Raw genomic sequence first — 576,716 nt, 5'->3', positions numbered from 1 at the left:
CCCTCCTGCCCTCCCCCCGCCCCCGTCTCTGCCTGTCCTCTGCCTACTTGTGATCTCGCGCTCTCTCTGTCAAATAAATAAATAAATAAATAAATAAAATATTTACCAAAAAGAAAGAAAGAAAGAACACAACCAGAGAGCTGCTGTTTTACAAGGCAGATGCGGGTATTATCTGGCAATGAGTACGTTATCCGGGATATCATGCCTTCACTTCCTTCTTTGTGTTTGGTTAGTGGATGGGTAAATAGCATTACAATGTCCCAAAGAATTGGGGAGCATTTGTAGTTTCTGACCTTCCTGCTCGGTCACAGGTCTCTATCCTTTCTGTCCTGCCTACATCAGCCTCTCCTTGACTCCTTGAAATGATCAGGCTGCTGACTTGGCTAAAACAAAACCTTGCAAGTGAATCACTGAAGTTTTGCTCATAGATATGCCCTTGCTCAGTTAACCATAGTTGGTGACATTATGTCTGAAAGGAAGGTGTGACTTCTACTTAAATAATCTTTAAAATCATCCTGTCCAAGGACACTTAGAATGTCCTAACAGTTAGTTTATGAAAGCAACGATATGGTCTTGAGAAATGCCTTCCCTCCCCCCTCATCAAGGACAGAGACACCTGTTGATTCCTACTGAATTTCTCTCTCTCTCTCTCTCTTTCTTTCTTTCTTTCTTTCTTTCCTTCCTTGGCAGACAGAGATCACAAGTAGGCAGAGAGGCAGGCAGAGAGAGAGGGGGAAGCAGGCTCCCCACCAAGCAGATAGCTTGATGTGGGGCTCGATCCAAGGACCCCGAGACCATGACCTGAGCCGAAGGCAGAGGCTTTAACCCACTGAACCAGCCAGGCGCCCCTGGCAGAGGGAGTGGGGGAGAGAGTCCTAAGCAGACCCCACACTAAGGGTGAAGCCCGATGTAGGGCTCCATCTCAGGACCCTGAGATCACAACCTGAGCTGAAACCAAGAGGCCATCGGTCAACCGATTGGGTCCCCCAGGAACTCCCCTACTGAATTTCTGATGACAGAGATAACAGCACTGATGTAGCTTCATGGCACCATAGTGTAGAGGGACAAAGCAGGCTTTGGTTGTCAGCTTGACCTAGATTCAAATCCCAGTTCTGCAAACTGCCAGCTGTGGAGTGTTGGGCAAATTAATTAACCTCTCTGAGCCTCAGCTTCCTTATCTGTTGCAGTAAAGAAAGACACTGATGAGATCACCTGTGGAGTGGACAGGTGAATAACCAAACCAGGTGGGACTCATAATATCATAACTATGAAATGGGACTAGAAAACTGCTTGTTTAGAGGCACCTGGCTGGCTCGGTTGGAAGAGCACGGAACTCTTGATCTCAGGATTGTGACTTTGAGCCCCGCCTTGGTGTAGAGATTACTTAAGTAAATAAATAAATAAACTTTAAAAAATGGCTTGTTTCTTCTAGGATATCCTGGAGTGAACTGGGTTTTCTAGGAAGGCAGGGCTTCCTTTCCAGCTCCTAGGAATCAGAATCTGACCCACCACGTTTAATGACAATGATGTGTTTCTTTTCTTTCAAAGATTTTATTTATTTGAGAGAGAGAGAGAGAGACACCAGGAGGGTCAGCATGAAGGGGAAGCTGGAGCAGAGAGGGATGGAGGGAGAGGGACAAACAGACTTCACGCTGAGCATGCAGCCCAAAGCAGGGCTCGATCCCAGGACCCTGATATCAGGACCTGAGCCCCTGAAATCAGGACCTGAGCCAAAATCAAGAGTCGGACGCTTAGCTGACCGAGACACACAGGTACCTCAACAATGATGGGTATCTAGAGACTTGTATCATTTTCAACTCAGTAAGCCAAGAATAATTTTCCCATGAGAGTAACTCTAAAGTTGGGGGCCTGATCCTCAGAGCCCAAATTCTATAACCGTTATAATATGATCCTTCCACTGAACCTTTAAACAATTTTTGTCTTTTGATTTTTATTATTGAAGTTTAATTGACATCATCCTTTGATTATTTTTCTTTCCTTTTTTAAAAATTAACATATAATGTATTATTAGCCCCAGGGGTACAGGTCTGTGAATCGGCAGGTTTACACGCTTTACAGCACTCACCATAGCACATACCCTCCCCAATGTCCATAACCCAACATCCTTGGATTTTTTAGGATTTTATTTTTTAACGAATCTCTACATCCAATGTGGAGCCCAAACTTACCACCCCAAGATCAAGTCACACCCTTCACCGCCTGAGCCCACCAGGCTCCCCTGGAACATTTGCTCTCTGCACCACCTCCGTTATTTTGCAAAATGCTCACACTTAAACAAGTAAGAAGAGCTATCGCAGTGACCGTCCTTCGTCATAGCCCTTTATCTCCGCTGACCTTTCCAGGAAAGCGATGAGCACAGTGAGGTGCTTTCAGCCTCTGCACTTAAAAGACCACTTGAGCTCAGTAGTTCCCGCACACTTGAAACTGCGCCGGCTCAGGATAGGGATTTCGATTTTTCTGCTGAACTGGCGCCACCCTGTGGCAATTTCATGAACAGAGTACAAGCCCTGGGACCGCCAGTTTTGAAATTAAGGGATTCTTTTTTTTTTTTTTTTTTTTAAGATTTTATTTATTTGACAGAGAATGAAGAGAGAGAGCACAGGAAAGGAGAGGGTCAGAGGGAGAAGCAGACTCCCCGCTGAGCAGAGATCCCAGTGGGGGACTCAATCCCGGGACTCCAGGATCAGGACCTGAGCTGAAGGCAGTCACCCAACCAACTGAGCCACCCAGGCGCCCCAAATTAAGGGCTTCTTGACTAATTTTTTAAAACTGGCTGGGGTCTTGCATTTCAATGTATGGGGCATAACATGAGGCCTTATTCATGTTTTTACACTAATTCAGATATCATCATTCAAATTCACATAAAATATAATTGCGCTGCCCTGGATTTCTTTAAATCTTCTAATTCCTGATTTTTGAGATTTTAAGAAGTCTGCATCTTAAGTTTCCAGGAAGCACCATGAAAAGGCAATCATATATCTCGTGTTATTTACTTCCAAAAGGAGCCCCACTCTGGGCAGGATTGCACCAGGCTGCCTGGAGGAAGCCACCTCTACCTCACATGTATAGGAGGTATCTATTCTTGTCCTTGGAAAGTCACCCCAACTCCTTCCATCTCTTGGGGTCTTCCTAAGCTGCTTCTGCAAGTCAGCAGTGGAAACCTCTATGGTCTACACATGGGGCCCCTGAGCAATCTCTCTTTTTTTAAAAGATTTTATTTATTATTAATTGGACAGACAGAGATCACAAGTAGGCAGAGAGAGAGAGAGAGAGAGAGAGAGGAGGAAGCAGGCTCCCTGCTGAGCAGAGAGACGGATGTGGGGCTCGATCCCAGGACCCTGAGATCATGACCTGAGCCAAAGGCAGAGGCTTTAACCCACTGAGCCACCCAAGTGCCCCAGCAATCTCTTTTCATCCTAACCTTCTCCCTTTCTAACTCAGGGTGGAGCTTTTCAAATTGGAGTCTGTAGGTATATTCCTGGGGAGGGGGGTCTATGAGCTCTACTAAAATCTTCAAATGTTGGGTTTTCATTTTAGGGTCATCCAGTTGACCATTCCAGAACCAAGGGCCACCTATGACTTTATTATTTTTTTTTTATTTGTTTATCGGACAGAGAGGGAGCACAGGAGGAGGGAGGGGGGAGGGACAGAAGAAGAGAGAGAAGCAGATTCCCTCCTGAGCAGGGATCCTGGCTCAACTCTGGGGACTGGGTCCCAGGAGTCTGGGATCATGACCTGTGCCAAAGGCAGACGCTTAATCGACTTGAGTCCCCTAGGGGCTCCTCACCTCACAATTTTACTTTATTTAAAAAAAATTTTTTTTAAAGATTTTATTTATTTATTTGACAGAGATCGCAAGTAGGCAGAGAGAGAGAGAGAGGAGGAGGAAGCAGGCTCCCCGCTGAGCACCTCACAATTTTAAAACCTGCTTTTCCATTCAGACTGAGGTCATGTTCACAGCAGATGAATCAGTATGCAGTATCATTGAAGGCAAACATCTCACCAGGATTCAAATAGAGAAAGATGGCAAGAAAAGTGCATGGTTCTAGGAAATGATGGATTTCGCAACTCTAATCTCCTTCCTATCCAATGTGCTAGCAGTAAAGTTCATAAAGAAATCTCGTTGAATGCTATGAAATATTTCTGTATCATATTTTTGTTTGTTTGGTTTGATTTTTGTTTTTAAGTAGGCTCTCGGCCCAATACAGGGCTAGACCTCAAAACCCTAAGATCAAAAGTTGCAGGATCTGCGGAGCAAGCCAGCCAGGCGCCCCTCTCTCTGTATTATATTTTGAGGGTACACGATTAAATGGATTGGCTCATTAAAATAATGACTAGGTGGTTAAAATGGAGTTTATTACTCAAAACCAGAAGAAAAATCAACAGTGATAATGTCAGTGATTCAAATAATGGTCCATTATCCAAACCAAAACTCAGGTTGAAAAGACATCTTCTCCCCATCAAACCCCACACGGGTGATTCACAGTGATTCAGTGCCAGTAAATCACCACCCATCACTTTGATTTAATGTTGCTCATTTAACGTTTATGACGTTTTGTTTGCAGTTTTTATTTTAGTTTAAGGCTGAGGCAGCATATGAGCATTTTAAATATGGAAATGTCAGTTTTGTTGAAAATGTCTTCATTTTCATCCCTGCCTTGGAAAGAGTCAATACAATTGAAGAGGGAAGACTCCCGCTCACCTCCAGCACAGACCCCAGTGCCAATATTTCTAAATATGTCCCTCCTCTTTCCAGTGGGAGAGGAAGAATGAATTCTTCCAGCCCTCCGGGCAAGGGAAACCAGTTTTTCAGCAGGGGATGACTGAGTGTCTAGTTTTATTGGCCCATCAGAGTCCACCAGGAAAGAAAAGAAAGTGGGGCTTCTGTGCGTAGGTATTAAGAGAGGAGGGCTGCAGGCAAGGGGCCATTCAGAGCACAGGGGATGTGCTGGAATTTCACCGCTTTGGAGGGAAAACTCGGGATACAGATGCCTCTGTCATCTGCCTGTGGGACAGAGTCGGGTTCTCACCAGGAACGGCCCAACAAGGGCAGTGCCTAGCAATGTCACAAGCTGGAGGTCCCTAACTTGGGATCGTGATCGGAGATGACCCCGTCATCCATCAGTCCCATCGGGAAAACAAGCCTGAAGAAGGGGCACTGCCCAGCCACCGGGGGAATATTGTGAGGATGGAGAAGGGTCAGAGGGGCGGGAGGAATCCAGACGCTGGCACCCACCGCTGTTGCCAAGACAGCACAGACAGGAGCACCGGGCAGCAGCAAAAAAATGTCCCTTCTCCCTTCCTCCCTGCCAGTCTTTCTTTCCACGGGTTGGATCTGTCAGAAAGTCAGCGGGCCCAGGATTCTGGAGTATGGTTTTCAGAGTCCCAGCCCCAGAGCAGGTAGATGGGGGTGGGGAGGGCTGAGACATAACGTGGCCAGGGGCCACCCAAACCACTTTTAAGGCCAGAGGGAGCTCATGTTCTGCATCTCATTGAAGACTCTTAGTTGCAAGACAAGGAAGCGGATTCTGGCCAACGGAAGCTGCAGAGAGATCTACCAAAGGCTACTGGGCATCTCACAGAACTGGCCAGAGAAACGAGATCAGAAGTTGGCCCAGAACCAGACCAGAAAGGACACTGCTGCCATAGTGTGGTAGAGTCTGTGATTTTCCAGGACGGATTCCTTCTCTCTTCTTACACCGTGACCTGCCCTGAATTTGGGCGAAATGACAGCATGCCAGTGTGTAGACTGCTTCAGATTCTCTCTTCCGCTCCCTCTGCCTCTCCCACCTGCTTGCATGTGACCTCTAAATAAATAAATACAGTATTTTTTTTTAAAAAGGAAGAAAGGGTCACCTGGGTGGCTCAGTGGGTTAAAGCCTCTGCCTTCGGCTCAGGTCATGATCCCAGGGTCCTGGGATCTAGCCCGGCATTGGGCTCTCTGCTCAGCAGGAAGCCTGTTTCCTCCTCTCTCTCTGTCTGCCTCTCTGCCTACTTGTGATCTCTGTCTGTCAAATAAATAAATAAAATTAAAAAAAAAAAAAAAAGGAAGAGAAAACTGAGACACACAAGGGAACAGGCCACATGACGGCAGAGGCAGAGATTGGAGCCGTGTGTCGATACCAGAGACTGGAAGAGAGGCGTGACGCGGATGCTTCCCCGGAGACTTCCGGGAGGGCACGGACCTGGGGACACCTTGATCTTGCCCTTGAGCCTCCAGAATTGTGAGAGAACGCTTCTCTGTCGTTTTCAGCCACCAGCGCGTGGCACTTTGTTACATCGGCCCTGGAAACTAACACAGAGCGCAGGCCCTCAAATATAAAGAGGAGGCCTGGGAGACCCCTCTCCTGCTTTCCCCATGCACGTTTCGGTCATATTCTGAAACCATCGTTCAAGGGGAGGGTCCTTGGATGTTCTTCCGTAGAGGCAGTTTGTATGGGAACATAAGGGAGCACAGCAGGGAACCCATCCCCTGGGCCCCCGGAGCTCCCTCGGGAGGAATTTGGTATTTTGCATCTCTGCCTTCTCTTGGATAGCATTCGATCCAAGAATAACTTTGCCTGGGTAGGGCTACTCAAGGTCCTTGGGTGGAAAACAGACGCCTCTTGAAGTCTGCACGTGAGAGTAAAAGGACTTTGTGGGGACAGAAATGTCCAGGGCAGGAGTTTATGTCTCACGAATCACACCCACATGTCCTTCTATCAAAGAATAGAATGCTCTACTAGATTCTCTCAAAGCCATTTTGGAACAATGTAGGGAATATAAGTACATTTCTTATGTGTCCTCTCAAAACTGGAGATTCAACAAGGCAAGAACATGAGGGAAGGGGAGGGGCCCCTTTAGCTAAAAGACTCCAGAGACACCAAGGGCTGTGTGTGGTCCTTGTTCGGATCTGATTCCTACAGATCAACTGTTAGGAGATTTTTTTAAAACATTTTATTTATGGGGCGCCTGGGTGGCTCAGTGGGTTAAAGCCTCTGCCTTCAGCTCAGGTCATGATCCCAGGGTCCTTGGATAGAGACCCACATCAGGCTCTCTGCTCAGCGGGGAGCCTGCTTCCTCCTCTCTCTCTGCCTGCCTCTCTGCCTACTTGTGATCTCTGTCTGTCAAATAAATAAATAAAATCTTAAAAGAAAAAAAAAACAAAAAAAAAACCCCAAAAACATTTTATTTATTTATGTACTTGAGAGAGAATGGGGGGAGGAGCGTGGGTGGGGGAAGGGAGCATCCCAGGCAGACTCTGTGAGAGATATTTTTGAGATAATCAGGGAAATTTGAAAATGAACTGGATATTAGAGGATCGAGTCATTGACAATTTTATCAGATGTGATATTGGCGTTATAAGAAAATAGCTGTTTTAGGGGCGCCTGGGTGGCTCAGTCAGTTAAGCGGCTGCCTTTGGCTTAGATCATGATCCCGGGGTCTTGGGATTGAACCCCTGCCTCAGGCTCCCTGCTTGGGGGAGAGCCTGCTTCTCCCTCTCCCTCTGCCTGCTGCTCCCCTACTTGTGCTCTCTTTCTATCTCTCTGTCAAACAAATAAATAAAATCTTTAAAAAACACAGCTGTTTTATTTATTTTAAAATTTTCTAAAAGATTTTATTTATTCACTTGAGAGAGAGAACACAGAGGGAAAGGGAGAAGCAGACTCTCTGCTGAGCCAGGAGCACCCCCAGAAAAATAAGTCTTTTAAAAGAGATACAAGGTGGGGTGCCTGAATGACTTCAGTTGGTTAAGCAACTGCCTATGGCTCAGGTCATGACCTGGTCTTGGGATGGAGTCCTGCATTGGGCTCCCTGCTCAGCAGGAAGTCTACTTCTCCCTCTAACCTCTCCCCCTCTCCCCACCACCTCAAATAAATAAATAAATAAATAAAATCTTTGAAAAAAGAAAAAGAGGTACAAAGTATGTAAAGACAAAAATGCATGCACGATAAAGGTTGACTCGAATTTTGACCATCAGATTTAGCTAAGAGGTGTGATTCCTAGCATTCCGTCATCTTGCCCTTCGTGTGATTCTATGTTGAAAACAAGCAAATAAATATTGCAATAAATGGAAGAAGTAATAAAGCTATCTGTAAAAATATTTAAAACCAGTGGAGAGACATTTGGCTAAACATTGTATATTAAGCACACATGTTTATATCTATTTCCACTTGAACCCCATCCAAAATGACAGTCAAGGACTAAAACAAGTGTTAGTCTACCAGAACAAGGCGGGAGCGGGGGGGTGGGGGGGTGGGGGGTGGAGTGCATCCCCTGCCGAGAAGTGTGCCGCAATCCCCCGGGGCAGAGGAGCGAAGGACCGCAGACTGGGTGCTTATGAACAGCGGACCTTTATTTCTTCCAGTGGAGGCTGGAAGGCGAAGGTCAGAGTTCCAGCATGGCTGGGCCAGGGCTTTCTTCTGCATCACAGTGTCCTCGTGGGAGGAAGGGGCGAGGGAGCTCTCCGGGGCCCCTCCTGCAACGGCACTCATCCCATCCATGAGGCCTCGCCTTCATGACCTCAATCACTGCCCCAAAGTCCCAGCTCCTAACACTGTCACCTTTGGGGCTCAGGATGTCAGCAATCAGACCACCGCAAGACGTCAACACATTTTTGGACCGTGGTCAAGTTCTGGCGGATCTTGCTTTATTGCGCTTACGCTTCACTGTACTTGGCAGACCCGCCTTTTTTTTTTTTAATTTTTTTTTACAGATTGAAGGTTTATGGCAACCCAGTGTCAAGCATCTATGGGCGCCGTTTTTCCAACAACATTGGCTCACTTTAGGTCTCTCTTGCATTTTGGTAATTCTTGCAGTATTTCAAGCTTTTTCATTATTATCGTTTTTTTGTTTTGTTTTGTTTTGGTTTTGGTTTGGGGGTTTGTTTGTGTTTTTTTTTTGGCAATTGTGATTAGTGATTATGCCTTGCTGAAAACTCAGATGGTGGTTAGCATCTTTTTAGCAATGGAGTCTTTTTAAAGCATGAATTTTTTTAGACATCGTGGAACTGCACACTTCATAGACTTCCGTATCCTGTAAACGTAACTTACATGCACTGGGAAACAAACATTTCACTTGGCTCGATTTATTGTGGGGCTCGCTTTATGGCAATGGCCTAGAACCAAATGTACAGTGTCTGACTCTGCCTGAGGACCTGGGGGAGCAGAGGAAGCTACATGCTGCGGGGGGGGGGGCAACTGAAAGCAAATCTTCACCCCGCATGGACCTTCCAAAAGGTATGAAAGGCAGTAGGGACAGAAGCATGCAAGGTTGGGACAGAGGACAGGAAACAGAGGGCACACCAGTGGAATGATGGCCCCCAGAGGTGTTATCCCTGCGCCTGTGAATGTTACCCGGGAAAGGATGTTTGCAGATGTGAGAAAGCCAAGGATCTTGTGGTGGGGAGACTATCCTGGCTTATGCAGGTGGGCCCCACATGCGGTGACAGGCCTTCTTATAAAAGGAAAGGGAGGGGGTTGGACACAGACATGGTGGAGGAGGCCACGTGAAGAGAGGGCCAGAGAGAGATTTGACAATGGTAGCCTTAAAGATTGGACAGATGTGACCACAAGCCAAGATGTAAGCCAAGGAGCCAAACAGTGGATTTTTTCCCAAGAGCCTGTTGACACTTTGATTTGGGACCTGTGTCTCCAGGTTTGCAGGAGAATGCATTTCTGTTGTTTTAAGTCCCCAGGTTTGTGGTAATTCACTATCGGGGCACAGGAAGCTACTCAGAGTTTGCCTGATAAAAGGAATAAGCCAGATGGAAGGAGAAAGAAGACACCTGGGGCCCCCATTCCACCCTCTGCAGCTCACCCGGGCTGGAGATGGGGTGTCATTCTGTGCGCGGGTTTAATCTGAGCCACAGATGCTCCTCACTCACCAGACACAGTGTGGAGTTGACTGAAAACCAGGAGTGACGAGGGTCTGCCTTCCAAACAGGGAGGCCCCGGGGCTCTGTTTCGCGCCTGGCTTCTGGAAAGTAAGTAGATAAAGGATTGTTCCCTGGAGGAACGGAACCGCCTGGGAGAGGAGACCCCCAGCTCCTGACATTTGGGGGTCCCCCAGCCAGAAAGCTGGCTGCCATCCCATCGCCAGCCCCAGCCCCAGCCACGAACACAGAACTTAGTCCGCTGTTTCATGCCCCGCTCTAAGATGAGAATTGACATCACACGCTTGAGAACCCACCACGCCAGTTTCTCAGACCCATTTGAAAAAGAAATCCGTCAACATGAAAGAGGGAAGAAAATAGAAAAAGGAAATTTGGGCACAGGGCTACCCATGGATGGGACATAAAGGTCATGAGACGCAGCCCCCTTTTGGGCTGCCATTCAGTGCGGGCTCGGAACGGCTGGTCCACTTGCCTCCCCCAAAGGATGGATCTTTTTGGAGGAAACGATAACTTGGTAAGGAAGACTAGAAAACTAAAAAACAAACTAAAAACCGAACAACAGCAACAACAAAACTGGAATAAATATCCCAAGAGCCGTAACAAATCCCGTCTCGTGCTCACCTCGTGCAAATGGGACTTGCTGGTTCATCTGGGTGTTGGCCACCAATCTGTCACAACCCTAAACCAGGGCAGAGCCTGGGGGAGAGAATCCCCAAGAAGACCCGGGCCAGTGCCGGAGGAAGACAGACTGCCCCTGGAGAAAGGACCAAGTGTCTAATTCAGCCGTTCTGAGGAATGTGCACATTTCTTGAGACTGTTTGTTTTAAATGTATTTTAAGTGTTCTCTCTGCCCGACATGGGGCTCGAACTCACAACTCCAACATCAAGAGTCAGTTGCTCTTCCGACTGAGCCAGCCCAGCACCCCAGACGTGCACGTTTCTTTACTTGTGCTGGTCTCAGTTAGACTCAAACGGCGACCAGTCACTTCGCGATGGAACTCGTCTTCTGAGTGTCCCAAGCTAGGCCCTCCTCCTGGAGTAAGCGGAGTCCCCTCCCGCTGGCTAGCAGTGGCCTGTCTGTTCCCTGCGGAGAAGCTGCCTCACTCTTGCTTTGCCTAATGCATTATAAATTACTAACTAAAAATAAATAAATAAATAAGTGAGTAGTTGTTTGCCTCTTGGAATTTATCTCTTAATATTTTTTTTAAGAGTCTGTCAACATTGCACCCATAGAAAGTATTCACTGAAGAAAAGCAGGAACTTTCTTTTCTTTTTTTTTTTTTTAAGGGATAAAATTGCCCATAATTCTGCCACCCCAAATTAACTCTGTTTTGTATTTGTATACCAGAAAACATCCTTCCATTAGGCGGAACCATAGGAAATTACTAAAATTCAACCAGTTTTGACCTATAGAAACAGCCATTGCGTGGGGTTCCATCCAACACGATTTTGTTTTAACGGCTACAGAGTAGATGACCCTTTGGGCATGGTGTCATCTCCTCAGCCTGCCGCGTGCTACTGGGCCCTGATGTAGTTTCTCCTTTTTCACAATGATAAAAAGGATTACAACGGAAAACTTAGCCCATTCCTTGTGGACATCCCTTCTTAGTTTCTTAGGAGACCTTTCTCGAAGCGGGATACATTAGATAAAAGGAATGCGCATGTTAAAAGCTTTTGTAGCATCTTGAAGGCGCAGCGTCTGAAAAGCCAGAAGCTGGTCGGTATAAGGGAAATCTCCCCACTCCCGAGGGGATGGGAGTGTCAGGGGCCCTGGGGATTACTGCTTCTGCTAAAAGACCACTCAAAAGGAGGGAGGCAAGATCAGAAGGGAATTGGAAACTGAGAAGCAGCTGGGCCTTTACTGCTTGGAGCAGAGAGAGTTTGCGGAAGCAATTAGGGCTGTACTCCAAAAAGGCCGAACATATGCTGGTTATAAAACCCGAGAGGGCCCGTGGCAGCCTGTAAAATGGACAGAGAAGAATCCCGTGTTTATTACTCTGATATGTGACTCAATTAAGTTAGGGACAAGGAATGTAACGGAGGATTTTTTTTTTTCTTTTAGCCTGGATCTCATAGAATAATTTTACTATTTAAAGGTAACATATAAAGTAGAAGTAACCAAAGTATTGGGCGTTTGGGTGGCTCCAAAGTGTCTGCCTTTGGCTCAGGTCCTTATCTTGGGAGCCTGGAATCAAGTCCTGCCTCGGGCTCCCTGCTGGGTGGGGAGTCTGCTTCTCCCTCTGCCTCACCCCACCCCTAGCCCCCCGGCACTCACCCCTGCTTCTCCCCTACCCCCCTCATTCTCTCTCTCTCTCAAAATAAAATAAATAAATCTTAGGGGCACTTGAGTGATTCAGTCAGTTGAGTGTCTGCCTTTGGCTCAGGTTATGATCTCAGGTTCCTGGGATCGAGTCCTACATCAGGCTCCTTGCTCGGCAAGGAGCCTACTTCTCCCTCTGCCTGCCACTCCCGTGGCTTGTGCTCTCTCTCTCTCTGACAAATAAATAAATAAAATCTTTATAGATATAAAAGATAAAAATAAATAAATCTTTAAAATATATATATATAAGCTTGTTTTCTGTGTCTGTAAAGGAAGGTGACAATGGCTGCGGCAGGCACCTGCTGGAATTCACAGCCTCGTGTCACCTCCTGCCCTGGAGTGCAGGCTGGGACTGGGAGCTCGTTTCTAACGACTAGAATACTACGGAAGAGATGGGGCACCCCTTTGGAGACAAGATCATAAAAAGACTGTGGCTTCTATCTCTGGGTCTTCTCTCACTCCCTTCTGGAAGGCTTGCTTCCTGTAGAAATCAGCCGCTGGGTCCTGAGCGGGCCCTTGGCGAGCTCCCCAGCCGGGGGGGCTGAGCTTGGAAGGTCTCCCAGGAGACGGCCACAGTCGTGGCCCACACCTCTGCTGCCGTGGGTGCCGGGGCCAGCACCTCCCGGACGCGTGAGCCACAGGAACTCGGAGACAACTGGGCTTAGGGCGTAACTTCTGGGCATATAGCTGCCTTCGGAGCAGGCGGGTTGCTGGCACTTTGCACGAATAATTCATTTGGTCTTCACCGCGACCCTGTGAGGCAGTGCCATTCTTACTCTCATTTTCATCTGAAGAAACGGAAGCCCCCTGCCCCCCACCACCAAGGGTTAAAAGCCACAGAGTTAGGAAATGGCAAAGCGGACGTGTGAATGGAGAGGCTCTGGCACTGGAGCCTTGCTCACGTGAATAAGGATTTCAGAAGAGCTGTTCGTATTTCACAGGATAGAATTGCATCATTTGTCCCTGCCTAAAATGAGCCGTTTGGCAAAGGCGACCGAAGCATCTTAAACGAATCAAAACTTACCGTCCCCCCCTTCCTGCATGTTCCAGCTATGGAACAGCTGGGTTTCCCCCGAAATTCCTGGTTCTGTAGAGCGGGTGAGGAATCTGGCTATAGATACAAAGGAGGAAGGGGACTGAGGAGCTGAATCGTGGCTCCCGGTGCGGTCCTTCCCCGGCTTTCACTGGGTTGTATCATCCTTATTCTTAATTCTCTTTGGAGGCAAGCAGCAGGCAGGGTGGGCTTCAGGCTCCACGGTCAGAAACTGGTTCCAGTCCTTATACTGATGTTCCACACCTGAGATGGTGCCAGCTGGGTTCAGAGCCAAGATGCTCGTGGACGAGTCCTGGCTCTGGAACCAGACAGATCTGGGCAGCTTTTAGCTGTGTGATTCTGGACAAACCACCTTACCTAGCCAAAGGTCTGTGTCCTCATTTGAAATTAGGGCTAGTAAAGTACCCATGAAGATTGTGGTCAGAATTCAATGAGGTAATGTAGGGGAAGCATTTAGCTCCATGCCTGGCACATAGGAAGAGTGTAACAAATGATAGCTTTCATTATGATTATGATTATGATTGTTTTTTATATTATGATTATAATTTTGATTATATTTGATTATTTTTGAGAGAGAGAGGGTCTGTGTGGGGAGGGGCAGAGAGAGAAGGAGAGAGAGAATCTCAAGCAGGCTCCACATCCAGCACGGAGCTGGACACATTTGATCCCACAACCATGAGATCATGACCTGAGCCAAAACCAAGAGTCGAATGCTTAACTGACTGGCCACCCAGGCACCATGATTATTATTATATATAAGGCACATCAGAAGGGCTCCTGGGTGGCTCAGTCAGTTAAGTGTCTGCCTTCAGCTCAGGTCATGATCTTGGGTCCTGTGATCGAGTCCCGAGTTGGGCTCCCTGCTCAGTAGGGAGCCTGCTTGTCCCTCTTTCTCTGCCCCTCCCCCCAACTCGTGCTCTCTCATTCTATCTCAAATAAATAAAATCTTTAATAAAAAAATAAGGCATATCAGAGCATTACTAATTAGTTACAAAATATTACCTTCCAAGTGTGAAATACCATGTAGGACTTACAAGTGATATAATATACCTTGATATCAAGGGGAACATAGACTCTAGCTGGGGAGCTAGAAAGACCACACATCATCAAAAGATATTCTGATAAAATTTGAGAACACAGGTTAAGTGACATATATTAAGGCATGTTAAGAATTTAAGTTAGTTTTTAAATTAAGGATATTCAAACACAGACAACTAGAAGACCTTTCGAGTCACAGTTTTAGAGCTAAAGAGGACCATAGATTTTGTAGGAAAGTAAACGGAAATCCAAGAGGAATATAATGCCTTTACTTGCAAATCATAGTGAAGCCAGAAGCAACCTTAGGTTTGGATTTAAGTTAGCTGTGTGTGTGTGTGTGTTTATTTTAAATGCATTTATTTATTTATTTGTGGGGGTGGGGAACATGAGTGGGGAGAGAGGTAGCGTGAGAGGGAGAGAGAGAAGCAGACTTTCTGGACATGGAAATGAATCCCAGGACCCTGAGATCACGACCTGAGCCAAAGTTAACCCACTTGAGTCACCCAGGCTCCCCTAGCTGTGTGGTTTTGAGCAAGTCACTCACTTCTGAGCCTTGCCTGCCTCATCTACCATTTCAGACCCAGCTTTCTGACTCTTAACCCATCTCTCAGGATGATGACTGAAAGCCTTACAACCCTATTCTACACTAAATTATTTGCACTGAATCCAGCTTATACCTAAGAAAATTAACATCTCTAAGAGCAGAGTTAGGCTTGCTTGTAGCAGAGGCAGGAGAGTGTAAGGAAACCCTCTGAAGCTAGAGTACTTTCGACCCACATGTCATTCTGCCTAAAAAAAGACGCTTTCAGAAGTTGAATTCTAAAGTCATCTGGTTTCCAATTTAATAAAATGTTCAGGCGGAAGTGAAATGGAATCATTAAGGATGTTTTCGGTTACATAGACACATTGGTCCATTTGCCTAGGCCAGACCTCTCAGGCTAATTAGAAGATTCTAGAAATGTCAAGGACTAGAGAGGAAGTCACTTCCCAGATGGGGTACTTAAATATTTTTCCACATAAACGCTTGAGAAATTCTCCAGTCTTGAGGGGGGCACGTGGGACCACTTATGTAAGAAATAATCCCTTTCTGTTTGGGCCTGTCCACTGATAGTCTGAGTGCTTACTGCCACCTGGTGGTGCTTAGATGAAGAAACATTTTTAGGAACTGGGAGCCTTCCAGTTAGTTATTCACTCCCTAATGACTTCTTTCACTGGATGGCATGCCAGGTCATTTGTATTTGCTTGTGCATGTATATATGTATATATGTAAGCATCTGTGTATGTATTTCAATTAACATTTTATTATTTATTTATTTATTTATTTACTTATTTATTTTTAAGTTTATTTATTTAAGTAATCTCTACACCCAACACGGGGCTCGAACTCACAAGCTAGAGATCAAGGGTCACATAGTCTTCCAACTGAGCCAGCCAGGTGCCCCTCGATGAACACTTTATCTTAGAATAGTATAGACTTGCCGAAAAGTTAGAAAGATAGTACAGAGTTCCCACTCTAGCAGTCATCTAGTTTCCCCTTATCATTGACATCTTACGTTACCACAGTACATTTGTTACCTTCAAGGAACCAACACTGCTATATTACTATTAACTAGAACTCCAGACTACTTTCGGATTTCACTTTTCCACTGAAGTCCATTATCTATTCCAGAAGCCCTCCCCCACTACCAATACTGTTTAGCTACCATGATTCCTTAGTCTCCTCTGGTCTGCCATAGTTTCTCGGTGTTTCCTTATTTTTCATGATCTTGACAGCTTTGAGGAGTGTTGGTCAGATATTTTGTAGAATGTCTTTCAATTTGCATTTATATGGTGTTTTTTTGTGTGTGGTTTTTTTTTTTTTTTAAAGATTTTATTTATTTATTTGAGAGAGACAGTGAGAGAGAGCATGAGCCAGGAGAAGGTCAGAGAGCGAAGCAGACTCCCCATGGAGCTGGGAGCCTGATGTGGGACTCGATCCCGGGACTCCAGGATCACGCCCTGAGCCGAAGGCAGTCGTCCAACCAACTGCGCCACCCAGGCGTCCCTGGTTTTTTTTTTAGATTGTTTATTTGACAGAGTGAGAGCACAAGCAGGGAGAGCAGAAGAGGGAGAGGCAGGCTTCTCGCTGAGTGCGGAACCTGACACAGGGTTCCATCCCAGAATCCTGAGATCATGACCGGAGCCGAAGGCATATGTTTAACTGACTAAGCCACGCAGGTGGCCCTACCTTGTGTTCCTCTCATTAGACCGGGCTATGCATTCTTTGATGTTAACCTTGATGTTAACTAGCCAAACTAGTACTTGCCAGGTTTCTCCACCGAAAAGTTACTTTTTCTCCCTTTCATTACTCCATTCCTAAATTCAGCCCACACTTCAGCAGGAGAAGGGAATAAGCTCTACCTCTTGAGGGGGAAGCATCCGCATAAATGATTTGAAATTCTTGCATAAGCAAAACCTGACTCCTCTCCCATATTTATTTATTCACTCATGTGTTTATATCAGCATGAACTCGTGGATATTTATTTTATATTTTGGGTTATAACCCAACGCTATGCTATTTGCTCTGTTCAAATTGCAGCTTTTACCAGTGGGAGCTCTTTCACGCTGGTTCCTGTTTTCCCTTTGACATTTCACCTCCTTTTGTTTTTTGAGCACTTCCTTTGTGTATTTTTCATTTAAAAAACACTTTTAGGGGCACCTTGATCCTGGGGTCGTGAGCTCAAGCCTCATGTTGGGCTTAGGGCTTACTTAAAAAGAAAAGAACACACTTGTAGGAAGCAAAAGAAAATGAAAATATCTTTACAATCCTATCATCCCGACATAACCAGTTAGCACTATCGTGTTTTGTTGTTCACGTTTTCGAAACGTGAGCTTTTTTTTTTTGATAATTTTTTAAATTTTTAAATAAACATATAATGCATTATTAGCCCCAGAAGTACAGGTCAGGTTTACACACTTCACAGCACTCAACATAGCACATAGCCTCCCCAATGTCCATAACCCAACCACCCTCTCCCTACCCTCCTTCCCCTGGCAACCCTCATTTGTTTTGTGAGATTAAGAGTCTCTTATGGTTTGTCTCCCTCCCGGAAACACGGGCTATTAAAGAACATACTACTGCACATGATTTCATAAACATAACTGCCATCTTGGACAGTTCTGTAGTATTGACCAGATGGTGTCAGAACACCTCAAGAAGAGCTCTCTGGAATCAGACTATGTGCCCTTGCCCCGGCACTGAATCTCTCTGAGCCTGAAGCTTCTCATCTGTAAAACAGGGAAATGATAGTATGTCTTACAGGTTTCTGTGAGAATTTAACCTGGCACCATAGACAAGGACTCTGGAAATACATGGCCTGAGTATAAATCCTGACCCTGCCACTTCTTAAGCTGGGAAAACCCGGGGAAGTTACCTTAGCTCTCAGTATCGTTTGGCTAAATGTGTTCAGCGGTGCCCACGGCAAGTGTTGGATGTCAGCTGTTATTTATGAACTCTGGAGAGACCTCCATGCAGGCATTTTAACCTGAATTTAACTGTACAGTCTACAGTTGTAAATTTGGTCCTTCGGGGTGTTTTTATCAAAGAGGAAGACTTTTTTCTGCTTTTCAGCAGTTTCCAAACTTTCTTCACACTGACTATTTTTTTAGGGACCAAGTCACTAACCCAGGCCCGCCCTCCTGGCTGCCCCTAGGTCTTACAGGTTCTCATACTCCCCACTTCCCATGTCTAGCTGGCAGTAATGATTCAGAACAACACACTCTACACTAATGCATATGAGACATATATGAAATGTGGTTAACACCTGCCATGTTTCCCTTGTAAGGCTGTTGGGTCCTCATACTCTTATGGCTGCTTCTTTTTCTTGGCGATGGAAAGCATATAGGCCTTGCAGGAGGGCAGAGGACAGAATTCTGGACCCGCCACTTACTAGTTGTTTTGCCTTGGGCAAGTATTTTCTTTTTAAGTTATTATTTATTTGTCAGAGAGAGAGTGCGTACAAAGGGGAGCTTTGGGCAGAGGGAGAAGCAGGCTCCCTGCAGAGCAAGGAGCCCAATGTGAGACTTGATCCCAGGGTGTTGGGAACATGATGTGAGCCACAGGCAGATGCTTAACTGACTGAGTCACCCAGGTACCCCCTTGAGCAAGTATGTTTAAACTTCTCTGTGCCCATTTCCACAGTGAGAAACTGGATTTTCCTATATTGGAGGATTTTTAAGAGAATTCAACAAGAAAGCACATGGGGAAACTTTAATTTAGTCCAGTCTCTCACGGAGAAGCATAGTACCTTTATTTCTTCCCTTTCACTCTCCAAGTTCGACACGCTGATCCATTTGGAATACTCTTTGCCCTAATTTGTGTTTGATCTTGTTTCCTTCCCTCGTACATCAGTCGAAGGTCCCTCTAGTAACCTCACTGAGAAAACTACTTCCCAGGGACACATGGATGGCTCAGTCAGTTGAGCATTTGACTCTTGGTTTTGGCTCAGGTCATGATCTCAGGGTTGTCAGACTGAGCCCCACATTGGGCTCTGTGCTCAGTGAGCTGACTGCTTGAGATTCTCTTCTCTCTCTCTCCTGCTCACTCTTGCTCTCTCTCAAAAATAAATAAATCAGGAAGGAAGGAAGGAAGGAGAAAAGAAATGAGAAAAAAGAAAAAGAAAAAAAACTACTCTCTACCCACTGGGCCCTAAGAGGAAAATAGCCAAGGGACTAAGATTGTGTAACCTCAGTGTTTTTCAGATTTATGCTTTTGGAACTCTTTGTTCAAATGAAATCTCTCTTGGAATCTTGGTATAAATAAAACATTTTAAAAAGGTCATTGTATCAGCATTCCTTTATTTTATAAGTTCACATACATCATTTTATAACACCTATTAAAATGACATTCAGAACCAGATGTTCTGATGACATGTATCAGAAATCCAGGGTTAGAGGTGACAGCTGCAAACTTATCAACCTCAGCATCTGATCCTGCCTGATTTGGACTGTACAGAATCAAGAGAATTGTGGTTCAGACGGAAAATAACTTAGTATCTTAGCCACTGCTCCTATCTTCATAATAAACATAGGGCAAAACACACCTAAAAACTACCTGATACATCATCACAAGCGACACGCTACCCCTGCACACTACATAAGCTAACGTCTCTCAGAGCACATGCATACATAGCGACGGACCCGCTGTACAATTTTGTATGATAAATTCACAGGAATAAATCTATATTCATAAATATTAGTGCAGAACTACATTCTTCCTAGTCTAGGACACCTTTGGGAGACACGAAACAGGCCCAGAAATGACAAAGGATTTAGACAGAGAACTGTACAGAATGAGCTCCTTGGCTGCACAAGGAAGGGACTGATCAACGTCTGTGAGTACACGCACTGTTCTACCTTCATGCTCTGCTTGCTGCCAGCTCTCCCTTCCCGGATGCCTAAGACTCAGGACAAATGCCCTTCTTGGAGAAGGGCCTCCTCCTCCTCAGCTGCCTCTTCTTCCTTTATCAGCTGCAGCAGCTGCAGTAAGCCAGGGGCTGGGCCTCCCTGCGGCAGGGCCAGCTTCCTGCGAAGGGTTCTGCACACGGCTCCAGCTAAGATTTGGTCTAGGCGGGCCTGATTCACAACATCCTTCTCAATCACTCCTCTCTCCACCAGCTTCTGTAATAAAGGCTCCAACCTTAGCACGTAAGCAGACAATTTCTCTTCATCCTTCTGGTAAGTGGTCAGATACTTGATCTGCAATTCCCTAGGATTATCAATCACCCCAAATACCTGCTCAAGAGCCTGCAGGCATTCAGCCACGGTAATGAAGGGATTGTCTGTCTTGAGGACACGAATAACATCAAATGCTGGGCCTCTAAGGCTCTCTAGCAATCGCCGCCTTTTCTCCAAATCCGACACCCGCCATGTCTTCATCATCTCAGTAGTATGAAACAGCCAGGATTCGAATTCTTCTTCTCCTGCCTCTGGAGGGTTACTGCCCGAGAACACGCTCAGCTTTTTGTATTTCAGGTACTGCAGAACAGGCTGAAGAGCCTCCTCTAAGGCCCGGGCCAACACAGGGGCCTGCACCTCTGGGATCATGTTCTGGCCTAGGTCAAAAGGGTCGTTTCCGTATCCACGAGCTCTGGTCAGCTCCCCCAGCCTTGTGCCCTCTCCCTCTAAGAATTCATTTAATCTGCCTAACAATTCATTATCCAGGCCTGGGGGCTTAAAGATCACTCTCCAGACACCCCCCTTTCCAGGTATCTCCGTAGGGACCACAGCACGAGTCGTCTCCTCAGTCAGTCCCACCAAGGCCACATTCCTGTTCTCATCCCGCCGGAACATTCTCCCGAGCAGTCTGCACTCGCCCAAGGGCGCCAAACCGGCCCGCAGGGCCTCCTCGATCTCCGCCACCGTGCAGGTCGGGGGGATGCCGGCAACCAACACCGCTCTCCGAGGGTCCACATCCATCCCCCGGCACCAGTCTTCCAAGAGCCTCAGCGTCATGGTGCCCCGAACAACGGACTGACGTTCGAATCCGGCCGGGGCACTGACGCCGCCGCGAGGCACGGCGTTTCCCCGCGGCACCCCCGCGGAGTGCCGGCAACGTCCCGACCCCGAGGCCTGCGAGCACAAAGCAGCTGCGTTAGCGGCAGAGGTCAGTGACGCCGGCCCCGCACCGGCGGACGACCTCCCGGCCCGCCCCACTGCGACAAGCCGCGTCTCACCCTCTCCGCGGCCTCGCGCGCCCCTCGCCGCTATCCAGTGTCCGCGGCCCGGACCGTCGCCGGCGCCGCGGGAGGCCGGCCTCTCCAGCACTCGGCGCCACCCGGGGATGGCGGCCCGCGCCGTCGCAGCCGCGCCACTGTCCGCCGCGAGGCACCGGTGGCCGGGCCGAGCGGCCCCGAAGATGCCCAGACCGCCGCCCACGTGAAGGGAAGCGCCGGGGCCCGCGCGGCCGCAGCCCCAGCTCCCGCCCCCGTCCCCGCCAGAGCGGAGCCCGGGCGCGCGCTGGGAGGCGGCCCGGCGTCGCGACGGGGGCGGAGGGCGCGCGCTTCCGGCCCAAGCCGGAAGTCCCGACTGTGGCTGCATCCGGGACGGCGGGCGGGCGGGCCAAACGGGACAGGAAGGTGAGATCCGGGAGCTGCCGGTCTCTGCAGGCTCGGCCGGTGGCCGCTGCCCCGCACTGGGCTCCCGGCGCCGCGAGGCGGAGAGGCCCGGGCCCGGCGCCGCCCGCGCAGCCCTGGTCGGGGTCGCCCGGCGCCGCAGCGCAGCGGGGGGCGGGGCCGGCTGCCGGGGAGGCCCGGGGTGGGGGTGCTGGGGAGCCTCCCGGCCCGGCCCGGGTGACACCGGCTGGGACTCCGGCCGCAGCGACAGGGGCCGGGCCGCCGCGTGACTGGCCGCAGTCACGCTGTGCTTAATCACAATTAGCTTGTGCTCCAGGCTGGCGGCGCTCCCATTTCTCCCAGCCGGTGACCCCGGGGATTTCTCTTATGGTGGCTTTCTCTGAAATGCCAAAACCACCCGAATATTCAGAACTGAGTGACTCTTTAACGCTTGCCGTGGGAACAGGAAGATTTTCGGGACCACTGTAAGTGTTTAAGAGTTACTGTCTTAACGTGGGGGCTCCGACATCGGTTTGACTTGTAGAATCGAGTGTTCACGTCCAAAACAGTACTGTGAAGGCAGAAACTATTTGGACCATAAAGGTGAAGTGTTCCTTAGGAAACCAGTTTAATTCCAGTTTCTCAAGGGAAGGTGTGCTGGACCTATTTAAGCCGGATACAGAGACTGATTTATTCTGTGGGGCTTACATAAAAAGCACTCTCAGTATATGCTGAAACTTTACTTTCTCTTAACTATTACATAAAGCAACAAGCTGTGCATTGTTTACATTTCTTAGGAAATGTGAATTTAATAATTTCAAACCTTAAATGCACTAATGGGGAGTCGTTGTGATGACAGCATTACTAGACCCTAACTTTTTTTTTTCTTTTTCTTTTCTTTCTTTCTTTCTTTCTTTTTTTTTTTAATTTGAAGGCACAGAGCATGGAGAATGATGAACTTCCGTCAGAGGATGGGATGGATTGGAGTGGGATTGTATTTGTTAGCAAGTGCAGGAGCGTTTTACTATGTTTTTGAAATCAATGAGACTTACAACAGGCTGGCCTTGGAACACATTCAGCAGCACCCAGAAGAGCCCCTTGAAGGAACCACATGGACACACTCCTTGAAAGCTCGGTTACTCTCCCTGCCTTTTTGGTTTTGGACAGTTATTTTTCTGATACCTTATTTACAGATGTTTTTGTTCCTTTATTCTTGTACAAGAGCTGACCCCAAAACGGTGGGCTACTGCATTATCCCCATATGCTTGGCAGTCATTTGCAATCGCCACCAGGCATTTGTCAAGGCTTCTAATCAGATCAGCAGACTACAACTGATTGATACGTAGAATCGGTCATCATTTTTTCCTTACAGTTACAAAACTGCCACTACCGTATGGAGCCTGGTCACAAGACTGCAGTTTCTTCACAGATCTCAGGAAGTTGTGGTGGGGCAGAGGCTTTCTAAAAAGTGTGACTAGGGGGCTATCTTTATCTGAATAATAATGAATTTTTAAGTTGAAGCCTGAGATACAGTACTACAAAATCATGTTGATGACTTCAGATTTTGGAAGTAAAATCGTGTCTGTTATTTGCATTCTTTAGAAACTTGAATAAGTACCTGAACTCCTATTTTTATTCTACTGTGCAACATAGTGATGATTCATAAATTTTTCCTTTGGGGAAAAAAATGAGTATGAACATTTCCATTGTGCTTAATGTAAAGAGGTCCAAACATGGTCATAAAGTTTAAATTTTATACAATTAACTTGGCTTGCTTTAGAATTCTTCAAACTAAAACACCAGTTCAGCGTGTTGTAACTAAGCCAGCTATTTCTGCTTGCTTGCTACCAGTTTGTGAGAAATTGGTATAAAATTACTGAGGTGATGGCTGTCTTGATAAGTAAAATTTGTGCTTCCTTTTGGTAATGCTGTCAGCATTATCAGTGTTATTAATGCTACTAGTTTTTAAAAGATTACTTGGGAAGAAACTAAATGTTTGAAAGTTGAGAAATCTTAACACAGACGATGGAAACAAGGTGTTCAGTGGAAATATTTAGTCTGGTCCCTGTCAGATGTGTGACACCCTTTTAAAATACTACTAGTTGTCATCCTTCTGATTTACTTTTCTGGCCTAAGGTCCAGTCTTCAGGTCTTCAGGCAACAGGTGATTTGCATGAAGATGTGATCTGTGTACTTCTTCCTTTGCATTTGTACTTACTACCTCATGTCTGGTACCAATACAAAGAACTAAAACATGGAAATATCAGATTTTAGGATTTTTTTTTTCTGGGCGGGATCAAAATGTATTTTTACATAGTTGTGTCATTAGTACCAAGGCAGTGTTTTACACTGATAGATTTAAATAATCATAATCTTTTTTGGTGCTTATTCTTTTGGGCTGTGTTCTAAGAGGTTGACAGAATTAACTCATTTAATCCTCTCAACAACCCTAAGAAAACAGTTATCCAGATTTTACAGATAAAGCCACTGAGGTCGCGAAGTCAAGTAACTTGCTTGTTCAGGTCCCACACCTGGGAAGCAGCAGAGCGAGAGGTATGAGGCCTTTATTCTAACCACCGGCCTGCAGTGCTTGTCACAAATGACATGGTTCACGGTGCTGTCTGCCCGGCCATGCCAAAGGATGGAAATGGCATTATTGAAAGTTTTTTCTCGTACGAGCTACTGAAAACCTAAAAGTGTTCTAACAACCTCAGCGTTCAAGTCTGACTTGACTAGAATGGAAGGCTGAACATTCCACAGCAAGCTTTACTTGAAAGAGCAGGTACCTTTGTAACTCAAAAGCAGCAGGTAATCTCCAGGTTACCTTCTCCAGGTAACCGATCTCACTTTCCCTTTATTTCTTCCAGAGGTCTGGTGACTGAAATGCTACAGTTTTTGATACAATGCACGGACTGTCCACAGTAGTTAGCAGCTTGAAATACCCGTTTCTGTGAGGGTCCGATAACCAAATCACTTGGCATCTTTTGAGTACTTAACTAGTAGTATGCATAGTGCCGTCATTGTTTTCTGAGTGATTTCCATCTTTCTTCACAACGGGCCTATGAGGCAGGTACGCGCTGGTACTAGTGCCATTTTGCAGAAGAGGAAGCACAGGAATTAATAACTTGCCAGTGGTCACACAGCAAGGACGTGGAAAAGTCAGGATTTGAACTCAGGATGTCTGGCTTCAGATCCCCCGGCCCTATCACCTCGTTATACTGCTTTGCAGAAGAAAGGATAATTTGAGGAAAATCACTGAGCAGTTTCTGATTTGATTTGATTAGTCATGAGGCAGTGGTAGTTTGAAAATGATTGATTTAAGAAAATTATTTTAATTTTTTAAATTTTACAAATGGTTGATATAATGCAAGGTTTGTGAGTCTATCACTTGTCTTATAAAGTAGTAACTTTTATTCATTAAAGTAGACTTTATCTTTTATTATTTATTTATTTAGTAAAGACTTTATTTATTTATTTGGCAGAGATCACAAGTAGGCAGAGGTAGGCTGGAGGGGTGGAGGGGAGGAAGCAGGCTCCCTGCTGAGCAGAGATCCTGATGCGGGCCTCGATCCCAGAACCCTGGGATCATGACCTGAGCCGAAGGCAGAGGCTTTTGATTCTTCTTTTTTTTTTTTAAGATTTTATTTATTTTATTTGACAGAGATTCTAAGTAGGCAGAGAGGCAGACAGAGAGAGAGAGAGGAGCAAGCAGGCTCCCTGCCGAGCAGAGAGTCCGATGCGGGGCTCGATCCCAGGACCCTGGGATCATGACCTGAGCTGAAGGCAGAGGCTTTAACCCACTGAGCCACACAGGCGCCCTGACTTTATCTTTTATATTTCAGATTTTAGTATTTGGGGATTTAGAAAGTGCTTGGTCCATCTCTATCTTTCAAGAGCAGATTGCCTTGGTAGTAGAAGTATTAAAATAGAGTGGGAGTAATTCAGTACTTCCAAATGTAATTACTAAGTTTCAGATTGTAGGATTAATGTTTTTGATTATTTAGGAATTAATTACCCAAGTTGTGAATTATTCCTGTTTTGTCTGTGGCTATTTGATAGTTCAAAGCAGGGCACCTGGGTGGCTCAGCCAGTTAAGCGCCTGCCTTCGGCTCAGGTCATGATCCCAGGGTACTGGGATTGAGTCACACATCAGGCTCCCCGTGGGGAGCCTGCTTCTCCCTCTCCCTCTGCCTGCCACTACCCCTGCTTGTGCTCACTCTCCCTCTGTGTCAAATAAATAAATAAAATCTTAAAAAAATTTCTAATAGTGGGACGCCTGGGTGGCTCAGTTGGTTAAGCAGCTGCCTTCGGCTCAGGTCATGATCCCAGCGTCCTGGGATCGAGTCCCACATCGGGCTCCTTGCTCAGCAGGGAGCCTGCTTCTCCCTCTGCCTCTGCCTGCCATTCTATCTGCCTGTGCTTGCTCTCTCTCCCTCTCTCTCTCTGATAAATAAATAAAATCTTAAAAAAAAATTTCTAATAGTTCCAAGCATTCTTTGTAGAGGGAAAGGTGAAATTAATCCAGTGATTAGGTTGAGGAGGAGGTTAAGCCGATGGAGAGAAAACCTGTGTATTCTATCAAGTTATTGATTTCATATTTACATCACAGTACAGTAAGCAGTGAGTACAGGATTAGATACATGGAAATATAGGAAGTACTTCAGGGGTTTTAGGGAAAGGACAAGCATCCCAGAATTCATAATTGAATATCTGCTTCCAGAAATAAAAACAGTTAATATCCCCTAGTTGCTTAATTCTTCCCCCTAGTTGCTTAATAAGTCACCTTATTTGCAACCACATCTGAAATGAAGTAAAACCTGTTGTGTGTTTTTCATGGAAATATGCCAGATATTTTATTGTTTTCGAATGTGCCAGGATAGAGAATAGATAATTAAATTGGAGAAGCATCTAATTCTTGGAGCTTTAGTCACTATGTTACTTTTCTAGTTTTAAAGATGCCACCAGTTTTTTAATTTTATTTTTTAAAAGTGGGGGGCAACGGAGAGGGAGAGAGAATCTCAAGCAGACTCCACACTGAGCCTGATGGGCCTGATCTCGCCTGAGATCATGACTTGAGCTGAAATCAAGAGTCAGACGCTTAACCAACTGAGCTGTTTCTATGGCAGCTTGGGATGATCTGTGCAGGCAGCACTGGGAGCCCCACGAGGGGCCTATCAGGCCCTCCACTCCAGGGGCGGTGTCAAGTGTGGACATGATCATACGGAGTAGACTGTAGGCGGCTGCCTGCCAGAGGCCAAGTTCGGGAACAAGGTGTATTTTCTGGCTCCAGTTCCTCCCTTCCAGATTATTCTGAACCAGATTCTTATATCAGGGTTCTGCCTCCCACTACCAAAACTTCCCTGTTGTCAAGAGGTCACTGGTCACTTACACATAACCCAATGGTCAAGACTCACCCCTTGTCCTTGAGATATTTTCTTCAGTTGATTTCTGGATCACTGCTGTCCAATAGAGCTTTAGTGATGATGGGAACTGTTTTATATCTGTACTGTCCAAATCAGTAGCTACTAGCTGCATGAAATGAGCCCTTGAGATGTGGCTAATGTGACTGAGGAACTGAATTTTAAATTTTAATTAGTACAAACAGCCACATGTGGCTAGCAGCTACCCGATTTTACTCCAGTTCTAGACTCCTCCCTGGTTTGCCTTCTTCCTCTTCAACTTTTCCTGTCTGCTTTGCTGGCTCCTCCCTGGGGCTCTGCCCAGTGTCTGAATGTTGACATCCTTCAGTTCTCATCTCTATACTTAATCCCCTTGGTCATCCTATCCTGGTTTATGGCTTCAAGTGCCCAAATTTATCTCACTACCTTGCATATCTCCTGAGCTCCACACTTGGATATCCAACTGCCTGTTTAGCATTTACTAAGATGTCTTACCAGGCGTCTGAGATTGAACCTGTCCAAAACCAAGCTCTTCATTTCTCTCTGCACCAAAATCTGCTCAAGTCCCCTCTAAGTCTATCAAATAAGTGGCAAGAGATTCTTTTAAAATGTTATTTCTCTCAAAACCCCTCCTATAGCTTCCCTACTGACAATAAAACTCAAAAGTTCTTAACATGGCTTGCAGTCCTAAATAAGTGGCTCTTGACCATTTTCTACTATTCTGTCCACCCCTCATCCCACTCTAGCCTCACAGATCTTCCTGCTGATTCTAGAATGTACCAGAAAAACCTGTTTCAGGGCTTATGCACTCAGTGTATGTTCTGGCTGGTTGCTCAGCCCTGGCCAAGGCTCTATCACTGTCTTCAACCCTTTGCTCAGTTGTCAGCCTTATGAGGCTGCCTCTGACCAGCCTATTTAAAATTAAGCATCCTCCTTCCCTGTTTTTCTCCACGCACTTAACATCACATGACACGTTACACATTTTGTCTAAACTCCATGAGGGCAGGGATTTTGTCTCTTCCTCTTGTATACCCTGTGCCTAGAACAGTGCCTGGCACACAGTAGGTGCTCATAATTCTTTATTACATGAGTAATAATTGATTTTTACTGCCATTGAATACCTCGTTCATTAGACTGCAGAGCAATCTGGTTTGCTCTCCAGAGAACATAAAGGTTAAAGTTAACATTTTCTAAGTGCAAAGTCCCATCTGTCACATGTTCAAGATAAGTTTAGTGGTTAACTTTCTCAGGTTTCAGCACGTAGTGATATAGTCTTTCTGAGGCCAAGATTTAAATGGAGTCCATTTATTTTTGCCAGCAGTTATGATGTTGGTTGTCTAGGGATGTTCCTTATTCATGCAGGAAAAAAAAAACAACAACCCAAAAACATAAACCACACTTACAAACAAGGTTTGAGGTGGTGAGATTAGAGCCTTGAGCAATTTTCAAGTTACAATCATGGAGATAACAGTTTTCTGAATCATCAAGTGTCATGCCGACCTCTTAGAGCTACAGCCCACCACTGGGGCACTCTGGAGTAAAGGCAATATCTTGGCCCCATAAATGGCTCACTTAAAATCATAATGTGTTTTGAGAAGTTAGTTCCATTTCCAGCAGAATTTTTGGCACTGGAGTAAATTTGTTTTTCTTTTTGCATTGGAGTTAATTTCTATTTAAAATTATACCCCAATGACCTTGTTGCTGCCCCAATGTGAGCTGCTACTTTTTAAATAGAAGCTTACATTCTACTATTCACTGTTCCCTGGGACATGTCTTTAAATAGAGCAATTCTGATCCCAAAGGTCACCTGAGAACTGAAGAGTTAGGGCAACACTATAAAATTCATTGTATACTTTGAGAATAATGCACTGGCAAGAGGGCATCTTTTTCAAGGTTAAAACTAGGCACATCGGTTTTAGAAAAACCTTTTTTTTAAAAAAGATTTTATTTATTTTATGTGACAGACAGAGATTACAAGTAGGCAGAGAGGCAGACAGAGAGAGAGAGAGAGAGGAGCAAGCAGGCTCCCTGCTGAGCAGAGAGCCCAATGTGGGGCTCTATCCAAGGACCCTGGGATCATGACCTGAGCTGAAGGCAGAGGCCTCAACCCACTGAGCCCCCCAGGCGCCCCACTTTTTTTTTTTTTAAACGGCGTCCTACCTCATATTAGCGCACTTTCCTTACCTCTATAGAAGTCATGTTCTGCTCCCTTTTCTGACAAAGTAGTAGACAGAGGGGAAATGTGGATTTTTATTTTATTTATTTAAAAGCTTTTATTTGACAGAGAGTGAGCATGTGCACAAGTGGGCACAGCAGCAGTCAGAGGGACAGGGAGAAGCAGGCTCCCCACTGAGCAGGGAGCCTGATGCAGGGCTGGATCTATCCTGGGATCACGACCTGAGCCAAAGACAGATGCTCAACCAATTGAGCCACCCAGATGTCCCTGGATTTTTTTTTTTTAATTTTCTTTAAGATTCTTAAAAGATTTTTTAAAAAAGAATTTTAAAGATTTTTAAAAGATTTATTTGAAAGAGAGTGTGTGCATGCACAGGTGGGGGGGTGCCGAGGGAGAGGGAGAATCTTAAGCAGACTCTGCACTGAGCGTGAAGCCCAACATGACCTTGAGTTCATGACCTGACCCGAAATCAAGAGTCAGCTGTTTGACTGAGCCACCCAGGTGCCCTGATTTTTTATTCTTTCCTTTTTTGAGAGGGACAGGAAGAGAGAGATTCTTTTTTTTTTTTTTTTTTTTTTTTTAAAGATTTTACTTATTTGACAGAGATCACAAGTAGGCAGAGAGGCAGGCAGGGGGAAAGCAGGCTCCCTGGTGAGCAGAGAGCCCCATGCGGGGCTCGATCCCAGGACCCTGGGATCACGACTCGAGCCAAAGGCAGACGCCTTAACCCACTGAGCCTCCCAGATGCCCCCGAGAGAGATTCTTAAGCAGGCTTCATGCCCAGCCCAGACCCGGACTTGGAACTCAATTTCATGACCCTGAGATCATGACCTGAGCCAGAATCAAGAGTCAGACACTTAACTGACTGAGCCTCCCAGGCATCCCTTTGTTTTGGTTTTTAAGTCTAGATTAGTTAATTTTTTTTTCATTTCTTTTTTTTTAAGATTTATTTATTTGACAGTCAGAGATCACAAGTAGGCAGAGAGGCAGGCAGAGAGAGAGGGGGAAGCAGGCTCCCTGCTGAGCAGAGAGCCCAATGTGGGGCTCGATCCCAGGACCCTTGGATCATGACTTGAGCTGAAGGCGGAGGCTTTAACCCACTGAGCCACCCAGGCACCCTAGATTAGTTAATTTTTGCCCTGAATTACTTACATGACAAATGTATTAAACTGTTAATATGGCTGGTCTACCCTTACTAAATTTAAAGTATAATTTTTTCAAATTAAAAATTGAGGTGTCTGGCTGGCTCAGTCAGTAGAACATGTGACGCTGGATCTTTGGGCATAGAGCTTACTTAAAAAAAAAATCGGGGTGCCTCGGTGGCTGGTGGGTTAAGCTCTGCCTTCAGCTCAGGTCATGCATGGTCTCAGGGTCTTGGGATCAAGCCCCGCATGGGGCTCTCTGCTCAGTGGGGAGCCTGCTTCTCCTCTCACTCTGCCTGCCTCTCTGCCTACTTGTGATCTCTCTGTCAAATAAACAAATAAAATCTTTTAAAAAATAAAAAATAAAATAAAAAAATAAAAAGATCATTTGACAGTTTCAATAACTTTTGAAGAACAGTAACTTTTTCTGTATTTGTGTAGAAAAATACAAAATGTTTCTTTAAAATGCAAAGAGAAGCTTTGCACAGTGGCAGTATCGTAGCCAATGAGGTTTATCCGAGGCGCGATTATTGCTAATTAAAATGCAAAGAGAACAAGAGTGTACAGTGAAAAGTCTCTCTGTTATTCCCAACCCAACCCCCTCTGCTCAGCAGATTTCTGGCTATCCTTTTTTTTTTTTTTAAAGATTTTATTTATTGGGGCGCCTGGGTGGCTCAGTGGGTTAAGCCGCTGCCTTCGGCTCAGGTCATGATCTCAGGGTCCTGAGATTGAGTCCCGCATGGGGCTCTCTGCTCAGCAGGGAGCCTGCTTCCCTCTCTCTCTCTCTGCCTGCTTCTCCATCTACTTGTGATTTCTCTCTGTCAAATAAATAAATAAAATCTTTAAAAAATTTAAAAAAAAAGATTTTATTTATTTATTTTACAGAGATCACAAGAAGTCAGAAAGGCAGACAGAGGTGAGGGGGAGGAAGGCTCGCTGCAGAGCAGAGAGCCTGATGCAGGGCTGAATCCCAGGACCCTGAGATCATGACCTGAGCCGAAGGCAGAGGCTTAAGCACTGAGCCACTCCTGCCCCTGGCTAACGTTTTAGATACCCAACGTCTATCTAGCCAATATCCTCCATGAGTAGCATTCTACACGCTGTTCTGTATCTTACTAGTTTTCATTTACCAGCACATCCTAGAGATTGCTCTTTAATACACAGAGCTACACTTTGGTCTTTTTAAATGGTCATGCAAAATTATTAATATTCTATTTTTATTTAATTGACTAGCGTCTTGAGAATGGACATTTAGGTTCTGTTTTTATTTAACCAGAGTCTGTAAATGGGCATTTAGGTTCTTTACAGTCTTATTACTAAGGATGATGCTTCAATGAATAGTGCTGTAAATAGATCTGTGCACCTGTGTGCTATTATCACTGGATACATTTCTGTAAATGAAATTGTTCAAAGAACAATACCTCTAACATTTTGACAGAAGTGCCCACTCGGCTTTCAAAGAGCTTGTATCAAATCACACTCTCACCATCAGTACTGTATACCCCTCACATCCTTTCCAGTTCAATATTGCACCAAAACTTTTGATCTTTTAGTCTGAAAAGTAAAAAATGGTATTACATTGTGTCTTTGATTTTATTTGAAGTAGCACCTTTTTCATTTAAAAGCCATGTGGATTTCTTTTCTTATGTTCTTGCCATTCCCTTCCTTTGCCCACTTCTGTGGTCTCTGGTTGATACATATGAGATCTATAAAAGGCAGTAATTCTTATTTGTGCTGAAAATACAAAATACCTTTTCCCTCTTTGCCCTTTAGCCTTGTTAATAAAATGTTCCAAATTTTTTGTTATGCTATAATTACTAATCTCTTCTATTATGGTTTCTGTATTTTAACAAATCTTGCTCAGGAAACCTTCCTCACTCTGAGACTATAAAAACTATTACTCCATTTTCTTTTCATAGTTTTGTGCTTTTGTTTTATCATTAAAAACCTTGATTCTAGGGGCCCCTGGGTAGCTCAGTCTGTTAAGCATCTGCCTTTGGCTCAGGTCATGATCCTAAGGTCCTGGGATGGACTCCAGCATTCTCCCTCTCCCACTCCCTCTGCTTGTATTCCCACTTTCATTGTCTGTCAAATAAATAAATCTTAAAAAAAAAAAAAAAAAGGCTCCATACACAGCATGGAGCCCAATGCCAGGCTTGAACACATGACCCTCAGATCAAGACCTGAGCTGAGCTGGAGTCAGACACTTAACCAACTGAGCCACCCAGGTGCCCTTTGATGAGGATTTTACATGAAATATCCAGGAAATAGGGGTACCTGGGTGGCTCAGTGGGTTAAGCCTCTACCTTCGGCTCAGGTCATGATCTCAGGGTCCTGGGATTGAGCCTCTCTGCACAGCAGGGAGCCTGCTTCCCCCTCTATCTCTGCCTGCCTCTCTGCCTACTTGTGATCTCTCCCTCTCTGTCGAATAAATAAAATTTTTTAAAAATCCAGGAAATAATTATCACAAAATGATTATAATCAATTTCCTCAAACATGTAAATTTTACTTGTAACTGTCACCTGCTACATTTATGGCAATAGTTTTAATTTTTAAAAATTTATTTATTTGACAGAGAGATAGATCACAAGTAGGCACAGCAGCAGGCAGAGAGAGAGGGGGAAGCAGGCTCCCCGCTGAGCAGAGACCCCCGATGCGGGGCTCAATCCCAGGACCCTGAGATCATGTATGGCAATTGTTTTGAATTCTGCAGTGCTCAACTACCCCACACTAAGTTCAAACAGGAATTTCTTATGAACATTTTATCATAACATAGTGATTGACAATTGAGTTAGAAAGTCTAGGTTTTCAGGATGTCTTATGCATGAATGCTATTTTATATACATAAGATATTCTATATTGGTTCAGATTGTACAATTCCACTGAGAAATAGACGTATCTTTAATAGGCTGAATAGGAACTAGTATTTTTTTTTAAAGATTTATTTATTTATTTGACAGATCACAAGTAGACAGAGAGGCAGGCAGAGAGAGAGACAGAGAGAGAGAGAGAAGCAGGCTCCCTGCTGAGCAGAGAGCCCGACACGGGACCCGATCCCAGGACCCCGAGATCATGACCCGAGCCGAAGGCAGCGACTCAACCCACTGAGCCACCCAGGCACCCCTGAATAGGAACTAGTATTAAAGTACTATGCACCTAACTGAGGGCCACATATGTCTCCAACTGATTTTCTCATTTGGAAACCTAAACTTTATTTCCTTTGAAAGTACAGTCTTCTAAAAAAAAAAAAAAATTTTTTTTTTTACTAGCAATTGGATTTTTTAGAAAAAATTTTAAAAATTCTGAGTAGCTAAAATAATTCTAATAATTACATATATTCACAAAGGATTATTTATAATATTCATAAAGGAATAATTCAAATATATTTCCTAATATGAAGGGGGGATGTATAGGGGGCTAGATGCCACAGAAACACCCAGCTGGTGGGCCTTACATTGTCTAGGAAGCCAGAAGTCTGGAGGAAATGTTTAAGTTGAAACCTAAGGGACGGGAAGAACTAGACAGGCAAATGAGGTCACTTGGCTGAGATATAAAAGGCAACTAGTTGCAGAAGCATAAATCCTCTTAGTATGAACACTATCTCTAAATGGGGTAAAACTGATTCCCTCCCACATTCTTTTCCCATTTATTTTTTTTTAAAGATTTTTATTTATTTGATAGAGAGAGACACAGCAAGAGAGGGAACACAAGCAGGGGGAGCGGGAGAGGGAGAAGCAGGCTTCCCACTGAGCAGGGAACCAGATGTGGGGCTCGATCCCAGGACCCTGGGTTCATGACGAAGGCAGATGCTTAATGACTGAGCCACCTAGGCGCCCCCATTTATTTTTTTCAAAGTAAATTTTCTTCCCAAGTGATTTTTAAAAATTTTTTATTTGGGGGTGGGAATGGGTGGGGAGACAAAGGAGGGACAGGGGAGGGGCAGAGGAAGAGGAAGAGAGAGAATCCTAAGCAGGCTCCAAGCCCAGTGCAGAGACCTATGTGGGACCTATCTCATAACCCTGAAAGCATGACCTGAGCTGAAATCAAGAGTTGGGAGGCTTAACCCACTGAGCCACCCAGGTACCCCTTCCCAAGATTCTTTTTTTTTTTTTTTTTTTTAAAGTAAGCTCTATGCCCAACACGGGGCTTGAACTCCTGACTCGAGATCAAGAGTTGCATGCTCTACCAACTAAGCCAGCCAAGTACTCTTTTTCCCAAGTGATTTTGTAAAAAAATCTTCAAACTTCCTAACTTACAAACAACAGCAACCCATTATAATAGGTTCCATGAAACTCTATTAAATAAGTATTTCTTGGGGCACCTGGTGACTCAGTCAGTTGAACATTTGCCTTCGGCTCAGGTTATGATCCCAGGGTCCTGGGATTGAGCCCCACGTCTGGCTCTCCGCTCAGTGGGGAGCCTGCTTCTTCCTCTCTCTCTGACTGCTGCTCCAACTGCTTGTGCTGTCAAATAAAAAATCTTAAAAAAAAAAAAAGTATTTCTTGGTACGCCTGGATGGCTCAGTTGGTTAAGTGACCAACTCTTGGTTTGGGCTCAGGTCCTGATCTCAGCGTGGTGGGACTGGGCCCCAGGTCGGGCTCCTGCTTGGCACAGAATCTGCTTCAGATTCTCTCTCCCACTCCCTTTGCCCCTCCCAGTCATGTGCTCTCTCTCTAGAATAAATGTATCTTTAAAAAAATACACATTATTTCTTAATATAAAACAAAAGCACTTATAGAAAAACAATTTGTTGCATATGTCCATATATTTCACATTTTACACTCCATGCCTCACAGTATTTATCTAAGTCTGGGGTCAAGCTTATTTTTAGCTAGTACCCTGAGGCTGACTTTCCTGTACAAAAGTAAATTCAAAAGAAATTCAGAGATTAACTATCTTGCTTGCCTATGGCTTATGTCTGTACCCTTAGAAGGCAGCAGATTAGAAAACCAGGCAAGCCATTTCTTCTATACTGGTCCTTCACACTGATATTTTTTGTCACACATGTACCTCATGTATCAAGAAGGCAGTATTAGAGTTAGAATTCAGTATTACAATTAAGGAACAGATCAATCAAACCTATAACCCAGACCTCAAAACACTGGACTGTAAGAGCAAATATCTTGAAATTTCTTCTTTATAAATATATTTACTAAACAAAAAAGGAAACAAAATATTCAGGAGCAAAGCACAGCTATTGCTTTAAAAATATGAACTATTTTAGGGCACCTGGATGACATAGATCATGTAACTATTGAGTTCAGGATCATGAGTTTGAGTCCCACGTTGTGTGTCGAGGTTACTAAAAAAAAACATAATACACTTTTTTTTTTAAAAAAGATTTTATTTGTTTATTTGACAGACAGAGATCACAAGTAGACAGAGAGGCAGGCAGAGAGAGAGAGAGAGAGAGAGGGAAGCAGGCTCCCTGCTGAGCAGAAAGCCCGATGCGGGACTCGATCCCAGGACCCTGAGATCATGACCTGAGTCGAAGGCAGCGGCTTAACCCACTGAGCCACCCAGGTGCCCTACACTTTTTTTTTTAAGATTTTATTTATTTGACAGACAGAGATCACAAGTAGGCAGAGAGGCAGGCGGGGGGGGGAGGGGAAGCAGGTACCCCACAGAGCAGGGAGCCCTACATGGGGCTCAATCCCAAGACCCTGGGATCATGACCTGAGCGGAAGGCAGCCACTAAACTGACTGAGCCACCCAGGTGCCCCAAAATAATAAACTTTAAAAAAGAAAGAAAATTTAAAAATATATCAACTATTTTAACTATGTTGGCAAGTTTTTTTTTTTAAAGGATTATACGTAGAAAAAGATTTTAAGTCAATATCTGAGTAGAAATGCCAACATTAGAGACATTATCACAAACTAAACAAGGAAATTTCTATTTAGAAAACATTTTCTAGGGGCGCCTGGGTGGTTCCGTCAATTAAGCATCTGCCTTCACCTCAGGTCATGATCCCGGAGTTCCAGGATCAAGCCCGGAATTGGGCTCTCTGCTCAGCAGGGAGTCTGCTTCTCCCTCTGCCCCTTATTCCCCTTGTGCTGTCCTTCCCCCTCTCTCAAATAAATAAATAAAATCTTTAAACAAACAAACAAAAAACAAGAAAAAAAAAACAAACGTTTTCTAGCTGCTTTTTTTTTTTTCTATTTGGTATTGCTTTGGTTACATAAATGGGCTTAAGGGGAAGGCTGATGTTCCAAGTGAAACAATACTTTAAAGATATGAAGGGGTACCTGGGTGGCTCAGCGGGTTAGAGCCTCTGCCTTCGGCTCAGGTCATGATCCCAGGGTCCTGGGATTGAGTCCTGAATTGGGCTTTCTGCTTAGTGGGGAGACTGCTTCCCCATGCCCCTGCCTGTCTCTCTGCCTACTCTGTCAAATAAATAAATAAAATCTTAAAAAAAAAAGATACTGAAATATTAAAAGGTATCTAAATTCAGTTTCCTTAATAGCATGTACCTTCTAAGCTGTAGACTTCAGTATGTGTAACTGGGAAAGTACTATGGTAATCTACGGTAATCTTTTTTTTTTTTTTGTAATTTTTTTAAAGTTTTTTTTTCTTTTTTTAGATTTTATTTATTTGACAGAGAGAGACACGGTGAGAGAGGGAACACAAGCATGGGGAGTGGGAGAGGGAGAAGCAGGCCTCCTGCAGAGCAGGGAGCCCGATGCAGGGCTTGCTCTCAGAACCCTGGGATCATGACCCAAGCCGAAGGCAGATGCTTAACGACTGAGCCACCCAGGCGCCCCAAGGTTTTTCATTTTAAATTTTATTTATTTGTTTGACAGAGAGAGACACAGTGAGAGAGGGAACACAAGCAGGGGAGTGAGAGAGGGAGAGGTAGGCTTCCCTCCGAGCAGGGAGCCCGATGCCAGGCTTGATTCCACGACTCTGGAATCATGACCTGAGCCGAAGACAGACGCTTAATGACTGAGCCACCCAGTCATTAGAATAGGTGACAAACACCTATTCTAAGATTCAATTCATTTCAGAAATAAATCATATAATCTGTAAGGTTACTTTTTTTTTTTTTAAAGATTTTATTTATTTATTTGCCAGAGATCACAAGCAGGCGGTGGGGGGGGGTGTTGCGGGGAGCAGGCTCCCTGCCAAGCAGAGAGCCAGATGTGGGCCTCCATCCCAAGACCCTGGGATCATGACCTGAGCTGAAGGCAGAGGGCTTAACCCACTGAGCCACCCAGGCGCCCCTGTAAGGTCACTTCTAAGATTCTGTAACTATTTGTATTTCCTTATATGCATGCTACTTGATTTCTTTGCATTTTAGCTACAAAAATGAATCAGGAAACATGCACAGTAAATAAAAAATGTCTTCGTCCCACCGACAAGCACGAAGGAACACACACACACACATTTTAGGAATATATATGCATTTTAAAGGATTCAATCGTACTTCAGTAAGCAAAATCAAAGCATGGATACAGGATGAGAAATACCTTAAGTTATAGTCAATACAGATTGTTTAAGTTAGTCAATACAGATTGTTTAAGTGAAAGACTTACATCTGTGTTTATGTACATAACATGTTACAGCATAAAATCACACCCAACTTTGCTCTCTTCAGGTACAAGTGAAATATATATTTGTTGAATGGTATCATCTCTGGAGGTCTGAATATTGGGGTGAGTGGGGATTCTAGGTTTCCTTGGGGCTCTCTCAAGAGCTCATCTCACTCCTTCAGTACTTCTCTTCCAATTTTCCTTCTTCTTACACAGAACTACCGTTCTTAAATTTAATATCCAATTTTCACCACTTGCTCGTATCACATGGTTCTTTCAAATGTTATTGTCCAAGAACTGACATGTATTTTTTATAACAAGCAGAAGCCAAAAGATGTAGACATCACACAATTTCATTCAATGGTTGTTGAAAAAGCAGAAAACAATAAAAATTCAGTTGCCAACTTAGAAGAGGATTTTATACATCATTAAGTGTTCTATTTTATTTCCACGGTCTGAAATTTACTTCTCATTCAAGAAAGCGATTCATTTCTAAACATTTATTGTATCTTTCTTTGCTGGAAACAGAAGAAACTTTTTTTCTTTGACAAAGTTGTCCTAGGGGAATAAAACAAATGCTTTTCCAAATTAGAGCTCAAGTCTTTCCTAACTGTCACTGAGTGGTAATTCAGATACAGTAGCAGCCTTTAAAATTTCATAAAAGCTACTGTTAAGATGGTGGTTTGGGCCGTTTTGCAGATGGTCCATCTGAGTTAGTTCTGTTATCAGTGTTATTTTCATCTTCTGCATCATCTTCATCATCACCTTTTAAAATAAATATATGTTGTATGACAATATGTTTGGTGGTTCAAAGAAAGAGACTGCTAAAATGGTTGATAATGATATTTCAACTTTAAGGGTTAATAAAATCATGCATATAACAGATTAAAGTATGTATGGTTAAAAAGATTTCAAGAATTTTGGTGTTTGAAATATTTCTTATCACTTTTTTTGGGAGATAAAATTCATAGACCATAAAATTCACTTTAAGGTATATGAATTGTATCTCCAAAAAAAGTGATGATAGATTTTAAATTTTAAGGTGTACAATTTATTGATTTGTTGTATATTCCCTAGGTTGAGCAACTGTCACCACTATTTAATTCTAGAACATTTTCATCATCCCAGAAAGAAATCTCACACCCATTAACAACCACTTTCCATTCCCGTTAGCCATTGGCCACCTCTAATCCACTTTCTACTTCCATAGATTTCTCTATTCTGGACATTTCATATAAATGGAATCATAAAATATGTGGCCTTTTTGTCTGCCTCTCTTCACTCAACATATTTTTAAAGTTCATTCACACTGTAGTGTTTATCGGTACTTCCTTTTTATTGTTGAACAGTACTCCACTGATGGATACACCACATTTTATTTATCCACATCAGGTGATGGACTTCTGTGCTGTTTCCAATTTTTAGTTATTATAAAACAGTGCTGCTATGAACATTCATGAATAAGCTCTCATGTGAATGTATGTTTCCAGTTCTCTTTGTGCAGAACTAGGAATGGAATGAGTGGAATTTCTGGGTCATATAACTTTACGTTTAACTATTTGAGGAACTGCCAAACTGTTTTCCAAAGAAGGTATAACATTTCATATTTCCACCAGCAATGTATAAGGCCTCCAATTTCTTCACATCCCAGCCAGCACTTGTTACTGTTCTTTCTGATTACAGTCATCCTAGTGAGCACGATGGGTTTTTTATTGTGGTCTTCGTTAGCATTTTTCTGATGGCCAGTGACGCTGAACATCTTTTCATGAGCTTACTGACCATTTGTATATTTCATCTGGAGAAATGTCTATTCAAATCCTTTGCATATTTGATAACTGGATTATTTGTAATCCAATTTCACTACTTAGTACTTTTTAGAGTTCTAACACTTTTCTTTAGTAATTGTTAATAATTTTTAAATTTTGGACATTTGTTGAGATAGAATTCCTATAACACAAAAATGCACCATTTCAATCTCTATTACTTTTAACAAAGGAAATCCAAACCTAAGCTTTATGGGGTCTGCATTTAATATACAAAAACATGTTCTCCAATACAAAGATACTACAGACCTGCCATTAATGGAATAGGTGGCCGCTATTTTTCCAGTATTTTAAGAAATGGTTCTAGCTATAATCCAATGACAACACTTTCAACAGATTAGAGAAGTACTTCTGGAGCCAAGAAACAGGACTTCACTTTCAAGGTAGGTGGCAACACCCAATTAACGTATTCATGGCACCAATCTATTGTCTGCACTCAGTATAATGGTCTGAGTTCACATTATCTGTAACTGTCAAGATGGAAAAAAAAAAAGTACAGTACAGTACAGTTGAAGCCCCTCTTTAGAGGCATTAAGTCCTGACTCAAGAATTTAATTCTTGGGTTCTTCAGCTCAGGGCAGAAAATGTGCCTTACCTTTTTTTGTATTCACCTGAATTTCACATTTCTCCTTTCAAACTGTGCCTTCTAAAATGGGATAGGGGAAAGGAGTTCCTGGGAGTTAGAGCTCCTTAAACTGACGTCTTCATAACCGATTCTGCGACAGATGGCAGTCTCCCTAACATGTTTGTAATTTCAACCCCGGGAGTGCTCATTTTCATCCTTCAACCCCCAACTCAAAAGTCATGCCCCTTTTCTGAAGCCTTCCTGGGTCCTCTGAGCGTGCAGTATTTACAGAGGGCCCCGGGGTCATACTTCTAGTCTGTAGTAAGTGTTTGCCTGTCTAACCCCACCAGCCTGAGAGTTCCACAAGGCCAGGAACTGAGCGGCATTCACCTCATTCTTTTTCAAGAGCACAGCCCAGCGCCTGGCAGAGTACTAGGCCCTCAGCATGGTTCCCCACCCCCCTCCCTCTGGCATAAATGGAAAGAGTCGCGAAAACGCTTAAGTAGAAACAGCCCAGATAACACGATAACAATTTTTAGTTGGATTCTTCTTCCCTCGAGGCTTTCTCCAAGTCCGCCACTCTCCCCGGGCTCCCCTGCCCCGCCCTCCTGTCGCTCCAGCACCTTCTCAGGGCTCACCGTCCATGGCCTCTTCTGGAGCCGCCGCCTCCTGGTCTTGCGCTGCCTGCTGTACCAGGGGGCCAAAGAGCTCGATCACCAGCTCTCTCATCTGGGCCACACCAGAGAGCAGGCCCTGGAAAGGGTCCGCGTCGTCCGGCGTCTCACAGGGCACCCGCAGCAGCTGCGGCTGCCCATCCAGCCCGACGTACTCGCCCGACAACTCCATGACGACCGCTGAGCTTCATCAGCTAGAGCCTCGAAGTACCATCCGGAAGCGGAAGTCAGCACGCGGCGGGCGCAGGAGGGCGCAGGCGGGGGGAGAGGCTTGACTTCCGTTTGTCGGGAGTCGCTCCTCCTCCTTCCTTCTCTTCCCTTCTTTGGGATTGGCTCTTAGCACTGGGCTCCGCCTCCTCCGGCCACGCCTCCCGCAGCTGCTTTTCCCGCCTCCGCCGGGCCGAGCGGCGGTCCCGCTGACAGTTGAGGATGGCCGGGGCGGAGGGGTCCGCTGGGCGGCAGTCGGAGCTGGAGCCCGTGGTATCGTTGGTCGACGTTCTAGAGGAGGACGAGGAGCTGGAGAACGAGGCGTGCGCCGTACTGGGCGGCAGCGACTCCGAGAAGTGCTCCTACTCGCAGGTGGGCGCGCGGCCCGGGCCTCGCCTCCCCCGGGCTCCCGCCGAACCTCCTGTTCCCGACCCGCCTTGCCCTATTCCCGCGGTTCGTCGTAGGCTTCCCCGTCCCAGGCCCAGCTGCCCTTAAACCTCAGCCTCCTGGGTCCTCCTTCTTAGCCTGCAGCCAGCAGGGCCCCCCTCCTCCCTGTCTTCCTTCGTCCGGTCCCTCTGGACTCTGCAGGCTCCGGCCGTGGGGCCCCTGCTCTTTCCTTCCACTCCCGTCTCTCCTCCGTGCCTCGGCTGCTTTTCAGAAACCGTCTCCGTGACCTCTCAGATCCCGACATCTTTGTCCTTACTTTTCGCGTCCTAAGAGTGTTTCTTAGGAAGCGAATGGGGAGAGTCAAAGCAGAGTTAAAGGAGAGAGCTCTGGATTTGAAAAAGCTCCCCCTGGGCTGGGATCCTTGACAGCTAATCCTCTACAATTTAGCTTGATAAGCGCTAGCTCGTAGTTTTTTTGGCCAGACGAAGCAAGTGCAGTGTCTATTTGCATCCCGTCCCCCGCCCCCCATGGAAGCCGACCGGAACCGCGACAGCAGGTGGCACTGGCGAAAGAGGGGAGGAAAGGAGAGGATTTGCTTGAAGGGTAAATTTGGCATTTGGAAGACGTTATGAATCAGGATTTGAGGGGGTGCGTTGTGACTCGTCTTGTATTTCTAGGTACAAAAATGGAGCAAGGTGGGTAGAAGGAATCTACTCGGGATGAGAATTGGTAGGAAGAAGGAGGTTACCCAAACTCTGGGGGATGCGTGGAAATTGGGGGAATGAGGCGAGAGACTTGGGGCCGTTATGTGGTGCGGACTGAGCTCATAATACCACTTGTCATCGTTGACCGGTTGAGTTTACCCTGCACAGTGGTTAGATTGTTGAATTAACCTGGTATCTACAGATAGTCCCAGATGTTGGCTGCTATTTTAAAACCTTTGGTTACCACTAAAACAACTTTTTCCTCTTTAAAAAAAATGCGTGCAAGCCTTTCTAGAAATGTAGTTAGCTTTATAAAACAGACTTCCTAAAAATTTTCTTTTTACTCTAGTAAAGTATGCGGAAAATCACACGAGTCGTGTCTGTGGGTTGGGGGAAAAGGTGAACATGTGTATGTACCTACTAACCCCCACCCCCAGATCAAGAAATCGAACATTAAGGGCATCCTAGAAGCTTCTGTCTCCCTCCTTTCTAGATGAGGGTAACCACTGTCAAGATTTCTACGAGTATTGCCTGTTTTTCCTCCCAGCTTTTAATTTTGAAAAAATTTAAGTCTATAGGTATGTTGAAAGAATAATATTATGAACTCCTGTGTATCTCTTACATGTATTCATTTTTTGTCACATATGTTTTGTCTCTCTTTTCTATATAATACACTTTTTCCCCCGAATCATTTGAAAATAAGTTGCGGACACAATGACACTCTACATATTTCCGCATGCACCTCCTAAAGTCAAAGAGTTCTTTTAATGCATTGATTTTCTCTTTGGCAGAGTCACAAGTGTATTCCAAAATTATAAGTGTGATACTGCTTACATAAACCTGTACATATTCTCCTATATTTTCATGTGTTAAAATGTTGTGCAGACAAGCTTTTTCTTATTTTCAGCTGGCTGGGAATTTAAATTTTAAGAAAAATTTGTATGAAAATGAGCACCAATATAGGACATATATAATGATTTGAAACATGCAACAGTGTTTTGGTACTTTCTTGTGTAATTATTATCTCTTTCCATTTTGGGGCTGTCTTTTAGGGCTCAGTAAAGAGACAAGCACTATATGCCTGTAGTACGTGCACCCCAGAGGGAGAAGAACCAGCAGGAATTTGCCTGGCTTGCAGTTACGAATGTCATGGAAGTCATAAACTATTTGAGCTATACACAAAAAGGTAAAGACAGTTAGACATTGGCGCTGAATGCTTTTTAAGTGTTTGAATTCTTTCCCACCTGTACTGTTTTTCTTGTTTTTCCACTTAAAGTAGTTGTACACTGGTCAAATTTAATGTAATTGTTTAATTGGAGAGAACAGTTTTTCCAGAGGGCCTTTTAAAGTATAATTACTGTATAAACTCAAACTGTCCTCCTTCTTCTGCCATTGTTTTACTTGTCTGTGTATGTGTGATATAAATATTTGTCTCTGTGCTTGTTTATTTTATTGTTATATGCTTGGAGAAATTTTAAATTGGATACATGAACAACCACCAAGATCACTTTTTGGGCTGTGGTATTAATTTAAAGAGTAACTCCTTAGATTTAAAAGAAAAATTAAAAGCGGTTTTTCCTCATTTTTTCCAGAAACTTTCGTTGTGATTGTGGGAACAGCAAGTTTAAAAATTTGGAATGCAAATTATTTCCTGTAAGTAAGCACTGTAACTAAAAATGCACTGAAAATAGCTGAGACTGATATTTGCGAAAGTGGATTAAAACTATGCATTTTCCAAAAAGGAAGTTCTTTTTTTTTTTTTTTAAGATTTTATTTATTTATTTGACAGATAGCGATCACAAGTAGGCAGAGAGGCAGGCAGAGAGAGAGAGAGAGGAGGAAGAAGGCTCCCTGCCAAGCAGAGAGCCTAATGCGGGACTCAGTGCCAGGACCCCGGGATCATGACCTGAGCTGAAGGCAGAGGTTTTAACCCACTGAGTCACGCAGGCACCCCCAAAAAGGAAGTTCTTATGCTTATTCTTTGCAAATAGGCAAATCAGTATTAGACTGTATTCCATTTTTTTTTTCCAATTTATTTATTTTCAGAAAAACAGTATTCATTATTTTTTCACCACACCCAGTGCTCCATGCAAGCTGTGCCCTCTATAATACCCACCACCTGGTACCCCAACCTCCCACCCCCCCGCCACTGCAAACCCCTCAGATTGTTTTTCAGAGTCCATAGTCTCTCATGGTTCATCTCCCCTTCCAATTTACCCAAAAGCACATACCCTCTCCAATGTCCATAACCCTACCCCCCTTCTCCCAACCCCCCTCCCCCCAGCAACCCACAGTTTGTTTCGTGAGATCAAGAGTCACTTATGGTTTGTCTCCCTCCCTATCCCATCTTGTTTCATGGATTCTTCTCCTACCCACTTAAGCCCCCATGTTGCATCACCACTCCCTCATATCAGGGAGCTCATATGATATTTGTCTTTCTCCGCTTGACTTATTTTGTATTCCATTTTTTATTGTGTTGGAAAACTAACCTGTTTAGAGCCTATATTACAGACTGTAATTAATATGAAATATTTTGGTGGGAATGTTCTTTAAAGTAACTCAGGTTTGATTATGTTGGTTGTGCTCATGGTTTAAGGCTTTTAAAACAAAGGGTATGACTTTAAAAACAAAAAACTTGCTCATAATGAATGTGAGCTAGATGCACACAGGAGTTTTTCACTGCTTTTTTGCTAATTATACAGTAATGTTTACTGAAGTAACAAAACCTAAGTAGAAAGTAAGGGATTTTACATTGTCCAGTCATAATTACTATTCCATTATAATTACTATTTCTCTCCTTTCAGTGTTATTTTTAGACAATTTCCTTGCCTGCTTTTTTACCTTCCAGTAACCTGGGAGCTTTGGCAATCACAGCTGGGCATTAAGGAATACTTCGAAATTCTAGGCCAGTGTTCATTTATATGGGTCGATCATTAATATTTATAATTAACTTTTACCAGCATTTTGTTATGGACATATTTGGTTTTCCCCAATTACTGCAAAGAGAGTATAAAAAATTAATTTTATTTATACTCTGTGTCTTGGAAAAAGTACCCTTTTAATAGGAGTGAATTCTTTTTCTTGGTACTTTGAATGTTAAAGACCAACTTTTGGGGAGGAAGTTATTTAATGTAGAAGTTTATTGAATGCATGGACTTCATGCAGTAGGAAATTTATGATATTTATGATATTATATTCATGTTATTTATCATGCCTTACTATATTACACGGATTATATATAATAAATATAATGTATTATATGTCGTATATATGATAATTTGTGTGGCATTTATGATAATTTATACTTTCATGATACCTGAAATTATAGACCATATTTTATATTGAAATTAATCTCTTTCAGGACAAAGCAAAGATAAATCCTGGCAACAAATACAATGACAACTTTTTTGGATTGTACTGCATTTGTAAGAGACCTTATCCTGATCCTGATGATGAGGTAAGAGAGTTAGAGGTTACTTGGAGGTTAATACCTCTAGCCTTCACTCCTCGGCCTGTTGTCCACTGTGGATCTCCGTAGCTGTTAAGAGGGGATTTGGGGATTATGAGAGGATTCTAGGTTTATCCTCTCCTAGGAGTCTGGGCTGGAGCTGTAACTGGTACCGATCAGATCTCGACTATTCTCACTCTACACCATGAGAGTGAAATATTGGACAGGACTTGCTCAAGGCCAGCACTTCCTTCCTTCCTCTCTCTCGTTGCTTGCCTGCTCTGCTCCCCCAAACATTGTCCAAAAAATGATCTTCAACTTCTTGCTTCCCTGAAAAAAGAGAAATGGGGTATCCATGGGGCGCCTGGGTGGCTCAGTGGGTTGAGCCGCTGCCTTTGGCTCAGGTCGTGATCTCAGGGTCCTGAGATCGAGCCCCGCATTGGGCTCTCTGCTCAGTGGGGAGCCTGCTTCCTCCCCTCTCTCTGCCTGCCTCTCTGCCTGCTTGTGATCTCTGTCTGTCACATAAATAAATAAAATCTTAAAAAAAAAAAAAAGAAATGGGGTATCCAGACTGAATCCTCTTAAAGATTTCAATATATACAAAATTTTAATATTTTTTTAATTAATTTTATTTTTAAAAGATTTTATTTATTTATTTGACAGAGAGATCACAAGTAGGCAGAGCAGCAGGCAGAGAGAGAGGGGGAAGCAGGCTCCCTGCTGAGCAGAGAGCCCGATGCGGGGCTTGATCCCAGGACCCTGAGATCACGACCTGAGCCAAAGGCAGAGGCTTAACCCATTGAGTCACCCAGGCGCCCAAAACATTTAAAATTTTTTTAAAAGTATACACAGAATTTAAAGAGTTTTTCTTCTTCCTCACTCCGTCTTCTTACTTCCTAGATATAAGCTTTTTGGGGGATATGTTTTTAGACCTCTTTCTCTGCCCATGTAAGTGGGTGTGTGTTTCAATGTGTAGTTTCCTTTTTTTTTTTTTAAGATTTTATTTTATTTATTTGAGAGAGAGAGACAGTGAGAGAGAGCATGAGCGAGGAGAAGGTCAGAGGGAGAAGCAGACTCCCCATGGAGCTGGGAGCCTGATGTGGGACTCGATCCCGGGACTCCAGGATCACGCCCTGAGCCGGAGGCAGTCGTTTAACCAACTGCGCCACCCAGGCGTCCCGGATGTGTAGTTTCCTTTTAACAAAAGTGAAAACTCAGTACATTCACTTGTGCAGCTTTTCTCACTTATCAGTATATCACAGACCTCTTTCCACATGACACCGCACAAATCCACCTTGCTCCCAGGTCACTTCATAACGTGACCTGCTGTAAGTTAGTGACCTGGGTGTCCTGTCGCAGACTGCTGCTGTCTGATTTCTCGGCATTGTAAAGAAAGCTGCGGTGAACATCCTTATACAGTAATATGACTGAGTGTATTCCTGCGAGCATTAATGGATACCTAGAGGGAGAACCAGTGAGAGATATAGGATACTTACATTTCCTGCAAAAGGAGTTCAGTCGCAAATAGTAGATGGTAGTGTGTTTTTCCCTGTACTCTTGTTAGGCCTACATATTCGCAGTCTTTTTACATTTTGCCATGTTGATAAGTGAAGAGCAGTATCTCTCTCTCTCTTTTTTTTTTTTTTTTTTTAAGATTTTATTTATTTATTTGACAGAGAGAGAGAGATCAGGCAGAGAGTAAGGAGGAAGCAGGCTCTCTGCTGAGCAGAAAGCCCGATGCGGGGCTCGATTCCAGGACGCTGAGACCATGATCTGAGCCGAAGGCAGAGGCTTAACCCACTGAGCCACCCAAGCGCCCCATTATCTTTTATTTATTTATTTATTTATTAAAGATTTTATGTATTTATTTGACAGAAATCACAAGTAGATGGAGAGGCAGGCAGAGAGAGAGAGGGAAGCAGTCTCCCTGCTGAGCAAGAGCCCGATGCAGGACTCGATCCCAGGACCCTGAGATCATGACCTGAGCAGAAGGCAGCGGCCTAACCCACTCAGCCACCCAGGCGCCCCGCGCCCCATTATCTTTTAAAGATTTCCTTTCCCTGATCATGAGTGAGCTTATGCATCCTACATGAGCTTATTAAATATTTGTAATAATCTCTCTGAATTGTCTGTTCATAGTCTTGGCCCATATTTTGACTGGCTTTTGTTTGTGTATTTACTGATTTGAAGAAGTGCTTTTATGTTTAGAGAAATTAGCCTTTTGCCCTCTTGCTTTCTAGTTGTCTTGGAACTGTAATTATTGAACCAAATTATGTAGAGGAACAAGTTGAAGATATCTTTGAGTTAACAAAGATAAAACCTTAAAACTGGGGCGCCTGGGTGCCTCAGTTGTTGGGTGGCTGCCTTCAGCTCAGGTCATGGTCCCAGGGTCCTGGGATCGATTCCCACATTGGGCTCCCCGCTCAGTGGGAAGCCTGCTTCTCCCTCTCCCACTCCTCCTGCTTGTTCCCACTCTTGCTGTGTCTCTCTCTGTCAAATAAATAAATCTTAAAAAAAAAAATCCTTAAAACTGGATATTTTAAGTTATGAGGTAAAGTGTTATGACACTGTTAAAAGACAGAAATAAGATGCTGAATAAATTGAACAAGGCAGAAAAAAGAATAAAAATATACATATATATATAGTGTGTGTATGTGTGTATAGGTCTATGTATGGGCATGTATAAAGGTACATACACTTTTTCCCCTTTAAGAAGTTATAGTAGGGAAAAGACAGAACAACATTGGGGTATTAATCAGTAGACAGGAAAGCCTAGGAATGAAAGGAAAACCACTCCAAAGAGAGTCTGTGCCCTTTGGTATATTGTTTTTCTAGGGCCAGAATTTAATTGCTTAATTATTTAACTAATTCAAGTTAGGGAAATTGTTGCTATCCATATTATCAAAAGTTTGTTTATGATATTTACTTTCCAGTTTAAGTAAAATGATGGGGTTGAAGAATGTGGGGTTGCCACATTCTGCATTGGTCAAGTCATCTTACCTCCCTGGGCATTGGTTTATGGATAAAATGAAAAGATGCCAAGTAACCAAAGTGAATTTTTTTTTAAAAGATTTTATTTATTTATTTGACAGACAGAGATCCTAAGTAGGCAGAGAGGCAGGCAGAGAGAGGAAGGAAAGCAGGCTCCCTGCCGAGCAGGCTCTATACTAGGACCCTGGGATCATGGCCTGAGCCGAAGGCAGAGGCTTAACCCACTGAGCCACCCAGGCGCCCCCCTCCCCCAGTGAATTTTTGATGGTTGCTTCCAAAGTGCTCACCTCAGTGTGCCCCTTCTGCAAACCAGTTCCTGGAGAGTGAGCTTCTCTGGCCCCGTGACCCGCTCCTTCTCCCTGTCCCCTTGACTGTTGGCGCATGGAGAGCAGTCTCACAGAATCGCCAGAGAATCATTTAGTATCTGCTTCTACTGTTTGCCAGATTGACTTCTGTGTCCCAGAATTCACTGTACTCATTAACATGCGAACTGCTTTCCACGTTAGATTCCGGATGAGATGATCCAGTGTGTGGTCTGCGAAGACTGGTTCCACGGGAGGGTAAGGAAAGCTTTGACCTTTTAAAGCCCTCGTCTTCACAAAAAGAGAAAAGAGCTTTTCTTTTTGCATGGCGTTATCTTTTACCTTATGATTACTCTTCTAAAAATAAACTATAAAGATAGGATCGGTGCTGTATTGTGGTATTTGTTTATTACATAACGAGGATTTGGGGCAGCTTGGAGACCACAAGCAAAATCCTCGGTTTCCTGTATTCACAGCATCTTGGTGCCGTTCCCCCCGAGAGCGGAGACTTCCAGGAGATGGTGTGCCAGGCTTGTATGAAGCGCTGCTCCTTCCTGTGGGCTTACGCTGTGCAGCTGGCGGGTACGTGTCTCTGTGGTATCAGGGTACCCCAAACCTGGCTTCGTGACATTTCTGTGTTCAGTCCAGAATTTTTAGCAACTGTTTTGTTTTTTTTTTTTTTCTAAATTTAAATTCAATTCATTAACTTACAGTGTATTATTAGTGTCAGAGGTAGAGGTCAGGGATTCATCAGCCTTATATAACACCCAGTGCTCATTCCATTCTGTGCCCTCTTTCATGCCCGTCACCCAGTTTCCCATCCCCCACCCTTTCCCCTCCAGCAACCCTCAGACTGTTTCCTATGGTCAAGGGTCTTTTAGCAACTGTTTTTAAGTTGGAGGAAACCAGAATCAGGGAAAATGGAAGAGGAAGTTTTTGAATGGGACTTTGAAAAATAAATAGAACCAAAATAAATTGTTCTTAAGTGGAAGACATGCTATTAGTTGGGAGGTGTGGGGTGTAATTTGCTACCCAGTGCTTATATTATATTATATTATATTATGTATGTACTATAGAAATTGGCCTGAAACAGCTAATCAACAATGAATGATCTTGAGGCATTAGGTATTTTATTTTACTGATAATGCAGATGTATTAATTAATTTATTTTTAGAGTGGCAGTTACTCATAGTGTTTGCTGCTCTGACCTCATAATGTCTTATCCTTCTCACCTTTAGGGAACATTTTACCATATGAACCACAAACAGCATAGCCATACCTAAAATCTAACTCTACTCTTTTGATTTGTCTCAAAGTTCGTTTTTTTTTTTTTAAGATTTTATTTATTCATTTATCAGAGAAAGAGAGAGAGAGAGTAAAAGCAGGGGGGGAGTGGCAGGCAGAGGGAGAAGCAGGCTCCCTGCTGAGCAAGGAGCCTAATGTAGGGCTCCATTCCAGGACCCTGGGATCACGACCTGAGCCGGAGGCAGAGGATTTAACCCACTTGAGCCATCCAGGCACTCCAGTGACTGACATTTTAATTTTTAATTTTTGTTTATTTTTAAAGGTTTATTTATTTATTTGCGAGAGCGAGACCAAGATCTCAGCAGACATAGCAAGAGAGCATGAGCAGGGAGGAGAGGGAGAAGCAGGCCCCCAGCCGAGCAGGGAGCCCAGTGCGGGGCTCAGTCCAGGACCTTCGGATCATGACCTGCCCCGAAGGCAGACACCTAACCAGTAAACCACCCAGGTGTCCCAAAGATGTATTTATTTAACTAATCTCTGCACTCAGTGTGGGGCTTGAACTCATGACCATAAGATCGATTGCATGTTCTTCCGGCTGAGCCAGTCAGGTGCCCTGTGATTGACTTTTTTTTTTAAAGATTTTATTTGTCAGAGAAAGAGAGAGAGCACAAGCAGGGAGAGTGGCAGGAAGAGGGAAAAGCAGGCTTCCCGCTGAGTAAGAAGCTCCCCGATGTGGGACTCAGTCCCAGGACCTTGGGATCATGACCTGAGCCAAAGTCAGACTGAGCCATCCAGCGTCCTGTGACTGACATTTTTAAATGAACTGTTCAATTACTTGAACTCTGGATTAGGTAGACATAATCTAAAAAAGAGTTGATGATTCCTTTCTCTTTATTCCAGAGAATAAGGTTGACTCTCTTTTTCCAGATATAATCAGACTAAGTGATTTCACTGTTTAATAATAATCTGGATATGTGTGTGTGTTTCTTTTCACTGAACCCGCAGTCACCAAAGTATCCACAGAGGATGACGGGTTGGTGCTGAATGTTGATGGAACAGGTGATCAGGAAGTCATCAAACCCGAAAATGGAGATCATCAAGATAGTAGCCTCAGAGAGGATGTTCCAGAACATGGAAAGGATGCGGTCCAGGAAGTCAAAGCAGAGCAGACTAATGAACCATGTGCCAGCTCTAGTTCTGAATCTGATCTTCAGGTAACATAGGAGGTCTGAGCCATAAAAGAAATAAAGCGGAAGCAAAATTAATTCTGGAAGCTCTGTAGGATTTCATGCCTAAAGAAATTCCTCTCTATAGCCTAAGCTCTGGAAACTGTGATAGTGTTAAAAACACATTTCAGAATTTCATTTCATTTCAGACAGGGTTTAAGAATCAGCATCTCAACTCAGAATCACAGTCTGGCTGCAGACTTCAAGAGCTTAATGCTAAGTGGTTTGTAAAGAAGGACACCGCCACCTATTGGCCGGTCAACTGGCGCAGCAAGTTATGTACCTGCAAAGACTGCATGGTGAGTTCGGGGTCAAGGTCACTGTTATGTTACCGGGTTTGTTATGGACCGATGCCACAAATAGGGCCATCTGGAAAATATATTTGTGAAACTGTTGCTAGGACTGTAGAGAACTCTGAAATATTTTATATTAAGCAAATTTATGTAATGCTACTTGTTGTCTGACTGCTTGTGGGAGAAATTAGGAATTATGTAGGACTTCATTTCAGTAGAAAATAGAAGTTCTTCTCTTTTTTATATCGTAGAATTTGGTTGGAAATAAAAATATCCATGGAAGTTACATTAAGTCCGTCGTTTTTAAATAAAGACCCTGTAACACCTACTGGGAAGTTGGGAGATTCCTGAGAGAGATTTGGGCAGGAAGAATAAATCACTCAAGCATTTCTGTACTAAAGGCTCAGGTTTTCTGGCAGTTAACCTGAAAACATTAAATACATTTGTAGTGATTCTCCTGAAGTTGACTTTCTGAGAATAACATACAGTTCTAATGGGAAACTGGTTTTATTTTTTGAAGAAAATGTATGGCGAGCTAGATGTCCTGTTCCTGACAGATGAATATGACACAGTTCTGGCTTATGAAAACAAGGGCAAGGTCGACCAGGCAGCTGACAGGAGAGACCCTTTAATGGACACCCTTAACAGCATGGACAGAGTCCAGCAAGTGGAACTCATTTGTGGTAAATGCTGTTTGAACAAAAATTCACAAAGCTCATTAAGTTTTCCTTAACTCTTAAAATATGTTTAGTGAGCACTTAATTTTCGTTTTCACTTAATACAAACAAGGTTTAAAATTGGAATTATAAAGTAGCCTTCAATTACACTTGCCTGATTGTAGTGTTGCTGGGTATACAGCGGTTGTTACCACTGTCAGAATTACGTGCTAGAAGCATTAGGTGCTTGAGAACCCTTAACGTGTGCTTTTTTGATTCATGGTAGATGTATGAGTAAGGAATAATAGAAAATCAGTATCTTTCTCCATCCACTGAAATGGTTTGCATTGAACATTACCCGTCCTCCAGGAAGCCACCAGAGGGGGAAATATCCCAGCCCTTGCTGGCAGACCTTTACAGATGGTCCCCCAGTGTGCCCAGCTGATCTTGGTCATTTCCATCCTGGTGTCTGCTCGGGTACCACCCCTTCAGAGGCAGTCATCATTTCTGTCTTTCGTTTTTAACTGTTTGATGAATTTCCTTTGCCTCTGGTAGACTAAAAGCTTTTCAAGGATGGAGGCTGCATCTGAAAGATTTCTGTGGCCCTCAGGGGGGCCTCATACATAACAGAAACTATTAAGTGAGTGAATAAGTCTTAAAACGTAGAGTTTGACAAGCCCAAGATTATTTCAACTACTAGGATTCCAGAGAGATAGGAAGCCATTTATTTATTTATTTATTTGTTTATATTTTTAAAAAGATTTTATTTATTTATTTGACAGACATTACAAGTAGACAGAGGGGCAGGCAGAGAGAGAGAAAGGGAAGCAGGCTCCCTGCTAGGCAGAGAGCCCAATATGGGGCTCGATCCCAGGATCCTGGGATCATGACCTGAGCCAAAGGCAGAGGCTTAACCCCCTGAGCCACCCAGGTGCCCCATAGGAAGCCCTTTAAAAAATTCTTAGCTGACAGGGTGTCTGGTGACTCAGTTGTTAAGTGTCTGCCTTTAGCTCAGGTCATGATCTCAGGGTCCTGGGATCAAGCCCCACATTGGGCTCCCTGTTTGGCGGAAAGCCTGCTTCTCCCTCTTCCACTCCTGCTGGTTGTGTCCTCTCTCTCTCTCTCTGTGTCTCTCTCTGTCAAGTAAATAAATAAAATCTTTAAAAAAAAAAAAAATCTTAGCTGGGGCCCCTGGGCGGCTCAGTGGGTTAAGAGTCTCCCCTTGGCTCAGGTCATGATCCTGGAGTTCCAGAATCGAACCCTGCATCCTGCTCCCTGCTCAGCGGGGGAGTCTGCTTCTCCCTCTGCCCCTCACCCTGCTTGTGTTCTCTTTCTCTCTCAAAATAAATAATCTTTTAAAAATTTAAAAAATAACTTAATCTTTTTGGGCATGAGTTTTTTGTTTTTGTTTTGTTGTTGTTGGTAGGTTTGTTTTTTAAAGAAGTAGGGTCCTTGATATCAAAATGAAAAAACTCAGGGACACCTGGGTGGCTCAGTTGGTTGAGCAGCTACCTTCCGCTCAGGTCATGATCCCAGCGTCCTGGGATCGAGTCCCACATCGGGCTCCTTACTCGGCAGGGAGCCTGCTTCTCCCTCTGTCTCTGCCTGCCATTCTGTCTGCCTGTGCTTGCTCTCGCTCCCTCTCTCTCTCTGACAAATATAAAAAAAAAAAAAAAGAAAAGAAAAAAACTCAGGAGAAATTGGGACAAGTTTCTTATTTATTTATTTATTTACTTATTTATTGAGAGAGAGAGCATGAGCAAGAGGGGCAGAGGGAGAGAGAATCTCAAGCGGACTCTGAGCTGAGCGCAGAGCCCGACTTGGGGCTCGATCCCATGACCCTGAGATCACGGCTTGAGCCGAAACCAAGAGTCAGAAGCTCAACCAACTGTGCACCCAGGCGGCCCATAGGAGCAAGTTTCAATGCACGTTTCACTTAGAGAAAAATTTAAACTATTAACATTCTCAAATTTTAGTGAGAAAGAAGTACTTTGTTTCTAAAAGCACATGATGTGTCTCATGTTTACTACCTCTTTTGTTGTTTTGATTTAGAATACAATGACTTGAAGACCGAACTTAAAGACTATCTCAAGAGATTTGCTGATGAAGGCACGGTATGTGAGTTAAAGAACTTTAATCATAGCCCTGTATGTTCTGAATAAACTGTTTATTTTCTTGGAGGAAGAAATGACCATGTATGTTAAACTGGAAACTTGGGAGGTGAATGTAGGCAGAGCTAAGGGAAGTCAGTGAGAGGTGGGGAAAGCAGGGCCTGGCCATGGTGGGAGACCTTCCCAGCCCTGGGCTGTTGGGAATTAGGAGCCGAGCGGCCATACAGGGTCTGGAAAGAGTTCGTGTAGCCAGAGAAGGCCAGGACATGAGCCATCCTGATTCTGCCCATCCTGACCTTTAAGCAGAGATCCTTGAAAGAGGAAGGAAAAATGACCAGGCAAGGAAAAATGAATGCCAGACCCCTCTTCTTGGATTTTTTGATTCTATAGTTTAGAATAAAAGACCTTCACAATTGGGGCTAAAACATTTTTCTTGCTCATGAGAGAGTCTGTACGCTTTTAAGGGTGACACTGATTCTAAAATGTGGGATCCTCAAAACAGTCTTGCAGGTGAATTTACAAGGACTTCATAGCTCTTTACTGTTCATACAGTAAACATTTGTGACAGAATGTTCTTCTGAAATACTTTTCTGGCCTCCACAGGCAGATAGAAACAAAATTTAACTTTTCTTTTGTCCTTTTGGACGGTTTGCTCTGCTGTGCGCAGACACAGAAATCAAGTCAGGTGTGTCTGGCGGCTGCCGGGGAAGTGTGCTTAGACTTGGTCCCTTGGAAGGAGTCTTTGCTGGCCTGCTTGAAGCCACTTTCTCGTCGCTCATAAATGTGGCAAGAGCTTGGAGCTGCCTGCAGATCTGGACAGGGTCCCAGCGCTGCCTTTCTGCATAACGAGTTGTAAAGTCAGAAATTAAGAGTTTTCTATTTAGTAGACATCTTATTTTTTAGAGAATTTTCCTCATTTTCAGCTTCCTGCTTCTCGGCAGTACTTGAACTGCAGCTATTCCTGTTCCTCTAGTTCTCTCGCTAGACCTAAGAATGTTCGCAGGACGCCTGGGTGCCTCGGTCAGTTAAGCATCTGACTCGATCTTGGTGCAGGTCTTAATGTCGGGGTCATGAGTTCAGCCCCCACTTTGGGCTCCATGTTGGGCTCCATGCTGGGCGAGGAGCCTGCTTAAAAAAATAAAAACAAAAACTAAGAATGTTCACAGGTGTAACTTTCAACCTTGACACTGTTTTTTTACTGAAGTGTAGTTAACAATTTTATATTGGTTTCAGGTGTCTTAACCTCTGCAGTATTCGTGGGCATTTGAGGTTTTTCGTATGTGTCAGAGCATATGTGTTTTTTTGTTTTTAAAGATTTATTTATTTATTTATTTGACAGAGATCACAAGTAGGCAGAGAGGCAGGCAGAGAGAGAGGAGGAAGCAGGCTCCCCACGGAGCAGAGAGCCCGATGTGGGCCTCGATCCCAGGACCCTGGGATCATGACCTGAGCCGCAGGCAGAGACTTTAACCTACTGAGCCACCCAGGGGCCCCAGCATGTGTGTTCTTGACTCTTATCTTGTACCTTCTGCTTTATGCAGTTTGTGGTCACAAGGCCCTTTATTGATTTTACTACACACGCTTGAAATCACATAAAAGAAAGGACAAGCAATTTTATTCAAGGTTTTCTCCTGTGTCTTCAGTATATGGATCTTTGTCATCACTAGAGCTGCTTTTTATGAGTCTAAGATAATTTTTTTTGTATCTGATGTGATGATTTAAGAGGACAATATATTTTTTAATTGTTTGTTCCATGACATGGGTAACTAGACCTTTACAAAAACAAATAAGAACCTTAAGCTGCAGTAAGTTTCCTCTGCTTTGGCTGTATTTGTCCTGATAAGTTGTAGATGTTCTCAGATGAGGGACTGCCTTTTATTTTATGTTTGTGTTTGACTATAAAAGAAAGAATCCTTAGAAACTACAAAATGTCTGAGACAAATCGGTGAAATGATTTATGATTGATTCCCAGTATTTATTCTTCAACATTTCTACTCTGCATGTTGGCTGTGACCATTTGAGGGTCTAGAAGCTTAAAATTGCGCACTCTAATTTTCATGCTTTTAAGTCACCTCTCCCAACCTTATTGAAGGAAAATTGCTTTTCTTTTATTGCCTTTCGGTATTTAGTGTTGGTGATCCGGTGTAGGGACAGTTCCTTCAAACTGGAATTTCCAAGTGTCCTGTATATTAGCATTTTATAATTGTGAAGTTCCAAGCCATTTAGCACATAGTGTAGAGCTTTGAGCTTCAGCATCTCAGGGGGGTCGGCCACCTGGAGCCTGCATCTGTTAGGGGCTCTGATTCTTTGCTGGGTGACCAGCTGTCTCAGCCTTGGTGCTTGTGAAGCTGGCATGTCAGTTACTGGTCTGTGTTGTTCTTCCACTTAGAGGATTAATAAATATCTTTTCTTACCCCAAGGAAGGCATCAAGTTGGCATGGCTGTCTGTGGATGTTTGCAGCACCTACCTTGGGGAGTAAGGGGGAGAGTTTCACTTTATATGCAAATATTTATCCATTTTCTTACCTTTCCCCCTCTCTCCCTCATGCTCACTTGCGGTCTCCCCCCCCCCAGCCCCTCCCACCCCGCTTGCTTTTTCTCTTTCCCTCCCTCTTCCTGCCCCACCTTCATTCTTTCATAATAGTAAGAATATGTTACCTTTGTAAGGAAAAACTAAATTCCTGGGGTGCCTGGGTGACTCAGTGGGTTAAGCCTCTGCTTTCCCTCAGGTCATGATCCCAGGATTCTGGGATTGAGTCCTGCATCAGACTCTGCTCAGCAGGGGGTCCACTCCCCCCCCCCCCCCCGCCTGTCACTCTGCCTACTTGTGATCTCTCTCTGTCAAGTAAATAAATAAAATCTTAAAAAAAAAAACAAAACCAACTAAACTAAATTCCCAAACCTATCTGTTTTGATGGACTTCGGGTGGCAGTTAGGTCAGAGCAGCTGGGGGTCAGAGCCGCTGGCTCGACGTTCTTGGGGTGAATAAGGGCTCCTTCAAGGTTGTGCCACTTTCCTTTTCATCCATATTGTTCCTGGGCCTTATTTTCTTATTTCTAATATTTTATTTTGCTAATGTCATAAACACCTTTGTATGATGCTCTAATAATCCTTTTTCCAGTGAAATGGAAGAGGAGTTTCTCATTGCATGAAATGGAGAGCCTGTTTCCTAAGATAGCGCTTCTTTATTTTTGGTCAATTACTCTTTTCATGTAGCAAACATTTCTGACTTTGGACTCATGGAGAGGGCAAAGTTTTTTCCAGTAAAGAAGAAAATACAAATCTCAAAGCAAAACAGACTTTGTTTTCTTTGGGTACTCACACGGAGCTCCAAGGACATTCCCAAGAAACTGGTGTGGTCATGAGAGAAGGCGGTGGTCTTGGGAGACCTCCGGGGTGCTCAGTTGTGTGCTGACTCTGCCAGTTTCTTTTCAACTAATGGGGTTTTTTAAAAGATTTTATTTATTAAAGAGAGAGGGAACATGAGCAGGGGGAGGGACAGAGGGAGAGGCCAAAGCAGGCTCCCCTCTGAGCAGGGAACCCAATGCGGGGGCTCGATCCCAGGACTCTGGGATCATGACCTGAGCCAAAGGCAGACGCTTAACAACTGAGCCACCCAGGCGCCGGCAGCTACAGTTTATTAAGAACTTGGGACACCTGGGTGGCTCAGTGGGTTAAAGCCTCTGCTTTCGGCTCAGGTCGTGATCTCAGGGTCTTGGGATTGAGCCCATGTTGGGCTCTCTGCTGAGCAGGGAGCCTGCTTCCCCCTCTTTCTCTGACTGCTTCTCTGCCTACTTGTGATCTCTCTGTCAAATAAATAAATAAAATCTTTAAAAAAAAAAAAAAAGAACTTACTCCCAGCCGGGCTGTGTTTCACAGGCCTTGAACCTGATCTGCTCCTCAAGTGGCGCTGGGAGACAGGTGCAGCTTTGCTCTCGTTCCGTGTGATGAACCCCGGGTAGGGACTTGTCCTGCTCTTCTTCTTAGCTGTGTGACCTTGACCAGGCCCATGCCTCTGAGATGGAGCCCGTGGAATCAATTCCACATTAAAAGCATTCTTAGCAGCAGGATCTTTCGCCTGTGAATATTGTGACTGGTTACTGCCCTTCCGGAATGCACAGCCCCTTCCTAAGCTGTGTTTTTCATCAACAGGTGGTCAAGAGGGAAGACATCCAGCAGTTCTTCGAAGAATTCCAGTCCAAGAAGAGGAGACGAGTGGACGGCATGCAGTATTACTGTAGCTAGAGCGGAGGCCACCGCAGAGGCCGCTTAACGGTGCCCGGAATAAAAGAGGCGTATCTCACACCTGGTCCTGTCCCGGCCTCGCGCTCTCTCCCCTCCCTAAGCACAGTAGCCACAGCGTGGGTGCCGATCGCCCGGCCGGCCCCCTCCGCCTCTGCCCAGCGCAGCTTGGCGCGCAAACCGCACGCCCGCCGCCCGACCACCGAGTAACCCCCAGGTTATTTGCTTCTGAGTTTTAAGGAGTTTGATTTGGTTTTGAGAAAGTAAACTGGTTTCTTTGCTAATGATATTTTCTTTAACTCCTGAACGTATCTCCCCTGCCGCAGAGCTGTTGTCTCCAGGGACCTGCTCTGCGGGGCACGGCAGGAGCCTTCTTCCTGTCTGCCAGAGCCTGGCGAGGTCCCTCACCCCTCTGATCGTGGTGCCTTGGGTCAGCGCTTCCTCAGGCCTGGTCTCCTTTCCCACATCCCTGCTTTCTCCGGTGTGCTCACCGCAAAGAGGCGTCTTGAAACTTGCTCATCCGGGCCCAACCTTCAGTGGGGCCGAGGGCCGATGGTTTTCTGGGCTGAATGTTGTCGCAGGCAGGGAGGTTGGCTGAGGTCAGGATCGAGGAAGCCAACCTTTGTTACGATTTTTACTAATAAATTTCAAGTGAAAATTTCGTTCACAGTTCTCTTGGCACTAGAATATTAGCATTTCCGTACTGTAGTGCTCACAGGGCTTCCTGGAGAAAACTCGCCAGTGTACTAGTCCCTTTTCTGCTGCCTAGAAAACAGACCGGGTACTACCCTGTGAAATCTTGGTGGTTTACAGAGTCCTCTGGATTTCTTTATATTATCAGGGATATTCATAAGCATATAGTAAAAAACGGACCTATTTTGATATTGTTCTGTTATGGAAATGTTCTTAGAACCCCAGTAAATTATTATTTTTCCCCTAAAATCTGTGTTGAAGAAAAAAGATACTGGTTTAGCTTCCTTGTAGCGAGCAGGGCAGTGAGTGTCCTGTTTTGGAAGAGGCAGACGGTGTGTGAGAGATTCCCAACTAGGCCCTAGGCTGCACGAATGATGAGCTTTATGTAAATAAAAGTTAACGTCCACAGCTGGTTCTCTAATGACCATGAGATCTTCTTTTGAAGAACCTTCTGGATGGTTGTATAAAACCCCATATTTGAGGGGAAGTCCTTTCGGTTGGTATGAAAGCGCTTTACGGCCCTGAGTCCATGTGGAAAACACCTTTGATAAACACAGAGCCTCGGTTGCTCTCCCTCCAGAGTGATGTGACAAGAGATGACACACTTTAAGGTATGTGACTTTAAGCCTCAGAGGCTTCGGGGCCACAAGGGAGCATTGATTTCCTTCTGTGTGTCCAGCCATGGCCAATACCAGTCCCTGGATGAGATGAACTCGGCCTAGAGAACATCGGGGCCTCAAAGCAACGGTCCAACCCCTGGTTTTCTGCACCAAGACTCCTAATTCCAGATCCCCATGAGGAGTGGTGTGTGGAGCTCGGGGAGCCTGTGGCCACAGGACATGCTTGTGTGCCCTGCGCTGGTCTTGTAGAGAGGCTAGGTTGCCAGGCTCGGGGCATCTGAGATGGCGGACAGCTGGGGACCCTCATCTGAGTCTGAGGACTTGCACCTGTTTTATGCAGGCTCGCGCCTGGACACTGCAGTGGCCTGCAGGGTCTCCGCCTCCCAGCGTCGGCTTGTTGGCCACGAGGTTCCTGGCCACCCGGGACCGCCACAGAGGCCACATGTTCCCAGCCGGCACAAAGTACACTCCTCCCGGGGCTGAAGGGCTCCTCCAGAAAGGTACTGACCCTTCTTTTACATTAACCAGAAAACCTCTTTTTTTAAACCTATGTTCACAACTAGTTTTCTTACTGACCGCACCGGACTGTCTCTTCTTGTGGAGACGGATTTTGGCCAACGTGTGGCAGCTGACATAAATGCATGTTTTATGCAAGACAAGAATATGGTATTAGTTGCTTTTAAGGAACTCTGGCATCGTATGTGCGTTTTTTGTAGAATTGTTACTGGACTTACAATGACACACTTCAATCAGGTTTCTGTAAAATTTAAATAAAACCGGTTCAACAAAATAATGGCATTATAGGTGGTTCTTAGTCCTATTTAAATGTGCACAGCGCTGCCCTCCCCTGCGGTTATAAGGGATATGAACGGAGTGTGAATCTAGCAGCCATTCCTGCCCTGGCTGGTGTCCTGCTCAAGCGGAGGGACGGGGAAATTTCTTTCCTGCTGTTCTAGGAGATGTGGCCTGAGCTGAGGTCTGCCAGCAGGGGCCCCCGCTGGCTTTAGAACCCCTCCTGTGAGGGGTGTCCCTGATTCCTGTTGGGGCCTCAATGAGGGAGGGGACGAAGGAAAGGGCTTGGGTTGTAACCGAAGGCAGTGTGTTCAGGGTCTGCTCCGTGTGGAAGGAGAGAGGGCAGAAGCCCATAGTCATATGTTGAGGTCTGCCCACGCTGTAGCTCTCATTTCAAAGGTAAACATGAAAACAAACCCAAAAGCCAATGCAGAGGCCCATCTTTGGGCCACCGTGGGAATTATCCAGACTTGTGGTCATCAGCCTGGTGAGCTGAGCTCAGGTGAATGAAATGCTGTCCATGGCCCCGAAGCTGCTCATGGGTCTGCAAACTCAGGGTTACATAATCCGCAGTGCCCAGAAAGCGGCAGCTCCCCCAGCTCCCAGATGAAAGGACCCTACTGGGGTGGGAGGAAATTGACAGCAATCCAAGGACTGAAGGACCTTGGCGGTGACCTATTTCTGCTCCCCAGTGAAGAAGAGTGTGGTCCTGGGAATGTGGGAAGTACGAGGAGCCAACCCAGTTCCGAGGGGCCAGTGAGGCCGTCTCCCAATCAGGTCGCCTTGAAGTGGCTGCAGGAGGCAAGGCTTGGCCTGAGGAGGCATGTAGCACTTGGCACTGGGTCAAAGCCAGATGTACCCTTCTTGCCCCCCTGAACCACTGGGCGTCAGATTGTGTGTGTCCCCTGCTTATAATCATAGGATCCTTCAGTCGGAAGGGACCTGAGAAATCACCCAGCCTCCCCTTCTGTCGGTACAGGAGCTCCTCCCCCACGGCTGGTTCTCACAGGCACCCCGTGCCGATCTTGACCACTGGGTTCCCCTGTCTCCGTGCTGCTGGGGGCAGTGCCCCAACTTTCAGTTCGCTCTCTGCCCTGCCCCTTCGCTGCCACGTGATTTGAGGGGCATTAACCCCACAGCTCCCAGCCGCTGGCCTTATCTTGTGAACACTGGAAGGGTCAGCCTTTGGAGGGGTCAACACCATGGAAGGCAAAGAGAAGAGAAAGATTCAGTGATCCAGACATGGAGCCACGGGATTAAGCCTTGCCCGAAGCTTGCGCAACTAATAGACTTTTCTGCAGCCGAGAACACTTAGGTGGTTCCCTTGGAGGGACAGAATGCTCCCTGCCCCACATGGCACTCAACCCCCTTCTCCCCGTCCTTGATGTATTTTCCCGAACAAAAAGGCTAGCTGTTGCTTCTCGACTTTTCCATTGGCCTCCCAGCCACATCTTCGGTCTTCTCCCAGGGATTCCTCCAGCTGGAATGAGAGAGATGTTCGTGGCGCTCTCGGGCACCTGGCCGAACGGCCCTGCCCTGATGCCCCCACCTGAAGACTCCTATCTGGGCTTCTCCTCAGCCATCTTTCCTCCTGTGTGGGGCTCGTGGCTCACGAGACTGTTTCCCCCACTCGCATCTCAGCCTCCTGGCTTCCCTCTCTCGCCTCTGCCTCAGGCCTGAAGGCTCCTCAATGCAGCTCACCTGCAGCCAGATTGAAAAGTTGTGTCCCTGTGTTAGGGTTCTCTGGAGAAACAGGACCAATGGCACATAGACACACATCCTGTATGGAGATACACACGTGCATACATATGACATCTGTTACCCCGTGTACCATAGGCATTGTCCCCCACAGGAACAGAGGCTGAGCAGTCCTGCGATCTGCTGTCGGCTGCAGCCCCGGGAAAGCTGATGGTGCAGTTCCAGTCCACACCCGAACACCCGAGAAGGAGGGGAGCCCGTGACGTAACCAGCCGCCGAGACCCGACGGACTCGCCCAGTTCAGCAGAAGATCCGTGTTCCAGCTGGGACGGCCGGGCGGAGAGTCCGTCTTCCCTTCCTCTGCCTTTTTGTTCTCTTCAGAAGCTCAGCAGGTGGGACGGTGCCTGGACACCCCCCCACCCCGTTTCTCCAGAGAACCCTAACACAGGGACACAACTTTTCAATCTGCGGAGGCCCACCCGCCAGACTGGTCCCTCCATTCTCGTGCTAACCGCCTCAGGAAGCGGCCTCACACCCGGAGAGCACGGAGGCCAGGCGCCTGGACGCCCCACGGCCAAGTTGACACACAATTAACCAAGCTACCAACCAACCCTCTAGCTGCTCTCACTCTACCCCACGCCCTTTTGTGGAGCAAGGGAGGCCTCTGGGGTCTGCAGGGTCCTGGGAGCTCGCACCCTGGGATGAGCAGTGGCCTGGGCTCTGCCTCCTGTCCCGTTCTCTCTGGCCCCAGGGCACAACACTTCCCACTGTGGGAGGCCCGCTGGGGGCCCCCGGTGGGGGTGGGCAAGTCATGTCCAGTGTGTGGGGAAGGGTTCTCTCGGCTCCCCCAGGAGAGCACCCCCCCCCCCCAGTCCACCATTTTGTCTCCAGCTCTGGGCCTGGAGCTATTAGTAAAATGGCAGCAACCGGGAAAATAGGGAGCTACTTTGGAATGACAGATGCGCCTTCTCCACAGGTTACTTACAAGTCACTCATTTCATCCTCTAGGTTGAGCGGGCCCCTTCCCTTGGCGACCTCTCAGTGGCAGAAAGGGAGACCCGAGATGCTATTCACAATTTCATGTTGTCCTGGCCTTAGCTTGGGACAGCAGTCATCTAGTTGGGAATTTATTTGTTTCGGATCTGCCTCCTCACGAAACCATAAATCCTGTGAGTCAGGAACTATCTTCCCAGCTCATTAATAAAATGCTGGAGCCTGACCCAACGCCTGGCCCGGGTCGGGAGCTCCATCGTGCCACAGGCAGAAGGGGTGTGCTCGCTAGTGTCCAGCAGCACTGAGCACGGCTGTGAGCTGGAAGCTTCTGTGAATGTGATCGTACTTCACTCTCATGGTGACCCTGAGAATATGAGTGTGTCCCCCCCCGTTCTGAGATGTAGGAACTGAGGCTCTGAGATGCAGATGGTCCACGGCTGGCCCAGGTGACTAGGGATCAAAGGCAGCCTCATGGTCCATGAGGAAACAAGGTAGAGGAGCAGAGAAAAGCCCAAGGTCACTCAGCAGGAGTGAGGCAGGACCCTGGGCCCCTTTCTATGGATTTGATTCAGTGAGTTTTTGTGGTTGTTTTTTTTTTTTTTTTAAAGATTCTATTTACTTATTTCAGAGAGAGAGCACAAGTAGGGGGAGAGGGAGAGGGACAAGCAGATTCTCTGCTGAGCAGGGAGCCCAATGTGGGGCTCAATCCCCGGCCCCTGGGATCATGACCTAAGCTGAAGGCAGACGCTTCACTGACTGAGCCACGCAGGTGCCCCTGGTGAGTTTTATTAATAGCGGAAGCTGAGTCCATGACATAATCAGGGTGAAAGCACTTTGAACATGAAAATGGGGCAGGCGCCTGGGTGGCCCAGTCAGTTGGATGTTCGACTCCTGATTTCAGCTCAGGTCATGATCTCGGGGTGGTGAGATCGAGCCCCACATTGGGCTCAGTGCAGAGTCTGCTTGAGATCCCCTCCCTCTGCCCCCCACCCCTCTTTCCTCACCCCTCTCCCCCAACCCCTGGTTCGTTCTCTCACTCTCTCTCTAAAAAAGGAAGGAAGGAAAGAAGGAAAGGTAAATGTCCCCACTCCCCGGCCCCCAAGTGCTTCACCACTTTGTCTCCAGCTCTGGACCCGGCATGCGGGGGGCCCAGTGAGTGTTTCTAAGTGAGCACCACACAGAGCAACGCGGCGCCTACCCGGTCCTCCCTTCTCCGTGGGCGGCAGTTTTTGTCACCTTGAGCCCTTGGAACTTTGTAGCCCACAGCCGCACAGAATCTAGGGGACCGTGTTTCCACAGCGGGGCTCTCTGCCCCCTGAGTGTGTCTGCACCGATGAGCGGTCCTGGGGCTCCTGGTGGGGGAGGGGAAGGGACCCCTGGGAGGCAGGGCGGAAGTGCGTGTCAACACCGCCAGCCTAGTCCTCGGGGGGGCCCGGGGGTGGCTGCCTGAGCTGGCTGGAGCTTGTGGGGTGTAGGGTTGGGGACACGGGATCAGTCTAAGCCCAGGGTGTCCGCCCTCAGAGACTCAGGAGTCCTGGTGGGAGATGTGGGCATCAGGCCTCCATGTCACCCTGTGGAGACATGGAGCGGGCCAGAGTGTGGGAGGGACCGAGAGTCCTGAGGGGGCACAGGGTAGGTTTGGGGGGAACAGGGAGGAGCTGCGTTGGGTGGGCGTCAGAGAGGAGGTGGGCCCGAGGTCCAGGGGTCAAGGTGGGGGCGGGGGTTCACCCTGGGAGTCATCAGCCTACTTAGCCACGGAAGCCATGGTCGTGAGTGAGCTCTTGCCCTGGAGGGATGTGAAGAGAGAGGAGACAGGATGCCAGGGAACACCAAGGTTGGAAGGAAGAGCCAAGAACCAGGAAGCCAAGAGGCCGCCAGGGCGGTGGGAGGGGGTCCTGGAGCCGTGGCACAGAAGCTAGGCGTGTCGTGGGGTCAATGTGGCCAAGCCACATAGGATGAAAAGTGTCTGTTGAGATCCGGACAAGCTCTAAGCCAACTGAGGAAGGAGACAAAGAGGTAAGTAGGGGGATTTGTGCCTCACCCTAACCCCCTCGTTCCTCATAAAGCTGACTTGGGTAACATGGCTTTTTCTGGGGGGTCATGGGCTCCTAACCCTGAACTCCAGGAGTGGCCAGACTTAGCTGCTGGCAGGGAGCCAGCTGCCGGACAAACAAGCGGGGCTCCTTCCTGCTGCTCGGCTTTCCTCACAGGTGGAGGATGTTCAAGAGTTTCTGCCCTCTTCGGGTAGCTGGTTCCTGAGAAAGAGGAAGGAGAGGAGAGGCAGGCCCGTAGGCAGAGTCCCGCCTGCCTGTTCCCTAACACCAACTCCCAACAGTGGAGAGTGCTCCCAAGTGTCCTCCACATGGGGGAAACGAGGTGGGCAGTGCCTGCCTGCCTTCATTACCATGAAGGTGGCTGGGGGCCAAGTGTGGTGGGCGGGGCCGGTGGCTGTGGCCCGGAAGGTGGGGAGCAGAAGCACAGGGCGGGGGCGGGCTGGAGCCGGAGGACACCGGCCTGGGAGACGGCGCCGAAAGGTCGGAGACACGAAGGCATTAAGAGCGGTGTGAGGAGGTGATGCCCAGAGAGGGTGAGGGGATCCTTGACCAAGTGAGCGCTGCTGGGAGACAGGATAGGGTAGACTCTGGAGCCAAGGGGGCGGGAGGGCCAGGTCACCTCCTGGCACCAGAGGGGTACAGGATGTGGGTGGGGTGTTGGTCCAAGACCAAAGCTGAGGGAGTGTCCATCTGAAGACATCTGGCCCACCAGGCCAAGGAGTCAGCAGGAAGCTGGAGGGTGGCCCATCAGGAAGGTGGGGGAAGGGAAGGTAGGGGGCTGGCCCTGGGGAGAGCAGGCCAGGGCTGACTCACAGGGCTGGGCAAGCCGAGGCTGAGCCTGGGGACCAAGGGTACTGTGGCTGTGTGATTGTCTTCAGTTGTCCCCCAAGGCCGTGTCCAGCCGCAGGACATGGACATACCCATTGCTTATGGCTTGAGCTGTCGAGGTGCGCCAGGGGAGGAGGTGGACGCCTGGGGGAGGTTGGGCTGTCCAGGAGTGGAGAGGAAGGAGGTCAGAGGCCGAAGTTCCAGAAGGTACCGGGGGGGCATCCAGGAGGACCTGGACAGGGGAGAGGGTGGCCTGAGAGCAGGAAGTGAGGAGGGGATTTCAAAGGGGAGCCCTTTTGGGGACAAGGGGAAGGAGTGCCGTGGTCCGGGTGGCTGAAATGGCAGAGCAGGCAGCTGGAGATGGCGACAACACGGATGCAGTGGACAGCAGCGAGGCTGAACCAAGGCCTCAGGGCCTGAGAGGAACGCCAGTGGTGATGGGTGTCAGGGTGGGAGTGGGACAGGCAGATGGTGGGAGGGGCTACTGGGGGAAGCCGCCACGCACCATGCGTCCTGACCCTCAGTCCATGGAAAGTGCTAGAAGGAGCCCATTCTTGGCAGCAGGCTGCAGGGCATCAGGAGAGCTGGGACCCTGCTGAGGTGTAAGAGGAGGAGGAAGATGCTGGGGGTGGGGGGAGGCCGTGGGACACCACAGGCAGGCTGCCCAGCGGCTGGGGTCAGGGATTCCATGGGACCCGAAGGGCTGGATGGCAGAAGGTCCTGAGGGCTGTGCAGGGTCTCAGCAGGGCAGGAACCCAGGTCTGGGCAGCCCCGGGGTGGTGGGAAATGGGGGCACTCTGGTGTCTCAGGGGTTTGGGTTCATCTGTTGGAATATGCAGAAATGGGAAGAACAACTACTTTTAGTTCAGACACAGAGGGTGGCTGAATCCAAGAGAAGATTCTGGATGCGGAGGATATTTGTGTAGCTGAATAGTTTAAGGGCGAGGGTTTCAGCGGGAGCTGCCCACGGCAGCCCTTGCTCTGAGAATGGGAACAAGAAGGCTTTGGCTCACAGTGCCTTCAGGATCCGAGGCAAAAAAACTGCTGTCACCCCCTTTAAGGATGAGGACCCCGAGGGTTAGTGCTTAGCCCCTGGTCCCCTGGTGACAGTCCTCACTAGGCAGGCCCTTCTCTGGAACACCAGCCCTTCCTCCCTCGGGTTTCCTGGCTTCGGCTTCCTCATTCCCTCTGAAGCCCAGCAGATTCCCCAGAGTTTAAAGACAAGTGATGCTCGGCCCCAGATCCCAGGCTCTCCCCCAGCCAGAGACCTCAGAGGAGGACATCTTCACCTCAGCGCGGATGCAAAGCTCCGGGCTGGCATCTGAGGAAATGCGCATGGCTACGCAGGTCGGCCAGCTCTGTGCTGAAGGAGGTCCAGGGCCCAGAAATACACAGATGGGGGAACATGGCAGGAGGTGACGAAGTGAAGCCCATGAAAAATCCCAATGTCATTATCATTCGGTTGTGTTTGGAGCAGGGACAGTGCAAGGTTAGCAGGGGACAGAGGGCAGAGCCAGGCACCTCACTTCCATCCTTTCCGTCAAAGGGAGCGCCCTTCAAACCCAGACTGAGCAAACGTGACAGGGAGGATCTGGGGACCCTGAGTTCACTTCTGCAGAAGCAGCACGCTACCGTCTTTCTGTACGGGATGACCATATCCTGGAAATGACCAAATGTCTCTGTTCACCCGTCCTGGTACTGTTAAGCGGGGGACGGTAGGTTCTGATAGCTGGGACGGGGCACCTGCACCGGTGTTCCCTCGAGGATTCTGGGATGAACGACTGAACGCTCGTAGCAAGCGGCTGGGTCGGGAAGGGGGTGTTTTAAGATCAAATTCTGCTGAGCTGGCTGCTTTTCCACATGGATGGGGTCAACAGTCCTGCGTGGCGGGGACGCCCCAGCCAGGCTGCACCCAGTGTCACAAGCGCAGATGAAGAGACAGGGCGGCTGGTAAAGAGGGCAGACCCCGCTTCAGTAGTGTCCCAGGCCCCCCACAGCTCACGGCCCCCCAGCCCCCTCCCCTGCACCGTCCCCCCAACGGAGCCACCCAGGCTTGTCTCCGTGCGTCTCTGAGCCTCACCTCTCATGTGTCCCAGCCTCTCTCCCGGGTCCCCCGCCAAGCCGCCCCGGCCAGCCTCATTGTCCTCCTCTGTGCCGCCAGCCCAAAGCATATTTTGGGCCCCATCTTCCCAAATCTCTGAGCAGCAGCCTCTGGCTTAACTTTTGAGGACGGGTGGAACAGATCCCTAATCTCTTACCTGTGATTAACTTGAAGAGGTAATACGTGCACGTGCCTTGAAAACACAGTTGGGACAAAACACGTACAGTTAAGCCCCTGCCTGATGACGGTGCCCCTCGAGGCCATTCTGGGAGCGTTTGCACTGGTCCTCGGGGACGCCTGCAGGTCAGCGAGAGTGTACTGCAGACCTCCCTTGTCTTCTCCACCAGTGGGAGCATCCGTACGCATTGTTTTGTATTTCACTTCTATATTCTGAAGATCGTATTCCCTGCTTTTAAAGGGGTGGCCTTCGAGGAGCCCCGCACTGCTGCTTTCCTTCTGCCTGGTTGGCTGCCTTGGCCAGAGGCTGCCTCTAGCTGAACTGTAAGGGTTGGAGTCCCTCCATATTGATTCCTAGGCCTTCATCTCAAACCTTCCCCCGAAGCCCCGCTATCTACGCCCAAGGCTTTCCACTCCAGCACCCTCAGCTTCGACACCCAAGCTCCTAGCTGGCGCCCGATGGCCAAGTGCACATGCCCACCGTTAAACTCCGGTCTTTCCGCAGACCTGACTTCTGCTTTCCCCACGCCCAGCAGGGGCTGGTGCCTGTAGCTGTCCCACCTTACTCAGAATCGTATTCGAAGGCCTCATCATCTGTTGGCGGTCGCGGCTCTTCTCGGGAAGGCTGCACCAGCCTCCTGCCTGGTATCCCGATCCACTGCAGCTCCCCCTCAGTCCGGGAGTGCAGAACACACATCTCTGATCATGTCCGGCCCTGCTTACAACTTGGGCAGCTTCCTATTGCTTTTAGGATCAAACCTTGCAGCCCACTCTATGGGGGCCCGACATGCCTCACTCCCAGGAACTTGTTTCCTCGGTGCCGGGCCCCTCCTGCTTCAGGCTCCACATCTTCCTGGAAGCCCTCCCCTGAAACCCCCTCCTCTCTGCCCTGTGGATCTCACTTTCCCTTCACCTGCGCTCTGCAGGTCCCTTCCACATTGTCTCCCGATCCCAGAACAGTCAGCTACTGCCTTACGTCTGGCATAACCCAGTGTCTTTTATTCTTCAACACCCTCAAACTGTTATGCGCAGGACTGTGTCTTGTCTAGTACGGTCACCCCAAGACTGAGCCGTCAGAAGTTCCTTCCTGCATGAAAACATGTTTGCGGAACAAACGAATGTCGTGCTTGTGCCCAGCTCCACCCCTGCAGATGGTGCTCCCCCTGCCTGGGCCACCAACCTTTCTGGGGTGCAGTACAACTGCCACGGTTGAGAACTCGGGCCCCGGAGCCACACTGCCTGGGTTTGAGCCTAGGCTCTACCAATGTATTGGGTGCGCGACCTTGGACACGTTACTTGATGTCTCTCTGTGCTTTGGTTTTCTCCCCTGTGATAAAACAGCACTAAGAATATAGTATGTGATTCACAGGATTAAAGGCAATACTATCTAATTCATTGATGAAAGAAAAAAAAGTGCGTGGCATTGAATCTGGCATGTATTTCTCCCCTTATTCATTCCTGAGCCATGTCAAGCCAGTCCTCCCCTTACCCGTGATAACCTCCTACTGCTCTGTACGGCTTTGTTTCTGGGACAAAAGTCATTTCTGGTGAGAGTCCAGAGTTTCTGAGAATCGGTATCCCGTTGGCTCTGTCCGCTGGGAAGGTTGGACCCGAGAAATAGTCCTCAGTGCACTGAAAAAGGTAAGGCCTGACATGGCTGAGGAGCTGGCCTGCACCCACTGTCCCAGGGGTCACCTGCCAGTACAGGAATGAACACTGACTTACTCAATTTTTGTTTTCAGGGTTTTAAGAAGCTCACATACAAAAAAACTGTTAGGGTGCTTGGGTGGCTCAGTTTGTTGGGCAACTGCCTTCGGCTCAGCTCATGACCCTGGAATCCTGGGATCGACGGGCTCCCTGCTCAGTGGAGGGTCTGTTTCTCCCTCTGACCTCTCCCCTCTCACGCTCTCTCTCTGAAATAAACAAAATCTTCAAAAAACAAATAAAAACCCTTAGATTTTTTAATCTTGAGAGTCCACAGTTAAACCCAAGATGGTTACAAAATATGGAGAATCACCTTAGTGAGACATGAGGGGGGAGAGGCTAGAATGGAACTAATTAGTGAAATGATTAAAATTTTAAAAATGGTAATGATTTTACAGCAATTGAAGTAAAGGAAATTAGAAAAGTTTCCACTTTGCATGTTTTTTCAGAAACCTAGACTAGGGAACCTGGGTGGCTCAGTGGGTTAAGCCGCTGCCTTCGGCTCAGGTCATGATCTCGGGGTCCTGGGATCGAGTCCCGCATTGGGCTCTCTGCTTAGCAGGGAGCCTGCTTCCCTCTCTTTCTCTCTCTGCCTGCCTCTCTGTCTACTTGTGATCTCTGTCAAATAAACAAATAAAATCTTAAAAAAAAAAAAAAAAAAAGAAACCTAGACTAGATCATGACTCCCTCACCCTTCCAAACTGAATGAACAAGACTGAGTGTGAAAGAGGAAAAGAGCTCAGACACATGGAGACCTGTGGATCTTGGGGCGCATCTGGGTTCCTCGCAGCCCAACCCCAGCGCCTGGCACCCTCCAGGGTGGGACCACGTGGGCGGGATGCCGAACTCTCTTTGGAGACCCCGGAAGTAACTCCCGGCTAAAATTTGTAAATCTCTCAGAAGTGTCTTAGTGAAATAATAGAACATAGTAGAAAAGAACGAACCTGATTTAGATGAAAATGTGGTATTTCCAAGAAAACCATAATAATTTTAAACAGTCCCTGGTTAACTTATATCCTGGAAACAGAGGGGAAGTTCACCTAGAATTCCTCCCTTACGGAATACAGTCGCCTCTATAATCGAGGACTGCATGCTCTAGGGCTGAAACAGACTATATCCAACTCAGCAGGTTCTATACAAGCCATTTATTGGAAATGCCAACTATATGTAGGATAAAGTCAGTGCTACATGCTTATCAGTTAACAGTAGAAAAATAGAACCAGTGGAAACCTTTGTACAACCGTAATGATACTCAAAAGAGAAATGTATCGTTTTACAATGCTTCACACAGACGAATTCAAGTTTGGAGGTACCTAAATAAAAATACTATATATTTCTTTAAAAAACACTATGTACAATTGAAGCGTAAACAAGTTTTACAAAGTACTGGTTATGCAGGTTGTAGAAAACACTTGCATAGGACATGAAATCAGTTTAAGAAAAATTTCTGAGCCTTTAGCATTGAAGGCACTTGACTTTATACCAGTAACAGCACAACCACAAGAAATGCAGTGTTGTACAAGATACCACCTCTCTGCGGACAGATGTGGTACATAAACAGCAAGTGGGGTTCAGGGAACGTTATCTTTCAGCCACCCCATCTAAGAGCAGGGGTTCCATACTACCTGCCCACGGAACCCAGATACACAGTCACGTGGAGGTACATCATGAAGCTTCCAGAGCTTATCGTGTCTCTTAGAACTCACGTAAACACACAAACACGAGAGGTTATTTTCAAGACACACTTGCAAGGAATCTTTCTATAGAAATAGCCACAGCATTATAATATTCAGAAGAATGTGGAAGATTGACACATGGTCTTGAGGGTTTTCTGAAGGAAAAAAAGAAATCCCAAGACTTGCCAATAAAACAATTACATAACAGCTATTGCAATCTATAGGACAAAAGGACAACTTAACATTTCATAAAACATTGTTCATACAACAGTGTTAATGGAAAATAGTAAAATACCTTTTAGTGTGTGACGTAACGCTTTTAGTCAGGTTATGTGTAATGAGGTTTGAAAGTAAACCACTTAGTAGACAAAGTAAACCATTGCAGAACCGGGAATAGCACCCATCACTGCTGCTTTAATAGTAACTTTCAACAGAAAGCTGAAAGTCAACCAAATAATAATTAAAAAAAAAAAAAAAAAGAAGTCAAATAAACATTTCCCTTTGAGTTCGTTCCTAAGGTAAAAACACAAATGCTTCAGAACTGCAAAACAAGTGCTTCATGAAACACGTTTCCCCCTGAAAGGCAGATTACACAAGAAAATCCCTATTTTGCTGTGTAGTAACTGAGAAGTGTCCCCTTCCTCTGCAGAGACCATCGCGTGTCGAGGTCAGCCGTGAGCCCCCGTAGCCCCCGCCGCCCCCCGGCACGCTCTGCAGCCTCACCCACGTTCACATGGGCAAGGGCTGCCCGCCGCCAGGATGTGAACAACCAGTCAAGAGAAAACCCAACACGAGGTGGCAATTATAGTAATAAGACTTGTTGAGGACGCAAAATCAAGAATTAGGTAAGGTTTCACAGAGAGCTCTACAAAAAGATTCAAATATAAAGAACTTGTTAAAAATCCTTAAAATCCAACTGGTTCTGGAAATGCCAGGAGAGCTTAGGTCTAGGGACGTGTGCCTAGGAGCTAATGAGGCACGGGAGGAAGGCCATGGTGCATGGAAAACGGAAAAAGCTGCTTTTCACCGATAGTTTTTGCCTTTCGTGCTATTTCTTTTCGAGTCACAGGTGACTCTGAACTTATCCATCAAAATCACAAAACTAAAACAAAAATATAAGAAGAGGACCACCAGCATCTTGAAGAAACATGGATCTTCTCTTCCTGCTCCAGAAGCGAAAGGTAATTCTCTAAACCGCGGCATGGCGGGCACCGAAGGTGGCGATTGTCTCACGGCCTGATTGTCTGTGGCCTTGAGAGGAGATCTGGTATTTGGAGATTTGGTTCTCATGAAATTTCTAAACCGAGTGAATTGCCAGGTCCTGGGGCCTAAATTTTATATTATACATACCCTTTTTCCCCTAAGACCAATCTTACTCAGACTTCACATTTATCCTAGCACAGCATTAACAGAATTTTAATGCCCAATAAGCACTTTAGAAGGTCAGAGAGGTGGGTTCCAAAGCCAGAGGCACACAGCTGTTCACTCTACCCTGGCCACCACACTGCACAAGATCAGCCGAAGGCCACTGACGCCTACCCTAGCACACACAAGCCACACCTGCTTACCCTCTGCAGGTCACACCAGGCCACCGCCCCACAGGTTAAAGCAAGTTCCTCTCTATAACACAATTTAGTCAGATCGGCTATTAAATTCTTAAAAGCACACTTCATCAATTAAAGTAGGAACAGTGGCCACTTATTTTTATGTCTGGGGGATATGAAAGAGTATTTAATAAGTTTTCAGGAAAATGACATCAAACAGCTCTTGTCTGACATTTTAAAAAATACAGGTCAGAGATGAGAAAGCTTTTTCCCACCCAAATCAGCTCTACTCACCCTTATTTCCAGTACCAGCACAGTACAGCCTGAATTCGGAATAGAAATTTAGAACTATATCAAAATAATTCATGTCGATACATGTATATAAATACACAGGGAGGAATATGATGGAATTAACAATTTTTGTTTCTGAAGAGAGTGACTGAAGTTGGCTTCAAAAGACACCATCATCTATTATAAAGAGTCAAACCTCCTAAAAATGAGCACAGAGTCCTTATGTTTTTCTATCTTTAAAAAAAGGAGCCTCAAAGGTGATGCCAGCCGACCTCCCAGGGGACGAGCATTCGCCCCGGGAGGCCTGGAGCTCAGCACGCAACACTACCAGCGCCGACGAACACGCGAGCAGCAGCTAACTAGGCAGGCAGAGCGCGGGGCAGCGTGGGCCGGTGTATGGAGACAGACTGACATGTTCCCCGTCTCTGAGACTACCTACTGTTAGGATTTTTTAAAATGTCCGATTATTCCTGAGTGTATATCCACAGGGTAAAGTAGGAAAGACTGTAAAGAGAAACTACAGCTACGGGAGAAATCAGAGTTGTTGGCGCCCAATAGAAACCTCTTTACTCAAAAGTGCATGTAATTCATTTATATGGTAGCTTGTGAAGGCTCCCGAGCCCTGCATAGTTTTCGAGTGAGTGTGAGTGAGTCATAGTTATATATATACAGACATAGAAAAGAGGCTCCCGGACATCCTTCACATGACGGAAGGCTCGGCAAGGCCCTTTTCTTCTAAGTGCTACGGCTGTGTGTGTATGTGTTTGTAAAAATACAAAGTGAATGTTCAAATAATGTTGAAGTGATTTAAAAACTCAAATACTAATATATTTACATTGGAGAGTAAGAAAAAAAACAGTCCTTAGCTCACACATTGCCCTTCCAAGGGAGAGGATCTTAAAAGATCCCATGTGCTCAGTGGTTCAGTAAAATCCCAAACCAGCGTCCCCAGTGGAGTTCAAGTAGGACATGTAGTGTTTCACTGGGAAAAAAAAAAAAAAAAGGTTTCTTTTTCTTTTTTGGTGACAAAGGATTATGTGTTCTACAACACTTTTAGGACACCAAAATTCAGACAAACTTGGAAAAACATTTAAAAGAAAACACAGGCTTACAAACACCAAATGACATCCGTTAAGACTGAAGCCCTTTTGTTTTTTTTCCCACAGAGAGCAAGACAGCTGAAGGCAGCAAGCAGTCCTTTCCCGTCTCAGCCGGAGAGTCGACGCTCAGAACCAGAAATCCCATCGGGCAATCTTTAGGTTACTTTGCTATTTCTGCTGCCTCAGGATTCCAAGAAATCCAATGTCTCGAGGACCTCATCTAGTTCTACGCTAACGCACGCTACCAGCATCGGCAGGATTCTGACGGTGCCCACACACCGAACAGAGCTACGGCTTCAGCCTGGGCACAAAAGGCTTTGCTCCTTTCAGTTCTTTACCGAACCAGAACATGTCAGGATCCTGACTGGACTCCCGCTGGAGGAATGAAGACCAGCTCCCAAGACTTGTTAAGGAAGAATGATATTAGACTTATGGAGATCGAGCAGGAAGATTTCTGAACTAAAACAATTACCGAAGAGAGAGGAGCATTTTGATGTGCTGTTCTTTGGAATTTCTATAATTAAAAAATAAGCACAGAACTATTTCATAAGAAAATACATCTTAGTGTGCAGTCCGATGCACGTGGAAACTGGAAGATGAAAGGTAAAATGCAAAAAAGTATGAAAATACGGTTCCTTTAAATGTGGCAATAAAGTTTGACATACTGATATAAAATCAATACCGATAAAAGAAATGTACAAGTGCAAAAAAATCCCATCATTTGTAAAGAGGAGAAAAAAAAGTGCCAGCTTGCTTGCTCTTAAAAATGCTTCCCCACACAACTGTTCAAACACAAAACAGACAGATGCAGCCTTCAAAAGAACCCTCGTAGCATGCCGCGTCTCATAAACATGTATATACAAAAACTAGAATAAAATAACGTGAAACTGAGTTAGCTGGCATCGAGAAACTGGTCTCTAAGTTGTCAGGTTACATCGTAAAAGGGGATGTTTCACATCTCAGGCACAGACGACTTGGAAGGTTGCTCTCAGAGGGCAGACTTCTTGTAGAGGAAGTCTGGCTTGCTGGGTGACCTCCTTCCCCTGCTTATCGAATCTTCCCGTTCTAAATCGGTATTTCGCTGAGCTCCGTGGCCCAGGGACTCGCTGTCCGCCAGTCTCCTACCGGATCTCTCTTCCGGAGCTTCAGAGCTGCATGCGGGATGTGAGGGTCGGTTGGGGGTCAGCCCGAAAGTCAAGTCAGTTTCTACTGCTGTTCGTCCCCTGACATGGGCTGGACCGTTGCCAACGTTTTCCGGGGCTGCCAACGGAAAGTCTGACCGCTGGGGCGGTTGCTCAACAACATCAAGGTGGATTGGTTCGTTCTTTTGTCTGTGAGGATGTCCGTCAGGGGAAAGTGGATATTCTCTCCTAGCTTCTTCCTGCTTTTTAGGAGAGGTCTGGCTGGGTAGGTAGGCTGACTTTAAGCCACTTGGTGATGCCTTACTGTGGCTATACAAATCGGGACCAAAGTATCCACCTTGTGAAGGGGAAGGGGTGCGTCTGCCAGGAGCAGGCGTCGAAGGTCTGCAAGCAGCATTTGAGAAGTCATAGAAATCCGGATATTCCTGCTGATTTTCTCGAGCATCGACTTTTTGCTCTAGTGTGTGTTTCTTTCGAGACGTGTGTGTATGCCTCTGTGGAACACATGACAGATGCTGGGGAGGCGCTGGTCCTACTTCCGAAACAGACTGGCTTAGTTCTGTGTCTACAGCCAGTTCTGGAAGCCTCCTGTCCTTGAGTGACAGTGTGGACACACCCATGGCGATGTCTGGCATTAGATCATTTAGCACAGGTTGTGAACACTGCAAAGAGAGATAAGAGAAGGGAGGTTAAAAGAAAAAGGCCCAGGACTCCCTCTTTGTACAAATGATGTTCACTGGTTTTGCTTCCTCATTATAAAAGTGATAAGGCTTATTTTTAAGAATAACATGATACAGGTACCTGCGTGTCTCAGTCAGTTAAGAGTCTGACTTTTGATTATAGTCAGGTCATAGCCTCAGGGTCATGGGATCAAGCCCCATGTCGGGCTCAGCGCAGAGCCTGCTTGTCTCTCTCCCTCTGCTTCTCCCCCCTCCCCTGCTTGCTTGCATGCTCTCTAAAATAAACCCATTTTTAAAATCTTAAAAAAAAAAAAAAAAAGAAGCCTGCTTGTCTCTCTCCCTCTGCTTCTCCCCCCTCCCCTGCTTGCTTGCATGCTCTCTAAAATAAACGCATTTTTAAAATCTTAAAAAAAAAAAAATAGTGGTTACAATGCATAAAATCATAAAGGCCAAAACCCCCAAAACCAAACAAAAAACCCACTAATCTTCCCTACTGAGATAATTACTGTTAACATTTTGAGGTATTTTTCTCATTTTTTTTCCCTCTGTTCATATATTAATTTTCATAGAATGTAGTACATATATAAGTCTGTCACTAAATTTTGAGATTGCTACTTAAATTACCGCATACTATTGCATTGTATTGCTGAATCATGGCTTATTTAGCCATTCTCTCACTGCTGACATTAAGGTTGTTTCCAATTTCTCATTATTATAATGAAGACTATAATGGGGTGCCTGGATGACTCAGTTGGTGGAATGTGTGACTCCTGATCTCGGGGGTCATGACTTGAAGCCCTGTGGTGGGTATAGAAATTACTTAAAAATAACATCTTAAAAAAAAAAAAAAAAGACTGCAATGAACATACAAATAAATTACCTTTAAAGGGAATTTTATTTAAAATAAAAAGTAGTAGAACTTTTAAAACTGTGGTACTGACAACAAAGCCAATAGGATGGAAATGTGGCCTATCAAACACTACCAATCTCTGTTGTTTTTTCTTTTTTAAGGGGCTGGGGGGGCAGCAGGGAGAGTGGGTGGAAGGGTCTAAGGTAAGGAAGGATCATAATTTGACCCCAGGGGTACACTAGTCCACAGTGTCCAAAAAGTCACATTTTAATAAAGATCCCCTGAACTAATCTATGTATCGTTTGCTTTTCTATTGAAGACAACTGACAATGTGTGAACGAGCAGGAAGGCTTAAAAATCACTACCGCTGGGTTGCCTGGGTAGCTCAGTGGGATAAAGCGTCTGCCTTCTGCTCGGGTCATGATCCCAGGGTCCTGGGATCGAGCCCCGCATCGGGCTTTCTGCTCAGCGGGGAGCCTGCCTCCTCCTCTCTCTCTTTCTCTGCCTGCCTCTCCACCTACTTGAGATCTGTCTGTCAAATAAATATATAAAAATCTTAAAAAAAAAAAAATCACTACTTTTTTCCCCCAAAGGTATTATATAAACAGAAATTCAATCTCTAATACAATGCAAACCCGACCCAGGAGTTCTTGCTTAGTTTACTAGCTACTGACGCCAGCTATGGCTCCTCCCAGTCAGACGGGTGCTCTGATGCAGCAGCTTGCCAGGCATCGGGCCTGATCATCTGTCCCTTTTCTGAATGGGGCGTCTTCCAGCACTGCTCCACCACTGTGTATACAGCTGTATACACAGCTGTAACTAACTTCCCCTTCCCGGCCCACCAAAGCATTTGGTAGAAGAGCAGATTCTACAGAAACGAGGGCAGATTCTAGACCTGTGCTTGAATGGAGCATCACCAAACTGCTAACATCCCCGGGCACTGCCCAGTGATGCCACCCTGAGTACCTGCAATGAACAGAAGACAAGGAAGGTAGCAACTCCCCCCGCCGCATACCCCGTGTCTTCCCAGCGCCCTCACTCTGCTCCATTTTCCTTCTCTCTCTTTCCCACAGCCCCGCAGTCTACGCTTCCAGCTTGTCGGTAACACTCCTGGGCACTGTGGAGTCCCCGCAGGGCTCTCGGGGTCAGGGAAATGGCTTCTAATATTCCAGGAACATTTTATTTTAGGTCAATTAGTGAAGTGCGAACTTACCACTTGTTTCTCACATGCTGCTGCTGCTGAAGGGGCGGCGGCGGCGGCCACGGCCACGGCCATGGTCTGTCTCCCCAGTCCTGTGGTGTTGGTGCAATCAGGTGCTGCTGCTTTAGCACCTGGCAAGTAGACTGGAGGGGGGCCGGCTTTAGGGGCCGTTCTGGAGTGAAACAGGGAATGATTACAGGGATAGGAGAACGAACGTGAAGGGTGCTGGCTGGGAGGTCTTTGTTTCCAGCCTGTTTTGAGCTGGTTATGGATTGGGGTGGCTGGGGGGTGGTATGGAGGCGGTGGGGGGGGCAAGGGCGGATGGAAGGCCACAAAGGAGTCCAGGTCTGTAAACATGGTTTCTGCCGTGGGGGTACTGTTAACGCGACATCTCCCAGACTGTCTCATTGTCAAGAGTGGACTTTCATCCCCGAAACGTTCATCCGGGAAGAACTTGTGAGGATTCTAAGGAAGATTTAAAACAAACAAACAAACAAACAAAAAGGACATTAGCAAATTTCCTAGATAGAAATTTAGAGGCTGAGAGCATTAAGTGAGATCCTAAGAAAACCACATTCAACAAGAGTAAAAGGCACAATATATTCCTCTAGGCCAGAAGCCCAAGAAAAAATTACTTTAATAAAAGCACAGAAGGATGTAGTGGGGGCCCTCCAGCCTCTCACAGGGCTATCAAGGAGAGCTGCGTAACTAAATATTCCAGCAAGCAGGCCGGTAATCTCTTGCAAGATTATGTGATAATACAAAAGCAGGAAATAAAACCTAATTCAAATGTGTCTTTGCGGAGAAAATAAAATTAAGTGCTAAAGGAAGAAATGGCATACAAGTGAGGATCCTCCTTGAATTTTCTGATGCAACATCTACTCTGTCTGAAATAAAAACTGTAAAATACTCAATCCTTTCCCGTTACATGTAACTCAGTATAATTAGTATTTTGATAAACATTATATAACAATATTTAACACTTTTATACATGTTAAAATATCAAACGAAGATACAATTTAGAATGGCAAAGGGGCAATAAATGAATAGAAAACAAGACTCTATTTCAGGGATGGAAACCACGGCAAAAAATGAAAATTAGAACCAGCCTGCCAACACCACACCGCTCTCCCCTTTGAAGACTCAGGCTAAACAAGCCTGGAGTCAGTGGCAAAAAAACTCAATCACTTGACCAGACAAAATTAAATTTTATTTTAAGCTCTGATTTCACGGCTGTGAACGGACTACTTTGCACGTTCTTCCTTCATTGCAAAACCGATGCTACAGCTCTGGTACTTGGTAAGAAATGAGTTTTTTCCCCTGCTCGTTAAAAAAAAAAGAAAAGCATCCATTCCCTGATTCTCATGCTTACAGGATTTGTAACATCATGCAAAAAATGTCTTCTCATCTGGAGGAGGGGAGAAGTAGAAGAAGGGCATCTGGCACATAGGTCAAGTCCGGTCGTACTCCACAACCTGAAATCTAGAGACCCAAAGAGGGACAGAGAGCAGTGGAGGGTCAGAATTTTCTACTTCCTCTTCCACCTTTGATAGGGATGCACACCATGAACTTTCAGTGGGCCTGTTAGGCATAAGAGACACAGCCGCTTCCACACGGAACCTCTTATCTTCACAACATCCACTCTACAGGTACGAAACGGATACTCGGAGTGGCTGGTCCAAGTTAACTAACTGATAAGCAGCAGAGCCAAGATGTAAATTCAACTCTCCCTCCAGAGTCTGTGCGCTACGTCTACGCCGCACACAGCCTCTCCTGGGGGCGGGGTGGGGGTGTGCGGGGATGGGGAGTGCTGCGGACTGCACTCCAGCTATCACAGACCCTCGACGCAGCAAAAGGGAATGCACTAAGAAACAGCCGCACGCCGTGAGGGCTCCTTGAGAGATTTGAAATTCTGTCTGCACGAGGATCAAGGTTCCTGTTTCACCTAGTCAAATCCCACCTGCAAGAGCTCGGCGGCAGCGTCCGCGAGACCAAACTCTCTTAAGACTCGAATTTGAATTTCGTAGCTGACCGTGGCGCCTTCCCCACAGTTGAGTGCGTAGGCTCTCTGCACCTGCTCGGTGTGCCGCAGCTCCTGCAGACGTCTGACCATGTCTTTCATAATGAGGAGACGAGGAACTGAAAGAAGAAAACGTTGGTTCGCAAAACACCCGAGCTGCACGCAAGACCAGCCCCGAGCACAAGGAAGCGCGCGTGTGGTCTGCACTAGAATCTACTTGTACATTTGTTGATAGCTTTTTAATTTCCTGGGAACAGTAATTTATTTGCTGCCTAGAGAAGGGGAACCCTGAGTGGAGTCTGGAAAAGGGAGAGAAAAGCAGGCAGGTAAAAAACAGAGAGTGAAAGCATGTGTCTCAAGCAGAAGGACCAGGCACATGTCAAACAGGCAGGGGACACACAGCACGGCACGAGCAGCCGGCCCCACTAGCAGCTGAGAGTTCAAAGGTACAAGCAGGAAGAGTATGAAGAGAGAAGGTGAGAAAGATGGTCAGAGCAGATCACGAATGACCCTGCGTGTCACGTAAGAATGACACTGTATCTTGGGAACAACAGGAGTTGCCTGTGCCGGGCAATGACGGGATGAGAGCAGAGCAGTGAGGTCGCCAGCATACTCCGAGAGCAGGGTGAAGCAGGGGTTGGCAAACTACAGCTGGGCGAGCGAATCTATCCTGCCTCCTGGTTTGTAAATAAAGTTTTACTGACACACGGCTACACCCACTGTTTGGGTAGCGTCTGTGGCTGCTTCTGATGGCACAGCTGAGTAGCTGCGATGGGCACTGCAGAGCCTCAAAGCCTAAAATATCTACGTAACGGCCCTCCAAGAAAAACGTGCGGAGCCCTGGGGTAAACGCCAGAATGGGAGTAAGGGTAGAGGCAGGAGCACAGTTAGGAACCTGAACTAAGGCTGTAGCGGCGGGGCTGGGAATAGGTGACACCATCTATATATAAATGTCTAAGAGACAAACTGCCCAGACTGGCCACCGGCTACGATTTCTGGGGAAAGCGGAGCTATCATTTACTGAGCGCTTAACTTTGTGCCTGGCAAACTCCTAAGCATCTTACTCATGGTACTTCCTCAAATCTTCCTAACAACCATAGAAAGGAGATACTATATCCCTTTTGTAGGCAAGGAAATTAATGCTCAGGGAAGCAGGTTATTTTGTCAAAAGTCACACCAATAAAGTGTCACAGCCAGGACATGAGCCTTACTGGCGTCTTCTCCAATAAGCTATACGGCTTCCTTCAGAGCGAGGTGAGCAAGGAAGAGGGAAGGATCAGAAAACACCAGAACAGGACGAGGCCTTGTTAAGCAAGACAACAAAGATGCCTTATTTTTCTGAACATACTTAATTGTGAACATCTCTGGGCTTTTTAGGTTTAGTCCTAAGATTAAATTATGCTGCTATTCAATTGTATTAACTCAAGCTGATAAAAACTGGGCCAATGACCCAAAGCTTCAATATTCTGCACCAATCAGCTCCAGTAATATTTCTCTTCCCACGGTTGTCCAGTGTATACTTTAAAGAAATGATGGGCAGTATTTTGTCCATAGTGGCCAGATCTGTTAAGGCCAACAGTCGATTAGACATTAGTCCCAGAATAAAATGTACGTGTTCAATTAAAAGTTCTGTTATTCTTTTATTTGTCCTTAATTGAAACAGACATTTATAAACAGCAGATGAATGGTGCCATTTCTAACAATGCCATAGTTCTCTGATGTTTTTAAATCTTGAAGTAGTAACTGGCTAGAGCTATAGAGCTATAAAATTTCTGACCTCCAGATCACTGTGGATTTTCTTACCTTAAAAACTGACACTTGAGTCCTTTGGATAAAATCAACATTAACGATGCTTAGAAAATTTTGGACATAACAGTTGTATCTCTAAGTATGGGCAATTTCCTCAATGTCACGACAGAAGCCTGTGCTACAACAGAATTCACAGAGCAGATTCTGGGAAGCTGGATGGATCTCTAGGAAACCAACAGCGATGATCACATTTGGGAGCACATGTCTCGACTCAAACATACAAGTTTATAACTCTCCTGAAAGAGTCTTATGTGGACAATGCTTTTACATGATGAAAAATCTGAATTCCGTTGAACTAGGGGTTCTCAACAGGAAGTGATTTTGCCCCCATAGAACACATTTAGCGAAGTCTAGAAACACAAAAACGATTCCAAAAGGTTGCCACAAGGAGCGTGTGTGTATGTGTGGGTGTGCGTGCTTGCGCGCACTACTGGCTACTAGGTCTAGGCCCAGGATGCTGTTGAACACCCATCAGTGCACAGGACAGCCCCCTCAACATAGAATTGTGTCAAGACGCCCAAAGTTGAGAAACCCTGGGCTAACTGGGAATCTGGACACACCGGTTACTGGAAAATAAAATACAAAACCAAAAAACCTAGCTTATTAAGTATTAATTCTTTAATGAGAACAATGCATAATGGATATTGGAAAGTGGAAAGAATTAGCACATATAAAAAGGCTACAAAAATGATTAGGGATGCCTGGGTGGCTCAGTCGTTGGGTATCTGCCTTTGGCTCAGGTCATGGTGTCAGGGTCCTAGGATCGAGCCCCACATCGGGCTCCCTGCTCAGCGGGGAGCCTGCTTCTCCCTCTCCCACTCCCCCTGCTTGTGTTCCCTCCCTCACTGTGTGTCTCTCTCTCAAATAAATAAATAAATAGATAAATCCTTAAAAAGAAAAAGGGATCAGATTATTCATTTAAATATAAATGTCTGACAGAAGGCTGCCGTCTCACCTGGAATTTCATTGGCTACGACTGAAGGAGGGCTTGACTGGTGACTGCTGATCTGCTGGTGGCTCATCATGTGACAGCACTGTGGCACTGCGGTGTTGACCATGTAAAGTGTGTCTGGCACGTTGGACATTCTAACCATTCGCAAACGCACAAGATCTGTTTGCTCCACCATCATCTCATCCAGCACTGACTGAAATAACAGTTCAGTATTAACTCATCTCTGTAAATCATGTTTGGGCCTTCATCATATAAAATGGGAATTAATTTATTGTTTTCAGTGCATGAAGCTTAAAATTAATAGTGAAAGGAGAAAGAACCCCTACCTCTTTAATTTTTAAAGAATCTTTCTGTATCATCTTTGGAAAGAAATAAACATCTTCCAATTGTTTGCTTTTAATTGAAGTATTCGAAATTTGAAGGAAGGTATAAAATTAGTCAGAAGGAAATCATACCTAAAGTTACTATAAAAACAATCTGTACATTGCTAAATATCAGATCCAGCAAGAAATGCTCAAAATACAAAATACTGTTGAATTTTAAATTCAACAGAGCTATATTAAACCCAATTGTTTAGTTAGTTTCAGATGAATCTCAACAAACCACAGGGTGGCCAAAATGATGTAATGTATAAATCTTTCCCACATTTCCTGGGGGCAATTTTCTACTTAAGTCTGGGTTCAGCTGTCAGGGAATAGGGAAGTCCCAGGAGGAGTATTTGATTAGCTCCCCGCTGCCCCATTCTGAGGGAGCAGAATACAGGGTCATTTATTACAGACCTTTTATCACCAGAAGCCTTTGGTAAAGGCCTCTCCTAAGCTCTGACAATCAAAATGAGAAAAAAATTAAGGTAACTTAATTCTATACCGAAACACAATGTTTTGCCGTTAATTTGTTTCACTAAACTTAATGGTGATTTCTGACTTTCAAAGAGTTAGTCAGTTCCTCAAAAGGCCATCCCAAAGTTCTAATGGCCAGATACAGCTAATAAACATCACAGATTCCATTTTCACATTACCATATTTTCTTGGAGTTCTTCGTATTATAATATACAATTTACTTAACAAGCCTGAAATTTTATCTTAGTTTTGTGCACTTATTCTAAAACTAAACATAACTTCCAACGATTAGCCATTACAGAAACACATTATAAGAAACCATGTCATTTCTCTCCTTTAAGAAAGACAAAATGTGTGCAATCTTCTTTCAGAACATTTTTCCCATCTTGAAGATCACAAAATACTATTATTTCAGTAAAATTTATTTTTTTCCCCAAATTAACAATTTGCAATGCAACTAAGAGGAGAAAAATGTAAAATGCAATTCAACATGACCTAAGTTCTAAGAACATGCTTGATAATTAAACATTTCAGACAACTACTCCCGTGAGTAGTTGAACTAGAGTTTACTTTCACTTTCCCTATTACTGGGTATTTAGGCAATTTCTAAATATGTTTACAATACCAAAATGAGTATCTTTGTGCTTACAGTTTGTAAAATGTACTCTAATATCTTAAAATGATTTTCGTTACCTTTGCTTCCTCCACATAGGGAGAGAACAGTCGAGGACGAACATATATTCCAGCATTTTTTTGCCGTAACCAGGCATTTGATTTTCCACCTTCTGTTGCAGGAAGCATATCCGATGGAGGAGTACTAATCAAGCCTCTTTTCATCTTGAAAAAAATTATTTTTTAGATGAACTAGCGATTTGTGTAGACCTAGGTTACTACTAAGATAAAAAAAAAACTATACCTATAAATCATGAAAATTTAGTATTTCAAAATACTCCAAATGTTTAAGAATATTTAAAGGATTCAGCAATAAAAAGGTACTATAATTCACCACTTTCCTCTATACAGAGGAATGATACTTTTAAAACAAGAGCTATAGTAATTAAAAATAGAATGAGTTGGACTAGTTTTCAGAACTTTTAATGAAAACCAATTTCTATTTTTTTCCCTTACTCATCTAGAAACGGATTCCATCTCCACCCCCCCACCCAAGACAAAACAAGAACATCTTCTTGGGCCTCTATCTATAGTACAAGGATGCAGGCGGTCTGCCTGGTGGTTAGGGACAAGGAGCTTTAGGGGAAGCAGATGGGACACAAATCCCTAATTCCCATTTAACAGCCATGTGACCATGGACATGTCCTTTTATCTGGACCTCACTTTAAGGGCTCCCAGATGGCCCTGGAGACGGGACACAGCATGACTAACTAAAAGTGGTGGCCCTGTTGTTTTCTTGTCTGTGCTAGGAGAAAATATAGCAAGCACCTATAGCTTGTTTAGGTGGTTCTAAGGATTAATGATGGTAATGCAGGTAATGCACTCAGCACGTACCACACACCAAGAGTGTTTTATGCTTAACAGCCATTATTAGCAAACTTTCACCGGGGACTTCTGGGTGAAGCATGGAATTAAGAACAGAAATATGTATTTTCTAAGTCTACTAAACCAAAGTTCTAAATTATTTTTCTAAACCAAATTTAGGGCCCAATTAAGTTTGTGTTCCAGGTCTTGTTTTTTAAAAGATTTTACTTATTTATTTGAGAGAGAGCATGAGAGAGAGAAATCTCATGTGTGCACAAACAAGCAGTAGGGAGGGGCAGGCTACCCGCTAAGCACGGAGCCTGATGTGGAGGGGCTCGATCCCAGAACTCTGGGACCATGACCTGAGCCAAAGGCAGATGCTTAACCGACTGAGCCACCTAGGCACCCAGTTAAAATTGTTTTTAACTAATAAAACACAGCATTAGATAGTATTTAGAAAACAGAGAAAAACTCCCAACTCTAATCTATTCCAACTGTAATAATGCTTATATATATTTCCTGCCAGTCTTTTTCAAATGGATTTTTACATAACTGAATTCTAGAACACATAAAAATGCATTATTTTGTATTCTTCTTTCTGAAATTATATTCTATCATTAGCATTTTTTGTGGTGCTATATTGCCTTTATAACCACTGTTCAGGGCAGCAAAATATTCTGTTGAGTAGTTGTACTATAGTTTAGTTTATTTTTTCTGTTGTTACACATTTAAGTGGTTTCCAAATATTTAAGGACTATGCTACTAATGTATCAGTTATAGTTCCCCTATGGGGTGGTAGTATTATTTCAAAAAATACTGACTTAATACGTGAAAAAAATAGTAACTTACAGCTTTGTTTTGCCTTCTTTGGTGTGTGTGATTACTAGTTAAACTGAACATTTTTTCTATCAGAAGTATAATAAATATTTAATTATTTTCTTCTACTTTTTCCATGTTTCAACTTAATATTTAATTCTGTAATCTAACAGGATTAATTTTGTGTGCAAGTGAAATGAAGGTTTAACTTTAAAGAAATTCCCTCAGCTCACCAGCTAGTCCAGCACCACAATGATTCACTGATTTCTGACAGATTATTATATGTTTAATTCTTATATAATTAATAAGGGTCTTTTTCTGGGCTATTTTGTCTTGCCTGTTTTGCTAGCATTACAAGTTAGAGTGGTGGCTTTTTTTTTTTTTTTTTTTTTTAAAGCAAGCTCTAGGCCCAACATGGGGGTCTGAACTCAGGACCCTGAGATCAATTGTGTACTTAACCAACTGAGCCAGACAGGCTCAGACACCCCTAGAGTTTTAAAATACATTTTAAAGATTTTATTTATTTGAGAGATTGAGCAAGAGAGCACAAGCAGGGAGAGAGGCAGAGGGAGAGGGAAAAGCAGGCTCTCTCCTGAGCAGGGAGCCCAATGTGGGGCTCGATCCCAGGACCCCAGGATCATGACCTGAGCAGAAGGCAGACACTTAACCGACTGTGCCACTCAGACGCCCCTTAAAATATATTTTAAATTCTGGAAGAGTTATCCCTCCTTCATTATGTTCTCTTTAGAGAACTTAAAAAAGATTCTTATCAAACAAACAGATGAACACTGGCGGTGGGGGGGCGGTGGGGAAGAAAACCAAGAAACAGACTCTTAACTACAGAGAACAAACTAATGGTTACCAGCAGGGAGGTAAGGGGGGGATGGGTGAAGTAGGTGCTGGGGATTAAGGAATGCACTTGCCATGAGCACTGGGTGTTGTATTTAAGTGATGAATCATGAAATTCCCCACCTGAAATGAATATTACACTGTACTTTAACCAAGTGGAATTTCAACAAAAACTTGGAGAGAAAATAAACAAATACATAAATAAAGCACTTGTACACAATGAAAAAATTCTTATCCAGTTTTTTCCAGATGACTTATGTTTTTGAGCAGCTAAAAAAACTATGATGATGTCTATAAGCATTGCTTTAAAGTTATAAACCAATACGTGTAGAAATAATACTTATAATATTTATTTTTTGCATCCATTAATTGAAGAATTCTATTAGCTTAAAAAATTCACTTGACAAAACTATGAACGTAATATAATCAGCTCCATTAATTTTTAACTGAAATACGATCATAAGATTCAGTCACCCTTTTCACATTGAACCAATCTCCTTTTTTGCTTATTTATTGCTGTGTTCGAAAAGTCTCCAGAGGTAATCTCCACCCTTTCCTTTTTGAATAGTATCTACTTGATCTCACTGAAAAGTGGCTGAAGTGACTCCCCCTAGATGATCTTCTTGGAAAAGTTAAGACGCTATACCCACTGAACTCTCACACCGGACCTTTACTTGGGCCAGTGATCAGCACAGCATGGCCCAGAACACAGATCTGTCTCTGTCCTCATGGACTTCACATTTTACAGTACTCTATTAGTAGAAATTATGTACAATGATTAAAAAAAAAAAGATAAACCTGTACATTTTGGTGCATTATCTTTTAGTGAGAGATAAATGAAGAAAGGCACTTACTGCATCACTTAGGACTTCACTGTTAATAGGTAAGATGTGTTCAATTCGCACAAATGGTAAGAGAGAAGAAAGGATCTCTCTAAGCTCTTCGATGTCTAGGTCTCGTCTTTTTACGCCTCTTCTGTTCACACTATGGGCAGTGCCACTCAGTAAGTTTGGCTCTATGAGACAGAAAACAAAAGTCTTCAACCAAATCCAAATTTTCAAACTTTTTTCCCTAGTACATTTTTGGTAACAAGCTATATACTTAAGTACATCTGCTTTAAAAAGGATTATAAATAATTTTTGTGTCTTAAGTTTACTTACTAAAGCTCTTCTTTGACAAAGACAAAGCATGATATCAACAGTAGGATAACTTTTTTTGATTGTTTTGCATTAAAAAATAAAGAATTCTTTTCCACATACTAACTCAAAGGAGAAAAGATGACAACATACTAAAATCTAGTTTGACTAAAGGCTTCTTAAGCTTTCTAACTGCTGTGACCAGTTTTTAGTACAATTAAGGCATTACAGAGCAAGTGGCATTAGTTAACTGTGTGTTATCAGTATACTCATTAGGCTACCATGTTTACCAGCAATTTAGTAAGATATTAATTACCTGGTATCTCAAGCAGCAAAACTTAATGTGTACTGTATTTAACTTTTTGTGATAGTCTCCTAAATTTCTATAATATGGATTGTTGCTGCATAAAACTGAACACTTAGATCTCTGACATGCAATATATTCCCACTGTCTAGGGCAGAGAGTAAAGGTTTTCTTCATTACACATCAGTGAAAAAAAGATCTGAAGTACATATAAGCTTAAAAACATTGAGTGGAAAAGAGAAATTACTAAAATTTTGGGAACCTTTAATCATATCTATAATCTAGGGGCTATATATATATATTTTTTTCGCTATATTTTTTTCTTAAAAAAAATCTTTAAATTCCTAAATATAAGTGCTTTATTTTTTGCAAGCACTCTATAGGCAAACAGGCATTTCCTTTAAATCATGTGATAGACACATGGAGAGAGAGAGAAGAAATAATTGTTTTTTTGAGAAGCTAAGCTTTTTCTGGCATCATTCAAGACAAAATTATTGCAAGCATGTGGAAAAGGATAATTTTCTCTTGCCTTGCTATGATTTGGCTTCATACTTATACAAAGCACTGCTTTTCAAAAAAATTTTCCCCTTAAAATAGTGGCATCCTGTTTTCAAATGAAATCTTATATAAAACTTCCAAATATGTAACAGGTTAGGGCAGAACCTTTTTATGAAGGTGACAAAAAAGCGTAGCCTGAGGTGCTTCGGTTCCTCCTCAACTCTGGGGAAGAGCCTTCTGTTCTAATCCCATCAGGAAACTATATATTTTAAGGGAAATCTTATCAAGGATGCTCATTATTTGTCCCAAATAAACATGACATTTCCTCATTACCAACCTTACATCAGTGAACAAGCCTATGGCCTATAAGGATTATGTAGCATTATATACAATTAATTCTTGTTGGAGTAGTCCTATTCCATAAGGTCAGTATAAACAATTAGCAAATACTGAACCACTGCTCCTATGAGAAACACAGGGTTAGGCTCCTGTGGGCTTCTGGTCACAACAGTTTTATCAGCCTATCAACACATAACCTTGTTTTATGTGGTTCTGTTTAAAGACACCTTATTACTATATATTGTTGATTCGCGAACACTGCACTCAGAGCCAACAGCACGGTCACTCTTTTTTTTTTTTAAAGATTTTATTTATTTATTTGACAGAGAGATGACAAGCAGGCAGAGAGGCAGGTAGAGAGAGAGGGGGAAGCAGGCTCCCCGTCGAGCAGAGAGCCTGATGCGGGGCTCGATCCCAGGACCCTGAGATCATGACCTGAGCCGAAGGCAGCGGCTTAACCCACTGAGCCACCCAGGCGCCCAGCACTGTCACTCTTTTCTGAATAAACTTACTTAACTCCTAATTTCTGTGTAAGGGACATCACAACCTTCCCGTGCTTGGAAATACCATACAGCACTAAAAGTTATAATGGGAGGCCAGTCTGATCAGTAAGATCACCAAAAAAAAAACCAAAACAAAAAAACCCAAAAGCAAAAAACCAAACAAAAAACACAAACCCATAAAATATGAAAAACATGACACTATTTTGAATGGACTGAAAAGGACACTTGTTTGCAGTATGAGAACTGATATAAGAAGGTAGACTGTCACCCTGTTCCACCTGAAGTTGAGAACACGTGCATCAGGGGACTCAAATATATTTTTTGTCATTCTGAACATGTCTGCAATGGACCATGAAAGTAACGTGGGTACTGATTTGGGGGGAGCGTGGAAGTAAATTTTAGCAGGTAGGTGAATTTGCAAATACAGAATCTGCAAATATGGATAGATGGTACACTGGCATTTCAAAAAGTCCCAAATTAACATCAGTGGCTTTAATATTAAAAACAATTCACATCTGAGAACTGCTAAAAGCTTTTTTTGTAGGCCATGGAGAAGTAAATTAGCAGGAGAAATTAGATGTTTTGAAAGGCAGGTTTAGCTTGAAATTTTTATTATCTTGAAATGTGACAGAACTTAATAAATGCACTAAAAATTTATCATTGACTTCAACCCTTTAAATAGGTGAGCTTCATGATATGTAAAACAGATCTAAAAAGCAATCAAAGAATGACAGAAAAGGAAAACCTGTATTTAATTTTTCTGATTAAAATGTTTTGAAAAGAAATGTTTTGATTTGGGCTTGCTGTATGGAGGAACACAACATTCTATGAGGGAAGGAGCATTATAAGATCAGTCTCTACCTCTTCTGCAATATCCCCAGTTGGAAGTCATTCAAAAGCATTATTTTTCCTTTACCTTTCACAAAATTTAAAAATAAACAAATGTGCTTTTTTGGGGGGTTACTAGTCATATATTTTTTAATTGAGGTAAAGTTGACATAACATAAGCCTCATCATTTTAACCATTTTAAAATGTACAATTTAGTCAGTGGCTTCTAGTATATTTAAAATGTTATATGTACATCACCACTGTCTAATTCCTAAGCATTTCCATCAAAAATACTTTAAAGTATTAGGGGCGCCTGGGTGGCTCAGTGGGTTAAGCCGCTGCCTTCGGCTCAGGTCATGATCTCAGGATCCTAGGATTAAGTCCCACATCAGGCTCTCTGCTCAGCAGGGAGCCTGCTTCCTCCTCTCTCTCTCTGCCTGCTTCTCTGCCTACTTGTGATCTCTCTCTGTCAAATAAATAAATAAAATCTTTTAAAAAAATACTTTCAAGTATTAAAGCAAAAATGCTTTAAATGAAAATCATTGAATGAAAAATTTCATTCTAATACTTCTATAAATCAGTAAACATTATTAAGCACATAGATATCATGAAAAGTACCCTTTTAAAGTTGTAAAATAGAATTTTCTGGTATACTTATTTCTAACAAAGTATACCTTCTCCACTAAAGGATGTTATGGACTGTGAAAATTTCTGTTCTCACCAGGCCATACTGGTTATTGTTGAGATGGACGCACAGCATGTCTCCGGACAAAAAACGTACAGTACAAGCTAACTTTGGGAGCTTACCTCTGTCAGCTATTCTTTTCATCAACTGATGCTCACCCCATTTAATCAGATACTTAAGGATATCTTGTTCACTTGCCTAGGATAAGAAACAGCTTAATTTTAGTGAAATTAGACAAGTGGCAAATTTCATTACTCACTTTTCCTAGGTCATAATGTACATGCAGTGTGCAAGCCAACACCTTTTCCTCTCCACTGGCTGGCTGAGATGTTCCACAAAAGCTGCAGCCCGCCAGCAGCGAACACACGACCGCTTCATATGTCCAGTAACCCATCTCTCAGCACCAACTAAATTTTTTATTCTTGTTTTCACCTTTATTTTTTCTTTTTCCTATTCTCTTTACCTATTTTAAACTTATTTTATTCTACTATATGGTCTCTATACAGGTGCCTTAAATTCTTCCTGGGACAAGGTACAGATAAATCGATGTAAATAAAAGTATATAGATACCTAGCGATTACGATCTCCTGCAGGAACAGAAAACACAGGTATAGCAACTTGTTTTGGCAGAGACACTACACTCTGCACAATGTATGCTACTGACTGGTGAAGGGCCCTTCCAGCAGTCTGTGAAATGGCAAGGTGCCCTTCATTTCTTTGTACTTTACTGAAAATCTCAGTGCAAATCTAGGCTGCTCTCCAAGGCTTTTACTTTCTAAATAGAAATGCAAAGCTTTCTAAAGACAATAATCCGAGAGAACTGACAAATCCTAACCCCCATAATGCACTCCGTCTGGATCAGGACAATGAAACGAGGTTAATGAACAGAGATCCTAAATAAATCAAATCCAATTACAACAACATTTGTACTGCAATCAAAGCACAGATGCTAAGTGGATTATTTAACTCTTCACTGAATTTCTCACTGGGATGGAAACATTTTATTATTTTCCTAGTACAAACAGAAATAGGTAATGACTCAAAGGGTTTATGTTTTTATAACATTAAAACTGTTGTATAGTTTTTGCCATAAAATTCATACAACCAATGGCAAACTAATTAAACTTGAGCATATGTTACTTGAAAGTATTTTTTGTAATATTTTAAATTTATTGTTAGTTTAAATTACCAAATTAGATTGACATATAAGTCAATAACAGAAGAATTTGCTAAAAACTACGGATTAAACATTAGTTTAAAATAGTATTATATTCTGATAAGACAAACATACTGAGTTTTTATAAGCACCTGAGTAGATTAGAAATTGAATACTATTCTTACTTTGTGCTGCTTAAGCTACTGTCTATAGTCTAAGTATCTGACAATCCACGCAAAACAAGAAATTGTTATAGTCAATTAATGGAAGCCAAGACAATCTCTGTTGGGATATGCTTCTGACCTTGCCTACTGGTATATTTATTTACTGCCCCAACCCCTTTGGTGTAGCTGGCTGGGACCTGGGCTTGTTCACAATGTTGAGTCATAGCAGCAGGTGCATGAAGGGCCAGAGGGCCAGAAAGCTTTTCCTGTACAAATCTGAAGAGGGCATCCCTGGGTGGGCTGATCTCCCAAATGGGAGAATAAAAGAGTGTAGGTGGGTTTCCCGGTGCACACATGGATGGCAATGAATCTGACAGGTGTAGAAATGATTACCTGTAGGTAGTCAGACTGGATAGCAGTGAGCAGATGGTCTTTGCTGAGTTCATAAAAAACATCCGAAGTCATGACCTGGGAAAATTCCTCACAGAGGAAATGTAAAGCTTGTCGATGCACCCATTTAGAGCCATACGGATGAGAGCTCCACTTGAGGATGGCAATTAAGGTATCTAGTGAGATGTTCTCAGCAATGATATCCTCACAGCCTAAAAGAGAAGGTAAATACTTCTTAAGATTAGTCATAAATAATACTTATGGAACATCAGTACGTTAGACACTGTGCTTAATAGTAGCAGTAATAAACAAGAACAAGGAGATAAATAAATTTCTGGAAATCACCAAGACCTGGAGAGATGGGGTAACAGCAGGTAACAACAGACTATGACATCTACAGGAAATCTGCTGTTCAGTAGAGACATTAGAAAGGGGCATAGAAAGGGGCAGAGAATCCTCACAACTGTTTAAGAAAACAAGTATCTGTGCAAATCCAACAATTTAAGTAAGACATGATAGTGGAGAGCAGTGGACCACAAGGCAAAGAAGAGAAGGTAGAAATGACACAGTTGTAGGAACTGGCCAGTCAGAGAAAGGCTAAAGCTGGAAAACAGTTCATGACACACTGGATGACATGATCAGGACCAGCTCAATGGATGGGTGGAAAACGAAGGTGAAACAGAACCAGGAAAATCAGAAAGTTCTGTATCTCAGTGAAAGAAAATCAACTGTACAGAAGAAGATGCGAGAGCCAACTTAACCACAGGCTGTGTAACAATGATACCCGGGCGCTTGAGCTGGACGGATGCAAACTGTGACATGGCTGCTGTAGGGCTGAAGCAAGCTCAAGCTTTTCAGATTCAAGCCCAGAGTCCTGACCAATGGAACAATGTGGCACTGATGTCCCGTGGGATGCTGTGTTCTGTCGGGGCCCCATGTTTTAGATGGGGCATTGACAAAGCGCCAGGATTCTCAGAGGAGGGCAAAAGAACAGTAGGGAGTCTGAGACCTGTCACAGAGGAGAAAAGCTCTGAGCAACCAAGATTACTTGGCTTATGTAAGAGAAACCTGAGGGGAGACATAGGTGCTATCTTTAAATGTCTGACAGACCTTCATGAGGCAGAGGAGAAAGGACAGACTTCCCTGTTGTTCCAAGGGCAGGTCCTGGATGTTAAATGGATATTGAAAGAAGAGGGATTTTGTCTCAATATTAAGACATTTCTAACAATTAGATTTGTTCTCCTCTTGTCCCTCAAAAAAAAAAAAAAAAAAAAAAAAGGATCCTTCTAGAAAAATACAGGCACAAAGGCTGGCTCATCACCTAAGGGATAGAGTACCAAGAACCCCTACGCTGGATATGGAGCTGACGTCAGATATTGTTCAAGCTGCTTCCATCACAAAGATAAACTCTTCCCTTTAAAAAAGATTTTATTTATCTATTTGACAGAGAGAGAGAGAGAGAGAGAGAGATCACAAGTAGGCAGAGAGGCAGGCAGAGGGAAAGGGGGAAGTAGGCTCCCTGCCAAGCGGAGTGTCCAACATGGGACTTGATTCCAAGATCCTGAGATCATGACCTGAGCCGAAGGCAGAGGCTTAACCCACTGAGCCACCCAGGTGCCCCACAAAGATAAAATCATTTTTTAGAAAAGTGGTAACAGAGTATCAATGTGAGAGTAATTTAATCTAAACATTAAAGATTAATTTCCTTAATCTCAACATTCACCTGAGATCCCGATAAGGAACACTGAGATCACCACAATGGACTCCGCGTGTAAACAACACTCAAAGAAGTGATATGTGCTGACGAGGAGGGAGAGAAATGGAAAAACTGTAAACCGCTCTCACGATATTATGGTGAGCCTTGCATGCCAGCGGCCAGAGGAAGACCTGTGTCATTCTGCTGCCTGAAAGCAGGCCCTGGACTAGAGGTGAGGAGAATGAGTCAATCCGTCAGGAGAGGCAATCTGATAGATGAGTTTGGGCATGAAGAAAGGGAAGTTAGAGAAAAGGTGGTTACTGAAAAGGATGTATCACAATCCTACGAAACCAGGATATTGGCAGAGGGAAAGAAGGAGAATTAATAACATCATATATTTAAATTCCTGAAAAGTTTTCAAAGAAGTGAGAAGTGATAGGAAAAAGTAGGCTTTGCAATCAAGATAGATCGGACTCAAAATCCCACCTTGGCCACTTAGAAGCAAAGTCATTTTGGACAAATCCTTTGCCTCTTTGAGCCTGAAATGTTCTCATTTGTAAAACTGGGTTTATACTCCTAACTCTGGGTTGTTACAAGATTTAAATGATTAACATAAGATTAAATGAGTACCCTTGACACTCTTCATTTGTTCAAACATTGTGCAGTATCTACTTGCCAAGAGCTGTGAATACAATGCTCTTTTTACCACACACTTTCCTGGGTGATATCATCTGCCCCTCCCCAAGGCTTTAACTCCCAAACCATCCTCATGACTTTCAAATCTATATACAGTTCCAGAGTGCCTGGCTGGCTCAGTCAGAAAAGCATGTGACTCTTAATCTTGGGTTGTGAATTTGAGGCTCACCTGGGGTATAGAAGATTACTTAAATCAACTTAACAATAAACACGTCTATGCACAGTTCTAACCCAGAGCTCTCTCCTGACTCCCAGACTCATTCCCTCAACTTCCCACTGGAGAGTTCCACGGGGATATTCTGCAGACCTCTTAAAGGCAAGTCAATTCGTTTCCTCTGGGAAATCTAGTACACTCCCCCATGCCCCCCCCACCTTTTAAATCCCCGATTTAGAGAAAAATCCTCTTCCTCCCAAAGCCAGAAATCTTAGTACTAACAGTGATTCTTTCTCCTCAAGATTTTCTCTCCAATCACCATCAAATGCTGTTCATTCTATTCTTGTTTTAAATAAATCCCCTCCACTGAATCTCTACCACCTCCCCATTTCAGAATCTGATACTTTCTAAACCCCGCATCACTGAAATAGCCTCAAAAAGTTCCCATCTTTCTCCCTTCCAATCTGTTCTCCATACTGTTGCCAGATGATCTTTTAAAATGTAAATTAGATTATATATGTAACAAATTATTCAATAGCTTGCAAATAACTTCAACATAAAATCCAAACTACATATTCTTGATGGTCTGGCCATTGCCAACTTCTCTAGCCCCATTCCTGTTCATATTCTACACTGCATTCATTACTTAGCATTTCCTAGAGTTCCACCAAACTCTCACCTCCAGGCCTTTGCATAAGTTGTTCCATTTTTCTGAAATGCTCTTAATTCTCCTTCTTAACTCATCCACATTTTTTAGACTTGCTTAGACACAGGTTCTTTCAAAACTCTACCTTCATCTTATTCCCCAAAGCCTAGGTCAGGTGTGTTCCTCTTAAAAAGGCTGCCCTATTTCTGCCTTAATAGAAGATAAATTAAAAATAAAAAAAAAATATAATAATAATAAATAACAGCAATAAACTCTCATACTATTTTATATTTCTTCAATATCTGTCTGAATCCTCTACCAGACTGAGAGCTCCTTTGGGGTAGAGGCCCCACCTTCTGTCATTCTACAATGCCTGACATCTAGTAGTCTAATCAATTGAAAAAAAAAATAGCTAACAGTTTTAAAACTTATTATGTGCCAAGTTTGTACTTGACTTAGAATATTTAATTTCAGCACTCCTATTCCAAGAAGGTGGTATTACCATTCCCATTTTTAAAAAAAAAAAATTATTTTTTAAGATTTTTATTTATTTATTTGACAGACAGTGATCACAAGCAGGCAGAGAGGCAGGCAGAGAGGGAGGGGGAAGTAGGCAGGCTCCCCGCTGAGCAGAGAGCCGACGTGGGGCTCGATCCCAGGACCCTGGGATCATGACCTGAGCTGAAGGCTGAGGCTTAACCCACTGAGCCACCCAGGCGCCCCACTATTCCCATTTGACAGATGAGAAAAATAAGATTCACAAAGATTAATGAGCTTGCTCAATTCACACAGCTAGGAAGAAGACAAGTTGTATATAGCTAAACATAGCCTTCCGCTTCTGCTGAAAAATCTCCCCCTTTTTTATTCCTCTAAACTTAGGTCTCCTATGAATCAATGTTCATCAGAACTTCTTCACTTATAGCCACTCCTCTTATGAACAGAAAAGCACCTTATAAATATACCAAGCACACTAACTCACAAATGTGAAAGGAAAATAATTAGGCAAAAAATTGGAATGCTGAAAGGTATATTTTATGAAGATATTTATCTAATATTGTCAAATATAGCATTTTCATATTACAGTAGGGATTTCAATTAGTAGTAATTTGCCTTTTGTCAAGGTTATTGATAAGGGAATGAAAATGTACACAGAGCAACAAGGCCAAAGGGGTGCTGGCAGGGAAAGGCCAGCAAGCAAGATGCAGAAAGACTTCATACAATGCCATTTCTTTGGTAAATTTTGGACCAGTCTTGTTGGCCCAAAAATGTTACCAGCACATTTTCGAAGACGGTTGGATTCCTATTGACAAAGGGATACTAAGCCAAACACCACAAGGAAAGGGTCCACTTAAGTGCAGTGCAGGTGTTTACTTCTGTCAAATAAATAAGTAAAAATCTTTATTAAAAAATAAATTTCTAACCTGTCATGTACAAATACTTCAGTAGAAACCAATAAAAACACTTCTTGAACATTGTGATGATGTCAAAGTGCCAAGAAGTTTCTAAACGCTTACTTTCAGTAACTGTGCTTACCTCATTACAGACACACTCTCAGGAGCACTGCTGTCTAGAATCCCATTCCTTCCCCTGTGCCAGTTTCAGGGTACAGGACAGTCAAATTTGTTTCCTCCCATTTGGTACTAATTAACTCTCAGAGGGAGTTGTTTTTTCCTCTTCTATTTCCTTAGAGTTTACTGAATTTGCTTTCTAACTAGACATAAAATAGTATCCTCTTCTTTAAAGACAATTAAATACATAACCAGAATGACTACCTTTTTAACTTTTATTTATTTTTTTAAGTAGGCTCCATGCCCAGGGTGCAGCCCAACACGGGGCCCGAACTCACAACCCTGAGATAGAGACCTGAGCTGAGACTATGGTGTTCAGCACCTGACTGGGTCACCCAGGAGCCCCTACTTTATCTTCTTGAAGTTAGAAATACAGAGTGTAAGAGTATTATCCAAATATGGCAGATACTGTACATATTCACCAACACCAGCTCTCTGATCCCACCACACCCATGGGCACAGTATACATCCGCTCCCTAAGGCTTTGGAACTGGCCATAAGATCTGCTTTGACCAACGAAATGTTGTGACAAAAAGCGTCAAAAGTACTTTTTTGGGAATAGGCTTGACCTCTTGCCTTCTGCCACTGCCCTGGGAAAGAACATGCTGTGGCTAGGTTGTTGATCCTAGGAAGAGAACCAGCAGCAGCAGAAACAGGGTCACCCAGCCCTGGTAAACCACAGTGGCAATCAGAATGACCCCAGCTGCTGCAAACTTAAATTTGTAATTCTACCTGACCTGGAAGTTTGTGAGAAATACATGTTCGCGTCATATGCCACTCAGATTCCCCAGCTGGCTGTTACGCAGCAATGGCTGACTAGTACACCGTGTACCTTTACTGGAGGAATTCAAAAGCCTTTATCAATTTCCTTGTAACAGAAAAACTCATCTGTAGCCAAGACCTTGAAGGGCTCATAGGTGCCATGCATTCTGCTCAGGTAGCAGACTTTCAGTGATATAATTGTGAGGTTGGCAGATATGAAGTCAACTTCTTAGGACTTTTTTCCCCCTGGAAAACTGCATCTTACAGATCCCTTGCTTACTTGATTAATCCTTTGTTCTATTCTCTTTTACCAGAATATTTTCTTTCCAATATGTAGTATCGGCAAAAATGCCTCTTTTTAAAAATTTGAGCTACATACCACAAATGATCAAGACAGAGGGATAAAGAAGCACAATAAATTGACATTTACTAATACACACGATTGTTCCTGCTGCGTGTTGAACAGGAACACTTTCTGTTTTTATTATTAACATTTCCCCCTCTTCATGCTCCTCTGATAACTATAAAATACGCTTTGAAGCGCAGATTTTCTGGCAACACGGTCAGGATCTATCTTTATTGCCACTCTCTTACCTGCACCACTGGCAGCAGTGGGAAACCTTTTCACTGGTTCATGTCCATCACAAGCAACTTCTAGATTCAAAGTTTCATATTGGGCCTGTGGTGGGAGAAGGAAGAACACAGGCAAGGGGAAAGAAGCGAGGGGGACAGTGGAGGGCGACCACAGCTTGCTACGTAGCATAGATGGTATAGTCAGTTTAGAGGAAGGCTGGCCCTCGAGGAGGCACATGGCTCTTCAGTGGCATCAGTTAGAAACAGAAGTAAGACTTCAAGTTCTAATAGGCTTCAGAAAAAAGTTGCTTCAACTCTTTCCAACTAACCTGGATGAAACTGATTCTAGTTCCCAAGGAAAGGAATCATGAAATGAGAGGGAGGTGAGGGCAGTCAAAAGTGCATTTGGCTTTGAATTCGGGTAGTTACATCATCACCTCTTGACTCTCCCCCATAGAGCTTTGTGCCAGATCAAAGCACACCCGTAATTCTCATTTCCTCATACACAGGATGAAATAATCCCATCAGAGTTCTGAGGATTATGTTAAATAACATCAGGGAGCCAGTGTCCATCAACACTTACTCTTTCTCTAGGCTAGAAATCTTTTAAATCAGCTGTGCTGACTCCTTTGACATTTATCTAGAACTAGTTGGTACATCCTACTGATTCTTCCTTCAAGACGCTCTTTGATTAGCCTGTTTTCCATTCCCAGGAATGTGATCTCTGTCCAAATCCTTCGTGCCTCACACATCAAATACGGAAGAGCTTCTTGCCAACTCCTGTCCTCCTTCTTCTAATCCATACTGAGCACACTGCCGAAAGGTTTTCCACCATCATCTCTGCATCTTCTCTGTTTTAAACACGCAACTGGAATTCCAAAGCCAAGGCAGAAAAGGAGAGTCCGACACGTAAGGATCAGAAGACAAGTCAACCTGTGCCGCAGTGTTTTTAACTGCCAGTCCATGGACTCTGCAACTCGTGAGAGCTGGTGGCATCAACACTCTTCCCTCCGCCTCCGAAGATTCTACAGAGCATCTCAGAGGGTCCCGGCAGGGCTGGAACCCTGGCGTCTCCAGCAGCGACCAGCCCAAGGCCATTCTTCTGATTTTTCTCTTCCCCTTTCTCACGCTCCCCAGGACTGCACTCCTGTTCAGGGGATTACTTACCAAATAAGCCACCTGCAAGCAAGCTCTAGTTTTAGGCTGCCTCAGCACAGGGAGGGGGGAATGGCAAGAGACACCATACAATGAGAGGAAGAGAAGTGGCCCTAGGAAACAAGATTCTCCAGTGAGATTCTGGAACTAGCTCACTCACTGAAGAAATGGCAAAAAGGACCCCGGTTCCTAATGATAAGCGGGTGGTGGTGAGCCCTGCACGCAGCGGCAGTTTGACAAAACTGTGGTTTTGCTCTAAGGAAAATGCTAGTTTAGTGGGAGAGGTGGCCTTTGGATAGAATGAGCCCCTGAAATTGGCTGGCTTTAGCTGACTGCTTTCAAAGTCAGGGGAAAAAAGTGAAACAACCATTCAGGGCAGCCACCCCTCAATCTAGGCATTCTGTCGCAGTCGGAAGACTTTTAGGTGGTCTTTAAAAACATCCTTATTTCCCACAGCTGCAGAACAGGGTGCCAAAACTCAGGATCCAGATTTAATTTGAAAGATATCAGACCTCAAAGACTTGAATGCAAAGCCTCAACAAATCTTCGATGATGCAATCTGGGTCTGAACAGAAATAGGTGGGGACAGAAATCTGGAATGGGGATATCTGGGTGGATGAGCTAGGAATGTCAATCCCTAAGATTGTCTAAACTTTCTGGGTTGGTGGAGACACAGCTCTAACTGCTGGCAGAGGACAGCAGCCACCTGCAAAAACAGCGCTTGTCCTCTTCAAGATCTGCCTCTGCCTCTGCTCACTAGTTCCAAACCAATAATCAGGAGCTAATCACTCATAAGCACAGTCTGAACAAGGGAATACGATTTCTGTTCTTAGGGGAAAGAATGAACACACCCAAGAACCGCAAGACCTGGAGATACGTTCTGGCAGGGTCTAGAAGACTGTTTGTGGGAACGTATCTTGAGTGTGCTGGATCGGGACGCTAGGTCTGCGGTGATATAATACAAGAGGAGCAGGAAGGTGTTTGTATGGATTTCAAGGTATTCACCAGGGCATCTTTTGTTGCTTCTCTGTCCAGTGACAACAAAGACTGGGCAACTGTAGGAACCATCGATAGAGCGATTAAGAGCTCAGACACCTCTGGGATGAAGGTCTGGGTTCCTTCAACCTGGCAGGCCACCCCAACCTGCTGAAATATGGGCAAAAAATGACAATTCAGGTTAGGGGACAGAAGAGGGAGACTGTGCTAATTTGTATGGTTCCAGCTTGCTTTAGCTTAGAACTGTCTCCCACAATCTCCATTCCTATATGGTTCTAAGCAAAGTTGGTCAAAGTTGTGCGAGAACAGGAGGCAGAAGCAGCAGCATCACTCTCTGAGTCACCATAACTAGATATGGGGACAAACAGACACAGAGGCTAGCTGATCCTTCATCTCCCCTGCTTCGAGTTCAGTTCTCCTTCCCAACTAGCCCCAGGTCACCACCAGATGCTTGGCTGAGGAGCCACAGGCCAGAGCGCCCATCTCCACATGCCCCCGTACCCTGTGCAGCGCCCTGTGAGTGGCTCAGTGTGTCTGGCCTCTCAGGCTGACCGTTCCTCTGAGTTCTATTTCTCTTCCAGCCACACCTTTCCCCGAAGTGGTGTGAGGCTCAATCCCTAGAAGAATTCCCTTATCCCCTAAGTCAAAGGTGCTCTGCTGCCCAAACTGAACTCTGAGGGACAGTTTCGATGAGAGTATCAATTACAGCTTCCAGCCTGTCGCAACCGCAGGACTGCGGCTATCTGTACCATCCCTCCCGGACTGGGACTTTTGTAGAGGTGTGGCTGGTTATCACCTTGAAGGCTCTGTGATGAATTGGATCTAAATTATTGTTTTCTCCTCATTAAATTAAATCACATCAAATTGTTGATATTAAACCACTTTGACCTATGAAAATAACCTCAGAAGATTATACAACGTATTAGTTTTCTACTGCTACGTAACAAATTACTACAACAAATCATCTCCTATTTTCTGTGGACCAGGACACTGGGCACAGGTGATGTGCGCCCTCTGTCTGGGTTTCCTAAGGCTGCAATCAGGTGTCAGCTGGGCTTGCCTTCTCACCTGAAGAGCTGGGAAGTTCTGGGGAAGAATTTGCTTCCAAGCTCATTCAGGTTGTTGGCAGAAATCCTTTCCTTGTGGCCATGTAAGGACCCAGCTTCCTGTGGCTATTGGTGGGGGGTTCCCACAAAGCTCCTAGAGGCTGCCTGAGGTTCCTGCCGTGGTCTGCTCAACAGGCCTTTTCACAACAGAACGGCTACTTCATCAATGCTGGTGAGGGAAGACGTCTCTCGTTCAAGTCTACTATCAAGATGGAGTCTTCTCTAATGTAATGTAATCACAGGAACGACAGCCCACCTCTGCCATACTGTACTGGTTAGAGACAAGACATAGGCTGTGCTCAATGCTTAAGCAGGTGTAAGTATCATAAGATGGGGATCATTGGGGGTCACCTTAGGGTCTCCTCATCACAGTAAGTTTATGACCATTCTAGTAATGCGCTTTTGACACACCACACAATCCAGATCATTTTAGTCTGTCCTGAGTGCTCCTTTCTTTGATCTACTTTAGCTGTCTTTTCTCAGAACACGTCTAATTTTACAACTTCTCTGAAGAGAGGTAAGAAAAACTGCAATCAATATTTTAGGTAAAGGTGCATTATAATTTGGCCAAAAAAGGAAAAAAAAAAAAGGCTATTGACAAGGGAGCCAAGAATACTCAATGGGAAAAAGACTGTTTCTTCAATGAATGGCACTGGGAAAACTGGATATCCACATGCAAAGGAATAAAACTGAATCCCTATCTTATACCACTCACTAAAACTAACTCAAGATGGATGAAGGACTTAAATGTAAGACCTGAAACCATGACCTCCTAGAGGAAAGCATAGGAGTAAAACTCTTTTTGACATGGGTCTTGGTAATGATTTTTTGTATTTGACACGTAAAGCACAAGCAACGAAAATAAGTAAGTGGGACTATATCAAACTAAAAAGCTTCTGCACAGTAAAAGAAACAATCAACAAAATTAAAAGACAACTTACAGAATGAGAGAAAAATATTTGCAAACCATGTATCTGATAGGGGGTTAATATCCAAAATATATAAGAAACTCCTATAGCTCAAGAGTAAATAATTGATTAAAAAGCAGGCCCCTGGGTGGCTCAGTTGGTTAAGCGTCTGCTTTTGATTCAGGTCATGATCCCAGGGTCCTGGGGCCAAGCCCTGCATTGGGCTCCTTGCTCAGTGGGAAGCCTGCTTCTTCCTCTGCCTGCTACTCCCCCTGCTTGTGCATCCTCTCTCTGTGTCAAATAAATAAATAAAATCTTAAAAACAAAAACGGGCAGAAGACTTGAATAGACACTTCCCCAAAGAAGACATACAAATGGCCAGAAGTACATGGAAAGGTACCCAACATCACTCATCATCAGAGAAAGGCAAATCAAAACCACAGTATACTACCTCACACTTGTCAGAATGGCTGTTACCAAAAAGACAAGAATTAAATAACAGCAAGGATGTGAGGACCCTTGTGCCCTGTTGGTGGGAATGTAAGCTGCTACAGCCACTACAGAGAACAGCATGAAGGTTCCTCAAAAAATTAAAAACAGAACTACCATAGATTCAGCAATCCTACTTCTAGGAATGTGTCTGCGGCTGATGAAAGCACTGCCTGGAAGAGATGTCTGCCCTCCCATGTTCACTGCACCATCACTTACAACAGCCAAGATGTGGAAACAAACAAATAAAGAGAATGTGGCATATATATAATAGAGAGTTATTCAGGTATAAAAAAGAAGGAAATGTTGCCACATGGATGAATCCTGAGGGCATCATGCTAAGTGAAATAAGTCGGAGAAAGACAAATACTGTATGACCTCACGTACATGTGGACGCTAAAAATGTCAAACTCACAGAAAGAGAGAACAGAATGGTGGTTTCTAGGGGCTGAGGGGTGGAGAAATAGGGAGCGGTTGGTCAAAGGGTACAAACTTTCAGTTATACGGTGTCTAAGGTTCAGAGTCCTAATGTGCAACACGGTGACACGTTAATATTGGGCTGTATACTCGAAAACTGCTTTGATAGTACAGTGAAGTGTTCTGACCACCACCACGGCCACAAAATGTTAACTATGTGAGGTAAAGGGATGCACAAATCAACCTTACTGTGGTAAACATCTCAGGGTATACACATGTATCAAATCATTACATGGTGTACCTTAAACTGAACACAATGCTATATGTCAATTATGTCTCAGTAGCACTGGGTGGGGAAGATAGAGAAAGCTAGATTTTAATCTATTTTCACTGCAAAAAAAAGAGGAAAAGTAAGGTGAGTTTTTCTGGGTTCTATTTCTCATATCTTTTTGGCTAATGTTCAGAATTTGGTTATTTCTACTGGGTAGATATTAAAACTATAATACAGAGTCTTAAAGTGCAACATGTTTATCCACACGGAAGGATCTTTCCAGTTTCTGTCCCTTTTAATAGGGGGACCCTTACAAGTTCCTCGCAATAACTAAATGCCAGAGGGCATTAATAATATCATAGATCTATTCCAAATATATTTTTAGGTTTCCTTTCATATATTTTAAAAGTTACATACTTAGACTATCTCTGGATTGTCTATCTGGATGGATTTACAAGAAGCTGGTAACACTGGATGCATCTGTGAAGGGGAACTGACTGGTGGGGGTCAAAAAGTTGGGAGAGCAGGAGACTCTTCGCTGAGTACTCTTTGTACCTTTTGAATTCTGTTCCTTCTGAATATATTAGCTATTCCAAAAAAAAAAAAAATCAAATAAAAAACAAACAAAAACCATCACGCTATGGAAGTTGCCAGCAGTTCCTTCCCTCAGTGCCAATATAAAATCAATCACTGACCACAGAATCCAAGCAAATATTAGAAAGGAAATGAGAAGGTTCTCTGCTTTCAGAACATTACTCCTCTCTGATGGGAAAGAGGCAATCACTGAGATTCATGCTGCTTGTGTGTGAAAATGTACCCTGCCTGCTTGTATCCTTTATTCTAATAACTTATGCCAAGCTATGTGAAAAGAAAGGACAGAGAAGAAGATAGGAAAGAAGTTACTGTAGTAACCTGGTACTAAAGGAGGTGGCTAAAGCACATAATTATTATAAGAGATTAAAGACTTCTCTATGACATTAAAGGAAAAAGACAAGACTAAGCACTCTGAAGATACTTATTTGAATATATTTATATTGCTTTACTGTTTACTTCATAAATTAATGTTTGATACAGCATTTTTAATATTTAGGCTTTAGTAGTTTTTGGTGTAAGTGAAAACAGCATGATGAAAGGGAAAAGCATTCACACGGATGTCAGTATCTAAACACAGACACCCTATATAAGCCTCTGCTATACTAGCAGGCAGGGTATCAAATTCTGGAGAACTTGAAATTGAACACGTATTCTCATGTGTGGGCATCTGACTAGAAGAAAGATGCAAGATATACTATTAGAGTCAGACTGACCAGAGACCCAACCCCAATTCCCTTTAATTGTGTGATGTGTGAAATTTTGTCCATTTCCTCATCTGAAAATGTTCCCTAATCTTCAAAATCTACCTCTTACTATAATTAAATTTCTTCATACACCATTATACTGGTGTATTCTAATTCAGAAGCAAGCACACAGTCTGTGGGGAGTGGAAGAGGGTAGCAGGAAAGCAGAGGCTCAAGGGAGCAGAGCAAGTCAAAGGTTATAAAGAGAACAGAAATGCTGACAACCCAAACGTACTGTGTACTTTCCACTCACATGTCACTTATTAAAATGTTAAATAAAAAAAATTCTAGGGGTGCCTGGGTGGCTCAGTTGGTTAAGCATCCGACTCTTGATTTTGACCCAGGTCATGCTCCCAGGGTCCTGAGATCAAGCCCCATGTCTGGCTCTGCCTGAGCGCAGAGTCTACTTGTCCCTCTCCCCTCCACTGCTTGCACATTCTCTTTCTCTAAAATAAATAAAATCTGAAACAAAATAAAACCACAATTCTAGTAGTCTCAGTATGTGAAAAACTCAGAGGTTCACATACCTTTAATAAAAAACAAAAAATACCCATTTACATCGATACTTTGTTTACTATCCTTAAGCCTTTTTCCCACTGTGACACATCAGTAAGTTAGTATCCTTAATTCTATTATAAGAAAAACCCCAAGGTTTGGGGGTAGAGCCATGTTATGATTTTCAGAACTTTTGATATTTACTGGTTATCTCTTAAATATGATCATGTCTCCCTTCAAAACAATGTACCTCAGAGATAATTTTTTCCCATCCCTTTTCCCCTGTAATAGGAAAGCATAGCCTTCCAGTTAGAAAGACCAGGATTCAAATACCGGCCATACCACCCCAGGTAACAGTATTTTCAAGTGTCAGTTTACCCATGAAATGGAGAGAATACTTACCATAGATGATGTGAGTTAAGAGCTTAGCAATAGTGCCTGGCAAAAAGCAGGTGCTCAAAAATTCGACTAAATAAATGAATAAATATAAGAAACTTCAAAAAAGAATTAGCAGTTTTTGATGAGTAACTTATAGATTGTATTTGCTTAAAGGATGTATGTATTAAAAAAAAAAAGCCCCACTATCTCTGGAACATTTCTCATGGTATCTACAGGCCGTGCTCAGGATAAAGCCTAATGTCTCCACACATAAAAAGGACATAAAGTTGTGTACTGCACAGCCCTGCTGGTCCCTGGAGCCTCACTTCTCACCATACCCCTCTTATCTCTCTGCAACCTCTACCCTAATCCCAAGTACCTGTTTCTTATTTATCTCTGGGTTCGTCTACCTGTGTTCCTTCTGCCTAAGCTGTATTTCCAATCTCCAGGTCTCGGCTTCTCTGGGAAGCTCCTGATACTGTCTCCCTTCCCTAATTCCCTATATTGAGGTCTGGGGCTCCTCCTCTCCCTGTCTGCTCCCTGTCCTTTGCTCTACTAGGACACTTACACCATAACTGCCTATTGGTACTTAGAACTAGATGCTTTCACTTATTACTTCAATCTCAGGGTCTGGCATATAGTAGGTGCTAAATGAATACAGTACAGGAGTCCTAGTGCTAATTCTATACCAAGGGCTATCTGAATTGACGGGTTATCTTCTTCCTTCCCCTCCATAATGTCCCATCTTCACCTTTATTTGCAGAGAACTCAGGCAGCTGCCATTCTCTCAGGTTTATAGAGCTATGATGATGATAAGATTTACAACACTGTATCCATCCACTTCTATTTAACTTAGTATTAATATCTACAAATTTGACATCAATATGTAGTTTAGAAGTGGGGCTCATACCAATGAAGACTTTATATACTTAATATTTTTACTGCTTACACTTATGGACAAAAAAAAATCAATCTGAAAGTTAAGATGATGTATTAGAATAACAAAGAGACTATTTAGTCACAGTTTAGCTTAGAAACTTTTCTGAACCTCTTATAATTACATACGAGCTGAGAGAGCAATAGGTTTAGAGAACCAATGTGATGCCTATGTATCTTCTAAAAGTATTTTGGTGAATCAGTCTCAAAATTCAGCACTGCTCTTTTTTTTTTTTTTTAAGATTTTATTTATTTATTTGACAGATAGAGATCACAAGTAGGCAGAGAAGCAGGCAGAGAGAGAGAGAAAGAGAGAGGAGGAAGCAGGCTCCCTGCTGAGCAGAAAGCCCAATGAAGGACCCTGGGATCATGACCTAAGCCGAATGCAGAGGCTTTAACCCACTGAGCCATCTAGGCACCCCTGTAATTCAGTTTTAAAAACATCTGTTAAGGCCCTCCCAAATGCAAGCCGGGCATATTGCTTGGTGCCCACACTTCTATGAAGGGAAAGGAACAAGTTCATTTGAAGAACCCAGGAAGAATTTATATGGTGAGTATGAGGCAGAGACAGGACTGGAGCACAGATCTGACCCCAGACTTTGTATTTATTTATAAAATACCATTAAATTTGGGTACCATTATTTATCTATGAACCTAAGCAAATCTCCAAGCTCTACAGGGCTGTTGTGAAGATGTAATGAGAAGACCTACGTGGTGTGCCCATCATGAAGGTAGGTACATAGTGACATTCAAACATGGTTCCTTCTTATTCTCTTCTCCCTGGTATTGCATCTTGCATTGCAATGGTGTTCAAAAAATGCTAACTGGAAATCAAGTCTCTCTCTACTTCAGACCTTGCTTTTGGCAACATCTCTGCAGATGCTTTTGCTATCCTTATGGTGGTTAGAGTTCAGTATGCTCTTTAAATAATAAAAGCTCAGCTCTTTCTTGTCCCTGTTGCTCACAGTTTTTTTTTTTTTTTTAAATCTTTTATTTATTTATTTGATGGACAGATATCACAAGTAGGCAGAGAGGCAGGCGGAGGCGGGGAGCAGCCTCCCCACTAAGCAGAAAGCCTCATGTGGGGGCTCCATCCCAGGACCCTGAGATTATGACCTGAGCCAAAGGCAGAGGCTTAACCCACTGAGCCACCCAGGCGCCCCAAAGTTCTGTGTTCATATCCATAATGACCTGACCATAGTATTTCACCTTTTGTCTGATTATATTAATGTCTGCAAAGTTCTAATTAAATCTCTCAGATCATGACAATAATAAACACATAATTTGTGTTGGGAAGAAAAACAAAACAAACCAAAACAAGCAAGTCTTCCTGTTTTCTTCACTTTTCTCAACTGTAGCATTCTTGGGATTTTAGTATGACAGAGAAAAGATTTTGCTTATTGTTGAGAAAGGCTTCTAATTGTCCTCAGATTAAACTTTATGGCTTCAAAAGATTAACAACTTGACTGGCTTCCAAGAATATGTTAAATTCAACTGATATCCTATTACATATCAATGGGCAACAAAAGAAAGAGTTGAAGAGACTTTACTTGAAATTTAACACTGAGTTTAATGGTATGGAATTATACACCATTTAGACCATCTCTAAACTTATTTTTAAAAATAATGCTTCACATTTATCTCCTAGATTGAGATTAAGCATCTTTTTATTTTATTTTATTATTTTATTTTTTTAAAAGATTTTTATTTATTTGACAGACAGAGATCACAAGTAGGCAGAGAGGCAGGCAGAGAGAGAGAGAGGAGGAAGCAGGCTCCCCACAGAGCAGAGAGCCCGACGACGACGTGGGGCTCAATCCCAGGACCCTGGGATCATGACCCGAGCTGAATTTAAATAAAAAATTTAAAAAATGTAACTGGGAGTCTACTAAGAGCAAAGTACTGGGTTCTTTGGGTGATTAAGATGATGAAGATCTGACCTTGTCTTTAGGGAGTATATCATACACTAAATGATAGAGGAAATGAGAGAGTTACATAGGTAATTCCAGAATAAACTGGATGTAAGAACCTAAAAGAAAAGTAAAAGTGTTATAGAAATTTGCAGGAAGTAGAGAATACTTTTAATTTAGAATACCTAAGACAAAACAAAGGAAAAGTAGCATGTGAATCTGGTCTTAGAGAGTATGATAGAACTTGGGACACTGAGTGGTCAGAGGCAAAGATCTTCTAAGACCACAGAAAAATGTGAGCAGAGGCTCAGAGGTGGAGGGTTCGTAGCGTATATGAAAAACGGTTTAAGTTCTAAAATAAAAATGCAATAAAATGTTACAACTTAGAGCTCTACTCATAAATTTTGAGTAAAGAATTTTTTTTAAGATTTTATTTATTTATTTGACAGAGATTACAAGTAAGCAGAGAGAGGGTAGGGGGAAGCAGGCTCCCGGCTGAGCTGAGAGCCCGATGCGGGACTCGATCCCAGGACCCTGAGATCATGACCTGAGCTGAAGGCAGAGGCTTTAACTCACTGAGCCACCCAGGCGCCCTTGAGTAAAGAATTTCTTAAAAGCTAAGTGTCATTATGATTAGAGATGTATAATTTGAGAGTTGTCTGAACCTCCATTCCTGAACTAACTCTTCATCTATGTTGTATAGTTAACTGAAATCTACATTTTCTACTCTGGTCTGTGGATAATGGTCTTTAACTTAGCTCTATTATTCTCTAGGAAGTATATTCAGACTAAATTGCTAAGAGGAAACAATTACAGACAGAAGCATAATAAACTGCCAGTTCAACTGAACCAAGACAGAAGAAGAATGTCAACACAGAGACAATGGGGAGGATGGGAAGAGGGAGGAAGGGCTTAGTGAGTCGGGACAGTTAGTCTCTACTACTTTGTATTTGTTTCAAGTCACACACTCTAGAAATCTGACCAAGTTGCAAAGGAAAAAATTAGGTCATTGCTTTCAGTTGTTTCTCTGTTAGATTTTTAATTCAATAAAATATAATCACATGCATTATGAATAAAAATACAGGTAATGCATTACAGAGTCCAGTTTGGAACTAACGTTTTAATTTTCATATTCCATAGAGTAAAAAAATACATTTTTAATCAAGATGAAAAAATAAAATCTATGGTTTAAAGTGTTCTACTGTAAAATGCCCTGAACTGGAATATACACATAGATATCGGTGCTAATTCTGAGCTATTTCATTCTGAGGTCAACAGTATTTATAACAAGGAAATGTAAATTCTTTATGGTAGGCCCACAGTTGTTAAAATTCATGAGAAAACCTACAGTTCTCCTAAAGAGTAGGTTTTTACTGAAAAATTAGAACTCGGGGCGCCTGGGTGGCTCAGTGCGTTGGAGCCTCTGCCTTCGGCTCAGGTCATGGTCCCAGGGTCCTGGGATCAAGCCCCACGTCAGGCTCTCTGCTCAGTGGGGAGCCTGCTTCCCTGCCTCTCTGCCTGCTTGTGATCTGCTTCCCTTCCTCTCTGCCTGCTTGTGATCTGTTGAATAAATAAATAAAATCTTTAAAAAAAAATTAGAACTCAATATATATTCTCACCATGGTACTCACATTTTCAGAGGTGTTTACACAGTGTAGTATATGCTAAAATCATCATGAAAGTCAATGACCAAACACCTGATCCTTCTTTTTTTTTTTTTTTAAAGATTTTATTTATTCATCTGACAGAGAGAAATCACAAGCAGATGGAGAGGCAGGCAGAGAGAGAGAGAGGGAGGCAGGCTCCCCGCCGAGCAGAGAGCCCGACGCGGGACTCGATCCCAGGACCCTGAGATCACGACCCGAGCCGAAGGCAGCGGCCCAACCCACTGAGCCACCTTCTTTTGAGGTTCTTCTAATCTAGTCATCTACTTTAGAATTTTACACACTGGTCTTTTTACTATAGATACTGTTACCACCCAGGTTTCCAAGATGTAAGCACAGAAAACAACTCTAGCTGGCTTAACAGAAAAGGGATTTATGTGAAAGGATATATTGTTAGCCCACAGTGGCTCAGAAAGTTGAAGACCAGATTCAGAAAACAAACGAGAGCAGAGGAAGGCTGTAGAGTGAGGACTATATTAAGGAAAGAGCCTAGTGGGTACCACAGGCTGCTCTGGGCCCCTGGCCACCACACCTCCTGCTGTGTACAGATGGTGGATGCCATCAGTGGCAGTGGACATCAGTGGCATCCCTGCCACTGACTTCTCTCTCCTTTTCCATGAGACGTTGCTGCTCCCACCCTGCTTATACAAAGAATTCTCTAAAGTCCTTGCTTTTCTGTGCTATCAGCTTCCAATAGAAAGAGCCCAGGCCATGTGTTTAAACATTAACCACTGAACTGAGAAGGCTGAGAAAACAAGTATTTGACCTTTTAGGTTTTTACACTGGGGTGGGGGGGGGTAGTTCTGCCCTCCATCGAGACCTAAGAGGAATTTCTAAACTAGGAAGAAGGTCATAATGCTAGCAGCCAAAAAGTCAAAAAACTGATACAGGAACACTCACAGATTCAGGAAAGAATGGCCTACTCAGAACAAAGCCCTCTATCCTCTGGCTAAGGGCTTTGAAGCAAAGTGTGTTGTCACCTACCCAGGTCTCCGCCCCTAAAGCTTTTAAATGTCTTTGCTGGGCCCACATTTCCCTGACTTACTCCTGCCCAAGTGGTTGAGCACATATCAGGCTCATTGCTGAGACTCCTGGCCGTTGATGCTTTGATAACTAGTCTGCTATTCTGTTTTTACAACTAGGCCACAGTGGCTTCCCACCTTCATCCCTCAATAGTGGTTCTCATACTGCTCCCCTCTCTTACCATGCACACACTTCAGGGCTTGGGATCAGAAGAGCTGGTATGAGTCACAACCTTATCATTCACAATCTCAAGAGAAGGCTTGTTATTCATCTCTGAGCCCCACCATACTCACAGGTTGTCAGGGAGACCAAATGAGAGAAAGTAAAAGCCCTTTTTTTTTTTTTTTAGTAAAAGCCCTTTGTAACCTAAAATGATAAGCATGATTTTACTAGTTAACATTTTTTTTTGTTTTTAAGATTTATTTGACAGAGAATGAGAGAGCACAAGCAAGGGGAGCAGTAGACAGAGGGAGAGGGAGAAGCAGACTCCCTGCAAAGCAGCGAACCGGATGTGGGGCTCAGTCCCAGGACCCTGGGATCATGATCTAAGCCAAAGGCAGCCACTTAACCGACTGAGCCACCCAGGTGCCCCACTAGTTAACATTATTGATAGATATGAAAAATCCCCAGTTCTTTAGGATTAAGGCCCATCCTAAGTCTCTCTGGTTCTTCTGAGCACTGGTATCATATCTTTATTGTACTAAAAATCTAATTTTGTAATCAAAGCAGCATATGCTGATGATCTAAAAAGTCTTGTGGCTTTTAGTAATAAAAAGCTCATTCTAGGAAGGAAAAAAATGAAACAAGATGGGATCAGGAAGGAGACAAACCATAAAAGACACCGAATGTCACAAAACAAACTGAGGGTTGCTGGGGGGAGGGGGGTTATGGAGAGTGTAGTTGGGTTATGGACATTGGGGAGGGTATGTGCTATGGTGAGTATTATGAAATGTGTAAGCGTGACCACTCACAGACCTGTACCCCTGGGGCAAATAATACATTATTATATGTTAATAAAAGTAATTAATTTAAAAAAACTTTATTCTAAAGACAAAACCCCCACCCTATGTCTTTCCTCTTCCCAGTCCTGCTCCCCAAGGCAATTCCTCTCAATTCTTTAGTTGTTTCTTCTGGTATTTACATGTCTGTATTATAATTTTTATTAAATCAATATTCAGTATTCATATTTAAATTCTGCTTACTGTGAGCCAAGCGGCATATATGTTCTTCCATAAGTAATTTAAAATTCTTCTTGGAGCTATTTTTTTCTTCTTTTTTCAATCCCTTCATTTTCTATAAATCTACTGTTAATTTTTCATAAAAGCACCAAAAGACCCATGAAATCTCTTTCAACATCCCTTGTCATTTAATGTTCCTGGAGCCTTTCGCCTCCTGGTCCAGTCTAGATGTGAAGCCTGCTAGACCTACTACATGGGCGGGACTTAGGATTTCCCTTTTTTATTTCCTGTGTTTGACGCCGTTTCCCGGATCCCACACTTCTTCATTCTTGGTTCACTTCATTTAGTGGAACACATCCTTAGTAACTTCCTCAGTAAGGGTGCAGGAGAGATCAGTTCTTTGAGGCAAGACTGAAAAATAGTGGCTTTATCTAGCTTTACACTTGATTGACAGCTTGGCTAAATATAGAATTTTGTGTTGAAAATAATTTTCACCAGCTTTTTCAAAGGCACTGTGCCACTGTATTACAGCATTCGGCTGCTGCTACTGAAAAGCTCAATACAATTCAGAGTCCTGTTTCTTTGTATGGAACCGAATTTTTTCCTCTCTGCAACATTTTAGAATCTTTTCTTCTCCCCTAGAGTTCCCTACAGAAACAGATGAGACTTTTTTTTTTTTTTTTTTTTTTAAAGTATGTTCCATGCCCAAGGCTGGAACTCCCAACCCCAAATCAAGACCCAAGCTGAGATCAAGAGTCGGATGCTTGGGACGCCTGGGTGGCTCAGTTGGTTAGGCCACTGCCTTCAGCTCAGGTCATGATCCCAGCATCCTGGGATCGAGTCCCACATCGGGCTCCTTGCTCAGCAGGAGCCTGCTTCTCCATTCTGCCTCTGCCTGCCACTCTGTCTGCCTGTGCTCACTCTGACAAATAAATGAATAAAAAAAAAAAAGAGTCGGACGCTTAACCAACCAAGCCACCTAGGCACCCCAGGATAAGACTTTTGAATACAGAAATTCCTTTAGCAGTATTTCTTATATTACTCCTCAGATATTGGCTTCTCTTCCATTTTCTCTGGCATGTTTCTAAAACCACCACTTGTTAAACTGTTATACCTTCTAGACCAATACTATAAGTTTTCTTATTTGTCTCCACTGTTGCCCATCTCTCAGTTATTCGTTTTTAAAGGTTTCTTCAATTTCACCTTCCAATCCTTCTATTAAATTATTTTTCATTTCTGCTACCTTATTTCCAAGAGTTCCTGTCTGTACTCTTATAGTATCCTATTTATGTCTCATTGATTCAACAGAGCACTCTCCTACATAAGCGCATTTTGCTTCTTTTTTTTTTTTTTAAGATTTTATTCACTTGACAGAGAGAGAGAGAGAGAGAGCACAAGTAGGCAGAGAGGCAGGCAGAGAGAGAGAGCTGGGGAAAGCAGGCTCCCTGCTGAGCAGAGAGCTGGATGCAGGGTTCAATCCCAGAATCCTGAGATCATGACCTGAGTCAAAGGCAGAGGCTTAACCCACTGAGCCGCCCAGGCATTTTGCTTCTGTTGAAGTTTTCTTCTGGTTTCTTCTAATACTTTGTTCTTTTTGTTCTGTCCTCTGTCTCAATTTGGAAGCTTTCTTCAAATGTCCAGTGAGCCTCAGACAGGTTTTCGTATTTATGAATGCCACACTGAACTGCCATGTGGAAGCTCTGCTGCAAAAGCAGGACTGCTGACCATAGTCTTCTAGAAAAACTGGGAGACAAACTGGTTTTTTCACCATGTTAACTCCTGAGCATAACTTCACCATGGAACTCCACGACATCAGTCTCCATCAATCTATATGCTCTTGGGCTCTTCACCATTTCTAGATTTTTCATCTTGTATCTGCCTGGCATGGACTAGAACAGGGGAATGGGAGTGATTTTTGTCATTTACTTTGTAGGCTTTGACATAAATTCAGATTTCAACCTCGGTGCTTTACCCCACACCTCCACCCACTCTTTTCGCAGCTATTTCCAGATGTGAAATCTTTCTAGTTTGATTTCTTTAGAAAATAAAGCTCAAGGTTCCTTGTGTTTGGTTGGGTGCGGGGGAGGGTAAAGATGGGAGCTGAAGGGGCAGGTTAGGATTTGCCAAGTGGCACAAGCGATACTGATGCAAGACCCCTGAAACAAACGGAGAAAGTACTGACCCCAATATACTCGAGAACTTAAAAAAAGGTAGAAAATATCAAAAGAGAATATGGATGTTTAATAGATGGTACTCAGAAAACCAGCTCATTATATGGAGTAAAACAAAACCCCATTCCTTTCTGATACCATCTATAAAGGTGAATTCCACGGTGGGGGGTTGGGGAGGTTGATTCATTCAGTTTTCAGACTTAAAATCAAATCTCTGTTTCCAGTGGCCGCACTTATCCCTTCTTCCCAGAGTACCAAGTACCCCTTGCGAACTGCCTCTGAGTCGCCCCCTTTACAGGCTCTATTACAGACCTCTCCTCCGTTAAGTCAGTGATCAGTCCTTATCTGCTTTCTAGCTTCCAAAAATTTCAGTATCCTTTCCCCACTGTTGTTTTCTTCTCGAGTATCTTTGTCCTTGAGGGCTTATATTTGTTTCATTCCTTCATTATGCCATTAGGGCTTTGGAGGAGCCAGAAGCAAACTTATGTTTAATCTGTTATACAGGAAATCAAGTGAAATTAAAGCTTATCCTAAAATGCCAGGCCAGTAAGTTGAGGCCCCATTACCTATTAACTGACCTCCCTAATAGTGACTGCCTACTTGTCTGAATAAAATGCATTCTCAGTGTAGGCCAGGAATGTGCACTTTTATCCAGACCATTCTGGCTGTCTGCCTATACCGCCTCTTTTTATGATGCTCTTGAAACTGTTAAATCACCTCTCCATCTTGAAGGACACATTTAGTCTCAAGGTCCCAGCCTCCCTTGACAGATTTTGTTTCTTTTTAAAACTGGCTTTAATTTTTGAAGTTAAATCTAATTAGGAATAAAAAGTAACAGTCATTAATTCTAAGAATCAGGTCCTACCGTCAAGCTGCCCAACAGGCTAGTCTCACAATGTTCCTTAAAGTTAAGCCCTCATCTGAATCATAGAACACAGATGATTTTGGTGACTATTTTCTTAATTCTCTCCAAAATGGCACATACTATTACCATGCTGGATGTAACAAAGAGCTGCTAATTCATTACACACAATAGATGCCTCAGAGTATTACAGGCTTAATCTGCTTGTAGAACCCCAGCTGAGAAAAACCAATTGTATTATGACAAATAACCAGATATTTACGGACAGTCTGACAAGATGTACCATCTTACGAGTGATAAAATTATAAGAAAATTTGAAATTCAGTAATAACCAAGTAAAAATCTGTAAAATATGCTTAGTATTAGGTTTAATCAATAGTTATAAAATTATTTTTTGAACATAAAAGTTTTATATTTTTAAATATTTTATTTTATTTTTTAAAAGATTTTATTTATTTGACAGAGAGAGAGAGAGAGAGAGAGCGAGCGCACACCAGCAGGGGGAGCAGCAGAGGGAGAGGGAGAAGCAGGTTCCCTGCTGGGCAAGGAGCCTAATGCAGGACTTGATCCCAGGACTCTGGGATCATGACCTGAGCTGAAAGCAGAGGCTTAACCATCTGAGCCACCCGGGTGCCCCTAAAGATTTTATTTACTTGTCAGAGAGAGAGAGAGAGAGAGAGAGAGAGAGCACACAAGCAGAGCGGCGGGCAGAGGGAGAAGCAGGCTCCTTTTTGAGCAAGGGACTCAATCCCCGGACCCTGGGATTATGACCTGGGTCGAAGGCAGACAATTAACCAACTGAGCCACCCAGTTGTTCCACCCCTCCTTTTTAAAAAAATTTTTTTTATTTATTAAAAGTTAGTTTTAGAAAACAATGTGGTAGTGAATGAAATACGTTCTGATGATTATCATTTAACGGCTAATATTTATGGAATGCTAATTATGTATCAGGTGCCAGTCAGAGCACCCAACATATATTATTTCCTTTAACCCTCATAATCCTGCTTTACAGGGTTACTATTCTTATTTTATAAATGAGAAAATAGAAGCTTAGAAAGGTGACTTGCTCTGAGGTCAAACACATTAAAACATGGTCGTGAAGGATTCAAATCCAGTCTGTCCGGTTCCAGAGCTTGAGCTCTTAAACTTCATGGTATACAATTCTTCTCTAAGTGACCAAATATTCTCCTTCCCACAAAAATGGGGTAAAAATTATGCTGAAGGCATGGTCTGTTATAAACACTAATATGAACAGTATCATAGGCATAGGGGAAAAATAAGGCCTACATGGAGTGCAAAAATCAAAACACCAAATAAGCTAAACTCTGTATTCTGAAGACTGAAAGGGAAGAGAGCCATGTACACCCAGGTTTAAGGGAATATATATAGCCATATATTACAGTAACCAAGACTAAGGCAATACAAGGAGTATAATTTTATATCTTTAAATACATTAAAAAACAATTTCTAGCTAAAAGATAAAAAAATATTTAAACTCACTTAACATAAAAAGAACTCTAGACTAAGTATTACCTAAGAGCCAAGAGAGCTGCCTCACAATTTTACTTTTCTTTTTCTTCTCTTTTTTTTTTTAGATTTTATTTATTTATTTGGAAGATAGAGATCAGAAGTAGGCAGAGAGGCAGGCAGAGAGAGAGTGGGGAAGCAGGCTCCCTGCTGAGCAGAGAGCCCAATGTGGGGCTCGATCCCAGGATCCTGGGATCGTGACCTGAGCTGAAGGCAGAGGCTTTAGCCCACTGAGCCACCCAGGCGCCCCACAATTTTACTTTTCACTCAAAACTTAAAACAACAAATCTCCAAAGAACTGTATTAGGGGATGTTTTCCCATATTTTAAAAACAGCAAAGTGGGGCAGCTGGGTGGCTCAGTTGGTTAAGGGTCTTCAGCCGGAGTCACGATCCTAGCGTCCCAGGACTGAGCCCCACATTGAGCTCCCTCATCAGTGGGGAGTCTGCTCCTTCCTCTGCCACTTGTGCTCTCTCTCACTCTCAAGTAAATAAATAAAATCTTTAAAAAAAATCCCAAAACGCAGCAGGGTATATATAATACACTTTGGTTTCTTACTATTTAAACATGTCAAAAAACAAAACCAATTTGAAAAACAGAGGTTGTTACACCTTTTGAGCAATGTCACAACCTTCAAATTTTTCTGTAGAGGCATTTTCTAACAAATTTGGTTTTATAGAATAGTGGTAGGTCAAGCTCTAGGTTATTATTATTATTATTTTTTAGGATTTTATTTATTTATTTGACAGAGAGAGAGAGATCACAAGTAGGCAGAGAGGCAGGCAGTGGGGGTGGGGAGCAGGCTCCCCACCAAGCAGAGAGCCCAATTCATGGCTTGATCCCAGGACCCTGAGATCATGACCTGAGCCGAAGGCAGAGGCTCAACCCACTGAGCCACCCAGGAGCCCCAAAGCTGCTAGATTATTTTTGATAATGTTATTTTCCTACAATCTGACATCAAAATAGCCTATTATTATTTTTATTTTTTTAAAAGATTTTATTTATTCATTTGACAGACAGAAATCACAAGCAGGGAGAGAGGCAGGCAGAGAGAGAGGAAGAAGCAGGCTCCCTGCTAAAGAGAGCCCGAGGTGGGGCTCAATCCCAGGACCCTGAGATCATGACCTGAGCTGAAGGTAGAGGCTTAACCCATTGAGCCACTCAGGCGCCCACCTATTATTATTAATGTAATGATTCTTGTTTTAAACAGGTAAAAACATTTTAACAACATTTTAGTTGTGGTAACAAAACTAAATTAGTATTATCACTAAAAAGATAATGGTAAAATACGATTTTTAAAAGAAACTTTATGTAACAGAAATCTCAACTTTTTTTCACTCAGGTTTATCAGTGCCTTCTTCTGTATAATTTCTCTCATGTAATTCATTTCTTACTGTTATTTAGCTGAAGCTTTTATTTCTCAAAGTCCTATTAATTTGTTGACTAAGCCATACAACACACATTTTTATTTTCAAATTAGAAAAATGTGTGTAGTTTTCATTATTTCTTAGTTCATTAAATTCCTGTCTTTTGCCCCAGCCATTAACATTGTCTTCTGACTGGCAACTTCTTCTTCTTTTTTTTTTTCTTTAAAGATTTTATTTATTTATTTGACAGAGATCACAAGTAGGCAGAGAGGCAGGCAGAAAGAGAGAGAGAGAGGAGGAAGCAGGCTCCCTGCTGAGCAGAGAGCCTGATGCAGGACTCGATCCTAGGATCCTGAGATCATGACCTGAGCCGAAGGCAACGGCTTAACCCACTGAGCCACACAGGCGCCCTGAGTGGCAACTTCTAGTGTTCTTTTAGCAAATACTCATTAGCTAAATTTCTCAAGTAATTTCATGTCATATAGCTTGTTTTTTTTTTTTTTTTTTAACATATGGCTACCAAAAGCAAAGAATGCATTCTTCAAGACCACAGATTCCCTTTGTTCCGTGTGGAAGGTCTCTTTCCACCTCTGAAATGTTAAGATTCTAATGTTTACCAATAGATATATAATTCTTTTAATGTTACCTTCACGTATACATTTGCCTATAACCCCAAAAATGTGCTTTCCCTACCTAAAAGTTTTAGTTTAGATTAAATGAAGAAGGCTCACGAGTCTAGCGCTGACTGTGCCTTACACACTGTAGGCTGTTGCTGGATGTAGGAGTTGAGTTTGAGAAGAAGATACAGAATATTTAAAAATTTAAATCAGAAACTCTAATTCTTTGATTCAAATAAACTTGTATCTAAATGTGACTATTTTCATTTTTGGAATGAATTTTCATTCTTTTTCTAAACATTCAAACATCAATAAGTTACGGAGTATAAAAATGTGACTCTTAAGTTATCCCAGGAGTCCTAGATCAAGACTAACCATGAAATCTGGGAAACGAGGCTAGTTCAAAGCTTGGGCACAGACAGGGTGCAGGTGGTAGCTGTATATTCCTACACCTATCATCTTACATTAGGGAATTAAGAGCCTCACATCTCATCTATTGCTCTTAGTCACCAGTTTTGAATGCTTGGTTTTAGTACTAAATGAATACCCACATTAATACTGACCCTCAATTCTTTCTCAGATTCCTTAACTATAGAAAATAACCGACCCACGCACATCCCAAACAGTGAAATCATGGAACATATTGGCTGTGTTTTCACAGGAAGACAAATATGTAATTCTAGAAATCAAAATTAAAAACCAGAATTTCATACCTTGTGCAAGCATGTTAAATTCCAAGAACAGTGCTATGTGATAAAGTTCCATGGCTTCTTCTGCCCTGGTCATGTTTGGCTTTCCTGCGACGAGAGCCTGAACCTCACTGAGACTCCCCACCGAGGGGCTACAGTGCAAAACGGAGAGGTCCACCACATCAGTATACATACAGTGTAATATCACTTTCGCATATTTTTTTGGTATAATGGACTCATCTAATATAATTCTTGTGGGAGTCCGTAAAGTTCGGTCTGTGATTTCTTCACCAGTCCGTATCCTTCTTTGTAATAAATTCCGAAAAAACGGGGACCGTGCTGAAATAATAGCCTTGTGAGCTTTGAGCTCTTCATCTAAACAGTTCTGATTTCCACCAAAAGCTTCAACCAGTTCAGAGTCTGAAGAAAAACTAAGGACGACATCATAATAACACATGTAATCAAAAAGTCCACGCATATCTACATCAAGGGAATTCGGTGTTCCAAATTCTTCACTAAGCTGAACGAGGATATCAACATTTTGAAATCTTGAGTCCTCCATTCCAAACTCTCCTGTATAAAGGTAGTGTAGCAAAGCAGAAAACATGGGCATGTCTATACCAGCTGTATTGATGTCCATAATGATCTCTGCCCCATACTCCGGTGAGGAAGAAAGCAGTGTTTTAAAAAACGGACACCTTGCTGCCAAAATGGCACGATGAACAGGAAAACAAGTTTCTTGAAATATTAAGTCTACGTCGGTACAATACTTGTACTCATAAAGATCGGCCATATCTTTCTGCAATGTCCGAGCTTCTGGTCTAGCCAAACTGGCTTGTAGAGAAAGCTCCTTTAAGGCTGAAGTTCCCTCATATTCCTCCACTAAAGCATTAACATCTCTAACATCCCACCCAGAGAGGAGTTCTCGCATCTGCTTGGCGTGATCGGCAGACCTATTAGATTTTCGACGCTTAATAAACTTCTTTTTGAGGGTGGCAAGGCCAGAGGTTCTCTTTTTTTTGTCTTGTGGTTTCTCATGGCCATGGTCAAGGCTATATAATTTTGATTCACAACCATAGCCTTGCTGAGAATAGGATGATGTCCCTAAGAAGGAAATCAAACAAATGAAAATTTGTTTCTTTGTTCCTAACATTCATTTTCAATGTTCACTTTAACACATACTTCATGCTATAAATTTTTACCAACAGACATTCCTGAACCATTCAAATAAAACTAACTTCTGTTTCTATAAATAAAGTTATTAAAAAGTTCAAATAATTTACTTCTATATTAAATAAGGAATAGAGACTAACAGCAGATTATTTTTTACTTGACAAAATGCTTTTGGTTCTCTGGCTTTCAAAAGCCAGATATCACAGATTTTAATTAAGGATTTTTAGGAAATGAGAGTAAAGCAGATTTGTAAATTAAGAATACTACTTGTATATAATTGTGATTTTTTTCTTCTTCCTAATTACACCAAGGCTGCTTTGCACTGGGGAAAGTAAATGGGCCAGGATGCAAGAAGCTTGTATTTCACAATTTTTACACCAATGGAGATTGCCAGATTTTTGAGGGCAACTGGCAATTATAGCTAAGACAACAAAGAAAAGATCAGTGGTGCTACAGGACCTTGATCAGGATAAAAATCATACAAGACCGATTTACATTTGTCAGGGAAAAAGCTGGATGTTGCAGAATTATTATCTATAACTTTTTCACCGTTAAATTCTCCTTTCATCCAGAAAGACCACTGAAAATACAATTCTATTTATATTAACAAAAAAAGAAATTAGAAAAACTGAAACAGTTACCTATAAAAGTCTGTTGGGCTTGAGAATTTCCCCCTACCCTCGGGGAACATGAATGAGGATAGTTAGATGCATTAGCACCCATTTTCTTCAGTCACTCAGGCATTCCACCTGCTGGTTCTTCAGAGTGTAATCCCAGAGGCCTTTACGAACTTTCAACCCTGGATCCAGCAGCCTCTTTTCATCCATTTCTTGATATGAAACAAAAATAATTTTATTCATTTTTTCAAATGTATCTCAAATTGCACAATCAAAAAAAAGCAAGCTAGTGAAAACTGCTTTTATTTGCAAATGATGTGCTGTCAAATTCACATGTAAAATTTTCAGAAAATGTAAACAAATAGTTAAACTTGAATTATGAATCAGTGGTAGCTGCAATTTTAAGCCATAAAATGTACCAATTATATACTTTCTAAGGCAGTGAAAAGTAACAAATCAGACTAATTTAAATATATAATTATGGAAAGAGTATTTCAAATCACAGGGTAAAGTATATAGAGACTAAAAAATTTTTCAATTTTTTTTCTTACTCTTTAGAAGCAACCATTAGTCATTATAATCCAACATTCTAAGCAATTTATAAACATTAAAGAGGTTGGTATTAGAGGCAGACCTCCCCATGAAGCCCTGAAATAAAAATACTGCTTTCTAGTACCTGATATTATGACTTAACATGGACAGGGCAATACCCATAAGAGGTAATGCTAACAATTACAGAAAAAATTCCACACCATGGAACCCTAACTCTCACAGCTGCCAGCAGAAGATATACACACAAAGAGAAGACACTCTAAGATCAGACAACAGGGTTAATAGGAATACTGTATCTGTATAGCATCTGGATATATAAAATTTATCCAAGAGGGATAATTGTTTAAGAGAGAACACAATTTACAATCTATTATTGGAATGGTTACAAAACCAACCAGGAGGTAATTTAGCCTTGTAAAGAAGAATGAAGCATTTTAACAAATAATAAATACACACACGCAAAATCACAAAAAATCTGCTAGAAAACAGAACTGTATCAAGAGTCTCGGAATTTATTTTCATCTCTGTTACTGTCAGAATAACCCTAGGAATTCAACTTTAAGAAAATCACTGTTAGCATCTTTGCTTCCCTCAATCTTTTCCGCCATATTTATGAGAATTTAAGCATAGAATGATCTATCTATAGTGTTCAAGACTTGGAAACCTTCTATAAACTGGATATTATGCCAAATCATTCATTCACACAAGCAAATTTCTTAGTTGAAATTCACCTACCTACCAAGGAAAACACAGCATGTTATTAGACTTTTTCTCTGGGTGCCTGCTACTGAAGTCAGAAAGGCTATGGGTAGACAGGAATTTGACAGTGCATTCTGTAAGAACTACCTAGCAAGAAAGCCAAAGAGTTTAATAACTATTTTGTAAACATTAAATGGTCAAGAAAATTACTTCTTCCAGCAAAGTCAGTTTTTTTGAAGTTTGATGCTTAATGTGAGTAAATTCAGTTTTCTATTCCTCAATATTAGATATGTAGAAAAGGCTGCATTTTTGGGTAATTTTGAACATGGTCAATTTACAAAAAACCTTTTTCATTGAAGTATAGTTAACATTAAATGTTGTCAATTCTTATAAAATGGAAAATTAAATCTGCCTGTGTTAATTTCAGTTCAAACTTAAAAAACAGATGGTCTGGGGCACCTGGGTGGCTCAGTTGGTTGAGCGGCTGCCTTCAGCTCATGTCATGATCTTAGGGTCCTGGGATTGAGCCCCACATTAGGCTCCCTGCTCAGTGCGAAGTCTGCTTCTCCCTCTCCCACTCCCCTTGTTCATATGCTCTCTTTCACTCACTCTCTCTCTCTAATAGATTAATAAAATCTTAAAAAGAAAAAAAGAAAAACCAGTGGGTCTAATAAATCCTAGTTTTCAACTAGGATTTGAAATAACTTTTCAAAGATTTTTAATAGCTCCTTAAAAGCATTTAAGGTTCCAGCAGGTACTTCTAGTGTTTCTTTAGAAAAAAAAACTAGAGTCAGGGCGCCTGGGTGACTCCGTTAAGCATCTGCCTTTGGCTTAGGTCATGATTCCAGGGTGCTGAGATCAAGTCCCACACTGGGCTCCCTGCTCAGTGGAAAGCCTGCTTCTCTCTCTTCTGCTGCTGCTCTCCCTGTCTCTGTGTGTGCGCGCTCTCTCTCTCTCTCTCTCAATGTGTCAAATACATAAATAAAATCTTAAAAAGAAAAGAAAAGAAAAAACCGGAGTCCTGGAAGCCAAGTTTGTGACCTCATTCATAGGTCAAATCCTTTTCTCACTGAAGATTTGTAGTTAAAACATAAAAACAGCACAGAGAATTCTTTTTCAAATTTGAAATATGTTCAGAATGCAGAATAAAAGCATTACGCAAAATAAAAGCCTTTACCAAAATGAGAGAAAAAAGATTAAAAAGATGAGCTTTGAATCTGGAAGTAATGGATGGTAAAAAGTGCTGGTAAAATGTCCCTCTTATGGTACGTCTCTTCTCACTTCCTTCTTTACTCATTCTTGAAGTTACATATTGCTTCATTTTTGTTTGCTATTTATTTTGAGAGACAGAGAAAGAGAGAGAGAGAGTGTGTGTGTATATGTGTGTGCACAAGCAGAGGGAAGGAGAGAGAGAATTTCTAAGACTCCCCACTGAGCGTGGAGCCTGACTGGGGCTTAAGCTCATGACCCTGAGACCATGACCTGAGCCGAAATCAAGAACAGAACACTTTACCAACTGAGCAAACCAGGTGCCCCTGTTTGCTTTTTAATTTTTAAAGACCGCAGAGCAAACTCACTAACATGGCTGAGTATATTGCTGAAATAAGAATGGTGCCATGTTTTGAGATGAAGAAAAATCAGTGTCCAAAGTAAAGTGGACAGAGTTCCTACTCTAACTCTGTCACACTGTAATGAAGTATGCACATACACATGGAAGAATTTTTTTTTCTTTTTCTAAGATTTTATTTATTTATTTGACAGACAGAGATCACAAGTAGGCAGAGAGGCAGGCGGAGGGAGAGGGAGAAGCAGGCTCCCTGCTGAGCAGAGAGCCCGATGTGGGGCTTGATCCCAGGTCCCTGAGACCATGACCTGAGCCACCCAGGTGCCCCAAGAATTATTTTCATCTGAGATCTGCAAGATTTATAGGGACACAAAACACTGTTACCCAGGTCTGTCTGAAATTTAAACCATGTCAAAAATGACTTTTTTTCTTTTTCCTTTCTCCTTTTTTTAAAAAGCTCAATTTTATGGTGAGTGTAATTAGATATTCTAAAGCAAACATTTAAAGGTTACAAAACATCATCAGTCCCACTGGAGAACAAGACCACCTAGCAAGCACTAGGGAAGTCACAGGCTGATATAAAGATGCTTGGGCAAGTACCACTGTAATTAGCACCATAGGGACAGCTGGGGTCTCACCCTGGAGAGGTGACTTGAAATAAAATGTCTTTGGGACTTAGGGATAGAGTCTCTTCCTGGTTGCTGCTAGTCAACGGGAATCCTCCTCAAGATGAACTGATCTGGGCAACATTCGTATTTCCTACTGGAGCTCCAATACTAAAATAAACATAGGTCTTGGAAAGACTTAGTGGGAGAGATTTTTCAGGATAGGATATAACCTTAAGTCCACCTTATGTCCCCAGTTTCAAATCCTGGGGGTAATCCTGACTGTGCAGTTATAGTACTAAAACCCTATTTCTCAAAATTCTCAAGGAATAATTTTATTTATTAAGTAACCAAAACCCTATGCTATATGGAACACAGTATTATATTATTTAGTTCTTAATCCAACCCACTGCCTTTAGATGCTGGAAATGAGAATAAGTCAGAGTTAAAACTCTCAGGAATGTTTTCATTCTAGGCAAGTTTTGTCTGTCTCCTACATAAAACAGGATGAAATCCAATTTTTGGATAACATGACAGGAAAGGAAAGGAAAGGAAAAGAGAGGGCCCAGAGGATGCAAATGGCCCTAGAAAACTGATAAATCTTTTTTCTAGAATCATCATTCTGGAAGAGCGCTCTCTGTTAACAGTCAATATGACCTATCTCAATCAAATGATCTAACTGGCTTTAAACAAGCTTCAGTGATTGCAGCAGACCCAACTGAAGGGGAAAAATGATACTGAAGGTAACAGAATTAACAATCCCACGAGATTATTTTTAGAAAAAAAATCAACCTCTCTGCCTTCCAAAAAACCCTGACCAGCATTTCCAAAGTGTTTTCCCAAAGTTTGGAAAATGCAGGATTAAACAAAAACCGACAGGTCTCTTTACTTCAGAATGTTTTAGCATCTTTAAAGTGCTAAGGTGCATTGCGAACCTCCAAGAGGAAGTATTCAGCAATGATCTAAGGGAGCGCCTTTGTCCCACAGAGCATTAAAGGAATGTGCTTGTATGACACACTTCGGAAAATCTTGACCTTTGCCATACACTTTTTACTGCTTTACACAGTAGAGAGAACAATGGGCATCAAGTGACCTGGGACAGAGTACTCCTATCACTAGTGTACCACTTATACAGGATAAGTCACATTTAACTTCTATGAATCTCTGAAACTGAGATGTGTGGGTTTCGGCATCTATAAAATAAAAAAGCTGATACAGGGTACCTGTATCATTTATTTAATGTCTCACTGAATGCTGTACGAATTCACTGAAGTTGTAGGACTTATTGGTTTGGAATGTGGATGGAGAAGGGGGTTATTTCTATATTAAATGTTAGTGTATAGAGGGGAAAAAAGGCAATTAGATTTTGGGTTTTAAACATGTTTTCTCCTTAGTCTGATTATTAGCTATGATTATAGAAGGATAGGAGGATAGGAAGGTGTGGCACATGTGAATATGAAAAAAAATTTATAAGGGAAGAGAAATGCAAAACTATGGTAATCCTTCACTTTTGTCAAATCTAAGGTGACCATATAATGTACGATCACACCAGAATGCTTGAGTGAAAAGGGGTACAAACTAGATGAGATGCCACAACATATATAGCCCGGGTCTAGTGGGGCCAAGTGGAATGAATGGCCACCCCATACCCAAATCTCACACTTCCAGAGCTAGAAATAAGACAAAGCTTAAAAAAGGAAAGGAAAAAAAAAAAAAAGCCTCTGAAAACTCAAGTTAGAATAGTTTAAGACTTATGTCCACGTCATTCCCCAAGCACGTTTTACCCAACATAACAAGCCACATTTACTGAAGTTTTACTATGTTCTAGACTCTGTTCTTACAACGTCACATGTATTAACCCATATAATTCTTTCAGTAACTTTTTTACTAATGAGTCTTAAAGGTTAATACCTTGTCCAAGGTCTCAGAGATATTAAGTGAAAGAGCAGGATTACTTTGTAAATCTTCCAATTCTATCCTTGGATAGAAAAAAAAGAAAAAAAACAAATCCAAAAAGCAACTGTGAACAGTTAAGTCAGAAGCAGAATCAGCAGTGACCCTTACTATCTGAAGATCTCTTCAAAAAGGTGAGACCAGACTGGGAGTTCAGAAAGCCACCAACCAGCTTTATTATATGTATCCTCAGGGACCATCTATTACAGAGGCAGATGACCTCCACCTGGAACCACAAACCCCACTCGTTCCAATGGCAAAGAACAACAGTGTTTATAGCAGCAGCTTAAGGCAAAACTATGTTCCAGTAAACATATTTATTAAGGCAGAGAAGCCAGAGTGATGGGAGCTAGAAAGGGCCTTTGACTTTCCTTTGGTCGACCTTGTTTTTGAAAATAAATTATAACCTCATGGAAGGAATGGGAGAAAATATTTACATATTATACACTGATAGAAGATTATTATCCAGAAGACGTAGAGAATTCCTACAACTCAACAACCCAAAAAACCAAACAGATTAAAAGATGGGAAAAGGTCTTACATAGACATTTCTCCAAAGAAGATACATGGATCGCCAAATAAGCACATGAAAAAACATTGTCAGGGAAATGCAAATCAGAACCACAATGAGGTACCACCTCACTCCTATTAGGATGGCAATGATCAATAGAACAGAAAAGTATTGGCAAGGATGGAGAAACTGGAACTTCTGTGTACTCTCATAAAGTGGTATGTTATGAAAATGCTACTGTGGAAAACAGTATGGAGGTTCCTCAAAAATTAAAATCAGATTTACTGTATGTTCCAGCAGTTTCACTTCTGGCTATATACCTAAAAGAACTGAAAGCAGGGTTTCAAGACATGTACTCTGATGTTCACAGTAGCATTATTCCCAGCAGCTAAAAATGTGGAAGCAACCCAAAAGTTCATCAACAAATGGATGAATAAGCAAAATGTGGTATATATAGATCATGGAATATTATTTGGCAGATAAATAAGCAAAGTGTGGTATGTACATACAATGGAATACTATTCAACCTTAAATTTAAAAAGAAGGAAATTCTGATATACGCTTCAACACAGAAGAACCTTGAAGACATTATGCTAAGTGAAATAAGTCAGCTATAGAAAGACAGATATTGTATGATGGATGCCCTTTACATGAGGCACTCAGAGTAGTCAAAATTACAGAGAATAAGTAGAATGATACTTGTCGGGGCTGGGAGGAGGGAGCGTATGGGCAGTCAGTGTTTAATGGGTAGAGAGATTCAGGTGGGGAAGAGGAAAGAATTCCAGAGACCGATGGTGGTGATGGTTATACCATATGAATATATGTGATACCACTGAACACAGTTAAAAAATGGTCAGGATGGGCGCCTGGGTGGCTCAGTGGGTTAAGCCGCTGCCTTCAGCTCAGGTCATGATCTCAGGGTCCTGGGATCGAGTCCCGCATCAGACTCTCTGCTCAGCAGGGAGCCTGCTTTCTCCTCTCTCTCTCTCTCTGCCTGCCTCTCTGCCTACTTGTGATCTCTCTCTGTCAAATAAATAAATAAATAAATCTTTAAAAAAAAAAAAAAAGAAGATTTAAAAAAATAGTCAGGATGGTAAATTTTATACATATATGCATTACACATTATATGTATTCTATTACAATAAAAAAACTTATAAACATTGCCATCAAAAAATTATTGTCATAAGAAACATATACTTTTGAAGCTTTATAGCTAAGGTTCAAAACTGACTTACCTAAGGAAATTTCTTTTCCAGGTAAAGTAAAATAGATTAGTTATTATTGTATTTCTCTTCAAGCATCAGAGAACTCATTTGAAAAAAAATTTAGACTGGCAAAATCTTTCCATTTCAGGAATGTCTCATTGTATCAGTCACTAATAAAATATATACAAATATTTCAATGTCAAATGAAATAAACAGTATTTCATAAAAGCATAATATTTGCCAGAAATAATTTAGTACACTTAATTAATTTTTATATTTAGAAAAAATATTATTTGCACTTAACTTACACATTTCTGATTTTAAAATTGTATAATGAAAAATTTCAAAAATATACAAACCAACCCCTCAAGCCTGTATCACTCAGATCCCAGAATTATCAAAATTGTTTTGGCTTATATTTAAATGCTTAAATTTGATGCGTAAGGGTTATGGCTAGAATTTAAATCTCTGAATTTATCTCTGAAGAGATAAATGTACAATATGATTATAGAATATAAATGTACAAAGAATGTACAAAAGAATATAAAATATTCTATGTACAATACTGTACCATAGAATATAAATGTACAATATGATTATAGGATTTATCTCTGAAGAGATAAATGTACAATATGATTATAATTATCCTAACTACTGACCACTATCAGCCAGCCAGTCTTAAGCAGTGTACGTGAATTGATGCTTTAAATTTCTCAACCATGTGAGGTACAGGTCTATTATTATTCCCATTTTGCACAAGAAAAGACTGGGACGTTAGGAAAATGAGGCATGGAAGGCTTAGTCAGCTACTCAATGTCACAGAGCTGGTTTAAGTTGCAGAACCAGGCTTGGCATTCAGGCTCTTGTATCTATGAATGATGTTTTCTTTGCAATTTTTTTTTCCCCTAAATGTTTGAAGGAAAAATTTCCAGAGCAGACAAATATAGTTCCATTCCAGAACTGGGAAGTGAGTACACACCTGACTGTTACTTTTGGCGCTGAAAAGGCTCTCTCTCATAAGGCAAAAAATGACTTAACTGAAAGGGTAGCTTATGAAATCAGAGCAAAAGTGCCTTTCTAAATATTTATAGCTAGACCACTAGCTATAAATTGATGGCAGGACAACACTTGTTTACGCCTGATCAACCATCCATCCACCCATCCAATCCTGAGCACCTGCTATGTGAAGGCACTCTGATAGGTCCTGGGAATACAGCAGTGATTACACACTGAATAGGAGGACTTCTCATGAAATTAAAAGAAAGGCTACTGTTTTGGCTTCCTAGTTTACAGCCAGACCTTCAAGAATTAATGGGAGTGCATCAAGCAAAAAAGGAAAGGTCGTTCTAAGAAGGAAAAAAAAGGGATAAATAAATGGGAGCAACTCCAGTCCCAGTCAGCGTCCCATTCACAGTTCTCACAGCCCCGCACCTCTACGATCTGCTACTACTGCAGCATACAATGACATCTCCACCGAACTGTGTCCTTCCCAAGGGTATGCACTCGGCTGCCTTACCTTTCTTACCATCCACCACAGCACCACAGAACACAAAGCAGACACGACAGTCGAGTGAATAAATGTTAACTATTATCATGACCATTGATCAATAATGTGTCTAAGGCCCAAGAAGTACATATGTTTAAGTGTCTGGGTAGGAGTTCGACCAAAATGCCTCAAATTCCACACTGAAGTGTTGAGCCTTTATTCAGAACACAATGGGGGAACTACTGGAACAAAGCATAGAAGAGGAGGAGGGAAGCACATTGACATTTGTTTTAAAAGATTACTACATGGTCTGAAGGCAGAAGACACTCCATGCAGTTAGACTTCTTAGAGCATTCTTGCTATAGTCCTGAAGTGTTAACAAGGATCTGACTTTCCTAATCCCTAAAATGAGGACACTAGCACCGACTTCACATTAAGAACTGAAGAAGATAACATGGACTGACAGTGGACAGCAGAAGCAGCCCGTCACAAGGGTTTTCATGAGGGGCCTCTTCTTGCACCAGGTCTGACCTGGCCTGAATGAGACACGCCTTAGAGATGCTGAGGTGTTCTGAAATACTCAGTCTCTAGACATTTAAAGCTGAGGTCAATTCCTGGAAAGAGGCGGGTAAAGGACGCACGTGGCTGTCGTGTAGACGTGAATAAGCATCTTACTCTGCATCCTTCACCTCATAACTCCCATTCAAAATGTTCCATCCAGACCTAAAAACCTCAGAGTAAGAGCCTCCTGAATGGAAAAATGGGAATACAGGACTGAAAACGTTTGGAAGCCTGACTCTCAGCTCTGGGCTTTTGCTTCTCCCCTTGTCTGGACCTCTGGTAGTACTAACTGAGACATCGTTGTGGGGCAGCCTGGGCCAGAACAGTGACATCCACAGCAACCACAGTGGGAGCTGCACGGCACCAGCCATCCCTTACAACCAATGCCTTGCTGCCTTCTCCTAGCAGCTATATCCCCCAAACTGAGTTAGCTCTTAAAGGAGTGAGAAGAATTTCCTCCAACGGCTAGGGAAAAGGGCTTCTAAGCCAAGGGTGGAAGTGATTATGAGGCCCTCCACAACAGATCATAGAAGTGCCCAATCAACAGTCTTATAAGATAATGGTGCCATTAGAACTTCTGAGTTCCTGACAGGAAGACCAGTTTTGAGCCAAGCACACAATATTTGAGTGAATGAGTAAAATCTCTGTTCTAATCAGGGACAGCTTTACTGTTAGCTTAGTGGTGTATTAAAAAGTAGTTCTGAATGATTCAGAGAAGGCAAGGAAAATCTGAATCTAGATTTGAGTTTATAAAAGATTTGCTGAGAGAAATAGAGCTGAAACCAACAATATATTTGAAACAACTGAATGTAAATTGAAAAAACATGGAATTTCTCATAATCTCCATTCAAAGCCCAAAACTCACATTTTCTAAAAACCAACTTAGGAAAATGTTATACAAAAAAAATAAAAAATAAAAAACACAAGGATGTATTTCTTGTTCATGAGTTTCTGTGGGCTCCAGTGGTAGAATTGGAGATACAAAAACATGCTGAGTGAGCCTGACAGTAAGCCTGCAAATGGGAGCAGAATACAAACCAAACGAGAAACGTGAGGCAGTCTTCTTAAGGACATCAAATTCCAAACTACTGGATCATCAAGGGAATAGTCATGTGAATGGTCCCACGAATTATTCAAGTTGTTATAATGGGAAGATACTAACAGTTTAGAAGTTATCGATAATTATGTACTAAACCTTTATTTTTCCTCACATGGCTCAGACTAAGAGAGGCCAAATAAATATGGAAGAAAACCATATTACTTTAAATTTTCGGTGAAAAGGGATAGGAAACTATCTATAATGGGGCATTAGCCCTAATAAGGGCCACTCCATTCTGAAACTTTCAGAATCTCTGTTTGCATGACAAATCGAGTATTCCTCCTAAATTTCTTCTGAAGTCTACAGTTAGAAAGAATCTCATATACAGAGGTGCTAGTAAAAGACGTAGGTTTGATGATGAACAGGTTTTGAGAAATGTCAGCTAGGAAGGACTCTAGGGAGAGACACCAACAAGGCCTCTTAGGTAAAACAAGAAGTAGAAAATTAGACAAAACTCTTAGCCTTATAACAATGAGTAGCGGCCTTTCTTAGAACTATGGTAAACATTTTTCCTATCTCCTTCCTCAACCCCACCGCTCATCCTGTGCTACTCACTTGCTGTAATAGAAACACAGGAAGAGGATACTGCAGTTCAGATACATAAGACTGAAACAGATACTCTAGGTCCTGTTTATGCAATGTAAGCATGCATGCTACAACATTATTTTGCATTTGTTTAGGGTATCTATAATAAAAAAGTAATAAAACCACTATGAAATCCTTATCATAAAACATACCACAAAATTGGTGAGGGGCTGCTAGAAAGGAAGAAAGGAATGATGATGATGTGTCTATCTGGCATGACTGGGTGGTTAGCAATGCTTTGAACTGAGAAGAAACACAAGACATCCAATTTGTGTGTTAACTGGGAATAAAAACGATAATGGGTTTGAGGTTCCAGAGAGACATACCAAAAGAGAAGTAATACATACAGAGCATATGTAAAGGAAGAAGTCTAAAAACAAGAGTTTCCTAATACTAATATTTCAGCTCTTGAGGTAACACTCCAATATGTATTAAAATATAGCATTCTCTTGATATAATTCATTTACTTCTTTTTTCTAAAAATTTATTTCAGAAAGAGACTGTGGGGGAGAGGGGAACAGGGAGAGAGAGAGAATCTTAAGGCAGACTCCCCGCTGATCACAGAGCACAACGTGGGACTCGAATCTCACAACCCTGAGATCATGACCTGAGCCGAAATCAAGAGTCAGCTGCTTACCTGACTGAGCCACCCAGCTGCCCCGTAATTCATTCACTTCTGACTTAGGATATGATTTATCAATGTCATCCACGTTTGCAAAGATAGTCTAAGAAGTGACAGTTCTTTTTGTTTCATTTTGTTTTGTTCAAAGTAAGCTCTATACCCAACATGGGGCTTCAAATCATAACCCCAGGAGCAAGAACTACACGCTCTACCAACTGAGTCAGCCAGGTGCCCTGTTCATTTTTTGAGGCCTAAAGCCATTTCTGGCTTAACTGCATTACTGCATAGTGCCTGGTGAAACAAGGGTGATATTGAAGCTCTCCTCAATCCTTAACATGTCTGAGGTCATGTGTTCACCTAACGGTATCTGAGTTACTCTCATACATGTTATCAGTAAGATACACTGGATATTAAAGCACTTTATTAACTATGATTTTCAGACATCACTTCTTGAAACAGATTCTCTTTATTAGTTGTTTCATTTCTGCCTTCTCTGAACAAAGACAATACCCTTTGGGTTCACCATGCCAAGAAAATTGTACCTTAGAGGAAGAGGATAGGTCTGTCATGTGGTAATCATTTTTGGAATGAATGTCTTCTCAGCAGTAATATTTTGCCAGCATCTTTCACCCCACAATATAAAAAATAATATGGAAACAATATGGAAAAAATAAAATATGATATTTTCTAGAATCATTAACAGAATATACAAATAAATTTCCCTAACATTTTTTCCATCTTAAGTTTTCCCTTTTCTTTCTAATGAGATTATCTTAAACCAATCCATTTCTTTATATGGGTACTAGGTACTGGTTGAGATATACAAGTCTTCATCTGACTCCTGGGTCACTTCCTTAACAAGCATTTCCCACCCCTACCTCGGGGCCTGCTACTTTCTGTGCCTGGAACACCTTTCCCACAAAGTCCTCACATGGCTAACTCTCTTATTTTATTCAGATCTTTGCTCAAGTGCCATGTCCTCAAAGAGGCTTTCCCTAATCACCCTCTAAAAAATAACATGCCATCTTATCCCATCATTCTCTATCCCTTCTTCAGTTTATTTTTCTCTACAGCACTTTCTAGAATTTGAAATTATATACCTGTTTCTTATTAATAGTCACACACTACACTGTAAGCTCCAGGAGAGCCAGAAATTCACGTATTCAACATTAAATCTTCAGCACATAGAACAGCGCCTGACAAATATGAGGCATTGAGTGAAAATGTCCTGGATGAAATTAGTTTTTTAAAAATTAACATGTATTGGGGCGCCTGGGTGGCTCAGTGGGTTAAGCCGCTGCCTTCGGCTCGGGTCATGATCTCGGGGTCCTGGGATCGAGTCCCGCATCGGGCTCTCTGCTCAGCAGGGAGCCTGCTTCCTCCTCTCTCTCTCTCTGCCTGCCTCTCTGCCTACTTGTGATCTCTGTCAAAAAAAAAAAAAAAAAATTAACATGTATTATTTGCTTCAGGGGTACAGGTCTGTGAATCATCAGTCTTACACAATTCACAGAACTCACCATAGCACATACCCTCCCCAATGCCCATAACCCAGCCATCCTGTGAAATCAGTTTTTTAAAAATAAACATTACAGGGCGCCTGGGTGGCTGAGTTGGTTAAGCATCTGCCTTCCACTCAGGTCATGATCCCAGTCTTAGGATCGATGGAGCCCTGCAGTCTTCTGGCTCCCTGCTCAGTGGGGAGTCTGCTTCTCCCTCTGCCCCGCACCCTGCTTTCATGCTCTCTCTCTTGCTCTCTCCCCACCAAAAATAAAATCTTTAAAAAATAAATAAATAAAAATAAATGTTACACAAGGAAAGACTTGTTTTTATTTTATTTTATTTTTTTTAAAGATTTTTATTTTATTTATTTGACAGAGCGAGATCACAAGCAGGCAGAGAGGCAGGCAGAGAGAGAGGAGGAAGCAGGCTCCCTGCTGAGCAGAGAGCCCGATGTGGGCCTCAATCCCAGGACCCTGAGATCATGACCTGAGCAGAAGGCAGTGGCTTAACCCACTGAGCCACCCCGGCGCCCCACCAGGTGCCCCTTTTAATCACAATTTTAAAAAGGTAAGTGAGGAAAATCTCCATTAAAACAGACAGGAAAACAATGTCTTTCTTTCCTTTACATTCTTTTAATGACTATAGTGGGAGTATCTTACAAGAGGACCATACAGTTTACAAAGTGTTTTTCACACAGTAATTCATTTTATTCTCACATCAAGTCTTCAATGTTGAAGGACAGGCTTCATTCTCTGATCCCTGATTGAGGCAAGGAAGGCAGAAAGGTGAAGCGACTTATCCAAAGTAAAACATATTGTAAAATGGCAAAGCCAAACAAAACTAGATCCTAGGCATTCCCATCTTTAATCTACTGTTCTGTCTCAATAAGAAAGCATCTCAAGTCTTCAGTCCTATACTAACCTTTCCTAAGAGAACAATCATGTCTTCTTTAAACTTCCCTATGTCTACAGGACACTATTCTTGTTACTCAAATTTGAAACTGAAGTTTCTACTTCATCACTCAATTGAGATTAAAGAACAGATCTTAAACTAATCTCCAGTGTTCTGCACTGTTGGTGAACAATAAAAAGTTTCTGCATTGTGGATTATACTCTATAAATATCAACCACCTCTACTGAATATCCTCCTGTTTTCACTCCTTGCTATTAGCTTGTTTTTTCCTTCTTTGCAGAAGATACTTCTACAATTACAAAAATAGAAGAGAATAGCAAAACAATCTCTGTCCATCACTAAGTTTCAATAATCTGTGGCAGTCCTGTATCATTATATCCCAATTCATTCTCTACCCAATCGCTCTAAATTATTTGAAGCAAATGTCAGATAGCATATGTTATTTCACCTGTAAATATTTCTTTATACAACTCTAAGAGAAAAGGACAACTATATTACCTTCATTACATCTGAAGTAATGAACAGTAATTCCTTAACACCAACTTCCCACATAGTGTTCACATTCCCTCAACTGTTTACTTTTTTTTGGTTTGTTTGACTCAGGATCCAAATAAGGGCTATACACTGTGACTGCACAACCATGTCTCTTAAAGAGGTTCCTTCCCGACCCATTCTTTTTTTCCTCTTGCAATTGTCTTTGTTGTTGTTGAAAAAGTCAGATTATCTGGTAGTTTCCCACAATGTGGATTTTGCCAAGCGCATCACCATGATGTAGTTTAATACGCTCCTCTGGCCCCTGTATTTACTGTATTCATAGAATTAGCGACTTGATGAGATTTTGGATCATTTTCATACTTTTAAAAGTTTATTTTGCCAATACTGCTTCACAGATGGTAATTCCAACAATAGGTACAAAATGTCTACTTCTAAGTTTGCGATATTAACAATTATCAATGACCACCAACTAAGGTCATTAATTAGGAGTTGCAACATGGTGATATTGTATCTTCCCTTCTTTATTCACTAGCTGGAAATTTTCTGAATGAGTAACTCATCAACTATTCACTTTTCTGTTATGTAATTTGTGTAGAAAAGGCAGAATAAATGAATGATTCTTTACTTTTATTTCGTTTTCAAAACAATGAACTTTGCAGCATTTTCTAATAATGACCAGCAAGTTTAAAAGAATGTTACGGATTTATGGTTTCAAATGTGTTTAATGGATTTCAATCCTTCGCAGTTATCCTTACCGGGGCTCAAACTGTCATGTATTTAGACAGTGGAAACTTACTCAAATTGGCTCCTGAGACCTTATGACACAATCTTACTGTCTCTGATAGCTTCTTTGCTTTCTGGGGTTACATCTTGTATTTTTCTTGCCTTAGACATGGAATCACCACCTCTTTATTTATTTATTTTTTAAAAATCTTTTTTTTTTAAAGATTTTATTTATTTGCAAGAGAGAGAGAGAGAGGGGAGGGAGCGAGCATAGGGAGGCCGAGTGGCCTGTAGAGGCAGAGGGAGAAGCAGGCTCGCTGCCAAGCAAGGAGCCCAATGTGGGACTCAATCCCAGGATGCTGGGATCATGACCTGAGCCCAAGGCAGCTGCTAACCAACTGAGCCACCCAGGCGTCCCACATTTATTTATTTATTTTTTAGATTTTATTTAATTATTTGAGATAGCGAAAGGACAGAGCAGGGGGGAGGGGCAGCAGAGGGAGAAGCAATCTCCCTGCTGACAGGGAGCCCAACGTGGGGCTGGATCCCAGGACCCTGGAATCATGATCCTAGCAGAAGACAGATGCTTAACCAACTGAGCCACCCAGGTGACCCTCATCCATCTCTTTAAAGAAGCTCTAATTTCTTTCAGTGGGAAATGGTATTTAGAAACCACAATCTGGGTGCTATGAGAATTAAGTGCCTTTTTAGTACACAGAGAGATAATTTTATATACATACATCTACACAAGCATGTACATATATACAAACAAATACATGACTTTATGCTGATGCTTCCAATGCATTTCAAATTCCTACGGTTTTTACTTAATCTCATTGATCCTTCATGTTTCTCCTTTCTTACATGCCAAAACTCTATTCTCAATGTTGCCTACATTACAGTTCATTTACTTTATCTCACATTATACATGCAACAGCTGAGAATGAAAATGTCAGTACTATCTACCATCAACAATATGATAAAGAAAATAATTTTATGCTTATTTTTTTGCAACTCTTTCTATCCTTAGGATATTACCCAACTCAAAATATCCTACAAATTATCATGTATGTCAGTCACGTGGAGTAGTTTATTCTGTGTATCACTAGCTGGAAAAACACTTGGTAAGTTTTGTTACCTTTGATTTTCAGGCATTACATTTTTAACTGTTACATAATTCTGTAAAATACTTAGATAGATTTAAAGTCAAAACCACAGAATGACGTATATTCAAGGAAGACCAGATGCTCTCCCTATCTAAGTTCACCCCTCCTTGCCCCTTAGTTAACTTTATTAATACTTCTTTCCCCTCCCTAAATGTAAGAGTTCTTGGTCAGACTTGAAAACAGGTCCTTGGCAACCTTCAAATTATGCTCGATGACCGATATCCTTTTCACCATAATCCTGGGACCAGATGGGCATATATAAAAAGTCACCTTTACAATACTTCTATATAATACCCCAAATTCCTTCTTTTTTGGCTATGATCCGAATGGCTCCCTAACAGAAGCAATAATGAAATTAGCTAGTAACTTCCTTCTCCTATCTCTCTACTCCAGCATCTAATTTTAAGTAATATATGCTTAATTATAGTTAAACCTATGAGACAATCACGGAGTTTTTTCTACTTTTTATATATTCTTCCCATATTTTTGATAATTAAACTTTATCCACAGAATTAAACTATTGAGTGTTACACACTATCCTGTCTTTCAATCTTAGTTTCATCATTAAAAAATCGGGGCGCCTGGGTGGCTCAGTGGGTTAAAGCCTCTGCCTTCGGCTCAGGTCATGATCCCAGCATCCTGGGATCAAGCCCCGCATCGGGCTCTCTGCTCCGGGGGGAGCCTGCTTCCTCCTCTCTCTCTCTCTGACTGACTCTCTGCCTATTTGTGATTTCTCTCTCTCTGTCAAATAAATAAACTCTTAAAAAAAATTTAAAAAAATATATTTAATGTCCATTACCAGTTTAAAAGTGTTATTCAGAATACAGGTCCACAATCCCTTATCAGGTAGAAACCTCCGGAGTTAGATAGGTTCTAAAATTCAGACTTTTTCCCTCCTCTTTCTTTTCTAAGATAGTAATACGGTATGTGGATTATTTACTGTAATTATGTAAATCCCCAGTTAGGTTTAGCATAGCACCCCATAATCTAACAAATTGACATTTTGCAGTAAAGTGTATTAAATATTTAAACTAAGCTATGTTCGTTTACATGAGGTTTTGTTGCCAAATGAATCCAGGTCATTTCAGTGTTTGCCATCAAATGAGTCTCCCTAAAAAATGGTTTTCAGAACTTTTGGAAATTCATATTATAAATAAGAGTGTGGATCTGTAGCTACTAGTTCAAGATCATGTACTAAAAATAGTATTTCCCCTACCCAATCACCACCAAAAAAGTCAAGCCAGAGAACATTTTTATATATGTTAAATGAAGATATCTTTTTTTTTGTATGGCTAACACATATGCTATATTAAATTTCAGATATACAACATACTGAGTTGATAATTCTGTACATTACCCAATCTGTGATAAGTGTAGTTACCATGAAGATATCTTTTTAAATGGCATTTTTTTAAAAAATATTTTTTATTTATTATTTGACAGAGATCATAAGTAGGCACAGCAGCAGGCAGAGACAGAGAAAGAGGGAAGCAGACTCCCTCCTGAGCAAAGAGCCTGATGGGGCACTAGATCCCAGGACCCTGGGATCATGACCTGAGCCAAAAGCAGAGGCTTAACCCACTGAGCCACCCAGGGGCTCCTAAAATGGCATTTTTCTATAAAAGTCCATGGCATTACTGCAAATGGTGATTACTTGTTAGAATTTTGCTTAGGAGACTCTTATTAAGTCCATGTGGGCTTTTGCTAATATAACCTATTGTAATTCAAAACAGCTGTCAGTCCCCTGCTGATACTTTTATTTCCTATTAAAAATGCATTCTTAAAAGAATATAAAAGTACATCACATTCCACTAATCTATGCAACATTCTTTTAAGTGTAACCATTAGAATTTTTAAACCAGAAGTTGAGGGAAAGAACGCAAAGAAACGAGGAGATGAGCCTGGTTCTTAGAACTTTGGCTCTACTACAGTCATAGCTTAACTTTGGCATGGGAGGTATTTGTGTTTTTGATAATAAAATGAAACTATATATTCTTAGTGTTCCCTTAATATTTCTAGTTATGAAATACTTCTGAAATAAAATGCCTACTTTACAAATGTATATCACGCATGGTCTGAAATTTGTTATCTCTTAGCTGCTGAAATGATTTAAAAAGATAATCTCTAAGGAATCATGAACAACCTAGGAATAGTCACAATTGAAATCTCATAGATCGTAGGTTAAGAAAATCTAAACCAGTAAAATAATCATTAAGAGATATTCAATTATTAAAAATAATTTTTAAGTGTAGCTACGGTAGTCTCCCCTTATCCATGAGTTCACCTTCCATAGTGTGTACTGTCAGAAGGTAAACAGTAGCTTAATGCTGTGTCACAATGCCTATGGTCACTCACCCCACTTCATCTCATCAAATGGGCATTTATTTTATCATCTCACATCATCACAAAAAGAACTGTCAGTACAGTACAGTAAGGTATTTTGAGAGGGGCGCCTGGATGGCTCAGTTGGTTAGGCGTCTGCCTTTGCCTCAGGTCATGATCCCAGGGTCCCGGGGTGGAGTTCTATATCAGGCTCCCTGTATCACTGGGGAGCCTGTTTCTTCTTCTCACAGTGACCTCTGTTCTCACTCACTCTGCACAAGCACACTCTCTCAAATGAATACATAAATAAATAAATCTTTTAAAAAAAGCTATTTTGAGAGGGAGGGACCACATTCACATAAATGTTATTGCATTATACTGTGACAATTGTTGTTGTTAATTGTTGTTGATCATGCCCTGCCCTTTTGGCTAATCAAGTGTATTATTGTTGTTCATCTCTTAGTGTGCCTAATTTGTAAATTAAACTTCATTCCAGGTATGTATATATAGGAAAAAACTTAGTATATATAGTGTCCAGTACTATCTGCACTTTCAGGCATCCACCTAGGGTCTGGGAACATATCCCCTGTGGACAAGGTGTGGTGGGGGGAGGCTACTGTAACTACAAATTACTATGGTGAAGGTGAAGTTGATTTATTTGACTCAAGCCAACAAATGGTGAAGTATACTGAGACAGGAATTATAACTCTCCTTTCCCATCCTTCCCCTTCTGTCAGACTTTATCGTTGAAGCATGTGACAGGAACTATGACTTTGTAATTGAGGTTATAATGAGAATTTTCTGTCACAAGCTATTACTAACATTTGCTACAATTCATCTAGTTCTGCCACAAAGCTTTTTTTTTGCTTACCAGAAAATTCTCATGTATAGTCTCAAACAAGCAAGAAATATTTTGGGAAAGTCTGAAGACAAGAATAATTAGGTCTTATGAGGCACATTATGGAATTTTTCCCTAAGAACAATTCACAAATAAACCCCAGATAAAACAGACCTGAATATACTTTCATAACATAGGGGGAAAAATACACATATTATACTTCAAGTTAGTTCTGGCACTCAAGTCTCCTAAATGAAGGAAGGAAGGAAGGAAGAAGGAAACTGCACAATAACAACACAATTCATTATTGCTCCTTCCAGGACTCCAACATTAGTCTTTTCATAAAATTTTAGGCATTGTGGCCAGAGAAGACTGTCAAACTCTTTATCCAATAATTAAGGACAAGTAACACTTTGTGTATCTAGTCCAACTGATTTATCCATTTCCCTTTAGTTTAAAGACAGTAACATACCTCATATTTAGTTAAAGATTGTTTATAAAACCCCTTTTCATGTTATTTCATCCTAACAACTCATTGCTGAGTTATGAATGGAGCAGAGACTGTGCTTCATCCTGTAGCCTTTGGCTCAAAGTGCACGGAGTTATGTGGAGGAGTCAGGCGTACAAGCAAGTGATTACAGTGGAGTGCAACAGGGCTGGACGAGTAAGCCAGAATACTAAGCCAGTGAGGGTATGACTATTGGTAAAGGTCATAATTGAACTGGGTCTTGAAGAATAAACATGACTGCATCAATAAGGAGATTTTTGATGGCAAATAACTCCAAAGAAATGGCTTCAACATTTACCTGTCAGGTGACGAAATCCATGGAAGAGAAAGCCACAGGCCCCAGTATGGTATGTCTAAAATGATGTTATCATGGACCTACGTTCATTCTCTCTGATCTACCATCTTCCAGGCATGCTTCGTCATCCCTTGTGGTCACAAGACAGTTGCCAGTGGCAACTGGGGTCATCTATTTTCTTGCTCACATAAAATAAGGGAAAAAGTCCTCTCCCCCAGAAATAGAATGTCTCATTCCCTTCAATCTGACTGGGACAAATAACAGTTTACAGGGAAATGCCTTGAGCTGACTGGCTTGGAGTAATCAAAATCTACCCCTGAAGTGGGCGATGAATCATCTTCTCAGAGTCTCCTGGATAACAGAGAGAAAGAACTCCAAGCACTGGGATAAACAAATGAAGAACAGAAGCATAGGAAACAAGAAACAGCTTGGTATGGCTGGAGTCATGGGAAATCTAAGGTTGGAGATAGCCTACAAACTCTCCTCAGTGTGGACTTCATCCCATAAGCGATGGGAAATTAATACAGGTTTTTAAAGTAGGGAGATGACATGCCCAAATTGCTTTTTTTTCTTTTTTTTAAGAAACATAAATGTGGTAGCAATATAGAGAATAGAGAAGGAAAGGGACAGTGGAAGAACAAACGGCAGCGACACGACTGGTAGGGAGTTCAATAATCAGTTCACACTGGGAACAGAGTGGTAACAGGAAGGGAAAGAATTGAAGCGCAAACACAAGATGGCAAAGCTGCTTTGTAAAACACCGCATATATACAGGTAACACACACACACACGAACACGCACAGAGGAGGAAAATTAAGCCCCAGACAGATTAAGTGGCTTGCTTAAAATCACAAACCCATAAACACTAGTCAGAATCTCAATGGAGGTTTGATTCCCTGTCCAATGTTCTATCTAAAAAGCCCAACAACACGCAAAAGCCTTTTTGAATCCTGTGATGTAACGGATGCTCTGTGTATTGGATTAAAGTGATTCCTATTTATTCCAACCTTAAAATAATTCAGTATCAATTTATATAACAGTATATTATACATTTTGAAGTTTCTATGTTATTTGAGATAGAATGTTGTGAAAACTCTATTTGGAATGTCAAATTTACAGCCTGTCAAAATTTAAATTAAAAAAAAAAAGATTCTAAAAACCACTGAAGTTTGCATTAAAAGAATTTTTAACTTGTTTTGCAAATAAATTAGGTACTGAATATTTGAAATGCATTATAAATCTAGAGTCAACAGGTACCTGAAAAGTTTCTTCTAAGTTAAGCCTCCCTTTGAAATTTTGGATTCTGATAACCAACTTCCACTATCATCAACTTGAAAGATGTTGCCTCACTTTTAAAGACACTTGTTTTAGAGGATCTAAACTGGGTGGCTCAATCGTTAAGCATCTGCCTTCGGCTCAGGTCATGATCCTAGGGTCTTGGGATCAAGCCCTGCACTGGGCTCCCAGCTCATCAGGGAGTCTGCTTCTCTCTCTCCCTTTGCTCCTCTCCCCTGCTTGCACACACCTTCTCTCTCTCTGGCAAAGAAATAAAAGCTTAAAAAAAAAAAAAAAAAAAAAGAAAGAAAGAAAAAGAAAAAGTCACTTGTCTGTTTGTTTTTACAGCAGTAAAGTCTGATTTTGTTTTGTTACCATTGTACCAAGACTGGGTTAACAGCAAAGATGGTTTAAAATAAAATAAAAACAGGGAGCCTGGGTGGCTCAGTCAGCTGAGCGTCTGCCTTTTTGGCTCGGGTTGTGATCCCAGGGTCCTGGGTCTGGGTCTCCGCTTGGTGGAGAGCCTGCTTCTCCCTCTCCTTTTGCCTGCTGCTCCCCCTGCTTGTTGTCTCTCTCTCTCTCTCTGTCAAATAAATAAATAAAATCTTAAAAAAAACAAAACAAAAAAATGCTTTTCCATTAAAAAATTATAAGCAATATAGTTTTTAGCTTATTGGCTTAAATCCTAAGTCTTCTGCTTCTGAATTAATGAATAACTGTAGGGAGCACCTGTGTGCCTGGCACTATGCTAGATGTTGGGAATACAGCTGCGAACAAAATTATACTACAGTTATTCAGGCATGTATTTGTATAATTATTTTATTAATGTCAGTCTTCTCTACTGAATTAACCACAGTACTATTTTGCTTCAGGCAAAACATGACTGCAAATGTACACAGATGATGCCTAAAACATCAACTGGGCATTAACATGTTACTTTGCCAATGACATCAGAATTTTCCCTGTCCCTAGGCTACACTCTCAGCACCCATAACTGAGTTGTTTTTTTTTTTTTTCTTTCATTGAAACATACCTGCTAAAACACTAAGCAAACCAGGAATATAAGGTAACATTTCAATATAATAAAGGAAAATCCACAGCGATCATCATACTGAGCAGTCAGAGTATTTCCTCTAAGATCAGGATAAGACAAGGGTGTATAGTTTCACCATTTGTATTCAATATAGTACTGGAAGTCCTAGGCAGAACAATTAGGCAAGAAAAATATCTGAATGCCTTTGAAAGCCTCAAATTGGAAGGAAGAAGTGAATTTTGTATGTATGATTACACACACACTCACACACATCAGAATAAATGCTTTCAGTAAAGCTGCAAGATAAAAAGTTAACACACAAAAATGAGCTGTGTACATTAACAATGAACAATCCAAAAAGGAAATTAAGAGATCAATCCTATTTGTGATAGTATTAAAAAAATAAAAGGAGGTGAAAGATTTTTACACTGAAAACCACAAAAGGTTGTGGGAAGACATTAAAGATATAAAAATACAAATAAATTATAAGATATCTGGTGTTTATGAACTGTAAGACCTAATATGTCAAAACTGCTTCAGTCTACAGATTCAATGAAATCCCTATTAAAAAAATCCTAATGTCATTTTTTTTTTCAAAAATTGAAAAAATCCACCCTGGAATTCATTTGGAATCTCAAAGGACCACAGACAGCCCAAACAGTCTTGAATTAGAACAACGCTGGAGGTCTCACACTTCCAGATTTCAAAAATTACTATAAAGCTACAGTAATCAAAACAATGTGATACTGGCATAAAGACAGACTCAGAGACCAATAGAATGGAGAGTTCAGAAATAAACCCTTGCATGGTATAATCAAGTCATTTTCAGTAAGGATGCCAAAGCCATTCAATGGAAAAACACAGTCTTTTCAACAAATGGTGCTGGGGAAATACTGGATATTTGCATGCAAAGACTTAAACATGAGAGTTTTTTTTGGGGGGGAAGCTTCCTACCTTTGGAATTGGCAATGTTTTCTTGGATTTAACACCAAAACATAAGTAACAATAATCAAAAAACTATATAAATTGGACTCGATTAAAATTAAAAACTTATGTGCATTGAAGGCCACTCAATAGAGTGAAAAGGTAATAGAATGGCAGATAATATTTGCAAATCCTACATCTGATAAGGGATTGATATCCAGAATATATAAGGAATTCTACAACTCAACAACAAAAAAGCAAACAACTATAATAAAAAATGGTAAAAGAGCTTTTTTTTGGGTAAAAGATCTTAACAGTGGGGGGTACCTGGGTGACTTAGTTAAGCATCTGACTCCAGGTCAGTTCATGAACCCAGGGTCCTGGGATTGAGCCCTGCATTGCCCCACACTGGGCTCCCTGCTTGGTGGGGAGATTACTTCTCCCTCTCCCTCGCTGTTCCCCCTGCTGTGCTCTCTTGCTCTCCCTGTCAAATAAATAAATAAATAAAATCTTAAAAAAAATTAATAGATATATCTTTTTTAAAAGTAGAAAAGTTAAAAAGACTACTACAATATGGCATGAGACATTAAGTAATTAATGGTTAAGGAATATTTGAAGAATCTGGAAAATATGCTGCCCTCAGTCACCAATAATCAGATCCTTGAAGTATTTTTTCAATCATTTCATGTGTTTGTGCAAGTCCTGGGCACAATGAGCTGAGCAAGACACACAACAGTCCAAACACTTCACTAATCTGCATGTCTTCCTTGCACAGGAGCCAACTCTGTATCACTTCAATTTCAATATATGTGCTGCTGAAACAAGCACAACAGATATCTATCTAAAGAATATATACAAAAGGCTGATAGGTACAGTAAGAGATCATTAAACATTAGGGAAATACAAATCAAAACTACAGTGGGGGCACCTGGCTGGCTCAGTCTGTGGAACATGTGACTTGTCATGAGTTGTGAATCTGAGCCCCATGCTGGGTGTAGCAATCACTTAAAAAAATTAAGTTAAAAAAAAAAAAACTACAATGATAAACTACTTCACATCCATGTGGATGGCTATTATCAAAAAAACAGAAAACAACAAGTGTTGGTGAGAATGTGGAAAAATTGGAGCCCTTGTGCATTGCTGGTGGGAATGTAAAATTTGCGGGGTATATACCCCAAAGAAATGAAAGCGCAGGCTCAAACAAACATTTGTAAACTCATAATCATAGGAACATTATTCATAACAGCCAAAAGGTGGAAGAAAACCAAGTATCCACTGACAGATAAATGAACAAAAATGGATGTACATACATACATACAATGAAATAGTATTCAGTGTTAAGAATGAAGGAAATTCTGACAAATGCTACAATATGAACAAACCTTGAAAACATCATGCCAGTCACAAAAGGATAAATATTGTATGATTCCACTTACATGAAGTACCTAGAGTAGTCAAATTCATACAGACAAAAAGCAGATTATGGTTGCCAGGGGGTTCGGGGTAATGGAAATGGGGGGTTAGCATTTAACAGGTGTAGAGTTTCGGTGGGGGGAAATGAAGATGGTGATGGCTGCACAGCAATGTGGATGTATGTACTTAAGGCCACAGAACTGTACACTTAAAACCGGTTAAAATGTCAAATTTTATGTTTATGTATATTTTACCACTATAAAAACAACAACACCTGCCATGCATCCTTCCCAGCGACTCTATCACTAACCTACGTTCTCATCTCTTCATATTTGGATAACTGCAACAGCCACGTCATCGCTGGTTTGTTCCATTCTTTGCTCATTCAAACTCAACCTGTAGATCACGGACAGGTTCATCCTGCTGCTTTATCATACTAATACCTGGCTTCCAACATTAAAAAGGCTCCCCATATCTTGCCCAAGGAGATGAAAATCCCAATCTCCTCAATCTAGTACTCAAACCCTTCTCGACCGGTATCCTTCCAACTGTGTGATTTGTTTTCATTTTAGTCTCCCAAATCCAGTTGCCAGCTCATCCTAGTTTCCCTCCTTTCCCCTCCCCCAAAGCCAATCTCCACATCATATTCTCGCTTTTCCCTCACACAGTACCTGCTCCAGTATCTGTAAATCTAAACCTTCATAGGCTAGCTCAAGTCCCAAGTGTTCCAGGAAGTTCTTTAGACTCCTAAGGCTTCACTCATCTCCCTCTAACCAGAACACCTATAGCATTCTTTGTATTCACAGAATGTACTAGATTGTCTCCTAGACTCCTAAGGGTACATCGTATCTTTCCTGAGGGCAAGGTCTACATATTACACTTCTTTGTTTTCTTCTCTCAAAACTAATACAATGCAAAACGCAAACCAGATTTTCCATAATCACCAGGGTAACTGAACACAAGGTACAACTTTGATATGTGAGGTTTCACTGACTAGAACATGATCAGAATCATTTGACATTATTGCATTTCTGAAGGTTAATCTGTGACACACAACAAAGAAAACTGCTGTAATTCAACAAGAAAATACATGGAAACTAGGAGGTATAACCTAGCAAACCCAGGTGTTTTAAATCTTGGAAATCTGAGTCTGATACAAACTTGTTTAAATGCTGGTATTGGGACACAGAACAGTAGAATAGTTAGGCTTTGTGGGACAGAATATTGACTTATGTATGGGTTTTACCGAATGCATGTAAGAATGCACCCAATATAACTGGGTGCAAATACAGCTACAGGCCCATGAAAACTCTAAATGAAATGTCAGTTTTATTAAGTTCAGGGTAGAAAAAAAAAATCTCATCAGTTACTTGTAACTGAGGGTCACTGTCAGAATCAGCGTGAGGTGCTTTCTCATTTCTGCTTTCAACTTTACCTCACAAAGACCCAGGGATGGGCACCTGCACTGATGACGAATTCAATCAATGAAGAGAAAGAGGCTCAGAAGAGTAGTGAAAAGGGCTCTAAATGGGGGCGGAGGGAGGCCCCGATCCTAGTTTTGGCCCAATCCCCAGCCAGTTGTAGGACCCACAGCAAGTCACTCATCTCCCTGGGCCTACTTTCTCAGCTCTAAAACAAATTATACCAGATCTCTATAGGCTTTCCTGACTCCAAAATTCCAGGACAGGCTTAATCACAGCTTCTATTAACATGTATAATTCTTGCTATTTCAAATCTTTCTTCCACATTTCCGGAAGAAAGTAATGTATTTCAACAATCTAAAAGAAATGGATGCTATTCAGAGACAAAAGATTCTGGTAGTTGAAAATAAAAATAATTAATTCTGTAAAAATGCCTATTTCCTCATGACAGTAAGATGTTTTGGCAGAAGGAACAGTTCTCTGGTAAAGATAACCAAGACTGCTTTTGTAAATTAGGCCTAATCCAGAGTATTATCTGTGCTGGTATGCGAAGGGGTGCTATTGTAGTTCAAAGCGGAAACAACACTCCCCAGAGCTTCTCCCAAAAGGCGGTGAGAAAGTTCTCATCCTCGGGGTAAGGCTAGTAAACAGCTGTGCAAACGAGAAGGCACCGAAAATGCACGCTTTTAGCCATTCAAGTACTCCAAGCACTGACTCTTTTATCAAACACCCCAGGTATTGTCTTCCTCGCAACCTGTCAAAACGCAATCCCAGTTCGATCCCGGAACCGTAACTTACCAGGACGATCTAACTTCTCTCCCCACCGCGAGCAGCCGTCCGCAGGCCTGTTCCCTCCCCTATTCCTGCCGGCCGCTCTCACGCCCACCCCGGGGCGGTCGCAGCCCCGCAGCCGGGTAAACACGCGCCCGAGTCTCGGGAGCGGTTTCCCGGCGTCCTGGGAGCGGCGGGTTCCGCCCCTTGGAGCCCGGAGCCGGCCGGGCTGCTGTCGCCGCCACCTCGGGCCGCTCTCTCCGCCCCGAGCGCCACACCTCGCGCCTCTGCCCCCGGGACAACGGCGCACAGCCTAGTCTGCCCCTGGGAGCGCACGGGCACCGGGCGGTCAGCCGCCGCCTCAGCCCCAGACGGACGACTGCTCTCTCCCCGCCGGCGGCCCGGCGCCCCCCGCGGCGTCCCAGCCCCAACCCGGTGCCCCCACCTCCCAGGCACAGCCCCTTCCTTGCCGGGACGCCTAGCGCCGCGCCGGGCACAGCCTCGGCTCTCAGCCTCCGAGACACCGAGGGACACTCACCTCGGAGGCTCCTCCCGCCGCTGCTGCTGCCGCCGCTGGGACCGCGGCCGTCGCCCCCGCCGCCGCCACCAGCACCGCCGTCCGCACCGGCGCCAGCACCCCCGGCCATCCTCTTCCTGCCGCCGCCGCCGCCCTCTCCGCTCCTGTCAGTGGCTCAGGCTCCCGGGCTGCTCCAGCTTCCCCTCGCCGCCATTTTGACTCCTAGAGGGAGCAGGAGGGGCTCGGCTCGGCGCGGCCCTGGGGCGCCTGCGCGGCGCTGCGGAGCCGGCCCGAGCCCCCGCCCGCCCCCGCCGTCGCCGCGCCTACGGTCACGTGGGCTCGCGGCGAGCGCGCGCGCGCGCGCCGGGCCGGGCCAGAGAGACGAGCTCGCAGGGCCCGGGAGCGGTCGAAGCCGAGTGCGCGCGCATTATTTCTTTTCCACGCTGGGGAGCGCTTCGCGGCACGCTCGGAGTTTGAAACTCGTTGCAGCATTCTACTTCCTTCGGGGAGCTGTGGCAAATCATTAAATGTATGACAGCGGAATTATAATAACGTTCGTGTACGATCAGTTCTACTAATTCTTCCTGCCGTTTGGCGGCCGGCATCCTGATCGATCGCACGTATCTTGCGTTCTTGTCAAACACAGGACAGCGCTTCCGCGGAAAACTCCTGACAGTCTTGGCGTTTCGGCGGCTTCTAGGCGGTTTATCTTCACCTCTGCCTGGTGCTTTTACAGACAGCACCTTGCTGCTTGCTATAGCAGGTTTAAAACAAAAATCTCAAAGAAACGGAAAAGTTTTCCTCAACAAAATGTCTCCGTAAATGACGAGAATTGTTGAAACCGCACGATCTCTGCTTGGAGGAGTCAAATCGCCCTTCCCTGGCTGCTCCTTGTCTGGGAGTTTGCAATAATTCCAGCGATGCCACGACAAAAACACCTTATATTTATGAAGCACCTTATAGTACTTAAAACACCGTTAAACATATGGCTTCGTTTGAACACAAGCCACCCTTTGAAGTCGTCGAGACAGGTATAATGGTTACAGCTAAGAAAAAGGCTTGGAAATACTCAGTCGTTTGCCCCGGGGCACACACGCAGCATTAATAAGTAGGCGCGAGCAAGCCCAGACTAGAATTCCAGACATTGTGACCCTGGTCTTCAGGCATATCTCCACTCAGCTCTCAGATAGGATTTAGAAATACCTGATGTATTTGTCCTCTGGGAATTCACTTCAAATGCTCTTGAAATTATTTGCATTTTCAGTCTCTACCCACCCTTTGAGAAACAAGTTTTCCAAGTCACATCGGGTCTTCCTGTAGTTCTCTAAACGACCTCTAAGCTTATAAGAATAAGAGCAATCTTTAATTATTTGATCTTTTTAATCACCTGTTGGTCCTTTATTATTTTATCCAAGCATTTCATATGTGGTTGGAGAATTGAAGGTTTTTTTCACATCCTTCTGAACCAAGAATGTAAAAAGTGTTAAAAATGTGTGATCTGAGCTTCTGATACTGATTCCAACCTTATAGCAAATGGGGAAAGAGGGTCAGAATAGAAATTCAGACTTCCTCCCACTCCTGGAGAAAAGTGAAACCCCAGGATGTTATAGGATTAGAAGAACACTAAAGTCCTATGGAGAATGGGACCCCCTTTGCTCCCAAGGGGACCCCCCCACCTCCAGCCCTCCTCTTCAATGGAGAAGAGCCATTTAAAATTATTGAAACTTGCACAGGAATCTGGTCTATAGCTTATGTGGCAGGCAGCTAGGAGGCCAAAGAAGAATTAGGGCCTGTCCCCCTGTTTCTTAGCAGGCAAAATGGGGCACAAGTCAGCTTCCATCTCTTCACTTCCCTCTTCTTTTGCTCTCTTCTCAGAAACATCATTGCTCAGAGCAATAATTTGGTGCTGATGGGTGATCTGTACAGGACCGGAATTAGACTTCAAGAAGAAGGATACAGGTGGTTGGAGCTGAAAGTCAACCAAATTGAACTTGAGTTGCCAGGACATCTCGAGGTGGGTCCCAGGGACAGCAGTCTCCTGGTGGTCATGGTTCCAGGCCACAAGTCCTACCACATCACCCTTACCTTTAGGCCCCTCCGTGAGGCAAAGCAAGACCAAAGCCAGCACATGCCCCACATTATTTCTTCTTCAATCTTAAAGGTGAAAGAGCAGGTATGGCTAGAGAGCTCATCACCAAAGAAAAAATGGAGCAGGAACCTGCAGAACCCTGACGTGCCTTGCCTGACTCTGGAACGATAAGGCCAGGGCTGTGTTGCAAGGTATTTTCCATTAGTTTATCTTTGTCTTAATCAACTAAGTATTGCATTAACTGAAAGAGTTGTTACTTGAAAACTGAGAAATTCCATGGTCCATACCCCTTCTTGATAATTCATTTAAAAAGATAATTTAAAAAGATCAGTCCCCATCATTACACTTTCTCACTTATTCCTGACCCTCCTTACTTGACTTTGGTTCTGCTTCCTAGACACAATTCAAAAAACAAAATTAAACCCAACAACAATAGAAATCTAAAATTCTATTGAAGACTTTTTGTTTTTGTTCTTAAGGGGGGTGGACAGAGGGAGAGGGAAAGAGAGAATCTCAAGCAAGCTCCACAGCCAGCACAGAGCAGAGGCAGGGCTTGATCTCAGCACCCTGAGATCACAATCTGAGCCAAAACCAAGAGTCAGGCAGTTAACCAACTGAGCCACCCAGGCGCCCCTATCAAAGACTTTTTGAAACACCAAGTTCTGCTGGTTCTACCCTGTCCTTTTGTCCATCTGCACATTCAGAGAACTCTAGTAGACTAGTTGGGTATGATTCGCCTTCACAAAACCCAAGCCCAAGTGTTCCATGATTTTTTTCCTCCCTTGAATTCATCTAGCTTGTGGTTTCTTATTATACCACTTAGCTACACTTTCAAGATTCTAAAGTAACTCAGTTTACACATCCATCAGAGTTTAGATGTGTCTAGTTTTAGTCCAACACATTTTTTTTAAAGCTTCCAATAACCATGTGCCAAGCACAGTGCCCATGCTCAGGCTAAAAATATTAAATGATTCTTTGCCCTTGAGAAGCTTAGAGTCTAAATAGAAAGACAGATGGGGGGAAAATGGCTAGCGCTAAGATAACACTCTGTAGTGGTGAACAGAATGGGTCCTAGAGTTATACGGATCTGGGTGGCCATCTGACACAAACCAGGCCAATCAAAGTCATTTCTGGAAATTTCTGCCAGGCTATCCTAGGATTTGTTTCCTCTTAATCTATTTCTCTGGGTTTATGACTTTAGGGGACAATGTAGATTTTCTTCTTCAGCTCTGAGAAGAAAGCCAAGAGCAGTAGGACTGAAGACTGCAAGCAGAAACAGAGAGCTTGTAGAAGGGGAAGCCATGGCATCATTTGAACTTTCGGGCATGGCTGTGCCCTAAACCAATCCATGCCGGTTTTCTTGTGTTTGTGAGCATTAAGTTGCCCTTACCCGCCACCCCCCCACGCCCTTTTAAAATCTTAAACTGGTTGGGAGTGCATAAAAACAATTGGATTCTGTCCCTTGGAATCAAGAATCCTGAATTTATGTTCTGTTCCTTCTTCTGCTCCCTCCATTAGCAAATGGGACCCCATCCACCAGATCCACCTGGACACCGATGCTGTAGACTTGAGTCATTCCTTGCATTAACTGTGTATTCTGTTTTCTGCTACTCTATTCTGTTCCTTCCTTTTTCTACCATACATAATCATCCACCAAAGCCTCTCCCTAGGCTCCTTTCTGGAATACAGTATGGAAGCTGGGTTTTTGTTTGTTTTTTGAGAGAGTGAGAAAGAGGGAACAAGTGAGGGGAGGGTCAAAGAGATAGGAAGAGAGAGAATCCTTACCAGGCTTCACGTTCAGTGGAGAACCCGACTCGGGGCTCAATCTCGTGACCCTGAGATCGTGAGCTGAGCTGAAATTAAAAGTTGGACACTTAACTGACTGAGCCACCCAGGTGCTCCAGGTACCTGGGTTTTCTATTTGCCTTATGCTTTGCTTATAATGATTCTGTTTCCAACTGTTTTTCTGAATCTCCTGAAGTCTAAAATATTAAGTGAAATGAAAACACACATGTCAAAGTACCCAGACGAGGGACTAGTACCTTGAAAGATGTGAAAAATGTCTTCCCTATCTCTGGAAGAAAGAAAACATTTTTATCACCAGAGACAGAGAGTTCCGAGAGACAAAGATTAGGGGAAATGTATACAAACATATCGTGTTCAACTAAGCCTTATCTTCCTAGTCACTTTATAATTAACGGCTCTGACTCAGGATCCTTTGTTTTGTCCTATTTTCTCTATTTATTACTCTTTGTCCAGCTTCGTGTGTAGGTGTTTTGCTTCAACTGTATCTTTGGGTCTTTACTTTCCTAGGGCAGCTCCCATGTACATGCAAAAATCTGTATGCCTTTCTCTTGTTAATCTGTTTATGTTGATTTAAATCTTAGTCCCAGCCAAAAAGGAAGTAGAGGTGAATTTTTGCCTCCCCTGCACATGAATGCAACTACATTTAAAATGTGAACTTTGGTTCATTAAGTACACAATCAGGACAGTGAAAAGACAAGCCATCCGATGGGAAAAGATATTTACAATACATAAAAACAGAAGGCTTATATCCAAAATATGTAAAGAATTCCTACATTCAATAAGAAGGAGGCATCTCAATTAAAAAAATGGACCAAAGATTTGAACACACGAGGAATCCAAATGAGATAAACAAGAAGGTGCTCTTCATGTTAGTGAAAGGAAATACAATTTAGAGCTGTAATAAGATAAAATTACTGACTCATCAGATTGGTAAAAATGAAAAAAACAATTTCAAATGCTAATGAGGATGTAGATTAATAGGAACTCTGTACACTGCTGGTGAGACTGAGAATAGGAAGAACCATTTTTTTTTTTTTAAGATTTATCTATTTAGGGGTACCTGGGTGGCTCAGTGGGTTAGGCCTCTGCCTTCGGCTCAGGTCATGATCTCAGGGTCCTGGGATTGAGCCCCGCATTGGGCTCTCTGCTCAGCAGGGAGCCTGCTTCCTCCCTGCCTCTCTGCCTACTTGTGATCTCTCTCTGTCAAATAAACAAAATATTTTTTAAAAAGATCTATTTATTTGAGAGAAAGAATTGGGGGGTAGGGGCTGAAGGTGAGGGGGAGAGAAACCCAAGCAGGCTCTGGGCTGAGTGTAGAGCCTGGTGTGGGGCCTAATCTCACACCCCTGAGATACAGCCTGAGTCAAAACCAAGAGTCAGATGCTTAACTGACTGCTCCACCCCTAGGAAGAGTAGTTTGACGTTATGTAGGAAAGATGAAAATTGCCTTGTTCTATGGCTCAGCAATTATAACATTTGGTATTTAGAGAAACTTATCCCCATGTACACAAGAGATATGAACAAGAAGGTTCATAGCAGCATTGTTCATATGAGTCAAAACTGATAACAATGTAAATATCCATAAATAAGAGCAGAGATAAAAATGTGGTATGTTAATGTATTACATGAAATTAACCTATAAAAAACATGGATGAATCTTACAAACATGATGTTAAGCCAAAGAAGCAAAACACAGAAGTGATTATGCAAGATAATACCATCTATTGTATTATTGTAGTCCATCCTTTCTAAGATATATATATTTTTTAACACTTTTTAACAATGCTGAAATTTATTGACCAAATTTCAGTTGATGGACTCTTAGCCCTGGGTCCTGATTTGGTTAAGGTATTTGTTTTCAGTGAGATGTTAAATAGTGGTATCTTAAATTCTATAAAATTAAAAAATAGGGAAAGCTTGGGGTACCTAGCTGGCTCAGGTAGAAGAGTGAGTGACTTTTAATCTTGGGGTCATGAGTTCAAGCCCCATGTTGGGTGTAGAGATTATTTAAATAAATTAATAAACCTTTAAAAATTAAAAAATAGAACAACAATGTGTTTATAAAAGAACAGGCAAACCTAAACCATTTATTTATAGATACAAAAACCCTAAACTATATGGAAAATCAAGGATGAGTAATGGTGATACAATTTCAGGTATTGAAGATGCTATGGAATTTTCTGAAGGTCTAATTGGCAAGGGTTAAGCCAATCCTTAATCCTTTGAAAGGATATGTTTCCCTCATGAAACCCAGGGATGGAATTCACCCCCGTTTACTCAGCATCCTACTTCAAAGTACATTCTCACACATTGTCATGTGTGACAATTTCCCACCTTTCTTTTTCTTCATAACCCCCTCATTTTTCCCCATCAAGTGTTCTGAGTGGAATCAATCCCATGTTTTTTTATACCTGGTTGCCTGGTTCAAAATTTTCAACAAAAGCTATTCCCCTCACTTTAAAGATTAGTTCAAGGAAGGTATGTAACCTCATCAGGAACCAGGATGTGGTAAAATGTTTGCTAGGACTCCTGGAAGAGAAAATCTCTCCTTCCACAGAATATGCTAGAGGAGTCTTCCCCTCTTCCATTGAACATGACTGAAAAAGGGTATAGCCCCAGGAGCTCTTTGCAACCATCTTGCTGCCAGAGGGAAGCCTGTCTTAAGGTAATATTAACTTGTACCTTAAAAAAAAAAAAAAAATTAACTTGTACCTTAAGAAAAACTGACACCCTTGTGACATCATTAGAGATACTTAATCAGGCTTTACCTGAAACAGTTCTCCTTCTGGCCTTGGAAATTATGTGAGCCAATCAATTTCATTATTATATTTTTTTGCAACATTCATTCAAAGTCATCTCAACTGATACGTATACTATTTCATTTAATCTCTATGTCAGCATTCGAAGAGAACTATTATTATACCAACTTTGTCTGAGACTTTGCAGCTAGTAAACGATAGCGCTGAGGTCTGACCTTTGATCTTTGGGTGCTTCGACTGCCAATGTCTTTCCACTCTAGCATAATAGAAATCCACTGAAGAATTTCTCCATGTGGTTCAGGAGAGGAAGAGAAATGTCAAATTTAAAAACGAAAAGGTGGCAGAAGAAAACGAAAAAAGTGTTCATCCCTTGTAATTTTTTTTGAAAAAAGAATAGAGCAGTTCTTTCTCAGGGTTCTTTGTAATAATGGATGGAGGCTTTTGTTGGCTCTCTCATCAGCATTGTGCTGGCAATTCAAAAGTTTGTCACTGATGTTACTAATTGCATAACGCTGAATGCCCCCCCCCTTTTGCAACTCTTTTGCTTTTGCTCCTTGCTTATTTGAGTTTCTTTGTCTTTGAGGTCATGCAGTTAGAAAGACAGACACAAATAGACCCAGAGAGACACACCACATCCTGCAAAGACCTTTGGTCCTTGAATAGCAAAGACCCTCTGTCCTTGAATAGCAATTAAAAGTGTTTTTCTAGAAAGTAGAGAAGTTAAGATGTTTGGACCTGAGGTAGTACAGTCTTAATTCATTATATAATTTTCTAGAACCCTAACACCAGTTTGTTTAGAACATGAACATTTATAAAAATCACATTAAAAAGGAGTCAGTGGGCAAGTGTGCCTTTCTCATTCATTGTATACATAGAGCTCCAAAATCAAAAAGCCTGATCTCGAGGCTATAGCTCTAATTAGGCCCTTTTATATAACCGCAGTAGGAAGGCCCCGTATTGTAGGTCACTGAGAATATATTGAATCCAGGGCCCACTAAGCCCTTTATTGAAAATCATAGAGGTTTAACGGTGTTAGTCTTTTGTCACTTGAAGAAATTAAACAGAGGAAGATTGTTTGTACCTGCAATTTGAGAAGCTAAAAGTGTCACCTCCTAGGGTAGGGGTAGGTGGCAGGGAGCTTAATCATGTGGCTGAATTTGGAGTTAGATTTACTGACACTGTCAAAAGTAATTTAAAGTTTTTGTCAGAGAGGAAGACCTAAAATACTTGATTCTCACATCAACAGCATTCCAGTCTAAACTTTTTTTTTTTTTAAGAGATTTTATTTATTTGTTTGATAGAAAGAGACACAGCAAGAGAGGGAACACAAGCAGGGGGAGTGGGAAAGGGAGAAGCACGCTTCCTGCTGAGCAGGGAGCCCGATGCGGGGCTCGATTCCAGAACCCTGGGATCATGACCTAAGCTGAAGGCAGACACTTAACGACTGAACCACCCAGGCGCCCCTCCAGTCTAAACTTCTAAGATTGGGAATGGTTCTTCCAGAGTTGGCTCTTATCCAGCTTATTCTTAGCTTACTTCAGCATCGCTTATTACCTCTTTTTAATTGAGAAAAGAAGGGAAAACCTGAAGAAAAAAAAGACGTGACTAATACAGCCTTCATTAAGACCCTTTTTGTTGCAAGTGCTAGAAATCCAGCTCCCACTAATTTAAGCCCAAAGCAAGGATTCATCATAAAGAAAATAGAGTGGCCCAAAATTCAAGGTCAAGACACTCTTAGCTTTAGAAACAGTCAGAACCAGGGATTTGAATACGGCTGAGCTTTCCTTCTGTCCTTGATCTCTGCTTCTTTCAGTGGCCTGGCTTCATTATTAACTCTCGATGGAAGGGCTTTCTCCACAGCTAGAAAACGAACAAACAAAAAACCCCCAAAACCAAAACATGGCTCTTAAGTTGGACCTTCCATTGCCTAACGCAGTCCTGCGTTCCAGCCTTCTGGTCCCAAGCATAACATCCCTGGAAAAGGGCTCCTCTCCCTGGTATTTGTCAGGAACCTATCTTAAAACTGATCAACTGAGGCCAGGAAATGGGATAACACAGCACTGAATCAGATCTTATGGGATTCATTATGTAACCGAGTGTTCAAACTATGGGGATTTAGGAGTCCCTGAGACCCTTGGGGTCTTGCAATGTAAAAATTACTTTCATGAAAAACAAACAAAAATTACTTTTATAATAATATTAAGATACTTGACTTTTTCACTCATTCTCTGAAGAGGGTACAGGGGAATTTTCCAGAGGCTGCATGACAAGGGATATCAGAACAGGTTGAATGCAAAAACAGATGGGAGAATTCAGGGGCCTAATCTTCTATTAAGTCAGACATTAAAGAGATTTTGCTTATTTTTTTTTAAGATTTTATTTATTTATTTATTTGATAGCGAGAAAGAGAGATCACAAGTAGTCAGAGGCAGGTGGTGGGGATTAGGTGGAGCAGGCTCCTCGCTGAGCAGAGAGCCCGATGCGGGCCTCCATCCCAGGACCCTGAGATCCTGACCTGGGCCGAATAACCACCCAGGCGCCCCTAAAGAGATTTTTAAAAAGTAAAAGAATGCCACTCTTTTCACTATTGTCGACACAAAATGAACAAACATTTTATAATTTCTAAAAATATATATATAAAAGGCAGAGAGTTTTATTTGAGCCTAAGTGAGGATAGCTTCCTAGGATACATAATCTTTACAAGTAAGAGAGTGTTCCACAGAAGAGATGTTTAATACAGGATTTTATATGTTTTTTTGTTACATCAAGAGTTATAAGTCATCAGGATGAAGGACATTCCAGAAAATTATAAACTTTATCTTTGCTTTTAGTTTGTATAAGGTTATAGGCTTTGGAGGGATGGGAAAGGAACAGGGAGATTTTTACTCTTATCTTTACCTTGAATTGTTTCTTTTAGGTTATTTGCTAATGAAGCAGATGTACAATGTATGCTTGGAGCAGAAATGGAGCTCATGTTTTGAAGTCATACCTTGGTAAAAATTAAAGTATAGCTTTCCCGGATTCCCAGAAGCAGTGCCCACAAAACATGAAAAGTCAAAAATTCCCCTAAACACTGTTTTTTAAAAAAGATTTTATTTATTTATTTGAGAGAGAGAGCATGAATGAGAGAGCAGAAGCACGGGGAGCAGCAGAGGAAGAAGGAGGAGCAATTTCCCCGCTGAGCAGGGAGCCTGATGCAGGACTTGATCCCAGGACCTCGCTGATCATGATCTGAGTTGAAGGCAGATGCTTAACCTGAGCCGCCTAGGCACCCTAGAATCCTCAGTAATTTTTTAAAAATTTTATTTATTTATTTGACAGAGATCACAAATAGGCAGAGACAGGCAGAGGGCAGGGGAAGCAGGCTCCCTGCTGAGCAGAGAGCCCAATGCGGTGCTCAGTCCTAGGAGCCTGATATCATGTCCTGAGCCAAAGACAGAGGCTTTAACCCACTGAGCCACCCAGGTGCCCCAGAATTCTCAGTAATTTTTAAGGAGATCCCAAGATTAGGAAGTTTGTGAACCATGAGTGTATCCATGGAAACTTCCTTGATTTTTCTAAGCCTCAGTTTCTTCATCTGAAAATGGGGTTAATAACAATGCCTACCTCACAGAGTTATTGGTGGATGAAGACAGTTAATACTGTGCTTAGAGCAATGCTGTAGAATGGTTAAATCATAATAATAATAGCTGCCACCATCATGTGGCTGGGGAAGGGGCAGTTCTTAGTAAAGAGAGTCTCACAGACTATGTGAGATGTCAACAACACTGGAACCAAAAGATAACCATTTAGAGAAAACCATACGAAAAGTATCAAGGATTCTGTGTTAAGACAGATACTTCACAAAAAGAAGTGCAAGGGTAGAAATTATCTCATTACTTGGGGTCTATGTCTTGATTCAGTAATCTGAGTTTCTCCAATGATGTGATAGCTGAGCCTAAGTGTCACAGTTCCAACTTTCCCCATGCAGCTTCTCTTTAAGCCTCCTTTGAGTATTTGCTGTCTCCTAACCTACAACTGGCCCTTCCCTGTTAGTGAAGAGTATGAATGTCCACTGCATGACACTTCAGGTGCCAAAGGCACAGTTAGTCCTTTTGGCAGTCCTGAATGGCAGGCATTATTAACTCAGTTTCGCAAGGGAGGAATCTGAGGCTGAGAGAGAATGTGAGTGGCCCAATGTGACACAGTTTAAAAAGAACAGAGCCAGGAATGAAACCTGAATTTGTCGGACCATGGAGTCCAACACCTTTCCAGGATTCTGTCTCATCTGCTGTCTACAAGAGAGGGAAAGAAAGTCCCTAATGAGGAAAATCTCTTCTATTTCACAGTTAGAGATGAAAGGTTTAATCACACTTTTCCTCTTTTCTTTTTTTAAAATTAAATTTTAATTTACATCATTGTATAAGATTAAGGTGTACAATATGTTGATTTGATGCATTTATACACTGCAGTATGATCACTACCGTAGCTTTAGCTAATACCTCTATCATATTGCATAATGATTGTTTCTTTTTTATGGTGAGACCATTTAGTCTTTTAGCAATTTTGAAGTACGGAATACAGTATTGTTGACTGTAATCTCTGTGCAATGCATTAGATCTCCAGAACTTAATTATCTTTTAGTTTTGAGCTTATCCCCTTTATCAACATCTCCCCATTTTCCCTACCCAGCCCTGGTAACCCTCATTCTACCCTCTGTTTTCATGAGTTCAGCTTTTTTAGATTCCAGGCATAAGTGATATCATACAGTATCTGTCTTTCTCTGTCTGGCTTATCTCACTGAGCATAACATTCTCCAGCTCTATCCATGTTGCAGCAAATGGCAGGATTTTCTGCTTCCTCATGGCTAAATAATATTCCATTGTGTACACACAGGCGTGCATGTGTGTATGTATGTACATGTGTGTATCACAACTTTATCCATTCATTCTTTGACAGACAATTAGGTTAGGTTGTTTACATTTTTTAGTGAATAATCCTAGGCAATTTTAAAAAATTTATTTATTTATTTGTGAGAAGGAGTGAGAGAGCACACATGAGAAAGGGGGATGGGCAGAGGAAGAACCAGATTCCCTGCTGAACAGGGAGCCTGGGATCATGACCTGAGCCAAAGGCAGATGCCTAATTGACTGAGCCACCCAGGCACCCTCTTTCCCCATATTTTGCCTATTGTAAACAATGCTTCAACAAATAGGAGTTCAGATACCTCTTCAAATTCCTGTTTTCATTTCCCTTGGGTAAATACCCAGAAGTAACATTGTTGGATCATGTGGTAGTTGTACTTTTAGTTTTTCAGGAACCTCCATACTGTTTTCCATGATGTTGAACCATGTGCACAAGAGTTCCCTTTCTCCATATCCTCACCAACACTTTCTTTTGTCTTGCTGATAGCTATTTTAACAGGTATGAGGACATAGCTCATTGTGGTTTTTTTTAAGATTTAATTTTTAAGTATATTCAAGTGGGTCTCCAACTTATGACCCCCAGATAAAGAGTCACATGCTAGGGGGGCCTGGGTGGCACAGTTGTTAAGCAGCTGCCTTCAGCTCTGGTCATGATCCCTGGGTCTTGGGATGGAGCCCCCCATTGAGCAGCCTGACCAGCCGGAAGCCTGCTTCTCCCTCTCGCACTCCCCCCTGCTTGTGTACCCTCTCTCACTGTGTGTCTCTCTCTCAAATAAATAAATAAAATCTTAAAAAAAAAAAAGAGTCACATGCTCTACCAACTGAGTCAGCCAGATGCCTTTCATTGTGCATTTCCCAATAATTAGTGATGTTCAGCATCTTTTCATGTATCTTCTTCTTTTCTAATATATGCATTTAATGCAAAAAAATTTCCCCCTGAGTATTGCTTTAGGTGCATTCCACAAAGTTTGATGTGTTTTAATTTTCCCGCTCCCTCTGCCTGTTGCTCCCCCTCCTGTGTTCTCTGTGTCAAATAAATAAAATCTTAAAAAAATTCAAAAAAGGAACTAAAAAGAAATGGATATAATTAATATTTACAATGTATTTTTAAACCAAATATATCTAAAATTGTGTCATATCAAATATGTAAACAATATAAAAATTGTATTAATGAGGTATTTTGCATTCTTTTTTCTTACTAAATGCAGTGGACTGAAGGCTTGTATTCCCCTTCTACAAATTCATATGTTGAAATCCTGACTCTTAATCAGATGGTATTTGGAGGTGGGGCCTCTGGGAGGTGATTAGCTTATGAGGGTGGAGCCCTCATGAATGGGGATTCATGCCCTTATAGAAGAGATCCCGGAGAGCTCAGCTCCCACAGCCCTTCTGCCCTGTGTGGACACAGTCTATCAGCTCTCCATGAACAAGGAAGTGAGCTTTCACCAGACACCAAATCTGCCTATGCATTGATATTGCACTTCCCAGCCTCTATGACTGTGAGGAAGAAATGGTGGTTACTTAAGCCCCGCCACGTCTGCGGTGTCTGGGGTACTTTGTTATAGCAGCCTGAACAGACTAAGGTACTAAATTTTGTTCTTGGTAGTTACAGTTTCAATTCAGTTTGGATGCTAGTTTTCATCCAAAATACTTCATCTTTATTTAGATTTCATAAAACATTTAGCTGAAAAAGTAGATTGAAATACCCAAGTTGTTCCCAAGATCGAAATTCTCTAATAATTGAATCAAGTATCAAGTTTTCAAATTCAAATTAAATAATACCCCAAATTGTGTTCTTCAGTGGTATTTGCCACTTTCCAAGGGCTCAGAAGACACAGAAGTCTAGTATATATTGTACTGGATAGCTCATGTTGTTAGTAGGTGTCAATTACTGCAATGACCTCTAACTCCATATTTCTCCATAGCGCTTCCAGGGTGATCTTTGAAAAATGGAAATTGGTTCACATTGCTCCTGTTTAGAGCCTCCAGTGGCTTTCCATGACATTTAGTAAATCCCAATGACTCAAGTGAGGCATTCATTTTGAGGCAGATAAAGAGCTCCCATGTTTACCAATCCTTCTTCCTGAAATCCCATTACAATGATAGTAAAGAAGTACAAGAGGAAATCAATCCATGAGTGAAATGAGAGGTGGAGGAGCAGGGCTATATTAGCGAGTCAAGTTTTGGTGCATTTCTCTAAGAAGGAAGATAAATGTGATTTTATTGATTAGTAAAGCAGAGAAGAAGGATTTGCAGCTCTGGGCACACAAGAAGCTTCAGGGGACAAGAGATGCCTTCCATTTAAATGATCCTAGCAACTTAAATGATTGGCTACCAGGACCTGGAGTAGGAAGAAAGGCACAAGTTCAAGGTAACTGATGGAACACAGTGAGTGGAAAGGATGTATGGGTCAGCTACTCCTCCTCTCTCCACTTTGTGCACATTTTGGAAGTGTTTGTCCTAGGTGGTGGCTAGCAAAGTCTTCTAAGGAAACCAAGTCTTGCCCTGGGATGGCAATAGTTGGGAATCCCAGAGTAGAACCTTACTCACTTTGGCCTGGTTGTAAGAGTGGAAGTCTTCCTGCTTGTCAGTTGACATAGTCAGCCTGCCTGTACAGATCATGTAATCAGAATTTGCATTCTGGAAAGAGACTGGTGACAGAAAAGAACCCAAGTAATTAATCTGGTATTCTCATATTCAAAAGCACAAAAGACAACCAAGGGCCATAAGATAGTTGCACAAACCAGCAGGGCTAAAGTGAGTAAGAAGTCACCCTAGGAGAAACAGAAATTGTTCAGGGAACTGCAGTGAAATTTTTAAAAAGTTCAAATTAATATTCTCAGATAAATTTGAGGAGACAGTGCCTCTATAAAATATAAATAGATGACTCTTTAAAAAAAAAAGAATCCATGGCTGGCTCAGGCAGAACAGCATTACTCTTGATCTCAGGGCAATGAGTTTGAACCCCATACTAGGTATAGAGTTTACTTGAAAATAAAATCTTAAAAAAAAAAAAAAAACCGAAAAACTAGTAAGTGTTAGAAATAAAATTTTAAAATGGAAAAGTCAACAGAAAGGCTAGAGGAAAAAGTCAAAGGACTCTTTCAGAATGTAGAACAAGAGGACAAAAAGAGAAAAGTTGAAAGACCAAGATGACCCACAAAGAAGAGCCAACATACATCTAACAGGAGTTTCAGATTGAGAGTAGAGGAAAGTCGTTCTCTCAGAGCTAAAGAAAGATTCATGTCTTCAAATAGAAAGGTCTCATCCAGTGCTAATCCGTATGAATGATAGTCATATCTTGGAGAAACTTCACAAATCCGAAGACAAAAAACTCCTAAAAAGATTCCAAAAAGAAAAAAAAAATCAGAGGTTGAGAATTATATCAGCAACACACTTATCAGTTACACAATATACTAGAACACAAGGGAACGTGGCCTTTAACATTTCTGAGGGGCCATGATTTTGAGTCTAGAATTTTATAGCTGGCCAAATTAGCATTTAAGTGGGAGAGAAAAATAAAGATTTTTTTTTTTTTACTTCCACTACTTAGTTTGCTCTTTTTACTTACTACTTTTTTTTTTCCCACAGTCCTTTCAAGGGCTGAGTTAATTTATCACTTACAGACCACTCCTAAAAGAGCTCCTTAAGGATGTACTACAGGAAAACGAAGTAGGAATCTAAGAAAGAGGAAGATAATCAGGTTCCAGGAGAGGGACAATCAAAGGAAATCCTAGAATGCAATAGGCTTAAAAAGGAAATAGTGTAAAGAAACCAGATCATCTTAGGGTAGATCAAGGTTTATTGCAATATTACACCTAAGAAATCACGATATATTCCTTTCTTCCTTCAGGAGCTACAAGTGTAGCTGCATCATCTTCTCCACTGGGTCCACACTCTATTGGCTCCTGCCATGAATATTTTTTATATTATCAGCACACTAAAGATAATTCTTTGGGTATGAATGTTGGGAATTAATTTATAGACAATGTATGGAAAACTTGATTAACATTAGAGAACAGAATATAAATTTATAAACTCTTGCCAGTGATAAGTAATGTCTGTTGAGAGGTATAAATGGCGAGACAGACAAAGGGAAGTAAGTGAAGAGTGTCGAGTCTTTCCCATTACCCAACAGAAAGTTAAGAGATAGTATGTGGGGTTGGGGTGCTGGGCAGGGTAAGTAGGAGAAAGGGCAGTTGGGGAAGGTTAAGGCTATGAGCCAGGAGCACAGGAATGAGGAGTAACGGGTGGGATGTGCACGGAAGTGGGGGAGAGATTTGAAGGAAAGTGTGCGAAGCTGGGGTTGAGCAAAAAGGGCTGAGCGGAAGGACGAGAGGTATGGGTGCAGCCTAGCAGGCTATTGAGCGGAAGGGGCGGGGAGGGGGCGGAGATAAGGAGGGGGAGGGGAGGTGACGCCTTCTGTATCCAGGGCGTCTGCGCAAACCAGAAGTCTGGAAGCTCGCGCCATCGTGCTTTACCTCGTGCGTGCTCTCCTGTCTGCCTCGCCTCGTTTCGCCTCAGCGGAAGCCATGCCTCGCCTGCTTGTTTTTTGTCTGCTTCCCCGCCGTCGCGTGACCCCGCTGGGCCTGCAAATCGGCCGCCGCCTGACCCGCTTGGAGCCCCGCCGCCGGCAGCGCCCCAAGTCGTCCGCGGTGAGTGGAGGCCCACGCCGCAGGATGGGGAGGAGCGGGGTGGAGGGGTGGGCGAGGAGCGCCGGGCTGAGGCGGGAGCGCCTCGACGGGCGGGGAGAGGGTGGGGACCAGGGCCTCGGGAGGCAGTGTCGGTGCCCGGCGGCCTTTGGGGGTCCGGGCAGGTTGCCTCTGGGGCCGAAGGGCGAGGGTAGAGCCGTCGCCAACCCGTCACGGTGCCTGTGGCCCTCGAACGCCCTCTTCGGGGCCGATGCCTGTTGCCTGCTCTCCCACGGGGGGAATCCCGGGCCGCATCTGGGTTCCAGGGTTCAGAGGTCGGAACTGGGGGACCGTTAGAAGGAAGAGACGTTGTCTTCCAAAATCGAGGTTGGGTCATCTGGGAAAGGACATCCTGCTTCTCAGGCTCCGTCAGGCCGCGTTGCGAGGACCACGGGCGAACTTCCTCGGAAGGTGGACGCGGAGCGGTCTAGGCAGCAAGTAGCCGGTCCAGGGAGCCGCACCGACTGACCTCGGCCCCCCTCCCCCCCCGTCCTCTCTCCCAGGACACCGTCGTCGGGCTCGTGGTGCTGTTTGCGACCTTCTTAGTGCCGTGTGGTTACGTGCTGAGCAACCTGCGCGAGTTCAGAAGAGAGTAGATGCGAGAAGATGGGGAGCGGTTGTTCACGTCCGACGAGCTTGCAATGAGTTACAGGGCTTATTGGGGGTGATGACGCAACCGTGTGGGTCTTCAGTTTCGGAACCGTTTGTGTATGCTACCTGTTTTGCACTTTTCTAGCCCTGTGCGATACATGGAGTTTGTGTAGTCATGTTGAAATGTTTAAATAAAGTTGAAACATTCATGCAGGCTCTGTGATCACAGATTATTTTTTCAACGTCGTGAAAGCGGGTGAGAATTTCATGATGAAAAATAGAATAATGAGGTATGTATACCTGGGTGGCTCAGTGGTTTGTCTGCCTGCGGATCAGGTCATGATCTCAGGGTCCTGGGTTGGAGTCTTGCATTGGGCCCCTTGCTCAGCAGGGAGCCTGGATCTCCCTCTGTCTGCCTTTCTCTGTCTTTCTCTCTGACAAATAAATAAAATCTTAAATAAAAATAGACTAGGGGCACCTGGGTGGCTTAGTGGGTTAAGCCTCTGCCTTGGGCTCAGGTCATGATCTCGGGGTCCTGGGATCGAGCCTGACATCATCCGGCTCTCTGCTCAGCAGGGAGCCTGCTTCCCCACCCTCTCTCTCTGCCTGCCTCTCTGCCTACTTGTGATCTCTGTCAAATAAAAATCTTAAAAAATAAAAATAAAATAAATAAAAATAGAATAATAAGAACAGCAGTGAGGTCAGACTTGATGATGGAAATCATGCCATCAAGTGTATTTTATGGAGGTGAATATGTGTTTTAGTAACATCAACATTAAAAGATTAGATATGAAGCAGTAATGTAATGTGAGTTTAATTAAGTGATTTTTTTTCCTTTTTTATGTTCCATTGGTACTTCCCCTTACAGTACTGAGGTTCAGACTTTTCACTGTGGAAATACAGCTTTTTATTAATTTGTCTTAAATTAGCCCCTATATTTTGGTATTTAGTAAGTATCTTTTTACTTTATTTGTACCTCTTCTTATTTATTGATTTTTATTATTCTCTATAAGTTGCCTTTCAAGTTTTAAATATCACATATATCTTTGCTTGAATTTTATTTTATTTATTTTTAAAGTGGGCTCCATGCCCAGTGTGGAGTCCAGTGCAGGGCTTGAATTCATGACTCTGAGATCAAGACCTGAGATGATATCAAGAGTTAGGATGCTTAACTGACTGAGCCATGCAGGGGCCTTGTACATTTGTTTGAATTTAGGTCACTTTGCCAATTATGGTGACTGTGAGCAGCAGAACTAAACTCTGAGCCTGTTTACTTATCTCTATAATGAGAACTTAAAATTGCTCTTTTGAAGAGATGTTGTGGAGGAATAAAACACTGAACAAAGGTAAAACACTTTGCAGCATAGTGCCTGAAACAGAGTAATCAGTAGATAGAAGTTATTATTAAGAGAATATGTGTTTACTAATATTTGCAAGTGTCATAATTGTGTGATGTGCCAGGTATTGTCTAAATAGATCCCTGCCTTTGTAGGGCATGGAGGACTTGCATTTTAATTATTTCAATATTGTATTTTCACTTTGAAATTTATATTGATGTGTTAGGTTTCTCCAGAGAAACTGAGCCAATTATGTTTATAGAGAGAGGGAGAGATTGATGGATGGATTTTAAGGAATTGGCTCACAATCGTGGATGCTGGCAAGTTCAAAATCTGCAAGGTAGAATCTCTGGCACGTTGGAGACTCAGGAAAGTTTCACTTTGAGTCTGAAGTCCCATCGGCTGGTGGAATTAAACTCTTAGGAGAAGTCAGTATTTTTCTTAAGGTCTTCAGTTGCTTGGATGTGGCCTAATCACATAAGGGCAATCGGCTTTAGTCTGAGTCCACTGATGTAAATGTTAATCCTTTCCAAAAATTACCTTCACAGAAACATCAAGAATAGCATTTGACCAAATATCTGGGTACTGCAGCCTACCTAAATTGACAGAAAATTAAACATTCACAATAGGGTAAAATCATTTTTCAGAGGGAAAACAAGAGGGTTTGCCACTTCAAAAGTTTAAAGGTGTGAGTACAGTTGCTGATTGAAATCTTATGCATTTAAGATTCACCTTCTCAGGGCACCTGGGTGGCTGGGTTGGACTCCTAACTCTTGATTTCGGCTCTAGTCATGATATCAGGGTTGAGAGATCGGGCCCTGCTTTGGGCTCTGCACTCGGCAGGGTGTTTACTTTGGATTCTCTCTCTCCCTCCCTCTCTGCTGCCTCTCCCTCAAGCACGCACGCATGCCCTCTCTCAAACAGGTTAAAAAAAAATCTTAAGAGCTTTACCTTCTCTATTCACTGGTGGCAAATCCACTCTTAGACCTTTTAAAAAACTCTGGCCCATCAGGGCACGGATTCAGTATTTTGGTTTCATACATTCACCAAGACCATGTTCCTGCTGCCCATTTTGAATCTTTTTCTTCTCTGACTCTGTTGACTTTAGGCTTCAGCTTCTGATGCCTTCCTCCTTGTGTTCCAGCTAATGACAGAAGACTGGTTTACCTTTGTCCTGGCTAGGGAAGACTATTGAACTATAGGAGTCTTTTATATAGAACTTAAGCACCTAGTTTGTGAATTTGACACTTTACTTGACATTTGTCATTTGACATTTGATAAATTTGACATTTATCATTCCCATGGAATAATGCTGTGTTGGGAAGTGGTAGCTCATTTTGATGAGTGAACTCTATTGCCCTGTCACGTTACTTAACTTTGAGTGCATAAATGTGTCACATTAAAAGTACAATTGATTCTTGTTACTTGAGGTAGTTGTGTTCTATAAAGTCACTGTGAACACTGAATTAGTGAATACTGAACCGTGTTCCTAGGGGAAATACCAGGTTATGTTCCTGTGAGCCTCAGGTCACAGCATTTTTGTAAGTCTATCAATATATAACCCTGTTTTATGTTTGTTTCTGTTAACAGATACCTTATTTAGTATGTATTACTGTTCCGTGATACCTTATTTAGTATGTATTACTGTTCCGTGATTCATAAGCATTGTACTCATAGATGTAGCACTATAACTCGTGTCTGAATGAAGCTTATCTAATAAACGTATCTTTCTGTAAGACCCATTACAATCTTTTTGTAATTAGGAACTTTAGATAGCACTTAGACGCTATGTATGGGGCCCCTTTTAAATAGTGAAGTCACCAACAAAAAATACAAAAATGTAAAAAAGTGATACCAAATAAACCACGGAAAAGACATTTGTTTATAGTATTACAGAATGAGAGCTGGAACAAGAAGGCAGAGCTTTGTAGTTGTTTGGCCTCTGAATTGCATGACTCTAATTTTTTGCCACTCTACATGTCTGTGAGATTTGAAAGTGTGACATTGATTTTGGATTTGAAAATAATTTTGGTGAGGGGGCGCCTGGGTTGTTGAGCGTCAGTTGTTAAATGTCTGCCTTTGGCTCAGATCATGATCCCAGGGTCCTGGGATTGAGCCCTGCATCAGCTCCCTTCTTGGCAGGAAGCCTGCTTCTCCCTCTCCCATTCTCCCTCCTTGTGTTCCCTCTCTTGCTGTGTCTCTCTCAGTCAAATAAATAAAAATCTTTAAAATAAAAATTAACAAAAGAAAATAATTTTAGTGAGTAGGAGAATTTGCAGACATGGAATATACAGATAATGAGGAGTAAGTTTTACTCTTAGAGGAGATCTTGTTCTCATTTATGAAACTTTTCGGGAATTCTTACTTTGAAATTTTAAGAACTTGCAGGATGTTCTTTTGAGAAGTAAGTCTGGAGAAACCTCATCACTTAAGGTTGAATTTTTGAGGAATGACTTAAAAAATGTGTGTTTGGGGGAGCCTGAGTGGCTCAGTGGGTTAAAGCCTCTCCCTTCGGCTCAGGTCATGATCCCAGGGTCCTGGGATCGAGCCCCACATCACGCTCTCTGCTCAGTGGGGAGCCTGCTTCTTCCTCTCTCTCTGCCTGCCTCTCTGCCTACTTGTGATCTCTGAGTGTCAAATAAATAAAATCTTTAAAAAAAAAAAGTGAGTTTGGCTTTGGAGAATAAATGAAGTAGTGCAATTCTTGTCTTAAAATGAGATTTGATAATAAAGTAATGATCTAGAGAAATTGCCAGAGGGAAACTACAAAACAATTATAAAATATTTAGATCATGATGTTATTGGTGGGTTAAAACTCTCACTATCCGTTTCCCAGATGAGTACTTTATTGGCCAACATTCAGTTGCCTTCTGATAAACAGATAACTCTTTAGTGGGTTTATATACTGCCTATCTGTCTCAGAGCCACAGCCAGATTTAAAATTCCTTGAGGAAGGGTGAAGTATGATGTTTTTAATCCTTAGCACTGTGCATAAATAAAAATATTTGCTTTAATCAGGAGACTGAAATTGCTTTTTCCTACAAACAGGTATTTAGTGAGCCTTTAAAATGTATTCTGTACATAGGAATATGGATAGTTCCTATCCTGTTGTTTTTCCAGCACATAGCTCAATGCTTAGCACATATTCTGAGCTTTGTTTTGTTTGTTTTTGTTTTTAATATACTGATGGTTAAGGTGCTGCTAAGATAAATAGAATTCACCTCACTTGCCAAATTCATCTTTTCTAGTAATGGCTGTCTATAGTGCTGTGTTGAGGAAGGTCATAAAAGAAATGGAATAACTTCAATCAGAAGTATAAATAAAATGGACCATCTATATGGGCTCAGCATATCAATTTTTCTTTGATGACTTTTGGCAAAGAAATTTATAGAAATTGTGAATTGAAGTCTTCAGGTAAGGACTTATAAATTGTATATTTATAAGCATGATGAACATTTTAATTTTTAAGCATGATAAACAATATTTGTGGCAAATATTCTTAGATTCTTGAAAGGTTGATAGTAATGAAATCTTTCTCTTTAGAAGAATAATGAGTGAGTTATTTTTCAATACAGGAAAACCATTTTTTGTAGGAAGTTCCATTTATTTTTAAAGTTCTGTTGCTAGGCAAGTTGCTGAATTTGGGTAAATCACTCAACTCCTGGAATTCTGTTTCCTTTTCCGTAAAATAAGCAGGTTGATCTAGACCAATGATTTTTAACTTTTTGCTTTATTCAAATCAATATATCATTATTGAAATATTTTACAATTTACCATGTGAACAGGGCATTTTGATTTTTTAAAAATAGTAACCTGAGTTAGTAAGAATTAAACTTCATAAGTCAAGTATTATTATATTTAAAAATACTTAAGATTTTATAAGTATATAAATTGATCCTATTTATAATTTATGTTTATAATTGATAATTTATGAATAAACATATACAGTATGTTGTATATGTACAATATGATACTTGGGTAGGTCCTTCAATGGAGAAAATCACTTCTCTAATGTCATCTACATTTTGTCAGTCCTCACTCTTCGCAGCTTTATCACTACATTGTTCCCACCGCACCTTTACTTGGCATCAGTTAGATTTCTCAATTCTCCTCCATCAGAAACTTGCTATTTGTTATTATTTTTTTTTACTTATCCAACCTTTCCACCTTGCCTGCTTTCATTTACGTGTTCTATTGCCAATACATTTAACTTACTGCCCTTTAATTTTTCGGTCTGTGTGCCCTCCAAAATACAAACCATGGGTAAATCTCAGTCCCTCTATTTTGGCTTGGGCAAGGGCTAACAGATTGTTAGTGCTATTAGAAATCCACTGTCTCCAAACTCATAATCTTGTAATGTTTCTTAAATTTTTTTCCTCTTTTCCTTTCCTTTACTTAAATCTTGTGTATCTTGGCTTTTTATTCTTTTAGCTCTCTACTCAATCTTAGCTCGTTTCTTTTCCTTTTCTCTCCTTTCTTTTTTCTTCTTTCTTCTTTCTTTCTTTCTTTCTTTCTCTCTCTCTCTCTCTCTCTCTTCTTCTCTTTTCTTTTCTTTCCTTTTTAATTTAGGGCACCTGGGTGGCTCAGCTGGTTAAGGGACTGCCTTTGGCTCAGTCCTGGGAGTCCTGGGATCGAGTCCTCATTGGGCTCCCTGCTCAGCAGGGAGTCTGCTTCTCCTCTGACCCTCCCCGTCCCCACACTCCTCTCTCATTCTTTCTCTCTCAAATGCATAAATAAAATCTTTAAAAAGTAAGGATTTTATTTGTCAAAGAGAGCACAAGGAGGGGGAACAGTAGGCAGGAGGAGAAGCAGGCTCCCGGCTGAGCAGGGAGCCCAATGCGGGACTTGATCCTAGGACCCTGGGATCATGACCTGAATGAACCAAAGGCAGATGCCACCCAGATGTCCCTACTACTTAATTTTCTAATGAAAGTTATAGCTATTCCTTAGTTATTGCCCCACATTTACAAATATAACTGAATTCTACCCATCTTTCCTCTACTTGTAGTAGAAAGAAAATTACCATTCTAAGGGGGATCACTTTGCCTGTGTTTTCGGTCCTATGTCTTTACCCTATAGGATACAAATCTCTAGAAATGTCAAAATTTGATTTCTTACCATTGATTCCATCTCAGATAATTTAAATGTGCTCAGCTTCCAGTCTTTAAAAAAGAAGAAGAAGCACTAAGATTCCCTCTTAACTTAAGGATCCAAGCTTTTTGGTAGCTTTATCACAATATTTGCTATATTGTGGTGGTCTGGAACTGAAGCCAGAATATCCTGATGTTAGTCTGTAACTGAAAATTTATTTCTTCTCCCCTCATTCCATTGATACTGCTATACAAAGTCATCAATGATTTTGTCAGTAAATCTAGTTTTTAATTCTTACCTTTTTGCAAAACTTGATTATTTACTCTGTTTTTGAAATATAGGTATACGTCAGAATACTAAGCGTTTGGTCCCAGACCAACGCAAGAAAGTCAAATGAATTTTCTGATTTCCCAGCTCATGTGAAAATTATGTTTACATGTCACTGTAGTTTATTAAATGTTCAATAGTATTACATCTTAAAAAACAATGTTATATACTTTAATGTAAAAAATATTGCAAAAATGTGGTAACTATCATCTCAGCTTTCAGCAAGTCAAAATCTTTTTGTTGATGAGGAGGGTCTTGCCTCAGTGTTGATGGCTGGTGACCAGGGTGCTGGTTACTAAAGTTTGGAGTGGCTGTGGAAAGTTCTAAAGTAAGAACTTTACTTTAGAGTAAAGTAACAATGAGGTTTGCCCCACTGAGTGGTTCTTCCTTTCATGATTTCTCTGTAGTGTGATGCTTTTTGATAGCATTAAACTCACAATAGCACTTGTTTCAGAATTGGAGTCATGCTTTTCTAACACTGTTGCTGGTTTATCAACTAAGTTTATGTAATATTCTAAAACTTTTTTTTGGTCTTTTCAACAATCTTCACAGCTTCTTCAGGAGTAGATTCCATCTCAAGAAGCCACTTTCTTCCTATCCATAAGAAGCAACTCCTCATCTGTTAAAGTTTTAATCATGAGATGGCAGCAATTCAGTCACATCTTCAGGCTCCAGTTTTAATTCTAGTTCTCTTGCTGTTGCTACCATATCTTCAGTTTCTCCCTTCACTGAAGTCTTGAACTCCTCAACAGTCATCCGTAAGGGTTGGAATCAACTTCTTCCAAACTCCTGTGAGTGTTGATATTTTGGCCTCTTCCAGTGAATCATGAATGTTCTTAATGGCATCTAGAATAGTAAATCCTTTCCAGGTTTTCAATCTACTTTGCCCAGTTTTGTCAGAGGAATCACTATGACAGCTGCAGCCTGTCGTGTGTTTCTTAAATAATAAGACTTGAAAGTCAAAATTATTCCTTGATCCATGAACTGCAGAACGGGTGTTATGTTAGCAGGTATGAAAACAGCATCCATGTCCTTGTACACCTCCGCCAGAGCTATGGGTGATCAGGTGCATTATCAATGAGCAATAATATTTTGAAAGGAATTTTTTTTTTCCTGAGCAGTAGTTATTATTATTTTTTTTCTGAGCAGTAGTTCTTAACAGTGGGCTTAAAATAGTAAACCATGTTGTAAACAGATGCACTTTCATTCAGGCTTTGTTTATAAAGCACAGGCAGAGTAGGCCTGGGACAGAAAGCCAAGATGTGGTTAACCCTCTATTAATTATGCAGTAAGAGGGAATCAGAAGAATATGGTATGGTCTGAAGGTGAGCTTAGCTCCAAGGGACCGGTAATTCTCAACCTATTCACTGCTCACTGGTTTCCCTTAATGGTTTCCCAGATATGGTGCCAAATTTTGATTCATGCACACAGTGTGTTTTGATTATAGCTAAGTGTTCAAGCATACCTTGGAGATATTGTGGGTTTGTTTCCAGACCACTGCAATAAAACAAGTCAAATAAATTTTTTGGTTTCCCAGTGCATGTAAAATTTATGTTTACATTACACTGTAGTTTCTTAAGTGTGCCATAGCATTATGTCTATAAATACAATGTAAGTACCTTAATTAAAAATAGGCTATTGCTAAAAAATGCTAACCATTGTTGCCTTTGGGTGGTGCAGTTGGTTAAGCATCTGTCTCTTGGTTTTGGCTCAGGTCATGATCTCAGGGTTGGTATACTGAACCCTGCTTCAGGCTTTGCTCTCAGCACAGAGTCTGCTTAAGACTCTCTTCACTACTTCCTGTCCCTAGCCCCTGCATGCTTGCACACACGCTCTCACTTACTCGCTCTCTCTCAAATAGATAAATAAATCTTTAAGAAAAATGTTAACCATCATTTGAGCTTACAGTGAGTCCTAATCTTTCTGTAGGTGGAGGGTCTTGTTTCACTGTCATTGTCTCCTGTAGTGGTTGCTGAAGGTGGATATGGCTGTGGCAATTTCTTAAAATAAAACAACAGTAAAGTTTGCCTCATTTATGAACTATTTCTTCCATAAATGAGTTCTCTGTAGCATGCAATGAGTAATAATAATATTTTGAGATATTTCCAAGCAGTAGACCTCAACAATGGGCTTAAAATAATCAGTAAACCATCTTGTAAACAAATGTGCTATTATCCAGACTTTGTTGATCCATTTATAGAATAGAGCACAGGCAGAGTAGATTGAGCATAATTCTGAGTGCCCTGGGATTTTGAGAATGGTAAATGAGTAAATGAGCAGTGGCTTCAACTTAAAGTTACCAGATCCATTAGGCCCTAACAAGAGAAGAGTCAGCCTGTTGTTTGAAGCCTCTTTTTTTTTTTTTAAGTTTAAATTCAAGTTAGATAACTTACAGTGTAGTATTTGTTTTAGGAGTAGAATTTAGTGATTCATCGCTTATATATAACACCCAGTGCTCATCCCAGTAAGTGTCCTTCTTAATGCCCATCTCACATTTAGCCCATCCCCCAGCCTCCTCCCCTCCTGCAACCCTCAGTTTGTTCTCTATAGTTAGAGTCTCTTGTGATTTGCTTCCCTCTTTGTTTTTTTGTTTTTAATTTATTTATCTGGTAGAAATCACAAGTAGGCAGAGAGGCAGGCAAAGACAGAGAGAGGGGAAAACAGTCCCGCCACTGAGCAGAGAGCCCAATGTGGGGCTCGATCCCAGGACCCTGGGACCATGACTTGAGCCAAAGGCAGAGGCTTTAACCCACTGAGCCACCCAGACACACCCACCTCTTTGTTTTTATGTTATTTTTCCTTTCCTTCCCATATGTTCATCTGTTTGTATCTTAAATTCCACATATGAATGTAATAATATGATATTTTGTCCTTCTCTGACTGACTGATTTTTCTTAGCATAATAACCTCTAATTCCATCCACATTTTTTTTTAATTTTTATTTTTTTCCAATTTATTTATTTTCAGAAAAACATTATTCATTATTTTTTCACCACACTCAGTGCTCCATGCAAGCTGTGCCCTCTATAATACCCACCACCTGGTACCCCAACCTCCCACCCCCCCACCACTTCAAACCCCTCAGACTGTTTTTCAGAGTCCATAGTCTCTCATGGTTCACCTCCCCTTCCAATTTACCCAAATTCCCTACTCCTCTCTAACGCCCCTTGTCCTCCACATTTTGCAAATGGCAAGGTTTCATTCCTTTTGATGGCATAGTAGCGCATTGTGTGTATATATATATATATATATATATATATATATATATATATATATATATACCACATCTTCTTTATCCATTCATCTGTTGATGGACTTTTGGGCTCTTTCCATAAACTGGCTATTGTTGATAGTGCTGCTATAAACATCAGAGTGCATGTACCGCTTTGAATCTGTGATTTGTATCCTTTGGTTAAATATCTAGTAGTGTAATTGCTGAGTCATAGGGTAGTATTATTTTTAACTTTTTGAGGAACCTCAATACAATCTCCCAGAGTGGCTACACCATTTTGCATTCCCATCAACAGTGTAAGAGGGTTCCCCTTTCTTCGCATCCTTGTTAACATCTGTTGTTTTTTATGTTGGTAATTTTAACCATTCCAAACAGTGTAAAGTGGTTTTGATTTGTATTTCCCTGATGATCAGTGATGTTGACCATCTTTTCATGCCTGTTAGCCATCTGGATGTCCTGTTTGGAAAAATGTCTATTCATGTCTTCTGTCCATTTCTTAACTGGATTATTTGTTTTTTGGGTGTTCAGTTTGATAAATTCTTTATAGATTATGGACACTAACCCTTTATCAGTTATGTCATTTGCAAATATCTTCTCCTTTTTCATCAGTTGCCTTTTAGTTTTGTTGATTGCTTCCTCCCCTGTGCAGAAGTTTTTTATCTTGATGAAGTCCTGATAGTTCATTTTTGCTTTTGTTTCCCTTTCCTCTGGAGATGTGTCTAGCAAGAATTTGTTAGGGCCGAGGTCAAAGAGGTTGCTGCTTGTGTTCTTCTCTATGATTTTGATGGTTTCCTGCCTTACATTTAGGTCTTTTATCCATTTTGAATTTATTTTTGTGTGTTGTATAAGAAAGTGGTCCCTTTTTTTAAAAAAAAAGATTTTATTTTTTTTGAGAGAGAGAATTATTGAGGGGAGGGGCTAAGGGAAAGGGAGAAGCAGACTCCCCACTGAGTAGAGAGCCCCAGTGTGGGGCTTGATCCCAGGACCCTGACATCATGACCTGAGCTGAAATCAAGAGTTGGATGCTCAACCAACTGAGCCACCCAGGTGGCATAAATATTTACATTTATGTAAATGTAGGCATAAATATTTACAATTGTTAGACTTTCTTGTTGATAGTCTGTTATTATGTTATAGTGCCCTTCATTTCTTATTACAGTCTTTGGTTTAATATCTGGTTTATCTGATAGAAGTATGGCCACTCAAGCTTTTTGATGTCCATTAACATGACAGATGGTTCTCCATCCCCTCACTTTAAATCTGGAGGTGTCTTTGGGTCTAAAATGAATCCCCCTGTAAGCAGCATATTGATGGGTCTTGTTTTTTTTTTTTAAATCTGTTCTGATACCTCTGTGTCTTTTGATTGGAGCATTTAGTCTATTTCTATTGAGAGCAATTATGGATAAATATGAATTTAGTGAATATGAATTTTAAATATGAATTGTATTACCTATAAAATCACTGTTCCTGTAGATCATCTCTGTTCCTTTCTGGTGTTTATTGCTTTTGGTCTCTCTTTACCACTCAAAGAGTCCTCTTTAATATTTATTGCAGGGCTGGTTTAGTGTTTATGAACTCCTTTAGTTTTTGCTTGTTTTGGAAACTCTTTATTTCTCCTTCTATTCTAAATGAGATATACTATTCTTGGCTGCATAGTTTTCCTGTTCTGTGTGTTGAATATATTACGCCACTTTCTTCTGGCCTGCCAAGTTTCTGTGGGCTGGTCTTCTGCTAACCTTATGTGTCTACCCTTATAGGTTAAGGACCTTTTGTTCCTCTCTGCGTTCAGGATTCTCTCTTTATCTTTGTATTTTGCCAAGTTTTACTCTGATATGTCTTGGTGTTTACCTGTTTTTATTGATTTTGAGGGATGTTCTCTGTGCCTCTTGGATTTGAATGCCTTTTTCCTTCTCCAGATTAGGGAAGTTCTCAATTAAAATTTCTTCAAATAAACCTTTTGCTCCTTTTCCCTGCTCTTCCTCTGGGACTGCTGTTATATGGGTATTATGGTGTTTTGTGGAATCACTGAGTTCCCTAAGTCTATATTTGTGATCTAATAGTCTTTTCCTCTTCTTTTCAGCATCATTATTTTCCGTAATTTTGTCTTCTACATCACCTATTAGATCCTCTGCTTCTTCCATCCTTGTGATTACATCCAGTTGGTTTTGCATCTTTTTTTTTTTAAGATTTTTTTTTTAAAGATTTTATTTATTTATTTGTCAGAGACAGAGGGAGAGAGAGCGAGTGAGCACAGGCAGACAGAGAGGCAGGCAGAGGCAGAGGGAGAAGCAGGCTCCCTGCCGAGCAAGGAGCCCAATGTGGGACTCGATCCCAGAACACTGGGATCATGACCTGAGCCGAAGGCAGCGGCTTAACCCACTGAGCCACCCAGGCGTCCCTTTAAGATTTTTTTTTTTAATGTATTTATTTGACAGAGAGAAATCACAAGTAGATGGAGAGGTAGGCAGAGAGAGAGAGGGAAGCAGGCTCCCCGCTGAGCAGAGAGCCCGACACGGGACTTGATCCCAGGACCCCGAGATCATGACCCGAGCCGAAGGCAGCACCCTCTGAGCCACCCAGGCGCCCCTTGCATCTTTATTATACCATTTTTTATTTTGGTCTGACTAGTTTTTTTTTTTTTTAAGATTTTATTTATTTATTTGACAGAGATCACAAGCAGGCAGAGAGGCAGACAGAGAGAGAGGAAGGGAAGCAGGCTCCCCGCTGAGCAGAGAGCCCGATGTGGGGCTTGATCCCAGGACCCTGGGATCATGACCCAAGCCGAAGGCAGAGGCTTTAACCCACTGAACCACCCAGGCACCCCTGGCCTGACTAGTTTTTAGGTCTTTTAATCTTTGCAGCTGGGTTTCTTTGGAGTCCTCTATGCGTCTTTCAAGCACAGCTAGTATTCGCATGATTGTTGCTCTAAATTCTTGTTCAGATACGTTACTTATATCTGTTTTGTGCAAACCCCAGGCTGTGATTTCTTCTTGATCTTATCTTTGGGGAGATTTCCTCTGTTTTATCATTGTGTCTAGGTTTCTGTCTTTTGCACGTTTCAAAAGCTTGCTATGTTTCCTGCTCCTGAGAGTAATACTATATTAAGAAGGGGTCATATACTGTCCAGGGCCTGGCACTTTAGGAGGTGTTTCTGGTAGGTGCTGTGTTCACTCTGTTACTGTGTTTTGGCTATTCTTTCCCACAGGCCAGTCCTCTGCAGAGTTCCTCCTTGCTTGCAGTGGGGAGTGTTTGGACCTTTCCCTGCGCTTCTATTTGTTTCTTAAGATAAGTCTGATTTTAAAAAATGACCAATCCAAGAGAAAAGGAAAAGAGACAAAAAACAAAACAAAACAAAAAGGGGCACCTGGGTGGCTCAGTGGGTTAGAGCCTCTGCCTCCAGCTCAGGTCATGATCCCAGGGTCCTGGGATTGAGCCCCAAATTGGGGCTCTCTCCTCATCGGGGAGCCTGCTTCCTCCTCTTTCTCTCTCTTCGCCTGACTTTCTGCCTACTTGTGATCTCTGTCTGTCAAATAAATAAATAATAAAAAAGAAACAAACAAAAAACCACTGTAAGCCTGATTCCAAAGAAAAAGAAAGGAAAAAAAAAAAGCCTGATTTGAAAAACGATAAAAGAAAGCAAACCAAGCAACAAACAAAAAATTATAAGCCTGATTCCAAAGAAAAAAGAGAAAAATAATTAAAATTAATAAAATGAAAAAAAAAAAAAAGAGAAAGCCTGGTCCTAGTCCCACCAGAACTGAAGCTGACACTTTGGAGCACTCTATGATCAGTAGACTTGGTACATGCTGGGGCCTGTGTTGGTCTTCTGGCTCACAGTCAGACCTACCCTTGTAAAGATCTGCTTACGGGGTGTAGGGGAGTGGGGTTTGGTGTAAGTGACGCCAGCCTCTCCTGGAGGTTTTGTTTCTCTCTAAAGTCCAACTGTGCTTGTGGGTAATGGGGTAGAGAATGCCATTACCTTGTCCCCAGGGAGGGAAACTTGCCACCACCACTGTTCAGGAGGCCCTCAAGGAAAGGGAACAGTCTCCCCTACGTGTCCCAGGCTTTTATCAAATCCCCACACTCAACCTGTCTGTGCCTGGGCCATTGGCATGCCCAGTGCCACAGGTCTGTGTTTTATCTCTGGCCAGTGGCTAGGATTCAAAACCCCAAATCTTAGAGGACCCATCAATAGTGGACCTACTCCACAACCTCGGACAAAAGTCTTGCAGTGCTGTGCCCAGCATCCTTCTGTCCCAGAAAAGCAGTCACATGCCTGCACAGGTGCCAGGAGTCTGTAGTGAAGGACAGCAAAAAGCTGTGACCAGGTTATCTTCCCTCTGCACATGCTTCTGTTCCCTGCTGTCAAATGGATACTCAGTGGAGACCAACGTGACTTTTGTCCTTGGAGAGGTAATATACCCTCTTCCAAATGTCCTCCAGGAAGGGTAACATTCTCTACAGGATGACCCAAGGATCCCCCTACCATGGCATCTTGCACAAACCCTACACACTGCTCGCTCTCCCACTTTCTCCCTGACTTCTCTCTGTGAAAAGGGCTCTGCGGCAGTGCAGTTTTTCTCTCCCCTAATTCATGTCTCCAGCTTCACACCTGCTATGTTTGCTCCCTCCAATTGTACAGATTGTTTTCTTAATCCTCAGATTGATTTCCTAGTTGTTCAAAATAATTTGATGTTGATCTAGTGTGTTTGAGGGACAGGCAAGCACAGGTCTCTCTACTACTCTGCCATCTTAACTCCTCCCCTGTCCTTTGAAGCTTTAGAAGCTATGAAAGTTCTAGATGGTATCTTCTCCAGTAGAAGGCTGTTTAGTTTACCTTGAAAATCTTGTTTAGAGGAACCACCTTCATAAATTATCTTAGCTAGATCTTTGGTCTAACTTGCTGCAACTTCTATATTGGCAGTTGTTACTTCACCTTGCACTTTCATGTTATGAAGACAGTTTCTTTTCTTAAACTTCATGAACCAACCACTGCTAGTTTCAAACTTTTCTCCTGCAGCTTCCTCACCTCCTCTCAACCTTTATAGAATTGAAGAGGGTGAGGACCTAGCTTTGTATTATAATGGCTTTGACTTTCAGGAATGTTGTGGCTGGTTTGATGTTCTATCGTACCAGGAAAACTTTCTCCATATCAGCAATAAGGCTGTTTTGCTTTCTCATCATTCATGTATTTGTTGAAGTAGCACTTTAGATTTTCTTCAAAAACTTTTCCTTTGCATTTGTAACTTTGCTGACTGGTGCAAGAGGACTAGTTCTGGTCTATTTCAGCTTTCAACATGCCTTCTACACTAAGCTTAATCATTTCTAGCTTTTTTTTTTTTTTAAAGTGAGAGATGTGTGACTCTTCCTTTTACTTGAACACTTATAGCCCATTGCAGGGTTATTAACTGGCCCAATTTAAATATTGTTGTGTGTGAGAAAATAGGCCCAAGGGGAGGAAGAGAGATGAGGGGAACCGCCCATCAGCAGAGCAGTCATATATGCACATTTATCGATTAAATTTGCCATCTTGTATGGGTATGGCTCATGGTTCCCCCAAACAATTATAATAGTAACATCAAAGATCACTGATTACAGATGATCAAAACAAATGCAGTAATAATGAAAAAGTTTGAAATATTGTGAGAATTACCAAAATGTGACATAAATACCTGAAGTGAGTCAAGTCTTTTGGAAAAATGATGCTGATAGACTTGCTTAATTCAGGGTTGCTTCAAATCTCCAATTTGTAAACAAACACAATATCTGTGAAGACATAATAAAGTGGGGTATGGCTGTAATATCTTCAATGGTATCATGTACTTATATATCACACACATAACTTACCTCCTATTAATTTGATTGTTCTTTCTTTTTTTAAATTGAAACATAATTGACATATAGCTTTATATTAGTTTTAGGCGTACAATATAATTTGATATTTGAAACATTACCTCATCACTACAGTAAATCTTGTTACCCTTGCATCACCATGTAGAGTCATAGCATTTTTTTTTCTTATGATGAGAACTTTGAAGATCTACTTTCTTAGCAACTTTCAAAAATGCAACAATACAATAATATTGACTATGATCGCCTTGTTATACATTATATCCTGGAATTTGGTACCTCTTCTTTTTTTTTTTTTAAGATTTTATTTATTTGAGAGAGAGCACAAGTGGAAGTGAGGAGGGGCAGAGGGAAAGGAAGAAGCAGACTCCCTGCTGAGCAGGAAGTCTGGTGCTGGGCTTGATCCCAGGACCCCAGGATCATGACCTGAGCCAAAGGCAGACATTTAACTGACTGAGCCACCCAGGTGCACCTGTAATTTTGTACCTTTTGATCCCCTTCACACATCCCTACAACCAATCTGTTTTCTGTATCTGTAAGTCTTGTTTTGTTTCATTTGTTTTTATAATCCACATGTAAGTGAAATCAAAACAGTATTTGGTTTTGCCTGACTTATTTCACTTATCATAATACCTTCGAACCCTCAAAATCTATTCATGTTGTCACACACAAAAGGCAGTTTCATTGTTTTTTAATGGCTGAGTAGTATGTCATTATATATATATATATTATATTTGTACATATATTACATCTCATATGTATATATACTACATCTTCTTTATCCATCCATCAGCACTTAGGTTGTTTCCCTATCTATTCAGCTATTGTAAATAATTCTGTAATAAACATAGGGATGCAAATTTACTACTGCATGTCTTGAAGTAGTGCTTTCGTTTTCCTCAGATAAGTGCCCAGAAGTGGAATTGCTGGATCATATGGTAGTTCTATTTTTATTTAAAAAAATTTTTAAAAAAGATTTATTTATTTATTTAGAGAGAGAGTACATACATGAGCAGGGGGAGGGGCAGAGGGAGAGGGATAGAGAATCCCAAACAGACTTCCCAGTGAGCATGGAGCCCCATGTGGGTCTCAATCTCACAACCCTGAGATAATGACCCAAGCCGAAATCAAAAGTTGGTTCCTTAACTGACTGAGCCACCCAGGTGCCCTGATAGTTCTATTTTTAACTTTTTAAAAAATATTTATTTATGACAGAGAGATATAGTGAGACAGGGAACACAAGCATGGGGAGCTGGAGAGGGAGAAGCAGGCTCCCTGCTGAATAGAAAGCTCAATATGGGGCTCAGTCCCAGGACTCTGGGATCATGACCTGAGCCAAAGGCAGATGCTTAATAATTGAGCCACCCAGGCATATCTATTTTTAACTTTTTGAGGAGCCTCCATGCTGTTTTCCATAATGGCTACATCAATTTATATACCACCAATAGTGCATGAAGGTTCTCTTTGCTCCACATCCTCACCAACACTTTTTACTTCTTGTCTTTTTGATAACAGCCATTCTGACAGGTATGAGGTGATTTCTCATTGTGGCTTTGATTTGCTTATCCCTGGTGATAGTGATATTTGGAATCCTTTCATGTAACTTTGGCCATCTGTATGTCTTCTTTGGAAAGTGTTCATTCAGGTTCTCCACCCATATTTTTAAATTAGATTTTTTTGGTTTTTGTTATTATTGTTATTGAGTTAAATGAGTTCTTTTTAGAAATTATTTTATTATTTTCTTATTTTTTTAAGAGAGAGAGAACAAACAAGCAAGGAATAGGGTCAGAGACAGATGGAGAAGCAGACCCCCTGCTGAGCAAGGAACCCAACACAGGGCTCAATCCCAGGACTCTGAGATTGACAAGAAGGAGACACAACTGACTGAGCCACCCAGGTGCCCTGAGTTATATGAGTTCTTTATATATTTTGGATATTAACCTTTTATTGGATACATTGTTTGCAATTATCTTCTCCCATTTCGTAGGTAGGCTTTTCATTTTTTTGATGGTTTGCTTTGTGCAGAAGCTTTTTAATTTGATGTAGTCCCACTTGTTTGTTTTTGCTTCTGTTGACCTTGTCTTTGGAGTCATGTCCAAAAAGTCATATCAAGACAAATGTTAAGGAGTTTAATGCCTATATTTTCTTTGCGAGTTTAGGAGTTTTATGGTTTCAGTTCCTACATTAAAGTCTAATCGAATTTCAATTAATTTTTGTGCATGCTGTAAGGTAATGGTCTAATTTCATTCTGTTGTGTGTGACAGTCCTGTTTTCCCAATACCATTTATTGAAGAAGTTCCTTTCTCCATTGTATATTCTTGCTTCCTTTGTCTTTAGTTAATTGGTCATATGCAAGGATTTATTTCTAGGATCACTATTCTGTTTCATTGATTCATGTATTTGTTCTTATGCCAATAACACAGTGTTTTAATTACCACAGCTTTGTAATAATTTTGAAATCAGAGAGCATGATGCCTATAAATTTGTTATTCTTTCTCAAGATTGCTTTGACTATTTGAGATCTCTTGTGGCTCCATCCAAATTTTAGGATTGTTGCATTTCTGTGGAATGTGCCATTGGAATTTTGATAGAGACTGCATTGAAACTATGGATTGCTTTGGGTAGTATGGGCATTTTGATAATATTAATTCTTCCAATCTGTGGGAAAGGAGTCTCTTTACATTTATTTATATCTTCAGTTTCTTTCATCAATGTCTTACAGTTTTCAGTGGACAGGTCTTTTGACTCCTTTGTTAAATTTATTCCTAGGTACTTTATTCTTTTTGATGCAGTTATAAATGGGATTATTCTTAATTTCTCTTTCTTTTTTATTTTTTAAAAGATTTTATTTATTTATATGACAGGCAGAGATCAAATTTATTTATTTGATAAGCAGAGAGGCAGGCAGGTGGGGTGGGGGGGTGGAGCAGGCTTCCGCTGAGCGGAGAGCCCGATCCTGGGCTCGATGCCAGGACCCTGGGATCATGACCTGAGCCTAAGGCAGAGTCTTTAACCCACTGAGCCAGCAAGGCACCCCTTAATTTCTCTTTCTGATAGATCATTGTTAGTATATACAAATAAAACAGATTTTGTGTGTTGATTCTGTACCCTGTAACTTCACTGAATACGTTTATTCTAATATTTTTTTGTGTATGGAATCTTAAGGGTTTTCTATATAAAAAATCATGTGTCTGCAAATAGTAAGAGTTTTACTTTTTCTTTTCAATTTTGAATGCCTCTTTTTTTTTTCCTTGCCTACTCGGTCTGATTAAGACTTCCAATATTATGTCAAATAAAATTTTGATTGTTCTGTTATTCTTAGCCTCCCTTTCCCTCTGTTTAAAATTTCTTCTGTGTATATATTCTCAACCCTTCGGTGACTTAGTTACTATCAACTTGTTGATTATTCCCAAATCAATCTTTCTATCCTATGTCTTTCTCCTGAAATCCAGAGTTATATTTTTTAGCTTAGCATTTCCTCTTGGATATTGCATAGATATTTCACATTAAAAATATCCAAACTGAAATTTTTCTCCCTTCACATCTGCTTTTCCTATATGCTTTCATTCACTCATTTATTGAGTATTTGAACACCTCCTGTATACCACTGTACACTGTAGTAGGTACTAGATATATACTAGGAATGAAATAGATAACATCATTGCCCTAACATAGTTTAGAGGGGGAGACAGACAAACATGTAAACTTAAATATATAGTCACAGATAAGGCATGAAGAATAACCAGGGACCTAAAAGAAGTTGGGGAAGGGAGAGTCATTGAAGATATGTGTGCTAGGATGATATATAATTTCAGACCTAAAAGATAAAAAGGCAGAAAGTGCGGAAGGAAATTGTAATTATATACAGAAGGAAAATCATACAGGAGACCCTGTGTGGCCAAGATCTTGACATTTTATAGAGCTAAAGAAAGCTATATAAACTTAAGTGTTGTAGGTAAGAGGCAAAGTGTGAGAAGATGATTTGGGATAGGAGGGAGCCAAATCATAGATGGCCTTATAGATCATGTTCTAGATTTTAACATTTTGATTATATGTACAAGAGAGCTATTTAACGACTTTGAACATGAAAGTAATAGAATCTGGTTTTAGGAATATAGAACAAGTAATTTAAGCTTATTAAAGTAAATGTAATGAGAAGTGAATCATGTTTGCCTTGAATCTCAAAAGTAAGATGCCATGGTTTCTATTTTAAGCTGCCTATACCAGAAATAAACATAGGAACTTGCCTTGATATACTTTATCTCTACTATAGCCCTAATCTCATAATGTATTACTGATTTTACGTTTTTAACTTATCTTACATTGACCACATCTTTTTACCCAGCTTCAGCTTCCCCCTTAACATCTCTTAACTGTCCTAACTGTACTCTAATTATATTCAAATTCTTATGTTTTCATGCCCCTATCTTACCAATATGTGAGTTTTCAGATTGTCTCTAGCCTTGATATAGATAACTACTATCTCTAGAATGCTTTCTTCCTTCTTCTACTCTTTACCTCTCCAGTTTACACTTTGGCCTGGAAAATTACTCACTTCTATTTCTCTCACAAGTCTCAGATTTAATATGCCCCTTGGGAAACTTGTCCAGCCTCTGTGTTCCTATGACATTTTCAGCTTACTCTTAAAATAGGGGTATTCTGTTCGAGAACTTACCTACTTCTGGTCCACTATTTCTTATAGGTTGCAGTTCTTTGAGGTCCCAAGCCAAATCAAGGGAGGTTCACAATTCATTTGCTTGATTCTCTCTTTTCCTTTGTGCTTTCCCTGCGCCCTCCTTCCTCTTCTGCTCTACCTTGGTTGATTCTGGATTCTAGTTTCTATCTCCCTCCTCCTGTGAAGCTGTCAAAAGCACTTCTTCTTAAATTGGCAAATGCAGGGCCTACCTCTCTTAACCTCTGTATTTCTCAATTTTTGGCCTGGTAAGTCTTAAGAGTCTTCAATATCTTCATTTTTTGGTTCCATTTGTCTACTTGCTCAGCAGAAATATTGTTCTGACATAACCTATGCTGTCAATTCCAGAAGTAGAGGCCCTCGCATGTATTTTGCAGTATATAACTATGTGATCTAATTTTCCAGATTTTGACACATTTATTAATTTGTTTTTAAAACTATGGTTAACGTAAGTGAAAAGTTCTCTGTATAAAGAGAATAGGGAGTTCAAAATTATCTAAATTCAGTTTTTAAAAAAAGTTTGAGGTATAACACAAAAAATGTGCAAGTTGTGAATACAAGCCTCAATGATTTTACAAAGTTAATATAGCTGTGTAACCAGTACTTAGGTAGAGAAACAGATTACCACATTCCAAGAAGCCCTTTATCCCCTCTTCCAATCTTTAGACTCTTAAAGATAACTCCTATCCCAATATCTAACAACATAGATTAGTTTTGTCTGTCTGAACTTTATATAAATGGAATAATACAGAACACACTAATACAGAATAATACAGAACACATCATTAACTCAATGTTATGTATGTGAAATGTATCCATGTTGTCATTTAGGTTTTATCTTAATAGATTTATAGTAGATGGAAGAAGATTAGATAAAGAAGGTAGACTAGGTACATATGTTCCAAATGCAAATAAATCTGTGGAAAAACACAGTAATGTGTAATGCCTCAGTAATTACAATAGATGGATGTTTTGGTAGTAAGGAATTCCAGGCTCACTTTCAACATATACAAGGAGTGACGGGGGGAAGCGTAGAAATTTTCAAGTAGAAGTGATTAGGCCACCAAGTTTCACCAAATACTTGAGAAAAATCAATACCATGAAAAAGAATTACCAACTTTAAGGAAATAGAAAAACTAATACTGAAAAACTCAGTTAATACAGCAAACAGAGAAATATTTTAGTACATCTATATTCTCATAGATTTGAGAATGTTGCATTCTTTACTCTGAAACAGATCTTGGATGTTAAACCTGTGATTGTTAAAATGAAGAACAAAATCTGGGCTAAATAACAGAGTGACACAAAGTACAAAATAGCTGTAAGAGCAAGCTGTGAAATTCTTTGAGAACATAGAGGAAAGGTCAAGGGATTAGAAATAGTGAGGAAATAAAAGCACATGGAATATAGATTCAGGAATTCGGTATCTGTCTGATAGGAATTCCTGATAGAACAGAGAAAATGGAAGAGAGGAAATAAAGGAACCAAAGAAGAAAATTTTCCCAGAGCTTGAAAGGATGAAATCTTCACATTACAACAATGCACCAAGTGCAAGTAGAATAAATTATGGAAGGCCTACACCTAAATACATTATGGTGAAACTTGAGAAGACAAAGAAAGGATAAAGAGAGTTTTCTATAAAGCTTTCAAACAGGAAAAAAAAAGCATCTACAAAATCAGATGTCTTATTGTAACAATCTCTGAAGGCAATGAAACAACACTTTTAAAGATAGGGAAAATAAATTTTTAACTGATTAGAGTACTGTACCTAACCCCCAAAGCATTTAAGTGGGAGGGAAAAAAGATAATTTTTAGATGTACAAGGCCTCAAATTTTGTCACTTGGGTTATTTCAGTTGGGTTGTGGGTTATACAAAATTATCCTTTCCTTTCTTGCTCATGTAAAGATCTTTTTTAAGTTTCTGATTTAATTAATTAAGGATACACATGATGTTATGAATGAGGTTGCACAGAGCAGATCAGATGGAATATATCCTAGTGCATCATTTCATGGCCCTTGTGTTCTTAATGGGATGTGCAGCTGTTGGAGATGGTAGCCAGGCAGAGAAGGGTTCTGTTGGATCTGGGAAAACTCAAACCTTCCTATGTTTTCGACCATTTATTCTTGAGGTTGAGGTCACCAGTCAGAAATAATGTATGTGCTTCTATTAGTGGGAAGAAATACTTGGCTCTCTTAATTTTTAACCAAAAGACAGTATTATCTATACACATCCTCTTCTGGGAAGAGGAAGCAGTGGTGTCCGATGTTCCTGAGCCTTTTATTTCAATAGAAATTTTCTTATTTCACAGCCTTGTCCTCTTGAGTCTTACTTGGTGGTTTTCATACTTATTTTGATTTGAAGCCTATCATAAATCCATTTCTCTACTTTTCTCCTGCAAATGAATCCAAGGAAGAAGAGATGGGTAGATGAAATAGTGTTGAAAAAGACCAAACAAAATACTAAAGTCTAAGTAATATTTGTAGAGGAAAAATAATTTGGTAATCTGGAACTGGGACTCTCAGATTTTCCTCTCAGATAGTAGGGTATGTATTGGAGTAATGCTGGATGGTGACCAGTGGAGAAACCTATAGATACTGATGGAGATATCTTGGCCATGGGGCTGATAGTTCAATGAAAATGTATTTCTTCAAAATTGCAGGGTAGTTATAAGAAGAATAGAAATAGTATATTTTTCAAAATTCTGGAGGAAAAAATAGGAAAGAAAATCTGAATAAAGGCAAGAAAGCAAAAACATTAAAAAATAAAGAACTGTAAATTAGAAAAATGACATAAGAGGGCAGGAATAAATGTATTAGTAGTTTCAAGTGTGTTGAGTCCCCGGGTTAGCTCCTGGGCAGTGTGGTAAGGGCAGGCAGGCCAATCTAAGCAACAGGCTACACAACTTTTCCTGGTCGACTCTTGCTCAGGGCAGCAGGAGAGTGACCATTTGTCTTTCTTTAGTTCATGATTTCTCCTAGGGATGGGAATAATAAAAATAGAGAGATCAATATGAACATAATAGCTACAATGTCCTGATCAGAGTCAATGTGAGAAACAGTAAGGACACAGCATTCCTGTGAAACAGGCTTGGATTTACATATTTATGCAAAATCCCAAACTCCTTCCTTCCTTTCTTCCTGTCTAATACTTTCTCAGAGTGATTCTACTGTACCACATGCTCTGGAACCACTTTAGGCCCATTTTTCAGTTTTGTTCATTTTGTAGCCATAAATGAGTTAGATATTGCTTTTTTACTATATCTGCATTTTTCTTTATTATTTTTTATTTGTATTTGGGTTTGGCTGAAGGGTAAGTATTTCTGATACACTGAGACTCTTTTTTTTTTTTTTTTTTTTAAAAAAAGATTTTATCTATTTATTTGACAGAGAGATCACAAGTAGGCAGAGAGGCAGGCAGAGAGAGAGAGAGGAGGAAGCAGGCTCCCTGCCCAGCAGAGAGCCCGATGCGGGACTCGATCCCAGGACCCTGAGATCATGACCCGAGCCGAAGGCAGCAGCCTAACCCACTGAGCCACCCAGGCGTCCCTACACTGAGACTCTTTTGTTTAATCTTACTAGCAATCAAAATTTTAATGAATTAATTTTTTCTGTTATAATTTTATATTATTATTTTTAAATCCACCTATATTACTAGAGACACAACCCCCCAAAAATTGAAAGTAAAGGGATTGTTCTTATGTGAAAGATAAGAATGCCTACTCTGCTTTCCTTCAGCATTGTGCTGGAAATGCTAGTCAGCGCAAGAATGTAAGAAAAGGAATACATATTGAAATGAGGAAATAAACTTCAACTATTTGCAGATAGTTCTGTACAGGAATATCCAAAAGCATGTACAAGTAAGTTATTAGCATTAATAAATAAGATCAGCAAGATATGAGATAGAAGATCATGAGGAAAAAATCAATTGTAATTCTGTATTATCAGCAGAAAAGTTGTAAAATGAAATAAATAAGCAACCGTTTACAGTAGCATAAAAAATGAATACATTGGGGGGCACCTGGGTGGCTCAGTGGGTTAAGCCGCTGCCTTCGGCTCAGGTCATGATCTCAGGGTTCTGGGATCGAGCCCCGCGTCGGGCTCTCTGCTCAGCAGGGGGCCTGCTTCCCTTCCTCTCTCTCTGCCTGCCTCTCTGTCTATTGTGATCTCTCTCTCTGTCAAATAAATAAATAAATAAAAATCTTAAAAAAAAATGAATACATTGGGAACAGATCAATGAAAAGATGTATAATATATTTACACAGAAAAATATACATTCTTTAAAGAAGTTAAGACCTAAATAGAGAGAGAAATATACCTTGTTCATAGATTGGAAGACACAATATCCTAAGGATGTCAGATTATCTTCAAATTATCTTCAAAAGTGTGTGTGTAGAGATTATGCTGAGTGAAATAAGTCAAGCAGAGAGAGTCAATTATCATATGGTTTCACTTTTTTGTGGAGCATAACAAATAGCATGGAGGACAAGGGGCGTTAGAGAGGAGTAGGGAATTTGGGTAAATTGGAAGGGGAGGTGAACCACGAGAGACTATGGACTCTGAAAAACAGTCTGAGGGGTTTGAAGTGGCGGGGGGTGGTGGGAGGTTGGGGTACCAGGTGGTGGGTATTATAGAGGGCACGGCTTGCATGGAGCACTGGGTGTGGTGAAAAAATAATGAATACTGTTTTTCTGAAAATAAGTAAATTGGAAAAAAAAAGTGTGTGTGTATGTGTATGTGTACTTGACCAGCTGATTCCAAAGTGTATATGGAAGTGCATATAAGATGAAGAACAGCTGAAACACTCTTGAAAAAAAGCAGCAAGATGGGATGAGAAGACCTTTTTTTGTAAAGCCACGGTAATTGTGACTGTGTTACTTGCAGAAGACAGTGTTATTTGCACAAGTGGAGTTCAGAAATAGAGCCCTTGATACATAGAACCTTGATTAGACAAAGATGCTACTATCTAGCTATGCAGAGCAGTGGATTAAGGATAGTCTCTTTAATAATTTTCTGTGAACAAGTGGACACCCATATATATATATGTATGCATATACATATATATAAGCTTCTACTTCATACCGTAGCCAAAAATCAATTCCATGTGGATCATAGATATGAATATGCATAGCAAAACAACAACGCTTATAAAATGAAATAGAAGAATATTATAATGAGTTTGAGGTAGGGAACAATTTTTTAGAATATTTATTTATTTATTTTAGAGAAAGAGAGGTCGTACCTGAGGGAACTCACAAGCGGGAGGAGGAGCTGAGGGAAAGAATATCTAAGCTGACTCCCACTGAGCATGGAGCCCAACCAGGGCTTGATCTCATGACCCTGAGATCATGACCTGAGGTGAGACTGAGATTAGGACACTTCACCAACTGAGTCAAAAATCTTTGTTGTTTTTTTTTTTTATGATTTTATTTATTTGATAGAGACACAGTGAGAGAGGGAGAAGCAGCTTCCTGCTGAGCAGGGAGCCAGATGGGCTCGGTCCTAGGTCACTGGGATCATGATCCACACTGAAGGCAGATGCTTAACCACTGAGCCATCCAGGCACCCCCTTGAATGGCTTAAATTAAAAAAAAAAAACCACAAAAAACTTCTCTATCCAAAAAGAGCAAGGACGTGGAACCACACGAATAGGTAGAAGTGTAAATTGGTACAACCATTTGGAAAACAGTTCAGTGGGTAGTACAGATGAAGCTGAGGGAATCCTGTGACCAGCAATTTCACATCTAGGTATGTACAACTGAAATATATCTACATATGTACTGGGAGACCTGGGTCTTAACGTACTTAGTATCATTATTTGTAGTAGTTCTAAATTTAAATAATGTAAATATCTATCACCAAGAATTGAGAAATGAGATCTTGGTTTATTTGCACAATGGAATACTATACAGTAATGAAAATTAACAAAAGACAGTTACGTTCAACAACATAGAAGCATTTCAGAAGCAATGTTGAGGTGTAGAAGCACGACCAAAAGAATACATGATTTACTCATTCATATAAGGTTAAAAATCAAGAAAAATGAAAATATTGTGTTTACGGATATGTACTTAATGGGAGAGGTACAGGGTAGATTAAAAAAGAATTGAAAATTTTCAAAACTTATTACACAGTAAATATGTTATGTATTGGGTATGCAGTATACACCAACCTGTAGGTTTTTTTCCTCCTGTGTCTAAATGTACACATAATGAGTCTTGAATCCATTCTTTTTTCAGAGAACATAGTGACAAGAATCCCATGTTCAAACAAAGTAATTATTTTTTTCTCCCATAGGCACAAGAAGTTGCTAGAAACCTAATTTTTCACCTCATTTCCATCACATGGTCTAGTGGTTCCTTAATAATTATCTTCTGTGAGAAAACTAATAAATAAAAAAATAATAATCATCTTCCATAGATCAGGATTAGGTGTTCTATTTGAAACATTGAATGTGGATGGGTGGCCACCCAAATTTTGGGGATACACTGAGAACTTTGTGTTTGTGTCACCTAATACTGACATCCTTGAAGAAAGGAGCAGTGCATCATGGCCACCATTTCATCATTGGTGATAGGCTACAAAGAATTTGGGCTAAATTAGACCTCAGAATTGTTATGTATCAGGGATAATTTTGAAGATTAGTAAAATTATAAGTATATTGTGATAATTCTTTAGTTTTGACTTTATGTTCAGATATTTTTATTTAGTGACTAAATAAATTTTCGATAAACTTCTGTTATTTTAAAATCATCCCTATGTCTCCTTACAAGGATAAACATGAAGGTAATTACTCCAAAATTTAAGTAATTGTTACTTTTGAGGTTGAGGGAGGGTTCTAATTGTGAAGGGCCTGTTAGAGGCTTTTGTAATGTTGGCAATATCCTGTTTCCTTTTTTTTTTTTTTTTTTAAGATTTTATTTATTTATTTGACAGAGACAGAGAGATCACAGGTAAGCAGCGAGGAAGGCAGGGTGGTGGTGGTGGTGGGGGGAAACAGGCTCCCTGCTGAGCAGAAAGCCGGACACCGAGCTTGATCTCCTGACCCTGGGACCATGACCTGAGCTGAAGGCAGAGGCTTAACCCCCTGAGCCACCCAGGTGCCCCTATATCCTGTTTCTTGACCTGGTTGGTGATTACATGGGTGCTTGCTTATGTAACAATTCATTAAAGTGCACTTTATGTTTTACATGCTTTGCTGTATGTGCATTAAATAAATAAATAAATAAATAAATAATTTTTTTTAACAGAGACAGTACAAGCAGTGGGAGTGGCAGAGGGAGAGGGAGAAGCAGACTCCCCCCCTAACCAGGGAGCCTGATGCGGGGCTCAATCCCAGAACCCTGGCTCATGACCTGAGTTGAAGGCAGACGTTTAACTGACTAAGCCACCCAGGTCCCCCTGTATGTGTTTTTCCATGATAAAAATGACATTAGAGAACTTGGGAGGAAATAATTATAGTTTATGTGTTTTATAAGTATCTTCTTAAAGATCACAATGTTAAAATGGCCCTCTAGACCTTTAGTGAATTTGATTTATTAGAATTCATTTCATCAAAGATAAAGAGAAAGTATAGTTGGTATTCTTGAAATATGAGCATTCTTTGAAGAAAGATACATAATAAGTAGCATACCAGTTTGTGGATACCTAGATATCCAGTAACAGAGAGAGAATTTGATATTCTAGAGAAAGAGTAGCAGAATCTATTTCACATAGTAGGAGTCAGTAAATGTTTCTCAGAGTACCCCAGGACTCATATAGGGCTCTTTTCAGGAACTGGTCCTTATATTTGATTACTTCAGCTAATATTTTGAGAATAAAGGTTATAGTTCTGCGTAATTAACATAGGAAATAAGATTTCCTTCTTTATCAAAGTAAGTCAAATGACATAAGCTTATTTCCAGAATTCTTACCCATCAAGAATAATTTTCTGATAAAGACATTAAAGCATTACTTATGTATGCTTCCCATTTTTCTAGATTAAACTACATTTCAGGAGAATAGCCATGTGAAGTGTGCATGTATGAACTCTTCTGGTAGCTGCATCTGGCTGGCTCAGTTGGTAGACCATGTGATTCTTGATCTTGAGGTTGTAAGTTCAGGCCCCACATTGGCTGTAGAGATCACTTAAAAACAAAATCTTTTTAAAAAAGATTTTATTTATTTATTTGACAGAGAGAGAAACAGCGAGAGAGGGAACACAAGCAGGAGGAGTGGAAGAGAGAGAAGCAGGCTTCCCACAGAGCAGGGAGCCTGATGCAGGGCTCCATCCCAGGATCCTGAGATCATGACCTAAGCCGAAGGCAGAGGCTTTAACCCACTGAGCCACCCAGGTGCCCCAAATTGAACCAATTTTTAAAAGCCACATTATTATTAGAAATTCAAGAATTCTTTTTCTTTTGGTTGTGTGATCGGCTAATTTCTCCCTAGAAAATATTTATACTTTGCCTGGGTTTCCCCCCATTCTTCAGTTTTCTTTAAGGTTTCAATTCTTTGTCCTCTGCTATTCTCGACGTATGCTATTTCACCTAGGGAACTACTATTATTCTTTTATTTCAACCATCACTTTTATGATGATAATTTTTAGGCTTTATCTCCCATTCAAATTCCAGTCCAATTTTTTTTTTTTTTTAGATTTCTTTGGGATGTGTGAATGTTCTATTCCATCATTACTTCAAGCGAAATGTCTTCTAAACAGAATTCTTAGAACCCATGACTAACTTCTTTCAAACCTCCAGTTTCCACCAATAGTTCTACTATGCTAAAGAGAGAAACGTAGGCTATTTGGCTGTGAAATCTATTATCTCATTGGTCATCAGGTTTGCTTAACTTTCACTAGCTAGGTGGTTATTTCCACTGCAGTTTCACATACACTGGAATAATAAGGAATAATAATGATACTTAATAGGTGTGTTACTTGTATTAACTCATTTTATCTTCATATCAACATAGATTGATGATTATTGGTTTACTCAACTGCGTTTTAAATTATATAAGATAAAAAAGAGTTACAAACAAAAAAATGCAGTTTTGCTAAACTTGTATTTATCTGGGTAATTACCTTGACAGTACTGTATTTCTTCTTGTGGATTTGAGTACCTTCATTTCCTTTTCAAGGACTCACTTTAAAATTTCTTTTTGGGATCTGCTAGTGATGAATTCTCATTTCACCTTCATTAAAAAAAAAAAGATTTTATTTATTTGGGGCTCCTGGGTGGCTCAGTCAGTTAAGCATCTATCTGCCATTAGCTCAGGTCATGATCTCAGGGTCCTGGAATTTAGCTCAACAGGGATCCTGCTTCTCCCTCTCCCTCTGTTTCTCCCCCTGCTTGTGCACTATCTCCTTCTCTGAAATAAATAAGATCTTAAAAAATATTATATTTATTTATTTGAGAGAGAGTGAGCATGAGCCAGGGGAGGGGCATAGGTAGAGGAAGAAGGATAAGGAGACTCCCTGCCCCGGGGCTCTGCCCCAGGACCTTGAGATCATGACCTGAGCCAGAGTCAGAAGCCTAACTGACTGAGCCACTGAAGTACCTCTTGCCTTCAATTTTGAACATAGCTTTTCTGGATATAGATTTTTGGTTCACAGGGTTTGCTTTGTTTTGTTTTGTTTTGTTTCTTTCAGTACTTTGGAAATATCATCCCACAGTTTCTGGTATACATGGTTTATGATGAGAAATCAGCTGTAAATGTTATTGAGGCTTACATATAAGTGATGAGTTGCTTTTCTCTTGCTGCTTTCAAGATTCTATTGGGGAGCCTGGGTGGCTTAGTCAGTTAAGTGGCTGTCTTTGGCTCAGGCCATGATCTTGGGGTCCTGAGATTGAGCCCCATGTCAGGCTTTCTGCTAAGCAAGGAGCCTGCTTCTTTCTCTCCCTCTGCCTGCTGCTTCCCCTGCTTGTGATCTCTCTTCTGTCAAATAAATAAGTAAAAAAAAAAAAAAATCTAAAAAAAAAATTCTGTTTATCTTTTACTTTTGATAGTTTGACTGTGATGTATATGTCTAGGTGTGGATCTTTCTGAATTTATCCCACTAGGCATCTGTTGAATTTCTTGGATGTGTAGATTAATATTTTATATCTGATTTTTAAAGTTTTTAACCATTATTTCTTCAAATACTTCTGTATCTTTCTCTCTTCTCCTTTGAGACTTCCACTGTGCATACGTTGGTATGTTCAGTGATGTCCCAGATGTCTCTGAGGCAGTGTTCAGGTTTTAAGATTCCTTTTTGTTGTTGTTCCCCATAATGGACACTTCCAATTGAGCTGTCTTCAGGCTACCTGATGTTTTTCTTCTGTCTGTCTAAATCTTTCCTTGAGACTGTCTAGTGAATTTTTCATTTGTTACTGTCATTAAAAAAAAAAAAGATTTTATTTATTTACTTATTTAGAGCACATGAGCAAGGGGAGGGGCAGCAGGAGAGGGAGGGGGAAAAAGTCTCAGCTCCCTGTTGAGTGCAGAGCCTGATGGGGCATGGGATGGTGTGGGGTGGGGTGGGTAGGATGTTAGATCTCATAATTCTGAGATCACGACCTGAGCTGAAATCAAGAGTCAGACACTCAACCAGCTGAACCACCCAGGTGCCCTTGTTAAACTGTCATTTTCAACTCCAAAATTTCTCTTTGGGTCTTTAAAAGTTTTCATTTTTATTTTTATTTTCTGATTAGTGAGACATTGTTCTCATATTTTCCTTTAGTCCTGTAGATGTGGTTTCCTTAGTTCTTTGAACATATTTAAAATAGTTGATTTAAGTCTTCGTCCAGACATTGGGCTTTCTCAGGGCCAGTTTTTTGTTTTTTCAATTTATTTATTTTCAGAAAAACATTATTCATTATTTTTTCACCACACCCAGTGCTCCATGCCAGCCATGCCCTCTATAATACCCACCATCTGGTACCCCATCCTCCCACCCCCCTGCCACTTCAACCCCCTCAGATTGTTTTTCAGAGTCCATAGTCTCTCATGGTTCACCTCCCCTTCCCTACCTAAATTCCCTACTCCTCTCTAAGGCCCCTTGTCCTCCATGCTATTTGTTATGCTCCACAAATAAGTGAAACCATATGATAATTGACTCTCTCTGCTTGACTTATTTCACTCAGCATAATCTCTTCCAGTCCCGTCCATGTTGCTACAAAAGTTGGGTATTCATCAGGGCCAGTTTTTATTGGTTGCTTTTATTTTTTCTTGTGTATGGGTCATACATTCTTGTTTCTTGGACTGTGTCATAGTTTTTTTTTATTGTTGAAAACTGGACATTTAAAATAACCTAATATAGTAACTCTGGAAATCAGATTTTTCTTCTTTTCCAGGGTTTGTTTTTGTTATTGTTTATTATAACTATTTACTTAATGAGTTTTCTTAATTAATTATGTAAAAATAAAGTCTGTATTCTTTGTTGTGTGTGGCCACTGAAGTCTCTGGTTAGCTTAGTGATCAGCTTATTATTGGATGGAGATTTAACTGTTTGGAACCAATAAGCCTCCAGTCTTTGCTGAGATGTGTGTGTGTGTGTCTGTGTATGTATGGGGGTGTACCTTGAACTCTCAGTCTGGCAGTTGAAAACTATCTTAGCCTTCACTTCCCATATAATGTCTTACGGTCAGCCAAAGATTAGAGATTAGGGCCTTCTTAGATATTTCCCAAGCATGTGCACACCTGTGCGTATATGCACAGCCCTTTATGTGTGAATGGCCTTATAGATTCTTTTTTTTTCTTTAAACATTTTATTTATTTATTTGACAGATAGAGATCACAGGTAGGCAGAGGCAGGCAGAGAGAGAGAGAGGAAGAGGAAGCAGGCTCCCTGCTGAGCAGAGAGCTGGATGTAGGGATCCATCCCAGGACCCTGGGATCATGACTGGAGCTGAAGGCAGAGACTTCAACCCACTGAGCCACCCAGGTGCCCCAATGCCTTATAGATTCTTATGAAGAGTTTGGAGCTTTTCAAAGCCCCTACAACACTTCATTCTCTATCTTTTCATTTAAACTTTTTAGGTAGTCTTTTTTTTTTTTTTTAAGATTTTATTTATTTAATTGACAGAGGGAGACAGCTAGAGAGGGAACACAAGCAGGGAGACTGGGAGAGGGAGAAGCAGGCCTCCCTTCGAACAGGGAGCCTGATGTGGGGCTCAAACCCAGGACCCTGGGATCACGACCCGAGCCAAAGACAATGATAAAGCCACCCAGACGCCCCTAGGTCAGCTTATCAGACCCCTAGGTAGTCTATTGTTGGCCCCAAATGTTATATACCCCCTCAGGCAGCTGTGAAGTTAAACAATTTCCAAAGATTGTCTTTTTACAAATGATTCAGGAAAAGTCTTTCTGAACTTGTACTTGGGTAAGTTCCAAGTCATGTCAAATACAGACAACCTTGTAAGTGTGATCTTTCAGGAAACCATTAGGCTTATAAAATAATGAAAATTCTCTTTGAATTGGGCTTTGAAGAAACCCCAAGCTGATTCAGCCCCATCTAGTAGCTGCCAGCTGCTAGTTTTCACTTGCGGTCTGTTAGTTTTCAACACAAGTGGAGGATATGGCTAGGGGAAGTTAAAATGCCACAAAGCTTTGTTCTTACTGAGACTCAGTGTTTGTTTGTTTGTTTGTTTTTGTTTTTGTTTTTAAATGCTGCCTAGATTTAGTTAATTTCCAGAGTTTAGAAAATGATCCCAACAATTTTTGCTTAGTTTTCTTCTTGTTTTTATAAAGAATTTTCAGAAGTTCTTACTCCCTCTTTTCACTGACATCTCCTCTGTAACTACGATGATCTTAGCTGCTCTGTTTTACATGATGTGAGTACATAGAAACATAAGATACATATTTTTGTGTGCCATGGGAATCTTGTGATTTGGTCCTATCTACCAGATTGGGACAAATGGGTTAGGTGGGTTGTTGCCCCAGACACAAGATTGAGTGTAAGTAGAGGGCTTTAGTAAGCCAAGGTAATCCAGGATAGTGAAGCAGCAACATTATGGGGAAGAGCCAAAGCTGGGGACTAGAGTATATTATTGCACATAGATTTGGAAGGACACATAAGTTTTACACATAAACTTGGAAATGTGGTCAGAAGTAGAAGAACATCTCACATAACTGGTAGCACCTAATCACATAAGTAGGCCCAGTGGTTAGTTTAAGTCTGAGATGTTGAGTAGCAGACTGGGTTAGAGAGCTCTGTGTACCTGATGTCCATTGCCTGTTCCTGGGGCAGTGTGGAATAGGTATTGTGGCTTATAGGAGTTGCACCAGGTCAATCAGTTGTAGTTCAGACTTCAAGATAAAACCATAACAAAGCGTTGAATAATGTCAATATAGCTTAAGATTTCCTGAAATTTTTAGTATATAAATGTTGAAAGGTTTTAGAGGAGAGGGAAATCAGTAATAGCTGCAGTAGTCAGGAGGGTCTTCATGTAGGAGTGAAAACTGCTCTTTGAATAATGGGGTTTGGAAAAGCAAGAAGTTAAGGAATTACTTCATGTGCCCACAGACATAAAGGTAGAAATGAATATGAAATGGAAGGTACATATTGAGGTAAACATGGGAACTTATTTTGGGTTACATCATATTTCTTGGTGAAATAGTATTGGAGAATAAGATCACTTTAAAGTAGGCAATTACCTAGAACAGAATAAAGCAAGGCTATTAGGGAATCAAAAAGAAATCTGTGAAATGATTGCTAGGCCCTATTTAAATTAGACAACATGAATTAATGGTAGGTCTATTCTGTATAGTAATTTTTTTTCTATTTTTTTTTCTATTCACCTCTTACAATTCTTGTAAAAATTGAAATTGAAATTCTCTTGAAAAAGAGAGGCCTAATTTTATTAGATACTTAATATATGCCAAACATGGTGCTAAGCACTTTACATGCGTATTTTGTATTTAATCCTCACATCTGACCTTTTGAAGTAGTAATCATTACCCGTTTTATAGATACAAGGAATTTGGTGTGTTAGTGTGGCCCACTTGCTTCCATGGAACCAAGATTTATAACAAGTAGTGTAAGTTTTACTGTGGGGGCAATCCAGATGTTAGCTGGGGTCTTTCTTTCTTTCTTTGCCATAGAGATCTGGTTAAATTGGCCAAATTAGCATTTCTTTGGTACTTACTTGTTCTTCTTTCAGCCTCTACTGGTACATCTCTGACATTATGTTAGTGTTACTTCATATTATCCTGACCACAAAGCCCAGACTCTTCTTTCCACAAAATATCTGCTTACATCAAGACTTTTACTTTTTGGCTAACTTTATTGAAGATGCAGAGAAGAACAGAAAAGAATCAGATCAAGCACTAGACTGAGTTTATTTTTTGGACAAACTTCTATCATTTTTCTGTCTCCACATTTTTCTTCTCTTTTCCCTCTCTTTATCATGAATAACAGGAAAATTCCTTTTATCCATGACAGAATAGTTCTCTCCACACTAAAATCTGTAAGACTTTGTTTTACCAAGCACTTGTCAGAATATTTAGACTAGTATAATATAATTGACCTCTTAAGGGGAATTGTAGCTCCACTTTTCAATATGAAATATAATAATATATTATGTCATAATATGTTAATAGTTTAATATAATATAATATTTACACACCTATAAGAAGAGATGTAAATATTATTATATTAAATAAAGGAAATGTGTGTGTGTGTTTGTGTGTGTGTGTGTGTGTCTATGTGTAGGAAAAAGGAATCTTAGTTAGTGATTGTCTGGGAAAAAGCTAAATTACTTGGCCTTAGGAAGAATGGGAACCATGACAAGCTGAGATAGAGCCTGAAATGAGATGATCATTTATAATTCTTGGGAGTTTTAGGGTCCTTAGAAGCAGAGTGCATGGGTCTTTGTGTGGTGGTCTATCATTGACCTATTTCAGGGATCCCTACTTGCCTATGTTTGTATCATGCTCTTTACTTTCCATGACTAACTTGTTGGTCTTTTAAACTTTTTGTTTACCTTTCTGTGAGGGGGAATATTTTTGGAAGGAATGTCTTAAACTCTTTCAGCAGAGGCTCTTTTGGGCCAATATACCTAAGAAGCTTCTGATGTATCAGGCATGGTATTTGATAGATTAAGTACTTAGAGAAATTTAATATGCCCAAGGTCAAGCACTGGCAGAACCAGCATTTGAGTGATAATTTATCTCAAAGGTTATATATATTTTTTACTGTTCTTTTGGGTAAGACTTTTTTTTTAGGTTTGACTTGGGTATGTATATGACACCTTCCCTGGAACTAACAGTAATTAGGTGGTATAAGTATATAGAATAAGTTACCAGATAAGTGCCATATGAATAGCACAGGCAAAGCATTCTGGGAGTTCAGATGAAGGAGAATTTTTTTCTTAGTGAATGTGGAGGATTTATGGCTAAAATAAGCAATTGAACAGGAGAGTTAGGCTTTTAATATGTAGGAATGTACAGAAAAGAATTCCAGGAAAAGGGAATGACATGAATAAAGGCTTAATGATGAGGAGTCACAAGGATCAATTTGACTGTAGGTTAGGGTACTGGAATCTATGGCACATTCTTCTTTAGGATGATTAGTCTGGGAGCAGGATGAAGAATGAATTAGAGTGGAGTGAGATTAACATTAGGGGAACTACTAAGAAAGAAGTTTCAATGATTCAGATGTGAGATCAAGAAGAAATAGATCAGTGTTAAGGCAAAAAAAATGGCAAGAAAGAATTGAACTCAAGGATGAATCTGAAAGAGAAAAGATGTGACTTAAAGCCGTATTAGTCTGCTAATAATATAGAATACCATAGACTAGATGGCTTAAATAACAGGAATTTATTTCTCACAGTTCTGGAGGCTGGGAAGTCCAAGATCAAGGTGCTGGGCAATTTAGTTCCGTGATGAGAGTGGCTGGAGATGACCACTTTCTCACTGTGTCCTCACTTGAGAGAGAGAAAGAGTGAAAGAGATCAAGCTCTGGTTTCTTCTTGTTCTTATAAGAACACTAATATTATCATGAAAGTCCCATCCACATGGCTTCATCTAGTCTTAATTACCTCCCAGAGGCTCCACTTCCCAGTACCATCACCTTGGGGGGTTAGTGCTTTAACGTATGAATTTTGGTGGGGACAGCATTCAGTCTATAGCAAAGCCTGATTAGAGTATATGGGTGAGGTATAAAGGAGAATAAGAAACATTAAGATTTCAAGTCTAGACAACAGTGGGAATAATGGCCCCATTATGATAAATAAATCAGAAGAGGTATTGATAGGGTAGAAAAATAATGTGTGTTTTATGTATTTTGAATTTATGGTACTTATGGAACATCCAGAAATAAATATCCATCAAATAGTTAAAAATATGAGCTTGAATCTTGGCAGATTGGCTGGAGAAAAAGAAAGAGAGATTTGAGAATATTCAACTATTTGTAGTTGAAGCATGAGAGCAGATGATAGAGCTGAAGGAAAGAGAGATTTAGAAGAAAGATAAGAATTCCAAAGCTGATGCTTCGAGAAATAACTCCCATTTTGGGGAGAAGGGGCAGGATGCAGAAGATGACAGAGTCAATGGAGTAGTCAGATTCTACTTGGCCAACATGGTAGTATATTTATGAATTGGATCTAAACTTAAAGTAATGATAGATAAAGCATGGCTGAGCTCAAAACAAGATGAATAACAATTTGTATTGGAAACAACTGAAATACAAATTTGTGAATAGGGTTCTAGGCTGAAAGTAGACAATGGTACTTTGCCTGTTCTTGCAGGGTAATGGGGGTTAAAGTGTTTCATGTAAGACAGCTGTACTTACTACTTGAAGTCTCCTGCTTTTCCCAGCTCTACTCCACCTCAAGAAAAGAGTTTGGGAAACTGTTGGCTCCTGCTTGAAATACATACAGCTCAGAGCACACTGTAAGCATAGAGATTCAGGAAGATAGTGAAATAGCCTTGAGACTTGGACAGAATCAAAACTGCCTAATCACTTGTTGCTGGATTTGTGATATTTCTATTTAATAATCTTATCTGCTGGTATAAGAGCTGGTTCATGACTGGCTGTCCAGGGAGTTAGGTAGAAACAAAGTACCTATTGCTAGATAGGAAGGGTTTAACACAGAGGAAAAGAGAAAGAAGAATAAAAATAAGAACAAAAACCTCATACACAAGATACACTGAAACAAAGATTCTACAAAGAAATCTAATGGCAGGAAACATGGCCAAGAAAAAAATTATAAGATGAATAAAATATAAATAAAATTATTTTTTATAGAACAAGCTGTCAAAAACTTTAAAACAAGAGTGTGTAGGATTAGATGAAGGACTAAAATTCACAGAGAGGAAAAATTATGAACAAAAATCAAACATACATGAAATGAGAACAGGTGGATATGAATAATACAATTAAATGAATGAAAATGAAAAATTTACATCATTGAATTTAAAATCTCAATAGTTGGGACATACACCAGATTGGACACAAATGGAAAGAGTGAATTAAAAGATAATTCTGAGGAATTAACTCAGACTGTAACATGAGAGGTAAAAAGGAATATGAACCTGTAATGAAGACATATGAATAGAATAGGAGGTTATAATACATCAAATAGAAGTTCCATAACAAGGAGGTGCCAGGGTGGCTCAGTTGGTTCGGTGTCTAGCTCTTGGTTTCAGCTCAGGTCATGATCTTGGGGTTCTGGGATTGAGCCCCGTGTTGGGCTCCATACTCAGTAGGGATTCTGTTTGAGGATTCTGTCCCTCTCCCTCTGCCTATCCCCTGCTCATTCTCTCTCTCTCTCTCTCAAATGGGCATTTATTTATTTATTGTAAATAAATATTAAAAGAAAAAAGTTTCACAATGAGAAAAGGGAAGAGACAGTAGAGAAGAAATATTTAAGAGAAAATAGCAGACAGTTTTCCAGAATTAAAAAATGTCATGACTTGTCAGGTAGAAAGTGTACTCTTGATACCAAACAGGATAAAATAAATTTACAGGTAGACACATCATAGTGGATCTGCAGAACACTGATGATCAAAATAATGTCTTGTTACCAAGAGGGAAAAATGGATTATTTAATAAAGGGCAATGAGAGTGACAGCAAACTTCTCATCAGTAGAGGGTCCCAGAAAGCAGTGAAATATTATCTTCAAAATATTGAGAGAATAATTAATCTTTTTTTAAAAATTAACATATAATGTATTATTTGCTTCAGGGGTACAGGTCTGTAATTCTTCAGTCCTGCACAATTCACAGCATTCACCATAGCAGATACCCTCCCCAATGTCCATCACCCCGCCGCCCCATCCCTCCCACCCTCCTTCCCACCAGCAACCCTCAGTTTGTTTCTTGAGATTAAGAGTCTTTTATGGTTTGTCTTCAAGAGAAAAATTAATCTTATACCCAGCTAAATACACATGAGAGTGTGGGTCAAAAGAGAAACACTTCAGTCTATGGAAATTCTCTAGCTACATACTTTAAAAAAAAAAAAGAGTGTACTTCTGTGGGATGCCTGGGTGGCTCAGACTGTTAAGAATATGATTCTTGATTCTGGTTCAGGTCATGATCTCAGGGTCATGAGACTGAAGTCCCTGTTGGGCTCCATGCTCAGTCCAGAGTCTTCTTGTCCCTCCCCCCAAGCCCTCTCCCTGCTCTCTCTTTTGTGCTCTCTCTCTCTCTCTCTCAAATAAATAAATAAATCTTAAAAAAAAAAGAAGAATGTTCTTCAGTAAGAAAGAAAAGAGAACTCAGAATTAAGGTATGGCATACAAGAAATAATTGTGAGCACAGCAATTGATAAAATATGTTGATGAAATGAATAAGTTTTATTTTAAAAGGCAAACTGAAGCTCTAAACAACAATAACAAAATGGGGATCATGTTCAATTGCAAAGATGATAGAAATACTGATAGTTGGAGTTTGTTAGAAAAATTCATAGTTCTACATTTTATTTTAAAATCTGTAAAAGTAAAAGACTAAAAGCACTATGAGCAGAGAGATAAATAAATTTATTTTTATTTATTTATTTTAAAAAGATTTTATTTTTTTATTTATTTGACAGAGAAAGAGAGATCACAAGTAGCAGAGAGGCAGGCGGGGGGGGGGGAAGCAGGTTCCCCGCTGAGCAGAGAGCCTGATGCGGGGCTCGATCCCAGGACCCTGAGATCATAACCTGAGCTGAAGGCAGAGGCTTAACCCACTGAGCCACCCCAGTGCTCCATTTTTATTTATTTTTAAGGTTTTATTTATTTGAGAGAGAGAGAGAGAGAGAGAGCACAAGCAGAGGGATCAGCAAAGGGCGAGGAAGAAGCAGACTCCCTGCTGAGCAGGGAGCCCAATGTGGGGCTCCATCCCAGGACCCTGGGACCAGGACCCGAGCTGAAGACTTAACTGCCTGAGCTACCCAGGCACCCCAGAAATTTTTAAATTAAAATAAGGTGGGAGAAAAGAGAAAATTTTTGACAGTTTTGTGCATATATAAAAAGTTGACTTACGACAAAGTTGGCATGGGATTAGAAATTGTTAGGGAAGAATTTAACAAATTTTATTAAGCATGATACTTATCCATATGGAAAAAATAGACCCTAGCTCACAGTATACAAAAAATAAATTTAATTTATAATAAACACTTAAATGTAAAAGTATAACTTTAGAACTTTTAGAATGAAATATAGGAGTATCTTTCAACCTTGGGGAATAGGAAAGAATTTCTTGAAATACAAAAAGCACACATTATGAAGAAAAACATTGATAAATTTGGCTACATTTACATTTTTAAAAAAATATTTTATTAATTTATTTGAGAAATAGAGAGATGGAAAGAGAAAGCATAAGGGTTGGGGGAGGGCAAAGAAGGCTCCCTGCTTAGTCTCCATGCAGGGCTCAATCCCAGGACTCTCGGATCATGACCTAAGCCAAAGGCAGATGCTTAACCAACTGAGCCACCCAGGATCCCCTGCATTTTAAAATTTGTGTTAAATAGACTATAAATAAATAATCAAACAAAAAACAAGCTGCAGCCTGGGAGAAGATCTGAGTTTTCATCTTGTATCATTTTTCATGAGTCTGAAGAATTTCTTTCAGCGTTTCTTAGAGTGCAGATCTGTTGACAAATTTGTTTAGTTTTCTTTCATCCGAAATGTTTCTCCTTTGTGTTCATCTTTGAAGGGTATTTCTGGATATAGAATACTGCACTGACAGTTTACTTTTTCCTTTCATTACTTTAAAGATGTGATTCATTATTTTCTGACCTCCATAATTTCTGATTAGAAACCAGTGGCTGATAGAATTGATATTTTCCCGTAAGCAGTTGTCATTTTTCTCTGGTTGCTTCCAAGATTTCCTTTTTCTTTTGGTTTTTGTCAGTTGGAATCTGATGTGCCTGGATGTGATTTTCTTTGTGTTTCTCCTGTTTAGATGTTTGAAAGGCTTTTTTAAATCTGTAAATTTCATTTCACCAAATTGGTGTGGGTTTTTTTTCAGCCTTTCTTTTTTCAAAAAATATTTTATTTATTTATTTGAGAGAGAGAGAGAGAGAATGAGCAAGCAGGTGGGAGGGGCAGAGGGAGAAGCAGACTCCCTTATGAGCAGGGAGCCCATCATGGGGCTCAATTCCAGGGCCTTGAGATCATGCCCTGAGCTGAAGGCAGACACTTAACACACTGAGCCACACAGCTGCCCCACCCTACAGCCATCATTTCTTTCTTTCTTTTTTTTTTCTTTCTTGTTCTTTATCCTTTCCTTCTATGACTAATATAACATATATGTCAGACAGTTTGCCACTAACCCAAAGGTTTCAAGGTTCTGTTTGTTTTGTTCCATCTTTCTCCTCTCTCTGTTCTTCGTATTGGATAATTTCCAGAGATTCATATTCAAGTTTACTGACTTTAATCTGTTTTCTTCCATTAAGCCCACCCAGTGAAATTTTGATTTGAAAACCATATTTTTATGTTCCAAATTTCCAGCTGGCTCTTAAAAAACAAAACAACAAAACTTTCTGTTTCTCTGCTAGTATTCTTACCTTTTCACTCATTTTGAGCATATTTTCTTTTACCTCACTGAGCAAAATTAGGCTTTCAAATCTTTGCTAATTCCAACTCTGGATTTTGTTTTTTCTGTGTTTTTTTTTTTTCTTAAGAAAAGATCCTATTTCTGTGTCAAGTAAGTTTGAATTTTGTTCTGGGTGCTGTGAATGTTATGCTGTGAAGACTCTGTGTTTCGTTATTTTCCTCTAAATGCTGTTGGTTTTTTGTTTTAGTAGGTAATTTAAACAGACTTATACTACAAACTGACTCTTGGATGGTTGATTATATCTGAGTGTAGTTCGTTTATCCCTAGCTGCACTGTTGTTGTGTGGACATAGCCCTGCAACGGTATGGTTTGGGGATAAGCTAGAGCAACATAATTTACATTTCCTCCTCTCTGGCTCTCTCTTTCTAATGGTTCCCCTTTTCATTTCCAATAGATATGGTTGTTTTAAACTATGTGCTTTGGTAATTCAGACAAAAAATTCTGTGAGCAAGCTATTGGAATTTTAACCACACTGTGTTGCACAAACCAAAGCCATCATCTCTCAGGCTAAAAGCCATAAAGTATGGAAACCCATATTCTTGTGCCATTCACTTCCTCTAAGGGTTAACACCTCTCCAGAATCTATCTGCTCTTGGCTAGTCCCCAACTGTTCCAGGTAGGTTATGTTTTATTTTGTTTGTTTTTATATTTTATTTAGTTTGTAGCTTATCTTTGAGAGGACTCCAGGAGTCCTTTATTGATGGCTATACTGGAAGTTCAACCTGGAGGGAGTATAGGTTGACACAGTGATTTTAGTAAGCAATTGGCAATATCTACTGAAAGTTGAAGTTGAGACTATCCTAGAGCAATTTTGCGCATGCACAGATGTGTAAGACTGAACACTGCAGTCTTTTTGGTAATAGGAAAAAATTGCAAATAACCAACCTGCTCATCAATAAGACAGGAGGTAAATAAATTGTGGGATACTTATAAAATGAAATGCTATACAGTAGTAAAGACAAATAAATTAATGTTGTATATGCCAAAGTGATTAAGTCAAAATGTGATGTTGAGTAAAAAGTGCAAGTATCAGGGGCACCTGGGGGGCTCAGTGGGATCTCTGCCTTCGGCTCAAGTCATGATCCCAGGGTCCTGGGATACAGCCCTGCATCGGGCTCTCTGCTCAGCTGGGAGCCTCCTTCTTCCTCTCTCTCTGCCTGCCTCTCTGCCTACTTCTGATCTCTTGTCTGCCAAATAAATAAATAAAATCTTAAAAAAAAGTGTAAGTATCAGAAAGATACATATGATATATAAAGTTAAAAAATATGTGAAATAATACATATTGTTTGAGATATATTTATACTGTGTCTTTAGTTACCCTATGCAAAATTTTGTCCTGTCTAAAATTCCAATCTCTTTCCATATTTTGAATCTCTTTCCCCTGGTTTGGTACTCTTTTCTATTATGTAATTATCAGTGTATAATGTACTACATGTTTTATTCATTTAATTTTTTTTTTGGTCTTCTCCACCAGACTATTAGGTCCATAAAGGCAGAGATGGGTGATTCTTTGTTTACTGTAGTATCCCCAGGGATATATATAATAGGTATTCAGTAAGTATTTGCTGAATGAATAAATGAATAGAATAAATATATGATTATTAATTAATTAATTAATTAGCTTGATTAACCACAGATTTAGATAAGTTTTATGGGGGCTTCTCTTGAAGCTAAAATGTTTTATTTCTTAAAAATAAATTATCTGGGGTGCCTGGGTGGCTCAGTGGGTTAAAGCCTCTGCCTTTGGCTCAGGTCATGATCTTAGGTCCTGGGATCGAGCCCCCTCATGAGGCTCTCTGCCTGCTTCCCCACTCCCTCTGCCTGCCTCTCTGCCTGCTTGTGATCTCTCTCTCTCTGTCAAACAAATAAATAAAATCTTTAAAAAAATAATAAAGTATCTAATGAAACTATGATAAAATATTAAGATCTGGTTATGATACTTTAAAAAATATTTTTATGGGGGAAATACGTTATTAAGCAAAAGAACATTAAAAGGTTTGGGGAAGATTTCTTCAGAACATTGTAGCATAGAACTTAAAGGATGAAGGAATTTCAAAAATGAATAGGGAAATATTTGAAATGCTAGAATTAGTTACCAGGAGATAAGGTAATTGTAGTAGACTATTAGGAAATTATTAGTGACTATTGAGAGGAACTGTTTCAGCAAGGACTTGCTAATAGGTGGGATGCTGAAGACATAAAAGTAGTAGGTGGAGAAATGGAGATCATTTATTTAGTATTAAGACAAGTACAGCTTTCCCAGGATTTATGTTTGTGAGCAGAATGGAAGAATCCATTGAAAAGATAGAAATTTAAAAAGCTGGAAAGAAAGGACAATTCACGGGAGCACTTTTAATTATAGGTATAGTGTTGGAAGAAAAGGGCATTTCACCTCGCAGTGACTCCTTTTGTAATCGAATAAAAGAAAGAAAGGTTGACACAGGTAGGTGGAGACAAAAAGGAGAGGTTCATTTTTGTTTCTTTGAAGTAGTAATTTAGGTCATCTGTTGGAGTGGAGAAACTGGGTAATGGATAAGATCCAGGTTAGTGAATTAGCTCAATGGACATGTTAGAAGGTTGAGGTTGTAAGAACCTAGGTTGTTAATTAGGGTATCAGGTATATGGGTGATTTCAGACTTTGAAGGGTTTGAAACAGTCAGAACTAACCTCAACAGAATGGGTGCATTTGAATGGCTTGAACTGTAATGCTAAAAAAAAGCAAACACTCCTATGTACCAGGGATTATTCTAGATTCTTATGTCATTTAAAATGTGTTAGGGGGCGCCTGGGTGGCTCAGTGGGTTAAGCCGCTGCCTTCGGCTCAGGTCATGATCTCGGGGTCCTGGGATCGAGTCCCGCATCGGGCTCTCTGCTCAGCAGGGAGCCTGCTTCCTCCTCCTTCTCTCTCTGCCTGCCTTTCTGCCTACTTGTAATCTCTCTCTGTCAAATAAATAAATAAAATCTTTAAAAAAAAATGTGTTAGGGATTTTTCTAGTTCTTTATACAAACTCATTTAATCCTGACAACAGCCTTAGAGGTAGCATATTATTATGAGCATTGTGCAGGTGAGGAAATTGAGACATATAGAAGTAATTTACTCCAGGTCACATCTAGGCAGAACTGGAATTCAAACGAAGGCTACCTAACTCCTGAATCCATATCCCTTAACAATGGTATACTCTTTCACTGGGGTAGTAGGAGGTTTAATTGACGACAAATAGCAATTTTGGTAAGCAGGCCATGAGAGAGTAGTTTCCAACGAACAGCTGAAATAGCTCAGTTGGGAGAGCGTTAGACTGGAGAGAGTAGTTTCCAACCCATGCTTTGTTGCTTGTTTCTGGGTTATCCAAGACACCATTAATGTTTTTTCCCCCCAATTACTGTTTTCTTTATCAAAGTCTCAAGCCTCCAGGATATTTCTGAATAAATTATTGAATTTTCTTTCTTTTTTTTTTTTAAGATTTATTTATTTGAGAGAGAGAGGAGAGTGGGGTTGGGGGGCAGAGAGAGAGAGAGAGAATACCAAGCAGACGCCCCCCCCCAACCCCATGAGCAAGGAGCCCATGTGGGGCTTGATCTCGGGACCAGAGCCAAAATCAAGAGTCAGATGCTCAACTGACTGAGCTACCCAGGTGCCCCTGAGCTTTCTTTTAATTACACAGAATGTTTGACATTTTCAGAGATTTATATTATATTCATATTTTCTTTTAGAATGATTCCAAGTTTTTACCCAAAATTAACTCTTCACCATCATTCTTTACATCATCACTTATCTTTGACTGAAGAATGAATTCTCTTTGAGATGTATTTTTGGGAATGAACAATGGTATAAGATGATCAGCCTGGTTAGCCAGACCAACCTGTCAATCAGTGAGTGAGGTGACATAGTCTAGTTGTGTATACACCCCAAACAGCTAAGTCACTAACATTTTATGAACATTTTGGCCAATATTAAGAAGCTTGGCCACTTTGTATGTTATAATGGGCAGTTTCCTTGCTGTCTAAAGACTTTTTTAGTTTACTCAGAAACATATTTTCTTGCTATGTGGTCACAGGTTATTTTTTCATTGTCAAAGATTTCTTTCGAATGTGTTGTACATATCATGTACAGTTTAACATCTTTTCCCTAAAACAAGGATTGTTTTTTCTTTATTTTATTTTTTAAAAAATTTTATTTATTTAAGTCATCTCTACACCCAGTATGGGGCTTGAACTCAGGACTTCCAGATCAAGAGTCACATGCTCTTCCTGACTGAGCCTGCCAGGCGCCCCAAGGATTATTATTTTTCGGTAAGATGGAAAAACATTGATTTAGTCAGCGCGGTTATTTGTATTAAAAATAATTGGTCAACTCTTACAGTGTTATTTCCATAGCTTTTGCAAAATCAACTTGCTTTGATCACTGTTACCTTTCACAAACTATTTAGGTTATTTGAATTGAGTATCATAATGGTTGGTAAACGTACAGTACTTTAATTTTAAAAGGACTTTTGCATCCACGATGCCATTTGATCTGTCCAATAATTCTTTAAGTGACAAAGCAGGTTTTATTCTCATTTTACAGATGAAGAGCCCGAGGCTCGGGGAGATTAAAAGATTGGTCTTAAAATGAGTAAGTACTGGAACTGGGTCTTGAATCTGGTTCTTCTTGCTTCCCAAGTCCAGGCTCAGAACATCCGTTCACTCTGTTGTTGATTCTCTTAAGCATTTTCCTATTAATATGCATGATGCCCCTTTCCGTTGGTTGGCTTCGTTTTGGGTTTTCCAGCAGAGGGGCTTCCTAACGTTTCTGTTTCCATCCTGGGTGGTTGCAAGGGAGCACACCTGGCTTCCTTCTGTCTCGTCTTTCATTTTTCTTTTCTGTGGCCCTTCCAGCTTCACCCTCCGTGGAAATCTCCTCCTTCCCTAGCTCCAACTTCCAAAGTCTTCTCCCAGCCCCCAGGCAGTGGGACCTCCCATCCTAATCATCAGCAGGAGAGCCCATCAGAGAGGGGAGGCAGAGGGCACGGACTACAACTCGCCGGGAAGCCATGCTGAGGGTTACTTCTGCATTTCCTTCCTCGCGATCCTCAGGAGCGTCCTCGCCGCCCTCCGGCCCCGGCTGTCTCCAGCCCGCCCCGGATCCGCCTCCCCCGCCTTCCTCCGGGAGGTTGAAACCAAGCGTGGGACGCACCTGTGTCCCTCTCCGGTCGCCCCGTTGAGGCACCGGGGGCTGCTCCGGGAGCAGGATTTACAGGCCCGGAGAACGCCAATGGGAGATCCAAATGGTCGGGGACTCCGGCACTTTAAGAGGCTTTTCTCTGGGAAACACCCGTCCCCTCCGAGCGCCTTATGAATGGAAATACTCCTCCCCCGGTCGAGCCCATTTTCCCATTTCACCAGGAGCCGCTGCTTGCTCTCTCCTTTCGGTCTCCCCGCCCACATCAACGCGGGCAGCTCCAGGAGGGGACGGACAGGAAGCCTTTGGCCGCCTATTAAATCCCACCCATTTCTCCGGGGGCGATTTCCTAACCTTCCGGGACCGAATTCTGCAATTTGATGTGCGTTTTGTCCGAATGGTAGCGACACGGGCCTAAGGGAGGGGGAAAGCGAGGGGGTGGGGGGTGGGGGGTATGCGCTCTTTTCCTCGCAACATCGCTGGCGGAGCGAGGGAGCTCACACGACACAGATTTTGGGGCAAAGCCTTTCCATCTGGACAGCACCATGTCCACCAAAGCGGAGCAGTGTAAGTAGCAGCCGGCCCGGCGTTCCGGCCCGGCCTCCGGCTGGGAGCTATTGCAGTTGCGGCGTTTGCGGCTGCCGGGAGACCTTGGCATCGTGCTGGTGCGGGGGTGGGGGCTGAGGTTGGGGCGGGTGGGGGGGGGGGGGCGGAAGAGAAGGTGGGGGAGGGTGGACGTTAATGTCAACGCGGCGCTGTCCCTGGTGCTGAAAAATAATGCGGTCTTCCTCGGGTTCGTGGTGGGGTTTCGCAAGACTGAAAGACCCTGGGAAATGAAATTAAAATGGGGTCATTCTCGGGAAAAAGAGGCCTCATATCTTTCAGATAAACATTTCAGTATCTCTTGTTGGAGTGGGGGAAGGGGGGCAGCGGCAAATCAGGGGCGGGGAACTGTCAGTGCAACCAAAGCCTGCCTGGCCTTCTGAGCATGCCCAGTTCTAGGTGCTGGAACCATAGGGGAGTTTGAGTCCGCAGTTTCCACTTCGGGTTGGAGAGGCGAGAAAGGAGAGAAGGGGGAGGGAGCCGGGAGTCAGGCAGAATTCTGGACCAGTGCGAGGAAAATCAACTCCCGAATACCCACACTAATGCAAAACTAAACACAACCGTAGGTTAAAGCAAGAGTTGGTGCTTTGCATGAAGGTGAAAGGGGCTCAGGGAAAATGATCTAATTATTCTTCCAAAGAGGTTTCCTTTGTAGGGCAGCTGACACAAACTATAACAAATAACAGGAGGGTTTTAGTTGTCTTAGTAATGATTGACTGTGTGTTTGGTTGGAAACAACCTGCAAACTCCTTGTAGACAGAGGAAGTTTCTAATATGCTTCCTATAGCCTCTCTTATTGTAGTGCGCATTTGTAGGCCATTGGTATGTACTTGGTAGTTTGATTAATGTGAAACATTTTCCTGAGTGCTCTTGAGGGATCCAGGAAATTAAACTTATGTTTGTAAATAAAAGATGTTTTTATTAAGCAATAAGTTTGAATTTTTAACAAATATGCCAGAACTTATTCATCTAATTGACTCTTGTTTCTTGCAAAGAAGTACACAGTTGTGTTGATAATGCCGTCCTGTCACTACTTAAAAGTATTTGTAATTCTTCTTTGGAATGGCTATTAAAGCCATTTTGTGAGACACCCAGAAGAGTAGTCTCATTATTTTGGGGCAGTATGTTTTATAGAATATGTATAAAGAGTGTGTCACTTATTCATCAGATAGATGAAATGAACTGAAGGCTCATAGAATTCCCAGATTGATGGTTCATTAGAGATTGTGCCCACCTACCATCCAGTGCTTGTACCTCTTTATAGTGTTATTTTTGGAATCTGGAACACCTGAGTTTGAATCCTAGTTCTGCCATTTACTGTTTGACCTTGAGCAAGATAACTGACTTCTTGAAACTTTATTTCCTCATCTGTAAACCTGGGTTAATTGTGCTGATGGGATTGTTGTGATTATAAATGAAGGGATACACATAAAAGAATGAGTAGTGAGCCTAGCCCATTGCAAGTATTCAATAAATGATAGTTATTTCCCTCCTAATAGTCTGTCTCTTCTAAATAGTTAGGTCTTTTGTGATTTTTGGGGACCTTTTTCAAAAGTTAAATCTAAACCTCAAAGATAAATTTTGCTTCTACAGAGGCTTTCAAAAAATCGAATGCATTATATTCTGAGAAATGGTAACATAGTTGGAATCATTGTGAACTTCCCACTTGAGAATATCACACCCTTGAATGTTTTATTATAGTGTGTTGTTAAAAAACCACCACCTGTCATTTGATTTTATAGTTATATATTACATAACTTCAGGTTAAAACCAGTGAGTGTTACTGTCTTCATTCTGTGTTTTCTCTTCCTTGTTATATTTTGAGATTCACTGGATGCTTTGTCTTGTCTCTTTCTTGGGCAGTTATTGCCAGGGTGAATAAAATCTACAAGTGGATTTGGTTGTGTAGTGCAGGTATTATGTAGTGAAGAAACTATTTTAGAATTGTTTGTAAAACTGATTTTTTTTTCCTCTGTAGGTGATGGGAAAGATACCACATTTGAAGCTAAAACATGTGGATTTGTGTTTTGTATGCCCTTCTGATTAATTGTGTGACATTGGACAATTAACTTAATACTTTTGTGCCTCAGAGTTTCCATCTATGAAGTAAGGAATAATAGTGTTAGTTGTTTTTGCTTAATCCTGTGTTGTGGAGGGCAAAGGAGGTAAATGGGAGTAGACTGTGAAAAGGATAGGGATGCTTTGAGTGTTTTTAGGTGTCTTTTGTCAAATTTAGAGTGAAGTTAAGAATTTCTTTTTTTCTCTCTCTTACATGCACTAACATGAATGGATTGTCACTCTAGTACATTATATACCTGAAAACAGAGCAAAAACATGAAAAGCTGCATGGTTGATGTTCATGAAGGTTGAATCTTTTTAATAAAGGGAAGTTGCAGATCTGTGATATTTTATCTTTGGACTTGGTAGGAATATGGTTAGGAGGAAGGAGAAAGAGAAGGGAAGGCCACGAGATTTTTCTCCCACTGGATGTGGAGATCACCAGAACGGGAGAGAACAGAGTTCGTTTATCCTCTGCATTCAGGAGTATGCACAATACCACTTCCCTAAGGACCAAGCAGGGAGAATGAGGTTTAATTTAATGTCAAAGTATTATTTCTATTATACTTCTTCCTGAGGACTCTTGATGTAGGTAAAGATTTCACTGGTGCAGGAAGTGGACATAGTTTGGTTGAACCAGCAGGAGGAAGCACTTGCATTTCAACCCAAACAGATTACGTGATTTACCTTTGAAATCTAAAGTGTCACAGATAGGTGAAAAATGATTTTATTATTATGTAGTGGTATTTTCTTGTATGAAATAAGTAGCAATAATGAAAGAGAGGTTAGTTTTAGCTAAGATATAGTTTGGAGCTGTTTTTATACATTCAGTCTGCTTCCTGTGTTATGTGCAGAACATCATAACAGAAGGTGAAAGCTTCCTAGCAATTTCTTAGGCGATTGCACAGAGCTAAAACTTTTTTCCTCCAAATGCTTCTTTTTCTTACAAAGTTCACTGTAGTGAGAATGTTTTTGTAGTTGATATAGAATCTGAAATGAAAAGAATAAGGATTTGTCATTCTTTTATTTGGAGTTATGAGAAGTCTACCTCCTTTCCCTTCCTCTGTCTTCTGAGAGTTAAAATTAAATAATCCAGAGTAATTTCTATGTGCTCCTTCAAAAAAAGCTTATTTTTAATAACAGCAGAAGTTAAGACTGGGGATTCTAGAATCAGACTGTTGCCTAGATATGAATCCTGGCTTTGCTTCTTGCAATTTCCGTGACCTTGGACAAGTTAACTGAACCTCCATAAGCCTTGACTGCATTATCTATAAAATGGGGATAGTCCTAATGGTGAAGATTAAATGAGATGATCCATGAAAAGTGCATAGCACAGAATTCTGGCACACAATGGGGAGTTAATAGCTATTATTATCATCATTATCAAGTATAAAATCTTGTGCTTGCTGCTAAAATGAGGATAATTATAAACTTGGATCTAGCCCCCCAGAGTGTAGCAGAAAAAAAATTACCATAATATTACTTAAATGGGATATGGGCTATTGGATTATATTTTATTCTCCTTTCCTTGTCTCTGAGTCCTTTCCAGCAATCAGCCTAACCCATTTTAGGTGGGAAGGAATCTGCATGGCAATTCCTTGGCTTTGTGTATCTAGCAAGGCACTGGCTAATCACCCAAACAGAATATTTCTAAAGCATTATGTGTCTATCCATCACCTTTTGTAGTTTGACAACAGTGTAGCAGTTGATAAACACAAATCACTTATATATATATTCATCAAAATGATTGTCAAATTTAGAAAATCTTGAGGTTTGAGTATAAGCTCAAAATGCCTAATTATAGAAATGTGAATATATACTATTTTTAATGCATTTATCCTACTCAATATTTTATCTCAGTAACTAAAAATCCTTTTGATTATATGAAGAACAAACACTTTTAAGAGTAGAAATAATTAGCACTATGATTTAAAGTTGAACTTGGTTCTTTCTCATGCATCTTTAAGGGCCATGTTTAGAGAAATAATTTTAAAAATGTTTATGCACATTGTATTATTATATATAGAATACCACTATATTACTAATATTATAATAGAAAAGCACTTTGAGTAGCACTGCAACCTGCAGTCATTTAGAAATCTTGGCACAAAGACATTGCTAACTTCTTATATAGGAAAACTAGTTTTATTTATATATGCCAAAATTAGAGTAGGTTATTAATCGTATTTGTGGTAGCAAAAAGAGCACATGGCTTTAGCTCTTGTCTTATGTGATTTCTCTGCATCATTTGACAGTAGTTGCCACATTTTTTATTTAAGCTTTCCTTTTCTTCTCTCTTTTGTGGCTGTTCCTACTCAGATTTTTTCCCTTAGGGCTACTTCTTCTCTTCACCCTTAATGAACAGGATTCTATCATTAGTTGCCCTCTCCCTTTTTTAAATCGTGAAGATTCCTGATTTACTTTACTTTCATGGTATCAGTTATCACCTCTCTGTAGATGGCACCCAAATAAAATTTTCTAGTCTAAACATGTCTCTTGAACTAAAGCCTCTATCTCTATCCTGGCATCCCGGAGGCATTTCAAACCCAAACTCACTGTCTGCCGCCTCAAGCTTGTACTCCTTTATGTATGACTCATTTTAATGAATAGCACCACCATCTACCCATTCACCCAAGTAAAAAAATTGGGAGTCTTCTTAAACTTCTCCTACTGTTACTACTATGCAACAAACTCACTAACCTTTGGTGATTCTAGTCCATGCAACTAAATTGTTGCCCAACTCTTCGATCTAGTTACATTGGATTTTTTTTAGTTCCTCCGATGTACCATGTTCCTTTTTTTTTTTTAATTAACATATAATGTATCATTTGTTTCGGGGATACAGGTTTCTTTTCCATGTCCTCTTCTTTGCCTTTCTTTTGTTCAGTATTTAACTTGGAAGCCCCTCCTGACTGCCAGTCTTCTCTTGTAGGCTCCACTCATGTGCTCACACTGTATTGAATAGTTTGTTTTCTTGTCCGATGTCCTCATTTACTTTGTGTTGTAGACTGTATTATGTTCATTTCTGTGTCTCCAGTGTGCAAACACCATTGTCTAGTGCACAGTGTATATGCAAAAAACCTGTTTCTTGAAAGTAAAAATGATTGAGGGTGAATTAATGTCTTTTATGAAAAAGGATTACATATCCAATTTTTGGATATCATTAATTTGAAGATTTCACATTTATGTTAGTGGGAGGTTCTGCATTAATACAATATGAACATAAACTGTATAGAATGCATGCTTTTCAAATGGATTTATAAGTAAATAAAAATACACTTTAAAAGTATGTAAAACATTTATTAAATCAAATTTTATAGTATTTATATAACAAGTTGCCCTTTTTCTGAACATTAATTGTGTTTTGTTTCTCAGCTAAAATTTTCTGTTATTATATTCAGCATAATAATTATGATTCTTAATTTGTAGACAATCTTAGCACAGAGCCAACTGTTTTTCTTATGAAATAGAATATGAATATATTTGAAGTCAGGGACTTTTTATGCTGTAATTTGATGTGGATCCTTTGAAATACATTTGTTCAAGTTTTATGTATTGATAACTCAACCAGTAAGTAGGCTTTAAGTTGGGATTTTCATTTTGTAGTATTGTGTTGCAAACCCATATGCATTTATTGCTTATATTCTGAAAATATATGGATAGCTATGTGTAATGGTCATATATATTGGCTTAGAAATGAGATGTTTATTGCACGAGGAAGTACATTAAACAAAATGTATCCTTAACAATAAGCTTGCTTTTTGTAGTCTAAAAAACTCAACCATTTTATTTAGAATTTTTAGCTTTTTTCAATTCATATGTTATATTTCTGTCTGTTTTTTTTTCTTCTTTTGCAGTACCAAGCAATCTGTATTTCATCAACTTGCCCATTCTTTTATTCAGCAAATACTTATTGGGAGTTTATAATGTGTCAGGCTCTGTAGTAGGCTCTAGAGGAGCTAACATTTAAGTACCCAGGGGGATCACATTTGCTGAGATGTAGATATTCGCTTATTAGCTCTCCTTTGATATGCTGTTTAGGTCTCTAAAAACAATAGGAAATTGAAATGAATTTGTTATGACTTATTCACAGAAAGCCAGTACTTGCTCCTTGTGATTGTTGGTTATTATTTTTTTTCCTTATTGAAGGCTTAAATTTTTATAGAAAATCTTGTTAGAATCCCCCTCCCCAACTCAGCTTTGTTCTTATTTTTCAGGTTTTTTTGGTTATTCTTTTTCATTTTTCCAAATTAATTTTATGTTCAAGTTATATATCTCAATGAAAAACCTGATGGCATTTTTTATGAGTACCACATTAAAATTAGAAAATAACTTATTTAGGGAGAGCTAAAATCTTTAGGATATTGAATTTTACTGGTTAAGAACATGGTTTGTCTCCTTTGTTCAAGTTTTTTCATGCCTTTGTTCAGGGAGTACTTTTTAGAATTTTTTGTTAAGCTTATGTTTAGTATTTTATCTTTTTTTTCTGTCACAATTGGAGTCTATCATCCATCTTTTTTATATTTTTACATGAAGGCTACTGACTTTTGTATGCCAATTTTGTAACCTTACTTTATTAAATTGCTTTCTTTCTGTAGTGGTTTACCATTTATTTTGGGGGGTTTCAAGATATATAATCTGCAAATAGGAAATTTTATCCTTTCTTTTGTATCCAGTTCTGTCTCAAATTGCTTTCTCTTTCCCAATTGCATTGGTGAATATCTCCAGTACCATGTTAAATATGGCATAGTGAGTATTCTTGCCTTGTTTTTAATTTCAGTAAGAGAACCTGTAGTACTTCTCTATTAAATAAGGTATTATTTGGGCCTGAGGTAATATATTAAGGAAGTATCCATCAATTTCTATGTTATTGAATCTTTAAAAAAATCTGACTGGTGCTGAATTTTCTGTATCTATGGAAACTATATGACTTCTTTTAAATTTTTAATATGCTGAATTGGATCTTGTCATATATGATTAATAAATTTTGCATTGATATTCATGAGTTAGATTGGTCCACAATTAAAAAAAAATTATCTGTCTGTCTGCCTATCTATTTATCTATCTATGTAGGGGGCAGGAGTTGGGTGTAGTTCTTGTCAGGACCCAAGAACAATGTTATATTCACTATGGAAAATGAGTTTGGAAGTTTTCCTTCTTTTTTAAGCTCTGGAGTAATTAAAGTTAAGTTTAAGTTTGCCTGTGAAACTGTCTAGCATGGTTCTCTTTTGTAGTGGAACTCTTTTAACTTCTTTCTGTATTCCTTCTATGACCCTTGTTCTGTTTAGAATTTCTCTTTCTACTGGGGTCAATTTTGGTAAGTTACAATTCTCTAAAACATTATTCATTTCATTTAAATTTTCAAATTTGTACAGAATTATGCAAGAGTCTTTCAGAACTTTAAACATTTTCTCTATTTTGACTTCCTTGTCATTGCTAATATTGTGCCTAAATTTTAATGCTGTATATTATGTTTTCTCACCCCCCCACCCAACCCCACCTTCTTTTTTCTTGATTGAGTGAGTTAGCATTTTGCCCATTGTTGATTTCTTTTCTAAGGAAATAGTTTTGGATTTATGTATTCTACTTTATTTTTGGTTTCTGAATTAATTTCTGCCACTTATGATTAATTCTCCTTTTTCTTGATTTCTCTATTTTATTTTGGTGTTCTCTAGAAAGCTTTTTGAGTTGGGTGTTTATTTATTTTAATATTTTTGATATAGACATTTTATGCAATCTGTTTTTTTTTTTTTACTCTTTCTGTAGCTATAGCCTATGGATTCTGGTAACATCAGGCGTTTATTATTATTGTCAAGGAATTCTGCAGTTTAATTTTGTATTTTGCTTTTGATCCAAGAGTTGTTTCAAGTGGAAGGAAATTTTTGTTTTTTCTTTTTAATTTTGTTACTAACTTTGTTTTTATTACTTTATAATCTGAGGATGGCATTTGCATTATTTCTGTTCTTTGGAACTTACTAAGGTTTTCTCTGTGGCCTGAGATTTAGTCAGTTTTTGTGAGTGTTCTTTGTGTATTTGAAAAGAAATTGTAATCTCTATTTCTGGGATTCAGATATTGATATAGATCTATAAGATCTACTTTGTTTATGTTGTTTAGATCTTCTGTGCCTTTATTAATTGTTAGTCTGCCTGATCTTGGATTGGGAGAGGTATGTTAAAGTCTATTATTAATGTGTTTTTGTCTGTTTCTCCTTGCATCTCCTGTAGGTTGCTGTTTAATAATGGCTATTGCTGTGTTGTTGGGTACATAAATATTAATAACTATAATATCTTCATTGTGAATTATAGGCTTAAGCATTATAAAGAGTCCTTCTTTATATATTTTAATGCTTTGGGGTCTCAATTCCACTCTGTCAGGTATCAAGATTATGAAGCTTGTTTCCTTTTTATTTGTGTTTGCCTGATATATCTTTCTCCATCCTTTTATTTTTAACTCTTTTGAATCTCTTTGTTTTAGGTGTGTCTCTTGTATTCTGCATAGTGTTGGATTTTGCTTTATTAGCCAATCTGAAAATCCTTTTCTTTCAATAGGTGAGTTAAGCCCATTTACATCTATTGTTATTATTAATATATTTGCCCTCAGTTCTATCATATTGTTTTATTTTTATGTCTTTGTATCTACACTTTTTCATCATGCAGTGGGTTTTATCTGCTTGTTTGTTTCATTGGTAAACTTTTTATTAATTCCTTTATATACCATTAATCCATTTTTTGGGGGTACTAATTGGGTACCTACATTAAACAATACTGAAATTATCTGATAACCTCTTCTTCCTTACTCCTACTCCACAATCTAATCTAAAGTAATATCCTTTTATTTCCAATTAATGTCTATTAGACAATCATATCCATTTGCACTCTTTATTTCCCCACCCCAACTGTTGATAATTATCCTACATCTACCATATTCTCTCCTTTATAACCACAGTTTAGTTTTGTTCTACAGGTATATTTATATCTGATGACCACCACTCAATTATATGTTACTGTCTCTCAGTTTTTTTAATTGTCTGAATGTCCTTTTCTAATAGATTCTTTCGGAAAGGCTCACAGGATCAATGTACCCCCAAAGTTTGGCAAGTTTATAGTAGTTTGTTTATAGCTTTGTACTTGGAGATCAGTTTGGTTAGATACAAAATCCTTGACTCATATTTCCTCTCCTTCAATATTTTAAATTGGTTACACTGTTTTGTTTTTTTTTTTACCGGGGGAGGTAGGCATTAAGAATTGTTGAAAAGTCTGGTGACAGTCTTGATTTCTTTTCCTTATGAGTCCCTTAGCCTTTTTGCCTGGTTGCCTAAGGTTTTTTTTTTTTTTTTTAAATTTTCCTTTAAAGTAGGTTTAACTTTAATATGGTTTAGTTTAGCCATGCTGAAATGATTGTGGTGTATCTTTTCAATATGTAATTTCAAGATTTTTTTTTTAATTTTAGGAAAGTGTTCTGGAATTACAGTTTTAGTATTTATTTTGTTCTATTGTTTGTAATCTGAGGATGACATTCTTTGTGGTCCCTCTCACTTTTTTTTTTTTTTTTTGCTTATCTTCTATATGGATAACTTTCTGTTGAATATTTTAAAGTCTCTTTCTTCATTTCTAATGAGTTTTTTAAGAATCACCCATACAATATGCTTTTATTATTCTATATGTGAACCAGCCTCATGGTGATTCCTCATGTGTATAGAAATACATTTATTTAACCCTTAATTTGAAATGTCAAGTATAAATAAGAAATTGAAACTATTCAGTTGAATATTATCTTATTTCTCATAAATTCATACTTATACATTATAAGTAAGTACGGGCACCTGACTATGTCATGATAGCCTTCTAGTGTAAACATGCCAAAGTACCTATGTATTAGAATACATGTTATTTTCTACTTTTTGTTTTTCATGGAAATAATTATATATAAAAATATTCACCCATTTTCAAGGCATAGTTTAATGAATTTTGCTAAGTGTGTACAATAGTATAACCACCAGCCTAACCAGAATAAAGAACAGTCCCCTTCTCTTAAAAAGGTTCCTTGTGTGCCTTTGCTCTTTTTTTTTTAAATTAAATTTTATTTGACACACCACATTACATTAGTTTCAGGTGTACAACATAGTGATTTGACAAGTTTATATGTTATTTTGTGCTTACCACCAGTGTCACTACCGTCTGTCACTGTATAATGCTATTACAGCACCACTGACTATATTCCCATGCTGTCCCTTTTATTCTTCTGACTTATTCATACCATAAATGAAAGACTTTATCTCCTACTTCCCTTCTCTCATTTTGCCCATCTCCCCTATTCCCCTTCCTTCAGGCAACCATCAACTTGTTCTCTGTATCTGTAGGCCTATTTGTGCTTTTGTTTGTTTGTTTTGATTTAAAAATTCCATGTATTAGTGAAATCATATGGTATTTTTCTTTCTCAGTCTGACGCAATTTATTTAGCACAATACCCTTTAGGTCCATTAATGTTGTCACAAATGGCAAGAGCTCATCCTTTTATATCACTGAGAAATATTCCAGTGTGTGTGTGTGTGTGTGTGTGTGTGGCATCTTCTTTTTTAAAATTAAATTAAAATTTTTTATTGACATATAATGTATTATTTGTTTCAAGGATACAGGTCTGTGATTTATCAGTCTTACACAATTCACAGTGCTCACCATAGCACATACCCTCCCCATGTCTGTCACCCAGCCACCCCAACCCTCCCATCCCCCTCCACTCTAGCAACCCTCCCTTTTTTTCCGAGATTAAGAGACTCTTATGGTTTGTCTCCCTCTCTGGTTTCATCTTGTTTCATTTTTTCCTCTCTTCCCCTATGATCCTCTGCCTTGTTTCTTAAATTCCACATGTCAGTGAGATCATATGATAATTGTGTTTTATGACTGACTTATTTTGATTAGCATAATACCCTCTAATTCCAACCATGTCATTGCAAATGGCAAGATTTCATTTTTTGATGGCTGCATAATATTCCGTATTGTGTGTGCACGTGTGTGTATCTATATTCACATCTTCTTTAATCCATTCTTCTATTGATGGACACTTGAACTGCTTCCATATCTTGGCTATTGTAAATAGTGCTGCAAAAATATGGAGTGAATATATCTTTTTGAATTAGTGTTTTTATTTCCTTTGGGTAAATAACTCGTAGTGGAATTACTGGACCATATGGTATTTCTATTTTTTATTTTTTTTGAGGAATTTCCTGTACTGTTTTCCATAGTGGCTGCACCAGTTTATCTGCACCTTTGCTTTCGACCCCCTTCTTCTATGCCTGGTCCCAGGCAGACACTCGTCTGCTTTCTGTTGCTGTAGCATTGGGTCTTCTAGAATGTATATAAATGGAATAATTCAGAACATAGTCTTCTGCTTGACTTCTTTTATTCAACATAATGTTTTTGAGGTTAATTCATGTTGTATATATTAATATTTTGCTCCTTTTTATTGCTCTGTAGTATTCCATGATATGCATATAGTATTTGGTTGTTTTCAGGTTTTGGCCATTACAAATAATGTTGCTAATAGTACTTGCATACTTATTTTCATGTGGGCATTTTAAAAAAATTTCTCTAGAGTGAATATGTAGGAGTAGAAATGCTTGACAGTATGGTAAATGAATATTTAATGTGTAAGATATTGCCATATTGTTTTTCAAAGTGGCTGTAATATTTTGCATTCCCACCAGTAATGTAGGAAGGAGTTCCTTTTGTCCTACATCCCCATCAACATTTGGTATTGCTTTGGTATTAACTTGAGTTTTTTCAGTGGGTGTTTGTAGTGTAGTGGTACCTCACTGGGGTCTCCATTAGCATTTATCTGAGGACTAGTGATGTTGAACAGCTCTTATGGGGCTTTTGACCATTTGTATATCTTCTTATGGGACATGTCTCTTTCAATCTTTTGTCACTTTTTATTAGATTTTTGGTCTTTTTATTGAGTTATAGGAGTTGTTTATATATTCTTTGTACAAGCTCTTTGTCTTGAAATATTTTGCTTCCAGTTTGTGGCTTACCTTTGTGTGTTCTTAATTGTGACTTTTGAGAAGTAAAACTTTCAAATCATGAAGAGCATTTAATCAGTTTCTTTCTTTTATCATTTTTGCTTTTGGTATCCTGTTTAAGAAATGTTGGCCTCCCTGAATGACCCAAAGGGTTTCTCCTAGAAATATAATAGTTTAATTTCCAGCATTTAGGTCTGTGAACATTTTGAGTCAATCCTTGGCAAGAGGTAAGATATGAGGTTCATTATTTCCATATACAATATCCAATTCTTCTAGCACCATTTGTTGTAAAAATCATCTTGTTTCCATTGAATTATGTTGGTACTTTTGTTGAAAATCAACCGGTCCTATGTGATTGGGTCTGTTCTAGAGTTTATTCTGCTTATTCACTTATATGTCTATCCTTATGCCGGTGACATACTCTGTTTCTGTAAATTTATAGCAAGGCTTGAAGTCAAGTAGTATAAGTCTTCCAACTTTATTCATATTCTTACAAAGTATTTTAGTTATTTTAGGCCTTTTTCTTTCTATGTAAATTTAAAAACCAACATGTCATTTTTTTCAAAAGAAACTTATTTGAATTTTAGCTCAGTTTGAGGGGGATTACTATTCTTGGAACACTGGATTTTCTGATCATATGTATGGAATCATGTATGTGCACTTATTTAGGCCTTGTTTAATTTCCCTTTGTAATGTTTTGGTGATAGTCACATTCATTAAATTTATTCCTCAGTATTTTTGTGGAGTTGTTTTATTTTCTAATTATCTTGTGGTTAGTGTAGAGAAACACAGTTACTTTTTCTATGTTGATCTTATATTCTACACTGCTGCAATGCTCATTAGTTATTAGTCTGGTAACTTTTTTGAGAGGGTTACTTAAGGTTTTCAACACACACCATTATGCTTTTTATTTCTTATTGTCTTATTGCACTGGCTAGGACATCCAGAACAATGTAAATGAAAACTATGTGAGTAGACATCTTTGCTTTGTTATTGGTCTTAGGTAGAAAACTTTTGAGCCTTTCACTACACACACACACACACACACACACGTATTTTTTTAGATTTTATTTATTTATTTGACAGAGAGATAGCACAAATAGGCAGAGTGGCAGACAGAGGGAGGGGGAAAAGCAGACTCTCTGCTGAGAAGGGAGCCCATCATGGGTTTCAATCCCATGACCTTGGGATTGTAACCTGAGCTGAAGGCAGCTGCTTAACTGACAGAGCCACCCAGTTGCCCCTAGCCTTTTACAACATTAAACCAACCTTGCATTCCTGAAATAAACCAATTCTGGTCATTATGCATATCTTTAAAAAATGTTATATTCCATTTGCTAATATTTTGTTAAGGGTTTTTCTCTCTATGTTCATGATGGATGTTGGTCTATAGTTTTTTAGTAATATTTGTTTGGTTTTGGAATCCGTAAAATTGTCCTCATAAAATGAACTGGAAAGTGTTCTCCTTTTCCATATTTTTTGGAAAGAGTTTGTATAGAATTGATACTCTTTTTTCCTTAAATTTTTGATAAAATCCACAACTGAAGCCACTGGGCCTGAAAGACGTTTTTCTTTTCTCTTTTTGTGGGTAAGTTTCAAATTTTAAATGCACTTTAATTGATTTGGGATTTGATTTAAGTTTTTTATAATTGTTGTTCTTTTTTACAGTTTTGTTCTTTGTGTCTTTCAAGGAATCTGTCTGTTTTGTCCATTTGTCAAATTTGTTAGTATCCATTTATTGGCATAAAGTTATTTTAACAGTCCCTTTTATCCCTTTATCCTTTTTTTATATCTGTCTTACATTTCTGATATTGGCAATTTATATCTCTGTTGTTTTTCTTGACTTGTGTGTTTAGAGGTTTATCAATTTTATTGATCTTTTCAAAGAACTGACATTTGGCTTTATTCTCTCTAATGTTTTTCTATTTTCTATTTTATTGATTTCTTCACTTAATCTATATGGTTTCCTTCCTTTTATTTGCTTTGGATTTAATTGCTCTTCTTTTTCTAGTTTCTTAGCGTGAGAGCTTGTATTTATTGATTTGAGACCTTTCTGCTGTTCTAACATAGGCACGTAAAGCCACAGATTTCCTTGTATACTTTGCTTCAGCTGCACTCCACAAATTATGATAGGTTATATTTTCATAATTGTTCAATTCAAAATATTCTCTAACTTATATTGTAATTTTTCTTTGAACCCAAGTTTCTTTAGTATTGTGTTAATTTCCAAATATTTGGGATTATTGCTGGTTTTCTTATTTATTGTTTTTGAGTCCTAACTTAATTCTATTTTTGTCAAAGAACGTAATCTGTATAATTTCAATCTTTTGACACTAATTGAGACTTGTTTTATGGTCCAAAATGTGGTCCATACTGTAAATATTCCATGTGTACTTGAGAAGAATGAATATTCTGCAAGTTGAGTGATGTGTTCAAATCTATGCCCTCGATGTTTGTCTGTTTTGTATCAGTTGCTGATAAAAGCTATATTGCAGTTTTTAATTATGATTATGAAATTGTCTATTTTTCCCTTTAAATCAGTCAGTTTTTGCTTCATGTATTTTGAAGCTCTATTATTGGGTTCATACTTATTTATGATTATGTTTTCTTGTTGAATGTATTTTATCATTACAAAGTATCTTCTTTATTTTTATTAATATATTTTGTTTTGAAATCTATTTATTTGATATTAATAATGCTACTCCAGCCTACTTCTATTTACTGTTTGTGTGGCATATATATCCCATTCCTTTCCTTACAGTCTTTTAAAATTTCCCTTTAGCTTCTTAAGTATTGTCTTTCACATTTTTAAGTAAAGTTTGCCCTAGTGATTAGAATGTACAGGGTCCCTGGACAGCTCAGTGGGTGGACTCTTGATCTCCAGGTTTTAAGTTTAAGTCTCATGATGGGTGTAAAGATGACTTAAAAATAAAATATTAAAAAAAAGTTTAGAATGTACATCCTTAATTTTTCACAGTTAACATATAGTTATGTACAACATTACTTAATATATAGAAATCTTGCAACCTTAGAAGCTTATATCATTCTTATTTTATGGTTATTATAGGTAATACATCTACATTTGTTATATACCCCATAAGGCAATGTTACGATTTTACTTTTAAAGTTCTTTGGTTAATAAAGAAATTAGAAAGAAAAAGAGAATGCACTCTTTTGCATTTACCAAGAGTTTTGCTATGTCCAGTGCTTTTTACTATTTTCTGAAGAGTCAGGTTTCTATTTGGTATCATTTCTCTTCAGTCCCAAAGCTTCCTTTAGCTCTTTTTGTACTGCAAGTTTGCTTGTGACAAAATTTCTTAGATTTCTTTTGTCTGAAAATGCCTTTTTTTTGTCTTCATTCTTGAATAATATTTTTATTGAATATAAACTTCTGATCTGACAGGTTTGTTTTTTTCCTTTCAGTACTTTAAGGATAATATTTCATCTGGCCTTCATGTTTCAGAGGGGGATTTAGCCATCAATCCCAGCAGGTCTATATTATTATGTACGTAATATATTGTTTTTCTCTTCCTGCTTTCAAGATACATTGTTTATCTTTGGCTTTCAACAGTTTGAATATCATACAGGTTCCTACTGCTGTAGGAAATCTTTGGCTGTTATTTCTTCATATATTTTTATGCCCCATTCTTTCTGTCCTCTCCTTCCACTTACACATTCATAATTATACGGTGTAATATTATCTAATAGGTCTCTGAGGCTCTGTTCATTTTCTTCCCCCAGTCTTTTATTTTTATTTTCTCCGTTCTTCAAACTTGCCCTGTCTGTTGATCTATTTCCAAGTTCACATACTCCCCTTTTTCATGTCCATTTGGCTGTGAAGTCTACGCAGTGAATTGTTTTATTTCAGAAATTCTATTGTTCAGTTCTAGGATTTCCATCTTGGTTTTTTTTTTTAATTGTTTTTATTTTCCTGCTGGGACTTCTTATTTCTCTGATGAGAGTTTCACGCATTGAAAGCATGTTTTGTTTTACTTCATCGAGGATAGTGATAAAACAGTCGCATATACCTTGCCTGTTAGTTCCAACATCTGTTTCATTTCATGATAGAATTAGGCTGATTTTTTTTCTTCTCAGAACGTGTTTCATTTTCTTGGTTCTTTGTACATAGGATTATTTTGGATTGTATCCTGGACATTATAAATGTTCAGTTGTGGGTACTTTGGATTTTGTCATTTCCCACTGATGAATAGTGTTTTTTTTTTTGTTGTTGTTTGTTTGTTTTAATTTTAGTGGGTCCTTTTCTTGGCTGGACTTGGACTGCAGACTGTGTCGCTTATGCAGTAACTTCTTATTCTGTTCAGGTCTTTTGCCTCTGAGTACGCTGCTTTGAGTCTGCTTTGTATCTGTGGTTCAGGTGTTAATCAGGGAGGTGAATATTTGGAGTTTGCAGGTACCCTGTCCAGCTCTTTCTCTGGTGGAGCTCTCCTTCTTGCTTCCCCACAACTCATGGTTTGCCAGTATTTCTTTTCTTCTCTGGTTCCCCAGGCAAGAAAGATTGTGGGTTTTCTGTGTCTCCCTTCACCACTGTGCAAGCTACATGGACTACATTGAGCCCCAGGCTAAAGCCAAGACGATGGGAACTTACTGGTTTAGCTGCCTGTCTTCTCTTCTTGGCAACTGGTAATATCTAGCAGACTGTGTCCAAGTCTGTCCCTTCTCCTGTACCTTCAGGCAAGTTTTTTTCCCCCATTATGTCTAAGCTTTGTAGCTGTTTTCTGTGAGAGGAAGAGGAATTGCTGGAGAGGTTTATTTGATCACAACCTAAAGCCACTTCTTTTTAATTTTTAAGAATCTCTCTTTCCATGTTTTATTTTTTATGCATTATCTACTGTGTGTGTTTATTTCTGTGTTTCTACTGGTTTAGTCTTCATTTTTAAAATGTCTTTTCTTTTGGGTGCCTGAGTGGCTCAGTAGGTTAAGCATCTCCAACTCTTGATTTCGGCTCAGGTCATGATCTCAGGGTCTTGAGACTGAGCCCATTGTGGGGCTCTGCGCTCAGTGGGGAGTCTGCTTCTCTCTCTCTCTTTCTTCTGCCCCTAACCCAGATTGTGCACACATGCTATCTCTCTAAAATAAATAATCGAATCTTAAAAAAATACAGGTACAAAAATATTTTATTTCTAATTCTCTCCAGAGTTCTTTCACCATTTTCAAAATCTCTCTTTTTTTCTGATCACCTAATTTCATTGTGTTCAATAACACAGCTCAATTTCCTTTAGCTTATTTTGAAATATTGGGTTACAGTTTTCATCTCTTTAGTGCATATGTTTCTGCTCCTTCTTCCCTTTTCCTATGGTAAATTCATATGGAATTTTCTGTTGTTCATTTTTTAAGCAGATTATTCATATAATTTCAGGAGGGAGAGGAGGGGTCAGGATAACTTTAGGGGTCTTGTTTTTGTTTTGTGTTGTTTTGCTTTTACAAAGTGATACAAAATATCCCCATGTACTTTCTGAGAACTTCTTTGCTTGATTCCCATCCCCACTTTTATTTGGACTTTCTTTCTCTTTTGTTTTGCATCTCTGCATCCCACAGCTTTGCATTGTTCAGTTGGAATTCTATTCCCAGCAGTTTCTCCTGAGCACAGAGCTTTATCTTGAAGGTAGTCTTGGTTTGTTAGTGTTTAGAACTGCAGCTCTGTCCAGTCATCACTGTCAGATCTTATCACCCGAAGACCAAACACCCTTCTTGCTTTGACTTCAGTTTTCAGATTGGGCCATCACATTTTCTAGTGAGTATCTGTGGACAGTTTGGGAGTTCTCTTGTCCAGAGGACTTTCAGACGTTTCTTTCGGGTCCTCCAGTATGGATGCCAATACCATATGGGCATGTAGCTGTCCGACTTGCTTCATGGGGCCACTTTGCCACCCAGTTTTGTTGTAGATATTGTCAGCCAGTCTGTGGGTTTGTCATCCTCATTGATCTGCCTGTTTTTAGTGGAGAGACTTGGGTTGATTCAACAACTTGTGTTGTTATTGCATTATTCCCAGAATCTTCCTCTTTTGACATACTTAACCTGATTTTTAAAAAAGATTTTATTTATTTATTTTGAGAGAGTGCATGCACCCAGGTAGGGGGAGGGGCAGAGGCAGCGGGAGAGAATCTCAAGCAGGCAACACACTCAGCACAGAGTCTGATGTGGGGCTTTATCCCACAACTGTGAGACATGAAATCTGTGAAGCTGATGAGCTTCAGTGAAAACTGTGAGCTGAAATCAAGAATTGGACGCTTAATTGACTCAGCCACCCAGGCGCCCCCCTGACTTTTTTTTTTTAAACCCTGTTTTCTGGTATTAAAATCCATTCCTTGAAAAAAAATGACTGTTACTTTTAGAACCAGGCTGTGACTTTTCATCCACTTTCTATGCCTGTGTCAAAACGAAGTTTCAAGAACCTGTTTACTGTTGCCATTAAGAGAGGACCAAAACCTGTGAATATGGGAATGTCCACATCAATGGCAGTATTGTGCTTTCCTTTTACCAGTGGGTTTGTGTTTGCTCTTCAATTTTTTGAAATTAAATAATACAGTGTTTATATACACTATATACATATTCAGGGGATGAAATTATAACCAAAGCCAAGAGACTATCTAACAGAAGTGTTGGAAAAGTATTGACCTCTGTGATGAGTGAGGGGGATGAAATTAGAGCTGGATACAGGAAAGTACAAGGAATATACTGCCTTTTAATCTGGGTGGTTGGTACATGAGTATATATTATTCATTTGAAATCGTATGCAGAATTCTGCGCCGTCTCTCCTATCACGAAGATAAACCAAACAGAGTGTCTGGAACACAGTGTGATTTCGGTATCCTTGAGAGGCCCTCCTGGGGACATCACTGAGCAAGGTCAGGAGACATCTGTCCAAGGAAAGCAGGGCTTACCATTGTTGGAAATTTGGGTGGATATGGCAGTGTGTGCCAACTACTGGACTTTTGGCAAAAATGTGATGAGGGAGTGGGTTACTCTGTATTTTTTACTTAAGATCAATATGTCTCTCGCTAGTTCTCAGGAGTAGGTCGAGGAAGAACACTTCTTTGGGAATAAAATGAGTGTCCTTAGCTGTTTCAGGAGACTGTGGAAGAGTATAGGAACTTCACTGACTCAAGAACAAAGAGAATCTGGGCTATAGTCCCTCAGGCATTCTGCTTTGGGTCAAAAATCCAGTATATGGGCTGTGGGGCTCTTGGTGATGACATCTTTGAACAGTCTGTCTCTTGAACAACATATAGTGCTTTCATACTGACTGATGGCCCTTTGTGCTCATGCACAACCAGGTCTTTCCCAGGAGAAAAGATGTATGGGAAATACATTTTTGAAACCACGAATGTCTAAACATGCTTAATTGTTCAATTATAGTTTGCTCTACTTTGCAAGTATTTTTTTTTTCAGAGTTTTAAAGGCTTTGCTTCATTATTTGTCTTGCTTCCAGTATTGATTTTGAGAAATCCAAAGCTCTTCTGATTTGATATGAATTTAAAAAAAATCTTTAAAAGTCTGTAGAATATTTCCCCTGTCATCAGTTTCTGACATTTCACTATGATATGCCTTGTAATGTGCCTATTTTTATTTATTGTCATGGGTCTTTTTAATCTGTCATTTTCTAAAATTTTCTTAACCAGTATTGTTAATGATTATAAACCCATTCGATTTTGCTATTGCCTTTTCCTGGATTTCCTTTATTCTGATGTTGGACCTCCTGGATTAATCATTTTTCTCTTATTTTGTCTCTTTCTGCTATACTTTGAAAAATTTTCTCAACTCTATCTTCTAGCCCTTCTGTTAATAATTATTTATTTCCTAGATTGTGTTTTTTAATTTATAAGAACTCTGTTTTGTTCTGTTCTGTGTATTTTTTTTTATAGCACCTCAGCATTCATTCATGGGTAGAGCCTCTCATCTTTCTGATAATAATAAGTTTTTTGTTTTTTTTTCCCCACAGTTTTTCTTCTTTGGGCCATTTGGTGGCTCAGTGGGGTAAGTGTCTGCTTTTGGCTCAGGTCATGAATTCAGGGTCGTGGGATCGAGCCCTGCATCCACCTCCACACTCAGCAAGGAGTCTGCTTCCCACTCTCCCTCTGTTCCCCCCAACCCTTGCTCATGCTCTCTCTCTCAAATAAATAAATAATAAATAATTCTTTTAAAATAAAAAGTCTTAAAGCTTTTCTTCTTCTACATAGTTTCTCTTTCTCCATGTTGGTTTTTTATTCTTTCTGGTATGTCTTCCATGTTAGATGGTTGGCCATTCTTTGCTATCTACTCATGGTTAAGAGCTGGGACTACAAAGCTAACCTGTGCATGTTGGTGAGCTATTTATTGGGGGAGCCCCTCATATCACAGTCTATCTTCAGGTCTTTCCTCTTTGATTGGTCAGATTCACAGAAGGAAGGAGGAAAAAGAAGAGGTTTTCCATTCCTCAAGCCTGAAAAGTAAGGGTCTGACTGCTAGGTGTTGGGGAGTAGGGGTTGGTTTGGTTTTGTGTTCTGTATTCACACTTCATATAGCCACCACATTTCCTAGGGATAGGTCTGTTGCTCTGGTCTTCAACTGGGTTTGGTTTCTTCCATTCCAGAGACCCTCTGGTGTATATTCTTTTTGGATAATATACTTCAGATCTACTGAGTTAGGGAGAGGTACTCTCTCGGGGATGAAGTAGGGGAGAAAATGTAAGGAGCCAGGTGCTTCTTAAATAGCCGTCAGCCACTCCCTCTTGTTTTAGCTCCCATTCCTGCCCCACGCCTCCAGGGCCTGAGCCGCCTGGTACTGCCAATTCCAGCCTTTTGAGAATTCTGAGATGCACATCACTGGACCTCAGCTTCCCTTGCTGCTGGCCTGGAATTCTGCCAAGTCAATTGTTACCTGTCTACTGGCTTTCAAGCTTCCAGAATTATGTTGTTGAGTGTCTTGTTGTGTATTGTCCCTTTCTTCTTGTCTTTAAAAAATCCTTTTAGGGGCACTTGAGTGGTACAGTTGGCTAAGTGTCTGACTGTTGGTTTCAGCTGAGGTCATGGATGATCTCAGGGTGGTAGATTGAGCCCCGTGTCAGGCTCTGTGTCCAGTGCTGAGTTTGCCTCAGGATTCTCTCTCTCTCCTCCTCTGCCTCTCCCCACTGCTTGCTCTCTTTATGTCTCTTTCATAAATAAATAAATCTTTAAAAAATCCTTTTACTGTAGTTTGGTGCATTCCAGGTATTATGATTTGGATGGTTGCGTTCACTTTGTGGTCTTAACCCAGAAACTTCCTCCCATTTTTTCACGTCCAGCATCTTGTCATTCTTATATCTTAATTTACATATAATCTTTTCTGAGGGGACTCCCAAACCACCCTACGTAAGGAAAGCATTCATGTCCCTTCTTTGTTCTCTGTTGTAGCTCCTTGTATGTTTTTTTTTCCTTGTGTGTTTCTTTTGTGTGTGTGTGTGTGTGTTTCTTTATAGATGTTTGGAACAATTTTTTGCCCTCCTGATTTATCTTTCACACTTTACATCATGAGATCAGAGTAGCTGTTTCATGTACTATTAGATCCCCAGGATTTGGCACATCATTGACCCCCCCAAGGAATATTTGCTGAATGAGTAAAGGAACAAATAATGTGTAGACGGCATGATTTAAAAGAATTGATGATAAATTCTTTTTTTTTTCATACATAGAAAAAAGAAGGGCAGGGTGAATAAAATAGCACATATCTTATCGGCTTGTTGTGAGGTTTACAAAAGTTAAAAGGCTAAGATGCTTAGAATGGTGCCTGTCATGTTGTGAAAGAGTCTCTAAAGAGTTACGATTTTATATTTAATTGTTCAGTTTTGGTCAAGTTAGAGCAAATGTTGCATGGTGGACTGAATTATTCTTGAGTATTATATCGTATATTCTGAGTCATAGCATGTCTGAACTTGAACTCCTGATCGGTCATGAATCTCAGCTTGGACTTAGAACTGTCACAGAAGACAATGTACTTTAACAGGAAAGCAGGATCCCAGGTATTTCCAAGTTTGTCCCACATAACCAGATATTTGCATTTTAAGACAATGCTGCCTATAATTCATCATCTTCTTTAGGCAATTCTGAGATATCTGTATCTTCTCAGGCAGTATCATTTATTTTTGGTGCAATCATTTTGCTTTGAAATGGAGCCACATTGATTGGATAGTAGATGGTTGACAATTCAGATGTGTCTTAGTATTGCACTTAGATGTAGAAACTTAAAGTATGATTCATAGTCATCAGCCTCTGTTTATATCTCTGAAATTATTTAATTTCTACTGAATAGCTCCTCAGTTCCTGAAAAATCTATGATTATAGAGAGCTCAGTGCAGTTTAGCAGTGAGAGATTAAAACATTCTCTAGTTTTCATCTGCTAAATCTGTGTTTGGGTTTATACTTCCTTGAACAAATCAGTAATACTCCTGTTTCTCCCCACCCCCAACCTTGCAGTTTCAAGTACAGTCTTTGGATGTCTTGTCACACTAGAAGGAAGGTGTAAGTTTGTGAGTCACTCTTTGGATCGGGTAGGAAGTCCTTAAAATTTGGCCTCTTTGGTTCTTCAGTTTTGAATTCTTGATCTGAGGAGGTTACCCTAGAAACTTTAAAGAACAAACTTCTGTAACCTAACTTGATTGCATTAAAATAAAATAGAGCTCCATATTCCATGTCAAACCATTGCTAATACCACGAAACACTCAGTGTGAAGCACTGTCTTTATCATTTTCCCCAGCACATCATGAAATTTTTGTTGATAAAAGATGACTGCTTTGTATTTGTCTTTCATGGTTCCTAGAACAAGCTCTCCTGACCAGTAGTGCAATAGAAACTAGAACAGTAGTGTTCCCTTTCGACTCAAATAAATTGTTTTTCCCTTTTTCTTCACTCTAATTGTCCCATTTCTGGAAAATGAAGTATTTCCATGTTAGACTTTATCCAGGTGGAAAAAAAAAAGACTTTCCAGTTGGCAAGTGGATAGGTCTCACTAACTTGTGCATAAAAGCATGATTTTATGTATTTATGTGTTGTTTTTTTTTAAATGTGCTAAAAGATATATGGTGGGCCACAACTAGTTCAGTTGTTTCTCTTTATAGGTGACATGTCAGAAAGTGGTTTTGTCATTTATCTCCTATGTGATCTTAGGCAAGTTACTTAACCTCTCCAAAGCTTTGCTTTTCTCATCAGTAATAGGGGGATAATAATAATTAAATAATAACATAACTATTATTTTTGTGTTTATGTCACAGAGTAAATGCTTAGGATTTGGAATTATTATTGGGATTATTGTGACCAGTGGAATGAAGATTATGACTTTTTTGTTGATTTATCCTGCCTGGCACATAGTGAGTGTTCAGTCAGTATCTGATAAACAAACAAGTGATAGTACTGATAACCTTTTCCTTCCCCTTTGCTGCTTGACTTTTACTTGATGTCTAAAATTCTCTACAGCACCTGATATATTGTTTCTCACAAGTTAGTTGCTCAAAAATGTAACTGAATAATGCCTATGGAAATGCTTTGAAAATGTAAATGGCTATGCTAAAGGTAATTGATTATGATAATGTGATGGTCTACAATGTAATGATGTTGATGGTGTTGGCATCACTTGCCAAAGAAAGTGTTCATCACTGATTTCCCCTGTCTGCTGAAAGGTCCAGGAACCAAAACTGGTCACCTGGAACCAAAACTAACTGAAGTCCATATATGTAAGTATATGAATACTTGGACAAATTGACAATGAAATTTGTGACATCTGACATCTTTTTGCTTTTGAGGGGAGATTTGGCTCTTTTAGCTCTCTAAATAGGTATATCCTTTTCCCCACCCTTCATTTGTATCTTTTATGACATTTTGCTTTCAGTTGAAGAGGATGACCTTCCTTTCCTCAAAGAAGAAGGATCATTCTTTGAACAAGGATTTGTGAAGAACCCTGATTTCTCGCTAGACCTCCCAAACAATTGTTCTCCCCACATCTCCATTTTGGAATGTCTTTATTATTAGCTAGATTTTTTTTTTATCTTTTAAAAAAGATAAGTCTCTGAATATAAAACTGGATTTTAGTGCCAAATGCAGTAATAGGTTTTGTGTGTGTGTGTGTGTGTGTGTGTGTGTGTAGGAGGTTATATTTGATTTTTGTTGATAAAAGATGACTGCTTTGTATTTGTCTTCCTTATTCCACAGGTTTTTCTATTTTTAAAGTTCAGGGTATTGGTTGGACTGGGAAAGGGAAAGGAGAAGGATCACACATGTAACTGCTAATACAGTAGCGATTTATTGTCTGCTATGTGCCAGTCATTGTGTTGAATAGTTTATTTATGTAATATTTAAAGATCCTTTAGCAATCCTGAGTGATAGATATCATTATCCCCATTTTATAGGTTAGGAAATTGAGGTTCAGAGAAGTTCATTACTTTACCCGAGTTTTTCATAGCTAGAAGTAGAAGAGCCCAAATTAAAATGATGGCTGGATTTTAGTTTTATTTTTTTTTTATTTTTTATTTTTTTGGGTTTTAGTTTTAGTTGGCCCTAATTTTCTATATGTTTTAAACTCTTGTTTCCTCCATCTTTCTGTCTGTGAAATAGAACTTTTTTTTTTCTGTGCAAAAAACTCTAGTTGTTGGGAGTGAGGTGAGGAAGAGGGTTGAGTTGACTCTTGTAGTAGCTGCAGAAAATTATGTATGTATAGTGAAATAATGAGAGACTTGGAGGAGCTGGGATGTGGGGCAGAAATGGAATAAAGAGACCACACACCCATACTCTCTCTGTTCTCAAGCCTTCCTTAGGAGCTGGTGAGTGCACTTTGCAGTTGTGATACCAGAAGGGAATAAGGAAGGGGTGCAGATGCAATTTGTGAAATGTCCTTTGTAAATCTTGTTTGGCTTCTGATATTAAGGTATTTATTAATTTTATTAGATGTGATAGTAGTATTGTGATTGTAAGCCTCTTTTTAGTTGGGGATTATACTTAGGTGTTTTTTTTAAAATTTCTTAAAGATTTTATTTATTTATTTGATAGACAGAGATCACAAGCAGACAGAGGCAGCAGAGAGAGAGAGAGGGGAGCAGGCTCCCTGCTGAGCAGAGAGCCCGATGTGGGGCTCGATCCCAAGACCCGGGGATCATGACCTGAGCTGAATGCAGAGGCTTTAACCCACTGAGCCACCCAGGCGCCCCTACTTATGTGTTTATAAGTGAAATGATCTGATGAAAAACCAAATGCGATAGTGAGGTTTAGTGATACATGGCTTCATTTTATTTTTCTCTCTACTTCTGTGTGTTCTAAAATTTTGCTAGTAAAAAGTAAACAAATAAAAAGGCCAAAACCAAGCCATACCCTCCAACAGCTCCATGTAAAAATAAAGGATAGACAGAAGTTAGATACTATTGAGGACTTTTAAATGTGACTGGGCTAAATTTATGCTCAATGGACAGTAGACAAGACTCCAAATTCTGATATGTTGACATAACCTTATCTTCCAACCAAAGTTCTGTCAGATTGAATTCTTTACCAGTATCAGAGGTTCAAATTGTGTCTTCACATGGGGTAGCCTGGGTACCTCTGCCCTCGGGAGTTCTCTGTGGTCCTTATGCAGCAGAGAAAGGGAGTCTAACTCATCTGAATAGAATGGGTCCAATTTTAGCTGTGCCAGGCCCTGTATATTTTCCACTTCTCCTCCTAAAGTTATTTTCCCCAATTATTTTTCGTAAGGGTATGCTTGTGTGAAGGGTGTTTTACTTTCCTGCACCCAGAGGTGCATAGTTCTAATCTTCAGTTGAAACTGACTCAGAGGATGAGGACCATTTATATTCCTCAGCCCCGAGTCTGTGTCCTGAGCTGGTCAGGTGGGAGTAGGGCACACATTGTTCTATGACTGTAAGGTCATACCCGGTTTCTCATGCAGTTAATTCTTTAGAGTGGGGCTTTCTGTCTGCCCTTCTCACTCTTTTACCCTCTCTCCATCTTTATAGACACAAGCCCATCCTCAGTCCTTCAGTCAGCTTTCAACCAGACCCCTAAATGGCTAGTGGTGAAATTGGGGACTTTGGGAGAAAGTGATATCGTAGGTCTTGTGATACAAATTGTCCTTCTTACAAGAAATTGGAAGGAAAGGGGGAGGGAATTAGTGTCATAGCCAAGATCCAAAACCAATGAAAGGAATATAAATTCTAAACAGCTTTGCTGGACCAAGAATCCTGTGATATGTGAATTCATTCATTCATTCTCTTTCATCAGACACTCATTTAGAACCAGACACTTAACTAATTCTGGGTATGCAAAACCAAGAGTTGGTTTCTGATCTCCAGGACCCGACAGCCTAGTGGAAGAGACACTGTGATAATGACTATAGTGTATAGTGGTGAGTGCTATGATAGAGGGAAGCCCTGTGTGTTAGGAAAGCACCAAGGAGATGCATCTTGTGGTAGGGTAAGTTACTTATCTACAGTGGAAATGGTTACAGTTAAACTTTGAAGAATTATAAAGAGTTGGCCAAGCAGTTAAGTATGGATTGCATTCCTGTAGAGAGAATAATGGGCAAAAACCATGGAAAGGTAAGAGCATTATGAATTGGGGTTTTTGCAAGTCGTTTATGGATGATCCGTGATACATATGGAAAAGACAGATGAAGCTTGACAGATGAGCAGGGATTTGTTCATGTTAGGCTCTTCTAGCTAATTGTTTGGATTTCAACCAGCAGGAAATGGGGAAGATTTGCATTTTAGAAAGATGACTCTGGAAGATCATGTGAAAAGGGACCATAAGGGTTTCAGTCTGGATGTCAGAGCAATAATCTAGGAAAGAGATTTTGCAGGCTTAAATTAAGGTGATGTCAGTGTGGTTGGAGAAGAGAGTAGATTTTATTTAGAGATGACTTACAGATAGAACCATATGCACCAACAAGTAGAATCTTCTGGACCTGGAAGACACAAAAATGGTGCATTAAGATATGCAAGATGATTAAGAAGGATGTCTGATTCCTTTCTGATTCTCTAATCAAGAGAAGACATGAAAAAGGCACATGCATAATTTTTTATTTTAACCATCATGGTAAATATTTACAGTATTCCAAATTCGTGAAGTATGTACAGACCTCTTTATTTATGTCTGTCGTTTCTCAGTGAAAGCTTAGCCGAAAAGAAGATGAATCATTTAAAAGGGAGCAATGACAGCAAATCCATAAAGTCTTTCACTTTATGTAGTGGAAGAAGAAACCAATAAAAAATAAGATGGAAGTAGGGGTATGCTTTCAAATCTAGAATATTAATCACTAGCTTTTGTAAAGAATGTAGGGGAAGTATTGTTTTAATTTCTCATTTGGTGAAACCAGAGGAGAACAAATCAAAGCAAACAAATAAGAACCCCTGAGGCTCAGAGATATTAAATGGTTTGCCTGAGGTCACACATAGCTGCAGATGGGGACTGACACTGCATTCCAGATCTCTCTGCAGGACCCCGTGATGGCTGCATGACAGGTACCCTCAATGTTTAGGTTCCAAGTCATGAAAAGGAAAAATTTTTGAAGAAAAAAAATGAGTAAGTTCTGCAAATGATAATGAAGAACGTTTAAAAAGTTTTGGAATAGATCAAGGGAAATGATTATTTGGAGTTGTACTGAATGAGAGATGGGAGAAAAAAATCATGAAAAAATTTCTGCATTATTTTACACAAACACATTTTACCTAGCAATTACTTATTTGTATACATGACATTAAAATTTTAATGAATTTAGAGAGCATTAATAGGGTATAACAGAGTTGACATTAAAGCTTTTAATCCACTTTAACCACTGCACTGTTAAGGTTGACCGTCTGCAGCGCACCTAGCATTGTGACAAATTCTGAGGGAATTCGAAATGATGTTTAACACAATTGTATCCTCAAAGCTTTGTTTTTGTTTTTTGCTTTTTGGTTTTTGTTTTTGGCATCCTCAAAGTTCTTAAGGTGTTGTTAGAATTACTAAGTTTGCAAACATGAAACTAATTTAGAACCATCTGGAACAGTTTATCATTAGTGACACATTTATATAATGAAGTGACAAAAATTTGGAGGCAGATAAGCTCAGTGCTCTGAGCAGTCAGAAAAGGGAGTGGTGATCATGGCTATAGTCAAGAAGAAGAAGAAGAAGAAGCCTTCTTATTCTTGAAGAAGGCTTCATGGATGGTGTGACTCTGAAGGATTAAAGGGATTTGATTTTTCAAGGAGAAAACTGTGGGACCAATGAAGTAAACAAGTTCTGTGTGTGTGTGTGTGTGTGTGTGTTAAAGATTTTATTTATTTTTTTGACAGACAGAGATCACAAGCAGGCAGAAAGGCAGGCAGAGAGAGAGGAGGAAGCAGGCCTCCTGCTGAGCAGAGAGCCCGATGTGGGGCTTGATCCCAGGGTCCTGGGATCATGACTGGAGCTGAAGGCAGAAGCTTTAACCCACTGAGCCACCCAGGTGCCCCTGTGTGTGTTTTTTAAAAAACACATTTAGGTTAATATTTCATCTGTTCACTGCAGTATTCCTTACAGAACTAGTAGTCATCAAATAACCAGTCATCAAAAAGTGAAAAAAAAAAGTGAAATAGGGACAGGATTAATATTTCATGCTATATCATACAATTAAATATTATTAAGCTAGTAAAAGTAATTAAAGAGCAGCAGGGCCTGGTGGAAATACCTGGCTTATAGCCAGGGAAACTATCTGGTCTACTACTTACTAGCTTTGTGCCTTTGGTTAAGTCAATTACTCTTGAGTTTGGTTTATTCAACTGTAAATGGCAATGATAAAACCTACTCCAAAGGTTATTGTGAAGATTAAAAATAATGTGTATGGAACATCTGATGAATAGCAGATATTCAGTAAACACTGTTCATTATTATTCATATGTATGTGACTGGTATATAAAGAGAAAGAGTCTTTCTTTTTTTTTTTTTTTTTTTAAAGATTTTATTTTATTTATTTGAGAGAGAGAGACAGTGAGAGAGAGAATGAGCGAGGAGAAGGTCAGAGAGCGAAGCAGACTCCCCATGGAGCCGGGAGCCTGATGTGGGACTCGATCCCGGGACTCCAGGATCACGCCCTGAGCCGGAGGCAGTCGCCCAACCAACTGCGCCACCCAGGCATCCCCAGAAAGAGTCTTTCTGAAGGAAAGTATCTCTGTTCCTATCAACAGCTTTTTAAATTATTTATTTATTTTAAAAAAGATTTTATTTACTTTTTTGAGAGAGAGTGAAAGTAAGAGAAATCACAGAGGGAGAGGGAAAAGCAGACTCACCTCTGAGGGGAGAACCTGATGTGGGGTTTAATCCCAGGACCTCGGGATCATGACCTGAGCCAAAGGCAGACACTCTGAACCAACTGAGCCACCCACTTAAGCTCCCCTTAACAGCCTTTTTTTTTTTTTTTTTTTTAATTTATTTGAGAGAGAGAGAGCGTGAGCAGGAGGGACAGAGGGAGAGAGAATCTCAAGCAGACTGTGCCGCTGACCATGAAGACTGACACAGGGCTCCATCTTACCACCCTGAGATCAGGAGTTGAAACCTGAGTTGAAACCAAAAGTTGGGTGCTTAACTGACTGTGCCACCCAGGCAGCCCCTATCAAATGCTTAGAACTGAGTATTTCTTGTTTGACTCAGCAACTCTGTGTCTGAAAATGTATTCTGAGGAAATAGCTAAAGATGTGTGCACATGTTTGAAAGGATATTCTGTGCAACATTGACTAGAAGATTGAAAAATAACCCCAAATCTCAGATGATTGGTGAAAAAATTTACAATTTACTTACATAGATAAAATGTATATCCATTAAAATGAAGATGCAGAAATGTATTCTGATATGGAAAGCAAGGAAAGCAGATTCTAGAACTATATGCAGTCTAATCCCAATTTTGTAAATGTATATTTTTGCAGAGAAAATTTTGTAGAAGGATAAAACACAAAAATGTAGCTATAGTTCTCTCTGAGTAGTGGGTCTTTAGATAATTTTTATTTTTTTTCCATTGGACTTACCTAAAGTTTTTGCCTTTATATGATAATAAGCAAAGACTGATAGAAATTTAAAAATAGGAATGGATTGTTATTTAAAAATAGTGACATAGGAAAATGCTTGAGATTTAAAGAAAAAATGATTTAAAACTAATATATGATCCCAGTTTTGTTAAGTAAAACATTATCCAAATGGCTATTAAAAATTGTGCTAACTACTGTGGAAGAGAAAAGAATAGGGTGTTATGATAAAGCAAAATGAATGTGGAGGAAAGAGAATCCGTTTAGACAGGGAAGGCAGCAAAGACGTCCATAAGGAAGTGATATTTTAAGTCAGCCTTGGAGTAACAGTAGGAGTTAGCCTGTTAAACGTGGAAGGAAAAACATTCTAGGAAGAGTGATAAGCATTTTAGAGGTTTTTAGGCCAAAAAGTGGCTTTTACCAGTTCAGAAAACTGAAGCAAGAACCAACGTATCTGGCTCTAAAAGTATGACATGAAGTTGGAAAGTAGGCAGGGACCCTTGTATAATATTTTGGATTTTGGATTTTGTTCTGATGGTTATGGGCAGCCACTGAAGGATTTGCATGAAATAGTTTATATTTTGAAAAGATCTCTTGGACTGCTCTGAGGAGGAAGAACTGGAAAGAGGCAAGAGAGAACCAGGGAGATGAGTAAGGAGACTTTCACAATTGATTGGGAGATGATGGTGCCCAGTTACGATAGTGAAGATAAAGAACAGAAGAGCGATTGGAGGTATATTCTGGTGATGGCATTGACAGGACTTAGTGACAGGTTGGATTGAGGGTGTGAGGGAGAGGGAACAGGAGCTGTTAGGGATGATTTTTAGAATACCTTGTTGGGGTGACTTGGTGTATTGCATAGGTGGTAGAGTAGGTTTTTTTGAGGGGTAAGGGATGAGAAAAATGTTCAGCATGGAGCACGTTTACCTTGCAATATCTGTAAGACTGCTAAGGAGAGATGTTGAATAGATGAGGTCTGTTACCCAGAAGAGCTACAGGTCTGGGACAGAGATACGCATTTAAAAGTTGTTGGCACAGATCATGCTGTAGGCACTATGGATGGATGGGATTGGCTGTGGAGAGAATCTGGAGTGAGTGGAACAAAGAGTCTAGGGCTGAGCCCTGAGGAAATCTGATATGAAACATCAAGCAATGGGGAAAGTGGCAGAGCTCCCTCAGAGGATGTAATGGAGCAGTGAGGGGGAAGGCTAGGAGAATGTGGGGTCGCTGCAAAGCCAGTGGGAGTGAGTGTCAAGGAGGAAGGGATTGGCTGTATGGAATGTGCTGAAAGGTCTGCTAAAATGATGACTAGAAAGTGTCCATTGGATCTGGCAACGTGGAGGCTCTGTATGATGATGGGAGAAGGGGACACAGTGCAGTGGTGCAGGTGCATGACTGACTGGAGTGAATAGAAGAATTGGAAGTGATGGAGAGATGAGAGATTGTACACAACTTATAATCTTGGCTCTCAAGAGAGAGGCCAGTGCTGGATGGGAATGTCAAGTCAGGGAGAGGTTTTTGTTTCCTTTTAACAAGGGACATTCTAGAGTTTATTTGAATGCTAATGGAAATGACTTAGTAGGAGGGGAACACTAGTGGTCCTATTGATGATGTTTGATTGGAAGAGGAAAGAAGGAGATGTGGGTAGGCTTTGCTGTCTGCTCTGTGTTGAGTAGGTACTAGGTACTATGCTAAGTGGTTGGCACAGGGACTTAAAATTCACAGTAGCTCCGTGAGGTTGGTATGATTATCCCTATTTTACAGATGAGGAAATGGGGGGTGAATAGAGGTAGAGCCAAAGTCTTGATCCAGAACTGTTTGATTTCAGAGCTTGGACTCTTAGCTCTGACTTACACTCTTGGAGGATTTCCTCTGTGGTGGTGTATTAGTTTGCTAGGCTGCCATCACAAACTAGGTGGCATAAACAACAGGAATTAATTTTCTCGCTGTCCTGGATGCCAGAAGTCCAAGATCAAGGTGTCAGCAGCTTTAGTTTCTCCTGAGGCCTGTCTCCTTGGGCTGCAGATGGCCGCCTTCCTCCTGTCCTCACATGGCCTTTTCTCTGTGCACATGTATCCCTGGTGTCTGTCTTATATCCTAATGTCCTCTTCTTAGAAGGGCACCAGGCAGACTGGATTAGAGCCTACTCTAAGGGTCTTAATTTTGACTTAATCACCACTTTAAGGCCTTATCTCCAAATACAGTTACATTTTGATATTAAGCCTTCAATATATGATTTTGGGGGTGGAGGGTACCATGCAGTCCGTAACAGATGGCGTCTGCTTTCTCAAAAGTATAAGGAAAAGAGTGGGTGTGGGGGAGTTTTGGAAAACACGGAGAGAGATGAAACAGTGATTGAAGAAGGTAGTAGAAGGCGCTTATTGGAGAAATGTAGTCTGAGGGTCAGTCGAGTTTGGAGGTCGTTTCTGTATATCTCAACTCTCTGAGTTTCTGCAGCAATATTCATGCAGCAATACATGGTTGAGTAAAGAGTAAGACCTCTGTGCTGCAGTGAGGCTGCTGGTGGCTCATGTGGGCTTAGCAACCAGCCAAACCACCTTTTTTTTTGGTGCACAAAGTTGAAAGGTTGATGTGTTCTAGTCACCTCCCCAGCACAATTACAAATCACTGTATGTCAGGGGCCTTCCTGGGTGTTCTCCAATAGTTGAAAACATGAAAGTTAAATAAGTCTAACACCACTAAGATTTTGTTGCACTCGCCAATGTAAAAATTAACGTGACCATTTTTCCAACCAGTTCTAGAAGTTGTCCTTCATGATTACTCACCACTATCTTTGTTCTTCTTTCTCTCCCCTTCATTCTTTCTGCCCCGTTTCCATCTTCACTCATCGGTTATTTTTTTGGCCACCTCCTAGATGCCTGGCATTAGGAATAAAAAGAGGCAGCAATCTAGTGTGGGGGACAGACATGTATATATTACAGAACCAACACCCCCAAATGATAGGGGATATTATCAAAGTGATAATTCATTTGTTCATTTATCCTGCAAATGTATCAACTGCTTACCAAGTGGCAGGCAATGTGTTAGGTTTGGGATAGAGACAGGAGTCAGACACAGTTTCTACCTTCAAGAAACTTACAACCTGGCATAGAAAACAAACAGGTAAGTAAATAAAGACAATGCAATGTGACATTTGTAAAATATTAAGAGGTCTCCAAGTAGGAAGGATTCTTTTCTTTGTTCTCCCTTGCATGTTTGGATACCTGTTGAAAGGAGCCAAGGCTGCATTTTAACAAAAGGAACTTTAAAAAGAATATTCATTCATTCCACACACAGTTTTGAATGCTTGTCTTTGTTGTGTAGTGCCAGTTTTGTAGCTCTTAAATTATGAGCAAGCGCTGAGTTTGGGATCTTTGTCTTTTCTCTTCACATGAGTTTATTGTCCACAGCCTGCCCCATCAACACCTTTTTTTAGGTGGTAGAATGATTAATGGTATTCCTGAAATACTTGACCGAAACCTGCTGATTATTAAAACTGGGAGAAGTCATAGTAACAAAGCTTTACTGTGATGGTGGGTGAGCAGAAGGCACATGCTGCTGAGTATTGATCTCAGAAACTATGTATTAATGTGTGTGGGGGGTCCCTGTCACAGGATTTTAAAAAGGTGGTGAACACACTGAGATCAAAAACACCGAGAACGAAATGGGTTTTTGTAAATTGTGTAGGAGCTTCAAGTATCGCTTCTTTTTACCTTTTCTCAGGAAAAAAGTTATTTACAACCAAATACTTTTGGGGTTCCTTGAGACAATGGATATAAACTTGTTGCTTTCTTCAGAGGTGATGTCTATACAAAGTCAAGGTATTATTATCTGCCATGCAGACTTATTTTTGTGGGAAATGCTAACCATATTATGGAAATAGTACAGGTAGTAGGAGGGAGAAAAGGCAGATTTGATCAATGGTATATGTGGGATTTAGAATCAACGATTAACCTAAAAACAGCTGGGAATTGCTTTGATATCATGCAGCGAACACCCACTATCTGCATATTGACTTCCTCGCAGAGTTGTGTTCTAGAGTATGTCACAGCGGAAAGAGCACAGGATGGGGGCCAGGGGTATAAGATCTGATCTAGCTCTGCCATTGACAACTTAATTGCCTCATTTTCCCCATCTTTAAAATGACATGGTTTTGGGAAAAGGTCCCTAAGGTCCCTCCAGTTGTGATATGTCATCATTCTGTGATTCTACGTCCCACGCCTGTCAAAAGCATTTTGACTTTTCTTAAGTTGCTTACACCAGCATTTCAGTTAGAATGCGTCCAGGAGCTTGTATCCGTGGGCTGTTGGGAACAGCAAGATCTTGCTTCTCCAGGACTTGATATGTCTTCTGTTAACTGCTGACAGTGAGCCATACCACCTAAAAGGCTCCCTTGGTAGCCGTAAAGATTGAAAGGACAAATGGACAGTGTTGAGAGCTCTGTGGAAGAGGAGACGTGAGAGACGGTGATCATCATGGCCCCTTGGGATTTGCAAAGAGGAATGACTAGAACTGGGCCATTCACTGCAGCCAGGTCAAAGGTCAGGTCAGGAATGTGGACAATGCTGGTGACTCCAGGTAGGTGTAGGAGGGTAAACAAGCCCATTTAGTCCCTCCTGAATCTTGAAGATGTGAGCAGCCGTGCTCAGAAAAGCTATTAGGAAGTCTCCTAATTTATGAAAGTCCTTGGAAGAAAAATGTGACATTCATTTTTTATATTTTTATTACCACCCAATTATTATATTCTTACTTAATACTCACCAAGTTACTCTCCTCATAACATATTCTTGCTGTTCAGACATTCACTAAATACGTTACATGTCTTAATGATCATGGATTGAATTAAAAATCTGGTTTTGACTGATGCCATTGTGCAAGAGACTCCCTATATTTTAGGATTTTTGAAGTGTTGTTGAAAGACCTTTGAGTTTTCTCCTTTAGTTTTAGTTCAGCAATCTTAAATATAATTCTCTAGTAGTAGAGATTATATCTATTATTATTTTGCTAATAATAAGCTAACTCGGGGGTGGTTATAAAATGATTTGGAATACTGCTTTTCTTAGTGATAAAAAAATAACAGATAATTTATGAATAGGATATTAAGCAGATAAGTAAAAAAAAATTTGTGTGCTGAATATAATGATAAAAAATTAAAGGTCTTTTAAATGGTTTCTAACATGGAATTCCAGTAAAAATTTAACATATTTTCCTTAAAATATTTATTAAATTCTGTACCTAATCATTAAAAAAAAAAAACCCAAAAACTATGTACCTAATACATATTACAAGATGATTTTTCTTTCTTTCTTTTTTTTTTTTTTGTTGTTTTTTGTTTTTTTGTTTTTTTTTTTTTTTCTTTTGTTTTGCTTTTATCTAGTTGCTTCCAAGATTCGGTACTTACAAGAATATCATAACCGGGTTCTTCACAACATTTATCCTGTACCTTCAGGGACAGATATTGCAAACACCCTGAAATACTTTTCTCAGACCTTGTTAAGGTAAGCTTTAAAATATCCTCTACTTTGAAAGAATTATTAGGTAGTACTGCTGAATTGATTGGGACCTAAGCTTTTATTGAACTGAAAGTTTTGAAGGGCCTTCTGTTTTCTTGTGCCCTGCCAGAAGAGTCTGGACTCAGGTTCTCTGGGGGTATGTAGCAGATCAGATCACAGACCTAAGTGGAAAAAACCAAATGGGTTGCATGGCTACAGCCTGCTTTCCCTCATTTTACATCTTCTCAAGAGATTTATATAGTGGTAAAATGTTCTATGTCTGGCACTAATGTAGAGTGGGGTGGAAAGGAGAATTTATGTTGCTAAAATTAAGAATAGGAGATGGTCTTCAATAAAAGCAGAATTAAGTAGCATTTTAGGTTATCTATAGTATATCTTATTACTTGAAGTACGATCTGGGAATAACCATCTGCATTCAGTATGTTTGACAATTGATGTGGACACTCTGAGGGGGACAAGGAGCAGGAAGCATTGGCCGCTTTGACTGTGACACAGAGACAGAAGGTACTTACCTCCTTTACAGTTCTCATTAGGAATAGGTAAAATAGGCAGATGGAGGGGAACCACTCAGGTGTTTGGGAAATCACAGCCACGAAGGGAGGGGAGCCCTTTCCTTTCCATTAAATTCTAAGGCTCAGTCTCTCCCTTACTGACCATGATCTTTGTGCTACAGATCTGATTTTTGGAAACATGCAAAATGACTTGCTACTGTTTCTTTTAGCAACATTTTTGTGAGATGGGAATTAGGAACAGAACACCAGTGGGGACTGAGGGGCGTGACCCTGGTGTTGGAGGTCCCAGCAGTCAGGGCTCAGCCATGGGCCAACCGAACGCTTTGCAGAAGAGGCTTAATGTGATCAAGTCAGCTACAGGTCTTCTCAGCCCTGCTGGGAAGGGCTTGTTCTTGTTCTTTGGAATACCTTGTCTTCTTTAGAACACTTAGTGCCCCTGTTCTCTTTTAAAGGGATTCTGTGTATCAAATTCATGGATTTTAGACTTGCCCAGGTATTTCATACTTGCCGAGTCGAGGACCTTAGGGGCAATTTCCCTTCTTTTCACATTGTGGGGGAAGCATTTTTCAATTTTCATAGTGATAAGCAGTTCAAGTTTATACACCAAGCATCTGAGTCTGCTCTTTTGAATTCTCCTTTTTGTCATTGAGGTCAGAGTTCTCAATGGCGAGTCCTTTCCTTTATCACAAATTCTGGGAGTTCGCAAAGTGAGAGCCATTTTTCAGTAGGAAGGAAAATCTGAATTCACTTTGCCAAGGAACTGATGTTCCCATTGGCACTTTAAAGCCTACTGCTTAAATCTTTGTCATTGTATCAGGAATTTTGGAAATTTGAGATACTGAAGCCATGTTCGCAAGACATGAAATTTCCATTTTCTTGAGTGATGGATCGTTAGGATATGGCCATGGGTGATAACATTGAAATGGTAAAACTGGGATGGAGGTAATTTGTTCAATTTGTTCAATTGAGCGGAGTCCCTTTTCAGCGGGAGACAGTATCAGCAATGACTCCTACTGGCAAGAGTAACAAAATGGCTGCCATTATCATAGCCATTGTGTGTGATAATACCAGTAATTATAGGTGTCGAGTGCTTTACATGTCATCTCATGTAATCCCTTTTAATAATTCTATGAAATGAGTGTAGTCTTATACCCATTTTACAAACAATGAAACTAAAGCATAGAGTGGTTTCATAAACTGCTCACAGTGACACATCTAGTAAGTGTTGGAACCAGCATTGGACCCTGGTGGTCCTCATCCACAGCACACACACTCAATAATTACATGACACTGCTTCTCCCAAGTACTGCTGGTTAGCATGGTATGGAGATGCTTCTCTTCGTAAAAACTTGGGTTTAGCCTTTGGGAATACCAGCCTCCCTTCTGAGACCAAGGCCTAGTTTCAGCTGTCCCTGAGATTAAGGGAGGAAGGGAAGTGCTTCATGCAAAGCCTTGCCAACTTTTTGGAAGTTAAATTTAGCTTTTCTTGAAGTGTCACATAGACAGCGTTTCAATTCCCAGATGTTTTAGCTCTTTCTCTCACTTAGCAATTTGTTGTGGATAGCAGCAGGTCAGAGTGGAGTTGACAGCCTATAGCCCATATTTACATGTAGTAAGAGGAAGAGTGAAAACCCAAGCAGGGTAACATGTCATGGGTTGGACTTTAGTACTTACAGGTTCAACTCTTGGGCTGAACCCAATGCAGTTTCATTCTTCTCTTTGCCTATCTCAGCATTAAAAACAACAACGACAACAATAAAAGAACAATTCAAAACTCTTTCATTTCTTTTGCTTACTAGAAATATAGAACTTAAACTATTGTCCTGTATATTGGTCCAAGTTATGACAGACCACTTTCACTGGTGGTTTATGTATCTATACCAATCATATCTACATTTCTTTATTTTACTTACACTGTTAGTTCAAGACTAATGAGATGACCTGGGTATTTGGTATAGTAAGATCTTCTACTTACTAACAAGATGGTTCCCTTTGCATTTTCATTGATTTTTACATTCAGAAACACTTCTTGCTTTCAGAATCCAGATTCTTGGGATGAAACATGAAGAAAGAATTAGAGATGAATTCTCACAGAGTAATCCTCCAACTTCCTGTTTGGATATTCTCAAGGAAGTCAGAATTATTATTATTTCTTTTCTTTTTTTTTTTTAAGATTTATTTATTTGACAGACAGAGATCACAAGTAGGCAGAGGGTCAGGCAGAGAGAGAGGGGGAAGCAGGCTCCCCACTGAGCAGAGAGCCTGATGTGGGCTCGATTCTAGGACCCTGAAATCATGAACTGAGCTGAAGGCAGCAGCTTAATCCACTGAACCACTCAGGTGCCCCAGAATTATTATTATTTCTATTAAAATCTGCAAAATTAAGTACTGGCTGCTTCATTTGAGTCAGGATTGCATTTTTAGAGGAATAGTCCTGTGGTTTTCATGAATGGCACATAACCCTTACTGATTTCAGTAGAGTTTTGTACATTTTCCCAAAGGCAGAGATTAGCCTAGCTGTTTAACTTCAGTTAATCTAAGGAGTGGAGAGGACAGGAGAAGAGAGATCGTGTTACCATTATTGACTGTATCAGCATTGAGTAGTCCACATATGTCCACTTAGCTCTTAATTAGATTCACAATAAAGTTCATGGGGTTCAGTTAGTAGAAGGTTAGTCCTGTGTATTTTTCATCTTACTAGCCCTTGAGCATAGAGCAGAGTTTGGTTCTCAGAAGAGGATCAGCACATGTTTGTTGAACTGTGTTGACTTTGTCCAAGTTTTGTCCATTGCAGCAATCTTTCTAGAGCATTTACTTCATCTAAAGGTGACCTGGGGTACCAGGTAAAATTCTGTCTGAGTGTCGAGTTGTACTCCTTTTTATTTAGCAGGGACCTAAGTATGAGAACAGATACGCACTTTACATGGAACTTCAGAGTTTAGTTTTTTGTTTGCGTTTAGCATTAGAAGGACCTATGAAGATCGTCTACTTTAATCCCCCTTCACTACAGGGGAGTCTGTCCATTGTACACTGGAAGCATTCTGGGGCCATATTTAAAATCTAAGGTCTTCTTTAAGAATCTTTTCCCCTAGCTGGCAGAATATTTAAAGGTTTGTAGTCTTCCTAGGTCATACAGTCTTTTGAATTCCTTCCCCCAGATCTTCTGCTGGTGCCATTCAAGGTGCTAGCACATGAAGTCTTTTTAAAAATCATTAAGTTTGAGGAAAGCTACTTGTCGCTAACTCTTTAGAAAATGTTTGATACATTTTGAAAAGGGATTCTAGTCTCAGTTCAAAAATCTTAATTGAATTGTAATTTTTAATTGCTTAGGAAGAAAACACAGACCTTCCAATTATTGATTTGAGGTCTACAGAGTAGTTTTAGAGCATAGCTTGGTCAAATAAATTTTGTTTAGTGTAGAGAGATTCAATCCAAATGTCAAAATTCATAATCTTATAGAAAGTTTATTTTATGTATTAATTTTCTGTGCTATAATACCTCAGGACAACTTCTCATCTTTCTCTGTACCCACAGGGGTCTTCTTCTCTTGGTTCCTCTTGATGTTGGAAGTAAATATTTGATAAAGAGGATCTCAGGAGGGAAAAGGAAAGGTGAAAAGTTGGTTGCTGGGTCAAACTCTTCTGAGCAGGGCATTCTTCATATTCTTTTTGGTTGGGTGTACAGACCTCTGGGGAATACTTTTAGATGGGGTAGATGATTTTATCATTCCCAAGTTAGACAGTTTGGTTGGGGAAATAAGTTTTTTTTTCTGAATAAACTTCACAAAACATCATAAAATCACAATGCATTGTACATTGACTCATGAGCCCTTCTTTAGTTTTTCCACAAATGAAAACATTTCCTTACATTGAAACATGAATGGTGATTTAAAACTGGTTTCATGGATAACTCATCTTCAGCCATTTTTTTCTCAACTTCACCTACTTATTAAATCTAGAGGCAGTGAGAGAGAAGTTTTACTGTTTCAATGCTGACATTCTCCCTCCCTGCATGTATTAACTTGTTGCTGCTATCATTTGGGAACCCTATGTATACAGGAAGGGAAAAATACCAAAACAGTCTCCAAAGTCGATTTGACTAGTGTCTGTTAAATTATATCAAACTTTGGAACAATACTAAAATATACTTGAAAAAAAAAATAATGTACTATATTTCCCCCACCAAGGAAAAGTCTGATGACAGAACTGTGCTTAATTTAAAGGACAGCATTCATATATGATATATAGCTGATTTTATTCTTTAAGGCAAAATGTTGTTTTTCTATATCACTTCTATAAGATCCGCATCTTGTAATTTTGAAATGATGCTGGTAGTAGGCTAACTTAGGGCTAAAATTTGGGAAATAATATTTCTGACTTAACATCTGTTGTGATTCTAAAGGAATTTTAGTGGGACAGAATTCTATTAAAACAGATTTTTGGTGATTGGGCTTAGCAAGAATATAACATTTAAAGGTGGTACTTTTAAGAGTAATCAAGTTATATGAGGAAAGTATAAAGTTTGACGGAAAATCTGGTGGTACTGGAATGTTGATATTATCCCATTGTAAAGTATAAGCTTACTTTAAGTTAAATACATCACACACCAAAAAAGGTAAATTTAATCCCTTTAAAAGTAAAAAAAAAAAAAATTACACTAAATCTTAAGGTATTTCTTGCTAAGAAGTATTCCATAACTATTCTGAAATTATCTTTATTATTATTAATTGTTTTTCCCTGGACATTGGGTAACAGAAGACAAAGGAAATCGAGGTAAATTAGGCACATGGAAAATAAAAAGCATGTAGTCATTTTTCTTACATTGTAACATATTTTGCACTAAGAGTAAATAGAAATAAATGTAAACTTGAAATAGCAAGCATGCCTGACACTAACCAATTCTTGACACCACTGTAAAAATGGTAAATGTAGTACCATTAACTAAGAACTTAGTAATGTTTGATGCATATAGAGTTAAGTGTAAAACAATGTTATTTTTATGTAGTGAAACATAAATTGTTATCCACTTTGAATAGCATATAAGTGTACTATATAAAAACATTTTTTAAGTTCAGCAGATACTATCACTATAAGGTATAGCGATTGTCTTTAATGATAAATAGTATAACCTAACTTAAAAACACTAAACATCTGGCCAAAGCAGTTATGTCTTCTATTTTTAAATTTACAACTCTTCTGCTTTATCGCTTTGACTAAAACATTTTCATTTTAAAAGGAAGGCTAAAAGAAAGCCAGTTTATTTCCAGAGTTTATTTTTATTCCCATTAAACTTTTTTTTAACTCTCTAAATTATCTTTCCTTTAGTGTTTAGTGAGTTTTGTTGAATAATAACGTAAGTAGCAGCAGTAACACATGAGATCTTATTGTATGATGTGCAGCTTTATGACAGATACTGCTTGCCTATTCTTTAGAATTTTGAAGGTAACTGTTTAATAAGCCACTCTTTGTATTCGTAGAATAAAATGTTTCCTCCCCAACATGCAAAATAAAAAAACACACACACACACATAAATAACCATTATCATTAGTTCACAAACATATGCTGCAGACCATCTACTATATATTATTTTATAGCTTTTCCAATGTAGTTTAGCTAACATTTTAGAAATATGTATTATTTCTAAATTCATATGCCTGTTTAAACTTCATTATCTCAAATGATACTGACAGAATGTCATGAAACAGTATCATAATATACATATAGACATTATTTTGATGCAATAAACATGTGATTTTTAAGACCTTCTTAATAAACACACATGTTTATTCTTTGCTAAAACATGTTTCTGCAAGTGCCATACCTATATTTTGCAGGTTTTTACTTACATGATTAAGACAGTCTTGCTGAAAACTTCCTTTGCTTTGAAAGCTTGTTTCCATTAGTAATAGAAGCCCTGACTCATTCGGCGAAGCCATTGGTTTTCCTTCGAGGAAACCTCTCCTTCACCAGCTTGACAAACTGTAAAACATGGGTTTGGCACTGAAACATGCATTTTTATATTTTTGCTCCTTACTAACCAGATAACACATGAGATGCAATGCAACTTCCACAAACGAACCCTCGAGCTATTGGTTACCTCTCTGAGCACGAAGCTGTGCGACCCGGACTCGATTTGCACACACGGCTGGTGGAGCCATTGCATCTTATGTGGGATGTATCTGGAGTTTTATTATTTGTTTTAGAGTGTCATTTCAATGTAATGTGCTGTTCTTTGTGTCTTTGTTGTCTCTTTTTTTTCCTTGTCCCCCCAACAGCATTTTGTCCCGCACAGGGAAGAAGGAAAACCAAGATGCCTCCAATTTGACAGTGCCCATGACCATGTGTCTTTTTCCTGTGCCATTCCCACTCACCCCATCTCTAAGACCGCAGGTCAGTTCCATCAACCCTACTGTTACTCGCTCCCTCCTTTACAGCGTCCTGCGAGAGGCCCCCTCTGAACGCGGCCTGCAGAGTCGTGATGCTCACTTGTCAGACTACCCTTCTTTGGACTATCAAGGCCTCTACGTGACTTTGGTGACTCTCCTGGATCTAGTTCCTTTACTACAGCATGGCCAACACGGTGAGCATTTAATCAGAACCTTTGAGAATGTCCATGTATGTTTATGGGTGCTGGAGACTTGTTATTGGAATAAATTGCTTGAAAGGTCTTTGTGTGGCTAAAGCCTTTCTTACACAGATACTTAATTATGGTGTTTCCCATCCTGCTTTTTTTTTTTTTTTTCCTCTTTTATGGCCAGAGGGATGTTACCCAGGTGGGCCTACATTTAGGGGAAATAGGCTGGAAAGAGGAGTCAGGCTCTGATGGAAATTTACCTCTTTTGATCTGCTTGTCATGGAGATTCTTGTTGAAATTATGGCTAAGATTTAGAAATTTGACCCCCCCCCCCGCAATAAAATGTAAGGAGAGCAGTTCAAATCCACTGACTAATTCTGTGATTTTTGGGGGGCAAATCACAGAATCTCCCTGGGACTTATTTTTCCTGTTGGTTTTTGTTTTTTATTTAAACCTGGGAGTTTCAATAAGGAGAAATCTCTAAGAACACTTCTAAATTTTGTTAGCCATCAATACTTACAAAATGTTGGCCCTTCGTAGAGTGTATAGTGATGCTCTAAGCTCTATATGGTACCTACTTTACAGTATGAGTGGTGCTCCCATGAAGAGCATGCTTCTTTTCTTAATGCTTTCCCTTTCTACAGTGTGTTTTAGCCAATGTCATTATGTTGCTTGCTTACCAGATTCTTCTAACCTATAAAAAGGAGTACAATAATATCATAATGTTTCTGGCTTAACTATTCAGTATTATATTTTTGAGAATCACATGGAAAACCCATGCAATAAGAGAAGGGATTTTTGCAGAGAATGAACGTTTAAAACATCACTTGTTCTAACTTTAAAGCACTGATAATTGTGTCTCTGGAAATATGATAACCAAAGATTCACTGCATAGAAAAATTGGAATTTGGGAAGTGGGTGGATTGTGGTGGTGATTTTACCTTTGAATTGTGGCTAACTCTCCTAAGAGAATGCTTAATGGTTTATTTAGTAAGATGTGTTCCTCATGAAAAAATTTTAAAAATATATACTTTTATAAAAATGATGACATAATGCTACTCAATTTGTTTCTTCTTATATTTACAGTTCTATCTTATAGTGAATATTTAAAAATGTACAAATTTGTAAATTTGCTTGTTGTATCATTTTGTAGCTGTTTAAGCCTCGTCACTTTCACTGGGATCCCATCCCCTCTCAGAACTTAAAGGAGACGACTCTTTGAACATAAGACTGGCAGAGCCTACCATGGTGGTTGTGGGCCTGTCAGTACCTTACCTTTGGGACAACCAGTCCTGAGGTCACTCTAGACCTGCTTGGTCCTGAGGTGGGCCACTGTGTGAGAGCCCCTGGATTAAGATAAAAGCATTCAGTTTGGTAACTCACACAACCCATTTAACTGCAATTAATATGTTAAGTTATGACAATTTCAGGAGGCATGATTTATATATTTGCTTTTATATACACAACTGTGTTGTGACTTTACCTTTCACTATAATCTATATACCATGTTCTTGTTCTGCATAACAGAGCTTAAAGGAGAGGAAAAAACTCACTAGACTATCCTTAGAGGTTAAAAAGCAGTACGGCAGGGTTTCTCCACCATGTCAGAATCCCCGAGAGAGCTTGAACATAGAATTAATTCTGGGTCCCAAACCATGATTCAGGACTGAGAATCGCTGAGGGGTGTGTCCTGAGAATGGAGATTTTTGATGAGCTCTCTGGGTGATTCTTTCGTATCCTGAGTTTGAGAACCACTGCTCCAGGGATGGAGGCTGTGTCCTCATCACAGACACTGTCGAGGGCTGCATTCTTGTCGTAGTTTGGGTACCACCTGTTAGGTGATCTTGGGCAATCACGTTCTTTCTTGGGGCCTTGGTTTCCTCGTTTGAAAAATATTCTAGCTCCCAGGCCCCTTTCCACACCAGTGTTCTGTAACGAGACTATAGTGCAGTTGGGTGTCTTTGATGCATAGCCTCAGTTAGTTCTTAGTAAAACACCTGTGAATTTTACGTCTCATCAACTTGAGCCCAAGCTTGAGTGACCCTTGCTCACCAGGGTGCCCTGTGGCCTCGTCCTCTGTGTTGTCAGTCGATGTGACTGTTGAGATGGCATATTAATTCTAATCAGAAATAACATCAGACATTAGAATTGCATGAAGAAGGTAAAGGAGCTGCAAAACCAACAAATCTAATAGTTTTCTTTTAGAATGGATAGCAAGATGATCAAAGTCTTCATTGTCAAGTGTTGATTGGTAACCCATCTATTGGGAGGTCCAGAACTATCAAAAGATATATTTAGTATAATAAGATTTGATATAGATGCATTTTAAAGCTAACTAGATATGGGGTTTTTTCCTTCTTTCTTTTTTTCTTTCTTTCTTTTTTTTTTTTGGTGAATGTCCTCTATTTTTACTCCTTGTGCAGGTAATAATAGTAACATTACTCGTATTACTAAAAACGACTAATATTTGTGGAGCACACATTATGTGCTGTGTTAAGCATATGTTAATCTCATTTAAGCCTTGTTAACAGTCCTTCTAGAAGAGAGGTAGGTACTCTTCCTATTCCCATTTAAGTGTTGGTGGAAAGATTATCATTAGGTGGCACGTCCTTCCCTGATAATTCATAATGAGATGCACAGGGGAACGGAGAGTCATTTACAGCTTCCTTTAGGCTGCTGTGCTGGAAGGCACATGTTCCCTCATTGCCCAAGACTCCGGATGTAGGAAGAGTGTGCTTTGGTTGATGGAGAAGAGATAGCCTTGTTTTGTTTCCAGTCCTTCCCTCGACTTCTCTAAAGCTTCCAGTGAGAAAATAATTTAATGGCCTTGTGCCATAGTTATCATGTATAAAATGTAATGGAGATAAGAATGCTAGAGGATATTTCAGGGTTCATGATCACATGGAAAGCACTTTTAGTTTCCGAAACCCAGGAATAATATGGGAATACCAAATATTACTGAAGACTGATAAAGGGTTGAGGAGAAGCTCATGATCTAGGTATTTATCTTTCTTAATGCAGTCATACATCGAGCTAATCCTGTGTATGCACATCACTGGGCATCATGTCTCAGAGCTCTTAATAGGAAGGGAAAGATAGTTGGTTATAATTTAAGCCAATTCACAAGAATTTAAAATGTAGAATTAGCATATTTTGTTAAATAGCGAAATATTCTGTGACTGATTACTCACTTTTGTTTTGTAGATCTTGGACAGTCGATATTTTATACAACTACATGTTTGCTACCCTTTCTCAATGATGATATTCTGAGTACTTTGCCCTACACGATGATATCAACGTTAGCTACCTTTCCTCCATTTCTGCACAAGGATATTATTGAATATCTTAGCACATCTTTTCTACCAATGGCTATATGTAAGTTCCATCTTACCTAATACTAGATTCTTTTAGTGTATTGTATGAACAGAAATTGCTTTTGCTGTTTTAGGCTGTAGATTTTCAAGATTATAATGGAATCACTTGCTGTATACAGGTGCTGTGATTTAAATTGTCATTTCAGCATGATTATTATGGTGAGAATCAAAGAAATGAATGATGATGATACCTTGAAATTGTTTTATTTGCATAATTTGGTCTTATGGAATAGGAAGAACACATATCAAGGTGAAGTCTATATTACCTACATAGAAATTATGGCATTTTTGTCACTTAAGGACAAAAGGTGGAGGGAGTGTTGTCTCAGGTATAGAAATTCTTATCTTTTGCATCTGAAGGCAGAAGGGTATGATGGGAAGAGGAACAGACAGAGTCAGGATATACAGATCCTAGTTTCAGCTCCGTTGGTAAATGTACTGTGTGGTGTCAGGCAGCTCACGTGGCTGACGCCTCATCGGGGGGGGATGATGTCAGCAGGAACTTCCCCTCGCAGGGATGTTGTGATGATGAAGTGAGTCCAAACTTATGAAAACACTTTGAAAGAAGCTAAGGTTTGCGACCCATTCTGTTTATAAATGTGGAGCTGACTTGAACTCTATTTCACTTTTATAGATTTAATTCTGTAGTCTTTCTGGACATGAGCAAAGAGAAAAAACAGATTGGGTTGTGGTCTTTATGATCAGCATCCTTTTAAAGTATTTTTTTAAAAGAAATTGGTTATGAATCCAGAGGTTACTTCAGGGGGTAACCTGAAAAGATGGTGGATTTTTGAGTCAAACACATCTAGATTTGCATCAACAGCTGTGCTACCAAACTAGCTGTGTGGTCCTAGGCAAGTTACCTAACCTTTCTGTTTCTTCCCTGTAAACTGAGCATAATAATTCTAGTTGCCTGGGTTGTTGGGATACCTGGTTCAGGTTTCTGATTCACCTGGGACACAGTGCTAAGTGCTAAGTGTTACTTTATGTCTCTCCTTCCCTCAACTCTTGTTCCATTTCAACACTTTTATTAATCATATTCCATTCCCAGTGATCATTTTTCACCATTTTAATTTTAGGTCCCTTTGATCTTATTTAACTTGCTGCTTGTTGCTATGGAATAATAATTGGTAAACATAGGTACCTTTAAGCTCCATTGCTTGGTTTACAGTTAAGCTTAATTTTAGCTCTGGAGTTGTAATTTTCATGTCTTTTCAGCAAAGAGTCTGATGGCTATCTAAATTATATAGCTATTCAAAAAAATAAGCAGACTGATTATATGGTTCAAGTAATAGAATATTTGATCATTCTCTCCCTCTCTTTTTGTTTTTGTTCTGTGTGACCTGACAAGGACTTCGCTTATGGTTACGGATCTCAGAATTGTTTAGTTGTGTTCACTGCTAAATTTAGGCATAGGAATCCTTGTTTTGTTATTATTTATTTTTTTAAAAGAATTACAGTTGAGGTGTACCTTTGTTATCATTAATCTAATTCCCTGTACCCTCCTTCTTAGGAATAAGTTAATAGTTTAGGGAAAGTCATTGACTCTATCAGGTCCCTGAAGTTATGCTTCACACAGATCAAACATTGTGACAACTGGCTAGTTATTTCTTTATTCTAAATCCTCACTAATTTCTACTTAATTAAAGCACAGACCCCAAAACATGCCTTATACTCCCATTAGAATCCTTATTTATTTAAATATGTGAGCCTTGGTACCAGAGGGGAATAAAATAGTAAGTTGAGTTTACAACATTTACGTGAATTTTAATACTTAATTAGTAGAGCGACTTGGTGCTCATTTAAATTATGAACAAGCTGTTTATGTCTCTGGGACTCCATTGTTTTGCCAGCTGTAAAGGAGGGGTTTGGAAAACATGTTCCATCTCTAAGGTTATTTCTGGCTTACTAATTCTAGGTTAAATAACATCAATCTTATTTTATGTAAGAGGCACATATATTCCTCTAACCCAGTTGTTGATCTAGTTCATTTACCTTGTCGCTTGGGTTTTGGTTTCTTACTCCTGATTTCTGCTTCTCATCACCAGGCCAGTGGGCTGAGGAATAGCCAGTTTTTGACACCTTTAAATCTTTGAAAGTAAATAGTAGTAATATTAAAGGCACATTCTATTATACGATTCAGGTATTTCTTTTGTATTTGTTTTTTTGTAAAGACACAGATTCAAAGAGAAAGAGGAGTGGGTTCCTGATTAATTACGTGAAAATGAACAGACGTTGAGAATTTGTGTCTGTTGCTGGCATCCACGTTGTTTCTGTCTTTGGAAGTTGTTTCAGTGTCTAGAAATCCCGACCAAAACAAGACAGAGAGAGGGGCATTTAACTTCTTCCAGAATGTTTTTATTTCAGGACTGAGAGGTTAGGATGAAGGAAGTTGCATTTTCTGAGTACTGAGTCTCTGAATACAGAGACTTTTCTCTGCTCGGTGTGGTGTTTGCCAGGTCAAATGTCAATGTGGACAGTTTTTCAGGTGTTAAATGTTTGAATCATTAAGAACCTAGAATATGAAGCTCTGAGCTGGGTCTAACGGAGCATTAAGCTCTGTCATTGTAAGGGCGATGCACGTTTCTCACTTAGGCCCTTCCCGTCATTTTTGTCAATAAACCAAGTACCATGCCTTTGTTTTAAATAACTCTTTTTGAGGTGCTGCAGAGGAAACTGCAATTTATTATAAAAATTTCCTTTGACATAACCTTTGCTTTTTAACTCCTTCCATAAACAGATATTCTTCTCTGTATTCCAAGTATGTGCAAAAGACTTTATTTAAAATACATATATATGTATATATATATATATATGGATTACTAAGAATTGAAAAAGTCATTAGCATTTCACCATGGAAACCTCTCTTTTTCCAATAAGAAATTTGTAATTTGTGGACCAAATTGAAATATGGATGTTGGCCACATAAATCTAAGGTCCTTCCAATCTATGTATATCATGGCATTATTTCACAGTCCAAAGACTACAATTAGCCCCCAGCCCCAAAGCCAAAATAAAGAAGGTTTTTGTTGATGGTGATGAAAAAAAAAAAAAAAGAAATATGGATGTTGGGCAGATGATATGGATGTTGGCAGAGAAGAGAAAAGCTGATCCCAAATGGACAGTAACTGATGTAGGCTATGTTATTTCAAAGATGGTAATAAGCCTGAGCAATGATATCAGTAAAAGACCATTCTAGTGTATCTTGGTAGCCTAGACTGTGCAGTGTCATGCAACTCAAATTTCCTCAAAGTCACCTGCCCTTAGGAAAAACAGAGGTTCATTCAGATCTTTGCATTGACTTAAAAGCAATCATGTGGTTGAATTGAATATCTGGTTCTAGGATCATTTTTGTTCTACAGTTACTACTCCTACAGAGGATGTGTGTGATATTCCTGTGATCCTGCAAAAACTAATAAATATATAGGAAAAAGATATAGAACCCAACACAATATATTGATGACATTTTAATAGCCTTCTATATATAAAACCTGCTTTATTAGCTAATGATCATTTTTATAAAGTAGGCCTTACTGTACTGTAAGAGCTTTATTATTCAATCGGTAGAAATGTTTTGGAATAGAAACAGAAAAGCTAAATTGTTTAGTCCTTCAATTCCTGGTAGATCTCTTAACCTCATCAAACTTTAGTTTCCGTAGCTATAGAATTGTGAGTAATCATGATCTCCCCTGCCTACACCCTGTGTTTGTTGTGAAGACCATGAGATAACATACAGGAATGGCCTTTGGCTATTGTATCACATTGGACAAATGTCGAACAGACCAAACCCATAGACATATGACAGATGGGTCAAATACCATTGCAACTAATGCCAATATCCTGCTCATATTCACATGTCCTGAAGTTTTATTGTCCTAAATATTGCTTGAGAAAAGGGGCCAGCCTCTGGGGCTTGGGATTTTTTCCCCCTAGAATTTGTTGTATAATAAACAATAATGGCTATAATAGGCTTTGGTCTCATAGGATCTGACAGAGCATTTCTGCAATTTTTTTTTTCAAACTAATCTTTATACCCATCATGGGTCTCGAACTTACAACCCTGAGATCAAGAGTTGCGTGCTCTGCTGTCTGAGCCAGCCAAGTTCCTCCGCCTAGGAGTTGTTGATGGCCAATCTTATCTCTGTGATTTTCATTTATCTAGCAGTCTGCACATCTTTTAATGCTGTGCTGACTTTGGGTCATGATGTCTCAGTCTTCCTCTTATGTTGAATTGATATGCCCTCTGAAGGCATAGGTATCTTGTGCTCAAACCCTAACTCATGGAACACAAATCCCTCTGCTTACAGAAACAAGACACTTGCTAATGTGAGCAGTGCAATCTGGCAAAGCACAGGAAGTGGTTCTACTATATGGCACCAGACTGTGTTTCTTCTTCCCAGATGGTTCTCTTACCTCTATCCCTTACAAAAGTATAAGGTTAATGGGGTTTATTTAAGTATATTCCAATTCAGACTACTTACTACCATCTCTCACCCAGACCCATCCAGTAGTTTCTGAACTGATCTCCCTGCTTCTATTCTTAGCCCCCCTACCTACAATTGTTCTCCACCCAACAGCCAGAGCTATGCTCCAAACACGTAAACCAGACTATGTCACTTCCTTCGTCACATTCCATCACTCTGACCAATCACATTAAATGTCCTTCCCTGGCCCACAAGGCCCTCTGTGCTCTGGCCACTGCTGCCACCTTACTACGTCATTACTGCCTCTTGTGTGTTCCCCCTGTGCTGTCCTCATTAGCCATTCTGCAGTTCCATAAAGACACGAGGCTTTTTCTCTGTCTCAGTAGTCCTTCTCCCAAATGGTCATATGATTCCTCCTCACTCTCCTTAGGTCTCAGCTCAAATGTCACACCTTTCGAGATGCCTTTCCTTACCGTCAAGCTAACGCAAGACCTTCCATCACTTTCTACCTATTCCTGTGCCCTGATTTATTTCTTCATGGGTATTTGTTTGCTTGTTCCTCTTAGAACAGCATTGTCCATGGAACTTTCTGCAATGATGGAAATGTTTTATAAAATTCCGTGGGAATACACTAGCCACATGCGACAACTGATCACTTGAAATGAATCTAATGAGACTGACTTTCATTGACGTTTAATTCATTTAAATTTAAATAGCCACATGTGGCCGATGGATGGTACTGCTTGAGCATCTAAGCTCCATAAGGACAAAGGCTTGCCTGTCTTGTTTATGGCTATGTCTCTAGGGTTAGAAAAATGCCTGGTATTTAGGGGTATGAAAAAAAATACTTTTTGAATTTTTAAATGAATTTTGAATGAATAAATCACTAGAGTGTTGCCTGTGAAGTCAAGTGACCTGGGCTAATAATTAAGTTGGGGCTCTCATGCAAGTAATCTGATTCTCTTTATAAAATGATTTCCCCAATTTATTTATTTATTTATTTAAGTCTTATTTATTTATTTATTTATTAGGGAGGGAGAGAGTACAAGCGGTGGTGGGGAGGGGGAAGGGAGACGGAGAGAGAGAAAATCTTCAGCAGCTCCACACCCAGCACAGAGCCGGACATGGTCTGGATCTCACAACTCTGAGATCATGACCTGAGTGAAATCAAGAGTTGTACATGTCATCGACTGAGTCACCCAGGCGTCCATACTTTTTATTTCTTTTTGGTGAGAATCATATAAGAGCTATACATGATAGTACATTAGGAGCTATAAAATGCAGGAACAGATTAAGGAATTGTTATTGCTCATAGAGGAAAGGAATGTTGATAACCGTTATTCTGGTGGTGCCGGGAGCATCAGGAAATAGGCCTTAGAACTTGTAATTGTATTTCCTGAGCACAATATTAGATGTAAAATTTTCTTACTTTGATTAATTTTCTTCTTCCTTCCGCTGTATGGAGCTTTGGCTTTATATACCCTCATGGGGACAAGCTGTATGAGCCGTACATCTATTTACATCATGCATGCCTTTTTACCAAGATTCAATAAATGATGTGTGCCTGTGCACATTTATTAATTAGAATTGCAGTGATTTTATCCCGCCTATTATAAGGCTAAGAACTGCAAAGCGGTGTCTGTTTGTTGAGGTGATGGAGCCAGTTTCCTAGGGTTTGAGCCAGGGGAATGCTTTTGGCTTTGTGGCTGACCACGCTTGAGGGAGACCATGGATTTGTAGGGGTAGAAGGGACAGCCAAAGGTCGTCCAGCCATTTGGGCTCTACTCCAAATAGACCTCACCTAAATCATCGAGACATTTTGGGCATCTTTCCCATTTTTAAAGGCCTCCAGGCACAGGGATTCACAAGCTCCCTTTGTACTAGTCTTTATTTATTTATTTTTTTTTAAGAAATGTTTATTATTAAAAAGTTTCACATGAATTTCAACAGTGGTGAAAGCCCTTATCCCAAAAGGACCAAATATATATGTATATATGTAATTATTTAAATATTTGTAATTATTTTTCCATGAGTATGTCAGAGACAAGAATTACCTTCCCCACCCTCTACTCCCCCTTAAACGAAGGGCCCAGGGCCACCCAGTTCTCCCTCGCACACCTGCACACCTTTCTTATTTCCCCTCTAGTAATGCTCCTGCCACCAGGCTCAGGGCCTGCCTGCGTCACAACCACTTGATGTGGGGTACCTGGGTGGCTCAGTCAGTTAAGCGGCTGACTTTGGCTCAGGTCATGATCCCAGGGTCCTGGGATCGAGCCCCACATGGGGCCCCTGGCTCAGCAGGGAGCCTGCTTCTGCCTCTGTCCCTCCCCCCTGCTTCTGCTCTCTTTCTCTGTCAAATACATTAAGCAACAACAACAACAACAACAAACTACTTGATGTGCTTATTAAAGCTTTTCTGCTTCCAAGCTGATGGAGTCAGATTCTAGATGTGGGCCCCAAAGCTGAATTTGAACAAGCTCCCTGGCTGAAGTCTGAGAGCGGCTGCATCTTGCTCTTTAGGATTTGGCTCAAAGTTCTTTCCTTGATTAATCACACTTGATTGACCAGCTTTACCCTCCAAGAGCGTTGACCTGATCTGCATATCTTTGTATAATTATTAATATTCATTTATATCGCACAGCCAAACTAGTTTATCTCCCAGACTCTGGCCTGCTTGGTGACGTAGCAGGAGCCCAGCTGCAAGTGATTAATAAAAGCAAATTCAGGTAAATGAAACCTGAATGAAACTAAGGATACATCTGTTTTATTTGCTTGCTTATTTCTGTAAAGCTGTTGTAAAGGTTGCCATCCAGTGTTGTGGTCAAAGTCTTCCATCCAATGAAAAGAATAGAATCATGTTAAATTTTCTCTATGTTCTCCATTCCATGACAGATCTTATATTTGTGTTTTAATGGCTGTTTCATACATGTTTTTTTTTAATAAGTTGCCTTATTCTTTATGGATGGAGGTGAGATTTCCACGTATTGCACTTTTTTTTTTTAAAGATTTTATTTATTATTTATTTGACAGACAGAAATCACAAGTAGGCAGAAAGGCAGGCAGAGAGAGAGAGGAGGAAGTAGGCTCCCTGCTGAGCAGAGAGCCCGATGCGGGACTCGATCCCAGGACCCTGAGATCATGACCTGAGCCGAAGGCAGTGGCTCAACCCACTGAGCCACCCAGGTGCCCTCACGTATTGCACTTTAATGTAAAATAGAATAAAGCAGATTTGTGGGTCATCTGCTTTTTCGTTGTTACCCACATTAGTGCTTTTCTCTGTTGTGTGTAGGAAATTGAGAGCTGGCTGATGGAGGTTGTCATACTCACTGGAAGCCGTTCTGTTCATGCTTTCTTGACAATTGGTCATTCAAGCCTAACTATAAGGAAAGTTTCCCCTGCTTCTGCAATTGTCTCTGAGAAAAGGAATTCCTTTTATATTTGAGTCCCTTTTTTTTTTTTTAAAGATTTTGTTTACTTATTTGACAGAGAAAGAGAGAGAGATGCGAGAGAGGGAACACAAGCAGGGGAGTGGGAGACGGAGGAGCAGACTTCCTACTGAGCAGGGACCCTGATGTGGGGCTTGATCCCAGGACCCTAGGACCATGACCTGAGCAGAAGTCAGACCCTCAACTGACTGAGCCACCCAGGCGCCCCTATTTGAGTCCTTTCGAAGATTCTCCTATGGGAGCCCTCTCTCAATTACTGGTTAGAATAATAGAGTACTCTTTGAAGAAAACAACTCTTTGGAGTATTATCTTGAATGACCCCCCTTGGTGCTAGTTTTGAATGCTACTTGGAGTTACCTGTTATGCCACTAGAAAAGAGAGAGAAAGAAATATAATATAGTGTTGGATGTCATTGTAAACAAGCCACTTAAAGATGTCTTAAAAGCAGGATGTAAGTGGTTATCATGTGGAGACCACGGATATACAGCTGTGAGATGAGTTTTGAAGAAACCAGCTTGCTTTGTGACTGAATACTTGTGGCACAGGATAAAATGTTCAGTGACAGTGGTCCTCACAGATTCAAAAAGTGCTTTCTTCCAAACAGCTTGGTTGGATATGGAGATGGTAAGCTCTGGAAAGCTAAAAAAGTTATTCTCATGGTGATGGAGATACTCCTGTTGACTTACATGTGAAGATTTGAATAGAACTGTTTCATGATCTGTGAGAGTTGAAAATAATTTTTAAGTTAATATGTAATTTTTCTGAAAGAAAAATCAAGATGTTAAAAAAGTTAATATGTAATTTTTCTGAAAGAAAAATCAAGATGTTAAAAAAGTTAATATGTAATTTTTTATAATATGCTATTTGAAATTGGTGTGTATGACTGAATTAATAAGGTCCCCATTAAAAGCTGACTGTTATTTCACCTGCATCTCCAAAAGTTAACCCATTCAAGTTGTTTCAAAATAAATAAACCTTTTATTTTTACTTTTATTGGGATAACCTTTGACATGCCTTTATATTTGGGCACATGGAAGGTTTTGTTTTTTCTTTCTCTCCCACCTAGATATAAACATCCTGGGAGCAGAGGTCACATCTAAGTGCATCTCCGATAAAGCCATTGCATCACACTGTGGCACTGTTTCTGCTCCTTGTAGATTCTCACGAAATGTTTGCCATTGATGATGACAATCATGGCATTTGTGTGCTAGGACAGATGTTTTGTGGTTTTATTTGTGCAAAGCATCCATTGAATGGGTTGAGACTTTTTTTTTTTTTTAAAAAAAGTGTCTTCTCAGCTCTCACACTAAATGTAAAATAAGAAGTATACATAGAGATTACTTGTACCTAATGAAATAATGTTTTGTTTCAGTGGGTTCCTCAAGGAGAGAAGGCGTTCCTGCCCACGTTAATCTGTCTGCATCATCCATGCTTATGATTGCAATGCAATACACATCCAACCCAGGTCAGTGGAAATTCGAGTGGCTTGACTGAATTAAAAAACAATTTTTTTTTAAAGATTTTATTTATTTATTTGACAGAGAGAGAGATCACAAGTAGGCAGAGAGGCAGGCAGAGAGAGAGAAGAGGAAGCAGGCTCCCTGCTGAGCAGAGAGCCCGATGTGGGACTTGATTCCAGGACCCTGAGATCATGACCTGAGCCGAAGGCAGCGGCTTAACCCACTGAGCCACCCAGGCACCCAAAAAACAATTGTTAAACAAGATATGAAATGAGTAGGCTAGAAAGTCTCAGGTGAGATCACCTCTGGGTGGATGGAAAACTGGAGATGTGTTACAAGACAGACTTCTGAGTTGAAATAACTTCCCCTTGTCTTTGTTATTAGCAGTAATCTTGCTGACGATTGATTATTTTTAGAGTGTTTTGGGACACAATTTTAGGACATTGACTGGAAATTGAATATAGTTGTATAGGAATAAATTAAGTTAGGACTATAAAAATCATTGCGCTTTAAGTGACTAGAGATAACTACTATTAATATTTTGTGAATTTGCTACTCTAATGCCACACAGGTATCCTTGAACATAATTTTTTTTACTATGTTTCTGATTATTTCCTTAGAATAAATTCATAAAAGGGGGATTAGTGAATTAAGGGACTCGAAAAAAATTTAGTAGTGTCACTAACTATGTGTGAGAGTACATTGTAACCTGTCATTGAATAATGTACAATTTGTATTCTGTTAGACAAAAAATAATATCTTGTTGTTTTGACTTGTATTTTCTTCAATATGTAGTAATGTTGGATAGGTTTTATTTCTGTCCATTGGTGTAACTGCATATGAAATTGGGGAAGCTGACCTAAAAAGGGGTTGACTATTGGCATCACATACTAAGATGTGAACTCAGTTTTAATTTTCATTTATTGTTGATTTGGAAAGTGAACCAATTTGGTGGCACTGTTTTCAACCTTCTACTTAATTTCATTGTAAATAATAAGTTTTTGATGCAGGATGAGGAAAAAAATGTTTTATTTTTAAAAAGAAGACTATTTTTTTTTAAATTTTTCCAATTTATTTATTTTCAGAAAAACAGTATTCATTATTTTTTCACCACACCCAGTGCTCCATGCAATGAAAAGAAGACTATTTGACAGAGAGCGAGAGTAAGGGGGTAGGAGGGACAGAGGGAGAGGGAGAGAGAATCTCAAGCAGACTCTGTGCTGAGCGCAGAGCTCCTGGCAGGGGTTGATCCCATAATCCCGAGATCATGACTGGAGCCGAAATCAAGAGTCTGAGCCTCTCAGGTGCTCAGAAAAAGATGTTTCATGTTTAAATCTTAATGCTTTTTCATTTGGAGTGTTACCCTTTAAATATGAAACACCTTGAGTAATTGAGTCATTGTATGAGCAATTCAAATATATAATTTTTTGGAAGTTCTATCTCCTATCTCACTTTTGCTTAGAGGACCCTCAAAATGTCATTTATACTTATTATATATTATATTCTGAAAACACCCTTCATTTGGAGTCTTGTACATTGAAGTCTCCTCCTGAGGCTTTGATCCTAGTTTCTCAGTTGGGAAGCAGTAAAGCAGGGGGCCTAAAATCGTGTGCTTTGAGGTTAGAGGTCTGTGGGTTCATCTCTGAGCTCCCCAGTAAATTGCCAGTTAGTGTTAACATTGCACAAGTTTTTTTTTAACTTCCCTAAGGTCGAGTTTCCTCATTTCTTAAGTGCCTTAAAATATCATAAGCCTTTGTATGTGAAGTGCTTGCCTAACACAGGGACGGGCACATTGTAAATGCTCAGTCAAGGGCAGAGTGCAAACCACGACAATCTGCCATTTTCTTCTTGGAGTTGGATGTTCCGCTGGGAAACCACTATGATCTGATTGCATTACTTCTGTTATTTCTGAATCTGCTCATGGGGAATGTCTGCGCCTGCTATTCCATGCTAAAAATGACAGTCAGGACCTATAGCGGGTTTTATGTTGTGGGGAAAGGGTTAAGACTGAGGTGATACCCACCAGAGGGCTCACAGAGACCCAGAGGTAGGGATTCATTTTGTTTAATTTTTCTGGGGGAAGTAGCAAGTGACAGCTAGGTCCTTGTAGCCTATGGCGTATCAAAGGTAGAGCATAGACCTCGTTCAACTAACTGCGTAAGTTCTTTGTTCATGGTTCTGAGCTAGACATTGTGAAAACCACCCAGAAGTATAAGATATGGGGCTTGCTATGCTATGGAACATATGACTCATTGGAAATATTAGGCATTTCACAGAAATCATTAATTTATAATATAAGGTATATTTGAAAATTACAAAATAAATACTGTGGGTAGTATTAATTCATCAGAAGGAGAGAACTCTATGGATTGAAATGATCAGGGAAATCTTTGTGCCACTTGAGCAAAGTATGGGTCTTAAAATTTGGATAAAGTTTTGATTGAAGAAATTTACACAAAGGGACTTTCTAGGTCTGTTCATGAGGCAGTCGGGACGGCTCTGAACTGGGTTCATGGGACAGACATATAAAGAAAGGAACATCTGTACTTGAGAACGCACTGATGGCTGCAGAACAAAATTCCAAATCTAGAGGACTATTTATATATTCAATAAATAGTCACTGAATAGCTAGTCTGTGCCAGACACTGGAGACATCATGGTTAGCAAAACAGAACTGACCTCTCCCTGCCTCATGAAACTTACATAGTAGTGGTGGGAGAAGACATGAATTCAGTAATTACAAAAGCAAATGTGAAGGAGTGCCTGGAGGGCTCAGACCGTAGTTAAGTGATTGGCTCTTGATTTCAGCTCAGGTCACGATCTCAGTGATCTCGTGAGATCTCGTGAGATCAAGCCCTGCATACAGCTCCTCGCTGGGCATGGTGCGTGTATAAGATTCTCTCTTTCCCTCTGCCCCTTCCCCTCATGTCTTTCTCCCTTTCTGAAAAAAAAAAAAGAGAGAGAGAGAGAGAACGAGAAAACCAAATGTAAAGTTTCAGCTGTGACAAAGTTCTTGGAAAGATGTACTTAGCTCAATGAGGCCCTAAAAAAGGAGATATCCTTTTATGGAAGAAGTCAGAGAGGTCTTCTCTGGGGAAGTAGCGTTTTCTCTGAGGACTGTAGGGTGAGTACCATTACAAGGCCTACAGGGGGTGCGGGATTCAGGTAGAAGAGTTTCGTGTCAGCAGGAAGCCTGGCAAGCAGGTGGGACTGAGAGATTGGCATCGCTGGAACTCAGAGTGAGGGCTGTCTTATGGGAGGTGAGACTGGGGGCGTCTGTGGGCCAGAACATGCGGGGTGTGGGCTCTGTTTGGGAGTCCTGTGTTTATCCATGTCCAATGGGAAAGCACTGGAGGACTTAGGGTGGTTGTGTGTGTATGAACCTGACTGTAGTTGAGAACGGATTACGAAGAGTAGATATAGATTGATCCAGAAGGAGCCATGCCATTTATCTGGGCATGTAAAGAAGGCAGGGGCAATTGAGACTGAAAAAGTATCTAGAAAGTAAAATTGATGGGATTTGGTGACATATCAGAAGTTTTGGCTTGCAAAACTAAATACATGGTGGTTCTATTCATTGAGAAAGGAGACACTGGACCAAGAAAACCAGGCTTCTGAGGGATCCTTTCGAATCTGTTTTGGACATCATGTTAGGTATCTCTGAGCTGTTTAAGAGGAGATGGCATACCTTAGACTAATACAGTGTTCTATGTCAATTTTATCTCAAACTGGGAAAAAAATCTCACACATCATCTCAATTTTATATGTCCGAAACACAAAAATGCAAATAAATCAGCTTCCTTAAAAAAAAAAAAAAAAAAAGAGGCAAAGATAATTAGGAAGTTGTATTATGAGCCCAGAACTCTGTATAGAGCTCTGGGCTTACGGTAATGAACTTTGAACCTACATATAAGTGTCCAGTGGCCTTTATTAAATTGCATATAGATGGTACCTGAAGTTGTATATGAATGTGGGATTGCTTAGGAGAGAGCACAGAATGAAAAGTGGAGTGGGCTTATGATCAGGCTTTCAGAAACTGCAATGGATAATGGTCCAGTGGGAGATGATGAGCTTGTTAAGCAGGCAGAGAGATTGTATCTGTTAGGATGTGTTTGGGAGACTAACAGAAGTTTTGACTACAAGAACGTTTGTTGTTTATTTTATTTACTTAGTAGGAAGTCTTATAGACAGTGCCACAGTATCAGGGCCCTGAGATGGTGCCATTGGGCTTTTCTTGGACTTTCCCGCAGGTATGCAAGATGGCTGCCCCAGTGAGGGTTATTTTATTCTCACACAATCACATCCACAAACAGGTAGCAGGATTAATTAGGGTAATTAGAGAAAGGCCTCCTGTTGTGCCTCTTTTTTCACAGAGAAAAATATTTCAGAAGCTCCCCTTCCCAGTAGATTCTGTCTTAGGTCTTACCGTCAGAACTGAGTCACATGGCCGTCCCTAGCTCTAAGAGGCTCTGGGGAAGCATCTTGCTATGTAGTCTGTGCATTGGGGGATGGACAAGGAAGAAGGGTTGTTGATAGTCGTTGAATAGCAACAACAGTGTCTGCCACAGGTAATAGGAGAGGACTAGTCGTGAAGTCGAGGGAAGAGACTGTTTTGAAAAGAAGACAAGGGTCAGCAGCACTGAATGCTGCTGAAGGTCAAGTAACAGGCAGACTAAAGTACGTCCATTGAATTGAATGACATAGAGGTCGTCAGTGACCAAGGTGAAACCAACTTTGGGCTATGACAGGGTTAGATGACAGATTCGGGAGGATATGAAATCGGTCTCTGACTAGGTGGAGGTATTTTTCTTTTCCCAAGTAAACATGGGCAAACCAAAGAAGCTTGCTGTTTCATAGCTCCTAAGAATTCCTCAACGAGGTGGACTTTGGTGCCTGAGGATGAAAGACTCTCTTGCTAATCCATCAGTTTGTCATTTGCTATCTATCTCCAAACTTGGGCAACATAAGAATCTAAGCTAAGTAAATTTCCTCACTGCAACATGGTGGTTATGAGATAATATGTATAAGGCTCTTAGCACAGTACCTGACACATAATGAACACCCAGTAAGTGTTCCTCTAAGGCAATTTTTGTTCTTGTGTAGTTCTTGAGTACATTGATGTAAATTTGTATTATATAATTACTATTACTAGGACTTGTCCTTAACATTTCTTTTGTTAATCAGATTAAGGATCTTAGTAAAAAGCTTGATAAAGTCAAGGGCTCACATGATTTTTGAAATGTATGAATACTTAAAGGAAGTGAGTAATTTTTTATTTTATTAAAATTTTTTGTTATTTAAAAAATTTTATTGTTGAAGTATAGCTGATGTACAGTTATATTAGTTTCAGGTATATGACATAGTGATTTGACAATTCTGTATATTACTCAGTACTCACCGTGATAAGTGTGGTCACCATACAATATTATTACCATATTATTGACTATATTCCCTATCTTGTACTTTTCATCTTCATGACTTATTTATTTTATAACTGGAAGTTTCTGCCTCTTAATCTACTTCACCTGTTTTGCCCATCCTTCACCCTCCTCCCCTCTGGCACCCACCAGTTTGTCCTCTGTATTTATGAGTCTGTTTCTGTTTGTTGGCTTTGATTTTTTAGATTCCACATATAAGTGAAATCATATGGCATTTGTCTTTCCTGTCTGATGTATTTCACTTAGTGTAATAGCCTCTGGGTCTATCCATGTTGTCATAAATGGCAAGACTGCATTCTTTTTTATGACTAATGTTCCACTATATATGTTATATACCACATTTTCTTTATTCATTCAGCTATTGATGGACACTTAGATTGCTTCCGTACTTTGGCTGTTGTAAATACCATTGCAATAGACACAGGGCTGCACATGTCTTTTTGAATTAGTGTTTTTGTTTTCTTTGGGTAAATATCCAATAATGGAATTTCTAGATTATATAGTATTTTTCTATTTTTAATTTTTGGAGGAAACTCCATATTGTTTTCTATAGGGATGGTATCAATTTACCAACAGTACAGAAGTATTCCTTTTTCTCTACATTCTTTTTTTTTAAGATTTTATTTATTCATTTGTTAGAGAGACAGAGAGAGAGAGAGGGAGAGAGTGAGCATAAGCAGGGGGAGCAGCAGGCAGAGGGAGAAGCAGGCTCCCTGCTAAGCAAGGAGTCTGATGTGGGACTTGATCCCAGAATCCTGGGATCAAGACCTGAGCCAAAGGCAGACACCTAACTGACTGAGCCACCCAGATGCCTCTTACTCTACATTCTTAACAACACTTGCCATTTCCTGCCTTTTTGACATTAGCCATTCTGACAGGTGTGAGGTTATGTCTCATTGCGGTTTCGATTTGCATTTCCCCGGTGATGAGTGAAGTTAAGCATCTTTTCCTGTGTCTGTTGGCCATTTGGATGTCTGTTCAGTCCTCTACCCATATTTTAATCAGATTGTTTGTATTTTTTGGCATTGAATTGTGTAAATTCTTTATATGTTCTGAATATTAGCTCCTTATCAGAGATATTACTTGCAAATATCTTCTCCTATTTGGTAGGTTGCCTTTTTGTTCTATTGATGGTTTCCTTTGTTGTGCAAAAGCTTTTTATTTTGGTGTGGCCCCAATAGTTTTTTATTTTTTGCTTTTGTTTTCTCCCCCTAAGGAGACCTTTCTATAAATATGTGGCACAGGCCCATGTCCAAGATAATACTACTTATGTTTTCTTTTAGAAGTTTTATGGTTTTAGGTCTCACATGTAGGTATTTAAAGCATTTGAGTTTAGTCTTATGTATGGGTAAGATAGCAGTCCAGTTTCATTCTTTTGGAAGTAAATAACTTCTAACTTAATGATTAGATGAAAAGTCATACTAATATATTTTATTATATCTAAAAGGATATTTTATCTGATGTTTACAATTTGTGTTCAAATTATATTTTCTTCCTTACAGTGTATCATTGTCAATTATTGGAATGCCTCATGAAATATAAGCAAGAAGTCTGGAAAGTAAGTTTTGGGCCAAATTTAACTCATAGCCACAAACTCAATTTGTATAATGGAGTACAAATATTTTGCCTATTAAAATAGGCAATTAGAGAGACAGAGATTAGAGAGACAATTAGAGAGACAATTAGAGAGACAAATCTAGAGGTCAGATTTATTGGTGTCTTATTATTTCGGTGTGGCAGAACCTGGAATTCTTTCCTTCCTGGTTAGTTTATTATTTAAGGCAGAAATGATACTTGAAGAACACAGTGGCCTGACAGAAAAAGTAATTGGTTAGCTCTTATTATCAGAATTCAGCAAATGTTATATTATTTGGCAATTTTATTTCATTTGACATGTTGCTAAAAAACCTGTATTCTTTCAAATAGGAAATGTGGATTGTTAAGAAATGGATTTTAGGAAAATATTTGAAAAACACAGAGTTTGACAAACTGGTTCATGCTATTCTAAGGTCTTCCTTTAACATTATCCTGAGTAGAGAAGAATTTATTAAAAGACAGTGTAGTTTTGATCTTTAGCTAGAGGGGAGGGGAGGTGATTATTTACAGGACCCATAAATAAATAATAAAAAATAATGTTTTAATATGATCTCATCTGAGAAGCATACTTCGATGATGAGATCATAGTGGAGGAGGTAGGGGGAGGAAGGAGGGAGGGAGTGGAGGGAGAGGGTGAGGGGGTGGGGGAGGAACCACCAACTCTTCTATTGGATTTTGCACTGCTTTGGTAATATTGACTGAGCTAGTCTCATCTTTATTTGATGATGCTAAGTCAAAGTATGCTTCCTGTTTCCTTTAGGATCTTTTGTATGTGATCGCCTATGGGCCTTCACAGGTGAAACCTCCTGCTGTGCAAATGCTGTTCCATTACTGGCCCAATTTAAAGCCTCCTGGGGCAATAAGTGAATACAGGGGCTTGCAGTATACAGGTAAGGAGGCAAGAACCCTGTCATGCCCCATTTTTATATTTTATTTCTCTTATGCCACATTTGCCTCACTGACTTATTATTATTTTTTAAAAATATGGCTGGATTATATTTATGTGCCTTTAGATATTGTCACTAACCCTTTCTGAAACTGAGTGGTATAAAATACATGAAAGAAAATTGATTCCAAGAGCCTTTATGACACCCGGGCAAACTGGTCAAGTCTCGGTCTCACTTGCCGTACACTTGGCCTGGGGTCCTCACTATTGCTAACTGTTATCAGAGGTGTGAGTGATGACGGTTGCTGCAGATGTGCCCACCACTGGGCAAAACCCCAACTGGCTAATTCTGCTCAGACAAGAACACTTGCGTTTTCAACATTACCAGTTCATATGCTAAATAAAAACTAAGTGACCCTGCAAGTCACGTTGGACAGGAAGAGTCAACAATCAGTGAATATTTGTATAACTAATAACCAAGAAATAGACACTGAATTTGAATGGAAAGGCTTATACTTACCAAAAAACAAACAAGCATCAGGTCCTATGTGTTGTTTATGTTGACATGTCGTAAAATCAAAGAAGGAACCTGTGGCCAATGAAACTCCCCCTGCCTAACCTCCTCCCAACCTAGCTGTCTACATATTTTTATGAAAATAAGCGAGGGGGTGTTTTGCAAAGTTAGCTTTTATTTGAGTTATTGTGAGATTGTATACTGATGCTCTGAGACTTTCTTTCTTTCTTGGTATGTCTTTCTAAAGGTGATTTGAGGTGGTTCAAAGGGGATTTAATTTAATTCGGGTGTCTGATTTAAGTTCTTAATTAAAACCAAATGTTAGAGATATTAACACCTGCTTTTTGAGCTTTAATGATCTTTGGTGGACTTATTCTAAATTCAGAACAAATAATACTGGCTTTAGTGGTAGCAATAATATTAATTAAAACAATGAAGGTAAATAGTAAGTACCTTTTAAAAACATGGAGATTGGTATCATTGGCATTTGAAATCAAGGATAGTAGAGAATGTTTAGGTGTTGCTAAGTGGATAATTTGTAAAAACAGGAAAAAAGCTGGAAGCATTAATAAAATAGATGAAATGATTGAAATATTCAGCTTCTTCTTGGTAGATACCTGAAGTAAGCCTTTACATGATGTATGAATGGGGAACTGGTATCACATGAAATTTATTTACTTGATAAATATTTGAAGAATTACTATTATGTGCCAGGCACTATTTCCTGATGATGTAAGAACCGATTCAGAACCAGACCCCGTGGAACTTAATGTAGTTTGGAGATGGAAATTCAACAAATATTTGTAGGGTGTCTACTATTAGCCATGTGTTGTTCTAAACACTGAGTAGTCAAGGAATGAGAAAAGCAGACTAAAATCACTAATGTCTTGGCACATACATTCCAGCTTCTGAAAAGAGCAGGAAACCACTTTACAGTGTAGTAAGTATTAAGGTAGTGCAAATACAGAGAGCTGTGGAACTATGCAGCAGGGGCCTCTGAAACTCACCCTGATGGTGTGGGCAGGTTTGGGGAGGGTTAAGTTGTCAAGGAAGATTCTCGAGTGAGTGACAGGTAAGCCAATACCTGAAAGATAATGCACGCCCTGGATGTCAAAGGGAGAGTGAATCATGAGTGGATAAAATGTAGATTTAAGGCAGAAGGAATAGCATGGGTTCAGACTTGGAGGTATGATATATCATGATCGTATTTAGGAACTGGAAAAGGTTATGTGTATCAGACAATGGAGTGACAGGAGGAGAGCAGCTAGAGATAAGTAGAAAGCCTGGCAGGGCCTGCGAAGGGATTAGGATTTTATCCTAACAGCAAAGGGAAACCACGGACAGGTTTTACAGGGAGAAGCCAACATGATGAGATTTCTCTGTTTGAATATCCCAGAAACCTTGCAAACTGATAGTGGCTTCCATTTCCTTCTGTGATTTCATCCCCCGGGAAGAGCCAGCTGAACCTGTCTCCCCAGAATAGTTCAGTCTGCGCCTACTAAGAACAGAGCGATTCTTTCATCTTCTCTTGGCCTACCTGGACAAGATATCTGTGACTCCTGGCATCCATCCTTCTGTCCATTCCTGTGATCATACGTCTACCCACTTCCCCTTCTAGTCTTTCAACTGTGTGGCATTATGTGCCTGCTACCTGCCAGGCACTGTGCAAGGTCCTGGGGAAGCAACTCCCTTGGAACCCCTATTCCGGTGGACCATAGCATTCTATACAGGAAACAAAAGAGATCCTGGGGGAAAAAAATCAATCGTACTGGTCCATATATTACTATTTATCTAGCACTGGCTGTTTGTCAGACATTGTTCTAGTTGCTTCCATCTCTCCTAATATTTTAGCCTTCTCCCAACTGAACGCAATTATGGACAAGCATCCTATTGGGTTTTGTAGACATTTTCTCAATCCTTAAAAAACCCTGAGAGGTAGGTTTTGTTATTTCAGTGTTACAGGTGATGATTGGGACACAGAGTCTGGCGACATTCACACAGATAATAAAGGAGCACAGCTTGAGTTTGAACTTAGAGTATCTTCACTGAAAACCCACATTTTTTTATTCTGACAGTATGACATCACTTCTCTCAATTCAGTTCTTCAGTTAAACTTTAGCTGGAGCATTAGAAATTATCTACAATGTCTGCCACGATGAAACATGCACTGAAGGGTATCATCAGTATTTAGATGGCACTCCAACTCTAAATATTCATTATTCTTAATAATAAAAATTATAGGGATACAGAATTTTATGAGCTTGGAAACTCAAAGATAAAATACTATCTTAGGGACCAATAACTTTTGTATGCTTTCTGAGTGATTTATTTCTTTTTTAAAAAGTGAAATTAATTTTTCAAAAAGACTTTGCTTTTATAAAAATTATAGAAATATTTAAGAAGGAAAAAAATGCTACTACCTAGAAATGACCAGTGTTAACATTTTGGTATATTTCTGTCTAGTTTTTTTTGGGGGGGGTGCATATTTTAAAGCAAATTGAGTTCCTATTATATATAATTATACAAGGTTTCCCTCCCAAGCTTTTATTGGGACACTTTGAAAACACAGAAATTTTAAAGAATAATACTCTGAACCCACTTATAGCCATGTAGATTTAGTAATTATTAGGAAATAACCACTAGTTTAACTGTACATGTATGTGTACATAAATTATCTATTGCTTTTTAAGCATAGTAACATAGGAATAATTATAGCTCATATGAAGAATATCAAACAGTGAAGATTTGGTAATCTACAGTGTTTGCCCCTTTTGGGCTTATTGCTATTTGTCAAGAACAAAAACTGCTTCAGTTGTTTTGGTCATTAATTACAAGTCTTAAAGATGCAAAAATTACAGGGAAGTTTCTTGGCAGTGGAAATAGCCATTCTGTCATTTTATGAAGCTGTTTCTGTTGGGAAGAAAGAAATTATTTAGCCTTTTTTTGGTGACTGTGTCTCAGCTTGTAAATAATCTAGATCAGCACCAGTTGTGTCATTTCTATCTGAACTAGGAAACAAAAGATGTGGCACAAGATGGGCGTTTCCAAGACAGAGTTCATTGCAAACATGGCAAAGAATAACTAAAGATAAGCACTACAAGGGTAGACTTTGGTCTAGGCTACCAGATATCTAACTATATTAGTGCCATTGGATTCTTGAGTTGGATACAAGTACAGGAAAGTCAACCTTTTATGTTGTAACTTCTCTATTATTGAGTTCTTGTTTATCTTGTTATTTTATCTCCACAAGCTTTAAGAAATGTTTTAAACCCTTTATATTTGTTACATTATACACAAGTGGAAAAACATACAAATTGCAAGTGTACGGGGAACATCCCCCACCATGTTTGCCACCATGATTACCCACTCTTTCTATCCCAAAGATAGCCACTAAATTGACTTCCAGCATCAAAGATTAGTGTTGCCTATTGTGAGTTGTATATAAATGGAATCATACATTATTTATTTGTGTGTATATGTGCGTGTGTGTGTGTGTGTGTGTGCTTGGGTGTGATTTGTCTGTGGGTTGAGCATAATTGTGTTTCATTTATTTTTATTGCTGTATGTATATTCTACAAAATGAATGTACGGCAGTGTATGTATTGGTTTGCTACTAATGGATATTTGGGCTGTTCCTGCTTTTTGACTATTAAAAGTAGCTGCTATGAATGTCCTTCTATATATCTTTTGGTGCATGCATACACACATTTCTGTTAGATATACACCTGGGGTAGGATTGCTGGATCAGAGGGTATGCATATATCTAATTTTTTTCATCTTCCCCTCCCCTGCATATATATAATTTTATTTGCAAACAGTTTTCCAAAAAGGGTTGTACTAATTTATACTCCCATTACCAGTATGTGAGAGTTCGTTTTGTCTATATTCCACATTTAGGGAAATACTTTATTTTGTTTTCAAAATTTTCGCCACTTTCAAGGGCCATAGAAGTATCTTATTGTGGTTATAATTTGCATTTCCCTGATTAATAATGAGGTTGGACAATTTTTCATAAATTTATTGGCTATTTGGGTATCCTCTTTATATAATCAGTAAAGTATGTTGCAAAGTATCTTATCTTTTTTTACTCTGTAAATAATGACTTTTGATTAGCTGAAGTTCTTATTTTAATATAATCAGATTAGCAGTCTTTTTCCTTATATCCTAAGAAAATCTTTCCCCATACTAGTTATGATGTTATTCATTGTTATCTTCTAGAATATTCGTTTTTTTACCTTGTACATTTAGATGTATCTGAAATTAATTTTTCTACCTGTTGTGAGGTAAGAGTCAATTTTTTTTCTCTATGGATAAGCAATAGACAACATCATTTATTGAAAAGATTGCCCTTTTCTTACTGCTCTGTAGTACCATTTTTGTTATAAATCAAATGTCTATTTAAGGATGGTTCTCTTTCTGGAGAGAGAGACTAATGGTTCTGGAGAACCATTTAGTTTAATTGACATATTTTTCCTTTTCCCAAAACCACACTGTCTAAATTAATGTAGTTTAATAATAAAACTTTTATATCCTTCAGTACAAGTCTTTCTACCTTGTAGTTGCTGTTCTCTTCAATGTCTCCCCCTACTTTCTCTTCTTTCTAGTCTTTCTCCTTCTCCTCCTTATTTTCTTCCTTTTCCAAGATTATTCCTAGCTATATGCTAAGTTAAAGAGTCTGTTAAGTTAAACACACACACAAACACACCCCTAAACTATTAAGATTTTGGCTGAGATTGCCTTGAATCTATAGATCAGTTTGGGGAACTGACATCATTATAATTTTGTGTCTTCCAATCCATGTTCTAGAAGTATATCTCGTGTTTTAGGCTTTTTTTAGTTTCCTTCTGTGCTGCATCATAGTTTTCTGTGTAGGTGGTTTGCTTATATCTCATGTAGTGTGTTCCTAGGTATTCATTTTTTGATGTTATTGTGAAAGATATATCTTAAAAGAATTGCATTTTCTAACTCTTCATTGCTTGTATGTAGATATGCAATTAATTCTTGTGTATTTATCTTATATCCAGCAACCTTGCTAAATCACTTTTTAATTCAATAGTTTATTTAAAGTTTTTAAAAAATTTCATGTGTGCAATTATATTATTGCTGAATAATAGCAGTTCGATGTCTTCTCTGCAGTCCTGTAGTCTTTTATGTCTGTCAACTTACTGCAGTGGTTACAACTTGTTCTATGCTGAGTTTTAAGTTCCTTCATGGTTTCTTCTTTGACCCATTTAGAAGGGTAATGATTGACTTCTAAACATAGGTGGATTTTCCTCGTGAAGTTTTGTATTGATTAGCTTGATGCCTCTGTGGCCAAACAGCATACTTTGAATTATTTCATCCCTTTTATGGTTTTTACACTTCTTTAGGGTTGAGGCTATGGTCTTATAATGTTCTGTGTGCTTAAAAAAAACCCCTGTATTTGGCAGTTGTTGGATACTGTGTTCTCGATATGTCAAATAAAATTTCCTAATCATGTAGTTTAGATCTTCTATATCTTTACTGTATTTTTGTCTTTTTCTTCTATTGGTTACCGAGAATAGAATTTAAAAATCTTCTGCTGTGATTGTGAATTTGTGTATTTCTCCTTGTAGTTCTGTGTTTTTGCTGTATGAATTTGAAGGCTGCATAAAAAATTTAGAATGCAACATCTTTCTGGTGAATTGAAACTTTTACCATTATGAAATGCTTGATTTTATCTCTAGTAATGTTTATTTGTGTTAAACTCTACTTTGTCTTAGACTAATATAGCTATACCAGCTTTCACGAGAGTTTGCATAGAGTAACTTTCCATCCTTTTATTTTCACCTATTTTATTTTCTTATATTTCATGTGTGTTTTGTAAGCAGCATGCAGTTCTATATTTTAATGTAACTTTTCATAATTTTTGCCTTTTATTTAGAGCACTTAGTTCACATCTACCTATTTACCAAATTATTGGCATATTTGATTTCAAATCCCCCATTTTTCTATTTGCTTTTTATTTCTCCTGCCTCTTTTGTGTTCCCTATTATCTCTCCTTTTTGCCTCTCTTGCACTGATTGGGCATATTTAGTATTCTGTCTTTTTTTAAAAATTTTATTTATTTATTTGACAGAGAGATCACAAGTAGGCAGAGAGAGAGGAGGAAGCAGGCTTCCCGCTGAGCAGAGAGCCCGATGCGGGGCTCGATCCCAGGACCCTGGGATCCTGACCGGAGCCGAAGGCAGAGGCTTAACCCACTGAGCCACCCAGGCGCCCCAGTATTCTGTCTTAATTGAGTTACTCAGTCTTCTGTGTTCTTTTAATCATTATCCTAGAGATTATACTATGTGTTCTTGACTTATCAGTGTCTAATATAAACTAGTACTATTACCCTTTCCTGTAAAATAACAGGAGATATAACTTCTTTTTTTTGCCCCCTCCAAACTTCCATGTTATGCTTTGTGCTCTATTTTTTATAATTTAAAACATGTAATTATTATTCTTTGAAGTCATTATTCACTCAATTTTCTTTTTTCTGGCTTTTTTTTCTTTTTATATTTCTAAATTTATTTTATTTTATTTATTTATTTTTTCCTTAATAATAACCTTTCTATATTTCCTTTAGTGCCCTTCTACTGGGGATAAATTTTCTCAATGATAGTTTGAAAATACCTTTTATTTTGACTTTATTTTTAATTTAATTTAATTTTTTTATTGTGTTATATTAGTCACCATATTTGACTTGATTTTTTAAAGCTTTTTTCTCAGTATATAGAATTCTATGGCAGTGATTTTCTTTTCACACTTTGAAGGTATTTCATGATCTTTTCATTTTCATTGTTTCTGTTGAGAAGTTAGCTGTCATTGTTGCTCTTTTGAAGGTAAAGTATCTTTTTCCAGTTTTATTGAGAAATAATTGACATCTATCACTGTTTAAGCCATATGGTTTTGATTCTGTTTCATTGCTCTATTTTTCTGTTTCTATGCAGTACCATACTATTTTGTTTACTATAGTTTTTTTTTTTAATCATACAGCTTCCAATTTATTTATTTTCAGAAAAACAGTATTCATTATTTTTTCACCACCCCCAGTGCTCCATGCAAGCTGTGCCCTCTATAATACCCACCACCTGGTACCCCAACCTCCCACCCCCCCGCCACTTCAAACCCCTCAGACTGTTTTTCAGAGTCCATAGTCTCTCATGGTTCATCTCCCCTTCCAATTTACCCAAAAGCACATACCCTCCCCAATGTCCATAACCTTCCCCCCTTCTCCCAACCCCCCTTCCCCCAGCAACCCACAGTTTGTTTCGTGAGATTAAGAGTCACTTATGGTTTGTCTCCCTCCCTATCCCATCTTGTTTCATGGATTCTTCTCCTACCCACTTAAGCCCCCATGTTGTATCACCGCTTCCTCATATCAGGGAGATCATATGATAGTTGTCTTTCTCTGCTTGACTTATTTCGCTAAGCATGATACGCTCTAGTTCCATCCATGTTGTCACAAATGGCAAGATTTCGTTTCTTTTGATGGCTGCATAGTATTCCATTGTGTATATATACCACATCTTCTTGATCCATTCATCTGTTGATGGACATCTAGGTTCTTTCCATAGTTTGGTTATTGTGGACATTGCTGCTATAAACATTCGGGTGCACGTGCCCCTTTGGAGCACTACGTTTGTATCTTTAGGGTAAATTCCCAGTAGTGCAATTGCTGGGTCATAGGGCAGTTCTATTTTCAACATTTTGAGGAATCTCCATGCTGTTTTCCAGAGTGGTTGCACCAGCTTGCATTCCCACCAACAGTGTAGGAGGGTTCCCCTTTCTCCGCATCCTCGCCAGCATCTGTCATTTCCTGACTTGTTGATTTTAGCCATTCTGACTGGTGTGAGGTGATATCTCATTGTGGTTTTGATTTGTATTTCCCTGATGCCGAGTGATATGGAGCACTTTTTCATGTGTCTGTTGGCCATCTGGATGTCTTCTTTGCAGAAACGTCTGTTCATGTCCTCTGCCCATTTCTTGATTGGATTATTTGTTCTTTGGGTGTTGAGTTTGTTAAGTTCTTTGCACCCCAAACCATAAGATACCTAGGAATAAACCTAACCAAAGAGGCTAAGAATCTATACTCAGAAAACTATAAAGTACTCATGAAAGAAATTGAGGAAGACACAAAGAAATGGAAAAATGTTCCATGCTCCTGGATTGGAAGAATAAATATTGTGAAAATGTCTATGCTACCTAAAGCAATCTACACATTTAATGCAATTCCTATCAAAGTACCATCCATCTTTTTCAAAGAAATGGAACAAATAATTTTAAAATTTATATGGAACCAGAAAAGACCTCGAATAGCCAAAGGGATATTGAAAAACAAAGCCAAAGTTGGTGGCATCACAATTCCGGACTTCAAGCTTTATTACAAAGCTGTCATCATCAAGACAGCATGGTACTGGCACAAAAACAGACACATAGACCAATGGAACAGAATAGAGAGCCCAGAAATAGACCCTCAACTCTATGGTCAACTAATCTTCGACAAAGCAGGAAAGAATGTGCAATGGAAAAAAGACAGCCTCTTCAATAAATGGTGTTGGGAAAATTGGACAGCCACGTGCAGAAAAATGAAATTGGACCATTTCCTTACACCACACACAAAAATAGATTCAAAATGGATTAAGGACCTCAATGTGAGAAAGGAATCCATCAAAATCCTTGAGGAGAACACAGGCAGGAACCTCTTCGACCTCAGCCGCAGCAACATCTTCCTAGGAACATCGCCAAAGGCAAGGGAAGCAAGGGCAAAAATGAACTTTTGGGATTTCATCAAAATCAAAAGCTTTTGCACAGCAAAGGAAACAGTTAACAAAACCAAAAGACAACTGACAGAATGGGAGAAGATATTTGCAAACGACATATCAGATAAAGGACTAGTGTTTACTATAGCTTTATAGTATAGTTTGAAGTCAGGGAGTGTGATGCCTTCTGTTTTGTTCTCCCATCCTAGGATTTCTTTGGATATCTGGGGTTTTTTATGGCTCCATATACATTTTAGGTGTGTTTTTTTTTCTATTTCTGTAGAAAATGCCATTGGAATCTTGATAGATTGCATTGAATCTATAGGTGGTTTTTGGTAGTATTGACATTTTAATAATATTAATTCTTCTGCTCTATGGACATGCAATACCTTTCTATTTATTTGTGTCTTTGATTTCTTTCAGTAATGTCCTACAGTTTTCAGAATAGAGATTTTTCACTCTCTGGTTAAATTTATTTCTAAGTATTTTATTGTGGGTTTTTTTTTTTAGATTATTTATTTATTTATTTGACAGATAGATCACAAGTAGGCAGAGAGGCAGGCAGAGAGAGGAAGGGAAGCAGGCTCCCTGTTGAGCAGAGAGCCCGACGCGGGGCTCGATCCCAGGACCCTGGGACCATGACCTGAGCCGAAAGCAGAGGCTTTAACCCACTGAGCCACCCAGGTGCCCCAGTATTTTATTGTTTTGATGTTATTGTAGATGGGATCAATTTTTAAATTTCTTTTTCAGAAAATTCATTGTTAATTTATAGAAATGCTACTGATTTTCATGTTAATTTTGTGTCTAGCAACTTTATTGAATTCATGATAAGACCTAAAAGATTTTTGGTTACATCTTTAGGATTTTCTATCTAAAATCATGTTATATGCAAATAGAGATAATTTTACTTCTTCTTTTCCAATTCTGATACCTTTTATTTCTTTTTCTTACCTGACTGCTCTAGCTAGAACTTCCAGTACTGTGTTGAATAGGAGTGCTGAGAATGGGCACTCCTCTCTTGTTCCTGAACTCAATGGAAAGGTTTTCAACTCTTGAATGTTGAGTATGTTGTTAACTGTAGGCTTGTCATATATGACCTTTAGTATGTTGAGATATGTTCCTTGTGTGCCTAGTTTGAGTTTTTTTCATGAATAGATGTTGAATTTTGTCAAGAACTTTTTCTGTGCCTATCAAAATGATCATACGATTCTTTTATTTCATTCTATTAATGTGATATATTACATTAAACGATTTGCATATGTTGAGTGATCCTTGTATCCCAGGGACAAATCTAATTTGATCATGGTGAATAATACTTCTGTATGCTGCTGAATTTGGTTTGTTAGTATTTTACTGAGAGTTTTTACATCTATATTAATTAGGGATATTGGTCTATCGTTTTCTTTTCTAATAGTGTATTTTTTTGGTTTTGGTATTACGATAATGATGGCCTAATAAAATGAGTTTGGGTGTGTTCCAACCTCTTTGGTTTTTTGGAAGTGTTTGAGAAGGATTGGTGTTCTCTTCTGTAAATGTTTGGTTAAAGTCATCAGTGAAGTTATTTGGTTCTGCACTTTTGCTGCTTGGGAGGTTTTTGATTACTGTTCAATCTCCTTACTAGTAATCAGTCTATACAGATTTTCTATTTCTTTCTGATTCAATCTTGGTAAGTTGTATGTTTCTAAAAATTATTCCATTTTTTCTATGTTGTCCAGTTAGTTGGCATATGGTTGTTCACAGTAGCCTCTTAGGATCTTTTGTATTTCTGTGCTATTAGTTGTAATGTCTCCTTTTTCACTTATACTTTTGTTGATTTGGGTCTTCTCTTTTTCTTTGGCTAGTCTAGCTAAGGATTTGCCAATTTTTTCTTTTCAAAGAACCAATTCTTAGTTTGGGTAATCTTTTTTTTTTTCGTTTTTCTGTTCTTTATTTCACCTATTCTGCTCTAATCTTAATTATTTTCTTTCTTCTGCAGACTTTGGACTCAGTTTGTTCTTTTTAGTTCCTTATGGTGTGGAGTTAGGTTGTTTATTTGGGATTTTCCTTGCATCTTAATGTGTTCATTTATTGGTATGAACTTCCCTCTCGGGACTACTTTTACCACATCCCACAGGTATGTTTCCATTTTTGTTTGTCTCAGGAAACTTTTTTATTTCCTCTTCAATTTCTTCTGTAATCCATTGGTTGTTCAAGAGAGTGTTGTTTAATTTCTATGTGTTCATGAATTTTCCATTATTCTTCCTTTTATTGATGTTTATTCTTTTTATTCTAGTTTCATGCCATTGTGGTTAGAGGAGATGTGTGGTATGATTTCAGTTTCCTTGAATTTGCTAAGACTTGTTTTGTGGCCTATATATATGTGTGCCCTACATATATGGTCTGTTTCAGAAAATATTCCATGTGTGCTTGAGAAGAACGTATATTATACTGTTCTTGGATAGAATGTTCCGTATATGTTTGGCATATTCATTTGGTCTGTAGTTTTCAAATCTATTTCTTTATTGATTCTATCTGGGTGATGTACCCATTGTGGAGAGTAGGTTTTCTTTATTTTTTGATTTTTTAGCAGTTCTACAATGGTATATCTGGTTGTGATATTATTTATGTTTGTCTTTTCCTGGTGCAGGGGGCGTTCATAGGACTTCATGGTTTGATGTCTCTTGTCAGTTTTGGGATATTGTCAGGCATTATCTCTATTTTATTAGTGATAATAGTACTTTATTAAGGCATATTTTATGTATATCAAGATACACCAGGATCAAGATATGGCTGGATCATTTTTGACAAACATATAATGTTCATTTAATCATTACCCAGATAAAGATAGTAGCATGTTTCCATCACCCCCAGAAAGTAATGGCATGACTCTTTCCCATCCAAGTATTAACCAGGCCTGACCCTGCTTAGCTTCCGAGATCAGATGGGCATGACTCTTTCCAATCAGTGCCCCCTTTTCTACCCTGATGTAGTCACTAATCCTGTTTATATATATTTCCTATATTTGTATAATTCAGATATTGATATAAGTAGAGATCAAAGTATGTTTGTGTCTGATCAAAGGTTTTGTGTTTGACTTCTTCACTCACATAATGTTACTCAGATTAATCTAAGTTGAAGATATTAGTAGTTCTTCTAATTGCTAAGTAAGTATTCTACTCCATGAATATACTGTACTTTTTTTTCAACTCTGATATTGATGTACACCTGGGTTTGTTTCCAGTTTATGGCCAATTTACATGAAACTGCCAAGAACATTTTATACAAACCTTGTGTGGGCATATGCATTCATTTCCTTTGGGTATATAACTAGAAGTGTAATTGCTGGGTCACAGAGTTTGTAAGAAAATTCTAAATAGTTCTGTAAAGTGTTTATGCCATTTAACATTTCATCCAATAATGTATGAGAGTTTCAGTTGCTATACAACGTTGCTAACACTTGCAACTGTCAGTGTTTTGAATTTTAGCTATTCTGGTGGGTGTTTATCTCATTGTGGTTTTAATCTGCATTTCCTGGATGACTGATGTTGAGTATTTTTTCAAATACTTGTTGGTCATTCAAATATTTTATGAAGTACTTGATAGATCTTTCTTATAGGCATTAATTGGATTATTTGCTTTTTTAAAATTTAAATTCAGTTAGCCACATATGTACATCATTAGATTTTGCTGTAGTATTCAGTGATTCATTAATTGCATATAACACCCAGTTCTCATCAGATCATAGCCCGCTTCATTCCTATTATCCAATCACCTTATCTCCCCTCCTTCATCCCTTCTGTAGCCCTTCTGCAGTTTACCTCTCAGAGTAAGAGTCTCTCATGGTTTGTCTCCCTCTCTGATTTCTTCCCATTCAGTTTTCCCTCCCTTCCCCTCTGTGCTATTTCTTATTTTCCACATGTGAGTGAAACCAGATGACAGTTGTCTTTTTCTGATTGACTTATTTCACTTAGCATAATGCCCTCCAGTTCCATCCATGTTGATACAAATTGTAGTATTCATTCTTTCTGACAGCTGAGTAATATTCCATTGCATATATGAACAACATCTTCTTTATCCTTTTAGCTATTGAAGGATATCTCAGCTCCTTTCACATGTTGGATATTGTGGACATTGCTGCTATGAAATTGGGGGTGCATGTGGCCCTTCTTTTCACTACATCTGTATCTTTGGGGTAAATACCCAGTAATGCAATTGCAGGGTCATAGGGTAGCTCAATTTTAAACTTCTTGATTGTTGTTTTACAGTTGCTTTTTATGTAGTCTGGTAGGAGTCATTTGTTAGATTTATATATTACAAATATTTTCTTTCAATATAGGATTGTTATTTTACTTTCCTAACAGTCTTTTGATGAGCATGAGTTTTTAATTTTAATAAACTAAAATTTATTATTCTTTCATTTATGGTTAGCGCCTTTTATGTCCTAAGAAATTTTTGCCTTCTCTAAGATCATGAAGATAGTCTTCCTTGTTTTCTTTTAGAAGCTTTATAGTTTAGCTCACACATTAAAGTGTTTAGTTAAATTTTTGTATGTGATAGGTATGGCTCATTTATTTGTTTGTTCCAGCACCCTTTGTTGAAAAGTTTATCCTCTGACTTGTATTGACCTCTTGGTCATACATATGTGAGCGTATTTGTGGACTGTATTTTGTTTCATTGATCTGAATACCAGTATACAAACTGTCTTAAATAATTTGGCTTTATAGTCTTAAAATCAGATAGTGCAAGTTCTGACCGTTTTTCTTTCCCTATTTTAGGTTTAATGCATTTCTATATAAACTTTAGTATCAGGCTTTATTTCTACAAAAATAATTCTGCTGGGATTTGATCTGGATCATGTAAAATCTATAATTCTATTTGGAAATGACTAACATCATCAAAATATTGTTTTCTAATCCATGAACATGATATATCTCTTCATTATATAGGTCTTTTAAAATTTCTCTCAACAGTGCTCTGTCATTTTGGGTATAGAATTTTTGTATTTCTTTTGCTAAATTAGTTCCTAGATATTCGATTATTTTGATGTTGTTGTAAATGGCATTATCTAAAAATTCAATTTCCAATTGTTTATTGAGCGTATGCAGATATTTAGTTGGCTTTTGCATATTTATTTTTTTTTCAATTTATTTATTTTCAGAAAAACATTCATTATTTTTTCACCACACCCAGTGCTCCATGCAAGCTGTGCCCTCTATAGTACCCACCACCTGGTACCCCAACCTCCCACCCCCCCACCACTTCAAACCTCTCAGATTGTTTTTCAGAGTCCATAGTCTCTCATGGTTCACCTCCCCTTCCAATTTACCCCAATTCCCTACTCCTCTCTAACGCCCCTTGTCCTCCATGCTATTTGTTATGCTCCACAAATAAGTGAAACCATATGATAATTGACTCTCTCTGCTTGACTTATTTCACTCAGCATAATCTCTTCCAGTCCCGTCCATGTTGCTACAAAAGTGGGGTATTCATCCTTTCTGATGGAGGCATAATACTCCATAGTGTATATGGACCACATCTTCCTTATCCATTCATCCGTTGAAAGGCATCTTGGTTCTTTCCATAGTTTGGCGACTGTGGCCATTGCTGCTATAAACATTGGGGTACAGATGGCCCTTCTTTTCACGACATCTGTGTCTTGGGGTAAATACCCAGGAGTGCAATTGCAGGGTCATAGGGAAGCTCTATTTTTAATTTCTTGAGGAATCTCCACACTGTTCTCCAAAGAGGCTGCACCAACTTGCATTCCCACCAACAGTGTAAGAGGGTTCCCCTTTCTCCACATCCTCTCCAACACATGTTGTTTCCTGTTTTGTTAATTTTGGCCATTCTAACTGGTGTAAGGTGATATCTCAATGTGGTTTTAATTTGAATCTCCCTGAGGGCTAATGATGATGAACATTTTTTCATGTGTCTGATAGCCATTTGTATGTCTTGATTGGAGAAGTGTCTGTTCATATCTTCTGCCCATTTTTTGATGTGTTTGTCTGTTTCGTGTGTGTTGAGTTTGAGGAGTTCATTATAGATCCTGGATATCAACCTTTTGTCTGTACTGTCATTTGCAAATATCTTCTCCCATTCCGTAGGTTGCCTCTTTGTTTTTTTGACTGTTTCCTTTGCTGTGCAGAAGCTTTTGATTTTGATGAAGTCCCAAAAGTTTATTTTCGCTTTTGTTTCCTTTGCCTTTGCATATTTATTTTTATTCCATGATTTTGCTAAATTCAGTTAGTTTTAATAGTTGATTGGTTCCTTGGATTTTCTATATGAACAATGGTGTCATCTGTAGATAAAGACAAATTTGCTACTTTCTTTCCAATTTTTATACCACTTATTGTTTGTTTACTTTTTTGTCTCATTGCCTAGTACTTTCAGAATAATGCTGAATAGAAGTGGTGTAAGATAGCTACCATTGTTTTGTTCCTAACTTGAGAGAATATTCACCTTTAAGTGGTTTTTAGCTTTAGGGTTTTGAAGCTATCCTTTACTGTCAGTTTGAGGAAGTTTTGGTTTCATTTCCAATTGACTAAAGGCTTTATCGCAAATAGATGTTAAACTTTTTCAAATACTTGGATCAACTAAATCAACAACAGATAAGAAAACGATTTATGTATTTCATTGTTTTCTGCCCGTATCTTTACTATTTTCTTCCTTTTCTTTTCTTGAGTTTAATTTTCACTCATTTTCCCCCTATGTTCTTGAATTGAAGGCTTAGATTGTTGACTTTCAACACTAAAACTTTTTCTAATTACCCATTTTTTTCCTTCAGATTTTTATTTAAATTCTAGTTAGTTAGCATATAGTGCAATATTGGTTTCAGGAGTAGAATTTAGTGATACATCACTTACATATAACACCCAGGGCTCATCATAAAAAGTGCCCTCCTTAATCCCCATTATCCATTTAGCCCATCCCCCACCCATTTCCCTCTATCAACCCTCAGTTTGTTCTCTATCATTAAGAGTCTCATGGTTTGTTTCCCTCTCTCTTTTTTTCCTTCCCATATGTTTATCTGTTTTGTTTCTTAAATTCCATATATGAGTAAAATCATATGGTATTTGTTTTTCTCTTTGACTTATGGCACTTACCATAATATACTCTAGCTCCATCCATGTCATTGCAAGTGGCAAGATTTCATTCCTTTTGATGGCTGAGTAATATTCCTGATTGGTGTTGGTGTTGGTGAAAGAAAGTGGTACAGTTTCATTCTTCTTCATGTTGCTGTCCAGTTTTCCCAACACCGTTTGTTGAAGAGACTGTCTTTTTTCCATTTGATATTCTTTCCTGCTTTGTCAAAGATTAGTTGACCATATAGCTGTGGGTCCATTTTTGAGTTTTCTATTCTGTTCCATTGATCTATGTTTCTGTTTTTGTGCCAGTACTATACTGTCTTGATGACTACAACTTTGTAATATAGCTTGAAGTCTGGACTCATGATACCTCCAACTTTGCTTTTCTTTTTCAGAATTGCTTGGCTCTTTGGGGTCTTTTCTGGCTCCATACAAATCTTAGGATTGTTTGTTCTAGTTCTGTGAAAATCGCTGGTGGTAATTATCCGTTTAAGGTTACCAGTTCCCTTCTAAGCTCTACATTAGCTGTATCACACAAATTTTGATTTGTTGTGTTTTCATTCTCATTCATTTAAAAGTATTAAAACAATTTTTAGTGCTAGATAATCTTTTACCTGTGTTATTTTTGAGAATGTTGTTTAATTTCCAAATATTTGGATTCCCGTAATTTTTTGTTTTGATTTCTACTGTAATTCATTGTGAATCAGTGAATTTTTTAATACTTCAAGGATATCATGCCATTGTTTCTGATAATGAAACAAATTATAAGACAGAAATTTTACATCATTCTTATGATTTTATTCCTAAATGTAACAGGATGTTTTTTCTTTGACTCTTTTAAAGATTTTCTCCTTATTTTTGGTATTTAGTAGTCGTAGTTTAGTTTCATTATGATCTGCTTATGTGTAGTGATGTTTATATTCATTCTGCTTGAGGTTTGTCAAGCTTCTTGAACTTTTGGTTTCATGTTCGTCATCAGTGTTGGAACAATGTTGGGTGTTATTTTTTCTAGGTATTTACTCTTCCCCTTTCTTTTTCTCCTCTTCTCTTGAGATTTAAAAAAAAATATTTGTTATTGTTTCAGAGGTCTCAGGTACTCCCCATGTTAAAAAAAAAAGAAGTTTATCTGTGTTTTAGTTGGGTTTATATTAACCTATCTTCATGTTTATGAATTCTCTGTTCTGCTGTTTGTGCCAATATATTTAAAAAAGTTTAATTATATATATGTATATGGTGTTTGTTTGGTTTTGTTTTCCTTATCCCTCTTTCTGAAATTCCAATGACACATATGGTAGACCTTTCTTCCATGTCTCCTATGAATAATTTTTGTATTCTCTTCCCTAATTTCATCTTTCTGTGCTTCATGCTGAACCTTTTTTTCCAACTTATCTTCCTGTTCACTAGTTCTTTAGCTTCCCAGTTGTATTCTTAGTTTTGTTAATTATATTTTTATGTTCTAGAATTTCCATTTGGTGATTTAAAGGAGAAATACCAGTTCCTTGATGATTATTTTCTAACTTGTCTTTTACTTTATAGAACATATTAAGCATAGTTATTTTAAAGTTTGTTTCTGATAATTCAATATTATGAATCTCTGGAAATTCTGATTTTATTATCACTTCTTTTGTTTACTTGTCTTACATTTTTATGTATTTTTAAATTTTGTTAAAGACAATAGATAGAAAAACTATAGAGCTCATCTGAGGTTTAGAATGTTATATTTCACCAGATAGGGTTTGCTTTTGCCTCTGGAAATTTTGAGGCTATGGACATTGACAATCCAGGTCACCTTAATGCAGCTCAAAAAAAAGACGTATCATACATTCTTGAGATGATTTGAAGCTGGTCTTCAGTCCCTTTGAGGGTTGGTCTAACTCTGTTTCCCTTTATAGTATGGCATTTTGGGATGTCTGCCTATAATATCTAGGGATATTTTTAGGTCTCCCATTCCTTGATTGTCCCCAAATTTCAATTTTTGTTCCCCTACTTCAAAGAGTTTGTTGAAATCTGCTCATCATGTGGAATTGGCAGATAAAGAAATAGGCAAAGGAGGAAACATGGCCTTAAATGCCATTTTCACCTTTTGATGATGCTTTCTTTTCTTTTGAAGCATGGCCCAATAGTTCTCCCATAATGTTCTCTGGTGTTTTGTGTTGTTTTGTTTTTGGTTGGTTTGTTTTGCTTTTAATCTTGTCCAGTTTTCTAATTGTTCTCAATAGGACAATCAGCTTATATTAATTTGTCATTTGTGAGGAAATGGAACCTAAACTCTTTTTCTGTAATATTGTCAAGAGTGGAATGTAAGTTATATTTATATATTTAGTTCAGCATATATAAGAATATCTATTTCTTCACACATGGAGGGAAACTGCTTCACTGTGAAAAAATGTGTAAATATTGTTTCATTGTTTTCTGGCATTTAGAATTATAGAAGACAGATCTTAAACCAGTGTGATTTGTCTGTTATAGAAATCATTTTGGTTGCTCTTAGTTCTTAGGGATTTACTTATTAAAAAAACTTTTCTTAAATATATACATTTTAAAGGATTTATTTCTTTATTTGAGCGAAAGAGAGCGAGAGAGAGAATGAGTGGAATGGGTAGAGGGAGTGGGAGAGAGAATCAAGAAGACTCCATATTGAGGAAGGAGCCCAACTCGGCCTGATCTCATGACACTGAGATTACAACTTGAGCTGAAGCCAGGCATTGGAGGCTCAACCTGACTATGCCACCCAGGTGTCCCTTTCTTAAATATTTTTTATATGAGCATCTTTTTATTGACTTTTGCCTATAACGTTAAGAGTGCTTTCAATCTGGAAATTCAGCCCCTTTTTCAATCTTTTAAAGGAAACTTCCCATTAATGAAATTTTAAATTATTGCTTTCTTCAATTCTTTCTTGTTTTGGTATCTTTCTCAGGAATACCCATAATTTATAGGTCAGATTTTCATTTTCTATGTTGTGAATCTATTCTAACCACTATTTTCTGTATTTTTATCTTCTTTATTTTTGGCTTCTCAGTTTGGTTTACTGTATAACTTACATGAATTTTCCCCCAAATCAGCTGTATTTATTGCTTTGAATCTGGGTTTCTAATTTTGCTCTTTTATTTTTAGTTTAATTATACTTATCATATCTCTTGTCCAAATTCATTTTTATCTCATTCTGTTAGCTTCCCATCTCACCATGAATTTCTTTGACTTTCTACTCCTGTTTTTATAGAGGCCATGTGTTCTCACATCAAGTTGCAGATGCTATAATACCTTCCTAAAACCTTTTGATTCATAGACTGGATAGTTTTTCTCGGGTGTCAGCTTGATAGTCTTTCCTTTGAAGTATCTATTTGGCTACTCCTTCATTTTTTTCTTTTAAAATCAATTTTTCTGGTCCCATTAGTGGCCAAGTGGTCTGGACTATGCCCCATGGTGGCACTGTCCTAGCTGGACCACTGGCCACCCCTGCAGTATTAACTAGATTGTTGTGTGGCCTGATTGCTATTTTCATTCCACATGTGTGCAAAGACTTGAGCGAGGCTGCATGGATTCCATCCTGAATCCAGCATGACCTCATCAAGTTACTTAAGCTCTCTGTGCTGGATCTGTGACCTTTCAGGATATAGCCATGGACTTTTAACTCTGGAAGAGTAGCAGCAGCTTGATTCTGCTTAGAGAACTATCTTCAGGGATATGATGCTAGAAAAAAGTAGGAACTTCACCTCAGTAGGATGCCCTGTTTTCATATCAGATATGATCTTCAAATTGGAGCCAGGAGAATAGCTATGGAGGGTGGCAGAAGGAACACCTCCTCCAGGTTGTCTAGGAGATGACTGGGGAACTGGTAATCAAATAGAAATACACCAAGAATATAAAGAGGGACTTTTGAATCAAATAAATTGCATCTATGATAAAATACCTACATATAGCAGAAAGGCTATATGGATATGAAGATTTTGCAAACATATTTCATTTTATCTCATTTGTAAACATCATTTGTCCCATCAAGACAAAAACTCCGTGAACATGTCTTAGGTGGAAGAAGTTTAAAAGATAACTTAGATTTACTTAATTTAGAAGAAAGAGCCTTTATGAACATGATGGAGATGAAAAATCATTCAGTTATAATTAATTTCAAATGAAGCATGACAAAATTCATACAGGTAGGAAAACCTATGAATGTGGGAACATGTTTAGTTAGAAGTCATATTTGATTGACACTAGGACATTCATCGTTGATCCTGGAGAGAAACCCTTGGATGTAATGAGTGTGGGAAAGTCTTTACTGATCAATCATCCTTTACTAGAAAAGTGAGATCTCATACAGGTGAAAGATACATGAACGCCAATTCCACCAGTAGTAGAATTACACCATTTAGTAGAAAAATGTATCTCATTAAACACCAGAGAATTCAAATTAGAGAGAAACTATGAAGGTGGAAATGCCTTCAGTAGTAGTTTTTATCTTAATCAGTGTATACCGGTAATAAACCCTATAAATGTAATAAATGTGGGAAGCTATACAGTCTGTGGTAGGTTGTTATAGCAGCCCTGAGAGACTAAAACATCATTATTGCATATAAACTTCAAATCATCAAAATTACTTTGGCAAGAAGAATTCTGAATTTTTTTTCTCTTCTGAACGTGTGCCAGTTAGGATTCCTTTGTGTTGAAAATGACAATACATTTATTTTTTTTAAAGGGTTGTATCATTTATTTATTTATTTGTTTATTTTTTTAAAGGTTTTATTTATTTATTTGACAGAGAGAGAGAGAGAGAGAGAGATCACAAGTAGACAGAGAGGCAGGCAGGAGGAGAAGGAGAAGCAGGCTCCCTGCTGAACAGGGGGACCTGAGACCATGACCTGAGCCGAAGGCAAAGGCTTAACCCACTGAGCCACCCAGGTGCCCCCAAAATGACAAAACATTTAAAATTTAGTTAACAAAAGGAAGTTTATCAGTACATATCATGGGAAAGTCCAGTATAGCTACTTCAAAGGAGAAATAGAGATAATTTGACATCTTGCGAAAAGACTCAATATTGAGTCTTCTGATTCATGAACATGGCATATCTAACCATTTATTTAGGCCTTTTTAAATTTTTCTCAGCAGTGTTTTCTAGTTTTCAGTGTATAGGTCTTATTCCTGAATACCTTATGGATTTGGATGCTATTGTAAATAGTATTTAAATATTCTACTTGTTTATTGCATAATAAATAATTACATAAAAATGTAATTGATTTTTGTATTTTTCTTTATATCCAGTGACCTTGCTAAACTCTCTTGGTTTTTTAGCTTATTTGTAAGTTTCTTAAGATTTTCTGGGTACATGATTATCCTCTCTTGCAGATAAATATAATCAAAATTTTTTCTTCTTCCTTCCTAATTTGTCTTTCTGATTTGCCTGCTTGCTTCCTTTCACCCCTCCCTCCCTCTCTCCCTTCTTTACTTCTTTCCCAGCTATCCTCCTTCCTTTCTCTCTTTCTTTTTCTCTTTGTTCTGTCTCATATTTCCAGTTCAGTATTGAATAAAAGTGCTGCAAGTGAATAGCTTTGCTTTCTCCCCCAGTTCCTAGGAGGCTTGTATTCAGACTTTTGGCATTAAATCTGATGTTTGTTGTAGGCTTTCCACAGATGCTTTGTATCAAAGTGAGGAAGTTCTTCTTTATTCTTAGTTTACTGAGAGTTTTTATCATCAGTGAATGTCAATTTTAGTTAAATACATTTTCTTCTAGTGAGATGATCACATGACTTCTTTATTCTGTTTATACGGTAAATTACATTGATAGCTTTGTGTTGTGACTCCAACCTTATATTAATTGGGGTAAGGTCCATATTGTCAGCTATATTATGTTGCCACACTCAATTTGCCAGTTTTTTAAGTTTTCTTGCCCCTACATTTATGAGAGGCATTGATCTAGTTTTCTTTTATTATAATTGTCATCTGTTTTGTTTACAGAGTAATGCTGACCTCATAAAATGGGTTGGGAAGAGTTTCCTCCTGTTCTATTTTCTTAAAGCATTTTGGTAGGATTTGTATTATTTATTCCTTAAACAGTTAATAGAATTCACTGGTGATACCATCTGGACTTGAGGTTTTCTCTGTAGGAAGGTTTCACATTAGCGATTCAATTTAATGTTATGGGGCATTTAAGTTTTCTACTTTTTATTCAATCATGTTTGTAATTTTGTTATCTGTTTTTTGAGGAATAAACAATTTATATGTTTTGTCCAACTGACCAAATTTATCGACATATCTGTAGGATCTGTGGTGCTGACCAAGCTTTCACTCATGATACTGATAATTTGGTTTTTTCCTCTATTTTTTTTTTCATCAGGCTAGCTAGGTGGCTTATAAATTTTATTGAACTTTCCAAAGAATCAATGCCTGGTTTTATGATTTTCTCTATTTGTTTCTTATTCCCAATTTCATTGATTTTGCCTCTATCTTTATTATTCCTTCTGTTAACATTGAGTTTAACTTGTTCTTTTTCTTAATAAGATAGAGCATAAATTTTTTATTTTAGACATCTTATATGATCTAATCCAAGACTTTAAAGCCATAAATTTATCTTTAAGCATTGTTTTAGTTTCATTCAACAAATTTGATATGCTGTGATTTCATTGAATTTCAATGCAGTGTATTTTCTAATATTTCTTTCGATTTTTCTTTTGATTTATAGGTTGTTTAGAAGTGTGTTTTTTTAAGTGCACAAATATTTTGTGATTCTTCAGATATCTTTTTGTCCATTTTTAGTTTAATTTCATTGTGGTCAGGAAATTTACTTTATGATTTCATTCCATCTAAATTTTTCAGCCTTATTTTATGGACCAGAATATTGTCTCAAGATTGAGAGAGGATTGTTGATATTTACAGCATTAATTACAGACTTATTTCTCTTTCAGTTCTGTCAGTTTGTTTCATTTAATTTGGAACTCTATCATTAGATGCACACATATTTATGATTATTATGTCATTTTGATGAATTGACTCATCATGAAATATTCTTCTTTATTACTAGTAATATTATTTGTTCTAGAGTCTACTTCTTTCATATTTATATAGACACTCCTGCTTTCTTGTAAGTAGCATTATATAAGTGTGGTGTATTTTTTTCCCCTGTTTACTCTTTTAAAAATATTTATTTATTTGAGTAATCTCTACACTCAATGTAGAGCTCAAGTTCCCAATCCTGAGATCAGGAGTTGCATGCCCTTCTGACTGAGTCAGCCAGTTCCACCTCTGTTCACTTTTAACTTATCTATCTTTATATTTCCAAGTGTGTTTCTCACAGGCAGAATATAATTGGGTAATGTTTTTTTTTGAAAAAAATTAAATCCTTTTTGACAATCTCTACCTTTTATCATTTACATGCCATGTAATTATTGTTTAAGTCATTTACATTTAATGTAATTACATATGGTTGGGCTGAAGTCTGTCATCTTACACTTGTTTTCTATTTGTCCCATCTATTCTTTGCTCCCTTTTTAAAAAAAATATTGTCTTCTTTTTGGTTCTTTTTGGTTAATTGTTTTTAGTATTTCATTTTATCTCTGCATTGAATTATCAGCTATACCATTTTTAAGAAGAATTGCTCTAGGGTTTACAGTATGTATTTTTAACTTCACAGTCTACCTTCAAATAATATTATACTAGTTTATATGTAATATAAGAAGCCTGGGCACTTTCATTTCCTCCCTCCCATCATTTTTGTTCTTGTTATCAAATATTTACTTCCATATATATTTTTAGTTTCACAATACATGGCTGTTATTGTTTTAAAGAGTAAATCATTTTTTAACATTACACAAATATGGGTAGAAAGTCCTTTGTTCACCATATTTGCCATGTGCAGAACACTATGACTAGTGTAGGTCCTAGCTTCCATCTGGTATCACTTTCCTTCAGGCTTTCTTTAACGTTTCTTGTTGTGGAGCTCAGCTGGCAATGAATTCTCTTATCTTGTGTTTGTCTTCAATTAGTCTTTATTTTATATTCAGTTTTGAAGGATATTTTCACTGGCTATAGAATTCTAGGTTGACAGTTTTTTTCTTTCAGCCTAATAAAGATGTCGTTCCATTGTCTTCTGGGTTGCATTGTTTCTGACGAGAAATCAGCGATCATTCTTATCTTTGTTCCCCTGTAAGTAATGTGTCTGTTTTTTGTTTTTTTCCTGGTTGCTATTAAGATTTTCTCATTATCATGGTTTTTCATGAGTTTGATTATAATGAGTTTTGGTATGATTTTCTTTGCTTTTATTTTGCCCAAGATTCATTGAGCTTCTTGGATCTGTGGGCTTATAATTTTTATCAAATTTAAAAGATTTTTCATTGCTTTTTCAAATATCTCCCTCCTCCCCCCTTTTACTCCTTTGGACTTTTAGCCAGATGTGCTTTATGCTGCCTAATATTTTCCCACAGCTCACTGAAGCTCTGTTTATTTTTCTTCCAGTTCTTCAGTTTCAGTAGTTTCTGCTGCTATGTCTTCTAATTCACTGATCTTTCCCTGTGCATTGCCTAATCTACCATTAAGCCCATTCAGTGGATTTTCCATGTTCTATATTACATTTTTAATTTTAGAAAATCTATTTGGTTCTTTTATGTATTTTTCATCTCTATTCTCATTGTGTTCATATTTTCCTTTGACTGTGTTTATAATAGCTGTTTTTATGTTCTTGTTTGCTAACTACCTCATCTTCTATAATTTCTGGGTCTATTGATCAGTTTTTTCCCCCCTGATTATGGGTAACATTTTCTTTCTTTTTCAAATATTGAATAATTTTTATTGGATGTTGGACTTTATGAGTATTATGTTGTTTAGTATCTGGATTTTGTTTTCTTCCATTATAGTGTTTTGAGGTTTGCTTTGGCTCTCAAGTTACTGGTGGATCAGCTTGACCTTTTTAGGGCTTGTCCTTATGCTTTGTTAGGGGGAGACTGGAACAACTTTTTCCCTAATGTTAGTTTAACCATACTGCTAAGGTATAACCTCCTAGAGTCTCTATTGAATGTTCCAGGTTTTCACTCAGTTCCCTTCACTCTGGTTGGCTGGAACTTGAATATCTCTCGGATGAAATGTAGGAATTATTCTGCTTACAGATTCTGCATAGTTGTCCTCTAAGTAGTCTTACACATGTTCTGCTTATTATAAAGCTGAAGACCTAAAAAGATTCTTATTCAGATTTCTGGAGCTCTTTCTTAGCATAACTCCCTCTTCTTTGCTGTACTATGTAGCAAATATAAGTCACCTTGCTTCTTTATATTCCAGGTTTTGTCCCCTCAATTCAATGAAACCACCCAACTGTGCTTATCTTTCTCCTTCCATACCCAAGGTCCAGAAATTGCTTCTAGGAAGAAAACGGGAGTGATTGTAGGACTGACTTTATTGTTTCTCTTCCCTCAAGGATCATTGTTCTGCACTACCTATTGTCCAATTTCTGAAAACAGTTGTTTTGTATATATTTTTGCATTTTATAATTGTTTATGATGGGAGGGCCAGACTAATACCAGTTACTCTGTTGTAGTTAGAAGCAGATTTCTTATCTGCCATGTTTTTAGATTATATATTTTTTATTTTTATTTTCAAAGGAAGGGAGATCTATCATGACTGAATTTATCATACAGTAAGATATGTAGATTGATCCTATATCAGAATCAATTGTAGTGGTTTTACCAATTAAAAAAATACCTGTCCTCTACCTTTAAGGCTCTTGATTCAGCAGATTTAACATGAGTTTCAGGCATCATATATTTGAAATCTTGACAAGTGATTTTTGATGCCCAAGAAAAACTAATAATCCCTATTCTGGTAAGTTTAAAGCTTAGTGTGGCTTTGGTAAACTAAGTGAGGTATCCTACAATCTATTCTTAACTCAGTGACACTCTGTAAAAATGAAATAAAATATTAGAGGAGTAGGACCTCCTGGATATCCCCACCATCTACTTGTAAAGCATTAATTTCTGGCAAGGCAGGAGTCTTTAGAGCCCTGATCAAGTGCTGTGGCTGTTATACATTCTTATTTCCTTGTGCCTTTGCCATAGCAGTTGTTACATATCTTGACTATTACTTCTATCTATAAGTGTCAAGGCTTCTTAATATTTTTTTTCTAGCTTTTTTTTTTAAAAAAAAAGATTTTATTTATTTGACAGAGACCACAAGTAGGCAGAGAGGCAGGCAGAGAGAGAGAAGAGGGAAGCAGGCTCGATGCGGGGCTCGAACCCAGGACCCTGGGATCATGACCTGAGCTGAAAGCAGAGGCTTTAATCCACTGAGCCACCCAGGTGCCCCAAGGCTTCTTAATATATATAAAGTGATCTGCAAATATTCTCATAATATAAGGATTCAGTAATGGCTAGCAGATTTTATCTTGTGTGCCAACTCTGTTTTACTAGCGGTAACTCTGTGGACCTCTGTGTTGAGAAGGATTTTAAGGCCACTTCTGGACTCAGCAGGAAGGGATGCTCTTACAGATTAGTGACATCTGTCATGAGTGTGGGACTGGAGGAAGAGACACATGTCCTATGTATTTGCAACTCATATACTGGTTAAAAGCAGTCTTTTTTGCAAGGTTTCTCTAATTGCAGAAGAAAACTTGTTGCTGCTATCTATATTCATCTTGACTTTTCCACATGTAGGAAACATTTTATAGTTACAGAATGTTTGTATTCAGATTATTTCTTCATTTATCCATTCTTTCCTGATTTATTTATTCTTTTGTTCTCCCTAAAATTATAATCAATATGATACTGTGCTTTTTAGAGTAGTGGTTTTCGTTCTGTATTTCTTGTATTATTTTAAATAAATTGACCCATTGTGTATTTTTTCAAGTCAATGGCTCTGTTGACCTTATTTTCCTAAATTTCAAATCAGACACATATCTTGTCTAACCATAGGCTAGAAGATTTGAAGTCGGAACACCCCTGGACAGAAAACTTTGTATGGTCTGGAATAATAATACATAGTTTTGAATTATAATTGGACATATAACTAAGTAAAAATATCCTCTCATCTGCCAATTCTAGTATATTAAGCCAATCATACTCCTATAAGATTAGAATTTGACAATTTAGAAAAATATCCTACTTTCAAACATGTAATTTTATCGCATTTTTATTTTTATTGATTTTTAAAAAAAAGATTTATTTATTTATTTATTTGACAGAGAGATAGAGAGCATAAGTAGGCAGAGTGGCTGGCAGAGGGAGAAGGAGAAGCAAGCTCACCATTGAGCAGGGAGCCCAATGTGGGGCTTTATCCCAGGACCCTGGGATCATGACCTGAGCCAAAGGCAGCCACTTAACTGACTGAGGCACCCAGGCACCCCTTTATTGCATTTTTAAATGATGGAGTATTGTTAGCTAAGTGCTTTGAACTACAAATAATCTAGATGAAGATAATTACTTGTTGTGACTTTCATTCTGAACTATCCCAGATCACTTGGTCTTATCTTCATTCTGTGTGATACTGTGTTAAGGAGTGGGTATTAGCAAATTAGCAGAGGTTAGTCTGTGGGTCATAGTCTGTGATATGAAAGAGAGAGAGAGATTTCATTTGGGCAAGAAATTCATTTTCCATTCTCTACGTTTGGTGAGAATGGGGTAGAACATGGGATAGTGGAGGTTGCCTTACCATTCATTTCAGTTATTATGAGTTTGAAATACTTCCTGGTGCCAGAAATCTAGGATGCTCAGCTTAATATGTACTACAATAGAAAGATCAGTGTTAAAAACCAAGAGATAGAGGTTTAGTCTCAAGTTGTCATTTATTAACTCTGTGACCCCAGTGGGCTACTTAAGCTTTGTAACTTCTACTTACTAATATAGGAAATGAGATTTATAATCTGCTATACCTATTCCACAGGGCTGCTGGCAGAATGAAGTGAAACCATAGATATGTGTAAACCTTGGAGAACTTACTGATAGTAGTATATCATTGGGAAGTAATATAATGGCACTTATACTACCTTATACCTTATACTAGCTTGTCTCTTCTATGGAAAAATAAATGGAGTTATGATATCTTTGTTCAATTTTTAAATTTGCCTTAGATTTAAAATGATTATCTTAGGAAGCCTTCTGACGATGGTTCTGCTTAGGAAGAAGAAACCTAGTGTAATATCTGCTATGCTTTTACTAGGGCTCTAAAACTTCAATGAGGAGTGTTCATCAGCTATGCTTTGCTTTACAGCTTGGAATCCCATCCACTGCCAGCACATTGAATGCCACAACGCAATTAACAAGCCAGCTGTGAAGGTACTGTTTTATCAGATAAATATGGTGCCATATTGTATTGTCAGTGGTCAGATTATCAGGAGCTGAATGAAATGGAGTAGACTGCATCCTTCTCCATAAAGCAGAGAGGCCTGCGCTCTGTGGTAAACTCAAGCACTTCTGTGTTCAATCTGACCGTGCTTTGGTGGATTGGTTGAAGACAGAGCAATGAATAGTGGTGACTGAAGGGTTTGGCTATGAGTTCTTGGTCAAGTGGTGTGTAGCAATGAGTAATTATTAGAATAATCCTGGTGGAACTCTTACATAGTCCTACTTGGCTTCTCTCTTTTTTAATAAACTCAAGGAAATATACTTTGCCCCTGTTTCACTCATTTCAGATTATGAGAGCTTGGTATATAACTGCAAATTCAAGAGTCATATGACCAAAATGAATAAAATTGTTAAATTTTGGCTCAGATCATAGATATGACTTAGAGGTAGTTGGGGAGCAAACACATGGAAAAAGTATGTTAGAGGTAAGGGAACAGGGGTTTATTTTTTTATTTTTTATTTTTTAATTTTTATTTTTTAGATTTTTAAATTTTTATTTATTTGGCAGAGAGAGATCACAAGTAGGCAGAGAGGCAGGCAGAGAGCCCGATGCGGGGCTTGATCTCAGAACCCTGGGATCATGACCTGAGCCAAAGACGGAAGATTTAACTCACTGAGCCACCCAGGTGTCCCAAGGGAACGGGAATTTAGAGAGGCAAGACTCTTTCCTAAGCCAGCACCAGGTACCTTGACTCTAAACCTTATTCTTGTTCTACCACCACAAATTTCCCTGTCTTGTTATAACCCTGAATCCTTGAAGTCGAATGTTAAGAAAAACAATCACACCTTTTAATAAAATTACTTATGGTATATATGTTGGTTTCAGTACTTGGCTGGAGAGACCTGTGTCTGGATTTGCAAGGATTAATTTTTTATAATAAGAAGAGTAGGAGTAACATCAAGTCATTAGAGTTCACAGATACCTATTAGAACCTAGTGTCCTGAGAGTTTGCCTCCCTTCTTCTAGAAACAGGAAGATTGTGAAGATTACCAAATAATAGAAACATGATAGTATCATTTTATAGAAACAGAGTGGAAGAGGTAACATGAGATATAAGAAATATAAATATAAATGGAACCAAAAAGAAGTACAAATGGACCAAAATGTGTTTCATATATCAGAAAAGTCAGAGGAGTGCCAATAATAACATAGTCATCCAGATGTATTTTACTAGCAGAGGACCTTCTTGTATTATTATGTTTCATCTCTGCTTTTGATAAAGTCAAGTTGAATGAACTTAGGTTGAGAAAGAGCAGACGAGGGAAATCCAGCAGTGGAGGCTCAGTCTCTCCCATTCTGCTGTGAGCACACCTCCTCTGAACTTCCACAGACGTTTGGGACTCCAAGGTACTTTTCTTCTGTGCAAGGACATTCTGAGACAAGCACGTGTTGCCCTCATATGTTATCCCTGGGTTTTAGCTTAATTCTTCCAGTGGTGAGAATCATGCAGCTCTCTTGCTTTAGTTTCTTTACCTGTCCTTTCCTCTTCCGGCTTATGTTACAATGCCCTCTTTTGGTTCACTCAGACACCAACAGAAAGGAGGTGCTTGTCTGGTCTTTCCACTTATTTTTTTCTCTGATCTTATGTCAGACTACATTCTCCGGAGTCCTTTAACTTCATAATTACTAATGATTTTTGGTTTCCCACTCCCCAAAGACATCACAAATTAGATTTTTTCCCATTCTTCTCGGCAAACACCTTAGTCCACCCCTCTGGCTGGCCTTTGCTTTGCTTACTGGCTATTCCTTGTAGCCAGTCCTGCAGGACATGCCAAACCATCCTACTTTCTCTTCCATTTTTAGGTGAGGTGAAATTCACATCAATTTAACCTTTTTAAAGTGAACGACTCAATGACATTTAGCACATTCATAGTGCTGTGCCACCACCACCTCTATCTAGTTCTTAAATATTTTTATCAGCGCCCCCTCCAAATTTTATTTTCTGAACTCCAGCATTCCTAAAGAGTTTTCTTTTGTATTTTGACTCTGCTTCCCTGTAAAGGTAATATTAGTGCTTCCTGTGCTGGGGCTGTTTTTGCAGGACAACAGATCTGGCTCAGTATTGTTTTTTCATTGCAATACGAGCGTTCCCCAAACCCAGGTGGGTATGACCATGTGACATACAGGCCAAGGGTACACAACATCCAGATACTTACAGAATAATGTTCAATGAAAAGGAAGTCATCCTTTATAGTATGATGCCAATTTAATTTAATATCACATATATGTATATTTATACTCATATTCCTGCTCATCAGAATGTTATTACTGGTTGCATTGAGAAGGCGGGTTAATGAGTTATTTAAATTTTTTTCTTTTCTCCATTTTCTTAAGCCTCTACATTGGGCATAATTGTGTTTATAAATGGGAAATAACTATTTTTTAATGTAGTGGTCAGCTATGAACATATTAATATAGATGTAAACTGACATGTTTAGAGTAAATGGAATTGACCCTACTGTCCGCAAATGTGATGGGTCATGTGACCTAATTCATTTACCATATTCGAAGTCACCTAGCTAATCTGTAATGATTATAGCTCCAACCTCGTAGGAGTTTATCTCTTTGAGTCGAATGAAAAAATATCTTTACCTGACAGGAGTATCAATAACTCATTAGAAATGAAAGTGAAGTAACTAATGGAAGAACAGGTCTACATCGGGCACTTGGGAAAAATTCAGGGAAAGTGGATTTATCCTCACAAAAAGTCTACCATCACCATATTTATGAACTTTACCACTAGGCAGTGATGATTTGCCAAATAGAAAAGTATTATCTATTTTTGTTGCAGTACATTACAAAAATGTACTTTTTAAGGCAAGAGCCAAGAGCTGCAACAGAATTCAAAATGAAAAGATGCTGGAACTTAGAGTTCATTATATAACACTCTGCTTTCGGTTTTACTTGGTTCTGTTTGCAGATCAGTTTAGGAAATACATTAGAGCCCAGATAATTCTCTAACACAGGAGTCAGCTAACTATGGCCCCCAGCCAAATCTGGTCTGCTGACTGTTTTGTCAGTAAAGTTTTATTGGAACACAGCTATGCTCATTTGCTTCTGTATCTATGTCTGCTTTCATTCTACAACAGCAGAGTTGAGTAGTTGTGTCAGAGAGTGTATATCCACAAAGCCTGAACTATTGACTCTGGTCATTTACAGAAAGTTTGCTAGTCCCTCATTTAACACACCAAAAAGTAGTTGTTCATCACATCAAAGGAAGCATGAAATTTATCTAAGGAAAATTTTCATACTAGGCCTTTAGCATGAGAGAGTATATAGTTTACAGGTTTTGTTGGTATAGCAATTGAAATTTAGGAATTCCTGCTCTTGTTTCCCCCATGGTTGAAACTCTTCAGTATTGTGCTCACTTCAGCAGCACATATACTAAAATTGGAATGATCTAGAAAAGATCCACAGGGCTCTGTGGAAGGATGACACGTGAAACTTTTCAGGGTTTTAACTTTAAATGATAGGCTGGTTGAGTTATAAGTTGGTTTGTTTTCCCTCCCTAATCAGTAAAAACAACTAAAGAAAAGGAAGGGTGGAGTTCCAGAAAAATCTGTGTCCTAGGCATATTAAATGCTCAATCAGCTATAGCAGTAGATTGATTATTTCTTGCTGGACAGGAACAGAAAACAGAATGACTTTGGTAATGTATAGAAATTTAACCTGATGCAACATACAAGATTCAGCTAGTCATGTTTCCTTGATTTTAAACATCCAGATATTTGAAATATCCCAATGACCAACAGCAAAGTGAACACTTTTCATCTCTGTGCTTCAGCTCATGAAAACTCAGCCATAAATAATTCAGAAGTGAACAGGGCACATAGTGTTAAATGAACCACAGGCCATGTATGGAAGGAAAAAATACCTGAAAATGTGACATTGGATGATTGATTTAGAATTTAGATTCCAGAATAAGAAAAGTGAGTTCCTCAGTGTTAGATTTCACATGACATTTTTTGAATTGAGGTTTTTTTTTTTTTTTTTTTTTTTTTAAGAAGCAAAATTTTCTACTGCCAGAATTTTGGTTACAGTTATGATTTTTAAAATTTTAAGATATTTTCCTCTTCCTAAAGAGATATTGCTGTGTTTACTACCACTTTCAAGCAGGAATGAATGTACGAGGTATATAGGGGCAATTCGAGCGACCATTGAACAGGATTTTTTCTCTTTGTGGAATGAGGGTAGATTTTTTGACACTATCTGTTACTCAATTGCAGATAACAGGAGAAATGAAAAACCAGAGTAGGCACATTTAAATGTCCAGTGTGGACTCATCAGCCAGGGCAGGAAAAGCAGCTGTGCTATAGGTTAAGTGGGTTTTACTAAAACTATTTATTCCACTTTGCTTTTGAAAATCTGTCACAATCAAAACCTTTGTGCTCATGATATGGGGGATGTGATAAACAGGATAAGAGAGTTCATTCTGCTTTTTCATGTGTTTCAGATGTGTATAGACCCTTCCCTGTCTGTAGCTCTGGGGGATAAACCACCTCCATTGTATCTCTGTGAAGAATGCAGCCAGAGGATTGCAGGGTAGGTATATGGGTCCTCCAAGAAGAGGAAATAGGGCAACAAAAGAAGATAAGAGCAATCAGTTGTACTTAAATTGGTCACATCACTCGCATTTCCCACTAGCCTTTTTGTTTTTGAAAGGTTGCTTTGCCAGATATCTGACAAATAGCAAACTTTAATTAGAAAGATTTCAGCTTTGAAAAGTTGCAATATTTCTCTCCATGGGATAAGAAAAAGCAATTCCATGGAATAAAACAGCTCCAAATTTTGAGCGACCCTGTTAAAAAAGGCCACAGAGAAAAATAAAAGAAAACCATGGCTTTCAAATATGAGGTGTAATTCAAACGGATTCTCTCTGCTTGTTAGTTTCACAGAACCACACTGAGCATTGTACAAATCATGCTGTACTTTGGTTCGCTTAATTAGCATCTGGAAAGTATCATTTAAAGATAACTGAATATGATGAAATGCCTATAATTTATAATTTAGCTAAAATGCATTAGACATTCAAAAAGTTTATTATGATAGTGTTCTTAATTACATTTCCTTTCTATTGAAAACCTTCTAGCAATAGTGTACAGCTTATAAACGTTCACGTGGAAGGGTAACATTGCAAAGCAGCTCAAAAATGAATTTTGTTTTTCTTTATAGGGACCACAGTGAATGGTTGATTGATGTTCTTCTGCCACAAGGTATGGTTTACTTCAGAAAGGATGAATAATAAGTAATCATGACTAATGGCATGGTTGGTTTCTCTCCTTTTGTACTGTATTATTTTATAAAGACAGTAACCAGGGTATTATATACTATGAAAAGTCATTGCAGTGAAGCATTGTATCCGTGTCTTGCTCATACCCACACATTTGGAAAGAAGAGGTATCATCTCAACCAAAATTAAGAGGATTCCGTATGACAGAAGCCTTGCTGAACTATGTCTTGGGAGATTTTCTGTGTATATAACAGGCATTGCTAATGGTGTTTGCTGTGCCAGGTCGGAAAGAGAATAGGGAACATAAGTGGGAAGAACACTGAATAAGTCTTTCTCCTACCACTATTAATAGTTCTGCGTTTTTAGGGAAAATCATTTAATTGTTCAGAGACTCCGTCTCCCCAGTAAAGTGGGGATAAAGTATATGTGACTCACCTCAATGAAAGATGGGATGGGGTAGTCCTCATAGTTTGTTGAAGTTCTGAAGGCTATTTCTGATAAGTCGGCAGGTCCCAGACAGAGCATTCCTTTACACATCTGGAAGTAGGTATTCCAGCTGCTTAATTGGGGGCTGAAGTGACCAGGGGAAGTATTAATGACAGCAGAGGAAATATGGAAGGTGAGAGAAGCTTGGGACATACTGAGCACACATCAGGCACACAGGAGGACTTCAGAGGTAGATAATAAAAGATTTTCTATGAAACGCCATATTTAAAAAGAAATGTAAAAATCTCATGTTAACTAAATTCTGTGAACATTTAAAAAAAAGTAAAGTGATTTTCTTGATGATAATTACACTATTTCTTTGTAGTCCTCATTTTTTAAAAAAAGATTTCATTTATTTATTTATTTGAGAGAGAGAGAGAGAAAGAGAGAGAGAGCACATGAGCAGGGAAGAGGGGCAGAGGGAGAAGGAGAAACAGACTCCCCACAGAGCAGGGAGCCTGATGCGGGGCTGGATCCCAGGACCCTGAGATCATGACCTAAGCTGAAGGCAGATGCTTAACCAGCTGAGCTACCCAGGTGCCCCCTATGGTCTAACTTTTAATAGTAGGTCATGTCACCCTTAAGAAATAAATTACCTTAGTGAGTGCTTTACATCTATAAAATGAATCAGTAATGTCACCTCTAGATCCTTCAAAGACACATTCTGAAAAATTTCATAAGAATATCTGTAAAAACATCTGGGCTTTTATGGGTAAAGGTAAATTTTCCCCCCTTAAATTAGACTACCCTGTTAATGAACTTACAGTGTTCTGAAGTGAAGCCCATAGTTAGGTTCTAAACTACATTTTTAAATATCAGAAATGTTGGTGAATTCTGGTCACCTTTTCCAGATGATATTCATCTCTGGAAGCAAACTTATAATAACTTAAAATTATTTACCTAGAGATGTGACACTCAGGTTAAGATAAATTCAAAGATATCAAACTATTAAATGAACATTAATTATACAAAACCAATTTTAAAAACTGAGTTGTAAGTTTCTATGATTTGGCACCCACCGATTCATAATTTCCAGACAGTTTGGGGGACATTTACCTTTGATCTTTTTAATAAATTATAACATAGACTATACTATAAGTAATGCGTTAGTTCATTTTTTGAACACTTACTATTTCAGGGGAATGTTAACATATATTTGGAAAAATTATTTTCAAGTATTCTCAACCATTAATTTTCATGGAAATACTTGGTATACCCACTACAAAGAGTTTGTATCCATTTGTTAAGGTCGGTCCCGGAGTAGACCGTGTTTTGACAGCCTAATTCCAACTGGCAAGTTGGGTTTGAAAATTGCTTGCTCTGAAATGACATGTAGCTGGTTTTACACTAGTTAAGGACTGATATAAATCAATAGTTCAAGTCTGAGTAATCCAAGTTAGTAAGTTCTTTCTACAGTTTTGAAATAGCAAATCATCTCCATGGTGAAGCTCTAAATATACCACATCCAGTCAGTGTCATGGTAGAACGGAAGAGCAATAAACAGGGAATCCAGAGGCGTTGTCTCGAAATCTCCCTTTATCATTGATAGCCTCTGTGGTCCTGAAGAAGCCATGCCAAGGGGTGCCTTGGAGGCTCAGTTGGTTAAGCATCTGCCTTCGGCTCAGGTCATGATCCCAGGGTGCTGGGATCGAGTCCCTCATCAGGCTCCTCGCTCAGCGGGAAGCCTGCTTCTCCTTCCACCTGCAGCTTTCCTTCTTCCTCTCTCTGGCAAATAAATAAAACCAATAAAATCTTAAAAAAAAAGGAAGTCATGCAATTCTCAGTTTTGTTCTGTCTAACAAGGAGATGAGATGAATGTTACTTTGCTTTGGTTTTGACATGATCTGAATTCTGAGTCATGTCCAAGGAGGTTGAAGTACCCGTAAGAATAGGTGAAGTATTTGAGCACACAGGTGTTCCTGACCTCATCAAACACGGGTAGATGACCATTAATAAGACAGGAGAGAAGCTATTTGGGCCAAGTCTAGAGGTTATGTCACTAAGTTTGTTTTTACTCCCCTGTGTGGCTGCCCTTATTTAAAATGGGCTGTCTTTCTTTGTTGATATGTTGTGTACCTTCCCCTTACAGCTGAAATATCTGCTATATGTCAGAAGAAGGTAAGAGCAAACCATCTATGTGGTGGGGCATGATTTGCTGTGTGTATGTAAATTCATTCATTGACATCTGCCTCATTTCTGCCCCCTGGTTTCCCAGTACGTACATGTCACTGTATTCGTGAAGGGGGAAAAGAAATGATTTAGCATGCAAGATTGCTATGTCTGAATGCTCTCTGTTTTCATTTCTGCTTTTGCTCACCCATCTTCTGCACAGTGTTTTTGATGAGTAATCTGAAACAAAAGCATATGTGTAACTCTAATCACAAAAACCTCTGAATGACCATGTAGAACATGCAGCATAACTTTGGTAAAGGATGTATCTTGTATGCTCAAAATCTTTCTTGTTTTGGAGTGGAGTGCCGATAGTCCGACACATGTGTGTCAAACATACCCAGACTGACAATAGATAGGAAATATTTATTTATATGTAAGCTGAATGGTATCTCTAGTTAAAGATTCCACTTTCAAAATTTCTTTAACCACTTTTTATGAAAGTTTTCCCAAGCCCTTTCCATCCTCTTTCTTTTTCTAGTTGAACGTATAAGGCAAGGTAGTGTGGTGTCGTAGAGAGGACTTTGGATTAGTTGGTTGAAACACTTGGTTTCTGGCCGACTCTGTCCCTACCTACCTATGAGACTATATACAAGTCATTTAAACATTTTAGGACTTGGTCATGAGTGGGGACTTTAGAGGGCTATTTCAGGGCTGTTGCACATACTAATCCTAAAATGCTGTGGCTTACTAACAACAGATATTTGTTGCTAATTCTGTGAATTGACAATTTGGCCTGTGCTCAGCTAGGCAGTGCTTATGATAAACTCCTCCAGGGTCACAGTGAGCCTGCAGTCAGCTGCTTGGAAGTCTAGGGATTGACTGGTCCCCGATGACTTCATTCCCATATCTGGGGCCCCAGCTGGGGCAGCTGGAATGGCTGGGATGACAGGGGTGTCTGGCTCCCCCTCTTGCCATTATGTGTCTCATCCTCCAGGGAACGAGGCTGGATTTGTTCACTAGGCAGCAGTGTTTGAAGTGAATGAGATTTACTGAATTGCAAGGCCTTTTGAGACAAATTTCTGAGTCACATAGCATTCATTCTGCTGCCTTCCACTGGCCAAAGAAAGTCCCCAGGCCAGCCTAGATTCCAGGAGAGGAAAATAGACTTCTCCCCTTTATAGAAGGAGTGACGAGAATTCTGTGATCATATTTATGGTACCACAATCTACCCTCTGGACATAATTACTGGCATTGCTTCCACATGTAAAATTCTTGCACCACCTCAGACCTCCTAAAGTCTTAAATCCATTTATGGCTTCAGTCCATCATCTTGTGATCTGCATATGGTCTGGCCCCTGATGAAACTCCTTGGGTGAAAATTCTCTTGCTCCAGAGATGTGTGAACTAAAAAGGCAAGTTATCCACCCCCCAACAACCCCCGTCCCCCACCCTACACACAGTGGTGAGATAGGGAGAGGATAATAGCTGTGGGCCTCCGTTCTGAGGAAGAAGGGGAAGCACATCGCTATCTGCGGTGGATAGCTCTTCCAGCCACGAATATGTCCATGGTTCTTCCATTGGTTCTCCAAGGCTGGAGAATGTACCTTGACGAGGATCTGGTTCTACTTCCTGGGAGTAGTTTCCTCATTGTTGTTCTCCTGAATTTTTTGCTCTATTCTCTGAGACATCTTTCTTTTCCAAGAAGAATGGTGCATGTTACAGCTGTGGGACTCTCTTAGCTTGTCCCCTGCATGTATCCCACAGACTTGCTTTCATGTTGAATGATGTCTGTCCCCTTTAGTCTAAGTTGGTGACCCTTTTGCTAGAAAGACTTACTGTAAAACTCTGGGTTTTCAATAAATCTTGTTGGAGTTCAGTGCCCCCAAACTACATCTGTAATTCTTTTGGGGACAGTCCTTTCTATACTTTGGGCATTTTGGTCTGCCCTTAAAATTATTAGAAGCCCTGTTCTATCTGAAAGGCTCAACTAGGCATCGCCTTATATCCTTCTGAAGTTTTAACAAAGGATCGTGCAGCCAGTCAGCGTGCTTTTGATTTGATTTTTATCCTGAGGCTATTTCCTACTTTGAGAATCTTTTTATAAGCCAGAGAGACAAGGATGAGAAACAGTTTTATATTCCAAATGAGCAGGTCTGCTGTTATACCTAACATATTTGACACCAGAGTGGATCCTTTTTTTTTTTTTCTTAACCCTGCCCTCCTTTTTACAGCAAAATTATTTTTAGTAATAAGCTTCAAATTAGCACATTTTTATTATCCTTTAATACATGTTGTATTTTATATTTGGAGAACATTCATTAAATTCATAAACGGTTCAGAATTGTTTGAGCTTGCTTTGGGTACAGTTTGTGTTAGCCTCTTTTGAAGGACATAGTCCTGCATTTGCACAGGGGGTTTGAAATAAGCAGCAAGATTGTAAAGGTAAAGAGACAGACTTTGATTTATTTCAATCCTGTCGTTCTATGAGCCAGGTTGGAAGGTTTTTTGTTTTTGTTTAAAATTCAAAGTAGTGAAACAGAGTGCCTGGGGAAAACCATGCTCAGCGGAATCTGAATCTAAGGGAAGTCTCTCTAGTTGGCTTTTGAAAGGAATGCATATAGTGGAGTCCACATGGGTTGAAGACTGACTGTGGCTTGGAAATCCATTACTAAAACTTAGTGGGAACCACGACAATTGTTTGGAACTGGCACCAACCAAATGCTATTTTGGGGTAAAGTATTTTATTGCTGGTATTACTTAGAATTGAGGGCACATGGTGATAAAGCAGGTCGACTCTTGCTTGATGTTCCAGATGTTAATATATGCAACATATCCAGATAACTGTGTAAGAAATCACTCAAAAGATGGCAGTATTAAACAACCACCATTTAACGATGCTCATAGATTCTGTTGGCCGGGGATTTGGACAGGGCACAGTCCATAGCCTGTCTCTAGTTGATGATGTTTGAGGCCTCATCTGGGAAGACTTGAATAATTGGGGGCTGGAATTATCTAGAAGCTTCCAGATCATGTGTCTGGGCTCTGGGATGGGATGACTTGAAGGCTGGGCGTAGCCAGCACTGTTGACAAGAGACTTAGTTAGGTACACATTGCCTCTCTACATGGCTTGGCCATGGTAGAGTTCTGAGTATCCCAGTGAGGAACCGTCTGAGAAGAGAACATTTCAAGATGACCAGTGAAAGCTGCATGTCTTTTGGAAATCTGACCTCAGAAGTCATATAGGCATCACTTCTGCCATACTTTATTGTTAAAGCAGCCCATTTCGATTCAAGGCAAATGGGCACATACCCAAGGAAGCCAACCAAAAGAGCCTCATCCACAGCTGGACTTGATTTAGATGACAAGACCTTGAACCTCCAGCCAAGAATTTGCATGTGGGAAGAATGTAAATAATTTGCAACCAGAAAATATGAGGGTGAACTGCAGGCCTTAAACTTCAGGACTTTATTATAGTGAATAACTTCCCACTAAACCCATATCCTCATCCTATTGTTTATAGAATAGTGGGAATCCTAGAGGAATAAGGACGAAGTATAACCTAGAGGAAGAAATTAAACACTAAGAATATACTCTGCTGTATACCACACGGCTAGTATGCTCATAGTATGCTATATACTATGCTAGTATGCTCATATGCTATATACCACACAGCTGGGTGTGGTATTGGATTGGTGGGGAGCAGAAGCCCCAAACCAATAAGGATTCATGTGCTTCCAGAATAAAAGTTAGTGTATGAAAAAGAAAGAAAGGACACAGCAGGGAAAATACACCACATGGTGAAGTCAGGACTGACCTGGATGCTCACAAGACTTGGGCCTCAGTTGCAGAAGAAACATACTGTACTTTAACAAATTATTTTTAAAGACCTTATTAATAAGGAAAAAAAAAGATTACAGAAATTTTAAACTTGCTTTTATGATTCATTGGCCTGTGTCCTATTCAGAAGGTGCAATTTCTCAGCACTAGGACCCAGGGTCTCGTGCTAAAATCGAAGTGGAAGAAACCTTCCTTTGAAACGGTCATTCCGATAGCCAGTTCAATAGGTTGTCAGTGGTTGATGTAGGTTTTGTGCCTCCTTCCTTCTTCTGTCTCCTCAAAAGATCTGTCATGGGAAGGGGAGGCTCTCAAATCTTCACCAAGCTCTGTGTTCATAATGGCCTAGGGTATGACATCTCATAGAGCTTTATAAGCTCTTTATAAGCTCCACTGAAAGACTGAAAAGCTCTCGGGATACAAGACATTGCAGTCAAATGCTCTACCCCTGAGCTATAGCCCCTCTCGGGATACAAGACATTGAGTATGTGGTGTGGCATCCCTGACAAGCTCAGGACACACATTTCTGTGGAGGTCAGGAATTTTCCCTGACAGCTCCTCAGATGGCTTCATGATGGTGCCTCTCTGCTCTGCCTTTTGTCAGGGCGGCTCTGAGTAGCCCTTCTGAACTCCAGATTCTCTCTGCACCCCTACTTTTCTCATTGGCATCCTTTCCTTTGCGGATTCCTTGCCTGTAGCTGATGTCAGCTGCTGATTCTGTGAATGGTTCTCGCTGTTTTGCTATGTTCCCGTGGTGTCAGTCGAGGTGTTTGTCATATTCTTTAGGTCTTGAGGGAAAGCTCGCTGGTGGGAGTGGGCGGCCTGCTTGGGGCCATCAGCTCATGCGACCCAGGCTCCCTACCTGTCACACAGCAAGGACCAAGGAACTGTGGTGGGAATCTGCTCCGCCAGGGGTGGATAAAATAATGTTGAAGGTTTAATCTGGGGGTTAAAACTATTCATTTCCTGTTCTGATGTGCTATGATGCACTCTCTCTGGGTCACAGTTTCAGGGGCTTTTCCTCCCTCTTTCTGCTGAAAACTCTTGAAACACTAACTTGAAATAATCCAGAAAGAACCCCACCCCCACCCCATGACTGAGGTAACTTTACAGAGGGCTTCCCAACACAGTTCCACTCACATTTAGGATGTTCCTGCCACTCAGCTAGTGGAACCCACTTCTTACCTTTATTTTTTAACTCTGCCTGGGATCTAACTTGGTTAAAGACAACCTGTCTTGTAGAAAGTTTAGAAATGTGCGGCCACTTCCGGTGGCCCCTTAGCTTTCCATTTGCCACCTTTACCTCATTGATCAGCGTTGGCTTATTTATTTATTTATTTGCCTCTAGAACTGCAGTTCTCACGTAAGAAGAGCAGTGGTCACCTGCTTTTCAGCGGGGTGCTGTGGCCGTCACGGAAACCGGCCTGTTCGGTACTGCAAAAGATGCCACTCGAATCATCACAGCAATGAAGTGGGGGCTGCCTCGGAGACGCACCTGTATCAGACCTCGCCTCCGCCCATCAACACTCGGGAATGCGGCGCCGAGGAGCTGGTCTGCGCCGTGGAGGCGGTGATCAGGTAACGGGCAGCGGGTTTCGGGGCCCGCCCCGAACACCACCTTGGCTTTGAGCCACCCTGCGCGGCCCGAGATGTGTAAAGTTAATTCAACTTCAGGGGCCCCCAGCCCAGCCTCTCACCTGCCATCAAGCAGTGACGATGTTTTCATTCATTCATCCCGTATTTATTTTTTCGATTGTACCAGGCAGGTGTTAGGCGCTTGAAAGACAGGAGAGAATACGATGGTGTCTGCGCCTTCAGGTTACTCTCGGAGGGACTATAACAACCGATGCACGCGGTTGCCAACCACCGTGGGAAGTCCTGGGGGAGCACAGAGCTGAGGGTCTCGGGGGAAATGAAGAGCAGGCACCCATCAGAGCGAGGGGTGGGAAGAGGGGTACCCCCCACCGACAGCGCACAGTGAAGTGCGGGAGAACTCGAGGTAATTTGGTACTGGGGTAAACAAGCAGGCTCTGCGGTGAGTGCAGGGTCCGGTTCTGCAGGCTGCGGGCTTTCCGTTCTATCACGTGACAGTAAAAGGAGCTTTGGAAATGATAATTTCCAGACTCGTTCTCTTTCTGTATAACATTCATCGAGGCAAGATTTTTAAAAATTAAAGAAATGGGGCGCCTGGGTTCCTCAGTGGGTTAAAGCCACTGCCTTCGGCTCGGGTCATGATCCCATGGTCCTGGGATCCAGTTCCCCATCGAGTTCTCTGCTCAGCAGGGAGCCTGCTTCCCGCCCCCGCCCCCCTGCTGCTCTGCCTGCTTGTGATCTGTCAAATAAATAAATGAAATCTTTAAAAAAAAATTAAAGAAATAATATTAGAATATCAGTTGTAGGAGTAGGGACTCTTTTCTGTGTCTCTTACTCCAGTGGCTGACAGGTGTAGAAATGTAATAAATGTTTGTCACATGGAACATTATGGAAAGTTTAGAAAGTGAAAAAAAAATTCCTCACCCATACTGCTATCATCATGGTCAGTTTTGCACATGTTCTTCTGGTTGTATTCAAATACACTTCTTATTTATGTGACCGTAATCACAGTGTAATTCTTTTTGGTATAACATAATACCATGAGCTCTTTTGCATGTCATTATACAGTTTCCATGTTTACCGTTTTTAATGGAAACATAATTTTCATCTAGATTATTTCCCCCCACCTTTAGATTTCTAGCTTGCTTCCATTCTTTATTATTATAAATTGCTCTTGATAAATATTTTTGTGAACAGTGCTGTTTCTGTATTTTTAATTTTCTTAGGGTAGATGACAGATAGGGTTGGCTGGGTCAAAGGGTATGAATAATTTCATGGCTATTGATACATTACCAAACTGATTTTCAGAGTGTGTATATGAATTTATAACGCCAACAACAGTGTATGAAATGGCTAGTTTTTGCTACATCCTTGCCAACACTGGGTTTTTAAAATTTTTCTTTTTTAAAAAAGGTTTTATTTATTTATTTGGGAGCATGTATACAAGCAGGGGAGGGGCAGAGGGACAAGCAGACTCCTTGTTGAGTGGGGAACCTAATACAGAGCTCTATTCCAGGACCCCTGAGATCACCACCTGAGTGGAAGTCAGATGCTTCACCTGCTGAGCCACCCAGGTGTCCCCACTGGGTTTTATTTTTTAAAGATTTTATTTATTTATTTGACAGAGAGACAGATTACAAGTAGGCAGAGAGAGAGGGGGAAACAGGCTCCCCGCTGAGCAGAGAGCCCGGTTCGGGACTCCATCCCAGGACCCTGGGATCATGACCTGAGCTGAAGGCAGAGGCTTTAACCCACTGAGCCACCCAGGCGACCCTGGGTTTCATTTTTTAAAATTATGACTTGTTTAGCAGATTAAAAATCATTTTCAAATCTTTGGATATTAGATATTGAATATTTTTCGATTTGGGTATAGATTCCTCAGTCCCTCCTTGTACCATGCTTCTATGTCCACCCAACTTCAGATTAGACAGAGGGGGAGTACTGATGTCTAGTGGGGCGGGCGGTGCACTGGAAGCCAGAGCGCATCGGTCCTGCTTGATTCTAACTGACAGGAGGAAGCACCCTCTTTGAGCCTCAGTCTGTTCATTTTTGAAATGGGAGTGGGGTACAGGGAAGGAAAGGAAGTTAGGCCTGTTGGAGTAACTCCTGCCAGTTGAAAGGAGAGCGATGAGGAATGCTGGAGTGAGTACTCATGAAGCCGTAACTCAGAATGTGTCATCGCCTAGAATGTGTGCTCGGTGGCCTGACCTGCCATTGCTCATCTTTGGCAGCTTGCTGAAAGAAGCCGAGTTTCATGCAGAGCAGCGGGAATATGAACTGAACCGCCGGCGGCAGCTGGGCCTTTCCTCTTCCCATCATTCCCTGGATAACACTGACTTTGACAACAAGGACGATGATAAACACGACCAGCGGCTACTCAGTCAATTTGGAATATGGTTTTTAGTAAGAAAATAACTCCCCGCTTTCTTATTTCTCACGACAGCATTGCACCGATGAGGAATATTTCCTTCTTTTTAAAGAAGCAAATAGTAAATAGTGAAAAATTAATCGTAGCAGTGGTACTCTGTATTCCAGGATAGTGACTCTCAACCCTAGGTTGCGTAGTAGATTTCCCTAGGAAGGCTTTTAAAGAATACCCAGATCCCACCCCAGAATCTTGGGGACTTTTTAACAAGCTCCCCAGTTGATTCTAATGAACAGCCAGTATCAAGCCTATTGGCCAGACCCTGGACTGTTTGAAATGCACCTTTAACGGATAACGAATGGGGAAATTGCTAGGGTATGTTGTGAAACCTTGGAGTCAGTATAATTTACAGATCATTCACATCCCACTTATATACATGACATTTTTCCTGAAAGTTCAGTCTCTGTGGTACTTTTTGTATAATTATGGCAAGTCTGCATATAGCCAGAAAAATTAGAGCCATATTAACACAAGGAAGTTGACTGTGTTTAACTGATTTCACTGGCAACATTCATTCAGTAAAGATCAAACATTCTGTTTCCAAATTCTGCACAAGCTGAACTTGCCAGTTATGTAGAGAAGCAGGCTTTTGTTTTTGCCCATTGGAGACCGATTAAGTCTCCATAGGAATACATCTCTTTTATGCTTTCACATGGTTATCTGAAAAAGTCATGTTTTGTTTTGTCTTACCAAATTGGTATTTAATTGTTAATTTCATGTTTTGCTTCTAGAACTTATTATCTAATGATACAATGATTGCTATTGTGAACTCTTGGAAGGCAAGGGTAGCATTTTCTTTATTCTGTACATTCCTGACCCCCTTCTAGAGTGCTTAATAAAAGATTATTACAGAATGAATAATGAATAAATGATGAGCTGTTTTTAAAAGCCTATTTATAATGTGGTGAATGAGGGGGCTCTAAGCTTTCAGAATTATTACAGATAGAAAGTCTTTAGCGGAATATGATACTTTTAGAATGGAAATGTAGGTAGATTATTTTTTCACTGAAGGTATTTATGAAATTTCACTTTGCAGACTTAACTTTTTAAAAAGCATTTATCTAGTGTAGATTACAAAATAGATTTCTTATAGGGAAAAAGGCTTATCGAAAGGTGCAGTCTCCGGGGGAAATCACTGTTGCAATCCATCTTTTCGGCAAGGAACACAGTTTCTAGGTTGACCGATTCTCCATCATTTATAAAACTGCTTATTTCGAATGGATTACTGGAATTTTTTTTTTTTTGGGCTTTTAAACGATTGTGTAATAATTATGTAGAGATGGATAGAGACTGAAACAGAGTCTAATCTGCCCATTTGCAGGTGAGCCTCTGTACACCCAGTGAGAACACACCTACGGAAAGCTTGGCCAGGCTGGTGGCCATGGTGTTTCAGTGGTTTCACTCCACAGCCTATATGATGGATGATGAAGTTGGGAGTTTGGTGGAAAAACTGAAGCCTCAGTTTGTCACCAAGTGGTTGAAGACAGTTTGTGATGTTCGCTTTGATGTCATGGTCATGTGCCTTCTTCCCAAACCAATGGAATTCGCCAGGGTAAGTGGAGGCCCACAACTCAGACCTTGTTGGAGAGGCATTGGGAGAAGCTCTGCCCTTAGTCATTAGCGTGTTATCAGTGTCTGTAGAAGAGGGAGCGTCTCTTCTTATTTTAGTTAATACAGCTGAACGAGGTTGGTTGAGCGACTACATTTTAGGCGATGGGCTGCTCTGGTGTTGGTTTGGGATGGGGAAGAATGGCAAGATGAATGTGTGAAGTATCTTTAAGAATTTAAGGGAGGATTCTTTCTGACATTGCTGAACATGTTTTTTAATTAAGTAATGGGGGGAAAAAAAGTTTCTCCCAGAGATTGCTAGAGCTCGGTCCTTTTCTGGTCTACTGTCTGTGGAAAGGCTAACATTTGGCTAGGAGCAATTTCTGTGGTTTCACATATATTTCTAGAGATGAATGGTAGAAATCCCCGCCCTCCCATTTGGAATGCCAAAAAAGGCTTACTACGAAGTGCCAAAATGTTCCTTTTCCTCTGACTTTGAGGACGAGTTTCTCTGAGCTCATCCCTTTGCTTCTGCCTCCATGGATTATAGGCTCCAGATTTTTGGCTAGTAAGACCCCATATTTTTTGAAACCAATATAATTTGTGTCCAACCTAGCAAGGTGGATGTCCACAACCAGTTTTCGGCAGGTATATATGAAATTTTTTTCAAGGTATTTTCTGAATTTTATTTGTGATTTTTTTGGGTTGCTTTCAGTGAGATATTGAAGAATTTTTCAGTCTGAATAAGACATTTCAGGATAAAATAGAACACAGACCCTCTAAAGGAGTGGCTTTTATTAGATTTCTGGGACACGGAGCAGTTCTGTTTATCAAGATACGCTTCTTTTTTCTTTGCTGCCACCTACTGACTCACATATAAAATTGAATTTTTGCATACTGGAAATTCCCCGTTTCATGGCATTCTTCAACTGCGTTGATATGTTTTCTGTTGTTTCTTTTGGAATAGTAAAGGATTGGTCTGCTCTGAACTTGAAAGATAAGAAGAATTGGGAGGAAAATTTTTCCCCTTCCAACGTGGGTCCAGTGGCTGAGGGCGTATTAATCAGCAACAGACCAAGTCAGGAGAGAAAAGACAAAGTTTATTTACACTTAGGCTCAGTACTCAGTTCATCACTGAATACTCGGTGATGGGTAGTCCCTCAGTAGCCAGAGATAAAAGGTGTGTGTGTTGGATGGGGTGGTGTAAGGGCTGGAATGAGAAGATACAAAAGGTTCTCTTGGGCTTTTTGATGTGAGCGGCACTGGGCAGTCTGTCTCCACAGGAGTGGAATTCACAGGCAACTCCCTTTAACGGAAGTAATATTTTCTAGAAGCTCTGCTTCAGTCAGACAAGGGAAGTGGGGGTAAGGTTTCTCTCTGCATCTTCTTTCGCTCCAGTGTTCTCATTAAAATAATCTTTATACCAAATCTGGGGGTCTGAGTGTTCCCACCATTTCTCCCATCTGAAACTTCTCCTGAAATTTCAAAAAAGAAGCACGGTTGATTGTTGTGGATTCGGGTTAGGAACTTGGAAGGGAGAGATCTGTAAAGGAAGCGAGGGCGTAGATTAGGACAAGGAACAAACGGTCAAACAAAACTGAGGTTAATGGTGAGAGTAGACTATAAACATAGTTTCTGAGGCCACAGGGCAGCTAGTCAAGATCTGTAGATGTTGGGCTCAACACACCTTTAGATGATGGAGGACATCAGTGCCCCTGGAGCAGAGCACAGCTGATGCGGGTGTTCGGTGAGCTTCCTGACTGGCCGAGGCTGTTGCCCCAGTAAGCCCTTTGAAGTTCTTAGCAAGTCATCTTGCTCTAGCTGGTGGGGGTTTGGAACAAGAGAGCCTAAATCTCAGTAAGGATTTGTGGGGTCAGGTTTTAGTTTTCAGTGATACGAAGTCAGCAGGGTGGGAGAAAAATTGGAAACATTAGTTACTAAAAGAATGTGCAAGACAAATACCATATGATTTCACTCATATGTGGAATTTAAAAAACAAAACATGAACATAGGGAAAAGGAAGGAAAAATAAAATAAGATGCCATATGAAACTCTTAATCATAGGAAACAAACTGAGGGTTGCTGGAGGGGAAGGGGCATGGGAGATGGGGTACCTCGGTGACAGGCATTCAGGAGGGCACGCGATGGAATGAGCACAAGGTGCTCTGTGCAACTGACGAATCACTAAATTCTACCTCTGAAACTAATAATACAGTATATGTTAATTAAATTGAATTTAAATAAAAATTTAAAAAGTGTGCAAGATAGCAGGATTCAGTTTATGAAGAGGTGAAAAATAGCTCAAAGACAATGAACAGGACTAGAATCTGATAACTCACAAGGGTAGGTTATAGTTTTCCAATGAAACACAAAATTTCTCTTTTCAATCACCCTCATTTTGATCAAAGATAACCAAAGTAAGATTACTTTTTCACAGAGTAAGTCTAGTCTTATTAAATTTGGCCTAATTTTTTCTGTAAATGCAGCGAGAATGGTAATTGACCAAATAGAACTTTTCGATGTTCACTTTGCTGGAGTTTTTATGGAGAATCTCAGTTGGGGCTTTTATGAACCTCTAGAGGCCAGGATGCCAAGTCAGTAACTTGTTGTCATACTTCATTTGTAGTGCCTATAGATTTGAGTAAATTTCTCTCTTTTTGAGGTCACCAAAATATTCTAAGCTTCCTGGGCTGGCCAGGAAGTGACATGTCTTATTTGGTTAAAGGCTGGGATTCCCATAAGCCAGGTACCAGGCTGGTTCTTCCAAGAGGGCTTTGTAAGCATTTGCTCCTTCCTTAAAACGGCCTAGCCATATCTGATTCTATGCACATACTTGTAAAATATGACACCCTAGTCAAAGTCTTGGTGATATAACTAGCTTTTCCAATTATGCTCTAATACAAGGAGAACAGATTCTTCTTAAACTTCTGCATGAAAATAAGAATACTCACCAAGAGTTTCTGAACCTTGGAGGGATCAGATGGGGGGACAAAAAAAGACAAATGTTTCATTGTTGTTTACAAAGATGTAATCTACTAGGTTGTTATAAATTATAGATAACTTAAGAAAAACCTTCTCGCCAGAAAATAGTAAAGAGACCAGTGCTCCAAACGAAATAAATAAATAAATAAATAAAATAAAAATGATCATCATTCTTCATAGGTTCATTCAGTCCCATGTAGTTAATTTTTGTTTGGCTTGATCTTGGGTTAGCAGTTGTATGAACCCATGAGCTTCTCTACCAGAATTCTGGAATCCTGGCTCAGGCCAGTGGCTTGCAAAGCCATCATATTGCCTCTTATCGTCCTTTACACGGGTTTCAGAGACAGTCCTTTTTACTGAAGTTAAAGCATTCTGTCTAGTGGCTGATTGCAAGAGCTTTCAGGAAAGCATCAATATAAAATAGTAACAATCTGTAAATGATAAAATACTTAAAATGGCTGTAATCAAAGATCTGATGAGAGTAACTGGAATTACGATCTCATTCTGCTGTCGTTTTCAGCTATTGGGCAAAGCAGCACGAGGATATGTCATGAGCAGTAAGGGCACTGACAAATTTCTAGAAGTTTCACAGAGCTCCTGAAGTGTTTGTATTAAAAACATTTACCTATACAAATATAAGCTAGGGAAGGTTAAACATCTCTTTGTATTTGAAGATGCTTTTTGTGCAATTCAACATATCAAGTAAACCTGGTTAGTTTAATGTTTTTTGATTTTTGGGTTTTTTTACTAGAAAAGTGAAAGCCCTTTGAGATTTTTCTAGGGGCCCTGTCAGAAATTTGAAAGTCAGTTTGAGATCAGGACTTAATTTAGGATTTGATTTTGGGAAGGTAAAATACAAAAGTTGTGAAAAATGTTAAATGGTTTAAACACTTGCTTGACCAGGATTATGGGGTCACTGTAAAATAATATTTAGTTATCCGTGTAACCAAAATGACAAAATTTCCAAAGTAAATATAGTTTGTAACATGATTATAAAAAAAGTCACCTTTTTTTTTCCCCAAAGATTTTATTTATTTATTTATTTCATAGCCGGAGATCACAAGTAGGCAGAGAGGCAGGCAGAGAGAGGAAGAAGCAGGCTCTCCGCTGAGCACAGAGCCCTACGCGGGGCTTGATCCCAGAACCCTGGGATCATGACCTGAGCTGAAGGCAGAGGCTTTAACCCACTGAGCCACCCAGGTGCCCCAGCTTTTTTTTTTTTTAATTGTTCTCTTAAGTAATTGAGGACATTATAAAGACAACATAAGTCACAGGGAATTCTGGTAAGACGGAGTCTTTGTTTCCTAGACACATTACTGAAAAGGTAAAGAAAAACCTTTTGCAATTTCTTATTAAGACCAGACCAATAATCTAAGAAACTTTGTTCTTTTTAGAGAAAGAAAGCCAAAATCAAGTTGTATACTGTTACACTATTAAAATTAAAGCCCATTTAAAAAACCTTATAATTAATCCATTCCATTGTGGCCAGTTTGACCACACAAGCTGCTAAGATTCTCTCTTCTCTGTCCCTGCTCTCCACACCATCCCTTACAACTTTTTATTTCCATTCAGGATTTTGTCCTTCACTTTCCTCTTTTTTATTATGTTTTTTAAAGGTTTTATTTATTTATTTGACAGACAGAGAGAGATCACAAGTAGGCAGAGAGGCAGGCAGAGAGAGAGGGGGAAGCAAGCTCCCTGCTGAGTAGAGAGCCCGAGGTGGGACTCTGCTGAAGGCAGAGGCTCAACCCACGGAGCCACCCAGGCGCCCACTTTCTTCTTTTTTAACCTGGAGATCCTCACACAGCCTCTAAACAATGACATTAGGACAGAATGTAATTTGTACATTCCTTGAATATTTTGCAAACAGAGTGTTTTCCTTCACCCATTATTTCAAATGGTTTTGCTTACATATATTGATTATGCTTTTCAACACTTACTAACCTCTATTTTTCAGAGAAAACCGGGAGGTAGACAGTTTGTGAATTGCCTGTCACCAGCATTTTGTAGCATATTGGCAAATTTTATGAATATACTGCCTTATAACTTCTGAGCTTTATGCTTCATAGTATAATTTCTCAGTATGGCAAAAAGAGCATTTATTAACAGATCAAAGTATCTTTAGTCTCTCTGTCAAAATAAGGATCCCAAGGTAGATGAACTTATATTCAATAATTAATGCGTCAGTGTTTTGTCTTATTTAGAAATGATCTAGATATTCAACTAAATATCTAAATATCTAAATGAATATCTAAATCATTTCACACAATTTAGTTTAACTCTAATTTCAAGCTGCCAAAAAGATTTTGGATGCTTCTTCTTCTTCTTCTTCTTTTTTTTTTTTTTTTGAAGATTTGTTTATTCATTTAATTTTATTTTTTATTTTTTTAAAATTCATTTTAAAGTGAGACAGAGAGCATGAGTGGGGGGAGGGACAGACGGAGAGGGAGAGAATCCCCAGGCAGAACACCATTTCCCCCACCAGCTGAGTGTGGAGCCCGACACAGGGCTGGATTCCAGGACCCTGAGATCATGACCTGAGCCAAAACCAATAGTTGACCACTTAACCAAGTGAAATTACTTGGTTTGCCCCTGGAAATTACTTCTAAGCAGACATATTATAAAACACAACTATTGTTGAAATGAAGCTTGTCAGAATAATAATTTAACTTGGGGCACCTGGGTGGTTCAGTTGGTTAAGCAACTGCCTTTGGCTCAGGTCACCATGTCAGGCTTTTTATTCAGCAGGGAGCCTGCTTCCCCCTCTCCCTTTGCCTGCTACTCTAACTGCTTGTGCTGTCTCTCTCTGTGTCAAATAAATAAATAAAATTTAAGAAAAAGAATAATCATTTAACTTAATTAAAATGAAATCTATTAGTTTTATAATCTTAAACATCTAGTAAATATAGTATTAGCTTATTTGACTAGTAACCCCGTGTAGAATAAAATTGATAATCATACCATATTCAGTGCTGATAACTCAGAAGACACAACTGTTTTTACTAGACCAACAATGTGAACTTAGTTTTATTTATCAAAGATTGACCCAAATTGCATGAACTTGATAAACATTTGGGTTACTTTCTATATTTCTGAGAGTTTGGGGAATATTTAACTTACATAAGCCCCCCCTTTTTTTAAAAGATCTTATTTATTTAGCAGAGAGAGACATAGCGAGAGAGGGAATATAAGCAGGGGGAGTGGGAGATGGAGAAGCAGGCTCCCCCTGAGCAGGGTGCCCAAAGTAGAGCTTGATCCCAGGATCCCAAGGCAGATGCTCAACCAACTGAGCCACCCAGGCACCCCAACTCTTATGTTTTTAAAGCTCATTTGGAATAAAGATCTTTTAATGGATTTTATAGACTGATTTGTCAGTGCTATTCAGAGGTAAGAAAATATCACATATATACATAATATACCTATACAAACATACAGGCAGACATGAATACAAGTGGTCCCCAACTCATGATTTTTTTGACTTCATGATGGTACGAAAACAATACACATTCAATAGAAACCTTACTTCAGAATTTGAATTTTGATCTTTTCCTGGGCTAGGGATATGTAGTACTATCCTCTCTCTTTTGATGCTGGGTAAGGACCGTGAGCCTGGCCTCCCAGCCAACCACGTGATCATGGGGTAAACCACCACTACACTGACAGCCGTTCCGCACCCAGGCAACCATTCTGTTTTCCACTTGCGGTCCCCACGGTTCAGTACATGACATGAGATATTTAGCACTTCATTAAAAAATAGACACTGTGTTAGATGATTTTTCCCAACTGTAGGCCCATGTGAGTGTCCTGAGCACATGTAAGGTGTGCTAGGCTAAACTGTGCTATTTGGTGGGTTAGGTGTATTAAGTGTGTTTTCAGCTTACATGATTTTTCAACTTACAGTGGGCTTATTGGGCCGTAGTGCAATTATGAGTTGAGGGAGATCTGTTGACCTGAATAGGAAACAGTCGTAGAAATACAAAACTCGCTAGTTTATATAAAAGTTGGTGCTTATATGCACTTTTCATCCTCACTGTTATTCAAATTGTGTCTCTGACAGATGGAACAAGTGGCTGACCTGTTCAGTATAAAGGCTAAAGATTTTTATCAGTATGTGTGGAGGAGACCTTCACAATCTTTTTATTGGCCCTGATACGGAATCTCATGAAGACTGGGGTTCAACCTCAGGCAGTTACTTATTTCAGTCGGCTAAGAAGTTAACTTTTTTTTTTTTTTTTTTTTTTTACGATTTTATTTATTTATTTGAGAGAGAGAGAAGGAGAGAGAGCACAGACGGAGGAGAAACAGATTTCTCACTGAGCAGGGAGCCTGCTATGGGGCTCAATCCCAGGACCCTGAAATCATGACCCGAGCCAAAGGCAGATGCTTAACCAACTGAGCCACCCAGGCGCCCCAAGAAGTTAACTTCGTGAAGGCTGGGTTATGCTAAGGACAACAACAATGGAGGTTTGCTAAGGGGGTTGTTAATTGGAGCTTTTTGGGTGGAGGAGTAAATGTCTCCTGTTTTAGGACAGTAAGAAATAGTACAAGTGAAAGCCAGGCACCTGTGGGGCTGAGAGCCAGAGTTATTTTCTTAGATGTTTGCATCTCAGAGAGATAGTTCTGGGTGGTAGGAGATTTACATCTCAAAGGGGAGGGAAAAGGTGCAAGCTTTTAGTCACTGGTCGGAGAGGGCTCAGGGATCTATTTGTCTATTAGGTTTTGATTGGAGCAAATAATACATTCTCCTGTGGCATGGAGCTTTTATGAGCAGGCAGTTCAAGGCAGGAGAGGCGTGGGAGGTGGACAACATTATTTGTGCTGAGCCTGAAGTCTTGAGCATGTCCGGGTGGAGGTGTGAGTGGAGAGGAGGGCTCCAAGGAGTGGGCTTGAGGAGGCAAAGGCCTGAGACGGTCACTCCTGGAGTGTTTCTTCAGTGCAGGGACCCTCTTTTCCAATGTCCTGACTGTTTATAGTATCTACAGGAATCTTGAGCTGAAGAGGCGAGGCTTTGAGATTGATAATAAGCATGGATGGGCTTTGGGATACTTCTGGATCCACGATAATTCTACAGAGAGCCAATTAGTAAGGCGAGGACAGTTATTTTTAATTCTTCAAAGAATGAGATAGCAGTCTTGCTAATAACGTTAGTGAAGGAGCTGGCCTGCCGGATCAACTGTGTTCATTTGAATTCTTTGTAACAATGCGAGAAGATCCCAGCTAACGGGGAAAAACAGAAGATTCCTATATTCTAAGACATGTAGATTTGAAGCTGTGTGCTTTGCAATATTTTAATAAATTGTTTGGCAAAGGCTTTAGGATGTTCCTCTTCCTTCTGAGTACACTTTAGCCCAATAAAATTTTGGAATTCAGAGCTATCAAGCTCCGAATATGGGCCTCCAACTGGGTCATTCGCAAGAGGAGGAGGCGGAGGGGAGTTCATGGTGGGGGCAAATTTTAATTTTTGTTCTGAATCTGATTTCTGTTCTAGAATTTTGCTAAGGAAGTCTTTTAGGGCTGGCTATAATCTTTTGTGTGTCTCTTATCAATTTGATCCTCCTGTATTGGTAATAGGACATTTGTTTAGGGTGAGAACGTTCTGGAAATCTTTTTAAATATACCAGCTTTGCCAAGTCAAAGGATCCATTGTCTGGCTGTTGACAGCTTAGGAACACCACGGAGATACTTGTTCCAAATGTGACTCAAAACCAATAGGGCTGCGTGGCTGGCCCGTACATTACACGGCCAAAGGAGTCTCAGCAAGGATACACCCCACGCTGCCAGCGTTGTCATCATCAGCTCTTCTGAGTCTCTGTAATTAACAACAACAGTGACAACCCCAGAAATGTAGTCGCTTCCTGAAAATACCCAGTCAGTCATCTGGGATTTTGGACAATATGATACGAAGTATATATCTGAGCCTCTATTACTTTGATACATTTAATAAGAATATAAGATCTTCACCTAAAATTGGAATTACAAACAGAACCCAGATTTGTGACTTGAGTTTTTTCTGCACTGAAAAATTAATATGCTACCTTACTTAGTAAAAAAGTATATCTTTTTTGTTCATGAATTCAACCTGCCTTAGAGCATTTTTAGGAAAAAAATTGTGGCATGATACGCAGCAGAGGCAAAAAGAGTGCTCTTTGCTACTTTGTTTTCCATAATGGAAACTATTCAATGCAAAGTGTCCAGCAGTAGAAGTCTATATTCTTCTGAAGCACAGGTGTGACTACACATGTTTGTAATGGGTTTGTCCAACTTTAGAAATAATAATGCTCCAATAGTATAGTATTGTATAGTATGCTCACCCTGTTATGAATAAATCTTGGGAATTTTAATTCATGTGTGATCTGGAAAGACTGCAGTAGAACAGTTCAAATTCAGTCTGGAATTGATATTTGGACCTATTTATAACAATGGTTTCTTTTTTTGTAACTAATGGATCCTAGTGATTTACTGATTCTTACAGATCTCACACTGAAATACTTGGCCCAGGATTCAGATGTGATGGATTCTGGTCTTTCTCCATGCCCGTTTCCTTTAGGAAGCCCTTAGAGTATAATCCTAACAGGTGTGTTTTGCTCTTTTCCCCTGTGGCTGTGGAAATGCCATCAGGTTGGTGGATACTGGGATAAATCCTGCAGCACAGTGACTCAGTTGAAGGAAGGGCTCAACCGAATCCTCTGCCTGATCCCCTACAATGTGATCAGTCAGTCTGTGTGGGAGTGTATTATGCCGGAGTGGCTGGAAGCCATCAGAACAGAAGTCCCAGATAACCAGTTAAAAGAATTCAGGGAAGTATTAAGGTGGGTAAGTAGTTTAATGAAGTCACCATAATTATAATGATGTCTAACATTTATTGAGCATGTAATGTGTGCCAGGCATGGTGTTAAGCATCTCATGTAATCTTTTTTATTTTTTAATAGACTTTTAGAGAAATTTGAAGATGCAAAACAAAGCAGTTGCTATCAGTTGGGCTGAGATTACTTGGAATTGTTCAGAAAAGATTTTGTTCTGTGGAATAATAGATACACCATATTGTTTGTTTATTTTTAAATAGAGTTATGATTTGGATAAAGTGGGGAAAATGCAAAGGGAAAATGTTCTTAGATGCTGGGGAGCAACTCTAATTCCTTAGAAATGCAGTTCCTTCTGTTGAGCCTAGGATGAGTACAAACACTAATGTTAACAACCACATGAATTCTTCATACCTGTTCTAATGACATAAACTATTATAGTAAAATGAAACATGATATTACCAATCAGAACACAGACCAATCAGAAGTGTTTGGGTCCCCCAGGTAAGGTATAGTTAAAAATGCAACGGGAGACCCTCATCCATGCCCATTGGTCATTTACTTCTGTTGGCTCTGCTTTCCAGCAAAATGTTTGACATTGAGCTCTGTCCTCTACCTTTTTCATTGGAAGAAATGTTTGGCTTTATTAGTTGCCGGTTCACAGGATACCCTTCCTCTGTTCAGGAACAAGCTTTACTGTGGCTTCATGTAAGTAGATGATACTTTTCATCATTTGGGGCAATAGTTCTTAGCCTGGAAATTTGAGATCCCTGGGTAGAGGAGCGGGAAATTATTGCAAAGAGTCCATAAATTCACATGTTTGCTGAGGACTGTCTATAGACTAATAACTCACAGCACAGATGAATACCTAGATTTCAAATATATGTGGCCATAGTTATGGTTAACAAAATACTGATTTATGCAATACCATTACTGAATTCATAATAGCTTTGGTCCTTATGTGTTTTTCCATCAATAGATTTAAAGTTACCATAGCTGTCTTGTGGGCGTCCTAATAAATTGTTTCATATTAAATATGTCCTTTACTTGGAAAGGTTGACAGCTACTGACTTAGGGAGGCATTCCTGCTGCTCCCCCAAGCTTGGAATACTTTTCTGTCTGGTCTGCATTTGTAATCCAGCTTATCCTTAAAGCCCAACTCAAAAATGATCTCATCTATGAAGTCTGCTGCTGTTTCACACCCCCATTTTCCCTTCAGAATTCATTATTCCTTCCCCCCCAGTATTCACATAGGCTCTTTGTGCAAATGTTATTCTGCTTAATGTTCAGTTCGTTTTTGTCTCTTCCCCTGGTTGCAGATGCCTGGAGGATAGGAACCAGGCAGGCCTTTTCATGTTTGAATTCATGCCTCCCTTCACCCTCTCCTCTCAGCATCTGGCACATGCCTCGTATTTATTTAGTGCATGTTCCTAAACATTTATTAAATAGAGTCGAGTGCACAACAAGAAGTGGGGGCAGTTTCCAAACAGGAGGTCAGAGTCAGTATTTAGATTAGCCATGGGTGCTGTTACATTGCTGAATACAGACGGGTGTGATACCAAGAGCTTTTCAGGTCATGTGGATACCTTTCTGGGTTCTACATCGAGGAATGACATCTTTCATAACTGATAAAGAGCAAAGGGACCCCCCCCCCTTTTATTTAAGTCACCTTGTGGACACTTTTCATGCCCTGGTAGATCTCAATAAGATAATTTCTCATTTTAGGAAAGCCAGTCCTTCCACAGATGGCTGGGTGTTGTCACTCAGTCATTCGCACTTTAGGCTGAGTTTTGTAGGGGTGAGTGCACAGGGCCGTCACCCTCTAGCCTCACCATGATGAGAGCAATCACAGCTGTGTTTTAAAGGGCTTTCCCAGAGTGCTGGTTTGAAGACAGGGTGCTGCGGCTGAAGGTTTTAAACCACTGGTCTAACCTTTTGGGGAATAGTGTGAACAGAATAGTGATTGGCGTTGGCTCATTTGTTAATTAACTGTGGAAACATTTATAGACTTCCTCTGTGCCAGGCACTGTAATTGGCACTGCGATGAAAATGGGATAAGAAATGGTCCTTTCTTTATACTTCCTTTCTTCAGGGAGCTCACACTGGGAGAGATGGTATCAAACAATCAAATATGATGAAAAATGACAATTGCTCTAATAAATGTGTATACAGAGTTCTATCCAAGGAAGCAGAGAAGAGGGGTGGATTAGTTCTGCCTGAAGGAAGGAGGCATCGACTTCCAAAAACTCATTACAGAAAGAGACTTGCTAGATTTTGGCAAGATACATGAGCTGATGAGATGGGGCAGTCAGGTCCAAGGGGGATATGGACTGGAGGAGGACTGCATGCAAGTTCCACTACTCCAGAAGGAAGATGGTGAACTAAGTCACTATTCTATGGGAAGAAGGAGACGGTGTCAAGAGATACTTTGAAGTTTTAATAGAAATAACACGGCGATTATGGGATGTGGAGAGTGGGGAAGTTGGCAGGTTCAATAATAACTTTGATTTTTTAGTATGAAAAATTGAGGGTTGCTGTGCTGGTGAAATGTGCATAAGGCTGAATATCCTCATGTTTAATCGTTCGCTTTGGGAAAAAATGGTAAATGCAGTTTTACTTTGAGTTTTAAAGTTTATATTTTTTTGGGGGGGATATATGCCTTTTTTCCCCAGGTCTTATCAGAGTTAGACATCATGGTTCCACTTCAACTATTGATAAGTATGTTTTCTGATGGAGTTAATTCTGTTAAAGAACTGGCAAATCAAAGAAAATCAAGAGTCAGTGAACTGGCAGGGAACCTTGCAGCTCGAAGGGTAATTATTGCCACAACTGTTCTTGTCTTATTTGTTAAGATTTTGTCAATTCTACTGGCTCCAAAAGTAGCATCATAATAAACTTCTCTGAAAATGCTCTTTCATCCCATCTCTCTGTTAATCTTTTAAATACATTAAATCATAGAAATCATTAAGATATGTTTCATATAATCATGGTCAATAAATTATTGAGTTTTTCTCCTGCCTATACTTGTTAGCTATCACTTATCCTTGATAAAAGCAAAAAGAGTTAGCTTGGAGGTATTATTCCTTTTTTTTTTTTTTTTTTCTTTTGGTCTCCTGGTGAACAAGAATTCTTTACCAGCTGTTTGGCAGATGAGTGCTTCACTTTGGGGATGAGAAGTTGGGATGTTTTGTTCTATCATGTTTGGAGAAGATATGATTGTCTGATGGGGACTGTGAGTGATGCTGTCACTGTGGACCCATTGAGCCCATTTTTTTTTTGGACCCTTTAGTACCTTTGTGAATGAGAAAAGTCAACGTAGTCTGGGCTAAAGTGTAGGAGAACTATTGGGACTGTTTGTTATGTTGTCGCAGCACCTCAGAAAGCTTCTGTTGATGTGTTGATATTCCCAAATAAGCATCAGTTCTGACCAGGTTCACTGTCATGGGATGATAAGCAGGGACTATGCTCAACTTGCCCTTATCAGCCTCCCCATACCATTTTCCCTCTATCATTCCTACCTGATATTTAGGGATTAGGAAATAAGTCAAAGTCATGGGATCATAGTTTGCATCCAGTGCTTTCTTTTTATTTTAATCATTACTTTTTTTCCTCATCTGCCTCATAGGAACCAGCTGGCAAACATTTATATTTTGTTTCTTTTTTCCGTAATCTTTAGTTGACTAGTTGGTGCCTTCTACTGGGCAATGTGTTCACAAGAACGGTGTAAGGCATTTGGAGAAGATCTCATTATCCTCATTTTATCAATACTTAACCTGAGGTTGAGTGGGCTGATGTGATTTGCCCTAGATAACACTGTCAATATCCAGGTATTCTGGTTCTTGATGGGGTACTCTTTATTTATTTATTTATTTTTTTTACTCAAATATGGTACTCAGGGAACTTGCTAGTTGTTAAAGAGATTTTTTTTTTAAAGATTTTATTTATTTACTTGAGAGAGAGAGAGCACATGAGAGGGGAGAAGGTCAGAGGGAGAAGCAGACTCCCCACTGAGCAGGGAGCCTGATGCGGAACTCGATCCCGGGACTCCAGGATTATGACCTGAGCTGAGGGCAGTCGCCCAACCAACTGGGCCAACCAGGCTCCCCTAAAGAGATTTTTAAGAGGGAAAATTTCAGAGGGATATATAGTACAGATATGTCAGTAATTATCCTGCTACAGAACTTATCCCAGATGGTTCAAATGAAAGACTTTCATGTAGATTCTGCCTATAGAGTTATGGGGAAGGTTAAGGGAGCAGAAAGGGTTGGTGAGGCACCTAGATGCCAGTAACAGCTCAGTGGGAAGCCATTATAGCCCCAGGATGGAAGGGACAGGGAAAAGAGTTCCTAGAGCCCATTAAGAGCTGAAATGTTAAGGAAAGACAGGCTGGAAGAATGATGGAGAGACTGCCAAGGCTGTAGCATCAAAGTAGGAAGGGGGTGGACATATACTTCCACCCCTCTCCCCTTCAGCTGCAGGGCTTCTACTGGTGCCCCCATTGATTGAACCTAACTAGAAACCAGCTAGCAAGAAAGCCAGGAGATACTCTGACCTTGGTATCCTTGGGCATAGAGCAGGGCAGAGGAAGGCAGTGAGGGGCTTGAATTAGGCAAATGGACAATAACCAGTACAACAGGTTTGACATCTACTGTTTACCCATGGTAGTTTAGTAATTCTAATATCCAGATGCCACCCTTCTGACCAATCACATTAAACAGATTTTGTGCTTATGATTCTAAAACTGATCTTGTAATATTTTTGTAAGGTCTCGTTTTTCAGGTTATGGTTTTAGGTAGTTTAATTTAGTTTGATTGGAAATATGGATGGGATGAACAATATAATGGTAAAGACAGCTACCTTTATTCTTCAAGGTGCTGATATTTCATTCACCTGACCATTAGTCACAAAGTTTGGATGATTTTGTTTCCTTTTTTTTTTTTTTTAATAGTCATGAGCCCACCTGTCAGTGATTTTATTTCTTATTTTTATATTTTGAGAAGATCTATACTATTTGGAAGTACTAATGTTATTGACTAAGGAAGGAAATCAGTGTGACAGCTGAAAATACCTTCCACAAGACCCCAGATATTTTATGTAGCCCTTTTGGCTTCTGTGAGTTCCTTTACATGTGTTGATGTTCTTTCTTTTAGGTGAGTGTTGCCTCTGATCCGGGCCGGCGAGTTCAGCACAATATGCTGAGTCCATTTCATAGCCCTTTCCAGAGTCCATTTCGGAGTCCTATGCGTAGTCCATTTCGTAGCCCTTTCAAGAATTTTGGACACCCAGGAGGAAGGACTATTGACTTTGATTGTGAAGATGATGAAATGAATCTAAATTGTTTCATCCTCATGTTTGATCTTCTCCTGAAGCAGGTAGCTGAAGCATGAGCTTCCTTTAGTTCTGCGGTGAAGAATAAGGGAACGCTTTGTACAGTGATTCTTGCTATGTATTGGACTCTTACTTATGAAATGATGCAATATCACTCAAGACATTCTGAAAACTCCTTTCGGGATTCCCAAGGGAGTCTGAAAAACACTGTATGAATATCTGCAATGATGTTGACATATGAGAATGGATGTGAATTTTAGAAACACTCTAGTATCATTAGAATTGATTCTATTGAACAAATTTGGTGAACCGAGTGATGCTATTGTTGGGAAGGGCAAGGTGCAGCTCTGTAGTGATGGGCTGATTTAAATATATTGCATAAATTGATTTTTGAAGGTAATTTCATAAGAGACATATAAAAGTCTTTGATCAAGAGAACATTTCTTCTTAATTTTTTGTTCTGAAATAATTTCAGACTGATGGAAGTATTGTTAGAAACGTACAGGGAATTCCCAAATACGCCTCCCCCAGATTGTCCAGATATTAACATTTATTATATTTCTTTCTCTCTCTCTATCTGTATATGTATGTATGAGTTGTAGAAATTTTAAAATAAACACTTGAAGGTAAGTTGCAGATGTGATGCCCCCTTGTCCTCAAACACTCCAGTATGTATTTCCTGAAGAATAAGGACATTTTCATATATAACCAAGTACAAAATCAGGAAATCAAAGTCTAGAAATTAATATTGTTATAATACTATTATCTGTTATCTGACCCACAGAAATTAATAATTTTTTTAAATTGACATAATAATTAAATCTTTATAATAAAAGAAAAAGATGTTTTTGATCTAGGAAACAATCCAGCATCATCATTGCAAGTCTTTGTCCTGTCTCCTTAGTCTTTTTTCATCCAGACAGTTCTTAAGTCTTTGTTCATCCTTCATGTTCTTGACATTTTTGAAGACTGCAGTCCAGTTATTTTTTAGAATGTCCCTCAATTTGAGTTTGTCTGATGTCACGAATCTATTTGGGTTAAACCTTTTTTGGCAGTAACGCCATGGGTGTGATGTTATATCCTTTCCAGTGCATCATATCCGGAGGCACATGGCATGATAATGTTGCCTTACTAGTGGTGATAACTTGGTTAAGGTGATTTCTCTACTCCAAAATCACTACTTCTCCCTTTGTAATTAGTAAGTAACTGGCAGGCTGAGATTTCTTGTTCTCATCAGACTTTTACCTACTAGTTTTAGCACCCAGGGATGATTCATGCCTGGATCAATTATAGTGATCCTGGTTAACAAAATGATAATTTTAAAATTTTATTATCTTTTAATTTATTAGCTGGCATTCTACTGAAGAGATAGTTTCCCTTCTCTCCCATTTCTGTATTTATTTGTTCATCTTCTTATACCTGCATGTACTCATGAATTCTTATTTTATTCAATGAGTTAAAATCTACTATTATGATTACTTGTATTTTGATGCTCATATTGTCCCATATTTGACTAGTGGGAGTTCCTTCCTCTTTTCTTTTGACAAATTCCTCATCATTCTTTGAACACTTCCTTAATTTCTAGCATGATAAGATGTTCCAGGCTCATTTTATATTTTCCTAGCCCCAACCTTGAAATCAGCCATTTCTCCAAGGAGCCCTGGTTCCTCTTAGTGGATAATGGATAATGGTATTTAGAAACCAAGATCTGGACACTAGGTGAGGAGCAGCATTTTTTAAATGTGTAAAATCTCACAAAATGATAAGTTTAAAAAAAAATATCTCTTTTAAATGTCCTATATGATTTTAAAAATAATTCCCACTGTTTGTCTTATGTTTATATTCTTTTTAAAAAAAATCTGTGGAAAATAATATATACTCATGGTTTAAAATCCTTATTACCCTTAAATAACTTAATATAATTGTCAGATAGTAAAAATTATCCCCAGTTAATATACTAATGGAATACTGGACAAAGAACCAAATTCCTTCTTTTCTCTTTTCTCTTTCCTTTCCCTTTCTTTCTTTCTTTTTTTTTTTTTTTTTTTGCCTTCATTTTGATGTTTTTCAGATGGAGTTACAAGATGATGGGATCACAATGGGTTTAGAGCACAGCTTATCAAAGGACATCATTTCCATTATAAACAATGTCTTCCAAGCCCCCTGGGGGGGCTCCCACACCTGCCAGAAAGATGAAAAAGCAATTGAGTGTAACTTATGCCAGTCTAGTATTCTCTGCTATCAGCTTGCTTGTGAACTCCTGGAGAGACTAGCTCCTAAAGAAGAAAGCCGGCTTGTGGTAAGAAGTCAGAGAAATGAAAGGACTCATATCTGACAGTGGTAATGACGGTAGTAGCTGGTATAATGGGGTCTTCCTCCAGTATCATTGTATGCTCCATGCTGGGCTATATGTGAGACTGTTAAAAAGAAAGCTTTCCTGTTCCTCTACCAACTAATTCTCCCGGGAAGGGATATGAGCTGGAGCTACATTATCCAGAATTCTTGAGTCTTGAGTTACGGTTGTTGTGCATCCATTCATATAATTTTTGTAAATAGGAAGCATTACTGGTATTCTTAAAATAACTTTTATTACAAAGTTCAGATAGCAGTAAATACTACAAAATATCAAATATCAAGTAAGTAGATTGGAAACAGATCACGAATTCCTGGGTAACCCCAGTTTATAAAACCCATTGACTTCATCAGCTACCAGTAAAGGCTTCATTTTATTTTCTGTTTTTCAAGAAAATGGTTTCAGTAGAGAACAACTAATATATACCACACATTAGCTACTCCATATGTTCATTATTTCCTGCTTAGCCAGTTTTCATTTAAGGCACATACACATATCACCAGAATACTCTCATGCCATCAAAAGGAGGTGAATCTGAATTATTTGGGCCAGCGTTTGTTATCTTCTCTATTTCTTCCTTTCCCCTAATTTTTATCTAAGTAGAAAGTGACTTCTTTTTTTCTTCAAGATTTTATTTATTAGAGAGAGAGAGAGAGAGAGAGAGCGAGCATGACCAGGGGCAGAGGCAGAGGGAGACGCAGACGCCTGCTGAGGGCAGAGCTCGATGCGGGGCTCGATCCCAGGACTTGGAGATCATGACCTGAGCCAAAGTTAGCTGCTTAACTGACTGAACCACCCTTTTCTACCCCTAAGTAGAAAGTGACTTCTTAAAAAAGTTTTTTGAGGTATAACATACATACAGTAGAGTGTTTCTTCATTTTTAAATACCTTTCTGCCTACTAAACTTGTTCGTCCTCTATGTTGCAAAATAACCTCCCTGGACTATGGTCTTTCAGCGTTGTCATCAGGTAACCTCAGTACAAAACAGTCCTGGTCCTAGCGACCTAAAATAAAATCAAGACGCTTACGCATCTAATCAGGGAGATGTTTAAATAAATGAAAAACCATTAGCGTGATAAGGGTGACGGGAGAGGTCTGAACGAGGGAGCTACCGGGGCAGAGGAAGGAGAGCAGATCCAGCTTGGAGGTGTGATGGGGAGGAAAGAGAGCTCCTGGGCTCATATTTGCAGGAGTGGAGTTAATGAAATGAAGGCAGTGGGGTAGAAGGACTTTTGAGACCCAGAAAACTCTTTGTGTAAGTGATCCAGAGGAAAGCAGGGAATGAGACACTCAGGAAACCTCAAGCCGTTGAGTGTTGTCGCGCAGTGAGTGAGTGAGAGGGAGTGACAGTCGGGTCCAGTAAGACGGACGTGGTCTTATTTCCTCTTCATTAAGGGCTCTGTCTGCCAGACTCAGAAGTTTGGGTTTTGTCTTGGTGAATGGGGGAATCCGGAAGGATTTAATCAGGGTGTGGATACAATGTGATGAATTAGAGAAAAGAGAGTTTGGGGACACCCGGGGGGAGTCCCGGTGGGGACAGGTGTCTAGTCAAGGAGCCTAGTGTGGTCACTCAGGATAGAGATGCGAAGTCTGAATGAAAGCAGTGGCGGTGGTGATCAGAGCAGAGGCGGGCCTGGCGGGTTTTTAGGCAAGAGGGTCAGCAGCGTCTGGTATTTAGCTGGTGTTGAGGTATGGGAAAGTGGAGGGCAAACCCCTGTTTTCTGGCGTGGGAGCTGATAACATTGTTATTTATAGAAGAGTATTAGAGTAGCGGAGGTGGGTCTGATGCAGGCACAGTCAGACATAGCAGGTTGAGATGCCTTTTAGATATCCAGGTGGGGGTTGTCCTGCCCTGTCAGGTATGTGGATCTGGTTTTTTGGAGGAAGGTCAGGAGTAGGTAAACGTTTGGAGTCGCCCACATATTGTGCTGGGATGTGTGGAATGAGAAGAGAAATGCTAGCTAGCCATGGCTAGCGTTCTGGGAAGGACCAGCTCTTAAGAGGGAAAACAGGGGAACTGAAGACTTAGAAATAAATTGAGATGAGGCCAGAGACACAGGGGAAACAATGAGAAAGAGCAAGGACTCCAAAACTAAGGAAGAAGGCAGTTTAGAAAAGGAAGGAATAGCCGATCGCGTCAGGAGGAGAGAGGAAAGATACAGGACTGAAATGTGCCCAGGGAATCCCAAGAGGGAGGGTCGCCTGTGCCCTTGGGGATGGCAGTAACCATGGGCTCCCATAGCCTGTGGTTTAAGAACAGGATCAGCTGAGGATGCGGCTGTGTCAGGTACAGACTCTGGTTCAGGGAGAGCATGAGAGGGTAAAGAGATGGAGGCAGAGGCCCTGACCCCGTCCTATCCCTGGAGGGCTTTCTGTTTTGTGTCTGTCTTCCCAGCTCCATCCTGGGAAACAGGGAGGAGTAAGCATAAGTATAGAGAAACCGAGCCATGAAACCATTCTCCCGTGCACATGATGCTTTGTCATGCACTTGTCACGGGCCGAGAATAACACATTTGGAAGCTGAAGGATTCCGTTTTCCTCTCCCGAGTGTTTATGGGAGAGATGCTCATCAGTAAAAGAGGGCTATTTCGTAGAACTTTCCAAACTTCTGGGTGCCCACCGTGCGGGTCAGCCTTCTTTGCTCTTCAGTCCTCTTCCTGGGACAAGTGGGCGACAATGGGGCGGAGGGGCTAGCAGGAGGCTTGAGCTCAAGATGGGCGACACCAGTCCCTGCCATTAGAGAGGATGATTCCAGACCTGCGGGTTATCAGCAGGGAACACTTTGCCGTAGCAAACTGCGTGAAGCTCGCTTTACAATGTGATTTTGTGCCTTGCTCATGGGTGACCTAGGGAAAGGGTCAGGCTGAGCAAAACTGGGAAGTTGGCGGAGATATTCTCCAGGGCCCTCGCAGCCCCCGTGTCCCTTGGGTGCTCCATCAGTCTTGAGCTGGCTGTCAAATAATTCTTGAAAAAAACATGTACTAGTTAAATTGTTAGCTAATAGAGTATGATTTTAGAGGAGAATATTTGAAGTGGGACTTGAAGGAAAGAAAAAGGCTGGAATTGGAGCTTAACTGGAGATGGATATTTTAAGCGGCAGCTGTAACTAGTGCTCTCTCTCTCTTTTAATCTTCCCAATTTTACCTATTTCTGCAGCTGGTTTTATACATATGTATTGTATCTGACATGTATTGTCTGTAAATACATCGTGCATACTATAGTCACGTGGTGCAATCCATCTCCAGAACTTTGTCATCTTGCAAAACTGAAATTCTGTACTCACTAAACAAGAACCTCCTGTTTCCCTCCTCCCCCACTCAAGCCCAAGGACACCTCCATTCTACTTTCTGCATCTTTGAATTTGACTACTGTAGACCCGTCATTTATCTGGAATCATGCAATAATTGTCCTTTTTAGGGCAGGCTTGTTTTACTTAGCACTGTGTCCCAAAGGGTCCCTCACATAGCAGGTGTCAGACTTCCTTTCTTTGTAAGGCTGACTTACGTTTCACTGCGTGTATGTAACACGGTTTGTCTCTCTGTTCCTGTGTCAACAGACACCTGGCTTGCCATACCTAACTCACTTTAAAGCATACATTACAGCGATTTCTGGCTCCTAAAAATTTAACGTATTCGGACAACCAGTGTGTCTATCTTTTTTTTTTTTTTAAAGATTTTATTTATTTATTTATTTGACAGAGTTCATAAGTAGGCAGAGAGGCAGGCAGAGAGAGGGGGAAAAGCAGGCTTCCTGTTGAGCAGAGAGCCTGATGTGGGGCTCTATCCCAGGACCCTGACATCATGACCTGAGCCAAAGGCAGAGGCAACCCACTTAGCCACCCAGGTGCCCCATCAGTGTGTGTATCCTAATATATTACTGTGAACCCCGTATTTACTCCCTGCTAGTTAAGTACTGGTACTGAACAAAATGTGCATGGATTAGAATCACTTGGTACATGGGACATGATCATAGGGAAGGCAGGCCTAGGGCGATGTAATGTTTTTGAGGTTTTTCCATATCTCTTTCAAGGGAATGAAAATGTTTTAGTGACAGCTGATCCAAAGTCCCTGTAATTATTATGGAAGTGAGCTCACATTTCTTCTGAGGCAGGTGCCTTTGTCCTTCAGGGCTCAGCACAGGGCTGGGACACAGCAGGCACTCAGCGGATCTTTGTGGAGCTGAGCAGAACCCTTGACATCCCCAGCAGGCTGCTCACCTGTCTGCTTGTCCTGTTTGTTCCAGGAGCCCACAGACAGCCTTGAGGATAGCCTCCTTTCTTCCAGACCAGAGTTTATTATAGGCCCTGAAGGTGAGGAGGAGGAGAATCCAGCAACCAGGCATGGGGAGAACCCAGGCGATTGCACCGAGCCCACGGAACATGCTGGTAGGTGAACTCTGGCCTATGCCAGTTAGCATGATATTGATGTTCAGAACCCTGGTGTTTTTTAGATTACTGTCGACTTGGGCAAGTTCAAATTTGGCTTCTCAAGTGGAGACTGGTGCAAATGACCCATTTCCCAGGATGTTACTTCTAGCAGAGCAGAGGTCACTGAGCTGCTTTCTGGCAGCACGTGCTTCTTATCAACAGAACCCACCATGTGAGCAGCACCTTCTGCTTAAGGTGTAGCAGGTTCTCGTGGAGAAGTTGCCATGAACCAGGCTGGACGACTGAGCGGAGGGTGCTGCACTCTTCATGGCCACTTAGGCCGTTTGGCCAAGGCAGAGTGTTTTGGGATAGAGCTGAAGGAGCTTGACCTCATGCAGCTTCTGTCCCTAGGGGCTCTACCTGGTCTCCGGACAGGCTCACACTGTCTAGCGGAATGCTTTGTGCTCTGAGGCTGGTTGGCTTTGCGCAGAGCTAGAGGAAGGATGACCTCTTTCTGGTTTGCTTGCAGGCTATGTGTGGCCTAATTAGGGGCTGCAGAATGGCAGGCAGGCTGGGAATCCTACTGTAGCTTTTCATAGTCTGAAGGAGTTTGGGGAATTTCATATGTGAGCCCATGTGCCTTTGGGGAAGCTTGATTTCTAGATCTGCACTATAGCAATTTGGGAATTTGTATAGGACCTGGCGTAAACATGACTCATTTTTTATCTTCCTGCTTCCATTATCTTGAACCAGGTAGCTCACCCCCAGAACCAAAGTTTGGGAATTCTGGGCTTTCCGTCATTCCTTCAGCGAGCATCCAACAGTGACTCTGGGCTGCATTACAGCCCTGGGTCTGAGTAAGACATTAGTCTCATTACTTTGAAATGCTTGGTCAGAACTAACTGCTTCTGTGTTAGTTGTGCACGTGACCAGCTGAGTGTGAATATCTTGGATCACTCTGTTTAGAACCACGGAAAACTAAAAATGGAAAGTACCTCTGAGATGACCTACTTCATTGGTTCTCAGCATGTCCTTGGAGTTGTGCAACCTCCGTGTTGTTTCCTTTGGACCTTCCTTATTTGGGGTGGTGAAGGGTGGGAAGACAGGGGCAAGTCCTGACCAACAGCCCCGGCTGCCCGCCCTCTTCACCCCGAGTGTGCTCACCTGCTCTATTTCATACGTTGGAGTTCTAAGTGAGGTTTTTTTTTTTAACCCAAATCACCCATAGAATAAAGCTTGGAAACCTGTTGATCTAATTCAGCCGTCTCACTTTGCACATGAGGAAAAGACATCCTAGGTGGGTTAAACGTGCCCTGGTGGTGCAGCTTGTAGCCCTCCTTCCTGGTTTACGCTTTAGGCTTATATGTGGCTCCAGGCTGTAATGGAACATTGGGACCGTCTGAGGAGTTGAAACAGAATGAATGAGCTCCACCACCCACCCCCAATTCTGTGTGTAGCTGGGGCAGAGATCTGGGAACTGGAACTCCAAATACTGAACAACTAGTTGGTGGCAGGATTGAGACTTGAAACCGGGTGTCCTGGATAACTTGGAATTAATGCCTTTCTGAGACCCGGGCCTAGGGCTTGTTTCTGTCAGGCATTAACGCCTAAAGGAAGCAAGGATGTCACTTAGGATCCAATAACCTGTACTCTTTGTATATAAATATATTTTTTAAACCCACGATGGCACACAAATCACTTAACCGCTCCTTTTACTTATTCAGAGCGTTTTATATGAACAGTGGTTAAAATAAAGCAGTTTTTTGTATGAATGACTCTTCTCCTTGCTTAAACATCTGCTCTGTTCATCTCCCTCAAACACGACTTCAGCCTGTGGTCTATTTTCCTGCCTTTTTTCCCTGCTGTGTTGCAGGTCACAGTTATAAATTGTCTCTGCCTTAATCTTCCTCCAAGACCAGCCTTCCCTGCTGCTCTGAGCCCAGTCCTGCTTCTGCTCTGTGGGCCTCCAGGCCGTGGTCTTGAGCTCCTCTGTCAGAGCAAACGTGTTCGATCAACATGTGTTCTGTGATTCCTCCTTCCTTTCAGACTGTTTCCTGTTTCTGCTTTTGTGGCCTGGTTTCCATTTCTTATAGCTTTTAGATATATCCTCCACTAAAAATACTTTTAAAACTCTCACACTTTCTAGAAAAAATAGACTCAAGGGTCGGTAACAAGTATTTAAAATACATGAAAGCAGAACTTTTAGTATATACTCCAAGAGAACTGATTAGTATATATTCCAAGAGAGTTCGACTCCCATTGTCTCTGGTTCCAGGGATTGCCAAAACTTAGAACGGTGATTTGAAAATGTTTTACACTAGTGTCTGCATCTGGTTAACTTGTGAATTCTTTTCTCCAGCACGTCTCAGGTACCATATATTGCCATCCCACCTGCAGGGGCAAAGGTATTAGAGAGACTCACAAGAAGATTAAAACCATGAGTAGTTGTTCTGATTTGAATATGCCTAGCTTCTTTCAGACAGTCCCTTTGACATGATTCCATGGGATAAATTCTTCCTTAGGTGCTAACACAAAGTGAACATCTCCTTAAGACATTCTTATCTCCCTTTCAATAAGAAAGGTGTACCTAGCCAAAGGCCAGGCCCCTTCAGTGGCAACAGAACTCCCTGCCCACAGGAGCACAGGACCAGGCTGGGGTTGCTTTAGGGAGCCAAGGACATCTGAATATATATGGTGGGCTACATGGAAGCTGAGAGCCCTGAATCTAGAAGGTTTCCTGCACTGGCATCACAGAAGGGGTATATGCCACCTTGGAGAAGCAAATAAAAATATTCCACAAAATGCCTTTTAACATATCGTGTCTTTATTTTCAGTCCTTTTGGTTTTATGGTCTTGATCAGGTCATGAGTGGTGGGGTAAAGGAGAAACTAGGCTAACCCTCATGTAATTATTTCTTTCCAGCAATAAAGAATGACACTGAGAGAAAGTTTTGCTACCAACAGCTTCCTGTAACTTTGAGGCTAATATACACTATTTTCCAGGTATTTTTTTTGACGTATTTTTGACATATTTTGATGCTCTTTTAGATAACTCAGTAGTAACCATGTGTTTCTTTGTGTAGGAAATGGCAAAGTTTGAAGAGCCAGACATCCTTTTTAATATGCTCAATTGCCTGAAGATTCTCTGTCTACATGGAGAGTGTTTATACATTGCTAGAAAAGACCATCCTCAATTTTTAGCCTACATTCAGGATCATATGTTGATTGCAAGGTGTGTCATCCTAGCAGGTTTTTGTTGTTGTTGTTTATATTTTAGGCTTTAGTTGTGAAAATCAATGTCAGGACAAGACTTACCAACTCATTTGGGCCACTCCTATTAGCCAGGACAAGCTGCCTATAGGAATAACTTTCATTTCTTTTGCCAAGTCTAACATTTAAGTGTGTCAACATGAAGAATAGTAATTTGTTTTGCTAGACACTATGGAAATAGAGACGGCAAAATAAAGATTATTTGTTTTATCAGTTGTTGGACATCTTAATGGTATAGTGTCCCTTAGAAAAATGTCAACATTACTAAATCACTATTTATGTTGTATCATGTAGTATAATATTAATACCAAAGACTTACTTGATTTCTTACTTGAAGTAGAACTTCCAATAGACACCAAAAACCTCTCCACATATTGTCTGATATAGTATTTTTAGAGACTGCAGAAGCATTTTGAGAAAAATAATAAAATATTGTCCTGGATTTAGATAATGTTTTCCTGCTTAGGAAGAAAATAACTCAAAGTAACTATTAGAGTCTTCCTGAAGGTAAGTCAGAAAAATAGTATCCTCATTTAAATGTAAGAGAATGAGGTGGTAAGAAGAAAGAAGAGGTTGGCTTGGTTAACTTGGTGACAAAACTGACTTGAGACTGTCTTTTCACACATTTTTTTCCCTTTGTTTATTCATTCATTCAACAGATATCACTGGGGGCTTGATATATATAGATTATCATCCTAAGTACTTTGGGAATTTGTAGTCTAGTTTGGAAGGGGGTGAATGTTATTTATTTTTTTTTAAGATTTTATTCATTCATTTGACAGACAGAAATCACAAGTAGGCAGAGAGGCAGGCAGAGAGAGAGAGAGAAGCAGGCTCTGCACTGAGCAGAGAGCCCGATGCGGGGCTCGATCCCAGGACCCTGGGCAGAGGCTTTAAACTGCTGAGCCACCCAGGTGCCCCGGGGTGAATGTTATTTATACAGAAGGTGACCACATAATTTATTCTTCACATTATTTACTTTTGAGAGTGAAGAAGGGGTGCTCTTCATAATAGCCTCAAACAACTAGTATAATGTAGACCAAGATCTTGGATAAACCAAGATACTTGGTTTCAATGTCCATTTGGATGGGCATTGAGAGGATGTCAAGGATTTTTAGGATAAAGATCTGAAAATATTTATGGTCAGTGAAAGGGATCAGAGGAAAGGGAGTAGCTGGTAGAGTGAGGTCCTGGAAGACAAGAGTATATGATCAAGAATGAAGGGTGGGCGGAAGAGAGGAGGGAGGCTCTTTTCTTTGAAAGGAGATATATATATATACATATATATTTATTTGACAGAGAAAGATCACAAGTAGGCAGAGAGAGAGAGAGGGAAGCAGGCTCCCCGCTGAGCAGAGAGCCCGATGTGGGACTTGATCCCAGAACCCTGAGATCATGACCTGAGCCGAAGGCAGCAGCTTAACCCACTGAGCCACCCAGGTGCCCCTGAAAGGAGATATATTTTAAGGAAAAGAGAAATGAAGTGTCAAGAGAAGCTCATTACTGAACCTTAAGAGTAGTGTGTCCTGATGTCTTTTCTTGAGAGGGAAGAGAATAGAGATTATGTCGGGAGCTCAAGGAACATGGAAAAATGTATGGAATCGCTCATGGAGGAACTCAGTAAGGTGTCAACAAGAAATAATCTAAGATTGGCCTGCTGTTGTGTCAAGCTGAGTTTAGCTAGCACCAGCTTGTGGTAGAAGTTAGTAGGAATTAGTAGGACCAAGTTAGTGCTGGAGCCTGGGAGTGGATGAGAAAAGGGGGGCAATGTGGGTTTATTCAGGAGTAGGAATTTGTGATTTGATTATGGTGGAAGTGGGAACGAGGAATTTTGCAGGAGGAAACGGTTGCCTCTGAGATCCAATCTAAGATGGGAGGCAAATGAAATCAGAAGAGGATTGATGTTTGGAAGAAGAATATGAAAAAGAAGGAAAGGAAGTCTTAGTCAGGATTAGGAGTATCTTGGGTGGGGACACTGTTCAACCCAGTACAGAACATAGAATGGAAAAAGTGGAGAGTCTGCAAAAGTTTCCTCATGATAAAATGGGAGTTCTACAGGTGGAATGGGAGGAGCCGGTAGAAGGGTAGGCCCGGCTGACTTGGATGTGGGGAAGAGTAGGACTGATCTGAACAGATAGATGAACAAGTCCAGGCAAAAGCCATGAAGGAGTAGGATTGCGAGTTAGGCAGAAGCTCTCTTCATTCTCTGGAGTGGGACTACTAAGTAGGCCAACTTTTGTTGTTAAAACAACCTCTATAGGGGGCGTCAGGGTGGCTCAGTTCATTAAGTGTCTGACCCTTTTTTTTTTTTAATTTTTAAAAATTTAAAAAAAATTGTTTTTTTTTCAGTGTTCCAAAATTCATTTTTTATGCACCATACCCAGTGCTTCATGCAATACGTGCCCTCCATGATACCCACCACCAGGCTCATCCAACCCCCCCACTCCCTCCTCTCCAAAACCCTCAGTTTGTTTCTCAGAGTCCACAGTCTCTCATGGTTTGTCTCTCCCTCCGATTTCCCCCAACTCCCTTCTCCTCTCCATCTCCTAATGTCCTCTGTGTTATTCCTTATGCTCCACAAGTAAGTGAAACCATATGATAATTGACTCTCTCTGCTTGACTTATTTCCCTCAGCATAATCTATTCCAGTCCTGTCCATGTTGATACAAAAGTTGGGTATTCATCCTTCCTGATGGAGGCATAATATTCCATTGTGTATATGGACCATATCTTCTTTATCCATCCATCTGTTGAAGGGCATCTTGGTTCTTTCTACAGTTTGGCAACTGTGGCTGTTGCTGCTATGAACATTGGGGTACAGATGGCCTTTTTCACTACATCTGTATCTTTGGGTTAAATAGCCAGTAGTGCAATTGCCAGGCCATAAGGTAGCTCTATTTTTAATTTCTTAAGGAATCCCCACACTGTTTCCCAAAGTGGCTGCACCAACTTACATTCCCCCAACAGTGTACGAGGATTCCCCTTTCTCCATATCTTCTCCAAGAGTTGTTGCTTACTGTCTTGTTAATTTTGGGCATTCTAACTGGTGTAAGGTGATATCTCAATGTGGTTTTGATTTGAATCTCCCTGATGGCTAATGATGATGAACATTTTTTCATGTGTCTGTTAGCCATCTGTATGTCTTCTTTGAAGAGGTGTCTGTTCATGCCTTCTGCCCATTTTTTGACATGATTATCTGTTTTGGTGTGTTGAGTTTGAGGAGTTCTTTATGATCTTGGATATCAGCCCTTTGTCTGTAGTGTCATTTGTGAATATCTTTTCCCATTCCGTGGGTTGCCTCCTTGTTTTGTTGACTGTTTCCTTTGCTGTGCAGAAGCTTCTGATCTTGATGAAGTCCCAAAAGTTCATTCTTACTTTTGTTTCCTTCTCCTTCACCATACATAAATGAAATGGATAAAAGACTTCAACGTGAGGCAGGAATCTATCAAAATCCTAGAGGAGAACGTAAGCAGTAACCTCTTCAACATCAGCCACAGGAACTTCTTTCAAGTGTCTGAGTCTTGATTTCAGCTAAGGTCATGATCTTATCAGGTCATGATCTTATCATGATCTTATCAAGCCCTGTATTGGGCAGCTCATTGAGCATGGAGCCTACTTGAGATTCTCTCTTTCTGTCCCTCTGCCCTGCCCCAAACAAACAAACAAACAAACAGGTAAATAAAGGCAGCCTCTACAGGACATTTCCCCAGGCCCCATTGATTGCTGGTGCTGTGGGATTTCTGGCTCAGCCTTTGAGCTACATAACCCAGTTTTTTCCTCAAAGTACTACCCTGACACAAAAGCCATGATGAAAAATCAAGGGATCTGGGGAAGGACACTATCTTCCTGATTTCAAAGAAGGCTGCCCTAGAGAATTGGGAAAGCCCTAGAGAACTGGTGAAATCCAGGCTTTTTTGTCACTGGGATGGTTTTCTAGCAGTGCTACATATAGTTTGTTTCCTTCAACTACCTTGATCAACCCAGTTTTGTGTTCTCTCTTATGATAAAGAAGGGAAGGACGTTGACTGACAGCCCTGCCAGTTGGTGGAGAGGTTGTTCTTAATAGAAATAGAGTTGTTCTTTGCTAGAATAAAGAGGAAAGGCTGCTGGGCAGGCAAACTCAATAAATCTCTCCAGATATTCACTATAAGAAAAATTTTTAAAAGATCACTTTTAGGGGCACCCGTGTGGCTCAGTTGGTTGAGCAACTGCCTTCGGCTCAGGTCATGATCCCGGACTTCCAGGATCGAGTCCCACATCGGGCTCCCAGCTCCTTGGGGAGTCTTCTTCTCCCTCTGACCTTCTCCTTTATCATGCTTTCTCTCACTCATTCTCCCTCAAGTAAATAAATAAAATCTTTTAAAAAAATCACTTTAACAGAATTAGTTCTTAACAGAACTAATATAAATTTTGTATATTTTTAAGTCATTGCTCATTTATATACTTGAATTTCTAATATATAATTTTTATTTTTTATATTAAAATATAGTATTAAGTAGTGTTTTTCTGTGTTGTTACATAGAAGCAATTTCTTTAAGAAAATGAACAGAACAGATTTAGGAAAGGTTTATCAGAGGTTTATAGTCTTGTGGATGAGTATCAGAAAGCATCCCTACCAGCTGCCTGTTAACGACAGATTCCATAAACTGAGATAATTGTGTTTGCTTTCTAGAAAGGTTATCATAACAGTAACCACTTTGCTTCTTGCTTCCTCAGCCTGTGGAGAGTTGTCAAATCTGAGTTCTCCCAACTATCTTCATTGGCAGTTCCTCTGCTTCTCCATGCTTTGTCACTTCCTCATGGTGCTGACATCTTCTGGACAATCATAAATGGCAATTTCAACAGCAAAGACTGGAAGATGAGGTTTGAAGCAGGTACCTCTGTATTAGCTTAAAAATTCTCTGGGGGTCACAAGGTAAACCAGATGTCCAGTCACGATGTCCCTTGTTGACCCTCCTTTCTATATTTCTTTTAAAAATGTTATTATTTACTTATTTATTTATTTAGAGGGAGAGAGGGAGAGCATGCACACAAGTGGGGAGGCACGGGGAGGGAGAGAGAATCTCAAGCAGACTCTGCACTGATTGCAGAGCCTGATGCAGGGCTTGAGATCATGACCTGAGCCAAAATTAAGAGTTGGATGCTCAACTGACTTAGCCACCCAGGTTTCCCTCCTCCTTTCTTTTTAAAGAGTACTGCCTTCCTTTCTAGTGTTCTTTGGTGATTCTGCTTAACTGAGCTTGCTTTCTAATAGTATTTTGCTTTATAATAGTATTTTGCAGAGTGGTCCTTAGGTAGGATGGCCCTGTTCCGGTCTGCCTAGGATAGTCCTAGTTTATGCCTGTTGTCTAGGTATAGTTATTAATTGTATGCTTGTTTACTCTCAAATGGATCCTGGCTTGAATGATAAATTATACAGTTAACATGATACCTGATATTATGTAGTCAATATAATATATAATATGACATAATGCAATAAGTTACTTGTATCAAAGTAACTGGGAGTGTTCCTTAAACACACAGGTGGTTGGGCCCCACTCCTAGACCTACTGAATTAGAATTTTATGGGGTAAGGCCAGGAATGTACATTTTTAACAAGGTTCCCAGGTAATTCAGTGATGTTTGAGAATCTCTGCTGTTAGACCCTTTCCGCTGAAGCATCAGGGATCAAGTCTGGGGCAGTGATGGGTATGATTTCCTGGTGCTGAGAATGGCAAGTTCTCAAAGGAATATGGTAAGGAAGGAACCTGGGCATGTTCTCTTAGCCTCGCATTGGCTGCCTTCACTGTCACCCCAGTCTGCTAGGACTCCCATCCTTGGGAGCAGCAAGGAGGGCCCACAATGCCATGGTGTTCAGAATGGTTCTCTGTGTTTCAGTGTCTCCAAAATGTGACCAAGAAATGGAAGTTCCATTAGGTGGGTTAACTGTTACACATTTGCTAATACCACTGTCTGGGGGCACTTAAACAGCAGACATTTATTTTCTCACAGTTCTGGTTGCTGAGAAGTCCAAGATCAAGGTGCCAGGAGCATATGGTTCTTCAGGGTATTAGGGGGTCCAGAATCTAAAGCAAAGTCTGGCACCTCCTGTCTCCCTGTATGGTCTGCAGAAGGGCCTGGAATGGACAAAGAAATGAGCGTGGAGGCATTTTGAGTATTTTGAGGTATAGTTTGAGTTAAACAATGAGGAATACCATAAAAAAAAATAATAAAAAGACAACCCACAGTTAAATCAAGTCTGCCCAGCAGAAAAGTACTGTACTAGGTAGAAATGGTCTCTGTCACACAGATAAAATGGGACATTCAAGAAGGCAGCATCAGAATTTCCTTTTGGGAGCACCTGGGTGGCTCAGTGGGTAAAGTTTCTGCCTTTGGTTCAGGTCATGATCTCAGGGTCCTGGGATTGAGTCCCTCATCGAGCTCTCTGCTCAGTGGGGAGCCCACTTCCCCCTCTCTCTCTGCCTGCCTCTCTAATTACTTGAGATCTCTCTCTGTCAAATGAACAAATAAAAAAAAAATCTTAAAAAAAAAAAGAATTTCCTTTTGGTTTCTCAAAGCAGGGTGTGGGGGACCCAGAGTTGTCTTTTTCTTTGTGGGTTCCATTCTTGTCTAAGTAAATGTCCGTTTTTTTTTTTTTTTCCTCTCCTTTTACACTGCAGTGGAAAAAGTGGCTGTAATTTGTAGATTTTTGGATATTCACTCAGTGACCAAAAACCACCTGCTGAAGTACTCCCTGGCACATGCCTTCTGCTGCTTTCTCACGGCTGTGGAGGATGTCAACCCAGCGGTGGCTACCAGGGCCGGTCTCCTGCTTGACACCATAAAGAGGCCAGCATTGCAGGTGACGTCCCTTGGATGTGTGTTGTGTGCTCTGTGGACGGTGCTCTACTGAGCACATACAGGACTGATGATGAGGACGGCAAGAGTGGGGGAGTTTCTAATGGGGAAAAAATCCCAGAAACACACCTTACTAAAGACCCTTTGTTCTTACTTCTTACTACTTTCTTTTCAGTCTTTGTCCGTACGGTGAAAACACTTTTGACAGAGATAGGAATTATATAATGTTATTTTTTGTGGCAGATTTATGGACTCGACTGGTCCATCTTGTACTATGTAGCTGGTCCCTGGGCTGGGAGCTCTTGTCATTAGAGGCTAGACACTAAGAGAAATCATCTCTGTGACGAATTATAATATAAATCAAAGCAAGATCTGAGAAGGCAAATACGCCAACTAAAATGAAAGTCAAAACAACATGAAATACAAGACCTGGAGAGAGCTCCTTATTTATTTTATTTGTCACCTTAATTTTATAATTGAAGAAACCAGGTCTCAGAGAGGTAACATGACTCGTCAAAGGACACAGAGCGAGTTAGTGGAAGAACCGAGACTAGAACCTCCGAAGTCCTGATCTCCTGATTTCCCACATTGGCTCCCGGCTTATTACAGTGTCGTTATAATGAAAACTAATAATAATGGCAAAAGCTAAAATTTGTCAAACAGATACTGTCTTTCCAGGACAGTGGGTTAAGTGTTTCATCTCCATTGTCTCATTTAATCCCCACGATAACCTTGTGGGTTCCCATTTTATAGATAGAGAAGCCGAGGGTTGGAAGGGGTAGAGTAGGTTGCTTTTTCAGCGTCATGTGGTTAGTATGTGGCAGAACAGACTCAGGTTGTGAGTCATAATAAAGTCCACATTCTTGACTGTAACTGTGTCTATACCCTGCTTCCCCTAAAAGAGACCAAGAAGAAAGTGCAGGATCTGGGCAATTCGGTGGTTCAGCTGACTGTGGACCCACAGCCTCCCTTATAAAAATTCCCAGTTGTCTTCTGGATACTCCGTTGGTCTTAAAGACTAGGTAGTCTTCCAGCCCAGCGCCTGGAACATAGGAGGCACTCAGGAGTTGAGAGTTGAATGAATTAATAGAATGCTTGGATGAATTACGGTTTTTAGGTTTCATTCAGTTAGGAAAGGCGGAATGGTAAGCAGAGTCATACATTGGAGAAATGGATGGTCAGTTTAGTTCTACTTGATTTTTTAAGATTCTGTGTGCCACTCACGTTCCAAGAAGACAAAATGAGTTTACTTTCTTTTAGAACCATGGCATTTAGCATTGAAAGGAAATTAGAAACTTGTATTGTGTATTCTCAAATGTAGCTTTGGAAGTATGCTTCTTTTAATAGAAACTACAGACATTGAAAAAAGAAACATTGGTTTGAGAGCATTTGGATTAAATGGTTATTAATGAATGCATCTGAAAACCAATAACCTACATTTAGTGTAGATTTCTGAACTAGAATTCAAGAGGTATTCTACAATTGGGAGAAATTCCTCTTCTGCATTTTATTTCTACCAAACTTGCAATCAAAGAACATTTCAATCAGATCATTCCACATTATACATATGGAGCGAGGAGGTTTTGTCTTGTTTCACTGACTTTGCTTAATGTATTTGCTTTGAAGGAACTTAGATGTTTATGTCTGACTTAAACTTTCTTCCCCCTCTCTGCCCCAGGGTCTGTGTCTCTGTCTTGATTTCCAGTTTGATACTGTGGTTAAAGACAGACCCACAATACTGAGCAAACTTTTACTCCTGCATTTTCTTAAGCAAGATATTCCTGCCTTGAGCTGGGAGTTCTTTGTCAACAGATTTGAGACCCTTTCTTTGGAAGCTCAGCTACATTTGGATTGTAACAAAGAATTTCCTTTTCCTACAAGTAAGCAGAACAAAGAACTTGCTTTAAACAGCCATAGTTCCTATTCTTACATCTGCTAGATAAGCAGACCATACTCTGCATGTAGCCTAATTTCCCATTATGGAGGACGCTCTTACTTCATGAACTCAGTTTATTAAATATTTATTGAGTAACGCTGTAGTAATCTGTAGATCAACTGGTTTCTGGCATTCCAAAAGCAAAACCCTTTGCATTTCCTTGAGGACCTATGGTGACCCTTTATGACTGTGTGTTCCTTAAATATGATTCAGTAGTCACGTTTACAGTGTTTGTGAGCAATTTTTGAGATACATTTGCATCTCACAAATTCACCCTTGCATGCTTGTTAGTTACCTACAGCTCTAAATAGATGGGAAAAGTGGGTCAGTCAACTGTGTATCCAGTGATGATAAAAACTTTAGACAATGTAATCTTATGGTCTGAGTAAGAAGACTCACAGGCAATAGTCCTGATAGACAGTAGTGATGATTTTTTTCTATGACTCACCACGAATGATTCATGTGTCCACGAAAGACGTACTTTAATCCTGAAAATATACACAGCTGGGTTATTTCAAGCTCGTTGTGTCCGTTAAAGAAAATAACGTCTGATTATTTTTGCAAAGCTATCACGGCTGTAAGGACCAATGTCGCTAACCTCAGTGACGCAGCATTGTGGAAGATCAAGAGGGCTCGTTTTGCGAGGAACCGCCAGAAGAGTGTGCGTTCTCTGAGAGACAGCGTGAAGGGGCCTGTGGAATCCAAGAGGGCACTCTCCCTCCCCGAGACCTTAACCTCCAAAATTCGTTGAGTATCTTCTTCCCTCCTTCCTTTAAATCTGTTTAATGTCTTTCTGAGGCTGACTTGTCCTGTTGAATGTTCATAGAGTAACTTATTTAGTCAACGGAGCTCCTTCACTAGGTTAGGGCTTCAGATTCCCTAGAGGGTCGCCCCAAGAATGTCAGTGCCCTGGTGGGGGTCTTTGTCCAGTGTGTGGGTGAAGCAAAGCCCTGGTCCAGCAGTAGAAGGCAGCAAATCCACTCATGCCTGGCCAGAAACGTAGATGCAGCCTCTCTGCTCCTGAGTCCTAGGATAGGAAGGGGGATACCACCAGTCCTGGAACCTGAGAGCTTCCTGGAAAAGATCAGGACAGGCCAGACCCCATGGCAGCTGAGGTGACAGGGTGGAAGTGTGGAATGCATTTGCTTTTCACGTAGGATGGAGAAGCCGAACAAGCTCCCAGAAGAACCAAAAATAATGGTTGCTTTTGAAAAGAAAACACCAGGCTGAGGAGAAGTTGAATTTCTGTGCAGCTTCACCAGATTATTTATAAATAAAAATAAGCTTCATTGCCAATTAAAAAAAAAAAGACCCTGTATGCTTGTTTTGTAAAGGTCTTTCTTTATATGGCACTTTGAAAGAGAGCACAATTTTCCCTTAATTACCAAATGACTAAATGAACCCTAATGATCAGCAAAGGCTCATGAATAGCAAATAATTAAAATTTCATAACTAAATCACCATGTTAGTGAATGAGTATATTTAAATATGGTACTTAACTTGTGAAATTTGTCAAGTGATTTAATTTTTAAATAACTGCTGTGAAATTCATCACATAACACTCTAAAACATACCTCTTGTCCTGTTGGAAGTGGAAAGGTTTGCTTTTTCCATTGGCATTTATTGGAAGACAGCCTTGTATAACATAATCATTTTTAATCACAAATATGATTTGATTTTTTTTATTGCATTTTTTCTCTATTTTAGACAAGCTATGAAAATGTGGTATTGTGAACTTTGGGAGAAGTCAATGAAAGCCCTTTAAGTGATCAGTAACTCAGTTTTTCAGGGAACCAAAATTCTAGCAAGTGGTCATTTAAGAATAACCCGTAGGAGTTCTAGGCCCCAGAGGAGACCGAATCAGATCCTAGAAACCAACACCTAGATGAAATAAATTACAGTTTCTATGAATTTCCCAGTTCTTTTTTAACTTAACCAGCCACTTTGGGATATCAGGGTTACTTATTGTCCTTTCTTGCTACTTGATTCACATGACAATTTTGAAGATTAAGAATGGAAATAACACGAAAGAATGTTCTGGAAAGTCACATAAAACCACAAAGCTTTTGTGACGCAAACATCTTTTCTGCGATGTTAATGACAAGTAGGAAAACAAAACTTAAACCTGCCCCTCCTATCCAGTGAGTTAGCACTGAGTGTGTTTTCTAGGCTCAAGTTGTTTTTAATGCTTATTTCAATAGAGTTGTTGTTGATTTTTAAGCCATGAGGTTGACCAGGCATGAGCAGTCTGCTCCGGCTCTCGGTGGGACACGCGAACACACACCAGGTGGGTACTTCTGACGTGCAAGGGCCGTGTGCAAGTGTCTATCCCAGGTGGTCAAGGTGAAGGATGCAGTGTCTCTAACTGGGCCAGAGTGCTAGATTTAGGACTTGCAAACTTGAAGGGTCCTACCCCAGATGCTCAGGCATTTGAGCCCCTGACCTAGCAATTCTTTCTATCTTACTAGGGGCAGATGACCTTGGATCCCACTAACTTGTGGTCCAGTAAGAGCTATCATGTTACCCGAATATGCACTTTTCCCCAGAGAGCCAATACGACCAGACCTATACATAGTACTTCTATTTGTATGTGTCTTTACACATAGAAATATTATGTTCATATATATCCGCTCTAGGAAAAACATAACATTTCATTGACATTTTCAGAGGTTATACATTTGAGCCACCATCATTCACTCATCCCCGTAGCCATTCTTGATTCTTTGCAACTCTACCTGCATTTCTGTGTCTCAGAGAAAGGAGGATTTCGATTGTTTGGAGACCAAAGGATCATACTCGACTCGGTACAGTGTAACTACCGTTCGGTGTCCCATGAGAGATTGTAGTTTATCATGAAGGATCCTAAGGGTTGAAGGGCCTCAGCCAAGGCTGTCACAGACCGAATGTTAGCTACACAAATGGTGACGCGGTGTATTGGGAAGATTGCGTAGGGTTCTGAATAGGGGCTTGTTGTTCCAATTTTAGTATATGTGCTGCCGAAGCGAGCACCTGAATAGGTGGTTATTTGTCGACAACAAACTCGGTAACTACCACCTGTGTATCATGCTATAGAACATTTGGTTTTTCATCTAAGAATAGTTTTAAGAGTGGCCTCAGAAGGAGAATTTCAAGTAAGGAGGTTTTCAAATCACGTACACTGAGTGTTACTAACACGACGCCAGAAAGAGCAGTAGCTGGGGGTGGGGGTGGGGGGAAGAGAAGGCCCCAAAGATTATGGATGCCAACAGCAGGTGTTGGCCAGAGTGGGTTTTCTCTTCTAAAACTGTTGAGACAGGAGGATTAGCAAACCTTTGGCCAAGTCCCTCTGCCTTGTTTTCTGCGTCACTCAGGCCTCAGCCGTACTGGGATTAAAAGGAGAGTAAAAGTGAGAACTTCTGATCCTGAGCTCCGTTACAATGTGAAGTCCATCTAGGTCCCCTTCAGTGAGGTCTTTTTGAGATGACCTTAAGCAATTTCATAAATTATCTTTATTTTACCCCATCTTTTCTTTTTGTCCTAAGGCTTATTTGAATTAATTATTCAATTAAAGTCTTTACTTATTCTCATTTACCATTTTCACAATCTAAAAGTCTTCTCACATCTCTTTGGGAAAATGGATACATGTGTTTCCTGAAGTTTAAAAAAAAAAAAAAAAGGCTTTAGGCTTCTACTTGTCTTACCAAAAGGGACCAGATGGAAATGGGGCTGACTGTGGGCATTATGTATATTAAATATAATGTTAAAGCTTCTGGAAAGATAATTTACACAACACAGCATAATAAAAACTTGCGTAGACTTGGAAGTAGCTGGCTTACCTTATAAGGTCCTTTCAGACTAGTTTCTCATTTTTGCATTATTATTTACTAGACAGTAAATTTTTTAACTTGGGAACTAAGACATGCCAGGATAATCCTAAAATTATACAGGATGGTTTAAGATAGTAATTACATGGAAGCTGAAGGACTTGCTACTTACTGAACATCCTTTCGTTTGGTACGAGTCTTGAGCTTCTCTGTGCAAGACCTCTTATTGATCAGGCCTGAAACAAAGCCTCTGTCCTATAATTATGCAGCAAGAGTTCACTTTAATTGCTGTTTAGGCTGAGTTTTCTTGGCATGGGATTCAGAAGGCCGGCTTTCTGATCTTAGCTTTTACATATTACCTACAGCAAATGTTGCACCAGAAATACCCTTGTGGAGAAGGTATATTCCACAAGGCTATGGGAGAGCTGCATTTCTTTATGACTTTCGTGAGTCAGATCAAAGACCTTAGCTCATGTGAATGAAATTCATAGGAAATTACAACTGGAATATTAGAGATATGTTAACGTTCTCATTTTATAGAAGAGGAAACTGATGTTTCCAGAAAGGAGCCTCTTTCACAAGCTTGTTGGTGACAGATTTGGGCCTCAAGCCCAGGCTTTTTGATCTCTCATACAAGGCATTTGTGGTGAATGCCAATAAGTGCTCAGAACCTTTATTCAATCCTAATTGATGAAGTACACAATTTCAACAGCTAATCTGAAGTTGGTAAAATCATAATTATTTATAAGGCAACTTTTCACTGATTCTGTGAAAACTAGGAATTATATTTGGTGATTCAGAATACCTGTTGAATATTAATTGAGTATAATATAGTAGTTTTGATAGGTTTTCATAGCACAACATTGAAAAACTGGTATTACCCTATATGGTCATGGGGAACTTAATTATATCATGTTCCTCATGCCCTGGAATGAATAATTAAACAATGGTAGGTATATAATAATAAGAATAACACTTCATATATGTATAGTACCTCTCTATCTATTAAAGTGTTTTTAATACAAATAATCTAATTTTGATTTCACAATAACTCTGGATATATGTGAAGTATTAGTGTGATTTTTTTTTTTTTTTGCTTTACATATGGACAGGAAAACCAAGGTCCTCAGGGATTAATTAATTTTGCTTAGATAATTTGCTCAAGATCACTTATAACTAACTAGTTGGGGACTAATGCTTGGGTGCAGGAGACTTGATTTGCTTTCTTTCCAGTCTAACTACCTATTGATGCATTGGTCTTAGGGGGTTCCTGCCCCGTGGCACATAAAAACACCAGTGTGGTTATAAAGCTAACCTGGGCATTCATGTCTGCTACAGTGTGCCTTAAGGTAATGAACATCCACACCAAGAGACCTTCCTATTTAAGACGCACAGATGGATCTAGAAATGTCCTAATCCCTAAAGCAACATGGATACCCTCTAATTCTACTCCAGCTTGCAGAGAAATCTCGAGATCTCTTGGTCTGAATTTGTATCAAGAGAAGGTGTCCAGTGCTAGGGAGCACTGGTAAAACTTTCTTGTATGGCCCTCTCCTCCATCTCATCCCCCCCCATTAGTGTCCCAGCCTAAAACCCCGAATTATTTCTCTTTGGGCTTTCTCTTTCTTTCTAGAGATGGTTAACAACTCACATCCTTCACTAACTTGCAAAATGCCTGTTGATCATTAAGGCCCCATAACTCAAAGAGAACAGTTATTTTAACAGGAATGCCCTTGTTGGAAAGAATAGTTGTGGAAGTAGCAGTTTCTGTTGAACATTTACTGGGCACCTTCAATACTAGGACATACAAAAAGTGCATCAGAAATTTTTATACTCTCCATCAGCTTATATATAGCCAAGGAAGGGAGATATAGTGTGAACACAGGCAAACTCTCCTCTCGAGTGAGTGTGCCAGTGCCATGGAATGGTTCCTATCAGGTGCATCAGGAGGAGAGTTGGGGGCAGGAAGGATGGTCTGGTGGAGAGGATGTAAAGGCCCGGATGTGAGATAGGAAGAGCCAAAGGCAGGGATGGGGAGCATAGGACAGTGTGGAGTTAGTCACTGGCCCCAACTTTACAGCCCTTCTGCTGTGGGCACACACAACACACCTACTACTGTGATGTTGGGTTAATGGGCTAGGAGATCAGTGAGGTGGTATAATTAGAATTAGCAACATACTGGATATTTATGCCAAAGATACAGATGTAGTGAAAAGAAGAGGCATGTGCACCCCAGTGTTCATTGTGGCAATGTCCACAATAGCCAAACTGTGGTAGAAGCTGAGATGCCCTTCAACAGACAAATGGATAAAGATGTAGTCCGTAGTGGAGAATTACTCAGCCATTAGAAAGGATGAATACCTACCATTTGCATCGGCATGGATGGGACTGGAGGAGATTATGCTGGGTGAAATCAGTCAAACAGAGAAAGACAATTATCATATGGTTTCAGTTATTTGTGGAACATAAGGATTAGCATGGAGGACATTAAGGACCTGGAAGGGGAAAATGGTGGGGGGGAGTCGGAGGTGGAGATGAACCATGAGAGACTATGGACTCTGGGAACCAGACTGAGGGTTTCAGAGAAGAGGGGTGGGAGGATGAGTGAGCCCGGCGGTGGGTATTAAGGAGGGCATGCTTTGTGTGAGCACTGGGTGTTATATGCAAACAATGAATCATGGAACACTACGTCAAAAACTAATGATGTACTGTATGGTGACTAACATAACATAATTTTAAAATTATTAAAAAAAAAGAACTAGCAACATAAAGCAAACTCATTTATAGTGCTTGATCATTGGGTTCTCTGGAATAAATGCAGAGGAAGCTCATGGAAGCGGGGCTTCCTTCCTGTACCTGATTGTCTCTTGGTTAGACAGAGGTCAGCTTACACAGAGGAATATTCCCTATTTTCTTGCTCTTTGGGGGCCTTACCAGTTTTTCCTCCTGTGTAGAAGAAATATTTACCTGAGATATTTATTTGAATTCAGTGTATTTAGACACTTCTGAAGAATAAGGGTCTAGTCTATGTCAGACACTGCCTCATATTCTGTGAGGGGTATAAAAATGGGTTAAGACATAGCACTCACCTTCAAGGAGCTTTTTTTTCCTCCTAGGGGAAATTGACAAAAGAGTAAATAAATTCTGCCTTGCAATTTGCCCCATTTTAGGAAATGGTAAAGGAAATTTTCCTCCATTCCTCCCTCCCATACTCCCTCTCTTGTCCTTGGGGATTTGCAGAAGGTAGAGATCACATCCAGTTGCTGAGAGATGAGGGTGGGCATAGGTGGGAAGAATGGGTCCTGGGGACTGGGATTTACGGGAGGAGATTGGCTGGGGGTCAGGGTGCTGAGAGGTGTGTTACCCCGAGCAAGACACAAAGGTGGGCAAGTGTTGGCTACGTTCTGAGACCTAGGAGTAGCTCAGCTGGTAAGAATGTTGAGCATCGGGGGTGAATAAGAAGACATAAGTCTGGAAAAGCAGATCCTGATCCTGCCTGGTTTCCAATCATCAAATAAATAAAATTGTATGACCCTTTAGAGTTTCAGTCAGTTGTTACCACTCTCTGGATAGACTGTGATGGACTCAGCCCATGATAAGGTTAGGGGAGGAATCACTCTGCCTCATGATTCTGAAGTTGCTTACAGTTTTCATTAGCGAAATGATAAAATAAAAAATTTAACAAGTTAAATCTCTATGGTTAAAACGTAGAGGAATTTCATAGACTAGCATTCAAAACTAGAATTCAAAAGTGTTTTAATTGTCACATCTTAGAGGAAATATCAAAGGTATTCAGTTTTAAAAAGGAAATCTCATGCCCTTTGTAGATAACTTAAAACAGTAATATTGTCTTTATTAATAAAATTCTAGCTTTTCTAAGCGAATTTTTCTTAGGGATTTGATGAAGGAAATTTCCTTTATGAAGAGTATACCGGTGAAAAGCATATGCTGTTTTAAAGAAAGACAATAGACAAGGCATAGACTTGCAAAGCCCGCAACTAGAGAAGTAAGTTTTTGGGACAAAGATTTTTTTCACTTTATACAGAAAGTTTCATCAACTAGTTCTTTTTTTTTTTTTTTCTTCTTCAGTACATTTAATGGTTTGTTAAGGCTCACTCATTATTCCCCATTCAGGGAAAACAGAGGAAGGAGCAGCAAACTGAAAGCTAAAACACTGGAGATCAGTGAAAGTGTATTTCAAATGAAAATAGGGCATTTGTGAAATGGTACTTACTCATTAGGAAACTAAGATTTGATGGGAAAAGTTAGGTTAATGCTTTATCTTATTATTATTATTATTATTATTTTGAGGTGGGGGAGGCAGGCAAAAGAAGAGAGAGAGAGAGAATCTCAAGTAGGCTTCACATGCAGTGCAGAGCCTGATGCGGGAGTCAGTCTCGGGACACTGAGGTTATGACCTGAGCCGAAATCAAGAGGCAGATGCTTAACCAACTGAGCCATTCAGACGCCCCAGGTTATATACTTTTTAAACAAACATCTACTTGCAATGGGAAGAAGAATTTTGAAGTATTTAAAGATGAAGCCTGATCATTTATTTTCTAGACCTGAGCTAGGATAGAATTAAATGAGGAGCCAGTGACTTAGCTGGGCTTTTTTTGGAGCTCCCTTCTTCTGTATTGAGGCCCCTGGATTCTTGGGCTATAAAATAAAGGGGCAGCTCCTTCCCAAATGCTCCCTAGTTCCATTTTTCACGTGGGGACTTTGGAAACTAGCCAGTCTGAACTTGGCCGTGGCTGAGCAGGACAGGGCTGCCAGGTCTGTTAAACCTTGCCACCCCGAGCAGAGACACATTGAGGAATGAAGCTACATTGTAACAGCCATCCCTTGCTGCTGCAGTAACATTGAACCCTGCAGGGAGCCTGCATTCTCACACTTGTCACATTCTTGGCCCAGGCTTGCCCAAAGCAATAACTCCTTGTAGCTGTAAAGTAATACTCTGGAGAAGAAAGAAATCAAGACTGAATATATCTCAATGCTGGGAAAATAGTCCTCTAAACTTTTTAAAATTTTATGTTATGAGGATTTACGTAGGTATTGCTGTTGGCCTGATCTTCTATCCCAAACATACAGCAATGCTTCACATTTCTGGCCTCTTGGCGAAACAGGGTGTTCCACATAAATTGCTTCTTCTCTTGGTGGCTGATACATGCCTCATAAGTAACGGTATTTTCAATTTGTTGATCGCTCTCATCCATGCATGTAGAACACTGTAATAAACAAGTCCTTAGGCTTTATATGAATGATTTGGGGGTGAAAGCTACCCTAGAGTACGTTGCCCACATTTACTTTTCATACAGAGACTAGGAGATAGAAAATGTGAATGTTCTAGGGTAGTATTGAAGTTCATCAGACACTTTTCCCCTAAATGAGAGGCCCTGAGACTTATTGACTCTGTTGCTCTAGAGATGGATAATGATCCTTCCTCCGTCTATCACATTTGCACAGTCGGACATTAATTAGAGCATCTGGGGAGAATTACACAACCAAGCCTGTTACCTCACATACCGTTCGAAACTAGTAAGTTCTGAATTTGGCATTACCTTTGTGCCACTGCTCCAGAGAAAATTGTTTGGCCTTGAGATGGTTAATTTCCACAGTCCCCAGAAGCATTTCTTCTACCCCGCTTCTCTTGGCTGTGTCCTAGAAGACTGGGGTTTTGCCAAATTGGCTGAGGTAATGGATATAAATTACTACCTATCTCCTTCTCGTATCTTTCATGCCATAATTACATGATATTATATGATGCATGATATGATATGGTCCCGGTTTGGTTTATAACCAAATATATAACCGGTTTACCAACCCGGTTTGGTTGGTAAGCAGAGCCGGTCATCGTTTAGCAGAAATTTTCCTTGCAGGGTGAGCAATGAGAACCCTGGGTGCGTCATCTAAGCCACCAAGCAAAAATCTTGTTTTCCATTTAGAAAGTGTGAGGTCGCCTGTCAAAGAAGGGACTAGGATGTGAAGGGTATTTGGAATAAGTCCCCAAACATAAACAGAGAAGAGTAGATCTCCCCTTTCCTTCAGCAAGAGTCCTACACTAAACCAGATCAGAAGAAGCAGAAAAACAAACAGAGACCGGGTATAATTTTCTGACTTTGACAAATAACAGAGAGAAAGCTGAAGTCAGGGAGCTGCTGTGATACAATTATTTGTTAGGTTATGAATAAATCAGGGGCTAAGGTATTCTTTTCTGTCCATGTAAACTTTCAGCTCACCTTCATGTGGTATTTTTCTGTTTTTAAGAGCTCATGCTTCTTTCTTTCTGTCTGTCCCCTCCCTTATATGTTTCTCATTACATACAGCAGGACTTATGATTTGCTATTTGTAATTTTGACTATATCTTTCATAGAGTACTCATTGCTAATATCTCAGGATTTGGAAAAGAAAACTTTACGTTATTTTCCGCCAGCTGATTTATGAACATAACTGAACTGAGATAATATATATATTTTAAGGATTTTATTTACTTATTTGACACAGAGAGAAAACGTGTGAGCATGTTGCAGGGGGAGCAACAGGCAGTGGGAGAGGGAGAAGCAGACTCCCTGCTGAGCAGGGATCCTGATGCGGGGCTTGATCCTAGAACCCTGGGATCATGACCTGAGCCAAAGGCAGATGCTTAACTGACTAAGCCACCTAGACACCCCTAAATTGAGAGAGAAATTTTAGCGCAAGAACTCAGTGGATGCTTTTGTGCTCAGTGCATGTTAGATATTATTTTTGTGGTTGTTTTTATGTGCTTATTGGACAAAGCTGGAAGGGAAACTTCTCTTTATCATTGAGGATAAAACTGTGCCAAGATATTTTAAAAATCGCTAAGTACAAATTTATTTAGGTATTTTTCTTGCCTTCCAAAGAGAACCTTGCTGTGTAGTGCCTTTTAAAATTTCTATTCCCTTATTACTCCCAAATTAATTGGTTGTTGATGAAATAATAACGTTCACCCCTGAACTAATGCTTTGCTGAGTAGATATTTTTCCTTCACGTTGGTCCAGAACAGACTCTCTAAGTATTTAGTGGAAGCCGAAGGGATGGTGTTTTATCAATAAGTGAGATTTCCTTGTGAGCGTCTTTGGGAGGGAGCCACCCACTGATGACCTTTCTTGTACTGACAGGACAACAGTCTCCTGAGAATGACAACACCATCAAGGACCTGCTCCCAGAAGACGCCGGGATTGACCACCAGACCGTCCACCAGCTGATTACAGTGCTCATGAAGTTTATGGCCAAGGATGAAAGCAGCGCTGAGTCAGACATCAGCAGTGCGAAGGCCTTCAACACGGTCAAGCGGCACCTGTACGTCTTGCTCGGCTATGACCAACAGGAAGGTTGCTTCATGATTGCACCTCAAAAAATGCGCCTGTCAACTTGCTTTAATGCATTTATTGCAGGAATTGCCCAAGTAAGTGTAAGCTTCCAGGAGTCAGATCGTTAAGGTTTTGGTAGAAGTAAGTCATTAAATTCCATTTAGCCAACCTAGGTTCTGTGTAAAGGTTTGTGCCAGTGACTTTATTAGGAAGGCTCATGTGGAAGGGAGTATAACATGAGGAAGACCAATAGGGAGTATAGGGCTTTGGGGGTGGGAGGGGGTGAGTAGAATATACCTAACATGAAGTTTACCATTTTAACCATTTTTAAGTATGTAATTCAGTGGCTTGTAGGTATATCTGCATTATTATGTAACCGGAATCATTATCCATCTCTAGGATTTTTCATTATCCTAAACTGAAACTCTGCCTATTAAACAATAACAGAGTGTAGAACTTTTGTTTATTTTATTTATTTATTTTTTTTAATCTTCTCTCCTTTTTGGCTTCAAGTGGAGAACTAAGCTGATCATACAACTTTCTTCATGTCATGTTATCGTCATTGGCTTTGTACGTGTTTGCTTCTCCCATCCGCTGTCATTGACAGCGTGGTGTGCACTTACCATGCTTTAATTCTTAATTGCCCCCATGGTGGACACGCATGTTGCTTGGTCCCAGCTTCTTACCACTCCAGACAGCTCAGCAACGAAGGTCCTGCCCGTCCCCAGCACTGTGAGAATTCATTTGAGATATGAATGCAAGAGCAGAAGTGATGAGTTATTAGGTTTCTGTATGGCTAACTGGACCAGCGCTACGCCAGTCTGCAAAGGGTGTAGAACTTGAGGCTAGAGAGAAATCGATACGTATTTCAACTCTGCCACTGTTATCATCTGTTGAGGCCTTAAGTATTCTCTGCTTCTTTGCTTTTTGGTAAAGACTTTTGTTTTGAAAGATTAGGGATGACACATTGCCAAACATTTAATCAGTGCCTGTCTCATGGGAGGAGCTCAGTGAGGGTCTTTGTTACCAACTTGCTCAAATAGACTATAACATAATGAATACAGTAAGCCAAGTAGGAGCAATCCGTACAGCGCAGTCTTTGCTGGTGCTGGTGCTGGTGCTGGAGGGTTTACCACCAACACTCAGCTGCTTGCGATGACGAGACGATGTGCCATCTCAGATACCAAACTTCCCTCCCTTCCTCCTTTTTCTCCTCACCTCTCTCTCTCTGTATTTACGTTATGCATATTTATTTAATAAAGCAAAAAATTAAATTCAAATCTCCACGAAGCCCACAAAATGAGTGACTAACATATTGGTGTCAGTATGTTATTGCTGGCTCCCAAATTGATTACATTCATTTGCACATATATACAGGTGTACGTGTGTGCACACATTTTCTGTAGTAATGGGATCGTATTACACATATTGATAAATACAGGTAACCTTTTTTAAGCCTAAAATTGATGATGAAGTCAATCATGTTAATAAATTTGTATCATATGCCATTTAATGGCTACATAGTATCCTATTATCATACAAATAATCTTTCATTTAACTTATATTGTTGAACATGGAGGTTATTTTCAATTTAGGGTGACTATAAGGCTGGATATCTTTATGTATACATCTTGGAACAGTTGTCTGATTTTTTTCCTTAGGGTACATTTAGTTGCTATACTGTAGGCTATGTACTTTTCCTCACTTCTGAATAGATATTGGTGAATTGCCCTCCTGAAGGGGTGTGTTGAGTAATACTCTTGCCAGTGGCATTGGAGAATGCCCATTTCCCCCAGTGATGACCAATGGTAGGTGTTTTCATTGATACTAGTTTAATTCTAGTTACTAGTTCAATAGAACATTTTAGTAAAATATTGTTCCCCATGGATAATTTAGTAGATACATCAAATAATTAGATAATTAAGTGGATAAAATGATTTTAATTGGCAAGGTTCTTTTATTTCTTGTAAAGTTTAACTTTTCTCCCTTTAGGGTCACTGGCCATTATTGTTCACATTTTGTGAGATGCCTTTTCCAGCTTTTGCCTGTTGTTTGGATGGGTCATATTTTCCTTTAGGCTTATGGGTGTTCTCTGTAGTTTTCCTTCAGTTATTAATATTTTTCCTATTTCAGGTAATGGACTATAACATTAACCTGGGAAAACACCTTCTCCCCTTGGTGGTTCAGGTGCTCAAATACTGCTCTTGTCCTCAACTACGGCATTATTTCCAACAGCCACCGCGTTGTTCCCTCTGGTCCCTAAAACCTCACATCCGGCAGATGTGGTTAAAGGCCTTGCTTGTCATCCTTTACAAGGTGAGTTCCAACGGTCACTCCTTTTTGGGCTAGAATCATTCTCTTAGAGAGGAGAACACTTAAGGGATCTAAACTGAGAATTTTGTAGGAGAGTAATCTGACCTTCACGGGACAAATCAGGATACATAAAATTAGCATTGAGGAGTAAAGGGACATTGGAAAATCACAGCAACAGAGACCACTCCAGCATATGTTATGAGCTGTAGGAGATAGAGATCAACAATCTGTGTTTATGCTCAGCATCTCATACTTTATCTGTGTATGAATTATAATTATAATGTCAGAAAGCAAAGAAGATATTTAAAATTATATTCCTATGCCAGATGTTTATACCAGGTAATTTTCTTAAAAGGAATTGTAACTGCAAACTGGGCACTCCTTGCTGTCCGTGGTTTGGTGCAAGAGGAAGGAACCACAGTCCCTTGTCCCAATAAGGCCATGATAAAAATTTCTGGTTTTGCTTCTCGGTATATTCTCTTCATCCCCAAGAAATACCAAGGGAAGTATCTAGCAAGATCACGTGGAAAAACTTACCCTTCAAAATAACCGTTTGTATTTTTCTCCCTCCATTTTCTTGAGCAGTATCCGTACCGAGACTGTGATATCAGCAAGGTCCTGCTGCATCTGATTCACATAACCGTCAATACACTCAACGCTCAGTATCACAGCTGCAAGCCGCACGCCGCGGCGGGGCCTCTGTACAGTGACAACAGTAACGTAAGCAGATACAGCGAGAAAGAAAAAGGTACTTTACATGCCTCAATTCCATCCCGAACTTAGCTTGAATACGTGATACAATTCTGTACGATGTTTTTCTTAGGAGATAACAGAGTGCCCCCAGATATCATTCTGGAATCCAAAAAATCACCTCTGGCTTCATTAATGTTCCAACTTTCCCATGAGTGCCACTGCCTTAATTTTTTAAATGAGCATTCAAAAGAAATAGTTGATATGCTTCTGAACCCCATTTCATAAGAAATGTTTTGTTAAAAAAAAATGTGTGCTGTTTGGTTAAGGAGCCTTTGTAAGCCTTTCCCTGTGTGTTGGAAGCATCTTGCTTTGGGCGATGAAGTAAATAAAGTCTCTGCTGGCACTTGGTGGAGCCATGATTTTGTCGTCTCTAGTTTGCTCCTGAACTTGGTGCAGAGTCCAAATTTCCTGAATTGCTTCTTTTTAACTTCCTCGGTCAATAAGAAAATGATTTAAGGCAACTGAGAGGACATTTTTTTTCTGCATAGGTTTAAATTATTTCCAGTATCAACACTTTTTATATCGATAGCTTTTCTGCAAAGGAGGCAGGTGAATAAAACGTTAGATAGAGTAAAATCCCAGCCTGGATGTTTTCGGGTGAGAGCTGAAAACCAAGGTGTGTATCTTTAGTGTAAGTCACAAGTCTAGACTTGTAAAAGGTGACATCATCTAGTCCAATCCTGGGAGAAAGCCAAACACCCCCACGACCCTTTGTGGAGTTCTGACTTGGTAGGACTGCTCTGGAAATATCTCACCAGGGATAGATTAGAGCTAGTGTTCATGTAGTTCTAAAAGGTCCAAGAAACTGGCCATAGATGGAACTCTAAGTTCTGGTACCATTCAGATCCTCTCTGAAGAGTATCTTGTCTCCCAGCTTAGGTCCCAGTTTTTGGAAAATAGGATAGATTCCGTTAAACTCTAGATATCCTCAGTCCGGGCTCAGTGTCTGGGCGAGTCTCAGATGAGCCTTTCTGAAGGGGAGGAGCCATCCTGAAGTCCTTCTAGCTCTCCTTCAGGACATTTTGAGAACTATTTCAAAATCATGTCTTGAAAGTCACATAACTCTTTTCTTGAAAAACTATTTTTCAAAAGGGACTATTTCCTTTTCTTTAAGGACATAAAGAAAGAAAACATTACTGTGTTGTATCTCCCTAGAAACATGGGAACTTAATAGGTTTTGTCATCATTGCAGAAGTTTCAGCAGGGATTTTGTATCATTTTGATCATTAACACTCATTTTTTTTTAATTTGACTAAGACAAGACTAGTAGGATCACTTTATCTATCGTCTGCTGCTTCAGATTTCACTTAGTTTAGAGTCTTGTGTTTAGGACAGGATCAGTCCTTGAAATCTGGCTCTCCCCTTGTACTCCCTGAGTACTCAAGAAATCTGACCTAGCTGTCATCACGCCTGAGTGTCATTTTGTCATACAGGTAGACATCAAATAGGCCACATGATTTCAGTGATAGTCACCTTGAATAATAAGTTAATTCCATTTACTGTGGTATGAAGTGCATTTCTGTAGCCTTTTATTTATTGATTTATTTTTTAATTGCTGCCTTGTACAGGGTTTTGGTCTTTCCAAAGGATGAGAGGAAAACATTTATTAAGTGACCTCTGTGGGTTGCCACATAGCAACCCCTTCCTCACGAATGTGTTTTTGGGTTTATCTTTGGTTTAAAAGTGGCCCAAATCGGGATAAAAGAGCACACAGCAGGAATCTCGCTAGGCACTCTACGTGATGGGCTTGTGTACGGAGCTTCGGGACCCTCAGAGTCAGAGAATCTTTCTGGGGTGCGTGATAGTTGCACACGGCAAACACCACAGAGGAGGGTCTTAACTCTAATAGGGGAGAATGTTATTTTCTGTTTTCTTTTTCCTTCGTTTACTCTTTCAGTCCATAATCATTTGTGGAGCTTTTGAAACGACCGGTGGCTTTTCTAAGCTTTTTCTGTGTGTTGTGTGTTTCATTGCCAAATGTAGAGTACAGTATTTTGCATTCACAAAGTATAAGGTGCATGTACTGTTAGGCTGTGTCTATGCCAGTTCTCACGTCCCAGGAAGGTATAAATCTATTTTTAGAAAGGGCGAGAATGACTCATTTTGTTTAATTTTCCCTTGCCAAATTAGCCTGAAAATTCACCCAAAGCGGGCATGTTCAAGGAGCGTGCAGCAGATCCCCGAAATGTGTGTGTTACCCGATTTTAAGAGCACTGGAAAAATTCCCCCAACCCCCCAGAGGCCCTCTTGGAATATCGAGATGCCTCTCTTGAAAATGCTGCCAGTGGTCACATGGAAAACGAGAGGCAGCCTCGTAACAGGTTGCTCTGTCAACATTCGGATAATTGGACAAGCGGATGAAATACCAAAGCCATGGCCAGAACTTGAGCTGGTGTAGAAACCAGCCCAGACTGTGTTCCCTCACGCTTTCACTGAAATGCTTGTGTAGACACAGCCTAAGAGAGAGTAACCTCCCAAGTGTAATTTTGACTTTCTCTCCCCAATTAGAAGAAGATAGTGTATTTGATGAATCTGATATTCATGATACACCTACTGGACCCTGCAATAAAGAGTCTCAAACTTTTTTTGCAAGATTGAAAAGGATAGGCGGCAGCAAAACCGTGAAATATCAGCCGGTTGAGATGAATGTGCAGAGAAGTATGAATTTTTTCCTCTTAGTAATTTTATGCAGAAATGTTGTACTCTACCGTTTGTTTGGGGTGAAATCTTGATTTTATTATGTTACTACACATTTTAATACCGTTGATTTTATATATATGTATGCACAAACAGTATATATATATCCACACTTATATATATACGTGACTTGACAGATACATCATTAATGTCATGATTGTCTGAGAGGGCCATTGCTTGATTTGATTTGTTGCAAAATGTTTGCTTCTCTTCCACATGATTTGAATACCGTTTCCCAGATCTGCCTCAGCCCAAAGCGGTCCCCCTCTCCCGTGCACACGTGAATAGAGCTGGGAAATGATCCCGAAGCCTGATTTTGGAAATAAGATCTTAAATTGCCATTTCGGGTTCTCTCATTCCAGAGTTTTCTGGGTTTTTGAAATGAGAAGGAACTTTCCAAAATGCTTGGCCAGAGAGTCACTCTTCCCTCCTGTTGGAGCTGGGATTGTAATCATGATTTATGCCAGTCGTGTGTCCAAGTAGGAGGGGGGAAAACGTGGTGGCATCTCCAAGTAAAATAGTACTAGCTCTTTCTGTTTCAATCAGGTGAGATAGAGCCGGCTGATTATAGAGAGACGGGTGCATTACAAGACAGCATTCTACACTGTGTGAGAGAAGAAAGCGTTCAGAAAAAAAAGCTGCGGTCTTTAAAACAAAAATCTCTTGATATAGGGAATGCAGACTCCCTCTTGTTTACATTAGACGAGCACCGAAGGAAGTCCTGCATAGACCGGTGTGACCTAGATAAGCCTCCCGCCCATGCTGCTTATGTCATGCAGAGACATGACCATGGACGTCCCAGACAGAACTCTGCTGCGAGGCCTGACGACCCTGAAGGCCCCGAGAACCCAGCGGCGGAAAGTTTCCAAGAAACCCGCAGGCCTGTGATCCCCGAAGTCAGGTTAAACTGCATGGAGACGTTTGAGGTCAAAGTGGATTCTCCACTCAAGCCTGCTCCCAAGGAGGATTTAGACCTGATAGATTTGTCCTCCGACTCCACCTCTGGGCCTGAAAAGCACTCGGTGCTCTCCACGTCTGACAGCGACTCTCTTGTGTTCGAGTCTCTTCCCCCGCTCCGCATAGTGGAGAGTGACGAGGAAGAGGAGACCGGGGAGCCGGCAAGTGCTGGGGCCTCTGGGAAAAATGCTCCCTCCTCTCCCTCCCTCTGCAGCCCCCCCTCCGTCCTCAGCCTCAGCACAACGCCCCTTGTGCAAGTAAGTGTGGAGGATTGTTCCAAAGACTTCTCTTCCAAGGACTCAGGAAATAACCAGTCAGCAGGTGCCACGGGCTCCGCCTGTGTTGTTCTGGAGGACCCCGCAGACTCCGAAGAACGTTCGAGGCCAGAGGAGTCCCAGGACTTCTCCTGCGGCAGCCCTCTCACGCTTAAACAAAAGAGAGACCTCCTCCAGAAGTCCTGTGCCCTCCCGGAGGGGTCACTGGACGACAACCCCGAGCCCAGCGTCGAGGAGGAGAAGCCCGGCGGGCCGGTGCCAAGTTCAGGGGCAAAAACTGTCCTCCTCAAAGTCCCAGAGGATGCCGAGAACCCAGCGGAAAGTGAGAAGCCTGACACCAGCGCCGAGTCGGACACAGAACAGAATCCCGAGAGGAAGGCGGAAGAGGAGGGAGCTGAGGAATCCGAATTCAAGATCCAGATTGTCCCCAGGCAGAGGAAACAGCGCAAGATCGCTGTCAGTGCCATCCAGAGAGAGTATCTGGACATCTCCTTCAACATTCTGGACAAGCTGGGAGAACAGAAAGACCCAGGTAAGCTCATCCCCCTTATTCCTCCCAGCCTCACGCGCAGGTTTGTGCATCTTTCTCATGCAGGTCTCCGGCACTGAGTATGCGTCGCGCTCTCTATCTTATAATGTCAGAGAGTGACATTATAATTGCCTCAGAGTCACTCCGAACCCACCCGCTTACTGCAGCGTGCTGGATTCAGATGTGGTTCTACGGGTTCCATACATGTTTCCGTGTTTGTTGCTTTGCAACCTTTAACGGTCCATTCTTGACCATCCTCGGCACTACGAGGCGGTGGTTAATTCTTATCAAGCTAGCCCAGATACCATCTCAGCCCTCCTCAAACAGCAAAGTCATTAATTTGAACTCTTTCTGCCTTCTTTGTTTTTCCACACTTTAGCCAACTTTGATACATTGTCCAAAGAAGGCAACAAACATGAAGGGCTAAAATAAAGCAAAAATTGCTTGGAATGGTTAAGAATCGACTATAATCCTGAGGGGTTCATAGCAGATGACAGAATCTAACCAAATGTCAGCAGTCTGGTGGATATTGTGTGTCCAAAAAACCCTAGTTCCTACCTAGAACCTTATCCATGGGCACCGCCTGATGGCGAAGTTGTCACAGCTCATGGATTTCCTGCCTCAGCTCTCATTTCTCACCTTTCCTTGGAGGCACGGTTTTTAAAAAAGATAATTTGAAAAAGCAGCAAGCCGATAGCCCACCTCATCCTGAAACGGTCTTTTGCAGTATTCCCATGACGCTGATCTCAACATTTTGTGTCTCAGCTCAGATCTAAAGAAAAAGAAGACTGTGATTCTTTAGAAAAAAATGACATTGTCTTGAAATGATCAGTGTAGTAGATGCATAGCCTGTGGGCTGCTGAGGACTGGCAAAGATCTTGGAGACTTGGAGACCTGTAGTGGAAAACCCGTCCTTTTCTGTGAGAAGAGGCAGACGCTCTAAGGAAGTGATGTGCCCGGTCCCATGACTAGACAGTCACAGGGCCAGGACGATTGTCCTGATTCTAGTCCTTCCTCTCCCACTGCTCCGCACAAAAGCAACTCCCAAGACAAGGGATTCAGCTCTTTTACTTGCCCCAGGCATTCCCTGAGAGTTTCAGCAGCTCTCTCCCTCCTAGCATTGAGCGGTGTACCTTGCAGGTGTTCTGGAAAAATCTGTTGAATGGATGTTAGTATATTTGGAAAGGGTCGTGCTCCAGCCAGGCAGGTGGGAGAAGAAGAACCTGGTGATAACAAAGTTTAAGACGGTTTCTAGGGAAACCGGAATACCTTTTTAGAGCCAGGAAAATGTGTACGTATAGATGGAAAAGAGCACTGACCTTGAGACTGTAGAGGTCTGGAGGGTGGATACTTAAGAAACCATCCAAGGTCTATAGAGTGGGTGTGCACGGGATATAGGTCGTTGTGTGTGTGTGTGTGTGTGTGTGCGCGCGCGCACGCACGCACACACACGTCTGTTGCTTCCTTTATCCATCCTATGTCAGATTGTTCCCCAGGCTACCAGGGAAGAGATTGGTTTCCTATTAATACACTTGCTATCAGAACAAGAATAAAACATCTGATAATTATGATGTCTTTAAAATGTTTATAATGTATGTGATTCTGTCAGAATAGTTTTGTATCTGCATCGTGTCCCGGCTCTCACAGACACACTGACTTACCGTCCCTCCCTCTCTGGTGCTGGAAGAAGGCCTGGGCTCAGAGGAAGACACAGGCCTCTCTAGACCCTCTTGCCTCTATCGCTAGAGTAAAGGGAGGCCCAGACAGCTACGACTTCAGGTCCTTCTGAACTCAGAGCCTTGCTGCTGCTGATTGCCTTGAGCCATGAGGTCCAGTTACACTGCACTTCCTTCTGTTCATGTCAGTCCTGAAGGAAGGCCCAGGTCATTCTTCTAACTTCCATAAGGCTGTGCACATCTTCTGTTCTGAACTTTCGTCTTACCTTACGCTAACTACTGAACTCTTCCTTTGTCCTTCATGAGCAAAATCCCATAAATGCTCTCATCTGATGACTCCCTTCACGCCCTAGTCTAGCGGAAACTTGGCTCTCCCCCAGGGACCCTGCTTTCCTCACTGCCTTGTGCCCTTGGGCTTGGGTGAGGGGTAGACCCCTTCCTTGCTCACCACTGCCCCTTTCAGACCATTCCCACCTTGTCTCTAAAAACATCCAGGTCTGGGCACCTGAGTGGCTCAGTGGGTTAAGCCACTGCTTTCGGCTCAGGTCATGATCTCAGGGTTCTGGGATCGAGCCCCGCATTGGGCTCTCTGCTCAGCAGGGAACCTGCTTCCCTCTCTCTCTTTCTGCCTGCCTCTATGTCTACTTGTGATCTCTCTCTCTCTCTCTCTGTCAAAAAAATAAATAAAATCTTAAAAAAAAATCCAGTTCTGAACCTCATACTACTGACCCCTGAGGACAATTATCTGGTGACAGTTTGACTCCTGGCTCTTTTTTCATTCTTGTCTAAACTGTTTCTGCCTGAATTCTTACTGATTCTAGTATTAGAGTAGACGACCCTTCTGGAGCTCCAGCTTCTCAGTTCCTTGAACTCCTCTTCTTTGGTGACTTTGTTTTTATCCTTCACCCTCTGTGATTCATTCCCATGGTCATAACGCAGACCTTGTCTTTAGCAACAAGGGCAGCCTTTCCACAATGTCGTTCTCATGCCTCCCATCCTCTGATTTCCATTTCCTCTCTCTCGGGACAGCTCTGTATTGCCCTTTCATGTGCTTCCCCTACTTTGCGTTTTCTCTCCTCTTCCTTACTCATCAATGAGTGTAGCCCTCCCTGCACCCTCTTGGCCTTTGCCCTTTCAGACCTGCTTGGCCAAACACACGCCTTGTCAGATCCACCTTTCCGTCTACCTGCATCTGTGCTTGTCCGGTGATTGTGAGTGGAGAGAGTCACATAACAGTATTGACTGGTCTCATTTTAAATTCATGACCATAAATCTCAGCTGGCCTTAAACTTAAATCTTAAACTACCTGGCCACAATACTATATTTCCCTGGTGCATTCCCATTTCCATTCTCCTGAGTGACTATTTCATGGCTACTTGTCTTTCCAAACTTCTGATAACTCTTCCTGTTTGACATAATCAGCAGAAATTTCCATAGCCTCCTATTACCTCATCTGCTTGCCTTCCAGTATCTGCACTTGTACACCTGGCTGGGGCTACAGGCGAACTGTCTAGTTTTGCTGTTTACAGCCAGCTTTTCCACACGTTGACAAGATTCCATTTCTTTTACCTACTCAGGGATATAGGCCCTGAAATTCTCCCTTCTTTCTCTCCCAACCCCTGTTATCCCCCCCCCAACAAGGTATTCTTGACTTGAGCATATGAACATGATTTTATTTCTCTCTTTAAAAAAGTTCTAGGGCACCTGGGTGGCTCAGTGGGTTAAAGCCTCTGCCTTCGGCTCAGGTCATGATCTTAGGGTCCTGGGATCGAGCCCCACATCGGGCTCTCTGCTCAGCGGGGAGCCTGCTTCCCTTCCTCTCTCTGCCTGCCTCTCTGCCTACTTGTGATCTCTGTCTGTCAAATAAATAAATAAAATCTTAAAAAAAAAAGTTCTAGATCCTGATTCTTCCAATTATCTCATTTTTCTCCTTCCCTCTTGGCAAAACGTATTAAACAGTTGCCTATACAATCATTATCTCCAATTTTCTCCCATTCTATTCTTTCTAAAAAGAATTCATCATTCCTAAAAGTTTTCATCTCCAGTGGTTTGCCCAAACATCACTTGTCAAGGTGCCCAGTGATTTCCAGCAGTGAGTTCTTAGCTCTTATCTCCCCACTTTGCTTGGCTTCCTGGATACCTTACTCTCTTGGTTTTCTGCTTACTCAGTAGTCACTCTTTCTAAAAAATCTCTTGTTTGTTCCTCCTTATCTCCCTAAGGAGGGAGTGTCCTAGGGTCTCATTCCTCTGTCTATACTAACTGGGATGATCTCACTCACTGTGTGATCTCATCTGGTTTTATGATTTTACATATTGTCTGTATGCTGAGACAACTCACTCAGTTGCCTACTGCTGGAATAATGCTGTGTAACAAATAAGCACAACATCTCAACAACATGTAACGGTAAGTCCATTTGGTCACTGGATTGGCTAATCTAGGCTGAGCTGGGGTGGGTGGCCAACCTCCCTGGAACCCCTGAAGCCTGAGAATATATTCTCATGGTGATGGCAAAGGCACAAGAGAGCAAGTCTAATTGTACAGGCACCTTTCAAGCCTTTGGTCGTGGTATGCCTGTAAACATTTCCTTAGCCAAAACAAATCACCTGGCCAAACCCAAAGTCAAGAGGGAAATACACCCTGCCTCTTATGAGAGGGGAACTTCTAGGTCATGTGGCAAAGGGCATGGATTCAGGGAGGGGTGAAGAATTGGAGCTGTGTCTATCAAGTATTACATGGGATGTACTCATTATAAAAAGTTATCTGCTGTTTATCTGAAATCAAGTTTTAACTGGGCATCCTCCATTTTGTCTGGTCACCTTAATCTACCTTCAAAATATATCCAGAATTTGGTTTCCTCCTACTTTATCTCTTGCTTCCACTCTGCTCTGAGCCCCCACAGCTCTCACCGGGTCAGTGATTGTAGCTTCCTAACTGGTCCCCTGCCTTCGTCCTATCTTCCCAACACAGCAGCTAGAGTGACCCTTTAAGACATGAGACGATAGCATTCCTCTGATTAAAACTCCCAGTTGGTTCCCCATTTCTTTCATAGTAAAAACTCAGGTCCTTGATATTTCTGGAGTGCTCTGTGGTCTTGATTCTCATTAGCTCTCGGACTTCATTGTGTGCGGCTCTTGCTGCATTGCTTCTACACAGCCGTGGCGGCCTCTGCCATTTCTTGAACACTCCCCGCATGGTTCCACCTGAGAGCCTTTGCGCTGGCTGCTTCCTCAGCCAGAAACTGTTTTCCCCACAAGTCTGCCTATTCCCTCTCTCCCTTCTATTGATCCTTTGATCAGACACCAGATTCCCAATGAGACCTGGACCACACCCCAGCTTTTCACCCCTGTCTGGCATCTTGGAATCCCTTCTTGTCTCTGTTCTACAGAGAATTACTCTTTTAACATACAACTTTACTTTTATGCATGTTATTTTCTGTCTCTCCGCACTAAAATGAAAGGATTCTTGCCTAGTTTGTTCACTGATTATATCCCAAGTGCCTAGAAGAGTTTTGGCAAATATCTGATGAGTGAATGAATGAATGAATGAATGGTTGTAGCATTTTCTGCATATCACTATAAAAACTTAATAAAAGTATTTTAAGCTAAGGTATAGGTTTATTCCAATTTTTGTTGTCTTAAACTGTTTACAAATGGAAGGTTTCATAGAATGATTTAAGACTGAGCAAAAATTGCCTGGCATATGGAATCTTTGTACACTAATGATTATTACCAAGTACCTTATAGTAATGGCATTTCTTTAAAATTAAAGATATAGCAAAGATTTTAGTTAGCCTAGCAAAACTCTAAAAATCTCAATGAGCTTTCAAAGAATTCTAGAAAATGAGCTTCAAGCTTTCTCATTCTACATTATTGGTGAGAATATTATGCCCTAGGAGTGACATACATGAAACAGAGGCAGGTGAGTGTGAAGAGAGGTGATTTATGCATGTTTTTATTTAATCCTAATTTTTTTTTCAACTGTGTATGTTTTGAACTAGTGGTTTGGGGAGAATACCTAAGAGAAAAGTAATAGCCTAACATTTGATATCTTAGTGACGGAGGTAATTTAAAACAGGTTGCTATTTTGTGCTTACTCAAGAGGGTTCAGGAAACAGTTATACTTTTTTTTTTCCATCAAAAAATGGTTATTCTGGCAACCATATCCATTCAGAAAGACCTCTGAGAATCAAAACAGGATGTTCCAGCATCAGTGCTTGGAAGCTTTCCTCCCAGCCTCTCATTTAAGGTTGACTTTACTTTTATTTCTGACAAGTATAGTGATCATCCAAAGGACAGAATAACATCTTCATACTTCAGTTTGTATGTATGCATGAATGTATGGTGACTTGCACTGTGACAGGGAAATAATTGACAATAGGAAAAGAATGAGATAGAATCATGAAGCTTGAGAACTTGAAGCCCTTTAGGGAGGTGTCCCCAGATAACATGGGACATTCATGGACACCTATAGGGTAACTCCAGGCACTTCAATCTGTTCAGTGTATAGTATTGCTTAAGATGGCCAGGAGATCTGTCAAGAATTTGGGGGCAGGGGAATGCTATGATAAACCATTAAAATTTGTAAAAGTTTTTTTTTTCAATTTAATTTAATTTAGTTTTTTTTCAGTGTTCCAAAATTCATTGTTTATGCACCACACCCAGTGCTCCAGGCAATACGTGCCCTCCTTAATACCCACCACCAGGCTCCCCCAACTTCCACCCTCCTCCTCCCCTCCAAAACGCTCAGTTTGTTTCTCAGAGTTTTAAAGGACAATCTTTACCTAGAATAGTGTGGGACAGCTTGTTTCCCATTGTTGATGAATTCATAAGACAATAGTGTATGCAGAAAATATTTCTTCTTAGATACATTTGCCAAATAGAAGGAGCAAATGATACAGTCTATTTCTTGCTCACCTAATATAATAAAAATCTGCATTCATTGTATTTATTCCAAGTTAGAAAGAGCCCCTGCTCCTAAATTACTTATGGCTTAGCACAGGTTCTAGACAAGTCAATAGATAATGACATTAGAGTGTGTCAAGTTTGGGAAAGGTTAAGGACAGTGTGTCCTGGGATTACATAAGAGGATCACATGACCCATTTTTTCGTTTGTATTTTTTGGGGGGAAGTGGGGGTTCCTTGAACCTTCTGGAGGAGGAACTGTCTGTATAATTGAGATGTAATTAATGAGTAACAAGTTGCCAGGAAGAGGTGGAGTGGTGGAATGATGTAGGTGGAATGAACTGTAAGCATCTTTAGGTAACAGATGAAAAGAAATTCAGTTCTGGAAAGATGAAGCGCCTGGCTCCAGGCTTTAGCTCTATAACTGTGCTTTTGTTAATCTCCGAGAGGCATAGCCCTAGATACAGAATGTAATGGGGAAACACCTTTAATGGAATTTGGAAACCAGCATGTATATAATTCCATTAAAGTAACTGGTAGGGCCAGAACATACAGAATGATTTGAATGGGTGTAGTAGTCAGGAAGCAAAAGATATGGAGAAGGTTCTTGAACTTGTTTTTCATCAATGTTTTGAACTTTAAATAATATTTCTGTTTGTAGATCCCTCTACTAAAGGACTTTCAACTTTGGAAATGCCACGGGAATCCTCGTCTGCCCCTACGTTAGAAGCTGGTGTGCCAGAAACAAGCATCCACTCCTCAATATCAAGTAAGAATTCCCTCAGTGATCTTTTCACCTTTACAATGATTTTGGAACAATATGTGCCACGTTGTTTTCAATGTTCGCACTCCTGGGGTCAGGGTTTTTTCTTTATATACGTCATGCTACCTTCCTGGGGGACACTTGGCAGTAAGATCTCAGGGATCCTGAAGCATAGGCTCAGTTCTGTCAACATCTCAAGTGTTTGATACATCAGTAACATTACTGATTGGCCAAGAATCCCAATCTGTGAAGGAATAGTCACTGAATTTCATAATTCCAAAAACCTAAGTGTTGTCGATGAGTAGCTTAAACATAAGGCTTGGAACTAGTTCTGGGACAAGTGAAAAGCATTGTTCACGACAGAATTTTACATTGAACCCCTTTGTTTTATTTGAATCACTTCCATCAGTGAAAAAACATTATTTAGGTTATCACAAAATAAATATAACAGATAGATCATGATCCCAGAGTCATGATGGAATCCAGTCCTTCTGGATCTGAAAATAAAAATGGCGTGAAATTTTACAGGATCTGTAGGGGGCAACTATTTTGAAACTGCCTTCTGTGGTTGGGTCCTAGATTTTGTCCTTGAGGAGCGTGAGTTCTGTTGAGGTGAAGGTAAGGGTGTCCACCTGCCCCGGTGGACCCTTTGAGAGACCTTAGCTTGGGAGTTCTCAGCAGGAGTCAGCGATTCGGAGGCGCAGCTCCTGCAAGCCCTCGCGCCACCTGCTGGTCACTTTTGTGCTCCCTATAGACGCCGCATGAGGAGCTAGTTAATTTTCATTTGACCATCTTTTCAAATGAGTGTGATTCCAAAGACCAGATAAAGATGTTAGCTCAAATGCTGGACTGATAGTATGGAACAACATCGTCATCTTCATGAGTCATTCATTCATGCATTCATTCATTCAGCAACTATTTATTAAGTGTCTGCTGGGTGCCGGGCACTGTGCTTGCCACTGGGGATCCGAGGTGAAAAAATAAGAGATACCCCTTGTTCAAGGAGTTCATAGTCATAATAGTTAATAATAGTTCCCACTTATTTGACACTCATCATGTGCTGGGCACTGTGCCAAATGGTTACACACATGTTCTTTTACTCAGTCCTGACATCAGCCCTGCATAGCAAATATTAGTGACCCCATTGTATAGACTAGGAAACAGAGGTTGGAGAGGCTAAATGACTTGCCTAGGGTTGGGTAGCTACTAAGTGACAGAGACAGGGATTGATACTAGGTCTGTTTGATTGGCAAATCTGTTCTCTTTTTTTGGTGTCACACACTGCCTTAGAATAACTCAAATTCACTTATAATAGAGATTATAGAAATTCTAAGAAAGTGTTTTCAAGTGAGAGTTACTTGCCCTTTTGGTAGCAAAGAAGAACAGCTAGTTTTGGATTTTATTGTTCTCATATCATAAAAATCTGTTTAATAACATGATAGAACGCCCATTGGTAAGCCCCCATACTAGAATCATGAAAGTATATTTTCTCCTCCTCATTTATATGAATCATCCCCCCAAATAGGAAGATAGTGAATTCTAATCAGAATTCCAAGTTGGATGTAATTTGAGATAGGGTGACTAAGTCAGCCGGTCTTCAGTGCTAGTTACATGTGTCATGAAATAAGTGTATCCAATGTCTCATGATCCTAGAGTCATGACTGACTCTTGCTTTTCTGGAGTCAGCAGAGTACATCATTAGATTTCCACCTTCCTCCTCCTCTCCACTAAAAGCATGCATCCAATGGTTGTTGGTGGTGTGTTCTTGGAGACATCATGCCGGGCACCTCACACGCTGAGCTGAAGGTTAAGGGTTTTTACTCTCAGGGAACTGTGCTGTCTTCACACACAACTGAGAATCGGAGAAATTATGAAATCACTAGAGGCTTTAAATCCTCCTTTGAGCATACACATTTTTAAATTGGTTGAGTCTCATACAAGATTTCTGCTTTTGCATTTGACCTAAAGTTGCCCTGTTTCAAGTGAGTCGTAACACTGTAAATTTCACCCGTCAACAAGAATCAGAGATCTTCTGTGTTGGTTGGCATAGCCATTATTGTGAATTTAGTCATGGACTCCAAGACACAAGAATTCCCGTCAACATTCCCCTCCTTGGATCAGTTTGCTGGCTGATCATTTTGTAGCTAACCATGCCGTGACTACCATGAATCAAACAGCATGCTAATTACATTAAAAATGTTATAATTGATTTCACATCTCACCGAGTTACAGTCTTGGTACAGTGATTGTGAAAACTATATATAACATTTAAGACTTTCCAGGGGCCATACAATCATCCGGTTTCTACCATCCCCTCATAGAGCATGTCCTTAAAGAACTTCAGTTTCTGAAATTGTCCTCCTGAGAGAGTGAATAACCACACGCTCTCCAGTGTCCAGGAGTTTGGGATCATGCAAGAAAGTCACGTTAGTGATTCTCTGCTTTTCTCACTGGGCTGGGGTCAGGGACTGATGGGACTCTTCTGCAGAGGAATAGGAGGGTAGGAGACAGGTTGCTTTTTTACCCAATGGCCAACTGGTAGAAGGCTGTTTTTTTTTTTTTTTAAACTATTTTTCTGGTTTGGAAATGCTCATAACTTGACATTTCACTGGTGGGGTATTTGTCAATGCTTAATTGCAGGATAAAATGTTACTACTGCTCTCTAAAACAAAGATTTGTACTAGAACACACTTGTGGAAGGTGATTCAATTCGCATTTCCTAAACCGTAGGCAGAGGCTCATATAGAGATTAAAAAATAATATTGACTTTGGAGTCTTCAGCATGTTTTGGTTTCTGTGACCACCTCATTTGCTCATTGGCTCCCAAGTAATACCACATCACCTACTTTAATTTCTCTCAAGAAAAATTGGGGTTGATATGTGTCATTTTACTCCAAAATACACACACACACACACACAGAGGGACCTCATGGGGATATAATGAAGCCTGAAACTATGTATGCACAAGCTCCATTAAAAAAAGTTAAGCTAGTATTATATGCCTTGAGTCCTTTTTGGAATGAGATAAAGTATATAAATAAAAAAAAGTAAATGAAAGTAATCATATTGTTGTAACTGGAGTAAATATTTACAGGGTACAGAGAAGTGCTCATAGGCACTCTTCCATTCTTCACTGAGGGAAGAAAGGCACCTGGAAGAGCAGTGTGCCTTAGTATTCCCCTTGGACGGGAGCATACAATTTACCGAGCAATTGCAAATAGCCAATGAAGGTTCATCTAAGATTCTTTATGGATTTGTAGAGCCTTTGTGTGCAGTGGAAATTTATTCCCCCTAGTAATCATGTCCTAATTTCCTCCATATAGCTCAGTATAGGCAGATGAAAAGGGGATCCCTGGGAGCTCTGACAATGAGCCAGTTAATGAAGCGACAGCTGGAACATCAGTCTAGCGCCCCCCATAACATCAGCAACTGGGACACTGGTGGGTCAAGCTTTTTCTTCTTGTTTTACCTCTCAGATTAGCTAAATGCCACTTTCTTTGTGTCCCCTCTGCTCTCGTGTGAAGGATTAGATGTTCTCTTGTGTTCTGTGGTTCAAGTAATTAAAAAAACAAAACCGGAAGGTGATGAATAAGTCTCTTTAAACTTTCCAAGTGTTCCAGAGTCACCTCTTTGTCCGTTGGGGCTGGTCCAAGTCTTTGTCGCCTAAGACCTAGATTCCAGAGGCTAGGTTATCTCTCTGGGGTTAAGCGATATCAATGCATAAGGAGGGAATGGATCTGTGATCTCATGATGCAAATTAAAAACCAGAAACAAAATGAAAAACACCAGATTATCAATAGTCTCTGTTTTGTGAAGCATCCCCCCAAGTGAGGGCATATTAATAGTAATACTAACTATGGCCGCTTAGTGATGTCGTGGTCCGCCGGTAGGTTTGGGAATATGAGCTCTGTGTTTTAGTTAGCGGGGTGACCAGCTTGCAGCTGCACACCCGCATGCTCGTACAGTGGGACTGCATCTTACCTCAGTTTTAAAGTAAGACTTTATCACCACGACGTGTCTATTTTAAACACGATCACTCCGCATTTTCTGAACCTTGTTCCTGCATTCTGCACACATACTCCTTTCCAAGCCGGTAGTCCTGCCACAATGCTGTTCTCTGGAATGACTGCCTTTCGTGTTTGGTTTTTCTTTTTTCTTTTTCTTTTGTAATTAAATGGGTCATTTGACTTGCAAGATTACACATACGGAAGCCCTTTGCAACACACGTGCGCTACGAAAATGTCACGGTTTGTTACTGTGATAGGCTCTAGCGGCCAACACTTGGGTCAGACTACTTCGGTATCTTGGTTAGTACTTTCTGGCCATAGCTCTGTGAGCTTGTCACTGTAATATCTCTCCTTATGACCAGGAATTGTGACTTCCACAAAACCAAACTATCGACAGACTTATTTTTTTCAAAACCATAATATTGACATACATTTTATCTTATCTCCCCCATCCATTGTTTTTTTCAAAAAAGGAGAGCTAGATAATTAAATCCCACACAAAAATACCCAATCCTATGTTTGACAGATAGTTTCAACTCTCCAGCCTTTATAAGGGTTCTTAACGTTTAAAGGTTTCATGTTGTGTCTTCCTTTAGGTGATAAGTCGTAGTGAATAATGGAATGTCCGAAAGCCAACAGGCAAGGGTCAAGGAGAAAGACAGGGTAACCAACCTCAACAGCTGAGGGGTCTGGGTGGAGTCATTCCATCCCCACCAAAGAGGGCTGACTCTGTTTCTCTATTTAGTGATGAAGCTATGTGAGGAACGGAGGGCGAGAGCCTTTGTTTGGTTAGTTCTCTGATAATTAAATACCCACCTTTTGTTGGGTTGACCCGGGGCTCCAAAGATTGTTTTACTATGCTTCTATTTTCTATAGTAAGTAGCTCAGCCTAAGCTAACCATTTCAGATTTGGATTATGATTGCCAACTAGTTTGATTGACTCAGTAGAGTTACAAAAAGACAAATAGATCTCAGTTTCCAAACCAAATTTTAATCTAAAAACAGAGTCTACATGATGCCAAATAGCCCATTTAACTGATTTTTTTCACATTCAACCAAAACTCACTCATGTCGCTCTGGTTTCTCAGTTAATACTTGACATTTACATACTGTGCAATTATCTTTCACCTGTTTTCCTGGGCTTGTTTTCCATGCTCTGAGTTGGTTCTCTAGTCACCAAGTCCTACTAGAGCTTCATCTCAATACTCTTGGTTTGATTAGTGCCACGAAAAGTTCTCCCCAAATCTAAGACCACAGGAAAGTCTATGAATGCGTAAGTCAGTGTTAGGTGGCATGACGCATTATAGCACATATGTCGATTCGGTGACTCATGGTCTGCAAAGGGACAAATCTAATTGTGTTGACACTGCGAGAGGCAGTCTAAAACACGGGTTATGATCGATTCACCTCAGCATGCACCTGCTTGCTCGCCGAATACCTACCTCTTCTCCATCCGTGCTCATCTGATGGCTGCTTCTCTGTCTCATCTTTCATAGGAAGCAGATGTTCCAGAAGCCCCACTCCTCCATGTCTTCCCCTGTCCCTCACCCCTGTCCTTCAGCTCTCAGTAGCTGACCTCACCCCTGTCCCTCAGCCCTCAGCGAGACACCTGCCATTTCCTTGCTACCTGTTCACCTGTTTTCTGTATGACCTCTCTGGCTATTGCCCCAAGTGATTGCTTAAGTATTTACTGATGTGCATAAAACATTTATTTCATGGCTGTGACATTAGCCTTTCAGTTTTTTCATTTCATATCAAGAGGTAATGGTATTTGAGCTTTCTCGGTGGGGAGATAGAGAATCCACACTTTTTTTTTTTTTTTGACAGTTTTAGATGCTCTCATGCTCTCCTGCTTTTAATTACATTGCATATACCTGACTGGCAGGTTTGTAGTGAAACCCCAGACAACCCTACCTGAAAATCTAGGATGTTTCCTATATATATTAATAATCAACAATAACAGTGACCCCCAAAAATGGCCCCACGAGGTTATTGGTTAAATTCTTTGTATTGTGACTTGTGCTAAATTGACCGCATTGAAGACTGAAATGCTCTCTTTATCCACAGAACAGATACAGCCCGGGAGACGGCAGTGCAACGTGCCCATGTGCCTAAACCCTGACTTGGAGGGGCAGCCGTTGAGAATGAGAGGTGAGTTGAGTCGTGGAATCTCAGACTGCGCAAGCTGAGAGACACTGTATATGTCACTCATCCGGTCTCCCAGCAGCTGCCGAAATCTCTTCTTAAGCAGCTCCGTGAAGTGGATCCAACCTCTGCTCAAACACCTCCAGGGGCTGGGAATGCATGACATCTCCTCTTTGTACATTATCAACAGAAAGTTCTTCCTTATTGTGACTTTCTGTTTGGGACCACCTCAAACGAGTCTGGCCTCTCACCTAATTTTTTAGATGTTTGAAAATAGCCACATTTTGCTTATTTCCTCAAGACCATATGTCCCTGGGTCCTTTGATATACCTCTTGATGCATATCAGCCATCCATATCATTGTGTATCTTTTCTGAACATGGTCCAGTTTATCTGGGTTCATTCTAGAATGTTGGTATCATAGATGAATAGCTTCTCTGAAATCTAAATTCTGAAACTGCACAAAATATACTCATGGATTATGCTGCCCATTAGAGTAAGCTGATTTATAAATCTGCGCCAAGATCATCAGAATGTGTATTTTCCCAAATTCATCTCATGGCTAATCATTACTTTTGTTCTTTTTTAATTCAGAAAGGAGCTCCAGCGATCCTTTGTAAAAAAACAAAAACACAAAAAACAAAAAACAAAAAATGAATTATGACCGCTTCTCTTAGCTACTTCCCTCAGTCAAACAGACTTATTATTTAGGACCTTACCGCTCTTCTGATTTTCCTCAGAAATGAGGAGATATTTATCTTCAGCTTTTGCTGACATTTACTGGGCAACAAGTAGCAGTTTTAACCCCTGTCGATGATGAGACTCTTCTCATTTATGGGCCGAGGAAAAGCTTTTATGAGCAGAAGTCAGTGGTCAAACAACCCTGGTGCTTGCTTCTCCACGAGCCAGTGACTAAGTTAGCAGCCACAGAAATGGAATCAGGCAAAGGGAACAAAAGCAGAAAGACAAAGTCTCTTTCACAGTAAACTGGGGAAGTCCACTGAGGCAGCTAAGGACGGATGGGCGCTCGCATCCTTTGAACAAACGAAAACATTTACAATGCCTCCTATCTCTAAGATTCCCAAAGGAGCTTTGGTCAAAATCTCTGCCTTTGGAGCTGGATTTTGGAGGAGATCCCCTCTTTATCCAAGCTTCTAAGAACCTTCTATTTCTGTTCCTGGTTCCATACAGAGTACACTTGGGGTAGTGGTGCCGTCACACAACTGGGGGATAATGGGACTGCTTTTAATGTTGCAGGTTTCATTGTAACTCAGCGAGAACAAGAGGTAGCTGAAGTATATAGATTCCTTTTGCATTTCCCACCCTCTTCATCTACCTTGCTCTTCTCCCAAATGATTCTCCATATTCAGAAATCTAGCAATTTCACTAATGTTGCCATGGGAAGCCAGCGCCCCCCCCAGCTTTTATAGAGGATTGCCTTAAATACTGCATGACATGTTTTGTGTTGTCATGTGAATAAACAACTCCACAGTACGATTATTGTCAAAAACACCTGTTTCTTGGCATTTGTATTGGGTAATTACTGGCTTGAAACCACCCAAATGACTTTGATTCCTTCCTTTTTCTTGACTTGAATTGTGAATTCTGTTTAATAGTAATTGGTGATAATCTTCTGAAAGACTTAACTCAAGAATATATATATTTTTTCCTTTCAGTGCCTTGTTTCCAGTAAGACTGTATATATATCATCATCTTTTGGGCTGACTTTTTCTACTTTCAGTATAGACATTTTGACATCTGGTAGACATGGTCTGTCAATGTTCAAGAAATGTGGAATATTAGATTTAAACTTCCTGTGTTTTGGTTGCTTGAAGCAACTTCATGCTGTTTACCTTAGTGTTTAATAATTAAATATGTCTCCTTTGATCTTGGCCCAGTTCTTGCCTTTTCTATTATTAATCAAAGTATAGTTACACTTGTAATAAATGCTGTTGCTTCCACTTAAAGCATCATCTTGATGAAACAGTTGGAGATCCAACTGTTAGTGATAAACTGGGGTACAGGTAGGAACGAGTGTTAGTCAGAGATAGCTGGTAAATCTTGTAGTAGAATATAGATACCCATTGGGGATCTTAGGAAGTGACATAAAGATATTTTTAGATACTTTCCTTGCTGTTTGAGTCTGCAGATCTCCTGCTTCTCATAAACACACTTTGGAGCCTTTGATCTGTCAAGGGAATATACAATCTGGCAGTATCTTGATTCTTGAAAGTCTTCAGTACAATTTTTTTCTCCGTCAGAGTGAAACACATTGCCCACTTCGCTAGGTTTCTAAATTTTGATGTTACTTCCTTTAAAAGCCGGTTTTCTGGATCTGAATCTAATCTTTCTCTTATTTAAGGAAAGATCATATAATTTTATTTTGTTTTTTAACACTAAATTTCCAGTTCCTTGATGAGAAACAGACTCTTCAATGACCACTGAGTTTTTCTGCCTTCTTTCCTGCCTCCGTCTGGCACTGGTGGTTTTCTTGGTAGAGAACAATCCCCTGGCTTTCTAGGTTTACTCATTGCCAGAACATGTCGCCAAGATTCCTGCCTTAGGTTTCTCTGAAGCCATCAAAACCCAAAGTTTTAAACTCTCTGATGTTGACTGGCTGAAGTCGCTGGATGATTCCTTCAAAGCACTTGATCTTTCATTCATAAGTATTTCAGTTTGAAAAACAAAGTCTTTTTCTTTGGGCTTATGATATTAATTTCCAAGGTATAAAGCTGTCGTGATATTTCTTAGCTCAAACCCCTCCCCTTGCTTAAGTGTGTAGAGTTTGGGCTCTTATTCCCACCTCAATTTAGCAGCATTTTAGGGTCGGTAAGCATTTGTGATTTTAGAAATGTGAGACCGTAAGGGCAGCTCCCATGTATGCCTAGCAAACAAGGATTGTAAGCTCACCTGAGGATGCTCTTGGATACGTTTCCCCCTTTTTCTATTGTCTTCATCCCCTGTTGGCACAATGAACTCTTTCTGATTTTTTTTTTTTTTGAAGTCAAGAAGCAAAGGGAGTCCAACTCTTAAAAATCACACAAACAGAAACAAATCACAGTCCTTCTTGAATTCATTTTTATCCTTGAAACTAATAAGTCTTTCTTGAATTCCTTTGACCCTTGAGGGTTTTTCACAAAGCTGTGGGGCTGATCCCATCACATCCCATGAGTGTGATCTTGGGAGGGTTTATGAGAGGAGGACGGGGCTTTTCCTGGCCCCCAGAAATAGACCTTTCTTCACCGGGTGTCTCCCTGCGTTTACACAGGTGCCACGAAATCCAGCCTGCTGTCCGCACCCAGCATCGTCAGCATGTTTGTGCCGGCCCCGGAAGAATTCACAGACGAGCAGCCGACGGTGATGACGGACAAGTAAGCTCATGTGGTTCTTTTCCTCACCAGAGTTACAGAATTTGAACATTTGCTCAGCACATTTTATACTTTAAGTCATAACTTGTTCGTCAAGGGGCCATGGCCCTAAGTGTGGGTAGACATTTGTTTTTTTTAGAAATGTTGTATCAGGGGAGCCTGGGTGGCTCAGTGGGTTAAGTCTCTGCCTTTGGCTCAGGTCATGATTTCAGTATCCTGGGACTGAGCCCCGCATTGGGCTCTTTGCTCAGCAGGGAGCCTGCTTCCCCTCTCTCTCGGCCTGCTGCTCTGCCTACTTGTGATCTCTCTTTCTCTCTTTATTTATCAAATAGATAAATAAAATCTTAAAAAAAATAAATGGAAAAGAAACATCATATCCTTGTATGGCCAGCTTCTATTTATGCCAAGGCACATTCCTTTCTCAGTTTGGACCAATGCACATCATAGCCACTTACTGATTATTAGAAGCTTCAAATTGTGAGGATGGAATTAAGTATGGAGACTTGATTCTCATTCCCATCCTGCCAGCAGAACCGTTTCTCTGAGTCTCAAACTGGTTACGTCACTTCGAGGTTTGTCAGCCTTCGGTATCCCCAGATTTCTTAAAGGATAAAGTCCAAATGCCTTTGCTTATGATAAAAGGCCCTTTAGCTTGTGAAGGTATGGCCTTACCTCTCCTCACCAGGAGCTCTGGCCCCAGCGCCTGCACCTTCTCCAGAACATGCCTGTGTTCTCTCTGCTGTGATTTTATAGGTGCCCTTCTCTCTTCACTTTCTCTGTTTGGCGAACTCCTAGTCATGCTTCAGGACCCAGCTGAAGGCAAAGTTTCCCTGAGTACACAAGGCAGAATTAGTCATACCATACTCCAAGTTTCCGTAGTATTTACTATGTCTTTGTGTTCTACCACCTACACATTGTATTTTAATTGTGTCATTGTTTACACATACAGGTTGTGAGTTCCTTAGGGACTGGGACCTTTTCTCCTGTCTTTTAAACTCTGAGTTCCCTGTACATTTCCTGGCACACAAATGCTTGGGTACTGAGTATAATAACGAATAAGATTTGTGGGATTTCCAGTTGGGAGAGATCTCTCTGGGCCAGGGAGACTTCCTGGGGATGCGGTGGGTAGGCTCGTGATACAGGTGCGAGGGGCTGGTGGGAGGATCTATGCAGCGGCCCCCAGCATCAGCCGTTCCTGAAGAAGCGAAGGAGCCTGCCTTGAAGACATTCCCTACCGTGGAAATTCCACGTGGGGAGCACTGAGCTGTGTGGGGAGGCCTCTTCTTGGCTTCTGCTTCTGTACAATGTCCCCATTTTGTGTCCTCCTTTAAGTCCCAATCTTTGTGTACGCTCCATTTCTCTTCTTTTTTATTTACAGATGTGAATCCTATTTTTTTTAAAGGTGAATTTGTCAGGGACATTTGTATTTGGGAAGTTTCCAGACAGGAAGTTCTCAATAGTGATCTTAGCTCTAGTTCCCTTTCTATTCCTGGTAGACTTCCCCTTCACTTTATTTATGTTTTAAAGAAGATTTTATTTATTCATTTGACAGAGAGAGACACAGTGAGAGAGGGCACATAAGCAGGAGGAGTGGAGAGAGAGAGAAACAGACTTCCCACCAGGCAGGGAGCCCTATGCAGGGCTCGATCCCAGGACTCTGGGATCATGACCCTAGCCAAAGGCAGATGCTTTAATGACTGAGCCACCCAGGCGCCCTGCCCCTTCACTTTATAAAGCTGTCCGGCTGTGGCTGAGTAGAAGGGCAGTGGCTTCAGTTGAGATGAATGAAGTTGAACTTATAGTAGATACTACCAAGAGCAGTAAGTTGGAAGTGGCATAATTAGAACAGGTGCCACTATGTCTTTTCCTATTACACTCAGTAGGTGTGGTGAGTTCCTAATTCTGATCTGAGTGAGTGGGAGGGAAGAGACTGGAATCCAGACTCCCCAGGCTTTCTAGAGTGTTCTCCTGGCTGAAGTACCCCGTGTCTCACCCACAAATAGGATACTTTTCAATTTGAGAGCGTAGGAAAGCTTCCATTTGAGTCTAGGCATTTTTCATGTTTAATTTCAACAAATGAAAAAAAAAATCTAGTTACTGACTATCCCTAGCAATAATTTTACATGCCTAAAATCCCTTAACCAGAAGTTTCAAACTGTGAGTCCGACTGGCAGTCCCTATAGAAGGGACCAATGATTCATGTCCATAGAGGCCAGACAGTTGTGAGTTGGACGTTTTCAGTGACTTAAAGAACCTTCCTGATCTCTGTCCTCTGTGCTGTTTCTGTGTCTAGGGGGAGGGTGGCATTGGAGTCCCCTATGTTCTCTGAGAGTGGGGCCACGGACCTCCTTCAGGGGACTTTTCCAAGACTCCTGAGAATTGGCTTTATATACTTTGTTGTATCTTGAAACCATTTGTGGCTTTTGTGGACAGCATTCCTCTGTTTTCTTTGCAGATGCCATGACTGTGGGGCCATTCTTGAGGAATATGATGAGGAAACCCTGGGGCTGGCCATCGTGGTCCTCTCCACGTTCATTCACTTAAGCCCGGACCTGGCAGCCCCACTGCTGCTGGATATTATGCAGTCCGTGGGAAGGTAAGTAGTGCTTTGGTTCTGTTTGGAAGGAAGGAGGAGCCTTATGCATTCTATACCTTGACATAAAAGCTATCAGTTCAAAAGTAAAACATTCTGTAACCTTATAGATGTTTGATATTTGTGGGGTCAACTCAGACTCATTTTAAAAATGGAATGAACCAAACTTCGGGTTGAATTCCCCAGCTGTGTCGGGTCACGGGTCACAAGGTCACAGTGTCAGAATGAAGCTAGAGGAAACCGCACTACGAAAACGATTCTTGGTTCCTCTCAGTTGTCACTTGGGCTAATGTGTGGGGCAGTACTCAGAACGGTACACCTTCCATAGTTCAATGGTTTACAAATTTTAGATGTTATTTTTAGATACTACTATTTATAAGATTTAGATATTATTATCTCTCTTTACCGGTTTTAAGATAGATTCTCTAAGCATCTTGCAGTCTTGAGGCTTTGTCCTGGGAGGGGAAGATGGAGTATAGTTTCATACTTCTGACTCAGAAAAGGAAAGGGCAGACCTATTTTGGGAACAGGGCTTTTAGCCAGACTGAGGGGAGATTAAACTTGACTACTTCACATTAAGAAAATTCCATTTAGTGGATAGGACATGAGAAAGAAAGGGATGTATTTCGTGGGTATATGTAAAGTTCAAATTCAGGATCAAACTGTAGTCCTGGTGTGCATAATTGATAGGAGAGGACTGGACGAAATTCTGCATGAATGGGCTTCGTTCCATCTGTCCCAGCACAGAGCTAGGGTATAACTCTACCACCTTGAATACCTAGAAATAGCCAGTGTGCAGGGATGAACAGTGGGTGATGGAGAGAGAAGAAAAGATGAAATATTTTATTTCAGTCCTAGATTTTAACCTAATCATAGCAATCATGGAGTACACAGACCAGCTTGTGAAACTGAGAGTTTTTATTAATGCAAGGCTACAATTCTTACCATCAATACTTTTCAGATTTAGGACAGATAGAATTATTGTTCTGATCTGTTACCATCTCCTTGAAAGAGCTGATCTAAGTTGTAGTCGATATAGAGGGGGTTTTATTTTGTTTTTGTTTAACATAAGCAAGAAGAAACTGTGTTCAGGCACTTTTAGCTGTTAGGATGAAAAGGTGTGAGTTTTGAAGATAAGTAAAAGGCAAAACAGTGGCAGATGTATTTTTGCCTGCTTATATATACATATATTTAGATCTCTACCTCCTTTGGCTAGACTGGCAAGAGATGGGGAGGCGGGAGGGGTGGGGGGGGGCGGGGTTTTAAAGTAGCTGCCACAGCCCTTAGTAACCCAAGCCAGATTACCAAACCTACCAGGAAACAGGTTCAGCAGTCACCTGATTCAGGGCTCTCTTGCTCTGAATCAGTTCCAGATGAGGTAATGTGGATTTACAAAGACTGAGTTTATTTATGTTAGTCCCACAGGAACCATTTCCAGGGTGTTCCAAGCGTATGTAAGCTCAGCATTTATCACCCAAGCTTTTCTGTGATTTTGTACTTTGCTCTCTAATTAGATCCCTCTTAAAATTTATCCAGCCTGTTATGTAGATTGCATTGGCTCCTCCTTTAATGACGGTTTATTTCACTTGCCAGTCAGTGCTTATTGATTCATTGTAGTGTCATTAACCAAAGCAACTGGGAATGGTGTCTTGTGTTAGCGGTTGCTGGACCCTCCATTCCTCTCCAGATGCGTTCTTGGCTGGGTGCACGCTTGTGGTCTTAGGTCAATGAACTTGAGCATTTCCCTTATTTGTTTCTTCAATATCTTATTGATTGAGACATGTTTTTCTAAACCCACCCGTTTAGCGGGTTTAGACATTCTCTTTCTTGCTATACATTTAGAATATTTTCATGTGTATGAACCATATAATTGTTAAAAATTACATTATATAATGATTCCTTAATACATTTCTCTTCCCAATATGTCATCTCAGTTTGTTGACAGTTTAGTTGACAAACACCCTTCTTACCTATTTTACTGTCTTACAGAGACTTTTGCAGTTTATGGTTACATTTCAGAGGTGGAGTACAAAGAAATGAATTTTGAGTTGAGCTCATATGTAAAGACACGGACTGGGTCAAACACTGCTCTGTTCTCTGTCTAACCTCTGCAGTGGCCAGTCCGTGGCTTGGCCGGGTGATACGTTAAACCACCTTAACTGTGTGTGTCTCTGTGGAAGCATCTGGTTTGATGCAGAAAGCAGATCTCAGGACCTGGGCTAAGTTGAACCCTGGAGACTGATCACCAAGTGGGCCCTCTGTCCCTAATCAGTAGAATTGTCAGTGGTTTTCCTTCTCCCCATCTGAGCCAGGGCCACAGGGGCTTCCCAGTGCAGTACTCATGCATTTCTTTGTGAAAACTTAAGATACTCATGTAACTCTGTTTACTTTTCCTAGATTGGCATCCAGCACCACTTTCTCTAATCAAGCAGAAAGGTAAGGTCCTAAAGTGGGTCCAAACCCACTTTCTTTTTGTCCCCTGAGCGTGTTCATCCTGTTTCTAAATCATCAGAGTGTGGACCATGGAAGGAATGTTCTTAAGTTCAGTTGCAGTTCCAGAGAACGTTCCATCATTTTCTGTTCATTCATTCATTCGTGCCTGCTGTCACTCATTAACTTTTAAATCTTTATTTTTTCATACATTCACGTGTTTTAGTCATCAAGTACTTATTTTAGGCCCACTCTGTAGCAGGTACTGTACTAGGTGCTTAGGTTTCAATTGGTGGCAAAAGGGACATGATTCCTACCCTCATGGGGCCTACAGTCTATCTGGGATGCCAACAGGATGAAAATATTTGCACAAACTTATCATTGTAAACAGTGCTTCAGGCTCTGGACACAATGTGCTGGGAGACCATAACATTCATTTATTCAACAATTATTGATGGAGTGACCACTAGACTGAGGATACTAATTAACAAAGGAGCCAGTCCGGACTCTCCTGGATCTTAAATTCCAGTTGCAGAGGCAGACAATAAGCACGTTAACAAACGAGAGAACCGGTAATGCCATTTAGTATCATTCAGTGCTAAATGCTACGCAAAATAATCAGGGACGTCCAACAGATACGGAACAGCTTGGGGGGGGGTGTTATTTTGGATGTAGTAATGGTCAAGGACAGCCTCTCTAAGGAGGTGGTATTTGAACAAAACCTGAAAAGGGGGGAGAGTGATCCATGTGGCAGTTTATAGAAAGAAGTTTCCAGCCAGAGGGAACAGCAAATGGAAAGGCATAAGTCAGGAGGGTGTCCAGGATATTTGGGGAGTAAGACTAAGGCAGGCTGGGCAGAAGGAATGGGGAAAAGGGTAGGAGAGGAGTGGACAAGGTGAGCGTGAGGCAGGCTAGGTAGGTCCCGGGAAATCATTATACAGAGCTGGGCTTTTACTGAGGGAGGCAGGGAGTGAGGAGTGACATGACTTCCTTTGTGTTTTGAAAAGATCCCTTGGCTTCTGTGTTGGAAATAGGTCATGCAAGAAAGCAGGTCAGGGCGGAAACGGAAGCCAGCATGGAGACCAGTTCAGGGGCAGATGCAAATTAATAAAGACTTGGTTTAACGGAGTGAGAAGTGGTCCCATTAAGGATCTATTCAGAAAGTATTGTTAAAACTGAGCCAACAGAATTTGCAGATGGATCGGATGTTGGGTGTGGGAGAAGGACATAAGGCAAGCACGATGCCCAGGTTTTGGCCTGAACAGCTGGGTGGGTGGCTGTGCCATTACTGAGATGGGGAGACCCACATGAGAGCTGGCAGATCTGGTGTCGTCTGGGTAGTGGGAACAAGGGGGAACGACAGAAAGGCTTCCCCTAAGAAGCGATATTGACACTAAGATCTGAAAGATATGACTTGAACTTAAGGGTGCAAATAGCTCTGGAAAAACATCTACCCAGGTTTCAAGGGGGGAAAGAACAGATTGTGTAGGAGGAACAACCAAAAGACCAGTGTTTCTAGAGCACAGAGATGCAAAGCTGGCTTGCTAGGTGATACAGGGCCTATAAGCCATATTAAATCTGTGAGGCTTTCTAGCAGCCATGGGAAGCTGTTGCAGGATTTTTAAGTCTCAAGAGGTATGTGTGTAGCATCTAGAAAGGTGACTCTGGCTGCAGTGGGGAGAAGAAACCAGAGGAGAGTAGGGCGCTGGCTGGGACATTGAGCACATTTATCTCTCTGCTTTAGTTTTCTCATTTATAAAAGTGGGAAACCGTGTATAGCCTTCTTGTGCCGCAAGGGCACTTGCTGGGAGGTCCAAGGGGTGGGGCATCTGTGGCAGTGGAGCTGTAGCAGCGACTACAAACTTAAGGTGGCACTGTTGTCACTGCACTGCCGTAACTTTTGTTTTTAGGAATATTTACTCCTTTTTAAATGCCCATTTATAGAAAAATTTTTAGACTTCTTCCCTTAACATTTTATTATAAAATATTAAATATACTGTGAAGTTGGAAGGACTTTATAGCGAACATTTAGATTCCTATCACGTAGATCCTACAGTGAACATTTTACTTGCTTTATCACCCATCCAACCCTCTCTCCATCCTTCTGCCACCCCGTCATTCCTGTTTAGTTTTGGATGCATTTCAAAGGAAATTTCAGATATTAGCATACTTCCTGTATTCTTCGGCAAAGTTATTCCCTAAAGTTTGATTTTGTTTAAGCCTTTTTTTCCTTTGAGGCACAGTTTCCATACTAGAAAATACACATACCTTATGTGTATTATGTTTACTGATTTCTGACAACTGTGTACCCCTGCATGACCAAAACCCCTGTCAAGATATAGAAGATTACTATCACCCCCAGAAGATTTCCTCGTGCATCTTCCCAAGCTCCACCCACATAGGCAAATACTAGCCTGATTTTCTCTTTCTACCATAGCGCTTCATATAAATGGAATGGTACTGGATGTGCTCCTGGGTGTCTGACGTCTTGTACTCAGCATAATGTTTTTGAAATTTGTTCATGTCATTGCATGTTATCAATAGTTTATTTCCTTTTTAGAGCTGGGTACTATCCCATAGTTTATTTATTTATTCTCGTGTTGATGGACATTTGCATTGTTTCCAGTTTGGGGCTATTATAGATAAAACTGTTAGGGCCATTTTTCTACAAGCCTATTTGTAAACCAGTGTTTTTATTTGTCTTAGATAAATAGCGATGGATGGAACTGTGGCATTACATAACTGTGTTTGATTTTGTAAGACACTAACAGTGTCTTACAAAAAGTGGTTGTGCCATGTGGCATCCCCACCATTAATGCATGAGACTTCGGTGTTCCACATCCTTGCCAAAATTTGATGGTGTTGATCTCTTTAATTTTAGCCGTCCTGGTGGGTATCTCATGAGAGTTTAAATTTGCATTGCCCTGGTGACTAATGCTGTGAAGTATTTTTTCATGTGCTCTTTAAGACCCTCTCTAAATCTTCTTTTGTGAAGTGTCTGTTCAAATCTTTTGCACATTTTTAACTGGGTTGAGTTGCAGGACTCCTTTATGTTGCCTGAATACCAGTCCTTTATTAAATATATCTTGAGAATATTTTCACCTAGTCTGGGGCTTACCTGTTCCTCTTATTAATATATATTTTGATGAGATGTTTTTAATTTAGATGATACCCAATGTATAAAAAATTTTTTAAAAAGATTTTATTTATTTGAGAGAAGGAGTGAAAGAGACAGAGAAAGAGCCACACATGCAGGGGAGTAGGACAAGGAAGGGCAGAGGGAGAGGGAGAAGCAGACTCCCTGCTAAGCAGGCAGCCTGATGTGCAGCTTGATCCTGGGATCATGACCTGAACCGAAGGCATTTGTTTAACCAACTGAGCCATTGAGGTACCCCATAGTGTTTTAAAAATTTTTAAAAATTTATGATTGTTTCTTCCCATTGTCGTCAATCATCCTCAAATCAAGAAAATATTCTCCAGTTTTTTCCTCTACAAGTTTATTTATATTTAGCATTTATGTGATCCTTCTCAAATTAATTTTTATGTATGGTGTGAGGATAGGGGTTGAAGTTCCTTTTTACCCATGTGGAAACCTAGTTATTTCAGCACCGTTAAGAAAAAAATGACTTTCCCTTTCCCCACTGGATCACTTTGTTATATGTTAAAATCAAATAGTGGTATTTGGGTTGATCTATTTCGAGGCTCTCTATCCTGTTCCATCTATTGATATGTTAATCCATAAGTTGGCACCACACTGTCTTGATTACTGTAGCTATTTAATAAATCTTGAGGTCCAAGATTATGAATCTTCCAAATTTGCTCATTTTTTCTAAGAAGATGGATTTAGATATTCTAGATTTACCAAATTTCCATATACATTTTTGAATAAGCTTCTCAGTTTGGGCAGGGAGCCTTTTGGGATTGTACTGAGACAATATTGGGGATGGTCAACAGCATTAAAATACTGAATTTTTCAATTCATGAATATGGTAATATATTCTCATTTCATTCCATTTTTGTTGTTGTTGTTGTTCTCAGCAGTATTCTTTGGTTTTTAGTGTAGAGGTCTTGTACATTTTTTGTTAAGTTTAGTCCCAAGAATTTGGGGTGTTTTAATGCCAATGTAAGTGGAATTTTTAAAAATTTCATTTTCTAACTTCCTGCTGCTGGAATATGAATATGCAATTGAATTTCTATATTAATATTATAGTAAGCTGGGTTCACTTACTAGTTGTTGTAGTTGCTTTTAAAGATTTCTTGGAATCTAAAAGCATTTGTATGTAAAAAAAATCATTTCTATAAATAGCGAGTTTTCCTTCTCTCCAATTTTTATGTTTTTTATTGTCATATTGCAATGGCTAGGACCTCCAGTACAATAATAAAAATGCTACAGAAAAGTCTTTAATATTTCACCATTAATTTTGTTTGCTGTAGGTGTTCATAGATTCTCTACTGGACTAAGGATATTTTCTTCTGTTTCTAGTTTGCTGAGAGTAATTTTACCATGAATGGATGTAAAATTTATCAGATGCATTTTCTGTATTTATTGAAATAACTATCTGGCTTTTCCCTTTATTATTTAATATATTGAATTCCATTCATGGGATTTTGAATATTACGTCTTTCTTATGTTCCTGGGATAAACTCTATTTGGTCATGGACCATCATCCTTTTTACCTATAGTTGGATTCAGTGTCCATGAGGACTGCTGGTTTGTCTTGTTTTTGTTTTCATTTCTTTTTTTGTTCCCTCTTGCTTTGGTTTTCTTGTGACTTTGTTTTTTGTTTTGACTTTATCTGATGTTAGTTTTAGGGCTATGCTAGCATCATAAAATAAGGTGGGAAGAGTTCCCTCCTTCCCTAATTGTTGAAAGACTTTGTGTGAGTTTGGTGTCAAAGTTGCATGAAGAAATGTTTTTGACCTACAGTTTTGAATCAGCATTTCAGGGTAGACATAACATAGTCAGATGGTCTAGGTAAGAGGACTTCTTGCCATTCACCTATTTGGACTCTTTGATTTCTGCTTTCTTCTTGTTAATTCACTCCCTGATCACCTCTGGAACATCCTTCCTGATACTTTGGTCTCAGGGAGGCATAATCATTTCTTGGCTCCCGCTTTTGACCAGCAGAGATGGTGCAGAACTGCATAGATGAAAGCCTTCTCCTTTCCACAAGTACTAGCTCAAGGTGCTCCAAGAAGAGTTCTCCTATCTCCCAATAGCTATGAACATCTCCCTCCCTGCATTTCCCCCCAGATCAACTCTCTCTTAGCTAATGACACTTTCTGGGAGGGTCTTGCTGATAATCTCATCCTGGGTTTTGTCCTGACTCTACCGTGTTCTGGACTTGGAGCCCTCACAGGTCACCTTTTCTGTCTGGGCGTCAGAAGGCTCATCTGTACTTGGGCGGCTGGAATTCATTAGTTGGGGGCCACTCTGACATGTCCTGGTTCTCTCTTTCTAGAAACTTATTGTTAACAGGGACTCCGTGTAACTACAATATTTCATCTCACTGATGAAAATGACAGGGAGATCTTCCCTAAGAGGATCGATGTGTCAGTGCCTGACCTCTAAAAAAAGGAGGTTCAGAAAAACCTAAACTCATGCTGGGTGCTCCATGAGTCCCTGTCTTTTCTCTCCCTGTGCAACCCCAGCATGATGGTTCCTGGCAACGCCGCGGGGGTGGCCAAGCAGTTCCTGCGCTGCATCTTCCATCAGCTGGCCCCCAACGGCATCTTCCCACAGCTGTTCCAGAGCACTATCAAAGGTAATTCCTCCATGGGGAATCCAGCCAGCACAAACGTGCCCGCTTGCTGAAGCCCAAACACCACTAAATCTGACTGTTGACTTTCCAGATGGGACTTTTTTACGGACCTTAGCCACGTCTCTGATGGACTTCAATGAACTGAGCTCTATTGCTGCTCTCAGTCAGCTCCTGGAGGTAGGTTTGCTTTGAGGACACCTCTAAGCTTGCCCCTCCCAAAGTCATGGCTGAGGAATTAATTCAGTCATTTAATTTAAAAACTAAATTTATGTTACATACAAAGATGTCAAATTCATCTCAAATAATTTAAATGCTTAAAATTAATTTGAAATAAAAATTGCCAATGCACAGAAGTGTGTCCACTGGATATGGCTGTTTTGTGTGGATTTACTATTTATTTAAAGCTTCGGGACACCCTCAGCTCAGGCGTGGATAGGCAATTGCTAAGCACACTCACTTCCATTGAACATTCAGGCTCTCAGAAGTTGCTGTGGGTAGAGCGGCGCACACTGTATCACGAGACTTGAAATGAAGTCTCAGCTTCCTGCTTATTTCTTGTATTGTGAGGATTGGATTTGAGTTCTGCATTTTTGCTCCATCACGAAACTTGAATTCAATTCTCAGGTCCATTGCTTATTCGTTGTGTCACAACGCTTGGGTTCATGTGTTTGGTCCCATGCTTATTATCTCTGTCACTTAGCTTGGAGGGTTGACAGGTGGCCCTAGAGACTTTCCTGCTTCTGTAGTCATTATGCTCAGGCTTTAGCCTGCAGAGTTTCCAGCAAGCATCATTCATTGTGTGTTCTTAGCCACTAACCACGCTAACTGCAAATCCTTAAAAGATGTTCCTTATTTCTTGCTCGCATTTCTCCTTCTCTCATGGAATTAAAGGTCACAGTTTTTCCCAAGTGTGGCTGAATTTGTTGATTCTTCTCTGTACTCTTCCTGCCAATTACAATGAATAGCCTGTGTAGACACACGACACACATTTAAACCGTGAATATGTGATTTTTAAGACTGATCTTCGACAAATAGCTATCTGAATCCCCACGTTGTTTCAGCAGTTGATTGCCTATGCTTTTGTGTTTTTAGGGTCTAAATAACAAAAAGAATTTACCAGCAGGGGGTGCTATGATACGCTGTTTGGAAAACATTGCTACCTTCATGGAAGCTTTGCCCATGGATTCGCCTAGCAGCCTCTGGACCACCATCAGCAACCAGTTTCAGACATTTTTTGCCAAGTTGCCTTGTGTCTTGCCCTTGAAGGTAAGCTGAGTCTGGGATTTCAATTTCGATTAGGATCTTAGGTTTTGCCAACCATCTGCTCAGAAAGATTCAGTGTTTGATAAAGGGCTTAGAGAATCTCTGTTAGGCACCAACGACAGAGTACTATGTAGGTTGTGCTCTCGAAATGGTACAAACCTACAGTTGTATGCAGTAGGCATTTTGACATAGTGATTTCATGTTTTTCAGTTGATTTAAAAAAATTAGATATAGTAGATTATGGAAATATTTCTCAATAAATGTCTAAGTAAATAAAAGCATAGTTTTGTCTAAAAGGAGGCTAGACATACAATGTAAAGCTAAGTTTCAGAGAACTATCTAAAGGGAGGTGACTGTTTATGTGTTTGTGAATAGAGTACTTGAAAGACCAAGTTGATACTGTATTTCTGTGTGGCTGCTTTACCATCACCAGCCCCCCACCCAGAAGCCACCCTACCATCCTGCAAGAATACACACGAATTACCTAGCTGTGAATCTGGTAACCTAAGGAACATTTTCAACACGAGCCCATTGAATGCAGAAGCAGAACTCTATACTATAAAAGCTGGAAGAGACCTATAAAAACCATCCCATTCCAATGCCCCCATTTTCCAGATTGGGGGGGGCTGCAAATTCAGAGAGGTGATGGCGGTGTGAGGATTAAAACTCAAGTCTCTTGACTCCTGGTTCAGTATCTGTTCCACTGACAGACTCCTACCATCCTTCTACGGTAGGGGTAAATTGAAGGCATTCAGTCCGTGGGAGGGAGAAAGGAGGTGACTGGTAGTGGCCATTTCTATGTCTCTGAGCCTCATTTGCTCCACAAGCTTTTTGTGCTTTATGCAGATTGCAGAAATAATCAACTCACAATAAAATCAATCACTTGTTGATCTGACGAGTGAAGTTACATGTTGGCAGCACTATTTCTGAAATGAGTATTGCGTGTATGAAAAATGTTTTATAAAGACGAACCACCCTTGATAATGCCCTTTTTCAAATTAGCAGATTTGGAATATATGACCCCAAAATAAGGTCTGTAAGGGTACTTCAGGGACCCTTAGCTTGATGTGTGCTGTTTTCTTGGAGTTTAAAGTTCCCACGAAAAGTGGATATACTGAGATCTTTACCGTCTCTCACATCCTGTGGTCGTGTCTGCTTGCCAAGCTTGAGTCGATGAATAAATCCAAAGAAGGAGGTTTACTACTGTACTTAGAAACCGTGTATGTATATAGATACCATACATATACCTGCAGGAAATCAAGTGATGCATTTTTAACATGGCCCCATAGAACCTCCCTCCAACCAAGAGCCACTCAGGGCTACTCACTGCTTAACGCCACATACTTGGAGAGAAGGTAGGTCAGGCATGACAATTTCAAATGCCTATAGGTGGATGCTAGAACCAAAATATTTAACTTTTATATTAAGTTAAATATTTAACTTGATCACTGACCGGTTGGAACCCTTGTCGCCACCAAACAACTGGTAAGCCTCATTTGTGACTATCAGTCCTGCCCATAGGGACCTTGACTGCGAGGTTAATGAGTGGAGTGATTTAAGATAATACAGAGAACCAAGACCCTTGAGAAATGGGAAGCACCAGTCCCTTCTAACGAGACTGCTTCTAACGAGTCCCTTCTAACATGAGCTACAACACGCCGCCCAGTTGTCGTGTGGGAACGCAGGCCTACAATCGCTGCTCTTCCCATGGTTTTGAAGATGATATTTCCTGATTTTTAAAATACCGTGGGGACCCTACAGCCAGCCAGTCTTCAGCCCCTGCTTTAAAGCAATGTAAATGTCACATGAACTCTGGTGGGTATTGGACAGATTAAATAGACCAATAGTACACTTACAAGCTACCTGTAAAAAGCTTTCAGAATTCATGTAAAAACTGGCCCTGCTAGATCCAATCTGGGCACTGCCTCTGATCGTCTTCTGCTTTGTTTTTACTCTCTGGGGAAAGCAGGGAGCTGTTGAAAAGCCTTCTGTGCTTTGTTCTCATCAGTTCAGAGAACTGGCTCTCAGAGTCCAGTGTGGGTCAGTGTTCCGGCAGGACTTGCTGAAAGCAGGATTCCTGGGCCTGATACTGAGAGTTTCTGATGCACTGGGAGTTGAGCCTGAGGATCTGCGTTCTCACAAATTTCTAAGTAATTCAAGCTGTGAGATCACCAGTTATACTTGGAGAACCACTGGCTTAATTTGCTATCTTCAAAAGTTAGTATGATGCACAGCTGCAGAGAATCAACTATACCTGCTATTGTGATATGTTTACCATGTTAAATAATATTGCTTATTTTTGTTGTAACATTCCCCCTGCCCCACCACCACCACCTCAATTTAAAAAGTACATTTGATGTAGAACGTTGCCCACATACAACTCTAACAGATTTGAGAGGCATAATTTTTTTCTTGTAGAAGTTTTACTGCTTTTTTTTTTTTTTTTTTTTTGCAGGTTTTTGTCAGTCTTTCAGTAGCAAAGGAAGGGCAGATGAGACTGGTTTTTATTTGGACTAATAAGCCTGATGGTTTTAAATAGATCTGAGTAGTTTTTTTTCCCCTGGAACATGGCCTTTGATAAATTAGTGTATCTCTTTAGAGTTGGACATAGTTGATATCCACTTACCCATTTATCTGTCAGTCTGTCCATCCATTCATCCATCCATCCATCATCCATGCATCCATCCGTTCAATTCTTTATCCATCTCTCTGTCTGATTTAATTTTAAGAATATATCTGAAAAACAATTTAGGTGCTATGCTTAATTATTTAGTTATTTAATATTATTTAATTAAAAGTTTAATTAAGTTTTTTAAACCTGAGAATGATTTTTTTCAACATCAATATATGACATAGAAAACTAAGGAGGCAGCTATATTTGAGATTTTTTCCCCCTAAAATAAACACTTATAAAAAATACATGAAGCAAAAGATATATTAAGAAGGGTACTGACTTTTACTCTCTTCATATTTGTTCGCAGTGTTCTTTAGATTCCAGCTTGAGAATTATGATTTGCCTCTTGAAGATACCCTCTACCAATGCCACAAGGGTATGTATTGTATGTTCCAGAAAAACAACCCATTGCTTATTTGGTTATTTTTTAACCTAAAAACACAGACATGTAGTAATACTGAAGAAATAGTTATAGTGTACTGAATGTTTCACTTTCGAACGTGGTGAAAGTGTCTAGTATGAAGAGTTCTAATACATCACAATCTCATTTTTACAATCGGCCCTCTTTGTCCTGGGCCATGGTCACCAGCCTGTCCTCTATAATCTAGGTGATCCTTCCAAACACAGACTTTCCTGCCCTGGTTCCTTGCTTAAACATCTTTGATCGCCTCTCATTTCTTTTGGGAGAGTGTCCAAATTCCTTAATGTGGCATACGAGAAGGTACTTCATTAATTTGCCGGCCTACCTTTCTAATGTCGGCTTTGGCTACTTGTCCCATCCCCCTGCCTCCTGCCTTCTTCCGGAATCATTCTCATTATCATCAAAACAACAACCACTGTTTGTTGAGCACTTACCATATGGCAGGCATTATGCTAACTGCTTTATGTTTATAATCTTATTTAATTTCATATTTCCTTGCCTTGGCTTCGGCCATTTCCTCTGCCTGAAATGCTTTATGCTCTTGTTGCTGAGGTGAACTCTTTCTCATTCTTCCAGATGAGAATCTGAATCCCATTTAAATTAAAAAAGTGAATTGGAATGCTCTGAAGCAACTTTCTCCTATATCAGACCCCACAATACTTGATAGAGCTTTCTATACTAACACTTACGTTGTATGAAAGTCTCCCCAGTGACACTGTGAGCTTCATGAAGGCCAGCTCTGCATTTCATTCACCTCATTCTTGGGCTGTGTTATATACAGTGTTTCTGGGCTGTGTTATATACAACGATGTAATAGTCTGTATAGCAGTAGCTTATAACTGCTAGTTCAATACCAAGAAGCCACATCCCCAATAACTTTATACCTTGACGGTGCTTTCATAAATGAATAGTTTATGCAGGAAAGTTGCAAAGAGATCATTTGGTTTAATTTGATCATTTAAAGCTAAGGACACAGGCTCAGAGAGATGAATTGTCTTGGCCAAGATTACACAGCTCGTTAGTGGAAGGTTTAACACTTGAACATAGATCCTTTGACTCCAAGTTCCCTGATTTTTCTGTTGTACCATACTGCCCCATCACTATGTTGCTTTGCTGGATAGAAGAACAAATTTCTATATGGGTGTGAATCCAGGTTCCTTTTTTAGATGAATAAAGATACATTATATAACCAACTGGAGATACAGTCCTGTCACCATTCATCCATCATCAATATTTCAAGGCAACAGTGTTTATATAAAACAAAGAATACTGAATCAGCAGTACTTTTTCAAAGGGTTCCTTTAAGAGTTTTTATATAGAAAGTGCTACACAGGTTTCTGTTGGGAATAGAAACAACAACAAAAAAGAATTCTTATTCTCAGGCACGACTAACATGTAACAAGTTCATTTTTGGATCAGTAAGGAAAAAGCACCCCCCCCCAACTTTCATATCCTTTGATTTAATCATTCTTTTTCTGGGATATCTTCTAAGGAAGAAAATGAAAATACAAATTTCAGACAAAATATATTTATTGGGATGTTATTTATAATGAAATGTGACATTTGTGGGTATTAAAATGGATGATTATGAAGAACTAAATCATTTTGGAGATTTCTTATGTTAACAAAATGAAATTGACAAAATGTAGGATTGCATATGTACACAATTTCAACGAGGTAAACTGGAGTGCAGCAGGAAGGGAGATATGTAAAGTGCTATCACGAGGTGGTGGGGTGACAGACTTTTACTTCCTTATCTGTACTTTCCTGTAGATCCAACCTTTGCACGCTGAGCATGTTTACTTTTATAATCCAGACCATCAGGACTGCGGAGGTTGAGAAGTAGTGGAAATCATGGCATGGAAGTCTTTTGGAGCCCAATTAAAACTCTGTCTTCCTTAAAGAGCAGTTCTGCCTTTGGAAAATTGCCCTGGAATTTGGATTTGAATTCTATTCAAGAGCAGTATGGCCTTAGGCGAGCTCCAGAGTTTTGATGCAGGTCAGAGGGAGCACTCACTGCCTCCAAGTGCTTTACCTACATTACCTCCCCGATTGCCCACAGCAACACTAATGAGGTGGAGGTCCTGCTTAGCCTTGTTTCTACAGAGGAGAGAACTAAGTATGGAGAGACTGAATCACTTATTCCAGGTCACTGAGAGCTAGAGTTTGAAAATAATTGTGTGGAATCATGAGCTTGTGTCATTAACTGTTATAACAAACTGTCTCTCCAGGATTGTCATAAGAGATTTGAACAAGATAAACTATATAAAAGCACCCAGCTCTGCCTGACACTTAGTAGGTGCTCAATAAATGTTTCTAAATGACTTTAGAGAGCAGATGGATCTAAAACTGATCCTTTATGGGTGGGATTCAGATGGAGAAACCAAAGCTGGACCTTCGTGATAAACACTGGCAGGAAGCTGGGTTGGGATAAGTTTTATCTAAGCTAATTGTGCTTCGGACTTACATGCAGGATGGTTTGTGCTGTTGAACTGAGATGACAGGTTTTGGAGGAGCTGGATGGAGGAGCCCATTGATACCTACAGATTCTGAGAAATAGAATGGAAAGTCCTCATACAAATCTCACAGCGTCTTGATTGCTCGGGGTGGACATGAGGATAGGATTGACGGTGATAAGGTTTATAAAGGATGCCACCTGGGAAAATGGATTTCTTTTTGGAGCAATAAAATGATTAAATCTTGCTTTTTAAGGCATTGAAGGTCCGGTTCTGTTCTTGTTAGACCAACAGAGTTGCTCCATAACTACCAGGAAGCAGATTTTAAATGAAAGAATGATACCATTAGTTAAAGTACCAGAAGATTTTAAGACTTTTTTTTTTTAATGAAAGAATCAACAATTGATTTTATTTGGCCCCAATCTCATTGCAGAGTCTGTTGGAGCCATTTTCAAAACTGCTCAGCTTTGTGATTCAGAACTCTGTCTTCACTCTGGCCTACCTGGTGGAGGTGTGTGGTCTCTGTTACCGAGCTTTCACAAAGGTAAGCTTGCCTGCATGTTTGTTCCCGGGAAACTGGAAACTGTCAGGAACATTGTTTCTAAACAGTGTCAATGCTTATTAGGTTAATCCCATCAGTATAGTTAAACCTGAGCAGTTTACTGAGGTCTAATAAGTATCATATATATTGGAATATATATATATTTGCATAGAGCATTTCCATATATATATATGGAAATATATATATATATAGTACCTCACATATGCACATTTGGAGAAATGAGGGTCATATGGTTTAGAAGAGAAGAGATATTGTAAATGAAATGAGCAGGTGGTCTAAATGACCTCTGAAGGTCCTTTTCAAGTTCACCATCTCGTGATTAGTGGGCAAGTCATCACGGCATGTCATTTTCATACCCAAAGTAGAAAAATATCAGCCTGTCATTTGTAAAATCCCTTAGAGTGCTCCTTAATTCTCATCACTTGTCTGTCTCCCCAGTTCTGTGTTTTTGGCCTCTGAGATTGTAATCTCATCTTTTGTCATCTTGCCTTCATAATGGTTTCTCTATTGCATTATCTTTCGTCTCCCCTGGCCCACTACCGAGGAAGTGGAAAAGTACTGCTTGCCCCGTGCACATAGCGGTCTTGTTGGAGCTGGGAGACGCTATCCTTATGGAAAGGCAGGGCCAACTGGGAGCGTCTCTGTTCTTAAGAACAGTATGCGATGTTCCTCTTCCAATTTCCAGATGTTCCAACTTTATTTTCGGTGGGGTCTGCTCCTGTTGTTCCTCCTTGAACATTCAGAATATTCCTTTACTCATGTTGTCCACTTGTATAAGCCTTTTATTTTCCCCCATTAAAAAAAAATCTAATTTTATATTAAGGCTTTCATTCTATTTAAAACACTCTTGTCTTTTTTCTTATGATCTTTTGTCCATTCTACCATGTTAAGTGTTCCGTGATAATCCTCTCTTTAGTCTTTCTGATTAGAAATTATTACTTTGCCCGGAACAATATGTTTCTAAGTATCCAAAAAATAAGCATTTTTTCTTCTTTCAAATCTTTCCTGAAAAGAACTTAGTCCTTTTTGTTGTTGTTGTTGTTCATTTACAACAATAGATCAGTACACAGTAGATCAAGGCACAGTACCAGAAACAATGAAGACATACACGAATTCAATGAAAAGAAGTCATTTTATTTCTTAATTTTCTTTATGCTTGATGTATTTAAATTATACATTTTTTAGAGGAAAACCCATAATAAGTGTGTGCTTCCCATGCTGTGCTCTATAAAGATTGATTACAGAGGACCTTCCATTATTTTGAAGTCAAGATATTCCTAGTTTAGAACACTCATTATACATTAAGTGCCTTCCTAACCAATCATCATGGTAGTGGCCTCCTGACTTGCTCTTGTCATCTACCCATTCCCAGTTGTCCAACTCAAATGACTATTTTTTGTAGGAAGCTTAAGTCTTGGAGGGGTTCCATCTTCTTCATGGGCAATGGGAAGCTATTGGAAATAGTTTAAGAAAGAACACTGTCTAATTGAGCCTTCTCCATTATTTAATCAAGAGAAAAGGAATGGAAAAGTAAGGGCTTTGGAGAATTTTCTTCCTGGCAATCTGGCCATCTAGATAGTTGAAAGTTGTCTCACTTAAAAGGATAGAAATGCTGGACAAAATGTAATGAACATGATTGTAAAAGTGAAAGGTACAAAATTGGAGAAGAAATTGAGAACCAGAGTGGTAAGCATATAAACTGATACCGTAGCAGTCTTGAGGTGGGGGAGTTACTTGTCTTAGGAGCTTAGTGGCTCAAGTTTTATTGCTTAGATTTGCATATATCTAATTTTATTTATTTATTTTTAGTTGAGTTATACATTTTTAGTTTATTTATTTTAGTTTATTTACATTTATTTTAATCAACATACAATGTTATGTTAATTTCAGGTATACACCATATTGATTGAACAATTCTATACATTACTTAATGCTCACCATGATAAATATATCTGTCATCATACAACATCATTACAATAACATCATTACAATTACAACAACAATATTATTGACTCTATTCTCCATGCTGCACTTTTCATCTTATTACTTATTTATATAACTGGAAATTTATATCTTTTAATCTCCTTTATCTGTTTCATGCATCCTTCATCCTTCTCCACTCTCCACTTTTAATCTCCTTTATCTGTTTCATGCACCCCTCACCCTTCTCCACTCTGGCAACCAGCAGTTTGTTCTCTGTATTTTAGAGTCTGTTTTTTGATTGTTTTGTTTTTCATATTCCACATATAAGGGAAATTATGTGGCACTTTGTATTTCTGCCTGACATGTTTCACTTAGCCTAAAACCCTTTAGTTCTATCTGTGTTGTCTCAAATGGCAAGATTCCATTTTTTTCATGGCTGAGTAATATTCCAATGTGTATGTGTGCATCTTGTTTATTCAGTCATTTATCAGTGGACACTTGTGTTGCTCCATATTTTGCCTAGTGTGAATAATACTGCACTAAATATAAGGGTACATATATCTTTTTGAATTAGTGTTTTTGTTTTCTTTGGGTAAATACCCAGTAGTGGAATTACTGGATTTTATGGTATTTCTATTTTTAATTTTTTGAGAAAACACCATACTCTGTTCCACAGTGTCTGCACCAATTATCCTTAGTGGCTTGTGATTTGAAGCCCACACAGAGAAGGTCTTGGGACTGTTTCAGGCTTGGAGTTGGCTCTCAGTCATCCCCAGTAGAAAGTCAGAACCCTTGAAAGGGTATACATTTAGTAAAAGGGTGATTTGGAAAGAATATATTCCTATATAGAGGTGTCAAAGAATGGAATCTAAGCCTAGGAACCTAGAAAGATTTATAGTTTCCTTTGAGAATTAGTAACATGAACCTATCTTTGAACATATTTAGAGTGTGAATTTAAGATACCTACGTACTCTGTGAGCCCCCAGAATGAAAAGTCAAATAACATTGGTACAGAGCAGGTAATAGCATTGGAATGTTTGGTAGAAGTAAGCTCAAAACCTATCCTCAAACCACTCTGGATGGGTATGACTTCAGTCTAGACCTAACACAATTTCCAGAATTACAGTCCTGATGAACACGAATTTACAAACTAAAATTATAAAACACATAAAGAAATAATCCACCATGAGCTAGAGTAGAAATGAATCCAATAATCTAATAATCACAATGAATATAAGGAATTTTTTGATTTTTAAAAAAGATTTATTTATTTTAGAGAGAGTGAGAGAGAGGCAGGGGGAGAGGAGCAGAGGGAAAAAAAGAGATTCTGAAGCAGATTCCATGCTGAGCACAGAGCCCATCTGAGGGCTCAGTCTCAAGACACTGAGATCATGACCTGAGCTGAAACCAAGAGTCAGAGGCTTAGCCAACTGAGTCACCCAGATGTCTCAGGAATTTTTGGATTTGATTTTTAAAATCCAGCTATGTGTTACTTATAAGAGATACCTCTAAAACACATCTAAAGACACTGTTGAAAGTGTGAAAGAAAAATAGTTTAAAAATATACCAGGCAAATACTAATTAAAATAAAGCTGAAACCAGTAAACAGAATCCAAGTTAAAAAGTATTTTTATAAAAAAGGTTGCCCTGTATTGATAAAGGAACAATTCTTTAGAAAAATGTGACTGTTCTAAAACTTGTACTGTTAATAATACAGGCTTAATATATATAAACAAAAAATGAATAGAAGTACAAAGAGAAGTTGTCAAATTCATACTCATACTGGGAGATTTTGACACATCTCGTTCAGTAATTAATAGATCAAGCGGAAAAAAATGAATAGATTTGAACAATGTAAGGAGCAAATTGAATCCAATAGACATATAAAGAATCTTGAATTCTCCAGTTTGAGAATGTATTTTAGAAAGAGCATAGACAAAGTAGCTGTACCAGTTTGCATTCCCACCAACAGTGTAAGAGGGTTCCCCTTTCTCCACATTCTTTCCAGCATTTGTTGTTTTTGCCTTGTCAATTTTTGCCATTGTAACTGGTGTAAGGTGGTATCTCAATGTGGTTTTGATTTGAATCTCCCTGATGGCTAATGATGTTAAATATTTTTTCATGTGTCTTTTAGCCATTAATATGTCTTCTTTTGAGAAGTGTCTGTTCATGTCTTCTGTCCATTTTTTGACTTGCTTTTGGGGTTTGAGTTTGAGAAGTTCTTTATAGATCTTGGATACTAGCCCTTTATCTGTTGTGTCATTTGCAAATATCTTTTCCCATCCCGTGGGTTGCCTCTTTGTCTTGTTGACTGTTTCCTTTGCTGTGCAGAAGCTTTTTATCTTGATGAAGTCCCAAAAGTTCATTTTGCTTTTGTTTCCCTTGCCTTTGGAGACATGTCTTGAAAGAAGTTACTGTGGCCCATGTCAAAGAGGTTACCACCTATGTTTCCCTCTAGGATTTTGATGGATTCCTGTCTCACATCAAGGTCTTTCATCCATTTAGAGTTTATCTTTGTGTATGGTGTAAGAGAATGGTTGAGTTTCACTCTTCTGTATAGAGCTTTGGAAAACAGTGTAGAGGTTCCGCAAAAAGTTAAAAAAAAAAAGTTAAAAATAGAGCTACCCGGAGACTCAGCAATTGCACTACTGGTTATTTACCCCAAAGATACAGATGTAGTGAAAAGAAGGGCCACATGCACCCCAATGTTCATAGCAGCAGTGTCCACGATAGCCAAACTGTGGAAAGAGCTGAGATACCCTTCAATAGATGAATGGATAAAGAAGATATGGCCATATAAACAATGGAATATTATGCAGCCATCAGAAAGGATGAATACCCAACTTTTACATCAACATGGATGGGACTGGAGGAGATTATACTGAGTAAAATAAGCCAAGCAGAGAAAGTCGATTGTCATACGGTTTCACTTATTTGTGGAACAGAAGGAATAACATGGAGGACATTAGAAGAAGGAAGGGAAAAAGGAAGTGGGGGAAATGGAGAGGGAGTAGAATTATGAGTGACTATGGACTCTGGGAAATAGACTGAGGGTTTCAGAGGGGAAGGGGGTGGGGGGTGGGTGAGCCCAGTGATGGGTATTAAGGAGGGCATGTTTTGCATGGAGCACTGGATGTTACACACAAACAATGGATCATAGAACTCTACATCAATAACTAATGGGGTACTGTATGGTGACTAACATAACGTAATAAAAAAAGGAAAAGAAAAAGCATATACATAACATTTATAAACATAGGACAGGTAATAGACCACAAATAAAGTATTTCATTTCATTTCATTTCATTTGGCTCTACACCGAGTGTGGAGCCCAGTGCAGGACTTAAACTCATGAGATCAAGACCCGAGCTGAAATGAAGAGTCAGACACTCAACCGACTGAGCCATCCAGGAGCCCCAGGCCACAAATAAAGTCTTAACACACACTGGGGTATCTGTTTCAGAGACCAAGTTCTTTAATCACAATGCAGTTGAATTATAGATCAATAACAAAGTCATAACTGCACTGCCTCGAGCAGCTGGGATAGGCACCCCCTGCATAAAGCTTCATCATCTCAGAGGGTGGAGAACAGCACACGCGCACACATTCCTGGCACACACACGTGTAGGTCGCCAGGCCCTGTCCCAGCTACCACCCAGGGGCCTTTGAGATCTTCTCTTGACTGTCCCTCTTGTCAGATGTCTAAATCCCGGCCCCCCTGCCAGATTCGGACCCTAACCAGGTCCCTTTGCAGGGGTGGGGTGTGTGTAGAATATGTACATGTGTGGTGCCTAGGGCTTATGTGAGTGAGTGACCGGGCACGGCATGCGTGCAGCCAGGCCTACCGAGAGCGTGGCTCTGGAAGTGCACAGCGTTTTTCGGGTTTGCAGGATGTGTTCATATATATATGTGTTTGTTCTGTGTGTGCGTGTGCCCTCTTTCGAATTCATACAAAGGTACTGGATTAATGGTGTCTAGGACTTGCTATATTTGGAAATTTGAAATACACTTTTAAATGATTCATACATCAAAGGAGATAAGAGAATTTAGAAAAATATTTAGAACCACACAAATATGAAAATACTACATTCTAAATGTTGGGATCTATAGCTATAGAGATATTTAGAAGAAAAGGTGTAGTCTTAAATACTTCTGTTGGAAAAAAAGAGAAATGAAATGAGCTAACAATTCAAGTTAAAATAAACATAACAGAGTACCGTAAGATAATTTAAAGGAAGGAAATAATAGAGAGAAGAGCAGGAATTAATGAAATGGAAAACATGACTTCAGTGGAGGATCTGTACAACCAGAAGGGGGCTTCCGAATTAGACCAATAACACTGGCAGAACTTTGGCCAGACTGATTAAGGGAAACAGAGAAAAGGCATGGATAAAGCATATCAGCAATGCGAGAGGGACTATAACTCTAGATGTATTAGAGACTTTGAAACAAACAGCTCTGTGCTCATAAATTTGGAATCTTGGACTGTAGGGACAATTTTTTAAAAAAATGTGACATATGACAACTAAAAAGAAATGGCTGGCCCTCAATGATTAAGGAAATGGAATCACTAATGAGAAACTGTCCCAGTTTTAAAGACAACTTTACTATTAAACACCAAAGGAACAGAGTGAGCTCTACTTTGTGCAAACTAATATAATCGAAAGAAAGGAATGCTTCCAACATCTTTTATGAAGCCAGTAGAATTGTGATACCAAACAGACAAGGGCAGTGGGAGAAAGGAAAATTACAGGCCAATTTTACTTTAAAGGTATAAAAATTCTGGATGAATAATAGCAAATTAGTATGTTAAAAATAAAGCCTCCTGGCCTAGTGAGGATTTGCTTGGAATATAAGAATGGTTTAAATGTTAGAATATTGATTTATGTCACCAAGTTACCAGGTTAAAAGTGAAAAAAGTGTATCATTATCTCAGCAGATTCAAAAGAAACATTCTATATAACTCAATATCCACTCATAACAACACTTGTCAAACTAGAAATAGAAAGGAACTTACTTAGCTTGTTACAGGGTTATATCCAGAAACCTCTAGGAAACGTTATACTTCCTGGTGAAATGTCAACGTAGTCCTTTCAAAATACTAAGTAAGACGAGAACGTCCACCATCACTTCTCCTGATCATTACGGTCCAGGAGATCCCACTCAATTCAGTAAGATAGGAGGAAGAAATCAAATGTATAAGGACTGGAAAGGAAAAATAAAACTCTCACTTTCCACAGATGATGTAATTATAAACAAACTGAAGAAAATATACTTGTAGACACCATTTTATAACTTTTGTGAGAGAGTTTAGCAAGGATGCTGCTTACAAATGATTACCCAGGAATCACCCACCTTTAATATTCAGTTACAAATGATTACAAAATGTACTTTTAAAATGTCATTTATTGTGTCAACAGAGAATAAATCTAACAAAAATGTGCAAGAACTTTATGGAGATAACCAGAAAGTTTTACTCAACGATGTTAAATAAATGGAGATAGACCTCGTGTTCATGGTGGAGGACCCAGCATAATAAAGACAGTTAATTCTCACAAAATAACCTATAGATTTAGTGTAATTTCAATAAAAAGTTAAGACTTCTCTCCAGATAATAATGGGCTAGATCATTTGAACTTATCTTCCCACTTAAAAAGTTAAAAAAGAAGCGAACAGAATATTTTTTGAAAACTTCAGTGCATCAGAATGCTAACCAGATATTAGATGAATCACCAGGTGAGCATAGAAGTGCAGAAATGTGACTAAGAGGCTGAGTTGCAATTCCAGAAGATCCAGGAGGGAAACAAGAGTCAGAATCTAGGACCTTTAAAGAACGGGGACTTGGTCTGATTCTGCACCACCACCCCCAACCCCAGTTTGGTCAGGACAACAAAGTAAAGATAACCCAGAGGTAAAATCACCCTCACAGCCATCGAGCTCAGTGTCACACCCTCTGGTGGCCCAAGATAAGATATTAGAGGGCTTGTGTGTTAAGGTAACCTGGACCAGGCTAGTGCCTCCAGGGACTGGCAAAAAGGAAACAGAGAGCTCTTTGGATGAAGAGAATATTTCAGGCCTCAAATGATTTCTAGAAATAACTTTTTAAATATGCCATTCTGTATGCAGAGCTCATCGGACATACAAGGAAGTAGTACACCATGAATAAAAATGAGGGGAAAGAAAAGAAAGTGGATGCAGACCCATTAGGTCTCTGGTTACTTTGTTATGATCAGGAAGGGACACACAACAGACTTCTGAGGTGCTGGCCCTTTGACCTTGGCATTCAGTCTATACAAATCCATTTCATCTGCAGCTTTATGTCCTATGTACTTTTCTGCATGTGTGTTGTCATTGGCAATTTTAAAAAAATGTACAAAATTGAAAATGATCTTGTGTTCTATTAACAGGAGAACAGATCAATGAATTTTGGTATGTTCATATAATAAAATATAATTAAGCTATTTATTTGAAAGAACTAGAGCTACATGTAACAGTACGAACTAATTTCAAAAATATAATGTAGCAACAAATTGTAAGTTGCAGAAAGAGATGCGCAGTATGACACTGTCATAGAAAGTTACAAAGACATGAAAAATAGTATTACATCTTGTAATGAAGGCATGCATAGGTAGTAAAAACATATGTGAAATCATGCACCAGGTTCAAAATAGTGGCTACTTCAAGGAAGGGAGAAAGAAAAGAGAACACCATATAGGTCGTTTCAACAGTTTCTGTGATTTTTTTTTTTTTTTTAAGGAGTGTGTGCAGGAGTTGTTGGGGGAGGAGCAGAGAAAGAGGGAGAGAGAATCTTAAGTAGGCTCCGTGCCCAGCACAGAGCCTGATGTGGGGCTTGATCTCACAACCCTGAGATCATGGTCTGAGTAGAAACCAAGAGTCAGACACTTAACCAATTGAGCCACCTGGGTGCCCCTCTGGGATGTCTTATTTATCCTGAAAAATGTTAAATAGAGCAAAATGTCACGATGTGGCCAAGAAGAGTGGTAGTACATGGTACATTCCATCTGTTTTTCTGCATGCTTAAGCAGCGCATTTGAAAAGTAAGTTCTTTAGAGAGGCCACAAGACCCTGAAAATCACTGTATAAGTTCCTCTCTAAATAAATCATTTCCTTTGGGGAATAATGCGTTTTGATTTAATTTCTACATTTCTTGGAACTTATCATTTCCTGTGAGCAAGAACCTAATCCAGTGGGTTCAGTGTTTAAGAGATATCCTATCTTTTTCTTATCCATTGAATTATGTGTTCTCGGTGCTTCTGTAAACTTGTTACACACACAAAAATGCCCTTTAAATTTTTTCTTTTTCATTTGAATTTTATTTCTTAAGGACAGTTCATTATGCATTTTCAAATAGTGGTTTTCATTTCCAACCTGTGAATTTCCTGGAAGCTCTTTTGACAGAGTTCTGTTCTAACTGAGTTTTTACACTAGCTTACCTTCTTCTCTTTTGTTCTGTTTAGGAGCGGGATAAATTCTACTTGTCTCGTAGTGTTGTTCTGGAACTCCTGCAGGCCCTGAAGCTCAAATCCCCTTTACCAGATACAAACCTCCTCCTGCTTGTCCAGGTGGGTTTCTGTGTTTTTTGTAATACTTTCCATGAGATGCACCATGTTTGGAAAAATTAAGGAATGTGTGGGGCATATGCACAGATAGAATAACTCCTCCCAGAAATGAGAACTAATCTATCTTATATGAGCCATGACCTAAGTAATATTATGCACTTGGCACTCCCGCTGGGTAAAAAAGACAAAAAGGGCACATTTATTTTGTTCCTATGGTGGAACTAGTACTGTGAGGGACCAAAGAAGATGGGAACACTAATTTCCACCCTCAAGAAATTAACAGCTGGGTAGGTTGCAGGGCAGCTTGTGAACAGCTACCGCACCTGGCAGGGGACTAATGAAGCCACAAGCGAGGGACCAGGCTGAGATCTGGTTGCAGAGTCACGTGCATATGGGTGGGTCGCCACATCTCTGTGAAGCAGAATTGAAGGAGGGGGTGGGTCTGACCACACAGTCAAGTGACAGGACATATAGAATCCAGCTGGGGTGGCAGGTGGAGGTAAAAAGCACCAGCACCCTGGGAGCCCTGAGGCAGAAGGGCTTGAATGCGTACAAGAAAGATTCTGGAGAACTTACTGAGTTGAGGCTCTTGGCTGTAGGGTTGCTAATGAGGGACTGAGGCCCTCCATCCCTGGCATCCTTAGCTCAGCATCTTAGACAAGTATGGGTTTTTTTTTTTAACACATAAGAGGCTCTCACCAGTACTGTGGGAGGAGTTATATATAAACAAAGTCCTGGGGGGTGTTAAGAGCAGGAGGCAACCCATGTCCTATGATGTGAAATCAGGGAAGACTTCATGAAAGAGGTGGCATGTGACGTAGGCCACAAAGGACTTGGTGGGTCCAGCCAAAAGTCTTTCCATGAGGTTGGGGTTCAGCACCAGGGGCTGACTGGCTTCAAGCAATGGGGGGAGGCATTAGTAGGAAGGTGAACTAAATTTAGGGATAATGGCTTGAGGATGAGGTTGAGAAAAGCAGGCTGGCTACATTAGAGAAGTTGGCAGGGGATCAGGTAGACTGGGACCCCACCTCACACACCTAGGCTAGACTTAAAGACGTGGACTTCTGCTACACCTGGGACCGGGTATCATTCAGGCTGCCTTTGTGCAAAGTGCTCAAGAAACGAGTCACAGCTGTTTTATTTCTTCCCAATGAGCATGAAGAGCAGTGTCAGAGTCTGGAACTACAAGGTTGAGGTTAAATGACTAGGGGACAATGGGGTCTTGATATCAAAGACCTAGACAAGTGTCCCTGAATCTTAGGTACCTGGGTGCCAGTGGGAGAGATGAGGGAGAAGGAAATACCATAAGCACCTGTCGTGTGCCCGGCAGGGTGCTGGGTGCTTTAATGCTTCCCTCACTTAATCCTTACAACAGTGGGAGATATTAGTTCTGCGTCACAGCTGAGAGACTGGGCTCAGTGGGGTTCAGCTGGCACACACAGACCACAAGACCACACAGCTGGCATCAGTGGTGACCACAAGAGCCAGGGTCTACTCAGTGTGGAACACAGCCCCGTCAGGCTCCTGGCCTCACTTGCCCCTCTCACCTTAACAGCTCCTAGCCATTTGCACTGCCTTTCCCTCTCTCTGGCCTCAGGCTGACTAAAGGAGTTTTTCTCAAACTCTGCTTCTTATCAGATCACTCCCTGCACCGAAAACCTGCACTGACTTGAGCCATGAGGTCTTCCTTCATCTGGCCCCATTGACCATTGACGAATAGCCACATTGACTGTTCAGTGGTATCTTCCATTACAAGTATTTACCAACCACCTGTCTCAGGCTAGGTTCTGGAGATATGGCAGTGTGATAGACATAAACCCTAGGCTAACCGCTCTACTGGAAATGTGCGCAATATGTAAAGTACTAAAGAGGAGGGAGTGGCTGGCTCGGGCTGGGAGACAGAGAAAGGCTCAGTAAAGCCAATCGGAGCCCTGACTTGGCCCAGGCACTGGGGAAATGAATAAGCCATGACCCCTTCCTCCTGGGAGTTTACTATCTAGTGGGTGAAGCTGACATGTAGGCAGACATTTCCAACACAGGGTGACAGGTATGGTAGCAGAGGTGCGCACTGAATGAGAAGCGGTGTGGAAGAGGGACCGCGTGGGCCTTGAGGTATGTGCAGAAGCTCAGGAGTTTCCCTGGGAGATGAGGAGGAACAACAGCTCTCACTTAGCAATTTAATATCCACCACTGGTTTCCCTCCTCCCCTACCATAGACTCTTAATCCTTAGAACCAGAATGGAATGTTTCTCAAAGGCATGAGATTTAGTGAGAAGTTGGTGTGCTCTCAGTAAGCCATGGTCTGGTTTTCTGGGGTGCCTTGAAGCCCTCTGAGAGCAGTGATCACTGGCCAATGCCACCAATGAATGTCGGGCACACTGTAGTCAAAAGAAAATAGCTCACATTGTACCAGGACGCTAGACAACCCAAGAGGAAGACAGAAGACAAGTCACAGCCAGGAAGTACCCAAATTCCTAAGGAGGGGATGACTTGGACTCTCTTCTGGTGGATTGCCAGCCCCATTGGCCAGCCCCTCCTATTTCTGCTGAAGCAGCTTCACTGCTTTTGAGTAAAAGCAACTTGGACACAAACCGACCATAAGGAATGAATGGGATCCATGCTAGCTTGCAGAAGAGGGCAGGTGTACTGGGCTTAGGGGAAAGGCCCATGAGGATTTAAGCTATCAAGTTGACAGTAAATGAGAGTCACTGGCTTCTGATGGTGTTCTGGATGGGGACCTGCCACCTCCAAACAGCCTAGGTCTCCAGGCCCAAAAGGTGCTTTCCTGCTTCGGTCAGAGAACATTCCCTTCGTTGCCCTCAGTCTTGAGCAGAGATGATTCGTGTGACTGATCTTCTTGGGGTCTAGCACCCCATGCCATGACTGCTGCTGGGGGCTGGTTTTCTGTGAAGTATGTTAGTCAACCATAATAAGCACTTGTCACAAGACAGCAAAAGAACACTGACAGTTTAAATTGCCCGGTGCTTAAGGAAACCATGAAAACAGTGATTATTGCATCACCACTAGGTGAATAAATAACAAAAACAAATTAGCTTTAGGAATAAAGAAGCCCCAAAGAGTAAGTCATTCCGAACGTGTTTTTGGATTTTCATATACTGTTTCAAATAAATAGCATCTTCATCTTTTTAGAACAAGGGTGTATTTGTCATGGAATCATTAAATGTTAAGAATCAAGTTGTAAAATTATGTTGGAGAAGGTACTTCAGAGACACTTTGGGGTCATGTCCATGAAAAATGACTTAGAATAATATTTCAATCTTCCTGATGAAAAAATTTTAAACAGTATACTATTTTGAAGTAATATATCTTTGTTCTGTGTACTCTTAGAATAAGCCATTTTTATTACTGAGAGGAAAAAAAAGTTAAGCATGCTTAAAAAAAACAGAGATAGTTTCCTTATCTGCCCAGTGGTTCCTCCTAAACCATGGAGGGAGGGCCTCCATGGGGCTCCTCATGGGCTGAGGGAAAAGCATCTACCATCTCTCTCCATGAATAGGACATCTTTGTGATGTTTTCCCAGTTCTTTTTTTCTCTTGTCCTTGGCTACAGGCTTCCTGCAGGTCTCTCTGAAAGGCGGCAGAGGTGATAGCCTGTTGTCTGGTAGCTTCTCTTAGACCAGAGAATCTAGTCTGAGTCCAAGAGACACCTTCCTCCTTACTGATGGAGGGTCAGTTCCTGGCACCTGGAGGACCAGGCTCACAGTACGGACAGATAATCTGTCTGGGGATGACAGTGACTTCCACAGATATCAGCGACCATCACCCGATGGCAGTGGGGAAGCTTTGTTTAATTGAAAATGTAACTTGGAAACAGAAAGGAAAGCATTCATTGGGAGGAGAGACCACCAGTGATCCACCCTGAATGACCCTGGCTCCTTTAGTGACAAGAGAGTCAGTGACTCAGACTTTGGATTTTCCCTTCATTCTTTCCTCCCACAGGGATCACTAGGGTGTCTCCGTTACTACTTTTCTAATCATGGACTGGGTAAATGAGTTCACAAACATGGAGCCATTTACATTCTTCTCATAGATAGATGGTATCTTTGTTGTTTACCACATACTCTGCCCTAAAAGAACAACGGAACATTTCCCCAAGGGATGTGGGGCCACCCAAGTTTTAAATATTTCAAGGTAAGATAGGTACCAATTCGTTTTTTAATTCTTAAGAATTCCTTCTGGAGACCCATTATCGTAGGAAACCTCCCACTGTTCACTGTGGGCATCTAGCCACGGCCGCTAGTACTTGTTCTGACTTGTGTTTCAAGTCAGGAGTCCTCAGATGTGCAAGTGGATTCGTTACTTTTTCAAAAAAAGAGGCTTGGGGATAGGAAAGAATTTGCCAAATTGAAAAAGTTAGTGTGTTCTTCAGAATCTAGATTGTCGACCAGCAGGACGTCGTCCTTCAGCACGTTGGACAGATGCCCTACCTTGTTTTCATTCAGACCTGTGGACATTTTTTTTCGTATATGTGCTGCAGAAGCGAGCACATAGACCTGTGGACATTTTTGCTTTCACCTGCAACCTCTTCTCTTTGGCTGGTCTGCTGTAGATAGCTTGTGTGTAATAGGTTATTATAAGTATTCTCTCACTGGATTAAAGCGGAGTCTTCATAACAGAGTGGTAGGTAACTCATTAAAAGCCTCCGTAAAGGCTCTATAAGCCCAAATCAAAAAGCATTTCCTCAGCTCCCATTATGTGTCAAGAGTAGACATTCTGCTAATTGCATGTGGCTCTCCCACTGTGTGGGTTATACCTGCATAGACTCCTGTGAGAAACCGTGTGGGTGAAACATTTGCTTTTAAAGATAGGTTAGTGGTGGGTTGGAGGACAAAGACTTGGGAGAGGGACAGCTGTTGTATTTAAGTCACAGATACTATTGAAGTGGGGTTATTATTATTAGTTGAGTTCCTAATAATCTGATCACTCTCTCGGTGAGAGGTGGAGATATTATTTTGAGTCTCATTTTGATGATGAATTTAGCAGTGACACATAATGGATGTCGTGTTTCTTTTGTATTCTTTTGTGTTCGTGCGGGAGTGCACGGTTCATTAGGCATCTTTCCGTCACAAAGTATGGAATTCTTCCTTCTGTAGCAAACATCCTTTCCCTCTCTGGTTTTAGTTATATCTTTATATCGTGAGCAATTCTGGACAATCATAATGGGGCTTTGGAAGTCATGGTTAGCAGCTGTATAAAAAGACAGAAGCGTTGATTAAGGTTTTAGTTGCATATATTATGTGAAAATTACCCTGGATTTATTTATTTTTATTTTTTAAAAAATGTTTTTAAAATTTTAAGTAAACTCTACACCACGCATAGGGTGTCAGGTCACAACCCCGAGATCAAGAGTTCCATGCTCTGCCACCTGAGCCAGTCAGGTACCCCCCAAATTACACTGGATTGAAATGCATTGATAAAAAATAAATGGTGGATGTTTTTAGAGGCTTGTCCACTTTTATGCTCATTGATACACAAGGCTCTCTGTGGTCCTCCCATAAACTTTAGGGTGATTTTCGATTAATTCTGACTTGTAAGAGTTACCACAAGACAGACATTTTAATCTGGCCTCCCATCGTTGACGTGATATGACTGACAACCTACTTCTCTGATGCTCCTTGTTCTGCTTTGCTGAGTATGGGAGGCGAGAAGGGCTTTTTGTGAACGGAGATAGAGACATTGAAGTGTTGCTTCTCCAGGGATCTTCTGTAGCTCTCAAGAGCACGGCCAGGCCATAGAAGCACAGATTAGGGGGCCTTCAGTTTGAAACCCCTGCAGAACTTCTCTGTCTGAGTGTCCCCTCCCTCACACTTCTATGCCCTTCTGTCCTCCCCTTGGCTCTTGGCTCTCATGTAAAAAAATTAGTTAAAATGTTGGTATCCTGATGGAGGTTTTGAAACTTAGTTCTAAGTAGTTTGTCTTAGATTGCAGACTCAGATATCTTTTGAAGACACATTTTATGGAGAACAGGCAGTATCTGCCAGAGGTTGGGACTGTTTCTTCTTTTGACCATGTACTTCCATCTGATATATTACTTTTTTACCGATAGGTTCTGGCCAAAGTTCTAGGCTTTCCTTTTTTAAAAAAATCCTGATTTATTTCCTTTTTCTTATATTAGGGATGAGTCCTAGTGGTAAGCTATGGAAAATTTTAGGTGTTCCCTGGATGTTGCTAGCTGGTACTTTCTTTGCCAGAGTGAAAGTTAATGGCCAAATAGATTCTTTAGCTTTCTGTAACTGTCTTTGAGGCAAATGGAGATGAATGTGGCGTAGAGATATGTATCTACTCCTGGCACATGGCTGTCCGTGACAGCTCTGCTCCCTCTCCTCTGGCCCCCAGCTCAGTTCTGTGATGAAATACTCCTCCTGGAGGACCGCGCTTGAAGGCCAGCTCTTGAACAAGGCCTTGAACAAGAAGTCTCAGGGAGCCCTTGGAAGGTCTTTGGCCGAAATCCCTGTGTTGTTAGCCAAAACCTATTAATGCTCTGATTCTGAGCCCTGAAGAGCCTGACAGTATGCTGGTTTCTGTTTTCTGTAAGGCCTTCTTGTGTTTTTCTCTATGACCCAAACCTTTATTACTTCTCCCCGGTTTGCCAGGGACATAACCTGCTTCGCAGGACCCATCATTTTGACCTACCTAACTTTCCTTCCCGTGTGAGAGTGGAATAAGAGGGAAGGGCTGTCAGTGTCCAAGCTTCTTCCAGAGCCACTGAAGCCAAAGTTGTTGGGCCACTGGCCAGAGGCCACTGGGAAGGGAAATTAAACAGGACCTTATTGCACATAGCAACTCGGCAGACTTAATGTTTAACTTTTTTCCTGAAACCATTAATACCCAGTTGGGTGTTATATTAAGTGGGAAACACCTACAAACATCTGTAATGAAGCAAATGGAATCAAAACCTGGCAAATCCATCCCCATCAAGATCTTGTCATAATCGATTCATTGATTCACTTCACACAATTTTGCTGAGCCCCGTGATGTCAGGCCGAAAGCTAGTGCTGGAGGGCAAGTGCAGGGAGCCCATAGGACTCTTGGAAAGCCCGTAGGAGGATGCAGTATAGACTCGTAGGTCCCTGCAGTCTAGTGTCATAACCGTTGCAGTGGGAGTGGGTGACAGTTCTGTGAGGCAAGGACGGGGTGGGGGTCATTCTCAGCACAGAGGAGAGGTGTGGGTGAAGTGAGAGAGCCCAGCGACTGGGGGCCTCGGATGGGAAGACACAGAATGCTCACAGTGAAGTGGATTGTTTTTCTGTCTTCATTTTAAATGTGTAATGTAATGATGAAGTCTGGAAAAGTCTATGTGAATTCAGGAACTGTCAAGAAGTACTAAAGAATAAATAGAATAACTAACTTCGGAATAAATCTGGCCGTGTTGACATCTTTCCTTTCTCCCTCAATTGAATGCACCATTCCAGGGCCACTTAGCTGTCCGGGTAAAGTACGAATCTGTGTTCTTCCCGGTCCTACGAGTCTGAACTTCTGATAGGAACAAACCGTCATGGCTAGCAAGCCCCATATATCCAGAGCAGATTGTCAGGAGAGTAAACACTAATGAATTTAAGCCGAGTTAATAAAACTATAAGTAACCGATTACTGTCCGAGTGCTCTTAAAAGTAATTATGCTTTCAATTTCTTATTAGTTTATTTGTGCGGATGCTGGGACCAAACTAGCTGAGTCAACAATCCTGAGCAAGCAAATGATCGCCTCTGTACCTGGAGTAAGTCCTGACTGAATTCATGGTCTGCATTTTCTGTCTCGTCTCACGTGCCCATTTAGTAAAGAGGTATTTTTGGACCTGTGTCCTGATTCACTCTTGCTGGAATAAACACTATAAAATGAAGAACATATTAGCATTTTTTTTAAAAAGAGCCTAGTGAAAATTTAAATTAATCCCAGCCCCTGGAAACTTTTAATTCCAGGAGACATGAGTAAAACTGAAGCAGCCAATGAAGGGGAGGAAAGAAATTACCAGACGTACAAAATGCATTTGATTACAGTTCAATTTTTCCCAGAATCTGTTTTCTTAGACTAGCTCCTGTGAACCAATTCAGTTGAAATACTGCTAGAAGGAAATAAACGTTGTGATACTTTGTTTTCTTTTGTAATTTTTCCTCTGAAAATTAAAAAAAATTGCATTATTATCAACTAGTGAGCTATTTGGTAAAAGGACTTTAAGAGTCTCACTGACGGGGCTGAAGATGAGAAACCACAGTAACACTGAGAGCGAGTTGACTGCAGCAAAACCGTGAAACTTTTGCGATATTGTTCATTGAAGAAAATTATTTAAATTTTCAGTAGAGAAAATTTTAAAGAAAAAAGATCACCTATAATCCCTCTGCCTCACAATTAGAACACTGTTGTTTTAGAAAATTTCTTTCATATTTCGATCTATTCAATATGCTAATTTGCTTATTTCTATATTGTTGGAAATGTATTTATTTTCCACTTTAATTGCTTATATATATATGTGAATATATATTCCTACAAAGGCCATCCTCATGTTTCTTTTGAATTATATCCTTGGCATAAATTCCTGAGAAAATAGGAATGTCTTAATGGTATGTAGTCTCATATTGTTTTCTAAAAACATTTAATTAATTTACATGTATAAGTATACCAGTTTTTCCCACAATGCTAAGCATAATTTTTAAAATTTTGGCTATTTAACTTTTTTTTTTGATACAGAGAAATTTTATGACAGAGGAAAAGTAACAATCACTCAGCCCAGAGATGGTTTTATAGCCAACAGATTAATGCATTTTCTTTCACTTTTCCTAAGCATATTTTTAAACCTAGTGAAATTATGATCTAGACGGGGCTTTGGCTTTGAACGTCCTGAGCATTAGCCCCAGAGTTTGGTGGCTGTAGTCATTACCTCATGTGAACGCACCACAGAAGAGTGCTTAAGTGCATGTGGGTTAGACGCACACCGGAATCTGAGGTCTGCCCTTCACTGGCTGTGTGATCAGGAAAGCTAGTTAACCTATGGTTCTTTGATTTACATTATCTATAGAATGGGATATAATAGGGCCCAATATCTAGTTTGGGGATTGAGTGAGATAATGCATGGAAAACTTAGCCTGAGGCCAGACCTTCAGTAGTGTTAAGTAAATATTACCTATTGTACGTATTAACAAACATTAATTATTTTTGGATATTTTCAGTATTCTGTAATGGTAACAACTATGTGAGAAACATCTTTGTGCTTAAATCTTTGTCCATATTTGAGACTACTTCTTTACAGTAGATTTTTGAGAGTAGAATTACTGAACTGTTGTTTTTTAAAGGAGTTTTTTTTTTTTAAAGATTTTATTTATTTATTTGACAGAGAGAAATCACAAGGAGGCAGAGAGGCAGGCAGAGAGAGAGAGAGGGAAGCAGGCTCCCTGCTGAGCAGAGAGCCCGATGCGGGACTCGATCCCAGGACTCCGAGATCATGACCTGAGCCGAAGGCAGCGGCTTAACCCACTGAGCCACCCAGGCGCCCATTAAGAGTAGTTAGGGTGGGGGCGCCTGTATGGCTCAGTGGGTTAAGCCGCTGCCTTCGGCTCAGGTCATGATCCCAGCCTCCTGGGATTGAGTCCCACATTGGGCTCCCTGCTCAGCGGGGAGCCTGCTTCTCCCTCTGCCTCTGCCTGCCTCTCTATCTGCCTGTGCTCACTCTCTCTGTCAAATACATAAATAAAATCTTTAAAAAAAAAAAAGAGTAGTTAGGGTGATGGAAGATGCCGTGAGATGAATTCTCAGCCACCTAACACACAGAACATTGATCATTTGCTCCTATCAAGCTTACATGGGTGTCCTAATTAGTAGGAGGAGGAGGACTTTCTCATGAAAGTTCAGGGATCAGGTTCCTTCTGTGCTGTGCAGAGAAGGGGTGGCGGTTGAGAAAGAGAAGAGACTATGGTACATGCAAGGTTTTCACAGGCCAGGTCTGAATGATGTATATTTCTTCTACTCACCCTCCCTCGGCTAGAACTGTCTTATGGCCACTCCTGAGTGCAAGGGCTAGTGGGAAATTTGGTCTAGTTGCACACGAGGGAAGAAAAGAAGCAGTTCTGTGAGGACTGAGCCAGTTTCTGCTGCCTACTCACTAGTTTCCTTATCGTTTAATTCTTTAAAACTCAGTATTTACTACCTACGTGATAGCTTAAAAAATAATATCCCTAATAAATAAAAACTGTGTTGAAATCAACAAGTAAAAGAAAGACATTCCAATAACAACAGAAAAGCAAGAAGTGTTCTAGGATCCATACATAGAACCTTTTCCAGGGTCCAATAAGCCTTTCAAAATATGCCTTTTTACCCTCATTAACAATCGGTGAATTAGAAATTAATACAGAGTCTCAAAACATTTAAAAACATAAAAATTGAAATCAGCTAACAAATCATCAGGTCTTTCTTAATGATTAAACTTATTGATGAGATGAAACGAGCATGCTTAAAGTTGCTGGTGGTAGCGAAAAATGGTACAACCTTGTTGAAGAACAGTTTGACAATTTACTTCTAGTACTGGGTTGGAGAAAATAAATGAATATGCACATAAGGAATATATTTATTAAAATAACCTTTAAAATAGTAAAAATATGGAAACAAAAGTAAGAGCTAACGTGAGCATATCGGTTTTTTAAAACTTTATCTTGAGTATCGTTGACACAAGATGTTACGTCAGTTTCTGGTGGAGAACGTGATGATTTCCCAAGTTTATATGTTACGCTGTGCTCACAGCTAGTGTAGTTACTGTCTGTCCCCACACAAGGCTATTACAGTATCACTGACTATATGCCCTAGGCTGTGCCTTTCATTTCTGTGACTTATTCATTTCATTACTGGAAAGCTACATCTTGACTCCTCTTCACTCATTTTGCCCACTCCTGCCCCCTGCCTCAGGCTGTACATCTGTGTGGTTCTCTGTGTTCATAGGTCTGATTCTGCTTTTGTTTGTTTGTTTACTCCCTGTTTTTTTTTTTTTATGAATGGAATCATATGGTATTTGTCTTTCTCAGTCTGCTGTATTTCACTTACCATATTACCTCTAGGTCTGTCCATGTTGTCTCAAATGGCACAATCTCTTCCTTTTTATGGCTGAGTAATATTCCATTGTAAATACATATACACATCACATCTTCCTTATCCATTCCGATCCATTGGTGAATGTTTAAATTATTTTCATATATTGGCTACTATAAATAATGCTGCTGTAAACATAGGGCCGCATGTATCTCTTAGTGTTTTTGTTTTCTTTGGGTAAATAGCCAATGTTTCTATATTTAATTTTTTGAGGACCCTCCATACTGTTTCACAGTAGCTGTATCAGTTTACATTCCCACCAACATTGTACAAGGATTCCTTTTTCTCCACATCCTCACCAACACTTGTTATTTCTTTCTCTTTTTTGTTGTTTCATTTTTGTTTTTTTTTAATTTTAGCCATTCTGACATGTGTAAGGTGGTATCTTGTTGTGGTTTTGATTTGCGTTTCCCTGATGAAAAGTGATGTTGAGCATCTTTTCATGTGTCTGTTGGCTGTCTGGGTGTCTTCTTTGGAAAATGTCTATTCATATATTCTGCCCATTTTTTAATCAGAGTGTTTTGTGTGTGTGTGTGTGTGTGTTGAGTAATATTAGTGTATTGTTTAAATAACATAAGGTACCTCTACAAAAGAGATGATTGTGTGGTTACCAAATCACATTTTCAAAGAATAATTAATTGGAAAATGCTTATGATGGATTTAATTTAAAAACAAGCTAGAAAAAATAATCTCAGTCTTATAAAAATTATATATATGTGTGTATATGTTCAATGTGTTCAAAAAAAAAATTGGAAGGAAATACCAATAGTTATGGCCTCACGAGTGGAGGACAAGAATTAGGGCTGTGTGATTCTGCTCCTTTTTGTTAATGAGTATTTTCCAAGTTTTTCACATTGAACATGTGTTACTTTTATAATCTGAGAATGAGGACTTGGAAATGAGATACGAGTTTCAAAGAAAAATTGGGTACGATCCCCTTTCTTTCATGTTTTTGAGTCTAGACTGCTTTTTCAACTCCTTATCATCAGTTTCTCTATTTAAATAAACAAGGGCCTTCGGAAACAAGTAGAACTTGACTCTGCATGTTTTTCGCTTAAAAAACAAAAACAAAAACAAAAACAGCACAGCTAAGGTTATGCTTATGTTTTGCAAAGTAATTTAAAAAAATGGTGTGTGGGGGTATTGGAAATGATATGCTTTGTTTTATAAGTGTAGATGGCTAAGATGATCCTGTATTTTAAGGCTTTTGTTAGATGTAGGTGCTGTCCCTAGAGCAAAAGTAACTGGATATTAGTAAATTCTTTGCTCTCTTTTTTTGAAATTCAAAGTGAGAAGACAAATATTGAATAATGCGCCTCGTAATTATTTTCTTTGACATTTGCCTCGTTGAAATGGTATAAAATATTGCCTATGAAAGAAACAAATCCCTTTCACGAAATTAAAGAACAGAGTATATACTCCTATTTGCATGACATGTGAAAGGTCAGAGAAAATGGAATAAATCGGGGGGAAATCCTTTCTTGCGCTGAAGGATTAATATTCCAAAAGCAGGAACACAATAACCTTTTATAATTCCTTCCCTTGATTTAAATTAAAAGAAGAAAACCTTAGAACATATGAAATGCTTGGAAAACACTCTGACAGCACTGCCAATGACCTTATTTTACTGTTTGTTATCGTGTCAGAGGAACTGACAGGCGTAACATTCTAGAAGAGATAGAAGGTGATATAGTTCAGGGCTGTGCAAATTTACATGCATATGGGAAAATGAGCACCACTGGGGGAGCTAGTTAAGTCTCTAATGTTCCAGATTTTCCGAAAGAAAGCCAAGAAAGGCCTTAGCGTAGTATTCAGATGGCTTCAAAGACGGCCTGCTTTTGATCCCCATTATGCCCAGCCTAATGTGTGGGCTTACTCAGAGAGCTTTGATGGAGTGGCTTGTCTGTTCATTTGCCTTCTCTTTGCTTATAATCCTAAATTCACTGCATTGCCCTGGGCAGGTTTATGCCATTTAATAATGGGGGACACAAGTACGCTTTCTTTTCCTTGAAAACTTCCCAAACAGGCTGCTGGTGTGGGGGGAAGGAGGATCCTTTCCCTTCTCTCCCTCTCTCGTTATCCCTAGCAAGAACACGGCAAGCATACATTATCATCTATTTCATAGCACGCCTACCGTGCATAAGGCGTTAAATCACAAGTGACTCGAATATAAGAGTTTTGGACTCTTGGAGCGCACATGATGTTTGTTTCTATCCTTTTCGTTTTTTGATGGGGAAAGGTCCGAGCTTCTGTTATTACAATTTGGTGGCATGTATCTGAGCCTCCCCAGAGTGGTAAGGGGTAGTGGAGTTTCAGGGCTGATTCATGTCATAAAGACCCTGATCCTAAGGGCTTTTACATAGGATCAATCTGTGTATCCAAGCCGGTTTAAAAACAAGCACACAAAACCCGGTTCCATCGCCCCAGTGGAGAAAAAGGCGGGTTAAGCCCTGTCTCCCCTGCGCTGTCCCCATTTCTCAACACTTTACCACCAAACTTATATCATTTTTTGTCCAAGCTGTGGGCAGACAGTCACAGACTCTGAAGCGTAATGGAGTGAGTCAGAGCTCCAGAAACTGAAACAGCTCATTAGCAAGCAGCGGGAAGTCAGAACAAGAGAGTGACTGCGGTCAGGGCCACAGTGACGGCCGTGACTCGCAGGGCGCCCCCAGCGCTGTCCTTGTTTTTCAGTGCGGGACGGCCGCGATGGAGTGTGTGCGACAGTACATCAGCGAGGTGCTGGACTTCATGGCCGACATGCACACGCTCACCAAACTCAAGGTAAGAGGCTTCCGCTGGCAGCCGAGGCCCTAACAAACCCAGCCTCCTGGGGGGTCTGAAGCATGGGTTTTCAGCCTGTGCAGAGGAAAGAGAGAATGGAAATGCTGTTTTGCTGGCAGGAGTGATGTGCCCAGCTTTCATTCTGCCACTGATTCGGTTCTCACGATGCCTCTGGTTAAAGCGTGGTCCCCATTTTACAGATGTAGAGACCGAGGCCCGGGGTGGTACAGTAATTTGCTCCAGGTGGCACTGTTGCTAAGCGGTGGAGTTAGGGTTGACCCAAGGCTCTAGTGGCTCCCAGTCATTCTCCTTTCACTTCCCCGTGTAGTGTCACTTAACTCCCTTGAGCCTCCTTTCCCTCCTTTGCAAGACAAGCCTAACATCTACCTTTGCCGATGGTTACGAGGTTTGACATGGCATTGTGCATGGGAAGAGACTTTTGTGAACTGTAACACATTATGCAAACATAAACCTTTCATGGTTATCTGCATCAAAGCTCTCCTCTTCAAGGAAATAATTAAAGACAGGGGATAGAACAAAACCTGATTTGCATACGGACACAATCCCAGCAAAGTTGTCAAGGTTCTTCTTGAGTGATTCCTTTGCAGGCAGATACAAGTCAACTTCCCGGCCATGAGTCGACTCGAGCTTAAAGACCGATAGTCTCAGAGATTCAGGGAAGGCCCTGGACAGAGGGCAGAAGGGGATCCAAACACGGCCCAGGAGCAGCCAGATTGCAAGCTGGCAGTAGATTATTCCTGTATGATAAATAGTCTCTAGTCGCCCCCAGAAAGTCATCAGCTACAAACGCGGTTCCTCCTTTGCCCAACTGTGTTTCCAGACTTGGCTCAGATGATCCAACGGTTTCTTGGGATAGAGATGGATTTGCAAATGCTAGGTGGAAAGTAGAACCAGAATTTAAACTGCTGACTTCTTGGGGTATCTGAACCCAGGCATTCCTAAGCAGGCTCCCCTAGCTGGACCTCACACTGGTAACTGACTGCTGAGTCTGGTTGTACACACTCAGATGACTTTGATATCGAGTATAAAGAAGAGAAAACATTGTTCCCTAAACATGTTAGCTAGTTGTATAGCCACTTCCAAAATACAGAGAAAAACACTGAGAGGGATCCATGATGATCAAAAGGCTGGGGACTAGAGACATAATTCAACCCTCTGATTTGACATAGATTAGGAGGCAGATCAGAAAGGCCAAGGAGCTTGACTAAGGCCATGTGACTAATTAGGGCAGAACTGGGCCTGGGACCCACGTCTCAATTTCCAGTTCAATCATCTTTCCACTAAGCCACACTGAGAAAAGGACTTTTTCTACATTAACTCAACAAATACGTATGGAGCACCTGTCATGGGCCTGGCATTGTCTAGACATGTAGGGTTGCGACTGTGAGCAAAAAGACATAGTAGCTATGCTCGTTTAATTTCTAGTCTGATATGGGGGCCAATTTTAATGAAAATTTCATATAAGATAAAGGAGAAGTGTGACTTTCACAACTGCTATGCAGGAGGACAAAATAGTGGTATAGAAACTTCTCATAGGATGATATGACCTAGCCAGGGAAGTCGAGGAAGGCTTCCTGGAGGAAGTGACACTTGAGCTAAAATCTGAATGACGAACAGCAGTTAATTAGGTGAAGAGAGGCAGGAACAGTGTTTTGGGTAGAGAGACCAGCATGAGCAAAGGCCAGGAATGGGAGGGAGCCAATGTAGCTGGGATGAAGGGATAAGACAGGGGTAAGCTAGATTATCCCAGGCATTTTGGTCCATGCTAAGGAATTCCCCACCCCCCATTGTTCCTAAGAAAATGGGAAGCCACTGAAGAAGTTTAAATGGGTCGTATGCTTGGGAGCAGTGGCTCAGAGGGCGAGGGAATGACAACCCGGTCTTTTAAACAAGTGGCCTGGAAGATTTCCAGGTGCTCTGCCAAAGTCATGAAATACCATTTGTTTTTGCAGAGCCACATGAAGACATGTTCTCAGCCTCTGCATGAAGATACCTTTGGTGGACATCTCAAAGTTGGGCTGGCTCAGATTGCAGCCATGGAAATCTCACGGGGAAACCACAGAGATAACAAAGCTGTGATTCGCTATCTGCCTTGGCTCTATCATCCCCCTTCTGCCATGCAGCAAGGGTAAGGCCCTTATCAGTTCAGCCTCGAGGGCTAAAGGACCGCATCCAAGATTTATGGGAGTGGGAAGTGATTGGTTGGGAAGATGGAAACCGAGCCTCCTCTCCGAACTTGCTGACCTGGCAGCATTTTTTAAGACGAGCACTGCCTGGTATGTTGCCAGTAAAAGGAACTTGCCCTCAAACAAGAACCTCAGCCATATCCTGATGGATGGTGAAAATTTGGAGCTTAGAGGTGTGGTTTCACCTCGTAATTTTGACTAGTTACATAAATGCATAGGTATTAATGGACCACTTCCACAGCTCCTGCCTTCAAGGAGCGTGTTGGATTGCCACTAGAACGAAATCCATAGCGGAGAGGGGATGGAGCGCAAGGAGGCACAGAAGGGGGAGGGGCGCCGTGGGCTGGTCTGAGGCTGTCCTTTTGCACAGTCAGCTTCCTGGCTGGAGGAAAGGCTGGCCTTCGGGGTGAGGAGGGCAGGAGGGCAATGGGAGGAAATGACAGGAGGGCAGGAGAGATGGGTGGGTGTGTGTTAGGTGTTCACCTCGATGCCTTCCCCTCTCGTGGGGATGTCCAACCTTCCAATGAGAAGAAAGAGTTCAGAAGAAGAAGTGAGTTGGAAAGGCAGCCAAGTTGGCAGAAGAATGGTTTTTAATCTCGTCTCCCCGATGCTGCTCTTTCCTCAGGCAGCTAAGGTCTGGGATTAGGGCTGGAAACCAGAAAAACAGACCCATCGTTTTGTTGGCCCTCTGTCCCCCTGGTGTTTTATTGTACGTAATTGCCTATAAAACCACATTTGTAATGCCCTCCATCAATAAGCAGTTGGTGAGGGCCCAGCAAAACAGAAGCCATAAAATCGCGTTTAACACTTCCATCTACCTGCTAGGCCAAAAGAATTCATCGAGTGTGTCTCCCGCATCCGTCTGCTGTCCTGGCTGCTCCTGGGCTCCCTCACTCACAACGCAGTGTGTCCAAATGCCTCTTCTCCGTGCCTGCCCATACCCCTCGACGCGGGCTCTCATATCGCAGACCATCTCATTGTTATCCTGATTGGGTTTCCAGAGCAATCAAAGGTAAGTGATTTCTGCAAGCTTAAGACCATAGGCATCCAGAGGGCTAATGGAAACCCTTATCAGCCAATTATGTTTCTTCTGAGAAGAGAATGCATCTTATCACTGGCCCTCCTGTGGATGTTAGGAAAGCAGCTTTCTGCTAATGCCTTATTTAGAGTGGCTTACATTCCTGCACTATCTTTGCTTCCACCTTAAATTGTTTTTCGGTTTCCTTTTATGAAGATAAATTATGGAGGCAAGCAAGAGTTAGCTTCCTAGGCATTTCTGTCTCAAAGTAATGAAGATAAATAAGAGACGAGCTACATAATAAAAATCCTATGATCAAGTTTTTGGAACTGAGTGTGATTTGGAGACAAAGTCATGCTCTCATTTTTCATGCAGTATCTTTTCAACTCATGTCTCTAGAGGTAGATTATAAAGATTCAGAATGAAAAGAAGAAGGCCCAGTTGGGAACTCACTAAAGTGCACGCCGGAATCACCTACACGGGGGAACTTGGTAAAATGTAGAGACAGATGATGTGCTTAAGGGAATAAAGTGAGCCGGAGGCAGGCATCCTTCGGGAGCCAGTGTCAGCCGACCATACCCATTGGTACTAACCAACTAAGAGAACCCAAGGGCCCTTCACAAGCTTAGGCAAGTTCTGGGAAGTCACAGTAGGTTTGGGAGCAACTGGGACGTCGGCCAGGGCAAGCCGATGGTGGGATAAAATACAGCACTGTCCAAATGGCCCGTGATGTTTACAGAAAGAATCAGACAGTCGGGTTCCTAGTATTTCAAGCCAGATCTGTGTTTGATTTCCTAACGTCAGTACTTTGTAATTTGTGACCTCAAAAAAGTGACTTAGCCTCTCGGAGCTTGTGTTTCTTGGGTGAAATAGATGAGGGGATGGTTTGAGAATTAAGGAAGTGATCTTTGATAAAGTCTTTAGCCTGGCATCTGGGACATTGTAGGCGCTCACGCGGTCAGTGCTTACCGCTGGTAGCAATACTGTCCTTGAAGCTGCCATTTCTCCTACTAGTGGTCACGTCATAGGTGAGTGCTGGCCAGTGGGATCAGAGGCACGGCCTCATTTCTCCTACTACAGCTCTTGGAGGAAGGAGAGTCCTGTTACACCCATGTTACAGATGAGGAAACGTTGAAGGTGGTGGAATGGTTCTTCTTCCCAGTCTAGTTTAGAGAGGAGAATGTCGGGGTCATTGACGGGCAAGGAGATGGGTCCACGTGTTCTGCAAACCGAGGTGCCTTCTCTTTGAAAAGATGTTCCATTCTCTCTGTGCACTCCCACTGACTGTGCAAAAAGCAGATTGTCTCTTTTTTCCCTTCTTTTTAAAGACTGTATTTATTGGACGGAAAGGGTGGGAGCACAGGCAGGGGAGTGGCAGGCAGAGGGAGAGGGAGAAGCAGGCTCCCTTGGAACAGGGAGCCTGATGCCAGGCTCAATCCCAGGACCCCAGGATCGTGACCTGAGCCAAAGGCAGGTGCTTCACTGACTGAGCCACCCAGGCGTCCCAAAGCAGATTGTCTTAAGGTGGTGGATCACAAGTTTTGAGATCACTCCTTCAGGCTTGAATCACTGGCAGTCGCCGTGCCTTGGCCCTGCTCCACAGGAGGCTGAGGCTGTGCAGCGTGAGCCCCGGGGAGCACCACAGCTCACCGAGAGGTAACGGCTTCATCTCCTCCTTTCCAGACCTCCGTGCTGCACATGTGTTCCCTCTTCCATGCATTTATCTTTGCTCAGCTCTGGACCGTGTATTGTGAGCAAAGCGCCGTAGCGACAAACGTCCAAAGTCAGAATGAATTCAGCTTCACGGCGATACTGACTGCGCTAGAGTTCTGGAGCAGGGTTACACCCAGCATCCTTCAGCTGATGGCCCATAACAAAGTGGTGAGTCCACGAATAAGTTTCCCCTCTCGGATGAAAAGGCGTGACCTGCTCCCAGTCCTCACATGCCCTGTTCTTTAAGGATCTCAGTTGTAATATTAGATCAATGGATGGGTGGATTTCTAGGTGATAAGTGGGATTTTCTGTTTGCATGATAATTTTGATGGAAACACAAAGCAAGCAAGTAAATCTAGTAAAAACAACTTTTGTTTGCTCTGCTGAATGCCAAAGAAAATTTCTGTGAAATATCTACCTTGAAGGGCTGTTTCGTGCTATAAAGTCAGAAGGTGATCACTATGATTTTTGGATTCTAAGGCAATTTGGAAAAACCCTCGCCCACTGGGTCATCCTTCTGTGGTATTTAAGAGCAGACCAACCACACACGTTCATTCTACTCGGGGCTCAAAACCTGGAAAGAGCCTCCCTGTTTTGAGTCACCCTAGGAGGACCTCAGCGCCCCCCAATCTTCAAATCCAGCTCAGTTTTAACTCCGATGGCTCGCCAAGAAAGGGGCTGCTCAGAACCTCACTGGGAAATATCTGGGGTATGGTTGGCATGAGCCTAGTTCATTGAACAAGCTTGGATTTGTCCTGTGAAGTTAAGATTGGAGGGTGGGTGGGAGGAAGGGACCAGGAAGTCCTTTGGTTTGGTTTGTCACTTTGGAGAATTCTTAGTGGCAGTTAGTATCTTGGCTATGAGGCCTTTATCAGGCGAATTCTCATCTGTGAGGGGCAGGGGATCTGAAGAACGTCATAATGATGATTCCAGTGTGCCCAGAAACCCAACAATGCACTGTCCACAAAAGGCATTCCGGAAATGACTTTTGATTCATTGATACTAGTCTGAGAAACATTTTCTCTCGGCTCTAGTCGGAAAGGGGATTATACATCTCCTTCAGTGAAGCACTTCCTTGTCTTTAGAGAAGCAGATGTTATAAAGCAATTTGTATGGAGAGAGGTATTTTAGTTCAGTTTAAAGGAAATTTATGTGACAATTTTAGGGTACACAGACAGTTCTGAGATAAACATTTCTTGGATCATGGAGTCTGAGACTGTCTAAGGAGAACTTAGAGATCAAGCATTCTGCTCTGTTACTTTACAGACAATGAAATGGGACCTTAAGTAGAGATTTGGTGTCCTTCTGTTGTCATTTTACCTCCTCTCCGAATCTCTTTGATATACAAATGTTAGAATTAAATCTGTTACAAATGAATTTTGTACCAAAAATGCTACTGAGTTTGAATTAATTTTATCCTGAAAAATTTGTTAAACTCTATGGGCCAGCCTGATAACCTCCCCCTGCCCCACCGGGATCATTCAAAATCCAGCCTCACGAATTTCTGAGGAGGGCCGTCCTCTGCATTGTGTTTTTGAACTGTCATCAATGTGGCCACCTTGTTCTGTAGAGAACAAAGCCGCACAGACAGGTGTGTAATAAGTTAAACGGTCACTTCAGGTGAAGAAACTGGGGAGAAAGGGTCGAGATGGAGAAAAGGACCCAGGGCCAAGTTCTGTCGTTGGAAGGAGGGGAGGAGAAGGCATGTATCCCCTGGTATGAATCTCATGCAGTAGAGATGAGTGAGCTCAGTCCCCAAATCCCACTGGCAGCCCTGAGTCAGGTAAGGAGGGCATGATAATTATAAAACCTCTGGAGCTTTTTAAGTTGGTTTTTAGTTGAGGTTCAGGGGTGAATAAACACCATCCCTTGGGGTCCCCTTCAGTCATTGTGCCCAAAAGCCTCATAGACACAGGACATGGGTTGCCTGTGGCTATAGACTAGGTTTCAAGGTGTGTGGATCACTGGGAATGGAATTGATTTTCATCTTTGTTGTTTCAGATGGTAGAAATGGTGTGTCTCCATGTGATCAGTTTGATGGAGGCATTACAAGAATGCAATTCAACAATTTTTGTCAAGGTAGGAAAATCTTAATGATTTTTGTAGACCATTTCTTGCTCCTAAAAACTAATGTGGATTTACTTGGAATGTGCCTTTGAAGAGGAAAATAAAACTGATTTGATTTTGACTTTCAGAGTCAGGGACTAGAGGTTTCAGGCTCATGTAACCGCCCTTCCCCAAATGGTTATCATGATATTTTTGCTCACTTTTACCACTGTGACTGACTCTAGCTAGGTGAGAGATGCTGGACCATGAATGAACGTGAAGACAAGTCATGAAAATAGTACTGGACAGCATTGATCTGAAAATGATCTTATATAAATTGGTTGGGGGTGCCCCACCTTGCAGGATATCCAGAAATCCAAGGAAAATAGTCTTTCATTGCTGAACTTGGTAGCTAGTGTTTTTCTCTAAGGTAAATTAATTTTGTTTCTAATATTACCATAATAAATCACTGTTTAGTGTATGAAAGTAATTTAAGTATTCGTCACCTGCCCAAAGACATCAGAGGCATACATGGTAAAAAAAAAAAAAAATAGACTAAAGAAGAACTTGGTTTCTCTATCTTTTCTATCTTTTTTACTTCCCCTCTTCTTCCTTTCCTTCCGGTCCTTCCATCTCTTCTTCTCACTGATTCTCCTCCCTCCTCTACCTGTTCCACCTGCTGTTTACCTGTGTGTGTATTTTCCGTTCCCTCTGCCACCATCACCAAGCTCCACCACACCGAGCACATCAGTCTGGCACCTTATAGCTTGCTTGCTGTTTTGTGCCTTGGTTGACCCTATTCTCGCATAAAGTTCACTTGTCAAGTTAACTCCCATAATGCTGAAGAAAAGCAACCCATTTTCCGGGAAAACTTGACTGTCATCAGAACACTGCAAAGCCCCTGGTTCAAATGGGCTGGATAGAGCTTGCTAGTCCACAGCAAAAGTCAACACCATGAGAGAAACTCTATGACTGACTCTCAGATGACCATACATGACTTTATTTTTTATAAATTTATTAAAAGTATAATTTTGATGCAGTAAGCTATACATATTTAAAGTGTACAATTTGCTAAGTCTTCACATGTATTACACCCATGAAAACATTACTATAATCAAGGTAATGAACATATCCCTCCTCCCACTAAAGTTTTCCCATATCCTGTTTAGTCTGTCTTTGCCACCATTCATGTATCCTACCTCCCCATCCGCAGACAACTGTTGGTCTCTTTTCTGTCACTATTAGCTAGTTTGCATTTTCTAGAATTTTATATAAGTGGACTTATAGAATACTTAAGCTTCCCCCTTGCTCCCTTCTCTCATTCAGAAATCTATTACAATTAATCCATTTGGTTGCATGTATCAACAGATCATTTCTTTTTCTCTCTGTGTAGCTTTCCATGGTGTGGCTGTATCATGTTTTGTGTATCCATTCATCGGTTAATGGACATCTGGGCTCTTTTCAGTTTGGGGCTATCACAAATAAAGCTGCTATGAATATTGACATGCAAGTGTTTGTGTAGTTGTATGCTTTCATGTATGTTGGACGCCGAGGAGCAGACTGGCCAGGCCATATGATGGGTGTATAACTTTTCAAGAAATCAACAACCTGTTTTCCTAAGTGATTGTGCCCTGTTGCATTCACAGCAGCAGTGTGTGAGCATTTCAGTTGCTACACACCTTTGTCAACACTTTGTGTAGTCAGTCTTCCATTTTATTCACCCTACAGATTGTGTCCTGGGATCTCATTATGGGTTTAAATTGCATGTCCCTATTGACAGGTGACATTAAACATCTTTTGATGTGCTTACTTGTTATCCACGTATCTGCTTGGTGATGTCTGTTAAAATTATTTGCCAACATTTTTAAATTGGGATGGATTTTTTTCTTATAATTTTAAGACATACATCCCTTACCAGAGATGGGATTTGCAAAGATGTTCTCTGTAGTTGTCTTTTCATTATCTTAGCAGTGTCTTGTGAAGTGTAGACGGTCTTAATTTTGATGAAATACCATTTATCAAATGTTTCTTTTATGGATCATGCTTTGATGTTGTATTTTAAAAGATCTTTGCCTAATCCAAGGAGAAGTGAGCTCTTAACAGTATTGAGCCTTCTGATCTATGAACATAGTGTACCTATTTTTTAAAATGCTTTTGTTAACTTTTTTCCAGCAATATTTTGTAGTTTTCCATATACAGAACTAGCATATTTTTGCCAAATTCACCCCTACATATATAATAGTTTTAGGGTATTATAAGTAGTATTTTTTTAATCCAAACTGCTGATTGTTCATTACTAGTATTTGGAAATACAACTGATTTTATATTGATCTTTTACCCTGCTAGCTCTTAAGCTTATTTATTAGTGCTAGTACCTTTTTTGCAGATTTCATCAGCTTCTCTGTATAGACAATTGTGTCATGTACAAGTAAAGGCAATTCTCTTTCTTCCTTTCCAGTCTTTATACCTTTTATTTCTTTATCTTGTCACATTGCTTTGGCTAGATCCTCTAGTACAAGTTGAATAGAAGTCATTAGAGTGGGAAACCTTGCCTTGTTCCTGATCTGAGGAAGAATGCATCCATCTTTCCTCATTAAATATTAGCTATCAGTTTTTCATAGGTATTCTTTGCGAAACTGAACAAGGTTCCCTTCAATTCCTGGTCAGCTATGAATTTTTGTCAGGAATAAACGTAGAACCTTTTAAATACTTTTCTTACATTTATGGAGATGGTTATTTGACTATTCTTTCTTGGCTGTTAACAAGGTAAATTTTATGGATTGATTTTTGTATATTAAAACAATCTTGTATTCCTGGGACAAACCATACTTGGGTATGATGCGTATTATCTATCCTTTTTATATCTTGCTGAATTCTATTTGCTAACATTTTAAAATAATTTTTTACATTGATGTTCATAAGGGATGTTGGACTGTAGTTTTTTTTTTCTAGCAATAAATATTTTGGGTTTTGGTATCAGGGTAATGATGGCCTCATAGAGTGATTTGGGAAGTATTCCTCCTTTTCTGTTTTATGAAAAAGTTTTGTATAGATTTGGTGTTATTTTTCCCTTGAAAATTTGATAGAATTGGGCTTAAAATTTTCTTTGCAGAAGGGTTTTAAACTTATAGATTCAATTTCTTTAATAGATATTAGGCTGTTTAGATTTTCTGCTTATTCTTGAGTGATCTTTGGGGTAGTGTATGTTTTTCAAAGAATTTGTCCATTTCATCAAAGTAGTCAATTTTATTGGCACGAAGTTGTTCATAATATGTTTTTAAGAGCTGTAGGATCAGTAGTTATGCCACCTCTTTAATTCCTGACATTGGTGATTTGTGACTTTTTTTTTTTTTTCTGGTCAGTCTGTATAGAGACATATGAATTCTGGTGAGTTTTTGATTGAAAAACAACAATAACCAGCTTTTGAATTGTTTTCACTGATTTTCTGTGTTTCATTTCATTGACTTCTATTTATTATATTCTCCCTTCTGATTACTTTAGCTTTAATTCACTCTCATCTATTATAAGTTTCCCTCTAAGCACTGGTTTAGTGGCATCCCATAATGAAATATGTTGTGTTCTCATTTACAGTCAGTTCAAAATACTTTCTAAATTCCTTTTTGCTTTCTTTTCTTGACTCATTTTTGGTTACTTAGAAACATATTATTTAGTTTCCAAATATTTGGGGATTTTCTAGTTAATGGGTTTTTAGTTCCTATTCATGGTCCGAGAACGTACTGTATATCATTTCAGTCATTTTAATTTATTGAGACTGATTTTATAGGCTGTGTTGGTACATGCCCTGTGTGCACTGAAAAGAATGTGTCTTCTGCTATTGTTGGGTATAGTGTCCTATGCTGCTTGGTTCATGGTTATTGGTAGTGTTGTCCAAGTCTTTGATGTCGTTCCTTTTATCTACTTATTCTATTACTGAGAAAGAGGTATTGAAATATCTCTGTTGAAAGGGGTATCCAAAAATCTCTTGTGGATTTGTTTATTCATCTTTTCAGGTTTACCAGTTTTTGCTTCATGTATTGTGAATCTCTGTTATTAGATGCATAAATGTTTAAGATTATTAGGTCTTTCTGATGAAATGAATTTTTCAAGGGCTGTCTTTATCCTCAGTAATCATCTCTGCTGTGAACAGTACTTTGATATTAATAAAGGAAGTGTAGTTTTTCTTTGACTAGTGTTAGGATGGTATATCTTTTTCTGTCCTTTTAACTTATTTGTGACTTTATGTTTACAGTATATTTCTTACAGACAGTGCGTAGCTAGATGTTGCACTTCTTTTAAATCCAGTCTGACAATCCCTTCCTTTTAATTGGGGGGGTGTCTTTAAACAATCTGCATTTAATGTGTTTTGTGCCATTGTTGGGTCTAACACTATCATCTTGCAATTTGTTTTCTGTATTTTCCATCTGTTCTTTGTCTCCTGTTCTCTTTTTTTTTTTTCCATTTACTTTCTGCTGGATTGAGATGTTAACGATTAAATTTTGGCTATATTTTCCTCTTCTAAGGAAAAGGAAGCTAAGGTTGTTATTTTGAGAAACTTCTGTACTATCATCAATGTTTAGTGCTCTAAATTTCTTCCTTTAGCTGCATTCTTCCAGATATTCTCATTTCCATTCAATTCAAAATATTTACTAATTTCCCTTTTGGTTTCTTCTTTTCCCATGAGTTATTTAGAAGTAGACATGTGTTCTTTAGTTATCTTATTAGCTGTATGTTTTCGTTGTTTTTTTGTGTGGCTGATTTGGAGTTCATGGTATACATTTTTAACTTATCACTGTCTACCTTCCAGTAATATACCACTTTGTGTATATAGGTGGATTTCCATCCTTGGCTTTGTGCTCTTACTGTCATCCATTTTACTTCCACATATGTTATAAACCAAATCACACACTCTTATTGTTTTTGCTTTAGGCAGTCAATTATCTCTTAGAGACTTAACATTTTTTTCAGTATTTATTTATATTTGCTATTATTGCCATATTTATACTTGCCATTTTCAGTCTTTTTCCCTCCTTTTATAGATCTAAACTTCTTTCTTCTGCTCAAATGACTTCCTTTACTATTTTTTTAAAAGATTTTATTTATTTATTTGAGAGAGAGAGTGAGAGAGAGTATGAAAGGGGAAAAGGTCAGGTCCACTAAGCAGGGAGCCCAGTGAGGGACTCCATCCCAGGACTCTGGGATCATGACCTGAGCTGAAGGCAGTCCCTTAACCAGCTGAGCCACCCAGGCGCCCTCCTTTACCATTTCTTACACAGGTCTGCTGGTGATTGATTCCTTTGCTCTTGTACATGAGAAAGTATGTACTTTGCCTTTGTTTTTGGAAGGTATTTTCACTGGGTATTGAATTCTAGATTCTAAAGTTGGATTTTTTTTTCAGTGCTTCAAAGATGTTGCTCCTTTACTGTCTTCTTGCTTTCATTGTTTCCAACAAGAAATCTCTATTATTCTAATTTTTTTCTTCTGTATGTAGTATGTCCTTTTCTCTCTCTCTCTCTCTCTCTCTTTTTTTTTTTTTTGGCTTCTAAGATTTTCTCTTCACCATTATTGTTAAGTAATTTGATGATGAAACACCTGAGTATAATTTTCTTCATGTTTCTTATGCTTGGGTTTGTGGGGCTTCCTGGATCTATAAATTTATAGTTTTCTTTATATTTGGAAAATGTCAGCTATTGTTTCTTTAAATATTTCCTTCTATGCCTCTACTTGACATACTAAGGATTTCCTTTACCTTCTTGACCGTATTGAATATAGTTATAATAACTGTTCTAATGTCTTTCTCTACTAATTCTGTTATATGTATCATTTTGAGATCTTTTCCAATTGATTGATTATTTTTCTTTTTCATTTTTTCTTTTCTTTTTATTTACTTTGGGGGGTGGGGCTGGCAGAGGAAGAAGCAGAGAGACAATCTTAAGTAGGCTCCATGCCCAGGGCAGAGCCCAATGTGGAGCTTGATCTCACAACCCTGAGATCATGTCCTGAGCTGAAATCAAGAGTTGGATGCTTAACCAACTGAGCCACCCAAGTGCGCCCCTCCAGTTGATTGATTTTTATTTTCATTATAGGTCATCTTTTCCTGCTTCTCTGCATGCCTGGTAATTTTTTATTCCATTCTTGACATTTTGAATTTGACTTTCCTGGGTGCTGGATATTTTTGTATCTCTAAAAAATATTTTTTGAGCTGTGTTCTGTGATATTGTTAAATTGTTTAGGTAGTTTTTTCCTTTTGATATTTGCTTTTAAGCCTTGTCAGGTGACCAGAGCTGCATTCTTTCTAGAGCTAATGTTTCTTTGCCACTAAGTAATAGCCTTCTGAGTATTGTACTTGATACTCTGTTAGTTAAAGAATTTAAAGTAGGAGCACCTGGGTGACTCAGACATTGGGCCTCTGCCTTCGGCTCAGGTCATGGTCCCTGGGTCCTGGGATCGAGCCCCACATCAGGCTCCCTGTTAGACGGGAAGCCTGCTTCTCTCTCTTCCACTCCCCCTGCTTGTGTTCCCTTTCTCGCTGTGTCTCTCTCTGTCAAACAAATAAATAAAATCTTTTTAAAAAGAAAGAATTCAAATTAAAAAAACCTGCCTACTCTCACTAGTTTGTGGGAATACCAACTGTTGTTGGCACTGTGTGGTCACCACTCTAATCTTTTGGGGTTGTTTTTTTCTTCAGCCTTGGGTAGTTTTCTCACGTGTGTGCACTGGTCAGTGTGTGGCTGACGACTCAATGGGAACCTTTTACAGATCTTCAGAGTTCTCTCTTGCTGTCTTTCTCCCTTTCTGTGCAGCTCCCTCCTCTCCAGTACTCTGCCTGACAAACTACACACCTCGGCCCCCCTGGGCTCCCTGATCCAGCTCTTTAATTCAGGAAGACAGACAGGCTCTGTCCAGGTCCTGCAAGCTTTCTAGGCAGTAAGCTAGGATAATTGTAGGACTTACCTTGTTTCCTCTCCCTTGGGGATCACTGAAATGCCCTGATGCCCAGGGTCTAAAAACCACTGTTTCATATACTCTATCTGAAATTTTAATTGTTCCAGGCAGGAGGGTAAATCTGGTCTTTGTTACTCCATCTTTGCTGAAGAAGAAAGTTTCACACCTAATTTTAGTTTTGAGAACTGGAACAAGCATGGAGTGAAATGAATGCAGTTTACCTGAGCAGAAAGTCTTTATCCTGTAGCATAAAGCAATATAAGAGGAAAGTATCACTTTTATTTTGGTGAAAAACAACTTATTTTTTTAAATGTCCTTCAGTTTTCTGGATATCATTTCTGAAGAGGGAAAAAAAACCTTAGCCAACTTTATTATCACATTACAGAACCCAGAATAAATAACATCTAATTCTTACTGACAGCTTTGTAGGAGCCACTAGCAAAAGGGAGTGGAAATGAATGTTACTCAGTAAGTCAAATTAGCATTCCTGAAATAGGATGACTGTTAGATTATGTAATGCTATCAATAATGAGATTTAATTTGAAGGCTTTAGTCATGAGATTCACAAATGACAAACCTGAAGGTCCTTTGCAGATATATATTAGAATGATATGGTCACATGTTTCATAAATGGGCTAATAGCAAAGACACTTCAAAAACCAACCTCCCGGCCACCTGGGTGGCTCAGTGGATTAAGCCGCTGCCTTCGGCTCAGGTCATGATCTCAGCGTCCTGGGATCGAGTTCCGCATCGGGCTCTCTGCTCAGCAGGGAGCCTGCTTCCCTATCTCTCTCTCTCTGGCTGCCTCTCCGTCTACTTGTGATTACTCTCTGTCAAAATTAATAAATTAAAAAAAAAAACCAACCTCACTATTTGCCTTGATTGCCTCATATAGGCTTTGAGCCCCAGGAATAGCTCTGGGAAAGGTGTCCACCCAGGGTCAGTGTACTCAGTGCTTCCTGGCTCCTACCCTGCTTGGTCCCTCAGTATCTTAACAGGAGCTTAGTTTAGATCTTTCCTAAATACCCAGAAGCATATGGCCCTGCTCCTTATCAAATAGGTCAAAATTCAACAAAAGTTTGTAGACACTAGGACCCTCAGAGTTGTTTTTCTTTGTTTTGTTTTTTTTTTTTCTTTATAGACATTGAAGAGGAAGTGGTCAGACTAGTTTATTTTTTCCCAATCAGAATGTTTACATGAGCCAGTCCTGCTAATGGCCAGAGAGCATAGCTTTATCTGCCACTGACCTTTGTAATCCCAGTTTGTTACAAAGGTTGGTGGTTGGAGGAAGCAGGGAGAAAATGTCGCTTTCTGATTAAAAAAAATTTTTTTTGTATTTTCTGATATTTTGAGTTTTAGTCCAATTACACCGTACACTGTTCCAAACACAACATTCGTGCTAGAGACAGAGTGTTGCGTGGCTGTGTTTGTGAGTGAGCGTCAGTGCCAGTGAAACGGGCAAACTGTACATCTCGACAGAATGCTCAAAGCAAAACAATAGCCAGATTGAGTCTTGGGAGGAAAAGCATAGAGAGAAATGTAGTTTCTCACTTCACCAAGTTGTGTGTGTGTGTGTGTGTGTGTGTGTTGATGAGCCTGTGGCCATGACTAGTGAACAGAGAGGTTATTGGTACGCTGTCCCCCATCCCAGCAGGCCTCCTGCTGGTTCTTTCATTTTCCTCCTGGCAGAGCCCCTCCAGTTTGCCCAGGATGGAAACCTCAGCTTCTGCTCTTTTCCTCGCTCCAAAGAGCAGACCGGGGGTCTCTCAGATTGTGTCTGTAGGCATCACCCTTCTTCCTCTCCAAAGCCACCCCTGGTCTTACCTGGACCATCGAGGCAGCGTGCTCCACCCCCGGCCCCCAGCCTCCACTCTCCACACCCTTCCTCACCCTGGTCTGCAAATTGTTGCCATGATGATCTTTCTGGAGCCCAGTTCTGCTCGCAGTGAACGGGGCTCCCCTCTTCAGAAGTTATACTAGATTTGGAAACAATCCCAGGTCATCATGGGTGGGTGGTGAAGAGCCTCCCCTCCACTTTGCTAAACTTGTTTCTCGTGACCCACCTCCTGAGAACCTCAGGCTTCAGCATCACCTGAATCCCTCCCACCTCCACCTCCCTCTGCACTCCACCACCTGTGGGCCTCGCCTCCTGGAGTGTGCCCTTGTATTCGTGGCTAGGGCTGCTGGGACGGTCCCACGGCCTAGGCTGAAACACAGAAACTTACCCCTCAGTTCTGGAAGCCAGAAGTCCCAGCTTAAGGGGTCAGCAGAGTTGTTCCTTTTGAGGGCTGTGAGGGAGAACCTGTTCCATCCTCCCCCGAACTCACTTTGGGGATTGGTGGGCAATCTTTGGCGTTCTCTGGCTTGTAGACCTCTGCCTTCATCTTTGCATGGGGCTCTGTCAGTGAGCAGGCCTGTGTCCAGATTTTCCCCTTTCCCTAAGAGTATCAGTTATATTGGATAAGGGGCCCACCCTACCGTAGAATGACCTCATCTTAACTCATTACCTCTGCATCGATCCCTCTTCCAAATAAGGTCACATTCTGAGGCAGTGTGGGTAGGGACTACAGCGTCTGTCTGGGGAGGGCACGGTTGAGTGCATGGCCACTGTACTCCTCTACTGAACAGGAATAGAGGGTCGGAAGGAACGCAGAGTGGAGAGATAAGACGCATATTCGGGTGTTAGAGATCTGAGCAGTGCTGTGTTTAGCCTTTCCAAACGTACCGGAACCAGTACACCCCCTGCCCCATTTAACCACCAATCAGAGAGCTGTGGAGCACCCTCTGGGAAACACTATTCTGTCCCAGACTTCCAGATTTATATGACCTTGTGGTCCAGAGGGCTGAACCATGGCTGAGAGATCAGAGCAGGGAGAGGAGAGCCACTGCTGGAGGCCCTTGGGCTGGACATCCTGTGAGCTCCAAGGAAGGACACAGCAAAGGGGGTCGGGTGGACCAGAGGGGCCGGAGGAGGGCGAGGCCCCCACATGCCTGCAGTTTGAGTGCCTTGCTCCCTGCGGGGGTGGGGACCCTCTGCTCACCTGCCTGCGTCCACACCTCTGGCCCAAGTCTTGCTGTCCCCCACCTTCCAGATCAGAGCCAGGCGACCTCGGGGCATGCTTTTTTATACCGCTGAAGCTTTTTAGCCACCTCCCAGGGAGATCTCCTTAACAACTACGGGCAAATAGAGTCCTACTCGGGGGGACTCAAGTTTAGAGATCCTCATGGAGGAAATGCTATTTCAAGAAAGTGAGGATTTAATTAAATAAATACACATTTCATTTCCTGTGTGTGGTAGCTTTCAAGAGACAATCAGTCATTTACTCTAGAGCATGTGTTCCGGCCACTCGCAGGGGCACTCATTAACCTCCCAGTGCCACTGGCTCAGCAGGGTCTGGCCTCAGAAAGATGTTTTTCCGATAATGGATAACTCCGCAGCAGGGGCCCATCCCTTTGGTGATGTTACAGGGGTTCTGTGTGCCCAGCCTTCCCGAGCCGTAGCCGAAGCTGCTGGGGGCGGGGATGGAGAATTCGAATAACACGGCTTCTGTGTTTCTCCACACAGCTGATACCTATGTGGTTGCCAATGATTCAGTCAAATATCAAGGTAAGTCATCCCTGGGTGGACCGGAAGCTCAGCTCCCTGCAGACAAGGTCAGGCCGTGAACAGGGCTCCCTGACGCTCCACTTGCTGTGGAGAAAGGTGAATTCACCCTGCTCCCGGCCTCAGGGGGTGGCACAGCACGGGCTCTGTGGGCCAGGGAATGGGCACGCAGGCCGAGGGGACAGCGGGAGCCACGGTCGTACTATCCGCTGTGGATGAGGGTATGAGTGGAGGGGGGATCCGAGTCTGAGCAAGGCTCGCTTCCTGACTAGAATACAGGCCTGTCCTACCTTCCGAGGACACCCCTGTGCATCTGAGCCCAGGCATGTTCCGTGCTCTCTCCTGGTCGCTGAAATAGACTTTCCTTGGGCCCCCCGGCTGGCTCGGTCCATAGACTATGTGACTTGATCTCAGGGTCGTGAGTTCAAGCCCCATGCTGGGGGTCAAATCAATTAAATAAACTTTAAAGAAAAATAAAATGGATTTTTTGTGACAGGAAGGATTCTATTAAGAAACGCTAACATTGAATGAATGACAGAACTGAGCCAGAAGGGAAGGGCCCTGCCCCTCTTGTTCTACCTATGAGGAAACATGGAATCAGTTAGAAGAGTCACTTAGCCTTGGGCCCCACAGCCAGGAAGGAAGGACCCTATCCAAGTGCGTTTCCCATCGCCAGGCCCCACCTTGAGTGACACATCGTCATTGTTGGGCCGGACGTCCTCCATGACTAGTCAGGGTCCCTGGGTCCCTGGGGCCTGATGATGGCGGAGCCAGCCCCCTGCTCCACCCAGAACTGGGCTCTGTCTACAGCGCTGGGAGCACAGGGCAAGCAGGGGGCAGAGATGCAAACCTTCTTGCTGGTTTTTTTCTCAGCATCAGGGAGGGATGTCAGTGGATAGAAGGGGGCTGACCTCAAAGGTCTGCAGTAACCAAGACAGAAGTGCAGCCATCAACACGGACTTTCAGGCTTTGAGTCAGAGATCATGGTCTTGGTGCCATCTGGGGCCGCAGGTGGGGGTGCCTGCACTGCTGAAAACCTGTGAAAACGGATTGCCCCGTGTCCCCCCCACTCTGCCTTCGGGAAATCGAAACCCGAGGCCAACAGAGCTTACAACCTGGCCTCTTCTCGGGCAGTACTATGAGAACAGAGAGACCATAATCATGATTAAAATGCAAGGAAGAACTATTATGTGCCCGCTTCTGTTCTAAACCCTCCATTAACTCACCCTTAAAGGAAAACCCCATGAGGTTACCGTCCCCAGTTTGCCCAGGAGAAAAGCCAAACAGATGGAAAAACCTTGATCCCTGAGTCGTCCACAGAGAGGAGCTCGGATCTGGGAGCTGGCAGCAGAGCCTGCGTGGTGACCGGCTCCTGGGGGATGGCGCACGTGTGTGTGTGTGTGTGTGTGTGTGTGTGTGTGTGTGTGTTTGTGCGTGCGTGCGTGTGTGTGTGTGTATGTGTGTGTGTGTCTGCCCCCACCCAGCTTATCAGCGAATGGGTCGGGATGGGAATGGCATTAAGTGGACGGATCTGGGCCAGAGTGACTTTAGAGTCCCTGGCCCTGGCCCGCGTCCCCGCCCTCTCTGCCGCCAGATGTGAGAGCTGGCCTCTGTGTTGAGGCCCGGCGGCCCTGGAGGCCCACGGGAGGGCTCTGCCTGCAGGAGAAGCCCGGGCTGGTGCTCCCTTGGGTGGAGCCCGGACCGGCAAGGGAGAGAAACTAAACCCGCTGTCTCGCCCTTCCTCAACAGCACTTATCGGCCGGACTGCAGCTTCGCCTCCAGGCCATTCAGAACAACGTGAACCACCACAGCCTAAGGACACTGCCCGGCTCGGCCCCGAGCAGCGCCGGCCTCGTGGCTCTCCGCAAGTGGCTCCAGTGTACCCAGTTCAAAATGGCCCAGGTGGAGATCCAGTCCTCGGACGCGGCCTCTCAGTTTTATCCTCTATGAGCGGACTCCTCGGCTCTCAGTGTCAACACTCTGGTTTAGCAATAATGGGTTTCAAAAAAAAACAAAACAATTTGATCCAAGCAGGTTGGGGAACATATCGGTACTGTACATTCTCTTTCTAGTTTAGTAAAAAAAAAAAAAAAAAAAAAGACGTGCAAAGGCCGGAGAGGGCCAAAAAAATGAAGCTTTCTTGCTACACATCTTTCTGATGACTCCTTGGGCTATATCTGATTAAGTGTTTCCTTACATTATTTTTTAAGAAACCAAATCATTTTTCTTTAACTAACTTCTATTTTTTTTAAGAAAAAAAAATAAAAAAACAACAGACTGGTGGGTACTCACAGAAAAGTTGTATAAGTCCCCCGTTGCTATTTTTGATGATAGAGAATAAATAGGGTTTTTGAAACCTTTGTAGTGTTTTTTCTTAAAATCCACTCTTGGCAATGCAATAAAAAAAAAAAAAAAACCCGTCACCGTAAGCCAGTGACACTTGACTGAAGCTTTTTGTCATTATCCTGGGAAAAGTGGCAGGTTGCAAGGACCATTACAAAGTGCACTTAGAAATTAGGTGGTTAAACTGTGCCAATTGTTTTTTCTTTGTTTTATAATATCATTTTCCAAAACTGTCCAGTAAGTTTTATTATTTTTAAAACTAATTTTTCAACTCATTCGTTCTAGGCTGTACTTTCTTGTAAGCTTACTGAGAACCACTTTAGTTTTGTGAATAATAAATTTTATTCTTTTGTTAACACTTGTATACAATTCAATTTAGAACTGTAGATTGCGTACTGGACCAGACGACCCCCCACGCTGGCACAGAGCACTGCACCTGGAGTTATGTTTCATAAAACGGGATTTTAATAGTGTAAGAGCACCAAGATTTATCAGCACTTCTACTTAGCATTTGACTGTGCATTCACAAATCATACTTATCTTCTCTATCCTGTAATGCACTGACAACAAGAAGACTTACTATACATTTAAGCTGTATATTGACATGCTATTAAATGCACTTTTTTATTATCTTTGTGAGCCTGGGGTTTTTTAAAAATCAGTTTATATGTGGCTTGTAAATTTTAAAAACTTCTAACTTCCTTGAAAACTAAAGTACAGTTGTTGAAAGGAAAAGGCTTTCTTTCGGGTCATCTGGTAAGAGAGATACACAATTTATTTGAAGTCTATTCTCCAGGAAGGACCTTGAGGGCTTGAGGCAATGTTCTTTCTTTCTTTCTTTCTTTCTTTGTGTTAGTTATTATGAAGAGGACTCTTTTCTGCTGGGAAACCTGATACCTTCATGCTTCTCAGGGGAAAACAAATCCTCAAATGTTTGTTTCACGGGAGTTCTAGAACATCTGGGTGGTAGAGCTTCACCCCTATGAGAACTTGAGGAGAACCAGTCGGTCCCAAGATGAAGGATGTAGAAATGATCATTCTTCCTGTTTGACGTAGGAGCTCTTCCGACAGGCCTCCCCCTGGCTAGGATGCTCCCCGTTGTGCTTGGTTATGCTTCCGTCAACGTTCTGACTTCTATAAAAGTTGTGTGTGTCTTTATCTCACTTGTAAACTGTGACAGCTTAGAGGTTATGTCCTGTCTCTGTATCCCCAGGGTCTGGCACTCACCACCAGTTTAATTAATGTCTCTTGAACAGAATGGATTCGATTAAGCAACAGGTCTTCTGAGCTCTCCTGTGGGCTCAGTAAGGGCTGAACTGTGACATTTTCTTTTTGGGCAGTGATTCCTGGAGGGAGTAATGGAAACAGGCCAGGGGTGGAGGCGTTGGCTTCTTTCCGTGTGGGGGGTTTGATGACGCCGCTCTTCATTCATCCTGAGTTCTGCTGCAGGCAGCCCCGTCCTACTAGTAGATAGACAAGGTCCGAAGTCTTCCACAGGCTCTTCTTTAATCCTGGCTCTTTCAACGGACTGCTGCCTCAGTTTCTCTTTATATTTGTATCCCCCCGCCACAAAGGGCTGGAGGGGACCCCTCAACTCAGCCCTCTTGTCTGGTCCCCCGAATGTTTGCTTTACCCCAGTCACAATCTGGGGTCTTGGCCAGACCCAGGCAGGTCTGTCTCCTTGCCCCTGAGAACTGTGACCCGCTGTCCTGCCAAGCGGACCTAAATACTGTCCCTGCTGGGACCCTGCCACTTCCCTGCTTTATCCAGACCAGTACGCTTCTTCTCTGGCCTACACTGTCCCCCGGCCCATCCCCCAGGGTGGGCTTCTTCTTCTGGCCTTGTGTCAGCCACCCTCCCCACCCCCCAGCAAGTCAGACTCAGGCTCTTAGAAGAAGAGTCAGGACAAGCAGGGACAGATGGCAGTTGAGCAGGATTGGCTCTCATTAATCAGAGGAGAAGCCATTCACCTAGATCGGGGGTCAACCCACTGGTTTTCGTAAGGTTTTATTAGAACCGGCCACACCCACCATGTACGTGGGGTCTGTGACCCATTTGTGCTACAAAGGCAGAGGGAAAGAGCTGGAACGAGATGTGTGGTTCTGAAGCCCGAAATTATTGACCATCTGCCCCTTTACGGAAAAAGTCTGCCAACCCCTGGCCACGGAGGGAAACCGAGAGTCGAACCCTCACGTGGCCATAGCTTTCTGCCACCTCAGAGCTTTTGAAATTTCACTAATACTTCATCAGTACAGTGGGGACAAGGATGCATTTGACTTTATAGGGTTGTGGAGGTGATAAAAGAATGTGAGGAAAGAGCGATGCCTGCAGCATGTAAGCGGGGCAAGTGATGACTTCCTATTCTTCTTCATGAGTTAAAGCCTAGGAGGTAAATCTACTTGCCCAAGGTCACACGGCTCATGAGAGGCAGTGTTGGAACTTGACCACAGGCCATCTAACCCTAAGGACTCTGCCCTCAACCACTGCCCACCACAGCCCAGCCTCACGTGGCAGCCTGACGGCAGCAGAGGGCACAGAGACTCCAACAAATTCTACCTGATCCAGAGTTGGCCTGTAAGGATCATTGGCTTGGAGAAGGGCCAAGGCGTAGGCTCAGGTCTCCCTTGGCTGCGGAATCCTACTGACTTCAGAGTGCGAACGGAACATTCTGAGATACCCAAGGGGAGACTGAGCCCAAATCTGCAAAGGTGTAGATTCTATGATTGTGTGCAACGGACATGCCTCTTACTAGCTGGGTGACCTCGGACAAGTTCTTAAACCTCGGGACATCTGCTTTTCCTTATCTATAAATGGAGCTATCTACCCAGCGCCTGGGTGATGGAAAGCGCGCATGGGGAGAAGACTGTGAAGGCACTAGGAGACTGCCAGGAAGACCAGGGTAGCCTTAGGAAGACCATTCGGGGGGACAGTTCACAGCTGCAGATTCACCTGGTTTTTTCCTCCAGCTAGTCCCTCAGAAGCAAGACCTACAAGGCCATAAAGGCAAACATGACAGCGATAGCCAAGGATGGCCCGTCTTCACCGTGCAGGATTCCTCTCTTTGCAACCCTGTCCTTCTCCCCGTCGCCGGGATGTTTTCACCGAATCTCTTCCCAGAGGGTTTCATCTGAGGTCAAGTGCTTGCAACAACTCCATTTCGAAGCTACTGCAGACCAAATAAGGATTGGATCAGACTGGAGAAGATGGGTTATTCACCAAGACTTTCTCCTGAGCTGGGGCTGAAGGGCTCCTGGGGATAACTGGACAGCGCAGATCATGTCGCATTACTCCTTTAGTAGAATTAATTTGCAAATGTGTATATCAGGCAGATGGAGTGTTTTGACAGTAATGGAAGTGGTTGGAGCTCCGTGGACTAGTACCAGACCAGTGTTTTTGTAAGAGCTGATCCCTTTCAGAGATGGCTGAAGTCTTACTCATAAAAGGCTGGTTGGTTTATTCCACTGACAGGAGCGACATGCAGGAAGCCTCTTGAAGAGGGTTCGAGAGAAGCCGGGAGAGCCATCATGGATTGAGTGTCTACTAAGTCCTGAGTACTTTACACAGGTTTCCCTTTCTCCTCATGGCGCCCCCTACATTGTGACTCCCATTTTGCAGATGGGGCTACTGAGACCCAGAGGTTATATGACTTCTCCAAGTTCATGCAACTGACTATACTAGCATTAGGACCAAATGGCGTCTGACTTCATGTCAGTGCTCCCCTGAGTAAAGGTTAATGTCTCTTTGCTTTTTCTGCTCTTTGGGCTCACATGGGCCAAGAGTGTGGGGTGGAGAAGTCTGAGGGCTTCCCTGGGAGCAGCTGTATCTTGATGTTTCTGTTTAGTGATCATTTATCATAAATTCCCATCAAGCCAGCGTCACCTTCTGATAAGATATTTTCTCCTTTGCTTTGGGGAATTCATTTAGTTTCCACTTAATATAATAGTTCTATGGTAAAGAATAAAAATGTATGCATTGAAGAGCATGGTGATGAATCGTTAGATTGGGGGCCTGCCGGGAGCTGGCTCAGCCCTGCAGACACCCGTCTCCAGGTCATCGTAACCCTCACTGCAGGGTTACAGGAGGGCTGCAGATAGAGCATCTCATCTCATTGTCACAAAGTGACGGGAGGAAGGCACTTCCGTTATCAGCCCCATGTTACAGATGAGGAAACCGAGGCACAGAGAGACAATACTTAACAAAAGTCACTCAGTAAGACGTAGAACAGAATACCTCCAAAACCCCTAGTTCCTTCTAATACGTAATCGGAGAGTTAATGACAGGTAGAGTCTTTTGCTACTCACCTGACGGACAAGATAGAATACTGTGGACCCGAAGTCACCACCTGGCAGACCTTGGCCTACTGGTTGACCTTGGCCCACGGCATGTTTAATTGGATGAGCTTCAACTTTCCATTTCTCGTTTTGGTTTGAAATCTCTGTGATGGCGCACCCAGGTCCCACCACTGATCTCTGCCTCCCAAGCAGGAAGACCCCAAAAGCCTTTTGGCAAAATCCTGTTGCCTCTACGTTCATCGGCGAGGCCTTGCTGGCTTCCCACATTCGCCTGCCGGGCGGGCGTGTGAGTTTGCCACCCAGTTAAGACTGACCTCCTGTTTTATGGGCTCCATCTGCAAGCCGGCAGTGCAGTAGGACTTGGGGCTGTTTTGTCAGCCCCTAGCAGCCTTGCTGCCCGTCCCTCCGGCGTCATTCCTCTGCCCCCACCTGCACGGCTGCTGGCTGGGGCTCCTGACCGTCCACACGCCCACCTATCCGCTTGACCTCATTTTGGGTCAGGGCTAGATTCCCCCACCTGCTGCCTCCCGGTTTCTCCCAGCCCCCGAGAACCGGGGGTCAGCAGGTGGTGCCGGGTGAGGCCCTGGTTCCAGCTCTTTGCGGCAGGGCGAGCAGGACATTGGCAGAAGCCTCGGATTTGGCTGAACAAAGAGCTGGCTTCTTAATTATGCAGTCCAGACAGGCCCCACCAGCAGGCCGGTGGAGAGGGGAGCCTCCCGGGGCTGCCTGGCAGACGCCCTGATTTCCTCTCCTTCAAGTGGCCACTTGGAAAAGAAAGGAACCAGCAAGTAATCAAGCGTGAAGGACAGGAACACTCCAGGTGAGAACAATCACACCGCTGAGCCAGGGGTGCATGGCCGGGGGGGAGGGTGCTCGGCAGAGGGGGATCGGGCCTGCTCCAGACAGTGGGGCGTACCCAGAGCCTGCCACCCAGAGGGCTCACCATGGATGGGGTTGAGGGCCAGGCCGGGTGGATGTCAATGTCAAGGACGGGGACACAGGGCAGTCTCGACAGCCAGGTCGTTTGGAAACGTGGCTGTGGACCGGTCCTCTGACCCCATGCACATCACTTGATCTTGCTAAACCTCTATTTTATCAAGAGTCCAACGGAGATGGTAATTCCTCCCTTGCAGCCGGTTTGTAGAGAGCAAGTGAGGTGACATGCATTGGGGACCTAGCGCAGAGCCAGCTGTAACCCAGGATGGTGGCCAGCCTTCAAGGAACGCTCGCCACTCCTAGGCGTGCTCAGCACCCAACGCTCTCGCAGCCTCGTAGCCTTCCGACTGTGATGCCGCGTGATAGCTGCTGTTTTGCTGGAACGAAATCACAGCTCGCAATGGGAGTTCGCCTCCAGTTCTGAGTGCGGCCGTCCCCGCCGGGCTTCGCATGGTGACTCAAGGCTCCCTCCATGCTTCTCGGCTTGAAGGGGAGATGGGGAATCCTCCCCACGGCAGATCCTGTCGTCCTCTGAACCTCACACGGTAGGAACACATCCTTGTGTTGTAAGGGGGATCTTATTTTGAAAATAATCAATGGATATGTTCTCTATTCTTCTCCAGGAAACCACATTTCCCAGCCTGGCACGGTGGAAAACGTGGGCCAGGAGAAGGCTCGGCTGCAGAGAAGTTCCTATCAGAACCAGCCCCCCGGAACCCCCAGCCCTCTCACCCCCTTTTCGCGGGTATAGACTCCAGAGTCCCCGTGATCAGAAGAGATTGCTGCGGTCCAGACATTTGCCTCTGGAGCCGTGGCGGGACAGAAGCTCACCCACAGAGACTAGAAGGGCCCAGTACAGCCCTGCAGTCATCTGTTGGGGAAGCAGCCCAAGCCAGCCCCCAGACCCGCCAGGACCTCGACCGCGCCATCTGCGTTCGGCTCCCTCAGCCCGAGAGACCCCAGATACCAGCTCCGGGGTCCGCCTGGGTGTCTTCTAGAAGGGTGCAGGCCTGGCAAGTTGGCTCGAAGACTGAGCATCCGTCCAGAAGACAGAGTCCTCCCGAAGAGACTAGCTGAACAAGAAGAGGCCTGAATGCCATCAGTTTGCAAATCTGGGTTTTTCTACCTCTCCCATCCTGACCCCCAATGGTGGGGCGGGGGGACTCTGAAGAGTTATGTGCAATAAAAGGCTGTATTTTTTTCCTTATGCTGCATCTATGCTGTTAAATTAAATTCGTAACCCACCATTACTCAGTTAATTAATTCCACAAATATTTCTTGTGCCAGGCAATTTTTGAGGGGCTGGAGATTTGGCCATGAATAAGACTGGACAGCAGGGTGGGCTGTGGAAGGCACCTTCTGTTCTAATGGGAGGAGAAAGGCAGTAAACATAGGGGTCAGCACGGGCCCTTGGGCTAAGAACTTCTATACAGAAATTTTAACGAGGCAGTAGAAGGGACAATGAGCAGGGGGCCCAAGAAAGCCACACAGTGACTGCTGGGGAAAGTGACTGAAAGGACATCAGCTGACGCTCCAGGAGCAGCAGGAAGGCCAGGGTGGTTGAGCGGAGGGGCGGGGGACCAGCAGAAGGGATTGGGGGTTGGGGTTGGGGAGAAGCCCATACCAGGTAGAGGACCTCGTGAGCCAGGGGAAGGAGTGTGGGTTTTATTACAACTGTGGAAGAAGTCGCAGGCAGGTTTTTAACTCACCTATGATCTGACATGCATTTTGTAAAGATCACCCCAGCTTTTGCGGGAGCTACAGGAGCAGAAACAGGGGACCGAGGGCGGGACTCTCCCTAGAGTCCAGGTGGAAGGTGGTGGGGGCTGGGAGTGGGGGGTGGGGAGCGGAGTTAAGCTGGTTAAGCTCAGAGCTTCAGAAATGGACATGGTAGGACTTACTGATTTACCAGCCCCTGGTGCAAGGCACGGAGGTGGAAACATGACCGTCAGGGTTTGCGCGCTAAGTGGTGGTGGTCGATGAGGTCACCGGTGGAGACGAGGAAGATGGGATGTTGTGGGGTGGTGGAGGGAGAGCTAAGAGTCACGTGTGGCTGCGACGAGGGACCTGGACACAGGAAGGGAGCCACGGGAGACGAGTAGGGAAGTTGAGGCTGGACGTGCTCGCTTGGCATCGGTGCCTATGGGGGGATTGGCAGCCTCGGGCCTGGATGAGCTTGCTGGGGGAGTGTGGGGAGACAGAGAAGGGAGACTGACCGAGGCGGAGTGCAGGCAGAGGGGAGGCAGGTCAGCCCAGCACCTTCCTTCTCACCACCCGCGATGGTGGCAATAGCGCCATTTCTCATTAACGGGCTGTGAACCCAAATGTGGGCTCTGAACCCCTCACTCTGCTGTCCCAGGATCCAGACACGCTGACTCTACTCCTTTTTTGAAGTTTGACATAAAAAGTGAAATAGAAAAATTAAGTTCTCCTAAAGGAGATGCAAACCACTGAGCATTTGTCTTGCTCGAAAGGTTAAGCTCAAACCTCCAGACAAAAGTCAGTGGCCTTTAAACCGGCCTCACCTGGAAGTTCACAGCACATGCGCCCCAGCTCCGGACCTTCCTCAGCCCTGCTCTTGGAGGACAGCTTCCGAGCAACCTCACCGATGGCTGCGCAGGGGCTGTGCTGTCACCACCCTTAGGACCCCTCCATGTCCCTGGGCAAGGCGTGCCCTTCCTGGGGCTGGGCTCGCTCTGGCTGCAGCCGCACGCGAGCAGAGGATCTCCAGCCGGGAAGGCCTCCACCGCAGCCCCTCTCTTTGAGGACAAGGCCTGGCCCTTCTAGGAACCCCCTGTTCAGAATGTCATGATCCCTGCGTGTCAGAGAGTCCAGAAAGGAGGACATCTGTTCTTAATTTAAGAGGTGTAGGGGCGGCTGCAACGAGCGACACAGAAAAGTTTCCAGTATCTTCTAGTTTCAATGGTAGAGGCGGCACGTGACCTCAGAGCAGGTCTTGGCTCCAGGAAGAATTGCCGAGTGTCCCTCTAGCTATGAGTTAGGTAGACACTTAATGCCTTAGGGCAAGGTTATGACATTTTCCTTGACAAAGACAGGAGGATGCTTTCACTCAAGAAGTTCTTGCGAGGACAGAGATGAAGCCTGGACTCCCTTCCTTTTGGGGTCCACCACTGGAAGAACCTCTCTGTGGGCCCGAGATGATCCTTGGCTGAGGTTAGTTGATAGGAAAGGACCTATGAGGACACTTGCTGGGAGAAATAGGGGTGTGGCATGCGGGCGGGAAGCCAGGGACTTGTGTCAAGGGAATGACTCTGAATGAGCAACCATGACAGCCAAGGCAATAGTGACAGTGCCCAAAAGGCAGCTGGAATGACAGGAACAAGCTTAGGGGTGCAGGATTCTGCTTCCAGCCCCCACCCTTGGAGAAGCCATTCCAGGAAGACCCTCTTGGTGCCTGATGGTCACCCACAGACAGAAGGATGATCTGGTGTTGCTGGGGCCACTCCAGTCCCTTCCATGTGCACATCCTAGGGAGGTGGCCAGCCAGGACGTACCATGCCCATTTTCTAGGAGTGAAAACCAAGGCTCTCGGAGGGGAAGGCACTTACGAGAAGTCACATAGGAACCGACTCATGTCTGGTCTATCCATCCTTGTCTCTGGCTCCCAGGGACAGGGGAGCCCGAGTGTCCTGTTTGCTTCCCACAGGCTGGTAAAATCACTGGGTGTAAATCAAGATGGAAAGGACAGTTTGAAATTGGAGAGCCTGCCTGGGTTGGAAAGGCCTAGAACTTGTAGCCACAGAGAACTGGATTTGAATGTCAGCTCTGCCCCAGACAGCTTTTCTGACCCTTGGTAAGTCACTTAACCTGTCTGAACCTCACTTTACTTACCTGTGAAATAGGGACAACCTCCACGCCCTGCGGGCTTGCTGGTCAAGTAAAAAGAGGTGACGCCTCTGAAGCGCCGAGTAGGTGGCCTGGGGTGTCCCTCAGTCTCTGCACTGGGGTCACTGTGCACGTGCACATCTCGGGTCCATCCCTACCACCAAACTACTTCTGTGAGGCAGGGCCCCATCTTGTTTCTCTGAGTCCCCAAGAGACAGCATGGTCAACCCCTAGGGTCTGAGTGGACACAGGCTCTCCGGGGGCTCGAGGGTTCAGACAGCAGAGCAGAAACCAACCAGAAGTCTCCGTAGAAGCGAGTAGGAGCTACACGTGCAGGGCTGGGGGCACCAAGCCAGGCGAAGCCACCCGGCTCTGTGCACGTGTGGCTGTGTTCCCTGTGTTCTAGAAGGAGGCAGCCTCTGAGAGAGAGCAGGGGAGACGTGGCCACCTAGGAACAGCACGGAATGGTGTGTGCAGCCCCCGCCGGGTGGCTGTGTTGGTGCCGGGGACGGACAGCCTGCTGCAGACCGACGTCAAGGAATTTGTCTGGAACTTTCCTTGGGGCTGATGTTGGCGCCAGTGCCAGGTCAAGGGAGGGGGCGGCAGGGGAGGTGAGTGGTCCAGGGGGCGGGTCACGAGCTAGGCCACCACTTGGGACAGAGCGCAGCTGCTTAAGCCTCCTCATGGGACTGTGTTCTAGATGTTTCTCCCTGCGCGGTGCAGGGAGGGAAGGAGAAGGGGGGGGCAGTGAACAGAGACACAGCAGATCCCACGGCCTCGGTGGCCGGAGCAGGACACAGAGGGGGAGGAGGTGGGAGGCTGGCAAGGGGCCGGACTGGATACCAGAGCCGGAACAAGCAGCCAGAAGCCCCACAGATTCGAGCTGGTCTGTGAGGTGGCCCCCAGCAGGGGTCGGTGCTGCTCCCTAGGGTCCTGTACTTGCCTTTCCCCTCGCCCCCGGGGAAGGCGGGCCCTGCTCTGTTCCCAGGCTGCCTCTGGGGCTCAGGGCCTGGCCTGCAGCTCCCCTGTCTCGTGCCCTGGGGGCCTTGGCCTTACTGCGGCAGCTGCGGCCAGGTGGGAGCACACAGGAGCACGACCAGGGTCTGAGGTGTCCCTCTCAGAGGGGACCTGTGCAGGCGGCCGCTGGGCAGAGGGTTTCTCCAGGCTGATGGCAGCCTTTTCTGAATGATAGCAGTGACAGCAGGCGCCTTAGAAGCCGCCACTGGCTGTGTGCCAGGACCCGTGTCAAGTTTCAGCAAAGGGCAGTTCAGGGAATCCCAGTCTGGGGGGTGGGTGGGCACTCCAGGGTCTTGGATGGTGCTTCCGTGGCTCCCCTCTGCAGCCCTGTCCCCAGAGCCCTGCCCTCAGCCGACCACCCTCCGGGCTGGAGCAGGGGTGGGGAGACCTCTGGCCCCCCCGCTCTGGGCACACAGGGTCCTCCCAGTTGCTGCCACCGAGATAAGGCTGAAACCTGGAAAGCCCGGGGGAGGGGGACGGAGCCCGCACGACCCCCACCAAGGGGAATGGCCTGGGTAGGGGTCCGCCTCAGTGGCTGGTGGCTAGAGACGCCTGTCTGGGCTCGGACTCCTGCCCCACCCACCCCTGATGTCTGCGCGCCCTTGGCTGTCACGCTCCACTCCAGCCCGTCTCTTCACCCCTCCACGGGGGACACCGCCGCCGCAGGGACAACGCTTTCTCCGTTGCTTCGGGCCCATCGGAGGTGCTGGGAAGAAGGGGTTGCTTTCAGTGGGAAAGGGGGACTGGCAGCCCCAGGGGCAGCCCACACTCCACTCCGTCAGGTCCGGGGAGCAGGGGAGCCTGGGGCCGGTCTGCGCTCTGTGGGCTCCTCTGCCTGGAGGCTCAGGCAGGCCCCACCACGGTGCTCCCAGCCACTGGGCAGGTGACGGGGAGCTGCCGACCAACTCTGGGGCCGGGGTGCTGAAGTCTGGACCCAGGGAAGGACCGAGTAGGAGGCTGCAGGCCTGACCTATCTCCCCTCCGGCGCAGCCCGCCGCTTCTGGCCCCTGTGATTCCCGTGAGCCCTCGGCAAGTTAGGGTAACTGGCCTGTCCTGTCTGTCTGGCACCCTGGGCCAACTGGTCACCCTCTTGCCAATGGAGTCAAAGATCAAGATGGCTGCCTGGGGGGAGGAGCGGCTGATTGGTACCCTCGAGTCCCCATCAGTGCCGGCCTTAGGGTATTCTGATAAAACCATATGGAAATAAGGCCAGCAAGTCCCCGAGCCCAGCCCTGGGTTTATAGCAGAACATGAAGAAAAGGGCACACTCTCCTTCCCACGCCCCCCCACCCCCCGCCACAGGAGACAACAGACAGTCCTCTTTACAAGTATGTTTTTACTGAAAATAAAAAAGGCATGGTACTTTCTTCCTTGTAAAGAGCATCCAGCCTGCCTCTCCACCCCGGCACCGCCGGTCCTGCTCCGGAGGTGGTCTCCGCACAAAATCCACAGGAGCGGCTCGCTGGTGGACAAGACGGCCCGGACTTCATGTTTGTTCATGGAGACAGAGCTCCTGCAGATGAGCGCTCTGTCGCCGTGTGCGCTGGGCACACGTCAGGAAGGCAGATCTCAGGGAATGCACATTCATGCGTTAGGGAGCGCACCACCCGGGCTGCTGGAATCAGACTTTGTACAGATTCGCAGAGTACAGTGATTTTATATAGATAGAGATCTCTTTAAATATATATATATATAACGATATATAATATATATGTCTATATTTTTACAGCTATTAGTCTTCCTTCCAAAACTTGCTTTAGAAGCTTCTAAGGAACACCTAAAAACTCTGGGAGATTCTACAGGCCGTTCTACGTCGGGCTCCACTAAGAGACAGTTTAAAAATACCTATTTGAGAAAAGGTGGAGAAGAAATGTGCATTTCGTTCTCAACCTCAAAGTTTGGGCTAGTCTGAGGATTGGTCTGTGTTAACGGACTGCAAATACATTCCTTACATGAAAGTTCTGAGCTCAAATACCAGGCCGTGTGGTTGTTTTTCTTTTTCTTTTCTTTTTTGTCACTTAAGCCAAAACCCCAGTGAGGTTCCCTTGCTGCCACGTGTGAGGGTTTCCAAACGGCCACTTCTGGGTTTGGTGGGTTGACTTCCATGTTGACTCTTTTAAGAACTAGTTCTGTTCGTCTCTTGTTTTCACTAACTGAGCGAGGAGAGACTTTACAAATGCGATTTGGGGGAATTTATGCACAAATGTTAGCTCTTCCCAGAGCTCCGCTTGTGTTCCCGGGGAAGGGGACACGGGTCGCAGGGCCCCATGGGTAGTTGTCAAGGTTCCTCACGGGGGCGGGGGCGGGGGCCTTGCCAGGGGCTGAAGGATTTGCCTAGTTGTAAAACCTCCTAGGTTGAAGCCGGGGTCAGGAAAGGTTGGACAAGTGGGATTGTGCAAAGCGGGCCTGTGTCCTGCCTCCCTGATGTCTCTTCAGGCTGGCCGTCCACCCCTCCATGGCCCCTTAGCTGGGATTCTCCCCTCTGACAGAGGGGGCCTTCCCATCCCCTCTGAGTCCAGGGTGGCACATGCTGGCGGCGGGGGTCCTCCCTGGGTGTCTGCTCTGGGTCTAAGCTGGGGACTCAGTGGGAGGCTGGAGATGGTGAGGGAAAGCGCCTCCCACACCCTCTGGGCGCTTGTCACCGGCTCTGCATCCCTTGGGGGAGTGGGAGGTATGGGCAAAGAGGACTGCCCAGCGCCCACTGGCTGGGGGCACTGGCCATGGCCACTGGCGGCAGGGTGCCATGCTCACGCAGGCAGGGGAAGCCAAACCCAAACCCAAACCCAAAACAGGTCCTCACACCTAAGAAAACTGAAAGGAAGAATGAACCCTTCCTGGGAGGGCCTGGGCCTGTCCTCAGCCTGTCCCTGCTGACCTGCGGGGGAGGAGCCGGGTTAGGGTCCCAGCAAACTCACTTTTTCCCCTCTGCCCTCCAAAACACAATGGACCACAGACCACTCCGTGGGCACAAGGGCTCCAGGACGATGGAGTTCCAAGGTTCAGCCTGCACGGGGACTTGTTTTCTGTGAGGCTTACCTGGATAGGAAATTCTCACCATGGCCCAAACACCCTCCAGGGAATTATGGCTTGATGGTCTGGAAGGTGGAGAGGGTCTACTGAGCTAAGTCCCTATGCAGAGAAAGGAGGACCATGACATGTGTCCAGTTCCTTCTGAGCAACTGTGTGGGACGTGAGGGAACCACGGGGTCAGGGGTGTTCTCATGGTCCGCCAGGGAAGGCCGAGCCACAGGCCACTGTCTCCACGGGGTTAGTCGTGTGCCCACAGGGCCCGTGGCCGCCCTGGACACAGGCGGGTGGACCAGGATTACCAGGGCCAGAGGATCGTCTCCTTCCAACCTCTTCCTTCCCTTCATCCACCAACCACTCCGGAGGTTTCAGCATGCTTTAAACACAAGACCTTGGGAAGGGACATTCGAAGGGGCGCACTGGGAGGGCACCACCTTCCTGTAGGGGAGGGGAGCCGGGGGCTCTCAGGAGAGGGTCTGCACCTGGTCCGGGCCTTCGGGGGGTTGGGGGGGTGGTTGTCAGAGGACCCAGAGCCAGGTCAGGGCAGCCTAGCCCGGGGTGCCCACGGGGGCTTGGCACAGTGGCGGCCTCCGCCGGATGAGGGCGGGGCCTGGCTCACACGCGGCAGGTGCTGCGAGGCTCAGCTGCGGGATGAGTCTGAGGACGGGCCGAGGGGCCTCCGTCCTTCCTGGCTCCTTGGCCTGGTGCCCAGTGAGCTGCTTTGCCCCTGAAAGGTCAGACACTAAGAGAGCTCCTCTGTCTGCTGCCAGGAGGGGCCTCTGCTGGCCGGGCTCACAGCCCTCCGCGGCAGGGGGGCAGGGGTCCCAAGCCAGGGGCCCTGGATGTGGGTGCGAAGGGGAGGAAGGAGGCAGGCCCTGAAGACTGAAGAGAGTGGCAGATGCGGCGACAGACAGATGTGTGGGAAGCACCTTTGGAAGGGGACGTCTCGTGGCTCTGCCGATGGCTTCTGTCGGGACGTACGGTGAATGGAGAAGTGCACGGGCTTGCTGGGGAGGAGGACGGGTTTTCTGGCAGGGGAGTGGCCCCAGATCACCTTTCTCTTGGCCAAAGCAGGATGCCTCCGTGGCCCAGCACAGACAGACAGACAGACAGACTCTCCCTGCCTTTGTCAGAGCGCGGCCGGGAGACAGGAAATCAAAGACAAGACAGAGAGGAGATATGCGGGGCCTGGGGTGTGGGGCTGTCCCCAGGAGCTGCGTACAGGGGATCCTGGCTCAGCCCGGTGTCTTGCTCGTGAGGTAACCGGAGTCAAGGCTGAAGAGGATGGTGTCTCCTTTGGAATTCCTGGACAAGCTCAGCGTCAGCTCGGGTTCACTCGCTTTCCCAGCGCCACCAGTGTGCCCCTCTGGCCAGCGGGTCCGGGTCTGCAGACTCACACCACGGCGCTGTTCACGTCCACCCCTTTGCTGCTCTGCGAGGAGGTCATGGGATACTCAGCAACACCGGTGCCATTCTCCTCTTTTCTCAGTGGTTTCCTGGGAGGGGAGGCAGGGACAGGCATGAATGACCAGTGACTGGGGCGGGGGAACCGTGTCCTTCCAGGGGACCCACCAGGCTCCGATCTGGGTTAGCATCCTTGGGCTGCGGGTCCTGGTGGGGGCCAATCAGAAGTTGGAGGTGGTCTCAGCGAAGGTGACCCCATCACAAGTCACGCACACCAGGGCACGGTAGAGAGGGAAATGGGCACTTCTAATAAGGAAGCAGGAACAACAGGTGTGAATTGGGACTGTTCCGGACAAATGAGAATGGAGAATGTACCGTCGGCCTAGTAGGACACTGTCAGGCTTTGATGGAGCTCTTTAATTGTGAGCAAGCAGATGTGAAGACGAATATTTGGGGGTGCAGAGTAAAAAGAGGAGAGGGGCCAGAGGTTGGATTTTGCAGCCTGGCCTCTATGTGGTCCGAGGAGCATGGAAGACGTGATGAAGAGGATGCTGGGGAAGGTGAGCCTGGGGGGGGGTTGAGGTGGCGGTGGTGGTGTTGGTGGTGTTTTGGGTAATGAAGGCGGTGACAATGGTGGTGGTTACGGTTGTGTCGGTGGCGGTTAGGGAATGGCAATGGCGACGCTGCCGGTGTCAGGAGTCCTGGTGATGGCAGTGGCGGTGATGGTGGTTGTGTTGACGGTGGCAGAGGTGGTGGCAGTGAAAGGCCAAAGTAGATGAGCTCGTGCTAGTGCTTCTCAAACACTTCACACTGCGCCCCTTGGAGCTCATTCCAGAGGCTGTCTAACCCCGAGAGCCTGTTCTCTTAACCGTGCGTGGCTCAGGAAGGCTGGGAGGGAGGCTTTGAGAAGGCTCTTGCTCGCACGCGGGGTTCCGCAGTGGTGGTCCTACTCTCTGGCCTGGCTCCAAGCCCACCTGCTCTCCGGCCTGGTTCAGGAGGGCCCCAGCCCCTGGCGCTAGGCCTGCTGGCTTCAGCCTCCCGATCGCGGCCACACAGGCCATGGAGCCCAATCCCATGTTGCAGTACTGCTGTCTCCTGGGGGACTCTGAGCCCACGGGGTCGTAAGCTCAGTCATCTCTTGTGTCCCCACGACGTCTGGGGCTGAGCCTGACCTGGCCTTTGTTGTGTGTTGTCTAAATTGAATGTCCCTGGCCATCTTTGAAAGCCTGGCGATTGGTTGCTTCGGCCTTCTCAAACGTCCCTAGAGCCTCCCCAAACCCAGGCTGCAGAGGACAGGTACTCGGTGACCAGCTGGGTGCCTGTGGGATGAAGTCTTGGGTGAATTAGTTTAAGGGAGGCAGGGTGAAGGGAAGTTTTCAGTAGTGCCATGGATGGGATTATCAGGCCTGCTCAGAGGCGACACCCCGAGATCACATCTATGACCTGTTCCCTATTGTCTTGCAGGAGAGTTAGCTCACAAAACCCAGAGAGAAACCCAAAGTGCACTCACTCTGGGTGTCAGGCTTAGTCACAGTGGCTTCTAGAAATGTGAGCTACAAACCAGCACTTCTTCTTGGGGCCCCATCGCCCTTTGTGCAAAGCACTCTGGGTTACAGACTTTCTTGTCCCTTCTCACAGTGGTCCCCAGAAGGAGCTAGGCCTGGGGTTAAGGGATTCATTTCGTGGGGACACTGATGCTTAAGGAGAGCTGTGACTTGCCCAAGGACCCCCAGCTGGCGCGTGTCAGGGCCTGGACCACCACCTGCTCCTACCATATCCTGGTCCACACATCTTCCCATTAAGTCAGCTTTCCCAGCAGCCGTTGTCCCCCAGCATGGGGGGCTCCCGTCAGCTCGGAAAGGCCATTCTCCACCTTCCTCCTGGAGAACTCCAAAAATTCTCAAGAGTCCTCCAAGAGTTCTCATTTTGCTTGAACCTAGCGCATCCTGAGAACCCCATTAATGGAGGCGCTCAGGGACACTTTCCAGAACCCCCAGGTTTGTAGGGGTCAGACAGTTGCCTTGCTTGTGATGGGTTTGTGGAAATGACAGCCTCTGTCCCTGGGCCTGTTTCTCCTCGGTCTCCTTCCTCTCTCCCCTGGGCCGCCGCCCACCCCTTTCCAGGGGCGTCGAGCCGCTCTGACTTCGCTGGGGGGACTTCGTTCCCGACTCTGAGTTTGCACGGCCTGGGGGGATTGGGCTGGATGTCCATTTCCATTTGTCATCCATCTACAAAGGGGAGGACGGACATCGGAATCGGGATTCCAGGAAATAGGGGCAGACAAAAGTCTCGGAGCCCAAACCCACACTGCTTTTCTCCCCAATAAATGATCAGTCTTGGGCTTGGTCTAAAAGGTCAGCCAGAGCAGGTCCGGCTCAGGGGCGATGAGGCTGAAGGGTTTTCCAGGGTGGATCATGGAGAGATGAAGAAAGGGGTCTGGCACTCCCATGGAAATGGGCAAGGCATGGAGGGTACCGAGTTTCCGCCTGTTTTGGATGAGGGTAGGAAATCAGCAGGATTTCTTCCGCCAGGAGAAGAGGTGGAATTTCTAAAGCCAGGCTGCTGGCTAGGAGACCTCTTTGTGTTCCCCAGAGCCTCGGAGGAAAAGGTTGGCAGAGAGGGCCTGGCAGGAAGCAAGCCTGGCTGTAGGGACACTGAGGACAAGGCAAGGAGACAGCCCCACAGCCTTCTCCATGGCCCCAGCCACTTCCCAGGCAGGAAAGGACAAAGGGGGCCAGGGCACGGGCTTCACCCAGCGAAGTGGCACCTGTGACTGCCGCAGCATCCCTCCCCCACCCCCACCCCAGGAGCATTCCAAGAGTCTGGGCACTGCAAGGGGGGCGGGTGGGGGTGGGGGAGTCACTGTTCCAAGGAGTCTCCTGAGAAATGGACCTGGTCTGTTCCCCTCCTCCACCAGCGCAGAGCCCTCAACCACTGTACCCTCTGGGCTGCTGCCCCAGCCCACTCCCAAAGCCCTTCTGGGATGCAGAGAAGCCCAGTGGAATCTGGGGTTTTAGCTACAGCGGGAGATGGCTCTGCCTTGCCTTCTCGTACTGTCCTTCCTCTAGCAGGGGACTTCAGGGTGACGCTGCCCCAGCACCGGGATATCCTAGCTCAGTAAACCCAGGCCCACCACTTCCAGCTGTGTGATGTTGGGCAAGCCACTTAACCCTTCTCTGCCTCAGTTTCCTGGTCTACAAAATGGGCACAAGAATGTTGTCCATTTTATAGGCTTGTGGGGAGGATGAAATACGTTAATGTGGGTTAAGCACTTAGATGGGCACCTGGCATACAGTAAGGGCTCCATAAGTGTTTGTTAGCTCTCAGTACTGCTGTTGGAAAGCTGTCAGCGGGGAGCTGTCCCAGGTTGGGGGGGGGCGGTTAGCGGCAGCCAGCGCTCTCCAGTCGGCACAGACCTCCTACCTAATGGGTGCCCCGTGGGGCTCCGGAAATGCCAGAGAGGCTCACTACAACCCAGCCTGGGTCTGCAGTGCTGTGAGCCAGCCAGGGCTGGTCCCGCTAAGCCAGAGAAGGCCATCTGCACCCTGGTGCAGGAAGGGATGGCCACAGATGATGCCCTACAAGGCCTGGTTCCTAAAACCAAGAGAAAGGGGAGTAAGCTTTTCCTTGGCCATGCCCAGGATTCCTGCCTGGTGGAGGGAGGGTCCTCCACTCTGAGACCCCTTCCTCCCCTTGCCCTGGGCCGGGCAGCAGCTGCCCCGGGGCACCGCCATGAGCCATGGCCTCTGCAGAAGAGGCGACCGCCAGCACGGCAGGCCTGGGCAGGGAGGCCCGGGACCCAGGTGCCCCTCCAGGGCCCTGCTGACAGTGATATGACACGTCCCACCACCAGCCAGTTGCTCCTGCTGGAGGAGCTGGGGACAAAGACAGCTTGGAGGAGCCCGACAACGGAGGGCTGCCAGCTCGCTCCTTGTCTCACGCACCCCACGGAAGAGTCTGTTTCCCATGAGGTTTAGAGGTCTCTGACTCCTTCTTCTGAAAGCATCCATCCTCCCCTGCACGGACCCCCGAAGCACACGCTCAGACGAACCCACCCCACCTGCATACACACCCCCAACCCCTACACACATACGTACACATACGAGAGTGCCCGTACTCTCATACCCACTCACACCCTTCACACGCACACACCCCCTTCCACGACGAGATGCCTTGTCGCCCGCAGGCTCCTCCAGACCTGCGTCAAGAAGCCAGAGAAAGCCTTCGCGGGCCACCCAGGGTAGCTGCTGACCCTAAGAAGCAGCGGCCTCACGTCTAACCTAGCACGTCTCCTCCTCTCCTCCCTGTGTGAAGGTGAGTCAGGCGCGCAGCTGACGGGTGTCCTCACCCTCCGACCGAGCCCCAGGTTGGTCCACCTCCCCGGGGCTTCCTTGATTAACCATGTCTGGATGAGCGAGCCGAAGGCAGGTGCCGATGAGGCCCACGGGCTGGTGCTCGCCCCCGGGACCCAGCCAGGAGGGCTGGGCATTTGGCTCTCACTCCAAGGGCGGAGCGGAGCCATCCGAGGACTCCTTAAATCGAGAACTCCTGCCTTACCCCTCGTCTGATCCCATGAGCTCCAGCCATCAAGTCTATAGAGAGGAATTCAGGGAGGGATGGAGCTTCCTGGAGAAAAAAGGGCCCCGAGAAGCAGGGACGCCTCTGGCTCTCCCATCCGAGAGACAGGGCAGAGCGTGCCCTGTCTGCCTGCCTTTCTGGCCATGACTGGCCTCAGCGCCACATGTCCCCCTCCTGCCCACCCACCCCCACCGTACAAAGCTGCTAACCACTGCTGCCTGCTTCCCACCAGCAGGTGGGTCTCCTGTTGGTGGCAGGGCGAAGGGGCATAAATGAGCCCAAATGAGCATCTCGGCCCCAGGCAGATGGGGACACACAGGGCCCTTGCCCCTTCCGGGCCCCATCTCTTCTCCTCGGAGGGCGGACTGTGCAAGGGATAAGGACGAGAGATACCGTTGCCTGGGGGACTCCAGAGAAGCCTGGGTGTTGACCCCACCACTGGGGAAAAGCAAGCCCTGGGCCACCTGGAGGGTGATGGTGGGCCCCAGAGGAAAGACCAGCAGCTCCGGAGTTGGAAGACTGAGTCTTGGTCCTGCAACAAAGCCCAAGACTCCACTGCCTAAATCCAGCCGAGGTCCCGAAGGAGGTAAGATGGTCTCGGAACGGTCACGGTCACGTATCTGTGCGCAGCACTCGGCGGAGGTGGTCCCTCCTTGAAGCTCACGAGCTTTGACTCAACTCACAGTACAGTCAGACGTGGTGTTCTTGATGGCCAGCCGGAGAGGCTGGATTGGACTCCTGGGGGTGCTGTCGTTACAGGAATGTACAGGGGCAGCAGGGAGCAGTGACAGATGGGAACGGCTGGGACCCCAGTGTCCAGTCACTGCCGTGGGCCCTGCCGGCCCAAGAGGTTTTGGCAGAGAGAGCTCCGGTCTCAAGACCCCCCGGGATCCGAGGGGCCTTCAAGGTGAACGTCTCGCTTCCGGAAGTTCATGCGAGATGCGGCTGGATGAGAATGTCCCACTCCCGTCCCCAGTCCCTGGGCCCTGCCTTGTCTCGTCTTCCTACTGCTGACTGTGCAGGCCTGCAGGGGCCAGGGGGAGAGGGCCAGGCTGGTGGTGTGTGCACCGGGACCGGGGAGGAAGGGGAGGCAGCAGATGGCGAGGGCAGGGGGAAGAACTGCCTTGAGTATGTCAGGCCCAGGGGGTGGGAGGCAGGTCACTTGGGGCATGGGGAGGGGGTGCTGAGTCACTGCGCACGCGCGCCAGCCCCCAGCCAGAGGACAGCAAGAAGGGAAAAGGCACTACTGGGGCTTGGAGGGAGGGGAGCAGAGCTGGCAGAGGGGGGAGGAAGCCCAAACCGGTGGAGGGGAGGGGCCAAGCAATTAAAACCGGGGCCTGCTGTCTCCTGGTAAAGCAGATTCTACCTCCCTTACCCAGGTGGAGAGAAAAGAACGGAGTCCACTGAAATTCTCCATAGTGTTTGCTAATCTAAAAGGTAGGATCTGGGGGCCCCAGGGTGGCTCAGTCAGTTAAGCATCCAACTCCTGATTTCAGCTCAGATCATGATCTCAGGGCTGGGAAATCAACCCCCGCCCCAACTCCGTGCTCAGTGGGGAGTCTGCTTAGGATTCTCTCTCCTTCTGCCCCTACCCTCCGCCCCAGCTTGCGCTCTCTTAAATAAATAAATAAATAGATAGATAGATACAAGGAAGAATCTGTCAAGTCTGTGTCAATAAGCCTCCATTCAAGCCACAGAAGGTCATGGAAGACTGACTACGCACCACAGGGGAGCGAGATGAGGGGGACAAGACGACGGCCCCCTGCTCTGATGTGTGTGCCAGCGTGCACGTGCTTGTGCACAAGGTCCTCACACACATGCGGGGGCACATGCACGCACAAACACCAACACTAACCTGCCTAGAGCAGAAAGCAGAAATGTAAATCGGAAAGCTCTAGCTGCAGGGTGGCGGCAGGGGAGAAGGATCTAAAACAGCCTGCAATGCTGTCAGAGGATGTGGCGTCCGAGCTGGGGCCCGAGCGAGGAGCAGGAAGGGCTGAGCTGGGAGAGGAACGGCAGCAGCGTGCTCAAGGAGCACCGAGGGGGCTGGGACCTCAGTCAACTCTCTTCCCTGGCTGGGACTTGAGTTTGCTCCCGTGACACAGACGGTCTGACTCATTCTGGCTCAGATCCCATAGGAAACTCGCTTCCCCCACTCCTTGGTCCTCCAGGCAGACCCGGCACCTCGGGATGGATCACCTGAGGTAGCAGCGCCCAGGGAGAGGAGGTGTCGCTGACTCCAGGGCAGCAAGCACATGGCTGCACACGAGGGGACTGGGCCGCAGACAGTACGCTGTTGTGCTAAGGTAGCCTCTCATCACGACCCCCACCTGGGAGGCCCCTGTGGACAGGGGAGGGGGACGGGGACGGGGCGGTGTTCTATGCATCTGTGGGCCGTGGGAGGCTGCTGAGCCTCTCTTCTTGGAAAGTCAACAGATAAGGTGCAAAATGGGAAGAAAACCCTCAGTCATACACACATCGCTCAGAGCATGGAGAGAAAAAGCAGAACCACTGACACCCAGAAGTCCTTGTCTCCCAAGAATGTGGCTGCAGGGAGAGAGGGGGACAGCCGGGGGACTACTGTCTTTCTTAACAGGCTTGTAGCACGTTTGATGTTTTGAGCCACATGTGTGTATTACCTCGATAAAAATTTTAAAAGGTGGTTGTGGATGTAGGAAGCCCTAACCTTTCTTTCCAACCATAAAGCCATGTCAGGAGGCAGGCACGGCACTCCTGACTCTTGGGGCGTGGGAGCACCCCCTCTCCCAACCTCCTCTCTTTCCTCCAGTTCTCTCGGATTTCCGCTCTCCTTCGTAGCACTCAAGTTTTAAAAGCACCTTATTTATTTATTTATTTATTTGCATAGCAGCTATTTTTAAAAAAAGATTTTACTTATTTTGAGAGAGAGAGTGAGAGAGAGCCTGAACTGGGGTGGTGGTGGGGGGGGATGGAGGGAGAGAAGCGGACTCCCTGCTCAGCCAGAAGTGGGATGCAGGGCTTGATCCAAAGATCCCAGAATCGGGACCTGACCCGAAGGCAGACGCCTACCGGACTGAGCCACCCAGGAACGCGCGCGCACGTGCGCGGTTGTGTGTGTGTGTTATATAAACCACGTACCCCACTAGGGAAGGGGTGAGGTCTCCTCCTGTGTGTCTCTATCCCTCGCACCTAGTCTAGTCCCCAGCATACAGTAGGCGCTCCATACGTGTTTGAAGCCCAAGCCGAGGAGCACCAAGGCCCGGCTACAGTGTGTGTGCCCGGGCATGCTCGGAACAAAGCTCACTCCCACGAGCAGCACGCATGCCCCCTGCCTGCAAGCAACGGTTTGCAGGACTGGCCACAGCCCATCTGCAACCTCTTATCTCCTGTCCACCAGTACCTTGTAAATCAGAGCGAGACGGCCATCAAGAGGCTTAATGGCAAATCGATGGCAGAAGGTGAACGTCCGTGCCACGCACGGATGGCCGGAGGAGGAGGAAAGGTGCTCTTGGTGCACCTGGGGTGCGGGGGTGACTCACGGCGGGGGGCCTGGTGGGGATGGGTGTCATCTCTCTGCAGCACAAGTGTTCTCTGCACGAATGAGGTGGCTGTCAGAGAAGGTGCAAACGTGCCCCAGGACAGAGTCCAAGGGCCTGTGATCTTCCTCCCGCCGACCTGGCAGGGCTCTGAGGCTTGGGCCTCCTCCCTGTGTCCTGGCATTTTGTCTTGGTGACTCCCACCAATCACTGCCTGTTGGAGGTCTCCTCCCTGTCCCAGACCAACATCTTCTTTCCTTGTGTCTGCTTTCCATTATTTCCCCTGGGTTGTCCCTCTGGATACTCTTCTCCCGAGGGTGGTCTGTTCAACACCGACTGCTCCCTGCTATGAGGTGTGCATCTCGAGGGCGGGGACTGTGCCCAAAGCACCCACGACGGGAGCCCCCATGCCAAGCACAGCCCCACTGCCTGACCTAGACCTTGGCAAGCATTTCCGTCAGCATTTATACCTCTGAGCAGTGAAATGTCCTACTGGCTGTCCCCTGGCCATCTAGGGATGGAAACAGAGGCTCAGGAGCTGGGCAGAGACTAAGAGGAACCTCGTTTTCCGGGTAAGGGAACAGGGGAGGGCAGCGTCACTCACTGAGCTGGGAGGCAGCTGAGGATGGAGCTCAGAGGTCTGGACTCCCAGTCCCGGTTCTTGGAACAACTCCAGGCTGTCTGAGGCCATGTGCGTGCCAGACCTGGGGGCGGGAAGGAGGCCTGAGGGGAGGCCCGAGGGTACAGAGCACCCAAAGGCTCTGGGTCTCCATCACCCTTGCAGCTGGGAATGAAGGAGCCTGAAGGGCACAATGCATTAAGCACCTGACTCTTGGTTTCAGCTCGGGTCGTGATCTCGGGGTCTTGGGATCTAACCCCATGTTGGGCTCAATGCTCAGCTCGGAGTCTTCTTGGGACTCTCTCTCAAATAAACAAATCTTAAAAAGAAAAAAAGAAGCTGCTCATAGCATGCTTATGGCAAGGAGGCCACTGAAGGGTGAGCTGTGTGGGTTCTCATGGCGGTACCCGGCAGAGTTTGGGGTCACTGGCAGGGCACCTGGGGGCCACTGCATGAGCTAGTCCCAGGGTGAGTAGCTCCCCTTCTGAGCCCCTTGGTCTGATGAACTCCCTTCCCCTTCCAAGAAACCTCTCAGGGCTCTGGGTCTGGGGGAGGTACCCCTCCTTGGGCTCCCCGCTTTAGAGCACCCCTGAACCCCAGGGCACCACAATCACCCAGCTCAGAGCTGGGACTCTGGGTGCATTTGCTGACTCACAGGCTGCAGTTTGATTCACTGAGTCTGTGAAGAGGAAGTGCTGGTTCGACCCCACCTCCCAAGGTCATGGCCAGTGAGAGCACCGCAGGGTACATCTTCTGCACCTGCTCCTGCCTCCTCCCGTTCCTGTGGAGGCCTGTGGACCCTGCAGCCTGCACCCCTGATGCCAAGCCAAGCTGGTGTCTCCAGAGCCACCTTGCTACCCCACTGGTTCTAGAACCATCCTCCCAGCAACCTGGCTCCCAAAGGCTGTGTTGGGGCCATTCACAAGGATCTCTCGGAAATCCTCCCCTAGGACTCCAGGCTGTGAGAGTTAAAAAAAGACCCGAGTTTATCACTGACTTTTCCTTTTAATGGTTTTACAGTGACATGAAATGCTTTTGTTTCCTGAGAGAAGAGGCATGTTTCAAATGAATTATTAACCAAAAAGAATTGGCCGTGAGCAAGAAATCCTCCATTGACTCTGGAGACAAATGCAGACAGACAGCTGGCTGGCAAGATGCTATCTCTTACCGCCCCCGGCAGAGGTCAGCCCGGGCAGCGGCAGGGGCCATCTGCTCCCCGACACAGCTCTAACTTGGGCTGCCCCCTTCTCCCTCCCCCGAGGGGTTAAGCCTCTCCCACACAAGCCTCCTTTCAGGCCAGTTCTGGGAGTGTTGACCTCTGTTTCTGCCTCCACTTGACCCTGAATGAGCCCCTTCCAGTCACAGTCTGTCCTTGTGGGCTGGGATGATGAGGGCTGGAGGACTGGGTCTTCTTCCCCTGTCCCGGGGCCGGTGAGGGGCTGTGGTGGAGTGGACATTGTGCTCGGTGTCCTCATCTCAACATCTGCCCCCAGCACCCACTCCGTCCTCCCCCTGCCCTGTGCCCTGGGAGGTTGACGCCTATCACCGCGTGTCCTGGGCGCCCCTGTTCCTCAGGTTTGGCCAGTGAGAGGCACCCTCAGGAGACGAGGGAGGGTGGAGAGGGTGGGCTGTGTCTCCCCTACCTTTCCTGTTTGGGGGCCCATCTCCATCTGTTCCAACCACAGCTCCTGCTAAGCGGCCCCTCTTGAGTCTCAGGCTCTCCAGGCTCTCTAGTTCCTGTGGCACCATTTCCTCCCCTTGTCCTGGTCCTCAGGGCGCTGATGGCCCCCACTGCTACTGGTCCTGGAGTGCTTCACCCACCCCCTTTATTCCCAGGACCAAGCAGAACTCCTGGAGGAAGCCCCGCCCACACCCTCTGGATGGGAGCCACGCCCACACTCCTGGACGAAGCCCCGCCCACACCTCTGGAAATGAGCTTCGCCCACACCCCTGGAAGGGATCAACTGAACCATGGGGCCTGAGTTCTGTGTCTTTCCAGGCCATTGACAGATCCCGGAACCAAGAGCTCAGAGCCTGTGGAAGGGGACAGAGGGCAGACAGGAGGCCCCTAAGGCTGTTCTGAGGGGAGGTGAAGGTGCACCCCCACACGCCCTCCTGGGAGAACCCCAGCTCTGCTGAAACCAAGCCCAGCACGGCCACAGTCAGCTAGTAGTAGTTCAGTCAGAAACTTCAGACCGGGAAGTGACCCCAGAATGCTGCCTGTCTCTGAGGGGAAGGCCAGTGGGAGGGGCGTCCTTGAGGGGGACAGTGGCCCCCTCCCTAGCAGGGCTACTGGTGAGTCTTGGATGCCCTTCCTGGCAAACCTCCAGTAGCTCCCTTTGCCTTCCGAGTCCCAGCAAGCTGCTCATCTTGGTGGGCCAAGCCCCTCCCCCGTCAGGCACACCCTCCAACCTCATCTCCTACAGTCCGGGAGCTTCCTGGTGTCCTGGCGCCTCGGCTCACACAGGTGCCTTGGTCTGGAAAGCCTCCCGGCTCTGCTTCTCAAAAGCATTCTCCCACAGCAGCAGGCTCTCAGCTCAAATCCGAGTTAGCCATGACTCTCTGGGCACTGCCCTAGGCTGCCAGCAAGCCTCCCATAGCCTCCGCCACCCGCCTTGTACCGTGGTCATGGTCATGTGCGTATCTACCCCCCACCACCCTTCAGTCAGGTGAGCTGCCACAGGCACAGTCTGGATCTTATCTGTCTCTGTCCTCAGAGAGCCCGGCACACAGTAGGTACCCATGAGCCACCTGGGAATCGGGCTGGCTGTGTCCCCAGGGAGTCTCCCAATGCATCTACCTTGGTTTCCAAGGCCAGGCCTCCCCCTGAACTGCAGGGTCTGGGAGACTCGGGCTTTTCTGTCCCCATCCTCTTATCCTCTAAGGAGCAGAGCCAGGCCCCAGATACCCGGGCGCCCTTGAGGAAGGGCGAATAGAATGAGGTCTATTCTTCGCTCAGTACGAGTGATACAGAAGCACGGTCAGGGCTGGGCTTTGGAGTCATGTTCAAGTCTGGAGTCCACTGTTCCCTGGTTGTACCATCTTGGGCAGTTCCCTTCACCCCCTTTGAATGTGGTTCCTCGTCTGTAAAATGCAGCAGATTGGAAAAAGCTGCCACAAAGATGAACTAAGGGAATGTTAGGGGGCCCAGGAGCCCCCCCGCCCCTCCCCCACTTGCTGGAGATGCTGGGCCACAGCTACTCCCTTGCGGCTTGTCATGGTTTTTGGACATTATCTGGCAGCTTGAGAGCAGGGGGTGGAAGGGGCTCTTGGCCAGGACGGAGATCCCCAGGGCTTGGCCCGTCTACCTGGAGCTGCTGTGCCTGGGCCCTGTCCTCTTAGTGTCTTGCCATCTGGCCGGTCCCCCTCCACGCCTCATTGTCAGACTTTTAACCTGATACTTTACTCTTTCTGCTTTTGAATTATTCAAGTGAAATTATTCAAGAACAATGAATCAAAAGGATAAAGTTAAATAGTTTAGATGTTAGGATTGTTCTTAATAGAGAGCCCCTAACTTTGGGCCTCTGGGAAATTTCAAACCTTTATTAGAAATATAATGAACAATGCCTAGGACCTTTAGGTGTTTTGCAACATTTTTGTTTGTCTTTTGACACTATCTTCCCCCTCCCCCGAGTTCTGGGGAAGCTGGGGTGAGGGGGACATTTTTTGGAGGACAGGCAGCCTGGAGGTCAGGAGACCTATGGGGGAGCTGCCATGCCATCATTCCTGTGGGGGGAGGAGGCGTTCACCCCACGGCCCATTCTACCAGACTTAGGGGCCCCAGATATAGCTTAAACCTCCTCAGACCCCAACGGCAGCCACACTCAGCTGCAGACCCCAGCTCTACGAGGCGGGTGGTGACTGATCATTTTTGAAAGGCAGAGTGAGTTGGTCCTTTTTTGTTTTGAACCGGTGTCTGCATTTAGAAGCCAAACCAATACGGCGCCTCTCTCCGGTGGCTCCATCCCCCACCCTGCAAGGATATGCGGGACTCCCTGGAGTGAGGTCCCCAAGGCAGGGCCTGTTACTTCCAGGTGGGGTCACTATAGATAGATAGATAGATAGATAGATAGATAGACAGACAGACAGACAGGCATTCACTGTACATTTTTTCTGCTTATTAAATGCTTAACAATGTTCAGGGCTCGAAGAAACATGTAGGGGTGGACAGAGCGGCCCTCCAGCCCGGGCAGAGCCCCCTCCAGGCTCAGAGCCCTGTGAGCACTCACCTTTTGATGGCTTTGTAGCAAATGATGACGAGCACGGTGAGAAACACCAGGGAAGCGCAACATACCGCGACGACGATGGCCAGCCCCGACCACCAGCTTTCCTCCGCGGGGCACGAGGTAGAGTTGGGGGCTGAAAGACAGTAACACGCTCAATCTCCCTGGGGTGGGAGGAGCAGGTGGCGGCTGCGTCAGAGGGGGACCGTTGTGGGTGACACGAAGGGTGTGGCCTCCCCCTCATCCTGTCTTTCCAGGATGAAGGCTCCGGGACCTGTCCTGCCGTCTCCACCCCCACCCCGCCGGCAGGTGACATCATGGCTGGCCCCCAGCCAGACACGTGCTCCGAGCAGGGGTGAAGTGCCGAGGCACGGGCCATCCATCCTCCCTTGGCATGAGCTAACTGACAGCAGGGTCAGGTTTAATTTCCCATGAAAAATAACAGAACATCTCATTCTCTCAGTTGAGGCATTAAATCCACTTCCTCCCAGGGTGGGGGTGGGGAGGAGAACTCCCAGGACGCACCAGGCAGGAGGAAGGAGAGAAACTGTGGGAAGCCGATTCCTTCTAAGAGGCAGGCTCTGTCCCTTCTTGGATTTGGCCCACGCAGTGAGGACCCGCAGCTGCCTCCTTTTGCACGCGTGGCCAAAATCTGGAAAAGTCTGTCACTGACAAAGCATCTGACCCTGGATGCCATTGGGCCTTTTGGTCATTACTCAATCCATGGAGTCTCTGGGAGATGAACCTGTCCTCCCCCTGCTTCACTCTTCTGAGAAAAGCAGAGACATCACACTGCCTCATCCCAGAGGTTCTGAAAGGTCCGGACACAACTGGAAACAGGTGCCACCAATTGCAAAAGAAATTTGGGGGAGGGGGCGGAGAGGAAAGAGAAAAAGAAGAAGGGAGAAGCGGGAGAAAGGGAAAGGGAGAGGGGGCTGGTGAGGAAGTGAGGGACAGATGGATGGACAGATAGACACCTACTAGCTCTGGACAGGTCTTCCAGACCAGTGATTGTATGTAAAGGATCCAAACCATGCCCCAGGCTCCATGTGCACGAATAACAGACACCTTCAGGGGCGCCACAACACGTGGGGAATAAATGAATGATTTCCCAAGGATACCACGGATGGCTTCATCCCCATCGTCATTTTTGTCATGGATGTTGTTGTTGCCGTAATCATTGAGGTGTAAATCCCACAGGGGACTCTCACCCATCGGAAGTGTGTGGTCAGATCAGCTTTGACAAATACATCCGCCTGCCTGAGCCACACCGCTATCATGGCACAGAATATTTCCATCAGCCCAGAAACTTCCCCCGGGCCTCCTAGTCAATCCCTGCCCACAGGCCACCCCTACTCTGCTTTCTTAAATCATCGATTAGATTTGCGTGTTCTTGAAAGTCGGAAAACGGAACCAGGCAGTGTGTATTTTTTTGCTCCCTTTGTTCAGCAAAATGTTTTTGAGATTCATCCACAAATTTCTTTTGTGGAAAGAAGTTCCTTTCTTTCTTCCTTCCTTTCTTTCTTCGTTTCTTTCTTTGTTTCTTTGTTTCTTTCTTTCTATTGCGGAGTGGTATTCCCATCTGTGAATAAACCACAATTTGTTGTGGATTCCTAGGCTGTTTTCAGGTTTTGACTTTTGTGGCTCAAGCTGCTAGAAACAATTGCATACATGGTATAGGCATGTCTTCGTGCTTTTCTTGGCTAAACATCTGGGAGTGGGCTCGCTGGGTCCTAGGGGGTGTGTGTGGGTAACTTTATAAGGAGCTGCCATGCTTGTTTGCCCAAGTGCCTTTTCCCTTGCACATGCCTGCCGGGAATGAGGAAAGAGGAACCGGCAGGGCGTGTGGTTATGGGTTATGGAATTGTTACCAGACTGTGGCATTGGTGCAAGCTTGGTAGGGAGACGCAGAAAACCATGGCGGGCTTTGCAAGGAACAGGTGCTAAAGCCCCATTAACAAAGGCAAGGTCCCCAAATGTGGGGCTCAGCTCAGCACACAACCAAGCAGATTCGGAAATGCTTCCCGAGAGATGATCAGGACAGAGATGTCACCAGCCCCTCGGCCAGGGCAAGATCAGGCCTTTAGGAATCCCAGCACTTGAGAAGATATGGAATAAGAAATTCAAAATAGGAACAAACTCTAAAACAAGGGAAAAGAGATTCAAGAGGATTCTCATTTTTGTCGTGATGAATTTCTTCAGGGTTTTGTTTTGTTTTGCTTTTGTGAAATATTAAATACAAACCTTTCTTTCCCCACCAAGAGAAGCCTGGTTCCCTCCCACCTCCCCGCCTCGTTACTCGTTTTGGGGTGTCCTTGGCTTAGTCGAGTAAATCCAGGCCCCATCTTCCCTACAGTGATCACTGCAGGACAGTCTGAAATGCAACAGGGGTTGAATTCATGGGGTCCCAACCCCAAAAGGCTTGCCCCCTTGTTTTCATTGCAAAGGGAAGTAATTTTGGTTTCTGTCGATTCTATCCTAGGCTCTAACACTTCTGGGCCAAGTCTCAAGGGGACCTTCACACCTGCCCACCAATGACCCACAGGTGGCTGGGGCTCACATCACTAGTGTGTATCCTCAGCAGGGAGCAGTCCCCCTCTAAGGGGCACTTGGAAATATGAGGTCGAGGGCTGTCTCTGGTTGCCACAGTAAGTAAGCCCAGGAGCTCCCAAAAACAACAGTGACGGGGATATTCCTACAAGATAGAATCGTCCCTCCAAAAATGCCACCAGGGCCTTTGTTGAGAAATCCCATCAACTGGAAACAGAAGGGTTGATTCTAACCCTTGTCTGGAATTTGACAATCTCCGAGCGCCTCTCGTGATGGTCTTTACATCCAATGGTAACGAGGGGGGATTTCCTTCCTGCTTGCATTTGTTCAGACACAATAGACACAGAAAGAGGGGAGTCTGATTTGAGAGGGTCCTTCTGCTTCGGGGCCCTGATACGATGCGGCAGTGCACTGCTCAGCACATGCATGTGGGAAGCTACTCAAGGCAGGAAGCTAATGCGTATGAAAAGAGGGAGGAATTTTGTGGATCTAGTCCAGGGCATAAATCTTGGATTTCGCCAAGAAAACAGCTCTTGTTTGTGTTCAAAGAATGCAACCTTCTTTATCCTAGCTCCGGTCATTCTTTGTGCATTAGGAAGGATCAGAGACTGTTGGAGCTGGAGGAAGGCTAAGAAGTGTCATTTCAGAAAAAGGACAAGCAGGGACACTGGGGATCAAGAAACATCTTCCGCAGGGCCAGGGTTGGGACACTAAGCTCTTCCTGAACTTCCTTCCTATGGTGTGGTCAGTACTCCTTTGGAGACGTGATAGGCTTAGCACATGAGCAGACCGATGGTGCATATCTGAGAAGGTAGCATCATCAAGGTGCTTATTCATTCATTCATTCATTCATTCCTGCAGCCACCAGCCGTTTACTGAGCACCTGCATCCCAGCCACCATACCGGGATCTGGGAACGCAAAGACGGATTCGCTAGAAACTGTGCCCTTACCAGGTCTGGAACCAGCTGCCCACGGATCATTGCGGGGCTGGCCAGAACCTGGCTGACTTGCTCAAGGAGCCAGCGGGCTCCAACAGCCGAGACGTGTGGATTTGCTGATGTGCAAGGTGAAAGTCATTGCGGCTGAGGGGAGGAGGCCATTCGTGCTAAGGATCAGGGGGTAAGGCGATGTCTGCGAGAGGCAGGTGGTCACAGGGGGAAGGCTGAGGCAAGCAGGGTGGGAAGTCCCCGACTGGAGGCTGCTGGCGCTCCCCCTGCCCCTCCGCCCACCCCCCTTCCTCGGGTGCCAAGATTCTGCAAACACTGACAGAAAGGAAGGAGCTGTCCTGACCTCAGTCCTGACGACTCAGGAGTCTTAACACCCTGTCTCCTGGAACTCAATAAGGCTCAGCCTGCTGTATTCATTAAACTCTCTTGACATCCGTAAAGATGACAGAAGTGACAACCAGAGAGCGTGACGTAGAACCACCCGGGCTCAGTTTTGCTTTATCAAAGGCGCTGCTTTCTTTCCAGTCAAGAAATGCATCATTTAAACTTCTATTTGGGGGACGCTCGGGGTGGCTCAGTTGGTGGGGCGTCCAACCCTTGGTTTTGACTCAGGTCTTGATCTCAGGGTCGTGGGATCGAGCCCCAGTCGGGACCCTCAGTCAGTGCGGAGTCTGCTTGGGGCTCTCTCTTCCTCTGCCCTTCCCCCTCCCCCTCGTTCATGTTCTTTCTTTAAAATAAATCCATCTTTAAACAAACAAACAAAACCCTTAGTTTGGGGACTTTTGCTTCCAGCTAAGATGTAGTAACCAGGCCAGGTTCACTGTCTTCCACATGCCTGAAACATCCACAAAAAACTTTTGAAAACCTCAAAAGAGCAGACCTCAGGGCAACAAAGCGTGCAGATCTCTGAAGGACAAGAAATGAAGGAGGGGAATTCTGGCTGCCCCAGCTCACTGCCCGAGAGTTTGCCAACAGCAAGGCAGAAGCCAGCAGGGCCCAGCCCACTGGGTGAAGTCAGGGAGATGGAGCCTAGATTCCAGGGAGTGAGCAAGTCCAAGGAGTGAGGTCCCTGCCAAGGGGGAAAACCAAGAGCCTATCAGGAAATCCACCAATGATTATATAATTTCAGGAGCGGCAAGTGCTAGAAGAGAGATGAAAAAAGAGGTCAAGATGCCCCCACACCTTGTGGAAGTGTCTGGAAAAGGAGCAGCTGTGGACAGAAGTAAACAGAATCAAGGAGCCTGAGCAGACCATCGAGGTTCCTGTGGGCTGGTGGCCCAGTGCCCCAGGGGAGCTGTGGACATCGGGCAGGTCCCCCCAGGTGCTCTCAGTGACCACAGCCTTCCCTGTATTGCTGCGGGTTTCTGTGACCATGAGATGGGACAGCAGAGGCAAGGTTCTCAAGGACTCCGAGAGAAACAACCACCATCTGCTGAGCCCCGATTCTGAGGCACATGACTAAGTCACAGTGGTACAGAGCCCACTGATACTCTCTTTTGTAAGTGGGGAAACTGAGGCCGCACAGCCAGCGGAAAAACCGAGATTTGACCCCAGGTGTGCTTGCGACAGCCCTCACGGTCAACTCAACACGTATTAATGTGTGACCCGGGACCTGCCACTTGCATCTCCCCAGCTGGCTGCGCGCAGGAGAGGCTGGATGGACAGGAGGATCCCTGGGGTGGGGGTGGGGGGCACGGATGAATCAAGGGGACAGCAAGCAGTGGGGGAAACAATTTGGTTTTGCAAGATATTTTTTTAGTGGTTCCTAGAAGGGAGCTATAGCCCTGTCTTTCTTTTTAACATGATTTTTCCGTTGTGAAGGAGGCTCTTAACCCTGAGTGTGGCCTCCTGGAGGGGACAGCCACTTACTCCTGCAGCTCCAGGTTTCTGGAGGGCAGCCTGAGTGACACCAGAGGTGTTCACCTCTGCCAGTGACACCAGAGGTGTTCAGTGGACCTCTGGGGGCTCATGAGACTTCTCTCCCAACTTTCAAAGTCTTTGGTGACTCATGCCAAGGTTGCCCGTTGCCTGACCAACTCCTGACTGGAAAGGCCGCACGCCAAGCTGGCCTTGACAGTGCGGGCAGGAGATGGGCCTGCAGTCACCCTCTGCGATCTACCCCTGGCAGCCCCGCTCTGGCCCATCAGTGGGTCACAACCATGGAACACAGGCCTATGGAGGGCCCCCCGAGCGGCGCCCAGCTTCCTTTGGGGGGCTGATGCCATGAAGGTACTCCCCGACCAGAGGACTCATTCAGCCTTGACTGTGGGAAACCAGTCAGAAGCTGGTCCGGGCCTGGTGACACTGCCGGGTCCTTGGGGCTCAAGCATTCATGCGGCAACAGAACCTGTTTGAAGGACCTTTGGTCAAAGGAGGGGGCTGGGGCTCAGAGGCGGGGAGGAGTTCAGCAGTGGACTTGTTCTCATGTCTCAGCCCTGCCTTACGTCCTCCCCCCAGGACCCAGAAGGATGTGGGTTCTCAGAAGTTCCTGCACGGCTGATGGCCCTGTCCCTGCCTCTGCCTTGGTGTCCCCAGCCCCACTGCGGAAGGAGGCGTGTGGGGCAGCCTCCTCCCCCACCCCCTGCCCCCACACAGAGCCCATTGTTTCCAACTGGGCCCACTGCCATCCATTCACGGGCATAGGGCGCCCACGGAGAGGCCTGTGCCAGGGGCATCCGCCCTCCCTGTGGCCCGCTTGGAGGTGGGCCGCTCCCTCATCTCCCACCCCGAAGGGGCCAGGGTGTGTGGCCAGACTTTACAACCGCGGATACAAGGTCAGACCCTGGCACTCTATGCAAACCTCTGAAATAAGCCGCATTTCCAGACAGAAAATTCTCCCCCGGAGCCCCGCCCAGATGAAAACAGCAAGCATGTGCGTTTCAGCTGAGGGCGTGGCTTCCACCCCCTACTCCGCCCACGGGAATCTGGCTCAGGCTTTGGGTACAGGACAGAATCGCCCTCAGGGATGTTTCCCCAATTCCACCCACCACCCAGGCCAGAGGTTCCTCTGTGTCCCCCTACCCCCCGCAGGGGTCAGGCCTTGGGGAGGCATGTCCAGTCCAGGAAGTAGATTTTCTGTACTGTCAGCCTGGCATGGTAGTTCCCGTTCCAGTCCTTCTGCCCCTAACCGGTTCAGAGGTGGGCATATCATATAGCTCTGGCCAGTGACACATGAGGAACAGACTGCTGGGGCTTCCAGAGCTGTCTCCTTGCTGTTACGGGAGAAGCATGGAAACAGAAAGAGCTTTTTCCCTCGTGGCCACTGCCATGTCCTTTTTTACCCCTCACAGAGGGTGAGTCACAACCACGGAACACAGGGGGACTGAGGGTGCTGGGGTGCAGAGTGGGTGGGTGGCAATGTGAATGAGGGCAGCCATGGTGGCTTCAAGGGACAACATGTGAGCAAAGACTGGGATCTGATAAAAGGGTTCATCATGCAGGTGCTTGGGGGAAGAGCCAAAGCAAAGGCCCTGAGGTCAGCAGGGATAGGGCAGGTCCAAGGAGCAGCAAGGAGGCCCGTGTGACTGGGCTGAAGCAGACAAGGGAAAGACGGGGAGATGAGAGCCCTTTGGGCTTTTACACTGAGAAATGAGGTGTTGTTGGAGAGTCTGGAGAAGGGGTGGTCTGACTTCACTTTGGCTCAACTGCTCTATGGTTAGAGTTAGACTGTGTGTGTGCGTGCGTGCGTGTGTGTGTGTGTGTGGCAGGGTGGGGGAGAGTAGGAAGCTGGGGGGTCATTGCCAATAGCCCAAGACGGACAGGATGGTGGCTCTGAGGGGCCTAGCAGTGGAGGTGGGAGTTAAGGGCAGACTCCGGATATGTCTGGAAGGTCAAGTTCATGGAAGTATGGAAGTGTGTGCCTGAGAGTCAGAGAGGAGTTACAGGGGACTCTGAGCAAGCCGCAGGATCGAGCTGCCATCAACAACAGGGAAGGCCGGGGCCGGGCATGCTTCTGGGTGTGCAGGCGGGGAGCGAGGTCCGGCAATCCCGTCACAGTCCACGAGAGATGGCGAGCGAGCCGCTGGATCGAGACCCTGAGCTCAGAAGCGAGCACAAGCTGGAGCTGTCCGCAGCCAGGCCTGAGGTCAAGTGCGGGAGTGCGGACGGAGCGGGGCAGCGGGTCGGGCCCGAGCCCTGAGGCGCCTCCATGCGAAGAGACCAAGGAGAGAGGAGGCAAGGAGGAGAGGCCAGTGAGCGCTGGACGGGGACAGGCAACGTGGAGTCCTGCGGCCAAGTCAGGGAAGGACACGGAGGAGGAGGCGGTCCTCTGTGACCGCTGCAGCCGACAGGCGAGCTTGATGGGGCTGAGAGCCGGCCACCGGCCGAGCAACACGGCAGTCACTGTGACCGTGACCGGTGCAGGGACGAGGGAGTGGGGCCTGAGTGGGGCCATTTAAGAGGGAATGCGGGGAGAGGAAATGGAAATAAGCAAGTATGCAGAGCTCAGTGGCAGAGTTTTGTTGCAAAGGGGAGTAGGAACAGGGAGCCACCGCTGGGTGGGGGAGGTGGTAGCCGGGGAGGGCTCATAAGATGGGAGATGGAGTGTGTGCACGCATGTGTGTGTGCGCGTGCTGAGTGTGACTCAGGACAGGGGATGGGCCCCCTGCACAGATGGGGGTCCCCGATATGCAGGAAAGGTGAGGGGGTGTGTGCGGGGGTGGGGGGGTGACAGGGTGGGGTCAGTGGCCTCTTCCTTCCTTCCAGTTGCTTCTGTTGGCGAAGCGGGAGCTCAGCAGCTGAGCAGGATGCGGGAGCTGCTGGGTGGCTGGCGGGGCTGGGAACTGCAGGTGAGGCCAGTGCCGGGCCAGCCATTTCACCCCACACGCCTCCACCCCATGCCCCGGACAGCTGGGGGAGGCCGGTTTCCCCACGGGGTCTGAACAGAGCACAGGGCCAGGGGGCTGAGGGCGCAGTGCTCGACCAGGAGGGGGAAAAGGTTCGTGAAGGTGCCAGACCTCACTAGGGCAGGTGGTGGATCCAGCTGGGGTGTGAACCCAGAGAGCTAGCTCCAGGGCAGACAGAAACAAGCCAGCAAATCCAGACACGCCGGAAGATACACTTTGGACCAAAGGAGACGGGGCTGCATGGAGGGATTGAGGCCGTGTGGGAAAGGGGACATCGGTGTCACCCTGGGTGTCAGGAAAGCCTGTTCGAGGAGGTGAGATTGACGCTGAGCGCTACAGCGTGGGGGAGAGGGAAATCCCTATGGAAAGGCCCTATGTGGGTTGGCCTAGGTCAGCAGGGGAAGGAACGGGGGCACCAGCGGCCGGCACCCAAGCCTCTCTCCCCTCCCACCTCTTTCCCTCCACCCGCTGGTGTCTGGGACCTCCCTGCTGAAGTCCTGGTGAGGGGCTCCATGCCCCGAGGGAGCCCGAGCCCCATGGGACACTCGCTTCTCTGATTTATTTATTCCTGCCTGGCGTTCTGGGCCCGGTGCCCAGCGTGATGGCAGTGTGGCTGCTTGTCGTCAAGACACCGTTCTCAGGCCCGGCTCCTGAGGGGGGCATTAAAAAAACCCAATACGTTATTAATAATTGTCTCCATCATTCCCATGCCTAATTAGGAAAGGAAAATTATGAATTGGGTTTCAGTCTCCATGGTGGGGGCAGCCATGGCTTTTCCTGATGCGAAGGAAAGATCTGGGCGGAGGCCCGGGGAGCCCAGAACAGCAGGCCGCTGCCTGGTGCAATTCATTATGCTTCTGGTGGCGACTGCAGACCACGCCTCCCCTTGTTCCTCACCCGAACAGCCCTCTTTGTGAGGCTCCTGAAGGCCAGGACTCATTACTCAATAGCACTCCTCCCTCTCTGTAGCTGCCAGCCTTCCTTTCTCTGTCCCTCGCCCTGGGGACCCTCCCCAGGCCCCCTGAGGCTTCTGTTCCCACCCAGGACCTCAGAGGCACTGCTGCCCAGAAGGTCCGCTCTTGGCAGCATCAGAACAGCGCAGCAGTGACAGGACAGTACCACATGGGGAAAGGCCCGGGGGACGACTCGAGCTCACGCTCCCGGCCCTGACGCCCCCTCATTCCTGTGCCAATCCACTCACTCACCCGTATCTCCTAGGAGCCTGCTCCGTGCTGGGCAGACCCTAGGCTACGTACCAGGACATGAGGGTCAGTGAAAAGGACAGGGACTCGCCCTCATGATGCTTATAGTCCACTGGAGAATGGACGCTGACTCAGGAATCACCAGATGCCAGACTGACTCCTGTCTCCCCGACACACTTAGCTGTGCACGTGACTTAGGGACCAACAGCAGGAGACCAAAAAGCAAGACACAATAAATAATGTGCTGAACGTGGGAGCCCACGTTGGTTGACCGAGAATGATGAGCTTATCTTTTGTTTGTGAGACACTTACGACCTCAGGATGGGAAAATGCTCCCAAGAATATATATATATTAAATGCTCAGTAGAACCCTGGCACCCAGTTGATACTGAAGAGATGCTGAATTGCTTTCTTCCCTTCCAGAAGGCACTTAATACCTGATCAGGCCTCACGAGTGCCTCGCCAGGTAGAATCCGCTCTGCTAAACAGTAGTAACCATGTCGAACAGGGGTTCAGCTTGGACCAACAGTTGACATGCTCTGATCCCTAGGCCAGATCTGGCCCACCACCTGTTTTGGTAAATAAAGTTTTATTGGAACACTCATTTGTTCCTCTACGGTCATGGCCACTTTCTGGATGCATCCAGCAGGCTGAGCAGCTGCATCGGAGATAGAATGGGCCTACAAAGCCTGGACTGTTTCCTCCCTGGCCTTGGACAGAAAGAATCTGTCTGTCTATCCCTATCTAACTTGGGGGGTCTTAACTTGAGACTGTTTGACAAACTTAGGACAGTGATCTGAGAGCATCCTGAAATTACAGCCCAAATTTCCATTTTGCAAGTAAACATTTCACTCCTTCTGTATTATTTCTCAGACAGGTGCTTCGCTCCAAATGTCACACCAGTGCCCTGGTGGGAGGGCTCTAGGCATGGGGCTCAGGCTCTGTCCAGTCCAAGAACTTTAATAATGACAGTGTGATGACACAGCAAAAGCACGGAGGACAGACAGACCTTGCCTGGGGCAACCACTCATGCTAAGCGACTCTAGACAGAGCACTAGAAGGATATAAACACCTCATCCCTTTCCTGGAAGGCTGGTGGAGAGGACTGACCACAGTGACGTGTCACATCTCCTCCTGGGGGGTCACCAGAAGAGTGCGTTCAGTGGTTCCCACCCGCAGAGGCAAGGACATTTGGACAGATTCAGGACTAACGTCTCTTTAACTGCCCAACAACGGACCAGGCTGGTTTCTAAAGCAGGTGCAGCCCCCCACTTGGGGCCAGCCCCCAACGCTCTCTGGCTCCCAGTCCAATGAGAAAATTACTGTCAGCCTAGCTGTGAGGTAGGACAGGCTGCTCCGTCCCATCCCTCGCCTGGCAGTTTCAAGCACACCGGAGCACCACTGGCCCCTCCTCTCTCTCCCTCTCTCCCTCCTGGTACTTCGTGGAGTCTTTTTGCTTGTTTGGCACTCACACAGCAGCTTCCACAGCCACCTGACTCAGTCTTGGCTATGGAGGTACGCTCTATAAGATGGGGCGCGTCCCATCTGTGCTGGGGTGCAGGGCACACGGAGCACCTTCTTTGCGAGGTGGGGAGCCTGGAAACTGACTCCCCCACACCTCAGAGAGTCCATGAGCAGTGGCCGACAGACAGGGGCTAGTTGGGACTGTCTAGCCCCCTGCTGCCAGCCGCGACCAATGGTAGGACATAAGGAATCCTCCAGAGTCCCCCAGAGGATCGGGCTCACGTCTCCTAGACTCTCCCTCAGCTTCCTCCCCTTCCCCGTCCCGCCCTCCAGTCCCCCCCGGGCACATGTCCTTTAAGAACCCTTGTCTCTGGCTCGGAGGGCAGGTTCCATGGCAGGAACCCCAGACATCAGGTCGCCAAGGTGTGGAAACATCCTGGCCTGCCTTCTCAAGCGTCAGATTGATGACATCACTGCCCAGCGAGATTCGTGTGAGCTTCCTGTGTTCCAGATTCCTTCCCAGAATCCCCCTTCCCTAGTTCTCTAGCCAGGGCCTGGGTCCCGTTTAAAGGTCCCTGTTAGCTTAAGCCGTGAATGACTTTTGTCCAGGTTGTGAACACCAAGGGCTGGTGACACAGATGAGAAAAAAATCAGTGCCGCTTTGTTGTCTTTATTAAAAAAAAAATAAATAAAGAATGTCTGAAATGTCAGGGGCTTTGGGGAAAAAAAAAACATAGTATTAAAGAGGGGAAAAAAAAACATGCTAATGGTCCATAGCCACACTCTGATATATATAAAACCTGTGACTACTTACATTTAAATTAATGAAAAATCCAATAGCCACACGTGCCTAATGGCTACCACATCGGCCAGCACAGACATAGATCACTTCCATCATGGCCGGAAGTTCCTAGGTTGGCGCTGGTCCAGAGCGATGAGAGAACTGCTCGGCTTCCTTTTCCAAAAAGGCAGTAAGAGTCGTTTCGAGTCCCTTTAACGGCAGTTTCCAGAGCACCTTCTTCTTACACTCATTTTTTAAAAAAAGATTTATTTATTTATTTGAGCGGGGGAGGGGCAGAGGGAGGCGGAATCTCAAGGGGACTGAGCACGGAGGGCGGAGCCAGACGATGCGGGGGGGTGGGCAGGGGGGGCCCATCCCCTGACCCTGTGATGGTGACCTGAGCTGAAGCCAAGGGTCGGAGGCTTGACCGACTGTGCCACCCAGGCACCCCTCTTCCATTCTTTTATTCCCAGATCCCCTCCCGCGGACACAGACAAGGCGGGGATTATTACCATTTCATAGGTAAGGACACTGAGGATTCCTAAGGGCCAAAGAGGCCAAGTGACAGAACTTTTAACTACGCTAAAAAAAGTGCATGGAGCACTGGGTGTGGTGAAAAAATAATGAATACTGTTTTTCTGAAAATAAATAAATTGAAAAAAAGAAAAAAGAAAAAAAAAAAAGTGGGTCAAAGCTTCCAAAGCCGCTGCTGGGACAGTCCCCAAGTGTGTGGGGACAGATTCTAGTGCCACACTTGGCACACACGCTCACTCCTTTGACAGCCGCCAGGCCTGGGAACTGGATGGACCCTTCTTGAGCAGATAACAAAGCGGAAGGCCAGGGCGGGCTGTACCCCTGGGGATCAGTGGTGTGGCATTGCCGTAAAATGGGGCCAAGTCTGTGGCTGAGAGACCCCGCGGCCACACTATCCACGGACAACGTCTGGGACACTGGCCTGGCCAAGGGACAGGGCGTGCTGAGCGAGACTGGGCAGAAGGTCCCAACTTGGCAACAAGTTCCTGGCTGGGAATTTCTTCCTCTTTCTGGCCACGTGGCTCACTAAGAGTCAGGCCACCTGGCTTCTGGCACCGTCTTGGAAAGCCCTTGAACTTTTGCAAACACTTCATCAATCTGGACCTCAAATGCCGATCGGCCAAACGAAAGAGCCGACCTTAGCCTAGAGCAGTGGGGTCCCTCAGCCGGGGTGCCACTAACCCTTGGGGCTGGATCGTGGCTGCTGTGGGCTATGGCAGGTTTAGCCCCATTCCTGGCCTCCAACCGCCAGATGCCAGGAGCTCCCCTCTCCCAACTGTGATGCCCACATGTTTCCCGGGGCGACACAATCTCCTCGTTAGAACCTGGGGGGCCTAGAAGGTCTCCAGGACTCTCCCCTGGCTCTTACACTCGTGAAAGCTACACTAGTGAAAGCTCAGAAACTGGTGCAGAGATGGATGCCTCCCCCAGGGACACGGCCAGCAGCGCAGACCTGACTCAGCCTCCCAGAGTGCACCTAGCTGAGCCCGGCCCGCAATGCGAGGGGTTAAGCTCGATGGCCTTCCAGTGGAAACCCAGAATTCCGAGCCAGCTGCCTCCGCGATGACCTCCCTCTACGCAGAGTCTCCACAGCGGAACAGCCTGGAACAGGGTCCAAAAAGAGTCAAATGCCTTCTTTTCCAAGGCATCCGTAATTCTCTCTGCCAAGACAGGAGACAATGTGCCTCTGCCACCCACACGCCAGTTCATTCTAGATCTGAGAACAAGGAGCCCATTGACTCTCCAGAGCGGCAGGGGCCAGGCCACCATATCTTCCAGGAAATGGTGGCCTTTGGCCTGGGTGGCTGGCAAGGGTGACACAGAAAGTTGGGAGCTGAGAACAGGCGCTGCTCAGTTGTCCTGTTTTCTCCGCTGGAAGAAGGGACCACACACCAGAGATGCTCCTCCCTGACCCGCCTGGCAGAACTTTGTCATCGCTCCCGGGGAAATGTCCCACCCATAGGGGTCCTTCTCGAAGGCCAATGGAACCTAACTGGAGTGACGATCTTTCCTCTTGTCCCCTGATACATGGAAAGCACTTGGGAGCACGGGTCCCTTGACCCGTCCCCAAATCCAAAGGTAGGACACCAATCACCATGATGCATTTAAGTCCATAGTGTGAATGTGCAACATCTTTGCCATCATAAAAAAGATGCAAGATCTTGCCACCTATGCGCTCAGGCCACTGTCACCCGTGTCCGTGCAAACCTCTGGCCTGGGCCTGCCGGGCTGTTTCTGAGCTTTCACTAGTGTCTGTTATTTGTCATCTGGGGGCAGATAAGCATTTGGCTAAGGTTTCAGGAAACTGTACAGAGGGGCGCCTGGGTGGCTCATGGAGTAAAAGCCTCTGCCTTTGGCTCAGGTCATGATCCCAGGGTCCTGGGATCAAGCCCCGCGTCAGGGTCCCTGCTCAGTGGGGAGCCTGCTTCCTGCCCCACCCCCCGCCTGCCTCTCTGCCTGCTTGTGATCTCAGTCTGTCAAATAAATAATCTTAAAAAAAAAAAAAGAAAGAAAGAAAACTGTATAGAGGAATATCTTTATCCTTTCAAAATGTTTCAAGGAGCTTAATAAGAATATAACGGTAATAAGAGCAGCCTCCCCCTTGCTAAGTACCCGTTCAGTCATACTGCATGGGTGTCTACTACCTGATTTAAGTCTCCATCAGGAGATGTGGGTGTCACTGTCCACATTAACAGAAGTGGGGACAGATCCTGTGACGAAAAATCAACAGAGACCCCAGCATTCCAGGACATCTGATGCCCAAGTCCATCCTTCTATCTTATCTGATTGCAAATCTGGCAGAGACCAGACTTTTCCGACAGAGCCCCTCAGTCCGGCGGGAAGAACAGATTTTAACATTGCCTGGAGAGGCTGTGACCTCTGACCTGTGACCTCCATGACGGTGCCCCCAGCCGTACGCTCAGGCTTCTTCAGCCCCTTACTTCCTCCTCTTGAGGGCAGAGGGCAGGACTTAGTCCACGAAAGAGTTTCGGGGGAGACCTAGGAGTGCAAGGTTTGCTTCAAAGTAAACCCGAAAGGTAGTTTGCCACCCAAAGTAATTTCGCAGCCAAACCTGAGCGGTGAGGAAGCAGGGCCTTTGATGGTCTCAACGGGATTTGGTCTCCTTTTTATCCACAATATATATGTGATACTGCTTTTCCAAAATCGGGAGCATTTGAGAAATGCCAGTTTGTAGGAATGAGAAGCAGACATTTGCTCATCACCCCCGGAGTGATAAGCAAGGGACGTAAAATTCCCCACAAAGGAGAAATTAGGAAGAAACTTTTTATATCACCAACAGGATAAATTCTCCCCTCCCTTAGTTCCTTGTAGTCATGAGCTCCCTGGACATATTGTTCTAAAATCCAATGGACATAGAGCATCTCCAGATCCTTGCCGCTGCTGTCTACTCTTTATTTTTCCTGACAGCTGGCCAGACAGGTCACCGTAATCGACCGTGCCTTCATCTTCCTTTGACAGCGACATTAATGGGGCCTTGGAGGTGAGGACCATCTCACACAGACAGGGTGACGTCTCAAAAGCTCTTCCAATTCTGGGGAATCTTCTGAACCATAAAATATGATCAATAACCCTGAAGGTTCTCGAGACTTGCAGAAATTGGTCAGTGACAGGAAAGGAGGCCCAGGGGTTAGCCTGGGGACCCAGGTCCTCTCCCCAGAAGCCACCACGACTGAAACCAATGTCTGATGTTTCCTTTGAGAGAGGGGACCTACATGTATGTTTACGTATTCCAAGTGAGAACCTTTCCAATCCGCCCCCCACCAGAATTCATATGTTGAAACCCAACCCCTAAACTGATGAGGAAGTGGGGTCTTTGAGAGGTGTTTAGGTCATGAGGGTGGGGCTCCCGTGAATGCGATTAGTGACCTCATAAAAGAGACCTCAGAGAGATCTCTCCCCGTGCCGTGTGAGCAAGAAGGGAACATCCGTGAAGCAGGAAAGGGGGCCCCTCGTCAGATACCAACTCTGCCTGCGCCTTGGTCTTGGACTTCCCAGCCTCCAGATCTGTGAGAATTAAATTTCTGTTGTATATAAGCCCCCAGTCTCTGACATTTTGTTACAGCGACACTCCTAGACCAAGACCAGCACCTGCCCCCACACACATCGGGGCTACTGTCGGTGACATAGAATATATATTCGACTTAATATATTTTGGCATCGGTATGAACGGAGCTTTTTTCCCTTTTCTTTCTTTCTTTTTTTTTTTTTTTTTTAAAGACCAGAATGGAGTGCCACTGTATGCCCTGTTTATCGACCCAGCTCAGGAGACGCTGCTCTTCAAATGCAAAGACCTCGACTTTAGCTTTGTCATTTCTAAACCCGAAAGGGAGTTTGCCGCCCGAAGTAATTTGGGAGCAAAACCTGAGCAGCGAGGACGCGGGGCTTTTGATGGTGTCAATGGGATTTGGTCTCCTTTTTATCCACAATATATATGTGATACTGCTTTTCCAAAATCGGGAGCATTTGAAAAATGCCAATTTGCAGGGATGAGAAGCGGACACTTTGCTGCAGGTTTCTCGGGGGCCACGCAAGGAAGGGAGCACCCAGTAAAGCAGAGAAGAGAAACCATGTCGAGTGCTCCCGGCACCTGGTCCTCCTCCCCTGCCCCCAAAGGCCACGGTCTCAGCTCCTCCCCTCCTGGACCCGACCCAGCCCCAGACTCCCCCTGTCACCTTGAGGAACACCACTCGGCGCCTGGCTCAGCCTTCCCTTTCAACAACATTTCAAGATGCTGATTCTTAAAAGAGAATACAGGAATCAGGATTTTCAAAATGGGAGGGATCTTTGATGGTTAAATATTGTTTCTTTTTCTTTTTCTTTTCAGACCCTGGTTGTGGCCTCGGCCCACTGGCATGGTATCCACGATAGCTGCCGTTCCCATATGGCTGGCAGGGGGCAGGCAGTGACCCGGGGAAGGGATCAGCTTTAATCTAGCTCTTGGGGAATAAAGGAGGAAAAGGAAGCTGTCATCTAGAAAAATGGGAGGAAAAGCGCATGCAGTGTTCTTAGGTCCTAAAGTTGCACTTGGCCTTGACCTGGCCGACCTTAGCTTCTTAGCTGAGGGTAGCGGGGGCAAAGGTCCTGCAGCTGCGGGCCCCTGGCCCCCGTCTCTAGCTGTCCTCTTTCCCCAGAAGCTCTCTCCAGTCCCCTGGCTTCAAAGCCAGATGCCAAGGGCTCCCATATTTACAGCATCAGCTGCTGATTCGGACATTCAGCCGGGACTCAGTGTCTCCACCTGCACCATCGACAGGCTGGCCCACACTTCACAGGCCCCAAACGGGACTCCTCGTTTTCCACCTCTCAACCTCCTCCCCGCGCAGTCGTCCATGTGCTTGGTGGCTCAATGCAGAGACAAGGCGCATCCTTCCCGGCAACCTCCCTCACTGGCCCCTCCGTCCAAGCCAACGTGTCTTGTCTGTACTGCCTTCGGATTTGGTTTCTGCCCCCCGCCCACTGCCCTGTCCCTTCCTCCCCCTTCACCTGCACCCTCCCCTGGACAAGAGCCTCCTAGCTGCGCCCTCCCTGCTCCCACTCCATTCTCGAAACAGCCGCCAGAATGTTCCCTGGAAAATGTAATTCAGATCATATGACACTCCTGCTCGACCCCCTTCACCGGTGTCTTACCAAATGTAGAATAAAATCCAATCTTTTTCACCATGGTCTTTGCTAAACTTCACTCTCCATTTTGGCCAGTTCCAACCCTTGTAGGGAAGAATCTAGAAACTTCCCAGGCGGGGACAGAGCTGCCAGGGCCAGCACTTAGTGGGATGCCTTCCAAGGGGAGGATGGATAAGTTGTGGGATGTGTGTTTGAAAGGAAGAAAGAAAAAAAGCAAGCAAGACGGGAATTAGCCGTCTTTCTCAGTGGCTGTGCCTCCATGGCGGGAACACTTTATAAACGTCAGCCTGGGCTCGTGCTCCTGCTGGGCTTCCGTGGAAGAGGAGCGGCTGGGGAGACTAGGCAGAGCCGGCTAATCCCACAGGGCTTTACGTGGCCGGCAGAAAACATCTTAGAGTTGAGTAAGGAGATAAACTGCCTTGCTGGGTATAAGGTCCTGAATGTTCTCAGAGATGAGACTCAAATCCTTTGTGTATTTCTGACTGTGCTGGAATGCAGAGTTCCAGCCTGGAGGTGGGGGAGGGGTGGGGGGGCAGGGAGCAGTGTGGCTCTGTAAACCAGCCCCTCCGTGACCCAACTTCCTCTTCCGTAGGGCGCATTGGGGCGCCGGGCTCTGGCTTGGTGGGAGCAGGAATTCAGCAGAAATGGGACAAAGAGGGAATGAAAGGAACCAGAGGGGACAGAAGCAGACATTGTGAAAGCAGGAAGATGAAATGTGGTAGGTGTTCAGAGCGGTGGATGGGGCTGTAGCGGGGCCAAGCATCTGAGAGCACACCTGGATACTGCAGTATCCAGGCTCTCCGCGCGTCTACGATGATGTGAAGTAGCTGCTATCGCCCCCTCCACCCCGCAGGTCACTGGCACAGTCAGGGGTCAGTGACTCACTGACGTGGAGGCATCAACAGCTACCCCTTGCCTCAATCCAGTGCTCCCTATGAGTTCTCCTGAAGCTAGCTTCCAGCTGAAGTCATACCCTTACTGGACTCCTTCCCCTTTCTTGTCTTGCTTCCTTCACTTCCCTTCCACTTCCTGCTGAAAACACTCCTTCTATAATAACACACACCTGAATCCTTGCCTCAGGCTCTGCTTCCACGGCACTGGATCTAAGACAGCATGACTAAGGAAAATCAGGAAGAACATGAAGTCTGTCAAGATATAGCCCAATAAAGTACCTGACCTCATAAGACTATGTGTACAAGTTCAGTTCCACATTACAGCATTCAAAAGCATTGAGTAGAGTAAGAGCCCTGTCCTCCAGCCACCCAGAGTCAACAGCCATGACTGTAGTCCTTGGGTCAATTCAACACACCCAAACTTACTGAGTGTTCTGGGAGCAAGAGAGCATGGTGTAGGCGCCCTGGGGTGGACACAGGGATGGAGTGGACTCATTCTCTGACTCCCTGGGGCCTGCAAATTAGTGGGTCCCCAAAGATGACTAGTGATTCTCTGATGTGAATCACTAGCCCTCTGAGGACTGGACCAGGTCTTAGATATTTGGTTTTTCTGTTGCTGGCAAGGTGCCTTACAAATGAATGTGGACTAGCCTAACATCATGCAAGAGTGAAAGAGAATCATCCAAAGACACAGTAACGGTCTTCCACAGTAACAAGGCGGGTCACTGAGTTTTCCAAAAATGGAAAGAATCTGCTCTCCTTGGGACAACAGGTTAGGCCTTGAACCTTGACTGGTTCGAAACAAGGCTTAATGGCTAAGCAGACTGTGAGCAGGGTCTCTATCAGCAGAAAGGGGAGGATCTTCATGGCATAAACCATCCCTCGCATGACACTCATCACCCCCGGACCCCTGTTTACTCGGAGCAGTAAGCACCCCCCAGTCACTATGGCAACAGAATATGAATACCCCCACATTTCCAAATGCAGCTGTTTTTACCCTGATCCGGAAACACAGGTAGGATAAGTCAGCTCAAGGCGAGCCAGGGAAAGAGTGTGTGAACCAGACAGACACCATCTTGAACAACGGAACAAATGTACGGAACAGCTCCGTGACCTCAAGTCTTCTTGAGCATGGCCCGCCCTCATCCTTTCCTCCTGTTTCCCTGCCTGTGTGTGTGTGTGTGGCAGGATATTCATCTGACCTTGGAGAGGTATGAACCTGGAGGCTGAGAGAAAGGGTTTGAAGGGGAGGAGGAGGAGAAGGAATTAAAACACCCCCTGTGTACTCAAGGTAACTTCCCATTTCCAGCACCGAGTTTAGAGTCTCTTTTTTTTTTTTTCCAAAGATTTTATTTATTTATTTGACAAAGAGAGATCACAAGTAGGTAGAGAGGCAGGCATAGAGAGAGAGAGAGGGAAGCAGGCTCCCCGCTGAGCAGAGAGCCCGAGGTGGGACTCGATCCCAGGACCCTGAGATCATGACCTGAGCCGAAGGCAGCCGCCCAACCCACTGAGCCACCCAGGTGCCCCGGAGTTTAGAGTGTCTTAAACCCAGTCATTCTCCTGGTGGAGTGGATGGAGTAGGAAGGGAAGGAGCTGCTCTGCCCCTCAACAGACCAACACGCCAACCACAGCCCCATTCCTAATCTCAAGCTCCACACGTCAGGGAGGGGAGGACTTCCTGGAGAAGGAGTGACCAAGAAGAAGGACTCGGGGTCATCACCCCGCTCTGAGGTCGGCAGAGGCCCCAGTGTGAACACATGGTCTGGAAGCTTCCCAGAGAGGTTGGTCCAAGACACCTTGAACTTCTACTGATCAGTGTTCCTTCTCCAGAGGCCAAAGGGTGAAGGGCAGCACAGAGGCCACTGAGAGGTCATGACCAGTCTTGATAAGCTGCAGGAAGGCCCACGCTGCAGGACAAACAGACACCATCCCCCTGTGCAACCTAACCATATTCAGAGAGAGAAATGGGGCAGAGAGGCAGCCTAAGTCAATCCCCATCAACTGATCTGTGAGGGGGAACAAAGCAAGACCAATATCTTGGTACCATCTTGGAAAGAGATGGTTGCCACAGCCAGGAACCCAACAGGCACACAGATGTGCCGTGGACCCCACCTCCTTCCCCTCTCTGTAAGATTAATGGTCCGCAAACACCAACTAGGTTGCTTAACTTAGCTGCTCAAAAACCTTTGGCTACTCTAGAATAATATCCAAATTCCTCGGGCCACCCACCCTGAGACACTTCCACTCCCATCACCCTCCCTGGTATCCTACACTCCTGAAAAGGAGAATCACAGGTTCCCAAAATGTCTGAGACCTTTCTGACGCCCCGCCTTTGCTCAGGCCATTCCTTCCCCTTGGAGCACCTCTTCCATCCACCTTTCTATCCTTCCCGGCATCTGCCTTTCCAAATCCTAACTGCTCTCTGAGACAGTTCAATGCCACCTCCTCCAGGCAGTCATCCCTGATGGCTCAGGGCTCGCGGTCTCTGTCCTTCTGTAGCACTTTGTATCCGTTGCCCTCTGTGCTGGGTGACCACTTCCCATTTCCCCTCCCATGAGCAGCGAGCTCAACCAGAGCCTGGAGAAGTTGTTCTTACTCATTTCTGGGTTGCACAAGCCAGAGCCCAGAACATGGGAGGTGCTCAGTTCACACTAGCCGGGTAAATCAGAGTCCTTGCTCAGTACATGATCCCAGGGCCACCAAACTCTTGGCAGACACCTCTTGGCATCAGCTCATCCTCGGACCTCCTCCCTTTGATGCCTTCCTTTCCTTCCCTATCCTCCCCCGGCCCATCCTGCTGGCTCTCCACTGTCCCAGTCTTGGCCCCTGTTTTCTATGATCTGGACAACTGCTGTAGCTTTCTGATTCATCTTCCCCACAAATCTCTTGCTGCTCCAACCCATTCTCCTCCCAGCTGCCAGTGACTGTCTTAAAAACTAAATCCTTTTGTGCACCTCTGTGGCCCAAGCCTCTTCAGTGGCACTCTGGGAGGAAAAACTCCAGCTCTGTACTATGAGAAGTGTGGTTTTATAAGGCCCAGAGTGATTTCGCACTACCCTCCCCAGGTTCCCCCTTGATCAGTGTGCCCAGCCCAGCTGTACCACCACAGGACCTTTGCATGTGCTGCACTTCCACATGGTGTGCTCTCCCCAGTCTGCGCAAGGCGCCTCCTTCAAGAATCAGGCAGCCTGAAAGGCCTTCCTTGGCCATGCTGTCCAAGGTGGAGCCCCCCTGTAGCCTCCACTTCTTCCTGGAACCACTGGTACAGCTCACATCCCCAGCTCCTGCCACAGCATCTGGCCCAGAGTCAATGATCAGCAGGTGTTTGCTGAATGAATGAATAAGTGAGTGAGTGAGTGAATGATCCTCTTCAACACCTGCAACAGCTTCCCTCTGGGCATCCCGATTCTAGTTTCATTTGCTTCTTGACTAACAAAGTTAGGAGAATTTGGGTTGTAAACTTTTTTTTTTTTTTTTTTTTTTGTAGGCTCCATGCTCAGCATGGAGTCTGATGTAAGACTTAACTCATGACCTTGAGATCAAGACCTGAGCTGAGATCAAGAGTCAGACGCTTCACCCACTGAGCCCCCTGGGCGTCTTTGCATTGTGATTTTTTTTTTTTCTTTTTAGCAGAAACCAAGAATGGCTTCTTATATCTGAGCATACATACGTAGCCTCTTTATGGGTCTGTTCATTTGTCAGCATTGACTGACTTTATAGGGAAACGTCCCCGTGTTTCCGACAGACCTCGACTCTCTCCCGGTAGCCATAGGAACAGCCTCCCAGGACGGTCCTTCCACGATGTGCCTCTGTCCTGGGCCTGCCCTGCATGCCAGGATGGAGGCAGCTCTGGGAATGCCAGCCCCGGGGCCAGTGAGGGCAGACGCGGAGCCGACCCAGGCCGCACGGCCCGGTCCCAGCACGCACGACAGCCTCTGGGGCCTCTGGGCTGTCCACCTGCAGGTTCCACGTGGCAGGTCCCCCTCCCTCACCCAGCAGATGCGGAATTCATGTCTCCTTTTAATTATACCAACACCAGGCCCCTCGCAAGGCCGCTTCTTCAGAACCCTGCAGGGATCCGAGTTGTCAGCCAGGGGCTGTCTGGGACATGAGGCCACATGGCTGTCCACCATCCCTGGGGCCGCTCCAGGGAAGACGCCACAGCTGCTGCTCGCCTTGGAGTGATGGTAGGGTCCCGCCCCCCCTCTCTGCCCCTCGTCCCGCTCCCGCAGGACACCGCCCTTCGGATCCTGCTCATTCTGAAGTGCAGTGCGCTCCCGCCATTGCACCGTCCAGCTGGTGCCATCTGCTCCCAGTGGCCGCCACCCCCCCCCCCGGACTGGTCTCCCAGCTTCTGCTCCGGCCCCCAGAGTCTGGCCTCCACAGCAGACCCAGCGATCCTATCAGGAACAAGTCCCGTTACGCCCCTCCTCTGTGACCCACTCACCCTGGGCCCGTAGGATCCACTCTGCCGCTCCCCATTTTCATTTCCTACCCCCCTTCCCTTCACTCCGCTCCAGCCACACGGGCCCCTGGCTGATCCTTCACTACTCCGGGCAAGTCCCTGACCTGGGTCCCAGCCTGGCTCTGCTCTCCACCCGGGACAGTCCTGGGACGGGCTGCGGGGCCAGCGGGCTTTGCTTCCTCTCCGACACGAGCCTGTGCTCCCACGCCGCCCTCCCTCAGACTGCCGCCTGGGCAGGCCCCGATGTGCTCTAGTTCACGCCTGATGTACCCAGCACCCAGTTTCTAGCACACGGTCCAGCTCACAGGCGTGCCCTGCCTCCTTCTCTCTGATCTCTCTCCCCTGCCGGGATGTACGCTCTGCATTATTTTGTTCCACAGCGTATCCCAAGCTCCTAGAACGTAGGAATGCTCCAGAAATGTCTGAATGAATAAAGGGCTGCCTACCTTGCCATCACCTTTCCCAGCTTCACTCTAAGCGCCCCGGAAACTCTATCTCTGACTCTCCATCAGCACACACGCCCGTGACAATGCACACCTTCACTGCGGGCCCTTGGTTGCTCCCAGCCACGTGCAGCCGGCTCCCTTGCGTTACTCATGGCCTCCCCACTCTGCAAGGCCAGTCGCACCATTCCCCACCTTCCAGGCCCACAGTGAGCTCTGCCTGCTCCCTGGGGACCCCCTCAAGGATCCTGGTTCATATCTCCACCTGCCTTCCCGTGGCCACTAAGTGGGGACCACCCCACTGTTTCAGCTCTAAGTACTTACCCTCCTTCATTCCCTGGGGCACAACCCCCTTGCTCACGGGGCCACCTGGCCCAGACCACCATTCTCTCCCCTGCCATCACCCTCTCCCTGCTGTCTGCCTTTGGTCTCCTGCCACTTGGCCATCTGAAGACAGCTTAGCTGGAAGCTTTCCACGCAGACCCCCCTACGCTCTGCACAGCCCAGGGCTTGAGTCCAGGCCTCCGGCATGCCGTGCCTTGCCCCCACTCCTCTCCTCTAACTCACCTCTCGTGCCCGTCACACACTTGCCGTCCTGGGGTGGACAGACTCTCTGTGGCCTCCAACCCCTGCCGTACTTTCTGTCGGGGATACACCCCCCTTCCCCATTTCTACTCCCAGCCTTCACCTGGAGAATCACGGCCCCTCCGCTCAGTCCCCCATTGCTCCTGCATGGCACCTGCTCTGGGTCAGACACTCTCCACTCAGCGGACTGTCTGGGAATTCTCAGTGCTCCGTTTAGTCTGTGGTCCCCGTGTCCTGCCTCCGTGAGTTGTCCACATCCCCAGCTCCACACGACAAAAAGCAGAACCCTGATCCACCCCCATGAGCCTTCCCTGTGGGTCTCCCTGTCCCACCCGCCGGGCTGTCCTCGGTCTCTGGCCACGATGGAGAGATCCACACACATCTGTTGAAGGAGTAAATGTTTACTGCTCTTTAAATATAGGGATCAACTACCCCAAGGGTAGGAGAGTACCCGCAGGAGTGCTGATGCGCTTTCTGGAGTGAGAAAGAGGGTGTGGGTCTTGGAAGGTGTAGACCCATTGGGTCTGGCCAGGGGTGAAGGCCACCCGAGGTGATCCCAGGGGAATCAGGTGACAGCCCGTAGCCTGTAGCTGGTGTCCTTCTGGGGCTCACTGGCTCAGCTGCCAACCATCAGTGCCGCATCTCTGCCCAGGAAGGTGGGTCCCCCACTCCCCTTGGGATCAGCTCTTAACTGTGACCCCAGCTCCCTCAGCCCACAGGTCGGGTCACTTGGTGCTGCTGTCCCAGCATTTCCCAGGGCTCCCCAGCAGGACTGAGCTCCCTGCAGCTGTCCACAGCGATGACTGGCTTGTCCTGTCTCCCACTCCCACTCACTCCTTATTGGTGTTTTCTGAGATCAACTCCCAAATAGTCACCTGTCCCTGAATTTTTGTCTCAGTACCTATTTCTGAAGCTCAGACTGAGACATGGTCCCAGATGCTCCCCACGAATGGCAGGCTCAAAACTGGGAGTCCCCTCCCCTCCCCGCCCCCTTGCTCCTAGAGAGCTTCTATTGTCTTACCCGTCAGTCATGGCGTTTATGCAAACATTCAGTGCACACCTTGCATGGGTCAGGCTCTGAGCTGTCTGGGGATGAAGAGGAATCAATAGTCCCAGTCCTCAGGGACCCACAGAAACTCAATAGGTCAGACCAACTACTTTGTCCTGCGCACGAGTAGGACATCCTACGTGAGTTCTACAATAATATGAACTCGCCAGCATTGACAGGGTGATCCCCTGGGGCTGGCACTGTTCCTAAGCACCAGGGCGGGAGGCCATGTGACCCACTCAACAGCCCCATGAGGGAAATGAGGTTCACACCAGGCCAGGGTTATGGGGTGCCAGACCGGCTCTTGATCCCAGTACAACAGGTGGTGGGGGGGCTTTCAGCCAGGATCATGTCCCCCACCCTGCAGGATCCCTTTCCATTACGGGGTCACCTGCTTGGGGGTCACCTGCTCAACACGTGTCCTGCTCAGGGGGTGGAGCCTGCACATTGCCTCGGGATTCCTCCCCACGCCCAGAGGCCCCATGAGGAGGAAACTGTGGCTCACACTGCTTCAGAGCACCCAGGTTTACATGCAACGTCCAGAATAGGGACTGCAAGAGGGTATGGGGTTTCCTTTCGGGATGACGGAAACACCCTGCCATTAGATTCGGGAGTGACAGGTGCACGACACGGTGAACGTACTGAACACAGCACAGAACAGAATGCTTCCAAACAGTGAGCTTCCTATCAGACAGACTTAGAGCACCCCGGAAGCGGGCTGGAGGTGCACTCTGGCCAACAGGCATGTTTGTCTATCTCCAGCCCCTGTGCTGAGTCCAAGCTCCTCCCCAGACTCCGCATTCCCAGAGGGTCAGGGTCCAGGGTGGCCCTGATTCTTGGGATCTCCCAACCCCCGTGGTGGTACCAAGATGTCACTCACTGGTGTTTGAATCTCACCGGCCTTCTGGCCCCAAGTGCCAAGGTACACACCTGTTCGTCTTCCCGGAGCACAGACCCCTCCCCGCCACCTGCCTCTGGTGACAGCCGAGGGTCTCCACCTTGACTGGGGCAAGAGTCACCTCCCTACATGTCGGGCAGGGCATTGGTCATTTTTTAGAAGTCCCAAGTGATGCTAACACCTCCCAGGAGCCAGAGCTCAGGCATCCAGCTGGAGGAAGGGGGTCGTGTACGATTCATTTACGCAGCCTCTGGGACCCGCCGAGGCCCAGCCTCTCGGCACATGTTTGCTCCGTAAATCAGCAAATAAAGGTTGGCTGAGCAAATTAGAGTCCACATAAATGTGTCATGTTTTATTTGCTGGATACCAGCAAATGAGCGGGAGATAAACAATTCCATTTATTGAATAGGGAGAAGAAAATACGGTACTTAAAAAAATTAAATGAAATCAGTTAAAAGAACGGGCCAACAGAGCAACCTCTTCGACCTCAGCCGCAGCAACTTCTTCCTAGAAACATAGCCAAAGGCAAGGGAAGCAAGGGCAAAAATGAACTACTGGGACTTCATCAAGATCAAAAGCTTCTGCACAGCAAAGGAAACAGTTGACAAAACCAAAAGACAGCTGACAGAATAGGAGAAGATATTTGCAAATGACATATCAGATAAAGGGCTAGTACACAAAATCTATAAAGAACTTATCAAACTTAACACCCAAAGAACAAATAATCCAATCAAGAAATGGGCAGAGGACATGAACAGACATTTCTGCAAAGAAGACATCCAGATGGTCAACAGACACATGAAAAAGTGCTCCACATCACTCGGCATCAGGGAAATACAAATCAAAACCACAATGAGATATCACCTCACACCAGCCAGAATGGCTAAAATTAACAAGTCAGGGAATGACAGATGCTGGCGAGGATGCGGAGAAAGGGGAACCCTCCTACACTGTTGGTGGGAATGCAAGTTGGTGCAGCCACTCTGGAAAACAGCATGGAGGTTCCTCAAAATGTTGAAAATAGAACTGCCCTATGACCCAGCAATCGCACTACTGGGTATTTACCCTAAAGATACAAACGTAGTGATTCGAAGGAGCACGTGCACCCGAATGTTTATAGCAGCGATGTCCACAATAGCCAAACTATGGGAAGAACCTAGGTGTCCATCCGCAGATGAATGGATAAAGAAGAAGTGGTATATAGAGACAATGGAATACTATGCAGCCATCAAAAGAAATGAAATCTTGACATTTGCAAAGACGTGGATGGAACAAGAGGGTATTATGATGAGTGAAATAAGTCAGTCAGAGAAGGACCATTATCATATGATCTCCCTGATATGAGGAAGTTGAGAGGCAACGTGGGGGGCTGTGGGGGGTAGGGAAGGAAAAAATGAAACAAGATGGAATTGGGAGGGAGACAAACCATAAGAGACTCTTAATCTCAGGAAACAAACTGAGGGTCGCTGGGGGGGTTTGGGGGGAGGGATGGGGTGGCTGGGAGATGGACATCGGGGAGGGAATGTGCTGTTAAATAGGGAAGACTGATGATGCACAGACAGGTACCCCCGGGACAAATAATATATTATATGTTAATTAAAAAGTTATTAAAAAAAGAATATCCACAATTACATGTAAAAGCTAATACATTAACCCTTCCTTTTCCAACCAAAAAAAAAAAGGATGCGCCCAAAACTGGTAAATTCTTCGGGATACCAGAGGCTCAAGTCCAGGGACAAGCGTGGTGCTCCCGTGTGCACTCTGCTCAGTGAAGAGCCAGCCCATTCTGTGGATGGGGGAGTTGAGGCCAATCTGGATAAGAGATTTGCTCAAGCCAGGATTATGCAGACAAGAGACCCCGTTTACTGAGAGTGGGATGCACCGGCTGTCAGGCCAGGCCCTCATGGACTGTTTCCGCCCCAATCCCGGCCTTCAGAGAACAGCCTCCCGCTTTGGCAGATGAGCGAATGGAAGCTTGAAGAAGGGCAGGGACCAGTGCCCAGATGCTAAGGGCCAGAGCCAGCCCCAGCGCCCAGACCCTCCTGCTCCCAGGTCCGCAGGTGGTTCAAAGATGGCAGGATGGAAACCACGTCCCGCAAATGATAAATGTCTGATGCCCTAACGTCCAAAACCATGGTGATCTCGGAGACCAGTGTCCACCAGGGCAGCCCAGGAAGCAAGACCCCTGCGAAGTGACACGGCTCCTGTTTGGTGCCTAGGGTCCCTCATCAGGTCTTGCTCTCAGCCGGGACAGCGCACTGTGGTCATGCACTTTTGTGAGGAGCCCGGCGCCCTGTGGAAGCCGGTCCCAGGAGTCGGCCTCACCCTCCGCAGCACCTGTCCTTAGCTTTAGAGGCCTCTGATGGCCTCCTCCGCTGGCTCCAGACTCCTTACACCCCGGAAGAAAATCTGGCTGGCTTCTTTGATTCAAAGAAAGGTTGTTAAACCTTGGATTTGTGCTAAAGTCCCAGAGGTTGTGTCCTTAAAATGACAGCTGCTGAAATGGCGGGACAGCTGAGCCTCTGCTAACCCTTCACATGCTGTCTGAGTCTGCCTGACGACCCCGCCACTGAGATCAGCGACAGTGAGGACCAAGGGAAGGAGCGGCGTGGGTGATGTCCCGTGGCTTCTCTGTGACTTGATCCCACAAAACCCAGTGGCATCCCTGCCTCCCGACCCTCCCCTACAAGCAGCGACCATCCTGCCTCCTGTCCCTCCCCTACAACCATAGCCACCACCGTGTCCCCTCACCCCCTGCCTCCAAACCGTCTTTAATCAAACTGGGGCTTGACACCACCTCCTCTCCCTTGTGGCCACCTCCCCCCCATTCCAGGCCACACCACTGACTACCCCACTGCCACCTGTGGCCTGGACCCAAGTGACAGCCTCCTCACTGGGGACCTGGTCTCTGTAAGGTGTCAAGGAGGCCATACCACACCTCTGCACCAGAGGTTTCTAGGTGCGCTTAAAACCCCACCCTCTTCCCTAGGCTCCGGGGCCCTGCGCCGTCTGAGTGCTGCCTCCCTCTGAGCCTCGCCCCCTCCTGTCCTCCTTCATTGAGCAGCCAGAGCCACCTGGCCCTTCACACACCCCAAGCGCCACCCTGGCTGTCCCCTCCACTGAGAATGCTCTTCGCCTGGGGTCGTCCCCCCCTCCCCCACTAATTCCCTTCCACCAGCTCCCAGCTGAAACATCACTTCCTGTCCCCAGAGCACGCGATCTAAGTGACCGCCCAGTGATGCCCCATCAGACCCCAAGATATTAGTGACCTCTGTAGCACATATTTCCCTCTACTGGTTTCAGTTTATTTTCTGTCCCAGGATCCTCTGGGATCCTCTGCTGGAGCCAATACACAATAAAATGTCAACTTGGTCACTGCAGGGGTCCTACTGTCAAGTTCATGGCTGCATTCCCAGAACCTAGCCCAGGGACTGGCAAGAGCAGACAGTCAAAATTATTCGCAAACCCCACGCGAGTAGCTGCTGAGGACCTGCGATAGGTCAGACACGCACTAGGGAACTTCGCTACATCCCGCGAAGGATCCAGGCATTAGTCAATTAATTAATTAATTGCTAAAGATCAAATTTGATACTTAAAGGGCAGGATGATTGCTATAAAGGAAAAAGACAGTTCTTAAAGGGCAGGATGATTGTTATAAAGGAAAAAGTTCAAAGAGTTTGTAAAGATGGAGGGTAGCCTGCTTTTAAAAAGGTGGGCAGTTTCTCTGACCCTCCTCTCTCAAGAGGCGGCGACTGAGTCCCACTCCCGCAGTGCGAGCAGCCCTGGGCCCGTGATTCCAAGATCCAATACAGCAGCCGTGATGCATCCCCTCCTCAGCTGGCTTCCACCTGCTCCTGAGGCTCGGCCCGCGGCCGCCATGCTTCGAGGAAGCCCGAGCCGCAAGGAGACAGCACGTGGGTCTGGGGGACCCGGCCAGCTGGGGACTCAGCCGACAGCCAGCCCCAACCATCCAAACGTGAGCAGGGAAGCCATCAAGGTGCAGCCAGCCCCAGCCAACTCACGGTAACTGCAGGACAGACCTCCAGCGCGAGCCTCCTGCTGGGGCCCTGTGAACCCCACACCCACGAGAGGAAGGGAGAACGGGTGGGCGGTTGATTTCACCATGAATTTTGGGATGATCCCCAAACTCTCAGCTGTAGATAGAACTGGGAATGGTGTGACCTCTGCGGCAATCAGGGAGGGTTTTCCGGGAGGATATTCAAGCTGATGTCTGCATGACTTAAGGTCAACTCCTTTGAGGGGGAGCCTGGCACAGGGAAGGACTCACACATCAAAGGCTCTGAGAGGGGAAGAGCCAGGCGCGTTCAAGGAAAGGAGGGACATCCCTGATGCTGGCTGTCTGCAGTGGAGGGGCAGAGGTAGGCAAAGGAGGCAGCAGGAAGCAGGAATGACCGCCCCTTCTTACCAGCTGGGCAGCCTGAGACCAGTAACTCACCCTCTCTGAGCACTAGGCTCCGCACAGAAATTGGGGATAATACCACTTACTACAGAGGAGTGGCTGAGGTTTAAATGAGCTGAGGTAAGCCTCCACCTCAGTACCGGGAGCTAAATACCATTTTCCTTCTAGTGTTCTGGGTGAGTGAAAAAAAAAAAAAATAAGCATTCTAGAACTTCCACAGTCCCATGTGTTTGTGTTTCTCTTTGTTAAAACTTGGCCCTTGGCACACGGGATGTGGAGCCAGGTGACCCCATGCTAGCTCCACCACCGCTGGGCGACCTCTGGGGAGTCACTTAACCTTTCTTCTGGTTTTTCTAAGAATAAAACAAATGCAAAAATAAAACCTCTATCAGTGACTTGACTCTGTGAAGACAGGCACTATGGAAATGCAGGCTCACGTCTCTGTTCTGCCACAGCTATTTTGGGCCCAATCAGCCTCAGAAGCAGGTCTCACGGAGGGGCGTACGTGCTTTTCCTTGAGGGCTGGTACGCATCTCCTTCCCTGGCCTCAGCCGTGTCTGAGTCACACGTGGGGACGAGTGGGCACTGCTGACATTTACTGAGCGAGCCCAGGTCCTGAGCTCTGGCGGCTGCCGTGGGCTTGAGTGTGCCTTTGTTTCTGCCAGGATTCATGCCCGCCCATGCCTCCCAGAAATACGCGGGCCCGGGGAGCCCCGACTGACCGTGAGCCCAGCAAGGGCTCCCCAGAAAGGGACCCTGGGTGGGACTCTCCAAAAACCTTTCCCTTTCTGTTGAAAATCTGGGAGAGCCGACACATCCTTAAAGAGCCAACTTCATCCTCAAGTTTCAAACCTGATGCTGCTTTGCCAGCCCCGTGTATGAGTAACCCCTAACCTGGACGCCAGTTCCTATTAACATCTATTAGCTGCCATTCATTGTACGACTTGGGCTCTGGGTTCTGCACTGTGTTAACTTTACGGCACCAAATCCCTCCAACCATTCCCATGAGGCCGCTGTTGTCACTGGCCCCATTTTACGGATGCAGCAACTGAGGTCCCATGCAGTTAAGGATAGCTTGCCCAAAGCCCTTAGCTAATGAGCAAGATTTGGCACCAGGTCTGGAGGGCAGGAGAGCTGGGCTGCCACAGGGCTTCTCAAGCATGGAGTTTCTGCCTCGTTCAGTCTATATCATCTCCAGTCTTCCCAGTAACCCCTTCTCCCGGGGGGTACCCCAAGCCCCACTTTACAGATGAGGGAACTGAGGCCCTAAAAGGGAATGGGACGTGCCCAGCATCACAGAACTAGGGAGTGGAAGGGCTGGGTCTGCCTTTAACATCTCTGTCAAGCTCTAGAATGCCGGTTCTCAAAGTGTGTACTTTGGGCTAGCGTCGGCGGCGGCAGCAGCAGCTGAGAATATATGAGAAATGCAAATCCTCAGGCCCTGCCCCAGACCTACTGAACCAGGAATTCTGGGGATGGGGTCCAGTAACCTGGGTGGAAACAAGCCTTCCAGGGGCTTCTGACTACACTGGACCCCTGGTCCAGTGTCTCCCAACAACCCGCAGCTTGTCCAAGTTTACAAGGTGAAGTTGTCCCTTTTTGCCACAGGTGGCAAAAACCTGGGCTTGAGAAACAAAGGGCAGATAGGGGAGATGCTCTTCCATGCGCCTTCCCCGTGGCAGGTGGGACTCAGGCAGGGCTGCCTCCACAGACTTCCCAGGGCTTCCGGGAAGGGTGGCTTCAGGCTGGGCCCCCCCATAGGAACACACAGCTGAGCTGTCCCCATGAGCAATGAGTTCCAGATGGAGACCGGGGGTGGGCCAGTGTCCCTGAAAGTTTCATGATAAAACAAAACAAAATGAACACACCCAAACCAAACAGATCAACGCCTAAAAAACCACCTTGGTCTGTTAGCAGAGCGGCCGGCTAAAGGGAGACCGGCTGGCTCAGTCGGCCCAGGGCTGAAGGGTTCCATGGGTCCCTGTGCTCCAGCCCAGCCAACAGCTACTGGAGAATTCTTTCACGCCATCCCAGGTCCTCCCTTCCAGCCCCTACTGGGGAGGTCAAGTCCCTGGGTGGCCCTGGGGCTGCCGGCCTGCCCACTGCCCACTGCCCACTGCGGGAACTCGGCCAACGCTGGCCAGCGGAGGAGAGGCCCTTGTGAGTGGAAGGGATGCAAGGCACATCCATGGGACAAATGGGCAAAAGGCAGACACACGCCCAGAAAGAGCATCTCCGGAAACACGACACTCCTTCTGCAAACAACTTCGTGAGGGCAGGAGCCGCCCCTCTCTCGCTCACCACTAACTTCCTCACCCTTGGCCCCTTGCCCGGCATCTGCTGAGCTCCACACACCCCTCGTGAACGAAGCTCCATGCCCGTGGGAGAGGTTGGTTCCTTGGGGACTAGAGAACAGGCTGAGGTCGTGGATGTGGTTCTGTCTGACATATATTGGGCACAACTTGGATGCAGGGTTTCGACTGAGCTCACCAAGGACGGAAAGAATGGACAAAACCTTTTCTCTGCCACTGGTCTCATATCATAGCTCTAGGCAGGCCATGGCCAAGGGGGTCTCCTCTGTCCCATCCCTACCCAGTGTCCATGTCCCCTACTTGGCTTTTCCCTTGGAAAGCCACCACTCCTTTAACCTCCATGCCAATGACAATGACAAGGGTGGTCACATGGCCTAGGCCTGACCAGTCAGCTCATTCCAGCCCGTGGGACTCACCACCACTGACCCAAGGACAGACACGTGACCCAAGCTGGCCCACGGACAGTCAGCCCCAGGACTTGAGTTGAAAGATTCAGAAAGAGAAGTTCCCTTTGTAGGAAGATTACTGACAGTAAGGTGGATGGAATCTGGGAGCCTAGATTCCTCAGGGCCTGGGCAGGCCTGAGAGAAGGGACAACCCAGGGGAAACCAGAAGACAGAGAGACAGAGGCAGAAATCCAACACGATCATCGTACGGGGACTGCCGTTGGAATATCCCGACACGCGAGCCAAGAAACTAACATCTCTCACCCTAGTTTTAGTATGGCTTGAGCTGCTTCGAGATGCGTCTCTGCTCTGTGTAACCGAAGGAGCCCCCCCTACCACCACCATAGGACCAAGCGACACCTGTTCTCCTCAGGCCCCAAACCCAACATGAGGCACTCCCTGCCTGCCTCCCCTTCTCTACGGCTCCCAGCTTGGCTCTAGGCCCTCATGGCTGGTCTAGGGCTTGAAGCCTCTTCCAAGGTCCGCACTGGACTCCAGTGTAGCAGCTCACCCCCAAGACAGCCCTCCACATTGTCAGGAGAATGGATCTTTCTGAAGAAGACAACAGAGAATCAGGCCAGTTCCCCGAGACACACCTTTGTGAGCTTGTGGCTCTCTACGGCGATTCCTGAAGCGTGGGGGGTCGTCCACGCAGGTAAGTAAGCTGACCGCAGATGGCACGCGGACCCAGCACGCTAATACACGGAGACGGAACGAGAAGCTTCCACCCCCTCTGGTCCTCTTACAAGCCTCCTGATTTCTTTATGGAGAAAAATCTCTCTGGGGTCCTACCAGGCCCTGATATATCTCTACCACTTGCTTCTCTCCCTTTCTAACAAAAAGAGGGAAAACCTTGAGCTGGCCCCTTCTGCAACAAGCCAGGGCTTTGGAATGTGTTTTGTGCCCGTTGCGTCTGTTTCTAGGGTCACCTTCTGTGTATGCAAATGACACCAGTTTTTCATTGACAGTTGTTACATAAAGTTTTCTTTGGAAATTAATTTGTATAAACACAAAAGTGAGTCTATTTAAAGAAAAACGAAGGCAAACAACAGGATGTAATAGGAGATGGTGAATCACGTTTGGCAAACAGTGATTCACAGGATGCCATGTGATCTCCTCCGCGGGGCACATGGGCCCTCACGGGCTGCCCCTTGTCCGCTCCTTCAAACCCACCGAAGGGCTCGGGACTCCCACGATGAGGCTCACAAAGTCGTTACTCTGTTGCTTCTGCCTGATGTCCTTGTAAGGACCTATTTAGCCAGAGCGACTCCATCTTTGTTAAAAGCCATTTTGTTGTTTGTGCAGTAAAACTTAAACTGACTCTGCCTCCCTCCCCCCAGAGAAACTTACTTAGAAGCAAGTCTGGGAAACCAGTAAAATATGGTCAGCTAGTTCCTAATAATAGAGCCCAGAATACAAGGACGAGTCAGGCCAGGTGGAGACATCCAATCAGTAAAAGTACACATATTGTCTCCCTAACCACCAAAGAATGTAAACTCTGCCTTTTCGGCGCCAAACTTGAGCGCCAGTTCTGCCCAGAGTAATAGGTTAGGTCAAACAGCTACTAAAGGGTAAATGACAATTCAATTGGCCACCTGCTGTGACCTAACATGACTATGCAATGTTACAGTCTCACTGGCCACCTACGTCTGGCCAAGCTTTTGCTCTATAAAAGTTAGTCTGTGAGACTGGAAGGGGTCGCTCTCTTCGGAGGTGGCCCTGACCGGTGTCAATCAATTCTTAAGGATGTAAGATGGGGGGTGGTCGCTCTCTTCGGAGACGGCCCTGGCTGGTCAGTCTGACTTCTAATGCTTGGCATAGAATAGAGCTTTGCAGAACGTTCACCTTGTCTCAGTCTCGTTCCCCTGGCTGATCAGTCTAACTTCTAATATTTGTCATAAAATAAAGCTTTAAATAACTTTCACTTTGTCTCGGTCTCGTTTCGTTTAATAACGGACCTAACAGTCCTTCCCTCACACCCTCCTTTTTGACCTAGAACAATCCTGTTTTTTCCTGGAGACGCAGGTGAACGTTGCTGTCTACTGTGGCCCAACTATTCGCAGATCTCGTGGCCGCCTGTGTTCTCTCGGACCACGTTTTGGGGACTGCTGACACCAAGGCCTTCCCTGCGAGGCTGAGAGACCCCAGGAGACCAGAATGGTCTTTTTATCTCTGTGTCTGGCGCAGAAGCTTGGTTAGCACGCGGTGAAGGGAAGGGACTCCCACGGGGGGGGGGGGGGTGTGGCTCCATCAGATGCAAGCATATCGGGGGACCACTCTGACCCAGAGCCCAGACAGCAACAAGGGAAGGATTGCTCATGGAAGGCAAGGGGGAAGGAGTGATCTCCAGACGCAGGTGCCCGAGGCTGGGCCGCATGGCACAGCCCAGGGATTCCCTCTGGAAAGAGGAGGACGTGAGCATCCCAGGCTACCGGGTCCTGCAGAGGCCTGGAACACAGGGCCTGGCAGGCCAAGCTTTTTGACTTGAACTTGCATTTGGATCACCTTTGAACTTGTAATGCCAATTCCTAAGCCTTACCCCAAAGACTGACTTGGTAGGTTTGAAGTCGGTCCTGAGCGACACTTTAAAAGGAATGCCTCGGGGCGTCTGGGTGGCTTAGTTAGTTGAGCAGCCGACTCTTGGTTTCAGCTCAGGTCATGATCTCAGGGTCCTGAGATCGGCCCCGTGTGGGGCTCGGCACCCAGGGGGGAGTCTGCTGGAAGATTCTCTTTCTCCCTCTGCTCCTTCCCCCACATTCTCTCTTGCACAGTCGCATGCTCTCTCTCTCTCTCTCTCTAAAATAAATAAATGAAAAAAGGAACGGCTCAAGGGATGTAGAGAGCCACACTCTGGGAAGCACTGGGCCACAGGTGTCAGGTACGAACACAGACAGGTAAGGGCCTAGCAGACAAAATGCAGAAATACGTCTGAACAGCAAAGCTCCCCCCCAGCACTGCATCACCGTCTGGACACCAAGAGCCTTAAGACCCAGTCCACCCAAGAAGGAGCGTTTTCAAGGTTATTTAAAATATGCCCCCAAATAATTCAACGGAGATGTGTTTCATGAGAGAGAGCCACATGCACGGTCACAGGCAGCGTTATAGGCCAGCCCCGGAGCCATCCATCCCTTGTTAGAGACCTTCTCAACTAGCGATTGTGAGCAGGAAACTTAACCCCTCCAAGTCAGGAGGAGGCCACTTCTGGCTAAAGAAACCCTCCTTTGTTTGGATGACCAGGCAATCACATTGTTGGTAGATGAAATCAAGGCCAGCCAGTGAAAGGGAGGTTTCTAGCAGAACTTGTGGCAAAAGGGCTGTAAGGCCCAACACTTGGGTTCGCTACCAATCGCCTCCTGATGGGCGAATTAAAATAGAGAAGCGAAAGCATGTGCACCCGTGGGGTCTTTAAGACCAGCCCGGAGGCCGCCCCCCTTCCAAGCTCTGGCCTTCAGAACAATCCAGGCCGAGCCACTCATCAAATGGAGATTGACTTTTATCTGATTAACCGAGGGAGAGACATCTTCTTCCATCCCGAGGAACGTTCTGTGGGAAAGGCGTTCTGCAGACTGCAGGGAGAAGTCGGGCCTTGGCTTCCCTCCTGCTCGGCCAGTGGAAAATTACAAAGGAAGGAAGGCTGTCCTTCGCTCTGCTCACCGGTTCTTCCTGGGCCCGGAAAACACAAAGAGAACCCCGGACACAGGCGAGCCTTCACTTACCTGGGGCGGAGAGGAGTCGGGGAGGCGGTGGGGGCGGGGGTGGTGGCGGCAGCAAGGGAGGGGGCCGGCACTGGCAGATGTGTTGGCAGGTGTCGGTCACCTTGGAGCAGGACTTCTGGGGCTCCCCGTGAGTCACCTGCAGAAACAGGCAGGTGCCCGAGAGAAGACCATGAGGCCACTGGGAGCCAAAACGGGCCTACCCCACCCACTGTGAGCCAGGCTGGATCTCGGGATCCCGCCCCCAGACCACCACGGGCAGAAGGCAGGAGTTGGGGTGGCTCTAAGGGAACGGTGTTGTGGGCAGCCGGCCTGGTGGGTTTAGAGACCAAGCTTTTATTCCCAGCTCTGCCAGGGACTGACTGTGAGATCGCAGCACGTGACCTGGCTATTGACGGGGAGACGAGGATTTGACGGTTAACTCTTGGAATTTCCCTGCCACACAAATGAGGGAACTGAGGCCCAGGCTGCCCGAGGTTCCCACAGCCCGGGTGGTGACAGGACACTGATTTGACCTCATCAGTAACCTGAGCCAGCCATTCCTGCAGTCTTCCTCCGTACAGCACAAGGCCAATCCCTCCCCTTTTCTCTGCCCACAGGTCCTGTCAGCCTTCCTATGTCCTTGGAAGGCCAAGGTGCCCCCCACCTGGACGGAGGAACCTTACCCATCCCGGCCATGTGAGCAAAGGCAGCCTGAGGGGTCTTGTGGGAAACACAGTCCCTGGGCGCCTGCCCACAGTTCAGGAGCTCCTGGGGCCACGTCGTTCTGCTCCAGAGGCCCCTGACGACGTTTCCAGCCCCACCTCACTCCAGACTCTCAGCTTCTGCTCTGCTCTCAACGCCCTTCCTCTAGTCCCTGGCCACGCACCACCCTCCCCTTTATATACGCTGCTCCAATGTTCTAGAATGTTCTCAAACTTGGTCCATGACTCAACCTGGCTATCAGCTTCTCAGGCAAACCCCTCAGACCAGGTCAGAGCTCCTTTTATAGGCTCTCCGGGCACCAGGCTGCTCTCTGTGGGGCAAAAATCTCCGTTTGGGTGATTACCTGATTCCTACCTATCTTCACCATTGGACTAGAGGCTCTACAGGGGTAGGGACCCAGCCTTTTATTTTCTCTCACTAAGGCAATGCCTGGCATCCAATAAGTATTTGGTGAATAAATGAACGAATATTAAAAACTTGACCAGAATCCATGCCTCTTGACTCCTGGCCTGGTGTTTTCCAACACTGGTCTTCAGTTCTGCACCTGTCAGCCAGGATGGGGCCAGGCTCGATCCCAGCCCTGGGTGCACATGAGGACCTCCCAGGGAGCTTTAAAAAATACTCACGCCCGACCCTTTCCTAAGACCGATTAAATCAAAATTTCTGCAGGTAGAACTGGGCATGGCTGTTCTGTGTAATTTGCCCAGGCTAGACTTCGACTGGTAGCCCGTGTGAACACTGCTGGTTTACACAAACCAGCGTCCTGCCCTAACCCTCGAGCCTAGGGTTCTGTGCCTGGCCCAGGGAACGAGGGGATTTAAAGGCATGAAGGGAAGGAGTTGGTGGGCATCCTCTCGTCAGTGAAGCCCACAGTAACTTCTCTGGATGTGCTCTCGGGGGAGTAGAAACCCAGAACCCCAGCTTCTCTGCAGGTAGCACCCTGCCACTGGGAAGAACATTCTATAGATGGCCTTTGGAGGCCAATTCTACCACGTGTGTCCCGAGCCAGCAGGGAGAGCCCTGGGGCTCCAATGCTCCCTTCACACTTGGTGGCTGAGAACAAGCTGGGTGATGACCACTGGGTGATGGCAGTGGCTGATTTACAGCCTTAACTTAATATCTACGAGGCCAGGAAGCAGCTGCTCACCACCTTTTAGTGTTCTTAAAGGGCCACTGACTGCGTTTCAAACTCCAAAGGCAATCTCATCTCCCAGGAAGAGCAGATCCTTGGATGAGGAACCTTTCCCAGTTAGTTGGTGGGGACCCCTAACTCCTGGCGTAGCCATGGTACCCCCACCGGCTTCTCCAGCAGCGCCCGTCGGCTCTGCCGTGGTCCTCAAGCTGCCCTCCTCCCGGTTCTGACCAGCGCTGGCCTCCCAGGGGGCTTCTCTGCTGGACTCCACAGTGTGCAAACATCATGCAAGGCCACTGCCAATGCAAGGACTCTCCCACTCTCCGAGGGGCGATTTACACGAGAGTTCGAGAGGAGCACATCTGCTTAACCTGGCCCAACACCATGACCCATTTTTGTGAGCTGCTGTAAGGGCACGGATGTATATGAGAGTTTAATGTGATAAAGTTATTGGCAGGGAAGCTGGGGCCAAGTTTCAAGGCTTAAGGGGGAGGAAACAAGGAGTGCGCCTGGCATTTAAAAATAAAATCTATGGTTCCTGGGTCTCTCTGCTAATGGCTCCCTGGAATGGGAGTGTGCACCACTGCTTAACCCATCACCCTCACAAAACATCCAGTTTGGGGTGTCTGGCCTTCTCCCTGATAGGGGGCCCCACCGGGGGTCCCTCACTGGAGTTTGGTCTAGCACAAGCCTGTGGCCACTGAGCCACTCTAAACGGACACCTGGTTACTCTGACCTTGATCCACTGGCCAACTTCCGGGACCCCACGTTCCCCGCTCCCACCCCCACCCATCATGTTGGCTCCACCTGCCCAAGGCTGCTGCTTCTCCCTGGGGGCACTCTGGGGCACCCTGCCCACTGCTTTATTATGTCTGCTCCCCGCACGGAGCCCTGAGCATCTTGGGGTGGGGGGGGGCAGGCGGGTGGGTCTGTGCTTCCGGAGTCCTAACGCAGTGTGCCTCTGAGCCCGACCGTGTGTGAGCCACGGCTCTCGTTTCACCACGAGGATAAGTGGGAGAGGCCAGCGCTATCATCGATGCTTGTGGGGAGTGGGGGGAGGACAGACCCCGCGAGGCTAAGTAACGAACTAAGATTTCACAGCCCTGCATTCAGTTGGCACACAATGAAAAGATGTGTTGGGGGATGGTCCTCCCACCAGTGGACAAACACAGGATCTATTCTGCTCCCACTCTGGGTCCACCTGGGGGTTCTGCGCTTGGTGGTGGTATTGTATTTAGACCAGTTGATAGGAGACCTCAGCATTGAGAGCCCATCTCAATGCCTGGCTTGCTTGGTTTGTATCTTGGGGAGTCCCACAGGGAGAAGGAACTTTCTCTGAAGCCACCTGTTCTTGGTTGGACTTGGATAAGCAGGAGCAAAGGCTCAGAGAGGCCAATGACTTGCCTAAAGCCCACAGAACAGAAGTTGGCATCATGACTGCCTGTGACCACTTTTTGTCCAGTTTTGCTATCCCCTGGCTTCCCACCCCTGCTCTGCAGCATTGCCCTAGGGCCAGAATCTTGTTGCTGTTGCCGATGTGGAGAGTGGGCTAAGGCACAGGTAAGTCCTGCAGTCACGTGGGTTTAGGACCCGCCACTGTAGTCCAGGAGCCATGGTGCTCCGTGTTCCCACGTACCCCTGACCAGTCCATGCAGCCTTCTGGTTCAGTGGATGTCATGTCCCAAATAGCCCCTATGCCCATCAGTTTCTCCCCATTCCCATTGCTACCACCCTGAGCCAGGACACCATCATATCTCCACTGGGCAGCACCTGCCTCTTACCTAGGAGAATGAGATTTTAAAAAGAGGACATCTTGTTAAATTTTAAAGAAACAACAATTTTTAGTATAAGTATATCCCAAATATTGGACGGGATATACTTACACTAAAGCATGAGGTGTTATTTATTTGAAATTCAAATTTAACTGGATGTCCTATATTTCTACCTGCCTAAATCTGGCAACTCTCCCCTCCCCAGTGTCTTTGCCCCTTTGTATCACCCCCCGCCTCCCCAGATCCATCTTTTTGCTGGGCCTGGACCAAGATTTCTAAAATGCCAGTCTGAGACAGTGTCATTTCTTGCTTAAAACCTCCACGGCTCCTGTACCCCTCAGGACTGTGTCCAAACTGTAAGGCATTATGTTAGTGGCTTTCAACAGTGGCCTTACCTGGGACTTCCCTCCCCTAAGTTCCTCCAATGCCCCATTCTCCCCTCTGGCCTCAGGGCTACTCCGTCTGCCTGGACACTTTGTCCGTGCCCGCATCCTGCTCCTATCTTGTCCTTGTTCACGCTTCAGCCGCAGCACTGCCTCTGCGAGCCTCCTCGGGCTCTTCCGCCAGGTCTCGTCCCTAAGCCGTCTGCTCCTGCTGAGTTCTCTTGCCTCTGATTACTTAATTTTCTCTCCAGCGCCAGACTGTCAGTGCTGAGAGGCCAGGGACTGCTCCCTCCTTGCACTTCACAAAGGCCCTAGCAAACAGTGGGTGCCCAATAAATGCTGATGAGATAAGCCAAGGTGTAGTGACCGATCACAGGAGGAGCTCAGCACTGCTGGTGGCTCCCCTTCAGCGCACAGAGACCGCTGGCCCGGATCAGAGCCTGTCTCCCTAGAGGACGCCCACAAAGATGATGGCTTCTGGCATCTTTTATGGAGACAGGCCAGCATCACACTAACTTGATGAGACACACTCCTGTCACACCTAATAAATTTGCCAGCCTGTCATCCTCTTGGCTTGCAAAAAAAGGAATCATCTGGAAGTGAACTTAGAAGAACCCTGAATCACAAAAGCCTAGGATCTCAACTGTAGACATATTAAAGAACGGGGGAAGGCTAGGGAATGCCCCTACCAACCTTGTGGCAATTTAAATGTCATCCAACTCTAATGGTCATGTTTCTTACTCTCTGGGCAGCAGACAGAGGCTTCAGGCTGATTTTAAGGTGGGAACTTGGTGCTCGGGGGGGACCACAGGTCTCCTCCCTCACCAATTAGCCTATTAATTATAGCTCTTTAATATGTGGGTCAACTGTTTACAACTTTGGGGGATTCTTCTAGCAAAATGCTTATGAAAGCACAGACAGCTCTGAGCTCTTTCTCTATATTCAAGAAACTCCTATGATGTGGCAGATTTCAGTCTCTCCACTTAGAGGGAACTACATGGTCCTCGTGCACTTGTATCTTTCTCTTCTCCCCTCTGTTCTCCTGGACTCAGCTCTTTCCCTTAAAAACCAGAGCCATCCATTCCAAAGCCCCTCTTCCCTTGGCTTCTCAGTCCCTTTTCATTTGTAGATTAATTTTTCCAGAGCCTCCTGCCAACAGTTTGCCCATTTTACTTGTCTAGAGGACTCCTTTTCTAATTGATTTTCATGAAAATTGATTTATATTGAGTAACAGCATCTGAAACACCCACGCGCGCGCGCGCACACACACACACACACACAGGCATGCGTGCGCGCTTGGGTGAGCGCTGCCTGGCTGAAGGACATTGCTAAAAAACTGAGCTGCGGTCACAAAATTATTTCTTTTGGTGGTGATGGTGGGGAGGTGGCGGGTCTGCTGTTGGAATCCTGCTAGTTCATGCCACAGAATGCCAGCCTTGGAGGCTGACAAGATCGCGTTGCTCTCCAGGAGTGTCAGGGAAAACCGTAAACAGACGAATAGAAAAATGCGGTGAACTTCACATCCGAGGTTCAGCTAAAAGTTGCACAAGGGAAGCTGGTACTGAGCCGCCCAAGTGTTTAGAAGTGACAAAATCCTGAATCCTGAGGAGGCACAGCTGAGTTTAATAACTGCCGTTTCACACATTAAACAAAGCTGTCAATTCCGGAAGGAAAACAATCATGAGGGAGACAGAGGCAAGCCAGAGAAGCCAGAGAAGGAGATGAGCCTGGGCTGGGGCTGGGGCTGGGGGGTGGGGAGGGGAGACCCCAGCCCATACACCTGCTCAACCAGCACGCTCCTTCCATAGCCTGAGAGTCCCTGGTTCTCCCTGATGGTCACCCAAGCCACCATCCAAGCACGACGGACAGCTGGGTCCCAGCGGGGCCCCATCGCGTAGGGCAGCTTAAGGCCCGCGACAGACCAGCTAGGGGTCTCACCCCAACCCCTCTTCTTTGGTTGATCATCCCCTACTTGGGGCAACCATCCAAAAGATCCCAAACCCCCCAAAGACCACCACGTAAAAAGCCGCAAAACCTCCAGAGTTGGGGATTTCAATGCTCAAAACAGCAAAAATGTCCTCTAGCATCTGTGGAACCGCTGAAAATTAAAAAACATCCACCAGACTCTGTCGTGATCAAGAGAGTGGCTGGTCATCCAGAGGGAAGAGCAGCATGACTGCTACTGTAAGTCACAGCCACCACGGGGCGGTCCAGGAGCCGCGCTAAGTGATCTTTACTGGCGCGGTATCATCACGTAAGTTAAAATAGCACAGTAAGGAACAAGAAAGCAAGGCTCAGAGAGGCACTGCCTGAGCTCCTGAGCCAGTGAGGAGCAGAGCTGGGGCCCAAAATGCAGAGCTGACACGCGTTCACTTCACCACTGCACTGTACCACTGACCGTGGACATTGTGGAAGATACCAGGGGCCATGCCATCTGACCTTCTCCCTGAGCCTAACAGGAGTCACTGTGGCTGGTGGCCACCTGGCCTGTGCCCTGGGGTCTCGGGGGCCCATGGTGAGGGCTCCAGGCCCAGGCAATCCTCACAGATGGCTAGTTCCTTCCCACAACTCCATGGGGGGCCACCATGCACAACCTGTCCACACCCCCAACTCCGTGGCCTACAGGAAACACAGCCCCAGCTGCGGTAAGCCCAGTTTAAGAAGGCTAAGTAGAAGTTTACTAGTGATTCTGGTGGGAAATAAAGAATGTATGATTCTTAGGATCATTTTCTTTTTAAGTTTGTAGAAGCCCTAAGATTTCTTTCCCCACATTTTTGCAACAGAATGTTATCACAGGAAGGCACTCCCAGGCTCTTTCTGCTCCAAGGCCCTGTCCTGCAGGCCAGGACTGAGGCCTACTGGGGAGTTTCCCCCCCAACTCATCTTTCCCCAGGGCCAGAGTATGGACGATAGAGAGAGTGGGAGACATTTCTTTTCCCAAACTCTCCGGGGGAGCAACTAGAGGGAGTGCTGCAGGAAGCCAGGGTCGTGGGAGTGAAGTACCACACCCCCTCCCCAAGTCCTGCTGGGGAGGAGGTCCTCCAGCCCGGCATCCCACACCGTCCGGACACCGACGCTCACCTGCACGAAGCCCCAGAGCGGGTGGAGCGCGCAGTGCAGCAGCAGTGAGGACCAGCAGCAGCCCCGGCGCAGCACCAAGTCCCGGAGGAGCATCTCGGCCCGCGGCACCAGGGCTCTCGGGGGCGAACTGTCGGGGAAGCAAATGCCGGGGTCAGCCGGGCGCTGCGCGGGCACCAACGCCTGCGCGCACCCGCACACGTAGCGGCCAGGGTTGGGCGGGCACGCCCCGCACCCTGGGGCACCCTCATAAAGCAAATCCGCCCCTTCCCTTCAGCTTGCACATTCGCTGACCCTTCGTGCACACTCACAGAAGCCGGCATCCCGGAACCCCAACCCCTGGCGCACACTTCCCGAACCTTATGTGTATCCCTTGGCCCCGGGCACACCCCCAGAATCTTGCGTGCACACTTTGGCTCCGTGCACACCTCCAGATAGAGCCAAGCACACTTAACGGAGCCCAGTGCATCTTCCCAGAAACCTCCCCAGCCGTGCACAACTCACTCCCACTGTGAGCACACTTCAGACCCGGCGGGCACCTCTCACCCTGCCTACACACCCACGGAAACGGCCGTGCACACCCCCACCGACCCCTGCCGGCTCAGTCGCTGAGCCCGCATGCACAGCACCAGGAAATCACAAGCTGCGTGCACCCTCCCTGCCCCGCCGGCCCTCACTGCGCACACTGCAACATGGGCACCCCCGTGCGCACCCCATTTGCCCTCACACGGTCTCCCGAGCCCGGGCCTCCCGCTTCGGGGCGTGAGCCTCCCACACCCCACCCCCGGTCTCCCTCTCTGCCCGCACCCCTCCAGTGCCTCACGCCACCTTGCCTGGCGGCGGCCCCGGCCGATCCTCGGCGCGGGGAAGGGAGGTCCGCGCTCCCCCCGCGGCAGACTGTTCCCGAGCCGCCGGACGGCCCCCATTTAAAGCCAGCCGCCTCCCCGGTCCCCCGCCCTCTAGGCGGGGCCTCGGTCCTCACCCTGGCGGCTGCGCGGGCGCCCGGGGGCTTCACATGCCGGGGAGGAGCGCCGGGCACCGGAGCAAAAGTTTGCGCGCGGCTGGGGCCGAGCCGGCTGCCGAGCGGGGGCCGGGCGCTGGGCGCCCGCACGGGGCGCAGGGCGCGGCGGGTCCGGGCTGCTCCCGGCTGCGCGGGGGCCGGGAGGGGCGGCACCCCGCGCCGGGGCCCTAGGCGGAGGGGGAGGGCGGGGAAAGTCGCCTCCGAGCAGCCTGGAGCCGCCGGCGCAAGCCTCCGCGGATCCCCGCCCTTCCTGGTGGCGCCGCGCGGCTGCCCGGGGCGCGGGGGTGCCCGAGCTCTCCCCGCCGGTCACGCCGGCCCGCGAGAGGCGCTGCGCGGGAGCGCCCGCTCGGGCAGCAGGGCCGCGGGCGGAGGCGAAATAAATAATGCACGAAAAAGGAAAACAGACGTGAGCCTCGCCAGAGCCTCGCCCGCCTCCCGCCCCGGGCTGCGCTCCCGCCCGCGCTCCCCGCCGCCGCCGCCAGCGCCGCTGCAGTGATTCCTCGTCTCCATCTAGCGAGGCTATTGTGTATTGGGCGCTTAATAATTTATTTATTCACTCGCGAGGAAGAAGACTGCCAGCTCCGGGGGGTCTTGCTACACGCTTGCCCTCCCCACTTCCAAGTTTCTCCGCGGCGACGGGAAGGGGGCAAGGACCGACTCATGGAGACCCCCTTCTGCGCTCGGTCCCTGCGGACTGCCTCCCCTCCCCCGCCCCATTCGGAACGGCAGACTCTCGTGGGTCTCGGGGCTCCAAGGTGCAAGCCGCCTCTCCCGGGGCCAAGGGCCATGTTGTCCCTTCCGTGGTCTCAGCCCGGGGACCTCCCCAGCCACGCGCTGCTTCTTGGAGGGAGCTGCCTAGGGCCCCGGGGAGGACCTCAACACCGCAACCATGTCCAACTCCTCTGCTGGAGGCGAGATTATCAACAAGTCGGTCGCGAAGGAGCCTGCCACGCTTCTCCCAAACCCGCGGCCCCTGGCCTCCTAGACCAACCCCCGCAGGGACGCGCAACCGCTGGGCGCCTGGGGTGTCAGCGCTTGGGAAGCACTTTGACAGATGGAGTGGCCTTCCAGAAGGTCCCGGAGGCATGGACAGTCCTATTTTTAGGTTGAGCGAGGGAGGGAACCAGGGACTGGGGACTAAGAGCAGAGTCAGACACCATAGTTTATGCCCTGAAGAAACATTTATTTAGTTCTGTTCTCGGTGTCTGTGGGCACCCTGAGTGACATAAACACGCTAATATCAATAGCTCTGCAGCCAGGTTTCTGACCAGTTTCCCAGGGACCTCTCCGTGCAGAGTGCTGACCCAGACGGCTCTCTGTGTAAATTCCGTGAGCCACTTCTGAGCCCGGGAGAGGCAGGGGGACAACTGTGAAAGGGGGAGTCCGTGCCTTTGAACAAAACCTGGGGGAACAGTCAGGGAGACAGATCACCACATCAGCCACTCTGCCCTCCAGGGCTGTGGTGTGAGAAAGGGGCCTGCACTGAAGCAGGGGACAGGCAAGAAGACAAGGGAGGGGGCAGTCAAGGCTTCCAGGGTACAACGACCTGTGGGGAGTGAGGGAGTATTTCAAGTGTTGAGGGCCCCTTGGGCAAAGATGTGGAGATACTTATTCATTCATTCATTCATTCATTCATTCCATATGTGGTGTCTGTGAGCACCTACGAAGGGCCCGACAGAGCGACAGAGCGTCTGAGGCAGGTATACAGTAGGGAGCCATCACGGAGGGACCATCCTGGAGGGAGGAGGCATGGGAAGAAAATGCTGGAGAGGGGGCTTCCCGGGTGACTTTCTCTCAGGAGAAAGAGTCTGAAGCAAGAAAATGAGTCACAAAACAGAGCCACTATTTGTCAGCTGAGGTCAAAAGAACACTGATTATCTTAATGCCTTTCTAACTTAAGCCCATCAGGGGATTTTGTTCAATTCGGGATCTCAATCTTTAGATGTGACAACAACCGGACATGTTTATATAAGGAACTCTTTACCACTTAAAAAATGTCCTTGGGGCACGTGGGTGGCGCCGTCAGTGAAGCAACCAACTCTGGATTTGGGTTCAGGTTATGGTCTCGGGGTTGTGAGAGCGAGGCCAGAGGGTGGGGGGTCTACCTGAGGTTCCTGTCTTCTGCCCCTCGCCCCCTCAAAAAAATAGGATTAAGTCTTTTTATTTTTTTTTAAGATTTTTTATTATTATTATTTTTTTTGACGGATAGGAATCACAAGTAGGCAGAGAGGCAGAGAGAGAGAGAGGAAGGGAAGCAGGCTCCCTGCCAAGCAGAGAGCCCGATGTGGGGCTCGATCCCAGGACCCTGGCTGGGATCATGACCAGAGCCGAAGGCAGAGGCTTAACCCACTGAGCCACCCAGGCGCCCCAAGAATAAGTCTTTTTTTAAAAATGTTCTTTATATCATATTTTAATGCCCTTCTCACAACTCTGTGAGGTAGAAGTAATTGCTCCATTGGACAGTTTCGGAGACGTGAGGAGCTCGCCGGGGGGGACACTGCTGCTCCCCTGGGATTCAGGAGTTCTGAGCCCTCACACACTTCTATGAGAGGACTCGGGCAGGTTTTACGTGTTGAAAAGCCCTGTATCGTACATTCTGGTCTTCAGTGCTCCTGGACTGGACCCAATCTGTGTACCTCTGGGTGTCACTGGGCCCCATTGCCTCCTGGTCCTTCTAGCACAGTAGAATATCACAGCCTTATGGGGAAGGCCAGGCTCTGTCATGGGCCCCCTCAAGCCCTGGCAGGAGCATGGTTGGGGGGGGGGTCTGGCTCCTCTCACCCTTTCTAGACTCCGAGGCAACCCCACAGCACAGTACCTGGCATGTGCCTACAGGGGCCCAGGTAACTCTCTTCAGAAATGCAGGGGAGTTGAACCTTAGGGCAAATTTTGGCCAATGAAAGACAAGATCGCAGTGGCCTCCTTTAACCTGTCAGGGGCTGGCTGGGAGGCATGACTGGCAGTGTTTTCTTCTGAAGAACCGGTCTGCTCACAAGCACACACCCTTGTGTTTCCTTCCCTCCTTGCTTGCTTCCCTCCCCTTGCCTCCTTATTTTTGTAACCTGAGGGCTGTATCCCTCAAGAAAGTATCAGCCTGCAAACATCGCTTAATGCTTTGTGGTACAGTTGGGACCACAGGTGGCCCCAGAAAGCAGATCTTCAGGATGGGGTGTGGGAACTAGGTTTCCCAACTGTCTGGAGGGAATAGGGACCCCATCACTGATGGCGAACAGGGTCCTGCATGGCATATAGTGACGTCACAATTTCTAAAGCTTCACCTGTGGCTACTGGGAATGAGATGCAGGTAGGAAGCGAGGCTCTGGCAGGTAACATGGCTGCCGTACTTGATCATCAACGTCAGGAAAACGATCTTCATTAAAATCGTGAGGTTGGATGGCTTCTGACGATACTGGAGCTTTTTTGGAGAGGATGATGATAGGCTCACAGAAGCCATTTGCCAACCGAAGGCATGATGGTGAATGCTTTAGTCACTCTTATCTCTTGACAGCCACAAAATGGACCTTGCTGAAAATCAGCCTCCAGAAGCTGGTTGTCTGGTGGCCGAGGGAGACCAAGCTTGTAGCCACACAGGTGTCCTGGGTCCACGTGAGGGCTCTGATAGGGAAGGAGTCAGACCCTGTGATCTGGAGTCAAGACATTAGGGTGTTAAGCCCTAAAAATCTTGACCCTACACACACAAATCTCCCTATTTGTGCTGGCTGGTAGAAGCACCTCACTCCCCCTCTGTCAGAATGAAACAGCTCCTCCTGGCCTGGAAAGCAAGCGATGACATAATTGTAGCAGTTGCCTTGCAACATGGTGCTCGTCCTCATGACAAGAGCATATAGGACATAAGGGAGATGCCAGAACTTCTTTGGCACGCTACTGAAAAAGGAACAGAAGGCCCAGAGAGATCTGGGAATATTAGAATCATCAGACCTGAGGATCTACCACTTGGCTATGTTTCCTGGGATGGCCCCGAGGGCATTCCCTTCATTGAGCTAGAAAGAAAAGACCCGGTGGGAGTGTGGGAAGCACCAGCATCTCTGAGAAGCTCAGTGAAGGCAATCTTCGAAAGGCCAGCTTCAATGATGGGACATGGCGGCGACATTGACTTGTGGCCATCAAAGGTCGGCTGGCCTCGTAGGTCACAAGAGGCAAAGAGAACCCAATTATCAACTGGGAAGCAAAGCTGGAGTGGCAATTAGGGCGTCTTGAGTCATCATTGTCTATGTCAATGGTTAGTAGGTTATGGTGTCGCTAGGATGAGATCGATAGAGAGTTGAAAAGGTTATGGCTCAATTTGTATGAATTGTCTTTAAAATAATCAAGGGCGTTAGAGCAAAAAGATGACATCAGCTACTGTGATGGAAAATTATCTGGGTTTTTTCACAGCACGGAGACCATTGCTTGAAAAGGAGGCGGGGTTCCTCTGAAAGGAACACAAATGCCACCGAGTGCAAAGATCAGGCACGACTCAGAAGCGATCTGACATTTGATAGGCATGGTAAGCTTAGGACCAGGCTCTCCCAGGTCCAGAAGGAACCGGTAAATTACCTAAAGACATGCCCCAGATCCTTCTCTCACCCACCTCTGTGGAAGTTCTTCCTTCACTTGTACCCAGAGTCTCAAAGGGGGGGCTTTCCTATGCCAGTCTGTTGAAGGAAGAAAGGACCAGGGCCTCATTTACATGAAGGTCAATGTAATATGTTGGTGCTAGTTGGAAACAGCACCATTGTATTACCTCCCTATTTAAGGGTGGAAGGAGAGAGGGCAAAAGTGCAGACATACCCTGACTCCTGTGCAAGGCTAAGTGTTTAGGAGCATGCAAAGAATGAGAGTAGAAATCCATGGGCATGGAGGTCAGGTAGACAATGAAGGCATGAACACATGGGAGTAGACACAAGAGAGTAGACAATGCCCCACATTAATACTCATTGTCAAGGAGGCTCCCGGCAATTAGTTGGACAGGACGATGCATGCTGTGGAGGTCAACCAGCCTCTTTCTCTGGCCAGCCTAGTGTTTCTGGAATGATGACATGGTCTGCTAAAGCTTCAGCCATGACATCACTGTGGAGACAGCAGTTTGGCACAGTAGGGATGTTGTTCTCCTGGATGAAGTGGGAGCCCACAGACGTGTCTTCAATAGCTCGAACACACAAATCTAGGAGTGGAAGTAGGATAGGCCCCTTGGAGCCCAGTTGCCACTCTGTGCTTCTGTTTCTGCTCTGAACACAGTGAGCATTCCCCTAGACCAGAAGCTGGAACTACTACCAGGAATCTTGGACTCCTCGAGCTGCTGTACCAGTAGGCTGATTGTCCTTGATCGCCATGAGGATCTAGGGGTCATGGGGCAGAGTATGAACGGTGATGCAGACTGAATGTGTTTTCCCAAATTTGTCGGTTGAAGCCATACCCCCTAATTTGACTTTATTTGGAGATAGGACTTTGGGGAGAAAATCAAGGTTAAATGAGATCCTAAGGATGGGACTCTAATCTAATAATCTAATAAGATTCAGGTCTTTATAAGAAGAGGAAGAGAAATCAGAGCTTTCTCTCCTCTCCCTCTCTCCCCCTATTCAGAGGAAAGGCCACAGGAAGACAAGGCACCCCTCCACAAGTCAAGAAGAGAGCTGAGCTCCCACCAGCATCCGACTCTGCTGAGCTCGTATCTTGGGACTTCCAGCCTTCAGAATGGTGAGAAAATTAATTTCTGTTCTTGAAGCTACCCCAACGTGGTATTTGGTTTTGGCAGCCCAAGCTGCTATAGCTTCTCTCCTCAGAGATGACCATGGTTGGACAATTGCCACACGCACACGCACAGAGCCTCCAGAGAAGAAGCCCAGACCGCCTGAAGAGTCAACCGTAGACATCCAGAATGGTAAGCTTGGGTGGAGGGAGGTGATGGAAGTCAATTATGGCTCCAAGACCAGCTCCGGCAGTGGGACCACAGTTGGTTTGCTAATCCTCTGTGTTTTTTTACGATGTTACAATGAATGACTTTAAAACTTGAATGCAGACCTTGCCTCTCAAACCAATGGCATTTTGTTCTCAAGTTAGATCCAAGCATCATAGGAGGAAGTGAGTAACTCCGAGTAACACAAGGGCGGGCTGTCTTAGATGCTGTTCACATACTTGCCTGTATTTGCTCGGTTCCCCCGTTTCAGCTCAATGGAGAGGGTGGTCATCACTGCCATCATCCCTTGTCCTAACACCGATGACTGTCAGCCTCCCTCCAGGTAGAGCCAGGCTTTGGTGTGGTCTCTCTTATGTCTGCCTTGGGTGGGGCCCCAGCAGCCGTGGAGGCCAAGCCCGGCCTGACCAGACTCCCACCTCCAATCCCATACTCAGATGGAGCCCCTCGCAGTGGGGCTTGGGATCTGACGCCCCCTGCAGCTGTCAGGAGGGGCCCAAGCACATAACTTACACGTGTGGTGGAGGTAACCCCCTGTGGTATGAACTTTGATCAAGGAGAGACCGGGGTCTGGAAAGACTTGGGAGATAATCCATCTTCTTTCCCCTGTTCATAGTTTCATGTGGCTTTCTCAAATCTACCTGGTATGGTGGAGCAGTTGGCTGTATTCCTTGGCAAGGCTGTGACCAGCGGAGGGGACACACCACATTCGATTTCCTTCCCATCCTTCCTTCCCTGCCTGCCTACTTCACTCTTCCTGACCTGGGATAGAACCCCGCAAAATGTGATACTATCCACTCTTTGCTTCAGCGCTCTCTTTCTGGGGCACCTAGACCTTGGCCTCTAGAGGTTGAGGCCATATGTACCAAATAAGGCAGAACACCATAGCAACCAACATATTTTACATCTGGAACATCTGTAGAACTGTGGAGAATTAAAAAGGGTGCTTCCATAAGAAAGCAAATAAGTTTCCTCAGGCCACCACTCTCCTAGGAATCCAAGAACTTTCTAGGAGGGAAGGGCTGATGCCGACCATGGGCACAGGCTCTGGAGGGAAATTGCAGACTCTTCTCTACAGTCTAATCTTTGAAAGATTTCCTAACTTTTATTATTAGTAGTATTTTAAGTGTGGAGCCCAATGCAGGGCTTGAACTCATGACCCTGAGCTCAAGACCTGAGCTGAGCCCAAGAGTCAGATGCTTAACCCACTGAACCATCCAGGTGCCCTTGAAGGATTTCTTAACATTTTTTAAAAAAGATTTTATTTATTTATTTGACAGAGATCACAAGTAGGCAGAGATGCAGGCAGAGAGAGAGGGAAGCAGGCTCCCTGCTGAGCAGAGAGCCCAATGTGGGTCTTGATCCCAGGACCCTGAGATCATGACCTGAGTTGAAGGCAGAGGCTTTAAGCCACTGAGCCACTCAGGTGCCTCGGATTTCTTAACTCTTAAAGCTAGCTATTTCCCTTGTCTTTGAGGAATCATAACGCCGTTCAGATTTATAGTTGACACTTGAGCAACAGGAGGGTTAAGGGCTCCAACCCTGTGCAGCCAAAAATCCCCCAAATTTAACTTCTAATAACTGACTGTTGACTAGAAGCCTTACCGATAACATCCATAGTCAGTTAGCACATACTTCATGTGTTATAGGCACTGTGTACTCTATTCTTACAATGAAGGAAGCTAGAGAGAAGAAAATGTTATTAAGAAAAGCATAAAGGAGAGAAAATGCATTTATAGTATCGTACCGTATTTATCGGAAGAAATCTGTGTATAAGTACATCCACGCAGTTCAAACCCATGTTGTTCAAGGGTCAGCTCTAATTAGATTGCAGGGTTCTTGGAAGAAGTAACTGAAAGAATTCATCTAAACACTGAGCCTGGCACATAGTAACTGCTCAAGAAAGGACGTTTCTAATTATTCTGAAGGATAGAGGAGCAAAGATGCTGTCCTTTTGTAAGAAGGCTCACTGGCATCTTTTTTTTTTTTTTTTTGAGTAAAACACAAAGAAAACAGAGGAAATGCTTTACGAGTACTCATTACTGAACCATGAAATCATGCAGGCTAATTATGTTTGGAAATGCTGCAGATAAACAAACAATTATTGAAAAAGACATCGGGATTGTCCAAATTGTTCATTACTTCAGCTTGAATTAAATATGTAATTGTCAATGTCAGGTTTTATGGGTTGGCTCTGAGTCTGTCCAGACAGGATGGCTTCCTGATTGACTAGTTGGGGAGGGGGAACCACTCTCCTGTAGACTTTGTCCAAGACCTCACCGGGCCTTCTGAGGTCAGTCCCGCACCTCAGCCAGCAGGATTCCTTACATGGGGTTAGGTGGGAAGATTTGTCTTGCTCCAAACTCTGAGTGAACTCTTGCTCCAAGAATAGTTTGGTCCAAATCCCTTGAAGCTAGATGTTTGGACTTGGAGGAGAATCAGAAAGAAGCCCAGATTTTGAACTTTACTTTAAAACCATCTGCATCTTCCCTCCCTTGTCATCTTTTCTTAAATCCTAAGAAAAGACTAAAGTTTGGGGAAAGACTGTCAGGTCTGGGTGTGCTTGGTAGCCCAACCTGGCCCAGTGCCATTTTCCTATGTCAACAGAGGTGCTGAACAGAGATCACTCTAGAGGACATTTGCCTGGTGGGCCACCTCTTCGGCCAGACCAGTCAAATCAAAATGCCAGCCCAGCCAGGAAAGCTGATTCCATCTCTTCATCAGCTGAGCAACAACCTATGCTGGGCCATGCAGGAGCCAACAACATAAAGGAGCAAGGTCCTATTGTCCAAGATCTCACACTGTGTTAGAGGGAGAAGAAATATACATGTCTTCTAAGTGTCAATAGGGCATCTCTCCTCCTTGCTTAAAACTTCCCAGAAGACTCCCCAACATAGCACCGACCACCCTGCAGCCCTTGGCCCTTCCTGCAAGCCATACCCCATCGTTCGCCCCTTGGTACTTTGTCATTGCAGTTCCCTGGGACCTGTCCTGCTGTTTCATGTCTCCCTGTCCTGCTCACCACGCAGTTTCATCTGCCCAGAATGCCCGACCCTCCAGTCTGCTTGGTTAATTTCCACACCGACCTGCCTTGTCCCCTTCTCTCGGCCTTATGTACCCTACCATCATGGTCCCTATTCTACTGGATTCATAGGACATGCAGGGTGAGAGATGTGCAGGATATGAGCTTCGTGGAAGGAATTTTGATTTGGGGGTTACTTGAATCTGCATCCAATCTGGAAAGTTCCCGTAGCCACTCTGAGCCTCAGCCTCCCCGACTCTAAAACAAGGATGCTGCTATTCACCTTGCTGAGCTGTAGCACAGAATACTAGAAAGAAAGTGTGCAAAGCTTTGGTCCCCCATGCTGGCGTGGGGCAGGTTTCCCAGGAACCCCATCTAACAGCTGCCTCCTCTCCTCCTGTATGCATGGGGCGGGGGGCAGGGGCTTTGATTTAGTCATCTCATCTCTGAGTTCAGACACCTGGCAGCGCCCCAACATGCAGTAGGAGCTCCATAAATATTGGAGAATGACTCACAAACCACATGTCACCGGGTCTCTGGGGAAGAGTCCCCCTCACCTCCAGAACTTACCTTCTCATTTCTCATATTACCCTTCCTTTCTCTGGCCTCTCTGTGTCTCAAACCCTGGATCCAAGCTGCTCGAAGGCCCCTGCCTGGCTGTTCCCAAGGCCTAGAAGATTCTTCCCCTGCCCCTTCCACAGGGCCCACCCCTTTTGAATCTTTGCTCACATGTCACTTTTTTAACTAGACCCCCTGCGACCGCTCTGAGTAACATTTTATCCCACATGCCTGCTGGCTGTACCCATTGTCCTTAGCTATTTTTTCTCCCTAGGATTCATCGCCTTCTAACACTGTCCAGCCTTGTGTCCACCGTCCAGAACACATTGTTCTGTCTGTTTCCTTTGGTTAGGAAGCATCTCTTCTAGAAGCTTCCAGAAGGCAGGGTGTGGGTCCTGGAGCAGACACTTTCTGCATCGTGCACCACCTCCGCCAGCCCATTCCTGGTTTCAGAACAGCCTGGAGGAACAGTCTGTCCGCATGCTAGGGTCTCCCCCCTCCCTCTCCTCTCCGAAACGAGTTGCCCCTCTCTGCTTTCCTGCCTTAGAGCTGAGGCAGCCCACCCTGCAGGCCAAAGCCCGAGTGCGAGGGACTGATGCCTCTGGAAGGACCTGGACCACGGGGCAGAGTGTGGACACATGCCCTCGCTTCTTCTTTGGGACAGTTCTTTCTTTCTTTCTTTTTTTCTTTCTTTCTTTCTTTCTTTCTTTCTTTCTTTCAAGATTTTATTCATTTATGTGTGTGTGAGACAGAGTGCGCACAAGCACGGGGAGTGGCAGGCGGAGGGAGAAACAGGTTCCCCTCTGAGCAAGGAGCCCAATGTGGGACTTGATCCCAGGATCATGACCCAAGCCAAAGGCAGATGCTTAACCCACAGGGCCACCCAGGCACCCCTTTGGGAACAGTTCTGAGGCTCATTCTATACGGCGTCTTGGGGGGCGGGTCCCCAGTAGTCTGAGGCCCCGTCACCCACAACTTTAACAACGTAACCAGCAACTCCTGCCTTCTGGGCTCACCTCCCAGACAGATCACCTCCCTGAGTCCTCATCCCTGTTCTGCTTTGGGAGAACCCCAACTAAGAACCCCCCCGCCTCTACCTGGTACGTATTTGTTGAGTGAATGAACGAATGAATGAATGAATGAATGAAAAGAGAAACAATTTACCAAGTTTTATCTCATCTTGTCTTAGGATGAAGCGAATGGGTAATTTTTCATCATGGGGAGAGCTCTCCGAACTCGGCTTCTTGCTGTTTACATTAGGATTTTCACAGAATGGCTTCTGACTGGAAACCTGTCTGTCTCCGAGCTTTGTAGATTTTTCGGGGAATGAGGATTTTGCCATTTACTTTAGTCAGAAATGTCAGAAGCCATCCGGGAGCTTGAGGAGCTCCTGCTAACCCCTGAGCTGACCAGCCCAGCCCTCAGCTCCTTGCCTACCCCGGAGTACGATGTAGGAGGATTCAGTCCCTGAAATATGGTTGAGAGAACCTGTCCTTCTTTGGGCACCCATCGAATGCACACAGAACACAGATTATGTGCCAGGCTTGGGCATCAGGGATCAGAATTGCCCAAGACAGGGTCCTTGCCCTCCCTCCAGGAGCTCCGGGCCTGGTGGAGGGGCTGGGCAGAGAAGGGAAGAGGTGATAACAGACCTACAGGGAACCTACAGGGGACCACAGGCTGCAGACTTGCAGACAAATCTGGTGCATCCGTGTCTTGGCACAACTATACTTCCTGCTCTAGATTCACCAAACTGGTTTTCTGCACCCATTTTCTATGTATGCCTCCTGCCTTTGCAATGAGTAGTTTCCTCTGAGGGGAACCTTTCCCTCTGCCTTCCTGGCAAAGTCCTCTTCGCCTTCAGATCCCAGCTGACATCACTTTTCCCAGGAAATATCCCCTCCCTTGTGTCAACTCCCACTGAGCCCATCCATCCTCTGCTCTGTCTGTGGCCTGCATTATAGGGATCTGCAGAGTTGCCCTTTTACCCTCTTGGGTGAGTCATGAGTCGTGGGGAAAGTCATGATTTAGGAGGAAAGCGTATTGACTCTGGTATCAAGCAGAGCTGCTTTGAATCTCAGGACAGCTGTTTCCCGCCTATGTTCTGGAAGGAGGGGCAGAGAACAAGAGACAAGGCTGTAGAAGGGAAAGGCTCCACCATGGTGGGACCCGCGAGCTCTGCTGAGACATTTGGGATTCGCTTTGGGGGCCGTGGGAAAGCACTGAATGGTTTCAAGAAAGAGAATGGCATTGTGCACTCCCTGGGAGGAGGGACGTGGGTACAGGGTGGGCAGATGGAAGGCAGACAAGCCAAGCGTGGGCTGAGGGACTGTCCCTCAAGTCACCCAGTCTACATTGGAAGAGCAGCTTTTACCTAGCTGCATGATCTTAAACAACTGTCTAAAATCCCTGAGCCTCAGTTTCCTCATCTGTAAAATGGGAAGAATAGTATTATTCTATTTGCCTGGAAAGATCACAAGAGAATACACACAGGAATGGGTTTTGTCAACTCTAAAGTGCCATGTAAAGCCTAGAAATGATCAATAATCAGAAGAAGCTTAACCATGATAGAAATTTATTCTGGTAAAAGGAGGTCTGGGGCTAGTATGGTGCTCCATAGAGCAGGGTCCAGGCTTTCTCTAGCTTCTTGGGCTGCCATTTTCAGCTTGTAGGTTTCTTTTCACCTCATGGTCCAGTGTGGCTGCTCACACACCAGCCGTCAGATCCACATTCCATCCAGCAGAGAAAAGGCAGAGAAAAAGAAGGGTATGTTCCTTCCTTTAAGCGCATCTTCTGGAAGCATCAAATGACACTTCTGCTCATATTCTACTGACCTGGGCATAATCACATGCTCACACCTAGCTGCAAGGGAGGCTGGAAAACACATTTCTTATTTAGATCAGCCATGTGCTCAGCTGAATATCAGAAATTCCCTTATGAATGACTAACAGACAAATTGCTCTTGGGAGACAACTAGACAACTAGCAATTTCTCTCACTCCTTTTTAATGATTTGCATGACAGAGTTTCACAAGCCAGTTTTTCTTCAAAGTAGAACGTGCATCATCTATAGGACATTGGACAAGAAAGAGCAACCCCAGAGGTGCAGTTGAAGGAAGGATGCTTAATTATGTTACATAAGAGGCCCAAAGGTTTCCCTTTCCTCCCATAATGTGGGCCCTTTTGGGGGTCATATTCCAAGGATAAAGAGGCATCTTACCTCCTTAGGGGAGGCTTGGGAAGTTCTAGGCCACTGATACAGTGATGGTGAACAGAACAGGCCTCCCTCAGGCTGGGGAGGCAGGGGGCTGAGTGCCCCCGTGGCAGCAGCTGGCCAGGTGGACACAGCTTCTGGGGAAAGCAATCTGATAATACAATTCTGCTTCTGGACATCTCCTAAAATTAGAATTATTGAATGGACACTAACATATTGGTTTCAGTCAAAGAAGAGAATTTATTGACTTGTAAAAATAAAAAAACCTGGCACCCAGGTTAAAATGAGGACTCTGTCTTTTCCCAGCACTTGGCTTTGCTTTTCTCTCTGGCTTGTGTGCTTTCTCCTCAGGGAGGCTCAGCACTTTCATGGACGGGTTTCCCTGGATATCTGGAACCAGAGTGTTCATTCCTAGGAAATCTTCTGCAAGCTGAAAATCGAGGGATACATTGCTTTCTTGGAGCTCTGACATTTCAACATGTTTTTGGTGCATGAAGGACCATCCTGGGGACCTCACAGAGCAATCTTGGTGTGGCACAAGGCTCGTATCAGAAGGCTGTTGTCGTCTGATGAACGTTCTGGAAGCGGGAAGTCCGGGATCACAGCACCAGCATGGTGAGCTTCTAAGAGCTCTCTTCAGGGTCGCAGACTTTTCATGATAGCCTCATGTCGGCATTATAGCCTTCTCCCTATCTTAGAAGGTAGCTACTGCTGCTGTCACCATTTTATAAAGAAGGACATGGGCAAAGAATGGTGAGTCGGCCTCTGTGGTTCCTGCTCTCTCCGCACCCACACCCTCCACCCTGTGACTTTGGTTCTGCCCTCTCGCTCTGAGTCTGGGCCCCGAACCCCACTCTGGACCCATGGGACGCTGGAGACTGTGGGGCAAGCAGAAGCTTGGAGGGCGCTGTGTGACTGGGTTTGCTTGCGTTAGCTCCTCTCCCCACGGCCACGTGAAGAACATGTCCTATGTCATGTGCCGAAAGGTGGGAGACCCATGGGACAGAGTCAAGCTGCTCAGGCCATCTCAGCAGAGGCCACCCTGGTTCAGCCAACAGCCTCACGCCGACGGGCAAGTCTAGCCAATATCAGCAGAGCTGCTTGGTCGATCTGTAACTGCCTGCGGGGGCGTGAACCAGCCCACCTGGATCCCGCGGAGCCCCGCCCAAATCAAGGGGTCCCACAGATTCAGGAGCTCAGCAAATACTTCTCAGTGTCCACCACTGAGGGTCAGCAGCCTTATTGTCATGGTCTATAGTGGGTACAGGAGATGACAGAGCTTCCCAGTGAATCACTGGAATGGCCAGGGGTTGAACCCGGGTAGTTCGCCTGAGGATTTTACACTCAGACACTCTTCGATGCCAGGGGTTGGCAAACGACAGCCTGCGGGCCAAATCCTGTCCTCTGCCTGTCCGCGCAGTCTGCGTGCTAAGAATGGGTATTACGGATGGATATTTTCAATCAGTGTGAGGCTAGGTAACCTTACCTTTGAATCAACCCAAGTTAAACTGTTGCTATCCCATGAGAGGAATTCTGTCCTCCTTCTTTGTAGCCCTAAATGACAAAATAGTGTATTTAATTCTTACACGTTGTATTTCATCAATAATAATTTATGTAAAGGAGTTCCCCTCTTACTATGTAAGTACCTGTATTATACCCCCGGTGTTCCCTCTTGGCCTGCAAAGCCTGAAATATTTACTCTATGTCCCTTTACTGACCAAGTTTCTTGATTCCTGTTCTGTGTGATAGTTTGATCTTTGAATGTGGTCTGAGGGCCAAGACGTGGAAGGGATCAGACTGTCAACAGCGTGAAAGGCGTTCTCAGGGCTCCTAATCCAGCCTCAGAAACAGAATCAGACCCTGAGTCTCTGGTCCCCCAGCCCGGAGCTCTCTACGGCTCTCTGGACAGGTCACCGACAATAGTTGCATTTCTCTCCACCTCTCCAGCTGAAATGTTCCTGGTACCCACAGGCATCTCCAGGCCTCCGACTCTGGCCCCGCCCATCCTGGAGGCTCACACTCACTCACATAGGCATGGATAATTCACCGTCTCTTTCTCCAGCTCCGCCCTGAGCCATCGTACATGAATTTGGGCGGCGTGCCTCTGTGACGATTAAAAAAATTGAGCATTTAAGATGATTTTTACCGGGGACGATGGAGAAATTCTCTCCCGAAGAGTTTCACAGTCTGGCCCTATTACAAAGGAGAAGCAGACCGGGAGAATTGGAGAGAAAACTCATTTCTTCCCTGAGTGTGTTAATGAGCTAAGCCACAGGAGGCCATGTGTAAGTTGGGCTGTGCGGGGCCGTAAATTAAATTTATTATGCGCCAAGGGATTCTAATAAACATTACTTAAAAATAGCAACAGACAGTCATTTGTATTGTGTCATGTGACCTGGTTATGGCGACACTTTTGTGCCTTTGCTATTAATCAGAGTTACTTTGAGAGGCAGTTGGTAAATTCTTCTAGAGCTACTGGCACCTTCCGCTTAATTAAGATTGTTCTGGAAAAGAGCAGAGTGAGTCAAAAATGGTCATCGTGTGTCTCACTAGGCCCTCATTGCTCACTAGGGGATGCTTGTTATGCTTTCCAAGAGAGAAGATAAACCTGAAAGAAAATGTCACTGTCCTTGATAAAATCCTGCACCCTGGAAGGTTCGTGTGGGAGGGGGGCAGTGGTTTGAGACCGGGGGGCTGCTGCTGAGCTTTGTGCAGAGGAAGTCGTCATGGCTCGGGAGGGGGACAGTGTTAATAACCACTGCCAACCCTTCTGGGGGTGCTGCTTGCCCTTTATCCTTCTAGGCTCGGGACGGATAAGGACTTTTCCCTCTTATTGTAGAGGCAGGTGCACTCTGGGCTTAAGACCTTGGGATCTGGAGTCAGACTGACCTATATTTGAATTACAGGTCTGCCCTTTGCTAGCTGGGTAACCACAAGCAAGCCACTTAACCCTTATCTACATTTTCTCATCTATAAAATGGGGATAATTATGCATATGGCACAAAATTATGAGGATTACCTAAAATAATCCACGGAGGGCTGGGCATTTGGAAGAACTCTCCGGAAGGGTTCAAACAACAGTCAAGAGCCTTGGTAGCAGTTCCTTAAGGGTGCTGTTCCCTTGTGCTTTTCTTGAGAACTTCCCTTGGCCCCAACCAATCCCACCCCTTCCTTTTTCTTCATTAACAACTTTTCATTCTCTGTACGACTCAGCTCAAATATAAGTGATCTGAGAAAACTTCCCAGACCCCTGTCGGATTTAGAGACCCCTTTTCTGGGCTTCTGTCACATCCTGGGACATCAGGTCCTTGCCTGGGACACTGGGTCCATGCTCTAATCTTCCATTCCTCAGTCTAGGGCTGCCGTGTGTGAGGCTGAGGTCTTTGGGGCTGACATCATGTCTGGTTTGCCTTTGAATCCCAGTGCCTGGTGCAGACCAAGTCCTTAAAGTGTATCTGCTGAAGAGGAGAAGCAGCAGAGAATATTGTAAATTTAGAAAATGGGCCCTAAAAGGAACAGGAGGTGAAGCTGATTGTCTTAGTTTGGGTTCTCCTGAAAGTAGAGTCTGGGGCGAAGAGTTGGGTGAATGGAGATGATTCTGAAAGCGACAGAACAGGGAGAGACAGACAAGGAGAACAAAGGCAGTCATGAGGACATTATTGGGCTTCTGTGGGCAACTGGGGCTCCTATCCATGAGGCACCCCCCAAGAAACTGAGTAGAATTAGCCTCAGAATTATTTCTGGTACTGGGTGGGGGAGCTGGGGTTTGGATCCATTGACTCCCATCCCCTGTTGGTAAGGGTTAATCCCCGAGCACTCCTGGGGCCCAGCAAGCAGCAGGCAGGGCGACAAAATGTAGCTGGCCCTGGAGGTGGGACTTCGCAGCCTGCCCAGAAGTGGTTCCTCACGGCTTCATCTGGCATCAGTCCCCAGTCTGATTTCGCGTAGTGAGTGTACTGTGGCAGCCATAGTCTAGAAGATCATCCCTAGCCCCTAGGGAGGGATACATATCTCCTGTTTGGGGCCCGATTTTATCCTCCCCCCCCCAGGGGGACCCTCTTACTTCTTGGGAATGCCATCTATGGAAACCAGAATCCAAGATGGCCCCAGTGATTACTGCCTCCTGGTATTCACGTCCTTGTGTAGCCTCTTCCCACCATGGATCAGGGGCTGGCCTGTGTCACCTTTAGAATATGGTGGATGTGACTGCGTGTGACCTCCAAGACTAGACCATGAAAGGCAGCCTTTATCTCACAGCTTCCAACTTGGCCTCTTGGATATCTTATCCTGGAGGAGGCCAGCTGCCATGCCATGAGAGCACTCAAGCAGCTTCATGGAGAGGCCAATGTGGAGAGAAACCAAGGCTCTCGGCCAAAAGCAAGTACCAACTTGCTAGCCACATGGCTCATCCACTTTAGAAAAGGATCCTCCAGTCCCCATCAAGCCTTCAGATGGCAGCAGCAATCGACATCTGGCTGCACCTTTATGAGCGAGTCCAGGCAAGAACTGCAACTGAATTCTTCCTAAAGTCCTGATTTACAGAATCTATGAGCAAAGGGTTGTCTTATGCTGCCATGCTTTGATTTCCAGCCATAGTAACAGGAATGCCATCCTCTCCATAGGGGGTCCTCAACTTCTCTTAAAGAGCATAGGTTTCCTCTTGGAACTTTAACAAGTTAACCATGTCCCTACATGGTCTTTCTCAACCTCAATAAGAGTCATACTCCTGATGTTTCCATGTAGTCTTACCTTTCATGAAAACTAAGAGGACAGTGGGAAGAAAAAGTTGGAGGGGCAGCCCAAGATGGTGGTAGTCACCAAGCCAATTAAAGTAGATAATTAATCATTTATTGACAGAATTGGTCACTGAAGGTGGTCAAATGAAGAATTCATGTTCTAACCCTCTTTTGGCCACAAGGCAGGCTGGGGACCCAGGCACAAATTCGAGGAAGGGGTTGATGGTAAAACTGTTTTGACCTGTTGGACCCACAGCCACACCCAGCTTCCAGGTGTTAGAATGCACCTGGACCCAATGTGGGACAGTGTCCATGCCTAAGAGAACTCAGGTTGGTGGTTGAAACTGGGAAATTCACAGCTTCAGTTGCATAAGATCCCAAGTCTTCTGTGATGGATACAGGATCTAGAGTGAGGGTCTCAGGGCCTCCACTAAAGGAACCAGTTTCCTAGGATCAGGCCCTACTCTTCAAACTTGTGTGGGGATCAGTCATATGAAATGATATTTACCCATGTAAAGCAAGTTAACATCTTTTGGAGTTGTTTCCCCTTCTATATAAAAAGAATGATAACAGCTACTCTGCAGGATTGTCATGTGGATCGAATAAGCCTGTGAAGAGCCTGGCATGCAGTAGGTGTTTAATGAAAAGTGACTATTATTGGCCTTCAAGATTAAGCTCATGAGACACCTCTCTCACAAGAAGCTCTTTCTGATAACTCCATCTCAAGTTGGTTGCCCCTTCTCTGTACCCTCAATATCTTGGGCTTACCTCTCAATCACCCATTATGGTATTATCTGCTCATCCCAGACTCCCCTGCCAGCTTGTGAGTCCTCCAAAGTAGGGACAGGTTATGCTCATTACTGCATCCTTGGCTCACAGTAGATCCCCAAGGTGCTCTCTTGCACTCAACAGAAGCAGCCCTTCTCTCAAGAAACCAGGAGAGTGATATAGCCTGTACAGCTTGGAAGGCGGATATCAGTGATGGTGAAGATGATCATAATCAGAATGATAAAGACTAAAGCTAGTGAACCAAGGGATTACTATGTACTCCAGACACTATGAATGTTATTCTGTTTAATTCTTATCACCCCGAGAGGTAGCTGTCACTATTCTCGTTTAACAGTAGAGGACTGTGGGGGCTCAGAGAGATGATGGACTTGCCCAAGGTCATAGGAAAGCCTAGTCTTGCAGACTTTTTGCCTAGTGCTTCTTTCAGCTGATTTTTCATGGTGCTCAGCTTTTCCAGCTCCACAGACAGGTGCCTCTGCCTGACCCCAGCAGTCACATCCAAGTGCTCATGGTTCATGATGCTCTGAGCAGGAATGTTTTTAATAAAAGGAATGTGACTTTCTTTGATAGAGTGGATGAGTAAGGTGGGTGGGGTAACCCAGGATATCTGGAGGGGTTGAGGGCTGATCCACATGAGAATTATAATGAAAGATGTCACTTGTTGGGGACCATTTGGAGCAGAGCACACACTAAGCAACTGACTTACATTATCTCCCCTCAGTATTCACAGCCATCCTTTGGGCTAACTATTATTCTCATTTCACAGATGAAAGAACTGAGACCCAGAGAGATTCACTAATTTGTACCTCCCCAATGCGCTGGCTATTTCTTATCCCTAAGCCTAGATATTTCTTTTACCCCCTTCTCTGCTTGGTTCACTCCTAGCATGAAGATGAAAAGTGAAGGAGAAGTGATTTGATTCCCTGTGTGTCCAATAATTAAGGAAAAAAAAGGAGTCAGTAAGAACAGACCCAGAGACACCTAGATGTTAGAATCAGCAGGCAAGTGCATTAGAGAAGCTATTATAAATATTTTCAAAGACGTAAAGGAAAAGATGGTCTGATTGAGTAAACAGATAAGAAATCTCAGCAGAAATGGAAACAAAAGAACCATATAAATGTTTTGGAACTGAAAAATACAGGTTGAAATGAAATGGCACATTGACATTCACTCTTCAACATCAGATCAGCAAGTCAGTGAACTTGAATTCAGTCCACAAAAATTATCTTATTTGAAGAACAAAGAGGAAAAAAAAGACTAAAAACAAATGAACAGGACCTTAGTGACCTCTGAGCCAATATCAAGCAGTGTAACACGCATGTATTTAGAGTTCTAAAAGGCACCAAGAGAGAAACTAAGGCAGAAAAATATTTGAAGAAATAATAGTTGAGAGGCATCTGGGTGGCTCAGTCAGTTAAGCGTCTGTCTTCGGCTCAGGTCATGATCCTGCAATTGGGATTAAGCCCTGCATCAGTCTCCTTGCTCAGTCAGGAGCCTGCTTTTCCCTCTACCCCTGCCCCTGCCTCTGCTTATGGTCTCTCTCTCTCTCTCTCTGTGTCCAATAAATAAATAAAATTTTTTTAAAAAGAAATTATAGTTGAAAATTCCCAAATTTGATGAAAAACATTAATTGACAGATACAAGAAGCTCAGGAAGACCTTGAAAACAACACCTAGAAACAACTTAGTCAAACTTTAGAAAAGTGAAGATAAAGACAAAAAATCTTAAAAGCAGCCAGACAAAAACAATATGTCACACACAGAGGAACAATAAAAATCAAGGCTGGCTTCTCATCAGAAACAGAGGAGACCCAAAGGAAAATGGAATAGAAAGAATCCTTAAGGCAGAGAAAAAAAAAATCGACATAGAATTCTATATCTTCCATATGGATGAACTCAAAGTAAGATAAGGCACATGCAAAAGGACAAATGTTTTATGATTCCACTTATATGAGGTACCTAGACTGGGCAAATTGATAGAGATAGAAAGGAAACTAGAGGGACGCCTGGGTGGCTCAGTTGGTTAAGCAGCTGCCTTCGGCTCAGGTCATGATCCCAGCGTCCTGGGATCGAGTCCCACATCAGGCTCCTTGCTCGGCGGGGAGCCTGCTTCTCCCTCTGCCTCTGCTTGCCATTCTGTCCGCCTGTGCTCGCTCTCTCTCCCTCTCTCTCTCTGACAAATAAATAAAATCTTTAAAAAAAGAAAGAAAGAAAGAAAGGAAACTAGAGGGGCTGGCAGCCAGTAGAAAACATGGGCAATTATTGCTTAATGGTTACATTTTCTATTTGGGGTGATGGAAATAGTAGTGATGGTTGCACAACATTGTGGATGTCATTAATATCACTGAATTGTACATAAAAATGGCTAAAATGGTAAGTTATATAACTATTTACCACAGTTTAAAAAATCAGAAATGTGAAAGAGCAAAAATAACTGTATAATTTAAATGGGTGAATCATGTGTTATGTGAATTAAATTTCAATAAAACTGTTAAAAACAAGGGGATATTTTCAGGTAGATGAAAGCTGAGAAAGTTTGTCCCCACCAGACCTATGTGGCAAGAAATACTAAAGGAAATTCTTTAGGTTGAATGGAAGTGAATCTACAGGGCAATTCTGATCTGAAGATAAGAAGGTGAGTGTCAGAAATGATAGAGATGCAGGGGTGCCTGGGAGGCACAGACCTTCGAGTGGCCAGCTTTCAGTTTCTACTTCCATCATGATCTTGGAATCATGGGATTGGGCCCCATGCGGGGCTCCATGCTCAGTGCAGAGTCTGCTTAAGACTCTTTCTTCCTCTCACAGCCTCTCCCTCAGGCTCTCACTCTTTAAAATAAATAAATGAAAATCTTAAAAAAAATGCTAGAGGTGTAGGAAAATATCACAAACTAGCTTTTACTTCTGTTAATATTTGAAAAGACACATCATAGTGGAATGCCTAGGTGGCTCAGCTGGTTAAGCATCTGCATTTGGCTCAGGTGATGATCTCGAGGTCCTAGGATTGAGCCCCATGTTGGACTCCCTGCTCTTCAGGGAGTCTGCTTCTCCCTCTGCCCCTTCCCTCTGCTCATGTGCTCTCTCTCTCTCAAATAAATAAATAAAATCTTTCAAAAAAGAGAGAGACACACATCACAGTTTAAGGCAAAAATAATAACATTGTAATATCAGGTTTATGTATGTCAAAATAAAGTCCATGGCAATAATATCATGAAGGATAAGAAAGCAAATATAATTGGACTCCTATAATGTTTTTATTTTTTTAATTAAAAATTTTTTTTAAAATATTTTATTTATTTATTTGACAGACAGGTATCACAAGTAGGCAGGGGCAGGCAGAGAGAGAGAGGAAGGGGCAGAGGGAGCCCCTTTCTGCTGAGCAGAAAGCCCGATGCGGAGCTTGATCCCAGGACCCTGGAATTATGACCTGAGCTGAAGGCAGAGACTTTTACCTACGGAGTCACCCAGGCGCCCCTGTAATGTCTTTAAATTTAAGAAATGTGAAGAGCAAAGTATGAAGTGGTGCAATATTGATTCTAAGGGGACTGCAGGCAGTGAAGGTTGTATATCAGAATTGACAGAACAGCCCATAACAATAAAGACAAGAAATATAGCTAAAAAATCAGTAGAGGAAATAAAATAGAATGTTAAGAAACAAAATTAGTGCAAAAGAAAGCAGCATAAGAGAAACAGAAAAGCAAAAAAGCTGAGCTAAGTAGAAAAAATTAGCAAGATCGTAGGCTTAGACTCAACCATAACAATAATTACACTAAATGTAAATGGATTGAACACTTGAATTAAAAAGCAGAGATTGTCAGGGTGGACAGAACAGCAAGACACAACTACATGCTTGCTGTAAGAAATTCACTTTAACTATAGACATAGAGGTTGAAAGTTAAAGGAGGGAAAAGATGTACCACATATAAGCTAACCCAAGGGAAGCTGATATGTGACTGTCTTAATATTAGAAAAAGTAAACTTCAGAGCAAAGAGCATCATTTGGGAGAAAGAAAGAGGTACATTTTGTAACGATCCAGTGGGCTATATAACAGAAAGATAGAGCAATCACAAATGTGCTGACACATGGTGGCTTCAAAATGTGGGAAGCCAGAACAGAGAACTAAATGCAGAAGTGTTACATTTGCAATCTGACTTGGAGATTTTAACACGTGTTTCTCAGTAATTGATAATACAACCAGATGCCAATCTGTGGCACTGGGGGACCTGGGGAATGTCTATATGCTGCCCCTTGGGATGAGCAGGGAATGAGTAAACTGTTATCCTGATCCAGGTAGGTACCAGCTACTATGTCAGGGTCAGCCCACCGAATTCTCCCCTAAGATCCTGCTGGTTCATTTGTTCCTGCCTCATAGTTAATAGTGTCCCACTTCCACTCGAGAAAACTGAGCCTAGGAGAAATAAGGCAACTGGGCCCTGTTGTACAACTAGTGAATAGTAGAGACCAGATGAGAATTGAGATCTATCCCTTATCTCCTGTTCTTTCCACCTCCCGTGATGCCCTGGTGACCCTGGGCCCACAGCACTCACTTATCTTCAAAGCTCTAATGATGGCCCCCAGTGATTGTCAGGGAGGGATTTACTATGAAGATTTTCTATGAGGAAGCCCAGAAACACTAGCTACCAAATAGGACACAGGGTATTAAAATTGGCCAGGAGAGCCATCGCATCCTCAGGCTGAGCCCCAGGCCCCTCCCTGGAAGGGTTGAGAAAGAAACCCTGCTAACGTGGCAAGTTTAAGGTAAATGGCCTGCTTAGGCTTCCTTTTCAAAAGAACTGCTTCTCCTCCTGATCTTTTTTATTCTTCAATGATCTGACCCAGCAATATCAGGCACCCAGCACTAAGAAGCCCAGCTTGGGAAATAAAGGGAAAAAAAGGAAGTGATGTTCCTTATCTTTCCCTATTGCCCCTGCCCTGCTCCTTACCAGTCTCCAATGCATGCATATTTTTTTAAATTTTAATCTGAAATCTGGATGTTTTTATTAAGCGTCATCTGTACAGATAATGAGGAAAGACTTACCAGTCCCATCACCAGAGACCAAAGAAATTAGAGCAATGCGCAGATTATAAAGTCAGCAGAGAAATACCTTTTCCACTCACTCCTTCCAGGATATATACCTTCCCTTGCACACTCGCATCGCACGCCCAACACGCATTCATATGCACACTCACTCACACACTTCTTTACACAGAGGCTTCCACACACGGCAGCATATGCACAGGTGTGTGCACACGCGGGCATGTACACACACATGTACACACACATAGAGACACATGCCCTCATTCACACATGCGTGGAAATATGATCAGGGTTTATCCCAGCTTCAGGAAGACCGGGGGCTAACTTGACTTGTACTCATGAGGTTTTGATCATGCCTTCACCAGCAGGAAAATCATGAATTATTTATTGAGTTATTCAATAATTAATAAAAATCATCACAAAAAGCTCAGCTGAGATAGAACCCCGTAAATAATCCCTCGCTGTTGTTGGCATGTGTTTGGTTTGTCTGTGTGTATGTCAGAAAGGAAGAGGTGACAGTTTACACAAAGCCTTTGATCTTAAATTAGCTTTAAAATAGGCTGCCTGACGGCCCTGACTCAGTTTCCCGGCTTTTTGTTTCTTCACGCCATCACTGCTGCCAGGGAAGGAAAGAACCGCAGGCTTGCTCTCTGCAAGCTTGCTCCCGGCTTCCATCCTGATGGGCTCCATGGCCATTGTTACACTGAGATTTACTTGCAGACTCTCTAAATATGCCACGAAAGGGCAATCTATAATAAGAGAAAAGACAAATAGCTAATAAGCTTATGAAAACATGTTTCACTCCACCATGAATCAAAGAAATGGAAAAGCTCTAAGCACAATAATGAAATACTCCTCTTTCCTATTGAATTAGGAAGGTTTTTTTTTTTTTTTAATGACATGCCAGCATTCTGGTGATGGCGCAGGGGGACAGAAGCCTCTCTCTGAGGTTGCTGGGGTGGCAGCAGCTGGGACAGCTGTTTTGGGAGCGCTACTTCACAATATGCTTCCCGCGTCATTTGAACATGTTCCTATACCTCGATCCGCACTCACATCGAGGACTCAGTCTGAGAAACTGGCATGCACGAGATAAAAATGGCTTCATGTCACCAAGCAGAGACCTTTGATCTGCAGCCTGGCCACTTGCCCAAGCCTCTGGGTGCCCTGGGCGCTTCTACCCTGGCCCCAACCAGTGCTCCAACAATCCTCTAGGCTGAGTCAACAATGTCACACTTGCCCTCTGTCCCCCATGTTTTTTTGGTCTCTCGCTCAGTCGGTGGCCTCACCTCGCCTCACCCAGGAATCAAGAGGATGCACCTGCCTTCCCTGTCTTGCCCTCCAAGCAACCAACTGTGCTCTCAGTACCCAAACTCTTCTCCTGCCCTCCAGTGACCACAAAGCAAGGGTCCCTGTCTCATGCTGGGTCCCCTGCCCTCTCACCTGTCAGGGACTTTGCAAACATCACCAAGATTTAAAATGTCCTCCTCTGGGGGCACCTGGGTGGCTCAGTGGGTTAAGCCTCTGCCTTCGGCTCAGGTCATGATCTCAGGGTCCTAGGATCGAGCCCCACATAGGGCTCTCTGCTCAGCAGGGAACCTGTTTCCCCCTCTCTCTCTGCCTGCCTCTCTGCCTACTTGTGATCTCTGTCTCTGTGTCAAATAAATAAAATCTTTGAAAAAAAATGTCCTCCTCTGACCCCACATCCCCTTCAGGGGCGCCCATTTCTCTGCTCCTCTTCAGGACAGAACAATCTGGAAAGTTCAATAAAGCCAGGATCTGAAGGCAACTGCCTGACTCCAGCGAGAGTGGGCAAGCCCCGGTTTGTTTTTAATGAGGTGAAACTCAATACGACTTAAAGTCAACATTTTCAAGAGAAAAACTTGACGGTATTTGGCTGATTTACAACGTGGCATGACCATCCCCTTTACCTACTTCCAAAGCATTTTCCTCATCCCAAATAAAACCCCCAAACTCACTAAGCAGTCACTCCCTATTCTCCCCTCTCCCCCGCTCTAGGCAGCCACTAATCTGTTTTCTGTCTCCATAGACTTACCCATTGCAAACATTTCATGTAAGTGGAGTCATAGGATATGTGACCATTTGTCATTTTCTAAGTTCACGGGTCTTGTAGCATGCACCAGGACTTTATCCCTTTTCTGGCTGACTAACGTTCTATGTATGAAGAGAGCACCGCTTCTTTACCTGTGCATCCTTTGGTGGACATCTGGATTGTCTCTACCTTTTAGCTGTTGTGAATATAACTACTACAAACGTGTGTATTTTTTTTCTAAAGATTTATCAGTTTATTTTAGAGAGAGAGGATGGGGTGGGCAGAGGGAGAGGGAGTCCCAGCCAGAAGCCTGCTAAGCATAGGGCCCATGGGGGTCTGGATCTCACCGCCCTGAGATCATGACCTGAGCCGAAATCAAGAGTCTGTGGCTTACCGGCTGCGCCAGCCAGGCACAGGGACCCTGTGTATATTTGTACTTGGCTGGACTCTCTTTTACAGTCTTCCAGTCGGATACCAGGAGTGGAGTTTCTGGGTCGCATGGAATTCTGGGTTAACCTTCCGAGGGGCCGCAAAACTGTCCCCCTTTATCAGCTACTCCGGGTTACAGTCCCATCAGCAATGCAGTGGGATTCCCTCTTCTCCAAATGCCCGGTGACCGCTTGGGGTGACCTCTTCCCCATCATCTGCTTTAATCCCTCCAGGAACCCAGGTGAGGTGGGCAGGACGACAGTGCCTCGTCCTGCAGAAGAGCAGGTAAACTTGCTCAAGGTCCTCGGCAGAGAAGCTGCAGATGCTAACTCAGACGGGTCAGAATTCGGGCTCTCTGGCTCCACCCGCCCACACGGCTCCCCAGGAAAGCCTGTATGACCATCCCCTTATGCGGCTGTATCATAACCATGCAAGCCTCCTTTTCCTTGAGACCCCTGCCCCCAGCTCCCCACTACTCCGTGCTGGGAGCAGGAAGGGGGAGAAGGTCCTTAGGATCACCCCCGTGTGTGAGCGCACAGCATGGGGGAGGGGCGCTGCTGGCTGGTGCTGGGCCTCCAAGAGTGGAAGAGCGAAGGCCAGCCGCCTGGACTTGGTCTCTCACTTTCCTGGGTTCCAGCCCAGGCTCCGCCACCGCCACCGCCAGCCCTGTGACCTCGAGCAAGTGGTTTTGCCTCTCTGAGCCTCGGTTCCTCAAGCAACATCGCCTTTGGCTGCTCACTGAGCTGCGGTAGTCACCGCTCTCCCGTGCGTGCCAGGACCCTTCTGTGCCCTTTATGTCCGTTGGCTCCTCTAGTCCCCCTGCCAGCAGGGCTGTGGCTGTGATGACGGAGTCCTGCTGCTGAGGAAACTGAGGCATGGGGGTGGGGCGGGGTGGGGTGAGGTAGGAGGGGAAGCCAGACAAATGCACTGTTGGACTCCAAGGCTGGCTTCTTGAACACCTACTGGTACACAGCCGGCACTTAGGAGGTGCTCCAGAGCAGCCAAGATGGAAGCCGGCACCTGGAGCAGAGCACAGGAGGGTGACACTGACTCTGAGAGGCCATGGGCAGGGCGGCGGTCTCCCCCCAGCACCTGCCACAGGCTGGGCTGCAGGGCGGTGGTGACAGCAAGGCAGCACCTGACTCAGCCACCCCCTGCAGCCTGCATGAGTAGCCCCCAGCTGGGAGCGTGGGGGCTCTCGACCCATCAGCTTGAGGCCCGCGGGGGTGGGGCTGTCACATGGCTGCTCCCTGAGCGCTGCCGAGCCAGGAGTGGGCGAGGTCCCCGCCTGGGAGCTCACAGTACGGCCATCACCACGGGGCTTGTCAGCATTGGGGCATGCGTGTGTGGGGGGTGTGCTTCGTGGGGTCTGAAAAATAGCTCTGTTGCTTCAGACACAGGAGCCAAGTGACCATCGGGTCATCCCCGGTGAGCGGTTTCTGCTGCTTCTTGCATACCTCCTGGGACAGGGGTCTCACTACTGGCTCCACTTGGCATCAACCCTGGCATTCAGTTCTTCCTTAAATTGAGACAGGTTTCCTTTCCGTGACTTCTCTCTATCAGATTCAGTTCTGTCCTGGGGAGCCACCCATTGTTTGATGGATCGATCTATTGATTTTAGCAGGTGCCATGCCCAGCATGGAGCCCACAGGGGACTTGAACTCAGGATCCTGAGATTGAGACCTGAGCTCAGATCAAGAGCCAGAGCCTCAACCGACTGAGCCACCCAGGCACCCCTTTATTATTATTTTTTAACTGCAGAGAAAGAGAGCGGTAGAGAGGTTAGACAGGTCTGCGTTCAAATCCCGCCTCCCTTCCTTACCAGAACTCTGATTTCGGGCAAGGGAGGTCATGTGTGAACCTCTCCTTTGTCATCTGTAGAATGAGAGTAAGTAGGACTGCTCTTGAGTTTGCTGCGAGGGTTGAATGAAAAGGGGAAGGGCCTCGCGTGCTGGGCTTGGCACATAGTAGGCGTTCAGAGAGGGATGACAGTTACTCAAATTAATTCTGATTTTTTCCCCCACATAATAATCCCTTAAAATATTTCCAGTTCTCAAGTGCCCCCAGAATCTCTGTCCCTCGACATTCCTGGTTTCCAGAGCCTCCCGGTGATGTGTATGTGATGCGTGCACAGCGGCGGCATCTGGGTCCTCAGTTGGTCTCTGGGACTCCGCCCCCTGTGAGGTTTCCTGGCATTTTCCTCCCCCTGTGCCCACCTGGCCCGAGCCTGCTTCTCCCCTGTTTGCTTTGTTTTGTCATTTGTATGGCCTCGGGCTCTGAAAGCGAATTTCATTTCATTAGAGAAATGACAGCTGGCGGCCCTCAGGAATGCCTTTTTGCTTTGAATCGAATGATGCAGAACTCTAAGATGGGACTCGAAAAACCACCCTGGCTCAGGGGGCATCGCCTGGATCCTTGGCTCGGGTACTTACTGGAAGGCCATGCTGGGGGGTTAATCCCAAGTCCTGATGGTGTTCCAGATTCCCCCGGGCCAGCCCGGGGCTGTTCTCACTCAGGCTGGAAACTGGAAGATGTCATGTGCGATTTTAATTATGTCCCAATCCTGCGTCACGTCCCTGAAAGACCTTGTTAGGGGATCAGTCAGGCAGGGTACCGAGCTTGCCTTCCTGCTGACAGTTGCAAACTTTATTACCTTGTCGGCTCACCCTCCTGAGCCTCCGTTTTCTTGTCTGGGAAAGGGGAAGAATGGTACTTGGCAGTAGGGAACTTCCAAGGGCTCAAAGGAGAAAAGAATGTGAAGGCATGACCTGTGGTAAAGCAAATGCAACTCCCGTGTTCCTGCTGCCCTTGGTCAGGTCCTCTGGGGGCGGCAGGGTTTTCGGTGGCCATGGCCCATGCAGCAGGCTGAGCAGAGGCGAGCTGGGGCCAAGGTTTCCTTGGACTTGTCACAAACCTCTTGGATTTGTCATACCGCTATCTGAGGCCCATTGTCACGGTTTGCATCAGAGTCTCAGGTGTGGGAGGGCAAGACATCGATGTCAGGAGCCCCGGGGCTGAGATCACTATTAACGGAAAGATTTCTGGTGGTTCCGGCAGGTGGGTCTGTCCCCGCTCAGATGTCACACTGAGTTTTCTCCAGTCTTGTCTTTCCCTGGCCTCTGTCTTTTGCTGGTCCCATAACAGAGATGGATTTCAGGGAACCCGAAATACTGATTAAATCACATCTCAAAATTGCTCTGCTGTTTTCTCCCAAACAGTGATGATCGTTTTCCAAGAAGGTCCCTGCCAACAGTCAGCTTTCCACTTAGAGACCAGGCCCCATTCCCCCTTTGTTTAAATCAGAGGCCTGCCCGTGGTGGTGCTCAAGACATGTTTCTGGATGCATCAATGGATGGATGGATGGATGGATGGATGGATGGATGGATAATGGAGAGAGAGAGGGAGTGGGACAAGGAGAGAGGGAATGATGGATGGAAAGAGGTGTGGATAGGAGGAGGGGGGTTGGATGGCCATGCTCTCTTTTCCTTTGCCAAGTCTTCAGGAATAGGCACAGCTCTTTGATCCTGCAGTCATTAACTTAACACCTGTTTTCTGGGCATCTACCATGCGCTGGGTAATCGGAACAGAGCGATAAGGGAGACACCACTTCTGCCTTCAAGGAACTTCCAGTCCATGGAGAAGGGGTCTGTTGGATTAAAGTATAGATGAAGATACAGGGTACAGAGCACCAGGATTGCTCCCTGGAGGCACCTGTGCGGCCGGAGGGAAGTCAGGGAAGACATCCTGGAGGAAGGGGAACCAACTGAACCTCACGCAGGACACACTCAAGAACAGATCTTCACAAGTTGTAACCTCCATGTTTCTTCTTGATTATGGTTCTTATCGAGCTCTTTCTCTTTTTTGTTGGTATCTATGAGTTTTATAAAGTTTAAAATAGCATATTATGATAGCTCCAGCGTTCCAGAGGGAATGAACCTTCTTTGACTGCCGCCCAAGGGAGCACGCTGGCCTGATCCCAGCTCAGATACTGGATTGCTGTGTGGCCTGGAGCAGGAGGCTCTCCTAGCCTAGGCCTCAGCTTTCTCATCTGTAAAATGGCCCAATGAACCCTCAAATCTTCTCTACTCTGCGAGTCACACTTGCTGTGTGAGGTTGATCATCGAACATGGGCCTGCCCCAGAGTTGCCCTTGGTCTCTGTCTCCCCAGGGCCTCCCTTGGGGTCACACTGGGCCTCTCCAGTCATGCAGTCCTCACAGTGCCTCAGTGGCCTTGGGGCCTGTGGCTCTGTGGGGGCAGGGCCAAGCCAAAGTGACAGAGGGACCATTTCTTCCAGTTACCTCTGGGTGGCGCTGGCATGGTAAAATGCCACAGTGCACAGGGGGTCGGGAAGAACACGGGGCAGGGAGTCCACATGTAGGCGACATGTTAACTCTGCTTTGATCCTCAGGAAAATTCCTACACATTTCTCACACCCAGACCAGACATCACCTCCCCTGGGAAGCCTTCCAGGATTACTCCTTGTCCACCCACCTTGCCACCCCTACCAGGGCCTCCACGCCCTCCTCTGTTCAGGATGACCTCCAGCCTGGCCTTGCCCCCCCCATGTGATCTCAGCCTCATAGGAGCTGGGGCCCTCTCTTCTTCAGCCCTGGAGGCCCACAGTCTGGCGTGAAGGCTGAACTCTAACAGGGGCTTGGTAAGGCTACGGAATCTTTGAAATAACAAATGACCACATGATTGGAGGAATTAAATAATGATTCCCATGGTTTCTAGCTGGAAATCCAGCCCCTCTCCAAGGCTCCTTCTGTCTAAAGGCTTGGACTGGATGGTCTGAGGTCTCTTTCACAGCTAATGCTCTGTAATTTGACTTAAACTTGCCCTGCTGGGGTATTCCTGTCCCCTGGGCGTCCCTTAAACACACACACACACACACGCACACACCCACATACACACACACACACACCCCTCCTGCCCACCACGTGGCCTCTCTGGCGTCTCAGCTTTGGTAGGGGACTCTTGGACTCAGGTGGACCCTGGGCTCAGCGGCCTCTGCCTGTTCTGGGAAGGCCCAGCCTCTTTAAGCAGAAAGGCAGTGGGAGCCAGGACTCTTGGGACGTGGGATCACTGCCAAGGCCCGCAGCTGCCAAGCTGCAGAGCGTGCTTTCTGCACCGAGGACCTCCTGCCAACACGCTGCGGCCCACCCCCTGATCCCAGTCCCCAGGCTGGGGTGTCCTCCTCACTCCCTTCTCTCTGCCCGCTTGACATCTTTGGAGAAACAGAAGGATTTTATGACCCCGATGCCATCCGGGCTCGGTGTGGGGGGGGGTGTCTCTGGGACCCTCGCTCAGACTGGATCTGCAGCCAGACAACCTTGACCAGAAGCTGCTCCCAGTGAAAGAAATCCTTACACGGCCTCTTTCGGCCCCCAGGCCTCAGGGGCCTTGGAGAATTTGGAGGGGCGGAGAAGAACACTGGGGGCCACAGAAGGCAAGTTAGTCTGCGGAGGCAGCACCCACAGAGGACTCCCCAAAGACACCTGTGACAGCCTGAACTTTGCCGTCCGGCCACCTCCCTGCCCCTCACCCTTCATAACCCCTTCTTTGACCAGGCTTCCCATGCCTTCTCTATTTTAACCCAAATACGAATGAAATCCGCTCAAACGTGCTTGCTCCTGCACCCGGCGCCTGGCAGAGGAGACTAAAGCTTGGAGCAGTTAAGTGGCTTACCGGGGGCCTGGTGCCCTTGAAGGGGAGAGCTCGGGCTTGCCCCCAGAGCCCCTGACTCGCCCCACCACATCCCTGCTAATTTCTCCTGCATGTCTGCTCCACCGACTAACGTTGAACTGCTGACCCCTTCTTGAGATGAAATCAAAACACCAATTTAACAAAGCTAAGGCTTTTTTTTTTTTGAGTAGTCATTCTCCTGCTCTAGAACTGTCCATACCTCCCCAGTGCCCATGCCCTGATGATTAAGTGTGAAGTCCTTAGCTGGCCTTTGGGGCCTCCCTAGACTGTGCACCCTGTCCATAAACACGCCTGGGACCCGGCCCCACCAGCCGTACCCTGTCCTCTCTGCCTTCGTACAAATGCCTCCCCCACCCCCATGACACCTTCTGAACCATTCCAAAGTGATGTCCCTCCTCTGAATCCTTTGTGAGTACCATCCACATGCCATGTGCTAAGCACTGGTCACAACCTTCTGCATGATTCCTCTGAGGCTCGCAGGACACAGACAAGCGAGCACGGCAGAGGGTAAAAACGGTGAGCGTGAGCTCAACCATCTTTGCCCCCAAACACCTCCGGACTGTGTCCCTCAGAGCCAGCCCTCACCCTGCCTGCCCTCCTGGCTCTCATCCTAGCCCTCTGGCCTTGGACTCAGACCTGGCTCTCTCACCTGGCCTGGCCCTTGCCTGGGCACTTTGTATCACGAGCCGGCTACCGTGTTTTCCTTGTAAGATGCCATTTCATGTTCATAACAATCCCAGAGAGGTAGATTTTCCCAGCCCCATTTTATAGATGAGGAAACTGAGGCCAAGATGGGCCGTTTGGCTTGTCCAGAGTGACCTCCCTAAGACTTCATCACTAAAAAGAGCAGAGTCATTTAGTCGTTCAACCGGTGTTTACTGAGTGCCTAAGGTGTGCTGAACCAAAACTTGGCCCCTGCTGTCCCAAAAACAAGGCTCCAGAGCCAGGGGCTCAATGCCCACGGGAGCACAGGGGGTCTGTCCTGAGGCTAGGAGATGAAGGGACCATGCGTCGTCTCGGACCTGACTGGCTCTTCCGGTGCAATACGGAGATTCATGTTATCTTTCTGTGTCTCAGGCACTCAATCCATCACGCTTTCTGGCATTCAGGGCCGCCAGTGGCTTGGGCTGAAATCCGATGGAGTCATGCTTCCTCCCATTTAATCTTGAAAATGAGAGGCGAAGGGCTGTTGATCACTTTCATGAGCTGCAGGAAGGAGATGATGGGAGCCTGATGGGCTGTAATTTCCCAAGCCCTGTCTTCTCTCCTGTCCTGCGAATTGATGGGGCAGGGCTGTTTACCTTCAGGGACTGCACTCTGTCATCCCAGCGATGTGTCCTCTGTCGGCTTCCATTTGATTTGCTCTTCTCGGCCTCTTGAGTTGGAGCCTCGAGTGGGGGTGGGGGGACGGGGAGGAGCAGAGGCAAGAGATGTCTGCGGGTCCAAGCAGAAGCCAGCCAGAGCTGACAGCCTGGCCAACAGCTTCTGCTAATGCGGGCATCACTATAGCAGGAGGTGTGGGGTGGACAGAGAGAACCTCTGCTGGCCTCTCATGGCCAAGTTTTCTGAGGGTGGTGCTGGAGTTGGGGAGGGTTAAGGGACCCCTCTGTCCAGTCCCTGTTCCCCAAGGTGCTGGAGGAGGGGAGAGAATGAAACAATATCAGTGGTGGGCTTATCATGAGTCATACTCTGTTAGACCTCTTACAGACTCTATCTCATTTAACCCCCACAACAGTTGTGTGAGGGAGACATCCTTGACCCAGTGTATGGACAAGAGAACTGAAACTCACAGAGGCCAAATGCCTTGCCAGAGTCCTACATGGTGGCAGGGATTTAGGTCCTGGACTGAGATTCATCCCGTGATCATTCCTCTGTATTGCAGAGGAAGTTCAACGGGGCCTGAGTCACACCTATCAAAGTCATAAGAGACTGATGTACAAACCAGAAAGTGGGATTATTGGTTTGCAACATGGATGACTTCTCTGGTATCTGGAATGTTCCTGGCCATCATGGCTGAGTTAGTTATTCACTGGTTTTCTGAAGGCACAAAAGCAGAGGAAGCAAACTTGTACATTCTTGGGGGATATTTCACCGAGGCCACAGAAAAGTCTGGTAGCTTCTCCCAACCCTGCGCATGGCTCCTCACTGAGGGAGGTGGATGGTGGCTTCTACTAGCTACTAGAGAAATAGGTACCTCTTCCCTATTTGGCTTCCTTTTCTTTCTCACTCTCAATTCCTTCTGGATCACCATTTTGGTTATTTATTGCTTTATAACAAACAACCCCCAACTCAGTGACATAAAATACCCACTTTTTTTTTTTTTGCATGCACAAATACTGGGAGTCAAGAGTTTAGACAGGGGGATGGCTTGTCTGCATGATGTCTTAGTAGGGAACCTCAGCTGGAAACACCCAGAAGCTGCCGATGACTCAAATGCCTGGGGATTGGCATCATCTGGAACCTTCTATACTCACCTGCGGTGCCCTGGCTAAGATGCCTACTTGGACCTCTCTCTCTTTTTTTCAAACATTTTATTTATTTATATGACAGACAGCAAGAGCAGGAACAAAAGCAGGGGGAATGGGAGAGGGAGAGCAGGCTTCCTGCTGAGCAGGGAGACTGATGTGGGGCTCGATCCCAGGACCCTGGGGTCATGACCTGAGCCAAAGGCAGATGCTTAATGACTGAGCCACCCAGGCGTCCCTGGACTTCTCTCTTTCTATGTGGTCTCGGGATTCCCCAGCTGGTAGAAAGACCAGAACTTCAAGCATCAGCAGAATCAAACAGCTAATTAATAGTGATTCAGGACTAGAAAGGCAGGAGGCCCTGCAGGTGAGGCAGAGATTGACTCCAAAGTCATGTGGCCTCACTTCTGCCCCACTCTATTGGTGGAAGGTCCCCCCAGGTTCAAAGGGAGAAGGCACCAGCCCATCTCTTGAAAAGAAGAATGTTGGAGAATTTGCAGGCATGTTTCAGAACTCCCATCACCACCCACGTTGTTTTTACCTTCAGAAAGCCACAGCTGAATGAACCCACACGTGACTTTCTCTTTCAAGATCTGGCCTCACTTTCTCCAGATAGTAGTTGATGAAAAGTAGCAGATATGAAGCACTTACTTTGGATTAGCTGCTGCCTTGCCTATTTTAGGGGAGGAATGCAGGCTCACATCCCCATTTTACAAAAGGGAAACCAAGGCTTCCAGCTGGCCACGAGGTTGCCCCAGTCACCCAGGAAGGAAGACTCAGAGGAAAGACTCACACCCCGAGTTCCTTGTCCGCGGAGTCCACACCCTCACTGTCTTACCCCCCACCACACTGCCTGCGAGCCCGTTTGGCCCAGTGTGATTGGCAGGAACTAGCTGTTTCCCACAAGCCTTCTGATATCACTCAGGACCTCCACATCTGCTATGTGTGGGTCCCTCCTGTGCTCACTCCCAGAGGGGACTCTTACCTCCACATTCCCAGGGATGCCTAGTGTTCCTCTCGTTTTGGCTACAACTGGTGTAAATTTGGCAGCTCGCTGGATGGTTTCTCTATAAAAATGCTTTATGAAGCTGCAGTAATTAAAACTGGGAACAATCCAAATTTATTTCCAGCTGGGAAATGGGTAAACTGTGACACATCTATACAATGAAATATTACTTAAACAACGAAATATTATTATACAACCGTAAGAAGGAACGAATCGCCTACCGATACTTCAAACAACGCAGATGAACCTCAGATACATTACGCCCAGTGAGAGAAGCTGGACTCAAAGGGCTGTGGACCATTTGATTCATTTATATGACATTCTGGAAAAGGCAAAACCGCAGGGACAAGATACATCAGGGCCTTAGAGAGGGGTAGGGGTGGACCATAAAAGCATGTGATAGATACAATGGAATATTATTCAGCCTTGAAAAGGAAGGAGATCTGATACATTCCTCAGAGTGAATGCACTTGGAGGACATTACACTAAGGGAAGTAAGCCGGTCACAAAAAGAGAAATGCTATGCAATCCCATTTGTATGAGGTTTAGAGGAGTAAATTCATAGAAATAGAAAGTAGGATGATGGATGGCTTGGACTGATAGGGGGCGGGAGAGTCGCTGTTTCATGGGTCCAGAGTTCTAGTTTTGCAAGGTGTAGAAGGCATGGTGATGCACTGGGCAACAATGTGACTATACTTAATGTTACACTGAAAATGGTTAAGCGTGAAGAGTACACTTAAGCTGATGAGCACTGAGCAACAGAAAGCTTCCTCCTATCACTACGTTGTGCTCCTGAAACTAACACAGCACTATATGTTAACTCTACTGGAATGAAAATTTTTTAAAAAGACATCTATTTATTTATTTGACAGAGAGAGATCACAAGTAGGCAGAGAGGCAGGCGAAGAGAGAGGAGGAAGCAGGCTCCTTGCTGAGCAGAAAGCCTGACGCGGGGCTCGATCCCAGGACCCTGAGATCATGACCTGAGCCGAAGGCAGAGGCTTTAACCCTCTGAGCCACCCAGGTACCCCTGGAATTGAAATTTTAAAAACTTAATTTAAAAAATGGTTAAGATGGTACATTTTATATTTTGGGTTTTTTTTTAAGAACACAATTTAAACTGAAAAATGGATTTAATAAAAGGCATGATAGAGTTCTTTTGCGGTGATGGGACTATTATATATCTTGATTATGATGGGGATTCCCTGACTGTAGACTCTAGAAAAGGGAGAATTTTTACTATATGTGAGTTATACCTTAATAAATCTGAGTTAAAAACAGATGCAAAACATGGTTCTGGCACAGAAATAGTCCAGGGATGCCTGGAGGGCTCAGTCAGTTAAGCTTTGGCCTTCGGCTCATGTCGGATCCCAGGGTCCTGGGATCAAGTCCCATGTCGGGCTCTCTGCTCAGCAGGGCAGTCTGCTTCTCCCTCTCCCTCTGCCTCTTCCAATTCTTGCTCTCTCAAATGAATAAATAAACAATTTTTAAAGATTTTATTTATTTATTTGAGAGAGAGAGAGAAAGAGCACACACAAGCAGGGGGAACAGCAGGAGAAGAGGAAGAAGCAGAATCCCCACTGAGCAGGGAACCCAACGCAGGGCTCCATCCCAGGTCCCTGCAATCATGACCTGAGCCAAAGGCAGATGCTTAAATGACTGAGCCACCCAGGTGCCCTTCTCTCAAATGAAAAAATAAAATCTTAGGAAGAAAGAAATAGAGAGAGAGAGAGTGGAAGGAAGGAAGGGCCCATTCTACCACTCAGCATTTATTTCTTGAGGACTTACTGTGTGTGAGGCACCTTTCTAGACACTGGTGGTGTGCAGGCAACTGCCATGGGCTTTACGTTTTCTGTGAGAATGTGATACAATGTGATGATCAGATAGACTCATGGAGTAAAAGAGATAGTTCAGAAATAGATGGAGATTTATCTCCATATATTCATAGCCACATAGAAATGTGCACATGTATATGAATTTAATAAAAGATAAAGATGACATTCCAAATATAGAGGAAAAATTAATTATTCAATGATTTCTAATTTTATACTATATCTTCAAGTAAATTCCATATAAAAATTGAAACGTAAAACAAATGTTAAAATATAAATGTAAAATGTAAAACAAATGCAAAAAATGTAGAAACCTTAGGGAAAATAGAAACATCTATGTAATTTTGGCGCAGGGAAGAGCTTTCTAAGCATAAAACCAAAGGCAAGTGCATGAAAGAAAAGATTAATAGATTTGACCAAATGTAAATTGAAAAGCATGACATCAAAAATGCTATAAATAAAGATAAATGTCAAATCATAATAAGAAAATATTATTTGCAGCATGTATTATAAAGCAAGTATTAATATCCTTAATGCATAAAGTAGTGTTATGAATTGATAAGAAAAAGGCAAATATCATAAAAATGGGCAAGGAACATGAAATCTGACATTTTCATTATTTTAGCTTTATATTTCAACAATTCATAAAACAAGTAATAAACACGATGGCCAAAAACATAAGAAATATATGCAGCATCCCCGAAAATCAAAGAAATGCAGAAGAAGACAAGGAAGAATTCTTTGAGGTTAAAGCTTTAAAGGATGACATCCAGTGTTGGGAAACTTTGGGGACTAGATGTTTCCACACTCTGCTATCAGTGACTTGTGGTGTCAGTTGATAGAAACTTTCTGGAATATGATGGAAGAACACCAAGTGAAAGCCTTTAGGACAGTCATTTACTCTATAATGCAAGCCAGACACCTTGTTGGCTTGTGGTTGGCCAATGGGAGGCATGGCTGGAACCTGGAAGACACGAGAAGATACAGGACTATCTTTTGGTGTCCAGCTGAGGTCTGTCGCCCTCCAGCAGCAACCGTGTGCTTTGTACCCTCTGGAGGAGGACCAGCCAGCTGGCAGTCTGCACGCCAGGCCACTGGTGATCCTTCAGAGGGCAAGTATGGGCCCCCCAAGAGAGTGCCATGGGTTGATCTGTGCCCCTCCAAAAGAAAGTTTTGACTGTTGAAGTTGAAGTAACTCTTCCAAAAGCACAGTATGAATTTACTTAGAAGAAGTGTCACTGCAGATGTATTAGCTGAGAGGAGGTCATAGGGGAGCAGGGTAAATCCTTAATCCAAAATGACCCTAGTCCTTACAAGAAAAGGAGAAGAGACAGATGCACAGGGATGACAACTGTGGGAGGACAGGGGCGGAGTTTGGAGTGATGTCACCACCAGCCAAGGATGCCAAGGATAGCCTGTAAGCACCAGAATCTAGGAGAGGAATGTGTGAAGCAGATTTTCCCTTTGAACCATCAGGAAGGAATCAACCCTTGATTTCTAACTTCCAGCATCCAGAACCATGACACACAGTTCCTTTGCTTTTAGCCCCTGTTGGTGGCACTTTGTTATGGAGGCTCTAAGCAACTAGGTCAAGGACCCTGGTTGACTAAGTCAGAGTACTGTCCCAGAGTGGAAACCAGCAATGATTAAAATATCAAATCATGTTGTGGAAGAACTGGTAATGATAGGAGAAGGGGTTGCCAACGTGTTAAGGCAAGACATAATCTTTTTGTGTAATTTGAACCCGTTCTTGTAAATTAACAGCAACAACAAAAATGTATGTGTGGTCAACGACAATCTGTAACGTCATACACAGCAATAATGACGTCAGTTATAAGCTGATGGGCGGGGGAAGCATTGTGAGTGGCTTTGATTTTCTTTAATTACCTTGGTTTCTAAATATCCTAGAATGAGCATGTGCCTCACTGTTGAACAAAAAAATGAAAGCTTTAAAAAGATGTGTTTTCAGTTCCAGCATTTTCTCTGACCATGGCAAGAACCATATAAGGGAGTCAAAGCGGGGAGCCTTGTGCTTAATGTCCTATGGGGAAACTGAGGCCAGCAGTGGGGGTGGGGGCAGGGAAAGGCACTTCCTTCCAAGACTGCCCCTCGAGTCAAAAGAGCACATACTCTTGGAGTGGTGGAGGGTCATTTCTTTCTCCCTCTAGAAACAAGGCTCCATCCGGGACATCGAGAGAGCAACCGGGGTGAACGTGGGCTTCGATGATAAATTATCAGAGATGTCATGTGGAGAGACCAGATAAATCTCTTGGCTATTTTTAGCACCCTCTGTTTTCATCACTAACTCTACAGACAGAACCTGAGGAGGCAGCTTCCCTAGAAGGCGATTTTGTCATTTACTTAGAAATTCTTTTTTCACTTATTTTAAATTTTTATGATAAAATGTCCAAACACTAAAGAGTAGAGAGGACAGCAATCTGCTGTCAAAACTTGGCCACACTGGTTTTTTTCCCACCCCGCACCACCTTTTATTTTAAAGGAACTGGCAAACTTCATGTCATGTCGCTCATAAATAATTCCATGTGCATCTCAGAAAAGAGGGTGATGTGTGATACCAGAGGGTGGTGTTTCCCAGATCTCTGGGACTTTTGTCCTGCTTCCATTGCTCATTCCCTGGCAAGGGGCAGGGTGATGGAGCTGCTGTTGGAGAGAGAACAGGTACAAGATGAAAACACAGCAGAACTCAGGAGAAAGAGGATTTCAAAGGAAGACTGATCTGGCTCTGCTGTGTGGCCTTGAGCATGTTACCTAACCTCTCTGTGCTTCAATTTCTGCTTCTGCCAAGTGCAGAAAATGATCTGAGCCCATGATTTGCCTGTTTGTCCTCAGAGTCATTGCCCGCCCTTCCTGTCTGGGACGATAGGGCAGCAGCTTGAGGGCCAAAGTTGGGTCCCGAGAATGGCCCAGGGGAGGGATGGGAAGAATCGGGGTTCTTAATAATGTTGTTGAGCTACTGAATTGACTGCCCACATGTGGACAGATGTGTTTGCAGCTCAGTGGGTGGAATGGGGCTTTGACAGCTATAGGTGGCATTGTTGCCACAGAAGGGTGGTGCCTGGCCTTGTCACTGTCTGGAGCAATTTTTAACTTGGAGATTTAAAAAAAAGAAAAGAAGGAAAAAGAGACCCACAGGCATTTGAGAAAAACTAAACTTCCGCAAGGACCAAATCTATCCGGATTTAGACATGCTTCGCGCGCGTTCACTTGTGCGTGATCATGTAGCAAGTTATGAATTAATAAGCAGATGCAAAGTCATAATCAGAGTATGACCCTATCGTCCACCACTAACTCCTTAACCAGCGTTCATTAGCCCAGTCGTGTGTTCACCCTGCGACTGTTTCTTGAGCACCAGCTGTGTACCAGACACTGGAAAGTACAAAGATCAAAGGCACGGTTCCTGCCTTCAAATGGCTCCTAGGGCAGGGAGACAGTTCTGTCACCAGACAATACTGCTAGGGGGCGATGAGCACTGAGTGGCGATCACACGTCCCCAGTTGCCTGGGACAATCTCATCTTCTGCCTGTCCTGGAGTTAATCATTCATAGCGGCCCTCTTCTTAAGTATGTCCTCTGTTGGTTGCTAATTATGTGATTCCCCTATTAATGACAAAAGTATGACCAAGAGTCCAACAGTAAAAAAAAGAAAGGTATAATTCTTCTATATTACTGTTGTGTTATATTGTCACTTTTACTCCATCCTGGTCCAGGTGGCCCAGGGTCCGCTGTAGAGACGCTGCTCTCCTAGACTCAGAATTCATCCTAGTGTTTCCCCTCCCTCCTTCCTTCTTTCCTCCCTCCTTTCCTCTCTCCATTCCTTCCTTCCTTCTTTCCCTCTCTTCCTTCTCCTCTCCCTCCCTCTTCTTCTTCTTTATCATCATTGCCATTTTTATTTCAATCAAATTTATGCCTTGCACATGAAGAGTCAAATGTTGCATTTCATGGAATCAAAGATGATATAGATAACAAATTACCCCCTAGCTCGGCAGCTCCAAGCAGCTATGCTGCAGATGCAGATGTTTCTGCATCTCAGGAATCTAGGAGTGGCTTAGCTGTGTGGTTCTGGATCAGAGACCATCAGGAAGCTGCAGTAGAGCTCGCCAGATGATCTGTGGCCACCTGAGGGCCTGCCATGGGGGTGGGGATCCATTGCTCATGTAGCTGTTGACAGAAGACCTTTGTTCTTTGCTGGCTTGGGTCCTTGCCCTAGGACCCTCTTCTCAGGGCTGCTCAAGTGTCCTTAAAACATAGCAGTTGGCTTCCCCCAGGGCTAGCAAACCGAGAGAGAAAGAGCAAGGCAAAAGCTGCAATGTCTTCTATGACTCAGTCTTAGAAGAGACCCACCGTCAATTTTCTACTATTTTACACAGAAAGACCCTGACACAATGTGGGAGTAGGAGTATGGAATACCAAGAAACAGGAATCATGGGGTCATCTTGGTGACTGGCCAGTCCAGGAGATAAACACTCTGAGACCTTGCATTTCTGATAGTCTGACAAAGCACGGACTTGACAGTCCATCAACTACATCGTTCTGCACTGGGAGTGGTTCTTCAGAATCCCTAAGGCATTCCTTCATTAGTCCTGGCTTCCATTGTTGCTGTTGAGAATTCCACCAACATTTGGATTTCCTGTCCTTTTCTGTCTGTCTCTCTCTCTCTCTCTCTCTTTTTAAGATTTGTTTATTTATTACTTGAGAGAGAAAAAATGAGTAGTAGAGGAGGAGAAGTAGAGTGACAAGTAGACTCCCCACGGAGCACGGAGCCCCACGCAGAGCTCAATCTCATGACCGTGAGATCATGACCTGAGCAGAAATCATGAGCGGGGCGCTTAACTGACTGACCGAGTGACCCAGGCACCCCCATCATTTTCTCTCTCTTCACATATTCTCTTTGCCCCCTGTATCCTGGAATTTCACCAGCACATGTGGGGTCTTCGTGTGGGATTACTTCTGTCCATGGTGCTGGACACTTGGCAGACCCTTCCAGTCCAGACCCCACATCTCTTGCTTCTTCCTGTTCCACTGCCCTCTTCCATTTTCTCTGGCCCTCCTTCCTCTCCTATCATTTGGTTATGGAAACTTGAATCTTCTTATTTTTAATTTCTTTGCCTTTTTCTCCACTTTCTGAAAGATCTTCTTGGTGCCTGGTTGGCTCAGACGGTAGAGTATGCAACCCTTGATCTTGGGTCTGTAGGTTCAAGCCCCTCATTGGGTGTAGAGATTACTTAAAAAATAAAATAAAATCTGGGAGATCATCTTCAGTTAATCTTCTCACCTTTCTGTTAAATTCTCATGAGGCCATCATGTTTTTATTTCCAAGCACTCTGACTTTTTTCCCGGCTGTTCCTTTTTTTAAGAAAAGAGCATCCTGGGGCATGTGTGCGGCTTGAGCCCTGACTCTTGATTTTGGCTCAGATCATGATCTCAGGGTCATGAGATCAAGACATGTGTTGGGCTCTGCACTGGACGTGGAGCCTGCTTAAGATTCTCTCTCTCAGGCGCCTGGGTGGCTCAGTGGGTTAAAGCCTCTGCCTTTGGCTCAAGTCATGATCCCAGGATGTTGGGATGGAGCCCCACATTGGGCTCTCTGCTTGGCAGGGAGCCTGCTCCCCACCCCCACCCCCCGCCTACTTGTGATCTCTGTCTGTCAAATAAATAAAATCTTTTAAAAAAGAAAAGATTCTCTCTCTCCCTTTCTCTCTGCCCCTCCCACCCTCTCTAATAATTTAATTAAGTAAGTAAAGTGAAAAAGAAAGAAAAGAAAGCAACATCCTGCTTTTGTTTCAGAACAGCAAGTCTGCTACAGGGGCTTGGGGCTCCCACTTAGTAGCTGTACAACCCAGGGAAAGTATTTAACCCCTCGAGGCCTCGGTTCTTCCATCCATCAAGTGGGGGTTAAAACAATAATAGCTACTATGCTCCTTTTCTCAGGCTGCCATGACAAAGTGCCAGAAAGTGAGCATCTTAAATAAATTCCTCTTAAATAAAGAGGAATTTATTCTCTCACTTCTGGAGGCCAGACTTCTGAAATCAAGGTGTGAGTAGGGTTGGTTCCTCCTGGAGACTTGAAAGGAGAAGCTGTTGCAAGCTGCCTGCTAGTCTCTAGTGGGTGCCTGCAGTCCTCGGCCTGAAGACATGTCCCTCACATGGAGTTCTTCCCATCTTCTGTATCCCCGTCCACATTTCCTTCCTCTTAAAAAGACACCAGTCATTGCATGAGGGTCCACACTCCTCTCGTGTGACTTGCTCTTAAGTTACCTCCAACTACAAAGAACCTATTTCCAAATAAGGACTTAGGGGTTGACTGTGTCTTTTGGAGGGACACAAGTATACCCACTCCATTGACCTCATACATTTTTGTAAAGATTAAATGTGTGTACTGTGTTGGGTAGAATTGTTAGTATTATCTTTCTTTCATCATTCTGAGGATGTTAATAATAGTTTGTGTGTTTTTTTTCCGGGTTCTCTCCTCCTGTGTAGTCGTCTTTGCCCCAGTTTCCTTTTTTTCTGTTGGTTTTGGCTTCTGTCAAATGTCCGGTGGTCACTGGCTGGACGCTCCCACCTCAGCATGGGAACGAAGCTAATTGGAGCTTAGGATCAATGGGAGGGGCTTGTCCCTGCAGGCTTCAGCATGGGAACGAAGCTAATTGGAGCTTAGGATCAGGGGGAGGGGCTTGTCCCTGCAGGCTTCACTATGATTGGCCAAGTTGTTCCATCCGGGTACTTTCAGGTGTTTTCTCGGGGTCCCCTCAAATTCACCATCCCTTTCCAGAAAGTGAAAGCTAGTTGCCCGGGACCCTGGGAGCCAGGTGGTCCTGCCTTAAGCAGAGTGTACTTTAGCCATCCCTAACTGTCCCTGGACTCCCCAGTCCAGTGGTTTTCTGTTGTATCCTCTTTGGAGAACAAACCCCCAGCCCTCTGCAAAGGTGGGCAGAACTGCCCCTTCTCTTTTTAAGCCCCGTGTCACCCTACTTCCTAAAACCTCCATAGCTTCTGGGATTTTGATCTTTTGAGTGGGTATCAGTAGTATAAACTGGGTTGTTTTTTTACTGTCTTTAGTGCTGACTAAGGATTCCGCTGTCTTGGATTTGCTATTAGGTCCTCCTCCTCCAGCAACTGTTCAGGTTCCAACAATAGGCCGCTGCCTGTGTTTCCTTGTGGGTCATCAAAGTCTTTGTGGGTACAGCCTGGACCAAGTCATGGAGGCCGGAAGGTGTAAGGACCGTAGCAACATCTGTGCATGAGTCTGTGTCCTAAGCACGTCACATATATTTACTCACTGCATCCCCGGGGACAAGGGGACACAAGAGAACAAAGAAGGCTAACTAACTTTCATCAGATGACCCAGCTAGCACAAGGTGGTGCCAGCACTGGGACTCAGAGAGTCCGGCTCCAAAGCCCACACGCATGTTCTCAGCTGCCCCACAACAAAAGGTGAATGTTTGCTCCCTGTGTGGACCTACAGGCAGGGAGACATCGGTGCCTCCCACGGGTACCTTTGTCTCCCATGTGCTCCTGGCCCCTGGGTTCCAGACAGCCCCACCCCCAGCTCCGCTGTAAGGCCAGCAGGTGTATGAGGGTGGCCGTCCTTTGGAGGCAGTATCGCATCCCCAGTGGCAGGGACTCTGTCCCTCTATCTCTAGCACCTGGCGGAGCTCCTGATACATACTAGGGCTCCATCACTGTTTGCTGAACATGGAGATTGATGCTGAGCCTCTCCCACCTCTCTTCTTTCTCCTTGTGGTTCCATAGCCAGGCTGACTACCCTCCACCTCTCCCACAGCCTCTCAGTGTCCAAACAAGCCCACTTGCCTGGATTCTACCCTCATTCCTTGGTTTCTGATCCTTGCAGGCTAGCCCTCTGGGTCTGGCTTCAGTTGCCTCTTAGATACAGTGATGACGTCAGCTTTTCTGACCGTGGACTACAGGCTCATCCTTCTGTTCCTCCCAATGCTGGCTGCCCCAGGCAGGGTATGCCCTAGGTCTTGTGGTAGGGTACAGACTGAGCCCCTGTAACAAAGAATCCCGAAATACGGTGGGTCACATAGATAGGGGTTTCTTTCTTTCTCACATCAATGTCTAAATGTGGGTGGGGCTGGTAAATGATTGGTTCTTCTCATCACCCCTTTCTAGATTCTCAGCCTTGCTGTGTGTCTTTATATTTTCTCCCATTAGAGGTGCTAGGCACTTGCCTGTAACATCACATAAGCCTCAATGATTTGACTTGCCGAAGCCAGTGGCATGTGGGCAGAAGTGGGAATGTCCCAGTAAAACTAGGCTTTCAGAAGACTTCCGAGTTTCCATTTGTCCCTCTGGTTCTCCTGCTTTTTGTCTTGGGGGAGCCATGCCCAGCTAACCAAGGAGGATGAGAAAGCCGAGACCCAGATGGACGCTCAGCCACGCAGCTGAGCCCGCAGACATGTGAGTGAATTGCCTGCCGGTGGTATGGGCTGCCCAGACTCTGCGGTTCTTATGACAACAGTCCAGAACGGGTGCACAGCTGTGCTTCATGAAGCGGTTCGTGGACCCAGATTAGTGGTCAAGTCTGCTGCTCTAATGCGTGACTCCGTGTCCACGGCAGCCACTCCAGCCAGTAGGAGGAGGAAACCAAAGACAGGCAGGGTGCATGGCTCGACGTCAGGGAACTGACCCGGAAGCTGTCCAGACAGAGCACTGCGGCGCATCAGCTCGAGGGACCAGGCCCAGTCACGTGGCCTGCAAGGAGCTGGGGAATATGGGCTTGCTCTGGGCTGAACCGTCTTCCCCTAAATTGATACCTTGAAGTCCTAACCTCCAGAGCCTCAGAATGGGACTGTGTGTGGAGTTAGGGTCTTTAAGAAGGTAATTAAGTTAAAGTGAGGTCATACAGGTGGGCCCTAATCCAATATGACTGCCAAGGTTAGGACCCAGACACGTACTGAGGGAAGACCGTGTGAGGGCACAGCCGAAGGACGGTCATCTACAGGCTGAGGAGTCCTCAGAGGAGATCAACCCTGTGAATCCCATGGTCTCAGACTTCCAGCTTTGGGAACTGTGAGGGAATATGTTTTTGTTACTTAAGCAGCCCACTCTGTAGTGCTTTGCTATGGCAGCCCAAGCCGACGGACCCAGCCCATTCCCCGGGCGGCCATGTTCCCAGTTTAGGGGAGCCTGGTGATTCTGTTAGGGGAGCGACTGCAGGCCGTCAAGCCTCCACCACCATCTCCCTCCTGTGTCGGACCTAGAACACCCACCTTCCCAGCCCAGCAGGCTCCCGGGCCTTGTGAGGTGTGGGCTCGAGGATGTATCTGTTGGCTACCTACCCGAAGGCAAAATCGTCATTCTCTGCATTTTAGTGTTTGTATTTGCAAACATTATACCGAGAAGGGAGTCTGTAGTCTTCACCAAATCACGGCCTGGTGTCTGTGGTTTGCTGTGTCTTTCCTGAGTCGCAGACAGGCCCGTGCATGACGGACGCCATCTTTAATGGTGGCACACTTGGCTAAGAGACGCCACCATAATGCCAGGTCCACTGTCTCAGGGTTGGGGGAGAAAATGGGGCAATAGAGGCCCCGACCAGTTAGTGCCCCAGGGGCTCCAGAGCAGGGCAGCCCTCCTAGTGTTCCAGATTAAGGCCAGAGGTTGGGCCTTTGCATTCCCCACAGTGACCTTCATGGGAGACAGGCTGTCTGGAGATGAGGAATGGCCTCAGGAACTCAGCTCCCTTCCACGGAAGGCACTTGCAGGGAGGGGCTCAGCTGTGAGCGCCAAGTGGTCAGAAGTCCTAGCAGCTGGGGCTGGGGAGGGGGTCCGGGGGGAGGGGGGAGGTGCTGGGGTCCGCAGGGGCATCAGGGAGGAGGCACACTGCAGTGAAGGCTAATTCCAGGCCTGACGGCCCTCGAGGACATGCACTTTTCTGTCTTTGTGTCTCTTCCTTGGCACCTGCAGCAAGCTTGTGCCTGGAGCTCCAAGACACATAAATACTGAGGAATGAGCCTTTTGGGCTTAGGAGGAAACTTTCTTTTGAACATCAGATCCCTCAAAATTTCCACCCAAAGGATTTCTGTCTGAAGCCTGCTGCTGGCATAGGCGGGTGCTAAGGAGGGAGCCTGGCCTGGCTGGGCAGCTGTCAGCGGTGGGCTGGCCTCTCCTTCCACCTCTCCGCGAGGGAGAGAGGACATCTATGCTTGGAGCTCAGAGGAGCACAGGGGAGAGGCGGTCAGGCCTGGGCTGTCAGAGCCAGAGGCTTCACTCTCCCCCTCGGCTCCCCACACCCTCGGGGGCTGCCCTTGACTTCTGCTACCATGCAGGTGTTCCTAACTACTTCTGTGCGTGGACTGCTGAGTATAATGTGGTTCAGCCCATGGACCCCTTCTCAGAGTAACGTTTATAAGTGCATGTGATAAAACACAGGGAAATAATAATATTAGAATAAACCTGTCAAGATATGGTAAAAGCCCATTTTGTGACATAGTACTATCTGTGTTTCTTTAATAATTTAATACTAAGACTGGGCAAAGGTGATCTGTTTCTCTATGGATCTCATAACGGTCATAATAGCAAAGTCGTGATGAACAGAAATGCTATTTCGAGATGTCTGTGACAACCATAATATGGTAAAAAAATGTCTGTGATTCTTCTTGGTTTCAAAGTACTGTTAGCATTACTGAGGTTTGTTGTCTGTGACCTAATTTTTCTCATCCAAGTTCACGGACTCCCCCAAATTCCAACTACATAGCACCTAGGGGTCCATAGGCCCCAGATGAAGAGCTCCTACTTATTACTGAATTGACAGCTTGGAGAGGCCGAGCCCTGCCCGGGAGCCAGGAGCTGGGTTTTACCCTCTGGCTGCTGTCCCCTCTCCACGACCTCTGCAGGCAGGTGAGCAGCCGCTGCAGTCATTTGGCCAGCCTCAACAGGTGGCCTGCGACCAATAATTACTTGTCCATCCATCCGTCCATCCATGCGTGGATCCCTCCCAGTGTTCACTCAACAAATGTTTACAGAGCTGGGCTCGGGCGGGTATCTCAAGGGGTTTCCGGGCTGATGGAAGAGAAATGCACAAACAAACAGTGTGTTATTAGCACTAACAAGAGGTATGAACAAAGAGAGGCAGACACAATGCTGGGGGGCTGGACCTCAACAGGGGAATGTCACACGTGATGTCCTAAAGGCAAGAGAGGGCCCAGGAGGTCTGAGAAACAGTGCGGTGACCGAGCGGGGGCAGGGCTGAGACAGGGATGTGGGTTGGCGAGGGAAAGATTAGAGGCAGGAAGGCCAGTTAGGAGTTTCTGGAACGAGCCCAGCATGGGGATGAGACCTGAGATCAGGAACTGGCAGTGGCCGTGGGAAGTGAACAGGCATGAGAGGAAGTTCTTACATGGGACAGACCGGAACTGATGACCAAGGGGATGTAGGGAGTGTGGGCGACTCCGGGCACTCTGAATGGGGACATGGGAGCTGACGCTTGCATTAATCCAGATATGGGGGGACATGGGAACAGAATGGGGAAAGGGAAGGCATCATGAGTTTGATTTTGAGTTTGCTTAGTTTCAAGTTCCTGTCGCATCCCATGGTGGCCTTGTCAGGTAGGGAGTGGCCTCCATGGAGTGGAAGGCTGGAATCCTTCCTTTGTTCGAGTCGTCTTTCCTCAGAGAAGGAAAGAAAAAGCAACAGAATGCAACAGATCCTTCCCAGCTGTGTCTCTCAGCACTGCCTGGGGCCGGCCGATGGCCAAACCCGGAGTGTTGGAAAATACACTGAGCGTGACCAGGTCATGGGCTGAGGTGAGCAGTAGGGTACAACTCAGCTGTGCGTTCAAGGACAGAGCTGGCCAAGCAGAGTACATGAGTTTCCTTTGGCTGGTGTGACAAAGTCCTGTGGACGGGTGTCCTGAACATGAGTTTATGCACTCACAGCTCTGGAGTCTGGAAGCCCAAACTCAGGATGCGGGTAGGGCTGGTTCTGCTCTCCTTGGCTCGTGGAAGATCATCTCCGTCCTGTGCCTCCTCACACCTGTGTTCCCTCTGCACCTGTCTCTGGGTCCAAAGTTTTCCTTTCCAGAAGGACAGATTGCATTAGGGCACACCCCGGTGACCTCATTTTACCTGGATTATGTCCACAAAGACTCCTCTCCAAATCAGGTCACACTCTGAGGTACTGGGATTTAGGACTTTACTATGTGAATTCTGGGGCGTACATAAGTCACCCCATAACACAGAATAGGAAACCAGCGCAGAAGAAAGATCCAGAGATCCTGGGAGAGCATAGGAGACAGCCTCAGGGTATGCCAGAGAACTAGCCCGTGAAGAAGTCTGCTTGAACGTATCCCCAGGGCTGAGCATGACTGGTTGGACAGTGTGGCCAGTGGGAGCCGTGAAAGACACGTGAGCAGGGGAGAAGCCACTCATATCTGGGCTTAGAGAAGATTTCACGAGAAGCAAGCAGCGGTGTGACCACCATGAGCGGTCACTGCCCTGTCCCCACCGGGGAAGCAAATGAAGGACCCTGAGCCTTCTGGGATATGTTGGCTGGAGCACAAATCAGGACAAGAGCGCTAGGGACAAAGATACAAAGAGATCTGCCCTGGCGGGGACGTGCGTGTTCCCAGAGATGTCCCCTGGGACCGCGCTTGGTCGGAAGAAGCAGGAATCCCAGGGATTAGAGGGGGCGGTGGCCCGCTGGGTTGAGTCAGCAGTAACACCTGGGACGTGCGGACTCTGAAGTCCTTTGCCGATCCCCCCACCTGAAAGCTCCTGCAGAACCGGAAAATTAATGGCAAATCTTTTAAAAACAGTTCAGTTAGGTCTTGGAGATTAATGTCAGCCTTGCCCGCCAGAAGCCAAGCCGGAGCCGTGGTGACAGCACTTGACACATGGTCTCAGTTTTCCAAAGTGGAGGGCAACAGGGAACAGTGTTTCTGCCTGCTTGGTGTCCGCTCCAGGCCCTCCCCGGAGGGGCCACTGATTCTGTGTCGCTGCCGGTTAAGTGTCTCTTCCCAGGATGTATGTCCTGGGGGTTTGGCACCGTCTGCTGCCCCTGGTGGGGGAGGAGGTGCGTCTGCCCGGCGCAGGATAAGGCGGACCCACTGGGCTCTACACATCCCCACGAGCAAGAACATTCCTGGCTTTAGGCTCGGGGTGGCACTGGTATAGGCCAGACATTAGGGTTCGAAGCTGATGGCCAAGAAGGAACTCTTAAGACATCTTTGATGCAATAAGGTGGTTTGATTAAGGCACGGGGACAAGACCGTGCCTGTGGGCAGAAAGGGCTGCCCTG

The 576,716-nt window shown here is 43.1% G+C and overlaps 7 protein-coding genes, 1 long non-coding RNA gene, 1 other non-coding gene and 2 pseudogenes across 21 annotated transcripts; 6 read left to right on the top strand and 5 right to left on the bottom strand.

Moving 5' to 3' along the window:
* Positions 1–19,123: 19,123 nt before the first annotated feature.
* Positions 19,124–21,265, bottom strand: MOAP1 (modulator of apoptosis 1). Its single transcript, XM_044231027.1, has 2 exons — positions 21,021–21,265; positions 19,124–20,916 (listed from the first exon to the last, which is right to left on the bottom strand). The coding sequence occupies exon 2, from the start codon at positions 20,797–20,799 to the stop codon at positions 19,750–19,752; it is 1,050 nt and encodes a 349-aa protein (XP_044086962.1). The 5' UTR covers positions 20,800–20,916; positions 21,021–21,265; the 3' UTR covers positions 19,124–19,749.
* Positions 21,266–21,365: 100 nt separating this feature from the next.
* TMEM251 (transmembrane protein 251) lies at positions 21,366–23,163 on the top strand. Of its 2 annotated transcripts, XM_044230982.1 has the most exons (3): positions 21,410–21,422; positions 21,736–21,883; positions 22,333–23,163. In XM_044230982.1, exons 2-3 carry the CDS (start codon positions 21,786–21,788, stop codon positions 22,742–22,744), a joined length of 510 nt encoding a protein of 169 aa, XP_044086917.1. In that variant the 5' UTR covers positions 21,410–21,422; positions 21,736–21,785; the 3' UTR covers positions 22,745–23,163. The 2 variants fall into 2 exon arrangements, with proteins under 2 accessions (XP_044086918.1, XP_044086917.1); XM_044230983.1 differs by lacking the exon at positions 21,736–21,883 and having other exon boundaries at positions 21,366–21,422.
* Positions 23,164–30,591: 7,428 nt separating this feature from the next.
* Positions 30,592–30,762, top strand: LOC122894833 (annotated as a pseudogene).
* Positions 30,763–37,499: 6,737 nt separating this feature from the next.
* On the bottom strand, positions 37,500–40,927 carry GON7 (GON7 subunit of KEOPS complex). Of its 2 annotated transcripts, none has more exons than XM_044231051.1 (2): positions 40,672–40,927; positions 37,500–38,410 (listed from the first exon to the last, which is right to left on the bottom strand). In XM_044231051.1, the coding sequence occupies exons 1-2, from the start codon at positions 40,877–40,879 to the stop codon at positions 38,316–38,318; spliced, it is 303 nt and encodes a 100-aa protein (XP_044086986.1). In that variant the 5' UTR covers positions 40,880–40,927; the 3' UTR covers positions 37,500–38,315. The 2 variants fall into 2 exon arrangements, 1 of the variants encoding a protein (XP_044086986.1); XR_006381686.1 differs by having other exon boundaries at positions 38,343–38,410; positions 40,657–40,764.
* A 175-nt stretch (positions 40,928–41,102) lies between these two features.
* Positions 41,103–60,628, top strand: UBR7 (ubiquitin protein ligase E3 component n-recognin 7). The gene is made up of 11 exons (XM_044230475.1): positions 41,103–41,286; positions 43,058–43,191; positions 43,598–43,658; positions 45,367–45,462; positions 48,951–49,004; positions 49,223–49,328; positions 50,997–51,205; positions 51,367–51,516; positions 52,031–52,193; positions 54,219–54,280; positions 58,430–60,628. The coding sequence occupies exons 1-11, from the start codon at positions 41,137–41,139 to the stop codon at positions 58,520–58,522; spliced, it is 1,278 nt and encodes a 425-aa protein (XP_044086410.1). The 5' UTR covers positions 41,103–41,136; the 3' UTR covers positions 58,523–60,628.
* Positions 60,629–71,309: 10,681 nt separating this feature from the next.
* BTBD7 (BTB domain containing 7) lies at positions 71,310–123,016 on the bottom strand. Of its 4 annotated transcripts, XM_044231989.1 has the most exons (10): positions 122,833–123,016; positions 121,043–122,122; positions 93,432–93,640; positions 91,841–91,916; positions 88,279–88,439; positions 84,977–85,120; positions 83,448–83,637; positions 80,624–80,802; positions 78,676–79,128; positions 71,310–76,594 (listed from the first exon to the last, which is right to left on the bottom strand). In XM_044231989.1, the coding sequence occupies exons 1-10, from the start codon at positions 122,912–122,914 to the stop codon at positions 75,779–75,781; spliced, it is 3,390 nt and encodes a 1,129-aa protein (XP_044087924.1). In that variant the 5' UTR covers positions 122,915–123,016; the 3' UTR covers positions 71,310–75,778. The 4 variants fall into 4 exon arrangements, with proteins under 4 accessions (XP_044087924.1, XP_044087925.1, XP_044087926.1 ...); XM_044231990.1 differs by lacking the exons at positions 121,043–122,122; positions 122,833–123,016 and adding an exon at positions 99,545–100,063; XM_044231991.1 differs by lacking the exons at positions 71,310–76,594; positions 78,676–79,128; positions 80,624–80,802; ... (3 more) ...; positions 91,841–91,916; positions 93,432–93,640 and adding an exon at positions 100,280–100,391.
* Positions 123,017–146,971: 23,955 nt separating this feature from the next.
* Positions 146,972–147,069, bottom strand: LOC122894928 (annotated as a pseudogene).
* Positions 147,070–150,952: 3,883 nt separating this feature from the next.
* On the top strand, positions 150,953–160,152 carry LOC122893442. Its single transcript, XR_006381632.1, has 3 exons — positions 150,953–151,394; positions 152,239–152,377; positions 159,935–160,152. It is a non-coding gene; the product is annotated as an uncharacterized LOC122893442 (long non-coding RNA).
* A 54,174-nt stretch (positions 160,153–214,326) lies between these two features.
* Positions 214,327–455,060, top strand: UNC79 (unc-79 homolog, NALCN channel complex subunit). 8 transcript variants are annotated; one of them, XM_044230469.1, is made up of 52 exons: positions 214,327–214,456; positions 249,927–250,047; positions 256,850–257,154; positions 260,353–260,523; positions 269,765–269,857; positions 276,793–276,848; positions 277,647–277,776; positions 306,293–306,357; positions 310,881–310,969; positions 311,600–311,640; positions 314,233–314,261; positions 319,438–319,667; positions 321,914–322,085; positions 323,429–323,659; positions 333,256–333,446; positions 334,022–334,145; positions 336,110–336,250; positions 338,588–338,809; positions 340,837–341,064; positions 345,361–345,502; positions 348,407–348,486; positions 348,567–348,715; positions 353,470–353,627; positions 355,413–355,594; positions 357,269–357,470; positions 358,093–358,272; positions 359,748–359,813; positions 368,469–368,755; positions 370,794–370,976; positions 371,559–371,721; positions 374,235–374,384; positions 374,970–376,187; positions 383,424–383,531; positions 386,849–386,965; positions 389,600–389,683; positions 392,945–393,047; positions 395,500–395,640; positions 398,035–398,073; positions 403,720–403,832; positions 403,921–404,006; positions 404,922–405,095; positions 408,074–408,142; positions 411,077–411,187; positions 420,607–420,711; positions 428,366–428,443; positions 434,488–434,577; positions 436,551–436,726; positions 437,610–437,796; positions 439,486–439,683; positions 441,517–441,594; positions 452,069–452,110; positions 453,857–455,060. In XM_044230469.1, the coding sequence occupies exons 1-52, from the start codon at positions 214,435–214,437 to the stop codon at positions 454,055–454,057; spliced, it is 8,121 nt and encodes a 2,706-aa protein (XP_044086404.1). In that variant the 5' UTR covers positions 214,327–214,434; the 3' UTR covers positions 454,058–455,060. The 8 variants fall into 8 exon arrangements, with proteins under 8 accessions (XP_044086404.1, XP_044086406.1, XP_044086402.1 ...); XM_044230471.1 differs by lacking the exon at positions 214,327–214,456 and adding an exon at positions 248,958–249,127 and having other exon boundaries at positions 257,009–257,154; XM_044230467.1 differs by lacking the exon at positions 214,327–214,456 and adding an exon at positions 248,958–249,127.
* Positions 309,788–309,894, top strand: LOC122894932. Its single transcript, XR_006381922.1, has one exon. It is a non-coding gene; the product is annotated as a U6 spliceosomal RNA (small nuclear RNA).
* A 13,053-nt stretch (positions 455,061–468,113) lies between the features above and the next one.
* Positions 468,114–526,396, bottom strand: PRIMA1 (proline rich membrane anchor 1). The gene is made up of 5 exons (XM_044230013.1): positions 526,350–526,396; positions 525,669–525,795; positions 518,599–518,734; positions 481,914–482,043; positions 468,114–469,064 (listed from the first exon to the last, which is right to left on the bottom strand). Exons 2-5 carry the CDS (start codon positions 525,759–525,761, stop codon positions 468,962–468,964), a joined length of 462 nt encoding a protein of 153 aa, XP_044085948.1. The 5' UTR covers positions 525,762–525,795; positions 526,350–526,396; the 3' UTR covers positions 468,114–468,961.
* Positions 526,397–576,716: the final 50,320 nt, after the last annotated feature.

This window comes from Neovison vison, chromosome 13 (assembly GCF_020171115.1).
Source record: "Neovison vison isolate M4711 chromosome 13, ASM_NN_V1, whole genome shotgun sequence".
Classification (NCBI taxonomy): domain Eukaryota; kingdom Metazoa; phylum Chordata; class Mammalia; order Carnivora; family Mustelidae; genus Neogale; species Neogale vison.
The sequence above is the reverse complement of the archived record's forward strand: the minus strand, read 5'-3'. Positions and strand labels throughout refer to the sequence as shown.

Bases quoted from the DNA above. Each gene is read 5' to 3' on its own strand.
- BTBD7 (XM_044231989.1), bottom strand. From the start codon at position 122,914: ATGGGTGCTAATGCATCTAACTATCCTCATTCATGTTCCCCGAGGGTA. The intron at 85,121-88,278 runs GTAAGTGCCTTT...ATTTTTTTCAAG, and splicing joins GTGAAGTCCTAAGTGATGCA to ATGAAAAGAGGCTTGATTAG. The intron at 80,803-83,447 runs GTGAGACGGCAG...TTCTTCTTTCAG, and splicing joins CGTAGCCAATGAAATTCCAG to TTCCTCGTCTCCTCATTATG.
- UNC79 (XM_044230467.1), top strand. From the start codon at position 249,025: ATGGCCCCTTGGGATTTGCAAAGAGGAATGACTAGAACTGGGCCATTC. The intron at 376,188-383,423 runs GTAAGCTCATCC...TTCTGTTTGTAG, and splicing joins GGGAGAACAGAAAGACCCAG to ATCCCTCTACTAAAGGACTT. The intron at 404,007-404,921 runs GTAGGTTTGCTT...TTGTGTTTTTAG, and splicing joins CTCTCAGTCAGCTCCTGGAG to GGTCTAAATAACAAAAAGAA.
- UBR7 (XM_044230475.1), top strand. From the start codon at position 41,137: ATGGCCGGGGCGGAGGGGTCCGCTGGGCGGCAGTCGGAGCTGGAGCCC. The intron at 41,287-43,057 runs GTGGGCGCGCGG...GCTGTCTTTTAG, and splicing joins AGAAGTGCTCCTACTCGCAG to GGCTCAGTAAAGAGACAAGC. The intron at 49,329-50,996 runs GTACGTGTCTCT...CTGAACCCGCAG, and splicing joins TTACGCTGTGCAGCTGGCGG to TCACCAAAGTATCCACAGAG.
- GON7 (XM_044231051.1), bottom strand. From the start codon at position 40,879: ATGGAGTTGTCGGGCGAGTACGTCGGGCTGGATGGGCAGCCGCAGCTG. The intron at 38,411-40,671 runs GTGAGCCCTGAG...TTATTTTAAAAG, and splicing joins TCCAGAAGAGGCCATGGACG to GTGATGATGAAGATGATGCA.
- TMEM251 (XM_044230982.1), top strand. From the start codon at position 21,786: ATGGTGGCTTTCTCTGAAATGCCAAAACCACCCGAATATTCAGAACTG. The intron at 21,884-22,332 runs GTAAGTGTTTAA...TTTAATTTGAAG, and splicing joins GGAAGATTTTCGGGACCACT to GCACAGAGCATGGAGAATGA.
- PRIMA1 (XM_044230013.1), bottom strand. From the start codon at position 525,761: ATGCTCCTCCGGGACTTGGTGCTGCGCCGGGGCTGCTGCTGGTCCTCA. The intron at 518,735-525,668 runs GTGAGCGTCGGT...CTGTTTCTGCAG, and splicing joins CGCTCTGGGGCTTCGTGCAG to GTGACTCACGGGGAGCCCCA. The intron at 482,044-518,598 runs GTAAGTGAAGGC...ACTGTCTTTCAG, and splicing joins CCGACTCCTCTCCGCCCCAG to CCCCCAACTCTACCTCGTGC.
- MOAP1 (XM_044231027.1), bottom strand. From the start codon at position 20,799: ATGACGCTGAGGCTCTTGGAAGACTGGTGCCGGGGGATGGATGTGGAC.